Raw genomic sequence first — 470,927 nt, forward strand, 5'->3', positions numbered from 1 at the left:
CGACGGCGGTAACGCAGGACAAAATGCCGACAACGATTCGTCACTAGATACAGCCGTGATTATCATTATAGTAGCTGTCTGTATCATCGTAGCTGTAACACTGATTCTACTCTGTGTTTCATATACAATCAGACAAGACAAAAAACGTAACATTGATAACGTTGAAGGAACAGTAACACAGGAAGACGCGAAATCTACGGACAACATCGCCGCCGCCCCGATGGACACAAAGTCAACCGACGGTGTCTACAACATTAGCTCACAGCTCAACGAAGATGCTGTGATACAGCAAAATAATTAAATAAACTCTTGCTAATAATATGTAAATAAAGAATATATATATTATTTTTGTTATAAATTATGCCTACTGTGGTTAAATCATAGCTCAATTTATTCATATTAATATTAAATACGTAGCGCGAAACGACTATTAAGAAGAGCAGAGGTAAATTTGTAATACCAAACCTAATAAAGTTTAATAACGTTATATGCCTATCAAGCTCTGTCTACACTATCAAACTTTGATAATGTAGACAGAGCTTTATAAACTAAGTTCGTTGAACTAGTCAATGACTAAACAACTTTAATTCTGATCGAATCTGGTTTATTCTATATTACCAGCGACATTAATTTCATTTATATCAATTTGTTGTAAAATTTATAATTTTTGATTTAAACGTAACTTAAATAATAATATCTACTCCAGATTTTATTTATCGTTTTTCATTCATAAATATTTGTTTAAAGTCTCAGAATTGTTTATTAAAAAAAAAATACATAGTATATTTTTTTTGTAAAATTAGATTATGTTTAGTAATAGGCAAAAAATAAATAGCAACCAGATGTATTGTAATAATTATGATCTTATAAGAATCAACAATAATAGTATACAGTACTCCTCACTACTAATATTTAAAAAAACCAAATGGAAAATTTACGTCATTCTGAACAAAATTGATGTCACGCTACTTGAGTTACACTGATTTGCAAAGATTGTGATTTATCTAGATTTTATTAAAATATGTTTTTACTCAGTATTTATGATGTTTAGTGTTTTGTATAGAAATGTGTTTTATCAATTTTATATACTTTCGCGACGTGTCTTCGTCCACTACACGTGACTCCCGTTGATATTAACTAATAATCGTATTGTTGAGAAACGGCGAATAACACTGTTAAATCAGAGTAGAGTGAAATTACACTTCGCTCTTCCGTGGTTACATCTAATACACGTAAACTGTAGATGCTTTTGCTTAGATGGTGTTTAAACTATTTTGTTTCTTCTCGCACTCGGACATGCGGACCCATCGCCATCCTATTGGAAGTTTTATTCTATGCTACTGTATTATGGCTGTGAAACAATGGAATGGATGGATACGTGGATGTTTTAAAGTATGCTTATTTTGGAGTTTCAAACATTGTGTGTGTACCCTGTTTTGAATCTGCAGGCTACACCACACGACACAAACATAGACAACTAGTTGGTAAATAAACAAGGCCATACACGGGTGAAGTCGCGTGTTAGTTAGTGTTTACCGACCAACCGACCGACTAACCGACCGACATAGTGAGCTGTAGCTGATTAAAAAATGAGGCATGTAGGTCTAGTACGATGCAGTTTGCATGATAAATAAATAGTTGTTACGTCATGGCGACCAACATATCTAACCAACGTATTTAAGGCCAAGTTTGTAACCACAATTTTCAATTGCATATTGATACACAAACAACAACATCAAATAATACAAACACTTAGTACATTTTAGCAACAACAATATAAGCGGAAGATATTAAAGTCTTATGTCCATTGTATAATCAGCATTGTTGCATTCCTGAGTGGGATGTTGATTTGTTACAAGATTCCTACTGACTTATCGTGTTGGTGTAAACAAATAATATCGCTCTATAATAATGAACAGCAGTATTTTGGTATTTTTATTACGGGTAGTTAAAAGCCTACGCGATAGTTAAAGATGATTGTACCCCAAAAACATGACAAATAATGATCAATAAAATCAAAATAATACGCTATTTTAAAGTTTTAATAAAGTTATTCACTTCTGTAAAAAAAAAACAACAAAAAACAAATTATTCAATTTAGACAAAAGAAACGGTTAATTTTAACCAAAACACATTGTCTGACAGACAGTAGGCATATAAGTATTTTTTGCTTTAAATTACATTTATTTTTGAAGGTAATTAATTTTTTTTATCCACTTTTTGGTCAAAGTGAGTAACTATTACGTGAAATTATATCATAATATCTTAAATAAATATTCCAGATTACCTCATCTTACTGGTACAACACACATTAACCCATAGAGAGACAGTGGCGAGATACCCTTCTCATGATTCTTGTCCATTCAAACATAATTGTCCTTAAAAAGTGGCATTGCGGTTGAACAGGACCAGTTTGAAGTGACTGATGATGGGGCATTAAAAATAACACACTCGCTTCACTTTACACATCTATATGATATAAACACAACTAAACAAGTCCTTTTTTTTCATAGATTTATTGTAAAAAAAAAAAGTGATTTATTAATATCCATGTGATATGAAAACTTGTATTTCCAAAGCAGAATAAATTATTGCTAAAATTATCAAGACTTATAATTAGTTATTACTTATATAAGTATTGTATGGCAAAAGCACAGTCCTTTGGAAAAGACATTAAGAATTGGCCCCGTGCAAAAAACAACTAAAATGAGGTCAACGCATACGCACTTTTAAAAATATGTCCAATTTACTACTAAGGAAACACAAGAGTCAGAAGATATACTTTGTGTGGTACAATACATCTTTACAGTAAGTTGCTTTAACTGTATAACACATCATTCATGTTATTGTTTATTAATCTTAGAGTTTGTAGGACCTATATCATCTGCTACATCCTGGTCATTCGTCACTCTTTTATTAGAATTGGCGCATCTTTGTTCACTAACCTCTCCATTAACATTCTTATTTGATTCATCAACTTTTAATTTATGAATAGGTTGTCCAATATTTGATCCAAACTCATCCCCATTACACAATTGTAAATGACCAGAAATTGTATCAATCGTTTCTACAGACGCACTAGGCAATATTGATGTGCCACAAGACTGTACTACTGAATCTACTATCAATGTAGTATTTGCTGTTTTAGGTGCGACTGTACTATCATCAGTCCCATCAATTGGTATATCCTGTGCATTACTGCAATTGTTCAGTGTAACCGATATATTTTTCCTGTCAGTTTCACATTGAGGCTTACATTCCTGTGCAGAACGATATTCACTAACAACCCTTGTTGATATATCCGTTTCAAACTTAGAATGGCTCGTCACAATCGACTTTGTTTCATTACATGATAAATGTTCTGAATTACTGTTTTCCTTTTTAATAAATGTTGACGCTATTTTATTGTTAGATTTAACAGGTTTTGTAGTTTGTATTTCTTCACTATTTTTTGGTATTGGTATTTTTAAATGATCCATCAAACGCGACATAACATCATCCACGTAGTAATTGATCTTCATGTCAGCTTTCTTGTCCTGCATAAAAAAATTACAGTACCATGAATAAATCATTTATCAATAAAAATCAATTTAAAAAAGCACATTTCATATATTATGGTAGGTAGTCTAGGTTCTAGACCGAAATTAGTAAAAAGATAAATATTTTGGCACATATGGCGTTTCATATGTACACTACATGAGCTTGTATTTTCAGACAAAAATCAAATTTACAACATTAAGAAAAAAGTGTTTAAATCTTTTATAGGTCTTATGCATTACATGCAACATAGCATCACGGTTTTAGGTCAGAAAATGATTATAAAATCACGTAAATCAAAGACATGCATTTCAATGCTCATTGAGAACAACAAAATAACTTTTTAATTACTTTGAATAATACCACACAATTCTATAACATAATCTGTATGGATAAGTTAATTTACACAAAAAAAAATATTGAATAAAAAATTACTCAATGTCAGTAAATAAAACAAGGCACAGATACATGGCTGCAGTCGCGTGCTCAAGTTAGTGTTTACCGATCGACCGACCGACCGACCGACATAGTGAGCTGTAAAGTCGTGTTGCATGCGACTAAAAATAAAACCTCAAGTTGATGGTGTACCACAAATTGTAGATATCTAACCAAATTTGTCTTTATATGGCTTTATCTACTTTTTATACAATGCAATATTAAATTGTATTGTTCATTAATTACCTAAGTAGCATTATGCCATGACCTAGATAATGTTTCTTATAATATAATAAGCATGTTTTACAGCACAAACAAGATTATAGATCTATTGTTACATCTACTAATCTAAGTGAAGTGTTACTGACTAGTGTTATCAATAATCTATTGTATTGTCCATAAATTATCGAATTATGATATTTCATACTTCAAATTACAAGAGGCATATACAATATTTCCAGAAAGAAAGAAAAAAGAAAAGGATTATCAGAATTACAATATAATATTGTACTTGTATTAAGTTAAGCACTATTAAAAATACTGTGTCTATTTGCAAGAAAAGTAGATCTTTGTTTCTTAATCATAAGTAGTATAATCATAAATTCATTTCAATGAGAAAACTTATTCTTTTGTGTTTTCTATATATATTCACATGATATAACATGACTCACATTATGGTGATTTGTTAGTGTTAGCTTTAAAGAATAATAAATCAGGAAAATTAATATTCTTCTACGTGATTTGTTGACCATTGAAAATATGTTTTAAAAATCGAAAAATCTGGGCCAGCACACTGGACATTCAATTTTGGTAGAGTTGACTAGTATGCTACAATACCCACATTTTAATGGGATTCCAAGTATATCTAATACATTAATTATGAAATGTTCTATTAACTATACACTGAATGTTTTATACCTGCCAACTTTTTCAGTGGCCAATGCTTGAGACATTGAATTTATATTATATATAGCGCCATCTATGTTATTTTAATTCAAAATAATCACGAAATACACCATCTATGTTTAATTTTTTCGACGTACTGAGTTGGCTTTCCTGTACTACATCAACCATAAAATACAAATAAACGTATGCCTAGGCTAATTATGCTCAAATTAATTAAATAATGTGCAGTCCTAGGCTATTTTCCCTTCAAAATAGCAAGATAATTTCGAAATAATGTTTTTCAGAATATTTTTATGGCTGTGTGAGAAATAGCCATGTATGCGTGAGGCCTACAAAACCGGCCCTCGTGTGTGAGAGTTATAGGTATAATTTTACTACACTCTGTTATTCAGAGCATTCATATTCTGCACAAATAATTTGTATTTGTATTAGTTGTGGCCCTAGTTAAATTATTATAGAACTTATATTCTGACCTTGTACATTAACCAAACAATCAATAGTAGCACAAAATTACATCATCAATTAATCAATCAAATCATAGATCAGTTGCCAATCAAATTTCTCAATAAACTCCCCGATTTCCCAACAACATTTTTTTATATTGTATTTTTATGGAGACAAAAATAAATGAAATGAAAAAAAAAATGTTAGTGTCTTAAAGTTAATAATTTAAACTTACATGTTTAGTGGCTTGCAGATTTACAATAACTAATTTACCACTGTTCTTCTTTGTTAGGAGGGGTAAATTTCCACTTGGAACAATCTGAAGAGATGTTCCCAAACACAATGACAAATCAGCCTCTCTAAATTAAAAAGAAAATACTGTGCAACAACTGATTAGCATTGAGGGAGGTGTTAAATTGGGGGAGGCGTATACTTTTGTTGGTGATTAAAAATTACAACACAATTAATATTGAGAAGTGATAAAATACAGTAAAAAATGTATCAAAATGCTTGGTAAATTGAAGGTCATATCAATCAATCAATTCTACTACAAATAGAAATGTGTTGCAATTTTGTGTATATAATGCATGTATCAGGGTGTTTATTCGAGGAAATAAATAAAGGCCCCAGGGCATTTTTTCGAGGTGGGTGTTTATTAAAAATGCTCTATGGGGTGGAGGAGGGCGTTTATACAGTATGAAATTCCACATTCGACCCACATTTAACCTTTACTTACCTGGAATGTTGTTCAGAAAGCTCAAGATCCCTGGCCGGTAAAGCATCTTCCCAGTCTAGGACTGTGTCTCGAAGCTTTCCTCTAAAATACAGATTAGTTAAAGAAAATGTTATATGCAACTTGTTTATGGTTTTTAGAACTAGGTTAATCAATAAAGCTTGGTTCCCACTAGGATGTAACAGAAGGATGCAAGGGGATAATCCATGCATTGCATTGTGTCTCTAGTGTGAACCAAGCACAATGACTTTACACTGTAATATTAGTATGTTTATTACAGAAATATGACTAATTTGTAAACTGCAAGTTATACAGAGAGAACACTTATCTTACTGAACAGGCCATTAAGAACAATTAGTGTGCATACAAATTTAGTTTATAATATTGAATATCCCCCGAAAAAAACAGTACAAACCTGCAGCGCCCTCTAGACTTGGTTTGTGTACAATGGTTCCCTGTGAGCTTCAGTCCCAATGTTGGTACTGCTGATTTTCTAACATACTGCCTGAAAAAAAAAGTAATCATCATCATCGTTTGAAATAACTGCAACAATATATTATTAATTTTAACATACTGGTGAATAACCATTTTAAAAACTTTATAATAATTATTCTCTCTCATATTTTTCTTATAGAGGGCAGCACCACATTTTGTCCTGATTTTGTCAAATTTAATAATGCCTTATTTTCAACCAACAGAAGATGAGTGATGACTGATTAACTTAAATGCACTTATATAACTTAAATGCACTTATTGAATTCTACCTTATAAATTGCTCAACTAATTTATAAGTAAAGTACTTGGTGTTGGTTGGTGTGCCATATCTCCCTGGGGAAATTATTATCTTGGAAAATACTAGCACAAACCAGGGCATCAATACCGCCGTTTTGTTTGAGATGTGTTTAAATTTATTAATTTTTATGGGCAAGTGAAAGGGGTATAATTATAAAACAAGAAATCAATTAAAACAGTTGACATTAACAGTACTTACTTGCCACATTTATCACACTCTTCTACATACATGTTGCCATGAAGTTCTGATAATTTACTTCTGTAAAAAAAGTATACAGTAAACAATATATTAATTACAGTATTCAATTTAATTTATTTTCACATTATTATAACATACATACATGATAATAAATGGAATGAAGTAATCATGTGGGGGGAGGGATTCATATAAGTCTGAAAGACTTTAAGTTTGACCCACCCCAAGATATAACATTATTAAATACGAATACGAAAAAGAAACAAAAAATATACATAAAATAATAATAAAGGAAAACAAAGCTACAATTTCTATTTAACCATATTATCCGATCTTAACTGGTCTTATAAAATATATTTATTTAACGTTCATCATATCTTGAAAGTAAATAGTTCTTGTATACTAATTTAAATTTGTAGATGAATTTTTAATATCTACATGGATTGAATTGGTATTAATTGCCAACGAACTATTCCTCTTCCTTTTCTTTTAGCGTTCTAATTTTTATTAAAACAGGAATATAGGGAGGAAACTATAGCAAAGCCATAGAGGAAGGGGAGGGGTCTCTATTATGTTACAAATAATCCAAACATAGAGGGTGCTCTTTTATAAACCATTGTGCATCAGCATTGATAGTTACCATAGTAAACAATGGGTATATACAACACAATCTGGATAAATTGCAATTATTAGTAGACGACTTCTTAATCGGATCTGCTTCTTAATATTCAATAAATTATACCAAAACTTTGCAGCATATTACTAACCTTGGAAACCCTGATCTGAGGTGTAAACCATCTACATTTTGACTGATAACATACTTGACCACTCCTGCTCTTTCAAGACCCAGCAGTGCTAAGTGAGTAAGCGTAGGCCTAGCTCCGTCAAATGTAATGCTGACATCAGGCTTTTTGCCTTGTTTTTCTAATGTCCAAACACCTTTTGGACCCCTTTTGAAAAACCAAACAAAGCAAAGAATAATTTTATATTTTAATTTGAGACAATTTAAAATTTACATTAAGAAAGATAATAAACATTAAGATGTTTACAGATGTAGTGTATTGAATGGAGTTGCATTTTGATGGTTTGGATGCTCAGCTTCGATTCTTGAGTCATGGGTTCAAACTCAGTCGAATGTGTCAGGATTTTTTTTTTCGAATAACACTCAAAAACACTTGTTTCATAAGGATTTTGTTGTAGTGAGCTTCTTGTGTTTATTTTTCTTTTTTTATGGATTGTTACCTTTTGGGAGAACAGTGAGTTTTCACTCTTGGAACAAAGTGTGCATAAAATAAAGGGCTTTAAAAAATAATAAATAAAATCAAAACATATGGGAAAATAAAAAGGAAAAACAAATTAAAAGGTCTGTCTACACTATCAAACTAGTTTGACAAAAAAAGTGTGATATGCTCAAATATGGAAGTGATACGATGTCATCATATCCATATATGGGCAGTTTGATAGTGTAGACAGAGCTTATAATATTATTTGGAAATACCTGAAGTCAGGAATGCCTGCAGCAGTACTGATACCGGCACCTGTGTGAACAACCACATTCTGACTATCAGAAATCCATTCTGCAAGTTGTTTTACATTTGCATCTAATTTTTCAATACTGTCAAAAACCTGTAACACAATAAACAAAATAGGATAGTACTAGGCCTTAGTATTAGGGCTTTATACTTGATTGAATGCGAGTACTGCTTTACAACAGCATCACACGTATGAAATGTTTTATAAATACCAGCTAAATACATTTTATTATATTTATTTATTTCCATTGGCCGTAGTGCATGTCAATTTATGGAAGCCACTAGGCCTATAACTATGTAAATGTTTTTCAAAATACATAGGCCTACATACATAATTTTTTACGAAGTGGTTAGGATTCCGGCAGAATGAACGCAATTTATTGGTCAATTGAAAATCGCTCATGCATGCACATTTTTATAACCTCATGTACACAGTTCAACACCAATTTTTCCGACTGGTTGGCTGGCTTAGTGGTGTGGTAGTGCGGCTATGGGTTTAGAGGTTTTGCTGGTCATTGTAGGTTCAATTCTCGATCAATTTTTTTAAATTCTTTTTTTATTCAAAAAATTGTATTTTATTGACCATCGTCTTTATTCATCATCGTCTTTACCCACCATTGCCTAGAGGGATGTTTTTTTTTAGTTTTAGGTTTTAGTTCTCAGTGAAAAGTTTCTGTCGGAATCTGTTACAATGGGCAGTTGAGTTCCGGTGCCGGAATCCTAACCACGGCGAATTTTTTATTTACTCAATAATTTTTTAAACATTATTCCATTTCAGTGTGGTATTCATCAGCTAATGATGCATTCGAGGGTGCATTTCGAGGCAAATAAATGTAGATATTCTCCGAATTCTCTTCCGAGCAAGTTGCTGTTGTCAAATAGTCACAACCACACTGCTGGTTTCCAAAGAATATTTTGGACGAAACGACCTAGAATTTCCAGGCGACACTCAGTAGGCTTACGTTGGTCGGGTATTTTACTTGGTCTTCGGTAAAAGAGATTTGATTTTAGAGCCTAGGCCTAGGCCTAGGAATAAAACACGTTGAAAGAATTAAAATAATACCTCTGGCATTCCACATTTTCCTTTATTATCATATGGTGACAGTCCTTCGGCATAGTTAACTGACATCTTCTTTTCTAAGCATAATAATATACTAAATCAATAATTATGTAAGTAGGTACCTTTTTGAGATGATGTTTTTTTTCTGCTCCGACTCTTTTGACGCACGTGGCGCACTGCTTAAAATGTAAAATAATCGACGACTGTACAAATAAGTCTATGAAAGTTCCCCGGCTCTCTAATATTAAATTAGACTCGAGTACGGCATCATAATGTTTAAAACAAGCCGAGTTTCTTAAAAAAAATACTATTTTGATAGATTTAATAATACGTTTATACAAAAAGGATGAATAGGACATTCTAATCTCTCAATTCCAGAGTATAAGTAGTTGGTATAACACAAGTATGTAAATTTATGGGCCCTTGGGGGATAAACTTAAAACCTTTAGGTATAATAGTAGATATAGTATTGCAATACACTGTAGTTATGTAGTGTATAACAAATTTTGACAATAAATACATATGAAATTATTGTGTATTCGAAAACCGCATCGCATCGCTCGCGTACCATCTAGTATAAAGAATTATGCCTATTACCTGTATCTAATTCTTTCTAAAATAAATGGTGTACAATTACCTTTCGGCACTATACATCCATTTATAGATGTGTGTATACTTCATTGTACTATTATTGACTATCTTTTTTTATTCCCGCACCTTAAACTCATTATAAGATGGTGCCTGTCCTTTAGACGGGTACCAGCTAGTATTATTTACAGAATCTTATTATGTAAATATGCATGTACGGTATTTTAGCTACTTTTAACATTGTAAGAAATGTTGTATAACATACAAATGAAAGAATATTGTCACAAATGTACATAATATACACGATCCATAACAGGCAATTAAAATAAACGTGAGATGAACTCATCTCAAATTTGGAAGGAGATATACACAAACTTTCTGGGATTTATAGCTTATTTGTTTACACTGGTAAAGGTTTCCTAATACTATACATTTTTTAGGTATATTTTGTTCTCACGTAACTAATGCAGTACAAGTATATTATTCTAAAAATATCTATTCTATAACGTCCTATAGGAATAAAAAGGGTGACAATCATAGTGTTCCGTAAATAATTACGTTACTAAATTAATATACCTCACAATAGTACGCCCTCTAGGTCTATTCCCTAACTACACCTGGCGAGTTTCCTAGTGCTTAAATAGTATGATTTTAATTTTAGTCTTCCTTAGGAGCCTATATACATCAAATATGTACATTACTCTGGTTTTCTTGTTGCAATTATTGGTAAGTAGATCAAAAAACTAATTTATCGAATCTACTTTTACTATTTTTTTTTCAGCGATTTTCATTCAGCGTTCTTCATTCACATTTTATTCAGTAACAAATATTTACATTTTACTAATACTATGTAGAGAAATACAGTGCTTAAAAGCAGTCATAATACATATTATTAGTCATGGTCTAATATTTATTTTAAATTTTAGTTTATATTAATTTTTGTACAGATCTTCAAAACCATTTACTAGAGGGTGGTTTGAATTGCATCTCTGACACAGAGTAGCAAGTGAAGTTATTAAAAAAAATGATTGTTCACAATTAAAACATTAAAAACAAATTGCATTTTAAGTGATAGTAGTATAGTTGATTAAAAAAAGCAATTACTTGGCAAAGGAAGTCATCCAACCCCTCCAAAGGCTTCATTAATAAGTAAGTTGCACCAATTGGCTTTCAAGAGATACTAGGTAGGCCTATAACCAATTAATGTAATCTTTACCGACCACCAAGCAACCACCTGAGCAATTTTGAAAATTTACATTTACCTTTGACATCGAACGGCCTTGGGTCGCGCAATCTTCGATATCTTCGGTTTATACTCACCTTATTCTCAATTTACTATTTCGATAAAACGCAATTTGATTGATTAAACAAAGAGTTTTGACGGTAATATTGAAGTGGTCTTTCATCTTATTTAAAAAGCTCCTAATGACATTAAATATTTTGATAAATAAAACGGTTTTCAATTTAAATTGAACATTTAGATCAGGTTAAAATTAAGGATTATTTATAACTCATGTCATTTTGTAGTTTTAATTCTGATCTCTCTCTCAAGGCCGTAACGTATATGGAAGTAGGTTTATTAAATTGATATAATTGTTTTATGGTCATTGCATTTAATTTCACTCTATTGTACTTTTATATTTTATGTTTTTTCTTTTATTTTCTCTTTATACTTTTATTTAGCCTTCTGGCTAACTTAATGTATGTAATTTATGTAAGAACGCACCGTCCAGAAGAACGTGTGCCGCCGATTTAAAGGCGTATGTTCAATAAAGTTATTATTTATTATTACCAAATACAAGTCAAATCCAAACGAGTAAACAACAATGTACAGGTGTGAAATTCTCACTGGTGTTTTAAATTAATCATATCTAGCATTTTAAACACCCCGCATTAAGAAAAGTACGTAGGACTGACCTTTACTTTGTAAAAGAAGCAAGTAATATATTGTTTGAAGGTTTGCATGGCGAAATCAAATGTTGATATAATTATAAGTTTGCGGTACACCACGTATGTTAGTTCTGAAAAGAACTGTTGAGTTTCTCGACGTTCGACATTTTCACATGGTATACAGTATACACCAGGTTGGCTGTGTTTAGATGGTTTGTCCTTGCGCGTTTGCACCTTATTCTCAATTTACTATTTCGATAAAACGCAATTTGATTAATTAAAAACAATCTGAAAAGAATTGAAGTGGTCTTTCATCTGATTTAAAAAGCTCATAATGACATTAAATATTTTGATAAATAAAACGTTTTCATTTCAAATTAACATTTACACCAAGTTAAAATTAAGGATTATTTATAACTCATGTCATTTTGTAGTTTTAATTCTGATCTCTCTCTCAAGGCCGTAACGTATATGAAAGTAGGTTTATTAATTTGATATAATTGTTTTATGGTCATTGCATTTAATTTCACTCTATTGTATTTTTATATTACCAAATACAAGTCAAAACCAAACGAGTAAACAACAATGTACAGGTGTGAAATTCTCACTGGTGTTTTAAATTAAATCATATCTAGCATTTTAAATACCCCGCATTGAGAAAAGTACGTAGGACTGACCTTTACTTTATAAAAAGAAGCAAGTAAAATATTCATAATGATATATAACAATAAAAATGCCGAGCTTTCGGTTCATCACTTGTGTGGTAAAATAAATATTCAGAATTGTGACTTGCGCAGTATAATTCTGCAACAGTGCCAATCCTTATCTATACTTTTCTATAACTCGTGTCTCATTTTAGTAGATTTTTTTTCCCTCAAGTTCGTTTAACTAGCTGCAACATAAGAGTATGTTTCCATAATGTTTGATTAAAATTGACCAGGGTAAATGTGAAGGCGAATAAAGCGTTATTGAGCCTACAAGAACAACGTTATTATTACTAGGAAGTATACCCACCCAGAGTGGGTTTAAATGTAGTTTAAAACCTAGATCCATAATCGCCCTATATTCTCATGATTACTTTACAATAAATACACAGATGTGTTAAATACTTCATCATCACTATCATAGTTTATTATTGCTTTTTTTTCTTTACCCATGGTTGCCTAAACAGCTAGAACTCATTGGGGCCCTGTATTTTACGTTATTTATTAACACCAACATTAGTTTTGGAACAGCAAAGCTTGTTTAGTCTGAAAACGCTTACAAATTACAAAAGTCTCGGTTTTCAAATCAACGGAAACATTGTCATGTAATTGTCCCACTAACAATGCACTCGTGAGATTACTCTTTTTTTCGCAAGAGGGACTTCAGTTTCATAAAATCAATGGGCCATTTTGTTTTATCAGTTTTTGAAAGTGGTGTGAACAGGTTTGACATGCGTGGGTGTTTATTGAGACATTTGCAAACAAGTTTGGCCTTTTTAAAAAGCGGAATACTATTTTCATTTATAAACAAATAAATAGTGGAGTACCTATTGAAATAGGTCTAGTATAGTTTACAATTTATGCAGGCCTACAGTATACCCTATCTGTGATATTATTTATAACCTTAGCTATCATGTTTATGTTGATGATACTCATATTTATCTATCGTTTAAACCTAGAGTGAATTATCGATTTCATTGCTTGAAAATTTTTTTCTCTGAACTTCGTGTCTGGATGGCAAAAAGTTCTTAAACTGAATGCATATTAGGCCTATTCATTGATACTCGCGCTTCAAACAACTGCTCATACAAAATACGGCTGCACGACTGATTACTAAGTTGTCTGAATTGTCATATATCACAGGCACATTAGATGGTTTACACTGGCTGCATACTAAATAAAGGTTTTATTTCACAAAATTTAATTCTTGGATCCCATCTTTGAATATCGGAAGTTTGTAATTTATTCATTCAATCAATATTTTATTTCGGAATCTCCGGTCCATAGAAAGTAACACTAAATATAAGTTAACACAAAAATTGACTGAACTTTATAACTACAATCACGCGCTGTCATCTCAGAATCGCCATCTGGAGAGCATCTTGAGAGTTGTAAACATGGGTATGTCAGACGTTTTAAGGCGAAGGTTTCGTGTTTCATTGGTGTTTTCGAACATCAGTGTATGCAGATCACCAGAGAAGAATCCAATTTGTATAGGTTATTTCTTCGAGCGATAGCCTATTGTTATTTTCAAGAATTTGTTCTGCTCATTTCCAAACGGCTAAAACAGTTCAACTGTAACTTTCTCAGTTTAATAGGAAAGAATAAAAGACATTGGTTAATTCAAGGTCTTTAGGTGGTTGAAAACAAACAATCGTTTCTTTATAATGAAACCATTCTTTTCAACCTTGGTCAAAAAATAGGTGAACTAGTGGTTAATATTGCAAACAATCGTTTCTTTATAAATTTCAATTCAAAAAATATATGCCTATAAAAAAGGTAAACGAACAGCCATCAATACCATTTGCAACGAATCGTGAAGTAGCAGAAGTTTACACACAACCAGCATTCATTTTGTAGGCCTAAGTTTAATAATTTGATCTGGAGAGGTAAGTCCATATGAATAATATTATATAATTCTGTACAATCGCAATTTACTTAAAAGAGAGACGTTTGGGCGAACTTAAACAAACATTAAATCATAATTCGACAATGGGACAACTCATGAATTTGTTGTTGCGCCGGATCTGTCGGCGGCCTTTGACACTAAATAATTCTGTATTGAACGAAAGGCTCTCAGAATTGTATGGGTTTCATGTTAAAGTGATCAATTGGTTTAAATCATACAGGTTAGATTTAGAGTAGGCCTAGCTAAAGAATACTCAGATAAAAAAGCATTAGAATACTATGTACCGCAGGGGTGTAGTGTGTTGGCCCTCAATTATTTTCTGATGATTATTATGAGTAATATTATTACCCGGCATGGTGTTAAGTATCATCTCTATGCTGATGATTTTTTTTTTTTTTTTAGTGATGACAAAACTGAATTTCTTATTGCGGCGTCCCGTGCAAAGGCTGATAAATATTTCTTCAAATTGGCAATTTAACCGTAAAACAGTATAAATCTATCAAGGTTCTTGGGGTAGTTTTTGATGGGGGATGTCTGACAATATTACTTCTCTCTCCAAATCAATTAACTACAATCTTCGCAACATTTACCAAATCCGAAAGTACATTGATCAGTCCACCTGCCAGGCTGAATACTCTGTATGGTGTTGTCCCGTCTTGATTATTATAATTCTCTGCTCCATGGTTGTTCTGAGAAAGATATTTTTACTATCTTAAAAGCGTCTGAAACTTCTTCAAAGCAGGGCTGCTAAACTTTTCATGCAAGGCATTTTGATCATTTCTAATCTTTGCTTTCACAACTGGTTGCCTTAAAGTTAAAAAGTGTATACAGTACAAGATTGCAACCTTTTCATTATATATTATGTGTATTAGGTATATATATTATCTATTAAGTGTCTTTATAGCACTGTTCCACATTATCTTCATGAACTTATTAAATCATATGTCTCACTACGCAGAGGTCTTTGGAAACGGATCCTCTATGTTAACACCACCTAGAACCAACCTTAAATTAGTGCCTAAAGGCTTCTTTGCTCAGGCACCAGAGATCTGGAACTAACTTCCTCGTTCTATTATTTAAGTCTCTCCTTAAAACTATTCCTATTTCAATAGTTATTCTTTTCTTGTTGCGCTGTTAGACTCCGGTATATAACACTTTATAAATGTTCGATGTATTATATTATTATTATCATTATTAGTATAAGCTTTTATTTCTTGTTTGTTATTATTTATATTTTGCGTTCTTTGTTCTCTCATCCGTTTTATTTTAGTTGCGACACTAAAGGTAACGAAAAGTAAATTGGGCCTCGTTCAAGTTTTAAAGTTCATACACTCTTGTAAAAGGATAAAATATAGTTTAATCAAAATGTTGTTCAAAAGTATAATTATGATACATTCATAACTTGTTTTTCTTGAAATTAGATTAGCACAAACTACATTAGAAGTGTAGACATGGCGAGTCACTACACCCTTGCAAACTTTATTGCAGACTGTGGGATCACGACTGCGGATCTTGACATGGTAAGTTTACTGTTAATCGCATTAACACGGGTCCTGACAGGAAAACCAACAGTGCGCAACAAACAATTAACAGTACATTTATAAATGTCTTTTTAACAAATAAACCAAATCGGAATAAAACAAATTTGACAGTTCGGTTGTTCTTTACACAAACAGTTTATCCAGAAAGAGTGACTAGCTGTAAATAGGCTGAATTCTGGGCAATTCTGACTTAGTTGAGTCGGATCGTTCCAATTTCATCGTTTTGTCCTCTTCTTCGGATTCATATCGCCTCTCTTATACGTCTGTTGTATGTTCCTGATTCTCGGTCACTGGTGTTAGGATTCAATGTGTTTTTGACTTGTAAAATAATGAATGATGCCCAGTCCAAAATGTTTTTATATGATTCTATTTTCCCACGCGTGTTTGGAGTGTGCACATGCCCAGTTCGAATTTACAAATTCCCATTTTCGGCCTTAGTATTTGCAAGGCAAGGTTTCCGCGTTTATACTATTTTGTAATGATTCCGTCTAATTGACATAACTGACTAAAGGCGCGGCGCGATAAAAGGTCAACAAAACAAACCAAATCCACGATTCTTCAACTTTCGCAAATGTTTTAACTTGATCGACAATAGTGTTTGAAGCTACTTGATGACCTTTACCTTTAGAGAGTATAAGAATTAGTGGTAGATTAATAGGGATATTAGGATAATAATGATTACAAGTACCATAGTTCACATCAACAGGCAATTACCAAGCATATTATACTTAGTTTTATACGTAATCTAATACAAAATACTTTATTTCTTAAAGATATGGAATCTGAGCGATACTGATCAAGATGGATATATTGCAAATGAAGAACTGGAAGTAGGCCTATATAATTTTAATATCAAACCATTCATAATATTTCAAGTTCAAATGTCACATATCTAGAAATTTGTCCCGAATTATAAATTATCGACGTCAAATATTCCCAAATTCCCAAATATTCCCAAATAACACATAGACATATAAGTGAGAAGCCCACGTCTCTATAGATTGTAATTTCTCTCAATGTTATTATGTCCGCTAAGATCGAATTTATAAATATTAGTAAAATAAATTTACTGAATATTATTATTTTTTTTTATTAACAGCAATTTGCTTCAAATCTGATCAGTCTCGCTAATGAAAAAAGAGTCATGGATTTATCTAAATCTGATAGTGACCTACATATTATTAAAACCGAAATTGTAAGTAATTATTTCATATGATCAGATCCTCTAACTCCCAGATTATTTAATAATTATTTATCTCATGAGTGTTATTTAATAAATCATGTAGATAAACGCTTGCGACGAAAATGGTGACAACAAATTGGGATACAAAGAAATGGCAAAGTAAGTTGATATCTTTGTTCAATTGTATTGGGTTCAAATATATAAATATTCAATCAATTTTGAGATAGGTCTATCTATTATTGTAATGTTCTGAGGAATTGAAATGCTAATACTTATCCTTGTTTGATATCACATTTTAATTAATAATTAAGGTGTGGTACAGTGGTTGGTTAGATATAATTGTTTAATATGCCATTCTAATGACACATATTAGTTATTCACTTTGACCAAAAACTTGATCGAGAAAATAAAATAAATTACCTGGAAAAAATTTAATTCACAGCAAAACATACATAAATTGTCTGTCAAACAATGGGTTTTTAGTTCAAATTAACCGTTTATTTTGTCTTTTTATAAGTGAAATAATTATTGTTCGTTTTTTTCTTCAGAAAGGAATAACTTTATTAAAACTGCCTATTCAAGTCTGATTTTATTAATCTTCATTGTTCATGTTCTGTGGGACAACCTTTAATTAATCTATAGCTTTTACGGCAGGGATTAAGTAAATTGTTCTGATGCTTTACAACATATATTGATGTAATTGTTACCGTAAAATTTGCTCAGTTACATGTATGAACCGGGTATTTTGTGCTCGCTCCCTTCTAGTAAGTGTATCGTATGGTTCTCAATTTCAGTGTGAAGGAATGTTTGTCACTGTTTAATGTAAACGTCGTGTAAAATAGTCATTTTAGGTTACCGGACTACCGGAAATTTTACATCGGTATAAACACGAAAACATTTTCACGTGGTAAATCTAGCAAACCGTTCCGTTCTTCTCTCACTCTCTCTCTTCTTATGAGTCATGATTGTGTGAAAAGCTTTCGCAAAATCAAGAAATACAATGACACGTCTGGTATATTTTTAGAAATGTCCGTATGTCTTTTACCAGTCTCAAATTACCTCCATACATTTCCAATTTTTAAATATTTTGCATATATCCCATTCTCCCCCTGAAGAAACAAAAGTTATTTTAATGCAAGTGGAACTGTTCCTGCGTATCATGTTACATAGTTCTGGAGTGTACGGAATTGCAACGGCGACTAATTTAATACACCCTTACCCTGTAGAATATTAATTCACAATTACATTAACAGTTTTTGAAGAATACATTTTACAGTATAATTATATTTATTGTTTTTTAGCATGTGTAATTGGGAAGAAGCGACACCCAATACGTAAGTAAAAAGTTTATTAAGCTTTGTGCTGTACGATTGGTTTTCGATTCGGACTGTAGGCCAAACACCATGTCCATATTTATCTATATAATATGTATATAATTACTAGCATTAGTACACGTTTTCGACGGGTGGGCAGACTTACTGATTAAATATAGATTTCAACTGAGAAAACGCATGTAAAATTATATGCAAGAGAAACTCATTTTTTATGTTTTAAATCCATATTGAACGCAAAGGATAAATACAGCATATTACTTATTAGGGTAGGTACAGTATCCTAACAAGGATGGCGATAATAGAATATAGAATGTTTAGAATAATCTTTGAAATTGATATATCTAGAGAATGTTTTTTTTTCATTTTGATTTTTCCAATAATTATAATTTATGTTGAATTGCATTTTAGGGAGTATACAACAACAAAGCAAAATGTAAATACAAACATTCACAGCTCTGAGTTTATTCAGGTAATATTATTTCATTTTAATTAATAGTTTATTGATTTTTTCTTTTTTTGTGGTGTAACCTACTAATTTTATTTGTTCATAATTATTACAAATACATATTTCTCATAATACTCTATTTTTTCATTATTTTCTTAAATTTAGGATATTCACAATTACAATTAAAACAATTTAAAATGGTATGAAATGTAAAAGATAAGATTTAAAAACATTTAAAAACCGACTGTAAAACTAACAAATAGGCCTATATATTATTGTTTCATTTGAGGTCAAATGAAGATGATGAGACATGGAGTGTTATAGGATGTACTATCTTATATCAAAATTACGTCTAGACAAATTCTAACAGTGACCGCCATTCATTTTTTCAATATTTCAGATTTGGAAAAAGTATGACAAAGATAAAAACAACTATATTGAAGCGACCGAACTTGACGTTAGTAGTGTATTTTTTGTAATGTATGTTAATATTTAAAGATAATCCTTACAGTGCTTAATCACGTGATGGATTAGCAAAAAGTATGCTTCCTTTCCGCTATTATCGACTGTATACCGTTTAACCAAGGAATATTTGTACTCAACATTGTTGTTTTGTAATTATCAAAATATTATTTTTCTTCTAGTTAATTTCTATTTTCTAACTACTATCCGTTGGTTTGTCCAAACTGTAAAATTTATAAAAATGACGTAGTTCAAATGCGCTATTTCAATCTAGCGTATTTCAGAGTGTAATCATTAAAACGTTGTCTTCTAGGATTTCCTTGCTGATATAATGCCAAAAGATGATGCGACAACAATTGCTGATTTTAAAAGCAGTATTGTAAGTTAAAACATATTTTTTTCCGGAGTATTTAATTTAAAATCTCATATAGGCCTAAGATAAATATTTGTAATAGGCCTATATAACACCTCGGCGTGTATATGTAGAAACATCACTAAGCCTACTGTTTAGTTCTCAAATGTTACGCACGCGCAACAAAAGATCAATTTAATACTTTCAGTATATTTATAATTTACGGCAGAGAAGATATTCTAAACAACTCAGTGGTATTTTTTACTCATACAAAAATTAAAATATAGAAGCAGTAGAATGAAAACCAGTAACTAAAATTTAGTAATTTATAAACATATATTACAGCCTTTACGAATTAAATTTACTATTAGGTGCAATAGTAATGCACATCTCAAATCCACTTCGCACCAGCACCATACTCTTCTAAAATCTTTGCATACACCCTCACAGAGGGTACAATGCCAGATTGGCTGTCTAGCTTTCAAGCCTATGAACAATCTTGCCCTTCGGTTATTAGGCCTACAAATGAGTTATCCACAGTTACAGTTCGCTCATGCCGTTTTCTAAATTCTATTTTGTCATTTTAAAGAGAGCACATAGTGATATAGTTGGCCTGAAGGTTCAGCTGGAAGGTTTACCCTCTATAATTAAAGTTGAAATAAATAAATTTACTGTAATAGGTGAGATATAAGAACTTGTTTTTTCTCTGTTCGGGAGGAGTGGCGTACCCCCCACAAATATACACACTTAGTGGAGTCTGGCCCAAACGCTAAGGAAATGGAGATAGGCACCACGGCCGTTAGCATTAGCTTAGGTTTCGACTTTACCTTTACCTTTTTCTCTGTTATATACTTTTAGCTTGCGCAGTTTGACAGCAACTACGACGGCAAAATTAGCATTCAGGAATTGTCATTGTAAGGAAAACACGTTGAGTATGGTATATTTAAATAATAAAAGTAAAAATACATCAATGCATCTCATAATGAATGGCACTTATTAAAAACATTTTCTTCTGGCTTCTATTGGTACATTAATATGATAGTTCGTTTAGTACGTAAACCAGTATAACTTTACCGTAAGTTTCAAGACAGTATTATTATTATATATTATTATAATATTAATACTTTAAGATATGACTTTCTATTTTTCAGTGGGATAGCGCATCAATAAGATACACATTTTTGTATGTTAATTGAACACTTTAAAATAATGTTGTTAGTACATGATGTTATGTAGTGCGTAAGAAGACGTAACGTAACAATTGAGAAATTCTTCTGAAAACACATAGTATAAACAAACCTTTACTTTTTAACATATAAACAATTGCCAACTTGATATACTTTTCAATCTGAATGTAGATACTTATAAAAAATAATACTAAAAATAACTTTTAAAAAGTAATAAATCATTTTTATTTTACAGGCTGTTGCCAGTTGAACAAAATGTTTTTAAACAGTTTGAGGTAAAAGTTTTAGAATCTAAAACACATTTTTTGTTTATTTTATAGGTTTAGCTGGAAAAACAAATATAAAATCACTTTTCACGATCAGTCGTATATAGATTATATATACAAAATCATTCACACACGGTGGATAACTCCTTGTAATCGTCCTGTGTCTTTTTTTTTCCTTTATTGGTTATCCGCAACTTTTGTTGCGGATAACCCCTTGTTTTTGTCAGAATCTTTGTTTTTCTATCTTATTCTTTTTCTTTCCAAAATTGTGTTCGTCGTGTATCTCTAATTTTTGCCAACATAAGATTGTATAACTTTGTCATAAGATTGACCTGTAGGCTGTAGATGTTCAAGAAACTTTGTTATTATGACGTTAGAGTCGCGTAGCGCAAGTTACGCGCGATTTTATAAACTTTTATGATTGCTCATAAATTCTGAACAAAAATTTATTTTTTAATGAAACTTTTTTAACGAAAGTGTATTTCATAATATGGAGCAACTTTTGACATGATAAAAATGGCGTGTATACGCAGATCGTAAAAAGCGTAGAAAAATGGTTTTTTTTGCAATTTATTTTTGTTGTTCATACCTTCTGTAGTAGATTTCAATCATTTTGATTTTAATTGCCAAATAACGACGCTCGTGCTTATATTTTAACAATGTAAATAAGTGTTCCAATTCAACTAATTTGTTGACATGGCATTTATGTTATCATTCTGTTTATTGCCTTTGATGGTATTATTGAATTAAAGATACCGATATATAAATAAATCAATATATCCATCTAGAAAGCGCTCTTCATGAAATATCACCGCTTATACAAATGTCTAAAATATTTTTTTTCTCCAGAATTCAGGAGTTACCTTGACTGAATTCGAATCAATATTTAAACATTATGATTACGTAAGTGCAAGCATTAAGTTGTTAATCTACAAGTTAATGTAAAACATACAAGATGCTAGATTATCAACTGTGCATCTATTTTAAACAAAATGGCAAACTAGACTAACAACATATTCATTATTCCCTGGATTGACAAAAACGTTTAACTATCTACACAAGGTAAATTAAAACGAAATAGTAGCCTATGTGTGTTTCTCTTCTTACTTTATGTTTCGGTCTTTTAAGTTCATATAGGCCTAGACAGGTTTTTCCTGGCGAAACAAAAGTACACCTGCTTATAATTCTTTGTTTTAGAATAATGATGATACCATAAATGGTGACGAAATTATAGGATTTCTATATGATCTATTAAGTAAACACCACAATGTAAGTAAAAACTCAAAATGTTGCTTTTTTAATCAAACCTATTGAAAAGTGTAAACAATTAGTAAATGGAACTAGACGGTGAATTCCGATGATAGCTTGGCGCGCCATAATGATGCCGTGACAAGGTTTGTTCTTAATACGTTTTGGAAAAAAGTTGATAAAATAGTAGTTTGTGTTTACGACATAATTAGGAGGCGTTTCAAAGTTAACTTAAATGGTGAAATAATACATAGGCCTAAATAAGGAATATATTTAACTTGAATAGTTAGATGATGAGATATAGGGTAATTGTCAATTCAGAGTAATTGAGCTCAAATAGTCAATAGATGAATAGAAGCTCCAATTTCATTCAAAACATTTCACTCAAAATATTTCATTCAAAACATTTTATTCAAAATATTTCATTCAAAACATTTTATTCAAATTATTTCATTCAAAACATTTTATTCATATCGCGTCATTTAATTCACCTATCGCGTCATAAAATTCCTTTAAAATCTTATTTTATGTTTCTCTTTGAGATAATATTTTTTTTCCAAAGGGTCTTACGACTACAGACAATTACTACTTGTCTCTGTAACAATGTAAATACTTATATTGCTGAATAAATGTGAATTTGAATATTTCTTATGCTTTCAGACAGTTACAATGAGTCAAATTGAAGATTACGCAGTGGCAATGAAAGACTTGTATGATGTCAATAAAGACGGAAGATTTTCAAAGAAAGAACTTCTTGAAATGATTCCAGTGGCACCTTAGATTATGAGGGAGCCAAAATTGAATTTGAAAAGATGCATAACACACTGATGATGTTTCTATTTTAGCACTATGGTTATAGGTGAAAATAGTATATTGGTGGTGGTAACTACTGTAAACATTTCAGTAGGCATAATTAACAGATAAATTAATGCGATAACTTTTAACATTAACCCGAAAAACAAATTGTTCTGTTGTGATTAGACGCTTGGTGTTACGGTTTGAACATGCACAATTTGTTTTAAATTAATTTTAGAGTGGTTAAAAAAATTAACCGATATGTTTTGTTTTGGTTGCGGAAACACGACCTCTGATCTGTGATGGTGATTTAAATTTGGTGCATCGCCTTCATATCCTCTCGATTTGAATTCAATTTTCAAATTTGTTTTCCAAGTCTGCACTGTATAGTAAAATACCATTTTTCTCTCTTTTGTGGCGATAGCCTACTTTTATTGCACGTAATGATAGACAATGGATATTTAAATGATATTACACAGTCTGAGGTCAGTAGGTTATTAAATTATAGAAAATATGTCGATTACATACATACAGGGTTTACATTCAGTATTACAAATTGAGATTCGGTATATTAATGATAAAATGATATATTGCATTATAAGATTATGGTTTATTTAAATACTGTGATGAAATGTAATAGGCCTGGTGTTATATTGATAAATACAGACATTCTAAACATACTTTAATATTGCCTTCAAGATTCACATGGATTATATGATTAAATAACAATTTAATGTACATTACAAAGCTAAAACCAAACCGAAGTACGGGACACACCCTCGTAGCTAGATGGGTCTCTCCTATCCCTTTTCATTCATTAATGTAAGTATAATATACAGTATATTTTTATTTACAATAATTTATTGTTGTATAATACAATATAATATAACTGTAGATCTATTTTCATAAAACTGTATACAAATATTGCACATACATTAACATTTATAATATATTACACCTTATGGATATCATTCTTGTGAAATAGTGTCACAATACTATTTTATACATAATTATTATTTTTAAAATTGATGGTATGTTTTTTTCTTATATGTTTTCAGTTATAAAGATGATAAATTGAGGCATAATTCCATTTATTTAGCTGTTTTAATACATTAGCTTTGTATATACATAGCAAACCAATAGAGAACACGTGATCTACATATGTATTTCCATTGCCATAGGTACTACAATGTTTTTGAAATTTGCCTCATTATATCTATTTAGTGTATATGGTCATTTATTTAAATCCATAGATTATTTGCTTCCACACATATATAAAATAAATGTGCATCATCTTCAACATTGTGGACATTTATTTATGTTTACAATTTTCCATATACATAACATATTTATAGTTTGAATAATCCTATGTAATTACTTAAAGTATAGTTGTTTGAGCTTGATTTCCTTTATTAATTTTACTTTACGTTCCTAGGTTAATCCAATCAATTGTAGTAGGCCTATTAAAGTATAATTGCCATTTTATATGATATTTTGGTTCTATACCTAATGAAACAGTTATACATTTGCTTACTTGATGTTTTACATCATTTCGTAACAGGCAGAACCTTGTCCTGTATTGTATTTTCATTTAATGTTAATAACGTCTTTCCATTCTTGTGGAATGGCTTGTAGTAAATTGTGAAATTCTGTTATCCAATTTGATTTTAAAATTAGAATTTCAAGTAACTCATTTGAATTAATCAATCTAAAACGTAATACTGTTTTTACTAATATTGTTTCATTTTATTGAATACTTTTTTATGTCACGTATTTCCAATAAAACAAATCTTCCTTGAACATTTTATAGCTCCATGGTCGGACTGTACGAAACTTGACCATAATAAAATCCCTGCTATAGTGACGCAATGAACTGTTCATTGTCCATGGGGGTTATTCAGCCCAGCGTGACAGGTATTAAAATGAGGCAACTCTTAGCCAAATCTATTCTTGTACCTAAAAGGCGTTGTCGGCGTCCCATACAAAATAAGCACACAGCCTTAGTTAGCCTATGCTATGCTAGAGGTTCTTGACTAGGCCTAGGCCTAGGCCTATAATATGTTTATCTAATACCACATTGTCAGTAAGTTTTATTTAGCCTAGGCCCAGGTTAGGATTGCTTATTTAACAAGACGGCAACGTTGGCCCATGGAGGTATAAAAATATTTTTATACCTCCATGGTTGGCCGGCCATGACATGATCACTTCTTTCAGCCGGTCTACTAAACTAGGCCTAGGCCTAGGCCTACTACTATATTAGTACTAGGCCTAGGCCTAGCCTAGTCGCCCCCCTCCCTGGCGTACCCTAGCCTACCTAGCTAGCTAGGCTAGCCTACCTAGCCTCCTAGCTACTGTAGTACTAGCTAGGGCCTAGAAGTAGTAGTACTAGCATAGGCCTAGGCCTTGTGTTGTAGTAGTACTAGGCCTAGGGTAGATGTACCAGACTTCGGCAGGTTACAGGGAAATTCGTTATTTACGTGTATTTTTTAAAAGCATCACAAAATATTTTTTGGTAGAGTTTTTAGTATTTATATAAGTAGTAAATACAGTGTAAATTATCAAATAAATATTTATAATTAACAAACAATAATAAAAAATGTGTTTTTTATTTATGTACCAAACCTCGGCATGTGTGTGCCAATCTTCGGCATACGCTGCCCAAGCAAGCCCTGGAATTACGCGCGAGCGATTGCGCAATCGATCGTCGATGAAATAGCAGGCCTAGCTAGGCTAGGCCTAGCCATGGCCAGATGTGAAATAAATGAGTCAAAAAACAGCAATATTAACTTTATTTTACCAACAATTATATTTTGAAAAAAAATTAATAAACAACATTGCAAACAATTTAATTTAATTAGTTATTTCCGTTAGGTGCCGAAGTCTGGCACATATCATTAATTATCAACCAAACATCTTAACACCCCTCATAAACCCTATATTTTTTCATTGGTTTGAAAATGGAATATTCTGGAATGTTGCTACACTACAGTAGGAGCCTATTTCAATCCCAGACGTGTCCCTCGTGTGTAATTTTTCATGCCCTGGAACTTTAAATGGAACAGTCACGTGTTAGCTCATTGGTCTATTTTGCTGAAATGTCACTTCCGGTTTTCAGGTTTCAGTTTTTATGGCTACTGGCAGACATGTTTCGCTGGTGTCTAGTAAACGATCGGTGGTTTATATTTACCACCTATAAATAAAGTATATTATACGTTAAGATAAACAAAAAATATTAATTATTTAAATAATTATAACTAATATAAATACAAACTGCCGAAGTTTGGGACATTGCCGAAGACTGGTACATCTACCCTAGGCCTAGTAGTAGTATTAGCTAGGCCTAGCCTAGGCCTCCTAGCTGGTTTTAAATGTAATAACTATATAGGCCTAGGCTAGTAGGCCCTAGGCCTAGGCCTAAATAAATAACTTTAAATAACATTGAACATGGCCCAGGTACGGGCCAGCCCATATGATGGGTACGAGCCAGCCCATGATGGGTACGAGCCAGCCCATGATGTTGGGTACGTACGTAGTGAGCCGAAATTGTGGGTACGAGTGTAATAAGCCAATATTTGGGTACGAGTTGTTGGAAGTATGAGTTGACATGGGTATTACGAGTTGACACAGATCCAGGGCTAGGCAGATGTAAGCCTAATTCAGGCTTGGCCTAGTCATGATTAATGAAGACAAGTTCTTGGAGAAGTTTGTAAAGGGTCATCGTTGAGTATCAAGATTGTAAAATTCATTTCCATGTAGGCCTAGTAAGTATTAAATTACTACAGTTCTTTTCTTTCCAGCTTATCTTGAAATATGGCTTCAATTGAAGAAAATCCAGTTGGTGTTTCTCACGATACAATTGAGACCAATCAACTATCAGATAAGCAAAGAGCTAAGATTGAGAGAAACAGACAGCGTGCATTGATGTTACGTAATGCTAGATTGAAAGCAAGACCATATCCAAAAGAAAAAGCTGAAAAAACGTAAATCACTATCACTACTAACTAGATCAATTCTTTTTCTTGTTTTTAAATCACTGTATTAATTTTATATTAATTATACATACATTGCATTTTAATAATTTGTTTGATACCAAATGAATATTCATAGTCTTTTTCAAAGTTGTCAAAAAAAACTTACCTCAGGCCACCATTTCAATTGTTCCATTTCAAGATAGTCATGGACTTATAGGTTTATTACACCTGTTCCAGCAAATCAAATCAATGTTTGTTTTCGGGATGCTCCATGCGGCTATGTGCCAATCAATATGCGCATATGCGCGTTTGGTTTGATTTCCCGGCGCTGAACAGGAACCATGCCGTAGAAGAACCTTAATTCAAGGTTTAGGCCAGTACTACTAGGTTAATCCTCTTTTAGGAATAGGGGCGTCCCTCAAATAGGGGTGTCCCTCAAATAGGGGTGTCCAAGAGAACTCGGATATTACAATCACATCCTTTAAAATATAGATATCCCTCAAACGTACAGTCTAAATTTTTGTTAAAATACATAACATTTTCAAATGTAGGCTTACACTTGTATTTAGCAATTACGCTATATGTTTTAAGAAATTGACATGTATTTTAAAATTTACACATGATATTTTAGCATGATAATTTTCTGCATATGGTGCCCCATAGGTTTCAGTTATTTTTGTCATCTTTACAAGATACTAATATATGATTATTTAATATCTGTTTGTTTACAGGATCAGTGCTGCTGTACCAGCAGGAGAGAAAAGTGTGGTACAAGGCAAACGTTTCATTGATACAGGGGCTGGATTTCTTTTGGAAGAAGATCTGGATGAAGAAACCGAAAAAGCCCCTATTAAAATTGTTCATGAACCAGGTAAAATGTTTAATAATAACTAGAATTTTGTGATATTTATAGTATTAGCTACTTAAAGCCCCCTTCCCTACGTTTTTTAGATCTAATTTAACATCACAAACTATATTTAATGTAAAAATAATACTATATGGTCCTATTGCGATAACTTTTTTCGTCTTTAAACTGTTAAAAATGTGAAAAATAAGTCGATTCTAATAATTATAGCGGCCCGCTATAAATCCCAAAATGCATTGCGCGCGGATTGATATTTTTGTTTTTCACCTGTAATTCGCCCACTTTTCGATCGATCGTGAGGCAAAAACAAATGGAAGACTCCTAACTTTTCAGCGAAAATACCAGGTTTTCCCCAACTTGTATCAACGGAGTCTGGCAAAAATAGAAAGACAATTAATGCAGCAACTATACAACGTCAGGCTAGGTATATAGCTAGCGTACGATGTTCGTACGTTACCGATGTTTACCAGCTAGGCCTACAAAACTAAGCCTAGCTAGGCTAGGCCTAAGACCGTCCACGAGAGGTCGATCGCCGCGAGCTACTTAGGTAGTGCATTGTTTCTCACTTTTTATCATAATTTACCATAAAACGTACATTTAAGACAAGGAATGACATGGTTTAATGTTTTTAAAGTGATATATATGTATTATTTTCCAAAAAATTTCCAAAATTGCAGAGAAGGGGTCTTTAAGCTTGGTTCACGATTGAAAACAATGTAAGAGTGTATGCTCAACGTAAGCGAGTTGACCAATCACAAAAAATAGTTTGGATTTTCCATCGAACGAACGATTTGGAAATAAAAGCTTTCAAAAAATGCTGCAGGCATTTAGTATTCAGCTGAATGTTTGTGATATATTGTCTATAAGAGCTAACTGAACTAAAGTCATGTTATTATTAAGTACAGTTTATCATATGGTCTGAGTCAATTTGTCATAAATAATAATAATATCCACTAGCACAATAACAACAAAAACAAAGATTTTCTTAATAAAACCTTTTTGATAACCATACAAATAAGTAGTACACAACACAAGAACGCAAGTAATTTGGCCATAAGTGATGGAAAATCCAAATTGTTGCTTGCGCATACACCCTTACACATTGTGTTTAATTAAGAAAATAAAAATGATCATTTCTTATGATTTTATAAATGTTACAGTATTTTGAAATGTTTTTTTTTTTTTTTTTTTCTCTTTTGTGGTTAACCACCACCTTTATTCATTTAATATTTCATACATATTTCGTTCACATTTCATTTTCATACATTAAATTTCCGTTTTCTACTTTTTTCGTTATTTTCTGATTTTTACTCTTTTAACCTTTATACATATAGTGTTTTGATTATATGCATACAAAAACCATAAAAATCTACACTTCATTTTGTACATGATATAATACTGTACATTTTAAAATACAAATATGGATGTCACTTATACGTTACAACATGCCTAGTGTATTCATTTCTTTTAAAATATATTTAAACTGAATCCAAGGATTCTGGCATACAGGTTTTTTAAGTTCAGTTTTAATTTTAATTATGTATATGACGTACACAGCTATTGAATACAATTGATTTTTTACTTGACATTTACTTCCTAACAGGAGTTCTTTGAACGAGCTACTGCTGTTATCTAGTTTTTTAAATATGTTGTCAATTTTTTTCCACAGTATTTGATTACGTCTACAATAATAAAACATATGTTTTTCGTCTTCAATGACTCCACAATTGTTACATATGTTATTATTTTTCAGTTTCCAGTTATACAGTTTTAGATTTGTAGGTACAATTCTATTTAGTAATTTGTAATTCAATTGGGCAAATTTCTTAATTTTTTCGTTTTTCACCTTTCTTTTCCAGACATCACACCACTTGATATCTTCATTAAATATGTTGTTCCATTTAAGTATGCTTTTCGGGGGAATAAAAACATTATTTACAAAGTTAGAATATACATCTTTTGTTGTCATCTTAATTATATTGTTGATATTGTATTCCAGATTCACATTCATATATTGGTTCATATTTGGCATATTATGTTTAATTATATTTAACCACTCTTTTGGAATAGCTCTAGTTAAGGAAACATATTCAGCTATCCAGTTTTTCTTAATACGTAGTTGTTTAATTATTTCTATAGGTTTCATTAGACGATTGAAAATAATTATATCTCCAATTTGATTAAAACCTGCATCTATCCAGTTCTTAAAGAATAGTGGTTTTTGAAATGAAATGTTTTTTTGTTTTTAATTTATATGTATTTTTGTTTTCTCATTGTTTTCAGTAATTATGTCTATTTAAACAAGGAAACAATTTTTCCATATTACAATATTAATACTATGTTATGGCTGGCCAAAAAATGTTTATAATATCACAGTATTTCTTTTATGGCTTTACCACATTGAAACACCGGTTCTCGTCAGATCAGCGAAGTTAAGCAACGATGGGCCTTGTTAGAGCTTGGATGGGAGACCATCTGGGAATATTGGGTGCTGTATATGGAGCTGGGGTCCCAATAGGCATTTGAAATCAGCACTGTTGACTCTTATGGCAACCCATGCATCTAGTATCTGCCTCAGATGTATTGGCCCATGCCTTTCCTCTGGTCAAGGTGTGCGAGTGTAGCCCTTGATCAACGATAGGACCACACAAGGTGCTTTAACAGTTCTGGCTTAGGTTTCATCCATCATTCCGGTGAAATAAAACTATTGACATTGTAGTTTGCGACAGACGACGGCCATAATCAAATTTCTTTAACCAAAATTTTCATTTGTGTTTTTTTGACAGCACCTGATTTAACGTCTGAACCTTATTCCTGTAAAGACTGTCAACAAGGCTTTCGTGATTCTTACCTTGTAAAACATTTTGATCAACATATTTGTGATGATTGCAGGTTTGTTGGTAGTTTTAGTTTAAGTACTGTAAAACCTTGAGAAGCCCATGTCGAAAAGAAGCCCCTCTGTGGTTTGCAAATGTAATTTTTAAAAGTTTGTTTCAAAATTAAGCCCCATGGGTTTTTTTCAAGGTAGCGTGATGACTTCTTTTCTAGAATAGAATGTATTTGAATGTTGAAAAAATAGAATGATCTTGTTTTCATACGTTATCAACATTATTAATGACCTTACAACCCTTAATTTAAAGGGTTGTAATATTTCTTAATTGCTTACCAAATGAAATTTTATTGTATCTTCTATTTGTCTGCTTCCGTGGAAAATATGTAAACTTGGCAGAGAAATGTCTCTTATTTTAGTAGCAATTCACAAAATGTACAGCTTTTATTTTCCCCACACTCTTTTATTTCATTTCATTCAAATCATACACATAAGATGGAGTTAATGTGCAGTGAAAGGGTTAAAGACACACCTCCGAAACCCAACTAAGTGTCCGTTTAATAGGGTTTCCCCTGAATATGGGTTACTTGCAGTATTAAACATATATTGTCTCTTTTTCGTTTACCAGAAAAGTTCCCCCTTAATAGAGGTTTTCCCTGAATATACCCAAATGACCTAACTCCTTTGTAGTACCAATATTTATTGTCAGTTCAAACAACCTTAGACTTTACTAATTTGTCTCCCTACAGAAATAAAGATGATCGTCATGAACTGATTACAAAGACAGATGCAAGGAACCACTACCTATTAAAGGATGCAGACTTAGATAAACGGGAACCAATACTAAAGTATATTCTTAGGAAAAATCCTCACAATTCCAAATGGGGTGACATGAAATTATATCTAAAAGAACAGGTGAATTTTTTTATTATACATTTAGACAAATTGCCAAGGATAACCATAAGCGAATTCATTCACTATCCTTCTGGAAATCCTGTTCACAAGACAAACATTCACAAGATGCTCTACATAAACAAAGTCTTATTTCAATAGTAGATAGTAATAGTAGAGAGGCCTATTTAAGCATTAGATACACTGATTATGTTTAAATAACATGGCATAAAACTAAATTTAAATAATGAGTGGAATGACATGATTCAACCCTTCAATCTTTAATGGAGCATTATATTTTCTCGAACATACAATAACTATAAAAAGTATACAATTGAGCATTGATAAATAATTGCCTATATATTGGTATTACAAAGAAAGTGAAAAACTATGTAGATATATATTGTTGAAATGTCCTACATAATAAGCTGTTCTTAAAGGCCAATTTACACAGACGAGCGGTAACGGTAAGCGGGAAAACTGCGTAGCTTGTCCCATGTAGACTCTGTATCTATTCTCAGCGGAAACCGTCCGTCTGCTCAGCGTTTCGTGTAAATGGTCATAATGAATAACATAGATTCTATATTGTTATTACTGTTACCGCTAGTCTGTGTAAATTGGCCTTAATTCTAATGCATTAACACCTACTATCTATTTGCTGTAGTAAAAGATAGAATTGTCTAATGAAGTAATACATCTTTTGTGTATTACACAGGTAGAAGAAAAGGCGTTATCAATATGGGAAAGTCTTGAGGCCATTGAAGAGGAAAAGCAGAAACGAGTAGACAATCAAGAGAAGGCAAAACGAAAGAAATTTAACAAAAAAATACAAGGTACTTTGTGGGCTTGTTTTTTAGTGTTTTTTTTCACTGCTCCTTCAACATCCAAACATATTATGTATATAATATTAATTGTTTTATGCCATTCATTTTATATAACTTGGATGTACTTAGAAAGGACAAATGGTGGGTATCCAAAAGTTAAGCATGAAATATACAAAAAGTACTTTCAGGTATACAGATGTTTCTTAGGTTGGAAGGCATTAAAATAAGCTTTATGCTGAGTGGAAGGCCTTAAGATAAGCTTTAGGCTGAGTGGAAGGCCTTAAGATAAGCTTTAGGCTGAGTGGAAGGCCTTAAGATCAGCTTTAGGCTGGGTGGAAGGCCTTAAAATAAGCTTAAGGCTGAGTGGAAGGCCTTAAGATAAGCTTTATGCTGGGTGGAAGGCCTTAAGATAAGCTTAAGGCTGAGTGGAAGGCCTTAAGATAAGCTTTATGCTGGGTGGAAGGCCTTAAGATAAGCTTTAGGCTGAGTGGAAGGCCTTAAGATCAGCTTTAGGCTGGGTTGAAGGCCTTAAAATAAGCTTAAGGCTGAGTGGAAGGCCTTAAGATAAGCTTTATGCTGGGTGGAAGGCCTTAAGATAAGCTTTAGGCTGAGTGGAAGGCATTAAGATAAGCTTTAGGCTGAGTGGAAGGCATTAAGATAAGCTTTATGCTGGGTGGAAGGCATTAAGATAAGCTTTAGGCTGAGTGGAAGGCCTTAAGATAAGCTTTAGGCTGAGTGGAAGGCCTTAAGATAAGCTTTAGGCTGAGTGGAAGGCATTAAGATAAGCTTTAGGCTGAGTGGAAGGCCTTAAAATAAGCTTTAGGCTGAGTGGAAGGCATTAAGATAAGCTTTAGGCTGGGTGGAAGGCCTTAAGATAAGCTTTAGGCTGGGCGGAAGGCCTTAAGATAAGCTTTAGGTTGGGTGGAAGGCCTTAAGATAAGCTTTAGGTTGGGTGGAAGGCATTAAGATAAGCTTTAGGCTGGGCGGAAGGCCTTAAGATAAGCTTTAGGCTGAGTGGAAGGCCTTAAGATAAGCTTTATGCTGGGTGGAAGGCCTTAAGATAAGCTTTAGGCTGGGCGGAAGGCCTTGATATAAGATTTAGGCTGAGCAAAAGGCCTTAAAATAAGCTTTAGGTTGGGTGGAAGGCATTAAGATAAGCTTTAGGCTGGGTGGAAGGCCTTAAGATAAGCTTTAGGCTGGGCGGAAGGCCTTGATATAAGATTTAGGCTGAGCAAAAGGCCTTAAAATAAGCTTTAGGTTGGGTGGAAGGCATTAAGATAAGCTTTAGGCTGAGTGGAAGGCATTAAAATAAGCTTTATGCTGGGTGGAAGGCCTTAAAATAAGCTTAAGGCTGAGTGGAAGGCCTTAAGATAAGCTTTATGCTGGGTGGAAGGCCTTAAGATAAGCTTTAGGCTGAGTGGAAGGCCTTAAGATCAGCTTTAGGCTGGGTTGAAGGCCTTAAAATAAGCTTAAGGCTGAGTGGAAGGCCTTAAGATAAGCTTTATGCTGGGTGGAAGGCCTTAAGATAAGCTTTAGGCTGAGTGGAAGGCATTAAGATAAGCTTTAGGCTGAGTGGAAGGCATTAAGATAAGCTTTAGGCTGAGTGGAAGGCATTAAGATAAGCTTTAGGCTGGGTGGAAGGCCTTAAGATAAGCTTTAGGCTGGGCGGAAGGCCTTAAGATAAGCTTTAGGTTGGGTGGAAGGCCTTAAGATAAGCTTTAGGTTGGGTGGAAGGCATTAAGATAAGCTTTAGGCTGGGCGGAAGGCCTTAAGATAAGCTTTAGGCTGAGTGGAAGGCCTTAAGATAAGCTTTATGCTGGGTGGAAGGCCTTAAGATAAGCTTTAGGCTGGGCGGAAGGCCTTGATATAAGATTTAGGCTGAGCAAAAGGCCTTAAAATAAGCTTTAGGTTGGGTGGAAGGCATTAAGATAAGCTTTAGGCTGAGCAGAAGGCCTTAAAATAAGCTTAAGGCTGGGTGGAAGGCCTTAAGATAAGCTTTAGGCTAGCTGGAAGGCATTAAGATAAGCCTTAGACTGAATGAAAGGCCTTAAGATAAGCTTTAGGCTAGGTTGAAGGCATTAAGATAAGCTTTATGCTGAGTGGAAGGCCTTAAGATAAGCTTTAGGCTGGGTGGAAGGCCTTAAGATTTAGGCTGGGTGGAAGGCCTTAAGATAAGCTTTAGGGTGGGTGAAAGGCCTAATATAAGCTTTAGGCTGAATGGAAGGACTTAAGATAAGCTGTAGGCTGGGTGGAAGGCATTAAGATAAGCTTTAGGCTGAGCAGAAGGCCTTAAAATAAGCTTAAGGCTGGATGGAAGGCCTTAAGATAAGCTCTAGGCTAGCTGGAAGGCATTAAGATAAGCTTTAGACTGAGTGAAAGGCCTTAAGATAAGCTTTAGGCTAGGTTGAAGGCATTAAGATAAGCTTTATGCTGAGTGGAAGGCCTTAAGATAAGCTTTAGCCTGGGTGGAAGGCCTTAAGATTTAGGCTGGGTGGAAGGCCTTAAGATAAGCTTTAGGGTGGGTGAAAGGCCTAATATAAGCTTTAGGCTGAATGGAAGGACTTAAGATAAGCTGTAGGCTGGGTGGAAGGCATTAAGATAAGCTTTAGGCTGAGCAGAAGGCCTTAAAATAAGCTTAAGGCTGGATGGAAGGCCTTAAGATAAGCTCTAGGCTAGCTGGAAGGCATTAAGATAAGCTTTAGACTGAGTGAAAGGCCTTAAGATAAGCTTTAGGTTAGGTTGAAGGCATTAAGATAAGCTTTATGCTGAGTGGAAGGCCTTAAAATAAGCTTTATGCTGGGTGGAAGGCCTTAAAATAAGCTTTATGCTGGGTGGAAGGCCTTAAAATAAGCTTTATGCTGAGTGGAAGGCCTTAAGATAAGCTTTATGCTGAGTGGAAAGCCTTAAGATAAGCTTTAGGCTGGGTGGAAGGCCTTAAGATAAGCTTTAGGGTGGGTGAAAGGCCTAATATAAGCTTTATGCTGAGTGGAAAACATTAAGATAAGCTTTAGTCTAGGTTGAAGGCATTAAGATAAGCTTTAGGCTGAGTGGAAGGCCTTAAGATAAGCTTTAGTCTAGGTTGAAGGCATTAAGATAAGCTTTAGGCTAGGTGGAAGGCCTTAAAATAAACTTTAGGCTGGGCTGCAGGCCTAAAGATAAGCTTTAGGCTGAGCGGAAGGCCTAAAGATAAGCTTTAGGCTTAGTTGAAGACATTAAGATATACTTATGCTGGGTTGAAGGACTTAAGATAAACTTTAGGCTGGGTGGAAGGCCTTAAAATAAGCATTTGGCTGAGCTGAAGGCCTCAAGGTAAGATTTAGGCTGGGTGGAAAAGTTAGGCAACTCTGCCAACCTCTGCTCACCAAATTTACATCCATAAAAAAACTTTTGTCTTTATAGCTCTTAGAAAGGAAGTTCGAACTAGCCTTTGGACTAGAGATTTGTCAGAGCATCACCATAGTTACGGAGAGGAAGTTTGTATAGATGAGGAGAATGACATGTACAGCAAGGAATGCGAGTGCGGTCATAAACTTACATATGAAAAGATATGAAATATTTATAGGCTTATTTCAGTAAATAATAAATTAAATTATGTTGGAATAAATATGTTATTAAAAATTGAAAATGATAAAACACCCCATATGGCCATACTGCGTCGAAACATCGCTTCTCGTCAGATCACCAATAGCATTGGGCAAAGTTGCGTTCTGGATGGGAGACTGTCTGGGAATAGTGATGGGTGCTGTATATACCGGAGAGTGATGGTGCAATGATAATATCGGGCTAGCATAGTGATAGGCATGGGTTCTAGCCTATATATACCATACTGATTGCATCTTTAGGCAATATGCTTTACTCTCATTGCCTGTGATGTAAAGCTGTTGTGCATATTGTGCACTTTAAAGAACTTGGTACACTATTAAAAAATATTGTCTCCTGTTCTGATCTTGTAGGCGCTGCACTGCTGGCTGCTGTGGGTCCGCAGAGTGCGTAATCCAAATTTAAGCTTGAGGACCAGAATGAATACATTTAGTTATGGTTAGGCTCATTGTGTGAACTTGCTATTGTTTCTGGCTTTCACACCAGTCCCACCCTATTCTACCTATATTCCCAGTTTCCTGGACTTTCTGCATTCTCACTCCTGAGAAAATCAAAGCATATTGATCGAAACGTCGAGTAAATTAACAGTTCTTTTCAGAACTAATATATGTGGTGTACCGCAAACTTTATATCTACGTTTGATTTCGCCATGCAAACCTTACACAATATTGTTATATTTATTGTTAAGGTTGATTGTACAGTATAATGATATTATATTGTACAATACATAGATAGGGCACGATGATTGGTCAACAGCCTATGTGTGAATATATTTTGTAAAAATTAAATACATATTTTTAATTTTCCACAAAAATGTACATCGGTAAAAGAGGCATTATTATAAAAATATTGTTGTTGCTTAGCAGAGCTCAGACCTTACATTATAAGTTACTGTGTACCCTAATAAAAACAAAATCAATAATGATCAATTTTAAATATACCGTTGGTTTATATTGACCAGAAAAATATATTTTTGTGATATTTATTTCAATTGGAAGCTATTTTTAGTTTCACAGTCCGTTGCACATGATATTGAATGTTTCTATGGTTTACTACTGAGGAACCTGTACAGTATCCTTATTTGGGTGTAAACTTGTTACTGTCATGATACAAGGAACCTGGCAAAGAGGTGTGTAATGTCACTCTTCCTGGTACTAATATAGTATGTTGAAGTGTATACCCTTACTAGGGTGTCTTTTGAATGGGTAACCAAAGGAGGTTTTTTCGATTTCGAAGTCCATCTGCCATTAACAAAACAAATATTTGAAAATAGTGTGCTTATGCTGAGTACCATCTTGATGTGCCACTGGAGTTTTACTATAAAAGAAATATATTTAATACTTCAAGTCAATGAACTCAACCGAAAAAAATTACTTGAACGGGCCATTCCATGTTTTTGTACCTTGAGTGTTTGTCTCTGTGTTTAAGTATTTAAACGTACCTAGTGATCATATTACTTGGCAGTGGTATGCTAAGTCCGATCCAAATCCATCGTATATTATTGTCAGATCACTGTTAATTCCTAGTGCGTGCAGCCATATCGGTAAACAATCGTTTGTATTTTATTTTGCATTGTATTTTGGATTTGTAAATGTGTTTGTGTTTACCACCTACTAAAAAATAAACAAATAAACAGTGATAAAATTATAAAACTGTTTTGTAACATTGGTTTGGCATATTGACCTTTTATAATCCTTATAGAGGTATCGACCTCGTATAGTTATAGGTAAATAAAAGATTTTATCTCCCTGGCTTTTATGCCTACATTTTTATATTAACCAGATTTTCAATAGTAATGGGGGACGGTATTAGGTGTTTTGAATCGTTCAGCTTATCAAGGCAGTGGAATTTGCAATCCACGTTTTGAAACTGTTGTAATTTATGTGCACATATTTCGTAAATAAAAGCTTTTGTGTTTGGTTCATATATTACGGTAACTCCTCTCGATTTTACGTTGTTCGGGGTGGGGAGGGAGGGGGGGGGGGGTGGCATGGCCGCCAACAATTTATGACGGGGTTAAGAGAAAGAAGTAAAACGTATTGTCATGTTAAAAAATTGAATTTAATAAATTGCATAATTAAAGATGTGAAAAAATACGTTGTCTATTTGAATATGCCATTTTTAATTGACCAAAAATTAGATCGAAAAAAAAAAATGTTTTGCCTAAAAAACTAACTTTTTCCTGAAAAAATAGTCAACTTTGCTGCCAGCCAATGGGTTTTTGGTTTAGGCTTAATTTAACCATTTATTTTGTCATTTTTTAAGTGAAAACATTTTTTTTTTCTTTTTTCTTTTTTTTAAAATTTTATTTCAACCACATCCAATAGCGAAAAATCGCCAATTACAGGACGCCTAGTATTTCAGCGAAGTGATATCCTTTATTAAAACTACAAAATACCCTATTGAAAGTCTGATCTTATAAATTGTTATTTTTCACACAATACAATAAATCTTTTACACAAATGTTATGTTTATACATCGTAGCATGGCTGAATGAAACTACCGCCGCTTGAACAGACGCCATACGACATTCTTCATACAATGGTTCACTGCTTTTAACGTTCAACAACATTACGTTATGACGAATCCCGTATTCATGTAGGAAAAAATGTAATCTATTTGGCATTGAAATTAATAATTGGTTAGGTTCTTAAGATTCGTTGACCTTGGGTAATAATCCTATTCTACAATTGTGTCGAATCCCATCAGACAAAAGTATAATTCGTGGAAATATGTCGCATAATGTTTTATTGACATTTCAATAAACGTATTCTTTACAGATATTTTAGTTTTTATGTCCGTTTTTATAATTTTTGATTATTATTACCCCATGTTTGAATGAATGATACCGAACCGAATGCAAGTATTTAACTGAAAGCTTGTTATAGACACGTCTCTTTTATTTATTTTTTCCTTTTTAATTTTTTTTCTCTGTATAAAATATGAATAAATAATAAGTATTTAACTGAAATCGATATCACAACGATCTGATTGCACCAATTCCGCACTTTGTGATTGTTATGTTCGTCGTCAAAAGATTTGTTTTTGTAATTCAAATAGGTAAACCAATAATACGTTTTTTGTATTCAAATAAGTAAACCAGCACTTTACCATGCCATGAGGACAGGATAGACCCGCTCAGCACTTTGTGATTGTTATGTTCGTCGTCAAAATATTTATCAGCGATATTATACGATTTCACTACTTGCGTTTACACTACATTACATTTTGGTAATTTTTGTAGGCCTATTTAATTTGAATTTAAAAACACAGTTTTCTCTCGAATCTGAACCTATCGATTTGGAGCTATCAAGTACATAGGGACTCATTACCATGCTAAAACTATGGAGATATACAAAAATGTGTATAAGTTAGTTTCTTTTTAGAAACACTTGGTACCGTTGTGACGATATAGAGGGCGCATTCCAATTTGCATACTAATAAAACAAAAGTTTATAGCTTTTAAAAGTGCGCTTGTATCTCGTTCCGCTGATAATACTTTGTAACCTTATGTTGTCAAACTGTAAATTTTATAGTAAAAAATATGTATGTAAGTTAGTATACACAATTTAATTTAATCATGATCATAAGTATTGTTTTTGTAATTCAAATAAGTAAACCAATATATTTTATAATCGCATTAAGTGTTTCCTCGTTATTTGCTTAATTTAAACCTAATTGATCATAAGGAATGCACGGTATGGGACAATGTTAAAATAACCTACTGCCTTTACTGCATTTTGTTTACACTTAAACATGTTTATGCAATTAGTTGAAACAATTTATCCTATAAACTACTAAATTCTGCGGCCTATATTTCCTGAGCATTGCTCTCGCTTGATATTGTGATCAGGGCATCATCGTTTTACCTATAATGTAGGCCTACTGTACTTTGTGCATTTCTTTAAGAAGAACAATATCTATCTTAATTAGTGCCACATTTTATTGCAAATACCGGGTGCAGTTAAATTACAATTTCCTTTTACTATACCCTAACTAATTTTTATTTAGCACTACCAGACTTCCTTTAAATAAATTTATTAACGATTGTTTTAATTCAATGCATAACAATTAAATTCAATTAGCCACAATGTGTGGATTAAAAGTGAAATTATAGATGTATTTAGTCCAGCATTAGTAGACTTCAATATAACACGTTTTAGACTTAATTGTTTTGATTAAGTGCATAACAATCAATTAACACAACGAAATTAAAGTATTGAAATACGTATACATGAATGAGTCTGGTCTAACCCATAACCTGTAAGAAAGATAACCTGTGCTCGAATCATACACATGAATGAGTCTGGTCTAACCCGCAATCTGTAAGAAAGATAACCTGTGCTCGAATCATACATGAATGAGTCTGGTCTAACCCATAACCTGTAAGAAAGATAACCTGTGCTCGAATCATACATGAATGAGTCTGGTCTAACCCGCAACCTGTAAGAAAGATAACTTGTGCTCGAATCATACATGAATGAGTCTGGTCTAACCCGCAACCTGTAAGAAAGATAACCTGTGCTCGAATCATACATGAATGAGTCTGGTCTAACCCGCAACCTGTAAGAAAGATAACCTGTGCTCGAATCATACATGAATGAGTCTGGTCTAACCCGCAACCTGTAAGAAAGATAACCTGTGCTCGAATCATACATGAATGAGTCTGGTCTAACCCGCCTAACCTGTAAGAAAAATAACTTGTGCTCGAATCATACATGAATAAGTCTGGTCTAACCCGCAACCTGTAAGAAAGATAACCTGTGCTCGAATCATACATGGAAATAGTTCTATTAACATTTTATAATAACAATAATGTATTAACAGATCATTAATTGGCATACTATAGATTTTAATACATGTCCGTTAAATTTAGGGATTATTCTAAAAATTGTATACTTCCCTTGGAGAATAACTAGCCATTCGAACAGTAAACCATCATCAAAAGATAATTGAATTTATTTCAACAGTTTAGGTAAAAACAGCTGCATAAAATGTATCTTTTTAGTACGACTGTGCCATTTAATGATGTGTATTGATATTGAAGATTCATTTTTTTTGTTAAAAAAACATGAAAAATGAAAATTAATAAAATTGGACTTTGAATAGGCAATTTTGTAGTTCTAATAAAGTTATTCACTTCCATAGAAAAAAACCCAATAAAAATAATATTTTCACTGAAATTCAACCAAAAGCCTATTGGCTGGCAAGTACAGTTTTTTCAGGTAAATTATTTTTTTTTCAATCCAGTTTTTGGTCAAAGTAAATAACTAATATGTGGCATTAAAATGGCATATTAAAAAAAAAATCAGGGAAAAAATACATCTTTAATAAAAGTTTTTCGTTTTATTTATCGCAAAACACAAGTCTCTCCCTATGGGTTCAGTGGAAAATGCCATACAGTTTCGCTTGTCAAGTCCGCTTGGAGGGGCAGAACAAATACACAAAAGGCGTCCGCCCTTCTTTGCAAAATCATATCTGTGTTCGTTAATGTACAAACGATGGAATTTATCATACTTTTTATTTTCGATCCTTACGAACCAACGTCGAGTGAATCATAAATAAACAGTCGACCGGTGATGATATTCTGCAATGAAACATTTTCAGCAGATAAGTAGGCCTACTAATTTTATAATGGCAAGGCAATTTTTATTTCAAAAGGAATACGTTTTTTATCTTTCTTTTATAGCATTTTTGTGCAACTGGTACACATCATTTTAACTGTTTAGAGTTCACCATACAACACGGCCACTGTAGATAGCCCTACAATTAGTAGGCTATATTAGTTCTAATGTTCTTTGTTTCAAGTTGTTTTTATGATTTCAATGTTTTCCTTATAAAGAGGTGTGCAGATACGATTTGTTTACACGGCCTTATGTTTTCAAGAATATATAAATTTTTTCGAATACCATTCAGCACTTAAGTAAAATTGGGTCAGATCGTCCACATTTATTTAATACATGGCTTAGCGCGGTTATTATAACACTTATATCAGCTTACATGACGACACTTCTATGAAATAGTTTAATTGGAAAAAACGTTTAAAAACACACTCACACACTTACTTTATCATATCATTACACAACTGTGTTTTTAACAACAAGCAATACAAAATCAATTCAAAAACGTAATAACTCATATTAAATTATAATTAACAAATCTGGTTGAATTACAAATCAATTGTAAACTTCACCAATAACTAAAATTCCTGTACAATGCATTTTCTCTGTTTTTTTTTGGAAATCAATCAATCTATTTACACACTAAACAAAATTCATTTCACATTACATTAATAAATATAGGCCTATAGGCCTACATAAAAAGTTTAACAATATTCTTTTACATTTTTAGATATTTATTCGCTTCGTCTAAATGATTGTTAACACGTTCTAGACTAGACTAAAAGCATAGCGTTAGATATGTCACTATATTATAAGATGTCATAATAGCGTTAGATACATCGCTATAAGACGTCTCTAACGTTAGATACACAACTAGAAGGCGTCTATAGCATTGGCTTCATTTAATAACTAAAATTCTGTACAATGAATTTTCTGTTGTTCTTTCTATGTACACACTAATTAAGTTAAAATTCATTTCCCATTACAATAATAAATATATAGGCCTACATCCATAAGTTTAACAATATTCTTTTATATTTTTAGATATTTATTCGCTTCATCTAAATTATTGTTCTTATAACTGACCAGAAGGCGTCTATAGCGTTAGCCGCACTAGAAACCGTATAGCGTATACGTCATTATAAACGACTATTAGCGTTAGATACAGGACTAGAAGGTAGCGTTAGCTGCACTTTAAAGCGTCTATGGGCGTTAGATACATCACTATAAGACATCAACGTTTGTTACTACACTACAAGGCGCGTCTGTAGCATTATCTTCACTACTAGAAGTCTATAGCGTTAGCTAGATACATCACTAAAAGGCGTCAATTGCATTAGATACAAGGCGTTAGCTGCACTATTTATAAATAAGTATTACGGTAATAACTTATATCCATGTTATAGTTGTACACAATACTATGTTTACAGTAAGTTACTTACAGTACTAGTGACGTAATGTTTTCAATTGGAAACATTATAAATGGTACTCTAATAAATTAAATAATAAGCAACCTATCTTATAATTTATTAGGCCTAATCATTACTTTTGTTGTATTGCATTGCGACAACTTACTCATTGGAAATAGTACCAGATAAAAAATGACGATGTCGCTATTCCATAAACTTTTCAAAAACGAATAGTTTATAACGTATTGTTTATTACAATGACTGTCACCACCTAGAGCTATGTACTGTTTTTACTAGTTGTTACAAAATAAAAAGAAAGGCACACTAGTAACTGATTGTTTCAAGTGTACGGCTGAAGGGCCAAATAATCCGTTTTACGTATGCACTTCGTATAACGTAGTTTTTCTCTTGTCTCTTCTTGACCTTGGACTTGGTCAACAGTTTTTAATTTGAGAACAAAAGTTATTGCAACATCGGGATAAACAAACAAAATGGTCAAGAGAAAAACACAAATTCAATAAATAATTTAATAATCCAGAATAATCTCCAGTTCGATCAAGTATGAATTTGCAGTGTAACCATACGGCAAAAGGTTAAGTCTATTTTCCCATTCCTTTCCTGGGATGTAGGTCAATAAACAGCTTATGAAAATTGTTCCAAATCATGTAAGAAAGAGTCTGCTATTTTTAATACGTCTTCATACGTGTAATTAATGCTTGAACTAGTTGGTGAAACCTCGGGACTAGGTTGTTTGGGAACTTCTGGAGACGATGAATTTACTAAAGCAGCATTGCGGATATCATTTCCGTTTTCGTAGATAGGGGAGGTCTCGATAGGGTCTGGAGAAACTGCACTCTGCAATGGCGTATCCTCATGTGCGACAACTGCGATCTCACTAAAATTAGATTCCATTACATTGTCATTAAGGTTACCACGACTTACATTTTCATAATCTCCGTACGATCTAGGAGGCTTCGGTGCCGGCACCGGTTTTGGTCGTCTGCCAAGTGAGTTTGAACTTAATGCTTTGTTATTACGCAAACTTTCGTCTACAAGCCGAAAAGTGCTAAAGTCGGGCTGAGAGCTGGATGCTGGGTGGTATATCTTTGTCGTCTTTCCTAATTTTGCTGGCAGTGTATACAGATTTTCTGGATATGTCGGGTGTTGTTGAGTACCCCCTGCAGCCGATTCTGTTGCGCTAGCCTGGCTTTCACGTTGGCTACTGATGGTACCAGTTAATTCGTCGTCATGATATTCTGATGTATTGCGAAATATGCCATTATTATAAGGTGATCCACCACCAGTTCCCGCCAGCGATGATGCGTTATTACTCACATTAAACGAGTCTTTCTTTTCTCGAGTCTTGCAGACAACTAAACAAAACGCAGAAAATATGACAATAGTTAGAACAATTACTACTGCAGTAGAAGCTGCAAATATAAGTCCAAGATGTTGCCGGTTCTTTCTCCCACTATCACTCTTTTCCTGTGTTACCCCTCCATCAGCAGAAACAGATGGAGATGAAGATATACTGTCAACAGTTGTAATATGTATGTTTTTGGGTGATGACGTATGAGCAGTGATAGTTGGTGTTTCTGTAGTAGTTTTAAAAGATGTCGTTGCTTTGTTTGTCGGTTTAGAACTGGTTGTCATCATCGGCGTGTTTCTGGTTGTAGTTGCTCTATTGGTTGCGCTTGTTTTAACCAAATCTGTTGGTGGTTGCACTGTTGTTACAATTACATTCGGAGGAGTAGCTGTAGTTGGAAGTACTGTAGTTGGTTGTGTTGTAGTTAAAGCTATTGTTGTCCGTACGGTTGTGGCTATCGTTGTCGGTTGCATTGTAGTTGTCTTTGGCCGAATCAAAAGTGTTGCGCTCCTTCCAGCTACGACTTTGCCAAAACTGTTCATCTCACATCTTACAACTGCATTGTTGTCTGACATTGTGGTTTTTAATATGGTTAACCTGGTCGCACCATTTTCAATTTTGAAACGGCTACTTTGTATGATTTCAGTTGGAAATGACCATGAAAATGTAGGGGATAGTACCCCTTTTCCCGTACAGTTAAAAACAGCATCGCGTCCTTCATCAATCACTACTACAGATGGGCCTAAAGTTACCATTGGTTTTGCTACAATAGGCCTTATTTCACAACTTAGTGTTTCAGTAACAGCAGGACCATCGAGTTGGCACTCAAATAACGCTCCGTTGTCAAATTCTGTAAGTCTGACTTCATGGGAAAGGGAATTATTTAAGCTTATCCTTTCCAGCTCAACCCCATTCCTTAGCCATACTATATCAGGCTCAGGCGTTCCTCCCTCAGTCTGACATTTTAATGTCAGTATTTGTCCTACAAGGTACTCATTTCCTGCGGGACTAGCGTCACAGACAGGGAATCCTGCATTAGGTGGTATTAAAACGCTTAACACATTAGAATCCAGAGGAAAGAATGTACCGTTAGTTATGTAACCAATTTCAAATACCCCCGCATCACCCAATTCAACATTTGAAATTATTAGGTTGTAGGTCTCTCCAAATACCTGGATTTTGTATCGTTTGCGAATATCAGACTTTGCTGAAAATATGAACGCTCCATACGTTAGAACATCCCATTTGTCTGGTTCTTCCAGTTGACTTCTCCAAGATACTGGGATTACGTTGTTAAGGTTATCCGTTACCGTTCCACTTAATGTAACGGTATCACCAATAATAACATCAGTGTCTATCAGTGGTTCAAGAATAGCAATTGCATTCGCCTTATAAGGTAATAGAAGAAGAAGTGTGATAATAACTCCACTCCAATACATTTTCGTTTATACACTGTAAGCGAGCACTTTTAATAACGTCCCTGCACACAGCGATGACACGCACCATTAATAATAACACGATTCTGAAAAATAACAGAAAACACCGTTTAAGTACCTATAACAATTCGCTCCACCTTTTCTGTGTCGTCACTTTGAGCGTCACAATTACAAATTAATCTTTGTGGTTATAACAGTAATACAGGTATTACTTCTATTGAACTATAGCAGCTCGTCGATAATAAACAATTCGCGAAAGTCTGTCCTTCGGATATGAAGGATATTATGGGACGTGGTAACACTAAGCTACATAATTCCGTGGATGGGGCTTATGTCATGTATAAGAATTGTTTATACTTTCTCCGAGGTTATATTTCAAATTACGCGTTATTGGTGTTCAGTAGGACTGTGTGTGTGGAGCTACCCCAATGCACAACATATTCACACATTAAAAGTAAACATTATTTTTAAGATATTAAAAATAGGCTACTGTTTCTCTGATAACGGATTGTCACATTAGAAATAAGCCCATGGGCACACATTCAAAAAGTCAACATGGATACTCTGAAGGTATAACAAGCATGGAAGGGTTTAATTTCACTCTTCCCTGTAAAATCGAATACATATACATACTTAAACAAATGCTAATTGATAACGCTATTAATACCTGTAAATATAGAACATTTACCATTCATATGTTGTATACGATAAAATTAAACAAATAGAAAGGTATATGTTTCTCAATGTTTTGTTGAATGTGCCATTTCACTTTGACCAAAAATTGGATAAAAATAAAAATAATTTACCTAAAAACTTTTATTTTAAGAAAAACATTTTTAAAATGACTGTAAGTCAATAGGTGTTTGGTTGAATTTAACCGTTTATTTTTATAAATAAAAACATTTTTTTACGTGTTTTTTTCTACGGAAGTGATTAACTTTATTAAAATTTGTATTACTTTATTAAAATGTTTTTGGGGGACAATGCTTTATATTGATATTCACTTTGTTGTTGTATGTCTGTGAAATATAGAGTTAAGTTAATTGATCAGTAAATAGTTCACATGATTGAAGGCCTATACAGTAATCATTTCAGTCAGATGTGTTTATGCTTTTATAGTTCTGCCATTTGTGGAACATTTTACATATTATACATCGCTGCAGTTGTGTGCGCAAATTTGAGTTAGTGTTTACTGACCGACCGACCGACCGAAATTGCTAAAAATATATATATTTGCCTCCAAGTATTAATATCCAAATATCCAAAATGACGACCAAAAAATGTGAATATGAGTTAGTCGACCGACCAACCGAAATTGCTGAAAATGTTCAAAAATGTTTAAAAACATTTATATTTGCCTCCAAACATTAATATCCAGTGTCAAAATAACGAAAACATATATAATATGAGTTAGTATTTACCGACCGACCAACCGAAATTGCTGAAAATATTAAAAATGTTTTTAAAACATTTATATTTGCCTCCAAGTATTAATATCCAGTGTCAAAATAAGAAAAACATGAATTGGTGTTTACCGACCGACCGACATAGTGAGCTATAGATTCTCGTTTGCACTTTTTTAACTTCTTCCGCTGTAGTAAGAGATCGTTAATTACTTTACATATATTTTGATAGTAAACCGTCACAGATACATAAAGATATATGATCATCAACATATTTATGAACTATATTTTATTTTAAAAAATAAGGTCATTGTTTAAACCATAATTCTGTATGTGTTTTTTTTGTTAAATATTTTTTGTTGGCCAAAGAAACTTGCAATGACACAATGTTCCAGTTGGTAGGCCTAGCATAAACACAAGTGTGTTTCCTATGATTAACTTTAATAGGTTAGGTTCATTTTTTTCCTTAGATTTTGAAACCTGAATGATTAAATGAACATACATTTTGAATGTGATTTTTTCATTGTGGATAATAAGGAAATGTGAACTTATATATTAGTTATTAATTATCTATTTTAGATCAAGATAGTATATGGCTTTTAGGTCTATATATTAAATACAAATGTTAGTTTGGTTGAAATGAAGGTCAGATTATTGGTAAAGGTTGGATACAAATCAAGTGATCATCATTACTGTATGCTGTTGTAATGGAGAAAATTGATTGTTAACTTGCCTAAGATATCTTTTCATTCCGGTACATTTTTCGCTAATAGGCCAAAAATATTAAAAAAAACTAATTGTGTATGTTTGGTCTGTTTGTACAGGTGAACTGTGTTCATTACTATTTACATATTTTTACATTTTTAAAATATATATACATAAATATAATAGGCATACATTGCATGTTTAGCCTGTGCTATTGATTTGTAGTTTAAATTTAAATTAATATTTTTGTTTATACCGTAATAAATAAACAAATAAATAAATAGGGCCTATATTTTTTCCCCTCTGTCCGGTCAGGAGTTTGGAGAACACGACACTCATTCTGCAGAGGTCCAAGATAGAATTATGCTATAATATCCATATCATCGACTTGGACTAAGATCAGTAAATGCTCTTAAAGTGTACATTGCGTTTTTATGGATGTAATATTATACAAAGAAGCCAATATATAATTATTTATGAACATTGTTGATGTGGTTTTTGCTGGCACCCACCCACTCACATCCTTCCTAGCTGCCAATCTTCAGAAACAAAGTGAATACAGTCAGGAACAACATTTCAGTTTACCAAACCAACTAATGGGCAGGCATACCTACACTACACAAATAATGTATACCTTTAAAAACGAAACATCGGTAGGCCTATACAAAAAACGGGTATATTGGTCATAATCTACCGTGGAAACCACGCAAAACTCACCTTGAAATTTGTCTTAATAATACAGTTGATGTCTATCAAACGTTCAATGTTTCGATGTAAATTCCATGGCACTAATACTCTCACTCATAAGCCTAGCATGTATTTATTATGTTATAGACCTTGCCCGTTTGTATATTATTTATTGCTTTGATGTGTTGAGGCAATCCAAGTAAATCATAAGCCACACGGATGTCATTTTTCATTCATTTTTTTACTATACAGCAAGAAGGATCCAATCAGCGTGACTCACATCCGAAGACACACGACTTAGCCCACGCTTCTACTCTTATTTATCCGGCAACTTCTCAAAGAAATTTAGATACCGATATGTTTGGTCCTAACAGAAATATTGGTTAATATCTATTATAACACGAGATATAGCAACAATAAAAATATCGATACTGGTTATTATAATCGTTGCTAAGTTGTAATCAGTTTATTTCATGGGGTTTTTTTTTTGCCTCTTTCATTTTTTTTGTTTGTAATTTAATTACTATAAATTATGATTTATTATAATTTATTAATTAATATTATTATTTCCCAGAAACAAGAGAACATCTCATAAGAAATAATATGTTAACTTGAATGTTAAATGAAAGAAATACATGTATATTTGTTTTGATTTAACATAAACAGAATATACCCAATAACACATTTTTTAAAGGTAAAATCATATACGCTAAACGTTTGATTAAATACATTTTAGGCCTACCAATAATGACAGTGTTATTGTAACACTCTGACCATCAGGTCAACAAACCCTTCTCACTAATTCTCCCTATAATCCACATCCTTAATAAAATGTTCCCTTTTCCAAATAGTCCCCTCCCAGTACATGTATATTAATTAGGACTGTTCCTTATTAAATATGAATCTATACTGGCAAGGAGATGTGAAAAAAAGTAGAAAATTTATTTTACAGAAAAGGAAATACAGAGTTAGAATTTGAGAGAGAATACAATTTAATATATATCAGATATTATTGTGGCACTTAGCCAGAGATGCAGTCTGTATTACATTTGATGATACTGTATATCGATATTGAATAAAAACTGTTAGGACTAAACCATATTTGCTGGTGGTAGGCCTATATTGAATTTATATATTTAAAACTGTGAGACATCCTGCAAAGAGACATAGGAACAAGTAACGGATAAGGGGACAACATACAAAACCCCACGTTACATTATTATCAAAACCATTATCATGATAGGCCTAAATGAATGTGCAAATTGTGTAATCTGATTGACATTCTATTATTTATTGAAAATAGTTTCGTTTGTTATATAATTTTCATAAAATACATAGAAAATTGAATTATTTTCTTTAAACAAGGCCATATACATGGCTGGAGTCGCGTGCTCAAATTTTAGTTAGTGTTTACCGACCGACCGACCAACCGACTGATATAGTGAGCTGTAGAGTAGCGTTTGCACGCGACTAAAAAACCCAATAAAAACAAAACAAACAAAACAAATTACAAACCGATGTTGCAAAACGGGAATCAAGAATGAAATAATTAATTTCTTTCTTTATTGCTTCAATTCAAGATTATTCCATTTTCCTTTCAAAGGGTCTTACTTTTTCATTTGAATTAATTCTGGGTTTATTAATGTTGCATTACACAATACAGATGTTTGAAAATATTTGTTATTTGTCAGCTGCTTGGACATTTGAGACTAGATACACATAATTGCACTCAAAGTGACAGTAAAATAAATATTTATCCTGTGTTATACAGCGTAATACTTTAAGCTATTGATGTAATCCAATAATTACAACAATGATATTTATAGATACATTTCCCAGCAACAAATTATTTTAAAAACACAAGAGACTCTACGAAATGCATTTGTTGGAATTTGTTTCCCTTTACGTGTGTATAGTTCACACGTCTCTTGGTGGTGTGGTAGATGACTGTTGTCCCTTTTACCTCCACAGGAGGTACTGGACCAACTCCCCATAGTTTAAGTTTAGTTTGTTTACGTTTTATTTTAGTTTATATATTACATGAAACATACGTAGATTTTAACAGAAAGAAAAAAAAGAGCAAATAATGAATGTTGAAAAAAAAATTCAATTGGATTCCTTCAATTCATGCTTAAAACCTTGACAATGCTACAATAAAATGTTCACATTTCATAAACAATAAGTTATTATATAAATCCCTGATATAAATGTTCACACACTGCCAACTCGGATTTCCGTTTGTTGTTAGAACATTGAGTCAATAATATTTTTATTTACAAGGTCGCATTAGATTGTGACTAAACATAGTAAAACAGGTTGCTGAAATGTATATACATTTTTTTCTTTATATTTGTTTTCATCCCCTATACCTACAGTTGCTGATCGACATGCTGAGAGGTTGGTTGAAGTTGGTGTTGAGTTTTCTTTTAAGGAGTGTTAGGCCATGTTTACCAAAATAAAAAGTTGAATGTGTGGACATTGTTAAGGCCGCTGTACTGTCAAATAAATGCACAGTTCGAGTGATACGGAAGGCGATGAAGACATTTACATGATACTTGATTGTCCTACGAATTATTAATCATTACATAGATGTGACGTATCCTAGGATTTGTAGAAAGGAAGGTGCATACTGTAGGACAATGGAGAATGATTACTGATTATGCACCCGGCCAGACACAGACAATTTCACTTTCAGTATAAAAAGTGAAATTACATAACTTCATTCTTCCCTGTGTTAATTCAGCTAGTGTTTTTTTTTTGTTTCAACCTCAAAGCAGAGAATTAGTTGTTAAAGTGCGAGCCAGCGAGGCATGCAATGCATTTCACCTGTACCTGGCGTGCCACCTGTATTTTGATCATGTAAATGTTATGTTTGGCGCCATTCCAGGCAGCAACCAGCCTACACCTCATTGTACATCCACCAAATCAACACATCGACACAATTCAGACATAAATTACACATTCAATAATACCTTCCAAGCCACCTAGCGACTAGAAAATAAGACTATTAAGTCAAGGGGTAAATTTTCCCGCGAAATTTCTAATATTTAAAAAATATCGTTTGAAAATAGATGAATTGTTTTAATTTGATGTAATTACGATCGCACATGAAGTACATTATAACTAATTAGTTGATGTTCGAGGAATTTTAGAGGAAATCTGACCACGCGATGTGAAGCTAGGCTAAGTCATATAGCGATAGAAATAATTCGCCTGCAAGAAACATTCTTAGATCTTAGGATAATTAAATTTACTAGGCCTAGGCAATCCGAACGGTAAGGTAAGTGTGTTTATAATTTCAATAGGAATATGATGACTACAATCATATTTTCTTTCGAACACGTATGTTTAGTAGGCCTACCTTTTATTACAATTTTCTTATTATATAAATAGATAGATAGTATAAACATATAAAAAAGATAACATATTTTATAAGGAAGGCCTAATACACCCACCATACCATAGAATACTAGGTCAATAAGTGAGTGTAGGCCTGGCATAGCGTCTTCTTTTTCTTAGGCTTTTGTCATTGTTGACATCACATTTGCTACATGTCTGTTTGAGCTGGGCTTTGATGACCATTATTATTTAAAAAAATAAGAACATAGTAATTAACTTTGTTTTATATTATATTCTCGTACAACTTGTGTTTCTATCAGTCTGGAGAAAGCATTTTGCTGCCAATCATTTTTGTTTACATAAACCGTGTGCCAAACTTTATGTTAACTCATTAGAGATGGCGTATGAGCTAGACTAATCTACATTGACGGCCATAAATATTTATTTAGACGTTTTATTACCAGATATTTCACCAATAAATCAACCAAAAAGTGTATTTAACACTCCCGAACTATGTACTATAGACCTGATATTGTTGTACATGCCTACAAATCATGATACCAGGATAACAGTCCAAATCCAATGCAGTGTTTTTTCTCATCAGGCAGTAGATTGTGCACATTGGGTTCGATGGGTTGGGTTTTTCCCTTTCATCTTCATTTAATTTGTTACTCCTTTTTGTTACGTTATGTGTTAAGATGAATAGGCCTAAAGAGATCGATTTAATTTAATAGTCATTATTGGTTTAAGATGCTAGAGATCTGTAGATGGGTCACAGATTAGAATAAGATAAGCGGACGCTTAATTATCATGGACATGACGGAAATGTCGTGTTCCTAATATGCAAAGTATTGCACTAATGTGCTGTTTGATTTATGTGCTTTTGTATTCTTAAACTTTAAATACAACAGCCGAATCCTATAGGAAAACATATACGTAGCATCCTGGATGCTGAGCCATGATAACAATACCAACTTTAGACGAATTGAAGAACCAGTTGGCCCTTCCTTCCATAAATTATTTCCTGTCTAATTAGATTCACAAGTGTTAGCGGTAATACTTGGCCAATTCGTGTAATATGAGGCACTTGGGATAAGTATAATACTATTCCCTAATGTTATGCCAATGTATTCATTACATCTTCGATAACTGGTGATTGTTTTAAAGGAAGATATACTGAAAATATGATTTATGCAATACTTCGTCTTATTGCGCGTGGCGCGACAGGGCAGGAATCTGTATTTTGAAATAAGCTGTTGTTCTTTTTCATAGTTATTTTTTTCGTAAAATTATAAATTAATTCCATGGTAAAAAGAGATATTCAATACTTTCAAGTTATAGTAGGCATACGTTAGTCGGTGAAACAAATATTCTCTCTCATAATATTGGCATCTAGGCTTACGTTTCCTAAACATAGACACATTTATACACACATACCTTTAAGTGTGGTTTATAAAATATAATTGTGTTTTAATTTTTTTTTAATAAGATTATTTTTAGTAAGTGTTTAAGCTTCCGACCTTCACAATGTAGTACCGGTAGTAGAGACCCCTGAATAGGACTCATGACCCCCGCCCCCAAAATAAACCGTCTGCCTACGCCCTTGGGTCTTATTAAGCTGTCGATGATAACATGAGTTTCCGTTCATGATATCTAATCAAAATCCGGCCTAAAGTAAATTAAATTAATTAATTAAAGTCTCTATCATCACCGACACTGATTCATTCAGAAGGGATGTCCCCATTGTAACAGAAATACTTACAATAGCAATTACAACATTGTTGACTATCATTCCCGACCCACATGCCAAATATTTTACTTTACCTTGGAAAATTCATACCAATGGTGTGAACCCTAATTCTGGCAAGAGGATATTTTTGGACAAAATGTATGGGGAAAGACACTGACACCGCTGAGTGGTACCAAGGTACACTAGGCCCTGCTCCGGTGCCACACAAACACCCAGACAACTATACTGTATACAGTAGGCCCTACCTTTGAATTTCCAAACTTATTTACATTTCTATATGTGTATTAACGAGTTGATTCCGAAAAGATTTAAATTGTAAAAATATTATTGATAGTGATGTACCACTTATAAAACAATATAATACACGCACCACACACAACAAATTGTGTATAACTAAAACACGACAGCAGCAGCTGTGTGACCTTAAACCTTAGACCATTACTAACGTAGTACTTATCCTTTCGCTTTTTTTTATATAGCAAATTACAAAAACAAACTCATTCAATATCTAGCAATAAATGTAAACCTTAAAACAAAACGAAGAGAAAGATAAAGAAAGATAAAAACAAAGACATCCTTACGAACAATAAACAAGTCAATGTTTCGGGCCTAACTAAGCGAAAACATATAACAATTCGTATAAATACTTACCGGTGTTCGGATACTTGGTTGTCAATTTTTAGACTGCTGCTTGTCTACTCTTGTGTCCCTCTCTAGATCTTATGTTTCCTTCAGGTTGTTGCATAAGAATACTCCATGTTAATTATTAGGAAGTGACTGTGTCTAAACATTTTAGCACACTACTAAGAAGAAACCTTTTTTTCCTCGGTATCAGTGGTGCGCAGGAAATGCGCCTAACGTATGATTCATTCTCCTAAAGCTTGTGTTGTGACGTTACTTATTTCACTTTGCTAGTAAGCATAGTGTATGGGTGGTGGCTCGCATGGTTAAGTTATCTACTTTCTTTATTCATTTTTAATGCAGTTGAACTGAAACTTAGGTCAGGTAGCAGACAAGACAGACGATCAGTTTATATTGAATATTATTTAACGTAACGCATTTTAGGCCTACAACCATTATGTTATAACAACACTCCATTTGATTGGTTCATCATGGTACCACGTACCAGTATTATTAGTTCTAGTGATAAATGGTGACGTTTAACGATATTGCACGTTTATATATTTTTTTACACATTTGCAATTAACCTGTAGTATGCGCCATACAATTTCGCGTCCAAAATACGATCAGTTTCTGCTATATTAAATTATAAATTGTTTGTATTCGTTGAATGTAGCAAATATTTCAATCGTTGCAATTGATTATTTAAGCCAGCTCCCCCGCCTATTCAACTCATAAAGATACATTATTGTATACTAGCATTTTCTTTTTAAAGACAATGACATCATGTTAACGATAATGGTCATTGTCGTATTTTAATTTGATAATAATGCGTCATCTCTCTTCGCATAAATTACCTAATAAAACCCGTTGTTAATATATATATATATATACACCAAGGTTCAATCTGTAAATCACATTAAGCAGTTTAGTTTGATCACGTGAACGAAAAAAGAAACAAAGTAAAGTGAGCATATATATTTAAAAAATCACTATAATTTATTCAATAGTGTCATGTTATCTCGTTATTAAAATCTCTCTGAATTGTCTGTGTTATTTTGTGTTCCCTTCAATTCCATATCTATCTAACTCTTCTAAATACTTTGTGTAGTGCCTCATGTCCTCCTCCTATCCTCGCTGATTGTCCTCTAATCTCCATCGCAATCAATCTGTTTAACAACTTCATAACCAATGCCATAGATGGTCTAGCTTTTGAATCCGTATCAATCATCTTTTTTCCAAGTTCCTGTAATCCTAGAATTTTCTTAAAATATCCGACCTTTCCAAATATTATTCCAACAGAATAGACATCTGTTGCTTTGCTTTCAATTGTATTGTCGTTTTGAAAAAATTCTGGCGCAATTTCTGACCATTTATCTATTTGGTAAGCAATCCCCGATGGTGTATCGCAGTTATTGTAGGATTTTCTTCGAGGTGCGTTCACAGACGATACCATTCCTAAATCAATTATTTTGGCACACCATCTCAGCTCATATCTAGTAATCAATACGTTTCTCAGTGCTAGGTCGTTATGTAGAAGTCCTTTTCTGTGCATGAAGGCCACACCATTGCCAATGTCTTTCATGATTCGAAGCCATTCTATTCCTGATTTAATTGAAGTATTATCAAACATTGCATCCAATAACGTGAAACTGTCGTTGGTGGTACCGTGACCGATATATTCCATTATAATCTTAATTTCATGATCCTTTTCGTAGCTGACAGCGAATACATTTGGAAATGCTCTACAGGCGGAGAGATGTTGCATCGCCTTTGCTTCTATTAGTGCCGTTTTCATGCATTTTTCTTTCTTTGATAGCGTAACCGTCTTAGCTGGTGGAGTTATTGATTTCACAGCTACTATCTTATCCTTCTTGTTTGAGTTCCATTTCATTAAATCTACGCTTCCGAAAGATCCCTTTCCTAGGTGAACGGGGACTCCATTAGACATAACTGGTTCCAACGTTGATACCGGAACATTCTTGATTTTACGAGTCAAAATCGATTCTAGCGCCATGTACTCTTTCGTCTGCATCCACGACCATTTTCCTCCTTGTACCTGATTAACGTTATACGTAACGTTTTGTTTGAATGTCTTAGCCTTTACAATAGTTGGCTTTTTAGTTGCGCTTCTGCTTCCATGTTTTAGGCTGATGCTATTATCTAAATGTTTCCAAATGTTCACTGTAGCCCCTTGTCTTTGTTGTATATCGCATTTTGTGATGCTTTTTCCCTTTCCAGTAAGTACATTTCGGCTATCCTTGTATGAGCGTGATGTGGCTGGTACAATCGAATTATAATGCATTACTTTCTTTTTTTCACTTAGGTTTGTAACAGCAATATTCCTCTTAGCTGTTGATGACTTGGCTTGTGTGATAAACGGATTTGCCAACATTAGTTTTGATTTTGCCTCATCATTAATTGTTTCACCTTGACGACATAATGTTGTAACTAGATTGGTAAACACATCTATTTCATCTATACTTGGCAGCATGTTCATGTCCGGCTTGAGAGTATCAAACAGAGAAGTGACAACAAGGTTCTTTCTACCCGCATTAGGCCTACAGGAATTCATTTCTACTCTGCCTATGATTGGCAGTGAGCTTAAGCTTGGGTTCACAGCATCATACAGTGCATCATTCATTGTGTTTTGTTTTCCATCAATTGGTATCTTTTCTCTTTCATGGACAGCATCAGTCTTGCTTGTTTCATATGGCTCATTCGTTGAAGTACCGCGGATTAAACACATTCCAAAAATGCAGTTTAAAATACGACAAAATATCGACGTCTTTTGTGATTTTGATTTCGTATTTTCACTGCGAAGATAAACAAAAACAATTTTTTATTATTATTATCATTATTATTTTTGTTTTCTCTTTTGTGAGATTCACTCACCATTATTTCATATTGTTACATATTAATTTTTTTTTCTTTGTAGCCGATCAGTTCTCTTTTTTTTTGCATATACAAATGCGTCAAATTATTTCTGAACCACCCCTCCCCGCTCCCCGGGTGATATTCTGAAAATCAATTATATAATATATAATATACATATATTTCTCTACATTATATATTACGTTTCACATTTGTCTCATAGATGTACATTATTATGTTTTGTGTCTTTCTTATAATAAGTGAATCATGTGATTAATAAGGAAATGTTATAATTATGTTTTACCTTGACTTTATAAATAGACATAAGCCTTTTTGCACATTGTATTACCATACTGTTGTTTAATTGCAGTACTAGTGTGTTTTGATATAATTCCGAGATTATAAACTTACTGTTGGAGCGGATCATCACTTCTTTTATTGGTCATAACATTGACTTTATTCTTCTTCCGAAGAATTGGCATCTTGGAAATTCCTGTAATATTAGAATGTCATTTTATATGAATAAAAAATGTATTTGTAATTTCATCTCATATGAGGCATATTTTATGGTCCTTTTATAGGGATTGTACACATGTTAGGCCTAAGTACTGTACCTAACCATTAGTCGATGACCATAAATAGTGTAGTATGATATGCCGTGTGGGTAGTGTATATAATTATAACATACAATGTTAATACATAACACAAACCAAACATAATAGTTAACCCATGGTTAACCTAGTTTAACAAACATATGTTAACCCATGGTTAACCTAGTTTAAAATATGTTATGAAAGTGTATGACCTTTTCATCTGGCCTACATACAGTAATAATTGTTTTGGAGTTTTAATGCTACTAATTAAATTATATAATTCCTTAAAATTTAAACTCTTCTTGAACCTAAATACCATAAACCTCCACAAGCCAATAGCTACTAGGCCTACATATATTTAGATTAAATCAGTAGCACATATTTTCCTAAATGGAAGTGTGTCACATGTTTTCCTGTCCAGTGTAATCAGTGTATAATCAAACGGAATAGAGTTTACATGTTTTAGTAACTAGGCCTAGTTAAATCATGGTTTAACACACTGGGTGGTTAATATTTTCTCCAAGATAACCTACGCCATGGTTGCATATTATTATTTCGCTTTTGGAGATTTTAAACTTCTTAATTTAATTTGTAGACCTATTACTATATGTACCGTATGTCTATGCAATATTATTTTGTATCTTTACAAAAATTACCTTTGAAAAAACAGCTAAAAATGAGTAAAATAACTTGGTAAATATAATATAGTTGACTTTGTTGTAGAACTTAACGTGTATTGTGTAGGTACGTTGCTGTGTTTATTCTCACAACAGTTGCTACGCGCATATTACCTGGTAACGGGTTATCCAATAAGAAGCACGCGTAACCAAGTGCGTACGTAGACTTCACGCGCACCATTTGGTGCATTGATGACGCAAAGTCATGTTAAGTTTCTTTACTTCATCACCCGGCCACCACCCGTACCCGCGGAGCGTTTTTATTAGAATAAATACGATACTGTATTTGTAGCTGTGTGTAACTGATAACTTCTTAATTAGGGCATAACTGTCTGTGTGTGCCATTTGTAGGCCAATTTTAGGCCTAAAGACTTACTCTCTTGTATAGAAAATCGACTTGTGCAATACGTAATGCGCGGAAGGATGGTTTTAGAAATGTTTCAAATTAAATAATAAACAAACCAAAAAACCGACGTAATCTACAAATTGAATTAGCGATATTAGTTAATTATTAAGAATTCAAATACTACAGTCGCCTATTTATCTTATTGACACCCAGAACTCGTTTAATTATTTACTGAGGGAATATGATTTGTCACTAAATTGATATATAAAAGAAGAGCTGAAACAACATTATTCTCTGTTTTAATCACAATATTTACAGTACTCTGTGGTGAACTTTGTTTAAAAAATGACGTCCTCCAAAAATAAAGATTAATAAAAAAAAAGACTTGAATACTGTAAGTATAACCGTAAAGTTTTTCGAAACTATAATTTTTTTTTACATTGAGGGCTTTTTTTCATGGAATGAAGGTAACATTTTTTTCCAAAAAAAACCTGCCTGTTTGTGCCATGAAAAGAAGCATTGATTGTGACTGAAAATTGGTATTGGATTCAATCGAAAATGAAATAGGACAGCTTAAACTTTTCTTTGAGCAGTACACTTTCTCAGAAATTTTTTCCTGATATTTGAAATAACGCTTTAGAGTACAACACGTAAGATCATAATTACTATTGTACTCTAGGCTCCTTGAGTAATTCATCATTACCATATCAGTAGGCTCTTAATTCTGATATGTAAAAACAACATTGAAATTTACGAGTTATGTCTATTAGCATAGGCTTAACCTAGATTACAACGGTAAGCACTTAGCAAATGAAATATGGTCACATTGCGGTTAGTTTTTAAACTGCGTAACGTGCGGTTAGTTTTTAACTGCGTAACGTGCGGTTAGTTTTGAAACTACGTAAACTAAATGTGCCATTAATGCATTCAATAGAATCGACTATTTTGTTTACTCTGTTGCGTCATCAGTTTAAAGCACCAATAATATATGAAGCTTCTGATGTATTAAAGCTGCATTGTTATCATTGTATCATTTTGAACAAAAAGAACGAAAACAAAATATTAAATAGATTATATTAATTGCGTTTGGTTTTTCAAAAGTTTTATTATTTTAAACCATTGGTGGGAAGAGTCCATTTAAATTTGCGGTTTCTTCTATTTAATGTGTCTTTTGGTGACTGCGACACGATCAGTTCCACGCCCCCTAAACTGATTTTCGATTGGCCAATTGGCTTCCTCAAAATGTTTGGTTAACAGACAACGCGCCGCGGAGAATACGTACATAATAATAGTAGCAGTACAGAACTGTTTGTGTATGTCGCAGCCTGGCATAAGATCACAGGACTGTTACGAATTCCTATCTTGGCAAGGCGAGCTCAGTGTTGTCGTTAGATTTACTATTCATTAATATATGGATTAACTATAGTACAGTAACCAATTGTTTTGATTACGTTGTTTCCTGGTAGTAAAATTTTCTTCACATTAGAAAATCGATGATAATGTTGTATAAAGAAACATGAAATTGCAATAACGAAAGATTTAAACAAAAGGGTTCTTATTTATATATTATTTAATTTATTTATTTATTCTAGTATATAAAAACTATACAAAGGCAAGGAAACAAGTCTGAAAATATTGTAATACAAAGATAGGTATAACATATAAAATTGTACGTATAAAAAAAGAGGATATTGAAAAAAAATAGAAAATATTGAATTACAAAAATAATACAATGCAATAATTATTATAATACCCAATTCACAATTATTTTGATTTGACTAAATAAAAGCTATTATGAATACAACATAAGAAATCAATGTTAATTAATGCAATTAATAAAAGTCTGTAGTCTCAAGAATCTAACAAAAACCAAAATACATTCTTGTTAGTACAGTTACGCATGATCAACGCGCAGTAGCTTTTGATAATAGAGGGCGGTTATATACTTTTTACTTAATTTCCAGAAGGATTTACGCCACTACTAAGTAAAATGTTAACGCTACTCCGATGCAATCCTGATTAATTAATGTATTTTTTGTCCCAGGGGTAAGGTAAACGTTTGATAGAATCTGAGTGCTGGTAAGAGACGGTTTGTTCAGCAGTTGGCGCGCTAGACTTCTCACTTCGCACAGGCGAGTCATCTGTAACAATTCCACCCCATCCCTTAACCATACAAGGGTAGGAGCAGGAAAACCTCCACTTGAGACACATACTAGTTCATACGGATCACCGGTACGAATAACAGTTGGTGATGATACAACACAACTTGGATAACCGTCGTCAGGTGGAATCACAATCATCACTGTCGTTTTAATAGTATCAACGTTACCCGGTGGTCCGAACTTACAATCCCACTTTCCCGTATCTTCAGCTTTTATGTTTTTTATCTGTAGGTTATAATGTCCATTTTGATGATCTCCTATCATATCATATCTCGCACGATGGTCTAGATTTATTGTATGAATGAGTCCATTAAGGCTAACGATCTCTCCTTCATGAATCCAAGCAACATAAGCTCCCTTTTTATATCTAGAAAACAATGTATAATTTCGGTACTCCCAATGCTGGTTCGTAACTGTGCAGCTATGATACGTGAATTCATATTCCAAACAACGATCATTATTACTGCATCACGTAGCACATTCATGATCCTTCTAATAATCTCTACGGAATTCGATCGTACTTAATATGTATTTTATAATTTTGTACTGCTAAGTCTCTCAGTTAAGTTATCTTAATACCACACAACGTCGATTGGAATGACGTAAATTTGATCATTTGCGTATGCGCAAAGCCTGCCCACTTTGAGAACGTGGCCGTAATTTGAAGTTCTTACTAAAACTAATGTTTTTTGCGTCGCTTACCTATAAAAAGCATATTACCGAGCATCTACGCTGGTATTGTCAGTATTACGGCGTTTGGCCAGGAAAAACGCGTCACTATTTTTGAAACATGTTTCTACTAAAAGGTCAATGAAACTTTATTCGCCGCACCATGCAGTTTCCCAGGAAGATTGCGGAGAAACACCTTATTTGGTTGGTACTGGGAGAGTGTAGAACGTTAACGATGATCGTAGCTGGAGCACTCCCATGTCCTCTGTATTATCAGGAAACACGCTACTGTTTTCCACAAGAAGGATGATCGGGAAATGTCTATTGAATATAGAATCAAAACCTATCTTTGATAATGCTATAGAAACGTGCGAGTGGTCTGTAACAGTGAGAGCAAACATTAAGTTTTCCTGACATTTCATTCTCATGTTTGTTCAAGTCACCAACATTATTGCCTTAAAACAAAGCGTAAAATACATCTAAATTTATTTAATTTCGGTTGAATATTCAATTATATATTGTATTGTTTTCATATCAAATGTGTTTTCAATCAAAAATAGATACAGCATTTTCAAAATTTAGTAATTTGTAAGTAGAATATGTTTTAAAAACATGAACTGAAAAGTTCCAATGCCTATATCTATTTATTGAAACCGATTAATCTAAATTAAACATTTCTTATAGAATAACAATGTATTTTCAGATACTATACTAAAAAATATTCTTCAAGGTATAAAAAATAGTGATTTATATGTGCATTTAAAGTGAATAAAAAAAAAAGAATCAAAACCACCATAACCTTTCGAAAGGCTGTCCACAAATTGAAAAACAAACAAATTAAAAACAAGATAACACGGGATCAGGAACTGAAAAAGATGCAATGAAAAGTATGAAATGTACCGATAGAGTAATATATAAAATACTGTGCTAATTGAAAAAGATGATTTTACAGAGCTTGATAATAAAATATGTTTATTTTGTTTTCATTTTAAATGAAAAAACGAATTGAAATACAACATATCTGAAATAGATAAGTGTCCAGGACCACCATTTTCAGTTCTCTGTTTTGGACACAATATATAGTACCATTGTCACTATTCTTCACCACATTTTAGATATATATCCTGTTTCTCCATTTTGGAAACGATACATTTTGGAAAATCGGATATCTCTTAGTTGACATTTTTTAAATTTGAATACAGTATAGCGCCGCCTATCGCGATTGTCCTGTTTCTATTTTGGACAAAACTCGCCAATCCCTCTCCTCTCTTTCGGTGATCTCATTCATTGTTAAAATGGGTAATGTATGGCGGAGCTGACGATACTGTAAATACTCAACAAGTTTAGATGATTGTCAGTTTAGTTCGGTATAGACATTTTAAAGATTAATCGATAAATTTATAAGTCGGGGTGGGGTGACAGGCAGAAAGCGGGACAATCCAACCGAAAGCGAGACAAGTTGTAATCTATTCTACCGTTGGCATAGCTTTTGTTAGCATAATTATTGATACATGTACAAGTATATTGATACAATCAACCCATTATTTATTTTACTTTATTGCAATCATAAAATAAGGTCATATAATAAAGTTTAACAGAGAATTTATAAGCACTTAAAATACTATATTATTATTTTAACGTTAAATATGATATAAGTTAGAAATCATTATCAATACTATTTACATTTACTGTACCATTTCATTAATATTTTTAACAATTTTTTACAAACACGTAGAAGAAATAAATGTATTTCTTTTACTTTATTGCAATCATAAAATAAGGTCATATAATAAAGTTTAACAGAGAATTTATAAGCATTCAAAATTATATATAAATATATATATATTATTTTAGTTAATTAAGTTAGACATCATTAATACTTATCAATACTATTTACATTTACTGTACCATTTCATTAATATTTATAACAATTTTTTACAAACACGTTGAATAAATATACATCCACCAATCAAGTCAACTGAAAGCTACCGTAATACATTAACTCTATAATATCAGTTGTTTTTGTAGACTATTATATAGAAAAAATGTTGGAAAATCTTTAGCATATATTATTTATTAGATAACACTGTGGTACATCTACAGCATTCCAACTATTTTCCAGGCAATTCTGTTAGTTAACATTGTTCAAAATGTAATGTTAACTTGTAAACAATAAAATTACAAGTAATGCGTTTCACGTAACGAAGGTTACACAGTGACACTGACTATACTTTCTTGTATGGACATTTCTTTTCACAAGAGTTTCAATTCACACATTATTCGGTGCTTCTGATGTGTTTATTCGATCATTTACGATGTTTACAACAAAAAAAAAAAAAATGGTCATAGTATAGATCAATACTTATTTTTCTTAACTTTCGAATATATAGGCGGTCCTATATCTGTATAGTGTGATGGAGATTCGTCATAAATCTTGTCTGGATCATCAAACATTTCTACATTTGTGGACACTATTTCACCTGAATGTCTATCTATTAACGATATGCAATACAAACTCGGCACACTCGGCACCCGTGGAACGTGGTAAATACTCTCAGTAGTTGCAGTGCTGTTAAGTGTTGTAGTTGAATACGGGCGAGAATAATATTTGTTTTCTGATTCTACTATTGACTCTGTCGATCCACGCATCTTTTCTGTTTCAGGCGTGCCTGTAAATGCCTTTTTGCGTCCCTTGGTCCATGAAACAGCCATCAGAATTAAAATCACAAGAAAGAAACCGCACAATAGTCCAAAGATTGCCAATGCGTCAAACATGGGGGGAGATCGCGTGGCTTCCGGGTTTAGGTTTTCCGTTTGGTTTGTATTTTCTTGTGCGTTTGTTACATGCGGTCGTTCTGAGACGTGATCACTATTTGGATCAGATGACTCACCGTCATGTTGTGTAGCGTCTGGATTCAGTGCATTCGTAAATTTGTTTATTACGGTGGTAGGGTTTTTAGGATTTTGCGTAGTGCGTTTTTCTGAAGGATGTTGCTTAGTGCGTTTTTCTGAAGGCTGTTGCGTTGTATGTTTTTCTGTAGTGATTATGCGCTCACTTGTCGTAAAGCGTGTGGTCAGTGGCGCAGGTGGTTTGTCTGTTGGGATAACCATAACATTCTGCGTGCATGTGCGTGCAGCAGTTGGCCACGCTAGACTTCTCACTTCGCACGTGTATTGTGCATTGTTATCAGTCTGGTCAGCAATCCTTTCTAAAACAAGCGAGTCATCTGTATCTGTTTGTAACAATTCAACCCCATCCCTTAACCATACAAGGGTAGGAGCAGGAAAACCTCCACTTGAGTCACATACTAGTTCATACGGATCACCGGTACGAATAGCAGTTGGTGATGATAACACGCAACTTGGGTAACCGTCGTCAGGTGGAATCACAATCATCACTATCTTTTCAAGAGTATTAACGTTACCCGGTGGCCCGTACATGCAATCCCACTTTCCAGTATCTTCAGCTTTTACGTTTTGTATCTGTAGGTTATAATGTCCATTTTGATGATCGCCTATCATAGCATATCTCGCACGATGGTCTAGATTTATTGTATGAATGAGTCCATTAAGGCTAACAATCTCTCCTTCATGAATCCAAGCAACATCAACTCCCTTTTTATCTGGAAAACACCGTATAACTTCGGTACTCCCAATGCTGGTGGTTCGTAAGCCCATTTGTGCAGCTATCATATGTGAATTCATACTCCAAACAATGATTGTCATTACAGCGCGTAAACTATTCACCATCTTGTTTTAAATGTCCTAATCCTGCTCTTGTAAATGTTAACATGTACTTGTGAGATAAGTTGACAGTTTGTGCAGTCGATTATTAGAGATCCCAATTTATACCATTCTATCACCACACATGTATAATACATCACAATAGGTCTCTTCTTCGGACAGGATATTACGAATCTCGAATATGCTGTAAACTCCGGTGCTTCAACTTTATACTTCTGGAATGTAAAACAGACTAATTGTCATTGTAGTGCCTTCGATGACGCCTCATTTTTAAGACCAGGATTAAAAAATTCACCTTTATTTGTTTCTATCTAGACAAATGGTCCTTTCAACCTTTCGGCATACATACAAATAGACACGATTACCCCAGTTATCTATCATGATTGTATGATGTTGGAATGTTTCTTATAACTTAAATCGGCAATGTATGTATTTTTGTTTTGTTTTCTGTAGTTACAGAGAAAAATCTTTAAAAATGCAACTTATAAAGTATTAGTATTATCTCCTAGTATCACATCCACAACCTAACCTTACATGATACAGGCATCACATGTTGTACAAACAAGATGCTGTATTACCATATTATTCCTGTGATATTCTGGGAAAATATTATAGTATGTAGAGATACAGCACTGATAATCAGGTACACACATTCTTATTTTTGTTTATAATTTCGTTCATCTAAATTTAATTTACAATTCCGATCAAACAATGCACCGTATTGATTATAATTTTACATTTTAAACGATCAACGGATTTACCAAATCAATCAAGTTTTATACTTAGATTGTTCATACCTGTAGTAGAGATGAAATAGGCCTAAATTCAACCTTGTATCTAAAGAATTTATAGGTATATTGATTTAATAATCGATAGGGGATTTATTTACCAGACACGATTTTTTAATACCAGCCAATAGTGAGATTACAATAATCTCACAATTCCCTGATCATACCATTCTACTTTTCCATACTATGTTTGAGAGCCATTTTCATAGTTCCGTATGTGAGATCGGGAGATCCCAATAATGCCGGGAAATGTTCATGTGTGGTTATGAGTAAGACAGAATAAAAATGAATAATATAATAGCTAAGCATTGAGTAAAGCATTACTCACAATATACCAATAAAGAAAGGTGTTTATATTCCTGCAATCACGTTTTTTCCTGTTAATACGTCATTATTAGAACCTACACCATAGCTTCTGATTGAACTGTGTTATTACCTTCGATTAGGAGTACATCATAATGTTTTCACCACCCATGTGGGGTGTGTGTTGTTATGCTTCTTTGTAAATAGCCTATGAAGCCAAATCCGAATCTCACCAAACTTCACTTCACTAAAATCTCGCTGGATCGATATTGGAGGGGTAGGGTCAAAGTTAAATGGCACAATCCTAAAAGCTACACCTAATTATCAGGTCTCAAATGTTAAACAAAAATATATACCATAAAAAAATATAAAATTAAATGATCATAAAAAAGGGCCTCAACAGGAAATGAACAAAGCCTCAACTCTGGCTATTACAGAGTCATATATATAAGTTTAGCGCCCTCAAGTTTTAGAAAGAATCTGGTTTTTAAAAATTGTTTAGTGCCCTCAAGTTGACGTATTTTGGAAAACTTTCGAATTTTATAACATGATTAGTGCCTTCAAATTAATGTACTTTGTGGAAATTAATAGCACATTCAAGATAACGTATTTTGGACAACTAAAGTATTTTTGTAAATCAATAGTGACCTCAAGTTTACACATTTTTATAAAAGCGAATTAAACGTAGACTGATGTCTAATAAATAGGACTTAAACCTAACTTCCATTTATTAGTTTTTAGTTCAGTTAAGTGTAACCAAACAATAGGGCTAGTGATACAAACAATTAAAACGTTTAGGGAAAAGATTTGTATGTAACTAAAACAGTGTAGGCGGAGGTATACACTATCAAAGTTAGTTATTCAAAATTATAACATACAGGCGGAACAAACATATCATATTAATCGTATTATTTTTATTATACAATATCGTTTTAGTTTATCAAAACTCTTAATATTGTAAACCATTGGATGGAAACCGTATACTTTAACTTCCATCCGGTGCAGAAATCCATGCTTTAGTAATAACAGATAGCATACGGTAATAGAAAAATGACAATATTGTTCCTGATAGACGGAACACATACCTAACACACTTGATTGTATTCTTGAAAGTTGAATTACACATCACGTGTCGTTCGGTATGTTCTACCTTACGGGCAAGTGATAAATACTGGGTTTGATTTGATTTGAATTGAGAAAATCAGTAGGCCTATATAAAATACATACAAAGTGATAACATATAAATTACTGACATTACAAATAAAATAAATGTATAGAAAAATTTCCAGGATAGCCCAAAAAGATTATTAGCTTATTTCCGTTGGGATCCTTTTATAATCTTCAATGATTTACGATGAAAAATACAATAAAAGTTTATTTTAGAACAGTAAGTGTGTTATAAGACAAAGAATAACTGTTTGGCAATGGAGAATATTTTATTCGATGAAAGATTGACTGCTCTTTTAAAATAATTATACAATAAAAACAGTAAATCTTTAAACTTGTGAACTATTCTCACCATCCAATTCATATAAATTATTTCTTTACTATTAAGCTGATTTTCCACTAGGCGAATTTGTTCGAGCGAATCGAAAACGTCAGCTTATACCCATGCGTAGAGAAGGATTTAGAAGATAGAAACATGCACATGCGTATAAGTTGCCGCTTTCGATTCGCGCCTAGTGGAAAATCAGCTTCAGATAGTCTGCCACGAATGATGTTACTTTCATAGATCACACTTCTAAATTTTATTGATTTTACTTTATACAGTACTACAACTTATACTTATATTTAACTTATGCTAATAATTTCAAACAAAAAAAGAAAGAAAGATTGTTATGTCCTTATTTTTTAGATTAATATATAGGCACTGTTATAAAGCGCGGGGACGATTCGTCATGTTGATCAATTCTTTCGAGAAAAAACATTTCATTAGGAACTATTTCGTCTGAATTGTTATCTATTAATGGTGTATGGTACAGACTCTCATTAGCTGTTTTGCTACTACGTGTTGTGTTTGAAAACGAGTGGCGACTAAGACGTTTGCTTTTTGACTTGAACACTGCCTTTCTCGTTCCACGCATCTTTTCCGTTTTGGGGCTTCTGGGTAATGCATTGCTGTGACCCTTGTTCCATGAAATGGCCATCAGAATTATGATCGCAAGGACGCCACCACACACTAGTCCTATTACTGAAAATACATCAAACATGTCCGTACTTTCTTTTTCCGTTTGTTTTGTAGTATTTTCTTGTGCGTTTGTTACATGGGGTCGTACTGATGTGTGATGAATATTTGGATGAGATAACCAACCGTCATGTTGTCTTGTGTCCGTGTTCTGCCTATGATTCGTACCTTCTGCATTTTTCCTGGTGTGTTTTTCTGCATTTCTCATCATTCGCACAGGTTTTTTGCCTGTGATAACCATAACATGCTGCGTGCATGTGCGTGCAGTTGGCCACGCTAGACTTATCACTTCGCACGTGTATTGTGCATTGTTATCAGTCTGGTAAGCAATCCTTTCTAAAACAAGCGAGTCATCGGTATCTGTTTGTAGCAATTCCACCCCATCCCTTAACCATACAAGGGTAGGAGAAGGAAAACCTCCGCTTGAGACACACTTTAGTTGATATGAATCACCGATATGAATAACAGTTGGTGATAAACTGCACACCGGCTCGTCAGGTGAAATCACCATCATTATTGTACTTTGAAGGGCACCAACGTTACCAACTGATGGTCTGTACTTACAATCCCACTTTCCAGTATCTTCAGCTTTTATATTTTGTATCTGTAGGTTATAATGTCCATTCTTATGATTGCCTATCATATCATATCTCGCACGGTGGTCTAGATTTAATGTTTGAATGAGTCCATTGACGCTAATGATCTCTCCCTCATGAATCCAATAAACGATGTCGTCAGCTCTGTTTTCTGTTGCAGGCCTAAAACACCGTAGCACTTCGGTATTCCCGATATTTGTGATTCGTGTGCCCATTTCTTCAGCTATCATACCGTCCGCCTTTACAATATGCACTGAATGTATACTCCAAACTAGCACCGTTATTACAACACCGCTTATTAAACTATTCATGTTTTTAATCTCTATTATTCTTCAACTCTGACTATTAATCTTTTTAACGTGTAGGCTTCTGCTGAAACTTTACATTTGTAGTCGATTCTTATAGCCTCGTCTATACCTATCTCATTACCACATTATGTACAATTACAATTACTCTATTTATCTGACAGGACATTACGAACATTGAATGTGACTTCTGTGCTTGAACTTGTGGAGAGTAATAAAACAGACGTTTTCTTATTAGAGTTTCGATGAATAAATACCACCAGGATTAAACCTTGTTTTCCTATATAAATGTTCTTTTTAATCTTTCTTGCTACTGAAGAAGGCAGTAGTGGCAACGATACGTGATGTTTAGCTATGACCTGAACTGCAATGACACAACTCAATAAAATCTGAACAGATAGAGGAATAACTAAAAGCAACCGATGTGCACGGAGTACTCTTTCCAATTCCACGTCAAGCATGTAAAACATGAACATTGAATATTGTAACTTAAAGATGTATTGTCCCCCAAAAACATGAACAATGAAGATTAATTAAATCAAACTTTGAATAGGTTATTTTGTAGTTTTAATAAAGTGAATCACTTCTGTAGAAAAAAAACCGGAAAAAATAATGTTTTCACTAATAAAATAACATGATAAATGGTTAAATTCAACCAAAAATCCATTGACTGGCAGCCAATTTGATCATTTTTTGCTTTAAATTCCAGTTTTTTCAGGTAAATAAATTTGTTTTGGATCCAATTTTTGGTCAAAGTCAATAACTATTATGTGACATTAAAATGGCATATTTAACAAAAAAAATGTAAAAAAATTGTTTTCAGGGGGATAATACATCTTTAAGTTGTATAAGGATCAGTGCTTTTGAGTTATAATGTTGTCGTATGATGCTACGTATCACATAAAGTCACCTACCTACTCCATGACAGTTCTCTTTCTCCATACTTCTCTATTTAGTGCTTATTCATTTCAAGCATGTTTACAACTAGTTATAATAAAGTGCGATACCCTTTATGTCAGTATACTTACACTAAATAAATTATGATGAAGACATTTTATAACGAGCAATCAATCAGTTTGGTACCACATATTTATTTTGTTTTATTTTATTTTATTTCAACCACATCCAACAGCGAAAAACGCCAATTATAGGATACCTTACACATATTTTAATATAACTATACACATAAACACACAGTAAACTATAAAAACATGAATCATACAACAAATGGCAAAATTATATAGAATTAAGCAAACAAAAACAAAATATCGATAGTCTTATCTTTAATATAAATTGAATTGTAAAGCCTTTTTAATTACGTTGATTCGACAATGGGCGAGTGTTGCGAGAGTTTATTTTAAGAGAAAGAAATGAGTTGAAGTTGAAGCATTTGAAGAGAAAAAGCAAATCGAAAAACCTTCTCCGATTATGAAGCGGAGGAAGATCGATTAGATGACCTAAATTGTTGTGATTAATACAATAAATAAATTTAGATTCAACACGTTCGATACGATTTGAATTCATTTATTTGTTTTGCGTTTTGCTGATCTTCATAAATATTTGACAGCATTGCCGTATAATGTGTCTTTAGTTCATTTAAGCTCACAAATCGGCGTTCAAACTATGTGATGTTGATACCATTCAAAATACCTATAGAATAACGAATTTACCAAATAAATGTAAAGATTGATAACACGTTAATTGTTCATAGAGATAATATGCTTAAATTGATTATTGTATCTATAAATAATGTATTGGAAAAAAAATCGATAGTTGCATTACCGGAGAGGACCTCTCCAGCCAATCCAATCAGGGAATAGCGAGATTAAAATAATCTATAATAATCTTGTCATACTTCTCTCAGCCACTAGGCGACTTTTCCAGTCAAGAATATCATAATAATATGTGAGAGCCATTTCTTTACTTTATTGTCAACTAAAATATCGAAATATTTAAAAATCCACTAATTGGAAATTGGAAATGTCATAAATTCGATTACACACATTCTTTTGGTGACTTGAACGCGAAAAACCCATTATTTATTGAAGATAATTATATGCAACTAATATTTTCCTTTTAAGAAACATATTTCATCTTTATGGTGAAGTGTGATCAAGCAATTAATTATAAATATTATTTTGAAGACCAAGTATACATTTTGATTTTAAAAATCAAAATGTATACGTAAGAAGTAAATTACCCAAGAATTAGTGAAGTTTTTTTTTAAATTATGATTGAAAACATAACTATTTTGTGGTGTACCTCAATCGTTTTATTCATTATCAGTCTGTTTTAGTCATTGCAGCATAAATAATAATAATAAAAATAATAATAATAATATCCTGGATTTATAGAACGCCTAATGTTGTGAAACCTCTAAGCGATGAACATTATTAATATTATTATTACCCCGTTCATTTTTGCATCAAGCACGTATGGAAACATACATAATGCAGCTAGTAATCAGCGCAAAGTTGTGTCTTGATCTAACCGGGTACCCATTTTATACACCTGGGTGGGGAGGGGAAAACGTAAGTAAAGTATCTTGCCTAAGGATATAAGCAATGCGGCGAGAGTTGGATTCAAACCTCGATCTCATGATCAGTAGTTGAACGTCCAACACACTGCGCCACACATCCTTACAGCATAATAAAGTATTAATGGGGATATAAAAATGAGTGTAGAATAAATATACACCGTCGTCTACTCTATTACAGTATACTTTATTATGTTATTTTTTTAACCGTATTATGATCAAACAAATACCCGCTAGATATGAACAAATATAACACAATTAATATCGGGAAGTGACATCACACAGTAAAAATTGCATCAAAATTCCTGGTCAAAGTGTAGATCATGTCAATCAATACATTCTACTACAAATATAAATGTATGTGGCGGGTTTATTATTCAAGGGGAGAGTTTATTCAAAACAGGAAGTTTCTTCAAAAAATTACGGTACTTATTAAATTCAACAATATTTTACCGGGATTGTCCATCTAGCCAAGGCTCAAACTTCACTTTACTATTGTAATTTGGTGGTATACATATTACATACTGTGTCGGTTTAAATGGGGTTCCGAATGTAATTGATCGATTTCAATAATACCGAAAATTATCATTTTCGCTTATGAGTAAGACAGAATAAAAATTATTAATGGAAGCATTGAGTAAAATATTGCTCACAATTTACCAGCAAATAACAGTATGTATCGTTGTGCATTGAGGTTAACAATCATGATGTGGTATTAATATCGAAGTTATTATTAAATGTTAATAAAATTAGAGAAAAGTGTTGTTAAAACGATTGATCAGTACGTATTATTAAATCTGGTACAGCAATTCATCAAGATAACTTATGATTATGTATTCTCTGACAGTGTGGCTTATTTAAAATGGATTCTAATCCAATGTAATTGTTAAAACAAACTGTTTTGAGCGTAGCCCATGCAAGTTGACCAATAGCCCTAGCAAGTAATAGTTAACCCATTGCTTGTGATGATTTGTCAACAGTGGAAAATTGGCCTACGTATTATCAACAATACTATTGTTTATTGATGATTTTGTCAGATTATCAACAGTAATGAAACGTTTAATATCTATTGATAATTTATCAGTTTATCACAATATTAGTACTTCTTCTTTCGGTATGGCTACTACTGTACCACATATAAATGTACAAATACTTGTCTAGCTGTGCAACATAATGTGTTACTATTACAGGATGGCTAGCAACGATTTAAATCTTCTTGGAGACACAGATGAGAAACTGAACGTTGGAAAAGAAGGAGGTATTCCTAGAGGAGTTAATGTTACATCAAAACCTATTACTATCAATCTAAGGAGCATTCCTACTGGTATAGTTAAGTATAATGATGATTGCTTGCTGGTATCGTTTCAGACAAATGAAATTTACAAGTACAACTATTCAGGAAAAAATATTGGAAAAATTACATTATCAAAAGGTATGAAAGCAAACCGAATGTATACAATGACAAATGGCAAAATTGCATTCAGTGATTGTGGAAATGTATGTATTCAAGTATGTAATATGAATGGTTATGTGATCAAATCAATTGGCAAAGGTGTTTTAACAAACCCATGTGGTATTTACTTAGATGAGTCTGCTAATGTTATATATGTAGCAGAGTTGAGCATTTCGTGTGTGCATATGTTTGACATTGATAGTGGTGCGCACCTTGAGATAATAGGGACACAAAAGAAATATTCCCATTATTCTGGATACTCGGATGTTGCACTTACAAAAACTGGGAAAGTACTTGTGACAGATGAAGGAAACCACCAAGTATTAATTTATGACAAAACAGACAAGGAACTGAAAGCACTCATCGAAAACGGGCATGAAGATGGTATGGTGAGGTGGCCACACGCAATTGCAGTCGATGAGGATGATAACATTATCATAGCAAGTAACCACAAACTACAATTATTCAAAAGTGATGGAAATTTTATCAACCGATTTGATAATAAAGAAGATAGAATTACTGTGCCAAATCAGTTATGTATTATTAACCCATGTATGGTTGCTGTAGCAAATAACACTACAATTGACATATTGACATATGACAAGTATACACAACGTCCGAAAATCTTCACGTCGCGAGAATTGATGAAGAATTACCGTTTCCATATTTCTCTTAATAACTGAATCTTTTTAGTGTTCAATTCAGTGTTACGTTATTGTAAACAATTAACTATAATCGTAAAATCATTTAAATCATTTCTGGATTTTATTTTTACTTTACTTTTTTTGACAGTGATCTGATTTGTCGGCGAAATATCTTATCTGTAAACAGTTATATTGGCCAATTACATATTGTACAATTTTCTTTTAGTAAACTTTCGGTGAAATATTAGGTAAATCAAATGTCCTGTTGACCAAATGTCAGTCAGCTAAACATTTCTTTTGCCGAAGTCACTTTTTTATAGCTTCATTGTAGAGGTTTCACAACATTATGCGCTATATAGGATAAGATAGGATATTATTATTATTGTACCTCGCAGTTAAATGATTTATATGTGTCATAAATTAGGGCCTACTATTCTATATTCCTTAGAAAAAAAAGGCAATAATAGAGACATATTATATGTAATCGTCATGTTATATAATTAAATGCAGTTAAATCTAGATCGGTACTATATATATTTACCAAAAAGATATCCATTTTACTTATTTGAGTAGACCCGGTAGGCATATATGTTTTTAAAAACTAACATACTATTATTTTAAGACAATGTTTGGATTGATATGACAAAATGTAGAATAGGACAAACAGAATACGACAGAAGCAAATTTCCCTGAAGTAAGACAGAACATAGAACTACTTGTGGTGTACCTCAGTCGTTTCATTCATTCATTATCGATCATTGTTAGTCATTGTATAATAGGGTACAGTTTTAATGAATATGTAGAATTGCGTGTAGAATAAACATACCGTTGTCTAATTACAATAATATTATTATTCTTTATATTTTTTTTTCTTTCTCTTTATTATTTTGTTTATTGATGTATTTATTCGGGATTTTATTTTTCAGAAGGGGCTTTAGGGAGGCGTTTAATCAAAATGATGTTCTATAAAGGGTTTATTCGAATAATATTTTACCAGGGTGGTCAATCCCCAGCCGAAGCTCAAACTTCATTTTTTGTAAATTGGTGGTATACATTATTCATAATGCATCGGTTTAAATGGGGTTGTTCCGTATGTGATCGATCGATCCCAATAATACCGGGAATTTTCATTTTCGTTTTATGAGTAAGACAGAACGAAACTGTTTAATGGAATAATGAAGTATTTTGTACAATATTACTCACAATTTACCAGCAACTAACAGTATGTATATCACTGAAATCACGGAAATCGAGACCGGTAGTAAATGTCCAGCAAACAGAACATCGTTGTGCATTGAGGTTACCGATTGCTTTTGAAAATCCTGATATACGTAGTATCGTATTAATATCAAAGTTACCTGGAATTAATAGACAGCTATTGGCCTTCATAATGAAGTCGTGATTTGAAAAACAAATCCATTTCTGTTTTAAATCTATAGTTCCGTAAACTATTGTTGAAAATGGATTGATTCTGCGGCGTTTTTTTGTATTAATAAGGACATCCATAAAATGTCTTTATTTTCTTATTCTTCTTCGCAAGACCCTTCATTGCCAAGGGCGTACTTCATAAATTGTAATTAGAAGCCATAATATTAATTAGTTCTTAGATGAAAGAAATAAATCATAATAAAACGTAAACATTATGATGGCACTGTTATATGGATAAAGATAAAGAATCTCTATTAGGTTATATACTATAACGAATTTGTATGAGTGCGATGGTACAAATTATTTCATAAGCTGAAAAATGAAATTCTATTTTCACGAGGCGTCTAAATATCCAAGGCACAATGTAAGGTTATGTAATTTTACTCTAAATGCCTAGCCTACGGTCTATTATTATATGTCCTGTAACACAAACTTGGTGACGTTTAAACAAAATTACAGCAGACAAACACGATGCGTAACGATATATTGTGCGATATAATAGCCCTATTTGCCAACCATTTAACATTCAAAAAATGCAAATATCACGAATACAATTTATTTATGTAGCGCATGCCTACCACATACGTTAGGCTTGGGTTATATTTACACGTTATAATCATCATAATGGTCAACCACTTGTAAATGGCCACTTCCCGTCATCGCTACACTTTCCCGGACTCGATTGTTTCCGCTTACGACATTTGAAAGTAGTAAACAACTTCCAAACAAACAATACGCAATTCATTGTAGTTTTAGATATATTGAAGGGAAAGAACCCCAAAACTAGTCTGGAACGGAAAATTAAATAAATATTATGTAGGGTAAAACAAATTGAAACGCTTTAAAGACTGGAGGCATTAAATGTACCGTAACAAACCAGGCTTTCGTCTAGCGATGTTCTGTGTAAACATCGTATAACGCTGAAGTTATTTATTCTTCTACTCTGAAGTAATACAATTCAGCATAGAAAACTGCAATAAAGTGTTTATAATCTTTACACAGTATGCCTAAAGAATATGTGTACCAGACGAGTATGTACATTGTTTGTTCTAGAAAACACCGAATTGTACTAAAGACTAAAATCTTTACTAATACATAAACATATGAACACGTAACATAGATTCTATTATGTAATTAATGAATGTTTCATGAGGTGAAAGATTTTACTTTCAAATCGCAGTTTTCCCTAACGGATGCGCATAAACGTTCAACCAAGTCAGACTCAAGTTGTCGAATGGCTTTAAAACAATCGCTATGTGAACGGAGGAGGACAGAGGACTCATTTGCATACAAGCCAGCGTTGCATTCCAAAGGTGCATCGCATGTTGTTGTTGACGAGTTTGCTTAATGCTTGTCCTCGTCGCATTCCAAACTAATTAGCTTGTTGCTTTCCATCCAAGCCAAGGCTTCAGAATGTTTAGTGAAAACTTTGAATAGCGCATTTTGGTAGCCGTCAGTAGCTGTTTGAGTTTCGGCCCAATTGGTGAATAACACCAATGCTTCTACCTTTGGCAACAGCATAACATTTCTTGCCGGCCATTGGATAGTGTACAAAGTATACAATATATGCAAAGCTAAAATGTCAAATAATGTAAACGAAAATAATAAAACTCACAGTCCACAGCGACAAAATCAGAAACCACAACACCAACTGGATCAATAAAAAAAATGCTAGGCTATAGGAGTGCCCTAACACAACAACTGTCCTGCGGGAAATTTGAACTGTCACCGCGTAGTGAGGCTGAATGCAGTAAGGCTGGGGAGAGCGATTTAAGACACGTCTGCTCTGAACGAGTTCTACTGATTAAGATTGGGAGGTAGGACCTGAAATGGATTTTCGATTTTTTTTTTAGATAGGCTGAGATACCTTGTTGTTTTTATAACTTGTATAAATAGGGTATTTACATCAGCCTGAGGGCATATTCGATTTGTTTCGTAGTGTTTTTAGTCTGTATCATTATGTAATTTAGTAATATCGTCACTCAACAGAGCAAAATTACAACCAGAGATCGCCATTGTTGTTAAGTGAGGTCACGATAGTCCCGGTCTTACACCGACAAATACCGCACTCTCGCTGGAGCATGCGCAAAGCATTGTTGTTATGCTGTTGTTAACACTGTCCTGTCTTTCGCCGACAAAAATAGAAATACAGCGCGAAATTACTGTTTGTCATGTGACCCACAACCGTCCAATTAAAATACAGGAATCTATTTAGATACAAATATGTAATTAGTAATTGTGATTGACAAGTCAAATAGGGCGAATTCAGAAATGTCGCAATGTGATTGTCGTCGTGTATAAGAACGAAATTGAACTCACTGTATATTTTATGAAAGAAGAACAGTATTGTAAAGAACTTTTTTTTATTATTTTAGGATAAAAAAAATCTAGAATATATGGAGAGATGGGGCGTTTGAAGACAGGTAGCCTATCCCTTCTTCTCTACATCTACCACTGCGTAACTTATATAACTCGTAATACGCGAAGAGCAGCACATACTGCAACATAGGCAACAAAAAGGCACTGTAAAATCGTAACCGTTTCTATTACTAAAAAACACAGACCTACAGTAGATCATTACTTTTATTTTCTTCCTTCAATGTATATAGGCCTATTTATAATAATACGTCACAAAAACGATAAAAAGTCAATTTAAACTTATAATTTATTGTGCGTAGAACAAATACATTATTTATAAGTAAACTTATTAAAAACAATAACAACGGTATACAAGAAACATGACATTGTCCGTATGTGATTGGTTCAAAATTTAAATTGTTTTTTTCAGTAGCATCGAAAAACGTTTTTTTTCCTTCTCGTTTACAAATGTACTTTTGTATCCAAATAATTGCATTTGTGGAGCGTTTGATTTTAAGTGGGTCCTATGCGCTTTCCATAGCCATTCTTCGTTCGATTTCCCCGCGATTCCTTCCTCTCGACCATGCAATAGCTCCTACTATACCGAGTATAAGAAGAATGCCAGACAATAATCCTAAAATTGCAAATATGTCTAGTGGATTTGTTGAATCACTTTCGCTGACAAGAAGAGTCCGTGTACGTAAAACCAACAAGGCGCTTCCAGTACGCTCCAATTTACAATCATAAGTGCCGGCATCTTCCAATTCAACATCCACTATTGTTAGATTGTAATACATGTCTAACTGTGTAATAGAAAACCTTTCCGAAGCTGTTTCATCGTCTACTATAATATCTCCATTATTTGACAAACGTTCATCATCATAATACCATGCTATGGTGTCACTTGGCTGAGCGTTTGGCGCTCTGCACTCAAATGTTATACTCTTACCGGTAAATGCTTTCACTGTCTTGTCGACGTTTTCAGTTTCTGGTTCGATGGTGTTGGATAGTACATTGTAGCAAAACAATAAACACACACACATAATATCAAACATATGGAAATGCATCTTGCTTGGTTTGAAGATAAAATGTTCTCTAGACTTGATTTGTGTAATCAAAGAAACAGTAGGCTACCTGACTGAGTGTTTTTAGACTTTGAACAGGATGAATGACAGTGTGGTATTTCAAACAAAGCAATACGTTGTTTAATGTTTCCTTATGGAAACAACACTCCCCGACGATTTAACCTAAAATAACTTTGATATTTAAGTTCCTTGTTAAATCTTATCCGGTATCTAACAAAGTGACTTATATATTATTTAACTATTGTTTTATCACAGTGATATTTCTTTATGTATTCTTTGGACTGGGTTACATTTTCAGTAACGTAGTACTGCTTTTAAAATGATCCAGTTACAGCTTTAAACATAATTGAGGTAAAAAATAATTAAAACATATATATCATATATACAGGAAAATAAAAGGATACGTGATTTGAACAATATTATATACAGAAAAGTTAACATTTTGTTTTGTAAAAAGATTTCCAGAGCTTTTGATAAATTATTATTGGCCTACATAAAAAACAACAAGCAAAATCAAATCGTGAGTTAAGATTTTTCCTTACACCACCAATGTTGATCACGCCATGGCTAAGTAGCATAGTCTCTAATAAATTGTTGTAGTAATCAACTGAGTACAATACGAAAGAAATAATTTATTCATGGTTATTTTAACTACTGTATACATAATATATATCGCTAACTGGAATTAATACCTGTAAGCGTTCGCTTTATTACATTCCATGTCACTGTCTAACCCCCGCATCATTCGCACATTGGGTACTTGTATTTTGCGCGTTGAATCTGCCAAGCTAGCTTTTGTAGGTTCATCATCAGTTGTCTTCTCGCCATTTTTTCTACCACTTTTCCTTCCATTCTTCCATGCTATTGATCCAACAATTCCAACTATTAAAGCGATTCCACATAGAAGACCAAACACAGATAGTGCGTCATAATGTTTGCTTCCTTTTGGCGATTCTTCATCTTCTCGTCCACTGGATTTTCCTGTTATCCTTTCTTCTTCTTTTGGTGCTTCTGATGGTTTAGCAGGATGTTGATGTGTTTGTTCTAAAACGGGTGGTTCATGGTGCTGTTTATTGTCTGCAAAAAGCACTCTTGTCGCAATAGTTTCATAACTTGCCATGCTGAACTTTGACCTACAAATGTACGTTCCCACATCTTCTGATTGAATGTTTTTTATCTGTAGATGGAAATTGTTATCTACACTCACAGAATATCGAGATCTCTTGTTAACATTTAAAGTTTGCAGAAATTTTCCTTGTGTCAGCACTTCGTTGTCACTTACGAAAACCCATTGTATTAGTGTACTGTGGACAATTGCAGGATTTACACTACAGTGCAACACGACAGTGTCTCCGAATGTTTTCACAATCGTCTCTTGAACTCGTTCGTATAACGGTTGCTTCGTTGTCAATGCTGCAGCATTGCAATTGTAAATTCCAGAATATAATACAAAAATACATAAGTAAAGTAAAGACATCTTTAATGTAAGACGACAAACGTTGTGTGTAGTCAAGTTAAGAGTATTTTTTAATATATGATTTTTCTTTCATCTCCTTTTATCGATATAAATATTAAAACATACTTCATATCGAAACCCTGGGGTGACGTCATGTTTTGTGTCATTACACTAGTTTATTGTTTGACCAATACGGCTATTTAGGAAGTGACTGGTTTCAGGACCATTATTGAGACAGTTAACTACTTTCCATCAAAGTATTGTTCTAATAAAAAACCTTGTTAAAATGACTCAACCGGATGAGGGTTTTAAGAATTGGTACTTTCTTAACTTAAAGATGTATTGTTCCCCTGAAAAAATAATTCTTAAAAACATTTTTGTTGAATATTCCATTTTAATGTAACATAATAGTTATCCACTTTGAACAAAAATTGGATCTAAAAAAATGTATTTACCTGAAAAAATGTAATTTAAAGCAAAAAATGGTCAAATTTTCTGCCAGCCAATGGATTTTTGGTTGAATTTAACCATTTATTTTGTCATTTTATAAGTGAAAACATTAATTTGTTTTGAAGTGATTAACTTTATTTAAACTATAAAATAACATATTCAAAGTCTGATTTAATTAATCTTCATTTTTTATGTTTTTGGGGGACAATACATCTTTAAACAAAAGTTTCGATTTTAAGTATAACAAATGCCACCAATATAATAGTGTGTGTTTAATTAAGGAATAGGTAATAGGAGATGGAACGAGAGTGGGAGATGAGGGTTTGTAGGTTTCTTCGTTGTACACATTTTCCTATTGTATGGGATATTAACATGACCACAATTGTACTGGAAATGTTTATATATAATTTGAACACTATGCGCCATATTAAATCCAATTTATCGGCCACAATTGTGTTTTATCTTCCCCACTTTTCCCCAAGTATGTTTGTTTGTAGGCCTATACATATATACTGTATGGGGTATCAACAATTGTACTGGGTCGAGGGTGCTGGATCATGCAGTATGGTATCAAAATGACTATGGTAGAGTTGAGAGAGTTCGGAGTGGGTAAGGTTCTCTGAAGGCGGGTATTTTCTCTAGAGATTTTATATAGGCCTAGGCCTAATAATAATCAATATTCAGTGAATATTTGTACAATGTAAATGATTCAGATTCATTTATAAATAAAAACCAAATTGCATTACTAATAGCGATAAATACCCTGTAAATAATAGTGGATTTCGATTACAGTACTTCTGTTGTTGATGCAAAAGCCTACTCACTAATTCCTCAATTAACTTCGTATCATAAATTCAAGTGTTTTAATATGGAATCACAATAATGTAGGCTATGTTATTAAACTTCTAAATGACGATCATTCTGTCTTCCTTCTGACCTTTTTGTTAATCCTTAAATCGTCTAGATTGGTTTAGGTCACATGGTTACATGACAGCCCAAAACCTCGAAAATTGGGACGTTACACCAGAACTCTCAAATTAAGAATTAATACATACATTTGTGCTGCTCAGAAATCACATAATTAAGTATTGTCATGTTGTTTGTTCATTGTTTTATGAATCGAATAGAAAAAGAGCTTTTGAACTTGTACACAAGTGTGTATTAAGTCGGTAGGCCTAGCAAATGCCTCGATATATCCCTAAAGGACGATCTAGTCCGCCGTATATTATCGGACATAGCCTAGCAAGCCAGGCTTAACCACTCACACTATTCACACATGCTTTATATTCTAATCATAATTTCTTTCAAACAAAATATGACATAACTTGGATTCGATATGTAATTGACAAGCGTCATGTTTCAAAATTGATTATAAGAACAATAGGGAGTAAACAAATCTATCGGAATAACCTCATTCTTCTTTGGGTCAACTATATAGATATGACGATATCTTTTGGTTAGCAATGTTGTCTGAATAATAATATTACATCATACATTTAAAATTAGAAGGAAACCACTAATGATGTTTGATCATCGAATTATAATAGTAAATAAAAGTAAATACTAATACCGCCCTCTTTTTTAGAAAAGCGACGATTTGCGTGGTCCCGCTTCCTTCTTGTTGTTGCAATGTAGTCATTGTCAAAAATAACACTACGTACCAATTTGTTGTGGTCATTATTCATGTCAGCCTTGTATCTGCAAGGTTAATATGCGTATAATGACTTACATACATCATGTACTTTCTACAAGTTCAGTAATCATGCAAGTTCATCAACGAACTCTAAATATTGTTTTCATTGTATTGTATAAGAAATTATTTAACTAATTAATAAAACAAAAGAATATATGTAGAAAATATGTTTAAGAACTAACAGGTTTTGGAAATATATTGATAGATGATATGTATAAAAATAAAAAAAAAATGATGATAAATAATGATACTGGATAGAGAAATGATTACAACAAAATCATGTATGTAAACATAATATGATAACAAAAATACAATTTTAGAAAAACTATGTATACATTACTATATTTATATAATTTTGATTTTGATAAGAAATGAAAAAGAAGAAATGCTGAATAGTATGTTCCTATTTCTGAAGAACGTATCGGATTAAGAAAAGTAAATGTATGCCCTAAGGTGGAGAAAAAAAGAAAACATTATTGTGAAATAACGGAAAGCAAGTAAAGTTGTTTTTTTGTATAACAAATAATATTTAATTATATACACAATCATTTTTCAAAATATGTAAAAATTGTGTATAACAATTTATATAATATTTTAAAAATCATATTATAATTACCAGTATGACGTAAGCAACAACACCTTGAAATACTGTAGTCTAATGGTACCAATTCAATCAAGGTAAACGTATTGTTCATCTGCAATACACGTTGACCTTCCAAAATGCACCTTCTCGACTTACTAACCTTCTCAATATTAATATAGGAAAGGATTATTAATTTTAATAACTTATTGATGTACATTTCAATATCTATTTTTATATTAAAAAATAGTATAAAAGACCTGTTACAAGTTTACTGAGCCATTTTAAAATTCCAATACTTAAATTTTATACTTGCTGTCTTCTGTGACTTCAATAGGACTTTTATTCAACATGAATGCTTCTCGTTTAAGTTTGTGTATGTATTTATTTTTTATACACATTACTGTATTTGCTGCTCACATACACAGTAATGAACATATTGAGGAAGGCAATGTGTACATCGATACACAAAGATCACATTTGAAATACAATCTACAAGCAGTTTCTCTAACTACAACTAGTCAACCTGAAGTAATGGCAACGGTTCCAGACACATATATCCAGGATTCTCTTTTGAGACGTCGAAACACGATGTCTCCACTTAATGCTGCTGAACCAACAGAATTCATCTCATCATCAAAGCACCTTTTCGATGCGTTTTCTATTGTTGGACTTTTGAGTGGAATTTTACTTTTAATTGGTATCGTGATTGCGATATATTTGCAGAATCGTAATGATATTGATATTGATCTAAGTGACACACGAGACGTCGAACAAGGCAGCGTCACAAGTGACGTCGAACACGGCAGCATCATCACGGAAGATGATCCCGATGAACTGGAGACAACAAGTGGTAGTAATCGGACCTCGAATATATATGCTGTTCCTCGAGTGTACCGGAAATCTGTGATTGATGTTAAGACAGGAAAAATTGTATCAAGCTTGATAGTTGATGATTCTGAAGATTTTGGTTATGTTATGCCTACATGGAAACGTCATTCTATGCTGCACCAGGATACCTATTACTAATAATTGGTAAATGTAGTATCTAGGCATAATAGTATTACCGGTATTTTGTCTCTATTTGGTCGTAGGGGCGTAGCAGATGAGATACAATGTATAGGTACTCATCATGGTATGATACACAGGCATAAGCCATATCGTCCAGTGGTGCCTCTACGGGCTGGCGGGGTTTTACTTGATGGCCGTCGTTGGTTCTCCTGAACTGACGTCCTGTAGTTGATTTTGTTTTTCGTACCAACTGGGTGTCCAACCACCCTCCACACCGAGTTCTGGTATTTTGTATCAATAGTTAAATACATGCAGCTGATAATAAAACATTTAGACATAAGCCGTTAAAAAAACCCAATGATGGGTATATGATTATGCATAGTTACTTCTAGAAGATACTTTATTATGAAATACACTGGCTATACCGCCACATTGATTCTTTCTTACCAAATCTATTGAAAGTTCATTTTTGTTAATGTATACACAAAATACTTAGTAGTAGTTAACTGGGAAATGTTTTTATAATATTTGGACATATACGAATCATTTCAAGTTATGGCAGACATAGTTAATATTAGCTATAAATAATGTATTGGTTTATTTAAAATCTAACGTAAGATAATAATATTAAATAAAAATGATTAGTTTAATTAAGTGACACCTACTGTTTAACAAAAATTTAAAAAAATAAATAAGAAAAAAAATGTTTAGAATGATGGAAAAGAAACATTTTAATTGCGCTGAGCCTATTATAATACCATTTTAGAAGTTAATGATTAGAGTAATCCGGTTTGGTTTTCTATCCTACTTATTACATCCACCACCGCCACCTATTCTGATGAATACACGTATACATTATACTGCATAATTACCATTAATGTATTAAGAATACTTTTCACTAAAAATGAAACATTTTGATTGTAATATTTCATAATAAAGCATTGATACAAGTTATTAGTTTAAAAATACTGTGTTCTTTAGACCATTGTTTTATATTACACAACGTTTGTACCTTATTGATGTCAACCAGATCGATACAAATGTATATATATATATTACCAACGACGACGATGGTGCATCAAGAACTTGCGTCTTTAAAGTATATGCATAGATTTATGTACAACCCTTTCAAATAAATAATAATATGTAAATAATAATATTCCACGTAATCAATATATCTTAATAGTATAGATATAAAGCGGAGAATGAAAGATAAGCATAAATGGAGCAATTAAATAAATTCATCTGGCTCCGAATAATTATAATAAAGTGGAAAATTATTAATTAATAAATCACAAAGGGTTGACAGTATGTCAACGAAACGTCACTAAGGTATTGTGCCTTATTTTCGTTTTGTTTCGAAAAAGTAATAATTTCCACTTTAGAAATGGAGCATGTGAAGTTAGGAAGTTTGAATTAAAACAAAATTGAATTACAAAAAAAAATGGCAAGTTATATCTACCTGTCTTGCTATGACGTAAACGACGAAACCTTGGGATAGACTAAATGATACCAATCGAGATGTGTATTGTTCAGCTGCAACAAACATTGGCCTTCACAATATTGTACATCCCAATTGGCCTTCACAATTAATATAGGAAAGAATTCATAATTTTAATAACTTTGAATGTTTGCTTGATCTATTTTTATTTTTAAAATTATTATAAAAGACATTGGTACTATTTACTTGGGTCATTTTGTAATCTAACTTACCTGAGTTTTATAATCTGGCGATTTCAGTAGGACTTTTGTTCAACATGAATGCTTCTCGTTTGAATTTGTGTATGTATTTACTATTTATACACATTACTGTGTTTGCTGCTACAACATACGGTGATAAACATATTGAGGAACGCAGGGTATTTATCGATATACACAGATCACAATTGAAGCAATTGCTACAGACAATTCCTCAAACTACTAGTAATACTGGGATTCAAACTGAACCAATGGCAACGATTTTAGATATAAGCAGCCAGGACCCTGATTTCCAAGGATCAACCGAGAAGAACACCGTATCACCAATTAGAGCTGAACCAACAGAAGAATCTGTTAAATCGTCTAAACACTATTTCGATACGTTTTCAATTATTGGACTTTTGAGTGGAATTTTACTTTTAGTTGGTATCGTGATTGCGATATATTGGCAGAGTCGTAGTATTGATTACAGTGAAATTGACATCGAAAATAACAGCCGGATCATGGAAATTAATACCGATGAACTGGAGGCAAGTGGTAGTAACAGGGATTCGAATATCTATGCTGTTCCTCGACTTTACCGAAAATCTGTGATTGATGTTACTACAGGACAAATTGTTTCAAGCTTAATAGTAGATGATTCTGAAGATTTTGGAGATACATGGGATTGTCGGGCAATGCTTCGTCGTGACACTTAAGGTGTATCATGATCCATCTCATGCTTTATCTTTGGTATTTAAGCCAAGTGAAACTTATTCTTCATCTGTGAATACCGTATACAACCTCTGTCGAATATACGTTGTTGTTGAACTATAACATATCACAAACGAACTGACGTGTTGTCGGATAGGAATATAACATTGTACAGTATCGAGTTATTGGTGCAACGTTACATATCCTTTGTTAACACATTCTATATCCACATAGCTGTGAAATACATTAATATCAGACATTTTCATTTTAGAAAATTTGGAGAATAATGTTTATAAATAGTCAATTATTTAAATTTTAACTTGACCGATTGTTTATATTAATATAACAACCATGCAAGCTGTTTATATACATGTTAATGTTTGCAACACATGTTCGTACATTTCATACACATTGTTAAATTATATACATTGACTTCTAGAGTTTATAACCATAATAGTCCATTCTGTTTTAGTCCATTTTGAATTAGTTTTAGAGTAACCTGTGTTCTGTAATTCAAACTTGTTAAGATCGATTCAATTATTTTACATTTTTTGGAATACTAATACGTTGTTACTTCCCTTTAGATACTATAAAGTCACGATTATTATAGACATAATGAACAAGCTTCATACTCAACTGTTACGTTAATTAAAAAGAAATACACATTATTGCTATACTAAATAATAACTTCTACTCTCATGAAAATTTCACAAGTTTCAAGGGCTTATTCTTAACAAGTATCTTTACATAATTTAACCACAACCAAGTTCTAAGGAAATTGTATTTATTTTCTAAAATATTGTTTTGAATATTTCTTTTTAATGCTTTAAGTGTAGATATAATGTTCCTCTTATGCTTCTGCTAACAATGTGTGCTCTGTGCTTTTGTTATTATTTTTTGAATGGAATTGTTTAAAAAAATAGATACAACAAATTGTCCCTTGGAGGAAGCTGGCTTGTTAAGTTAATCTTTATGTGTTCTATTTTTTTTCAAATTGTAAAAACTTCAGGTTGAGGTTATTAATTAAAGAAATTAAAATCAGCCGAAGAGCATTACAAACTTTTCTTTTATCGTAATTGTTATATTAGGCCTACAACATTGATGCTAGAGCGTTTTATATTTCACTGACCGGTATTGCCGTCAAACAGATAACATGGAAACAAAAAATAATTTCCTGGACGTCCTCACTTAACATACTACGCCAACATACAGACGACGCTTAGTCTGTATTTATTGATTGTTTTAACAATAAACTAGTTTCAATACATTAAATATAATTATGCATAGGAAGGCAAAATGCGGCTTTGTTTTATCAGATCCTAGAAATCCTTAACCTTAAGACATTGTTGGCGAGGTATAGTGGCATATTGCCAATCCTAATTGTTAACACTTCCCTTAATATTACTCTTTTGCAAAAACAAGTTCGTTATTTAGAAAACTATTTTATTAGAACTTCAGTGAACATTTATAATATACTTGATTGGTGTAATAATACCCTGAAAATTAAGTAGCAAAGTTGGTGGAAAATGCAGAATATTAAATTCCTTATTTTCGGATGGAAATAAAATTTAGCTTATATGCTGCCGCTTGTCCCCGCGGTATGTATAGGAACTCATTGCGTCCCTGATATCGACGTACCTCGCAGTTATTTGCACATGTTTCGACGTGTAAAGAAATAAGATAAGTTATTTTCAAACTTTTTTATAGACTTGGTAAGCCACCCGTCATGCCAACATTAACTTACATTTTGCCTCAATATCTGTTAGGTATTAATTCATATTTCTGAAAACGTGACTATGACATTCTGTTTCCTCTGTCTGATTTAAACTTTACTTATCTATACTTTGTGTGCACTTTAAGGAAGAAATGCGTTTTGCTATCAGCACTACACAAAGTTAAGATCGCAAAATGTATGACGTCGTGAGCTAAATATATTGAAATCAGGGGTTGACTCATGACCCTTCCAATTAGTACTGTTTTGGCTTGAACATTCGCCACACGCGTCTACACACGGAGCAGTCGCTAAAACTGATGGAGTCGGATATACGTTTTGTACGGATTATACTTATACTTATCTTTATTCTTTTAAAAGTACTGTCTCTAGACGCGATTGTACTACGGAAAGGTCCTGACGATAAAACTGTGTATGAAGGTGTTACGGTAACTTTCGAATGTATTGTTGCTTCGAAGGGGGCTAGTCAATTATTATGGGTTTTCAATGGAACGCGTTTTATAAGTGTTGACAACAATGTATTTAGCTACAAAACAGGATTTGAAAAAAGATGTAATATTATTAGTGATGTTGCAGGTCAGTATAAACTACAAATAACAAATGTTTCTAAATCTGATGAAGGATTTTTTGAATGTTATTTTTCAAGAGAAATGTCAACTGCGGCGGGCAATTTTGGAAAATCGGGTAGAGCCAAACTGACAGTTTTAGAGGTTGGAACGAACACTCCGATATGTAATTTACACAACTTAGACCCACCATTAAATCCGTACCAGAGAGTATTATTTAACTGTTCAAGTGCCAGTAAAAATTTGGTAGTAAAATGGCAAAATGGAACAAAAGACTTAACCGGATTTCAGTATGGTTGGCACGTAACGGAGATCATGTTAACACCTTTTGATAACGGGCGTATTTTTACCTGTACCGAGGTTAATCCGGTGACGCTAGATGTGCATAACTGCTCTATAAAACCAATGAATATTTATCCTACTGCTGAAATATCACCCAGGCTACCAGAAATAACGGTGAACAATGACATTACGTTTGTTTGTAATGCATCAGGTTTGCCAAATATTGTAAAGTATAATTGGATACACGATGGATACGTTATAAACCAGGAAAACTTCTATCCTATGAAATATGATTTGATTGGAGATGGGCGGACTTTAAAGGTTCGTGGTGTTGGTATTACTGATAATCAGTCGACTATTGTATGCCAGGCTTACATTAGTTCTGGTCTGTATGCAGTTTCCAGTACAACAATGATAGTAAGGGATCTATATACGAATATTTACCTTTATACTAATGCCCCATCAACGACACAACTAACGAGGACAACCATTACAACATCATCATCAGCAACAGATAAGATAATTATAGAAGAGGATGGCTATAAACCGATTAAGGCCTTCGGATTTAGTTTACTCGCGGTTATTGCGTCCGTTATTACAATCTGTATTTTAATACTTATAGCTGGTACGTTGTTAATGTTTGCATGTAATCAAAAACCTGCATCTCTTGACCTACCTGATATAACAACTCGAAGAGGTCGTAGCTCTGGGAGATTGATTCCATCGGTAAGTGGAGGAATATCACACTGCAATGTTGTATATGCCGAGCTTTTCAACGATATTGATTTTAAAAGTTTGTTGACAACCAACGAATGTAATCCGTCTTTAAACGAGGATGATATACTTGATCCGCTTATCGATGGGAATGACCATTCGTTTATGTTTGAATCTCATCATTACGAGGCGTCAGGCTTAGTTGCACCTCCTTTGCCCCCTAAACCAACGCGGTTAATAGCGCCGGATCTGTACTCAGAGATTCCTGATGGAATTTACCAGACACAACCTAGTCCACCACCATGTGATGATGATCTGCTGTACTGTGGTACTGAGTTATCTGTCCGTTCTAGTAGTGAAGCGACTGACAACCTACTACCCGAACCAGATGAGATTTATTACCAAATCCCCGACAGAACATCATTCGTCATAACTCCAGAGGTATCAGACAATTGTTACTCAAAGAAACCACAGAGATGGTCTCGTAATCCTTCTCCGTGTGGTTGTGAAGAGCATTCAAGAAGCACATGCCCTTCCTATGCTCGAGTAAAAAAGAACAATAAGAACTATCGATCTGGTGGATTGGGAAATCTTGAAAGACGCCTCCTGATACCGGTAAAGTGTGATGACCTAACGTCGGCTGAGCTTTATGATGTTGAAACTGAACTATCTCTAAACGAACCATATCCAGGCCAATTCTTCGGTTCAATACCTGAAGACAATGTTCAAAATATCAATCATACCATGCTACCACGAAGGGCATCTGTTACGTGTCGGTCGCGGCTAAGACGTACTAAAAGTTGCCCTAAGAATAATCCATACGAGGAATATACAAATAACATTATATTCCCAGGCTCTTTTATTTCAAATTTACGTGTAGCTGAAAGCGCGCCAGATATTGTTGGCCTAGAAGCACAAGCATGTTGTGAAAAAGGCCACCATGGTTACGAAACAGTTCCAGATAAAGCGTTGGATAATTCATACAAAGCTAAATCTGATGATATACTCAGTAAAGGGTCATCGGATATCAGTTGTGTGGATTCCAGCGATTATATGAACATGGAGTGTAGCGATATCAGCGATTATATCTGACAATATCATTATATTAATTTCCTGTAAAGCTATTTTAAGTGTACGTCAAGCTCTCAGTTGTAAACAAACAAGCTAAGATATGCCTTGGCCAATATACACTACGGTAAGCGGAAAAGCGCGTAGCCTTTTCTGCGTAGCAAATGTATCTACTCTGAGCGTGTTTCCGCTCAACCACCCGGCTCTGCGTTGTATGTAAATGGTCATAAGAAATATGCTTACCGCTTACCGTTTTTTAACTCTTACCGTTGTAAGTAATGTAATTTGACATTTATACTGTACGATCAGTTCAAGAGATTGATATACATTCTTATAAGGATGTGACTTATTGTCTTTCACTTATCATTTTGTTCTGCTTTACATAATACTCTGCGAGAGACGCCTGTACGTCTCATAAATCTATCTCTTAAAGTCCATCAACTTCCATTGACGTCAAGCTTCTTTATTAATCAATTCCATAAACATTTAGATCGTAGATAGATAATGTTTTTGGAAGGTGGGTTTTTGGAGGTGATGGTTTAAAGTTGGATTATACTTAAAAGCAAAATTAGAATACAAGAGTTCCATTTGTATATATTTTGTGTCATGTAACATCTATAAAAAGAAACCTGAGGTAATCAAAATAAAACGTCAAATACGATATTTTAAATACGATCTGTTTCACTTCAGTTTAGAAAGAAATGTAATACGATTTTTGTACATAATTTCAAATAGGTTTAATTAAATTATATTATAATGTGACTAGTTAATGCAGTTATTTATGTGTGTTTTTATTGTACAATCTATTACTACTGTCCTTTTGCTTGTTTGATGTTACGTGGTTGGAAATGGGAGAAAATACTGAATAAGAAATTAACAAGGATACACTTAAATGGTATAATACAGTCTTTAAATACAATACAGTGCATTCTTCTTAATAAACATATACACATTTTCACATGTGTGTAAGTCTAGACAATGTTAATTTGCTACTAAAAATCTGATGTTTTGTATTAGATTAGTAACAGGTTGACCCAGTAAAAACTGTTCACCTGTTGCTCTATTGGCGTCATCCTCAAGCTCAGTCGTATTTTTGTTGTAAATATAAAATACAAAATATACTTATTTTACAAGCTCACAATATTATCGGTAATTTTACTTATGTAATATATAAACAAAAATAACTTAAAATACATTTTAACAGTTATTGTTGCCTACTTTACAATTTGATAGTCGGATTCATCTTTTGGGTGCAATACCGTATATTCTAATTCCATTCTAAATTGCAAAGTTTATATTTACGGCAACCCGTGTCTTGGTTTATTCTACACACAATTGCTTAGGAACGATTTAAAACATACAAAAACAATACGTGTTGTAATATTTTAAAATATTGTTCAACAACAAAAAAATAATACTGATTAAGCTTAACTCATAGCGGATATTGTGGTTACTTGTGATGCCCATTTCTGTACAGTAATTTCCAGGGATATTTCAACAGCAATTGCCTAAAAGACAGATGTTTTTTATCATATTTTAATAGTTACCTCTCAGCAATTGATGAAGTGAGATGAATCAGACGAAAGTAAAACAATATAAAATAACGCCTGTTGTTGTACAGCTATAGTTTTATTCGTTAAAACATAAAATACGTAAATGACTTTTAACTTTTAATAATTAAACTTCAACGTTAATCTTTAGTTAGTTAAACATATATTAATATAATATCAGAGAACGTTTCGATTTTGTTCTTTCTATTAATTATACAATTCTGCCTGAGTTATGCCTACCACTGTTTACCTACTAAATATGTTAAAATAAATCGTAATGTTATAAAACATTGTAAAAAAGACACAGGACCTACAGGACATATTAAAACCGATATAACTCTCTCTGAATTTAGGTTGTCCTTGTACATAAATACGGTTTTGTATATTGCGGATTATCTACTTTTTCAGACTATCATACTTGGCGTTCTACAGTGTAATGGAAACGCTAACAATTACTGTTTCCTTATCACAATTATAAACTTCATGGGGATTGAGTTATGATTTGTAGTAAGTTCTATAAACGTTGTGTCAAAGGTCACAATATGCGAGGAATATGCAAAGTAACTTATCGTTGACGTTCAACATATTATGAACGGACGTTGTAGTATTTCATTTTGGATGAAAGGAAATAACAGGTTTGATATTTTCTATACAATGTTCGTTATATTCCATAATTATACAAACGAAAATCTAAATTTGTTCGGCTTCGGATCATCATGAAACAGTATTTTATCAGAGCATGTAGCTCACATCCATCATGTTGAATCTTACAAAATCTGATTAACAAATATTACTTACTCTACTTTTGATCGAAATAAGTGTATGTGTGTGCAAAAAAAAGGTCACACTAACACAATTTTAGACCCGCATATTGTTTGTGCGTAATAATTATAATAAAACGTGACTTATATGAAAATATTGACATCTTTCTGATGAAAACGTGACTTATATGCAAAGCCTCAATGCGCTTAAACATAATAAATAAAAAGGGAAAAAATAAGACGACATAAAAAAGTAAATAAATGTTAGTTTTTAGGTCAACCTTGAAATAAGCAATTGAAGTAGAGATTTGTAAACCGTTCCAAAGGACGAAAGAGGCCCAAGTAAATGAATGAAAAACCATAATACATTATAACAAAGTATATCATGTATTATTTTTGCATCAAGTGTATGTATTTTTTTAGTTTTTAAAGTTTAGTGGTTAATAGTTGGACAGCTTTTAATACTTGTTCACCCAAACACAACACAAGACATCTATTCACACTACATTATTTATTATGTGTGTTTATTCCAGCGCCATATAGACCAAGTCATTTTTTCGAAAGAGAAACATTATCTTATGATATTGTTAGCCTAGTTAAAGGATAACAACAACACGTCATAATTTGAAGTAGTGTACCCTATTATGCCTCACTAATTGAATTCAGCAAATATATATAATTAAATCATTATGTAGTGACGTCATTTGGATAGGTTTAATTTCGTTTAGTCAAATTTTGTTTCGTTTAGTTAAATACTGACACAACACGGGATATTATATTAGATAATATTTCTAAATTACAGAAAACTTGCGGAATTTGATAGGTTTAATCATAATATTGACAACTTCTGATAGAAAACAATTAGATTGCTTCAATGTAAGATATTTTTAGAAAGTATTCTAACTAAGTAGGTATATTATAATTAGGAAGTTCATCTCTCTAATAATAAATGCCCATATCCACAGTTAATTATTGTATGTAACATTATCATTGTTGCCACTTGTACTTATTTCAATATAATACTTCGATTACTACGCACCGTAGTACCAACAATAAAGTAAATGTTTCCTTTTTAGAGGGCATAAACGAAACTTTAAAATTAATTTGACTTGATGACGTGGTAATAATGTGTAAATTTAAAGATAGTTAACATGTATAAACTACAGATTGTCCGACTTGTGCTGCAGAAACTAAATAGACATCGATTCGACAAACTAAACCAGTAACTAAACCGGTTCGTATAACATAAATTTTATTGCATCTATACATACCATGCATTAACAAATCATAAGCAACTATAATTGTCATAATAATCTTTATTTGTCCAAAAAATAACGTAAATATGGTTTGAATACTGGGAATGCTTGATACAATTAACATTTTCATCTTATTCCAGTAGTGGTCGGCCTACAACTAAACAAATTCTGAAAGTACTGACCCCATGTCACGTGTGTATTAAATTGTACTTAAAAAGAAAATAAGCAAAATCAGGTCAACAAGGATGCTAAAATGCATTTTTTATATTCGATTCATGGTTTTTATTTTCGTTTTTGACACGCCGACTATTTATTTGACCTTAGTCCGAACTATTTTGAAGTGTTTGCATACAATGGCAATGTTCTATTTCTATACCTTTATCATATCCAGGTAGACACTTCAGACGAGTAGGCCTACTTATTTCCTTGTGTTTCCAAGTATAATGGTTACAAACAAAAGACTAGATTAGAGGTTCTCTTCTACCTATACTTTGTGTTTATGGATTTTCCTCATATGTTATTACTGAATATAAACATGTAAAAACTAATAAAATACCCTTTGATATAACAAAGGAGTATAATTCATTTTCTAATTCCTTGTGTAGGAAAGCTAAAAAACTTAGTTTATAGACAAATTTGAAAAAAAATAAAAGGCAATATTAAACGTGTATGGATTGTTGTAAATTCCTTTGCTAACCCAGCCAACAATAGAAAGAGCAACGATAGAAACGGTTGATATTTTATATCAGTTTACAAAACAGTTTATAAAATGAATGTCTTGCCATTATTACGATAATAATATAATGATAATGATAGATTCTTTATAATATTATCATAGAATATATAAATGCCATCGTTCGTTACACTTTTAATACATGAAACTGTCTACCCGAAGTATTAGTTTTGTTGGTGTCTGAGCTAGTAGATTGTTGGCAGTTAGGGATATTATACAACTAATCTAGGCCTCCTATCGGTAGCTACAAGCCGATATGAAGTCACATCTATAGATCAGCAAAAATATAGGAACATAATAATCTTCGAAAGAATATTATTGTTTATACCGGGAATTATTTGACAATGAAACAATTTATGGAATGTAAGATCCTAAAGAAGTTTTTGTACAATTGATAAACAAGAGGATTAGGTAAAATTCACATTTTGTTCCGCCAAGTAAACGGTCACTTACGCGTACTTATAGATAAATACACTCTAATCTAGAGATTACAAGGCGGTACATCAAATTCTTTCGAAATTCTGAAACGGATTTGTGGATGTATCAGTAAAATATAGCAGATCAAAATATCTGTCATTTCACAATTGAGACAACAACCGAAAGTAGAATCCTACTCGGGCAGCAGAAGACAAATCCCGGCTGCAGTAATTGCAATAATGTGCTGGGGTGCTCATTTTAAACGGTTATTTGTACTTTTACTATTTCAATGTGGATTTGTATACGCCATAAAATTCCGTCAGGGTCCAGACTCAAGCCAGGTTCACAACGGCGAACAAGTTACGCTTAGGTGCGCAGTGGATGATAAACTGAAAGGTAATTTTGTATTCTGGCATCTCGTTGAACACAACACGTATATCAGTTACGATAGCTATATTTATCCCAATATTCAAGCTGGAAGGTATATAATTGCGGGCGACCACAGCGATGGTGAGTTTGACTTGGTGATACCTGCCGTAAATACAGAGGAAGCAGGAACTTACCAATGTGGATTTTATTTTATAAATGATACGCGAAGTGAATTTGTTTTTCAAGAAGCCAGGATTTCGTTGTTGAGTCCACCTTCGCCATTCTACCCTCAATGCAGCTTGTCAACACAAACGATAGGAAACCCTAAACCAGGGGATACGATTTCACTTGGTTGTGTATCTTTTGGTGGAACACCTCCAGTTATGCTCTCTTGGTGGAAAAATTACACAATGATAGTAGCTCCAATGAACACTATTTCTACCGTAACGCACACCTTAACACCGGATGATAACGGTGTAGAATTTGTATGTTCAGCAACCGGATTGGCACTTCTTGAACCACGTTCATGCTATGTCCTTCCAATGGTTATTCTACCAACAGTCGAAATACACATGTCGGATCCTAAACCTCGATTATATGAAGAGTTAACACTTCATTGTAAAATTGATGTTATAGGGACAATCAAATCTATACATTGGTATTGGAATACCGAAAGTGTTATGACAGAATCAAAGAACAGGCTCGCAATATTAATGCAAGGTGAACGAATAGTCATACCAAGTATTATGCCGTCAGACAACAACACTTTGATCTCATGTCATGTAAAAACACTTTCGGGTCTGCAAGCTAACGGCTCGGTTACAATAAAACTATCCGAAGTTCGACCATCAGTATCTCCGACACAAGATTATGATGTCGTAGATAAACAGGTACCAAATTCCTCTTCCAGTGGAAATAATGTAGTCTTACCAGTGATACTATCTATTACGGTATTTTTACTAGCCTTGGTTTTTCTTTTCACTTTTGTAAAACGAGTCCAACATCGTGATTTATATGATGGAAAACAAACGAAAAGTATAATAAAGCGGACGCCGGACTCGCAGACCAATAATGCTACTAGAGTAAAGAAAAGGGTGACTTTTAACCTTCCGAACTTGTCTCCAAAACTTTCACCATCTAATTTTTCTCGTATTCGAAAGATGAGAGCAATGGCTAGAAAACAGGCTGCCGCTCTTCCGGTTGACATCGATGAAGATAACAGTGGATTTGTTGACGAAGAGGAAGTTCCAGATACGGTAATCAAACTTGTCGATATTGATGATGTCAATGGCCAAATTGAAACAAATACAACTTTTAATTTACAATCAGTGGATATTTTATGTGCTGCCTTTCCCATAGAAATAACAGAATCAAACACACCACAAATAGACAGTACTGAACTCATTATTACGCAAGTCGATGTCGTTATCCAATAACATTTCGAACATAATTTTTATTAAGGAGTAGACTCCAAAGAAACATTTTAACTGATTGGAACTTCGATAGATTGGGCGCATCACTTTAACATATTTTAACATTATTCCATGGTGTTATTAACTTTAATGTTTTGATACAATTTTAAAATAGTTCAAGACTGGTGACATCATCATTTATCAACGTGTAAGGCTGAAACCTTATAAAGAACAATTAATGTGATACGTTGAACATAATCAGCTTTGATGTAAGAGTGACAGGATAGCTTTCGTACCCATAGATAACTCAAACATAGCCATCTAAATAATCTTTCTAATTTATACAAAAAAATGGCAATTATGTTTCGATTGGTTTAAACGACGGCTGTGGCGCGAACATGCAGAAAATCGGTCATTACCTATGGTTTTGTACATGTTTACGTCACACGTCAATAGCACCCTCTATGTATAATTAATTTTGTTTTGCCTTAACACTTTGGAGAAAACAATAATTTGTTAACTGCAATAGAGACAGTAGACTTGTACCTTGAAATAAAGTAAATTATCAATTTTTATATTCATTGTGTAAAAATGACTATGCTTACTCTGTTATTTCTCAAAATGAATAATTGAATGCAATCATTTGAGTCGTAGCATTATAATAACACCGGTGATAATAAGAGCGACGGTAATAATGTACGTATATGCGATTTTTGTAGACCAATCCGTTGAAATGTACACATTAGATGATTCAAGCGAAACTCTACAAAAAGATAGAGCTTGGCCACAAAACATTGGGGCCTATAATATGAGTTAGTCCTTCGTGAGGACTGTAATCGATAATCACTAATGGTGAAATAATACATAAATAATAGTATACAATTTGTTTATTGCTTTCATACTACACAGAAATCAGAACTGGCATGTTTATTATTTGAGAACAAGTTAGGTTGTGTAGTACTATAGTATTGCTATGATATTGCTAACATGTTTTATATAGCATGTGGTAAGGAGATTGAGTGTAATGCGAGATACAATAAGTTAGAGAAGTTAGGTTACAATTGAAAGTAGCATTCGTACTAAATTAGCAACGTTTGAAAATTCCGCGGCGTGTTATGCCAGTTGTACGCTCCCGTTATGTTGCTCCCTTCTCGTTAGTGCTTCGCTTCGCGCGCCAGCGATGGGTAATGTAACCGGCAAACAATGACGTAATTCATAACGGATACCATAGTTGTAAAGTGACGTCACACTCGAAAAATTGCATTTTAAAATGGGGCCATAAACAAAAATATAGAAACACAGTTTTTGCGAACATTTAACATTGACTGACCAATGATAGAAAATCATTCTCTCCCTTATTCCAATTTTTAGCTCCGGGTGACGTATCGTACCAGACATGCTGGGAATTTTCATGAATTCTTCGATTTTTCCTTACATAACCCAACTTAATCATTTTAATCTGCTGGTATTTGCCTTCGATTGCTGCGCACGAGATGAAAAGTAATGCGGAAACATTGCATGAAGTCCACTAAACGACAATGTTTTTAGATTCTATAACATGTTTAGGTGGAATTCAACTATTTGAATAAGGGTATCATAAAGACATTTCACAAACTATAATTGACAGAGTAACAAGAATGACTACTTACTAAACATCGAATACTGTCAATATATAGGATTACTATAATCATTTTGCATAGAGACATTGCAACTGCAGTGTATTAGGTAGCAGCTATTATTATGAGTTAATGCTTGAATGAGTTTTCAAAGATGTCCACTTGCCTACGTTTATTCATTGCTTTCCCTAATTTGCATATAATTTCAGTCACTTGGTTGGTTAGGATAGTCGTTTGTTATAGGTAGTTTTCTCTTTGTTTGTCATTTGTTCTGTTTAGTTGCAGTACATTAGTAGAGGTGAAGGCACCAGTTTTAATTACCAATGAACGCATTTGAGTACAGTGAATACAGTATATGAATATTATACAGCACAGTTACATTTACTGCACAGTGTAAATGAAGTAGGCCTAGACAGGCCAGTATACTCAGCCATTATAGCTTTCCAGTGCAGGATAATACCAGTGTACTTATATCTATAATCTAATGTAGCCTAACAAGCCAGTGCAAAGTAATACAGGAAGTCATTATACTACTATTATTAATTGTTTGAAGATTAGGATGAAAGATTAAATCATATGCATGAGGAATCATTTATGTGTTTCAAATTCTTGACAACTACATCAACTGATTGTAATTACACGGGTTGCAATTACACACATTGTATTACCGCCACAATAGGAATAAGAAGATTATTAATACTATGTATACCAGACAAACAAAATTTGTAAAATTAAATTCCTGTAGCGTCGAAACATTTTACCTACCGATAACTATATTAGAATCATTAACATTAGTTCCATCACATATATATTATATAGTACCTGTACGGTTCTATTTATTACAATGAAAACGACATCTATCTGCATATGCATGTACATTGCAAACTCACCGAGCAGCGTATATCCGGTTAACCACGCAACTGGAGGTCACGTGAAAATTAAAGACTAGACTACGGTAAGAAAGACATTTCTAAATCAATTTATAGTTATATAATAACGCTTATACATTGTAAATAGTAATAATCCTAGATTTATGTTGTGAAAGCTATATGCGCTATGTACACGTTATTACCCCGGTCATTTCGATTACAAAAAACGTATGGAAACATATACATATATATGTGCAACTAGTCTAGTAATCAGCGCAAAGTTGTGTCTTGACCTTGCCAGGTGTGCCCCTTTGTACACCTGGGTGGAGAGAGGCAAACGTGAGTAAAGTATCTTGTCAATGATACAAGCAATGCAACAAGCGTTGGATTCGCACCCACGATCCTAATAAACCGGAAATCTAAAGGCCACGTCTATTCCTTACAATACAAGATAAAAGTGTACTTTATTGTCAACATTTTACAATTTTGAGATGTTTTATACCATAGTAGATCATTAAATAATACAAAGTGATAAATATTTAAATAAATGAATACAAGTAACTATCTTTTAAAGTTTTGGTTAAATAAATTGTATGCCATATGCAGTGTTGAAAATCTGAAACGGTTTGTTGAAATTGTTTTCTTTGTCGTAATATAATGTATTAAACGTTAGAACTAAATAATGTGTTAAATATAAATTTGCCTTGTAAATGATCGATTATTGTTAATCTGAAACAGATTTTGTATCATATTGGGGCAGTTTAAGTTTAACATGATTCTAACCCGAGAATACAAAGTAAAGAAGCCCATTTCTTTCTTTTAGCTTGTCCCACTGTGTATAAACTCCTATTAATTTTAATACTACTGTGTCAATAAAAACAATATCTATAGTAAATAAATGTTTACTGTATTACTATTCCGGAACTAGAATTTCCGAAAACTGTGTGTCAAGTATGGAGGGCGACATTTAATTTATTATTTTAGCAGTCTGTTTCAGAACTAATAATCCACAACTTTGACTATGAAACAAAGATTTTCATAAATTCATACTTAAAAAAAACACAGCAACGTATTAGATTGAAATAATTATCATTAAGCCTTTAGTCAAGTCAGTCACCTTTAATGAATACAGCATTGTAAATGGCTGCTGCGCAGATTTGAAATAAAATCTTAGTAAACTATTATTTCTTTGTGCTTTGAATCTTTGGAAAATCCTCAGCAACAATAAATTAACTTTCTTCGGATTAATTAGCATATCTGATATGATATCTTTTGTGTTGGTCTACATATTTAGTATTTAAGTACCTTGTTGTCATGGCTAAGCTTTCGTGGATTATCAATAAGATGACACTTAAATTCATTTGTATAAACTAAACATTCAGAATAACGGATACAACTGTTTGGTAGTATGGAGATTGTTTGGTTAGTGTTATGTCAGGCTAGCCTAGCCTTATGTATAAGTTTCAGATATGGACCAGAATCTGCTAAGGTTTTCCAAGGAGAAACTGTAGTTTTAGAGTGTGCAGTTGAAAATAAGACCCCTGGAGACTTTGTTTTTTGGCAACATGTAACATCGGATAATATGTTTTTGAGTTCTGATGGTAGGATTCTGGCTTCTGTAAATGATAATCGTCTTTCAATAGAAGGTAACCGTGAAGTTGGCGAATACAACCTTGTAATATCGAATGTTGATGCTCCCGATGACGGACTTTATCGTTGTGGATTCCAAATGACAGACAACGGAGGCAGTATTTTTGTATTCCGGGAAGCCAATTTAACATTGTTAATCCCACCACACAATTTCTATCCAAGATGTAGCATAAACAAGGAGAGTGTAGATCCTAAACCCGGTGACACAGTCAGTCTAGTTTGCATATCTATTGGAGGAAGTCCCCCGACTGATCTAGCCTGGAAAAACAACGGTTCTATAATTACAAAAGATATAAACGCAGCTTTTATTATATTAAAGCTATTACCAGAAGACAATGGAATAGATTATGTTTGTGAGGCATCTGGTGAAGCGTTGGTTCATACCAGATTCTGCTCTATAACACCAATGAATATTGAACCGACTGTGATGATATCTTCAGATAACATAACCCATACTGTTGGAGAACCAGTCACGCTTACGTGTAATGTGGAGAATGCTTTACCGTCGTATAAAGAAACACGTTGGTTCGTTGATGGTAGACGTATAACAGATGTTAGTTCTACAGACTATGTTGTAAGCGGGGATGTTTTTATTATTCCTCTGTCGAAAGGAATCGATAATGGTAAAAACGTGACATGCGTTGGTATAACGACAACTGGCGTAGAAGGTCAAGCCAGCATAGTGTTATCACTGGAAGGAATAGAAACTACAGTATTATCAACCGTCATACTTCAAACTGAATCAATTTCGAAATTAGAGAAATCAACGTCAGTAACACTTACATCGACATTTCTTGATGCTACGTCAAAAACGTACAATTCGACATTTGCAACAGATCTTTATGTTCATGACGAGCCAACGTCGATGGTAAATACTTCATTCAGAGATAGTACATCTTCAGTAATATCAACAGATATACCAGCGGACACAAGTAAGCCTCTTGTACAACGACAGACGACAGTAAGAATAACTCCGCCTAAAGATGAAGATGATGATGATGATGCCATGCCTCCACCAATCAATGATTCGCAGTCTGCAGACGATAATTTATCTGTGGCAGTCATCTTGGTGGTTGCAGGTGTGTGCTTCTTCGTTGTCATTACTTTTGTGATATTTCTTATCAGATGTTGGCGTTTGGAACATCTGAAGGACAGTAAAATTGAGAATTCTGCAAACACACAGGAAGATGCAAATAAAGACCAACTTGCTATGCATAATAACCCATTATATGTTATAAATAACGGAGGAATCAAAGAATCAAGTAATTGAAAGCATTCACCATACTATTGAGATTTACAGATCATTGATATTTATCTTAATCCAACATCATCTCTTGTTATTCAAATTATTTATTTCAGAATTGTTAATGAATGTTTGGAATTACGGTTTAGAATTATCCATTTCTTTAAAAATTATTATATATCTGACTTAGATTATGATGTATTATTTTATTTATTTATATGTTTTTTTAATGTCTTTAGGCCGCGCATGTGGCAAAATATTTATATTATATAGTAGTAAATAATCGTCTTTCCTATAAGATAAGTGGTAATCTCCCTGATACTGGTGTGTTTTGTGAATCAGTTCACTGGTGTAACCCCCTCCTCGTCCCGATTGATGAGCTGTTTCATTTAAAGTGCACACGGACAACTGTGTACACTGGATCCACTGTATAGTCTTTATCCGTCGGTTGTTGATATTGTTGCTTCTTTAGACGGCTCACATGCCTAAACCGCTCGGTCATTTGACATAATACTATATTCAAATAATTAAAACACAATACATTGTAATGTATGTATATTTTGGTTATATTTATTACATAATAAATCATGTTATAGTTTATCTGTTGTATACCGTTATTCATTTTATTTTAAAGATAAAAACACGTGTTACTCCCGTTTTAAATCAAATTCAATCAAACTTGTATTGGTTTAACACTTATTATTAAATTAAACATTATTTCTTTAAGTCAAATTAATAGTTTCACATTACTTATTTTTCTTTTTTATGGTGTTTTCTTTAAATATTATTTATTTTATATTTTCTCCGGGAGTATGCTGACCAATATGACTTTAGATGTTGTTGATGTTCGAATGTTTTGCAAGTTGAACATGATTGTAGGAAATTAAACAGGAAACTGCAGTGAATGATTGAACACATGGCCCACATTTTATTTCTACAACATTAATCATAACATCAAATCAAACATTTTCATTCAGTGCTCCATTACTTGTTTTCGTCTATCATTTATTTGCATAACCGAAATAATAAATTACATTGAGAATGATTTAACGAGTCCTGTTTTGAAAATACATATAATATGAACATTCAGATCATAGGGTTAGGAAAATGTGTCTGTTATACAAAAGGCTGATAAATTTACTTGGTCTTTTAAACAAAATTCACTCTAGATTCTTTTATTTAGTTGGAAAATTACATTTATTTTGTAATTCAATCAATCTTTTTCGATTCTTGGCGAAGAGTTGGAGAATACGATATCATTGTAGGCATAGAAATATGTAAAATAAATGCACAGACCTACTTGTTTTATTACCACCCTTAAGTTACTGCTCTGATTATTCAGTTCCTTAATCTTGAATAAATACCGAAGAGCAGCAGTCTTCTGACAAAGAACAGTTAATATACATCACAAACACACTAAATGTAGGTTAATTTCTTTTTGAACAGTCGCGAACTTTTCGTTGCACAACAGGCTGATTTTTTTTTACAAAAACCTTAACGTGCAATTAGTATTGGTACCAAAACAGTAAATATTATTTTTATGGTTTAGTTTAGCTAAAGTGAACTACACTTTATATGAAAGTAACCAATCCAATGACAAAGCTACAACCATGTGTTTCATAAATGAGGCTTTTGTTTTGACAGTAAAAAAGTAACAATAGCTATGCCAATCCACGATGAGATAGTAACATATCTAGGATTTGTATAATAAAATTAAAGAATACATTGTCACAGTGCTGATTTTCAATATATCGTTTTATTCGGTTGATCGCCTTGTTATGCTAATAGTGTAAGCAGTGGGTTTATTGTCTATTATACAGAGGTATTACCGTCTTCATTGTGACTGACACTACCGTTTACACGTCTGATACTTGAGGCAGCAATGTATATTTCCAAAATTGTTTTCATATGCCTTATCAATGTATTCTTCATATGTGGTAGTGTGGACATAAAGTTGGATCCAGTTAATGTGGTAGTTTCACCTTTTGAACATGTTCGATTAGGATGTGAAATCGCCGAGAAGGTGTTCGACGAAACCGTAGTATGGCTGTTTGAATCGGTAACTATTCTTAGTTACGACAGACGTGTTAACGCACTTTTGGATCACAGAGTTGGCCGTCGCTATTCGATAAAACCTTCACATGAAAGGAGTTTTGATCTTGTCATAAAACGCGTTCGTTATACTGATACCGGAATGTATACATGTGGCTATATTAGTAACAAAACATTCGTTGACTTGCAATCATCCAAGCTGGAGGTAGTGGAAGAAACGAATGCGAATAATTACTACCCACATTGCTATACTAAACAATCACTAGAAGGGATTAGATTATATGATTCATTGGATTTGAATTGCGATTCAGGTTTGATTGCGTCACCAATCACAGAACTTACGTGGAGCCGGTCTGGTGAAACTTTATTTAATAAGGTCGGATTGTCATCACTGTCCCATCAAGTTATCCTAACCAACGATGATTTTGGAGTTACGTATACGTGTAAGGTTACTAACCTACTAACTCGGAAACACCAAATGTGTTACATTACAATACCTAATAGTTTAATTTCGCAAAGTAGGCCTTTGACTGTTACGATTACACCAGCAGTAATCTCAACCGCAGTTGGCACCGAAGCGCTGTTTACTTGCAATGCGCACGGTCTGTCATTATACGAAAAGCCTAGATACAGTTGGTCTATACTTAATACTGACCTCATAATAAGCCAACGAGCACAACCACAAAATGGACATAGGTCTTTAAAAATTATAAATATTAAAGCAACCGACGACAGGTCTCGCTTCACATGTGAAGTTATGACGGATGCAAGTCGTCGCCGTGGATCAAGTGACTCAATATTATACGTAACTTCGTCACCAAATGAGATTCAAAGTAATGATGTTCCATCACCGAAGACTACATCTGAAATAGATAAGGATAATACAACGATTATGCAAGTAGGACTAAAAATTGCATTAGTTATAACTGCCCTATTTGTTATCATTGCAATAACTATTGTGTACCTAATGGTTTGTAGACGGAACAAGCAAAGATCTACTCCCACACGACGCACCAGTGACGTTTATTCTGGTGTAGATGCGCATGAGTGTTCAACCAAAAAGAGTCGTAGCTTAGTTGGTCTTCTATTTCGGAGTTTCAATCGTAATTCTCGTACACCCAAAACAAATACAAGACGAGTCAGATTTGCGAAACAAGAAACAATCAAACTATAGGATTAGTAAACCTAAAAATAAAAAATAATAAAATATATAACGTTCACAGAAAGTCTTTTTGTCAGTTGACAACCTGTTTCGGTAAAATGACAGTAATTATGTAACTGAACGATTTATTTGGTGTGCCGTTTATGCAGTACAGAATAGAGGGATACGGTATACGTAAATCAGAACAGAATCAATTTTTATCAACTGAAAACGTGTAGAAACCGTCCTTGTTGTACTTACTAGGACCAAAATATGTAAGCCTAAGCTAGATACGCTTGCTGACCAAAATGTTTGGCTTAAGCCCTAAATCAATTTTTTTTTTCAAAACTAATCTTGTTTGTTATTCATTCATTCTATTTCTTGATCTCGGAGAGTACATCCATATACAAAACATACAAAACAAAAAGAGAAAAAATGTCAATTGTAGGCCCTAATAATAGTAGCCTACTTCCTTTGTCCTGTGAATGGAATTAGGGCTATGTTATGTAGCATATTAGTATATTACCAAAGTATTAATAACATCTTCCATACAAACAAACTAACATATCAATTTGCACCAACGCAAAAAAAAAATATTAAAATTATTATATTTTGAAAAAAAAAGTTGCCAGCGGTTAAATTAATGTATGATTGCTTTTGCAGGATTATCCGCCTACAGTAATATTAAAAACTGTATAAACATAGTAAAATATTAGCGCCCTCAACGGTTTGTTATAAATTATACCTAATTTAATTCAATTGTGGACGTATTTTTACCATTCCATCTATAGGCTACTGACAATGTTTGAAAATGTTACGTATTTTATAATGTTGTTAAATAACTTATGTCTACTTTAAATATTCTCGGATTTTGGGGCGGGTGATGAATTGTTTGTCTGAAACGTGTATTGCTGAAACATCACACATCATTTAGAAAAGGGATAAGTCAGTGGGATGACTAAAGTCTGAGTCACTATGATATACGATTAAATTTTTTTCATTAGCATCTTCCTAATCATATTAAGTCGGTATTTCTTGAGAAAATAAACTAACTTTATAAAATAACATCTTGATATTATTTCCACCAATAGAAAAGAGTAGTTTAACAATCTTGCAACAGAAAGAAATACATAGCAGCTTATTACAATGCAAACGTGACGTAGAACGCATTGGTCGGACATGTTATATCTTACAACACACACGCACACCACCTATGACTTGTATTTTGTGTTGCCTGGGAACTGACTCGACTGACCTATTAAAATCGTCCAATGTTAAACATATAACCAAAATTACTCATGAATATGAACAGATTCAACACCGTTAGACCTTTTCGAAGATAACCTTCCGGCCACAAAATTAAATTTGCCCTGGGACACGTTTGTCAGCGTCCCATTGGGTAATACGTACAGCTAGCCGACTGTGATAATGGAGGTAGTGTATTTAGATATGAATTATCTTGCCGTTATAGTTCTAATTCACCGAGACTAGGTTTTCTTACCCTACACCTTTATTAGCACTAAAGGATGCGGAAATTATTAATAATATGTATTTAAAGCAAAGTCTGATAAGTTTGTACGTATCACAACCAGCCATATAATCAGGTCAGAGGCAAGGGGAATATGAAAGTGATAATGCGAGCCGGCGAAATTTGTCTCGCTATGCAGCTACATGAAATATTACTGCATCGAAGCAGATAGTAAACGTTGCTAATGTGTTTGAAAATAGTATGAAGACTTCAAGTATTTGTACATTGTTCTGTTTGTTTTTGGTTATGTATAAGTGTACCGGCATCCGTCTTATATTAGGACCTACACACTTCGCCGCGTCACCGTCTCAAAACGTCCGACTTCGTTGTGAAATTGCAGATAAAGGATCTAATGAACTAGTTATATGGAAATATGGATCGCAGACAATACTCAGCTATGATAGACAGATTAATAGACTTCTTGATTCTAAACTTGGAAGTCGCTATTCCGTAACACCTTTATCGGGTAACACGTTTGATCTTAACATTGTTGATGTGCAAGTGACTGATATTGGGATGTATACCTGTGGATACATTAGAAATACAACTGTACATAGCCTACAATCAGCTAAGTTAGATGTGTTTCGGGACTCAACGGTGGAGGTGCATCCCAATTGCTACGCTGATCAATCGCTAGACTTAATCGCACCTTACGATTCAGTCGATTTGAATTGTGATGCCGGTTCGGCAGGAACAACCCCTAATACACAAATTACGTGGAGTAGACACGGGGCAGCACTAGTAAGCCTAGTTGGTGATCAGTATCTGTCATATAATTTCATTTTATCCCATGACGATTATGGTGTTGCTTTTATATGCAACGTAACTGACTTACTAACAGGTCAATATAAGTCATGTAGGATTGTACCCCTTATTTTCCCACAAAAGGCATCGTTAAAAGTACATATCTCGCCATCTATATCAAGAACACAAGTAGGGGAGAAAGCCCGTTTTACCTGCAATGTGCAAGGTTTAAAAACAACCGAACGACCACGTTATAGTTGGTCAATTACCAGCAATATGTTACTAACAAGTCGACGTGTTGAGTTAATAAACGAACGTAAAATATTACAAATAAAAAATATTCAACCCGGTGACGACAAAACTCGCATCATGTGCGAAGTCATTACCGACACCAGACGACGTGTTTCGACGCATGCTGTATTATACGTGTCTTTGCCTAGCCCAAGTGTGGTGATTCCTTCTTCGTCTACCGCTACAATTAAAAACATTATTCCACGTACCCACAGTACATCTGTATACTACAAGGACACTACTAACGAGTATGTACCAGACAGTAAGGGCAGACTGCGTAGCAATATTGAACTGGGGAGTGGATTAGCCGGAGGGGGTGTTCTTATATTGGCAATGGTTGTAATTGCGGTTATAATTATTAGAAAAAGAAAACAATCTATCAACAGGGACGCACAACCCAGGGAATCGGAAGCAGTCCTTCAAAATGCCTCAACAGTAGATGGTAGATTTAGTTTTATGCAACTGTTTGCAAGAATAAGTCGAAACCTTAGTAGAAATTCGACAACTCCAAACGAACAGAAACGCGTTAGGTTTGCACTTGAAAACAAAACAACAGGTAAAAGTAATGTCGAACCATTCTATGATTTAGTCGCAATCGATGAAGAACCACCACCACCAAAATCGAAAAAAAAAGTTTTCAAAAAGCCTAAAATTGTAATTGAAGATGGGTCATATAACAATATTACAACAAATAGTTCAAACAATTGCTCTGTTAAAAGCAATGTGTGTCAGAGTGAATCACATCCGGTGACCTGTGGACGTGTCACATGCGATTCAGTTGGGAAAGTGAGTCTTGCAGCGATGTCCGAACAAGATGCTAAACGGAAAACACATCCTGGACGGTTAAAAATACATCAGCAAAATGTCTTAATTTACGCAGATTTGGAATTTCAAGAAAAACCGTATGATTCACCTACATTAATGCAAGTTTTGCTCAGATTGCGTGGCAACGAATATGCCGAAATAAGAAACAGTGTAAAATAAAGTTTTCTTGATACAAATATTTATTTCATAAATGTATTGTCCATAAATCTACTCATGACAGTACGATTTAAGTTCTAGCAAGCTAGCTATACAATAAAAGGCTGCATTTTGCGTATTATTTATAAAAATAATTGGAAATCAAATTGTATTTGTATGGATTCACTAACGACAATTTAGGAAGTTAGATGCATTGTGCGCATGCGAAAAAGTTTAACCGTCTAATCCTCGACACAGGTTGTTTCGAGCCCAGGCGACGACGACGACGACGACATTCAAAACTACAAACGTATGTCAGAGGTCACCAATCAAACGTTCCCTATTCTAGAAATGACCGTATATTAGAATAAACGTGTCCTTGTTTAAATCTCACCGGATACACGTTTATTTGAGGGGAAGACATCATTTAATGTTTTTCTGAATCACAAACAGAAGTAGTCAAATTAATTAGGTCTAATTAGTAATATGTAAGGATTGAATAATTAATTAAAATTTGATTGATATATTACGATATTCTTATTATTGACAATTTAACCTACCTACAGTATATGTTTTGAATCGGTTGTAATAAGTGGTAAAACGTTTCACGAATGTTATATATAGGCCTTTCTTCGGGATGTATTTCATTACGTCATGGGTGTCATGCCTATATGTATTTATCTGAAATAATATCACCGGTTTATTCAATAATATACAAATGAATGTTTATGAGTAGTGGTACAGGTAATGCCATGATGTGAAGGGTGAAATGTTATATTTTAACGTGGCCTATTAGTGTTTAAGCTAGGCCTTTAGCCTAGCTATGCATATGATTGTTTGGTCGCTTTTTAACATAATTATAACTACAGTAGGTGTGCTTATACAATCCAAATAAATATATTATTTACTATTATAAAAAAAACCAAAATATATATAATTGTTTTGCAATATATGTCAACAAAATAACGGAAAGGGTACTACTTAACGATCGTTAAATAGTGCGTACTGTGCGTACATCATGTGACCCACAATCGTTCAATCAAATGACAGGAATTTAATTAGGTGTTATATATAAATTGCATTAATATGTCCCACACGTGTGAAAGTCTAGTCAAAATATATGGGCGGCCGTTGGACCATAAACCAATAAACATTAAATACAAATGTCCTAACACAACAATCAAAACTAACCACAAAGGAAAAAAACAACAAACAAATATAAAAAACATAACTATCATAATAAAGTAAACAACGGAGAAAAGTAAAAATTTCACCATTTAATGGAAAAGTAGGTTCAACAATCAAAGGACGTTTGGAAAATAAGACTAAAATATGTTTATCCTCTTGAGGGCGGTATTCACAGGCGGAAACTGGCATCACGTTCATTTCCAAGACCAGGGTGTTGACTCCCTTTCAATACCGATAAATGATTTCACTCCGAGTTCACTACTTGTATTTCCAGTTCACCGACAAGATGAACGGGGTTCAGTTGTGTTACCTTAGAAGCACCGACTACACACAGTACTAATGCACATAAATATCACAATCAATATAGTTTAAACGATTAATAATTATATTAATGCTTGGTATTCACTATTAAAAATATGATATCTTGTCTCCTATATTCATATCAAAATTAAAACAATTCGTGTTAAATTGATATGAAAATATCTCTTAAACGTTGCCATTAGAATCAGATAGACGTGTGATAGACTTGTGATATTTACTAACTCCGGAGGTACCCTGGAGATACTCCATGGTCGGTGATCATTCAAACCGACGAGAAACCCCGTTCACATCAACCTAACAACCCGTTAAAGTAAATACCGCCCTCAATTATGCTTTTTTACGTACATGCGACGATTTAAATTACTAATAATTGTATGTAGGCCTATAGTCTAATATTCTTATTAAAGTCTCAGTCATATAAATATTTTATATTTTATTATACTATTATTTGTTTAGAACTGCTATATATTTTGTACAAATATTTAAATTATTTTAAAATAAAACTAATGAAATCATTGATCGTGTGATGATGACCTTTTGACCTAAAAATGCCGGAGTTTTAAGTTGGTACTTGGATTCCTTCAGCTTCTGTTTTTTTTTGTATTTATTGTTTACCATTCACATCCCTTCAAACTCCGGAGTTTTGCTAGTTGATGTGAAATGGTATACTTTTCAACTGATATGTTTGTAGGAGGATATTATTCTAAAAACTCGGAATCTTCGTTTTTTCTATACAATATTATTTGGCTCTGTAGTATGCAACCAGACTTGTCGGGCGAGTTAAAACAAGTGTGTTGACGAATTTTTACCAAATGAACTATGTAATAACTTTGCCCCATTGCACAAATATAAAACATAATTTATTAGTTTGATAACACATACTGTGAATTATATCAACAACGGCAAAACACTTTCTTAGGCCTAACTAGCTTAGGCTAGGCTGCAGTCGGCTGTTATTTTGACAGGCAGATAGTTATAGGCCTACAAAATTTGCCAATAAAACTGTTAATTCGGTATTTCATTCTATTAATACATTAATAAGAACAAATACCAATCTGAAGGTAATTTAATTTAAATTAGTGCATAAATCGCTCTCCAAAATGTAATGAATTTTAGTATATGACGCTAAAGCCAAGCAAAAGGCGGCGCTATTGGATTTCTACCAAGGGATATATTGATTGTGTTATAACGACACCGCACTTTCGAGATAGCTAAACAATTTAATACCATGTGACCCAAAATCTTCCAATAATCAAATAATAGAAATCTACATAGGTGTGTTATCTAACCAGATAGTAAGGATACACATAAAAAAAAAAAACATAAAACAAACAAACAAAAAGAGAGAATATAATATATTATTCCACAGTCATTATTTTTCATTAGGAGCGTATGCAACACCTTATAATAATAATTTTGGAATTTCTTAAGTGATCACAGTTCGGTGGCTCGATTGGTGACATCGTGATGTAGTTTACCTAGGAAATGGCACTCCAAATGCAGTTAGTGTTCTCCTAGCAGTAGTGGCAGCTGCAAGGTAGGATTTCCCGTGGGGCCTTAGTCAGCATCGACCATGCCACAAAGATGTCGGTGTGTCTGTAAACCCATCAAGTGAGGAAACGATATAGTCATTCCTTTAAACGCCAGTACTTCGGTACAGTATTTTCACGTATCGTAATATAAGTGTCAACATTTAACTTGCAAATGTTTTTTTGTTTCATTTTACGTAGACATTACAGTTTTAGAATTACAATAGGCAATGAACTATACGAAGACACAGTCTTGTTTGCCAAGTATTTGTAAAATTTTTCATCATAATGAACACAATTTACTGGAACAATTTTTATATGTTTTTTTTTGGTTTTTGTTATTTTGTGTTGTTCAATTTATACAATTTTTGTTACATTGATTCGAATAAACGTCCTGATTTGAATAAACGTCTCCCTCTGATTAACACCCCCACTCCCCCAAAGAACATCATTTGGAATAAACGACCACATTTGAATAAACGCACCGCCACATGCATATACACAATATTGTATTATAACACATTTCTATTGTTAGAATTCATTGATTGACGTGATCTATAATTTACCAAGCATTTTTACTGTATTTTCTCGATATTAATTGTGTTGTATTGTTTCATATCTAGGGGGTACAGTATTTATTTGATAACTGTATACATGTTACCATATTACACCCAAATAAATGCCTCCCCCCCCCCTCCTCCGGAAAAGCCTCCTGAACAATAAACGCACCGGGTCTTTTATTCAAAGGTACTACTATTAATTTGCTATTTCTTTAGGTAGACAATGGGCAACATTTTAGTGATCCACAAAAAATTGTAAATATTACGATAAATAAAAAAACAAGAATATTATAGTCGATAGGTAAACATTCAAACACGCCATGCACGGTACTAGTTGGTGTGCATTTTTTAGGTATGGAATACCACCACTATTTCCACCGTATCATGTCTAGTGAATAAACAGCACCTGTAGTAGACTATAAAACAACAGATTAGATTTGCTTGTTATTATTATATAGGTACATTATGTCAATTCAATTGGAAAGTGCAATTGAATAATTCAACTGGCCGTAATCTTAGGTCTACTCTTTTCCTAAAAAGTGTACACTATTGTTATCGGCGACATTTTTCACGATTAAAAGTCATTATTGGTAATGGTCATTTCCGTTAGAAAGGCATTGTGGTTATCGCCATCGCTGGCTATTTTTTGTGGAGTCATCATTATTATCATTTTCCAAGGATGTCTTACACAAAGTCAGGATGCAATAAAATGAAAATCATGATACTTCTTTAATTGTCTTTTGGTAATTGTTTTAGTTTTGAAAACAATAAAATTAAGATTTAATATCCATAGATATTTCAAAAAAGTAATATAACGTACACTGTTGGTACAATACGGGGACACTAAGGGCCTAGTACTTGTGAGATATAATTGGAGAGCTTTAGCTGCCAAATTTCATAAGAAAAGCAATATGTAGGCCTATCACATGCAAACGGAATCAGACATAAATTGGAATTTTCAAAATTGAGAAACTACATAATCCAAGATTTAAAATGATGAGAACATATCTTTAGTCTAAAGTTTTGGTTGTTACAATGATAATGTTTTGAGCAAATTGCTGGTAAAATTACGGAACAGGAAAGTACAACAAAATAAATTAAGTTTACGCCTTGGCAAAAGTGTATAAATCTAATTGTTGTATTTCAATGGACCTTCGCACCTTCGTTCATTAACTATTGTTCTATTATTATGCAAACATTATTTTTATCAAAATCAACCCATTGGAAACATTTTTAAACTACATACGACACAAAATTCATGCATTTATTTGTCTCAAAATAGAAAAACAAAAAGGTATTGTAAATAAATACTATCGACAAACAAAATTGTAATTTTCAGCCTTTTATTGTTTTTGGCTGTCTATACAATCTACCGATGCGAATCTACTGATTTCGCTTGCATGTGCCACATTATGATAAAGAAGAATTTAAAAATGAATTAGATTCGTATTGTTTTTAAACGGTGTAATGTACTTGGACGTGATTTCGATTATTACTTTCGGAAGTTATATTTTGACACAAAAGATTGGTTTCCTGCTAACAAAACAAACGCTAAATATAATCTTGTGTATTTAGCTATACTTATATTATGGTATTTGTTAAATTATTGGTATTTTTTTGTAAAAAAACTGTTAAAAAACACAACCTTCAACCGATATCAAGACTACGATACCTGTAAGCTTATGCAGGTGGATTTACATTAACTTAAATCCGTTAAAGAACATTATTATATATAAGTGATCTGTCTCTTGGTAGATTATTATGTGGTCTATAATTTGAACTTCGAAAAAAGCTTTAAGAGTACACGGAGTGGAACCCGAGAGCAATTTCTCTGTGCAAGAACCACTTTCTTCCAAATCCCGCATTGGCGCTGGTGTCAAAATGTTACTAGCCATGCCCTGACCACGTGGAAAGCTGATGAAACTGCACTTTATTGTTTATCTAAATCTATTCACGCCTGACAGAGATCACATTGTTTTAGATGATACACAATCAACTCATGGTCAACATCACCTTCCATATATCCTGGAAATGAATTCACAAGCATAAGTTTATTAACTGGCCACATTTCTTACATGATAAACGAAGCATTTAGAATATGGATCAAGAAAATGGAACTTTATATTAATCATAAACGGTGCAATGACTCAAAAGTTGTTTGTGCAGATTTCTCTTAATGTTATCAAGTGGTTGGTTCTATTTAGTGATTAGCTGACAGATGTACTTGTTTTTCTGTGAGCAAGCATTGCACAATTAACATGGAAGGAAGTAAAGCAACTAGAGGTTCGCACGAACTCGGGAGTACTCCGGTTTCCTGAAACGATAATAGTTCATAGTTAAGTAGGGCTAGAACAATATTATGCAAATTGAACCCTTGAAATGTATTTCTGTTAAAGGGTAACTTACTTCACCTTACCTTTTTGATGAATCCATTTTTTGAAAGCGTAAAACCATATTGCATTTTATCGAAATCAGTTCTAAATTTACAACTTTCTCCAATTTTAGAGGTGTATGCTTATGTTTACGATAATAAAAGTTGGCCATTTAGGTAGTAGGTCATAACAAAAATGTATTAAAAAAGTTAATGATGATACTGACTACAGGTTTAAATTTTGTTATCATAGATTTACATTTTCGCTTTAATAATTTTGTTATAGAATGGGACTAACATTCCTTCGACATGTTAATTCATTATTGCTTAAATAATAATACTTCAGAAGCGCCATACATCAAATAATTACCATGTTATTTTGTTTTAACTTAATGCTTTACTACTCTGTCAAAATAATGGGAGCTACAAATATAATGCAACGCAACTCTACAGCTCACTATGTCGGTCGGTCGGTTGGTCGGTCGTTGGTCGGTAAACACTAACTTGAGCACGCGACTGCAGCCATGTATATGGCCTTGTTATTATACTAATAACTACTTTCTATATTATTTAAAACTAAGGTGAATAAGATTTGAATTACAAGTTATTAATCCCACTGCTATCACCTTTGTTATCAAACAACATACTTAGACCATTATTTTAAGAAAATGTTTTAATACAGTTAAAGATTGAGCGTTTCGAAAACAGAGACCCCACAAAACTCCTCAACTATACGTCAAAATGGGGTGGGGTTGGGAAGGCGGGAGGGGGGGGGGGGGGGTGTGTCTCTGTTAAACAAGAATTTTATATTGTGCTATAGGCATAGATGGTCACAGTACTGTTCAGATTGATATTTAACATTCATATCATCACAATATACTTACAAACGGATTTTTGTGACCTCGGAAGGAAGTTTAGCACAATCTGTGTACTGTATTAGGCCTAGTATCTCGTGAAATTACTATTTGACTTTTAATAATATTATTTTAATGTGAAGAATAGCCTTTAAACTTATCTGACAGGAAGGACGTGGGAAAGGATTGACGTATGGAAAGTTATATAACAATGCTACCTTGATTTTGAATCGTTGAAAATATCTGTAGTTATTTCTGGTATCATATTAATGCAATTTTATTATGAAAATACCTCCTTGGTAGAACACATTTAGTTCACATATTCTAAAATTATTAATTTAGCCTAACAGTTGTTGACAGTAGAACAACATTATAACAATAGAACTAATTTTAAAGCCGATTTTTCACTAGGCGAATTTGTTCACGCGAATCGAAAGCGTCAGCTTATACGCATGCATAGACAGGGATTTGGAAGATGGAAACATGAATACGCATGCGTAGGCCTATAAGCTGACGCTTTCGATTCGCTCGAACAAATTCGCCTGGTGGATCGAAAATCGGCTTTAGGACACACTTTTAAAACCCAAGAAAGACATATTCATCTCGTTTGTTTCTCAAAATAGTGTCCCGTGTGTTCGGATTTTTTTTAATGAGTGGGGTTATACTACGGTTTATGTAGGGTCATTTTGAATGATTGATATATCGTCTGAGTTACAGTTCATCTTATTATCGTAGGCTATTAGCATAAACCTCTTCTACTCCCTTTTTCTGATTCTTTAGAATTTCAATATTCCCTAGACTAATACAATCGATGTATTGAGTCATAAACTGAGCCCGCCAGGGGAATACTGTGACACTAAACAGGCCATTGATGTAATACTATTAATATTATTTCAATTATTTTAAAATTAACAAAACATGTTTACAATATAACGTGATCAGGTTAGGAATAATACAATTAATTAATAAAAAACCATTAACAATAACAACTATTGTATTTGTAGATTAATTTACAGCATCTAATGTCATAAATACATAATTATAAATACATGATACAACAACAATTAATGCGTTACAAACAACAATTAATGCGTTACAAACAACAATTAATGCGTTACTAACAACAATTAATGCGTTACAAACAACAATTAAAGCGTTACAAAAAGTTATATTATATGAAAATATTTTTAAGCATAATAATTTTAAATAGGTTAGTTGCGTTGAACGCATAGATCATCTAATAACAAATTACATAAATCACAATCAAATCTTTGGCTGTGTTATAATGTGGTAGGCCTATTAATACGTACAATTGGGAGATCACTGCTTCGAGACATTCATACATAATTATAAGTACATGATACAACAACAATTATAGCGTTACAAACAACAATTAACGCGTTACAAAAAGTTATTTTAAGTATAATAATTTTAAATAGTTAGACATTCATACGTTCATACAACTGCAACAATGGAACAACATATGTAAATTGTGCATATACATTTGGGGAGATTTAATTACATTTTTATGTAAAAACAACGCCAATTCCTAATTCAAGATACCCATCTAACTGGTGAAAATAAAATTGTTAGTTATTATAAAAAGAATAGACTGGAATAGTAAGATTTGTTTATATAGGTTAAAGGCGTTTGAGCAATTATATTAACATAGTTTATCACATCCTATCTTAGTAATAGTTAATGAAGGTAATTTAACAACTACAGTATTCTTGCACGAATAATGATAATTATGTCAGGTAAAAGCGTTGTTCCCACTATTGGACGCAACGCAACGTAAGCGATAATTCATCGCGTGTGGCAACAACTCACTTGTTGCACTGCGTCCAGAGGATCAACAATGCAATATTCCTACTTACCAAAGCTCTGTCTACACTATCAAGCTAGTTTTACAAAAAAAAGTGTGATCTGCCTAAATATGGTAGTGATATGACATCTTCATGTCCATATATGGGCACATTTTTTGTTACATAAAGTTTAATAGTGTAAACAGAGCTTTAGGCCTACTCTTTTTTTTGTCTATACTATAAAGACATTATGTACGTCGAACGTAAAATTAATACATACTTAGTAAAATAATACACAATCGTAAAATAGTTTTAAGTAGGCCTACTAAAAACAGTATTAGGGCCTATAATTTATAGCTGTATAAACTTTGAGCGTAATTTTCACGGCAACTCGTATGCATTTACTCGTATGCTTTTACATTTTTCTTATGTTTGATCGAGACATTCTATCGACTGTTGATATATAATTGATCGAGTTTTTGTTTCCATATCAACATAATCCTGTACCCCAATGTCACAACTACTCTCTAATAAATTATCGGTTGAATCTGCTTTAGAATGCGAAATGTAAAGTTGTTTAGGACAAACATAGCCTTTACTATCAAGAGTATCTGATTTTCGAAGACCTTGCGATTTGACGGCAGTTGGAATCTCGTACGTACCATCAAAAGCATTGGTTTCTCCAATATCTGTATTATGGGTATTGTTATTAATCGGAGACAACACCGAAGCCGGAGTGTCATATCGTCTCTGTGGAGGAACACGGCCAACGATACCGTTACTATCACGACCTAGCGTTTCATAATCGTTAATATCTTCATCATCAAGTGAATCATTCTTTGACACTACTACTTCATAGTGCTGCTGTCCAGTGCTTGTTAAATTATCCACTATCGGTCCTCCGTTCGTATATCCGGATATTTGGGACACAACTGCCGGGTTCGTTGTATTCTCGATCAGGTTTTGATAAACAGACGGTAGCTTTCCCTCGATTCCGAGGGTTTTGTATTTACCGGGATCAGGATCTGTGACAGTCGGTGCTGGGCCATATTCATTAGTCATCGAATACACAGAGCCGTTGCCTCGCAACTGAGACATATTCATTTCATTGGCTTTTTTTCGTTTCTCACACAAGCGAACGGTTATGAATAGAACAGTTGCCACAATTAGAAACGCTAAAACTACACCAAAAAATGATCCTAAAATCTCTTTTGTGTTGTTTCCGTCTTCGTTGACATAATCTTTCTCTTCTAAATCTGTAGTAAATACGCCTGTCTGTATTATAGTCGTTGCCAAAGTAGTGATTGGTATATAGCCCTTAATCACAAATAATATCCCAGTGTCCGAGCCGATCAAACCGTTTTGTGTTGAGGCCCGACACGTGACAACCGTGTTATCGTCCATAAGCGTTGCGTTCCTAATTATGAGAACAATTGAGTTTTGTCTTAGTACGAAACGGTTGTTCATTCCGTTAACTACCAATGTGTTGTTAACTAACCATGTTATTTTGTTGATACGTGGTATTCCCTCTGCGTCACATCGGAATGAAGCATCTTGTCCGACGTCGACGGTCAGAGCGTCAGGATTTACAATAACAACAGGTAAAATCTTCAACGGAATAATGCTACAAGTTCTTTGTACGTTTAGCGTTTCATGAGTAAGTTTGCAAACAAATGTCCGTCCATTGTCCCCCGGTTGCAGAACCGTCATAATTTCGTTAGGGGATGTTCGAGATATACCGATCATACCTTGATCACCTCGGAACCAACTTAAAGAGGCTGGAGGACGACCACCTGATGATTGACATATCAGACTAACAGAATCCCCAGGCCGTAGCATTGACAATGGGCGTTTTGAGCACTTTGGGTTCCCCATAGCCGGAGTCACCAGTACAAAAATAACAGCTCGTACAGAAGTAAACATATTATTGTTAAAGAATCCGCATCTATACTCCCCTTCGTCTGCCACTTGAATGTTGGTAATTTGAAGAGAGTACTCACCCGTGTTTCCTATTATTCGATACCGTGGCATTTGTGTGTAGAGATTCCTATCGTTAGATATATATTTTTGTGTTTTTGGTCTATACCAGTAAACAGTATCACCACTACCTTTATTCGAAAAAGAGCACCGTAGTGTAACTGACATACCGACAAGTACACGCTTATTCGAAGGCCTTATTAAAAAATTGATTCCATTTGCTAGCTGAAAAAACACTGCTAGAGTCAATAACATTGCTTTATACATCATCTTGATTATCAGATTAAGGTAGATAGTCAAACGTGATACAGCTAGTTTCACCACCAATTGTTGAATTTCTGCACAGGTAACGAATAAGTATAACAGTAGGAACAATTACATGACGTCACTTCTAGATAAACCAAATAAGGTCGGTGGACCCGATATTGAAGTCCAAACGCAGTTTTATAATATTATTTCCTTTAGAATAGAAAAATGGTTGTCACGGACGCTTTGTATATTCGTGAAGCTAGCGATGATGCTGATTTCACACAGACAGGCCGACCGGTAAAACAAGATTTAAGTCAGATTCGTGTGTTGAGTCATCGTAAACAAGGCTTTTTATTCTCATAACTTTAACAGTTGAATCACCATTTATAATCATGTAATTTGGTTCGTATCTGTACAGGTACCATGTGACCTGTATTACAAATGAGTCGTCATAATATAAAGACCAGTTAAGCCCAATCTGGTTAAAACCAATATAAAACAGTAATTATAATAATGATTAAACGAATTACGTATTATTCTGTAACTTAATACAGTTAAGTCTATATAATAACTAAAGTGAATACTTCCATAAGTTCCTATGGGATAGACATTTACATGAGTAATATTTCACATCCGATGTCAGTTTTCTTGATAGCCTTTCGAGAGGTTAACTTGTCTTAACACTCCATCTTTCCCACGTGATGGATCTGTACCAAATACAATGCTCATTCTTCTTTTTTTTTGTCCAGGGCGAGATGCGTGATTTCTGGAACTGTGCATGAGAATTAGGGATGGATAAGAATCGAGAACGTTTTATTTTAACATGTTGATATTACAAGCATGTGTGATTGGATTAGGGGAGTTAAAATGGCCGAATTCACGAAAACACTGTATAACCTGTGTACGTTCCAATGTTTGTTTTGACAATAACTACCATCAATAGGATATGATTGCAGTTATCAATTAAACATTCTCCATAATCATGAATGCAATATTTTATAATGGCTAGTTTTACACACCAGATATTAATATTATTTAAAAAAACAATCATATTAAAATGTAGTACGCTGATACAGTTATTTCTGATTCTTGCCTTGATCTTCATATCATTGTGGTCTTGGTTTAGTGACCCTTTATTATTAACGATGATTTTAGGAATTGTTTAACAGTTTCATGATGTTCCGGTATATAGTCATTGAAGTGGTTAATAATACCAATAAAATACACTGTGTAATAACTATGTGCTGATTGATTATGTGTGTTAACCACAAAACCAACATTACCACTATTAAACCACACGAATGTATTAATATTAATGTAATTCTTTAAATTTTAAGAAATCATTCATTGCTTGCTATAGCACTGACGGTAACAGGCTATTTTTTATGTCATAATAATATTTCCGTACTTAGTGTCATCTTCTAACGAAGTTTTTTTTTTATAGCAACCTGTTTAGTAACTAATTATAATTATGCTATGTCACCAATTGATGTTCTTGCAATACTTCAGTTAATTCTATACCACCATCTTTCACCAGTAATGTCATAATGCTTCCGTTTATTACTTTAGTGTCATGCGGGTATTCCAACGCATAGGAAGCAGGAAGTAATACAACATGGATTGGGATACTTCATTTATTCATCCCATTTTTATATAGTAACCTATTATAGGCCTAGTAGGCCGAGTAGTGTTGCCCTTTGTTACCATCTTAATATACCGTTAGCATTTCTGTTTATAACATCAGTGCCATGCGGATCTTCCAACGCATTGTCTACCCAAGGAAACAGGCCATTTGACATGGATACTTCATTATCCATTCATTCCAGGTGTTATATAGTAACCTATTTTAGTAGGACATTCTTCCTTTTGTCACCATCTTAATGTGCTGTTAATACTTTCATTTACTTTCATGCACCCTGATTCTGCAGCTATCACTTGGTAGACATTAACTGACTATTGCCAGTCATCTAGATACGAATCTAAGCTACGCCACCTTTTATTTGTCTGTCTCCGATCAACCTTGATATGCATGTATGTTTATGCTGATGGACCTAAATTGTATCTGTTACAGTGTAAATGTGGGTATCTTTTAGGCAGACATACTTTTATATTCGGCTTTAAATCACTAACGTAAAAGGATGATGGTCATTATGGTGATGTCGGAATAGAGAAAAACAATGAGATATAAAGGTAAACGGAAACTTTGAACTGATAATGAAATAATAAAAAATACATAATTAATTTAAATGAAGTGGACCTATTTACTGTCAAGAAGTTCTTATACATTGACTTTATTTACTTATAAACCCATATCGCCCTCTCTAGTTATTTGTGTGTTGGTAGGTGGCGCTGTTGATCATGTCATGATTTTCTTGATGAAACGCCATTCTCTTGTGCTTTCTGATTTTTTTTTTATTATATTAGAACATATAAATCAGTTTTGAACATAATCATGGCCATTGTTTTGAAAACACGTCTTCCGTGGTGTTTGTTATACAGTAATGCGTTTATATTGCCTTCATTTAATTTTCTATGATACCATTAATAAAAGTCCACTAACCAACAGTAAATATACTGGATGTATATCTCTAAAAAATTACATCTCATTTTAACAACTACCTGTATTAATACAGTTTTTTTCAGGCGGGAGGACTAATTCTAATACGATACAGGTTTTAAGTTTGGTTTACATAAAGACCGTTATTAGACCAGTAGAGAAGTTTGAGTCATAGATAGTGCGGAAACCTAAATCGGAACGACCACTGCCTTATTCATGTCCTGTTAAAACACAACGAAGCCATAATCAATATATGTATTTTCATCGTAACAGAGTTCATGAGACCATGACAGGGACTGAAACTGTTCGAAATAATAATAATAAAAGAAATTCACACCACCATATCGAAAATTAATCAAATTACTCCCTATTTATTTCGAAGAATTTAAAGTAAGTGTTTTAGTAAACAGAAGTCCAATAGTAGACTAATATTACACAAATAATTAATTGTTATGAGTGGGATGATATGACAGGCATTTATTTAGGTGTTACATAAAGCAATATAATATATACGTATGTTAAAACGAATTCTGTCTAGTTGTGTGCGGAATAATACACTATTGATTCAGCTAAACATTCTCAGTCCAAGGTATCGTTCGTTCTCACTAGAGTTGTTTCTTTATATCACATGATGATACTCATTGTTTTAAATTACGTTTTTCAGTCAAGTCATCTACTTCCGTATATATTTTAATTGCCAGTTTGATTATCCTAGTATTCGCCTTGATATAAAGTGAGAGAAAAAATAAACAACTTAAATGTACGGGTAGTCTATTCTTTTCAACCAAAGATAGCATATATTTGTATTATTGCTGCGTTAAATAATTTCAGGTTCATCGAATTTTAGCATCCTGTTTGGGACAGCCGAATTAGATTCAATAGCGTCATTTCCTTTAAAATCATACAAACACAATCTTCGTCAAAATGGATCTTTGCCAATGTTAAAAGATTAAAAGAGTAAATGTTTCATAATTGTCATATAACATTAAAAGGTCAAATAAAGTTAATAAGTAATCATGTTATTAAAGGTATCTATCTAAAATGAAATTTTAAATTACTCAACTTATTCATAATGATGATTAAAAAATGAATAATTGTGTTAACCTTTCGGTTTGCTAATCCATTTAGACAAAATGTGTGTGTTTTTTTTAAATTCTGCTGTAACTGTTTACAATGGTGACATGTTTTATTTAACAACAAAAAAGGAGTCAGCGGTCCACATCCAGCTTTTCGAGGCTAGAATTTAGAAAATATATATTTTTAAGAAACCTAAAATTGGGTTAACGCGCTTATTGATAATGAGGTAAATCATTCCTTGTAATTGTTCGTTTTTATGTTTGTTTCCCATTATTGTTTTAAAATCTGAAGCTACTGTACTATAACGTGATGAACAAACACTTAAACATACAACATTGTATTTGCTTTATTTATATATCAATATTTTTACAGTTTCAAGTGAGTGCCCGCACCAAAGCAAGACCCGCTTGCATGCATGATGTACATATAATGTTTTTTTTCTTTTCCACAAGTTTAAAGCTTTTCTTGTTCTTGCTTGCATTTTCTTTTTCCATTCCGTATCTTTATTGTTTTTACAGTATATTAAATGAACTGGAATAAAGTTACTACTGCTACTTACTTATTTACATAACCACTATACTCATTTCAAATGTACTCTAATATCATACCATCATGTTTTCTGTCAACAATAAACATCGGCTACTAAATGTGATAATATAGGCCTACATAAAAATACAATTCACGTCATATTTTAACAAAGTCATTTCCAGAATATCATGATTTTAAAAACAAATCTTTTCATTTTCCATATTTAAAATAATTTAATAAGGAAAATTAATATTCATAACCTGAAAATCCCGTTACGAAGGAAGGGAAAAGTTGTGTGTTTATCGCGTATTCTAATTTTAACATTTCCCTTAAGGTGGTGCACTTGTCTGAATTCTGTCTTGTTATAGTATTATAGTATTAACGTAAGTAATTACAGTTTTAAAATATTAAGCCTATGGGATAATTTGATTAAAAATCCATATTGAAAAAAAATGTGAGGTCAAATGGTGGGGTCAAACAAGTGAGAGAAGTGTATACCAAAAGCATAATGCTTACTAGAAATAGAAAATAATATTTTTGGTTTAACATAAATTTCCTAAATTATACTTCGTTTCGAATAAACTACTGTAAATAAATGTATAATCAGGGAATTAGAGTGACATCAATCTCACTCTTTATTTTGTTTTGGCGAATAAACAAATTTAAAGACGTTTACCAACAACGTCGACATATTTTCAACTTTATTTCATTAGAAGTGTACTGCAAACTTAATTTAGTCATACTAGTAAATCAGTCTACTATGATTTATTATTAAAGAGCCCAACTTTTCGAACTGACGTAAAATAGTTGGCCATCGCGCGTCAAGGATGCTCGTCGCATGGCGGCTTCAATTATTTCATTGATGTCCGCATCATCAAGGAAATCAGAATTTGGACGCAAAGCTTCATAGAAGTCATTCATGTCAGCTGTTTTGTTATCGCGGCTTTGCTGAGATTCTAGAGAAACATCATCATAATCAATAATATCGGGAAGATATTCTCCAGAAAAGTCATAATACGAACTTCCAGCATCATCTGGATGATTTATCTGTTCATACGACAAACTCGCTTCTTCGTTTATTGCTACTAAACTCTGTCCTCGTTTATAAGCCTCACTCGGAACTCTTTCAAGACGGCATGACGCACTATTCCTGGTTTTCTCTTCTTTTTGAGTTGATGATTGCATAGTGTTGTTAATGCCACCTGATGCTGAAGAGATGCTAAACACCGACGTTTTACTTTGATGCCGCGTACTAGTCTGTGCCTGTTTATCAATACGACCTCTTCTTAATAATGAAGGCCCATATCTTTCATTCTCCTTTTTATTAGATAATTTAACATAGACTATATATGTCATGATTGTACCCGTACCAAATAATAATCCAGCTATTCCAAGCCCTATTAGTACTACAAGGCTACTAACTTGTTTAGCATTCGAATGGTCCGTGGGCATGGGTGGTATGTATCCGCCTCCTCCATTTGGTACTGCATGGAGCGCTGTTGGCTCAAGATCATAAACTACTCGTATAACTCCAGTCGTGTTAGCTGTCAATCCATTTTGTGTTGATACTATACATCGAACAATGACGTTATGATCCCGCCAAAAAACTTCATCTATATACAACTCTCGGCCTACTTTTCGTATTCTACCTGTCGTCGATGTTATCAACTGGTCACCAAAATACCACGTGTAACTTTCAATCCGAGGGACACCATCACCTTTGCATCTAAACATGGCCGTTTCTTCAACTTCCACCAAATTAGTAACAGGCTTAACACTTACCGTTGGTTGGATATTCAGTGGTTGCAGGCTGCAGCTGCGTGGGCGGTCCATTGCGCGACTACGCGCAGTGCAAGTGAACACAGCGCCGTTATCAGGTGGCTCTAGTAAATGGGTTATGGTTGACTTTCTAGTTGCGATTTGTTGCATTTGACGTCCTCCGGAAGACCATTGCAATTCAGCTGGCGGATTACCACCACTGGAAGTGCATGTTAAGCGGACTTCTTCTCCAACATGAAGATGTGATGATGGGATATCCATCGTGCAGGAAGGGGAACCGACCTCAGGCGCTGACAGTACCGTAACAGAACCTGTGCCAGCGATAGAGCGAATAAACCTCAGTAAATATTGACATTGTGTTTCACGTCTTGAAATAGGTATCAGTCCAAATCCTTTATTAATTCCATTCCACATGAACATAAAACGACTCCATGTTGTATCCTTCAGTGATAAATTAACGTTTCCTTGCTTTCCTAGCAACATCTTTAGTGTGGTGATTTCAGGTGCTCGACAGTAAAGCAAAACATTCTTTCCATGCGTGACTGTCAAATCCTGGCCTCCCAATTTGATAAAGACAGTGCATTCTGCTACAAAAATCAAATTAACGGCAACTACTCCTATAACTGTTCTTGCTGTCACCATTGTTGATATTTCTCAATCAATCAGACAATTCATTAAAAAAATTATCTGCAATTAACCTCGTTCATGATCTGAAATTTTAGTTTTTCTACTAAATAGTTTACGCACAAAGAAAATACACATACATACTGCATTATTTAAACAAATAATGTGTTCAAAGAAACTGTACTGTTCGTGCCTAAGCTTTTGTAAATGCAAGTTTTCCTGTGAATATGTAATTTGTGAGGCAAGACGTTTATACACGTTTGATATATTTCCTGCGTAGAGGGAGAGAGTTAAGGGCTGTGTTAACCTGACAGTCTGATGGGCCGACACACGCCGCTGAGTCATAACATGATAAGCTATATATAATAACAGTAAATCTAAGTATAAATCATTCTAGAGTAACATTCATAAGAACATAGCAATACATAAATGACGGTTGATCTTCTTGTTTCCTCTGGTACGTTCTATTTCGTGTGAAATAAAGTAATTCCTCGTACTAAAAAATAATATTTCTGATGTACAGTAGCAAAGTCATTAGTATTATACAATAATCAATGTTGTAAATCGATAGTCATGATTGTGAGTTTTAACATTATATCTTTAAGAATGATTAATAATGTAATAATAATATTGATGATACTGATAATAATTGGAATAATTAAAATAAAAAGGTAAATGGTAACCTTAAAACGTCAACATCAATTCCATTCGCATAAATTAGACAAATGTTACAATTCAGTACAATAAAAAAGCAACAAAAGAATACAACTTGCATATTACAACAACATATTTATTACAATTAATGATAAATCATAATGTTGATACGGAACCAACGCCAACACCCGCATCAACAACAAAAAATGTGTGAAGTAGTAACAATCAATATAATAAAAATAGTTTAATAACTAAATAAATTATTAAAGTAAAATTCACGAACAACAAAAAATATGTGTTTACATACAGAAAATATATTTAAAAAGTGGTAGAAATCCATTTACGCATAATATTTTTAACAATCAATTATCCTGGTAAATATGCATGTAGTTTGTTAACCATGATACGCTACACAAGATTTAGTAAAAACTAATTTAAGATGCACTACTACTACTACTACTACAGCATCATGTAAATGTTATGAACATTTTAAAAGTTAAAATTAAATTCATTTAGTTACGTTTCTATATAATTCAAGCCGATTCAATAAAAAATTTTTTGATCCACTTAAACATTCATTTTGCTTGGCATAATTAAGACTATAAACTACAAAGAGAAATACATCCAAATGCAAAACGCTATAGACCAATGTAAAATACTGTTAAGGATGTAATTGTCCTCCAAAAACATTACAATATTAACCAGATTAATTAAATAACATTTTGAATATTTTATTGTGTATTTTTAATAAAAATAATTACTTCCGTATAAAAACAAAACAGAAAAACATATGATTTCACTTATAAAATGAAAAAAAAAATGGTTAAATTCAACCAAAAACCCATTGGCTGGCAGCAAATTTGACTATTTTTGCTTTAATATATTTTTATTTATTCATATTTTTGGTCAGATTAGATAACAATTATGTGACATTAAAATGGCATATTCAACAAAAATGTTTTTGAGATCATTTTTTAAGGGGACAATACATCTTTAAAACGATTAAAATGATTTAAATATAGATTTATTGTCGAACGTTTGAATTATACATATGAGTGCTATTTACAACAAAGGACTTCTTAGTTCTGCATAGATTGGCTTTTGGTGGTCGAGTCTAATGCCAGATTTATAAAATAACTAGATTTTGAACTCGTTACTATGTACGAGTTAGGTTATCCGCCGCGCAAACGTCATACGTTAGAATATTGCGCACAGAAAAACGATTATACCAATGTGACCTGAAGAAAATAAAATGCTAGTGTGCCCTCTATGTTGTGTCTAATTATACACTATATACTGTACACATACATACATACATACTACATACAGTGCAGAATTGGTGAAAATAACGGGACCCGCCTTTTATTCCAATTGTTAACATGATGACGTCATCAAAATGAAAGCACGTTGATAGCAACTTTGGAAGGGAATTATCTGAGCAACAACATATTAACGTGTGGAATTTTGGATACGTAGAATGTGGATGCGCGCTCTTTTAAATGTCATGAACTATAATTCAACTGGCCATATGATGACGTCACAACATCCGATGCGCAAACTTTGTACATGAATTCGTATCTACAATTCAACAGCTTCCAGAAAACGTTTTAATCGTGATACATATTGAAATTTACTGGAATGATGAAAATAAGTGACCCAAGTTATTTACGCATTTAGCATGATGACGTCATCAACATTTTACAAATGGTAAATCATGCGAAAGATAATTGATTAAAGATGTATTGTCCTTTTGACTAATTCCCAAAAAATAAAAAAATAAAAGATTTCGAAAAAAGTATCATAATAGTTATTAATTTTCACCAAAAATTAATCCAAAAAAAATCGTTTAACTGAAATACAGACGTTTTTTTGTTCAAAAAATAACTTTGACTTCCAGTCAAAGTTTTCGATCAAAACATATCTCATAATGTAACGCGCTTGTTTGGCTACTCTGTATGCATAAACATAAAACCTCGCGATCTGTGTGAAAAAACCTTCTCAACCGTGACGAGTTGTAAACAATCCTAATTAGCATCAAGCATTATGCATACTCGTGGTTTGAAATCTTTGTTTACTTGCGCTCGCGACGATTTTCCAGAAATGTAATCAAATTAATTTACCTGTTTATGTAAACTTGTTATTTTTGGCTCGAATTTTCGACTTAAAGTGAATAACTTTAATAATTATTACTTTGATGTGGTCAATTTAAATTTATAATATTTTGACCTTCATTTTTTGTATTTCAAGGGACAATACATCTTTAACCTAGACAATATCAAAATATGGGTTAAATGGAACACGGATAAGTGGAGATGCGCTGTGGCCATACGATGACGTCACAATGTCCGGTTAGCCCTATTGATGCATGATCCGATATCTACAACTCATCATCTTCCAGAATATGTAATTAAAATGTTTTCATCAAAAACGCGCACCAACTGTCCAATTCGACGTGCTCGTAATTTTAAGCCGAAATTGCTTAAAAGTTACTAGAAAAGGCTGGAAAAACATAATTCACGCGAAAAAATATGTTTTTAACACTACGTGCGCACCGCACGTGTAATTCTTAAAATACATGAAACGCGTAGAAAGTTGATTAGAAATTATTTTCTCATTTTCAATTTTTAAACGCGCGTGCGCGCGTAACTTTCTGTGAAACTTGCCTTTTTTATTCAACAGAAAGTTAGCGCATGATATAAATTACACCTTTGCTAAGTTTCAATTTAAAATGTTATTTCATTTTCGATCTATCATGTTAAAATCGCGAAATTCATACAATGCTCGTAAGTCACGTTGAGAGATACGCGAGACACACAAATTACAGAAAAATATGTTGATCTTTGACAATAATGTAACAAATGAGCGGGGTCTTTCATAATATTTTCAAGATACACTTCTCGTAAATTAGTGAACATGACGCTAGATCTACTTTAATGATACTCTATGCAATGTTACGTGGTCTCTCTATATTTTACTTACCATTTTTCAGTATAATTACCATAAAACATCTAATGCTAAAAGATATTAATATTTAAAATTAATAATACTAATAGGATTAACATAGTTCTAATTTGCTTGAGCTTTCTGAGGAAGTAGAAACTTTGAGACTAATCAATGCGCAATACGTTTGCTATTTTTTGCTGCATTTTATATATATTTTTTATATTTATATATAAAATTAATTTTATTGACTAAAATGACTGGAAAAACTATTAAAGAAATGTTGGAATCTATAGGATGAAAGCACGTGCGGTGTAGTAGTAGACAGCGTGAGTTGCTGTAGTATAAAGTTTGTATAGCCTTAGTTTTACAGACGTCTAATAAACGTCACGTGATATTCGATTTTTTCGATAGGTAGCTGTATAAATTACGCAATATTTTACTGCATGACGATTGGTGTGTACTGCATGGCCATTGGTGTGTACTGCATGACCATTGGTGTGTACTGCATGACCATTGGTGTGTACTGCATGACGATTGGTGTGTACTGCATGACGATTGGTGTGTACTGCATGATGTTTGGTGTGTACTGCATGACGATTGGTGTGTACTGCATGACGATTGGTGTGTACTGCATGATAAATGTGAACTGAAGGCAGAGGAGGCGTTCCATACTTCTGTACCAGTGTTCAAATAGCGTCTGATCTTGGCGATGTTACGAAGATTTCAATCTTATTTATATGTAATGTCATGGTCATTTGACAATAAGTTGCACTCCACGATTACGAACTTCAGTTGAGTGAGTGCGAGCAGCTGCAGCACGTCACCAGTGTGTATGCTATGAAACTGAACCTTTTTCCTCTGCCAAGAAGAACCAAACATGGTGATATCTGAAAATATCATCGTTTAGCTCGAGGAAATTGGAACTCATCCATTTTCTAATATATGTGAAGCAGGCCTATATACGGTTTATGCTGGATAGTATCTCGAATTGTTGAGGCTTGATCGAAAGTAAACTTGTACGTCGTTTGCATATATTGATAACAATGGTGCGTATTATTTCAACAACTGGTGAAACATAGACAGCTGAGTTCTGAGCACGGAACCCTGTGGGACGCCACATAATAATTGAAAAGCATTAGATGAAATAACAGCATGGAATCTGTCTTTTAAGTAAGATGTCAAACAGGACAATGCTTGATCTTTACCACCAAAATCTTGTGACAGTCTATGTAGAAGCAATATTCATCAACTATTAGGACATCGAGAGTGAGATTTCAATATAATGTGGTTCAAAGTGAATAACCGAAGCGCACGAGCCTCTCTCGTTAATAGTAGGTGTGTTATAAGACAAAATAATACTGAATGTTTATGAGTGCAATGGTACAAATAATGTCATGAGGTGAGAGATGAAAGGTTCTTTTTTTATATATCAACATACTATTCTTGAGTATTCATTATAATAAAATATAATGCTGAATCATTAATCGGGTTGACTGTATATATAATAGTCAGCTACTCTGTTATCATTAACAGTTGTGTATTTTACCACGTGTGTCTTTACATTATTGAAGTTAGGTAAATGTTCAGTGCGAGAATATTTCCTTCACCATCCTTAGTAGAGAAACTATTCCTACACTCTGGACATTTGGCATGCGACAATGTTCCTTTGAAGGCTGTGACTTGCGATGTCTCTTGGCACAAGGGGCATCTGTATTCGGCCACTTGTAGGCCTTTCAGTTTATCCATAAGCTTCTCCGCAACTATCGATGCATGTGTATGGTAGTATTTTTTCTCTTGTTTGCTCAGGTCATTTAATGTCCAATATACATCATAGAATATTAAATCTAACACATCAGCGTTTTCAATTTTAAAAAATCCAATATCTGCCCAGTTATCGCCCCAAGAATTCATAAGACGGAGACATTCACTATTGAAACTTGTCAAAACAACTGCATGCCCTCCGGGCGTAGACATTTGTAAATGTCCACTCTCACTTGTTTTGCTGAGATGGGATTTTTTCAATACTCCTGATGGATTATCATCAAAGAATCTGCTGAATTTGTCCCATTCTCTGCCACTTAAGTAGAATGTTGCGACAACTGGTCGCTTTGCCGCGACAGCTTTTAACGCTCCATTCACATCAACTTTTTTACAGTGTAATCTGTACTGTGGACATATTTCCTGCAAAACTTTCAAGGTTGAAGCTCCTTCAATGCCATGTCTGTGTATCATAATGTCACGAAGCTTTTCAAAATCAGGATATCCACCGTCACGGCCAAGAATCCTAAGCAAAGAAAGGTGAATAACTGCTGCGCAAGCATTTGCATAGCATGTCCCACCCTTCTGTTCATGTGCCTTAAAACTAGATCTGGTCCGATTGATGTAGATATCAAGGTCTACGGAAACTAATAAATCAGACAATGTATCTTGGCAACAGAGTGTATTCCGTGCTAACTTGCATGCGTCTTTTAGGTGGTCGGGGTGATTTACGTGTAAAAACAATTTTGTTTCATTGTTAGTTATGTCAATCTGCCAACCTTGCTTAATTAAGATCGCCCTGGTGACTAACTCTGTTGGAATTGTAGAGCTCAAATTAAAAAGAAATGTAGCCCCCTTTTCCCAATTCAATCCTTGTTTACTGAACAGACGCTTTGGTTCAACATTTGATGATTTGCAAATGTAGCAACCGACAACCTTCACATCTGCATCGTTAAGCTGTGATTTAATCAACTCTAAATTGCCTCGATAAACAGTAATCTGGAAAAGTTTGGGAATGTGATCATTGAAGTATTGAAGAATTCCTTTGCCTTTCCTAAGGCTGAAAACAATGGCGTTGACCCATAAATAAATGGTTCAACAATCTTCAGTATTTCTCGTGATCTTTCCTTCGTAAGCTCATCTTCATTAACACAGCCATGCATAATACCTGAAGCTTCTTTCACTTTAAAAACAGACATCTTACTGGGGCTTTTGATAAAAATTGAAAACATTGCTTTTTTCATAATCTCTTTAATGTCATCAGTTGTTGCCTCTTTATCGGCAATTTGTTTTGTTGATGTAGCAACGTAACCAGCCAACAAAAAACTTGGATTTTCACCCACCAGATACATATATATATATATATATATAAACAAATCAAGCAATGAACATTAATTCAAAACCGCCCGGTGATATACTGAAATTTAATTAATTAATTTGAAACGATAAAGATGAGGAAATCTGTGAGAATGAGAAAAAGTCGCCCCAACCGAGACTCGAACTCGAAACGCCTGCTTGATATGCAGATGTCCTAACCATTAGACCACTGGGGCTTTCATGTTAAAGAGTCGCTATCCAATTGAGTTTGAACAATACCATGAAAGCCCCAGTGGTCTAATGGTTAGGACATCTGCATATCAAGCAGGCGTTTCGAGTTCGAGTCTCGGTTGGGGCAACTTTTTCTCATTCTCACAGATTTCCTCATCTTTATCGTTTCAAATTATATATATATATATATATATATATAAATCCAAAGGCAAATTACTGAAAAAAATGACAATGCTGTGGGTATCAGTGGCTGGATCTGAAAAAAAGCGAAAAGCTAAATCAAAACGATAAAGTAAACAGCCAGAAAAGTTAGCAGAGCTTTCGGGCAACACTAGCCCTTCATCAGTATAAACTCATCAGGCAACAACTGAGGACTAGTGCTGTTCTGCCGTACCACGCCGAGAATGTTAAAGAGTCGCTATCCAATCGAGTTTGAACAATACTATGAAAGCCCCAGTGGTCTAATGGTTAGGACATCTGCATATCAAGCAGGCGGTCCGAGTTCGAGTCTCGGTTGGGGCGACTTTTTCTCATTCTCACAGATTTCCTCATCTTTATCGTTTCAAATTAATTAATTAAATTTCAGTATATCACCGGGCGGTTTAGAATTAATGTTCTTTGCTTGATTTGTTTATATATATATATATATATATATATAGGTTAAAACTGCCTCAATATAGATTTATTTTTACGACATGTTTCGGGCATAGCCCATCATCAGGTGAAGAGAATTGTAACAAAGGATAACATATATAAGTCACAAAATTACATAATAAAACAAATCAGCCAATCAAAGATGTTAACAAACAAAAGGCATAGTTATAAAGGCACACCTCCAAAAGCTATGGGGTACAAAGCAGAAATGGTTGCTTATAAAGCAGGAAATTTAAAACAAAGAAAAAAGCTTCAAGTGTAAATAATTGTTAATATGTGAATGTCTCTGGCAAAATTAATGTTTAAAAGATCTAAATTGTACATTTATGCCGGTAGGGGCAAGAGTGCCAAGCTTTACAATTATTCTTTCTTCTATAATTCTACGAGATGTCTCAGAACCATTACATACCTTAACACCAGAAATTGTAATATCCGAAAGGGAATGCTCATTATTACAAAAATGGGTGGCTACAGGTAATCCGGGAGTCTTAAGTTTAATAGACCTTAAATGTTCTACAAACCTATCACCTAACCTGCGTTTAGTTTCACCAATATAAAGCATATTACATTTAGTACACGAAATACAATAAACTAGATTTCTAGTGGTGCACGTAATATGATCTGTGATAACATAATTACCAGAAGGAAAGACAAATCAAATCTCTAAGAAAAGTTTGCCAGTTAACGCACGAGGACACACTGCAACCTACACATAATACAAATGCTTGTGACCGCATACCTCTAGTCCTCACGTATCATCCTATGAATAAGAAGGTTATTAACATTGTCCGCGATAACTTTTCAATTTTGACAGAAGATAAATCCGCTACAAAAGATATTTTTCAAGAACCACCCATGATAGCTTACAGACGTGATCAAAGCATTAAAGACACTTTAGTTAAATCTAAATTACAAAACAAAGGTAATGAATTAACTGGAACATTCAAATGTAATAGAAATAGATGTTCGACATGTAATTACGTTTCATGTTCAAACCAAATAGTAGGACCTTCTGGTAATTATGTTATCACAGATCATATTACGTGCACCACTAGAAATCTAGTTTATTGTATTTCGTGTACTAAATGTAATATGCTTTATATTGGTGAAACTAAACGCAGGTTAGGTGATAGGTTTGTAGAACATTTAAGGTCTATTAAACTTAAGACTCCCGGATTACCTGTAGCCACCCATTTTTGTAATAATGAGCATTCCCTTTCGGATATTACAATTTCTGGTGTTAAGGTATGTAATGGTTCTGAGACATCTCGTAGAATTATAGAAGAAAGAATAATTGTAAAGCTTGGCACTCTTGCCCCTACCGGCATAAATGTACAATTTAGATCTTTTAAACATTAATTTTGCCAGAGACATTCACATATTAACAATTATTTACACTTGAAGCTTTTTTCTTTGTTTTAAATTTCCTGCTTTATAAGCAACCATTTCTGCTTTGTACCCCATAGCTTTTGGAGGTGTGCCTTTATAACTATGCCTTTTGTTTGTTAACATCTTTGATTGGCTGATTTGTTTTATTATGTAATTTTGTGACTTATATATGTTATCCTTTGTTACAATTCTCTTCACCTGATGATGGGCTATGCCCGAAACATGTCGTAAAAATAAATCTATATTGAGGCAGTTTTAACCTATTTGATCTTGATTTTTTTCTATATCCTGCCTATGCAGCTCTTTGATTTATATATATATATATATATATGTATCTGGTGGGTGAAAATCTGTGATAATACCATACATGGCTCTGTGGTCTAGTGGTATGATACTCGCCATGTAAGCGATAGGTTGCAGGTTCGAATCCCGCCAGAGACATTTTTTCATACAACTAAAAATACGGAACTTTCGCCAATGAGCTATGCTCGACGCGATTATGAGATCATGTTCCGAATATGAGCACTGTTTCTATAATTTACAGTATGATTTATATATAATTTACACAGTGCTACGCAACATCATTGATTTACATATACACAATATTATTTTAAAAACCGTTGCGAATTAAAGTTGGAATTTATTCTGACTTATTAAGCCTCCACTGATTGTGAGGGCGTTTGTTGTATGAGAGAATGTATCTGGTGGGTGAAAATCTGTGATAATACCATACATGGCTCTGTGGTCTAGTGGTATGATACTCGCCCTGTAAGCGAGAGGTTGCAGGTTCGAATCCCGCCAGAGACATTTTTTCATACAACTAAAAATACAGAACTTTCGCCAATGAGCTATGCTCGACGCGATTATGAGATCATGTTCCGAATATGAGCACTGTTTCTATAATTTACAGTATGATTTATATATATATATATATATATATATTGCCAACATAAAGAAGCAGATCAGATCTATTGCAGGCCTGCAACCATGTTCTGACCAATCTTTGCAAAATGAGTTTTTAAAAGTTTTATAAGTTTGCTTTAACCATTATTTTATTTAAGGTCAGTGTAATAAAAATATTATTAAAAATTATATGAAATAACATAACTTTACTGATCAAATAGTTTGATTATTTGTAAAACCGTCGATCTTAGAGTTTGGACAAATTTGCATTTATTTGGTAATTACCTAATGCGCATATTAAAATATTGACCTTTGACCTTATGTCAACTGATGAAAAGATGAATGTGCTCTTTTACATTGCCTATGTTAGTTTTTATTTTGTTAGTTCTATGATATTAGTTCTATATTGACATTTGACCCTTAATCGCGAAAGATTTTTTTTCATAAGGTGATTAATAGATAACTATAATCATAAAAAGTGTAATAAAAGACCAAATTGTGCTTTAATAAATTGGTTATAATACAAATATTTAATACACTGTTGTATTTGGTCAATTTTGAATTTTGACCCCTTATATCTTGAAAACGCTCCTTATCCTGATCGATTACCAGATACGGACAATTCTGGTCTATAAAATTTGGATAGCACCGGACTAAATTGTTATTTTCTGTTATTCCGGCTGTAGCTATGGCTACTAAGTTGTATTATTCTTAATGATGCTATTTTGTTTTGTTACGATATTGATTGTCATCGGTAATGCTCTAACTGGTAATATAAGGGGAATTCCATTATAGTGATATGATATGAAAGTTGGAAACGCATTTAGAGATGTTATTAATAGAGGAAATACAGCAGCTGCAGATAAAACATATATAAAGCATTTGACTTCCTGTCAGTGTTTCCCACTTATTGCCTATTACACATTTCTTTAAAAACGTACACTGTGATTGTTTCTTTAAGGCTGCCTCTACCCATATAAATAAATGTATAAAATTATATTTTGGCATCTATATATAAATTTACGTAAGGGCAAAATTCGGTAAATCGCGCGTTACTTCGAAAATTTTTACTCGATATATAAAGTTGGTTCGCACTTTCGGTACTGGTACTGACAGTTGCTTCTCAACGTTTGCATTAATTACTAATTACAGAAAATATAACGTCGTAGTGGTGGTGTATCGTTACTTTACTATTTCAATCGACTATGACACCTTTTAAACATGACAGGACAACAGTATTGACCAGTTTGTTACTACTCTGTTCCATTCTACACATGAAATCATAGCATGCTTTCCTGTAGTATTCATAAAAAGAAGGCATGTTCCTTGTGACAAGCGAGTCAAATGGCCGAGCGGTTAAGGCAGGGGCGCCGTTTACCGTACCTAAAGAGCCAACAACATCGGCAAGGGTTCGAGGCCGACTCGCTCCTAGTTCTGGTGGTGGAACAAGTCTTCTCGGATAAGGACTATAAACCGTAGGTCCAGTGTACACAGTTATAACCTGTGTGCACTTTAAAGAACCCAGTTCATTATTCGAAAAGAGTAGGGTGTTACCCCGGTGAACTGGTTCACAAAATAGCCCCTGTATCAGGGGGATTACCACCTATCTGATAGGACAGTGATTAATTCACTATTGGTAATCCTTGGCCACATTGCCTAAAGACATAAAATAAAAAACAAAAAACAAACACCTGACTGGCACTACAGTGATTTACGGTAATTTTCTTAATGCATTATTAACATACTTGAAGCACTCTGATATTGGCCTGTGTATCCTTGGCCAAAAGATTACTGCAATACATGGTGGAGCAATATGAACGAAATAGACTGCTTTTTACCTCGTCAGAACATGTATTAAATTTACGACATAGCATATTCGCCCGAATACAAGTGGACCTACACTGCCTCTTAATATCATGAGCATCTTTCAAATCATGGTTCAAAATGTGCCCAAGATACTTAACTTCATGAACAAAGGCTAGTTCATTACCACATAGTAATTTTATGTATATGACATAAAGCATAATACGTTTTTAGTGCTGAATTATGTTCATGACGTGTGTCTTTCATATAAGATTTACTATAGAGTGTAGCCAGTGTAAACGGAGCTAAATGATGGGTGGGTTGCGATAGTTCGCAGTATAGATTTATATTATAGGCGGTCGTGTAAAAACGGTGTATTAAACTAATGTCATTTTGGCTGGTGGTCGTGGTACACCATGACTGAGTTATTCAAAAGTTTGGATAATGCACGGGCACGTTGATAGTGATGTTAATTTTTTGCGTAATTTGTTTTTTTTGTGCAGTTTTTCAAGCTCATGGTATTTTAACACTGTAGAATGATTTTGAACAATAAACATTTTCTTAAGGGAATTCCCAATACTTTTTCAGTTATAGCATTACTGGTGACAATCAATATTGCAACAACAACTCCGATTTCATAATCAATCGAAATAATAAAATGAGTAGCCATGGCTACGGAAAAACAGAACGTAACAATCATGATAAATTTTAAATCTAAAATCTACAGAAATACCCATACACTTTGTTTTTGTCTTTAATGATTATAAACATTGAATGAAATCTGAAACATAGAAAGTTACCGTAGTATTGTATTTAAGAACGAGTTTATCTCTCTCTCCCCAATGGTTCAGTTTCTTTCATTATACAACTTTGTACTAAATACATGTTTTAAATTTTGAGCACATTAATACAATAAGGGTTGCAAAATAGCCGCTCCGTGTAATTTTCCTCCGGGAGCATAAATAAGTAGAATTTAAATTGTGTAAGGGTTCTATTCTGACAGAAAATCAATACGGTTCTATTTATTTATTGCATTGCATATTTTTCTATTATTTAAAAACTTTCAACTTTTAATTTAAATTTAGTTAAAAGACAAAATAAACTATACTAGACCAATGTTTTGGTTGTTTTAATTAATTGAAAAAAAGAGGAGTAGGAACAATAATTTATAATACAATATATCTTTTAAAAATACTGACTGATTGACTAATTATAAATTAATTTGAAACGATAAATGAGGAGAATGTCATCCCAACCGAGATTCGAACTCGGAACATACTGTTTGATATGCAGATGTTGTAAACACTGGGGCCTTTATGACATTGTTCAAATGTTTTAAATGCCTACTACTTTTCGGAATAGGGTTACTGATCCAGTTTTCCATTCGCTAGATGGCAGACACAACATGAAAAACATTTGACAAAGATAGAATGAAATAATTCTGATACAGGTATTTTTTTTAAAACGCCGCGATGATCCTATCATGGACGGACGCACTACACGTCTTAGCCCTCGCAAGAACATTAAAGACCTCATCAAAATAAATATTACTAATTAAAATCAGGGAAAAATAAAATGTTAAAAATAAAATGATAAAATAAAATAAAATGTTAAAATACTACCCAAATTATCTTTATCAGACATTAAAAGTTCTGAAGGTCTCGGGTTGTTTAATACATTTTAAATCAGTATTATCAAATTGTTTTATCAATATTGTAAATAGCTCTAAATTCTTTTCCTGACCCTATTAATTTAAACCCGAACTATTATCACGTTAGACGTGCTTGCGATTGTTTGTTCTGATGATACCAAAGTTTAATCATCGGTAATCAATATTACTTTTTAAAGTAACAATATAATGAATGTGCATGCGATTGTTATGTTGTGTTGTCATGGGTACTATTAAAGGTAAATCACTATACATATTAGAAGAAAATGTATACATGAATGTGCATGTGATTGTTATGTTGTGTTGGCATGGGTACATCAAAAGTAGATCAATATACATTTTAGAAGAAAAAGTACACATGAATGTGCATGTGATTGTTATGTTGTGTTGCCATGGGTACATCAAAAGTAGATCAATATACATTTTAGAAGAAAAAGTACACATGAATGTGCATGTGATTGTTATGTTGTGTTGCCATGGGTACATCAAAAGTAGATCAATATACATTTTAGAAGAAAAAGTACACATGAATGTGCATGTGATTGTTATGTTATGTGGTCATGGGTACTGAACAACGACGTGCAGCTGCCATTGTAATTTTTTTATTATTGTTGTTCTTTAGTAAAGCTCTGAAAATGTTATTGAGTTTCCTTCTGGCATTATTTCTAATGGTTTGCAAAAGTGTGTGCCATGTCAGCCAAAAAATCAATAAAATTCACGAAATTATATTAAAAATAGTACAAACTAGAAAAGAAATCCTCCACCAAAATAGATGTTCTTCCTTGAGTTCGTAATATTATTAACAGATTAATATAAAATATGAATTCATTAAAAAAAATACATTATGCAAATAAATAAAGTAATTAAACAACGAAACAATCATTAGCCAACTTTTTGTCTTACAGTATGTGGCGTTCACCACTACTTGTATTCATATTTACTTCAAAAGATCAATACATTGTTTCAATAAATCATCCTATTCATTGTTAGGCCTATTCTGATTTCTTCCCATTAAATCTTTCTGCTTCTGCTCTGCTTTAAATCTATTTTGCAATTTGATCAAGAACAATTTAATGAATATAGTATGTTCGTAGAATGTGTTCGTTAAATTTCTTTATGTAATATCCATCTTTTTTTGTAGTTTTCTAATAATTATTATTCAATTTTTTATCAAAAACTTTAAACATATAAATAATATAAATGTAGGCTACTGCAGATGATATTTACTACCCTGCTGTAATGTAGTTGTTTGTAAATTTGTTGTTTTTTTTTTGTGTTTCTTTTTTTAAAGTAGGCCTACGTCCCTATATGGACACACACATGCATAATATACCCGCATATATATCAACACAAAAAATGAAAACAAGATTTGAAATGATGATAAAAATGCTTTTCCTAATCCTGTGTTTAGTTTATGTCTCATGGTTATATTAATTGCTTGTCGAGTAAAGACAACTTTAAAGATTTAACCTCTTAGTAGAGGACCAGCCAATAAGTTCCGTTTATAGAACCAATGTTTGAAAGTGGTTTTGGGATCTTTGATAAATTCTGAACACATTTAGTTTGGGCTCATCACCCGCTACTTCGAGAACTCCGGGGACCCCTAACCCTAACCCAAACCTCCGTTTTCACCAACGCCTAACTGTTCTTTGTGAAAGAGCCTTGCACCAAAAACACCGATTTTAGAGAAGCGCAGCAGACTTCCTTTATGCAACTATCACACATCTGTCACCATTTATGAATCGAGATAATTTTCATTTATACGAACTTTTACATATTGTTTCTATTATTTTGCATTTTAGCTGTTGTAGACTGTTTCTGATCTCGTCGTTGTGCACGGATATTGGCACATCTTTCACAAGTACACGCACGCCGTTGTTTACGGGAAGATACCACATTTCTATCATTCAGGTCACGCTAATGAAGTTTTGATTTGTTTAGTTGCTATTATGTCATTTTTTAGGGGATTACTTTCAGAGTCGATATCAATTACATCATCGGGTGTATAAGTCGTCTTGTTGGAGCTGGAGTTCGACTGTATCTTATTTTAGTCTAATCACGGCGCCTCAGTATTATATTTACTGAATTTGATAGCTTTCTGTAAGAAGTACTATTTATATTCGATGCGAGGTTTTACAACATATTTTTTTAGACCTATAACACCGAAATAGATTCCTATCATTTGATTGGATGATTGTATGTGCATACGCTCCACATAGCACGTTGAATTTCAATTTTTACCTGTTGAAGACCAGAACTACGCGCGACCTCCAACAACAAGAAGAGGCGATCGATCTCCGGTTGACATTTTTCTCGCGAGTGACGATTAAATTACTAAATTACATGGTGATGTAGACTACCTTCTTTTAGATGTCATAACAAAAGAAATTAGGTATCCTAGCCTACCCTATTCCTACGTTTCAATCTCTGTGAATCAAATGTATCACTAGGCCTAGCTCTTCCTTTCAATGTGAATGGAATGACAATAATTCTACTTAGATGTTAGGCCTATATAAAACAATGATGAACGTTTTTATATCGTGTAAAAGTACAAAAAATTTTATTCGGTGAAAGATGAAAGATTATATTTTCACGAAACTTATTTATACTATCTCTTGAAATTATTTATATAATCACACTCACAAGCATTCATTATTTGTAGGCCTATGCTATCACTAAATTTGATAAATAGTTGCGCGTCCCGTCATCCTACATTCTTACGTTCAAACACGGTTTATTGCTTAATAATTTTATTTCAATGTCAGATGTCGTCACATGTCACGTGATTTCCACAACACAATGCGTTGAATTCAGCATAAAAGGGCGTTCTTGCAACGATGTTATCATTAACTAAACTCAGCTTATCAATTGCACACTAGAGAAGGAATTGTACGGTGAGTGTTAAATTATTAATATGTTTATTGTCATATGAAATTTTAAATAATCTATATATAAATTTACGTAAGGGCAAAATTCGGTAAATCGCGCCTTACTTCTATAATTTTTACTCGATGGTATATAAAGTTGGTTCGTACGTTCGGCACTGATTTTAACCACCTGATGTAACCCTGTTTACTAATTAAATTAAGTTAAATAATTAGTTATTGACGATTAAAACGAATTTAGGTTCAACGATTTGCCCAAATAGGGGTGTTTTCCGATCGTGGTATACACTGTCTAATGGATGTCCATCTTAAAAAATACCCGCCACAAAAATGCGAGGAGGCTTCGCATTTCCTATCTCCTCCTACGATAATTGTTTTTAATAGCTGAAAACCGGTTGAACAGCTAGAGTACACCATCATAATGTTGAAGACAGGTCGATGTTCTTAAAAAAATACTATTTTGATAGATTTAATATACGATTATACAAATGTATTGATTTGCGATGAATGGAACATCCCAATCTCTCAGTCTGCCAGAGTTTGGTTTAACACAAGTAGGTAAATTTATGAGCCCTTGGTTTAACACATACGGTAGGTGAATATATGGGCCCTTTGAGAATAAACTTGCAATACTTTGACTATTTTTAGTCCTCATTTGAATCGAACATTTCTTACTGTGAACGTTCGTACTGTTAGATGTAATATAAAAATATATACAGATAAACTTTATTACTGAGATTGTGGATAGGCTCTACTGTTAGATATATAAACACATTATTATATACAAATAAACTTAACAGTTCCTTCTCAACGTTTGTATTAATTAATAACTGCCAATAATATAAACGTCGTAGTGGTGTATCGTGACATGTACTTTAATATTTCAATCGATTATGACAGTGACAGTTTAAACAAAGTATTAAGTCGCAAATGTTTTACTGTATTTAGAGGTATATTATTTATAGGCCTATAAAACATGAAAAAAATATTTCGTTACTGAGTGGATAAAGAATATATTTAAAAATTGTTCCTCTTTGTACCTATCCGCTTTCCCATCCCTCAACCCTAATGTTACATACAAAACACAAATTGGGTTTCTTTAAATGAGTCCAAATCAAAAATTTGGACTCATTTTGTGATAAGTTTCTCCTTCGGAAGTAATTCCCAGGGTGCTAATTTTAGTTGACTACATAAATCATCGTGTCTATTTATTCGTTTCTGTAAACGACAATGTATTATAGTCCTGCGGTACGTACATTTGAAATCGCCAGTTTTGTTACGATGAAATTACTGTGTATTCGAAAACCATCTGTGGGCAGGACCTAGATGGTACGCGAGCGAAGCGAGCGTACCATCTAGGGCTGGTATTCATGAAAGGGGACTATCTTTAGTCCTGGACTATCCTTAGTCCTGGACTATCTAGTCCAGGACTAAGGATAATCCTGGACTATCCTTGATATCGTATTCATGAAACCTGGACTAACTAGTCCTGGATTAAGCCATGGAAAATTACAGCAGCTAGGTGGTCCATGATGTTTCCTTCTAAACTTGTTCTAAACACGCTAGCATTGCATTCGCGTACTACGCGTCCAGGGTATAATTTACCCTGCACAAGTTCAACTAGAGGTCAGATTATAGGTTCTGCACACACAGTACGTGTACACGTGTGACAGATGCCTGATGAATAAATAGTAACATAAAACAACCAATTTTGCCATTAAACCAGAAGCATAAATGAAATTATTGGAAAACAAAGTAAGTCTTGAATATTTCAAGAAGACTCTTGTGTAATTTTATTTGAATTTCATGTAAAGAAATTGAATTTTAAGGCGAACTTCAGGCCTAGCATATGATGATATGCCTAGCTAGCTATAGCCTAGTATAGGCCTAGCCTATTCCTACCCACTATTCTACCTATAGTCCTAGGCCTACACTAATTTCACTAAAAATATGGCCTATTACCTAGGCCTAGGCTAGTTCCAGTAGTAACTACTGTCTACTCTTTTCTTTAGATCTAGACTAGCCTAGGCCCTAGCTAACTACTACTAGCTAGGCCTATATTATATATAGGAGGATTATAGGCAGACTCCTACTACTACTAGGCCTAGTAGTAGTACTACTAATTTTGTCCTTTTTTATGGATGCATCATTTGTTATTAATTGATCTGTTACAGTAGTAGGTTGATTCATAATAATAATAATATGATGATTAAATTAAAAAAAACTAGGCCTAACCTAGCTAGCTGCAACCTTGTCCATATAGTTCCTACTACGTAACTAGAGTAGAGCAATAGCCTGCCTTCTACTAGCTACTGACCAGGGTAGTCTCTCCTGGTAGTAGGCATAACAATAACATATGCATTATTTATTTGAAGATGTGTTTCTAAGATTTACAATGAGATATCACATTTAAATAGTGCACTACCTTATATATAATTATTTCAAATGTTTTATTTATTTTTGTTAAATGGTGAACCTAAACAGCATACAGTATGCATGATGACCATAATTCAAGGGGCCCTCATATAAATTACATAAAACAAACAAATAAATATAGCAAAGCAAACAAAAAACAGAGAAATAAGAAAAACATGTTCAAAAGAAATATTGATTATAAAAGGTAATTTCACTGGAAAATATAAAAAAAACAATAATACAGTAATTATTAATTTCCAATATTTATTGTAAATTACCTTTTTTTTATCTACACAGATTTTCAAGTCAGCAAGGCATCAACATTGTTTAAAGACTGATTAAATTAAATACTGTTATTAGGACTATACTACTATTTTCATTGTTGGAGCTGTGGTTGCAAAAGTATAAACTGCAGAATTGAGAATTGGACATAAATAATTCAAGACAAGTCACATGATGACCATCTTTAAGTAACAAAACTATTTATTTTGATGACAATTGTATATAATATATATTTCAGTCAGGAATTATTTATCTAAATAAAAGTTGGACAGAATGCTGTGATCTGAACATGAATGTACTACAGTAATATGGTATTTGAATTTATTTATTTACTGTTTTTGAATAAACAATAGAGTAATTTAAAAAGTTTCATATGTGGTTTTTATATGGATTTTCTTATTTTCATTTATTACTACACAAGTACAACTTGCTAAAACGTATACAATTGTTTTGATAGTCCTGTTTCTCTCTGCATGATTATTGTGCTCCATCCAGGTTTGTTAGCAATTGTATCTAAAAAAAAAAAATTTAAATAATGTTAAATTACATCCAAACAGCTTTACAACTGAAAGACAGTACAGATAATAGCGGTAGACGATAGACAATTGCTAGCCCTGGCCAATAAAGACTGTAGGCTTACAAGCCTAGATAATTTGTCACAATACTCCACTTCATTTTTGTTTTCAATAATACCTCTTTAACTTGTACTCGAATAATTATGATAAAAATATCCAGAAAATTAAGCCTTCCCCCTATATAACTATAAAGTGGGTGGATCCAGGATTTTTTTATTCAATCCCCCACCCATCTTGTGTAGTTTGCAGGATGCAATTTTTTTAGACAATTTATTAATACATTTTAAATATTTGTCTTTATCTTATTACCTTACTTGACCAACAGCATCATTCCATGTAGCCTAACTAGGACGGCAGTGGAGGAGGCATGTAATATTGACCAGATATATGTGTTCAGCAGTCTAAACCAATAGAAAAATAAATGAAATTAAACTATATTATCTAAAAAAATATTGAAACTAATACTAGCCTAGGCCTATTTACATTTATTATGCCAAATTAAAATTAATTCAACAGGTTGTATATAAATTGTTTTATTTTTATCTTATTAATACCTTACCTGACCAACAGCAGCATTCCATGTAACTTGGACGGTAGTGGAGGCATATAATATTCACCAAACATTTGTTCAGCTGTCTAAACCAATACTAATAGAAAAATAAATAAATGATATTAAAATATATACAGTATCTAATATTTACTACTATTAGCCTAGGCCTATTGCATTTATTATGCCAAATTAAAATTACTTCAACAGGACGTCCTATGTAAATTGATCCAATATTTTGAAAATACCTAACACTGCATTCCAGTCTAGGCCTAGACAAGGCATACTAAGTAATACAAGGTATGCCTACAATAGGCTAAGACTACTGTTTACGGACTACCTGATGTAGGGCCTTGCAATGCCCATCGACTTAGCCAATGGCAGAGTCTAGAGAGGCCTAGTTAATTAGTAGTAGGCCTAGGCTACTAGCCTAGGTACTCTAGCTAGCTAGGCTTACTAAAATACTAGACTTCGGCCTAGCTAGCTAGGCTATATCCATCTATCATCATTTTTAACAAAAATTATAATATGTAAAATATATTACAAATTAAGATATATAGAGTGATTTACATCTTTAAAATAAGTTAAATGTGCGCTTAATGAAGAACAAATCATTTTAACACTAGCAGTATAGGGTGGTTGCTAGGCAATATCGCCCTAAGCAAGCGCTGTCAGAATTGAAACTGTGGGCCTAGCTTTTGGGCCTAGATTAAACACACTAAATTAACTTACTAAATATAATTTTTCACGCCAGTTTTTTTTACCTTCTAAAGTACTTTATTATATTAAATATACGTTATATTTACTAATTTGATACAAATAAAAATGATTAATAATATTTTGTTTCTTAAATATGGTTTTAAAGTTGTCACACTTGTAACCTACCTTACCTCAGGCCGCCATTTTTTTTTCGAGCTATTCTTGAGATAGTCCAGGACTAACTTTCTTAAACCTACCCCTGGGTGGACTATCTTTTGCCGGTTTTAGTCCAGGTTTAGTCCAGGTTTAGTCCCCTTTCATGAATACCATTTCAAAATAGTCCAGGACTAAATCCAGAGATAGTCCAGGACTAAAGTTAGTCCCCTTTCATGAATACCAGCCTAGGTCATCTAGGTTATTTAATTAATGTAGTCAAACAACCGTCGTGTATATGTTAAAGGTCAGGTGCGAGCAAAAAATTTCTATTGATCATACATTCCAATAATTATCTATCTATAGTTTCCCCTATGTTTCATAATTTTTGGGATTTTATTTGTGTTACACGAGCTTGTTGAAAAAAGTGGGGGGATAGTTCAAATTACACAGTAAAATCTCTATTCTTTTGTACACAAATTTTGTAAATAGAGAGGCATTTTAAAAAGCTATGAAAACTAAACGGTGTGGTAAAAAATGTTATCAGATGACTAAATATAGGTAATATAACTTGAATTTTACATTTCTGGTATTTTTATTCAACTTCAGATTTTTATTTTCATGTTATAGCAAAAATTATCCACCGTATATCCACCATCTTTTTTCACCTTCTAGGGAGTCACCAGACATGTTATTACATTAGGTTAACTACCTAACTACTGAAAAAAAGTATTCCTGGTTTTTATGGCAGAATATTGCCAAATTTTGTATTTGACCATATTAAGGGAAATTCATATTTTTTCGTCTTGATTTCTGTTACAAATATTTGATTTATGTACAATTAACCAGATATTATATTTAAAATTCATGCCTGTACCTGAGCTTTAAGTTCTGTTAATGTCTGCATATCAAGCAGAAAATTCCGGTCTCGAATCTAGGCTTTGTCTGCTTTTCTCATTTTATTCAACTGTTTGAAAATTATTTAATTATTCGTTAATTATAGATCATTGTAGATGGCGCAATACAAACACAGAGACAACTTGGTTACTGCTTAATTTTAATGCGTTGACCTGATATGATCTTCAACGATTAACTGCAATAGTAATCAACAACATAAGATAAAGGGGCTAGACCAGAACTAGGCCTAGGCTAGCATAAACATAAACATATCAAAACATGTAAACTCAATCAAAGGGGTACAGATATTTACCGTACAGTTGAATGTCCCTGACATGGACAACTACATTGATTATTCATTAATGTTTAATAGCTTCTATGTGATTGTTTTATACTGCAAATAATTAGTTTAGCCAACATCAACATGCTTACATGGGCGCAGCCATATTAATTTCCCTTGACCACCCTTTCCAATTAGAGGGCGACAAACACAAAATAATAAAGACAGTTGGCATTAACACCCACCCCCAATTGCGAAACTATAAGCAATTCAACAACACAAATGCCAAAGAGAAACAATAAAAATGTTCTTAATTCTCAACAAGTATGCAAAGTTTAGCAACTGGTCTCTCCAGCACTGATGATTTTGTTCTAACGCGACATGACCGTACGTCTCCCTTCTTGTCTTTAAATAACGTTTCAACTATCGCCATCAGCCAATGATTTCGGGGAGCTGATTTATCAACAATTAACACAACATCTCCAACTGTCACATTTCTTCTTTGTCTCTGCCATTTCACTCTTTCCCGGAGAGTTACTAAGTACTCTTTCCTCCATCTGCACCAAAAGACAACCACCAGGTGCTTAACATGTCTCCATCGTTTTCTGGCGTATGTATCCGTGGTGACAAACACGCCTGAAAATTCTGCCTCTCGGGTTTATAAGCATGTTTGGTGTCAATGGCAACATATCTTTCGGATCAGTAGAGGTTGTCGTCAATGGCCTATTATTTAGGATATTTTCTACCTCACAAAATAATGTAGATAGCGCTTCATAATCCGATGGACGTCCCTCATCTTTCATAAGGCCATAGAGTATCTTTCTAATCGTTCGTATCATCCTCTCCCAAACCCCACCGAAGTGGGATGCCGCTGGTGGATTAAAGGTCCAATCCACTCCAATGTTAACAAGAACATTCTTGATTTTTGATTGGTCGACCTTTTCTAGCATCTCTCTCAGTTCCTTTTCTGCACCTACTAAATTCGTTCCATTATTTGATCTTATACTTTTCACTGGGCCTCTTCTGGTGATGAACCTTCTGATAGCGTTGATACAGGAACCAGTTTCTAAGCTATGAGCTACCTTAAGATGAACTGCTCTTGACGACATGCTGGTGAACATCACCCCATATCTTTTAACTACTTCTGACCTGCTTCTTTTGACCAAAAATGGACCAAAATAATCTACACCAACGTGTTCAAATGGTGCTCCTTCTGCTTGCACTCGGTTTACGGACAAATCTGCCATTATTTGCTCGCACGGCTTTGCCTGATATTATCTACAGGTAATACACTCCCTAGTGATCCTTTTCGCTAACAAATTGGCTCCAAACACCCAATACCGTTCTCGGAGTTTTGCAATGATGGCATTTTTCCCGAGATGGCCGACTACCTTATGTACCTCTCTCACAATCATTTCTGTTATGCGGGAACTCTTCGGCAAAAACACTGGGTGTCTACTGTCATACGGCATGTCGGCTCTATCGATTCTGCCACCAACTCTGAGGACCCCATCTTCTCCTAAAATGGGGTTGAATTTAAACAATAAACTGTTCCTCTTCACCTTGCTTCTGGATATCACATATCTCTCTTTCAAACGCACTTGATTGAACATTCTTAAGGATCACGTCCTCTGCATTCTTTAAAAGCCCCACTGTCAGTTCGCCAGATTCATAACTTCCATACTTATGGCATCCATTTGAATCGGAACTTGTTTTCTTTCGATTCATCAGAAATTTCTGTTTTGCTATCAGAACCCAAGCCATTACTCTTTTCATCTTTTTCCAAGTCGAAATTGTACAAAATCTGTCCATTATCTAATCGTTGTCGACCTGTGCAGCACAGCTTGTCTTCTCCTCAGAGTCTTTGACATCCGTATCTACTAGAACGTCAAATACCTTGCCCGTTTATTAGCAATATACCTGAGAACAGCAGTGCTGTCTGTCCAATACACGGTCTTGTCGATAACCAAGTCCAACTCACTCGTCACAAGATGCGTCATTTTGACCGATAAGGCAGCTGCGGACAATTCTAATCTTGGAATTGTTATCTTTTTCAACGGCGCAACTCTTGCTTTAGCAAACACAAGTGATACATTTACTCGTTCTTTCTCATCGATAGATTTTAGGTAGATTGCTATTCCATACGCCGACTCACTAGCGTCGCTAAAGGCATGTAACTCTCTACGTGTAACCTTTCCAAATTTATCCGGTACATAGCACCTGTTTATCTTAATTCTCTTCAATTCCTTTACGTTCTGTATCCATTGGTTCCACTTTTTCAATGACCTTTCGTCTGGTCTGTCATCCCAACCTGCTTTCATTCTGCACATCTCCTGTAGAATCATTTTTGCCGATATTATCAATGGTGCGATCAATCCTAGCGGGTCATAAATCGAACTGACTACTGACAGCATAATCCTACGTGTGGGTTTGTCTTCCTTTAAGGTGTACTATGAAACATAAACTGATCATCCTCTGGATTCCACAAAACACCTAATGTCCGTTAAGTCCTTTGCTCTATCATTCATAGGAATTTCCTGCAGAACTTCTCTCCGATTGCTCGTCCATTTAGTAAGATTAAATCCTCCTCCTGTACACACAATTGTTAATTCTTTAACCAACTTCATTGCTTCTTCAACTGTTTTGACGGACTTCATAACATCGTCCATGTAAAAGTCTTTTTTTACTGTCTCCACTGCTTGGCAGCTTACACCGTTGATATTTTCTACAGCCGTTTTGTTCAATGCATAAATAGCGCAAGACGGGGAAGATCCTGCACCAAACAGATGCACAGTCATCCTGTATACTTTAGGCTGTTCGTTGAAGTTCCCGTTAGGCCACCATAAAAACCTCATTAGATCCCGTTGTTCTACTGGTACCTTTACTTGGTAGAACATTGTTCGAATGTCTCTTGTGAAGGCCACTGCATATTGTCGAAAGCGCATTAAGACTCCTTGTAAGCCATTCATGAGATTGGGCCCAGTCAACAGCATGTCATTCAATGAAGTTCCCATATACTTTGCTGCGCAGTCGAAGACAACTCGAATATTTTTCTTTTGTGGGTGGTACACACCATGGTGAGGTATGTACCACATATTTCCATTAGGTGTCGATTCATCAGATATTTCCTCGGCATATCCATTACTAATTACATCTTCCATGAACCTTACATACTCTTCTTTGAACACATGTTTTTTTTCCATTTTCTTCTGCAGGCCTTTTAGTCGATTTTTTTTTTCTTTTATGTGGGATCATCCCACTTTTATTTCAAACAAACATCATATAAAAAAACAGTAATATAATTATATTTACGCAATTGATAATATTGATTGATGAGATGTGCAATCTGTATTATTCACCATAGTTATTTTTTATTTTTTATACATGTCATCATCAATGCATTTCATTTCTTTTATAATCATATATATAAATTATACTTATATTCTTGGTACATACATTATCAATTAACAAAATATTTTTCTCTTTTTAACAATTTTTATCTTTTTAATTCTTACTTTTGCTTGAAAATAAATGCTACTTAAAATGCGTATTTTATCTTTAATTAATTTTTATACATGTTAACGTTAATGCTAATGTTAATTTTTTTCTTTTCTAATCTTATATACCTTTCTTTATACCTGCGTTATCATTTAACATAATAAATAACATCATAAATACAAATATGATGCGTTTTTATCTTTAATTAGTTTTTATACATGTCGTCATTAATACATTTCCTTTCTTTTATAATCTTAGGCCTATACATTAACTATACTTATTTATGTTTTTTTATACATACATTATCAATTAACAAAAATGAATTTCTTTTTAATTCTTTGCTTGAGAATAATTACAAATTAAAAAGTGTTTTTATCTTTAATTAGACCGTTTTGGTATTGCTTTCAAATTAGAGTTGTAATATAGAAGGATAATAATAGAAGAAGAATATAATAATAGAAGGGTGTAATATTTTTCTTTGAAATAATGCAGCAAAATAAAAGTTTAAAGTCGATTTTTTTGCTATCTGTATGTTATCTGGAAGACGCACCTTTGGATATCGTAGCGGTAGGTCGAGTTGACAGCGACCGTCTATTTTCTTACAAGAATCTTCCATGATATCGATAAATGTCCTATCTTCAGTTGACCATTCCCTTTTATCATCTATTTTACGTTCCGGAAAGTCAAAGTTCAAGCTTTCGATGTAGATCTTTTCCAAATTGGTAAAATTACTGTTACTTGTGTTCCCCGATTTCATAACTCCCTACGCTACCCATCCAAGCGGAGTTTTAGTAGCATAGGGACTGCCTGGAGGTCCGGTCCTTACTTCGTTAGGGGCATATGCCGCTGGAACATTATTCCCGATCAAAATGTCAATGTTTTCGTTAATCTTAGGTAAGTATATTCCCTTGAGATGCTCCCAACTCTCTACATCTTTGCTTGAAGGAATCTGCCATTGTTTAACTGGTAGACTGGGCTTGGTGTATAATGTGGGTAACTTTCGGTACAGAAAGACACATTGCTTCCTGAGTCTAAGAATGCATTACACTTAACGGTGTTGGATCCCCACCTCACTTGGACTGGTACAATAGGTAGAGTACATGACCCGTAACTCAGTGCACTCGCTGTTTATGTCTGCTCTGTAGGAACTACCTCTTGACTTACTGGTTGCTTGATACAGTAGGTGATTCGTTTCTAGCGAAGTCATGCAGTATCGTATGATGTTTCCGCTTGCACACCTGACATCTCATCGAATGATCACACTTATATGACATGTGCCCTGGGTGAAGACAGTTAAAATAAACTCTTCTACTACTCAACTGCTGTTTTTTTTCTGCAAGACTAACATTTTTCAAACCTTCACAGTCTTCAGTTTTGTGTGCACCATCACAACCCACACATGTTTTATTTGGGGCTTCGTAAATGTCGGCTGCTGCGGCTGCAACCTTCTCATCCCCGGAATTAATCTCCTTCCCCCAAACTGGATCGTTTGCCTTTGTAGCTTCTATATCTATGTAATCTACCAAGTCAAAAAACCTTACCGGCTTCGTCTTCTGTTGCAGATCATATACAATCTTTCTCCAGCGGTCACTCATGTAACCTGGAAGTTTCTGCAGAATTCCTTTCAAGTTTTCAGAATACTCTAAAACACCCATTCCTCCGATGCTTCTAGTAGCTGCTCTACATTTTTTTAGAAATATGGCAAAGGCGTCCAACTCTTTGGGGTCATCTGCTCTAATATATTGCCAAGATAGAACCCTTTTGACGTATTCATTAGCAATAGCCTCTGCATTGCCATATTTTCGTTTTAGTTCCTTTATTGCTGCAGGATAGTCGACTTTAGCCTCTAAAAATGAGTATCCCGAAACTATTCGACCCGCTTCACCGACGGTGTACTGCTCCAGATATGCCATTTTCTGATCATCTGAGCATATTTCATCGATCTTTAACTTGAATTGTATCATAAATGTATTAAATTGCAAACAATCGCCTTCAAATGTCTTAATCTCAAGCTTAGGTTTCCTGAATTCAATAAGAACTTCTCCCAAATCTTTTTTCTTTGATGAATTAGTGCTACCACTACTACTGCTACTACTGCTTTGTGATAACCTTTCATTCCGTGCATGCCTGCTTCCTAAGTTTATTGGTCTGTTTATTTCTTCATCATCTTCCAAGGTTTGACTTAAATCTCCTTCCTTCTCAAGCTCATCCAACAGGCTTTCTCTAGCTTCTGCCTTTGCAACCTCTGTAGCGATAGCACTTCTCTCTCTTTGCTGCTGGAGTTCAATCTCTAAAATTTTTATCTTCTTCTCAGTTTCCTGAAATTTCGTCAGTTCATCACTCTTTCTTCTAAACTCTTCAAGCCGCTTTGCCTTTTTGGCTTTTCTTGCTGCAGATCCCACACTTCTTAAGGATGATGCCTTAGAACACTTTGTTGAACCAACATTCTGAACTTCGGCTCTCGTCAAAAACCATTGTTCGACTTCTACTTTTCTATATTCTATAAAGTCTGTCTTTTCTCTATACCAATTTTCCTCATGTTCCTTTAAGGCCTCTTTATTGAGTGTGTCACAATACTCTTCGTTGGCATGATAAAACTTCTCATACCATGTCATCCATGTGGCATGGAGTGTTCTTACCTCCTTGACAGGTGGATCCTCAGGTCCTCAGATTCTTTCCGAAGGTTCATTTACGCTGTCCCAAGTGCCTTGAATTTCACTTCTTGCTGTAACTCCAGCCCTTTTTCCGTTGGTCGCTTATCTCTACTAGTAGACATCTTGTTGAGTAAACGTTTCTCAGTTGTACGTTAATGACAATGTAGATGCCGCAATACAAACACAGAGACAACTTGGTTACTGCTTAATTTTAATGCGTTGACCTGATATGATCTTCAACGATTAACTGCAATAGTAATCAACAACATAAGATAAAGGGGCTAGACCAGAACTAGGCCTAGGCTAGCATAAACATAAACATATCAAAACATGTAAACTCAATCAAAGGGGTACAGATATTTACCGTACAGTTGAATGTCCCTGACATGGACAACTACATTGATTATTCATTAATGTTTAATAGCTTCTATGTGATTGTTTTATACTGCAAATAATTAGTTTAGCCAACATCAACATGCTTACATGGGCGCAGCCATATTAATTTCCCTTGACCACCTTTTCCAATTAGAGGGCGACAAACACAAAATAATAAAGACAGTTGTCATTAACAATCATGTTTAAAAAGTATTTGATATTGTTTCAACACTGGCCCAACATATTGCAAACAGTATAAATACAAATATACTCATAAAACAATGACATTATTTATTACCTCAACATCGTAAACAAAATTAGGTGATGTGTGGTTGGTGCCCCCATAATAATTATATAATAGTCGGTCCTGTAAACACGGTTTATTAAACAAATTTGTCGTTTTGGTTCACCATGACTGAATTATTCAAATTGAAATTAAAGTACTGGGAGTTTTTCTATATATAAATAAAACAAGTTTATAATGTGACTGGCTGTAAACATGTTGGGGTGCTCTTGAATATATTTTATTTTCAATTAGAAATGTTACTTTTCTTTTCAAAAAAGACATTTTCAAAACATTCTTTTTATATGTATTACTCATGTCAATAAAGTGATTAGTCAAACTTGATTGTTTGATCAATATATAATAATATTTGGTAATGTTTGTGAAGTATCCGAGATAGGAACTTGCTAGATGACCGTTTCATAATGAAAGCCTGTCAGAATGTCTTACCAGATTTTCTTTTGGAGAAAATAAATATTATAATCAATTATATAAAAAAATGAAAGAGTCATATTAAGAAGTCATATTAAATGAAATAACAATATTTTTTTTTAGTTTGAAATAGAACATTTTGCTAGTGGACCCTGATTATATTTCAGAAGGTGGTTCAATACAGATGCATTGTTCCTCTGACAAAAATAATTCTTAAAAATGTTTTTCTTGAATATGCCATTTTATTGTCACATTGTTATTCAATTTAAAGCAAGATATAGTCAAGTTAGGTGCCAGCCAATGTGTTTTTGATTTCATTTAACCATTTATTTTTAAAATTATATATTATAGTTTGTTTTTTTTTTCGGTTTTTGGAGGACAATACATCTTTAATTAGTTTGGATACACTATAGCAAATACTTTGTTTCATTTTAGTTAGTTTGGTTTGAGGAAGATGAAGGTCGCTTGATGCTCTACTCTCATACGAATGAATTTTAGATTAAACAAAATTACAAAAACGATTTGAGCAGTTTAGAATTAATATTAATATATATTTATATATGTTCATAGACGAAAATACATTGTTGGGGTTTGTTGATATCGTGCACAATGAGGAGTTAAAGTTTAGAAAAAGGATATTTGAATGGGACATTCAGTACCAGAAATCATCCGAACCGCTTTCTTTTGAAGGACGTGTATTTTATTTATATTTGAAGAATAATTGTTGGCCAAAACAATTTGCAGTAGCTAAAAAATGAGTGGGTAAAAAGGAAAAAAAACGTTAAAGTGTGCCAATATTCCGTCAATTACGGTAGAACACATAGACATTTGGTTTGCTTAACATGAGGAATTATTTGATCACCAATCAGAATTGTATGAGACTCCTCTATGTTTTTGGTGACGAAATCCAAACAGTTGCAATTGTTTAGGTTTATTGAAAGTGTATTTACATTAAATTAATTATTTATGTTCGTTAATTGTTGGTTTAAAATATGAAAATGGATCCAAATTCCCTCTAGGCAACTACCACCCGGACAACTATCCGCTAAGACAACTACCCCCTAGAACAACAAATGGACAACCACACATCTAGAATAATTAATCTCATGACACCTAATCATGTCTTTTTTACTAATAAATTACATATCAATTTTATAATGATCTTGTAAAACTTAACGAACTTCAAAAGAAAAGAGAAGTAATTTTGAATAAATCTTTCGAATCGTATAATTTGCGAATTCGTCAGTTATATGACAATAAACGAGAATCGCTCCAAATTATTTAAAAACATATTTCAATTTTGAAAAAAAGGAGTTGGCTTACTTTATTCTTGCGTGACATGAAAATGCCATATAGAAAAGAGGAACTTTAATTGGACTTTAGTTAATTTAGGTAATTTGATTAACAACCCTTCCCACGCCAGAGAAATAGGACAATAAACGATTTTGGGACCTGAAGCATAATTATACCATGGCGGTATATTATACCCATGATGTGTTTATGTCTAAAATTTATACTTATTTAATTTTATTCTAATTCTACAGCAAAGAACCTCCTAATTTTACTTTAGATTTTTAAAAAAGCCAACAATATTAATAAATTTATTTAGACCCTCATTATGTATTAGCTTTCCTAATGATAACATGGCTAACTGTGTCAAAATTCGGTTTTTTTTAATTCAAGGTGTGTCATACATATAATATCATGGTTTGTCCTAGAAGTTTATTTTTAATTGAATATCGCTACAGTTAATACAAAATATATTTTGAGGTTTGGTGTTGTAAAGTTTTGATTTGATGTTTTTATTCGTGTCCATTTTAATTGTTATTTTATATAACTGTTCACTCATAAACCAAAATTGGCTGGTCTTGTAATTTAAACAAAAGTACGTCGATATTAGACCGGTAGAATTTATTAATAACTTAACGTCAAATATTGTAAAATGCATAGTGTGGTACACCGCCCATGTACTTCCCTCCTCACACACAATTATTTACAATTTGCACCAAAAGAAGCAGCCTGTTGCTTGATTTTGTTTTTACCGCCTGGTCTAATTCTTCCATAAATGGAGTGTTTTATTTCATTGTTTACGTTACTATCAATTTGTTTTACTGTTTCTTTAAAGCTGTTTACTTTAATGTTCACTGTATTGGTTTGAGTAACAACCTGATTATGTTTGTCATCTACAGTATGATAGTCATAATCGAGTTAGTAAGAAAATGTTGTATTTAGTCGAATTAAGAATCTCTGAAAAGCAGTTTTTTCCACTACGCTAGTTAGTGTATCGCACTCCAATAACTCGATCACTATTTGCCTGACCAGATGTGCCTCTGCATCCTTAGCGGGAAGTTCAACAGTGGATTCAGCCATTCCGGTGTATGTTGTGACTATAGAATCACTTAAATAAAATTAAAAAACGATGCACAAAAGAAATATAAGTTATACTTAGCCGAAATAAGCAGTAAATAATCAAAATAGAGATATTTAAGGAGACTGAAATCCACTAGATCATGGTATTTGACGAAGCAATTTAAACGATGTTCCTGGTACTAACTCAAATAACAGTGTGTAACCTAAATATAAATTAATATCTTTTTTCTTTATTCTTTTTCAAATAGTGCACATCATTGGAGCAGGAAAAGTTAAGCTTCTACTAGGTGTTCTTATTAGGGTGCTGAACACTGATGAAACCGGAATAAACTATACTAACTATAATAAGATAAAATGGCCTGCAATAATGATAAACCAGAACAAATAAAAGAAACTATTAAGCAGAATTCAACGCTTATTGAAGATGGTCCACCACCTGTATATGCTCTAAATTTGAAAGAAGTTGTGAGAAATGAAGTACATCAGGTCCACAAAATGGAGTTTGGAGATGGTAACAATGACATAAACAGACAAACAACCGATAAAGTAATTATGGTTGTAGGTGCAACAGGAGCAGGGAAATCAACTTTTATAAATGGGTTGATCAATTATGTAGTTGGTGTAAAATGGGAGGATCCTTATCGCTTCAAGTTGGTTCATGAAACAACCCATACTACACAGGCAAGTTCACAGACATCTTCCATAACTTCTTACACAATCCATCACCAAAAGGGTTTCCAGGTTCCCTATACTCTGACCATTATTGATACTCCTGGATTTGGTGACACATCGGGTATCAGTCGAGATAAAGATATAATCAAGCAAATGCACAGCTTCTTTTCTACTGAAGGTATAGCTGGTATCGACCACATAGATGCTGTAGAATTTGTGGTTCAATCTTCATTACCAAGACTCACGCCAACCCAGAAATATATTTTTCAATCAATTTTGTCAATATTTGGGAATGACATTAAGGATAATATTATTATTCTAGCCACTTTTGCAGATAGCCAAGGTAAACCACCAGTTATGGCTGCTATCGATGCAGCTGAGGTCCCATATAAAGTCATGTTGAAATTCAACAATTCTGCTTTATTTGTTAACAATAGTTGTGCGGTGGAGGATACAGATGAAGATGACGATGAAGATGATAATGGAATTCAGGGTTTGCAGTGGAAAATGGCTACAAAAAGTTATAAACGGTTCTTTAAAGAGCTGGAAGTAATTGAGCCTAAAAGCTTACTGCTAACCAAGGAAGTGTTAGGCGAGCGCAGCCAAGTGGAAGCCGACATCGCTGGTTTACAGCGTACATTCAAAACAACAGAAATTAAACTTAGTCAACTGAACAAGGAAACAGACTTGCTGAAGGAACAAAAGGACAAAGTCGAAGCGAATAAAAATTATCAGTACACAGTACAAGAGGAGAAAGTTGTTAAAAAAAGAGTTGATGAAAACGTCACCAACTGTACGAAATGTAAGGTAACATGTCACTACCCTTGTCTTGTACAATTCCGATTGTTATATTTGTGTAAGGCTATGTCGTGGTATGGTTACTGTCGAATTTGCCCCGGTGAATGTAGCTCGACAAAGCATGAGAATACGAATATTAAATTTGAGCATGAAACACGTACTGTCACAAAAGACTTAATAGATATAAAGAAGCGTTACGAAGCTGCATTAGGTGCAAAAGTGACTACTGAGCAAATGGTTGAGGAACATAAACAAGAATGTAATCATTTACAGTTTCGAGTTCTGGAACTGACTGAAAGTATTAGAAAAAGTGTCAATCGTCTTCGGGAGATTTCTCTTACTAAAAACCCAATGTCATCAGTTGATTACATTAATCTTCAACTCGAAACTGAAGAGAAAGAAAATGGAGTATCAGACAAGTACAAACAGCTAAAGGAATTAAAAGAGCAGGTTGAATTGCTGGAGAGTGTTCAAAGAGATGATTGTGATATGTTAAAACAGTACAAAAAACAGTTAGGCAAAGATGAAAAAGGTAATATAATTACATTCAAGAGGTGGATAGAGTCGTCAAGGAGAAAGTAATAATCGCAAATGCCACTTTAACATCTTTCAGATATAAAGCATATGTTTGACCAAGTACATTTCTATCGTATTGACACCACAGCTTAAATTGTAGTATATTTAGCCTACATCCATTTATTTTTGGAATGTGCACAGAAATACACAACCTATTCAATTGTTTGTGTAATAATACAAACTAAAACATATTGTAATCACCAAGTATTTGCCTGATCTTGGTCCAACTGGAAGGTTTCCTTAACATGTCTGGGATTAATTCGATTTCGCTTGCGTTGGGAGGACTTTTAAAAGTTTTCCTTTACCTCAATATCGTCTTCTGGTAAGATGTATCTGGTTGATTTCAAATTGCTAAAGTTTTAAGAAAGCTGGCCAATGACACCACATCTCACAATCTTTCAGTTTATCGGCATCATACCACTTGGATGTAATGTCAGCGGGATTATTTTCACTGTTTCTGTAGTGATTATTTACACGTAGGCTATGTATGTAAAATATCTAGTAATTATTGAATAGAAATCTAACGCCCGCTGCCTCCGCGCGGCAGTCAGTACAAGAAGTTAGTGTGTAACGTTAATTATTAACACTAGCTTCGCTTCGCTCGCTCCCCCTCTAGGAAGTGTAGACGATGGTTCTCGGAATGATAATGACTCGGGTAAAAAGTTTTAGAAGGACATTCTGGCCTGGACGATTTCGATCGGTTACCATTATTTAAATGCTTGTGATGTTCGTAAAACTAAACCTACTCACTAACCTCTTTCACAGTGTCTTAGATGATTAATAGAGTTTTACGTATAGTGTTTATTGTAGATATGAAAAGTGGTAAGAATAACAAATGCTTGGTAAATTGTAGATAACAGTCCGATGAAATCTACTAAAAATAGTTTTATTGGGTAATAAAATAATACAATATTGTGTGTTTTTTTTGGGGGGGGGGGGGGGTTGGCGATAATTATTGTAATTGATGTTTTTATTGAGGAGGTGTTCCGGGAGTTTATTCAAATAAATACCATCCTAATTGGTGTAATTAATACATTACTCCGCGACACAGTGAGCCGTTTTGGCCTAAGAAGGAAGACGTTTTAGACGGCTTGCAACATGGGCAGAAGTATACCAGGGTCCTGACGGGACAAAGCGCACAGTATACAAAAAGTCCTGGCAGCTTACTAACAACTCGGCTATCGGGGTTTCATTCGATTTCAAACAAAAGCTCTTATCATCAATTCTCTCGATTCTTTCCATTGTGCTCGCCTATGTCAGAATTAACCATAATGTATATATATATACATGGCCACATGATGTAAAAGATGAACAATGAACCCAGAGCAAAAAAGAGCTTTGGATAGGAAGGTGTATATTTGCTCGGGAAACACTGGTTTTGCCTGGGAATGATGACTATATAAGGAACAAACAAAAGTCTCTCCCAAACATAGACGAAGTATGAAATACATAGAAGATTAAAGATTGGTCCACATAAAATGGAAATTCATGATATAGGCCAGAGTTAAAATACTGTAAAAACAACGCAGATTGAAAAAAAAACGCCATAGGCCCTATGCCAATGTAAAATACTGTTAAAAAATAAAAATGATTAAAAATCAAAGCAATATCACAGAAGAGTTATCGAAAGTTAGAATTATACATATAAATGCTATTAACAACAAAGGACTTCCTAGTTCTACATATAGATTGGCTTTTGGTGGTCGTAGTCTAATGCAAGGTCTATTAGAATTGTAACATTAAAGAGTGAGTTCTTTCATAATATATTCAACTTTTTACGCCGTATCTCAATATTTTTTTTCGTATCTTTTTCAGTATAATTACCACAAAAACATACGATGCTAAAAGATATGATAATTTAAATAATACTTTGATAAATCAAGTGTTATAAACTTTATTGCTTGTGTAAGTATTTTTGCCGTACAATACTATATAGTACGTAGGGAAAAGCATGGACCAATTCGTTTAAGAATATTAATTAGTAACTGTGGTATTGATAACCATGATGCTAGGAATTTAAAGATTAAAATTCGGATAATTAAAGGCAGCGCAACCGAAATAACAGAAGAGTTTTACAGAGGAACATGTCTTTGCATGAATATGGTTAAATTAACTAGATTTCTTGGAGATTTCAGAACGTGAAGCGCATGGAATGGAAGACTTTCATCAACCAAAGACACAGACAACGAATTGAAGGCACAAAGAGACAATCAAAACGTAATTGTTTTTATTGCAGTAGACATTTTCTGCACTTATTGTCATGAAGTTGAACATTGTGTTCGTTGTTTTTTCGTGTAAGGATAGGATGTTTGAACACAACTAAGTGATTCTAATTTATGTTATTAATATATTATTGGATTTTTTATATATTTACCAATATTCTATGTACTGCAGATAGCGGGTGACTTTGCTAAACATGAGAGTTTAATTGACACACCGTTAATATAGGCTATATCTAAGTATCTTGTAATCTTAATTTAATAATTTACTATTAATAATTCAAATTATCAATTGTTACTGTAATGTTTTAGGCGTAGGTGTTATAGATGTCGCGTCATTGTATGAGGAGCTAACTGCAAGGATTTTGTTATACGTTTCTATGACGGCACAGTTTTGCAATTTTAATTAGTCTATAGCTTGTCTTATATTTCTTTGTTTTAACTTAAATATAAACTTTCCAGTTTAACGCTTAAGGGGACCATAATATTATTGCTAAAGCATACATTTATAGGTTGTTGTAATGTTTTGTTTTAAGTAACTGGTTCACATTGAAGAAACATGATTAAAGTAGCACATTGGGTGTTGAACTTGAATAACGGATATCACTCGCATTATTTAGAGAAGATACACAGCCAATGATATACCTTTTTACATTTTATTTAACACATAAATAAATTCCTGTCGTGTACGAAAAAGGTACGTAAGGGAGTGGTAATCGCCATCGCTGCTTTAAAGGCTAAACCTATCTTTCTAACAGATAGAGTTTTTGTTTGTTTGTTTATATATTTAGGCAAATCGTCAAGGATAGCCATAAGTGAAGTAATTTATTATGTTTCTTAAAGATGGCAATCCTGTTCACAAGACAAACATAATATACACAAGATGCTCTACACAATTAGAGTCTTTGGGAGTGTAGTTGTAAATTGTCATTAGAAACATCTATAGGTTCCCTCCGATTCGACGAGAACCGGTGTTTCAACGTGGTAAAGCCGTATAATTAAACCTTTGAAACGCAATTTTGTTATTTTGTGTTTTTGTAGTTATATTCAACAGCACTTAACTCGAATTCGATATTCTACGGTTAGGCCTACTAAACCATTTTGGATTAAAGAAATAGATAGAGGGCGTTATAGAATGCATGCTAAAATTACAGTTGACAACAGTAAACTCGTCTTCACGCTGCATCCGATGTCAATACTTAATAAGAAAAAAAACCAATATATTTTGAATGAAACGAAATTTCATCAACCAATCTTATTCTCTTTGCATCAAACTAAATTTAAACTACAAAACATCTGGATTCACAGAAAATAAACAACACCCAACCCACACACCAGGAAGCATAATAAAAATAATTCCAACATACATATTTTGAGGATATTAAATTGAAATGAGAAAATTAGAGACATTGATGTAGGCCTATTTGTTGTTATAATCCAAATGATCGTATTTCATAAAACCCTGGAATTCGTTGAAAATATTTATTTATTCTTGACTTGCGCCCTTATATGGATGGGTTTGTTTGTTCTTTCTGGTGGTTTAGCTGTAATTGGTTTCCTTTTAAAAATATTTTATTTATAACTTCCTTCAATTTTGAAATAAATAAAGCAAGTGAATGGTGTTTTGCATATCAGTATAATTGTTTACTTGTAATAGTATAGTGTAAGGATGAATAACTCCGAAGCAAATCCATTTACCGGCGTTCTTTACACTGTTTCTGTTGTTGTTCTTGTCATCAGACTGTTAATAAGTACTGTTGGTGTTATTGCGAATTTAGTAGTCATTGTTGTGTTTCTATACAACAAAAGTTATAAGAAGAATGTTCCAATAAAGCTGTTAATTCACCAGTCCGTCATTGATATGGTATGTTCTTTGCTGTTTACTTTGGATTTAATATCTCAATTGAAGTTGGAGTGTCTTATCAGGACATTGTGCTGGTATGTATCAGTTACATCTTCATACAATCTCGTTGTGATAACAATTGAGCGATATATTGCTGTACTTCATCCCATAATTTACCGCCAAAGAAAATTAAAGAAAACATTACTACTATATTGTATTGTTTCCTACCTACCTGGATGTATTCTTGTGGTGTTCAATGTAATAGTAAATAAGCATAAAGAATTTGTTTGTAATTCGGACAGGAGTAATACCAATGCGATAGTGTCGTCATTAGTCAGTTGGATCATACCAATTACTATCATGACCTACTGTTATGGACATATTCTATGGAAACTATTTAAGAAGTCCGCAGTTCGTGCTTCACAGGATCAGCAAAGCTTTGGTAGTCGATTGCAAAATAATAATATTTTATCAACTTTACTGCTAGTTACTGCTGTGTATTTCTTAACAGTTCCACCACTCTACACCTGTGTTTTAATTGATAGCTTATGCTTGATGTGCCTCGAACCCATTCTGTATCCTATAACCTCTGTATTTCTTGCTTTGAATTTTACAATAAATCCATTTATCTACGGAATGGCTTTCAAGGAATTTCAGCTAGGATTTTTAAAGTTGAAAAAACGTGTCATTTCTAACTTTACATGCAAAGCAAGAAACACTATTCAAGCTCAAAATAATGCTGAATAAATGGTTGCGAACCGGATAAGGATAACAACGGTTGGATCAATAAAGTCTTACTAGACCCACTGATTGTAACAATATAGGGAGATGATAGTGTATATGGCGACCAAAAGAATTGGATACAATAATATTCTTTGCAAACATTGTAATAATTAACTATGGTTTAATAATTAAAACTTACAACGTAGTACTTCTTAATGAACACGTATTATAGGAATCCGGGACGATTCGGCCCAGGATGATTCGACCCACTTTTGGTGGGACGATTCGTCCGACTTTAGACCAAATTCATATTCATTTTTGTTGGTATTTATCACGTTTTTAAAAGTCCGTATTTTACTGATATTGTTATGTTGATGTAATATATGAAATAATTACTAAAAAACGTTATATTCAATTTATTACTTCGAAAACTTTGTTTATTTCGTGCATTAGCCAAGCGGCCAACAGAAGGCGTAACTTGTTTACATTGTTCGCGTGACTGAAAAATGATCATTTTTGGCAATGTTTTCAAAATGTTTGCTTTATTGCATCTTTATCCCTAGTAGTACTACATGATAGTCTCTCTGAAAATAAAGTTTGTGGAAAAAAAAGTTTGTTTCAAAGCCGATAAATTTAAGTGTGCCGAATCGTCTCAGGGCCGAATCGTCCCGGGCCGAATAGTCCCGGGTCGAATCGTCCCAGGTCCGAATCGTCCCGCTACCGTAATATAGTGCACTGGTTAATATTTTTATCAGACAGCGTAAACGATCATATAGTTCTAGAATGAAAACATGTTCTAATTTTATAGTAGTTACATAGTTTTATGTAAGAACAATGTTCATCGTCGTTCTTTATCGTTTATACTTTAGTATAAACGGACCATCAGAGAGATGGTGAAGCTTTAAAAAATATTTTATTTTAAATTAGTTTACTAAAGGTTGTGTGGCTTAATTACCTAATATATATTTACCAGTATAATTGATGATTATAACTTGTGCATAGATTGCTATAATTTTTGGAAACTATATTCTGTAACGCTTATTTTATTATATCGTAATAAATCATTGAGTGTTAATAATATAATCTTTGAATCGCAATTTTGTTATTTTGTGTTTTTGTAGTTATATATATATATTCAACAGCACTTATATCGAATTCGATATTCTAAGGTTAGGCCTACTAAACAGTTTCCACCATTCGTAATTTTGGATTAAAGAAATCAATCAAGAACCAATAGAGGGCTTTATAGAATGCATGCTAAAATTACAGTTGACAACTGTAACACTTATCTGGTAAACTCGTAAACCTGGTCGTCACGCTGCATCCGATGTCAATACTTAATAAGAAACAAAAACTATATATTTTGAATGAAACCAAATTTCATCAGCCAATCTTATTCCCGTGTTTACAACTTTATTTGTATCAAATTAAATTATAAACACCCAACCCACACAGCAGGAAGCATAATAAAAATAATTCCAGTACATACATATTTTGAGGATATTAAATTGAAATGAGAAAATTAGTAACTGCACCTAAAATTATTGTCCATATATATTTGTAGGCTTAGTTTTGTAGGCCTAGCTGGTAAACATCTGAACGTACGAACATCATACGCTAGCTAATAGACCTAGTCTGACGTTGTATAGTTGCTGCATTAATTGTCTTTCTGTTTTTACCAGAATCCGTTGATACAACTCACTGAAAAGTTAGAAATCTTCCATTTGTTTTGGCCTCACGAGCGATCAAAAAGTGGGTGAATTACAGAAAATATCAATCCGCGCGCAATGCATGTTGTGATTTATAGCGGGTCGCTTAAATTATTAGAATCGACTTATTTTTCACATTTTTAATCGTTTAAAGACGTTAAGTTAACTCAGTGGGATCATATATATATTTTTTTTTACATTAAATGTAGTTTGTGTTCTTAGGCTAAATTAGATCTTAAAAATTGGACTTAAATAATAAAAAAAATGAACAATATAGGCCTATTTTGGCTGAAACGAAATCAGCCCTATCTTATTACCTGTTTACAACTTAATTTATATCGAATTAAATGATAAACTACAAAACATCTGGATTCAAGGAAAAACAACACCCCACACCCACACACAAGGAAGCATTACGTGGTAAAGCCGTATATACCACTTATCTGGTAAACTCGAAACCTTCTTCACGCTGCATCCGATTTCATTACTTAATAAACGAAAATGACCAATATATTTTGGATAAAACGAAATTTCATCAGCCCTATCTTATTGCCTTATTTATAACTTTGTATCAAATGATAAACTACACAACATCTGAATAAAAGGGAAATAAAAAAAACACCCCGCCCACTCACAAGGAAGCATAATAAAAAGGAATTCAAGTGCATAGGCCTATACATTTTCAGGATATTCAATTGAAATGACTTCACCTAAAATGATTGTTCATAATATTATATAATTTTGATCCATTACACCGAACACACGATTTGAACAGTGGAATCAAACACCACAGAACACACGTTGTAAGGCCAGAGAAATTTTAGCAGAAGCATAATAATTCTTTTAACAGTACAGCCTCCACTTTAGTTTTCAAGAGTGTTTATCTATATATAAATTTACGTAAGGGCAAAATTCGGTAAATCGCGCGTTATTTCTAGAATGTTTACTCGATGGTATGTAAAGTTGATCAGAATCTCGGTACTGATTTTAACCACCTGATGTAACCCTGTTTACTAATTAAATTGAGTTAGATAATTAGTTATTGACAATTAAAACGAATTTAGGTTCAACGATTTGCCCCAAATAGGGGTGTTTTCCGATCGTGGTATACACTGTCTAATGGATGTCCTCTTGAAAAACACCTGCACACAATAATACGAGGATGATTCGCATTTTCCTATCTCCTCCTACGATAATTGTTTTTAATAGCTGAAAACCGGATGAACTAATAAACTAATTGGTAAAACGCAAGAGGGAGGTATTTAATCATTTCATTTCTATAAGGTATGTTATCTAGTATTATCCATGATTCTTTGATAGGCAATTGGAAGTTAAAAACAGTAAAAATAATTTCAATTCACACACAAAAAAATGTAAACTTAAAATAACTTTGAAATCTGAAATATTGTTTCTACTTCGAAAAAATCATTTAAAAATACATATACATATAAAAATTAGACACATTATGGGCTTTTAAAATATCAAATACAATTAAATATCAATAAACACTTTACAACGTTTGGTGAACATACAGTAGACTAGAATTTGACTGCTTTGTATGAATTCGTCGAACAAACCGCAAATCAAAGTTTGTTACGATAGCCTATGTTGGAAAGTAGAGCTCAGTGTCTATCTGGTATATTCAATACTCTAAGGCTAAGACTTTTCATAATTCGAGCTAATGTTTCCTATTTGACTGAACCAAGATAGGGTGCTACACAATACATGAGACAATGTATAGGTTTGACAGAATATCTTTGTAAACCTGAGCTTTGGTCTGTCCATGCGTCCATCCTAATCTAGTCATCAACCAAATACATTTACATTTCTAGGCGTAAATTGCGCTGCATCACACTTTTTTTGTATGTAAATATGTTTTGATATAGCCTTTTATTCAGTTTTCCAACACAATTATTTGTTTATACTTACAACTAAAAAAGTAATTAAATGATTTAATGATTTAGACAATACACACATAATTGTATTTTCGTATAATTATAAGTAAGCCTCAAAAACATGAATTCGTAATCAGACTGACTCAAATTCGGAACATTAATGCACTGAGTTCAGCTCCCTCTATAGTTTTATATTTATTACTATTGCTTGTAGGCGTCTGGATACAGACCAAAATGGTTCGGAGACATATGTCGTCATTACTCGCTATAGTACATAATATAATTGCATCCATAGTTCTTCGTATGGCAGAACTGACACTTCAGATAAATGCCACTACCCACTAAAAAGGCGGAGTCTAAGTGTCGATACATGTCTTGCGGTTCAACACGATCTGCAAGGTGCACGTTCAGATGTAAACAGCCAATAATATTTAATTAATTGTTTCCGAACGGAAAATAAACAACGTTATTATATCATTTGCAATTACAATAACATTATTCAACATTTTTATTTAAGATAGAAATATTAATTTATTTTCTTCTTAGATTAAATTATAGCCTAAAGTTACAAGATACGTATCAACTTGGTATCGTAAAATACAGAAGTGAGTTATTTAATCTAATTATAAATTACTTAAATAAAGCGTATTGATTGATATGTATCAATTCAACATACTAATTAAAACAGTTCAAACAAACTTCATAACAAGGCAAAGCCTGTAATTCTCAACAATTGAAAAAGGAAAAAAGCGTAGAGGCCGACATAGAGTTATAGAATAATACTTCTATAAATCTTGTTCGGAATATTATTTAGAAACAATTAAGGAACCTTAACCTAATTCATGGTCGCATCTAAATTTGACATGCATGTCAAATCAAACTTAGATGCGACCATGGATTACGGTACTGAATCAGCATTTTTATTTCAATGTCCATTCATGGAGAAATATTCCACTTAGGCTATATCATAGTCCAATTGAAATAGATTAACAATTTTAAAATAAACTGTCGTTCCAGTTGAGAGCAAATTTCGAGTTGTTATGTTTTTAACGTTTATGATACTTCTCATAGAGTTCCTCATCTTTATCGTTTCAAATTAATTAATTAAATTTTAGTATATCACGGGGCGGTTTAGAATTAATGTTCTATGCCTAATGTGCTTATAAATCTACTTATATATATATTTATACTGGAAGATTTGCTATTATTTGTTTTGAAGGATTATCAGCAAAAATAATGTTAGTGGGTAGTTCATTACTGGTAGGTCTATTGACATCAAAATGATATGTATTTTTAACAAAAGTGAAAACAGTATCGCGATAGCCCAATATATAAGAAAAAAAAACTCTTAAAAAGTGACATGTATTAGTAAACGACAGTTGAAATGACCCATTAAGTCCTTTATCATTCAATTTATCTTGAGTTCACATCGGCACAAAGTTTTCAATGAGTCATTCCCGGCTAGTGAAGAAAATTACACCTTATCATCGGGGAATTGCTTATCAGTACTAAACATAAAGCCCTAACATCAATCTATATCAATCTCCTAGACGAATAAAAAAAGAGAGAGCGAGAGAGAGAGAAAAAATAGAAGAAAATCACTTTGTTCTCAATGGTCGCCTGTGACTGTCTGAGTATAAATAGCATCATAGACAGTCTTCATGGGCTTGTAATAAATACCTTTATTAAAGTGTATGTAAAGAATATGCAAATGTGTTAAAGAATAGCCCAATTTAGCAATTTTCATGAGTATTATTACAAATTATCCTGCCTGCTTCAATAGTAAACACAATCACGTCAAAGTTTGGCCTGCACCGTACCACGGCAATTATTTATAGGCCTAAGTGTGCATTAGTTATTTCCATCATAATCTAGAAATCCGCCCTTGGTGTAAATGAAAAACAAAACTAAAAACGGATATCTGACAATTATTTTTCTGCTGCTGCAAATTAATATTTGAGGGAATAATAAAGAACCCGCAGTGCATGTGTAAATAATCATAATGTAGGCCTATATGAAAAGAGATTGTAACTTCTCGTCATGTTTTTTTTGTATTTGTTTCTCCGAAACGTAGGTTGAAGATTCCACAATATCGTTTATGTTTTATTTATTGCGTTTTCTATTTGCTTTTCGTACTGTAGTCTTCCATTGTATGCATTCTATTTTCTATTTGCAGTTTGTCTTCTTTTGCTTTGTTTGCAGTTTCAATGGCAAATGAAGTTGATTTTTCTAGATCTGTGTATGTCTTTTCTAGCGTAGTAAATAATGCACGCCGATTGATTTTCAAGTGCTTTCTCAAACTTACCATTTAGTTGATGTGACAGTCTGTTCAGCTGTCCAGGGCATTATTTTTTTTCCTATTAGGTTAAGGCAAAAACTATAGAGGGCGTGCATATATAATGAATATTCATGGTTCATGCCTGAGCTCCTGACGTCATACTTGCAGAAGAAAACAATGCACTACCTAAGTAGCTCGCGTCGAAAGTTCTTTCGTAAACGTTTAGGCTCAGATAAGTTGGGCTTAGTTTTGTAAGCCTACACAAAATAATGCGTCCAGGGGTAAGATATTGCCAATTCGCTTCCAATAGGTTGGCCTGGCTTGTCACGTTGCTGGATTTTACGTTTGATCTGGTTTTACTTGCCACATCGAATATTGTGGGAATTGGTATGCTTCAACTGTTTGGAAGTTATTTTATGGAATTTGGCAAAATAGATCCATAGTTTTAGCTATATTCTTCTTGCGTTCTCGTTACGTTTGTGTTCTGTCACTCACGCAGGCTCATTTCGTTATGATGTCGTGAACCATCGTACTGTTACCATGCTTCTTTTTGAACAGTTATCTCTTATCAATCATCAATGAAAGTGAAATAGATTCAATATTGTACACCCTAATGCTATTTATATCATACTGGTTAATAGTTGCTATCATTTTAACTAATATTAATATGTGTCACTTAAGTTTGTGGCAAAACTCTCATCTCAAATAATTTCAAAAACTATTAAAATGTAGTTATTAGCTAGTATTATAGACGTTACTTTACAGTCATTGATTGTATGACTTACTTTTATTTAAACGACCAACTTCCTTTCTATTCTACTCAATTACCGGTAGGTAGGTAATGTTGAAAGTGTAATAGTAAATGAGCTGAAAAGAAATGAAGCAATCATACATCAAATTAATAGAATATAGTTTGGTGGATTTGTACTTTTCGTTTTATTACGTTATACACGGTATAAACCTTAGTTGCCACTGACGAGAATCAAAGACGCATTCAGCAGTTTTGATGATCCGTCACATGTGATTGGTCAAAGTAAACTCGAATTTATTAAGTCATGACTATAGGCCTTTTTTTCCCCCAAGAACTAGACCAATAATAATGATTATTGGTTGTTTCTCCATGTTTTATTTGTAGTATGTTGTGCGGCTTAATACCACTTTATACGAACGGTTAATTTTTTGTAGTGTGCCCTGTTATTTGTATAATGTGTATCTACGTCCACGCCAATACTTAGGTTAAGGAAATAATTGTGATTATGAAATTGATGATATTTAATCTGCCGTTATTCAACAAGATTGTTTTCCAAGAATATGGTAATATCATTGGCCCTACCTATTTACCACTAAGCAGTAATGTGGGCGTATCTTAAACATCGATGATTGAATTAAAAAAAACTGTTTCTCCTACATAACACAATGTCTAGACTTTTAATCCTAAACAAGCTAAACGTATTTATTATCGTCTTCAAACTTAAGAGGAAATTGAAAGAAATTCGTACTAGACCTTCTATGGAACCAGCAAAATGGGAGACGATCTCCCACTCGTTTTAAATAGTGTACCAAGTTCTGTACACTGTATGTACAGTACCAACGAATCTACGTCCCATTTGACAGGCAATGAGAGTGCAGCAGTCGATATGGTACATTACTGCTCGAATCTCACGCCAGTCCGATTACCTTATCATTACACCACTATCCGCCGGGCTGTACAGCACCCAACGCGACCAGACGGTGTCCCATCCAAAAACGCAACCACAAACGTAAGCTGCATTGTAATGACGTTCAACAAGTAGCATTAAATCATTGGTTTTGTTTTATTAAACAGTAATTCCAATAACAGCATTAAACTTGATGCGTGGGTGTAAACTACTACGTCACTAATCAATTTCCTTAAATATTCTGAAAGCATCAGAAACAAAACTAAACAAGCCGATTCTCTGATCTAGCACCTATATTTTCTTGTTTCCAGGACTTTTGTCTGCAATATTTTATGTCAACGCTTTTCGACAAGCCAGCTGTTTGACTGTCATTGTTTTAGCTTTCTTTTTTATATCTAATGAGATAGTCAAATGGTCATAGCCAATTATTAATTTGGTGTTGGTCTTGTACTGACAATCGTGTCTTATGGATAGGCCTGTTATCGTCACTTTACAAGAAACAACACAGTCTTGACGTCTCTAGACATTAAACTATACAAGAATCGCCTTATGACACAGTTTAGCTTTGTAAGATCTTCACAATTAAAGTCTTTCAAGAAGTGGATTCCGTACTTCCTTCTTCTATAAAAGTGCAGTTATTTAAATGCAATTATAACAGCATTGTATTTATCAGGTTAATTATCAGGTTGTTTCCGTTCGAAATTACTTATGGGTTGCTGCATGAGGAACCGATTACAATTACAAAAATATTTGACACTACTGTAGTGTCAAATATTTTTTTAAACAAAATAATATAATGAATATCATTTCTTAGGTAATAATTTTATTTTAGAATAAACAAACAATATGATAATATGTAAATTGTTTTCTCAAATTGATAAACAGCATGAAATGTGCAATATGTTCAAACGCATACAAGGGCCTGTTAATGTCAAATAAAGTTTGTTTCCTCATAATTAGATGCAACACAATGTTGTAAGTGCACCAACAAGGCCATATAAATGGCTGCAGTCGCGTGCTCAAATTTGAGTTAGTGTTTTCCGACCGACCAACCGCTCGACCAACCGACATAGTGAGCTGTAGAGTCGCGTTTGCACGCGACTAAAATGACTTGATCAATCATGATGCGATGGATATTCTAAACCGTCGGTTGTGATTGGTAAACTAACTTGCGTTGTGTTTACGTCATTGCGTTGCGTCCGAGTGGGAAACAATCTGAAGTATCTGCACCAATTCACACATACTATACATAATACAGAATTATAAAATATACAGTATTTTTATATACATCAATTCATAATTCGTCTTTTGGAAAATTTAACTAATGATATTTACATCAATATATCCAAATCAAAAGAAAATTATTGCATCGTTACGTAATATAATTATTAACAGGTTTAATAATAATTTATTATTTCCTAAATAGGTATAGTTACCTTTAAATAGTACGGTACGCCATGGAAAGAACACAATTATTGAACATTATCAATCATAATTGTGTTTTATTCATGTACATTTATATAGAAATGCCAAGGTGAGAACAGTTTCCTAACAACTATTCAATTTAATTTTACTCGGAATTGTTCACTGCAGAATCACAACCTAATCAACCTCATCAGCAAGTTGTAAAGCTTGGATTACATTGGTATCACTACCAGTGTCTACATCTACCTCTAGCGGAGCATTGTTACTTGGAGTTTCAGCAGAGACATTTACTACATTTTGCTCCCGACTGATGTCTTCTTTGGGATCTGCACACAGTTGATGTTCGTCCGTTATTACTAGCTTTACACATTCTGAATTTGGGGTCATTGCTTGAGAGTTACGCTCATCCAAGTCGCTATCCGCTGTAGAGTGCGTATTCACGTCACTGGTCTCAGGTGTTGGGGCTTGAATCATTTCGGAAAGCATTTCACAAGAAACATCTTCTCTTTCAATCAATGTGTTTTGCTGTTTAGCCGTGGCGTCATTTTCGATGACTACACATACCGGTTCATCGCTTTCCAATTTAGCATCACTAATTGGATCAACCGCGGCTTGCAAACTTTCGATTTTTTCTTCATCAGTTAACTTTTCCTGGGAAACTGTCATTTCAAATTCACTTGAAGTAGTTTGGTCATAAGAATGGTCACTGATAGCTAACCCAGCCAAGCCTACCGTTAGAGGATCTTGAGACACATACGTTTGAGGGTAATGTGGAAAGTCCCTGGTCTTTGACACTCTGTCACCGATAGGATCTTCATTATTATAGTTCTGAAATTGAGAGAAAAGATCCTGCGTTACAATACGTTCATTGTTGGTTGTATATACCAGCTGTGACACTTCCAAATGGCACATAACCTCCCTTACTAGTTTGCACATTGTATTGTTTACATGCCTTTAAGGTAATAAATAGCAGAACATGCAGTGCATATCAATATTAACATTGATATCATATGAACATTGTATTAGTCTGGAAGGAATGGATTAGGTTGCGGTTGTTCTTCGGCTACGTATGGTGGCGGTGGTGGAAAGTCATTATCACTTATTTCATTATTTCGATATCCATCAATGGGTCTATTCACGTAGATGTCCTCGTTTGGTACGTAATCCATTTCAGAACCGGGGCCATAATTTTCGGAAAGACGAACATTGTCATAGCCTATGCTCGTACCACGTCTAATTGAAAATGTAGCACGGTTTGCCATGGCAGACGTTGATGCAATATTATCCATAGTGTTGCGACGCATTGGGTGGAACGTTACCATGCCGTCATTTGGTAAGGCAAATGGAGCGTCAACATGAGTGGTGTAGCGTAAAGGTTGCTTAGTATACTGAACTCTATTATAGCTTCTGTAATCCTTACGCCCTCCACATGGAGTATTGACAGGTAGGGTCACAACACTTGGACTTGGACTAAGAGCAGATTTAATATTTTTATTGTGTAAAGCAGAAACGCTTTGGCTTTTGTTCATGTGATGTTTTGGTTTTTCGAGACTAGCGTACAACTGAGAAATATATCCGCTCGAGTTCTCGTCATTGGCGGACGTGTGGAAAATCTGCCCATTTTCACCTTGGTGTAAAGCGGGCATATAAATAAATGAATTTCGATGACTTACTGGGCCTAGTGTTGTTTCTTCATAGCGAGATTCCTTCTGTTTTGCTCGGGTGGTATGTGATGCAAAGAAGTAAGTAAGAGTCATTAGGACAATGATAAAGATGAAGATTAGCATTCCAAATATCAATGCTAAGATTAATTTCATGTTATAGCGTGTGACACTTGTATCGGTATAATCTTTATTTTTCACTTCACTTTCAACTTCTTCCCTAGGATTAATGATTATGTTTGAATTTGTAACAGTGTCTGTTGCCTGTGTTGTTGTTGAAATTAGAGTAGTGGGAGGCGCTGTCGTTGTTGGTTGATGAACTGTTAACATTATGCTATAATTTCCGGTCAAACCTAGAGTTGTTGTTGCCATACACGTTAAAATAGAATTATCCTCTTTCTTTTGAAGGTTGCGGATTTTAATACGGTGGTTCATTTCTGAAAAGCGTGGATTGGTAAAGTCAATTGGACGACCATCTATGAACCATGAATACGACCCAATGGCTGGTATTCCGTCACTACGACAGCTGGCAGTGAAATCATCTCCCACAAGTGAACTATTTGAGCTCTCTTTAATCATTGGTGACGGTGGTATTTTCATCGGCATGATGACACACATTCGAGGTTTCCTTAAAGCTGGACTTGTAGCAGAGCATTTAAAATAAACACCATTGTCCTCTGGTGTAAGCACATGAGTGATTTTGTTATTATCAAAAGTCATGTTTCCAAGTGGAACAGAATCACGAGTCCAAGTTAAATCTGCTCGGGGTACACCTCCAAGCGAAATACAGTTTAATTGGACAGTAGAACCAGGTTTGTGTGCACCAGGCTCAGGTGTCGATAAACAGACTGGAAAATCGGCTTTTGGTGGAACAATAACGGTTAACATAGCAGGCACAGTAGTTGAAGCACTTGACGCGCTTATGTGCACACAACTATATTCACCAGCATCTTCAGCTTTAACATCGACGATTTTTAGAGAGTATTCCGTGCTTTTTGTGTCACCTACTATTGAATATCGCCGTTTAATATCCTCTCCTTTGACTTCTAATATTTGTCGCCTAATGCTTATATGTGAAGATCCCTTTAACCAATAAGTCACAAGTAACGCTCCTGGACTAACATTAAATTCGCATCGTAGAGTTACCGTTTCTCCGACTATAACAACTTGTGATTGCGGCGACTGAATAAACTGCGCTTCTATAAAAATTGGCAACACAGCCAGAAATAACAACTTTGTTGACAAGCCCATGGCGCTGTCCTCTCCGCCACTACAGGTAGCTGTAAACAGGCTGAACAATTCCAATGATTTATTTCTTTCGACGTGAAAACAAGTGTGTTCGAAATCCTAGGAATAGGAAACGGAAAACTTCAACGTAGATAAGTATAATTCCAAGCTAAAATTGTTATTTTTTGATTCACAAACAAAAACACTTCTGCTTTTAGAACTCACAAATTAGCCTGTGTTCTAATACTCATAAATTGACTAGTTTTGCGTATTACTCATACGTTCTTCATTGGCACACACAAGTTCGCATAATGTATGCTTCCTCTACGTATGCACTCGCATTTCATCATTGCTAATTCAATTACAATCCTATTACCAAGTCACATGACTTTCACTTCCAAACTTCAGACTATCATTATTATACTTTTTGTTTACTACAGTATTGTTTGTGTTTAATTTATTCATTAGTTTACTATTTAAAAATAATTATTTCGCTACGTTATGTCACGTTAAAAAACCTATCGAAAAACAGTTTTGGTTTTTAAAGTAATTAAAAAAGTAAATGTACGTTTTACCGACAACTAAACCATGCGCCATATCATTACTATCTTCCACCGAGATTATCATATTATTTTTGGATCATGATTCATTGCCCAAAGTGTAGTAACATTTTATTCGAGATTATTTAAAGAATTTTGCATATGAAATTATTTATTATTTATTAGGAAACACAAAATAAATTATACATAAATGCCGTAAATATGTTATATATTATCTCTAGTTGTTACGTTAGCTGTTACCAAATGTTTTTCATCCTCCCTAACGTCAACAGATTTCTTTATATTTTCTGTAACCGTTTGCATTGCTTCTTCCTAATGTAGCAGTGACCAATACGAATTAGGAAAGACTTCAACACTTTTTTTTGTCTTTTTACTGATTATTAATATATGTTTATGACTGTGTATGATGAATGGAAATAAAGAAATAAAGAAGAAAGAAAGTATATACCTAATTGTTGTCTATAAAACAAAACAATATTAGTAGGCCTATTTATAGCATTTTATTAGCATTTATATTTATGTCGGAATTTATATTTATAGAATAAACAGTACATAATAAACAAAAGTTACTAAACAATCTGTAAAACAGTTTACAATTGGTTTGACTTAACTAAACAAAACTTTCTGAAGTTTCAGCTCAAAAAGTGTCGTAAATGTAGGCTCAATGATTATTCAGTTATTATTTTACTTGTACTACTGTATATGAGCCTGTACAAGAACACAACATCGAATTTTAATATTGAAATATAACACATGCATATCTAAAAAACGGTTACCAAGGTTTTATGATTGTACTGTAGAATCATGACAATGTTACCGATGATTCATGGAACATATGTACTATTTATTTTATTTGATGGTATTGTCAAGTAAAACGTTTACATTTTATAAGATTAAATCTTAATTTAGTTAATTGTTGCTTGTCTCTGATAAGTATTATTATTCGGATCTTACTTTGCCGTGACAGTGTTGGCATGCTTCGAAGTGTTTCTGTTTAACGTTTTCTTTTGAATTTTAATAGAGGAAAAAATGATGAAAATACCCCTTAGATTCCACTGGTTTAAGAATAAAATAAACCCTTTCCACGTGTTTATACATAATAGTATTCTCATTTTTTATATTATAAATTTAACAATAACTAGCAATTATTGGTTTATTGTAATTTTTAACACAGTGAAATGTTAGTTTTTAGTTTTATTATCTATTTCAAAATGCATTCCACTTAATGTATATTAGATTTGTATAGGAATAATAACATAATCAGTTAGTTTGTACTTTTCACACCATTCCAACAAACCAACTAAGATTTACCTATTTACATTTTATTTAATAACAGAAATGCTAATATAATATTATTAAGATTGTAAACTAAATGTAAACATTGATATTTTGTATATTATCTTTTCACCTTCATTCCATGCTTTTTTAACTCATGTTAATGTTTTAATAAAACATGTGATGTGACCATGTATGGACACGATAATATCATATCACTACCGTATTTTGGCACACAACTGCATGCCGTTTTTGGCACATCACATTTTTTTTGTCAAACTTGTTCGATAGTGTAGATATAGCTTAAAACATACGAAAACATAGCGATATTTATTTTATAATTGTCATCGCTCTTTATCTTGTAATTTTTAACTGGTGAACATCATATGTCAACGAAGCATGCTTTTAACCATAATAATAGAACATCACTCATTCTTTCCATTCACGTTGTATCGGTTTCAAGGGAAGTTCTTAATTAACGTGAAGATACTGTGTTTGTAGTTTCAAAACTGTTAATGAAATTAATAATTATCCGTCTCTATTGATAAATGTCAGAAAACCGTGATTATTCCCTTAAAATGATTTAATTAACAAACCAAATGTTCGAACACTTTAGGAACACCTATTATAAATCATAAAACAAGATTGACGATGACGTTAAACATAATCTAGGTCTCATTATTAATCTGCATGTTTTCTAGTAAAATGTGTTTCATTTTCTTTACTGTTTTTGCTCTGTTTTGATCTTGTGAGAATTAATTCTAAATACGACTTTCCTACTAATGTATTATTTCATTAACCCAAGCCACAGAATCTTTATCCTGTTCATTACAAGATAGGAAATTAATGGCTTCTTGTGGCAACAACCAGTCAGACAAACCTTACACACTATACAGCTAAGGGTCACTTCTGACGGCAGACAGGATGTTAGATCTATCTTGTATTTTCCTTATTTGGAAATTCGGTAATGCGTACCAAATTTAATAACCGATGCATTCATCTCATAAAAATAAAAACATGAATGAATAAATACGTGTATTATTGTTTATTAGGGACATTTATTCATTTTGTATTTCATGGGAAACTCATCTAATTTGAACTAGCTTTGGTGTCTTTAGATATTTTACTTATATAATCTTTCACTGTTCCATTAAATTGTCTGTTATAAAGTACTCATTTACTAATGTTACCTTAAAGATATAATTTCTACCAGATATTTTTTTTTCAAATTTGTTGAATATGCGATTTTGATGTCCCATAATAGTTATTCACTTAATTCGAAGCAAACAATAGTCAAATTGGCTGCCAGCTAATGGGTTTTTGGTTGGATTTAACCGCTTGTTTTGTATTTTAATTTTTTTTTAAGTGTTATTGTTTTTTTCCTGCTGATGATTAACTTACAAAATTGCTTATTTAAAATTTGATTTTATAAATTTTAATTTCCATGTTTTTTAGGATATACTTGTATTGTTGTTGTAACTTATTTTGTTTTCATTATCTTTATTCTTTCAATGCGACTAATAGTGCTATAATCGGTCTCTGTCGAGTAAAAGTTATTAGGTTATAGTATATTATTATAATAGATAAAGTGGAATATTTGTGTCAGGCAGGAACTAACTGACATTGACCTTACTTTTGGAAAGTTACTATGGGACAATATAACCTCAGTGACTTTTCACTGGTACATAGGTACTTGACAGGATATGCATAGGTCTAGTGTTGTTGATCCCGGTATACTGATTGGCACTGTCACATCACATTTGGAAATTCTAATTATTATATCAGTACCCATCCTTCCTCGTGGTCAACCACTGGTTTATTAGATTCAATTGTTTCATATTCCGTAAGATGACTCAATTGCATTTTATTACATGGGCAGAATAACTGTTCTAGTATAGAACATATACGTATAGATTTGTTTTAAATTTAAAAATGAATAAAATAACTTATATTTTAAAAGAAACCTGATTTGATTGTAATAGTTTTCAATAAATTAATTATTCGTTTTTTTTCTTAAATAGTATTTACACCTCTATAAAATATATTATTTAAACCATGCAGTTGTATGTACCCCAGTTAAGACGTAATTGCAGATAACTCTAATTTTATTCGATAATCAATGATGTAATGTTGGATTTCTCGCCAATATGTACGTATGCAAATAATATCGTTACTTAGTCATAATGATACCGTGATAGTTTCGTTATAACTATTTCAGCGCTTGGAAATTAAACAACATTACATAACATGTTCAAGTGTTGAATAACATTTCTGTTTTTCTGTTCTAAGGAAATAACATTTAGTAAATTAGAATCACGTGCTTTTTAATTGTTTCAAAATAGGCCAGTGTTAGCATTTGACTGAGCATGCGTGGATCTGTATGCATCCTGGTATTCAATGAATTAGTGTGTCCAGTGCACTATGGCACAGTGTAGTGTTCGTGCCCACTACTGGAAACATTTTTAACATAACAAGTGTTTCACACACACAATTAGTGGTGTCTGTTAGGGATATTTTGGTTCAGTTTTTTCCAAAAGCACAACAATTGGTATACAGGTTACCCACACTATACGAATTCAATTTTTGATAGGAACCACGCAAATTGGAAAAATGAACATTTCAGAAATGTTTTAATGATTATCGGAGACGTGTTCTCAAAATAAAATGGTGTTTACATTTTTCAAAATTCTTGCTTATTACTTTAGTTCTCAAAATATATGTTTTGTCATAGTATAGTTTTCAGTATCTCAGTCTATTTAGTCTAGGGTTTGTTTATGTTTGAGTTTGTATGTGTTTATATATTTTTTATTTTATTCTATTGAGGGCAGCATACTGTAATTTTTTTTAATGCAATTCGATGCTTGAAAACATATCAAAACAAAAGAGGGCGCTGGAGTACATAACGATGTCCTTCCTTATTCATTCCTTATTAATTTTGTACATTTTTTTTCACAAAATGTATTTAACACAAAGGTGTTCAATCTCGTTGTTAAACGTTTTTTTTTTATTCTCGTTCAACCGATCACCCGAATAAATGTTAAGTAAATTATAGACCACATACAACAAATAAAATTTGTCTGGTCAATTCTGCTTTAATGCACATGATTTAAAAGAGAATGCCTGGCCATTAGGAGTCAATGATCGATGTTTTCGAAGTGGTTGCTTTAGGAATAGGACTTGTCTACACTATCAAACTATTTTGACCAAAAAAAAGTGTGATGTGCCCAATGATAGTATCATCATGTCCATACGGATGTGAACATCACATATCTTTTGTCACATAAAGTTTGATAGTGTAAACTAAGCTTAATAAGCGTGTCACTTTTATTGGATGACAGTGATATATTCAGAACCAGATTACTTGTAATTGACAATTTAGGCCATTTGAGGCGTACCATATTCCATGTGTGTTTTGTGATCATTTCTAAACATATTGCCTTTTATGTAGTGGGCCTAAGCTCGTTTGTGTAGTAGACATATGATGCCTGTGTAGTAAACCAAAGCATGTCTGTGTAGTAGGCCTAAGCATGTCTGTGTAGTAGGCCTCAGCATGTCTGTGTAGTAGGCCTAAGCATGTCTGTGTAGTAGGCCTCAGCATGTCTGTGTAGTAGGCCTCAGCATGTCTGTGTAGTAGGCCTAAGCCTGTTTGTTTAATAGACTTAGGCATGTTTTTAGATGAACGAAGTTCATTCATAGATTGCTCTTTCCAAATCATCAACAATGGCACAGTACAGCGTCGTCGGTTGATTGAATCTGGACGCTAAAATAAATCACTCTTTATCTTTTGAAATAATGTGTATTGAACATTTTGTTAATGAAATTAACGATTGACAATTTTATAAATAACCCATAAACGAATCGGCGCTACTGCAGTTTCGCACCATACTGTTATATCTTCGATTTCTCACCTAAATTTTTTCTCACACCCACATCATACAATTTTGGGCCATTATGTAACATGTTCCCATGATTTAGCAAACGTTAAATTACCTTTATCACAAATAAAAAATGTCTTTCAAAATAGCTCCTTTTCCGCGAATACTTCGATCGAACTATGGCCATTTTAGAATCAGAAAATTGCCAGAAATCAATGTATGTTTTATTTTCTGTTTTTATTTTTAAACTGCAGAGTGTGGTTTTATAAAGAACTTGCTGTACATATCAAAATGGCGACGATATGAATCCGTACATATAACATTTTATTTTTTAAAAAACAATTCACAGTTTTAAAAATCATAAACCATATTTCAATTTCAATATGTAAAACACAAATCTAAAATCGTCATCATCATAGCAAATATTGTTATCTCACTGTATTAAAAAATAGAAAATGATTTGTTTTTGTTTTAGTGAATGTATTGATTAGTGACCGAGATATTAATATGAATAATATTAATAATAATGAAATATTAATTTAACCTCTATTACACCAGCTGAAAACATTTCTTGCCTTTCAAAACTAAATACATGTGTAATCGGATTTTATAACACTGCCCTCTATAGTTTCTACATTTTTGTGGAAAATGAAGCATACATTCTGGCAATTAATTGTTAAAAATAAGATGGCGAACATTTCGCAGTGTGTTGACAGCGAGTTCAGTATCGTTTAAAATGTTTTGAAAGGTATTGTTACTTTACAAAAATTACATCGTAAGTGGTCGAATCGTATAAACATGTTACATAATATTATGTTGTGAATGTGAAAAAGGAAAGTTTAGGTGAGAAATCGAAGATATAACGGTATGGTGCGAAACTGCAGTAGCGCCAACGAAGGCACCCTACAATTTCGTTAGTTCGCCCTCTATTATGTCGAACAATTACATCTAATTTGTTTTCAATTAGAGGGCGTACTTTTAACTTCCTCGAATGGATACATATTTCTCGATGATATTAATACATTAAGGAAAAATGGATTTCGTTTAAAATATTTAAACATTATTTTACTACCTTAAAGTACGCAAGTTATATAATTCCTTTAATAAGTATATCATTGGAACACAATAAGTTTAATTTATAAGTTTGTAAATTACCACTATATCCCAACTATTTCAATAATAGGGCCTACATTCTCTCGTTAGTTGTAACAGTTTTGCTTGTTGCTGTAATATTATGATGATAATGATAATGAACGAACATACTAATGTCCATCACTAACGTAATTATTTCAAATTCAAAGGTTAAATTTGTTTGTGTTCATATTTAATTTATTTATTTTTTTATTTTATCACTATATCAACAATTACCCACAATTGGGTGGGTAATTGTTATTACAAGCTATTGTTTTCATTTTCTGTGGATTCACGCTATAACGGTAACACCAGCTTGAATACTTAACTGAAAACAGTATTACTGGTTTTTATAGCAAATGTTGCCTAATTCTGTATTTGAAAATTATAAGATCAACTCACACTTTTTTGTCGTCATTTCTTTTACCCAATCGATTTATACTAACATTTATATCTAAAATTATTACATGTATCTGAGATTTAAATTGCGTCTACTTTACCAATACTTTTGGATTAAAAAAATTGTGTTTTCCTAAAGTTCGGCAGTTCGCTCTCTGACTATTTAATTTCACATTTTGAGTGCATGTTTGTTGTTTACTAATTTGTGTTGTCCACATGTTAATATAACCTATTCACATTGAATTTGTATTCATACATTCATATCGTTTCTTGAATATTGTGCCAAAAATGATCATCTATACTCTGAACCTATTTATATTTTCTAGTAGTAGAATGATTCATCATGTTTGCTTCTTTCCTTAAATAACAGCTGTTTACCAAGGCTGGATATACTAGTATGTTTTCTATTATTTTACCCGAACTTATTAAGCTTCAGTGAAAATAACGATATTAAAACCTAATAATAATAGTGACCTAGTATTGCCTAAGAATTAAATAGAGAACCTGCTTTTCATCGGAAATTAAAATTCACAAGTTAGGTGTGAGAAGAGAATGACTTTGGAGAATTTGTTGACGGTAGATAATTAAAATGTGTTTCCAATTTCATTAATGTTTTGATGTATAACTTCCTGTAGTATTATGGTCATAAAATTAGACAAGTTTTGTTTATGACATGTGACAATATGTTGTTCTTGCCCCTGTCATGTTTGATAATGTTAAACGTCATTGTGATGCTTACGTGGCTGCTACTGTTTTAATTCATTTTCATTGTGTGTATTCTCATCTAAATAAACACGATAGTATTATGGTCTACAAATTAGGATTAGTTCTATTTAACTATATAAATTATAATAAATTGGAAATATATTACTTATATCATAAATAGGTCCATGCTTATATACGATTACATGTCTTATGCACAACAGGCTCATTAATATGGGTACTTTTCTATCCACTAGGTCGACTGAAACTCTATGACGTCATGTCTCGTTCCTGTTTTAATATGGAAATTAAAATGGAAACTAAACCAATGCTAATAATAGTATAAAATCAGACGGTTTAAAGAAAGTTTAAAGACATTTTTGGTAAACTTGTAATTTACATTTTACACTTGAATTCTCTTAATAACTAATATAATGTAACTGAAAGGAAATTCTTAAATATAATATTATATGGCTTAGCATATAAGTAAGATAAGTATTGTTTAAGGACAATATTTCGCTTAAGTTTGAATAATCCAATAATATACCTAAAAATAAACCCGAATGGAATTAATTATTTTGCCAAGGAATATAATTTTGACTCGGAAGAGGCGTAATCATAAGTTACACGTTAAAAATGTAGTTTTGTCAATTGCATTATTCTATAAATTAATACTTCGAAAAAAAACACACACAAATTGAAAGTTTACCTAAAGGCACTGTCTCATTCGATTCGTATTAATAAACGCATACATACTAATTTACCGTAAAGGATATCGTTTTTAACTATTTACTTGAATTAAAAGTTTCCCAGAGTAATTAAATAATAATCCTAAACGTATATTGCTTGTTATTTTTAGTTGGCTTATGCAAGTAAAGGAAACAAGATATTTCCAATAAAATATCAGCTATACACTTGTTCGTACTAATCTGAAGTTCTGAATTACTTTAATTTCCACTTTTAAAAGTATTTTTATCATCCTGGTTTAAGAAGGATATTAATATTGGGTGGTATTATTCAATTATAATGAGGTGAACACAATCACATTCAAACAACGTAACAAGAAAATGACTATTCAATATAATAATTATACATACCCACGTTTTTTAAGTTCTCTTTTTGTATTCTTATCATTACACTTGATGTAAGTGGGGGACCTAATGCGATACACTATCATTATATTATACACATACACCATTTATATTGCGCCTTCCTTATCAAACAATTTTCAAGGAGCATTATACTACAGATAACTAAAACAAATGTTAATATTAAGCAATGTTATGAAAAAAGTGTGATTTTAGGAGTTTTTATTAACTTTATGATTTTAATTTGATGCCTCACGAATATGCTGTATACGTACTGTATGTTCCTCATACGGGGCCAGCCACATGGAAGGACTGATCCCCATGGCGACGATTTGCCGGAGGAAGGCAGAGTCGGGTATCCTTTATGCCTCTGTCTTCTTTCATTCTGATTTTATCCTTAAGACTACATTTTAGTTTTACACTACCAAACGTTAACACATTTTGTAATAAAAACTCTGAACATGTATTTAGATTCTGCAAACTTGTTTTCTGCAGCTTGCCAACGTTTTTCAACTGATCTACACTATCAGACACTATACTAAAATTCGCTCTTATTTCATACAAAGTTTGCCAGGCAGTGTATAAAGAAAACAATTTTGGAGTCGTTTCTTGCTGTGCTGATTTGTGGCTGGCTCTCAATAATCCCTAATTTCGATTAAAGAGAGGACGATTAGAATCAAATTTTTTAAAACAATCTCACGGTTGCCGTCATATACTGAGACAATTGTTAGATAAATCCGAATTCATTTTAATAAATTGAATAAGTTTAAACTATCTATATCAAATTAAACAAGTCAAGGGTGTTTGTAAAAAGTGTGAGAAAGATTTTATAGGTCTATTAGTTACAACCGGTGTGGGTGGTCACCTTTTCTAAACAGCAGAAAGAGTGCACGTTTTAATACGTTTTAATAATAAAAGACAGATAGAAATAAATAATGTCATTAGTTTTGGAGAAAAGTGATGTGCCAATGCTACAGGAAGTCACCATTTGTATCATGTGTTTACGAATATCAGTAAGTTACAGTCCTTGTAACATCATTATAATACTAAATACGTGCACCACGGTGTATTCTTATTTCTTCTATTAAATCTGAATATTGATAAATTTCACGTTTTTTTTTTAATGTGCTGTCCGCAGTATATATTATACGCACAATTCTTCTTTGCTAGTTTCTACTGTAGACACAATATAATCGATAATTGATTATTGTATAGCATTTTATTATCATATTTTAAGATGTTGATAATACGATGTGTTAATTATAATAACGAATGTTTATAAGTTGGATGGTGAGAATAGTTTATGAGTTTAATGATCGAATGTTGTATTGAACGAGACAGAGTCAAACAACATTCAATCTTTCAACGAATGGAATATTCTCTCCATTCAATAAATCTAAAATAATACTGTATCAGTATTTGTCTACTATGATTTATTTAAACAACATGATTTGTGTAAAAAATAATTGCGAGAGAAAGATTATCTTTAGACTATATTATGGTATGACTTAATATATTTATATATTATAATTTAATATATATTAATACTATAGTCTTTAATCATTTCTCTTATAATGAGATTGATAATTGATGATTAATTGCTGTCTTTTATTTTTGGCTGATCGTTAATAGATTGATATGACTACACAATATAGTTAGCACAATATTTACACTATAGGCCTAAATACTAATTTTTATCATCAATTAATTATCAGATTAAGATTAAGTCGTCATTCTAATCTGCATTCTTCGAATTACCTCTTGTCGGAATTATTTCAAATGAATAGTATGCTAAGTACATCGGACGATGATATTGCATTTTATGTATTAAGTATATTGTTTCCTATTTATCATACTGCAAACGTGTGATTTTACATTTTTCTACTGATTCACACAATATTAATCTTCGTTTCTTTTTTGAAATATATAAAAATAAAAATCAAGCACTTTTATACGTACCATATGTTTACAACACTGTAGAATTGTATTTTTTGTGTGTAAATACTTAATCCAACAAGAAGTATCTAACAGGTGTATTTATTATGTAGGATACCCTTTTCAGGTTTTTGTTACAACATGTATGTTACAAAAAGATAGACCAAACCGTGGTTAATATACAACATGTATGGGCAATACTATGCTGATAACTTACCCAATTTAGGAAGAGAATAATTATATTAGCTTAGCAAACAGCTAGTACACACAAAATTGAAACTTATTTATTCAAATACAAAAAAAAGGAAAAACAAATTTTGTTTTTTTATATTATATTGCAGTATTTTCTAACCATAATGGGGATTTCTTTTATTGCAAAATATTATTTAACTAGTGTCTTCGATTCCCTCGTTTGAAGGCCTCTTTTATTCGGTATACTCTATTACAGATAATTTAAAGGTAAATGTATTTATACTGGTCCTTAAACTTAACTGGAAACTGAGGAAATTCGAATTAGGCCCTCTACGGACGGATGCAATTTAACTAAGTTATTTTCTACCCGACACCATTATGAACTCAAAAATACTACTCGATATTATTTTCAATAAAACTGTGAACTGTACACTATTTATAAGTATTTATGTATGGATCGTTTAATGTTTTGGAGAATTGCAAAACCTTGTACAAATTATGATGTAATGGGCCACGCGCCAGCGACTACTACACAACTCTAAAACAAGCTAAACCAACTTTAATCACCTTCAATGTCAAGTTCAACATTGTATATTATGACATTTTACGTTAACATAATTCATAATGCAGGTCGATTTCACCCACAAAATAACTTTGACTTCACACCGTACACAAGGACTGTTAATAGCTCACCGTCCTTGTTATAACAACAATTATTAAATCACTTTATTTTGTTGTATTAAATTGCTATCATTGTGTTTAAACAGACATCATTATCAATAATAATTTTGTCAAATTGCAGATGACACCACATTAATTGAGTTAATATCAACTTTCAGTGTCAAGATAATATTATTGTAATCTTTGACATTGTTTTTAACAATATAGACATACTAATAACTACACTTTCGTTTAAATTGATGAAATTGGTATGACAAATAATATTGCAGTTAAATATTGATGATACTGAGAATGCACCTCTTCTTTAGTTACCATCATTAAATGCATGACAACTAATTAAAACATGACATAAGGCATTTCTTTCATTCAAGATGTACCTTATTATGGCAAGCACTTTAACATAAATAGGCGGTTGAAAAGTGTTAATATACAGTTCTTTTATTATCATCCTAATGCATGACACCTAAATAAAACATGGCATAAGACATTTCTCTCATTCAATATGTACCTTGTGTATGGCAAGCACTTTATTATGAAAATAGACGGTTGAAAAGTTTTAATCTAAAGTTTAACCTAAAGATTGAATTTAATCTACAGTAGAACCCTTAATATGGCTACCGTCGGGACTAAAGTGTCCCATGAATACATTTAAGAATGGTAATAGTTTATTTGCACAGACATATACTAGTTTAGATATCAATAATAGATATCATACGGTGAATTTCTGTATGACTCAAAAAGACTCCCTATCTAAACAATAAATCAGACTGCATGAATTATTTTGACTCAAGAGAACTCCATATCCAGACAATAAACCAGACGACTGGAATATTAATTTATTATATTTTAGTGTACTAACAATTCGTAATTGTTCCTAATTCCAAAATAAAGTTAATGTAATTTAATAATTAACTTTGAAGATGTTTTGTCCCCCCAAAACCCCAAAAGAGTAATAAAATCAGACTTTTAATTTTTGCAGTTTTAATAAAGTTATTCACTTCTATATATATATATATATATATATATATAAACAAAATAAACAAAAATAATGATTTTAGTTATAAAAATACAAAGGAAACGGTTAATGTTAACCAAAACCATTGTCTCTACAGTCAATTTAGGTATATTTTGCTTTACATTACATTTTTTCATGGATTGTTTGTTCGATCCAACTTTTGGTCAAAGTGAATAACTATTATGTGACATTAAAATGACATATTCAAAAAAAAACTTTAAACAAATATTTTTTAGAGAGAAAATATATCTTTAAGCAAATTCGGATGTGGTACGCGACGAATAATTATTGGCCTAACTTTATAGTAATGCATGATATTATTTTAACTTAAAAAAACACATTAAAAAAAACACTACAATCCCAAAAAACAACACACTACATTTTTCAATGAGGGATATTGCAGATGCTTTTAATTACAGTAAAACATTAGGCCTAACTGTTAGTTTTTCTCAGAATCCATGTGGAGTGCACTCTATTTTTGTTATATTCACCTCGAATAGTAGAGCCGTTGTTCCCTAAATTACGTATGTAACGAATCCGATACCAGAAATATACAACTCTCTAATTTTATTTTTTATTTTAAAACTAATAAATCATGATTGCACAAATAAAATGCAAATCATGTAAGGTGTAAAAAACATTATCAGAAGGTCATGGCTGCTTTAGGCTGATTAAGATATCAGTCAACGGGGATGAAACGACTCCTTTGTTACATGTTATCAAGTTTTAACATGACCAAGCAAGAAATTATGATAATGAAGTACGGTAGCAGGCCTAACTTCGATTTTGTGATTTACACATTTGGGTATTTTGTAGCCTTAAACTAGGGCATTCGATTGACTTTATTTTGCACATTGTATAAGCATTGTGTAAGCATACAGTTATTAATGTTTAAACAAAACAAACATCTTTACAACATTGCATTTTAAGTCGCGTGCGTGCAACGCTCACTATGTCGGTCGGTTGCTTGGTTGGTCGGTCGGCCGGGCGGTAAACACTAACTCAAATTACGCACGCGACTGGGCCAGCCATGTATATGGCCTTATTTTTATATACTATATGGGCCTGTTTCGATAATGTTTCGTCTTTAAACGGTAACAAATATCGAATAACAAAGTCGATTCAAATAATTTAAGCGGCCCGCTATAAATATCAACATGCATTGCACGCGGATTGATATTTTCGTTTTATTTTCTGTGATGCACCCAATTTCGATCGATTACAAAACAAATGGAAGAACCGTAACATGTCAGCGAAAATACTGGTTCTTTTTTCACAAAAAATAAAAGTAATACCGCAACGCCGTGCTTGGCATATAGCTATAGTACAACGTTGGTACGTTACCGCATTTTACCAGTTATAGGCCTAACAAAACTAAGCCTACTAGTTTACGATAGAACATTCCATGCGAGCTACTTATATATAGTAGTGTATTGTTTTTTCTGTTTTTACCATAATAACCATAACAAGTACATTTAAGACCAGGAATGACCTGTTTTAATGTTTTTAAAGTAGGCCTAATATGTATGCATTATTTTACAAAACGTCCAAAATTTCAGGAAAAGTGTCTTTAAGTGTAGGCTACCGTATCATCGCAATTTGATTGGTTGATTTTGTATCACGTTCCTATTACATATACAACATTTGAAAGATGTATTAGAGTTTATAGCGTTAGTAATAAGGAAGTATTGTCAAACTAAATTATTGGTTCTAAAAACAGTATGTCTACTTAATGTATTCCGACATACGTGAAGGATTAAAATAACAGCTATACACACATACGCATACTTTAGAGTATTTTAGTTCCTATGTACTCTTTCCCGTTTCAATTAAACTTCGGAAACACGTTTGTGTCTTCGTGATTTCCATACATCACCCATAAGGTACAATGACGGCTATCCTATATAAGTATTCAAATCAATTAAATTCAACGTTTATTGTGACCAAAATTAGCAAGCATCAACGTATAAAAACAAAACAAAAAACAACAAAGGTATAATATAGACTCCCTCCTCATGACACAATAATTACACATAAAAAAAATACGATTTAACAATCAGTTGACAGTCAATGAACAAGAACATAAATATATACAATGAATTCTTTAACGTTAATAAAATAAAATTAATTAATATATACGTTGTGATATTATGGGTGTGTGCTTGGGTTTTCAATTAAGAGGGGTTTTTTCAGCTTGGACTTGAATGTAAAAAAATGTTTAAGCACGTCTGAAGATGATAATAACAAGGAACAAGATTGAGTTAATGATGATATAATTATGCTGATATCTTATAAATTATACTTGTTATATCTTGTTATAGTTATTTTCAATTATTTGTAGAGACTTGTCTCTTGTTATTGAAGGCTGTGTCTGGCCATTATTTAAGAACACGATTCTTGACCATTTTAGAATTAACCTCAAATAATGATATTATTATGTTTATTTTGTTAGATGTTGTACGTTTCATGAATTCCGTCAAACACCTCTATCATCTGAGGACAGAAAGGTAATAATTATTATTATAATACTATTACTACTGGAATACCTGTTATTGTTGATCTAGCGATTCGTTTTCAATCACTTTAGTTTTTTTCCACTTCTGTAGCGCCATTCGCGTATTTTGACGGAAACACGTCAATCTACAATCTCCACCCTAATCTTTCTATATGATATTTGTCTGACATCTGATGCCAATTCAATTGTGGATATTGACGATGACTCATATCTTGATACAGTAGCTGACCATTAATACTTTGGGATTCTATATAAGGCATGGTTAGATTTAGATGACCACGCCAACATATTAGTCAGGATGTACGACTTGGTAAATAATTAATAATTCGATGTATATAATTCGATTAAAGACAAACGATTCAATGAACCTTATGGAATGTTTTTAATTGAGATTCTGTAAAAAAAAAAATGTTTAAAAAACACGACAAAATAAGTTCTGTATCTAATTTTAACAATGCATTATGTATTCCTTGTTGTATTAATCACTAATAATTCCAGTATTTTGTAAACATTATGTGTGGGTGTGTGAGTTCGTCGTGTAAGGGTTAATATTGTGGAGCTTTTATATTGTTAATCTATTTATGAGTACATATGAATAGCTGACACTCTGAATGTTTTCTATTGGGTAAAAGTTCCGCTTTTCCCAATGACGTCATTAAAATCACGTGGTAATAATTGTGGTAGTATCAATTATACATACACAAATGTTAATTATCAATATTGGTATTAGGGTGTTGTCTAATCTTTTTCATCTGCTAACCATTAACAACTGTTATAATGTTTGTCGATGTCCATTTTATAAAGTATGTATCGATTTAGCAAAAGGTGTTAATAACTAATTATAGAATTATAATATATAATACAAAATGGATGTGATCTTTGCAATATTTATTTCGGATTACAATTAACAATATGAAGTCCTTACAGTTTGTCTTTTAGTTTATTATTTTGTTTTAGGTAATATGTATTCTAAGTATTGAAACATTCGCATGTTAATAGCTTTCAATTGTTCTGTTCAACTTCCTATTATGTACTGTCCTATTTCTGAGCAATTTCTTTCTCGTACGTGACAGTCCAGTAGTTCAATATACGCGGTTGAGTAACCTTCCGGTCTTAGTAATACATATAAATAATGTTATATGTATATATATTTCATCTTTTTATTTGTATTTCTATGATATTACCACATATTAAAAATAATAAAGCTTAAACATGGTTCACACTTGTACGCAGCGCAAGTAAATTGGTGCATTATTCGAACCCTTGTGGTCAAATTACTTCAACCCAATCTTGTAAAGCATTGATATTGTAACTGACATAGCTAGATTATGTTGTACCAGAGAAAACACCAAGAGGAGTGCTATCAGGGAAAACTCTTCCTTCTCTGGTGCCAATTATAATCTGAACAATAATTTATTGATTTGATTTTCAAGGTTAGAATGGTATCTGTATTGCAGTATAAGGAAAGATGGAGATTTACTTAACATTTCGTATGTCATACCTTTTCGTATTTATGTCATTTCCTCTCTATTTACATGTGATCATATACTCTTATCACTGGGAATAGTTGTATTAATTAATTCATTCCTTAAAATGTAGATTTGTGGTTTTCGTAGAATCTTCTTTTTCTCACGATAGCTTTAAGTTATAGCATAATGTATCTAGGATATCACGTACTTACGGAGGTTAAATGACGTACGTGTGGTTACCTATAACTAATTGTCTACTAATATTTATATGTGTGAAATCTTCAATTTTATTAGCATTACAATGTCCCCTTATTAAGTTATAACTAAAGTCATTAGCCCGTCGGATTATGACTCTAATAAGTCATCATATCATTGGTTAAATCATACTGATCGTGGGATTTCTCTCCGTCTGTAGCTACTGTAGCAGACAATGACTCTTTCTGACCAATTCGTTTTTTGGAATGACAACACGTGATAGTAAATTGAATATAATCATATTGAGCAGTTACACTAAATGAACTTTATAAAAGGCCTTATTAGGAGGAAGAAGGATTATAGTAGTTACCGACATAATTGACATTTAGAAAAAGGGTTCGAATAGTTAGAAATGCCTTTGGTTGAATTGTTAATTTTTCCAAAAACTGTTGCACATCTTGAACAATTAGTTTATGTAACGAAATTCCATAAACGGTTTTACAAAAGCTATTTAGAAGGAAGATGTTATAATGCACTGTCAGAATGAACTTAAAATAAGCAATAGCTCAAAAAATAAAGATGAACAAACAAAGCTATTTTACACCACCGTAGACGCAATACAGGAAAATCTAAATGTGGCGTACACTAAGTAAAGAATCTCTTTACTTTTCAACTGTTTGGTTTTTTTTTTCTACAACCGTCTTCGGGAGTAATCCTAGGCAAGTAAAGTTGAAGCAAATAATTAAGCACAGTCCATGGCCATAACAATGACGTCACTGGAGGTGTCAAAGCATGCTGCTAAACGTGTACGTGCAAACAACTACATAGGCCCTAATAAGATTCACATGCTTTCAATGAAATTATTATGAGGGATTGCGCCAATGATAGCACATTGGTTGCATTTACTAACAGATTTGTTTTGATATTGGACAATTATAAAAGGTTCATACTGTCGTCCAATGACCTATTTGATAATAATGATTGATGGGAAGAACTCACACCATTGATGAAGCGACGACGTCGGATCCTGCAGTACAGAATTACATGGATACAACGAATACTTTGGTAATAATGTAAACAAAATATATAATTACAGTATATCGAAACACTGTAGGTGTGTAACATTTAATATAAAATATATATTATTAGTATAAAGGCTGTAGTATTATTAATTGAAAAGATCCACATGTCAAAATTGTCGAAATAACTGTTTTGATTTTCGCCGGATATCAACGTAATGAATTAGGCAAACGTTGTCTTACATCTAATGTGAAAGTTTTCGGTGCAGATGGTGACATTTACGATAACGATGTTTTCATTTTTAAAAATATGATGTTGATTTTCCATGTTTTATTTTATAAATTGAAAAGAGTCCCTCAAGGAGAGTGTTTGTTAGGTTCAATGATACAATGAACTGAGTTCTTCCCAGTCTCTGTGTTTCAAGTTGCTATACTTTGTTGGACTTCATTATTCCAATCAATATTGATTGGAATCTATCGTTTAATTTTCTTCGTCTATTTAAGTTCAAATTGACAGCAATATTATAGAAAAGTGCATGATATAACGAATGTTATTATTACAGTAATTAAGATTTACAAAAAATAGGGCATCTTCATTATCATTTCAGCGACTGCAGTGCGAAGGCATCATCAAGCCGAATCCATCCTTCTCTGTCCGGTTAGCTGTTATCCAGATGCCAGCAAATGCTACAATCTTCCCCTCCATCTGATAGAGCATAGCTTTAAGAAAGTATGTTCAGCAGCATTATTACCACCACCAACACGACGATAGCCATTATCATAATGTTCTACAATAGGCCTTTCTTGTTAACTTTATAACCGGAACTTTGAAATGCAAAATAAATGTAAATAATGTGCTTGTATCTATGTCTTATTTACTAATATAAAATGGAAACTCCAAATTGTAACTACTGAATGTAGAGTATCACCAATATGTGACAAATGGCAGGATGTAAGCCTGTCAATAAAATAGGAAACGTGTGTTGACTGTTACTCCTATGGGAAGACTTTGGTGAAAATGGATACAAACCCGTTTGATAATGCAACTATTATTAAACAATGAAAACATTGTGAATCTACTTATATGCAGCAGCATACAATGAGCACCTTTTTCCAATGTGTGCACTTTAAAATCTTAAAACATTTCCTTACTTGCTATAAAAGCAAATTGTCCATTTATGTCAGTGTTCAGTTCTTTAATTTTTTATTGTCAGATAAAGTACAGTTCATGGCTTTTCTATTTTGAAGATGTTGTGCTTTTGGCGGGAAGTTGAGGATGCAATTAAGTTAGGATGGAGGATACAGTAGCGTCTGGATGTTCTCAATTCACAACTTGATGAGGAATTATATTTTATATCATGTTATTTAATCATGTGACCAGGATTAATCCTAATGTTTTTTAAGGTCAATGAAACACATTTTGTTTTCCACTGCATGTTATGCTCTCTGAATTATCGTTTCCTTAATTTGCTGTGTTAGTTGTCATTTCCTTGCCGAATGTTTTTATCGTTGAGATGTATCTTTATATTAAATTCAATATTTAAGATTAGACATTATGTTTACTGCTAATTAAACATATAGCCTAATGGTGACACATCCACTTATTTCAACAAGGCTGTGCTATTTCTATTACAGTTATATCAATAACTTTTTAACGAGAAAGTTACATTAAGCTTATTTATCCGTAAAATTATTGTTGTATATGTGTTATGCTTAAAGTTGTATGTGTACACTTCATTACGTAATATTTTATTGTTGGTATATACAATACCATTGATGACGATAGGAGTAATAATAATATTAGCTTAAAGTTGAGATAGTTATTTAGTAACTTCGGTTATTGAATTTAAAATAATCTGATGTAATTAAAGAGTAATATATTTATATGGACTTTTATTTAGTTATGTTTAATTTTGAATATTCGGCTGTGCCTTAAGGGGAACAATTAGGCAGATTGTATCATACATGTCTACATCTTTTGGAAGATAGGAAGACCGGATAGGAAGTGTGCCTCTGCAACTAATGATAAGGTCACTAATTTTTGTAAAAACATCTTCAGAAGAAAAAAACAAATTACAAATTGGACATTTTTAAGAATTAAATTCTCCAGCAGTGAAGATTTGTTGAACGTATCAACAACAAAATTACCGATTATCCAAACATTTCTGTGGAGAGCCTGTCGTAACCTGTTATTTGCCATAGTTTAAAATTGGTCCCATTCTTCAAAGGCTATTAGGACTTTTACAGCTATTCTTTTGGCTTTCTTTATGTGTTGGTAATTCAATGTTTTTCATAAGTAAGAAATCTGTCTCTTCATTGTTAAAGAGAATGTCAGCTAGTAAAAATGAAATGATAGAATGTATTATGGTATCATCATTTGAATCATCCAGGCTCCATAACAAAATGATGGAGATCCTTAAATGATCTGATACGGTGTTTTTGTTTTGTTTTTTTCGTGTCTGCCTTTTTTATTTAAACTTATTTATGCAATTGATTGAAATAGAAAGTAAAATGAATGAAAATGAAATAAGATAAACCAAGAAAGTTTTTCACTACCATTTTACATTCTTTCTCAATGTCAATTTGTCAATTTCCTTTGTTTTCCTAATTAATAAGCATTGAAACGTTTTTCTGGAAAATTTTACTTTTATAAATTAAAAAAAAATATATCTCTTTTTTCGATCCATTGTGTCAATTCTCTCAATCTAATTTAACCTCTAATAGAGAATGCCCTTTCAATTTACTTATGTTTTAATCAGCATTATGTTTTGATAGATTGTTGTAATTTTCGGGGTTTTTAATTAATTTGTCCCAGCTTTGGCTTTGATATTTGATTCACTAAGTGGGTTTCTTATGGTTTTATCATATGAACATGTATCTCTAATCTATGGTGCAAACTGTCGTCAAATCCATCATGGGAATGAAATATGTGGAGCACAACTTTGTTGCAAACTATTTAATGATAATAATAGTTTTGTTTTCTGTGTAACAAATCTCAAGAAACTCGTCTTAAGCTCTGTGTACACTATCAAACTTCTGACAAAAAATGTGACGTTCCCATATATGGGCATGATGATGTCATATCACTACCCTATTTGGGCATATTACTACTGTACTTGGGCGCATCACTTTTTCACATAAAGTTTGATAGCGTAGACAGAGCTTTTATCTTTATGATTATGTCATTGAAATGATGGTTAACCTATGAGTCATTCAATTGGTTATTACGTATACCAATATTTAACATGTTTAAGTAGGCCTATATTATTTTTATTTTTATTATTTTATATAAATTCAGTCAAATCAGTCAATAAGTTTGGTTATACATTCATTAAATCAATTCTGTCCACACTACTGCCATTAAATAATCACATAAAGACTAACTTTCTTGTTTCGATATCTTTTAAATGTGTAATAATACCATAATTAAACATAATAAAAACTATCGATTAAGCTTGAATTATTAAAAAATTAAATAATATTATATAATTTAGAGTTTACAAGTTCATAAAATTTAGCGGTGGAAGTAGACAGACATTTATGTGTCATGATAAGCTAGTTGGTTACTTCTTAATGTTGACGTGTTCATCTTCTAGGCTATCCGGTTAACAGATACTAAACCACGGGGATTCTAAACTCAAACCACAATTAGAAGCGTCACATCTCAAATGTCTAGGTAGTCTGTGATACAGCCTTGGCCATGCGTCTTAAAACTGCACAATCTAATATTACTCATTATTGTCGTCCTTCTCTCAGATTAACTTACTAATTACTGAGACGGTTTTTAATGATCTTCTCCTTTTGATATATCAGATAGTAACGTGACCCTGTTTCCTATATATTTTATTCATTAATAAAAGTATTATTATTTCTTCTTATTAAACATAATCTTCCACGACATTAACAATAAATCGCATCACTGTTCCAAAAAAAAGTATATTGTGTTAATATAATTGATAAATCAGTAAAAGTATAGTAACAATATAGGTATAATAGGTATAATTGTATATAGGTATAATTATAGATATAGTATAGTATAGTATACGTAGTATAGTACAGTATGGCATGAGGAGAATGATGAAACGAAAAAAAAAATGAAATGAAAAAAATGAAATATCGACTCCGACAATGTCTGTAAGTAGAAAATTAACAAAACAAAAATAAAAGTTTAAACATCACTGAAAAAAGCCGCTGATATTTTAACATTTTCGTTTCAGATTATAATGAACCTTTCATCTATAATTTACCTCATATCCGGATTACCCATACAGGTCAAATTGATGAAAAAGGAAATCCTATTTCACCTGTTTTTTGACAGATTCAATCATCACCTGAATTTGGCCTAGTATCGAAAATAACTGAACTTCCGTAATATCGTATAGCCTCTCGATACTTTGAATTTTACTTTTCAAAACAGGTTGGTTCCTTTTAAATAATTAATTAAGGCACTTTTAACGTTTGGCTATGAATGTAATTAACGCATCTAAACTTTGGTAATTTAATTATTGATTTATGATATATTGTACCAACAAAAAAACGAAAAAGAAAAGAAACGCAATTATACTTAAAATTAAGCTAAAGGACATTGGCTCTGATGATGCTGTTAGTAATTTTTATAGTAACTTACTTAAATACCAGTCAAATCATAGCGTATTATAATAAGTTGATACTTACTTACTTACCCGAACATATAGTCCTCCATTATTTCTTATCTGCCATTGTGACAGCAAGTTCTTCTCGCTGCATACCAATATCCGTCTCTAGAACACACTCTATGTGAGTGCTTGTCTTGTTTTGCAAGTCCATGTTTTAGCTGCCACATCTTATAAATTCTTTTTTTATTGCGAAGACAAATGCCTGCAAATGTCAATCTTATTGTTTCTGTTTGGTTTAGTACTTCGTCGCGTCGTTCATTGCTGATTCGTTGTTGCCATTTTATTTCCATAGCAGCACGAAGTTGCAGTGAGTGACTGCCATCAATTGCTTTCTTTGATATACATGTCTGCAAGGCTCCAACTTGGGAACAAGTTTCTATATCTATTTCAAACTTGTTTTTTAGCATTTTTTTTCTGTTCGCACAAAATAAAAATAGTACACATTTTATTACCTATCTTTTTAAATTTAGATTACAGAAAGATACACTAAAAAGATAGACAGGTGCTTGATTTACATGACACAGAATTGACTAGGCTGATGATTTCTGTCGGAAGTTTAATTATTGCGCTAATGTACTATGGTTCTCAACACAGTTTTGACGTTCCAATTTCTAAGTATTTCTTTAATACAAGAGGATCTACTTAACTCTAATAAGTAGTGGATTAATTATAGAATTCCCACGTGTGCAGCGAACAGATAGCAAACAAAGTGATGATCGACCACATACTTTTGCTTGAAAGGCAACAAAAAATCAGAAATTTTAAAAATATCATTTGTATTGATGGTATTTCAGTGATAGAAAGAGTAAGTCTGTAAAACTTACACAATTCAAAATATTGAAGTGGGTTTTTTTTCCAATTTATTAAAACTTTGAATATTTCTACCAGTGGACACATTAAATTAAATCTGAAGGTAAGAATGTGTCAATTTAATTTATTTTCCAGTATGCTTAATTTCATACAAAATACTACATTAGGCCTATATATTAATATGTCATAAACTATTCTACTGTACCTATTCAATTCATAATTCATCGACATTGCGTTTGAACTTGATCTTATTTCAATTATCAACGTAAGTCATCGACATTTAATAGTTAATTTCCATCGGCTAACCTTATTTCGAAACTTTTGAAATGAAACGTTTCTAATTTAACATATGCCCAATAGTACTATAACCTTTGATATAACCTAGATTTTTAGAACAATCCGCGTCGACTTTCATTTATAAGGACAACAAATGCAGGCTCTAATAATTTAACACTGCCTTTGTAACTAAAACTGTTTCCATTATCAATATTGGAACCCAAGCAATCTATTATGAAGAAAAACAAACTAAAGAACTGAAGAGATAATAAACAGTTGACGGCGGAAATCATCCAAAATTGCTACTGTGTTGATTCTGTTACTGTATACGTACGTATATGTTTATCAGACCTATTGCATAACGTGTCTTCTTTTAAAAAGATATAGCTTAAAAGCACATATTCATTATTACTTTAGTACTGTGTAAGCTTGTTCATCTTCGTCAAATGATATGATCGTGTGAGTGCATATTTTGCTATACTCATAATTTTCTTTAAGGCAATGTAATTAAACTAATGGATATGAAATCATTGTATATAAACTGGTATTAATTTACTGTGGCTCAAAAACTTCCTGTATTCAATACAAAATTGAAATCCGGAATTTTTCATCAAAATTAAACAAACATTCTTCCGACTGCTGACACATTAGGAATAAATATACTGATTAAATTCAATTTGTTCATTTGGCAATTGCGTACAGTTTGTTTTGAACTCCATAGTTTATTACTAGATATTTGAATGCAACGTACTGGTTTGTTCGTCTTTAGGAATCCATGTGAAAAATTATCAGCCTAAAATATGTTTATATTAGCCTATTAGTCAACAAGTTGTTTTTTTTTAATAATCTCATTATGTAACTTTGATGTATATTGCATTGTTGTTTTGTTGTGCATTGTATTTTGTTGAACAAGACTCTTTCAAACCTCAAGACAAATGTAGCTAAAGTGATGCTACTGCTGCTGCTACAAATGACGTCAGCCATACAGCTTAAGCGACAACACGTTATGATATCATCGTTCTACTAGAAACGATCCCAAACGGGTTCCAATCCCTTACCAACTACTGATAAATCATATTTGAAATGTGATAAGCATTGTGTTACTTAACACATAATTTAGTTTATAATTACAAGACAAGACAAGGCTAACATGCCAAATCATGACCGAGAAAAACAAGTTAGGGAGTAATTTGAGTTTCCTTTGATATTCCATATGCATGTGCCAGTCTGGAGAAGAGAGTGTTGGAGGCTTATATTCAATGGAAGAGAAGAAGAGGACACCAAGATGCAAATGGGAAAAGACTATAACAGATGTGTTTGGCTCTATGGAGCAATCAAGTAGGATGACATAAGACAGGAGATGGTTTCAGAATACTGTTAGAGAAGCCACGCTCTGATCAGAGTTTGCTTTGTGATGTGTCAGTCTTTCCCAATCAAAATGAGTGTGGTGGTCTGTTTGTGAACAAACAACAAGTAAAATGAGAATGAATTGTTGTAAATATAAAAATAAGAAGGCATCGTCGTTCTTTCTTTCTGATTTTCACACAGTTTGTCTATTTGCAATAGCAGCACCATGTTTAAATACTGGGTACTGTATTGCTCATAGTTCTGGGTTCAGTTCCCACGCAGGAAACTTGAATATAGAATGGATGTTCAGTGGCTAACCTATAGTCTTTTAGAAGGTTAATAATCACTTTCTTGGTAATCATTTTGTTTAATCATTCATATCGCCCTTAATGTTTATCCAATATCCTAACCACAAATGCACACGTGACCAACGGCTTTACGTCCAATCCGAAGGACGAATATCATTTTATAATTACAATTAAGAAAAATTAAACATAAAGTAATTTGTATATAACGTTCTTGAAATTGGGAAGTGTAAAATAAAGTCCAAAAACAACCGCGGTTGATTCACAACTGATCATTGGTTTTAAAGTGAGTATTTGTTTTGCTTGACTGCGCATCAGACACATAGACGTTGTTTTGTAACAGTATTCCGGTTTTGTCCGGTTCGATTTCACAATAAACATTATCCTTATTTAAAAACAGCGCAATCAAATTATTAGTATTTACATAACAAATGTGAAGCATAATAATTTATTAACCACCTCCTCCCTTTGTTTCTTTGTTTATGGAATAATAAATGTTTTTGTTTGTCACGTGTATGAAAATATGCTAATGAGAATGAGTTCAAGAATACCAACAGTATAATGTTAAATTACTGACAATAATCTTTAATATAGAAAATTGAAATATCTCTCTCTTTTTACATATATTTAAGGAAAATGTATTTACAAGTAGACATACTATTTACAATTATTACATGTTTTAGAACATCAATTTACTAATTATGTTCATATTCATTCATTCATCATATCTGTGAACTTTATCATTTGTCGTTAGGCCAACTGTTGATTACATTGGTTTATTAACAATGCTAAAACGGCAGGACTCATAAGATTCGTTATACCCTCATCCTAAATGTAGCAAAGGATAATCCAAATCAAAAATGTGTTATCTGATATACTGAACTAAATATGTATAAATAGAAATTTATTAAATCACCATTTTATAAACGATGTAAAATCAAGATAATTTTTAACATAATGTTTATGTTGTTAAGATTGACATGCAAAATGTGGGACTGAATTCAAGGATGTGTTAAAATAGTATGCATAAACATGTTGGTCAAATGCCATTAAGCGTAATGCTAGTATTGCATGGATCCGAAAACAATGTTAAGAATGGTGAATTTGTTTTAGAGTTAAGTTTAAATGTAGTCATTTATTTTATGATCCACAATAGGTCTGATTGATATTTTTTATTAAGATATGTGTAGAAAGATACATTAATTATTGGAATGAACTAGCTTCATCATGGACACATAATAAAGAGGCGTTTCAGTGATTTATATAAATCGAATAAATTGCAATTAATTACCAATAAAACTCTACATGCCGAATAATGATTATCACAACAAATTCGTTCAAAATTAAATCATTTAGTTAAAAAATTAAAATGCAATGCATATTTCTAATAATAGAAAACAAATTTCGCAGATTAATTCAATGACTATTCTTATTAAAAAATAATTAAATCCATCCTGTAGACCACGCATGCGTGTCACATGTATATCAATCAATAGGACGAAATCATTAAAAACATTGCACTGACATTTCAGTGTTTACATATTTTGTACATAGACATGTGTGGGAAATCGTATGACAGAATTAATAGATCACAGTCTTCCGCTTGTTTGTCCAGCAAATTATGCGGTTCTGGGTTAAAATGTAGACCTAAGTTTTCAATTTCGTCATGTCCTAATAACATTCATACATCTTTGACGATTGCTTGTCACGAATTCATGATTTTAGACCGAAGTCTGTTTCCATTAGGTAAACATTATGTATTTTTTCCATATGCTTTTACGAGTTACATTTTTTGTATCAACCAATCAGAGTTCAGAAATGTATTCGCACAAATAGATTCGCTTTATGGAAAGAGGCTTTAGCGACAGTCAATGACAATAATATACTTTAACATTGCGCACTATAATTATGATGTTTCCTTATTAGTGTTCTTTAAATGAGTTAGATGAGACATGTTATGCTCATCTTTTAAAAGTAGGGTCACATCTACCAGCCACAGTATCGACCCTCTCTTTTTATCTACAGCAGGGGTTGCGTGTAAACATTATGCCTATTTGCTTACAGTTTAACAGGCTACATATGTTAGTCAAAATCAATTAATTGTGAATTACTTTCTTTGTAAATATTGTTTCATTTGGTTATTGTTGATTTCAATACACGTCACCCGTCATATTGTTTCAGTTTGCTTTCATGTACATTCACGTATAGTGATGACCACACCCTTAAACCGGGCCTTGAAAATGTCATTTAAATCAGCATATCCAACATGGTTGCTAAATAATAAACATTTCCTAGAATCACCATTTTTTTAGCACTAAAGTTTTAACGATGTTTCAGCATGTTCAGTTTTGTCTCGATGATATAATGCCACAATCGAACGTAGTTTGATGACACTTTTAACCATTCGACATTTTGTAGACATTCATCTTAATGCAAATGTAAAGTATATGCCAATACTCCAACCTAATTTCAATTAGGTTGGAGTATTAAAATACTTGAATTCATCGGCGTGGTGGTTGTGATACTTGTCGTGATATAGACTTTCCAACTACAGATGATTCACGAGCAGCTTCATATTTCGAATAGATTTTTTCCTTTACGGGTGGTTTCGGATCACTTGCTACATGGCTGTATAACTGCATTTCTCTTTGCTCAGGTACTGCATTGCCTAATTCCGATACGGTATTCAAATTACATAAAACAGGTGCATCGATATTTTTTAATCGACTGCTTCTTTTCTTATAGTTTGTATAATTCTCAGTAATTGTTGGCAGTCTATGACCGTTATGTGTCACAAGCTGTGGAGAACTAACGAGTTGTGCCATTTTCACAACCTCACTCTGTGGCCGAAATGTAGACATAGGTACCATGGATACCATGGAAGATGATAAATTCTTGTTTAGCGGTGGAGGAGGAGGTGGCGGAGGTTGATGCCTTGTGGTTGGAACGAGGTAACCACATTCCTCATCGTTAGGTGTAAAATCTCCAATACATGCGTATTCCCTTTCTTCGAGCGGGTCTGGGTCAAATGTGTACAGATTTTTAGTGGAGCGCATATGGTCAGACTGTGCAAGCTCTTTCTGTAACGGAGTAAGCTCGTAATCAACATCCTTAAACATTTTCTGAGCGTTTAAGTTCTGTTCCGCCTGTTTCAATCGTAAAGATCTGTTCAATAAACAGCCTACTGTAATTGCAATAATTAATATTATAAACAATGCGCATGTACACGCACTTACAAGGTAAAAGAAAAAGTCTTGTTTAAACAAATACTCCTCAACAGCAACTGAATCTGCAAGTATAAATTTGGTACTGGCCTTTGCGCTTAAACCAGAAGGAGTGTCCACAAAACAAGACACTTCAGTTCCATTATATGTTCCACGTGATTTCAATATAACAAGAGTACGATTGTTATCCCTTAGATCAAACACGCCTGCAGTCTTCGTTATTAGCTGATCTCCTAATGTCCAATAATAATGTTGTACATATGGTAATGCTTCACCTTTGCAAGAAAAGCTTGCCGCCATGCCGATACTGGCTGGTTGAAATTGCTGATGAACTTCTGCTTTCGGGGGTATATGGAGAGGCATAAGTTGACATGATCGTGGTTTGTCAAGAGCTTTAGATCGTCCTATACAAGTAAAAACCACACCGTTATCCTTTGGATTTAAGGTAAAGGTGTGGGCATAACGACCAACCTTTGATAGTATACTTGGTTTTCCATCAGGTCGTTGCCATTCCAAACGAGTCGGCGGGTCTCCTCCAAGGGATATACAGGCTATTGTTATTTTCTGTCCCACTGCTAGTTCTCCAGGTGGATCTGTTACACATTTTGGATAATCTTTGCTTGGTGGTACTAGCACTGTAAGCTTGGCCTGCTTTGGAGGTAATTGTGTAGTTCCAATATAAGCACATAGAAAGGTTTTCTCGTCTGATTTCGATACGTTTTTAATTTGTAAGTGGAATTCGCCTTTGGAACTATTTCCAACTATAGAGTATCTAGACCTAATGTTAGGGTCTATCTTTTCTCTAATGGAATCTCCAATGCTCAGATATTGTCCATTAAGAAGTACAATCCAATAAACTTTTCCATGATGAGTCGAATTTATAGCACATTGAAATGTGACCGTTTTCCCTATTAGTACTGTCTCGTTTTTTGGCTCAATTCTCCAAAACGTGGCGGTAGACAAAGAACAAAATGCTAAAACCGCCACAACAACCGTATACGTTCGAGTCATCCTGCTAAGTGAATTATGTTGAGTTGCTGTCCGTTAGACAACTCTGCAATACGTCATAAAGTTCAACAACAGCCCCTTCCGAGGTCACGTTCCCTCAATCAAGTTTGATCGGTGACACTAAGCAAGCTATATCATCTTATTCCGTATTAAAAAATGTTATAACTTACAAATCTTTTAATGCAATCAACTCACTTAAACGAATTTCAACATGGATTATATTTAGCAATTATAATACATTGAAAACCGTTGCGCTAAAGTATTAATAAATAAGAACTTACTAGACATAGTAACAGAGCCTGCCCTCTTCTAATAACTCTATCGAGGAAGTAAAATCTTTCACCCGTAATTAGGAATACAGGAAACTTTAATAAATTGTAATAATTGGAGACCTCATCGAAGGTTTTTGTTATTATTTACTGTCAAATATTTAGGGATACTAGTTGTGCGATAACTAAATTAAGAAATATAATATAATGAATCAGAGGTTGATTAGTTAGAACGTAAACTATCCTTAAAATAATATTGCTGCTGTTTAATTACTACCTAATATTATTTTCACATTATTAGATTTTCCATCAATAACCTTATTATTATTATTATTATCTACAATCATCGTGTTACAATCATTACTGAATACACTGCATTAAACAAATTAGCAAAATTATCAATTAAATGTATATTCGTTTAATAGAGGGTAAGCTTAATTGAGTGCTACAACGTGGTATATCCATCCTATAATAGATGGTGTATACTTGCTGTTGATTGTGTGTGAAATAAAAACGATTGTTTTTTTCATTTTATAAAGTAATGAAAAGTTGTGAAATCGTGCAGTAGGAACATTATTGGTAAATGTCTCCTAATGCAAAAATTCGCTGTTAGCCTACAAATTAAAAAATACAAGCAATTGTGTGTATCGCCAGAATATCAATGGTTATCATGTGCGGCCGCCACGATACCAGAGAGATTTAATTGTCCAAAAGGAAAATTCTTAGTTTGGTAGGTCAAAAAATACGACAGAATGATCGACGCATCACTACTTGATGTGACTTATATCTCCAGGTGGTCTTTTCCCTTTCTCATCGATTCAAACAATTGTCAGGTTCGGAAATGGTCGAGTGAATCACACAATAATAGTAATGGGGAGGGACGGTTCATCACCACCTTAATGTATTTGTCCTAAAATATACAATAATGGATCTTATAAAATGTATTATAAAAAGCGATAAAAAAAAGGTAATTATATTCTGTTATGTATGAAAAATGTATAATGTAGAAAAAGAAATAATGTTTTACGAAATTGCATGCTTCTCTCTTATCATCTGTTTGATCAAGGCAGTTGTTATATTGTCTTGATCGAACAGAGGATAAGAAAGAAGCATGCGATTTCGTAAAACATTATTTCTATTTTTACATTATACATATTGCCTTGATTGGATGTAGCTCTCATAATTAAACATGTATTTTGTATTGCAGTTTTCTTGACCCAATTCATTCATAATATAATTATCAAGTTTACATTACTCCAATAGAACAATACAGACAGAAGTATTAAATAGGTTAATTCAATGAAGGCATTATGATATCTCAGTGATCAAATACACATTTCACAAATGGTAACAATATACAATTATTATTTGATACTATTATAAACATTTACCAGTTTTATGCATGCAACAATGACTAACATTATATATGGCTAAAGCGGAAATTCCAATAATATATAATTTAGTTTTTTTGTTTAGTTCTCAAACTCGGTATTGGCTCTATTCCATGTGTTGAAGTCATGTTTTAATCTGATCCTGGCTAAAGCTTATTACGTCACTGCTATGACAGATCGTTTAAGTAGATGTTGATTTAAGTATGATAAACCTCGCCCAGGAAACACAATTATGGAAATCATCATTATCATATTTGGTCTTTTTATTCTACTTTCATTTTAAATAGTTAAAAATAGACTACGAGCACCGATTTATGGTAGAAGTCCACGATAATCATTTGACTTTTAATTATAATAAACACTGAACACATAAAGTGATATTTGCAAAGATAATGAATAATTTCATGTTATAAGTTAAGTCTTTCAGTAACATGTTAATTGTGGGTGACTGGTTGCAGTGTAATAATATTGATACTTCGATTTCCATTAATTTATGTTGTGAGCTTTTCTTTCTTTCTTTTGACGGTATCCTCATCAATTGAGCATTCGTTATGTTATGCTAAATTATTCTTATAATAATTTTGTTACTCTATATTCTTCCAAAAATGTATAGGAAGTTTGCAATGAGCATTACCAATTCATTTTCTGTAAATTAGAAAAAAGAAGATCCTGCCTAACAATATGAAAGAAGTGAAATAAGATTCAAACCGCTAAGGACCAAAATCACACGATAACATCATCCTGAAAGATAAGTCAGTTTAGTTATGCCATCAGTTTTAATATTCTTAGTTTGGTTAAGAATACGCATATCATACTTGTTGAAAGCTAAGAGATAAGCTGAAAAGGGGTTAGATAAATGTTTTTTAACGTAAGGGAGAAAAATAGAGAAAATGTTTGGCAGTTGTAGATCATCTATCATCATGTTGAAGAGAAATATGAAACAGATATGACTAAATTAATGTGAATGTATTACTTTCACGAGAATATGATACGTGTATATTATGGTGTTAAAGCTGTATTGTCGCTGAAATCAATTTGTTTTCGAATATGCTTACACGTTTAGAACATTTACCTGGTTGAAATAAATCTCGGTTAAAAATATTGTTATCACAAATTTCCCTTCCGTGTTAACCCCGGTAGGAAGGAAATTCTGATAAAGATGTGTAGAGATTGCAAGTTTTAAATTACTAACATCATTTGCACCTTCCCCGATAATGAGCACCAGATCCTTCCTCTAATTGTTTTGACGATAGAGGTACATCGTCTGAACATGCATTTCAACGCTAAAATTAAGGAAACAAGGGTCAGTTACTGCAATTACGCCAAACGGTTGTACTTACTTTATGGAGAAAATTGATGCATAAGTTAGACAGAAAAGATGAGCCTTAACAGGGTTAAAGATGTGGGAAAGTTAAATTACACGTTACAAACTTATTCCGTAACAGATTGATTGTATAGTGATCTTTTACTATTCTTCTCACTTTCTACTCATGTAGAAAATCTAAGTTAAATGAATTCCGTCATACTTATTTGAGTTCACATTTTGTTTTCAACATCATGCTATCTCTAAATCTAAGTTTTAACCAAAACGTATGTCCATTTTTCTCCGTTACAGTCAGTTGCTGAGCTATTATCTTTATTTATGTATTGTTATTGTTTTTTTTGTTTTGGCTTTTGCCAAACCATGGCGCCACTACTTGCGCATGTCACTCTTGAAGTAACTTTGCGATTAATTATTGTTAAATAGGAGACTTGTGTTTCTTATTATCATAATACGTACGCATTCCTGATCAAACAAGGTTACAGCAATTGTATCTGTTGGAATTGGTGAGTCACATTGACTAGATAAATACTATAATTTGTAGTCTTATTAAACAGGTTTGCAAAAGTTCGGAATGACTACATATGAGCTTTGATGGACGCATCGTTTCTTGTTTGCAAAGAGATGTCATGTTCGTTTTTTTCCAAACAACATCAAACCTGTTAAAACGAAATGAGTCACAATATAAAGATGAGTGGGTCTTAGGTATCGGTACCTGGGCTTAGGTCACTGCAGGGTTATTTATTCATTGATTTTGCACAATATTTCTAATAATTAAATTGTTTAAACACGATAGCTATTATGCATTATTTTTATTTCCCGGACAACGGGCAAAATATAATATTGTAAAACAATTATGCAAAAGTTTCAGAAGGAAAAGTGTAGAATTTCAGTAAAAAAAGATTAACATCAAATATTATTAACTTTGATTGCAGTTCTGACAATTACCCGACCAATAGATTTACCTTCTGAAATGCTCTTCTTTTCGTGCTTAATCATCAATATAAAGATACTTATACAAAGTGCTTAATAACAAATGTGTTTGTGTATTTTCTATTATTATTGGTCGAGTTAAGTCTTGTATAAAGTTAAAGAGTTCATGTTACACATTAGACCACCTGTTTAGATATACAAAGCTTATTTATTTACAGTATTAATATTTTGATTTGAATTAGTCTGGTAGATCCAGCTACAGCAATTAGTGTTAACCAAATCTTCTTTGTTATCTTTCGATAAATACAAATTATATAAGATAATCGTAAACAATAAGCACGTTATATCATTTCGTTGTATTCTTTTGTAATATATGACTACAATTCTGTATGATTAGATTAAGTGTTTCTTAGTCATTGAGCTATAGGAATTGTAGTAATACATTTATAGATTTTGAGGAGTGTTTATTTTAAAGTAACAGAGAGCTGCTAGTTTAGTTGCATTGTTCCCTTTTTAAAATTTATAATATACTATTTGCAGATCCAACAAATATCATAACTTAGGCCTACATCTCATATAATAATAATGACATTTATTCGGTATGTTATATCAAGTACAATCTTGTCAGGAGCAAGCAATAGGCAGAGGCCTCAACAGAATTAACTGTTCTTGCTCGAGTTCTCCAACTTGGTGCCTACAACAACAATATGTCATAACTGGTAATACCACAGCTTTAAAAAGATTTAGCATTGCTGACTATTGGTGAAATTATGCATTCCTTAAGATGTTGTATAATTCAAACAAAGATTTGTCTTTTTATTTTGTTTAAGTCAATTCACTAGAAAGAAATACAGTACTGCAACAAATTATAATGGAAAATCGATGGAAAGTTTCAAACTGTCATCTAAAATAGTGTTGTGTCAGAAGAGGAGTTCTATTGTGCTGTAATGATAGCACCTTTTTTCTGATTTTTCATCTTTTTTTCAGAAACATCATATAATACTGTGCTAATAATATAAAGGGATTACTTCAGAATGTCAACAAAACAGCACAATCATTGACAAATCTACCTGTTGCATCGCGTGCACCATGAAACAAAGAGCTTAACACAGCTCTAACCTATTACATTTTCTGCCAAATTATTTCAGCATGACGAATTTGGTAATTTCCATTTGAAATTATCAATTTCAATTCTTTCTCACAGTGGAGGCCTTGTCATACTTGCATTTTCTCTAGTATTTAAAACTTTATTGACTTTTTTAAATAAAGTGTTTCTTATAGTTCAATTCAATATTAAAAATTATTTATTGGTTATCAGTAATTTAAATGTATACATAATATAGGTCAATATCATGATTGTCGATTGTAAACAAACTGTGTGTTGTACTATTACCAGTGATCCTGATAATGGTCTTGTTTTATATATGTTTGTTTTTATCTCTTTGTTTTTATATAATTATTTTACTTGCTAATATAACTGTTATTGAACTGTTTTGAACTTTGAACTCCACTTGTAGCCTATGTTGTCAGTTTGAGATAAGTCTATTTGCATAAAAATCATCAGTAGGCCTATAACAATATAGGATAGTGATGATGCAGTACAATGAAGCTCCATTTACAATCAGAAAAAAGAGTAACGTTTATTTAAAATCTAGGGAAGTTGTTGCACTAGTCATCAATGACAATATCAAGATGATGATAATTCTTACTTTCCCTTTCTCTTGATAGTTATGATCTTTAAATGACAGCTTACGATTAACTTTATTATTTAAGTTAAATTCCTTACGGATTTATCTTTTTGACATTCTGATGACAGTATTATTGATAGAATGGAAATAACGAATGTAACGAAGGAATAACCTACATCCACGTAAATGCTAGGCCCCAACTGATAAGCATTGAGATTCTTGTTGGGATAAGAAATTATGATATTAATTGAAACATATGTTTTATGACAATGAGGACTGGCATTTTCTTTTTTTCTCTTTCGTGGGGCATCATCCACATATATTAATTATGTTACTATACAACGGTACATTATACAAATACATACTATTATATACATTTCTGTAAAAATATGAAACAGTACAATTCAGTAAAGTAGTTAAAAGGGCAATTTTATACTGTATATATGCACATACAATCAATGCAGTAAAAGTATTCTTTAACAAGGCCATATTACATGGCTGCAGTCGCGTGCTCAAGTTAGTGTTTACCGACCAACCGACCGACATGATGAACTGTAGAGTCGCGTTGTAAGCGACTAAAAACGTATATTCTATGGTTATTGCAAATTATTTTAAAAGTACAACTATTTATTTAGTTTGTTTCCTTTTACAGTTGGTATGTTTCATTGTATGTTTTGACCTTATATTACATCCAGTACAAATATATACACCTATACACACACCTATTGACCTTCACGATTCATTTTTTAAGTTTAACATAGTTTCTCTATTATATGCTACATTTTATGGCATTTTCTAATATATACGTATTCTACTACTGATCGAAATCTGTAATTTTTATACAATTCCTTTCAGCGTGATAAACAAGAATTACAGAATGAAAAGAAAGGCGTTGGGAGACAAGTGATAGGCCTACAAAACCACTATCGTCCCCAAGAAGTGTATGTCCTCCACCATCTTTAGATGTCTTCTATGTTAATCATTGGATCTATGGTAATGTTATGTGAACAAATATAAACGATTACGATTATAAAACTATAATGTTTAGAAAACGACTCTGTGTATAGAGTAACAACATAGGTAATGTCAATTAATTTATAATTACACATTATTAATTATACATTACTGAAATTATTTTTAAAGAGTTTCTAACCCATTACAACTTAAATTAACAAGTTAAGTTATTCCTATCATAATTATCGTTTGGGGTGGACTTTTGAAGAGTAAGAATCAGTTGTATCACCTGTTTTCAAATTTTGTGATTCCGTTTTAATTTTCGATAAAAACGATAATCGGGTGAGGTGAATCGGAAATTAATCTTCTTCTTATGTCTACCCAAATCGTGTTGATCTCCATTTATCCCATCTTCTAAATCGACTATGTCAATGTTTTCATTAACTATTCCTCGTTTCTAGTCTGACACATTTTGTTTATTTAGATTTTAATGAACATTTCATAATTCGCAATAAACATAGGAACTAAAATGTCTCATAAAAAAAGCATCATAAAACGATCAATAGTGTGCCATCCTCGTTCTTTGTACAGCCAAGTTTACGTTGAATGCCGAAATTATTTAGGCGTTTAACTGGATCCTATGGGAATGGATATATACAACCATGAAACAGAAATTCAACCAGAATTAGCGTTACAAATCCCATTTCCATAATGACTCATATTATTTGACTTGAATATAGTTCCAAATATTCATACATTACAGACCTATTTCTGGCAAATTCAGTTAATTCATATTTTGTGTCTTTTGTATGTTTTTTCTGAAATAAACAATCTAAATTGTTTAATGTTTCTGCTCAGATTACAGTACTTGTGTTTTTCAAAAAATTAAAATCCTTTTTTTCTTTATACTCTCAATTACGTAGGCCTAACCGTTGTACAGGGTACGTACTCCCATGAATCCCACGAACTCCCAAAACTGGCGCACATCAAACATTGTGAGTAGTAGGGCCTACGTTTATAAATTAATATTGATTGATAGGGGATTTATTTATTATTTTAATGAAGATGAGTATGTAGACCTTCGTAGGTAATTCTTGTCTACCCTTGGTATGCCAAAAACAGTAGAAAAACGTCTAAAACCTCATCGAAATAGATCCGCACCTGTTAAGACCTAAAGTTACATGTGACAGACGATTTAAGATGTCTCAATGACACTTATGTCACTGACCGTGGAAATATCAGTCACCTCAGTAATCAAGCTTTTTTCAACAAAGTCATATACAAGTTGTTTCTTTAAAAAATTCTAGGACGACCTACGGAAAAATTGCCGAAAATAGATAATGAAGATGGGTGAAGTCAAGGCTTCTGTGATATGGTACCAGAAATAGATAAGGGTCACTTTCAATGTCCGGAAAGTTAGAACGTATTCAAGAATCAGAAAATTGTGACATTTTGGCCTTAACCGGTAATTATGATGTCCGAAATACTATTTACAGTATCATGGACCTCAAAACACGTTACAAATTGCCAAATTATTATCCGTAAACAGTTTACAATGCGGTTAAAACTATAAGTATGTAAAACCTGCGAATGGGCACTGATACGATAACATGCTCGTCCTATTAGTTATTTCATAAAGTGATGATAATAACAATATGGCAAGATGAAACTGTTGTGAAGTTTTGCGCAGGGCTGTGCCTACACAGTTGAGTCAAATTGCCGAGCGGTTAAGGCAGTGACGCCGTTTACCGTAGCTAAAGATGCAAGGGTTCGAGGCGGACTCGCTCCTAGTTCTGGTGGTGGAACAAGTCTTCTCAGATAAGGACTATAAACCGTAGGTCCAGTGTACACAGTTATAACCTGTGTTCACTTTAAAGAACCCAGTTCATTATTCGTGAAGAGTAGGGGGTTACCCCGGTGAACTGGTTCACAAAATATATCAGGGAGATTACCACCTATATGATAGGACAGTGATTAGTTTACTATTGGTAATCCTTGGCCACATTGCCTAAAGACATAAATAAAAATAAATAAAATACAGTTTTTTATTATTAATTATGCACAGTAAAAAAACTTGAGAGCATTTTTATGCCATTGTTCAGAATAATGTTGATATATTAAAATAATGTAAACGTGTTAACAATTCACATAGATTTATATAAAATATTCTAAAAGCTAAGATACTATTAAGTATTGAATAGCACATGGAAAGTTCTGATAAATCAGACAAAGACAACAAAATATGACTATTATTCCTTTGTGAATTTCACAACCTAATGCTATTTTTCTAATAATCATGCTTAAATAACCCAGCGGAATTCACGTTTCATCCAACTAAAATCATAAGTCAGTCTTCTTTTAAAATGCTGATACATGCTTTCAGAAGCAGCTAAAGTTCATTTAAAGAGAGTGTGTATTCTCTATCGCACTTCCCTGATTTAACGAATTGTGCTGTTGCAAACATAATTATTAACAATATTAAATAATTAAGTTAACAATGTTCTTATCAAAGACGACAAAGAACAACATACGGAAGCAATAGTATTGGATTTAATAACGTGAAATAATAGGTAATTAATTATAGGATGTCTTGCAAGAATCAATTTGAGGGCGTTGTACAGGTGAAATTCGGAAAAAGGAAATTCCTATAATAAAAATCAACAGTTTATCTACGCCTATCCTGTGTTAAATGTTATTATTATCAAGGAAGCAATAACAAGATACCTATAGAGATTTACGTACTGTAGCTGTATCAATTACATTGTCAACTAATTATTCAATTTTCGCTATGTCACTCAAGTGCACTTTTTCATTGATATTGATAATCACACTCTAGTAAAGAGTGTCAATTTTCTCACTTTTCATTGGGAATTTTTTATTTTTATAATGTATTATATCCTGTTTTTTTCTGCAATTTTTCTTTAAAAATTTGACTTTATAACCTATCCCTAAATTAAATTGTTGCCAAAATTCTTACTTGATTATCAGTTGGCCAATTTTCCTGCAGTGTTTAGTCTAATTCGGTCAAATTGGCTATTAAGTTTTCTGTATAGGTTAATCCAATTACGTGAGCTTGTTTCGATATCTATGTACACTTTTTGAAGCTATTAAATACTAATTATTTTTGACAAAAAAGCGTTACTAAACATTACATAAGATATCTTTTAATATATAACATCTCACCACCGTACACATAGTCAGAGTCTGGGCTTTTATTTTAGAATAAGTTTAAAATGTATTTGTTTTAAATGTAATATTGAAAATATCATACTATTTTTCCTTCTATAATAGCATAGCTGTTTGTACACTGTCAAATTATTATAGTATATCATTCATTTCAGTATGGATGTTTATTTTTCCCTGTGATGTCAAATTCAATTCTTTGTTCTATTGAAGGTTAATAATGTTTACAAATCACAAACGTAAGAACACAATGATTCGTTAGATTAGTTTTAAACCTAGATTTCTACAATTGAATTTTAACTTGTTATAAAACAGATCAGTTCATGGTAGTTAGAGATAAAGTGTATGTATGTCTGTGGGAACGACGGCAACATAATGGATGACTCAGCATGTCTGTGTCAAATGTAATTCTGTCGTCACCGTTTAATGTTATATTCTAGACCCTGGACTACTGATTAACAAATCAAATAACAATATCCATATTTGCATGTTGTTAACGGATGATTATTTAGTAAATATAAATATACACTTTTGAAGAATAAGTATTGACAAAAGAAAAAACAAATGCCTGTCGAAAAAATACATCATAGAGACCTGTTTTGTCAATGTAATGATATTGAATAGTGACTGAGCTGTGGTAGGACGTGTTTTGTTGTAGCTCCTTTACTATTCATTTACACCACGCTCACTCTTGTATGGCTGAGGTACTGTCACCTTACATACCCAATGTCTTAAAAAAAAGCAACGACTAAGGCAATGAATACCACATTAATTATCAGTGTTTGGTCTCAATTGTTTAATTGCATGTTTATTAGAACAGTGATGTGTACTTACAACAATGATAAACAATATAGGGGAAGTAATTTGTAGAAATGTTTGCATTTTACAGAAATAACCTTTAATACTCAAAATGTATTTAACTGCCACACTACCACTTTGTTACCGGTTTAAAATTGATATGAAATAAACGCTTTATAACCAAATTACATAAAAACCTATTTGCATGTATACTACAAAACACTAATAGAAAACATAGCATGGATATCAAGGTTACTCATTTCGAAATACTGTATGTTCTAATTAAGGCCAAGTACCCACATGACAAATTTGAAAGCTAACAGATTCGACTCTTTTCGATAAGTTTTCTCACAACTTCAAAAGTCGGTTAACTTTTAAAAAAATATTAAAATCGTGCTTAAAACCAAAATAACAAGAATTTCATCAGTAGATAAAATCATTTATGTTGAATCAGAGCAATTATTATTAATAAATTCCATAGGTTATGGTGTCGAATGTTCACCCTATCCCCGGTGTATAAGTAATGAAAAGCCTGCAACACTAGATACGTACCAGGGACGTATCCCGTATTATTTATCTCCCAGTACACCTGTCAGGTATCTTGCGTCAACAAAATTTCCTGTACCTTTACCATCTGAACTCCCGTTTCGCTATTGTATTCGAAAACGAAACTTTTCGCCACGTTGGTAAGGTACACCTGAAATAATGGAAATATATTGTAGTAATAACTATTTGAGTTGAGATTCAATTTTAGTTTGTATTATATTTTTTTTTTCAAAGGAAGTATTAGTTTAAAGGTGTTCTGCGTAGCACATATTTATTGTTTAAACAATAAATCTGAAACTGAAAAATACGGTAATATAGGCCTCAATTAATACAGTGTTTCTGAAGAATTATGAACACATTTTTGTATGATTGTTGTGGCGGTTAAACTACCTATTCGTTTTCTAATATTATTACGCATGATGCTAGGTGTAATAACTTGATATTATGGAGTAATATTATGTTTTTATTCATAATCTTATTTCGTCATAATCAATTACATTAACAACATGCAAACAACTGCAATAAATATTAGGCCTAAAACCAATACGCAAGAGGGAGAAAAAAGCAGTCAAACAAGAGATAAAACAATACATCATAATTCACAATACATCATAAAATAAATTGAAACGTAACGCCTCTGGTTAATTTCAATTGTTAAAAAAATAAAGACAAAAAAGACATAGTACTCTTAGGCAGTGTAATGATATTACTTTCAATTACAGGTATGCCTTTTCAAAAAATATCATTTTTGCAATAGTGACGTACATGCCACGTTTTATATCAAAAGTGAAAGTACATGCTGCCATCCGGACACAATCTAGGCATTCTATAAGACCAGATGTTACAGTTGCAATTTCATTAAAGACACGTACATTGAAGTTATTATGTAGTTAAATTTGTTTATACCATATTTGTCTTTCTTTTTTCTGATCCTTATTTGTAACTTACACCAGGTATCATCAGCATTCAATCTTTATTCTTGATAATAAGTATAATTGCTTATGAACAATTTCCAAGCATAACTAATTTGAATTCAGAGCGTTCCATGCTTTTGATGAGCATTCTTTCTTTCATTGTGACATACTTCACGAATGTTGCAGTTGATATAAAACTAGCTAAGATATTTTGTAAACCTAGAAAGTAGAATTAAATATTCTTTTCCAATATTCACTTTAATCCATGTAAAATTTAAAAATCTAGCTTAGTGGATCTGTGGCTTAGTGGTTAACGTATGTGCCTTTTAATCCCAATATCCAGGGTTCAATCCTGACTTAAGTGTCCAGGGTTACAAAACTCACGGCTATTTCTGCTCTACTCTCTATTTATCCTTTTAACAATATCTTTAGCTAATTTGCTCACGTTCCTCGGTCAACTACTCTCGAATATATGTCCAACTATTGAACGAAATTACATATTTCTTTACTCTATTTTTTATAAGTCTCAAATAGCTAATCTATATTGATTCTGACACACCATTCAATTGTAGAGTGAATATGAGGATATAATAGTTGAATTGTAAAGAGATTCGTTGTTGTTGACTACTGGAGCTTACCTGTATCGCTATTTGAACATGTTTGTTGCTTTTTCCACTCTACGTTTTCTTTTTTTCTTTTATTTCCTTTCTCCATTTTTTCTTTTTTCTTCTTGTTTTTTTTAAATTTGTTTTTATACTTTTTCATTTTTTTTTTCATTTGTTTTAATTCTTCCCCTTTTTTTTCCTTTGTTTGTCTTTTTCTTTTTTTCTTGTTTTCATTTTTTTATTTTTCTTTAAATTATTTTTTTTTATTTATTTTGTTCTTTTTGTGGGTCCTTTTTCTCTTCTCTTTTTTATTTGAAATGTAGTACTATCAACAATGAGTAATTTACTCATTTAGAAAAATTCTACTAAGGCAATAATACTCTAAATCTAATTTTAACTAGAGAATTGATTAAAAACGATAACGATTTGAAGACTAACTATAGATTGATGTAAAAATCTTAAAGGTTATTGGCTGCTCGTTCCTCCATCTTGATCAGGATCGAGGGAAATGATAAATCTCCGACGGAAATACTTAACTTTAGAACCAGTGTGACTCAGACGTCAAACCTGTCTACTGATCATTTTATCCTGCGTAGACGAAAGACATCAACCTTCTGATAGCTTAATATTCAGCAACAGGTAAACAATCTTAGCATTGTTTGAGTAAAATTGAGGGCGACATAATATTATTTACATGTATTGTTTTATTAGGTATAGACACTAAAATGCAACAAGGGTTGACGTTCTTATGTGTTTACAGAATATAAAAATTAAAACAGTTAATAACTTTATTAATGTTCAAACGTATCTTTATATTGATTAATTATTAAATCAAATCAAAATGTATTTTATTTTTAAATTAAAGTTAACACATTATTTCTTATGATTTGTTGCTTACATAATAACTTGTCAATCAATAACATTATCAATTATAAATCCACTTGTAATGTTAATTACTCACTATAGATCTAATTATAATAATGAGACAAAGTCTATGAAACATCACGTATTATAATTTATGTATGGATGCACTAAACATGAACTATGAAATGTTGTATTTAATGGCGCTTTTAATTGAGCTGTCAAATGTCAAATTCAAAAGCAGACAGATCAATTCATGAATCCATAATTTAGCATTTGAGCCACGCCCTGGTTACTTTAGATGTCTTGAATGCTGGTCTATTTTACATAAAGCAATGTCGGTATAAAAACAATATTGGAACCGTGTGAAAGTGTTATAGCAGTAACAGGTAAAGCCACACGTACATGTTCATATTAGGAAATGACAGTTTCTTACATATACACAGGCGGACTTTTCTATGTCAATGACGATTTTTATTAAATAAATATTGTCATTTTACCGGTATAGGCTTATGTACAAAGGTTACTAGTCTTACTTTTATAATGATACCATTCAAGTGTAAAACAATGTAGGCCTACAGTAGCCTATGAGCAAAAATATTCACATTGTTTATTTCGTAATGACCACATTGCTTCCTTGTTTTAAAAACCTGACTCCCCTCTGAAGTTATGTGAAGAATCGCAAAATAAATCGGATTTATTTAATTCAGTAGTAGTGGGAAGAGTAAGATTTCAGTCTCATTTGTCCCATGTATCACACTATAATTTGTGCTTTGAAACATCAGTCGTTCATGACGCATTATTATTCAACATAATAACGATTGACCCATCTTTCGATAGTTCTTTTAACTTAAAGTTGTAATGCTAATGTTAATCATTCTGATATGTTCGGTATAAGCACATAATTCCAAGGTAGGCCTACTTAATAAGTAATTCTTAGTAGTAAGTTCTCTCTTCTCAATAGGTCATTTTCAAGGATGTTTGTATTTTCTGCGTGATTAAAATTACCGAAGCTTCTTTTCTGCCAGTTTGAGTTATATGAAATGTCAATCAATAAATTAATTAATTAATCATCATCATGAATTTAAAGTGTTCACATCCGCCAAAATGCAATATTTTTGTTGTTAAACCTTAATATTCCCCGAATTATTTTTTACAGCTTACGAACAAAAATAGCTTTAACTATGTCACTGTGATGATTATTATTAGTATTTGTGCATGGAAATGTAAATAGCCTTAAGTCATGATCATCATTTTGATGAGGTAAACTAGATGAAAGATCACCATGGTAATAAACAAAAGAGAAAATAGTTATAAACGTAATATTTATTGTTCAATGATTTGTTTACAGTAGGCCCTGCATATGTACTTTTTATCTCTGATAACCTAACATTTAGCAAAATAATGGATTATTAACGAATACATCCTTATAAACTAACGAAATAATTATGAAATTGCATCGGACTTTTGCATCAGTGGTCAAATTATCGTCAAGATCAGATAATGCGTACTGTATCACCTTATGACGTAATACATCAGAGCGCGTGATGGTTTGCATGTCGGCAACAACACAGTTGTCTTTCTGCAAGATTGAATTGATAGCTCATGGATAAAAGCTATGCTGATACGTTATATCGGTCAATTGAATTTAATTATTAGCAAATATCCTCTTTTTTGTTATCATTTGGTTATGGAAAAGGCTGTGAGTTGAGCTTATGTTGAGTCCTCTGTCAAGTTGATTACGCTTTACAAACTTAAATTGAATCGAGACATTATCTAATTGTGTTCATAGTTGGCTATTCTTCAAAATTATTCAATTAAAAGTAAGAATATCGCATTGCTGTCTCTTTCACATCGAACTTATAAGTGTGACCTTATATTGCTTGTCACTTGATAGAATGTGAAACACCATTTAAAAAGGGCAACAAATGTAATGGTTTTTTTTATAATTCCAACTCAATAGTGATTCGGTTCGCTTATTGGCAATGCCGTCTAACTGAAAATACGAAATAAATTAAAAATCAAAAGGACTGACTGTATAATAGCATAAAAAACAAAGAATTCCAACCAGTAAATAATTACTCTTTCTTAGGAGTAAAGTTATCTATCTCCCCAAACACATAACTAATTATTTAAAAAAGGCCAGTCATTGGATGGAATAAATAATAGGTTCGGGAGAGATCTGTGCTATATTTTTGACATTTGTTTGATTTTTCAGAAACATTCATCTTAACAGACAGAGGTAACATTACAAATCTTGTTTCAGATGGAAGACACGAATAAGTGATTCATCATGATGTTTAGGCCTATTGGAAGCGCAACTGCGAACCATGGGATACAGATCTATATCTCTTAAGATCAAATCATTTAGACAGGATATGATAATAGATTATTTTTAGATCCTATTTTAAAGTACGAAACTGTTGGTCATTGTCCTTCAATTAATCAGTACCCATGTTTTGGTTGTGTTCTTACCGGTTATAAGCTATTTACACGCTCTTCTCTATATCGGAGTTAAATGAGTCAAAATTGCGGTTTATTTTATTTTTTTCTGCGTTCAAACGCAACAGAAAAAATAAACACAAATATATCTCTGTAAAAAACGGGTAGAGACGTATATGAGTAAAGTGGATGTTGTATAATAATGTAATTATGTTCCAATAGGCCTACAGTACAAACAAAAAACAGAATGCATTATGTAGGCCTATAATTATTATTTCAAAACATTATCGCAGCACCATTTGTTTTCATAAAGATTCGTCTTTAGGATCGAAAAAAATTTCATAATAACCCATTTTTTTTAATCGTTATCAGTATCATGAGTATCATGTGACCTCCAGAAGTTATAAATAAGGGGCTTACAAAATTAAAAATTCTGTTTTCTAACATCAGGAAGATTGTATGATGTATCCTCCCAGGGGAACTATGAATTTTTCCTATATACTAATTTAGTTCCCCGTAGATTTTCCTTAAGTTTTTCTTGTTTTCAGTATCTTTTACGTTTGTTTTGATTTGTTTTCCTGACGATGAATTAATCCTTTCTGACTATTTGTCTCATATATCAAACTAGTTATCTTTAGTTTACTTCTCCTACCATTAATAATAATTACTTGATGGTCTATTGACCTATAAAATAGATGGCAGTTTTAAGTAATTATTATTAGAATAACACAACATTAACGATGTTATTCCGTCACCTTGACTTTATAGATTATAATTTTCTCAAATAATATTTGTGGTTTTAATGTCAATTTTCATAAATCTATGATTTTGTTCCTCTTAACAAAATCTGCATTTCAAGAAAAGCATTCCATTTAGTAAATAATCTTTAATAATGACTGTTTAATAGAAATAAAAGAATATTTGTATTTTCGGTCATTGTATGCAAGGAATGAATAAAATAAAATAGAACTTGGAGATTTTATTTGGCAATTTAGAACATTATTTTTATTCACTATTTCTCACTTAGAACCCCGTGTTTATCCGTGAACCTATATTTTACTCTAATAACAAACCCCTTTTCAGTCATAAACTAGGCCTACATGAAATTTTAAAAAATGTTGAAAATGATGAATGACTAAAATAGTCATTGAATCATGTTGGCCCTATGATTTCTCCCATTCAATTTATTCTAGCTAATACTAGCTAACTAGACCTGGATTAATGTGACAGAATGTTTAGTCCAGATACCCAAAGAAGCAAATAAGGTTATGACTTATACCTCGTCATTCAACCAAACACACTTGACAAATGTTGTTTAGAATGTTTAAGCACATGTAAAACGACGACCAGAAACTGTTATTTTAGTTCATACATATCACCAACCCGACTCTATATTGTTGGTACCTTCCATTAACAGCCTCTGTGGAAATTACTCATCAAATTTCTTATATGTTTGTTTTTTAGGAGACTCGAAAACATATTGGTTCGAGTATCGTGTGTAACCATATAAAAGTATAAACTGAGAAATAAGGAATATTAGCCTACTTATTCATCCAACCCTACGGAAATTATTAAAATAAATTTACAATAAATAAACCAACAGATTCTCGTAACTCAGAAGCCAGATAGAGATAAGAAATCTACACTCGGTTGCAAACAAACCAATTGTGATGGCGCTAGTAAACACTCGTTATGCATGATCAGATTATAAGAATGGTTAACAAATAAAATACCGGTGGGTCGGTGAATGCATTTTCACGCTGCTGCTCTAGCCCGCTACGTCACAAGAGATGACTCAATTATTAACTGAAAGCAAGCAGCAGTTTTAGTACTAGACACTGACATTTTTGCGAAAAAGGATTCTCAACTATAATTTATAGGTTCCAGCTGTTAGACACAAAAAACGTCTGGGATAAAAGTCTAACGGTTGAAAGACAAATCCAAAAGCATTTATGAGTCCCATGATATTAAATATGAAGTTATTGTTCAATAATTAATTAATTCAAATCAAAATATGTTTTAACTACCACTCATGGTCGTGTAATTAGACATATACTAATGAAATATATCGAACAATCATGTTCGAACAAAAAGTATAATAGTTATTAACGTACAGTATAGAAAAGTAGAGTAGAAAAGAGCTATATTGACAGGAAAACTTAAAATTAACTTATAAAAATACACAAAACAAGAAAATACTGAAGGGACAGCTGTGGAATATTGTTCAGCTTTGCCGGTTTTTATAACTCGAAAGTTACAGGATGGATAAACTGCATTGTATTTACAAGTCCCATGTGATTCTTACGGTGAAACATTCCATTTTAACAATTAACCTACATTGGTATCTGCATGTATGTAAGCCTGAGTTCAAGGAAAGTACACATTAAAAATATGAATACGGTGTACCACATTATTACTAATCTTATAGAACAATGATAGGAAACCTTGTATAAAAACAATCAAACAAAACCCTTGAAAGAACACAGCAAACACGTTTTTTTCTTGTTTTTGTTTTACCGTACTTCGAATAATTGTGTAATTAATATTAAATGAAAATACTTATCACATGTATTTCACTTTTAGGGCACATCTATCGATTCATTAAAAAAAGCATACGCTTTTGAAACAGGCAATGGGAAAAAAGATGTATAGTAATTCGACAACGACTTTTGCCAAATCCGTCATTTTTAGGGGGTTGATCGGATCAATCTTTCGCGGCACGGTGGCCTATAATTTATGGAAAGAGGAAGATGTTTAATTAAGGCATCATGCAATATCGTGTCAAGGTCCACTGATTGTCCCATCTATGGATGCGTTCAAGTGATAAGGAACTCAATCAATGATACTTACCAATCAAGTTTTCTAATAAGAAACATACAGTACGTTTAATTTATTTTTATCTTGGCTTCGAAGTGGGAAACTATGTTACTATTTTGTAGCGTCAATACTGTGATGATGTCTAGATCAACTGTTAATTATAAATGTAATAATATCCGAGAGGATATTAGTCCCACTCTCTTTTAGCATTTGAATACACGGTACCCTGCCAAACTACCCATGGCACGTATAATCAAGGTTACATTTTTTTCGCATATTTTTTTCTTTATGACAACCGGTAGAGTTTTTAAAAAGCATCCGCAGATATTCCTAATTTATATATTTATTTGTTTTAATTTCTAAATTTCAATCTTATAAATATTTGTGTTCGCTCACTGGTTATAGTTTCTATTGTCACGTTTATACCTTATCCTCCAACGCCCAAGAGCTAGTTTATATGGAAATCATATTTGTCTAGTAGGCCTATAATACTATAAAGCCAAATGTAATTTCAGTGTATTTATCCATTCTACACTCAACTCTACAGCTCACTATGTCGGTCGGTTGGTAAGATGGTCGGTCGGTCGGTAGGTAAACACTAACTCAAATTTGAGCACGCGACTGCAGCCATATATATGGCCTTGAAAATAAAAGTTAATATTAATAATGAAAAATGAAATATTCATAAAGTGATTTCGTTTTTTTCTATTTAATATTTATTCAGAATCATTAACCTTTGGTAAAAAATCATATTCAATATTAGTTACGAATATGTACTGATACATTATTGGAATGAAATAGAAATGGAAGAATGAATACTAATAATTTTTTTTTTCATAAATTGTCAAATTACATTTTATAATAGAGGGCGCTGTCTCCTTTTCATAGTTTAAATTCAATAACTTCCGATGATAACTTTTAAAATTAATTAAATTATTCCTGTGTATTGCATTAAAGATGACTCCGTTGGTGAAAAAATACATAAAATAAAATAAAACTCTTTTTAAGTTTAATTTAAATAAGTCCTAATAATTTATAAACTTATACAATTTCAATCTCACTTGAAAGTAAGAATATTTAACGCATATACACATAATATAAATTATAAGTTTTTTAAAAACTGTTTTAACCGTTTCTTTTTTTTTCATACAATATTCAGATTATAATTATAAATATTATAGGATCAATAAATTTGCTGATTTTTATTGTTTTATGTTGTTTTATCCTAACTTATATAAAATGATTATTTATTATTTATACAAAATAAATGAACAATAATAGAAATGTCCAACTCACTTCTAAGAGGGATCGAATTATGTGAGTTATGCTTTTTCAGTTACTGCGCATTATAACATTAGACAGACGGTGTTCTCCACTGCTGTACTTTCCTCGTCAATGGCATTTCTTCATATGTTTGCTCTACAGCTTTTTCCATCATGATACATGGCATTGAACCTGTGTTATCGCTACTAGTCGAAGCTGCTAGTTGATTTAATGGTATTCCCTCAGAAGCTTTGATTTCCATAACTCGTTTGCTAGGTACAGCTGGGTCAGGAACTATATGATCCTGAAGTGATCTCAGAAACGGAGGCTCAATCCCAGCTGGTGAGACAACAGGAAGTGGAGATGGCGATCTATTAAATGAGCCTCTCCGTGGAAAAAACGGTGATTCACTAGCCTGTTTTGGAGATAGGTAGGCAGGTGATCCTGTCCTATTGGGTGTCTCTGGTGGTGTGTTTGACCGACTAGATCTGAGGGACCACCGTCTGTCAAAATGTGGTGAGCCTGCTCGTGAAGATGTTCTTGATGGTGTGTATGAATTTCTCAGTGGATGTGTGATTGAATGAAAGGAATCACGTCGAGTATCAATATACGATGCAGGTCGAGAAGATAATGGATCGATATATCGAATTGTTGGGTTTACTAGGCCTAAACTACCAACGCTTAATTTATCGAATGATATCGCATCACACCGTGAGCCATCCATCTCTTCGTATATACTCTCTTGATAGTTCATGTTTAATTGTCTCATGATGCGCTTTTTTCTGTAACACATGTGAACAATTACAATAATTAGTATAATAATGACGGATCCGAGAGAAACTCCAATGATTGCAATTATACTATAGTCTTCTTGTATGGGAGGCACAGGTACCTGAGGTTTGACAGTTACTATTTCCCGTACTTGAATCACCTCACTCACATTACTCGCTAGGCCTGACGTAACATATACTCGACAAACAACAATTTTACCTTTATCATTAACGGTAACGTCAGAAACAATAAGCCGAGTTTTATCCTCTGAGAGTTCATATCGTTCGAAAGATTGGCCAATGAATTGGCCATCATAATACCATTCATATTCTGTTATTTTAGGCACGCCTACTCCATGGCATTCTAGTTCTACATTGTTACCTTCATACACGTCGATATCGGTACGTTTAAATTCCACTGTGGGGTAAACTTTTAACGGAATAATCGTACACGTTTTTGGAGGATTCACAGCAAGTCCAAAAGCCGAACAAGTGTAAGGCATTCCGTTATCTTCTTCACGGAGTGTGACATCTTTTTCTAGGTTATTTGTAATCTCGTTGTGGACCACTGTAGCGTCAGTATCCGACCAACTTAAGTGCAATAACGGATCTTCTCCTCGTGTTATACATGACAATCTTATTGAATCTCCTGGCTTTGGGTTGCCATTATACAGAGTCATGCATTTTGGATAGTTATCGTCAGGTGGTATGTAGACCTGAAGCTTACCTCTGCCCGAACTCTTGCCTATTCCATGATAAGATACAATGCAATAAAACGTTCCATTGTCCTCACGTGTAACTCTATTTATCTGTAGTGTAAAGTTTCCATTTTTTAGCCCAGACGAGAAACTATACCTATCTTTTCTAACACCTATGATAACATTTTCCTTAAACCCAAATACTTCGGAATTATCATGAAACCATTTTACGTATTCTGGCATTTCAATACTGGTAATAACGCATGGAACATGGGCCACAGATCCATATATCGCCTTTATAGTTTCTCCAGATGATGGATCTTCTACAAACTCTACTATTGTTTGAGCTGATATTACATGAGCGTAATATAAAGTTCCAATGCTTAACATAAATGTAGAAATGTTCACCATAGTGTTCATAAGAAGTAAAGATGATAGAAGAAATACTAACCAAAATAATGGTATCCTTTTCAAAGTTTTTTCGTTGATTAAGAAATGGCAAGAAAATCTAATACAAGTATATCGTCTTTACAAATAATTACAATCAAAACATTGCGACATCAATTGTCTCAATATTATACAAAACAAAACGTATCTTTCTGGCACTGACTTTCAACAAATACAAAAAACTTTAAATGAATAGAATGTCTACCTTAACAACCACCTTGTTGGTTTTGAATAAACTTGTGTGATTACTGTATAATATGTATACCGGTATTCGTTTACTGTGTTTGAATCATTTCCGTATACCACTTCTCCCGGTTTCCTAGTATACGTACAAATCGTATACACTCTAGATGTGGTCTGTAAAATATACCGGATGCGAGGAGGAAGCAATTCCAAGGCGTAACTTCTGTAAGTTGAACAATACAAAATTGTCAATCCAAGGATTCATTATACCGAAACAAAACTAAAACTAGATTTGAAAACAGTTTAAAGATGAATGGTGAAACATGTAAAATGAAGTATAATAAAATCAGACTTCCAATAGGTCATTTTGCAGTGCTGATCAAGTTTTCACTTCCGTAAAAAAAAAAAAAATAATAATGATTTTACTTATAAAAAGACAAATCAATTAAATTTTAAAAAAAAATTCATTCTCTGACAGTCAATTTAACTTTTCCATCATTTTTTCAGTAGGTAAATATATACATTTATTTCGATCCTATTTTTCGTCAAAGTGATTTTAAAAATATTATTATGTGACACTAAAATGGAAATTTCATTTTTTTTAAATATCAAAATAAGCAGTAATTTTATATTGAATTTACAACAATAATAATGGACAATTTAACTTGTTTTTCATTTAAAATAATATAATATATTAAGTATAATCAGATGTTTATTTACCATGTCTCAGTTTTTAATTCCGTTCAATATATTAATAATCGTTCTCGTCATATTATTTGTTTTCTTTGTAGTTTTAAAATATGTTTTGTTATTATTTACTCTTAATCTAAACATCCGCCCACAAAACGAATAATTACACACATCTTGTTGTTTAACTAAATTCTACACAAAAATGGCTACATCATGACCCTAAAATAACTATGTATATTAATGGCATTATAAGCCTATAGGAAGAGCGTATCCTGGCAGAGCTTATATTTAACCTTTCACCTTTCATCGGTTTATTGAATCGGCTTTGGATGTTAACAAAGTAATCGTTGTTGATACATGAACAGAAAATAAGTTTTACCTCGCTTTAATCATTGTTCAGCAGAAACGTGAATTTATTATTTAATTATTAATTCTATCCTTTTGTTTGTGAAAATCTATTATCTGGATGTTGTTTGTTACCGGTTGGAATACTTAACTGTTTTTACCATATAATGACTACTTATTGGGAAGAGGCGTGGGAAATGACCAAACGAAAAGGAACAGAAATTAATTAATTACAAATGAGTTAAAACATGCCTGTTGAGAATAAACAATGTAAAGTGGATTACAGTGCAAACCAGGGTTCAATGCATCAATTAAAACTCAAGATGGAGGTGGACAAAGGACATTTATTTATTTATTTTATTTATTCGGTATAAAAAAAAATCACAACAATCCCAGCGGGCAAACCTGTGATTTACAAACAATAAAAAAGCAAGTAAACAATCTTAATTACATATGAACGGAAGCACCTAAAAAAAAAAACACAAAAAACAATAGAAAAATATTACAAATATAAAATTTTATACAAATATATACTATTAATTATCAAAATATTATATGCAATTTATAGTAAAATTATTATAGTTATAATTATTTTTGTTGAATATATATATACAATTTCACAAGATTAAAGAAGTGGTTAAATATTTCAATTGTCTATTATTTAGCTGGTATACATTAAAAAGTATATTTATATAGTTTATTGTTATTTTATGGCGTTCAGTTTGGTAACCAAGAATGGAATTGTACTTTTTTGGTAGCGAGATGTTTTGCATTTGGGAATCCTTAAGTTTTCAGCGTTACGTAGTTTCATTTTTTCCCCAGTATTATTGAATTCTGGTAAGAAGTGCCGATGTCTTTCAGATGTCAGAAGCTTTTTTCCGAATTTAATCGCAAGTGAGTCTCTCCTGTCTTCAAGCTTAGGGATGCCAAGCTTAGCTTGCCGAAACAACATATTATTGACAACCTATAAGCAGGCACACAATGTTATGGAAGACCAACAACCAAATAGAAAAATAACATTGTAGCATTTGCTGACATACCCTAGACGAGAGAAAAAGATGGGTTCAGCTTGTGAAGCGGATAATGGCTGAAATGATGGATAATTTTGTTATTAAACAAGCAAATATATCAATTGAAAACAACTAGAACTATCTACGATACCAGACATTGCATCGCCATTTCACATTACTCGATTTAATGTGTTATTTAAATAATCCGGCTTCATGCACTCGGCTTTAAAGCTCAAACGTTTTTTAATCCACGTGTTTTTTCACTGTGTATATATTATACTATCCTCTTTCTTCTTAAAGTCAGATAATAACAAAAAACAACACAACAAATACCGAAGCAGAGATCAATGGTCTCGTGTAACAGAAAAACTTTTTATTTTATTGACATAAACTTAATTGAATGATCTTTCTTTAGGCCTACTTTGTTTTTGTATATTGTGTTTCAATAAATAACAAAAAAATTTTTTTTCGTTGATTAGGCAATTTTATTTTATTTTTTATTTAATTATATATTTTTAAACATATATTTGAAAGCATTGTTTAAAATCGTGTGTTTAATATGTATTTTTGTGTGTTACGAATTGCAATAATTGGAATACAATTTCAATAAATTAGGTATTAGACCTATACATTTTAACACATTCCTTTTTATTAATGGTGTCAATTTGTATGAGATTATCTCTACCTGAAATAATGAAAAAAGAGGAAATAATAAAGGTGTGTTGTTTCCAAGAAAGACTAAAAATAAAAAATAAACAAATACTGGTATTGCAATATAACGCTCCCTTAATAATAATGAAAAAAAGAGGAAATAATAAAGGTGTGTTGTTTTCACGAAAGACTAAAAATTAAAAAAAAACAAATACCGGTATTACAATATAACGCTACCTTTATTATGAAATGTTTTAATTAAAACAATGAAATGTACACACATGTTTTGAAAGAAAATAGTAGCATTTTAACAGCTATTTGTCTTGCACAATACAAGAAGTAATACGCAAACTAAAAACACGTTTTTTTAGAAGCCTCCGGTGTTTCATAAATGTAAAAAAAAATATGTTTGTCACCAGCTGACCACATTAGGGAAAATAATTTCACAACAGGATTGCATCACTTCTGTGAATTGTCCGATTTTAAAAATTAAGCAGTATCGTCACCAAAGTGTTGTCACAAAACCTTTATAATTTGGAGGTACATAATGTGTTACACCTACAGGATACTATTCTATAAAGTATGCAATCATCAATGTAAAAAGGATGATGTATTACATTGAATTGCTCATATTATGATTAAGAAATAGGTTTCTTCATCATCATCATATAATATGATATTTATGAAATGAATAAAAGTAGTGATTAAGGCCATAAAAGAAAATAAAGTAACAAATCACCATCCATCTTTATCGTTTTAACAAATATTATGTTACTCATTAAGTCCCCTAGAGGTGTTTTATTTTTAATAACAAATTGCAAGGGATTTTATTATTTTGGCTCTCTCTCTCTCTCTTTATTAAAAACAAGTTTTGTTAATGAGATAATAAATAACGAATACCACCAATCTGTTTTATATAGTCTGGTAAAACATGTTGGGTATTGAAATAAAAAAAACGTTTAAAAAAAAGAAAAATAAACAAAATAAATAAAATAAAAAGAGAGAACAAAAAAAAACAAGGGAAAATACATAATGTTATAATATATATATATTTCATAGAACCTTCTATTTTGCATATTCTTTTTATCCAATTGTGTTTTATTTTATAGCAAGACCGTAATACGGACAATATAATTGTCACTAACACAAAGCTTTAAGAAAAAAATAATAATCTGATCGACTGTTCTTCAGGTGACGCAGTCAACAAAACTAAAAGTATTATCTGTGTTACCACTATTGTAATTTTTTTTTAAACCATAGCAGCAGCATGTCCTAAAGTAAATAAAAGGTGCTCTGTTTTATGTTGACCAATAGAAAGTACAGAATTGTATAAATAAACAATAAAGATTGTTTCGAACTTTACCATCAAGGTACCGGTAGTGATTTGTTTAATTTTGATATTATTGTCTTCTGTTTCGATGCACAAGGTCAGGACAGATATCCTTATTTGACCAAAATATAAACAGAAGGAGAAATTCTATGTTTCAATACAAAGATAAAGATGAGATAAGTCTCCAAAAGCCATGTACTCTGTGTTCACCATCATGGCAACTGGTACAGAATTTAGTGCCTTAACCCATGAACTTATGTAAGTTCATCGTTGGCCTAAAGATTAGTAAAGTCATTTTGCTCGTGACATTCAAAGTCACGTGGTTCAAACCAGATATTATGTGTGTCACTTTCACCATGTGGAATATTGAGCATGTTCGACATGTGCGCGAGTATTCTCTATTTTAAAATTGTTTAGACTCATGTGTATAAACGTTTTTAGATAACACAATATGAAATATACAGTAGACCTACTACTTTAAATGTTGATATTTATTTAAGAACAAACATTTATTTAAACATTTATAACAAATATATTTTTTTTACATATGTAACAATTTACAACAATATTTATAACTGTAAAATTGTGTTTAAAACTTTTTATATCTATTTACAATAATTTTGTCTATTTTACTACTATCAATTTCAGACATCTTAAAAACAAAACGGTGATTGTTTTACCCTAAAATCATTTTGTCATTTATAACAAAAAAAAAAGTGAATCAAATACAAACACATTTTATTTATAGTATATATTACAATTATATTTTAAAACAAGATTATACGTTATTACTACATGGCAGATATAGTAGGCCTATATATAGGACTACTACAGCGAACCAGTACGTTCAAGCGGTTTCTTTGCCGCCGGTATACTATCATAAACATTGCTTAAAGAATGCATTGAAGTAAACTGAACATCAGAGTTTTTTTCATTAGGTTTGTATTTTGAATCACGTCGTTTTCCATTAGAAAATGAAGCCGATTTCTTATGCTTAGGTGCATTTTTGAAATATGGATTAGTAACATGGGAAGATTTTTCCGATACAGGGGTTGATACATGAGATGAAATAGGATAACATATAGCCGGGGAATCAGGTCCTGCTTGGTAACAAACCATCGTCTGGAATCCGATGGGCTGGGCTGGTAATGTACTGGCTTTAGTCACTTCGTCCACCATAGGGAAATCTTTAGCAAACGAGTTTCTCTGACTATTTATTATGGAATTCCTCGGTGAATCAGTCTGCATCCTTAAAATAAGCCCATTGCTTATTGGATACGCTGTCTTTACTTGTTTTAACCTGTTAATTTTTTCGTAGCACATACAAATAATAATTATCAATAAAATAAAAATCGCTGATAATCCTGACATTACTAGGATTAGTAAACTGTTTTGGCTGCTTAACTGATGATTTGACGCTGGTGACATTGTCTGTGGCTTGAAAGTGACGACTTTGAAAATATTTAGAAATCGAGTAATGTTTGTAGCTAATCCAGATGGAATACTTGCCTCACATGTGACAGGTTTGTCGTGGTCATTTTCGGTCATTTCAGAAATATCCAGTATTGTATTACCCATCGATAATCTAAATCGCCCGGATGTTTCAATTGGACGATCACCGTAAAACCAACGTAATGTTGATATGTACGGTTTTCCAATACTATCACACTTTAAGGTAACACTACCACCTATGGCAGCACTTGTTTCTGTCAGTCCCGATCGAAACGCTACACTAGGTGGTTGACTCATTGGAGTGACATTACAGAACATTTCACTATCTACGGATTCACCACTTATACTACATCGGAATACAACTCCGTTGTCGTTATCGTTAAGTGTTATAGTTGTCGAGAGTTCTCTGACTTGTGTATCTTGCCCTAATGCCTTTGACTCTCCTCGTTTAGTCCAGTTCATATTCACTTTTGATGCTTTTGAATCTACAATACAATTTAGTTCTGTCTTACCATTCTGTAATCTTGAAGAACTGCATTGTGGGTATCCGTCAGCTGGGGGAAACAGAACAGTAAGAGTTCCTCTAGTCGAATAGACAACAACACCATCGTCCTGACGTAACTTACATTGAAAAACCCCAGCGTCGGCTTCAGTTGCGTTCGAAACTATTAGTGAAAAATCGCCGTCAGGCGCTTTACCAACAATTTTGTAAGTTGCCCTTTTTTGCGTTATTTCATCAAATCGATACTCCCGTTCTTTTTCATTGTGATCAATATGAATCCAATAAACATCTAAGCCCGAAAATGAAGATGCTTTTAAAATACAATCGAAACGTTCAGTCGTTTTTCCGGCCAAAACTTCACTGTCTACCGGTTCCTTTATAAAAATGACTTCAGTACTTGATGGTACCAAAAGAACCATCACCATAAGTAATAAAATAACCATTGTAATACCAGTATATCAATTTCTTATATAGAATAGTACGGTTCAAATTATAAATGTCAACACGCCGACAAATTATTGTCTCTGATTCTTAATTTGCTGTACTGTTTATCAGCAGCAGTGTCAATAGCGGAATTGGTTTCCGAAAATCCTTGTGTCACTTCCGACTACTACACTCTGAAATTACTGTGCACAAAATATTTCAAAATAATATGGTTCGATGGCAAAGTAGATTTAACTGTACAATGTAAATCTTACCTTTATTCGGAGTTGATTTCCGGTTGTTTTTATCTTTACAGAATGTTAATCAGGTGTGTATTTATCTGCCGATGAGTCAAACACATAGTACAAATGAATTTGTCCACGTCACGCATGTACTTTATAGGCAAATATCTTATCGTTTGTTTGTTAAAATAATTTATCCTCATATTATGAGGAAATTCTGATTAGGTCCTCAACCCCGGCAACCCCAGTGGGCCAATATTGACCAGCACACAAGGGTTACCTAAAACCTCCAGTCCATTTCCGACTAGACTCTTGTCCTACCATGGTAGAACACCTGAGTAATGGTCGAGGTGAGGATTGAACCATTGCCAATTTGATTTCTCATTATTCGCGGCGCCCCTGCCTTCACCGCTCGACCACTCGACTCGACTCGACTTTATTTTAATATTTCCTTTCAGTATGTTAATAACAATTATTTTAACGTAGGCCTATAATAAATACAACCTATACTGAACTAATAAACTTGTATATTGATCTAGCGAACAAAAGCAAATTACAATACCAACCTATGTATTCTTGCCATATATACACAGTAAAAAATGCAAAATAATTGTGCTATAATTCAATTACAATTATTCAAATATGTTTTTTCGATTTAATTTTGCATTTAAAAGATATTTCAGGTATCAAATTACAAGGCCGATTCATAGACAAAACTATAATATAAATAATTGTATTGCCGTGCGAATCGTACAATGGCATCGTATTTGACCAAAGTATACTTGACCTGCAAAATATTGAAAATCGTTTTCAATCTGATAAGCACACCCAATACCATAATATAAAACCAATACTTACTGTAAGACAGTTTCCGATCTTGTTTTATAATCGGAACTGTTCAGTTAAAAAACACATTTAAAGATTATTCGGTATTATTATTTATTCTGTCTTTATTGGATTGCGTTTGTAAAAAAACAAAATAATTTGTGTGCGTTTGTAGCGTTGCGTAGGGGTGGATATGTGACGATACGCCTACTTAAGTCGTAGGCCCCGTCTTTCATGGTAGGTCTATCTTGTTATTGCTATATATGGTAAGAATGAAGTAGACGTCACTGGACTGTAGCTCGGTCATGGTTTAATAACATATTAATGTGACGATGTGGCCAAAGTTAAAAGTTACAAAGGGTTCCTATAAATTTACAAAATGCAGTTCTTAACACACATGCGCAAAATCAATTCCACACTGTAGGCCATTACCTAATTATACCGTTAGTATTAATCAAAAATCCCTATCATATGCTCGTCTTTACAATTAGAACAAGGCCATATACATGGCTGCAGTCGCGTGCGCAAATTCGAGTTAGTGAAATAGTGAACTGTAGAGTCGCGTTTGCACGTGACTAAAAACATTATTGGACAAAATTGACTACTGTAATTCGGCATAACATTTAATAACTGTTGGTGGCGCTAGACGCAACCTAAATCATATCCGTTATAACTCGTACCCAAAGTTTGGCTTACTAGTACCCATCAGGAGCTACGTAAGAGTACCTACTGTCAAAGATAGTGTAGTAGGAAGATATCACACTTCCTATTCCATCAATGCAAATAAACGCGAGACACTTTGGGACTCAAATCCCTCGCATGTCTAGTAGGGATACGGAACGTTAGGAAATAGGCTATATAACAGTAGAATAATATAATTGTAAAATTAAAGATTTTATACGAATTAACATATAATGTAATGTTATCTTTATAGAAAGTGCAAATTAATCATATATTTATGCTTTGGAATACAAATTTGTGTTCCAATTACCTCAAATAAATGTATTGACAATTTAAAAGATCCAAAGAACAGTATGAAAACATCACATTAACTTTTATCTTAAAATATATATTATCTATAAAAAAACATTTATATTTATAATAAAAAACAAAAAAATTAGAAGTTTGATGTTGTTTGTGAATTTTTTTTTACAAAGTATTGCCGAAAACACAATTTTTATGCTTTGCCATTGCGATCCCCATGTTTCATTATCGTCTATCCCTACTTGTCGTGAGAGGCGCCCTATCTCGAGCGGGTCTATAATTTTTAGGCGTAGTGTGACATCTTCCTACTACACTATCTTTGCTATGTGTATCAGTGGCTGACTGACCCACGTTTAATGCTGTGTTGAATATAATAATCATTATTATGTATATTGGTTTTACAAGTATAATAGGCCTATATGTAGACTTATACAAAAAAAAGCACAACTGATTTGGAAAACTGGCGATGTAATTTTGAGGGCGCTATTCTACGTTATTTATATTATTGTTTTTACATTGTATATCCCTAACCGGTGCGATGGTATTCCAAATAAGTGTTTAATGTCCCTAATAACCATGGAGGAATTATTTTTTCAAAATAATTCATCCATGTAAAACAACCAAACCAAGTTTGGTACCAGTTGGTATAAGGTAAGGGTTGGTTTGGGTACGAGTTGGCCAGCATCCGGTCAACTTAAGGGGTTTGCCAATATCCAGAGCCATGTTTTAGTATTGCCGAAATACAGTATCAATCTTGGTAAATAGAGGGCGCTATGCTTGTAATAGGTGAGGTCATAGTGCAGTAACAGAGCCTGGGGTGGGAAAAAATGTTGTGTTAGCTCAGGGAAGTGTGAAATTACATTCTTCCCTGGTTAGCTCATTAAGCCTCAAAGCAACAAACCAAACTAGTGACTGTGCTTGTTGTAGTCAATATTTATATATTTAGGTTACTACTGTTGTTGAGATGAAGAAGATTTTTCTGTCTTTGTTGTCTCCATTTTGTTTTTCATTAGCACTGAGATTTCCAAATATGCAGAGAGTAGGCCTACGCTTTGTATAATTAAATTATATAAACAAATATAATATAAAGAGTTCCATCGACAATTTATAAACGCAGTTTCCTATGGAAGAGTAATCGGTGACTATAGTTTTTTTTTCAAAACAATATGTTGCAACAATTATGAATCCCATTGTAAGTTATAATTTATTGATATCTATTGGCATAATTGATAATCGATATATAAAATATCATATTCCGAGACCATTTCAACAGTGTTATCATTAACTTTTAAATTTGATAAAAATTAAAAATAAACTGGCGGAATTTTGTGGAAATCAAAAAGTATTGCTTAATCAGTTTTTCTTTTTTTCATATTAGTAAGTAAAAGTGAAAACACGGCTCTTCGTAGTTCGTGAATATTTTCGGAAATGTTTTGTTCCTTTTTGTACAGAAAATATCTGAATCTCATTCGCAGTAGCCTAATTTAATATTCAATGTGAAGAATTTCTAATATCACTGTAATCGAATATTCCAAAACATTGATTGAAAATAATTAATTATAGAAATAATCGAGGAACTAACTAAATGAGGAATGTTTAGTTTATTCGGATTTTGGTTAGTTTAGTAGAAACTTTATACAACATAGTTCTTTGTTTTAATAGGCCTATGATTTGTATAATTAATATACAACTGTTTCTTAATCTCTGTCTATACTATCAAACTTATGTGACAAAAAACATGTTTGTGCTCAAATATGGACATGATGATGTCATATCACTACCGTATTTGGGCATATCAGTACCACTTTTTGTCAAACTAGTTTAATAGTGTAGACGGAGCTTTAGTGTATGATCTCTCAATAGATCAATCACTTGTGCAAAATACAACTCAGTTAACTTTATTTATATTTCAATTTAAAAAAATATATATACAATATTGGAAAGTTAAGTTTCTATATTTTAAAAAACAACACAACACAATCGTTGAAAAATAATAAAAACTATATGGAATTATTATTTTTATATGTAAAAATTGATTATGAAATAATTAATTGGTATTACTTTATAATTGTTTCTTTCTGACCACTTAACTTATCAATGGTTTATTTTCTTCAATTCAATACAAACAAACATTACATTTAAAAAACCTAAAAATGATGTTAGTACCAATGTCCCCATCCATTTTCATTTTTGTTCTTCAGCCAATGGTAGAAGCTACATTTAACCTGTTTTTATTGTGGTAGTACATACAAATAACAATTATTATAAAAATAAAAATCACTGCTATTCCTGATCCTGCCAGGAATAACAAACCATTCAGGCTACTTAATTGATTTGACGAAATTGGTGAAATTGTCTGTGGTTTAAAAGTGACGACTTTGAAAATATTTAGAAATCGAGTAATGTTTGTAGCTAATCCAGATGGAATACTTGCCTCACATGTGACAGGTTTGTCGTGGTCATTTTCGGTCATTTCAGAAATTTCTAGCATTGTATCATTCATCGATAATCTAAATCGCCCGGATGTTCTTTCAATCGGACGATCACCGTAAAACCAACGTAATGTTGATATGTACGGTTTTCCAATACTATCACACTTTAAGGTAACACTACCACCTATGGCAGCACTTGTTTCTGTCAGTCCCGATCGAAACGCTACACTAGGTGGTAGACTCATTGGAGTGACATTACAGAACATGTCACTATCAACGGATTCACCACTTATACTACATCGGAATACAACTCCGTTGTCGTTATCGTTAAGTGTTATAGTTGTCGAGAGTTCTCTTACTTGTGTATCTTGCCCTAATGAAGTTGGCTCTCCTCGTTTAGTCCAGTTCAAATTCACTGTTGATGCTTTTGAATTTACAATACAATTTAGTTCTGTCTTGCCATTCTGTAATCTTGAAGAACTGCATTGTGGGTATCCGTCCGCTGGGGGAAACAGAACAGTAAGAGTTCCCTTAGTTGATAAGGCAATAACACCATTTTTCTGACGTACCCTACATTGAAAGACTCCAGCGTCAGCTTCAGTTGCGTTTGAAACTCTTAGTGAAAAATCACCCTCAGACGTTTTACCAACAATTTTGTAAGTTTCTCTGGTTTGTGTTATCGTTGCCAATGAATACGTCCGTTTTACTCCAATGCGATCAGTGTGAATCCAACGAACGTTTACATCTGAATGCGACAATGATTTTAAAATACAATCGAAACGTTCAGTCGTTTTTCCAGCAAAAACTTCACTGTCCACCGGTTCCTTCATAAAAACTACTTCTGTACTTGATGGTACTAAAAGAAGTAACATAAGAAGTAACATAATCATTGCAATATTATTGTACCAGTATAACATTAATCTCAATTATAGTTCAGACTAAAATACCTGGTGGTTATCTCTTATTATTGTCTCTATCTGTTTATCCCCAAGAATTAAAATAGTGGGATTGGTTTCCGAAAATAAGTGTAACTTCCGTCTAACAGAATGTGAAGTTAGCGACTTAGTTCCTATATTCTAGTTTCTTAAAAATAAAAAAAAAATTAAAATGAGTATGCCACGTTTTAAATTCCTAAAACCGAACTGAAGTGAAACAGTTGTTGTAATATTATGTTTATGTTATTTTCAAAAAAGAGTATGTTGTTTTCAGTTGGTGACCACAAAGATTCACAATTTGGCCATCTTCCCAAAAACGAAAAGTGGTTGAGAATAATTGGAATCCTAATTTGAATTTCTTCCAGAATGTAATGGATTCATTAGGTGTTTGAATTTGGTAAAGAATAGGTCTTGTAGTTTTGATGTAGGCCTACAGCCTAAAATAATTATATATAAAAACAAGGCCATATAGATGGCTGCAGTCGCGTGCTCAAGTTAGTGTTTACCGACCAACCGACCGACATTATATTGAGCTGTAGAGTCGCGTTGCACGCGACTAAAAAGTAAAAACAGAATTATATAAAACAGAATTATATATTTGAGAGAAAGTTTTAATTTTTTAGAAAGGTAGCTCTAATTTATTTATATAACTATTTATATTTCAATGTTTAGGGGCTGAACTTGATTAGTTTTAACTATTTTTTAGCCCTTCCCTTGATATAATTATTATTTTTTGTATGTTACAATGTTTATAATTTCTATTTATGGGTAAATAGAAAGAGGAAGAAGGTAGTTTTGTATAAACAACCAAAAACAATGAAAGACTGATTTTTTTTTTTACGGAAAATAATAGTTTAATAAATAGTTTAAATAACAGTATTTAATTACATTGCCTTGTTTTTTTTTTTTATTTTTAGACAAAAATGTAGGAATTTTAACATTTTTCGTCGTTAGTTGGTTAAACAAGGCCATATACTGTACATGGCTGGCCCATTAATCATGTTATGCTTAAATTGAAAATGTTCTCATGAGTTGTTTTTAATAAAAAGTGAGCATTATAATAGAACAACAGTGAATGAACAAAGGTGCGAAGTTTCTTTGAAATGCAACAATTAGAATACCCTCTACTAAGGCGTAAACTTAAACGCCCTGTTTTTTTATTTTATTTGTACTTGTCATTTCCTTTTAGCTTTAAAAGCATTTTTCTCAAAACACTGATTGTAACGACCAAAAACTTATATCTCTGGAAGGAAACATGGTATCAAGATATTGTTTTCAGCATTTTAATTCGTTAGATTTTGTAGTGTCAGTATTTTTTTGAAAACTTATGTCTGATTTCGTGAGTGTGAACAACATCAGCATTCAACATTCTCGAATCTGATGCCACCTATCCTATTATTTTTCGTATCTTCCGCCCTCTATTCTCCCATATTGCTCCAATGAAATTTATAATACTTTTAAATTACATGATTGATTTGTGTACTACATATTTAAATATACAGTACTTTTTACTTTAATTTGTACTTTAATTTCAGTATTGTTTTTTGTTTTTTTTTTCCTTTTTAATCACTTGTACTTTCATTTATATTGTAGTCAATTAAGTGTTTACTATTATTTGTGTACTATTATATTAATTTATTATTTTGTTGCACATCCCTTGTGGATTGTGCCTCTATTAAAAAAGAGATACAATAAAGTTATTATTATTATTAGTACCCTGTATCACTAAACCCCAACTCCAAATTTGCTGATCAATTCTGAATCACATTAACAATTACAAATGTATTATATCCAAAAAATAGGCAAAATCTTAGGCATATCCTTATTTTCAGCTTCGTATTATAATTAAATTTACAAATAATACTTTATTTTTATATTATGCCACAGTAATTATTAAATCCCACTTCGATTGTTTATAACACACATCCTGGGAACATCATTAATTTGTAATTAATGGGAAGAGGAGAAGTGGATTAAGTGGGCTTTGTTTCATTAGGGCTAAAATTCCTTTGATATGAGATTGTGAGTTTTTTTATTAGTTTTACCAGGGTATTGGAGCCTGGATATGTAAGTTTACTTATATTATGTGACCTAGCACTGTCTGGATATTACCAACAGTAGTTTATCCCTTCATGTTGCCCTATTAATATGGTCAATCACCTTATACATTGTTAAATGGACAATTTGTCGGCAGAAACTGGAAACGATGACATCATTAAGTATCCTCTTCACACTGTTTAAATGGCTATTAAAAGATTAACCTGACCTTGGAACAACTTGCAGTTGAAATTGTGAAGAAAGTATTGCTTACTGTATTTTTTTTTTAATATAGTTAAAAAATGTTATATTCTAATCCTAAAATTGCTTTTTAACTGATTTCGTTCTTGTGGTTTTGCAAGCAAGTCTCCGGCATTTCCTAAGATGAAAGTTTCTTTATAGTAATGCCCATTATTGTGCAAAGTTCACGTTTATTTGGAACATCACGCTTTTCTTAGGCCTACATTAATAATTAATCATTTTTAGTTTCATTTCAATTACATGCAATATTCAATTAAATAATGAAAGCACTTAGAAAGAAGGAATAACATGTTATGATGTAACGCTTTAGAATTAGCATATGTTTATTTTAAACAGCTCTAGAACTATAGTTACACACGAAGGATGGTTCCGATCCCTTTCACTCACAAACTAGTACAAGTTAATGGTCGAAGCGTCTATGGAAATAGAAAGCTTGAGTTCGAAGCTTGGTCGTGGCGGTAAAACTTTGTTCCTGTGTTAGATTTATTAGTCGCGTGGACGCGACTCAATAGTTCACTATGTCGGTCGGTCGGTTTGTCGGTCTGTCGGTCTGTCTGTCGGTCCGGTATCACTATGCGTTTTATCGCTTTTCTGTACTTTTTGAACTGTTTTGATGTACAGAAAAGTTTAAAGTACATTACTTTTTGAAAGTTCATTTTTTTCTGAGAGCACGCGACTTATGGCTGTTGGCCTTGTTTATTACAATTTCACTAAAAAAAAGCCTTATTAGTCCTACTATTTTCGATTAATTCAATTCAAGTTAACATTTATTTCTTTCAAAACAAAATAACAATAAAAAAGAACATTTCTTTTAATTTACAAATATTTTTTTAAATAAGCAGTCTTAAAAAAGAAGTGTCTTTCCTAAAAAATGGTAATATATTTCTTTGAGTTTTGAAAGTGGCAAAGTCCCAAAAAGTAAAATCAAAAGGAAAAACCAAGAGAAACTTGTGTTGGGCAAGCCGTAATTGATGATTAAGATCACTTAAGAAACTACGATTAATAAAATCAGACTTTGAATATGCCATATTGTAATTTTAAGAAAGTTATCTCTTCTGTGGAGAAAAAATGTTTTCACTTATAAAGACAAAATAAACTTTTAAATTCTCAACCAAAAATTCATTGGCTTGCAGCTATTTTTTGCTTAAAATTACAGGTACATCTTTTTTTCGTTTGGTCAAAGTGAATAACTATTATGTTTAAATGGCATATCCAACAACAAACACATTTTTCAGGGTGACAATATATCTTTAATTATTGTTGATAGTATTATTTATTGGATAAATGAAAGAATTGCTCATATTTATATTTTGTTGCTGAAAAGTAGAGCCATCAGATGGTTAGATATTATACCTATTTTCTAATCTGTTCAATAGGAAACATTAGATTCTCACAAACAGAAATGTTGGTCATATTTATAATATATGTTATTAAATATTAATATCATGATGACAAGAATTACAATCATACTATTGTTTTCAACTTTACTTCGAGCTTATGAGCAATTTACTATAATGAATTACATTTTATTTTCAACCAGTCAGCAGTGTGAACAGTGATCACAAGCTGGTGCCTTCTTATTACCGCTTCCTAGCATGGTCAGTGTACTAATGCGCAGCTTACGAGTTGATCGTGTGTTAACCAGATTTCATGGTCAACGGCATACAATCAACAGGTGAACAGTGTTTGTAAAGGAAGCATAATACAATCGTATACATCAAAGTAAAGCTTTAAAAACGATATGTGAACAGGTTAGAATTTTATAATTTTGTATTCATTAGTAAGAAAATATTATTACGGAATTCAAACTATGAAGCAAAATATAGTTTGTAAATGTGGTAGTAGAGTATAGGCATATAGTAATGCATTGCTATAAACCATGGACTTGTTATAGGTCCACGTTATAACCACATGCCCTTTCAATGACATTTGTTTGTATTATAATAGGGCAAATTTTGCATTTCATTATGTAGTTACGAGGGATCTATAGGCTTACAATAGTATTCAGCAGTTTTCCACTGTCCCATTCTTGCAGAATTATTTGTAAATACACAAATGTCATGTTGGTTTTGTTCAATAACTGTAAGTCAACGTTAACAAAAAGGTTAACGATGCAGTTATTTAGGCATATCGTCTTTGTGTTAACTTTTTGAACTTCTTTTGTAACTGTAGTAGGCCTATAGCAAAATATAAGAAGATTAATGAAAAAGGGAGGTAATATGGAATACAGAGTAATTTACAAGATTTAAAAATGTTACTGATGAAGTTGATCAAATTGTAATGACATTTGAAATTAACACAAATGTAATAATACTGAAAATAATATGATGATTTTATGGTGATGACATGAAAGCTGATAGTAATGTGAACAAAAGTGGTGTTTACGTCATATTGTCACTTAACATTATGTAGTTTAAGTTTGATAGTCTATACTGAAGATATGGTAGTAATGTATAATGATATGCCTGCTATGTTTAATGGCTTGTAGATTCCTGATAGGTCCAATGTTTGGTTGCTAAAGTACATTGATATTTACCTGGTAGATGATTGGTTCAGTAGGTCTATGTTGACTATATGGTAAATGTTGATAAGCAGAATGCTGGTCGGTAATGTTGGTTAGTTTGTGTTAATCAGCGTTTGATCCACTGTTTTATTACTGGAAACTGTAATATAATATTTATTACTGTCATCATTTTGTACTGTAGAAATCATCTGGCCTATAATTCCACTTGATAAAGGGCTTGCCAAGGACTTCCGTGGTATTCTATACAAACCACAATTAAACTGCAGAATTCAATGCATTTAACACAGGGAAATGTAAGATTCAGCTGTGATATAACACAAATGTATAACAAAACACATTTTGCATAGTTCATTTAAGGTTAACTTAACTGAAGGATGTTAGCTGAAAAAATTACACATTCAATCAAGAATATGCTTACATTATCTTCTGTATTCCACAATTTCCCATCATAATAATATAGAATAAATAATTAATATATAATTAAATAGAATATTTGGTTAAATGGATATCAATAAATTCACTTATTTCATTCCTTCAATTATTTGTCAATAACATGTACAAGTTTACGCAATATAGAGTACTAGAAATGGTATAATAATTTAATAAACTAAACTTTAGGCATATATGCAAGACAAAAGAATAACAATCGCCAGTAAAACCAACTAGAAAAATGTACTCTTCCATTAAACCCAAAAGAGTGTATTTTTGTATCACCCAATATCAGCTGATAACCTCTATAACGCACACTAAATCACCTTCAGTGTATCATTCTTTCTTTCTTTTTCTTTATTTATTTCCATGCACAAAATCATAAGTATACATAAATAATCATAGTACAAAACAAAAGAATCATCATTTTGATTCTAGCAACACAGAGTAATGTGTAAACTTTGATTCGTGTCGTGTTGGTGAACTTTCAAAATGACAACTTACTGGTGGTTATAATAGTTTTGATCAGTTTCTAGTATTTTTGTATTTATTAATACAACATTGATGTAGTGATAGTCACCTTCAGATAACCTAAGTTTCAAGACGTACCATCGAGTTTCTTTGTGAAATTCTTTCTTTTTCTCCTTTGTGTCGTAACCACCACTTTTATTCATTCAATACGTATTATCAAAAATGAAGTTCACAAATTTAAAAGTTAAAAATGTGGGCGTTCGGAACTGCAAAAGTCAGACTTTAAGTTTGACCGACGTCAATACTAAATAATATATTAACAAATAAATAAATAAAAAATAAATAATTTACGAAACAATAAATATAGAGAATTATTAAATAAACAAATAATGAAAGGTAGCAAATTATCATCATAATTAGGCTTATATTCCTAAAATCATAACCTTAAAATGTACACAGGCCTTTTAGGTTCCTTCAGGATGTTATAATGACCATGGTCGCCCCCGCTTTGTTTCCTTAACCATAGCTGCCTTACAACAGTAATACCTTCTGATAATAGTAGCATATCCCTGTAATTATGTATAATTTAATTATAATTTTGAAGGTTTATTTTAATTATAAGTCAATTAAGATAATTTATCTTTTAAAAAATTACAAGGCCACTGTGTCCTCAAAACCAATTATAAATATTATATGATTATTTTTCTTTTTAATTGTGGAAGATATGCAGTCGATTATGTTATATTATAATACAGTAGGCCAGACGTTATGAGTTGAAATTATTATTAAATTATTATTAAAAAAACAACAACTTGTACAATCATTTTATTCATAGTCTGTTCTATTGTATTGAATATTATTTTTATTATGAAAACATTTATTGAGTGAGAGTGAGACTCAAACCTGGATCTTCATGTGTTATGATACATGGATAATTTGTAGGCCTGTAGTCTAGATTTTCTGCCTGTTAACGTTTTCTACAATAACCAAGAGCATTTTAATATCACTATTGCTATTAGTTTGATTTGATAACATTTATAAGATATATCTTATTCAGATCTGAAACATATCACAAGTACTAGTCCCATTCATCACAACCACAACCATCATGATGTGTATGCCTAGGCGCGCTTGCATTTAATAATCAACAACATTTGTATATTAATGATATTATTTAACCATTATTCTCTTCTCATGCATGACCATGCTATCCTAATTGTTATAATATACACTTCGCATTTTTAACCTAATTAACTCATAGTTGTGGGGTGGTTCATCCTATTTCATTCTATCTCCATTTAGTTGAATTGCAATGTACGTCGTGTCATGTGAGTACCTGACATATAACACACACTCGGAAGTTTTCTGCCCAATTAGTGTCCGTTGTGCATAATCTGAATGATGCTTCTTGATTTTAAAGAATGCAATTAGTGATAGAACATTTTGTATAAAGGAAGTATATTCGTATTCCACTATGACCTGGGTGCAGAATCTAGTCAATTCATTTAAACTTCACGGTTAGTAACTTATATTTATATAATGCATGACTTGTGATTTTAGGCCTATGGGTTTTTTTCTTTGTATCATGTTCGGTTTTCTCTTGTATATTTTTACTGTGATTTTATTGTTTCTTTATAGTTATTTTCTCCTATTTGAAGATAGTGTTGACAGAGCTTTAGAGTAATGAACTCTCAAACGAGTTTGACAAAAAAAAAGTGTGATGTGCACATAACACTTTTTTGTCAAACTAGTTTGATAGTTCACTACTCTAAAGCTCTGTCAACACTATCTTCAAAAGGGAGAAAATGTAGCTCATGTGCACATTAAATAACCTAGTAGGCCTACATCTTTTGAGACGAGTAGGGGGTTACCCCGGTGTATTAGTACATCAGCCACTGATCATAACTGGGCCCTCTTAGAGACCAGTCTTTGAATGAAGAGCTCGCCCAGTATAAATGAATAATAACAAACAAACAGTAGTTAAACATTTATTGTTCGAGGAAGGTCATGGGGCATTACGTTTACTGGATCATATTTGTGGAATCATTAGATACCATCAACAGGAAAAGAAATCTAATAATCCAGCTGATATCAACATACATATACTTAGCCTACATATCATGTGCTATATGTTTTTTTTTTTTTAACCATATTTAATGAGGGTGATCCATCCAGCTATTGCTGATCATTAGGGACCCTCAGAGGTTCACAAGACAAACATATACACAAGATGCTTTACATAAACAAAGTTTGGGAGTGGAGTAATTTGGTCCTTAGAAAAAATCCTGACATGTGATGGGACTTGAACCCAGGACCCTTGGAGTGGTAGCCAAGCATCATAACCACCAAGCCACAACTCCACTCCATGTATGTATTTTGTCTATTGTTATATGATTGTTTTGTATTGAGTATCGTAATTTTAATTGAATGAAAGAATCATCATCATAATACTAATTAGTTCTCTCCAATGAGAGATTTATTCAGTTAGGTATATCCTTTACACAATTTAATATTATCTTTAATGAGGTTCTGTAAATATTCAAAATGAATATTTAAGTTAGATTTAGGCCTAACCTTGTAGCATACTTCTCCGATCTAACACCTATATGACATGCATCAGCTGAAAACCGGAAGTGACTATCCCCAACAGCTAAACCCCTTCCTAAAAATAGCCTTATATACTTGTTGCACAGACAGACAAACTTCGTCGTCAGCCAACCCTGAAAATAATGGTTAAATCTTCTAAAGTGAGTTTTTCTGCGGGTATATTTGATGTTACGGGAAGTGTGCAGTGAATGACGTATTATAGTATCGATAAGGGATGTTATTAGGTTACTGTATGTTGTAAGTATGATACTTTCGTAAGTTTTGTCTAGGTTCTTTATCATGATAATTATAAATAAGTAAGGTTTGTCGTGCATGTGATTATTATACTGTCAACAAGAACAAAAGCAAAATTGAGAGTGTCTTAACGTTTGACTGCTGCAACCTTCTTTAGGAGTGAGGACATGTTCAACTTGACTTTATATAATATTTCCTTGTTACATACTGTATCATAACCCTAATTTACTAGTGTGTATTCACCATTAAAGCTTTAAACAATATTACTATATATTTCTATATAATTATTGTATACTTAGGCTTCTGTTTGTTTGGAGTAACATCCACCAAATGTATTCAAAATGTGTTCCTCACTACACTCAGTTTACTTTTATTTTTAAATGGTGTAGTATAATTGTCTTTAGGTAATATTCCTTCCAGTACCGTATAGACGTAGCCTACTTTCTTAGAAACGTATTTCTTTCTCGTTCAAATACAACAACATGAACTTGTAAACTAATATGTTCTTACTGTTAGTGTATTCAATATCTTAGCAAAACTACCGTCGGTGAATATTGGTTTCTAAAGATTGGGTTTGGTCTGTTTAAGTGATCTATTGTTTTGTTTGATAAGAGCGTTTTATTTGCTTTCATTATTCATAATCTGAATGCTATTAATATTTATTGTTGTGAGTTGCGTGCAAGGACATTTATAATAATCAAAAACAAAATCGTGGTTTAAATAATAGGCCTAATCGTAGATTACAAAGAGGAAGATGGATAACATAAAATGTTTACGAACAGGTATACCCTGAGACACCGGGACGCAAAACACCAAATCCAATTCAGGCAGAAGATATGGAAAGTATGGACAACCCGTCATGGCACTTTTTTCTAGTTTCACCTCTCTAAGATGTGCCATTCCCCATGCCCAAACTAGCATACGTCCTAGGCCTGAAAACAAATTATCTAATGACATAAAAAGTAATCTCTTTTTTTGCTTCAATACCGTACTTGTTTAAATTGTACATTACCAACGATTTATATTTATGGCCAGATATGTGAATGATTGAAATAAACGCAACGACGTAACGCAACGTAGGGAGTTTGACCAATCACAAGCGATGTATTATTCAAACTGTCTCTTGTCATTGGTCAACTGGCTTGCGTTGTGTCTACGTCTTTGCGTTGCGTCCTAGTGGGAACCAAGCTTTACAGAGGCTGATTTAGCTAACTGCCAACATGTAACATAGTTAATGATATAAATTATACTTCTCTTCACTTATCTCTTGACATTGAAAATCATATCAACTCGGCACATTTTTTTTATTTTCATGCCAAACAATAATCTTAATAAAGTACTTTATTATATCTATTGAACCAAATATCCAGGAATCGTTCTATTTTAAAAAAGATGAATCATGTCTGGCAATTAAAGATATACGTCATTATATTTGTTTTTTCTGTGCCGTTGATCAAAACTATTAGACCACAGAACAATTGCTCTTGTTTTATCAACACATTCAGCTTTTTTTAAAATTTAAAGTGAATTATATGTAGCTTTTCTAAATCTCAGTTCAGTATACTTGTTTCCTACAAGGAGTAAAGAATGATTGATGGACAATTCATCAGTCCACTGGTATTTGAGTTTATACTGCAATGTGCAAAAAGTAGCCTACGCTGCGAAATTCGTATTAGATGCTATTAAGAAAGCAAATATTATTATTATCGTGTGGACCTAATCAAGAGTCCCCTTGATAGGGGGCTGGTTTTTAGTGTTAAACATAATATATTTCCCCTCGATCTTGTCACTGGTAAGTATCCCGTTAATCTATAGGGGTGTCCCTAGAAAACTGAATGCTGTATAAAAACGAATACTGCAAAAACAGGAAGTCGATTTTTAATTATTCATTTGTTTGCAAATTGTTGTGTTTTACAATAATTATTTTACGATGGTGTATAATTTCAGTTACAAAACGAACGTTTTCTGTAGGCCTCTTAAAAACTGTCTCTTGCGAGGTCGAAGTAGCTTACACTGAATCATTAGGCACAATGTGCATTCAATTTTACTTCATCGTGCCAAATTGAACCCTGGCGATATCACCTCGTCAAACGGAGAATTATGACACACGCTTAGGATAATTTTTGATAACGAAGAACTTATCGGCTGGTTTTTTTTTAGTTTGGTCTAAGAATATTAGGTTATTGTTTTAAACAATGCTTCAAACCAAGAAAGAAATTCAATGCTATTAGATGACAGTAATGATGGTAAATATGGAAAAAATATATGTAGGCCTATGAATGAGAGTAAAGAAAGGTGAATTTTACATAAGACCAATGACGTAGCGTCCCGTCTGAAGGACGTGGCATTATACATGGATAGTCCTTGCATCGACAGGTTCCAAACGTAACGCGCCCTCATTACTTTACGCATATTACGTGCACGTATTTCGTTTACATTTAGGTTATTTAGTTGCAGGTGATTTGTTAATAATCCATTTAACTTAGACTAAGATCGCTTTTCTAAATAAATGTCGTAAAGAATGGATAATAATAAAGGTTAATTAAGTTTATGTTATGCTTGTCTGATATCGTACGTAAATATTGAAAACCTTAACAATCAACGAGCCAGACAAGAGAAACTATTTAATGATATTGTGTCTAGAATTAATTAAAACAGAATAATATCATTATTTAATATAAGACCTATTTATATTAAAGGCTAACTAAAGTTCATTTTGGGCCCATTATTGAAACACCCATTTCTTTCCATTGTGTTTAGTTCAATTTTTGCATGATTGTTGAACGTATTCACTAACCATTCTTAATTAGGTTTCCGTCCAACCAAAACCTATCGTTATCACACCCCGACTTGATTTCCGTTTTCAAGTAAATAAAACAAATTCAAAACTATTTTAAAATAGTGATAATTAGGTGAATGATCCCGGCTTAGGATAGGAAAGAATTCATATATTTATTAGAATTTATATTTTTGATACAAACTTAAACACACATCCGTCAGATTTTTAATAATTTAATTGTTGCATGAGTGAAAAATTTAATAAATGATATTTGGTACACCCACTAGAGACGCAGCACGAGGACGTAACGCAACGTAAGGGATTTGACCAATCACAAGCGATGGATTATTCAAACAGTCGCTTGTCATTGTTCAACTCGTCTGCGTTACGTCTACGTGGGCATTAAACGTAAGTATAAAAAGGGGGCTCATGTCATCATATTTTAATGGTACAGTAGATTTGATCATGTGTACGAATAATGTTACACCATGAACTGGCTTAATACCTATTATCGTCTTGTTTCTGACAATGAAAACCTTGAATAATACTAGGCCACTTTTAAAACTTATTTATATAGAACTCAGGTAATAGCATAAGTAACATGACAAATTGACACATTCTATTTGAATGTTTAATACACTAATATGATAATGTAACATAATTATATATCATAATTAATGATAAATGACATGTTTTTGAAAAATTCTTAGTCAGAAAAAAGGCCGAAGGGAATCCAACGTCACGTGACGAATACGTCATCGATGATTCAACCCCGGGGCCACAGTACTTTCCTTTCAAACGTGTATTCTGCTTAGTTTATTATAAATCTCATTTACTATACAGCGCTTTGTAGGCCTGAAGTTGTAAGTATTATTTCCATTTTTATTTGATATGTTGTGTGTATGTTGAATGTGTTGGTGTACTGATTTAGTTAGGTCCTTATAGTGTAAATATAATTGGCTCTGGGGAGAAACTTCCCCCCTCTGGGCCTTACTGTACACATGATTTAACATATGGGTCAACATAATCATAATATTCTTCATAATATATTAGCATTGTTACCTTATTTTTTATTTAAAATAAATAATATTAATAATTGTGAGGATTTTTAGAATTTGAAGTCAATCTCTCCGAAATCATGAATCATTTTTAAACAGTAGGCCTAAATTTAATACGGTACAGAAAACAGAAAAATAGGTTTAATTTGTTCATGTATCAAAAGTTGGTGCAAATAATAATAAGTATATAAATACATAATATTAATTAATAACACTTCCAAAATTGATGATTATGTTTCAACTTTTAGAAAATTAGAAAGGGAAAATATATTTTTGTGACTTTTACCGCTTTACAAACATAATTGTTGGTGACATTTTCATTGCATTGTTTTAATACCTCTCATTGCATTTTTGACTACAAATAAAGTATATCAAGTACAGACGATACTATAATACTGTACTACAATGAGTAATAGACAGTAATTAGTTTCATTTCCAGACGTTCAAAGCGAAGTAGTTTTACCAGCCGCTGTGTTGAATTACTCCCAATGGTTTCGGCATCTGTTGGGTATTTTCAGACCATTTAAATGTCCAAATTTATATTATAAGTTAATATGCCACTAGATTGTCCTGTTTATGCCATAGTTCGTCTGGAAATGAACAAAGGAGGATAGCCTTTTACACGCAGACAATTACGATGAGATTTGCAGCTTTGTGGGCTTGGTTTAATATCAGCTGGTAGAGATATATCACGCCATGGACCGTTGTATTATGTTGTAGGTCTTTTGGTACGTATAGTATTCTGATACTGTTATAGAAGACTATTATAATATCTCTATGGTTATAGTAGGCTACATTATTGTATTGTGTTTGTTGATGTGTTTTGTATGATAATTTTAGTTTGGTAATCACACAGATACACGGAGAGTTCATTGAAATAATATTAATGATATTTTTTTTTTTTTTTTTAATTACTCTTGTGTATTATTTATACATTTTTTTCTTCCATTTTGTAATTTGTGTGTGATTGTGAAATTTAATCAAATAGTAGTTGCGTTGTGTGTACCTTATTTCATCAGACAGTGGGCACTATAACTTGTAGCGGCATTGGGGAATTATTGTTCTCAACAGTTAGGCATATTCCTACACATAGTTACTCAACGTGCACTTGCATACATTATCTAGAATGTTAATAATCTACATGAAATTTTTATGTAAAATGTGTGTTAAAATTAGATATTATCTAAGCTAATCCATTTCCTTTTGGGAGGACGGTTGGTTCAAGGCTGAGCTATGTTGAGTATTTCCGATGATCTGGACTGCTGCAGAAAGTTCATGTCAAATTCTTCTTCGTGTCCACATACTAATACGGGTTAGACATAGTTTGGTACATTCATTTTCATCTCACTTTATGCAATGGCATATATGTATAAACCTGCATAATATAGTGATTATCGGGTAGAGGCACTTTATAATCAGTTTAGGGTTTTCCCTAAGTGGGTGTGTCGCAATTTGCCCCTGCCCTACCCGGCCTGTTTTAAACACGTACCTTCAAAGGTATTACTAACTATTTATTAAAAAATAGATACTAATTAAAAAGCAAAAAAAAAAAATTGCATCATACCTCTGCAATTTCCCCCTGTCCTACCCGCCTGTTTTAAACACGTACCTTCAAAGGTATTACTAACTATTTATTAAAAAATAGATACTAATTAAAAAGCAAAAATACATGCATATAATTGGATAGGTAGACTATTTGTAATAACATTATAATGACAGGCCTACGTTAGAACGAACCAATAAATAAAAATAAATAAAAAGACCTTATAAAAATATAATGACACTATATTTACTTTCTTTCATTTATATTATCGTTTTTCTTTCACCCTCTCATTTTCCTTATTCATAAATGTTAAATGAGAATGAAGATAAAACAGGCTTATAACCACTGCATGTTGTATGAATATATTATCTCCGCCCCTTCACCTCCTCCCCCACCCCCGAAAACATTTTTTCTTACATTTTTGTTGGATATACTATTTTAATGTCACAAGCTATTTACTTTGACCAAAATTGGTTCGGAAAAAAAGTATTTACAAATATTTAACTGTAATTTAAAGAATTTAAAGTTGTCTGTCAAACAATGGTGTTATGGTTACAATTTGGTTAGATTAAAATTACTATTTGAAAGTTTATTATGTAATATTATTTCAAATAAATATAAATAAAATAAAATAAAATAATGAAAATACTATTTTATACCATAAGAATAACTAAAGATAAATGTAACTTATAACAATGCAATACAAATGTTGTAGGCCTAATAAAATTATTGTTTTAAAAAAATGCTTTTTAATGGGTTTGCACTGCATTATGCGAACGCTATAAGAATATACATAATGGTATTCATTTAAATTACATAGCTATATTACTGTACATTTGTCAAATATGTTTGTACATTTTCAGTTTTTGTGTCGGTCATTCGGCCTTTTCGAGATATAAAATAAATATAGACTGTAAAATTAACTTTAAAATGACCGTAGTTCCCATTTATTTTATTATGATAATATTGATATTGAACAATTCATTTGTATTGTTGTTTTAACCGACGTTTCAGGATCATTAATTAATAATTCATTGTTAGCTAAACACGATTGTTACTTGGTGCTAACACTTTCCACACAATTAAACTAACACAATGAGTATATACACCACATGTTCTTGCGTTGTTTTTTTTTATTTAGTTTTTTTTAACTGAATAATCCCGAATCTAATACACCGAATAGATGGATACACATGGTTCACAGAATATTTTGGTCCAGTGTATTATTACTACGTACGATAGGAACTCGTGACAGTCCTTTGATCTTATGTCTGACTGCGACAAATACACACATATACTGTATACTTATACTGTATACTATGTACATATTCTCCCGCGTGGAATTGATCGTGTCACAGCCACAGATAACCCATTTTGATCTCTCCGGAGCTCGACATAATGTTGTCAGATTGCCTTGGTTGAAAAGGAGCCGGTAATGAATGATACATCACAGTTTTGTGATTAACTTAAACTGTTATGTATTCAGAGTGTGTATACAGTAATCAAATAGAAAACAAGGGCGTGTAAAAAATGTTTTAGAACTTAACAATAGGAGGCCAAGTTATTATTATTATTATTATTTCTTTTTATTTCTGACAATTATCATTAGTATTATTACTTTTTTGATTGGTTCAGTGTAGTAGATCGCTACTTATTGGTATTTCAGTGGATCCATCGGAATGTATTCTTCATCTTTAACTTTATTTATTTCCGAATTGCTGATTCTACATCTGTTGATAGATATTGAATAAATAATACAATGCTGATAAAAAATTGTCAACATAAATATCAAATATGGTATACCCATAATTTGTTATTGTATTGGCTATAAAGCTAACAGAATCTAAGGATATCCGCCTAAATTGCGGATATATGATTTCCGCTATTTTTATATGTATAGACCTATGATGTGTATAAAACACCCAGTTCGTTGTGTACGGTAAACGCTAGGCATCTGCAGGCATGACATTTTAGAAACTCAATACATTAATGAATTGGTACAACTTAGTTTATAATATGATCGATTTGTATACGTCCGTAATGCATCGTAGGGTTTCAACCTACAGAGATGTATGAACTCAATTTTCTACCATAACTGAATGTAATATGTTGTTTTTTTTGTCTTCCAGGACGCATGAAATAAGGAACGGCCAAAAACACGACGTCAACGTGGACAGTATAGATTGGACACTTGATTGACCTACACAATGCATTGCTTAACTGTCACAACGTTATACGTTCTTTTATTATATATATTATTTTCATCAAGAACTATTAACTCTTCATTTATTCTGGAGCCTACCGATAAGACTATTGTTAAAGGAGAGACGGTTGTATTGAAATGTTCTGTAACAAGCGACGTTGAGAGGGTCTACTGGTATTACTCGCTTGGGAGGATCGATGGGTGGATTAGTAATAACAATGTTATTCAAAGTTCATTACCTCAATCAAAGCGGAATAGATATTCAATAATTGGAGATACGACCAACAAAGAGTACTTTTTACAAATACGAAACGTATCAGCACAGGATGCTGCTGACTACAAGTGTTTTTTCTATCCGTCTAAGCCAACAGGGCCAAATAAAACACCTGTAGCGTCACTGGTGGTACTTGATCCTCCTAAAACACCACTATGTACACTAGTTTGGCAAAATACTGCAATACCCAACCAGGCTGCTACAATGCGTTGCACCAGCACAGGGACTCCAATCCCTCGAATTGTGTGGCAAAAAAACGGAATTCCTATTGAAGACAACATTCCACGTTCTTCTTTAAACAATTTGGCTTGGAATATTACAGAGAACGAGAGAGGTAGCACCTTTTCATGCGTAGTTACCTATCCTAAAGTTAGCAAACCTCCATCGTGCAGTTTGACTCCTGTACCAATAAAACCTAAAGTTTCCGTTGATCCTGGTGTCCAACCTATGATGTTAAATAAAACTGGGAAGTTTGTATGTGAAGGCAATGACATAGAAGGGCCTCTGAAGTATAAGTGGTGGATAAATGGTCAAGTCCCATCATTACTTTTGACAAAAGACGTTCATTTTCGGATTAAACATAATGGAAAAACACTCAAAATACTTTGGGCTACACAAGTATTAAATAAAGCAGAGATCGTGTGTCGTGTGACAGGTAAAAAAGACCCCAATAAACCTGATGGCAATAATATACATTACGGCCAGACAACTGCATTTGTCATTGAACCTGAAATTGTTCCTACAAACATTTATATTGCTGTAACAGTCGGATCAGGTAATAATGGAACAGGTGGAGAGTATGTAAATGGTGGTGATGATAAGTCAGAATTCGGTAACGATGCTGAAGCAAGGGGAGAAATTGGAGAGAACGATTCATCAACAGGAACTGTAATCGGCATAGTGCTTTCTATGTTCGTGTTATTAGCATTGGTCATTGTTCTTGCAATATTTCTGTACAAACGCAATAATCAAATCAATCAATCTGGAAAACGTCTATCCGCTCATTTCATGCAATTTGTATCAACTAAATCGAACGCGAATGATGAATCAGCCGTTGACACATCTAAACACACTAACGAAACAAATGTGCTTTATGCAAAACCCATTAAGAAAAAGAAAGATAGTAAGCAACTAAAAAAGGATGATGCTGACGACAGTTTAAGTCAGCCTGCTGTCTTACCACGATTAGTATCTAAGAAAAAGGAGAAAGAAATGACAGATGGCACCTCATGTGCTGTAGAAGGATCAACTGATGTTGACACACCGGAAGAAGCAAATGGTGAAACCAGTAAGATTGCGATTGACAGTGGATACATTGATGTTGATCTGTCGGATGAACCAAATGTAGACTGCCAAGCGGATACCAATAAAGAAGATGACATAATTGCGATTGACATTGTATATAAAGAAGAGGAATCCACAGACAATAAAAGTGAATCAAGCAAAAGTGGGAGTCTTTTGCGATCTATATATGCCAAGCTTCCAACAGAAAAATTTAGCTCTTTTTTAAGTGATCTTCGGCCGAAAAAACCGACAAGGACATTTGCTGAAAGTATGCTAAGGCTCCGAACTCATATAGTTCCAAAAAGAAAGAATAAACCAGATAAGGAAGAGGATTCGGTTGAGGAGGAAGAGTTTATAGCCGTTAATGTCGACGATGTTCCAACACAGTCTAAGAACATCGACATTGAAAATGATACACAGGAGAAAAAGATTGACGAGGTTACAAAATCAGAAGCAGAAGTTGCAAAAGTAGAGGAAGAAGAAGAAAAATCAGAGGTCGAAGTTCAAAAAGTTGAAGATGTCAAATCAGAAGTTACTCAAGAGGAGTCTGATGATATTCCTAGCCTTCCGTCTGAGCAAGACACCTTTGATAAACCTGTGATGCGACGTAATCGCAAAACCGCAGTCGATTCATTGAAAAGCGCATCAGCGAAGTCGGACACATCAAGCAGACGAAGTAGTCATACATTAGATAACATACTGGCAAACGTAAAAAGGCGCAGTTTATCACGGAGAATCAGTGGTTTTGATGGTCGTGGATCTACGCCTGATTTACGTGTGTCACGTAGAATTGACAAAAATGACATTGTTCATTTTGTACCACTCGGCAACAAAGGTAATGACATGACAGGAAACGTAGAAGTTGTCAAAAATCGGCAGTCGATAAACTTTGAAAATGAAATGAGTCAGACATTGCTTAAGTCATTCCATGAAGTTGTTCCTAACAGACCACAGACGGTTCATCAACGAGTTATAGAAGATTTTCCATCTTATGAAAACCTTGATGAAAAAGAAAGTTGTGTTAGTGAAAGTTCAGCTTATATGACGGATGATTTTTCAGACGATGAATTTGACACGGAAGAAAGTAAACCTACAGAAAGAGTTGCACCAATGAGAATTATTGATGATATACCTGTTTATGAGAACACTGATCTTAAACCATTAAATGACTCGAAAGAAGATAGTTCTGGTAATGCAGTCAAGTTCGGCGGTAAAGGCAGTACAAAACAATCAAAGCCGACGATGCGTGTTAAACCAACGCCTACCCCGCGTAGCTTTAGAAAACATAACGGATCTAATAGTTCACGTGACAGTAAGGCAGAGGAAAGTTACGAAGATTTAACGAAAAAGAGCACAGCAGAAGATGTAGCCAAAGACATTGATCCAACGACAGGCGAAAGTATTTATGATAATGTTGACTATCAATTGTGATATAAATAAGTAGCCAATAATCGGTACTGTGTCTATATACTTCAGTATTTCAGTTGGGTGGTTCCTTTTGGAAAACAAATGTTATCAAAGAAGTAGGTCTACTATATAATTTTATAAATTTTTGAAAAATTCTGCATGCAATTTAGGCTTACAATGTTTGCAACAAAATATCTGAAATCTTAATTAATCTTAAAAATAAAAAGCGTGCAAAGTAAAACCAAATGTATAGATCAATCAATTTTTCTCAAAATACCATGATCGCATATGTAAAAGCACAAAGCTCATTAATAATGCGGTTTAAATAATTATTACTATTACCCATAAACTACATTATTAATAAAAAACCTTTGTTAGAAAAGCAAATAATAAATGTTTTGTTATTCTTGTATAGACCTATCACCGTAACCTCACTGAATCAGAATATGTTTTGGCCTATATAGTAAAATAATAAAATAAATTAACAATCGTTTAAGTGTATAATACTTTAAAATAAAGTAAATAAGTAAAACCTGCATTTGCAATAGTGTACGTTGATCGTCAATATGTGTATGTACCAGTACATTAAGAGAACTGAAGAAATATTTTTAAATTTTGTCATAATTACATTATTTGCATTATGATTGTATATAATAGTTTTGCCATATATCTGTATACTTTTCCATTTTAAATTTTTTCTAAAACTCTGAAAAGGCGCCTATTGCTGTGGTTGCTTGCGACTAAATGCATGATTCGGTTTTGTAAGAAAAGAGTTGAACTCGATAGTTATTTACTCAATTAAGGGATCATGTTAACATTATTCTTCTACATCTACTGCAGCTGTAACTACACTTTTTACTGCAATAACATTTTTAATTTATTTTAATGTTTGAGGTAGCCATCCTCCCCTCACCCCACCAACAAAAGCTTTAACATGTATAAAAGGTTAAATAGTAGTAAACAAAGTGAGTTACTATAGAAGTTTAATAATTTCGACATGGTCCCTAAAATTTGTGTTGATGTTTTGATTAAGCCATATAATTACGTAATGTCATATAAGTAATGTTATTTCACGTATAATGTTAAATTTCACAATATGTTGTCCGTGGTTGTACCGTGTACGTTATTATTATTATGAAGAAAATGTTTGCCTATGCAAGACAATAGATTTAGTGTTTTTGAAATAGTAATTTTAATTATTGTATTAAAATAGACGTAGGCCTTTTGAATGTAATATTTAAAGGCTAAAATACCCAACAACATTCACTATATCATTTTTATTTTTGGTACAGGACCAACAATATTTACTTTAATTGCCTCGCTTGTGATGATACACGCGAGGAGAAATGAAATCCTGTCACTCGAATGTGAGTCACTCGAGAACCGTTGCCCTCGAGAATATTAATCAATGAAATAGGCTTCGTACAAGAAGCAATAGCAATGCATTTGGTTATTATAAAACAATAGGCCTAATGTTGTAGATTATTACAATATTTAAACGTGTGTTCATTATTTTATTTTGTGACTAATAAGTATATATGTTGGGCAGTATTAATCAAAATGGAATAATGTTAAATGTAATTTTTTAAATAATATTTATTATGTTGTACAAGACTACATATACAGTAATAACGTTTATACTACGGATACTAACGATAGACGATAAAGGTACATTTTCCTACAGAAAAAAAACTATATTTTAAATCCAAAGAAACGAAATCATAATAAATAAAAACAATAAAAATGAAAGCTATTGTTCTTGATGAGCATACATTTTTTGACTTTTGAAAATACTCTTATTTTTTTTAAGACAATAAAATGATTATCCTTCTAAGATGAAATATTCTTCTTTTGTTTTATGTTGAAAAATGTATATATCTATCTATTTTATCGTCGATCGTTATCGTCCTAGTATAAACGGGCCTCTAATGCTATACGAATTGTAATTTGTTTGGGCTGTGCTGCATACTAAACAGGCCTTAATAACTACGTTTAGATTGTAATATATTATTATGAAATAAGTAGATGAAGAAGATGAATGAAAAACAAATGTCATTATTTACGCATGGTTTGTTGCAATATACACTGTATTCATGAACTTGTTTGTAAATAAAATAAAACGAGTATCGGCGTATTATAGGTAACAATACGCGTTGGAAGCCAATTATAAGAATTCAAAAGCACAATGTTTGTAGAAAAAGAATTAATAACATATTTAACGATGTACTATTAGTTTTCTCTTAGTTGTTGCAACTGTAACATACACTATTTTGTTTGTGAATGAATAAGTTTATGTTTGTGTTAATAGGCTCATGTTATGAACAGAGACATCTATGTCTCTGTTATGAATAAAACAATAAATTAAAACACAGAATCCACTTTACGGAGATCCTGATCGTGATTTCAAAGTCATCCTTTGTTTTTTAAGTTTGAAGTAAAAAAAGGTGTAATTTGGGTTGCTTGTGGTCATTTTTTATACATGCCTAAATAAATGTCCGTAGCCAGTGTTTTATGTGGGTTATCTTTTCCACAAAAATGACAATGAGGCTGAGTTATCCGACTGTATGCTATGATTCAGATTCGCAGGGCATGCACCTACCAAGGGAGTCAGTATGAAGCATGTTATCAAGTAAGTTATCATTATGGCTTCCCAACCCAAGTTTTTCAATTGCATTTTTTTATGTGTTAATTTAGAAATAAATAATGTCGGATTTGATTGAAATCAACACATTTTAGATTGGCCTTTGGTTGGTTTAATTGACCTAAACTATGTGCTTTGAGGTTGGGGAGGGAATGTTATCATCATTTTATTATCATTTATAATATAAATAATTATAAATAAAAAAGTAAAACTAGTTTCTTCTAAATTTGAGTTTATTTGGCCTATTAAGGGGGCACCATCGGGACCCAGCAAAATGCTCTAGAGTTAAAACATACATTGCTCCTCATTCGTTTCACGAGAAAGGGTCCACTTAAAAAAATACCCAAAAAGAGAGGTTCTACCACTTTTATTTTGTATGATTTGACAAGGCAACAGATGCATTTGGTAATAACATGATCATATTAAGTGTTGTTACAGGTAGGCCTATACCCGGGCCTATATGCTCACATATTTACGTTTAGATTCAGATGTACTGTAGATTAGTTGAAGGTTATAGCCGAAATTCGAATGGGTGGTGGGGAAACAAAAATGGGGAAACAATACCTATGTTGCAAACATTATAAATTTTAAACAGTTTTCGTAAATGAAAACAAGTGAGACATACTGCAATATTTAGGCCATATTGTTCGTTCATATAATTTTCTATAATTGATAAATTACAAGCGCTTCTGTTTAGTGTAATCAAATCAAACAATAGTCGGATCGTATAGTTAATTAAATGGTCCTAGGAATGGTCCTATGGAAAGTAATTGGTCCACAAAGGGACTGCTTTTAATAGTGTTGATGTTCTGTCTGATGTAGGCCTACAGTAGGCCTAACTAAGTACATAATTAGAAGTATGATGACTGTCATGACAATTCAGAATTATGCTAGATTCATGCTGATTTTCAATTGCCACAAACAATTATAAGGCCTAGGTAGAGTGACTTATTTTGAAACAAAAAATAATAGAATGCTGATAAGTCATTCTCTAAATTGCACAAAGAACTAATCAAAATCGAAATAATACGGGTGAAACATTATACAGCGTGCTAATAAAATGGAATAATCTTCGAAACATAAAATAAAATTTAAAGAATGCCTCAGTTAGGCTTACACAATTTAATCATGGAGGAAATATATTATTTTCTCCATGATTTGATATACAAACAGTTTAAACAAATAGATAGTTTGTCGCCCTCTATACTTTAGACGAATTACCTTCCCATCAACCCATCAAACTTCCTTTTGAGCCAACCTTACAATCATGGTAAATACAATCTAAAATGCCTTTAAAATAATCCACTAATTTTTAATTTTTGATTATCCATCAATATAAATGAAATGCTCTAAATATATTTTAGAAATATAATTGATCTGTTTTGGTTGTTATATTTCATAACTGTATTGAATACAAATAAATATAGGTCTAAAAAGTTTGCACTACGACTACAATCACGGTCGGCTAGGCCTACTAGCGGTAGCCAAACCAAACCCGGCGCTACGCTAGCCTAGGCCTATACCTACTACCTTACAATGCTTAAGTACGCTAGCACGTGTCTGCTACTGTACTTTCAAGAATCTCGAGTTTAGCAGGGCTGGCTTTTTAGTTAGGCCTCCCAATTTAAAAACATCTTCACCCGCGGATGATGAGGGCTCGACTGTGCAGAACGCACCCACGATGGTGGTGTGAGAAGCTTTACACCTTTTACTAGCCTAGGCCTAGCTAGGTACCTAGCCTAGTCTATGCCAGCCTATTTGCTAACTTGAACTGTGTGTCTAAGCCTAGTAGGGTAGGCATATGCAAGTGATTTCAATAGGCCTGCGTGTGAAAGTACATACATTTAGCGCCCTCTCGACGATTCTACCTAGCCTATATATAGCTAGAAAAAAACACCTCGTAAATCATAAATAAGGTTACATGTATTACTCAGCATTACATGTATTACTCAGCTAGAGATCTAGTGGACGTGCAAATTCAAAAGTTTCCTTCATGGTTTTGTTGAACCTGCGAAATTAAAACAAAGTTTTCTTTCTTTTAGGCCTAACAGGGTGGACTAGGCCTAGCTAGGTTGCCCTAATGTCGACATTGCATTGGTGTATTCATATGCGATTGAATTAAATTTTAACTATGATTTAAAACCCTTAATCTATTGTAGTTTTAAATTTGACTTATTGTCAATTTAATTTTTACAGGGTCGTGTAAGGACGAAGACGGTTAAGAAGGCCGCAAGGGTCATAATTGAGAAATATTACACACGACTAACTCTTGATTTCCACACAAACAAAAGAATATGTGAAGAGATTGCCATTATACCGAGCAAGAAGTTGCGCAACAAGATCGCTGGGTAAGTTAACAATTATTCAAAGATTTCAATATCACTTTATTACACAGTTTATGACATTTTTGTAAAGTATTATTGTCTCATAGGGTTGCAATAACCGACCACTGAAGAAGATATATAGCTACAGAGATTACATTATAATTGTATTGATTACATAATTATGGTTTGTTGTTAATGATCGCATTTAAATATGGATTCTGCATGCCATGTTCTGTCTCGATATGCACATGACAGAAGCTTGTAAACATTCTAATCTTGAGTGGGATTCAAAAACAAATTAAATATTATTTTTGTATAATATTTCTTGTAGGTTTGTCACGCATTTAATGAAGCGCATCCAACGTGGACCAGTTCGTGGCATTTCAATTAAGCTCCAGGAGGAGGAACGTGAAAGACGAGATAATTACGTGCCAGAAGTGTCTGCTCTGGAACAAGACATCATTGAGGTTGATCCAGACACCAAGGAAATGTTAAAGATATTGGTAAGTTGATTTTTTCTTGCATTGAATATGGTCAAGCCTAGTTTATTGGTGTTTCAGCAGCCCACAAATTTCAGAAAAAGATGTATTGTGTTGTTGCTAGGAGGCTGGAAAGGAAAAAATTATCGAATAGCGTGCGACATAGCCTAGTCCTCTGACAATTTAAGGTTGGCCATTGTCGATTGCTGACACTAAATTGGTGTACTGTTTCAGTAATGTGACCATGGTTTTGTTCCCTTTTTTCGACAATAATTTAAGTCCACTAGATCGGTAAGAAATTTGGCGAAAATCAGGTTGCCTGAATTATTTGTACTTGAACATGGACTTATACTGTACTTAGGTATATACAACAATAATGCTTGGTTCCCAGTAGGATGCAACACAATTATGTAATCAAAACTCAACTAATTTTACCAATCATAAGCAATGGATTATTCGAATGGTTGACTTTCATAGATCAAATTGTTTTTTGCTTGCATTCTTGCGTTTAGTCCTAGTGAGAACCAAGCTTAGTACAAAAATTTGTCAATATTAACTAATCCTTTTGGTTGCCTTGTAGAACTTTGGAACAATTGCTGGCCTACAGGTAACCCAGCCCATGACATCTGGAGGATACAGAGGCACCGGTGGTGGTGGAGGAGGAGGAGGCGGTGGAAATACTCGCAACTAAGCTATGTATACTGTAGAGAAACAGGGACCTGGCAGAATCGGTGGTTAATCAAGTGTACTCTGTTGATACTGAAGATCATAAAACGCAGTGTTTTTGTATTATCAGTTTAAAGTACAAACCACAGCATTATGCAGTTATTCTCTAGATGTGCCCAAATGTGAATAATATGTAAAACGGAAAATAAAAAAAAGGCATTTGTGCTATCCAGTGAGTTGTGTTGTCTCTTTGTTGGTTTTTAATGGTGTAATTTTAACTTTATAGCAAGAAATAAATGTAGAATTCTGCTGTATCATTCTGACCAGTCATAAATACATGTAAAAAAAGAATAGTGAAACTGCCATGAATACTAAACTCGTTTTTTGTTAAGGAAATGGTTTAATGCCTATGTAATAAAATGAATACATGCGCGACTACTTTTATTGACAGAGCAGACATTTTGGTGATTAGAGCAACTTGTAAAGGCCTTTAATTAACAGAAATAAATGTGGGCAATGCGCGGTATTTGGGCAGCGATTTTTGTTTTCGTACATAAGTTGGGGACTTCGTAATCTAATCCATTCGACTACACAGACGGATCAATGGAAAGTATTTGCATTAACGAATTGTGGTTCAATTCATGTTACACAATGAATATTCATGTTTATTTTGTGACATTTCATGAAGGGTCCCCAATTTATGTACAAAAAATAATTCGTTCCAATGTAGATTAAATGTGGTAAATAAGTCACATTACATAGGCAGTCTTCAGGAAAAACGTAGATAATTGTCACTGTTTACCATGCCACAGTACCATAAAATCGGTCAAGGAACTGTACTTTTATATCTCCATGATTTGATAGCCTAGACAAAAGTCTACATAACACGCCATTTTCTTAAAGACAATAACACGAGAAAATTAAACATAAAGAAGGGGTTTCCAACGGAGATTACGAACATAGACATTACAATAAATCAAAGATACTATAACTGCTACGTCTCTTGTGACGTAGCGGGCTAGAGCAGCAGCGTGAAAAAATATAAATAAAACCTCTAAACTCAGTTTTTAAATAATTATGATAATTTAATAAAAAAAAAAAATTGTAAATACTAATATTGTAAGATGAAACGACAGAAATGTTAAAATTAATGAGGGAATTCAAATTAATAATTAATTCACGCTTCACTGATTATTGTTAAAAATTAAAAAAAATAACACTCTGACAACATAAAATAATTAAACAGCGCCATCTTTTTTTAAACGGTCGATGAACTTTTTTAACAACAGCAGTTAGGCTCTACTCTTTCGTTTTTTCACGATGTGAGGACATAGTTGCCATTTCTGGCAATATTATGCGCCGCCATCATCCCAAACGTGTTTTCTTTTATTAGGTGATATTTTATAATAAAAAATCACCTATTGTTATTGTATGAAAACTTTGTTGTTTCACTTTATATTTTCTTATTTTTACTATTTCTAAGAATTAATTTTTCACCAAAACACTTTGCATTTGTCCATTTTTATTATTCCTTTTTTGTTGTTCCCGCAGACAAAATTCTTTCATTTTAATATTAATTTTTACGATAAGGATACATTATTTGATATGTTTGTTTTATGAATTTTACAGTTGTGCAATAATAAATGATAATTTGATATATATTGTAAACTTTGTTTTTATTAATTTATTTATTTCTATTTCGGGCTTTTGATTTTGATATTAAGCTAATTAATCTTTTTCACTATCCTACATGAAATTACTTTCTATTATAATAATTATAAATAAGATAAGAATTTCACCTAAATAACACATAAAATACTACAAATCATTATTGTCAATTCTGTATGATTTTTATTGGTTCCAAATTAATTATACCCTTATTCCCATATGAAAAAATAAATAAAACCACTACGAAATGTGTGAATACTAATACTATTGTAAGATGGAACGAGAGAAATGTTAAAATTAATGAGAGAATTCAAAATTATTAATTAAAATTCACTCTTCCCTGTTGATTTGTAATACAACACTCTGATAACTTGAAACAAAATAGAACAGCGTCATCTATTTTTTACCGGTCGTCGATGAACTTTTTTAACTCTCCAACCGTTAGGTGGCGTCTTTGTTTTCGTATTGTTTACGCTGCTTTTTTTTTTCGAAATATCCCAGACAAGATTTTCGTTAAAAAAAGTTAAAAACAGTTTCTATATAGATATGGGTAGAAGTGAAAAGAAACATAAAAAGCACAGATCACGGTCGAGGGAAAGAGATGAAGCTAAATACAAAGGAAAATCCAAGAAACGACGGTACAGGTAGGTCAAATAAGCTAGGTAGGCCAGCCATGCCTTTCAACCATCTGATAAATTAACGCCGGAAATCGAACTCTTCTTGCTGCAACAAAATATCTGTAAACTTAAGGAAGTGATCCTGCGGGCTGAAATATATATTTTTTTGTAAGACTGTTTGGTAAATATAGCCTAGTATGAGTGGCCATATAATTCGTGTAGTACTACTAACTAGGCTAGCCTGGGCTCTATTTTACACTCTTAAAATATTAATTAAAAAAAATAAATACAGTTACAAATACAGAGCTTGAGAAAGCAATATTTTCATGTTCAATTCATCTACAGTTCAAATGATGACAGTAGCAGTAGTAACAGTAGTTCAGAGGACAGATACAGAAAGCAATCCAGGCGTTCAAATTCAAAATCCCCCGTCAGGAGGAAACACAAGCACAGTTCACCCTCAAAGGAACGAAGAAAGTCAAGTCCACCACCCAGACCAAGAGAAATGACCAAGGAAGAGAAAAGGTATAAGAAAAAAGCGTTTTGTGTTTGGTCACAATTAAGAAATTACATAGATTCTATATTTTTATTCATGTGTGTCAGCTTGTCTGTGTAAATTGGCCTTAAGACTGCATACTTCCAGGAGACATGACTACAACACTCATGCTTATACTTGGATTGGATTGCTTCTGTTTAAACTGGTGTGGAATTGTACTCGAGCAGCATACAGTAGTTACATTAATAACTTCTTCATGTTTGTGCCTTAACAATTATCCTTTAATTACTTGTAATTATTACTCTAACATCGCTTTAAAATGTATTACTAAATTAATATATTAAAATAAAAATTGTGTATGACAGGATTCATTGTATTTGTTTCAGAAAGCAGAAGTCAGTGATGAAGGCCCTGGAAACACCAGAAGAGAAGAGGGCTAGAAGACAAGAAAAGAAGTTAGCCAAAGAAAGAAAAAGAAAAGAAAAAATGGGATGGGATAAAGAAATGATGGTAAAATGATATAAAACTTGACCTGTGATTCTGGTGCATAATGCCAAATAAAAAAAAAATTATATTTTAAAATATAATTTTTAATAGCATTTCTGCTAAGTTTGTGCTCTCAAACAGTCGGTGAATTAATGGGTGGGTGGATCATTTCATTACTCAAAATAACCGTTATTTCGCATTTAGCTACACAGCAATAACAATTTCCAACATCAATTGTGGTAATTGTATTTCGGTTATTTTTTTCGCAGCAGAAACAGGCCTATAGTGGCTAGTATAGATTGTTATTTTATTGTCATATCTGTAACTAACCTTAAATGTGGTCTTTAATTGTTTGATTTCTTCTTACTTTTAGGGTTACACAAATCAAGACAATCCATTTGCTGATCCAAACCTATTAGAAATGTTTACTTGGCATAAGGTAAGACAATTCTTTTTTAGACTTGTCAAGAATACCAAGACACAAATATATTTTAATTTATTCAATCATATAAAATAAAAGGTGTACACAAACCATGGATGAAATAAGTATTATTATCTTACTTATTTCCTCCTTGCACAAACAAATGTTTCACAAGTTTCAATTAACAATAGAATACACATAAAATCATATACAGTACTAAGTTCTTTTCAGTGCACAATAGCAAATTGTGTACAATTGAACAGTGGACTCTAGTCCTTATCCGAGAAGATTTATATGGCTACAATTTCAATTTGTGGCACACCTGCCTTAACCAGGCAACATCTAAACTCAACTTTATTGATAAACTGCCTCATTTTATATAACATATTTTCATTACATTCTAGAAAAATGACAAACTTGGATTAAAAGATGCTGATGCCAATGTAATTAAGAAGTTAAGTCGCCATAAGCAGATTGAAAACAGGGTAAGTGTATTTCTGCACATTGATTTTATTATAAATAATAAAGTTTTATCAAAGCTGGTTTTTGAAAAAAATTCTCATCCAGATTCACAAAAAATGTATATGATTCTTGAACTGTGGTTGTCTAGATCACAGACAGACACATACAGCGTAATAGTGTTACGTTTTCCAGTCCAATGATCTGGAGCTTGTGGGTTCAAGTCCTACCCGAGAATTACTTGCAAAATTATTGTAATTATTGTTAGTATGAAGTACAAATTACAGTATGTCAGATTAGGGAAAACATCTGACCAAGTTTTCCCTTACTTATGTAATTTTGTATTTTTATTTACAGCTTGAACTGCAAAAGGTTAAACAGAGAAGGTTAGAAAGAGAAAAAGAACGAGAAGAAAGAGAAAAGGAAATGGTAATGGTTTTTACTTTATGAAAAATAGTTAACCAGTGTGGAAAAACCATTCAGTCGCAATATTGTAGCTCTAACAGATATTAAAAACACAACTTGAATACTGAAATGGTTTATTTGTCCATTATCATAATAAAATAACAATATAAATTTTTCTTAAAAATTGCCAAATATTAGTGCGATAAAAAACAGATAAATATAAAATATAAACAAAATTTTATATACAGAATACACAAACATTGAAAAATAAATAAAGAAGGGGTACCTTTATAAAAATTAATATTCATAAATCTTTTTTTAAATAAACTTTCTCCGAAATAATTAATTCTTCTTTTAGAAATAAATATATATCTTAAACAAAAAAATAATATTCTTTGTTTTTCTTTTAAATTTTAACAACCTAAAAAACTGTGCAAACTTATTAGTGTATGTTTTGACATTGTAGTAATAAAAACACCAACAGTTATTTACTGAATGCTAATAATCTAGTCATTCTACTCTGCAAAACATTGTTTTCTGTTGAATTTTTACCTTACAGTAGATTGTTAACAAATTTGTCCAGAGCAAACTATGCTTTATATTCAAAAGTATACTAGAGTTCTTATACATTTTGTAATATTAAACAATATTTGTCTTTAAAATTGTAGGAATTAATGCAGCGACAAAGGGAAGCCGAATCTTTTAAGGAATGGGAACGACAAGAGGATAACGTAAGTAAACAATTTTAAAGGCTTACCAGCAAAATACAGAAGTGTCTGTTCATTTATTCTAACAGTAAAGAACATTTGTATTTTTTAATTATTACTTATTTATCTCATGGTATCAAAAACAAAACAAAAACAGAATCGATGCAGCGTTAACACACGGAAAAAACTGATTCTTCAATAAAGTGCCATCTGAGTACATTGTTCTTAGTAATTTAAGCATATGTTAATTCTTAACGATATATTGTCCCCCTGAACAATTAATTTAAAAAATGATTTGTTAAATGATTAACTTAAATAAAACTACAAAAGACTTTCAAATTGCATTTGTATTACTCCCATAGATGATGATCTTCATTAATATAAGATAACTATTCTTTATTGACATGACCACAAACAAACATGATATTTGGTTTCCTGATGTTTGAAAACACAACTAATGTCAACTAATGTATGGTGCATGGTAAACATATTTACAGTATATAAAAGCCTTATATTCAGGAAATAGCCTCTGTATCAGAGGATTAGCATAGTATAGTGATTATTTAATATTGTTCATCCTTGGCCACATGTGCCTAAAGACATAAAATAAAAATATATGTGACAGAAATGTAATAACATTGTAATTTTTTTTTTTGTAGTTTCATCTTCAGCAAGCCAAGCTACGTTCCAGTATTAGAATCAAAGATGGCAGAGGTAAGAGTTGTTTTGGTAGTATCAATATCAGAAATCTCTACTCTTCTGTTCCCTTATAAATCATACATTATCACTTTTTGTCCAAATACAGTACTGTAGTAATAATATGTAACAGTTTGTCTATATTAAAGGAAATTTCTTCTTTCTTCTTAAAATGAGCAAGGGACCTGTTTCTATTCTAATAATTTTTGAGTTGTTGTCTGCACATTAACCGTTATTACCAGAGTTTGTAGTACATGTGTGCAAACAATAATGTTCACTTAAAATGTATAAGTGGTAACATTGATATATATTTATTTAGTATGAAAAAGGGATTACTATATATACGTTTAATCCACAGCTAAGCCTATTGACTTGCTTGCACAGTATATTGCTGAGGACGATGATGGGGATTTTTCTCTAGAAATACAAGAACCATATAAAGTGCTAATGGTAGGTGGTTTTGCTTAATTTAATAATATTTGTTACTACATCTTATTTAGCAGTCTCACAAACCTTAAAAATACTTTGCAATGTAATCCTCAAGTCAGCACATAAGAAATATGTAATTATAACCCTATTTTTGGTTGTGTTTTTTTATTTAATGGTCATATTTGAAATTGTTAAAATACTGTATTAATATGTTGACACATCTTTATTTTTATTGTAGGGTTTAACAATTACGGATTTAGAAAATTTATTAGTAGACATTGATGTATATATGAAGTTAGATGACAAGAAAAATGTAGATTACTGGCAAGATATAACATTGATAACAGATGATGAGCTGGCTAAACTAAAGAAGATAGATCCTGAATGCCTAGGTAAGGCATGCTTGGTTGATATCATAAGACAATGTAATATTAGCAACCTAGGCTAGCTAGAACATGGCTAGCGAAAATGTAGTAGTACTGTCTGTAACATCAAATGGTCATCCAACATGAGATAAAATGTCAAGTACAAATTTATTTATTTATTTTAACACTGTATTTAACAGCTGATCATTAGGGACCCTCACAATACATTTTGTCAAGATAATAAAATATAACAGGTGACAACTATTAAAAATTGTTACAATAAACACTCTAAATAAGTTTTCAAATGGCAGCCATTTTGATTTAATGCAAATTAGGTCACTTATACTGGGATGATCAGGGTAGATTTTGAACATATTTCAGCAATAAAACAAACTTTTGCAATTTGTTTAACTCAAAGGATATTTTTATTAAGCTATTTCCACCAATCTAAAAAATGTTTTTCGATCTGGTCTACTTCACTGCCTCGTTCTATTGAGCTTTTTTCAATCTACAACAGGCAAAACATGCCTAAATCTAAACTATTTCCAATTCAGAACAGTTTTTTTTTATGAATAATGCCTTGTGTTTTAGATGGTGCTGATAGGCGAGAAGGAATCAACAACTCTGTTAGCTCGGAAGTTGAAAAAATCTTCAAAGGCAAAACAGTAAGTAAAACAATATAACTATATGTCTGTTGACAGCTCACATTTTTGGCAAAATTATAATAATTGTTATTATAAAAACGAAATGAAAAAAATAATTAAACTTTTTAATCTTAAAAATGTCTTCTTGATTTTATACTCAACTTTTCTTTTTTTAAGAGGACACATTCGAGACAAAGTTTAATAGCAGTGTCCCTTGAATAGGGGTTGATCATAGTGTAAAATATATATTTCCTCCTTTCTTTGGAATGTGTTCACTTACTAATTTGAAGTATCTCATTGAGAATTTGTTCTTTAATTATAATTTTATTGTTTATTCAGCATAGCCAGTTGATGCTTCTTCAAAAGCAGATCATGAGTCGATTAAATGGGGATGATGGCGCTGTTGATATTGGGTACTGGGAGACACTTCTTCAAAATTTGAAAGCGTATATTGCGAGAGCCAGGCTAAAGGAAAGGCATCAGGCCAAGCTACGAAACAAACTCTTAGTGCTAAGACAACAGGTAATGTGTCTTATTTGTTGTCTATCATTTGGTATTTTTTCACTTTAAAACAAGAGGCGTAGCAGCTATGAGTTTTCCCTGGCTACACCAAGGGGCCCAGAGTATAAGCAGCCCCAATGCAACAACCCAGTTTATTCAAGTTACAAAATAAAACTAAGCCTTTGTTTTGAGGTTACATAATGGTTAAAGGATACATATTTCTAGTGCGCTTCTCTTCTAGTACAACTGTCTCAAAGTTCAGACAACAATTTTCATCCCCTAGTATGAAAAGTACCTTTGTGTAAAGCTTCCACCATACTGCAGTCATTATTCTTTCTTTAGTAAACAAATAGAAAGTATTTTACTGTTATACTATATTATTTTACAGCAAGGGGTCGAGAGTGAACCTATGTTCCCTTCTGGTTCATCTGAGCAGCAGCCTGCTGGTGTTAGTGGAAGTGGAGAGATTGAACTTAGCAGTTCAGATTCAGATGAAGACATTGAAGAGGAGAAACCTGAAGAAGCGACAGGTGGAAAGGAAGAGGATCAGCCATCTACCAGTAATGATGTAGAAGATGAAGAGTATGTTAATTTTAAATTAATTAATATTAATAATAATATTTATTCACCTTTAGTAAGTTATAGTAAGAGCCCAAACAGAAAAAGTGCTCATAAATACACACAAAATATTTCAACAGTAGTATGAGAGTATTAAAACATTTTTTTTTTCGCACAAACATTTGCTAAAATAATTTAGGCCTATGAGATAAACAAAAACATGCTTTGATGTTATTTATTTTGAGATGGTGTTTAGTCATTATACAGTTGTTATCCTGCATGGCCAGTGCTTTTGTGTTTATACAAAATACAACATCATTAAACTGTAAACTAAAATGTGAAATATATTTAAAAAAACTCAATCATTCTAAGGTCTAAAAGTATTGGTGCTATTGCACTTTTGCACCTTAATCTCTTGAATTTACCCGATTTAAAATTGCTGCGCGGCACTGATAGTGAGTGACTGTGAAGTCATATGCCCAGTTAAGTATGAAAGTACAGTAGCAGCAAAGTCTTATTACTTGCTTCTTGGTGCTGCTTCCTATGCCATGGTATCTTCTCAAACTCTTGAGTTGATAATACTAAAACTCATCCCATTCACCTTTATAGAGTGGAAGCATTGATCACAGAAGAAGATCTTCAACAGCAGAGTCATGATGACTACAATGAGGGCAGGTATTCACCAGCACTAATGAGAACACGGGATCTCCCACCAGACACTATCCTCTTTGATCCAGAAGAAGACATGGCTAAATTGGAAGTTCTACGTAAAAGGTTAATGGCCACTGGATCAGCTAAGGTAAGTGTTTAATGATCACATACCAGAGTCTTGAGTTCAAATCCGGTTTAAGGCAGATTTCACACCGCGGCCGGATTCGGTCGAGCGACCTGAGATAAACATTGCGAGCGTTAAGCGTGCTTTCACATCGAGCATGAATATGGTTATCCGTTGTAATGAGAAAGCAGCTTAAGGCAGTTTTTCCTCAAAAGACTGTTTTTCCTCACTCACTGTTTTTAGCTTTACGTAAAGCATTTTGTATGAAAAAAAAAATTACTTGTTTATCCTGTACCTCACTAATACAATAATTCTGTCACTCTTTCTGCTCACGATAACTACTCCTCCAACACCTGCAGAGCCATTATCTCCTTACTACCAGTACTTGTATCTTTCACCTTTTCGACCGATAAACTGTGCACTACCTCCTTTCCATCTTGCCTCTTGTAGACAACATATATATCAATATACAATTCCACATTTCTGTGTTCCAGGTATGAAAATGGTAAACACATTCTCAACCAAATCCTCATTTTTACTAGCTGTGTAAAAGGAATCAAGCAATATTCTTTATTATTTTTTACAGGATACAGCTGAAAGCGAGTTCATCAAGAAGGCACGGATGGGTATGGGGTCAGATGAAGCAACTTTTGCAGTTGAGATGGACATCAAGAAACAGGAGCCGTACCTCTGGTCCGACAAATATCGTCCCAGGAAACCACGTTTCTTTAACCGTGTCCACACTGTTAGTACTAATAATGATTGATTTTCTGATTATTTAACAATAGAATAATAAAAGTAATTATTATTGCAGTTACTAGTGAAATAATCTAGTCATCTGTTTTAATACATATAGTATTGATTTATAAAACAGTACAAAATGTGTGTTCAATATTGTAGTAAATATTATTTGTTTAATAATGTAGGGTTTTGAATGGAACAAGTATAACCAGACACATTATGACATGGACAACCCACCACCAAAAGTTGTGCAAGGATACAAGTTTAATGTGAGTACTTTCATTACATCAATATATAATTTATCTGAGTCACACCTAAGTTCTGAAACGGATCCTCTTATGTTAACACCACCTAAAACCAACCTAAAATTCGTGCCAAAAGGCTTCTTTGCTCAAACACCAGAGATCTGGAACCAACTTCCTCGTTCCATCCATCACATTCCATCTCCTTTTCAATTCAAATCTCTCCTGAAAACTCACCTATTTCAGTAGCTATTCTTGTCATGTTGCGCTGTAAGACTCTGGTAAAGAGCTCTTTATAAATGTTCAATATTATTTTTATATTCAATTAAATAAGTATTTAAGAATTCGCTTTATAGGAGGACTGGAATGTAAGCTTTTCCTGGTGTGATTGTATATGTATGACCAGTGACTTTATTTATGTTGTATAAAACATTTTAAACATATGCCGATAACAAATCTCTCATGAAGGTTAACTTATTTCAACAACTAAAAAAGTGCATCATTGTAAACTTCTATTACTTATTAAGTATACACCCATGTTTGCAATTACTTCCCCCTTTTGTCTCTGCTGTACAAAATCAACTGCTTCAAACTGTGTTAGTAATTCCTTATGTTTTTAAATATCAAATTTCAGATATTTTACCCCGATCTGATTGACAAAAGAACTGCACCAGAGTACACAGTAACTCCTGATACCACTAATGAAGATTTTGCTGTATTGCGGTTCAATGCTGGACCACCATACGAGGTAAGTGCTTGGTTTCATCTAATTCATTTTAAACATTAGCCGTAATACCTTGAATCTGAAAACTGTTTGCACTTATCCTGGTTGTGCACCTTAGTACAGTAGAACCAATCCTTTGTTTTCTGAAATCATAAGATTGTTTTCTTTCGTCCATAAATGACCACTTTACAATGAATAACTGAATTCCTGCTCAATTTGAAAGCATGCTCGCGATATTTTTCTCAGGGTGCCGGACTGAATCAGGGCGCGATGTGAAAGTAGCTGTTTAATAGAGGGTTCTTTCTACAACTAATGTTGGAAGAATACAGTATGTTGTTTTATTTAATAACAATATGTGTGTTTTTTTATTATAGGATATAGCTTTCAAGATTGTGAACAGAGAATGGGAATACAGCCACAGGCATGGGTTTCGCTGTCAATTTAGCAACAGTATATTCCAGCTTTGGTTTAGATTTAAGAGATATCGCTACAGAAGATAAGTGTGTGGGAATTGATCTATTATGTAGGTTATTTGTTGGCCATACTGATGCCATGTTTGAGTGAAAAGAGTTCAATAAATTGACGCCATTTTAATTTAATATCATTTATGGAAATGTACACTAGTCTTAACCAATGAGTGTGTGTACATCGTTATTTTCACCCTCACTATTTTTGCATGGCCATCCTAGATGCATTATTTTTTTTCTATTAGGTTAAGGCAGAAATTATGAATAATGTATGACCCTAATATTTTTCTATGATAAATATTACTTCCTAAATGTAACTTAACCCTAACCCTCTAAATAATCTCTCTCAACTATTAAAAAAAACACAGATGTTGATGAACCCATGGCATTTAGGTAGTCTAAAGCCTTATACCTCTCGACCAACTGTTTGGCAAAACCTGTTGTATTTGATCTCTGTCCTATAATGTCATAATTAATCTCATGAATTATTCATTTCTGCCTTAGCCTCATAGGAGAAAAAATAATGTATCCTGGATATTCTGCTAAGTACAGTATTTACTGCTCATATTCTTGTAGAGTATAGACCCTCAGGTTTTTATAGGCATATCCTACTGATGGAGTACAGTCCTATGACATTCATTAATTGGCAGCTCTATCAATTGTAAATGTTTTATATAATGTAGATGTAATTTTTTTGTGCATAAAGTTATGCAAATTTGTGTAATAAAACACTATTCTGTACACATTTTTTTCATTTATTAGTACTGTACCAAAGACTTTATTTAATTTAAAAGAAACTATTAATGGACAAACCTCATCCGATCCTGATTTTTTCTTCTTAACCATTGATACATCTGAGTCACCAATACACTGGTCTACAGACTCCAGGTCACCAGTAAACTGGTTTATAAACTCAATGTCACCAGTACACTGGTTTACAAACTCAATGTCACCAGTACACTGGTTTACAAACTCAATGTCACCAGTACATTGGTTTGCAGACTCCAGGTCACTGGTTTACAAACTCAATGTCACCAGTACACTGGTTTGCAGTCAAATTATGTGTTCTACGCATGTCAAATATGCTATAGTAACCAGAAAAATAAAACGGTCGAAATTAGGCCATTTTATGAAAAAAATCCCTGTACTATAATACTATTCCATCATTATTTTTTTTACTTAATTCTGATTTTTTCTTCTAAACTGTTGATTACTGATTTTCATACAATCCTTCGACATTCTCTAATAATTTCAGAAGCGAGTTCACATGAAATGGAAATAACCTCCGATTGACCATTCTCTCAATCGACAGTCTTAACCTTATCAAAGTGGTCATTGTTTTATCTAATGAGGAATCATTATCATCGTCTGAATCATTATCAAAGCTATCATTATCAGAGCTATCATTGTGTTCACTTAAGTCGATGATGTCAACATTTGTCGTGATATCTATATTATCATTGCTAGAGGTAAGAACCAGAGGAGTACTCTTTAAAATGTCACCAGTACACTGGTTTCCAGATTCCATGTCACCAGTACGCTGGTTTACAGACTTCAGGTCACCAGTACACTGGTTTGCAGTCTCACTGTCACCAGTACACTGGTTTACAGTCCCAATGTCACCATTACACTGGTTTCCAGATTCCATGTCACCAGTACACGGGTTTGCAGTCTCACTGTCACCAGTACACTGGTTTACAGTCCCGATGTCACCAGTACACTGGTTTGCAGTCTCACCGTCACCAATACACTGGTTTGCAGTCCCAATGTCACCAGTACACTGGTTTGCAGTCCCAATGTCACCAGTACACTTGTTTACACACTCACTGTCACCAGTACACTGGTTTGAAGGCTCACTATCACTATAATGTACTTTAGAAGGAACTGTACTAGCATCGCCAAATGGCAAGCCACTACCTTGATAGTTCACTGAATATCTAGCTGTTTTACCTATCCCACCTAATTCATCCATGACATTATTATCATCATGACCTCTTTTCAAAGCTTCCATTTTAGAATGATTTGGTCCATCTTCAAATTCGTTATGACTTTCATTTATCAAACCTGTATCTTTTTCAGCAATTCTATATGGTGTAGAATCAAATTTGTCGTGTTCTTTGTTTAAACATTCTAAATCTTTATCAATATTTCGATTTTTTTCTGGTTTACTTATAATTGCTATTGGTTCATTCTCTCCTTGTTGCCAATAGTTATCTGGTTCACTATTATTCATTACTGTTCCTTTATTTACACTATCTATATCTTCTGGTTTTGTTTTACATACTTCATTACCTGTGCTTGGTAAATCTAAATTTGAATGAAGTTCCTTAAAAGCTGACCACCTGGAAACAACTGTATGCAAATATTGCACAAAATAAGCTAAAAATTCAGTTTCATCTGAAATCAACAGATCCAGCAAAACGCTATGATCATAAGCAACTGTCTTTAGGAATCTTTGAAACACTTGATGTGGATCCGATTTAATGTCAGTTGATAAACTCTGATTATGTATTCTCAACAGCAAGAACATTATGCAAATAAGACTAGTATCATTATCAGCATACAGGTGGAATAGCCAATCACAAATGGTGTTTGATTTGAAACATAATTTTGAATTTATAAAACGTGAAAGTTTGTTAAAACTTTTAGTTACATCCGGATATAAGTTTGTAAGTGAAGATGTCATGTATATCACCTCACAGTTTTTGACAACCAGCACAGACAGCTTCCTCAACATTTCCATATCTCCTTTTTGATATTCATCTTCCAGATTTGTATAATCACTGAAAACAGATCCACCAAACGCCATGTATTCATTTTTGTATGGAGCATTTTCAAACAGGTCGCCCATGGTCATAGACAGCAATTTGGTTGATAACATAACTGTGCATTTGAGTTTCTCATTTTCATTCATGTTGAAAAGGTAGAAATTTAGCATGTCCAGTATTCTCTTATAGACAAGTGGATTGATACATCTGTTGAGACTATCTGCGATACACACAAAGAAGCTTTCGCAACTTTTCAGGATGGATACTAGATCTTCAGTCAGGTTCTTGATTGCGTATTTAAGACTCGCTTCAATAAGTAACAGTATAGACATTAAGCAGTTCTCATTCTCATCCTCTTGTTTGCTACTATCCTCTATCATGTAACATATGGTGTTATATTCTTCTGGATTCTTAAGTAATTCAAGCACCATCTTACAGCAATAAGTTATAAAACCTAAAACAATAACATAATATAAGCGTCTGATATTGTAATACTATTAAGGTTCAATAGTCAGTATTGCATTTAAGAATTATGCAGAAGTATATGTATATCTATAACACACCTGATTGTATTCTTGCAATTTGATTGGTCAATTACGCATCACGTGTGTCAATTGGAAATTACCCTATCTAATGGTGATAATGAACATGATCTAATTCTGTAAATATTTTTAGAATTTCTGCCAGTACTGGATAAGATAAGACGACATTTTTCATCTTAAGGCAGAGTGTTTTTCGTTTTAGATTTAAGACAATATATAAGCAAATATTTTTGCTTATAAATATTAATAAATCTGACTTAAGCAAAATTTAGGATTTAAGGCAAAGTTACTTGTGAGGGCGTGTGGCGCAGTGTGTTGGACATTGGACTACTGATCGTGAGACTGAGGTTTGAATCCAACTCTCGCTGCATTGCTTGTATCCGTAGGCAAGATACTTACTTACGTTTAGCCTCTCTCCACCCAGGTGTATAAATGGGTACTTTGAACTTTGCGCTGATTACTAGCTGCATTATGGGAGTATGTTTTCATACGTGTTTGATCCAAAAAAATGACTGGGGTAATAATGTTCAGCGCTTAGAGGTTTCACAACATTAATGCTATATAAATCCAGGATATTATATTATTAACGATTTTTTGGATAAAGAAAGTTTGATAAATCCGGCCCTTGATCTGTTACTGAAATGTTGTAGATAATATAACATCAAAAACAAAATATATTCCCATACCATTTTCAGGACCAGGCTGATTACCATCATTCATGCAACATGACTTAGCCTTGTTTTCTTGTGTGCACATTCTGTTGAGTACAGTTGTTACAACTTCCCAGGGATAGACGGTCTTCTTTTGCATTTCACTTTTACATGATTCATACATCTCAATTGACTTAAATTTGTTGAATGAATCGGTTATCAGTGAATCAGCAAGCTCATAGAAATCCTACACAAACAAAATACAATTAAAAAATTACAGGATGGATAAAGTATTGTAAAATCTATCGTGCTTATAAAGTCTCATTTGACACTTAGGAAGTGGAGTTGAAAGAGTCGTGAGTTACAACCCTGGCAGTAGGTCAGAATTGAACCCTGGACCTTGGGATTGGAAGGTAAGCATGTTAACCACCAAGCTACAGCGCCACCACATATTTAACATAATATTAAATGTCTTTTGGATAAAACAATTTTATTGCTGGGATTTGTGATAAAAGAAGAGATTAGAGATTAATTTTTCATTAAAAATGTACCAAAAATAAATAAATTACCAAAGATTTCAGAGAGCAGAGAAGAGTAGCTGTTGCTTTACATGCACTATATGCAACAAATGCATCATTGTCACCAAGGCAACTGATCTGAAAGAATTAAAATAGAAAAAACAATAATAAGTTATCTTATAATATAATATTTATAATAATAAAAACGATAATAGTTTGTATTATCATGATTGATAATAATGACAACCAATCATGAGCATTGTATTATGAAAATACTAAAGATAATGACAACATAATGAAATATTATACTGTTAACATTTTTTACACAAAGTTGATTGTCTACCTGACATACCCTCGATACTCTCAATCTTAATTTAATGTACTTGTTAAAAGAATTAGTTTTAAAGATGTATGTCCCCCAAAAACATGAACAATTTTTTGGTTAAAGTTAATAACAAAGTGACATTAAAATGGCATATATCAGGAAATTAAGATGGGTGTAATCTGGCTCGGAAATGATATGCATGTTTGTACTATAATCATTGTGATAAATAATAATAATAATAACTTTATTGTTTCTCTTTTATAACAGAGGCACAATTTTCAAGAGATGTGCAACAAAATAAAATAAATATGGACTTATCTTACACAATCAAATACGAACATTTATAAAATATTATTACATTAAAAAGTATATAAACATTAGGTTATAAAAATACATTCAATACATTTGAGCGAAAAGTAAAAGATTGTGTTATGGAAGGATATTATAAATTTTGTTGCGTTCTTTCCATGCAGTTGTGTATTCTATTGGAGTAGACAAAAAATCGCTGCTAGTATAGGTAATACATTGTAATGTTAGTTAATTATTTTCAGGCTTATCATTTCTTCAAATTATGTTTTACTAAGGTAAGAAAGGTGAAACATTATTTTGGTCATGTGATCTATGTTATCATGTGATGGTTCGACACAGAATCGAGCAACTGACAAGTAGGTGAAAATTGGTCACAAAGGATCACTTTTTACGGAAACGCCACCCTAAACCGCCCATATAACATGTATATTTGGAATCAGCATCCTAAAATGGTATGTAAAAAGATGAAATCCTTCTTAATTTCTCCTGGGCTAGCATATTCAACAACAACAATTTCAGGGGGACAATATATCTTAATTTACAACCTACCAAAATTTCAATAAGCTTCTCTTCCTGAATGAGATTTCTCAAGATAGACTCTGCTGAGTTGCATCCACCTCTACATCTACTTGCTAGCATATCTAAGCTTGATAACACCAATAGTTTAAGGTGGTAGTTACTGTTTCTGGAGGTACATGTATTGTTCCTAGTGTTTTCAGATGGCTGAGGGGGTATGGTGATGGTTTTGAGTGCTTCAGAAAATTGATGAAAAAGTAAACCTTTCGTTTTGGCAAGGCATGCATTCTTGGTTACTATGTTGTTGATTTCATCCATAGACCTTCTGTAAATAGTAAATAGAATAAAAAGTTATTTATTGGTTAGAAATATGAGTATTGCCTATGTGATGTACAACAAAATGGTCACATTTTCTAACACAGCAGCAGTATTATAGTATACTTTCATTCCCCACCTTCTTAATGCACCCGAGGCTACCGTAGGGAAAGCAAATAGTAAATACCGTGCATGTGATGTATTCGTTCTTATGGGCAAGGCCAACTATGTCTCTAATATGTTGTTTTCTATCGGTAAACAAGTACGGGTTGGTTTGGGTACGAGTTGACCAGCACTCAATGCAATCTCCCTGGCCTGGTGCATGCTGCGTGTGTGGTCTTATTAGAAAAGTAAAAAGAAGGTAGAGAGAGAGTCTAAACTAGTGTAGTACTGAGGGGCCTAGCTAGCCTAGAATAAGAAGCTGAGTATGAACGCATGCCTTACTAATAACTAGCTTGCGTCTACTACTAAGCGATGTTTTTATCAATTAATTAGCAGTGAAATATTTCAATCTATTAAATTTGCTAGGCTGTGCTGCATGGATGACAAACAAAGAAGGAAAGACACTCAAACTCAACCAACTCATCCGTCTGTCTGTGTTGTGGTGGTTCTGCATCACTGAACTTGGGTGCATGACCTTTGACACCACAATCAGCAATGTTGATGGCTGCCGAGCAACAGCGGTAACGGGACGATTCGGCCCTGAGACGATTCGGCCCGGGACGATTCGGCCCTGGGACGATTCGGCCCGGGACTATTCGGCCCGGGACGATTCGGCCCTGAGACGATTCGGCACACTTACATTTATCGGCTTTGATATGCATTTTATAAGCAAAAATAAGTTTTTTCCCCAAACTTTATTTCCAGAGAGACTATGGGGTAGTACTACTAGGGATAAAGATGCAATAAAGCAAACATTTTGAAAACATTGTCGAAAATGATCAATTTTTAGTCACGCGAACGATGTAAACAAGTTACGCCCTCTGTTGGCCGCTTGGCGAATGCACGAAATAAACAAGGTTTCGAAGTAATAAATTCATTATAAAATTACGTTTTTTTTAGTAATTTATTATATATATTATATCAAAATGTCAATATCAATAAAATACGGATTGTTAAACACCTTTAAAAACTTGATAAATACCCACAAAAATGAATATGAATTTGGTCTGAGGTGAGACGTTTCGGCCCACAAAGTGGGATGTTTCGGCCCGAAAGTGGGCCGAATCGTCCCACCAAAAGTGGGCCGAATAGTCCCGGGCCGAATCGTCTCAGGGCCGAATCGTCCCTGAACCGCAACAGCAAGCTTTAATTCGGATTCGTAAGACAAGTTTAAACTAAAATTGCAGTCCAAAATCAACAATCTTCTGGTAAACCTTGCATTGCATGTCTTCGTACATATTAAACTGAACATGCCTGTTTACGTTCGCAAGAATTTAATGTCAATAACACCTGATACTTTGACCAATTTATCAAGCGATGAAGATGACTTCCTCACCGATCCTGATCAGTTACGGGATCCACTTCCTCAGCCGTTTCGATTGATAAATAAACTATTGGTGCAAATATTTGACCGGGCCTGGGAGCAAGTTAGCATCCGTGAAGAGGTTAGGGTCGAAGAAGCTGCTCGTTATAAGCCACCACAATGCGAGAGTGCAATTCAATTAGAGGTAGGCCTATTTGTTTTTATATTGAATTGTTTGTTTATTGCTTGTTTATTGTTTGTTTATTATAAAAAACCTTTCATCATTTCATGTACTGTTTGATAATAGGATCATCATCATAGGCCTACTTGATTGACTTTCAGTTTAGAATTAAATAACAGGCATCAACCTCATTGTGATTGGTCATCATGATCATAAACTACCGCGCTGTATTTTGTAACGCCGACTGTGAATTAAAGACTATCTGCTGGTTTTTTTCACAAAAAGGCGGGAATAAAATAGGAAAAATAATCATAAAATTAAACGCATAACCCTCAGATCCTTAACCACATTACTAGGCCTATGCCTGCCAGTTGCTCAAATGAGTCAGTATTAAATTACTGCAAAAAGTATGTTGCATGCACCTTTTTTTAACCAATCTATCAAAACTCGGTTAATACCTGATCTCTACTCGCATAATATTCTTATAAATTATGTGTTTGTTTTCTTAATAGGATCTTGGAAAAGGAACATGTCTGAAAGAGAGCCCAGATGGTCGCTATATATTTGTTGGTTTACCTACTGGACTCGCAGTCCTTGATGCAACCCAACATATTATTTTAGCAAATTGGGAACAAGATGTTGAGATTAGCGTATTGGAAATCTCACTGATTGGAGTCCAGATGTATCTAGTTACCACTATCGATGAATTAGGTAATATTTCTTAGGCCGTGTTTCTGCAGCCACAACAAAATTATTATTATTATTATATACCAAACAACCAAATGCCCATTGTCCTTCAGGTTAAACGTTAAAAATTAAAAATTTTCGCATCCGATATTTATCCGATTTGAATGAGATAATTATCGGTTAAACCCTGTTTTCATAAGCAGTATATCGGTTAATTTGTATTGGTTAATTATTGGTTAATTTTTGGCTACAGAACCACATTTGCCTTATTTGCCTTGCGATTTCAACTGTGGCAAACTTTGAGTTGATTAGTGGCGCCTGGAGTTGTGTTAAAATATTCAAGGATGAGCTAATAAATGTTGGGAAATAGATACGTATGTATTAAAACAGTCTAAAATTGTATCAAAAAAGTAATGCGCATGGTCACAAAGCCTATTCAACAAAAAGGTAATTTCTATTAAGGCCTTGAGCACTTTGTGGATATGTGCGCTTTATAAATCTTATCTTATTTATCTACACATTTCTAGTTTGAATGAAATATTTTATGTTTGTTAACTTTTCAGGTATCCTGAGAATGTTTTTCTATGCATTCAGTGGACTTCACTTATTCAGAATTTTAAATGATCAAGATGGAATTAAGGCGCAAGCAACAGGAGTGACTCTATCAAATGAGGCAGACTATATGGCTGTATCTATGACTGGTGGTAAACGAAGAAGTTTATTAGATTTGTTTACTGGTTGCTTAAGAATATGTTCTTCAACTCATTCATAAACTGCAGATGAACCCACTATTGTTATTTTAAAGTGTTTTGTGCAAAAAAGTGTTATTGAGTTGAACCTATTTGAGGGAATAGTGTATCTGTATGTTTGAAGATGCATCCAAATTCCAAGATGTCATCTTGTTATTGGCTGTGGGGTCGCCACTGTTTCAGCCATCACTCTTTTCCGAAAGATGAACTGGGTTCTTTTAAGACACTGGACCTCCAGTTTAAAGTCTTACCCATACTTTTTAAACCAACTAAAATGCTCGTTGATTAATTATTTACTTAGACTCAAGCATTTTATTTACCATATTTGATTTGAAAATGTTAATAGGCAATGATGAGGTATGGCTAGATGTGTACAAAGTTCCCAGAGACAACTGGCAACAGGAATTGGAAACAGCTGCCAACAATGCACTGAAACATGGAAGCCAAGCAAAGACTAGAATGGAACAAGCACAGGTACAGTAGAATTATGTTTACATTTTACACTAAAGCTCTGTCTACACTATCAAACTTTGTGACAAAAAATGTGATGTGCCCATATGTATGGACATGATGATGTCATATCACTACAATATTTGGCACATCACACTTTTTTTGATAGTTTGATAGTGGAGAATAGTATTTTTGACATGTTTAACTGTGCATGTAACTTACAATTATCTATAGGCATGGTCAACCATGCGTGTAAAACACTATCTATCAGTACAGTAGTCAATGCTTGGTAACTGGAAGATCGGCATCTCATGCATTCATTTTCATATCCTTGATTTTGTTTGATGCCATAGGATGCAGTTTTGATTGATGTAAGTGATCCCTCGGACCATATAAGTGGTGTGCCGTTGGAGAGGTCAACAAGCAAATCGCAAGTGAGTACAGTACATATCAATCAAAGAGTCATAGCTGGTGCGATAGTGGACGCTCCAGCGAGCTACAGTTACTCCCAAAATGCTTTCTTTAGTTTTTTCCTCTTTTTGCTACAGTTGAATCAATCAAAGGTATATCATATTTAAAATCCAAAAGCAAAAAAAAACAATGCTGTGGTATCAGTGGCTGGATCCCAATGGAGATATAAAATAAAATAAGCAAAAAGCTAAATCAAAACAGCCAGAAAAATTAGTAGTAGTAGTATTCGGGCAACACTAGCCCTTAATCAGTGCAAGTAACATATATATATACTGTATATACAGTATATATATGTATCAAAATTCCTTCACTTGCACTGATGAAGGGCTAGTGTCGCCCGAAAGCTCTGCTAACTTTTCTGGCTGTTTTACTTATCGTTTTGATTTAGCTTTTCGCTTTTTTTTTTGTATCTCCATTGAGATCCAGCCACTGATACCCACAGCATTGTCATTTTTTCAGTAATTTGCCGTTGGATATATATATATATATATATATATCAAAGCAAAATTGACATCAGCCTAGGCCCATCTCTGTCCTAATCTTAAAATATACACTGGGACTTTGCCTAGGGATATGATTGTATATTGAAGGTGGTGGAATTACACCCAAGGTGGGGCTATACATTCGGAAGTATAACCCTGGACTTGACCCAAAAGTCATAGATAGGTAAATGATAATTGTTTCACTACTACAAAGTAGCTTACTTTATTAAAGAGCTTATCCTACTTTCATGAACATTACAAATCTGCTTTTCGCAAAATGCTCTGAATGTACTGATACCAATAGTCGGCTAAAAATCTCATAAATGCTTTTGTACACCAACAGATTCCATTATCCCGTACTCAAAGTATGGATATCATGACAGAGTCAAAGACTTCAGATGCCAAATCAATGAATCTAAGCAATCTCTCAAAACCTGTACATATTCTGAGAGTAAAACCACCTCCACCATTTACAGGTAAAAGTGTGTATGAATAATCATGTTTGGTTTACTGCAGTGCAATGTTTCTTTTTTTTCTACTACAAAGTATCTGCCAATTGTTAAGCTCTGTCTACACTATCAAACTAGTTTGACAAAAAAAGTGTGATGTGCCCAAATATGGTAGTTATATGCCCAAATATGGTACAAATATGGTACTGATATGACATCATCGTGTCGATATATGGACACGATATAAAGTTTGCTAGTGTAGACTAAGGTTTAGATTCTGTCTATTGCTTTTTATTTATATTATTTTTTGTACTGGAATTGATACCAATAATGTGATTGTTATGTTATAGTGTGGATGAATAGTATATTATTTGTTTCTTGAATATGTCATGAAATATATTCACAGGCATTTGTTATAACAATTTTCTTCTCCTATAAAAATGAAGGTACTGCAAACTGTACACCTCAAGTGGCTTTGAGCAAGCTTGATGATGGCGCTATTCTTGGATCTGGAGCTAAACATCTTATCACAGAAGCTCACTGTGACCTCAGGTCAACCGTTTTCCAACACCTTCATGAAAGAGATCTCAAATGTTTGCGCAAAGATGAAGAAGCGAAAACACCAACAAGGTAGAGAATATTTTTAGCTTCATAACAATGATCCCAGAATCTCATGAAAATGGATAAACTAGGCCCCATTATTAGCTTTCAGAATCTTAGCAAATAGAACATTTGTAAGCCGTCTTTTAATTCAATACCAAAATAAAATATAAATTGTACAGATGCCACATAAAGTGGATAATGTTCATTTTTATGTGCGAGATTCCAATGATTCCAATTCTAAATCATTTGTATTGCAATGCTAAACCACCAAGTTACTTTTCATCTTATTACAGACCACAATCATTATGCGTCTTTCTAAATGCTGGCAGGATGTTGCCTATGGGATTAGAATTGCCAGCAAACACAGGACGACCAAACAGCATTGCAGTGGCTTGGTCTGGCTCAACAAACCTATACCACTATAGCCTGTTAAAACAAGCAAAAGGTACATTTAATTATTGTATTTTGGTTACCGTATTGTTGCATTTTTTCAAAGGGTGGTCAAAACTGTATTTTGTTGTAGTCTTTCCCGAGACAAAGCAGGGAAGATTGAACAAGTCTTCTCAGACCTAGTACATCTTTTGAGACAAATAGTGGTGGGGGCGGGGGTGGCGGTTGCACACACAGCCACTAGTTAAAAGTAAGCCTTCTACTATTCTACGCCTCCTAGCTCCATAACAATTTGTCGATTGTGGAATTTACGCCGATGAAGACAATACGATAAAGTAAAGTCAGGTTGCAGTACGTCATGTTTCCCCAAAACCAGAAATAAATATGTATGTATTATAGATCAATAACTATAATTGACAGCTCTAAAGCCAATTTTCCACTAGGCGAATCAAACGTTTCGCAGAGAATCGCGCTACCCTCTCCACTACAAGAGCGAATATCTGTGATGTTCATGTTCATTGCGTGTCTGCTGAGCTTTTCGAATCGCAGGAGTGCTCATGAACGTGGTAGAAACAATTAAAACTACCAATTTCAGGTGAAAAACTCAAGGAACTAGAATTTGTTGTAGAGGGGGATTTGGAAGATGGAAACACTGAGTATAAGACGCTTTTGATTGGAAAATCGGCTTTAGTTGTTGTTCTTATGTCATAAGCATCATTGATATATAAATAGTATTTTTTCTAAAGAAGCCCTACATATTATGGTCTACAAGCATGTTCTAGGCATTGATAAAACTTAGGGGGTCATAACAAAAACAACCCCAGGGCCCTATGTTCCTCCCAAGTGGATTACTAAAACTAGAACACTTGCATATCGACCTATTTAAAAAAAAAATTATTTCAGTAATTTTATCCAGAAGATAAGAAAATATTCCTTGTAGACATAATTGTTTGTGTCTCAGTGGAGAAAGTTTATAAAAAATATGCTTAGCTAGTCCTGCCATTTCTCACTCAATTTTCTTTATGACTTATCTGATATTCATGTATAAAAGTGTCAAACTTGAGAAAATTAAATGCTAACAAGTTTTCAAAAATCATTTTCGTCTTGATTTACCCGTCAACAATGATTTATTTATCCTCTAAATTGTTTAATTTGTTTCAAACTTGAAGTCAGTTTGAATTTTTAGAATGATTATTTGCTTATAGTGAAACTGAATGTCAAGTCTACTACTAAAACCGACCTGTATTTATTTAAATGTTGGTAATTTTTTAAATACTGTATATTGAGGCAAGGACAATAAGGGTATGTTTCTGCCACATATCCTATAATACAGTATCCTATTAATAAAATACTGTATATGATACTGTAATGATATTGCACTGTTTCAAAACTTCTTCTATGGAGGTTTCATCAAATTGTCATTATAATACTGTACAGTATTACCAAACTTTAACTTGTCATTAGGCGTCTAATTTGGCCAATAATGTAAAAATAAAATGATACAGTAGTGTCTTCAAAGTACGATATACTGTAGTACTTCACCCCTCCCCTTATAATATTAATTTGCTGGCAGAAAGATTTTTAAAAAATTATTTTCAGACATAGAACATAAACCTGAAATGGTATGGCCACACTCTAGCCCTATCACTGTTCTTTCAACAACCCCATGCACGTCATTGCTTGCTATAGGCTTACAGAACGGAATGCTGCTAGTATGGGATAAATTCTATGGTATGTATGCATGGGAAATAAAATATCCCATTCAAGATATTATTGCGGTAATAATGTTATTACAATTTTTTTTTTTATGATTGTTTTGCCAGTAATTGACTTTCGTTATGGAAATTAGAAATAAGGTTTTCTATAAATTAAACAAAATATTAAGTGAGGGGTCATAAAACTAACAATTTGGCCTAATAATGCATTTTGCAAGTTTCTGTACAAGAAGAATGTTCCAATCATAAACAAATCTATATTTTAATTGTAGGTATTCCTTTAAAAGTACAGAAGGTTTCATCGAGTGGATTTGTCACGTACATAAAGTTCCTCAACCCAAATGTTCTGAGTGAAAGCACTGTTGGTACCAACGCACCTTATGCCACAAAACAGCCTTGTGTTGTCCTTGTAGGGTGCAGTGATGGCTCACTCACAAGCATACCATGTGGGGGTACACAAACAACACAGAACATCAGCATTGTGAAGAAGTCAACCTATGAGGTTGAAAAGCTTTGCTTCATTCAGACATTTCCATTAATTCCTCAAGTGGTACGTTCTACTTTTTTTTTGCGAGAGAGTAGAGAAAATTTAATACTGGAATAAAGATTTGCTACTACTGTATAAAAGTAAATCAATACCAGAAGTTTTGCTGGTTATTAATTGTAAATCTCAAAATACAGTAGTTCTATGGGTCAAGAGTAACTAAACTATAACAATAATTATATACATTCCTTTGGAGCATCCTGAGCAATGGAAATATTTCATTTGGTCGTTTATATTTTATAAAAAACATTAGCTTGGGGAGACCAGGGTCAACTTACTGAACTAAATCACATTAGCTTGGGGAGACCAGCGTCAACTTACTGAACTAAATCACTGTAGCTGAGCCGGTTGACCCAACCCCAAAACATTAACATGCAGTTAAAAAGGGGAGGGGGGTGGGGAACCAAAATGATTCCTTTGACTTCTGGACCCTATTAGCAATTGGGTTATCCAGGCATTCAATACATATTTTCTTCCATTTTTAATTTTGTCTTCATGTGCAGTAATTATTCATTCATTTCATTTATTTTGAATTTCACTGTATGTATGTTCTCTGTTTTGGTCTGTTTTAATACTAAATAAATCAATCAATTAATAATGTAAAGAATCCATCTTGTTTTATATAGATTCTAACAGCGTGTAAGACAGGAACTGTAATGTTATATGATGCAGTGAAAGGTGATGTAATATGTGAAATACTTCTTCCGGAATCATATCAGCTGTCCATACCATGGTCACCAGTAATAACGCTAGGAGCAGAGGGACAGATGTTGTTCATGAAAGGTAAATATCAGAACTGGACAGATGAAGAGTGTATTAATACCCATCGAGGTATTGTACAACTAAATAATTAATTAGGTTAAAAGAAACTGGGCAAAAACTCCTCAAAATGGCCACCATATACAGTATCAGCCGATTCTCAGTACTGTATCTATTTCTGAAGTATCGTATATGATCAATATATCAATATTTGGTATTACAACATCACACACATATGTGATGTTTTACATGATACAGGCAGAATATGTGATATAAATGAGATGCTGGATTACCAAATATTCCAATGATACTTCGGAACCAATGTTATCTTTTACAGCTAACAAGGTCAATCCTGAAAAGGATTACATTTTACAAAACGAAGACAGCTCAATATTTGTATTTCAACTGTGTTCAGCGCCACCACTAGAAAGCTACTGGCAAAATGTACAAGAGCCTCAGCCATTCACAGTTCATATCACCACTGAGAAACGATTTGATGCCTACCTAGCTGACAGGTAATACAAATGATAGTGTGACCATTATCTATTTTGACAGTGATTTATGCGTTTGTAAATTCTTTTCAGAGCCATTGAGTGAGTCAATGACCGAGCAGTAAGGCAGGGGCGCGATTTACTGTAGTATAATAGCCAACATTATCGGCGTGATGGGTCTGGTGGTGGAACAAGTCTTTTCAAATAAGTACTATAAACCGTAGGTCCAGTGTACACAGTTTGCCCATGTGAACTTTAAAGAACCTAGTTAAGCATTCAAGACGAGTAGGGTGTTACCTCGGTTCACAAAAAAATAGCCCCTATAACGGGGGGGGATTACCACCTATCTGATAGGACAGTGATTAATTTACTTTTGGTAATCCTTGGCCGCATGTGCCTAAAGACATAAAAACATAAAATAAAAAGTGGTTTATTAGGTTTGTCAGCAGTTGTAAGCTGATCGAGAATTTTTGCAGTTTATCTACTGTATCCACATACCCTTTGCAAACATTCTTGAGATGAGAAATAATATAGTGTGCTTATCTCTGTATTCCTTAGGCTTGCAGCTCAGAATAAGAGGCAGATAAGGATGCAGGATCGCTGGAAGAAACTAAAGAATGATGTAGATATTGTTCAGAAACTACGCCATGCAAAGGTAAGCACCTAACTTTTTTAGAAGGATGTCATCTGTCACAAACATTATTTTTAAAATTAATTTTCCCACTTTCAAAACAATTGAAAACAACTTTCTGTTAAATGTTAATCAATTCAGAACTCTACTTTACTACTGTATTAACAATTTAGTTTAAAGAAACTTTATTATATACAATATTAAAGTATCTACTTCAATGATCACTAATTGTTAATTCTTCTTTATTTCCTAGGTTGACCAGAATAGAGATCGTTGAATTCTTCCACATTATACACAATGGCTACAGTATGTGAAGAGAAGTTCTGTCAAATTCAAAACTTGTCACATTGCATGAACTCTAGTTGTAGGACATATCTAACAATTACATGACATGCACGAACCCTAATACTGAATTTGAATACATGTTTCACATATCTACATGAATCACTATATTCAAAGAATATACTTGCGTACTTTGATGGTTAATTCAAAACGGTAAAATAACTAGGTTGAATCTGAAGCTTCTTGATTGAAATTTTAAAGAATGTACATTTTGAAATTCAAAATGTGTATATAAAATATTTCTTCTATGTATTGTATTTATTTTACAGACAATAATAATGAATAATTTGTTTTTTGCAGATGGTTTGTGTTTGATTTTTTTGTTTGTGAATGAATTTGTACTTATACCAACTTTTTCTTTAAGTCAAGATAGTTAAAGGTTCATAAGTGAAATATCGAGGCTTTACTTATCAAACCAGTTCTTTTTATCTTAGCTTCTATTCAGGCTTATTATTTAGATTTATTGCTAACTTTGGTGGGTAGGAAGTTACTGTACCCGGATAAATAACTCTGAATAAAATAAATTACACTATTGCTTATGTTATTTTGAAACTTAAGAAAAATTCTTTAGCTAAACATAAATCTCAGCCTAGATCATATGTTTTTATGAAATTAAATTTAGGAAAAAAACAACATTGATAAAAATTCAATCAGACTATCAAAACAAACAAAAGAGTCGGTAAAGTTACTTATCTTTGGAATAAATACAAGCGGGAATAAACATTTATCTAGCAAATAATTATTCCCTTAAAAATCTGAGCATAGTGTTCATATAAGGAGGAATAATTGGTTCTTCGGGGACTAAGCAAGCTATAGTATGCATAGTCTATGAAATGACATAACAAAAGGTTTTTCATATACCAATGGGTGTTTGAGTTTAGAGTTTGATAAAACTGAAATAATGTATATATTCTTCCAAGCTCAGTGAAATGCTTATGATTAGATTAAAATTTTGGGTAAATCAAGTGAAGGCTTTTGATATTTATAGTGTGTCTGAATATACATGACAAACATTCTCAATTCAAACGTTCTTTGTAGATGGAAATGGGCATTTCGTAAGAATATTGTCTCATTACAAAATCTATTAAATTTGATTGAAACTATCCATCACACCTACACAAGTTGACTTGCATATTTGTACGTGCTTCGTATGTTGTACGTGACAGTCTATGACAGCATTTCACCTTTTCCAAGATTTGTCTATAAAATGGTTGATGCGGTTTTAGTTCTCCAGCTGATCGCAATAATACGAGACCCTTTTAAATTGCAAGGAAGAATCAACTACTGATTGAAGAGGGGTTACATTGAATGATGCTTAATAATTGGCAACATATGCTAGTGTATAATGAAACCAAATTCTCTGTATTTTAATTCACTCAAATTGTTGTGTTTTGGGAATTTTTGAACCAATGCTATCTGAATTCCCAGCCTTGCCAGGAGTGGTTTGTTCCTTTCCAAACAAATTTAATATGTACTAATAATTTTGGTTCAGAAATAAATTTTTATTTTGTTAATCGAGCTGGTTTTTTGTGAAGCAAGCCAGACATTTCCAGGTAAAATCTTTGTCAAGTCATGCCACTATAGAAATTTGGGGTTCATCGTAAACTGTCCTTGGCCCGGTTCTATGTTGTCCCCAGGCGTACGTAATCTGTCAACAAGCAATGGAAGTTTTCATTCAACTTTTGACAAACAATACCGCAACAGACTTGTTACTCATTTTAAATGTAAGTTTTGAACACAAAGGTGTTTACGCATATCCTTCACAAATTTTATCTTTCGTCTTCATTTAATCACAAAAAGTCATTAAAAAAAACAAAAAGTAGGACCTCCACAGAGACCAAGCGGGTGACTGACAGAAACGATAAACAAACCGTAGAAAAACGAGGGCGGAGATGCTGGAGTACGCTTTTGCGTCCTGCTTTCTCACAGTCGGGACTAAATTTTCAATAAAATACAGAGGAAATGTCATCTCCGATTAAAAGTAATACGATAACCTTTCTTGTTAGTAGGGCTTGCAAATTAGTTGCGCTCTATTAATAACAATTTGTGGGCCTCTTCCATGATGTAGCACTTTGTAATGTGGCATAGAAACATATCTGACATACTTTCTGCACAAGGCTAGAAAATGTGTATATTCCTGGATTAATATATTGCATTTTAGAATGATGTTCTTAACACAAGTTTATATCATTTTCACATCAGTTGAAAGGGTGTGTGTGGTGCATTGTGTTGGACGTTGGACTACTGATCGTGAGATCGTTGGTTCGATTCCAACTCTTGTCGCATTGCTTGTGTAATTAGGCAAGGTACTTTACTTACGTTTTGCGTACAGCACCTGGAAGTTTCACAACATTAGGTGCTTTATAAATCTATTTATAATACTTATTTGATATCATAAAAAATAGGGTCAGATATAACTTACATACTTATGGGTTAAATCAGTCAAAATATCTGATCATGTAAACAACCACATTAAAGTTGGTATGTTTATACCCCATCACTTGAATATTGTGAAAAAAAAACTTTATTTTCCAAATTCAATGAAAGGCAAAACAACTATGGTGCATATCATATCAAATAAAGATTTAATAGACAGTTACTGTACAACACCGTGTAGTAAATAATACAAAAATAAGCACATTAGTAAAGTAAATTACATATAAATCTTATTATTTTATTTTACATTTTAGTGAAAAAAAACTATTTTGCTTCTTTCACTTTTGGTTTAACAGTTTCTTCAATATTGTATCACACCTCCCCTTTTTTGTTACTTTTAAATAGCATTTGCTTTAGGCCTACAAATATCTTTGAACATGCATGGTTCATCACTCAAGTTTTGGGCTCGTTGGTGTTGAAGCATTTTCATGTGAAGGGCGGCCTAAAAAACAAAAAATGAAAATGAATGACAAAAATTAATTTTAAAATACAGTAAAAAAACTACAGTAGAACGAACTCCTATTAAGGGACACTTATAGAAAACACAACAAAGTGTCCCCTTAATCAAGGTGTCCTTTGAAGTGACTGTATTAAAACATTGTCTTTCATTTGTTTTACTTAAAAGTGTTCCTTAATAGGGGTTCCCTTAATAAGCGTGTCATGTGTGTCCTAAGGTGGGGTTCTATTGTTGTATCAAATTCTTTTTATAACATCACATATTTAATATTTAGTTGCATACTGCCACCATACAGCATTAGTCCACCTGACAGCTGTGTGGTCTCAAGCTGAATGACATCAAACTCCCACAGAGGCTATCCACAGATTAATAGTTAGTTGATTCAATATTAACACATTACATGTCTAACAGTTGATATCCATTGGTGATGGAATTATTACTACTTACTTGCCCTATCCATTAAATTGTTTACACTACTTATATTATTCATATGGCTGTTGTACTGTATTTAGTATTCGGGTAATACGAAAACCCAAATCAGCTTTTGCAGTACTGTATCCTTATCCTTATGGATTAAGTAGATTCTTGTCATTGCCTTCGTTCTATTCTTTGTTGTGAAGGAGAGATAGCGTTTTGGGCACATTACTGCTTCAATTTGCGCAAAACAACAGATGATGCTTCTATTGGATTTCATGCAGATTTTTTGTTTTCATACATGAGAAGTACTATTGCACGATCATTAAATAGTACAACTATTAAACGCCATGTGACCCACAATTGTCCAATATAATATTAAATTTGGCTTTAGAAGTTAAACGTTTATTTGAGCTCTGATAATTTAAAAAGTAGATACAGATACTGTACATATCTACAGTACAAATACATCAATACTACTGACCGACGCATTCTGTTAATTCTGTCAGCAAGTGTACACTGAGTCCCCTATGACCAAAGCATTCAGCACCTAAAGTATGTCTTACAACCTTTAGGGTGTTAAATTGTTACAGCATTTTTATAATAGTACACAATGCTCAAGGCAATGTTATACAAATTTAGCGTTTGAATAAATAAATTGAAATGCAGTCCACTTCCAATGTGATAATATTTGCTGAGTGGACTACACAGTAGAATCCCTACTTTTTAACTCTTTTATTAAGGGGACACTTTCATGTTAAACGAATAAATACTTTAGAATAGCAAAAGGCAATAAAAATAATTTTTATGTATTCCCTTGAATATTGTAATTATAGTATGAACTCAAACAAATAACTATATTATTAACATTTATATCTTTAAGATTAAAAAAGATATTAACCCAATACTAGGTCACTTAAAGTTACTCCAAATTGCATGCATTTAATTGTTAAATATGTATTCTCCACTATTCTCCCAAATTATTATTAATTATTCCATTTAAAACATTTATCTAAAAACAATCTTTTTTTTAAACATAGACTTCATAAATAAACATTAGAGCAAGTTTACTAAGAATTAAAATTGCGTTTTGACACTTTCATTTTTTTTTTCAATAAGTGAAAACATTTTAAACTTAACTGCAGATGGTTACTGAATGTCATGAATAAATTTAATCAAATGCTTCATATTAAGTTTAAGTCAAAACTAACAATCATGACTTTTCCAATTGTTCCTTGAAAACAAGTTCACTTATAGTTTAGACCTATATTAGATGGCTGTCATCCAACATATTTCGTTTTAATAATAACTATCTTTGTCAACCCTAAAGCTTGTGTATGAATTTCAATCCAGAATGCTTTATTTCAACACTAAAGTGTTTTCCTTACCTATTGTTGTAAATCAAACTACTGTCTGTAATTATTATAAAATAAGTTATTGTATATAAAAGTTAAATCATTAACAATAAAACAATAAAATAATAGAAGAAGAACCACACTTAAAAATGGTCAAATCTCAGCTGAACAATGGAAAGGATGTGTAGGCTTTGCCCAAGTCTATTACCAATGCACCACTGTTTGTGTAGCCACAGTATCTTTGGTAATAATAGTGTCCACCTTAAACAATCCTGTAAAAAAGTACTCAATACCTGGCTACAACCCCCTAAACCCCACCCCAAATCTGCAATATGGCAGGTACAAAATTGCATTATTCAAGATATATACCCTGTATACATCCACATACATATTAATTAAAATGTTAACAACCATACTTGGCCTGTCAAAACTAACCGCAGGAAATCAATATAATAATAGTGTAATTTAGCCGAGGTTGGTGGTTAAACCGCTGGCCACAAAGTTATGCTTACAACTTTAGAACAATGTTTTGCCTCAGAACCAAAAGACGCTCATTAACGACCTTGTTAAATATCATAGAAAAAAGAGCCAGTTACAGTAACAGATAAAAGGCATCTTAGGAAGTACCAAAAGAAAAACTGAATATATAAACCTACAAGAGATATAGCACTTAATTAATACACATTTGTTACACACATCTATAATATACATATAGCCCATCAAAATGATCAACTGTAGCTATCTTACTAGTATTTATATAGTATTATTATGAAAGATTATCTTTTGGTTTGATTTTTTTTTATTCTTAAAAGAATAAAAAAAGTATTACAAAACATTTAATTTTCTCAAAATTATAGTTATTAGTTTATTTTTTAATATCATAATATAATATAGATCAAAATAAAGTGAAAATTATATCAAACTAAACAAAGGGTAGGATTATTTTTAAATTACTAAATAATAATTACTAATACAGACAGTCAAAAGTTCAATGTACAGTACATGGGTGGACTTGAGGCATAAACACAACTTCCTGCCCCCATAGTGGCCTTACAGTACAACTATTGAATTCTGAAACAGACAACAGCTGTATTGACCATCTGAAGTCATCACCCATAGCCAAATCTGTCATCAGAACCATGGCTGACCAACGAAAATTTACTATCACGATGTCTGTCTCGGCGTGGGCTCTCTCAAACCATTCCCTTGGCAATGTCTTCTGCCTTAGTTACTAATCATTATGGCTAGTGTTTACAGTTGTAGATGTGCAATTCACTTTGTTGGTAACACTTTTGAGTAGGGGTCACTGAAGGCCAGTTTTCCTTGGGGAGCTGGAATTTAATATCTGTAGGGCAGTGATCCTGAATCACACTGAAAATAACACAACCTTTGGGAATTTTTATCCTTAAAAAATATTATCTACAGATTTTATATTTGTTTTTACATCTTATATAAAGTTTTACCTTCAAATAATATTAAGCAGAATATTCTTTAGCAGGTGTAAATATAAAATGTGTTTAAATTTAGAAATCTGTTTAATTTCAAATTAACTAACCAACCATGTATTGTTTTTAAATGTAGTACAGTGCAGTAGTGTACTCCAATATTACTGTAGTATTTATTATAGTACCGTCACATATAAGCTAATCACAATTTGTACCAGAGAGTTTAATTAATAGGCAATCAGTGATTATCTGTTAAGCCCCGTCTACACTATCAAACTTTATGTCACAAAAAAATGTGATGTGCCCATATATGGACATGATGATGTCATATCGCTACCATATTTGAGCATATCACTATCATATTTGGGCACATCACACTTTTTTTTGTCAAACTACAGTAGCTTTACATCTACACTTTAATACCACATTTACACATACAACACAAAATGTAACAAATTGTGACACAGATATCTGCCAGGATTTCACACGCAGTTAGTCACATTGGTATAATAATAAGCTTGGTTCCAACTATGATGCAATGGAAGGACGCAAGCGCAATGCAAGTAATTTGACCAATCACAAGTGATGGGTTACTAAAATTGTCGATGGTTATTGGTCAATTCCTTTGCGCTGTGCTTACTTCGTTGCATCATATAGTGGGAACAAAGATTTAGAAATATGTGCATACTGTTATTTTCCATCAATGGAGTTGTTAAAATCCATCAACATTTTACATAAATGTAACAAATAAATGCTTGCTTGTTCATACCAATGTAGAAATTTGTTTTGTGCAAGAATTGAAAATTATTAACTAATTTATCAGTTTTTTTTTTAACTTAAAATTAGAAAGTAAATCAATTTTAGATTGAATTGATAAATAAATATTGCAAAACATTTTTTTTATAAAACTAAATATTAAAATTATTCTCTAATTGTTCTTTAAAAACTGAATGGATTTGTATTTAATAATCTTTATAATTATTGTGATTATAATACTATATAATTATACATTTAGGAACGACACTGAATGAAGTCCAACATGTCATGGATAATATTACTAAACTTCTAACAAAATAATAAAATTAAAATAAACTTGAGATTAATATTATAAAAATATTTTTGGCAAGCATGTTCGTTGTTCCTCTAAACAACATTATCAGTAATAATTATTGTGGTTACCATTGATCTGTAGACTATTAATATTTACTTTTATCAGTAATCAGTCAAATTCATTGATTGATTGAGAAATTCAATAAATTAATTTAACATTTTATGTTTTGTACTTTATAAATTAATATACATATACCTTTGGGAGGTATTATTTAAACATAATAAGTTTATAGACGATGAATGTAAAGTGAACGTAGAATTTAAGACACTAACATTATCATTTTTGATCAAACTCAATTTGAATCAATTTTACACCAATAGGTCAAAGTAAATAAAGCAATCTGTAGTTGTTCTACACAGATTTACAGATCTACATTAACAGATGTTAACACTGAAGAACCCAAGAAGGTACTAAACGTACTATACGCAATTAGACTGTTTATACTACAGTATGCCGCTAAGCTTAGATCAACAATTGTCTATAATACTTGCATACATTTAGTTCCTAATTGGACATGACGCGTACATCAAACCAATCAGAGAGTGAGCAAAGAGAGTAGGAAGCACCTGGCCTAGGATCTTTACACACAAAGACAGACTGACAAATTAGCAATGAACTTACAGACACATAGTATACCATCAGAACAAGCTCTGGGGCGGGACAAGATGACAGCTAGGGATGAAGTGAAATGACAGGGAATTCGCTATCAATCAGGCTGCTCCCAAAGGAACTCGAAAGCCTTAGCAGTAACACTAGTCTGAAACAGGTGTATAAACTATCTAAAACTATACAAAGTAGCAGAGCTTAGAAGTAGTTCACTAAATATTGCGAATCAACTCAGCCATAACGCCCAGGCTACATCTGTGTGAAATTGGAGTCAAAATATACGGATTTCTAAATTGGAATGAAATACAGAAGTCAATTTCGTTCTAGCATATAATTACTTCTTTTCTAATAAAGGTGGTCCATTTTGTTTTCTTTTTCATACAGTACATGCTGTTTGCCTGAGGGAGTGACGGAAATAAACAGCTCTAACAACATAAACCACAATATTTAATAATGTACTTTAATTTCCATAAAGACAGCCTAAAATAACATCTTAAATATTTAAATGCATTTTCCTCAATTCTGTAGATACTGTAGATAACACACATTAATGAACCCCACATGACATGAGACTATGTTTGTATAGGGCATATTGTAAATAAATTTCCATTCACTCACGAATGTTTATGATAGAAAAGAAATATCAATACAGTGAATTTTCTTTCAAATATTACAAGATTATTAGTAACACTGTGACCTGATTCTCATACATTCTTTCAGGTTGGATGAAGATCAGAACAAGTTTTTAGAAAAAAAAAATCATAGCAACCTGTTCCAATGCAAATAAGAAATGAAACAAATATAACTATTAAATTCCTTAAGATAGAAAACACTTTTGCCCAAGTGATATTCACAAAAGTTTCATGCCGCGGATAATGTTTCAGAAAGTATTGAATATGAAAAATACAGTACAGTAATACAAGCACTTTTAGTACATGTGTGCCTACTATGGATAAGTGATAGCTGTTTTGTTTGCTTTATCGCGTACTGTCAGTTAAATTGGACGTCGCATTCTTATTGCTAAGTGAGAATAAAGTACTATAGTACAATGATGCCTGGGCGTGGTAAACAGCAATGCATTACTATATTAGTACAGAGTACATGCATTGTAACACAAAGGTTGCACCCATGATGGATTGATGCTACCTTCTTACCGTATTTATTTCGTGAAAAAGTTTTATGTTGCGAAAATGGACAATGTAACCGATTCGATGAAAGTTTCAAGTCGCAAACGTTTCTGGTTTTATATTGCCAATGGTTTTTATACTGTACCTGAAAGTAGTTGTCGTTGAGGACTTGAACTTATACTTGACCTTTTTTCTTGTTTTGATTGCACCCTATAAGAAAAAGTCAATTACATATTTTCAAGTGTAAAATCAACATTCCTTTTCCATAAAATCTAAGAAAAAGAATTAAATTAAAGAGAATGACATGACAAAAATATAGAATCTCACAAACCATTAATTAGTTATGTAAAGCGTTTCGTTATTTATGTGGTGAAACAATAAAATAAAAGATTGAATTAATCCATTCTGTAATTGTGTATGAAATAAATATCTAAAAAAAAAAACAACAAACCTGAGAGCAGCAGACCTTTCGTTAAGCTGTTGTTTATGGTAGATTGATGATTTTAGTAGAGACTCAATATTACTAAATGGTGTCTTGCTATCATGCATAGCTTCAACAGCACTGAAAGAAACAGTAGGAAAAAAAAAACAATTAACAAAATATCAACCCATAATGTCCAATGATTTTTAATATCTCTCATGGATGGACACTTTCCATCCAGATAAAACCAAACATTACTGGCTAGCATAATAATCAGTTGGCAGAGATGACTATCATGGAAAAAGGAATGCTAATTCTGAACACAGGACAGTGAGGACACATTGTGCTCCACACAGTACAGTGAAGTCATGTGGTGCTCCACATAGTACAGTGAGGTCCTATGATGCGGCACTCCAGACAGTAGGACTGTAAGGTCTCATGGTGCTGCACATAGGACAGTAAGGTCTCATGGTGCTGCACACAGTACAGTAAGATCTCATAGTGCTACACACAGGACAGTAAGATCTCATAGTGCTGCACACTGGACAAAGATATCATGGTGCTGCACACAGGACAGTATAATCTCATGGTGCTGCACATGGGACAGTATTAGGTCGGGTCCTGTGTTGTTGCACACTGGACAGTAATATCTCATGGTACTGCACATGGGACAGTAATGTGTCATGCTGCTGAACATAGGGCAGTAAAATCCCATGGTGTTGCACACAGGACAGTAATATCTCATGGTACTGCACATGGGAAAGTAAGGTCTCATGCTGCTGAACATAGGGCAGTAAAATCCCATGGTGTTCCACATAGGACAGTAAGATCTCATGGTGCTGCACATAGGACAGTAAGATCTCATAGGGCTGCACAATTGTAAGATACCATGGTGCTGAACACAAGAGTAAGGTACCATGGTGCTGCACATAAGAGTAAGATCCCATGGTGCTGCACATAAAAGTAAGATCCCATGGTGCTGCATATAAGAGCAAGATTCCATGGTGCTGAACATAAAAGTAAGCTGCATATAAAGCGTGGTTCCCACTAGCGACGCAACGCAAGGACGTAACGCAACGCAAGTGAATTGAACAATCACAAGCGCTGGCTTATTCGCTTGTGATTGCTGTCTGTCTATAACTTCGCTTGTCATTGGTTAAAACGCTTGTGTTGCGTTTACGTCCTTGCGTTACGTTCTAGTGAGAACCAAGCTTTAGAGTAAGATTTCTTGGTGCTGCACAAAAAAGTAAGATCATATGGTACTGCACAAAAAAGTAAGATCATATGGTACTGCACAAAAAAGTAAGATCATATGGTACTGCACATAAGAGTAAGATCCCATGGTACTGCACATAAGAGTAAGATTCCATGGTGCTGAACATAAAAGTAAGCTGCATATAAGAGTAAGATTTCTTGGTGTTGCACAAAAGAGTAAGATACCATGGTGCTGCACATAAGAGTAAGATTTCTTGGTGCTGCACAAAAGAGTAAAATCTCATGGTGCTGCACATAAGAGTAAGATCTCATGGTGCTGCACATAAGAGTAAGATCTCATGGTGCTGCACATAAGAGTAAGATCTCATGGTGCTGCACATAAGAGTAAGATCCTATGGTGCTGCACATAAGAGTAAAATCTCATGGTGCTGCACATAAGAGTAAGATCCTATGGTGCTGCACATAAGAGTAAAATCTCATGGTGCTGCACATAAGAGTAAGATCTCATGGTGCTGCACATAAGAGTAAGATCTCATGGTGCTGCACATAAGAGTAAGATCCTATGGTGCTGCACATAAGAGTAAAATCTCATGGTGCTGCACATAAGAGTAAAATCTCATGGTGCTGCACATAAGAGTAAGATCTCATGGTGCTGCACATAAGAGTAAGATCCTATGGTGCTGCACATAAGAGTAAAATCTCATGGTGCTGCACATAAGAGTAAGATCCTATGGTGCTGCACATAAGAGTAAAATCTCATGGTGCTGCACATAAGAGTAAGATCTCATGGTGCTGCACATAAGAGTAAGATCTCATGGTGCTGCACATAAGAGTAAGATCTCATGGTGCTGCACATAAGAGTAAGATCTCATGGTGCTGCACATAAGAGTAAGATCCTATGGTGCTGCACATAAGAGTAAAATCTCATGGTGCTGCACATAAGAGTAAGATCCTATGGTGCTGCACATAAGAGTAAAATCTCATGGTGCTGCACATAAGAGTAAGATCCTATGGTGCTGCACATAAGAGTAAAATCTCATGGTGCTGCACATAAGAGTAAGATCTCATGGTGCTGCACATAAGAGTAAGATCTCATGGTGCTGCACATAAGAGTAAGATCTCATGGTGCTGCACATAAGAGTAAGATCTCATGGTGCTGCACATACGAGTAAGATCTCATGGTGCTGCACATAAGAGTAAAGATCCCATGATGATGCACTACTACCTAAATCGTAATTCCAACATTATTTATATTCAATATTAATATTCTTTCAGTCAACATCTCTTTCAACAAGATGACAATTGTTATCTTCACAGCTTTCTTAACACATTTATCAACAACTTGTCATTGCATCTGTTATCACCTTGATTGTGATACATATCTATCATCATTGTTAACACATCTTTCAAACCAGAGTCTCAGATCTTTTTCATTTTTTATGAACCGAACTCTAGAATTACTGTATATTGAACTAGCAGGAATCTTAAACCTACTGCAAACATATATCCCCTTGAAAAGAATAATGTTGAAGAGGCCATTTTAATGTCACATAATAGTTCACTTTGACACAAATTGGATAGGAAAACAATTATTTACTTATTCTATTTTTTTCTTTAAATGAAAATAAAATGTTCCAATTTAAAACCAGAAAGTTTGATACAGAGTTTTAAAATAGTAAATTAGATATTACAACTCAATACAGTATACACAATAAACAGAACCAACCATGTAGCCAAGATTTTTATATGGCATTGGCATTCAATTTTCCACAAAGATCGTCAATCTAGGCTTAGGCCTACAGTATTTACCACTGCTGGTGTCTAGTTTGAAAAGGGCACTTCAGGAAAAATAAGGGTTTATTCCCACTGGCTAGGGCTCTAGTAAGAAAACCAATAGTGCATTAATTAAGTTACTTTGTTGGGAATACAATAAAGTATTTGACTTACATTTAGTTATATTTTAAAAGCCGATTTATTTCAAAGAGATTCACAGTGAAACTGTCATTTCATTAGTTAATTTTTAAAGGAACTTAAAATAAATAAGTCTGTACGTACACATATGATAGACAGAGACAAAAAACCAAAATATTATACCCTCGCATATTCCTTTTAGAGACAAGGGTAATTTTAGTTGAACTCGCGAACATTCGTATAATTGAAACGAGATGTGTTTTAGAGCGTGTTGCACGCAATCTATACTTAGTAGTTAAACTATCGTACTTGTACCTTCTGAGGTGATTGAACACATGAACTTGAAAGATACCTTGAACTAAGAAAAAAAATGGTAAAAAAACTCAAAGAACTGCTTATTGCGACATTTTAAAGAGATAATTGTAAAATTATGAAACACAGAGCATTTGCTAAAATATCGTTTTGTTTGTTTTTCTATAATAAATTTAATTAAAACAAAGATGTTTACATTCATAAATTTATTTTTTCTCCAAGAAATTGTACATTTTATACATTTATTTTGTTAAGGTTATTTTGAGTGGTACCTTTATATAATACCCATTTCATAACCTACCAAAACACATCTTGGAGCAAACAAAATACAAAACGACAGTGTTGTGTAAACTCCAAAGTTATTCCAGGTGAAGGGATATACTGTACAGTAATATCAAAACATAAAACTCATGATTATCTAAAATTAGATGAAATTAATTTGTAAGTATTAATCTTTTAATATAAGATAATACTAAATTAACTATCAGAATTATATGAAACTATATTTTAAAACACTTTTGACTTTTTGCCAAAATTGAATAAGAAGAAGAATTATCTAAAATTCAATTCACTTCTAGTTAGAATTATATACATAATTTATTTATTTGCATACATTAAAACAATTTGTAAAAACCTTAAATTATAGAATTGACACACCAGCTACAAGTAGTTCCACTAAAAATGGCATTCAGTAAAATGTATTTCAGATTTTGATGCCTAATGTTTAAAAGGCACATTCTTAACTAAACAGGAGCATAGTAGTACATGAACACGTTTAAATAACCGGACTCTATAGCTTTGATACAATTTTTCCAACTTGACAAGGTGGAGAAGCACACTCTGCAGTGCACTTTTTCAATATAAGTTTAAGGTCAGTGAGGATCAAACATGAGCTTCATTTAAATTTATAAACAAATACTAAGACGACATTTTTTTCTATAAATCATTTTATGATAGACTATGCGAATAAACGAATTCGCCATGTTCTCGATGTTGTAAATTAAAGAAAATAAACGAACAAGGACACGTTCGCATTATATTGATCAGAAATAAGGTCACGATATGATCAAATTTGACATGTTACCCGATCCTTTGAGGTATAAACCCTTTATTTATCCGCAGGGTTATTTCTACGAGCCTATCAACCAATAGAATCGTTAGTTTCCTGGGTAACTTTTTACCCACGGGAGGTACCTAGGTTTAATAAGCCTTGAACTCCACCCAGAAACTACTTTTAAAGAAATCACATAGTTCAATGATATCAATTAAATGTACCCTGAAATACATCACAGTTAATTTGAGAATTTAACAAATGAGTCGACACAACGGATTGTATATGTCATGAATCGACAAAGTTTAGCCTAAACATTTGGGTGGGTTATTAGAAATGAGTACTTAGTCCTGAGAAGTTAGAGAAGACCCAAAAATGAATAAATATAGTATCAAACACACTTTCAAAGAGGTGGTTTGGTGTCAAAAAACTCATCAATTACATAGAAATGGTTAACAATTTATGTTCCGCATTCAACACCAATGCCAAAGCAATGAATATATCTAATTTGGTTAAATTTGAAATACAGATCTAGAATTAATCCGGTTTTCAGTGATAAGTTTATTTATGGGAGTCAGCTCAGTGCTCGCCGATATGTCGTACGACAAAGGAAATGCGACTGTCAAAAAAAGCGTCTAACATAAATTTTAGCACCCTAATACCACCGCATACACCCACTTGTGAAAGGGTATGTATAATTGTCCCCGGACTCTTGTAAAATAAAAAAGTACAGGTCCCTTAGACCATGAACCTAGGATGTTGTCAGAACCTATAAATTCACTTCTTATGTGTCAAAGCTCTAAGGAGATTGATAAGGATTAAGAATAATGTATGTATTCCCCTAACCGTGTTTAGGTAAAGTGTTTGGGTTCGATGTTTACCCCCCAGCTTTGATTTATAAAAATGTAACAATAAAATATTCTATAAAAAGGCATGACATATTGAGAATTTTAACATTTAAAGTGTTTCTACTATTTTTTAAAAATTTGTTGAAGTTGTAAGAACATTAGAAATGGCTTTATTCAATAACCGCATAGCATAGCATATTGGACCAATCAGGAAGTATTAAGATTCACAAAGGGTGATTGTATACAATGAACATTGCGGTATTTAAACTGAATGTATATTAGGTATCACCATCATTTGAAACAAAACATACTGCAGTGAACGCAAATTTGTAACATCTTAAAACGTTTTTTAAAAGAGCATAGCTGTGTCTGCCCTCGTGCGTGTAGACATTTAAATGGCATATTCTGAATTTAAAAGAGTAAAACAAGACCTTATTGACAAAAATGGGAAACTATTTGTATAAGAGAGATTATAAATTGCTTATTCTTCTTATTAGTTTTACTAAAATAAAAGCATATTTTGTTTATGAAACATTTTAGAGTTCATTAGATTTCTTTAAGTCATTGATCTCAGATATAAATTAATTTCAAAGAATTGTTTCAGTGGGTATTACAGGTTACAATATCAAAACTGACCCCACACATCTTCGAGCAACATTGATTTACATCACACAAAATTGACACAAATGACTTTCGATATTTTCCCTTAATCTGATGACGCCTAATACGTTGCCAGCACTGATTCCCTAAAGACTCAAATACAAGTAATGAATACAGGCATCTGTCTCCAGTTCACAACTTTCAAAATAGGATCTTTCATTGACATAGAGTGATGGAAAACATAACACAGTATCATGAAAAGCATGGTGTAGTTATAGGGAGGTACAGTTGAAGCCTGCAGCTCTTTTCTGGAGACACCCCTATTAAGGGAACACTTTCCTATGAAATGAATGAGGGGCAATATACTGTACCTTTTGAAAAAGGGCCACCTCTATTCAGAGGACACCTCTATTGAGGGGTCTTAAATGTATTTGAGTACAATGTGGTACTAAAATATAGCAGTGAACCCCTATTAACAAAACACCTTTGGGATCCAACAATATGTCCCCTAATTTGGGTGTCCCTGGAATAGAGGTTTAGTTGTAATATTAAAACATATAGTACTCATTCGCTTCACAGGAAAGTGTCCCCTGTTCCATAAGAGGGGTTCTACTATCACAATTCTTTTTTGACATAGTTTGTACACTTTACATATAGGCCTAATGGCACAATACATTGACAATTCAGCAAAATATCCAATTTACTGATGATGTGATATGGTCTCTGTAATATTTACTGTAGGATGAGTTTAGGATTTCTATTAAAATTTATCTGCAAAATATTAAACAATTACATAGAAAAGTAAAACAACCTATTGGAAGGACCAAAGATAACTCTGATGTAAAGTTAGTATGAATACAGCTGATTTTTGAAGAAGCTGGTTAGGAAGACCTACTGTACTACAGTATCATTTTATGCTCTCTTTCTGTGTGGAAATAGCGTCTATACTGAACTCTCTTATTCAATGTTGTTGATCAGCCTTAGGTAATTTTGCTTTATAGTAGTTTATTATAGTTTATATAAAAATTGCAATTCTTTCACACATTGTTTCTCTTCTCTCATTCTTTTTTCATCCTCCTATAATTACAGGATAAAATGATATTGTAAGTTTACTGTACATCATGAAAAAACCACAGTTTGATTGATGGCAATGGTTAAACAACAAAAAATAACAATTTATTACATGACCAGAAACATCCGCTACCATTTCTTGATATATAGATTAATTAATGGTGTTGGGGGGCCAGAGATGACTAAGATAAAATAAATAACTTCTATCCTAATAGCACTATTAACGCACAAACATCCAAGGTCTGTAGCCCTGAAAATAAACTAGTCTTTTTATACGGGGCATTTGAGATGATTTACAAGAAACGGAACAGATTACTGTAGACAGGCCTACTTTGAAACACCCCTATCCAAGGGACAACTGTGAAAAGAACATGGGGAAATACTATGTTTTAACAACACATGGTCAACCCTTATTTAGGGGTAAGCCCTATTCAGGGGGACACCTAAATAAAGGGTACACATTTCTGTGAAATGAACAAGGGTAACATGAATGCTTACACCCTTGCCAAACCCATATTCAGGGGAAACCTTTGAATGGCGTTAAAAGGGTGTACACCTCCTACCCATCCCACACCCTCTAAAAGGGGGCTCTACTGTCTGTTACACTTTTTTTGCAGTAAGCATAATTGGTTGTGAGTGAGCTTATACTTATAGGGAAAAATTGCAGTCGTTTGCCTATCAATATCATTTTGTGCATTTTGTTATTTAAAATGTTGAGGGATGGGCTTATAATATCTTAAGATGGGCTTATACACAAGTCATCATGGTACTATCAAAACACCTTTCATCAACTGTCAACATTCAGAGTTGGTGATGGAGTTGCGTCAGGAAACAAGGTTGAATTGATAGGATCAACTTGTCAACAACTTGTGAGTAACAGGGAAATTTAAATTTGTATTACATCTATAGATTGAAATAAATACTGACAGTTAGTAACCATCATTGACCTAGCCTACATTTGGCCAAGCGATGACCACACGAGTACAGTACATGCACACAACCACACGTATCCTACAGTACATGTGATAATACCCAAACAACCATACACATCTACACCGCCGTTTCGCAACCTATGGGTCGTGACCCATTGGTGGGTCGCAAGAATTCCCAAAATAGAATCATGGGGTCACGGTCAAAAAAGGTTGCGGAACACTGGTCTACTCTACACGGTATAAACATACACATATGGACTACAGTATGTGATGACCATACCCTTCTACTCTAGACACAAAAACCATACACGTCTACACTACATGCGATAACTATACACGTACCAACTACCCGTGATAACATGATGTTAGTAATGAAGGCTTTTACATTGCTCATCAACCGGAAATGAAAAATAACCAATCTCCAACCCTGAATAGTTGTATCCATATGGAGAATTGACCAATAAGTTTTTAGGAGTAATTAGTAAGCAAGAAAATTGGTAAAAGGAGATTGTATTTGGTAGCTATGATACTTAAGTGTGGTTCCACTAGAGATGCAATGCAAGGACGTAGATGTAATGCAAACGACAGTTTGAATAATCCATTGTGATTTGTCAAATTATTTGCTTTGTGCGTAAGTCTTTGTGTTGCATCTCAAATGGGAATCAAGAATTCTACACAATATACTGATAGTTTTCAGAAGTCAAAAATAAATTATGTTAATAATAATGTTATTAAATATATTTTTTTAATTGTATTTAGCGTAATTTTAATTTAATTAAAATATAAACTGAGAATCACAGGTCAATTTTGCTTAAGTCATTATGTATCCGGATGCTGGCCATGGTTGAAATCATTTGTAATGTGGTAGTACTGTTCTGTAGTAGGGTATTCCAGTCAAAACATGTAGTGGTTTGTTAGCCTGAAACATTCCACAGACAAAATGAGCAATTTCAATTTGCCTTTCATATGTACGGTTTACTTGAGTTTCCGTGAACTGTATCCCAGCAAACTTTTTGAGGTAAAAATTTAATGTAAGAAGGATATACTGAAAAGGTACACAAGGAGAAATAAAGGTGGAAATGTCGTTGTCAATTTGGTCACTTCAACGAGTTATTCCACGCTTCATTAAAAGCAACTGACCATTCAAAGAAGCAAAACAGGAACGAGACCTCACACACGGCCAGATGCTTCTCTTTTCTCACGCCATCTTCACTAATTATATTTGATAATATACAGAGTACACTGACAAGAAAGATAGGGCAACTGACCGGCAAAAAAAAAAAACATGTCTTATATATTGTATTGATAAAAAATAAAGAAATTGTATTCTCTTCAAAATAGGTGGGGTGGGGATACTGTAGTACAATAGTATGAAATTGATAGACATTTGTACATTGTAATAAATATTTTTACTATACTTTTCGGCAACAATAAATTGCAAAAACATTAATACTATAAAAACCAATAGAAGCACTGTCTGAAGAGTGTCAATTTTAAAATATAATTTTTACAATTATCTGGTCATTTTTCGGTGAAAATACAACTGTAAACTTCAATGATCATGAACTATCATCAAATCTTTAACAGCTGAACATATTTGTGTCATAACTTACTATAAACAGTCTTACCTGATAGCATAGCTGACATCATAACTGTGACCTTTCACATCTTGATGTAATAATGTCAGATCAGCCTAAATTTAATAGTAATAATCAGACATTATGATTAATATAACAGAGGTGCATAAAGAAAAAAAATGGAGATTTCACAGTGAAACATTTTCATTTATTTCTAATCCAATGATGCATCAATTGACATCAGATTTTTTCACATTGTTATTCACATAGACATATATTGAAAGAGTTATGACATTCCGTTCACAGATATTAGAAAGTCATGTGGTACACTACCGCCCATCTTTGTGTCCAACTATTCTTATGTAGAGTAGAATCCTTTGTTATAAAAAACATTCTGATTTTTCACAAGGCTTTAGTTTCATCAAATTTAATATCAAAACAATCCATTTGGTTAAAGGTTTTTGTTAAAATAATAACAAAATTATAAAGTTACTGCGAACATTATTTTAAACAACAAAAATTTATAAATAATGCATTTCTATGCAAAATTGATCAACTCTCCCAATCATTTGTGTTGGCCTGGATCATACAAGACCTTTTCCAAGCCTTTTTAAGGTAGTTTCAATTTCTGCAATGAGGCCTATGTTGCTACTTAGACTATTCCTGGATAATATTAAGAATGTGGGAGAGCCAGGATGATAAAGAAAGCCGCTACCTGTCCAACAGCATTACTGCTAAACAGTGTGCAAGCAATTAGTCAAAATACAATTTTGTTTAATATTAAGGTCACACTAAAAAGATTTTAAATTTATTTCATTAATTTTAATAATTAAAGAGAGAGAAGAAGAAATTTGTTTTGCATCAGTATTCAATTACAGTTGTATTTCCGTACGGGAAATACAAAGATATTCAAAGTGTTAACAAATATTTATTTAATACTGAAGCTATAAATATTATATACAAATTAAGAAAAAACAATAATATACTGTTAAGATAAGATAAGATACTTTTATTGATCCTTAAAAAGGAAATACATAGCTCGTCACAATAAAAACAACAATAAATACAATTTATTATTTATTATATCATTCTATTGTCATTTGATAGCTACATTTTTTAAGAGTACCACATAAAATAATAATACAATTATTAGATTTAAAAATTATTAAAGAGCTTTGAAAAATGTACTAGTTCTTCATCATCAGTGTACTGTACATAAAATGTATTCAATATGTTTCTAAACAAATTTCTGATATTTGTCAAAAGTAAGACATTTTCTACATTCTACGTTCCATACGAAAGTAGGTTTTTACAACATAGCTCTTCACGTAACTAGGGCATTTTCTAGGCCAGGGGACTAGGGCGGGTTCTAGGTCAGGGACTTGGGTGGTTCTAGACCAGGGGACTATGCCAAATGACTAGGCAATAGAAGAAATGAGAACAGTACAGCTGTGGTGTCAAAAATAGGGCAGTAGAATAGGCCGTCAGAACTAGGACAAAAGTACATTAGATAGATTAGCGCAGGTACAGATTCTAGGACAGGGCACTACATTTACAAGTTTTATAGAATAACAGAATACAATGCTGGAATGCTTCATTTTATTACTAATTTAAATGTATTTTGGCTTGGACAGATTCATCAATATTCGGACAACTTTTATCATCTATTGCCAAATATTGCAAATGTTTTTTTTTAATTAATAATTTTAAACTGTATTGGTCAATACTTATGAAACAATAATCAAAGTATATATTTTTTCAATATTTTACCAATTGATATAGAGAAACCGAACAACATAGAGTACTGTAAGGCTATTATATTGTAACAAAACAGCATATAGTTTTTAAATCATTGAGATTAATTTCTTTTCAAATGGGTTTGTCTTTTTACAGGTACATTCAAATCTATTTTATACATCCGTATTTCAATGTATTGTACAGCTATAATATCAGATTCTTATTAAAGTTTTATTAATTATTGTGATCACTTAGAACTTAACAACAAGTATGTGCAATAAATAGCTGAGAATTATATGATTTAATATCAATAAGTAACACCATCAACGTGCCTTACCATATTGGTATACACAACTCATTTACACTGAATGGTCAATCTTGTATAAATACTTCAGTTTAACTATAACGCAAGACAAAACTACAACCATTTTGTATATTCATTTAGGAAATAATAGTTTGGTGACAATATTATAGTTTGGTGACAATATTATAGTTTAGTGACAATATTATAGTTTGGTGACAAAATAATAGTTGGTGACAAGATTATAGTTTGGTGACAAGATTATAGATTGGTGACAAAATAATAGTTGGTGACAAGATTATAGTTTGGTGACAAGATTATAGATTGGTGACAAAATAACAGTTTGGTGACAAGATTATAGTTTGGTGACAAGATTATAGTTTGGTGACAAGATTATAGTTTGGTGACAAGATTATAGTTTGGTGACAAGATTATAGTTTGGTGACAAGATTATACAGTAGTTTGGTGACAAGATTATAGTTTGGTGACAAGATTATAGTTTGGTGACAAGATTATAGTTTGGTGACAAGATTATAGTTTGGTGACAAGATTATAGTTTGGTGACAAGATTATAGTTTGGTGACAAGATTATAGTTTGGTGACAAGATTATAGTTTGGTGACAAGATTATAGTTTGGTGACAAGATTATAGTTTGGTGACAAGATTATAGTTTGGCGACAAAATAACAGTTGGTGACAAGATAATATAGTTTGTTGATAAAGGTAAGAACTGTATTATATTCTACAATTGTATTGGCAGATTGATTGGCAGATTGATTGGCAGATTGATTGTCATATTGACTGCAAGCCTTTGCTTTGGAAAGGATAGGTAAGAGTTTGAAGAACTTGGCCAAAAACACATTGTTTTATTTATTTATTTATTGGTTAAACAACTTTTTAATTCTACAATACAAAATGTAATTGATTGATATTGCATGGTATTACTAGAAACTGTTTATGTTAGAAACTTTAGTATCTGTATTACATTTGAAGACAACTTGTTTTCTTATAAACAATAGACATCATAATCATTGCCAAAATATATGTTAACTATTCCAAAATTATAATGTACTCTATTAACTCTAACATTTCTAAAATTTTCTAAATTGTTTATTTCCTTTTTAGTAAAACAAAAGTAAAATCATGACATTTTATAAATTTTTCATCACCAAATATAAAAGCTTGTTCACCAAAATAATGGTGTTTTTTTTACAAGATTGTAATCATGCATACTATATAGATCTGCATCTATAAATTCATTAAGTATAATATAACATAACAAGACAGTTTATTGGCTGTATTATTTTAAAAATAACAATTTCCTTTTGGACTTTTACCTGTTTTCTTGGGAATACAATACACTATCTACTTTATTCTATGGTAGATAGAATTGCATTGGCCATATAATATGATATTGATTCCATTACCACAACAAAAACTTTAGGGAATAGGAGGGGGTCATGGAAAGTTATACTGACCACATCTCATACCAATAACTGGCTTGCACATACAAACTTCAACTAGTTGTAAACAAATTTTAATTCCTTCAGAGAGTTACAAGAACTGTTTCATAGAATCATTGGTCAAGTTAGTAAGTTTATAAGCATACACATCACATCACTAGATTGTTTACAAAATGAGTTTCTTTTAAAATCAGAAATATCAATAGTAAAGTCCTGCACATGAAAAAAAATATTTCAAATCCTGGACATGAAATTAACAATCTGTTTTATTTGGCCATAAATGGTTTGATCTTAAATAAAAAGAAATATAATAAACATAATCTTACTAAATGACAACTTCATTAAGAAACATATGAAATATTTTTTTGCTTCTAAAGTAGAACACTTCACTAAACTTCATTCAATTTTAAAGAGACTTAATTGTACATTGTCTACGTACTAATCCATATTCTCGGACCATTCTTCTTGAGTACACCATAGATAATAGTTAAACAATAACAATGATATGTCGGTGAATCTTAATATAAAGATAGTGAGGCAACTCTGGATGCCTTTTAATCGGAACACAAACAGCGCCTTTATACCAGCACACGATATTCAGATTAAACAGTATTAGTGTACCGGTCGGAACAACGCAACTATTGTCTCCTCGTTTTAGGAGGGTGTTCTAAAGTGCTCTTCAGTATCTTATACATTATTTTATATTTCTTTTAACCATATGTCCTGGTGTCAAACTGACGCAGATTTCTCTGAATCAATGCATATTGCATAATAGATAATGGCTCTTCATTATAAAAATAGAAATCAAATTTACATAAAAATCAATGAAGATGCAGAATCAAATTCATTTTAATTTCTACTAGTACTACACACAGACCAAGTCGAACAGCATTAGAAGCAGAAAGCGGTAGGATCAAAGGTATTTTTTATTCATTCATATTTTATTTCTTTATGGTTTGGAGACTACAGTACAAATGTTTATAGATTAATAGTTACAGTAAACCTCTACAGTATTAAAGGGACACCTTAATAGGGGTGTCTCCTGATTTATTAGGTGATAGGTTTAGAATTCATAAAACATATACTGTAATTCCCTTGTTTCTTTTATGAGAACATGTCCCCTGAATTGGGGTGTGTCAAAAAAGGGGTTTCCACTGTAGAAGTATACAAACATAAAATGGATAAATATTATTGAGGCAGTTTTAATTGTTTTTTTATTTCTGATTGTTTTCTATCTATCTATATAATGTTTATAATATGTTTAATGGGAAGGTTTTCATTTGTTAAAAGACTGACTACTGTACTAAGTTGGAGCTGGTTGAAGACAGTCAGGCTTTCAACAAATAATATTAAAATTGTTAATTTACTGTTAATTATTTGTTTATTAATAATCTGGTAACTTAATATTGATACTGATTTTGGAAAAGGTTCTTTGTTTCTGTTCACTTATTGGTTTATTGTTTTGATTAGGTCAACCAATCACAAGATTTTAGTATCCTGCGTTTTTAGCCCTTTTTTTTGTTTTCCTTGATTCTGTTAAATACATATCTTTTCATCCGTTCATATGATTTTGTATTCATTAGTATAAAATGTAAATAAAATAAAATAATAATAGACATACTGTACAGGACGTATTACTGTTTTATGTAGTGAACATATCTAGTTTGCTAGTATCATACACACACTATGATGTAGTCATGCCTGGCTTTAATGTGTTGTTAATTCAATCTTTATTAAATTTCCTATTTCTAAGCAAATCTGTTTTAGATTTTCTGTAATTGTTCAATTCTCATAGAAATAACCTACAATCAATATGATCATTTCTTTAGGAAAGGAGGTTTCCTTTCTGGAAACCAAAGTTTCAGAGAAATTTATATTTCTCTGGGTAAAGTTATTTTAACGTTGTGATTTCAAAATAATGTGCTCAAAATTAAATATCACCAACATATCATAGAATTATATGAGGTTTCTAAGAATAATTTTTAAAACTAAGAGGTATTTTTAAGAAGATACGTTTTACTATTCTTGAACATACTTACAGATAGATATTTTGGCTTATGTGATCAATATTTGTGGTTGACCTAAACATACACTTGACATTGTAAATGACTGATTGACCACTAGTAGTGGACAAATTATACTCTGTAGCTTACCATAATCACTGTTTAATCTTGTAAAGTGGTTTAAAATGACAAATATAATAGAGAGGGGGTGGTATTGTTCAACGGATTGACCATTAAAAAAGAAAATATAAGCTTTTTTAACCGCTTCATTTAGTCTTAAACATGAAAATTGGTCAATGACAAATATAATTGGGTAGGCGGGTAGAGGGTGACAGTCGAAGTAAATAATTGTAAGCTTTTTAACAACTATCTAACCTTGCCATGAAAATTGGTTTAAAATTACAAATATAGGGTTAGAGTAGGGGTGATATAGTTACTGATTGACCATTGAAGTCGACATTATTATAATATAAGCTTATTTTTAATAAGCCTTGCTTTGAATAAACTCCACCTCGAATAATCGAATTCATTGATTGACATACAATTTACCAAGCATTTTGATTTTTACTGTATTTATATCACTTCTCGATATTCATTGTGTTTTGTCATATTAAGAAGGGGGATAAATATATGTTACCCCATTACATTAAAAAATAAACACCTCCCCCAAATAAATGCCTTCTAAAAACCCTCCCGAACAGTAAACATCCCAGGCATTTATTAAAATAAATAATGATATTTACTTTTACTTTTATTGTACATATCATAGTACAATAATGAAAATTACAGTTCGTTGACCTTGTCACAATCTATTGAAATGAATGAATTATTTCTTCTGCCATATATTCCCTGCTCAATCCAATCACAATTCATCTGGTCCTAATTTTACTCCAGATAATTCTTCAATTTCTCAAATGTCACAAAAGGTCATATAAATTACTCCAATTCTCTTAAATCTTTTTGAAGAAAAATAACATTTTATTTTTTAAATATTTTATATTTTTTTTTAAAAGTCAATGAATTATATAAAAATCAATAGTTAAAACATTTCAATTTGTAGTTTATTTCCCACAAGAACATTATGTATACAGTATACGGAAAATATTATTTTTTTTATGATAAAATCTTTTAGGGTGGGAAATCACAAAATTTAATAAAAAAACAACTAAATACAGATGAATGAAATAAATTTACGCATAAACATTTTTGTACATGCAACATTTGTATTTATTAATCTCTATAATGATCTACTTTTGAATATTTATTTGAATAAAATTCATCATTCCAATTATTTGTATTATTAGAATGAACATTTTCAAATAATGTTTAATAAAACCAAAAATGTTAACATGGTCTCTATGTTTTCCACATTCTTTTTTGTTTTATATTTTGCATGATATAAAATATACTTAAAAAAATATAATTTCATCCTAAATATGATGTCTTGAAAAGTTGGCAAAGCATAAAGAACATTTAAAGTATGTGAAATGTGGAATATGATCAATATAGATATTGACAAGTATATCTTGTCTCTTATGGCATCTACAGTTGACCTACTATGTTGTAACCTACATCATGTCCTAACAACAATTTAAGTAACTGTACGGTATTGTACAGTAAATAAAAGTACTATAGTGTAGACTTTACTCTGGAATATTTGTTAAATGCCATTTTAATGTCATGTAATAGTTATTCACTTTGACCAAAAACTGGATCGAAGAAAAAAAAAATTACCTGAAAAAAATGTAATTTAAACCAAAAAAATGCTTAAATTGTCTGTCAGACAATGGTTTTTGGTTAAAATTAACCGTTTCTTTTGTCTTTTCATAAGTGAAATTTATTTTTGGGGTTTTTTTTAACTTTATTAAAACTGCAAAATGGCTATTTGAAGTCTGATTTTATTAACCTTCATTTTTCATGTTTTTTGGGGACAATACTATTTTTTAAATATAAAATATTGTTATTTAAATTGAATTATTAGGCAAGATAAACATAAAAAAAGAATACAGTATTACTGTAGTTCAACGTTTGATTTTATTTTTTTTATGAGAAACTTTTACTTCACTAATAGTAATACGTATTGGCTGAAGAAAGCTATTATTATTAGAAACATGCCAGACAACACTGTGTAAATCATATTAATCAAAACCAACTTAAACTTCCTTCAAGTCAAAAATTAATTATTAAGATTTTAAAATAATTTATGCCTCTCAAATTAAACAATGTTACTTTTGATTGATTGATACTAACTAAGAATGACAAAACTCATAACTGCTCACAAATATATTGCAGATCCTGGTCACATCGTGGGTCATTTAAAGATTGTATTTTATGAGCACAATCTAGTGGTTTACCACAGTTTTATTGTGTGGTAAATAAAGTCATTACAATTGACAGAAGGTAACTAGATACAGTTAAAACTATAGCAAATCAAAGTGCTACCAATTACCATACAGAATAGGCATCAAACAATAAAATGAATTAAAGTTCATTCACAATCACAGGGCTAATAACATATCAAGGCCATAATAAGGAAAGATGGTCATGAAGAAAGATCAAAAGTCAAATTTGAAGGAAAATGACTTTAATAAAAAAATTTAAAAGCTGAATTGACTAAATCCTTATTCACAATGAACATGAAAATAACTGGATCTCAATTGACTATTAAATCCTTGTTCACACTATACAGTATTTGAAATTAGTTGGAACTCAATTGACTAATCCTTATTCACACTGGACTTGGTAACTTTACCTAGTAAAACCATAGTCATTTTGAAAATTGTTTGCACTTGGATTAATAGTTTGGTTTGAATGGTGTTGAACTTGTAATAGCGTAGTTACCAAGATCAGAGTTTTACTGGGCAGGGCTGATGAAATTGTTGCCAGTATTACCAGTATTTTGATTTTTGGTGATTTAATTTAACAAAATTAAGTCCAGTGTGACAGAGGAAACAAAAACAAAACTTAAAAAATTAAAACAAATCATGGAAAAAGAAATTCAATGCACAAGTTTACCTTTTAGGAAACCTACCTAGCCAGCTGTAAAGTAAGTTCAAACGTGCCATATAAAGCTAACTATTTTATTTTTACCAATCAAGAGAGTCCAACGCAAATATGACGCAGGAAAACTCTTTTTTTAATGATTATACACAATAGTTTTTCTACTACTTGATGGAAACATGTACTTGTTTGGCAGGCAACGGTCAGTAAATTTAATATTTAATCTAATTGGACGCTGAGTGAATTCTAGCCAGCATTTGGATTAGACTTTTTTTATGCAATATATTTAAATTACACAAACCAAAAGTGGTGTTGGTAGTCTATAAGTGATGATGGTTGTTTGTTGGAATGTTCTCACTTGAGGGCAGGGTTCACGGAATGTACCATTATATGATAATAGGGATGTTTCTTAAAATGTTATATTCGAAGTGTAGCTCTCTTCTCGGAGAGAATAGGTCAATGTCGGTTTAGCCAGGCACGAAATAGACTACTTCAGAGAGATTGTGATTCAGTTACTACAGAAACCATGTTGAATAATCCCACTGCAAACAACGTTAGATTGGAATGTTACCCACAGTCTCAATAAAATCTTAAATCCAGTGAGATTGAGACCTTTCTGTCTATTTCTCTTCTGATTACGTATTAGCTTTTGTTAACGGTTCCGGTCTATTATAAGATCAAATGCCAATATTATTGTATCATACTTTAAATACAAAATATGCCTAAACATCTATCGTGTAATCTGCCTTTCATTAACAATTCTTAGGTTGTTATTACCTTCCTTTATTCTTTTCTCTCCTACGCATTTATTTACAAGATTACAAATTACTCAAAAAGATTATTTTATCAGAAAGAATTTACCAAAAGAAATCGTAAGTTTAATCCAATATAAATCAAATTATGAAACAAATTATTTTTTACAAGAAATAATCATTGAAGGAGAATGAACAATGGTATTATATAATAATGGTAAATAACATATGATGTCATAAGTAGCCTGATAAACAGTGATATGATGATGTAATGGAAATACTTTAAATCACTTCATTATTCCTCTTTAGGATGTGGTTTTTATAATTAGGTTATATGCATGATATGCATATAACCTCTTGATTCTGTCAGGATCTTTATTTATTTATTTATTTATTTATTTATTTATTCTTTCCTTAGCACTATTTTGTCCGTGAATTATCTTGGCATCAGTTTCATCTAGCTAAGTCAATTTTTCAGAGTATATTCCTTATGGCCAGGAATCGATGTGGTCATGTTTTCACGGTGCGCAATCATAAATTACGCGGTCTACGCGCGATTTAATGAAATCACGTTTGTAATCATATCTTCACAAGCATGAATCACTTTTAAACAAAATTTGGTACACATAAATTTCAGGTCATATTTCATCATATGGCAATATAATTACGTGCGTAGCGCATATAACGCATGCGTACGCGCGCTTAAAAGTTTTAAAATTGTCAAAATTTATTTTCGATGAAATTAGAGTACGTTTCAGGCAATTTTAAGCGTTTAAAAAATTGCCACGAGTGCGCAGAATTTTGCACGCGCACTGCGCGTTAAACGTTAATGCGCACTCTTTTTGCCCGATTTCTTTTTTACAATCTTTCTTTAATAATATCATCATATTTGATTCACTTTTCAACTCGAAATTGCGTTATACAAGCACGTCAAAAGTGACAGGCTACGCACGTATAAGTTAACAAAATAGTGAAAATATGCTAAATTTTAAAATTAATATATATCGTAAGAATGCTGGGGAACACCTATTTTTTATTTTATTTTCTTGAAGTGTATGTATCATATGTATGATTTATTATCAAATTAAGAGAACAAAAGTTGATTAAGTCATCATTAATTGCATATTGAATTAAAAAAAATTAATTTCGACAATCAAACAAATTTTGACATTTTCTTAGGCCGAAATAACAAACTTAACATTAACTTTCTTTTTTAAGAATTTCATATATTAAAGTTAAAAGTATATAGTTTGACAGTGCATCATTTTTTTTAAATTTTTAAAGATGTCATCATAGTAATAAATTATAATTCATTGCGGTATGTAATAATCTATCTGCACCAAGGTGGCTACTGAATAGTAAATACACGGAGGAATCATTCTACATGTTTTAGTAAGTTGCGTATGGCTCGGTGGTCTGTGCTCGTGTCTATAGCATTCAAGGTACCGAGATCGAGCCTCACCTTGGGTAACGAAACGAAATAAGATTTTTTTTTATTATTTGTATTGTTTGTTCAATTTTATTTCTTAGTGTATAGATTATACACATGATTTATAATGAAATCTAGATAAAAAGAAACTTATGTCTTTATTATTATGTAACAAATGTGGTTTATGACATTATACGCAGAGGGATCTTTGATCGGATTGTGATACCGGCTATTGTATTTGCGTTAGTAAGATCCTAGCATATATTATAAATAATTAAAGATTCTGAGAAAATCAATCAATCAATATATCTTTTACAAATCAATTACCTTTATTTTAATCAATGCATATAACCTATAATTCGTCATAGTGACGAATTAAATCTAGTTTATATATAAATTTTGCAGAATTCACTATGACAAGATAACCTATAAATTAAAAATTTGATGGAATTCCCTGACCTAAGATACGAAATTGAATTTAAAACAGGGCTCTGTGTTATGTCTGGTTGTGGGACCATAAGTTAAATCAAATATACAGTAGCCCCCAATAATGAACGGAAAAAAGAACATTCACCGTTTAATAATCTTTTGTATTAAATTAAAATTTTACATAGCCATAACATCGTCATGGGTTCGAGGCTTATGCGCTCCATGGTTCTGGTGGTAGAACGAGTCTTCTTGGATAAGGAATATAAACCGTAGGTCAAGTGTACACATCTGGCTCATGTGCACTTTAAAGAACCTAGTACATGAGTAGGGCGTTACTTCGGTTTAATAGTACACACATAGCCACTGTCACACACAGCCATTTATCTAGGGAGCCGCACATCCTTCAAGCGATATTCGTTTTTTACTATTGCGACTCTTAGGCCAAATGAATAAAATAATCTTGTCTTGATGTACTCATACATAATGGTAATTAAATTTATGTTTTCTTGGCAGGGCACATAAAGAGGCCATCCCCAGAGTTATTTTTATGTGATAATACTATTTAGAGTCAACACTAATCCACTAGCCATGTGCACAACATTATACCATGACTTTTGGGACGTAGTTGGGTCATATTTATTTTGTAAACATTCTTTAAGATCTTGTAATCAAAGAAACTTACATAATAGAACCATTACACAGTAAATTCCCCAATGTTTATGTCAATACACAAATTCATACCATAGGAGAAATATGTACTTGTTTTTCATGTCTTTTATTACATAGAATATCATTTCTTCAAGAATAACGTTGAATATAATTACAGTACTTGTAATTGCGGAATACAAGAGTTTGTTGTACTTGTTGACTTAGTATCAACCACAATATTATTAGATAGTTAGATGAATTAATGAATACCTACCTTGCACTGGGCTTGATGAGGTAGTGATTTTCTTATATGTTCTTGTATTCTATACATAGCTAGAGACGGATCGTTTGCAACAATGTGTAGGCTTTCGGAAAATTTCTCAGTAACTATAAAAAAAATAAGTAGTTTATATTCAAATAAACATCTTACAAAAATAAAGTGTTTTTTATGTATGTACAAGCATTAAATTGAAGAATGTAAATTAAATTGCTCAATTGTTATGGTGAATTCAGAGCAATCAGATATAGAGTACTACCAATACAGTTTAATTTACTGTACTATCAACACGATTTAACTTACAGTGCTACCATCATCCGGGTGTCATTTGTTGTACTATCAAATGCGAGTAACCACACCTCCAAATATGGAGATTATCAATCCTATTTATTGTTATTGCAAACACAATTTTTTGATAATTACATTAATATGACATCATCTTTTGGTGTATGTTGAAAAATCCAGGATTTGTTGAGGTACTTAAATGGTACTGTAATGTCCAATAATATCTATCCATTATACAGGTCTAACCAGGACAGACCTTGAACCTGGTCCAAATAACAACCAGGCCCAGTCATGTTGACGTTCACAGACCAAATCGAGAACAAATGTAGAAAATCCGGATGTACACAAGCATTTAAGTGATTAGATAATTAAACAGGTCAAAGGTCGTAACTATTTTAGTATGTTTAATGTTGTGGTTTAAGTGATTTTATGTAGGGCAGTAAGTGAAGTTCATCTCATGGGTTTATTATGATGTTCTTATTTATCTACAGTACTACTGAATTAAATCAGTGTTTAAAGAATGTATAATAGTATAATATAGGTCAACAAGTTAACCCCAACAATGATGTTAAAATTACTGCTTTTTATTATGTAATTACTGTACCTGTGTTTGAATTATATTTAACAGCATGGGTTGGTTTTTATAGGGAATGTAAGACATGTTTTTAATGGCAAAAGCATCATTTAATTACTGTACTGTACATACAATAGGCTACTGTAATAAATTATATTCTCATCAGAGTCATAAGTTATACATTATTATTTTAGTCAACTGTTTGTGCACCAAAATTTACTCAACATACTGTAAATGTATGTGAGCGGTGGGTTAATTGTTGAATCAAGGCAATCTAACAACAGGACGCTGAGCTCGCCTTGTCAAGATAGGAACAAATTATGTACATATTCTCTGTGGCGCACGATGTCTGTTAAGGGGCGGGGAACTGATTGTGTCGCAGCCACAGATAAACCATTTGATCTCCAGAGCTCAGCATCCTGTTTTTAGATTGCCTTGGTTGAATTAAGGTAAGGACGTAAAACTGAAGGTCAAGTGTACACATCTGGATCTTGTGCACTTTACAAACCATGGAGGAAATCCATGACAGAACCCAGTTCATTTTTCGAAAATTAGAGGGTTACCCCAGTGTACTGGTCCATCTTAGCTCCTGTCATTGCCACCAAATAAGTGCCATTTGGTGGAAGCTTTACAATACAACCTTTAGAGAAGATGTTGTACTGTATGTCATCTTCCCCTGTGCGCAATTCAGCCCAGTAGGGTGCAAGACACAGGTTATTCATTTACATGTCTTAAAGTTCTGTCTACACTATCTTTATGTGACAACAAATTGTGATATTATGCTCATACATTATGACATCATATCGCTACCATATTTCGGCACATCACACTGTTTTGTCAAACTAGTTTGATAATGTAGACAGAGCTTTATAGAACATTAAACATGTTTCTGCTTCGATATACTGGATAAAAATACCTTACTGATGCGGCTATAAGCCCATACTCGGGTATAAGCCCACCCCCCACTTTTGCCTAATTTTCATGCAAAATGAGGAATATTGAATTGAATACACAGTATGTGTTGTTTTTGACGATCTGCATTTTTGGATCCTCGGGTATAAGCCCACCCCCAAAACGTGACATGATTTCATGTTGAAGGGGGTCGGGCTTATACCCGCGTCAGTACGATAATTATTTTTTGTTTAATTAAAAAAATGTAATGAGAAAAAAAACAAGTATTGTAAATGTACCTCGTCTAACTTTGTTGTCCATTTCTGGTTCTTGAAGGTTGTCACTTGCGTTGGCTGTTAAAAAATATCAATAGGCCTAGTTAATTATTATTTGCTATCAACTAGGCCTAGCAGGTTAACGCATGATGAAAGTAGACTGGCATCATTGTGGACAACATGTGAATCTTGGCAGTTAAATATAATCTGAAGTTATTATTGTCATGTCTAGAGATTTGGTACTGTATCTATACTGTACCTCTAGCGGCACCCCTCTAGCTACTAAAAGTATGGTAATTATAGAGGCTGTTATGTACGCTACTTAATGCAATAGGTTATGCCAATGGTAATCGGCAAGCATGTTGCGTACAGTAGCTGAAAGGTGTTACTTTACCGAAAGGCGTTACGTTACTATAGACTGGCTGGGAGGAGTCTAAGGATGTTGAAGCTTTGAGTTCAAAACTCGTCAGTACCTTTTTTACTTTTTAAGTTTTTTACTCACCATCATTTTTTCTCACAATTGTCTAAGTGGATATATTTTTTTAGGTGAATTTTAACATCATATTATTGTACCGGTACATGTATGCATTTTAACTTTGTTTAATTTCTTTGCTTTGATCTGTTGAGAATTTTAACTAAAGTCTAAAGACTAGGGCCTAGGCCTAGCTGCTAAGTAAGGGTAGGGGCCTACTAATTCAAGACCAAATATTATTATTATATTTTTAGGCCTGGCAGAACAGTTTAGAATACTCTTACCTTTACCGGAGTCAAATAGAAACCCAGAAAATCTATCCATACTCAACACCAACGGTAGTAATAAATTGAGTTCAGGCTAGGCCTTAGCTCTCAACCTATGTTTGGCGGGTTCCAGTGCATCTAGTCGCAGTACAACTCCGTTCAAGTTTCGTGCAACGATAAATTATAGAGGCCTAGCAAAACAAACCAAAAAATGTAAAATAATACAAATTAATACATTAACATTTCAAACGAAAGTTCTTATTTGCTAATAAATACCCTAACGGTTAAAAATAAAATTTGCAAAAACGTTTCTAATTATGAAAAATAATGTTTTAAACAAGAACAATTTTCATTTACTAAACTGGTGTTTTCATTTCAACCAAAGCCATTCATCTAACAAATTCAGAGAAAATGGTTCTCAAAACTAAAGGCACTTTTCCAAAAACGACAGACAACCCACAAAAAGTTCAGTAAAAATGTTACAATTATTTAGCTTTACTTATAAATAAATTAAATTAAATTATCATTTTCATCAGTCCTAGTATCCCTTACACTTTAAAACCTTTTTTTATTAGACCGTGCAAGACCTGTGCCTCAACCACAATTTATGATAACACATTTTTATATGTAATATTTGCAAACTTAGTCCAAGGTACATGCGGGTCATTTCCGGTCATGAGCACCAGTTTATAAATTTAACTGGTCACCCAACAAAAAAATTATGTAAAATGATTCAACGTACCGCCACCTCTACTCTTGTTTTATAGTAATATTTAATATTAAATAAATTTTGTTTACACTTAAAATAATCTGAAATATAGCATTAATTTAAGAAAAGATGTTTTCAATATACTGAAAATTATAACAATCTGCAGGGGTCGCCGTTATGTCAGGAAGTCGTTAAACATAATACAAGTTTTAAGGAAGCAACCCGAGGTTTACACTTATACCCATCACATCAATTTATGTTTGTCTATAAAGTCATGTTACTAGTACAATCCCACGCAATGGGTTTATGATAAATAAGTTGACAAGTCAATTTTTCAATATAACGCCGATAGAATAAGCAAATTTCGCTTGATTCATTGTTCACCTTTGACACGAGTAGTACCGGCATCATGGAATAATTATTTGTACATTGGTAATTAAAAGTAACAGCAAAGCGGTTAATTACCAACACAAGGTGAATAAGGATATTGAAGATTTTTCAAACCTTTTTGAACTTTTACACGGCAAATAATTAAGATCTGGAATAGAGTTTGATTTAATACATAGTCAATTGGTTGCCATTTTTCTCGGGCATTGACCGTAACCATCACAGATTTAACGCGATTTTGATGCCGATTTGTACTTTCAAAATCATGATAGAATAAAAATAATAAGAAAATATGCATGCTTTCTAGTGAACCTGTATAACAGAAACGGCTAATCTAATTCACCATACTTTTGTCGTCGAAGGTCAAGTCCAGCAACTTTCTAATTGTCGTATTATCATTTTCCCTCCTTCAGGTTGTTCTCTAAAGTACAGTATAAAGAATGAAACTAAAAACTCTCTCAAACCAGACTTTCCCATAAGGTCCAAAAGGTCCCAAACTTTTTTTTAACCATTAAAAATAAATTGCGTGAATAATGTAGGCCTATGGTATGGAAAACCAGATGCCAGAGTTCGGCCCAAGTGTCACAGTATTTGGAAAGATCAACCATGTCGACATCTTAAGAACGTAACAAAAACTAAAAACTCTCCCTCAAAGAACTTTACTTGAGATTCCAGAAGGTCCCAACTTCTCTTTAAACAATTAAAAACATATTCGGAATACTAGAATTGTGGACAACCAGTTAGGCCTATAGGAGGTCATGCCCACTGTCTCGGATATTGGAGTGTTGACTGCTCAATGTATCGTACATCCATGCCGACATTTTATAGAACGAAAATTCTCTGCAAAACAGAATTTTCCAGGAGGTTCAAACCATTACAAAAATAATGTTAGGCTATTTGGATATGAATCAATCTTTCTAATAATACGATTTCTAAACATTATATATTATATATTTGGTCGTTCGCGCTGCTTTAAAAATACATTGGCCCTTTTCACTTAAGTTAGGCTAGGCCTAATAAATATCAAGTGGTATATAATTCATAACTGGACTTTTTGTAAAGCCTAAGTGTTAATGGTGAATACGATTATTGAATCCCAAGGGGAAGTCGCTTGTAGGTGTTCAATACGTTCTCTCAGCAGGAGGATTTTGAGCCTATGTCTTCAATGACAATAATCCAAAGTTTTATATGAAAGCTTACTTAATTTAGCGGGCTTCAACAAAGATGTACCAGGGTTATATCTAAAATTCTCGGAACACAATCTGAAAAACTAATCATTCGGATACCTTTTAAACCCTCTATAGGTGTACAGAGTAATCTTTAAAAACCACAATTAAACACCCACCCACATAAAGGAAAAATACCACAGCGTAGGTAATGAAAACGTTTTGGGTAAAAATAAATCTGAAATGGCAAACAAATTGTTGACAAATTGGGATATTGTGGTGAGTTGAGACATTCACACACATACAAAACACGCACAATAATCATTAGTTTAACTATGAGTAAACCTGCAAAATTAAACATCATAAATTGTATTGTGGTAGGCCTACTCGTTCATAAAGAGGATGTGACTTGATACCCTTAGAGGTAAATGACATAACGGAGGAGTAATGCATGCACAGCGCGTGCAAATGCTGATGAAACCATGTACTACTTTTGTACGCGCGCGTCAATGTACTTATTTGTTTAAACATATAAATTTAGTATAATATAATATATTAACATTGTTTATTCTGTTCTATTTAACAAAATTATTCCTATACGATTATTAAATTTTAATAAATTGTATTATTGTGGTATAAGCAAATCATTGCCGTCATAATAGACAATTTTAAATAGAAATAACCATGAAAAAAATCTTTGCAATATTTATTTTTAAAAAAAATATGTCCGTCAGAAAGTCGTTACAAAGTACCGGTACCTTTAACATCATTAATGTCAGTGCTTTTGTAGCAAAACGATGCTTTGTCTTTTAGATTTTTAAATTAAATTATTTATAATCGTTTACAATTACTCTCTATTAGAACATTAGTTTCTTCAATTAGACAATCTCTCAGATGAACTATAAGTTTAAAGTTATACACTAATCTAATTGAATCTGGTTGAATTATTAATATAACTAAGTGTTTTACATCAATAGGCCTATATTAAAACGAAAGACAAAGACATACCAAAGAAATTATCTTTTTGTGATGTTGTGCGCGCACGGATGCGTAAAAAAATAAGCGCAGTTAAGAGTCACAGAATAATTATTACTTCGAGGCATTATCACATTTATAAAGATTATGCAATGACATGGTTTGTTCAAAACATGCTTTAGTAGGCTTAATATTAATTTTAGTAATAACTGTATCTTCTTAGCATCTCTGACTATTTTAAATGGCGCGTTTTCATGACTTTGGTGGCATGAATATCTGGGCCTCTTCCCCCTTCCAGTTTAAAACCTCAGTGCTTATATAATTAATCGTTTTGAATATAACTATACTGTACGTTTTGTATAATATGAGTCAGTTTAGTAAAAGGAATTTCAGTGAAAGTTATTTTCTGCAATGTCATGGTGAACCACAAACACGGTTAATCGTTTTTATATCAACTTTAACCTCGATATAATCTGGGTTTATCTCACAATAATCCATATTTAATAACTATATTTAAGTATCTTACACTATTACATATGCTGCTTCTCCACAATCCGTTTTGGATTTATCCCTTAGGTCTACTTCCGTTAATATTATTATGTTTTGCACTATTATGATATTAATGTTAATCGCGGTTGTTGTTGTTTACATTCATATCTAGATTAACAATGCAGTATTATTAAAGTTTAATGTACAAAGAAACCGCGTTATTTTGAAAACACTTAATAATTACGCAATGAAGTTTATCTTGAAATGAGAGAAATGAAAAAGTTATCACACTCTAGCCTACCATCCGTGCTTAGATGGATGGGATGGTGGTGGTGTTACTTATGGCTTCCACAATACAAGGATTTGAAGATGTTCCCAGAGATTCGATTTAATTATGGTTACGTTAAGTGTATTAACATTATGACGTTTAGAACTAAATACATAACTGTTTCGTCAATGATTGGCGCTAAAAATAAACCAACCACGCGTCACCTTGTTGATACGGATTATCACCATATTAGGCCTACAAATGAAAGTATAAATTGAATTAGTTATTTAAACGGTAAAAAGTCAAACGGATTGACTCAGCAGAACCTTAACAACAATATAGCCTCTGTACTTGTAAGTTCAATTTATTTTCTGTAAGAAACTTGTTAGAGTTAAAATTGTTATAGTCCTAGTCGTTTTTCGTGCCTCTAGGCCTACTATTTTTATGCTCTGTCATGCATAACACAAAATAATACAGAGAAAAAATGTTATTTAATAATTTATATTCAAATTATTAGTATTTTTTTAAATCTTATTTTCAATTGAAACATTTATTTTCTGATTTTTTAAGAAAAGTATAGTATTATAATATTAGTACCTTCACTTGCACTGATGAAGGGCTAGTGTTGTCCGAAAGCTCTGCTAACTTTTCTGGCTGTTTTACTTTATCGTTTTGATTTAGCGTTTCGCTTTTTTTAGTATCTCCATTGAGATCCAGCCTCATTTTTTCAGTATTTTGCCTTTTGATGTATAATATAATATTAATTATAAAGAGGCGAAGTTCCTTAAAAATATAGTGATGTTGTGATAGAAGAAGCAGATTTGCCCCGTGTTTATTGACGCGTTTATCTGTAAACATGTTTAATCTAAGTGCTTTGTGTTATTGGTAACACAGTATACAAGCTCCACACATTTCTTTGTTTTTATTTTTCTAAATGTGTGTTGGCAGAGCAAGACTTTCCCTGAAGTCCTATAGTTTGATCGGATGCGCGCATCTAGATTGAAATATGTTTCCCGTATGTAGGCCTACATTACGTGTAGGCCTATTTTGTTATTTCATTAAATATTCACAATTGAGGGACGTATTATTCTATCAGTTGTACATATTAAATTCGATTAAGTCAATTTAAGGAAAATATGAATAATACATAATGGTTAATTCAATTAATTTAGAATAATACGCAATGAAACATAAATTGATAAAAAATTAAGAGAAACACTCGACACTCCTAACAGGACGTTACCAACTAGGCCTACTTATCAAGTTTATTTAAAATACGATATTATTCAGAAAGTGTTCGTTTATTCTCCTTAAAAAAGAAACTAGAAGGTCTTTGTCTATTAGTTACATTAAAAAAATATGGATGTTTGACCATGAGGGGAAATATTAGGATTAAACGTTAAACGGACACCGCAGGCTAGAGTTCATGGTATTTACGTAATCATTTGCTATTGTAAAGATAATTTTAAATATTTATTTAATTTTGTTTGTATAACAAAACGTTAAATACTTATGTACTTGAATTAGAGATGTTTTGTGTTTTTCATAATATTCATCAGGCTTCTTTGGTACAACTAGCTTGATGTTTTTTCATTATCTAATTTGTTTGTTAAGTTCTGTCTACACTCAAACTAGTTTGACAACAAAAGTGTCATGTGCCCAATTCTGGTTTGTCACATACTTAACTCGAAATGAGGATTGTTGCTCGTATACTGTATCGATTCCTTTGATAAACAATTAAAATCCTTAATTTGGTGGAAAATCACATTTACAATCATGAAATTACTCACATAGCCCATAATATCTAACATTTTAAAATATAATGAGGAGAAATAATACCCAATAGTATAGTAAAACATTACGATGACCTCCACTCAATGGTCTGACTGAAAGTGGCATCGTGCAAAAAAAAAAACAAAAAAAAACCCATCACAATTTCTAGAGGTTCTTTAAGAGGATAGCACGTTTTTTACAAACTGTTTTCAATGGTATTGTGCTGAGCGCAACCGCAGCAGTGGCAAACAATAGATACATAATAATAATCGCATAATTGTACGTATGGTTTTGGAAATGTGTAGGCCTATACAGTATATTATTATAAGACAGAACCAACCATTACCTATCATCCCTCATTCCGGTTATCACTGCGTTGTATTACGGTAGCTTCTTTTTTTTATAATTTGCGTGTGAACAAATTTATAATGATCGTAATATTCAACTTAACTACTAAATCGAGGATAAACATAGTAAAAATAACTCGCTGTTGGATGTAAATTGATGTCAATGATTGAATGTTTTTTGGTGACATTTCGCATTGGGTTGCAGAAGGTGTGTGTTTATTATACACAGACATGAAGCGTAAAACCGTCGATAGTAGTCCTAGTTAAAGGATAGCACTTTCTTGAAAAAAAAAGATAATATTTCAATGGGATTGTGTTGAGCGCAGCCAGCAATACGCGTTTGGTAATCACGCATAGAGTTCTTTGTGTCGAGGATGTCACTAAAAAGTTGAATAGAACAATATGTTTAATATCACGAGCAATCATGTCACATATTGACACAGAGGCGACCATGTTTAGCGGTACATGTTTAATAGCATACCTGTGTAAAAGTATCCAAAGAAAAGATAAGACCCTACCCTAAGGAATGAAGTGTAAACTACAGTAGTGTTTAGGGTGTTGTGTTTAGATTAGTGACGCGTTTAGCTTAGCTTAGCTATCTACACATTCCTTTGATTTTAGATTTAAACAGGTTTCCCGTATACATACGTTAATTGTATTTTTTCTATTATATTCTTTTACAGAGTAATGCAATTTCGCACAGACACTCATAACAACTAAGTTTTAAGTATGTACTTATATAACCTCCACCTCCCCATCCCCCTTCCCCTTCCGTATTAACATTACCAAGTTTATGTAAAGACTTGATAATAGTTATGATCTCATAAGTAGCTGAACGTTGATTCGTCTCAGTGGAGTACTTATCACGTGTCTAGACAAATTGATATGGTAATACGAAACAGTTCTCGCATGCATTTTTTGAGTTATTATATGTATAATTATTAAGTTTATTTAAATAGTTGATCTATATCTTCTTTTGATCAATGGAAGTTATATGGTCACTTGGCATTTTGCCCATATCGGTTGGACAGTAGCTAATTATATCAATATCATACTGACTATACCTCCCTTAAGAATAAATTGTTCCGTTGGGAGATTAACACCTCCACACGAAATTGTCCCCACTAGAAACTAGTAGTATTAATACAGGCAGAAACCACGTGAATAACTCGTCTGCCAATCAAATGAGTAGGCGGTACTTTTTACCCTGCCTATTCCATTTGAAATACTGGGGATGCTTAATATTCGAATAGAGCTCAGGAAATGTCATTATGATGGACGATCCTCTAACAAGGAATTAAAAGTCGATTATTCGCTATTACAAGCATTTGATAACTTTGCTACCCTTAGAGCAAGTCGTGAAACCCAAACTTGTTGTCAAGTTATTTTTTCAAACTACACATTATACCAAGTATTATAAATACAAATTTACCAACGATCGTTTTACAAAGCGATTTTTTCGTAACAGCTGAACGAACTCTGGATTAATTGTTGCTGTATTTTTATTTGGTAGAAATTTTGCAAGATGGAGATGGATATGAAAATAAAGAATATGAATATGAATAACAATGGGATGCAAGAAGGCCCTATGGAGTTTGCACAGCGGCTTATGGGCATGATCAACGGTGCAGCCGTAACAATTGCTATCAGCCTAGGCTCAGAAACAGGTCTCTTCAAAGTTATGACAGGACTAAGTAAACCGAAAACATCAGAAGAAATCGCAAAAATTGCTGGATTAAAAGAGAGGTCAGTGTTTTTTTTTGTATAACTTTCAAATCATTCTGTTATTTAATGGCACGATGACAATTTCATCCTGCACTAGACGGTTAGATGATAAGATCATTTATTACAATCCATATAAATATATATAAATTGAAAATAAAGTTAAAAAACAATATAAATAATAAAGCATAGATTAATAGCAAAATTATTATATAATATATATTTCAATCTTTAGTGTATTTTACTATGTGTGCACACGATATTTTAGTTTTCGTGGTTGAAGATGAAACAATTATTCTTTAATGATTAATCTATTATCTTTATATTAACGATTACTTTTGTCAAGTGAATTACGGTTGAAAGTTCCTATAATCGGAGAAATTTCCTCCTCTACACATTGGTCGGTAGCAACCAATGATTTGATAACTGCTTTGTTGCAATGATACGCTATCAGGTATCAGATGATAATAGTTTGACCATAAATTCAATTTTAAAAAGTTATTGGGTCACAGTGTCCCTTGGTGAGTATTTCAATATCGTCGAAAAATTATTTTTCGAAATCATTCGATTAATTATTACTTTATTTATTATTCGCATTTGATTAGAATCTGTTTAGATAAGATTTAAAAACAATATGCAATGTTAATTGGAATGGATCGAATAATAGATAAACGAAACTTTTGTGATGAATACGATAAAGATGATAATGATAATGACAATGTTAAGAATGTAAATTGTCAAACACAATTTAAGCTACTGATCTTTTTCGATGCAAGTTTAAATGTTTCTTTTCACTTTCATAGCTTTTTCAATTACATAAATATGTCGGTAATGTCCTCCCATTTAAATCATGGTAGAATATAGGCTTAGTGACGATGTGGTGGTATATTTATAGGTTTATTAAAAGCTATTCAATTTGCTAATTCAATAAGATACATTGTAAAGTTTCCATTATATTGTGATATTATTATTGTTCCCATGGGTTTGATCAAACTTTTAAGTTCAATCGTTTGGAAAAATCGTTGTATTTTAATTTAATTATGATTTTCACAATCACTATAATGGGATTTAACATGCCGATATTTTATATTTAGATCAAATTTGGTTCGTATTCTACAAGAAAGTCCAATTTCAGTAGGCTTTCACTGTCCATCGGACATCTCGGCCTAATTGAAAGTTGATTGCGATTGTATTATACGCAAACTTCTCCAATGTTTCTTCAAAGATGTATATAAAATGTAATAAATTCAAATATTGTTTGTGAAAGAAGGTATTTTAGACATTCTTAATGCACCAAGCGAAACGAAATATGTGTAGGCCCAATGTTACATAAAAATAACATTACATACATTGTTCAAGAAAATTGAAGATTCTGTATTTATGGGCGAATTAGACAAATATATTAAACATAATTTATTCTTGCTCATAGATCATTGTCACTTTAAGTAAACATTAGTGATGGGCCACACAAGGGCGGGTGCTTACCCTTCTAAATTCTGGCATATTGGTAAATATTCCATCTACCTACCTGTCTTTCCTACAGGCCTAATAGTTACAGGTAACATAACCAATAAAAAAAACATTAGGCCTCTTCATGTAAATATAAATTACGACGACGTTTTCCTTGCTAAATTTAGGCCTTACGTCACTTATTACTGTAGTTTAGTGGTTACAATTAAATATTATAGTTATTTAAAGTGCAGTTTCAATTTTTTCATCGAAAATTTCCATTTTTGTAGTAATTCCAACTGGATGTAAAATAGGTGGAACCCATCTTCCCAAGTTATATAGGCCTAGCGACGCATCATCATCTCATACACCATTGCTACAAAATCATGTATCCAGCAACGTTTAGTGTCCGATTTCATACACTATCACATGGACATCTATATGACCTTGTAACATATACAATCAAAATAATTATTTAAAATATTCGACTGACCCAGTAGCATTGCTTCAAACACGCCGATAGAAAAACTACCACACAGCACATTATCCCTCCTGCACGGTGTGCATTAAACTTCACCCCTCTTAAATTGCACGAGGGCAATGAAGGGTTAAGTTATAAGCTAGCAAAACTATAAACAAAAAAAGATGAAACACATGCCTATGGTTATTAGGAAACCCGATTGTTGTAATCTTATAATGAAAAATACGTTTCCAATATAAACACCACAAAGTGCTTTAGAATGTTTGGCGATTTATCTTTTATAACAACAATTCAATAAGTTACAATGATGCATACATGATAAATTAGGGCTTAATGCACGTTTACATTGTAATATATTTAGCCTGAATCTATGGTTTCAATAAAAAGTCAACTAATTGCATCTGGAAACAAAATAAAGTTTAAAAGAAGTTAGAAAATAGAGATATAATTATGATAAAATGGAGTACTTATCTGTGGAACTAACAACTTTAAAATAACAAAGTTTAATATAAAACATTCTAAATTTACCCGGTTGTGGAACCAGCAGTGAACCAAAATGAACCCTTCCTTGGAAATCAGTACTACTTTGTTCATTGTGCACTAAACTAGTTCGTAATTAATCTATTTCAATAAAATTAATAGTAATAATACAACAACAAAACACAATAGAGTTGGTGTATGTCTTCGGATATTATGATTATTATAACTTTTGATTTATGTTAACACATTATGCCATTATTTTTATTTTGTTGACCATACACCTTTGAATCGATGGCACTTACAATATGCGATTGCATTTTTCTTGCAAAAAAAAAAATGAAATAGAACAAAACAGAAAATATTGACAAAAAAATATATGAATAACTTTTGAACTAAATGAAACTAAAACTATTTACATACAATCAATCATTTAGTTGAGCGGCCTTCTAAGATCGTTCCTCCAATAAATTTCTTTTTTTCAAAATGTATTTATTTGATTTGTCAGAAAGACACACGCACTTTATATTTTTGTATATGTTTTTTTTACTCAGGTATGTTCGAGAGTGGTTGGCATCCATGGTTGTCTCTCGTATTGTAGAAATGGACGAGGAGAATGGCACATACTATGTACCACCATATCGAAGACCTTTTCTGGAAGGTCCAAAAAATACAGCAGGCTTTGCACGTATGATTCCGATGCTGTGTGAAGCTTACGATAGCGTGGCAGATTGTTTTCAGCTCGATGGACCCAATGGTAAGCCTAAGATTTTATTAATAGGGCCTAAATTCTTCTGATTTTATCATTTGAACAGGTGGGTGGGGGGGGGGGGGGGGGTTGAACCATGCGGCTAAACATGTTCACTTGCTAAGAACGAAATTGTTAGTTGGTGGAAAGTTTTATATTGGTGATGAAACATTCAATAAAGTATATGCATTTAGTATGTATACTGTTTAGGTAAATAAAATGTTTTTATAGATTGCTCGTGGTTTAAACTAGACCTAAATGTTGTTAATAATTGAGGATATATACAATCTTGACTTCTTTCTTGTATTTTAGGTTTAGATACAAGATACTATGTATCATACACCGTCATGTGTGTTAGAAAAGTATTTAGTAAATGTCTGAGATGTAAACACCCTGACAAAGAGGTCGTTATTCTTTTCTCATTTGAAATATTCTCCCGGTGAGAACCATTTCCATTCAATTAATTTAATGTTTTCTCGTTTTAATGAGTTTCACCGATCGTGGCCCGAATCCGAACTTAACGGATCCGGCTTTTGTGTTCCGCCTGTGTGTACTTGCACCCTATTCGAATGTAGTCGAACTCACCCCAGGTCTGGTTCAGCGAGTGTTAATAGCTATCGCGATTGGGTATCGAGGCAAACCGAGGGGAAGGTATGGCTTGGGTATCAAACCATAACCTAGCCTATTGGCGAGGCGCCAGCCAAATTTACTATTAATACACAGAATGCTGAACACACATTTAATATTTTAAACACACATTTATCATTTAAATTTGCAAAGTGTTATTTTAACTTTGAAGAAAATAACAGCAAAACAAATTTCTTCCAAACAAATGAAATTAATAAAACAATGTTATTTCCAATTCTGTTTTTTTTTTCTTTTAACATAAATCAATTTATTAAATTTAAAATTATATATACTGTAACCATAACTTATTTAAAAATAAAAAGAAAAATGATATAAATATGAAGAAATATTAAACACAAAACATGTAACTTAGAAATAATTTAAAAATATTGCATTAGTACTTTTGTTTCTGAGATTAAAGTACATTCATTTTTTATTGAAATCTATAGTTTGTGTTCTTTTAAACGAAAAGTAATATATCATGAAAATATAGTATAGATCTATTTGCTGTCAACAATATTTTTATCGCGTGCTACCAGTGTCTATGATTAGTAGTTTTGTTCTGCCTTGAATTCTACTCTCAACTTTCGTCTAATTTCGAATTATTTGTTTGTATAAATAATAATGTTCTTAAAACCCTCAATCAACATTTGGCAATGTCTATACTGTCACTTGTAAAGCAGAGTCTATGACATCAATAACCACAAACATGATCCCACCCGCGAGGTTACTGGAACACATCAATAGAATTGAGAAAAAAAATACATTATTTTTTTAAACATTGCACTTTGAATTTTGCAGAGGATGCAACATATATAAGTAGGCCTAAGTAGGAAAAGAAATTAAACCTAAAACATAATCTTATCTGGAACAAATCAATGTCAAATTCACAGTGAGTGTAAAAATAGCCGATGGATAAATGCATGCTTTCCGTTAGGATACGGTCTCGACTTAAAGGTGATGTTTACCGTATTCAATAATCGGTACATAATTCATAATAAACTGAATATAAACGAAATTAGTAAATAAGGTTATAACTGTTATCAATCAACAATAATAGTGATTGTATATGTTTTGCTGATTGAATGTAGCGTTTTGTGTATGTAAACGCATTATCATTGCAACCGATTGAAGTGGACATTTTTAAGGTTGTAAAACTAAGTTTTTCTAAACCTTTAAATGCTCATTTACCTCAATAGGATTAATACACACCACGTGGTTAATGTTGTCATAATATTGTGGAACTAACTACGTACGTGTCATGCTTGATTTAATATGACTAGCCAATTGCATATTTACATTGGCAAAATGTAGTAAATGTTATTTAAATACTCTACCACACGGTGGTGACGACACAAATATTACCCTTAGACAATGTTCATAGTAGGCCTATCGGTATAGGTCTTTACTAATCGTTAAAAGTCTGGCTTTGAACAATTATTCATTTTGATGCTGAGAATAAATATTTGTTAAATAAAACAAAATTATAAAGCTTTTTTTTTCTGTAGTTTAAAAAGTAGAGGTCTAAACAAAAATTATAGAAGTGGAACTCAAGCTACCTGGTTGGGCGTTGACGATGGCTTTAAGAATAGTAACCACTGATACGCTTAAAAGTTAAAAGCTTTCTACCTGACCTACACATCCATTGACTGACTCCGCCCCACCCCCTTTATGTTGTATTTAAGACAAAAAAACAGTTTTTAGTTTTTAAAGATGTTTATAAATAAATAAATTACTGGATTAATCTTTCAATCACATAATATTAAATTATTTACAAGATTCTCCAACAAATATCAATCATGATGTAATTAATATAGTATACTAATGTTTTGTTTGAGGGACCATTGTATTATCATGATTCCTTGACGTGGAAGTAATGCACAACATAATTAAATTCCTTTTTCCGTGAAACGAAGAAGGGGAAATATTTACACTCTATCCAGGGAGACACCTCTAATAAGTAGTTGGGTCCTCAAAGGTTTATTAGGCCTATTATTAATTTCTTTAATTTAAAATTATGTCATGATCTTCTGGTCTAATATGGAGAATGTGATCAATTCATTTAGATACTTATCGTTAGTATATCCTGAGTATGGTAAGGTACTGAGGTCCGCGATTACTATAATGACTAATAATATGGCAATAATCTATGATCTTTGATGGCAATTTGATGAATTTACTGTAAGCCTAAATACTCAAAAGACGTATATAAATATCTACTTGTCTCATGTAAGACGTTCATGAACTTAACAACCTATTTTAGATGTAGGAACACCCAGACAGCGTTTTGTTTGCAGCAAACTACTTCATTATCAGGAATTATCGTCAACTATTTATCTCGATATTTTAGCCTAAGTGGATTGAGGTATCTCTTCGCTGCATCCAATATAATAATAAGCAGATTATGCTTTAATTATATGTGTTTAAACATAGAGATACTATTTAAAAGAGAATCTGGCAAGGGAGTTTTTGGTTCAGCAAACGTGGTGCCGCTTGGTGGGACATTTGTTTGATCACCATCCCAAATCCGTTATACTATTCTAAAATGATATAAACATTCTATAATTCAAAGTAGCTGTTATCAGGAAAATACTCGTACCAACGACAACACTATTGTGTGTGGTTCGTGATCTATTGATCCAATGTTAAGTATTAACATAAGAAAGTGTTACGGAATCTAGAAGACTGTTGTTTAGAGGATTAGATATTAAGCTCATAATTTGTTCAACATGTGGCAACAAAATCAAATACATCACTGATGTGACATTACATAGGCCTACTATATTTCATTTCCCGCTCAAAATGCTTTCCGTGAAGTAAATAAACTGTTCGATTAAAATGTCCGTCAGCAGACACGATACTGGGCTGTTTATTGTGGCTATAGACATGATACCATACAATAGGCGACTGTCAGGTTCAGGTGTCAGATTAATCAAACTTAATTTTAGCAAAAAATCACCTTAAAATTATTTTACTTGAATGATTTTACTTAAGTCAGTTTTGAAAATAATCTATGCAAATATTTGAGCATAGTTGGTTTGTAAATCTTAGATGATTTCACGTTTTTCCTTAATCACTTCTTGACAGTCCAGGCTAGTAGAAGACTTTACAGGAAAATGTGCTGGGAATGTGGTTTGGAAAGAGAAAGAGGATTTTCAAAGGGACACCCTTATTCAGGAATACAGAAATATTTAATTATGCTAACCAAAGTCAATCTGTGAACAGCGGAAATCTCTATTGCGACATTTGTGTAGTAGAAGTTCTACTGCATTGATAGATATGCCACTGAAATCACAACATTTACTTTTCAAACATACAGACAATATCTATTTTTTTAATGTGTTTTATATTTCTGTTTTACAATTAAGCTTACGCAATAACTTTAACACTTCATGATTTAAGTTAAAGAAACAAATTTTAGGATGCCTAACAAGTATTTTACCTAATCTGATAGTAGCCCATGTTTATACATTATGTATGTCAGAAGGTTGGTCAATTTACTTCCACCGTATACTATAAGTAGTGAACGTAAAATTTGATAGATCACTGCTGTTTCCATACTTTGATCAATGTTATATTGTCAATTGTTTGTGTTACTTATGGAAAGTCGACCGCTTGCTGAGTTTGATTATTTTAGACAATGAAGGGTATGATTGATTGACCCAAACCGTTGGTTAATAGGCCTATACCAATCCGTCCCACTAACCCAACGGTATTCGTTTCGTAGGGAGGGGTACTAATTGTGCATGAAATTGCTTATTTGTACTTTGCTTGATTATTGATCACCATTCACACTTAGATGTATACGTGAATATCAGGGTATACCATCATATTACTTAAGTGAATTAAGTTAATATCTCACTTAATTGGTGAATTGAAAGTGTGATTCTATTGCCGTGTTTCCGCAGCCAAAAAAAAATTATCGATTATTTTTTTAACCAATCAGGTAATTAATTAAAAAATAAAGTGCGCATGATCAGTCATTACCAAACAACCAGGTGCCCAATCACAACGCAACCATTTTTCGAAAGGTTATAACATTATCGCATTTGTCAGATAATTATCCGATTTGAATGAGATAATTATCGTTACATTTTTCTTGAGAGGAATCGTGGAATCGGTTAAATAAAACCCCGTTTCCACACACAGTTTATCGGTTCATTTTTATTGGTTAATTATTGGCTGCGGAAACGGCTGAGAGTTTTTGTATTCATTCTGAGGATTTATTTGGTAAAACTAGTACAAGTCTGCTAATGTCAAATAAAAGAGATAGATCGATTATGTTAGCGTATTCTACATTCACACATAAGTGAAATATTTCTCTTAAATAGGAATACAAGTTTTCACTTAAATAACGTGTAAGGATTTCCCTTAAGTGGTATTTTTTAATTGTAATGTTAAATGGTCATCCTTATTGTGTAAAAATGGCGAATATGACCACTGTACTGTGTCGCTATACGTGCATAGAGAAACCCTTCCGCGTCGTGCAGGACCAAAGATCTTTAAACAAAGTTGATTATTGTATCTGTTCGGAGTTTTAATTTGTATTATTGTTTTGTCTAGATTATTAATTCATAAATTACAAAACCATATACGTACGTCTGTCTGAGAAATCGTGTTTTCTTAAACTTATTGGTCTAAAGAAAGAAACAGACCGATAATATATCTCATTAAATTGTGATATATAATGTTCTAAGACAAGAAAAAATAAACAGCATCTATTTCTAGACTTAACAAGCTAAACACGTAAACCGTTTTGAACTGAAGTCACATTCGTTCTCTCAACTACTGTTGTAATAAAGATCATTTCGATCTAATGATAAAGGGTTTAAAATATAAATATCTTTGTGTGTGTGCGAGTTTAAATATAGTATTTTACAATCACGTCCATATTCCAGTGATGTTGAGAACGGCGGTTGTGCAAAAATCTCTGTTAAACCAAAAGTGGTGTTAGACCACATGAATGATTGTAACAAAACAATATAATAACAAAATAGACAAATTAAGACGTTCACTTATAGAATCTAAAAAATGGGAAAGAAATTGAGTCTACTAAAACATATTGTTTAAAAAAATGGTTCAAACCAAAGATTATGGTTGTCGATAAAATGAATGAAAATTATGAGAAAATCTGTGTCCAAATGTATATCAGTGTAGGCCTATATGCAGTAACACGTTTTCTATGGTTAACTATTTTGATTTCTTTAAATAAAATTGACAACATTGTAGTAATGTATTGTCTAGTATACAGTAGGCTTGCTACATAAAAAAATCCTATTTTGTGTTTAATATCCCCTCGTGCACAACGTTTACGGCTTTTTCAGGTACATTTTATTTTTGATCAAATTTTTGTCAAACTATTTGACAAAAACAATAATTTTTTCAGGGTGACCATACTTTTTAATTGACAAGATCATAATGCATTTGTTGAGTATAGTTGTAGGTGAGGAGTACCGTAACAGTGTGCATCTTTAAACCCATATTGAGACAGCTGCAACATTGCATCCTTCCCCTTATCTTTAAGGTTGAACGGAAACTCACCCTACATTTCTTAACATTCTTAAGTTAGGCTACTTTAGCAGCTGTTTGAATTGCATTCCATCCCGAGTTGTCATACACGGCCGAACCGGTGACTGTCAAAGCCAGAATTTGAAAATACGTCAATAAATAGGCCTAATTATATATTAGTGGTATAAATTATTATTTAATGGCAGTAATATTTTGGCACACACAAAACCTTGTGTTATAATTAGGAAGTAATAAATCTTTTCCCGAGGTATTGAAAAACAAAGTTATAACTTTATGTTATTTATTACTAACATTTCCTAACCCGGTTACCTACATTTATCATTTAATGATGCGTTATCACAACAATAACATCATAGTTATTTTATTAATAGTATGTTATTTAAACATAGGCATTCCATTCCTGGGTTCCCAACTCGATTGTAGTGTTCGTAGTAGCAATGTTTAGTCGCATAATACGTCATTGATATTACTCATTATGTACCTCGGCGAACTTTGCTATTTTAAAGTTTGCTAAAATAAATAAGATAAACTATAAACACATTATTCATTTATTCCGGTTGTAAACCTAATTACGTCACGGCGCTGTTGTGACAGTAATTGTCGTAAACATCCTTATTTGTAATGTGCTTTTTTTTTGGCTCTCTTTGTATTTAGGCGTTTCATATTCACGATACGGCAAGTTCCACCACCTGATGGACTTTATTTCCAACTGCCTTCATTCTGGCTCATTAATCCCACGAGTGTTACCTCAAGTTCCGGGCATGTTGGATATTCTTGGTAAGTATGCCTAACTCAAGAAAATTATAATTTTATCGTGATATCCCGCTCATAATTTGTTATTTCTCACTTAGGAATCACTGGACTGAACTTTATTTACATCAATAAGATGTGCAACAAGTATAATATACATAAACAAAATTACAACATATTTACAAATTACCGTATGTTTTGTCATGTCAAACCACTGAAAAGGTTGAGATTTTCAAATATTAATTTGTATAGTAAAAAAAATTAATTAATACATTAAAATAAACCGAGAAAGATTATAAACTGAGAGAATGTGCAAAATTGAATGGTAAACATTATATTGGTCATCATTCGTGTTACATGGAAGTGTCCATGTTTAAAATGTAATATAGCTTCGACCACATAACATCAGCTAGCGAAGCCTGCAACGATTTATAGAAATCTTGTAAAAACGAAATTACATTAGGCATATCTATTTGAAAAGGAACATTACCTGCATTACAATTGTACTAGCAATAAAGCTGTAGACTATGCAAATGCGGTTCACTTCTTCATTCCATAATTTTTCTGTCCGGTCTGCTCCGGGTTCCGATTTCTGAAACCATACAAATTATATTACCATTCAGCATGAGTACATAAATACATAGGAGTGACTATACCAGTCAAACTGAATATTGTCTTACTCAAGCTGGTAAAATATAGCTAGTAATCATAGGCCTACCTATTTTAGCCTTTACTGTAAAATCTAAAAAACAACAGGTAAACAAACTAAAATATTCTGAAATAAATAACAAACAATAGACTTACCATACGTTTGAGCTTCTCTCATTTAAACACATTATGCTATACTACTGTACGAACCTGCTATTAGTGTGTGTTCACTGCTCGTTTTGCCTTCTGCAATCACTACACTATAACAAAAGAATTGGAAACAAAGGAATGTACCTGCCTGCTATGCAAATTAGAGTGATATGAAACAAACCAAGTATTAAATCAACTTTTTGAAAAAAAAAAATTTTTCTCTATCAAATTAGGCAGAAACTGAATAATGGACATTACAACAATTGTCTTCAGATGAAGTGTATAATGTGGTCGCAAACGATTTTTTAATACTGATTTTTAGATAGAAATGACATTCTATATTCATATCAATAACATATCACTTGAATTTAGCACTCAATTTTCTTAAGATGAATTTTATAAAAAATGTATAAATGTCAACGTTTGATTAACGTTACCTTTTCTTTCTAACCAAACAGAACAAGGAGGCCAAGCATTAGATGTGGGATGCGGGCGAGGGAAAGTGGTTTTGCTTCTGGCACAAAGATTTCCAAAGAGCAGGTTCTACGGAATAGACATATCTCGTGAGAGTATCGAATTCGCAAAGCGAGAAGCTGAAAAACTGAGTCTCGACAACGCGGAGTTCTACACACAAGATGCAACTCAGCTACCGTGCGATTGGTCAGAAAAGTTTGATTACGTCACATCCTTCGATGCTATCCACGACATGCCAAAACCGTACAAAACGTTATCAGAAATTAAGCGCATCCTGAAACCCGGTGGTTATTTCTCCATGCTTGAAGTGAATGTCCACAGCCACCCGGTGAGAAATATTGGCAACCCACGGGCGATGAATGGTTACGTCATCAGTTTGATGCATTGTATGGCTGTATCATTGAACGTTGAGAATGGGGCGGGCTTAGGGATCATGTGGGGTAAAGAGGAGGCAACAAAGACGCTCGAACGAGTTGGATTTTCAGACATAACACTTGAACCAACCCCGGATCGATTTAACTGTCACTACATATCGAAGAAAAAAGTAGACTAGTTTTTAAGAGATAATGATGCGCATATAAAATTTAAAAAAACACAAAAATAAACACCTTTAAATTCATAAAAATGTCAAAAACATGAATGCAGGGAGACTGTGTTGTCAGTATTATGATATGAAGATTATATTGTATTTAAGTAAAATTTAGAGCATAGGTTATTAATAATGTAATATAATAATTCAACAAATATTTAGAGTGTTAGAAAGTTTGCCTTGTTTTATTATCGGGTTGCTACAAGACAAGTAAGGTAACCGAAGGTGTCTTAGTAAGCAATTACTATCATGTACACAGATATAAGTGAAAATGTTTAGCCTTGTGTTTCAGTCAAGACTCTGAATTTAGATACACATGCGATCATTTCTCTGGTCAATTATTATAAAATTATTTAATTTCATTATACGTACGGCACACTTGTGGGTCACATCTATCGGAAAGGTATTGTCCAATCCCTAGTTCAAACATAGATATATGTATAATATAAGATAAAAGAAATTGAATTAGTTTGCAGTTGAAATGATAAAGTTAGTTACATCAAATAAGTTGCACACCCATAAACCAAGTTTGTCCTTTTTACTCAAGATCGATCGTGTACACATATCTAAACGGTCCGTGTTCCCACAATGCCTTACGAGAGTATCTGCTGTTCATTCGTTCTATCAGCTTATGATGCCATAGTAAAAATGTATATAGTAAAAAATACAAACTATTTTCTTAACAATTTTAGAAGTAAATAAGATAGGATTGTGAAATATTGGATTTACCTAAGCAATTATATGAATAATTAAATTAAATCACACGTGTTAGTTTTATGTAAATATTTCTGAAAAGCAAAACTTTACGATTTACAATTTATGATATATGTTAAAGATGTATTGTCCCTTTGACTAATTCCAAAAAAATAAAAAATAACAGATTTCGAAAAAAGGTGGGTCATTTTGAAGTATCATAATAGTTATTAACTATCACCAAAAATTTGTCGAAAAAAAAATCATTTAACTGAAATACAGATGTTTTTTTGTTAAAAAAATTACTCTGACTTCCAGTCAAAGTTTTCGATCAAAACATACCCCATAATGAAACGCGCTTGTTTGGCTACTCTGTATGCATAATCATAAAACTTCCTCACGATCTGTGTGAAAATACCTTCTCAACCGTGACGAGTTGTAAACAATCCTAATTAGCATATGCATAATGCGTAATCGTGATTTGAAATCTTTGTTTACTTTCGCTCGCGACGATTTTCCAAACGAAATGTAGCCTAATCAAACTAATTTACCTGTTAATTACGTAAACTTGTTGCTTTTGGCTCGAATTTTCGACTTAAAGTGAATAACTTTAATATTACTTTGATATGGCCAATTTAAATTTAGAATATTTTGACCTTCATTTTTTTGTGTTTCAAGGGACAATACATCTTTAATATAACATTGTCTACATAAATAAAACATTGTATCCATTTAGTAAAGGTTATCCCACAGTGAAGTGACTGGGTTCTGCAAAGAGCCTAGAAGCATAAAGGCCAATTTACACAGATGAGCGGTAACGGTAAGCAGAAAATATCAGAAATGAAAACGTACACTACCCATATTAAAAATTGAATTTATGGGAAGTGTGTATCTTGTCGGAACTATGCATTGATTACCATACTTTAAAGCCTATATTTTGTTAGTTCATTAAAACCATTCTGTAAAAGTGTCCTTAATTTTTATATAATTATTAGTTTATTATTTTTCTATTTATAGGATTGGGTCGGAAATAAATGAGTAGTAATATTCTTAGATGTCCATTTTCTATCCAATATATCCTTATTTTATACAAATTTGTATATAAATGAGAATAAAAAAGTTGAATGTATTATACAATGTATCTGTTTATTTTTTTCCAAGTCGTATGAAAAGAGAATTTATATATGATATTATACAGCAAATGGTTGATTTCAAGGGCCATTGATAATTCAGCAAATTAGTCTTAAAGTAAAACTGCCGTCTGGTAGTCCACTCTACAGTGAACTAACACACTCTCTACACATCAGTCTTGGAGTAAAACTGTCGTTGGTTGTCCAGTCTACAGTGAACCAACACATTCTCTGGTAGTCCACTCTACAAGGACACAACACGTTCTCTCGGATCAGTCTTGGAGTAAAACTGCCGTTGGTAGTCCACTCTACAGTGACCTAACACATTCTCTCGGATCAGTCTTGGAGTAAAACTGCCGTTGGTAGTCCACTCTACAGTGAACCAACACATTCTCTGGTAGTCCACTCTACAAGGACACAACACGTTCTCTCGGATCAGTCTTGGAGTAAAACTGTCGTTGGTAGTCCACTCTACAGTGAACCAACACACTCTCTACGGATCAGTCTTGGAGTAAAACTGCCGTTGGCAGTCCAGTCTACAGTGACCCAACACACTCTCTACATATCAGTCTTGGAGTAAAACTGTCGTTGGTAGTCCACCCTAGTGAACCAACACACTCTCTACATATCAGTCTTGGAGTAAAACTGTCGTTGGTAGTCCACTCTACAGTGAACCAACACACTCTCTACATATCAGTCTTGGAGTAAAACTGTCGTTGGCAGTCCAGTCTACAGTGACCCAACACACTCTCTACACATCAGTCTTAGAGTAAAACTGCCGTCTGGTAGTCCACCCTAGTGAACCAACACACTCTCTACACATCAGTCTTGGAGTAAAACTGCCGTCTGGTAGTCCACCCTAGTGAACCAACACACTCGCTACACATCAGTCTTGGAGTAAAACTGCCGTCTGGTAGTCCACCCTATAGTGACCTAACACAATATCTACGGATCTGTCTTGGAGTAAAACTGACGCCTGGTAGTCCACCCTAGTGAACCAACACACTCTCTACATATTAGTCTTAGAGTAAAACTGCCGTCTGGTAGTCCACCCTAGTGAACCAACACAATATCTACGGATCTGTCTTGGAGTAAAACTGTCGTTGGTAGTCCAGTCTACAGTGACCCAACACACTCTCTACGGATCAGTCTTGGAGTAAAACTGTCGTTGGTAGTCCACCCTAGTGAACCAACACAATATCTACGGATCTGTCTTGGAGTAAAACTGTCGTTGGTAGTCCAGTCTACAGTGACCCAACACACTCTCTACATATCAGTCTTGGAGTAAAACTGTCGTTGGTAGTCCACCCTAGTGAACCAACACACTCTCTACATATCAGTCTTGGAGTAAAACTGTCGTTGGTAGTCCACTCTACAGTGAACCAACACACTCTCTACATATCAGTCTTGGAGTAAAACTGTCGTTGGCAGTCCAGTCTACAGTGACCCAACACACTCTCTACACATCAGTCTTAGAGTAAAACTGCCGTCTGGTAGTCCACCCTAGTGAACCAACACACTCTCTACACATCAGTCTTGGAGTAAAACTGCCGTCTGGTAGTCCACCCTAGTGAACCAACACACTTGCTACACATCAGTCTTGGAGTAAAACTGCCGTCTGGTAGTCCACCCTAGTGACCTAACACAATATCTACGGATCTGTCTTGGAGTAAAACTGCCGTCTGGTAGTCCACCCTAGTGAACCAACACACTCTCTACATATTAGTCTTAGAGTAAAACTGCCGTCTGGTAGTCCACCCTAGTGAACCAACACAATATCTACGGATCTGTCTTGGAGTAAAACTGTCGTTGGTAGTCCAGTCTACAGTGACCCAACACACTCTCTACATATTAGTCTTAGAGTAAAACTGCCGTCTGGTAGTCCACCCTAGTGAACCAACACAATATCTACGGATCTGTCTTGGAGTAAAACTGTCGTTGGTAGTCCAGTCTACAGTGACCCAACACACTCTCTACGGATCAATTTTAGAGTCGTTGGTAGTACATCCACAGTGAACCATTTATTGTTACATGTTTATGTCTTGTCATGATGTATTTTTGTGAGGGTCCCTAATGATCAGCTTCGGCTGGATGGACCACCCTCGTAACATATTGTTAAAATAAAAAATAAATAAATAAATTCTCTGCAAACCAACAGTCTTAAGATACATATATTTTCAATGCTGCATTATCGTTATTAGGCTAACAGGCTATAAACAAAGGTACATTCACGCTATTTACGAAACATTACATAAGAAGACGATGTCGTTTTCAAATGACGCGACGAAGATGCTGGTTCCATTCGACACGACCGGGTTATGTACACAAATTATATTATTATTTTCTTTCACTTTTATATAGACTACTATTTTTTCCACCGATTCGAATGCATCCCTCTTATTGTATATTTTCTTTTCCAACTGATATTCGGTTTGCAAACTCCGAAGTTGGCTAGTTGTAGACCAGTTGAAAAACTTCGGCTAACTACAGAAAACAAGCTTGCAGAAGTCTAAACAAGAGAATTCGGTAAAGTTTGCTACTGTAGACTAAGGCCATAGGGTCTAGTACATTACTGTAATGTTAATTTACCTGAACGCACTCAAAATACAACAAAAACACAATCTAATATTTGGTAACAAATTTATTTCTTACAACTAGTTATTACATTACTTTTATAAAAAAGCAGCATACTGAATAAATGGTTATATTCTTTATGTAAAGAAAAACTCATTATCATTGCAGTATAGAAAATAATGTTCATAGAGGGCACTGTTCATCTTTTTTCTCAACAGACACAAATGTAGCAAACTTGAAACGTTTTATCTGAAAAGTTTTCAACAATGTTATAAACAATCTTCAACTATTGTCTATGTAAGCCAAAATAAATTTTACTACTACATTAAGTGGAATAAAAGAGGCAATTAAAACAATAATTAATATTCATCAACAAATAAAACTGCAAAACATGATTTGTTTATTCTATAAAACTATCACTCTTCTCTTCCCTGGTTAAAATGCCGTAAGCTCTGTCTACACTATCAAACTTTATGAGATAAAAAGTGCTCAAATATGGACCTGATGACATCATATCACTACCATATTTGGGAACATCACACTTTTTTTTGTCAAACTAGTTTGATAATGTAGGCATAGCTTAAAACAAAAAGTGTATAAAGCATAACATTGGTTTAATGGTCTGAAGAAGGTGATGCTTATTCATTTCCGCTTATTTTCCCTTTTTTTTTTATATAATTCTGATTGAAAAACATTTTTGTGTGTTTTCTTCCATTTCAAAGATTGGAAACATTATTGGCAATACAGTATCATTAGGCCTACTGGTCTAAATTAGATAAACATCATATCCTGAACACCCAGTGAAAACAAAGTGGTTAAGTCTGCTAAATATTTGTTTAGAACATAGACAAATTCAGGGGACACCATTTTAAAATGAAAAAAAAAACTTAGTATGGAATTGTGCATTTTTATTACATCGATTGTTGCCGCTCCCTTATTTATAAATATTAGATTCGCCCCTAAAGAACAAAGATGTTGAAGACGTCTGCTGTAACCCTCAAACATGCGACTTGATATCATCTTCAACTGGTATTTGAGACGCTGTAGATGACAAGATACACCAGATAGATGAGAGGAGAGCACTGCCTACCGCCTCTTGTTTCGCCTATAGAATAGAATATTTATATGCATGTATAAATGTATACTAAATAGTACAGTAAATAGGATTGGGTGGGAAAATATAAAGAAATGTATGAACAAAAAACAACAAAAGTACAGTACAGTATGTATTATTAATAAGAGATATTATATTATATAAAACTACAACCAGATAGGGTTTGTAAAGTTGTGTTCACAGTATTTGGACATTTGAAGATGTGCGAATATTTCTTCTAAAATTAAGCCCACTGCCTTAACCCTTTATAGAGCAGCATTTCACTTTTGAGGAGATCTGGGATGAAATAACATATGACAGTGGGCATACAATTGAAATTTTAGGTGCCATGGTTAAATTTTTCATTGATTTTTCCAACATTTAAATGGGCAGAGCATAACGCTTCTCCTCTACACCTTTGCATCAACTGTATAATTATGCAACTGCAATGAATATCTAGGTCTAACCACGGCCATTCCAAATAAAAATGCTGCTCTTAAACTACAGTACTTTAAAGTTTCAGATACAAGGGAAAAAATGACAGACAATTCCATCGAAATACCCTTTGGGTCTTACCCTAGGGAAGACATTCGTGATGAGTTATATTATTAGGTTACTACTGTATAACAAAAATAATATTTGTATAACTGTAACCCAACTCAATAAAAAATAACCCTTTGGAGAGGTAAAGTGTTGAGGGTTGAATAATATGACTAAGATGTACATGTCAATATTGATTCAGTATAAAATGATAAATGATCAATTTACTTGTAAAGTTCACTCATAAGCACGTCATATTTCAGGGCATGCTGTTAAGTGGTCCGGCACGGTAGGAACCCACAAACCAAGGTCCTTCCGATAAGTTAACCTAAATAATTTCATTTCCACCTATAGTGACCGATTCACTGCTTGTTTCAAAACGCTCATTGCGTACCTTTTTACGATACAGTAAGACGATTATATAATAATATTTTACAATTTTAATTTCCTCACACCTTAATAATTAATAGATATGGTGTAATTAATTGTGACAGAGGCTATGTTATCATTATTGTAAGTTATTATTGATTGAGTCAAAAGTATTTTGTTAATGTAAATCAGCTTCAAGCATAGTTTTTACAGGGAAGTGGCATGTTTGTATTTTCCTATAACAAGCCCTAGGCTGCGACAGTCAATATGGACATTTAGGTACCTATGGTACAATAACATACACGTGTGGCCTAAACCCAAGTGCTCTATAGCACTCTATAACATTAGTTAAAAAGTTAAAAGAAATAACAGTCAGTGAAGATGAAATCGATGGGAAGGTGAATTGTGTACAGCACAATAGGCAACCTCCTCCATCCCCCACAAATACCTCCTAACCCTCTTCCCTACACAATTGTTGTAATCTACAATATGCAGAACATCCTAGCCCTAGCCCTAGTAAAATTATGTGCAAACCCCTGAGATTCTGTGGGGGACGGACTAAGGATATACAGTATTCCCTGGAAAATGTTTTGTAAATGTAATGCAACAAAAAATCGTTTATACCCAGTTTCATTTCTCATAAGCTGTTCATTTTAAATGTCATTGTCAATAATATACTTATGCCTTTTATCTCAATAGTTTTTCCAAAAACAATGGTCACCTACCATTGAGCTTAAGGAATGCTTACTAACAGTGCAACATGTTTCAATTCTGACCAGTATGTGGCTAGCATGGACGGCCTACTGTCCAGTCCGCTGTCATTTCTCAGTGTGACTATTAGCTATTATGTCATTTAGTTTGTCTGGTCATACTGGGCACTGTAAATACATCGCTAGACAAGTTCAATATCTACTTTACTAATTAAATGGCGATCATGGCTTAGAGTTACAGGGTACCTTCTCACCCAACTCTGTGGTAGCCTTGTTTGCCCATCACAAATCATCATTCTCAATTACATCGGTAATTCTGTACCATAACAGAGGTTTACAACTAAGAAAACACAAATAATTGAGAAACTACGTCAAAACAGAAATGTAATGTGACTGACATGAACACGGTCAGTCAGGTAAAATAGCTTTCTTTATATTAATCTCAAGCACATATTGTAAAGGTGAATTAATGATTAAAGATGTATTGTCCCTTTGAATAATTCCAAAAAAATAATAAAAAAAGATTTTGAAAAAAAGTGGGTCATTTTGAAGTATCATAATAGTTATTAACTTTCACCAAAAATTAGTCGGAAAAAAAAAGATTTAACTGAAATACAGACGTTTTTTTATTCAAAAAATAACTTTGACTTCCAGTCAAAGATTTCGATCAAAACATATCTCATAATGCAAAGCGCTTGTTTGGCTACTCTGTATGCATAATCATAAAACTTCCTCGCGATCTGTGTGAAAACACCTTCTCAACTGTGACGAGTTGTAAACAATCCTAATTAGCATCAGGCATAATGCATACTAGTGGTTTGAAATCTTTGTTTACTTTCGCTCGCGAAGATTTTCCAGACGAAATGTAATCAAATTAATTTACTTGTTAATTACGTAAACTTGTTGTTTTTGGCTCGAATATTTGACTTAAAGTGAATAACTTTAATATGGCCAATTTAAAAATAGAATATTTTGACCTTCATTTTTTGTGTTTCAAGGGACAATACATCTTTAAAACAAACATATACAGTATGTAATTTAAATATAGAATGAAATTCTGTTAAATATATTATAAAGATATATATAAATATTTATATCAGAAAAATTAACAATGACCTCCTTCTGAAACTTAATTTGTAAGTTAATAAAAACAGACCAATTTTTATTCACCTAACCAGGGAAAGCATGTTTCAAACAGTGGAAACATCATCTTTATTTAGACTTGTTTTTTCCACATTGACCAATCACATGATCCATCATGGTTATGATTGGTCAAATAACATGGGAAGCAATTTGACCATAACATCCTTGTGAAAATAAATGTATTAAATCAAAAAGTAACATTTTTATAAATTACAATTAATAATGTATTTAAACGATTATTTAATATCTCAAGACTTTGATATACTATACTGTACTGTAGACTTTGTACATTTTTCCCTTTCCTCTTGAAAGTTAAAGGGAGAGACAATTTAGATGGGAGTTTTACTTGATCAACAGCTGTTCTCTGCCTAAATTTAGATTGTACCACAATCCACTTAAACCAAGACCTTGAAAGATAAACTGTCAATGTAAATTGGTATTTTGTGGTTCTTTGATTAACACTTACCATACTTTACATACATTCTGAACTAAACTGTTAGAGTACTGCAAGTGCAAGCCTCTTGTATTTTAAACAATTATTATAAATTTCAAACCTAGAGCACTAAGCTGTAACAGAGGACATTATGGCCAACCTCTATTCAGGGGACACCCTCTATTAAATGACCCTCTTTGTTTTATGGAAAAGTATAGACCCTGCATAGGAATATCACATTCTTTGTTGCTAGAGTAGTAATAATACAGTACTTTACTGTACCTAAACAACATACAATGCTTCATACAGTGATTTGACCAATAAAATGTGACAGTTCAGATGATCCGTCGTGTTGTAAACTGGTAAAATGATGTGTGGTATTAAACCAAGCTTTAACATTAACTCTGTTAATTGTATGCGAAAAATATTATTATATTAACTGCGCGCCCTCATTTATATTCATACAACTGTAAAAATGAAGTGAATAATCTGTAAGTTGTGTTACATACTGTAGAGCAATAACCCATCTACTATTAAAACTCTCATCCACGTCTTTCATGTTTCTTTCCTGTTGCCAAAAATATTAGATGATTGAATAAAAAGTATTATTTACTGGTTTTTTTCTTACCAGCAGTAAAAAATAAATTCAATTTTTGTAGGGCATTATTTTCCAATCAACCTCTTTAAAAACTATGCTACATAGCTAGCATAGCAAGTTCAATACTATGTTATCCAATTTTAACATTTAAACATTAAATACTAGGATTTTTATCAAAGATCATAGAGAAATATGCAATTAAGATAACAAAGACAGTTCAGTATGGATTGAAATAAAATAGATACGGTCATTGTCCTGGATTTATCAACAAACCTCTAGACCTGTGATAACTTCTTCAATTAATCAATGCTGTTTTCTGCAAAAATGTTTAGGTAAGTAAACTTGATCTTCAAATGAAAGCCCTACATTTAATTATATCATGGAAGAAAAATTTCCTCCATGATTATAAATACTGTACATGCTAGACAATAGGGCACCCAGAAAAGTTTTCATGGTCTGGTTATGTTAGTATTGGCTAAAAGATAGATTAGTACTGACATCCAATTGCTGCCAGGTCCTATCCTGTACAGTATGTAACAGTTTAGTTGATTCTTATATCCCACTGAAACATAGGGCCTACAGTACTATGTGATTTTGGTTAGTGATTGGACCAAGGCAATGTAACAACAGGACACTGAGCTTGCCTTGTCAAGATAGGAACGTTTAACAATCCTTTGATCTTCTGCGACAAACACCAATAGTACTGAACAGATACAGCATAAAGTGTCTGTTCTGAACTGATGTATCGCAGCCACAGATAAACCCTTTGATCTCCGGCACTCAGCATCCTGTTGTTACAGTAGATTGCCTTGAACACAACCGCTAGTCGAACTGATTAGCCGAGCGAAAAAGGAGAAAAAAGAAAAGGGGACAAACAATTGGGTTCAATGCAATGTACAGTCTTCTCAGATAAGGACATAAAACTAGATGTCCAATATATACAAAAAATCTGTCCGACTTTTAATATTTAGAGACTAGAGGTCGCCCAACTGTACAGCTCGGTATAAGAAAGAACAAGTCTAGGTAAAAGTCAAATCTAAAGTAAAAATTCTCAAATTGCTCCGATTGAGCTGAAACTTGGGTAAAGTAATCCTGTGGATAGAGCGCGTATTGATTTGATACCGAGGAGGGCTCCACCAAAGATCAAGGGATGTCAAAGGTCAAGGTAAAATTGGAACTTTGGTAAAGTAATCCTGAGAATATACATATGGGCAAGTATGAATCTGATAAATGATGTTTTAACTACATAAGAAACCCGCTCTGGGGCGAGTACTGTATACTTGCTAGTGCACCCAATTACAAAACAGTAATGACAGCAACTTTATCCCGCATGTGGACACAGCAACCTCTTTTGTATTCTGTGAAACACATTAGACACTGTTTTTAAAAAAAATGCTGATAATACCATGAAAACTACTGTATACTCCTTCAAGAACCCTTGTCCTCCATACACAACACAAGATGTTCTGGGTTCTCAAAGTGTACCAGAACTCCAGTACCTAAAACTTAATGCCACGCCAGCAACAGTACCAGAAACAACACGACAAGAATATAACCTTACCCTCTTTTTCCAGATTGCGGTCCTTTTACAAAGGCCCAGTCAACATTTACTTCTTGCTCTAAGATCTGTGATCCATTGAGTTCATCCATGGCTGCTCTTGCTTCCTTGAATGTTTCATACTCTACAAGTGCATATCCCTGCAATAAACAAACGTAAACAAAATCTTTATTAAAAGAAAGTTTGTTTGTTATTCCACATGGGGTATCAACATGATTGGAATTGTAATGGGAAGGTTTTAAACTACTTTTGAAAATTGTTCGCTATCCTATATCCAATATTGCATCCCAAATAGTGTCTAAATTTCCTATTTAAGCTGTATTTGAGGTACAGTAGTTATACTGCACAAGAAATTTAGATGTTCTGTGTGAAACTATTGTTTTAAAGATATACAGTACTGTTCCCCTTAAAACAAAAAATGTTCTATTAAATGTTGTTGTTGAATGTGTCATTTTTATGTCACAAGAGTAGTAGTGATTCACTTTAACCAAATATTGGACTGAAAAAAACAAATTCCTGAAAAATCTTGCAATCTAAGTTAAAAATGTCAATTTATCTGTCAGACAAAGATTGAACTGTTAATTTTTTTCAGTTTATTTTGTCTTTTTATAATAAATGAAATCATTATTTTAGTTTTTTTCCTTATGGAAGTGAATACCACTGATATTAAAACTGCGAAATAGACTATTCAAATCTGATTTGTAGTGGATGCTTTTCTTTCAATTTTGTCAGTTTAGAATTTGATGTTTTCAATTCAGAAAATAAATAAAAAGTTTAGTTGAAATAACTAATACTTAATTTGTAGGAAAAAAAAATTAAATTCGGATACAAATAAATAAATAATACGATTACATTTGTAAATTGATCAATTAAACTTTGTACCATAAAATAAAACATGTGGACATAAATTGAAAAATAGATTTTGACCGCATTAACTCAGAAATCTCTAGGCCACTGCAGGCACCCTTGAAATCTCTAGGCCTCTACAAGCCCCTCTGAAATCTCTAGGCCTCTGCAAGCACCCCTGAAATATCAGCCAACCCAGGATGCACTTTAAATGCAATCTTCATACGTCAAAGCCCATAGTGACGTGACAGTTCCAACCCCGATGCTACAAATAAATCTATTTTTTTCTGATATCGTTTGCTTAAAATTATGCTACGATAATTATAGGAGTCTCAAGTACGGAAACGCTTTTGACACCTGTGCGTAAGGTCACAGGTGTCAAACAACTTGGTTTGTGCTTGCCCGCAAAGTTATTTCATTTTAGTGTCATGCACGTCCAACAGGGGGTTCCTGTGGTACCTCGCTAAAGCCTTGGATCTTACACCACCACCTGAATATAACAAAGCACAAACACCAATAAAGTAATACAAAAATATGACCATTGCATTCCAAAAGATTCTCACAAGAGGGTTTCTTTAATTTCTCAATTAAATAAACTTACAAATGTTTGTACTTTAATTTAGGAATTGGAACACTGATCATCGTCAATAGAATTATTATTTTTAGTACTACATAAAGATTCTTGTAGATTAGGAGTCAGAGATTTTCTGTTCTCAATTTTCATGATGGAATTTAATAGTCATACAGTACCAGTACAGTTTACACTATGTATTTGAAAAAATATAAAATAAAGGAAAATTGATACAAAGTTTAATAAAAATATAGTAAACTTTAATTAAATGTGTCTATTTTCTAACAATCAGAAATAAAGACAAGTACTGAATGAAATTAGTATTTTCAATTTGAGAACAGTTCATCCATTGTTTTACAATTTTTCATTTATTGGTGTTAATTAGTTGTTGCTGTTACAGAACTGTTTCTACTAAACAAAACCACTAAGGTGGGGAACAAGGGTAAACATACTAAAATTTAAAGATATATTGTCCCCCTAAAAAAAATTTTTATTTTTTAAATATGCCATTTTAATATTACATAATAGTGATTCACTTTGACCAAAAACTTGATCTAAAAAAAACCATTTTCCCCCCAAAAAATGTAATTTAAAGCAAGGAAGACAATGGTTTTTTGTTGAAATTAACCATTTCTTTTGTCTTTTTATAAGTGAAATAATTATTTTTGATGATTACGTTATTACATTACGTCTGTCCACGACAGTGTGTGTGTATGAACACCGGGGTAACCCCCTACTCATCTCGAAAGATGTACTACTGTAGGTTCTTTAAAGTGCACATGAGCCAGATGTACACTGGACCTATGGTTTATAGTCCTTGACTTGTTCTACCACCAGAACCATGGAGCGAGTGAGCCTCGAATCCTTGCCGATGTTATGGCTATGGATTACGGTTCCACTGTCTTAACCGCTCGGCCACACTTACTCACAAATTAATTGAAACATACAGTAATATTCACACAGCAACTAGAAGAGTACAGTATTTAAAATGTATGGAGAATCAAGAAAAATAAAATAATAAAGCAAACATTTATTAATTAAAAAAAAGATGATCAAAGGCACATTGTAATGAGCTACAAAACAAAATATTTAACGCGTCAAAAGTAGGTGAAAGTTTTACATAAGGAGGAAGTTGTTCCAAACAGAGGATGCAATGAAAAGAAAGGAGCGTATAGAAAACCCTGACTCTATTTTGGGTTCATCTTTTCTGCCTAGATATTTTAGAAACAGGGAGAAAGCTGTAAATAATGTACAGTAGACAGGAGAAATGGAGAAAGACACATCAAGTTTACAGTATCAGCTAAATATACATCATCACACAAATCAAAGAACCTATAACATTATACCCACTGCTGCTGTAACATAACACATATGTCTTAACTGATTATGTTGAGTATATATTTATGAATGATAGTGACAAAGACGTATACTACAACCCCACTTCTCCAAACACCTGCTTAGCATAGTATTGTGCACGGTAGCACTGAACATTATTACAAACAGCAGCTGTTCACACTACCACCCACAACTTTCTACATTTGCCAGCTTACATTGTAAAATACATTATTTTTATAAACACCCAACACTAACAGTCTGAACCTAACTGTACTGTACATGACGTTTTGTAAAAAGATTGCGTACACATTTTATATTAGTTACTACAGTAGAATCATTTTGACATCATCAAGGACATCATAAATGCAAAGCTCATCAAGTTCAGATTGTAGTGAATTATTAAAAAAAATAATATGTGCATTATTATCACAAGCAGTAACTGTACTTGAAAATGAATTGGTGTTTAATTAATTAATTTAATAAGTAAATTTTAAGTTTTATTTTCTTATCCCTACTGTACATTCTCTGCTTTTTTTTATTTTTCACTGTATCAACAAATTAAATACAGCAACCGGCCATAATACGGGGTTTCCCCTCTTAGTGGCATCATTGAATGCTGTGTGATTAGAATCAATCCTCACTGTATCCCCAAACCCACAAATTACAAACAGTACCCAACCTATCATATCAGTGACATCCTTGAATACTGTATGATTAGAATAGAATCCTCACTTTATACCTACCAAAGAATTATACAGAGCACCCTACCAACCATACAGTACTGTACAGTACCATGGGGTTTCCCCTATTATAGGTAGCAACCTTGAATACTGTATGATTAGAAATTAGGATATTGTCAATGTTTATACCAAGTAATTCCTCCATTGCCAATAGAGGGAGCTAAAAGTTGAGGAAATGTTCTAAATGACATTTAAAAGAATTTTGTTGGTCTCCTCAAAATATAAATTTTCAGTTGTTTGTCCTTCACAAATAAACATTTACTGATAAACTTTTGAACTTTTAAAAAACTTTAATTTACTTTGATTAAATTATTACAGAATGTTAAAATTACACAAAAGCAAAGAATTATTTGGAGTTCATGGAAAACGTAAAATTTGGTAATTAAATTTTAATTTAGATTAAATTAGAATAGCAGATATGTGCAATACAAATTTGTAAAAATTACTTTGCAATTGCTCTATATTCGTTTCTGGGGGGATTCAACATGACCTTCCCTTGATTTTGTTTCTATAAATTTAATTTCATTGGCACGATGTGTAAAAACTTTGAACTAAAAATATACATTATTACTAATTCACATTATATAATGGCAAAGAAGCATATAAACAGAGCATAAAAAATAATCTTTCAATTTACCAAAGAATAGCCCATCAAAGTTTCCCAGGGAATAAAATAAACTTAGGGGACGTAAAGCACTTTCTACGATTTTAATTTGATTTATTCTGATACGAAGTAGTCGCCAAACATCTAAAGGCAACATTAAAACGCATATACTGACAATGACCTCAATTTTGTCACAGATGAAAAAATAAAACATTTGTAGATTTACGACAATTGTAGAAATGCGAGCTGGAATGTCACACAGTCAGACAAACTTAATTGAAGACAGACTACGGCCCTGAAGGGGCATGATTTTGAACATTGGTACAGTCCGACCAAATGATTGCCATCATGCGCAATTATCGGTAACAGATTTGTCAGCGATAATGAATAAATTCATTTGTCAATATACAATTGATTTAGCAGTGGTAACGCATTAAAGCTCTAATGAGCTACATTAGTGGTATGCCAGTATTAAAACGGTTACAATGTGGAGGACAACACGATTGTCAAAATGCCAATAAACATGCGTCCCTCAACTACCATCGCAAACAATTACATCGCTAATAAACACGCGTGACACGGAAAGTCAGCTGGCAGAAGAAAACGAGAACCAGGGAATAAAAGTATTCTCGTTTTGTAATTGCATGGCACTGACGATTCAAACAGCATGACACGGCATAAAAGTGAGTGTTGAACATTGCCGCTCTAAGATAAAAATACATTCCATATTTGGAAATTGTTTATTTAGAAGGAAAACAAATATAGAAATTGATTAGGCATATTATGTTCCCATCAGAACTGACAGAATAACTAGGGCAGAGTCTAGTCATTGATGAATGCAATGCTTGTCTATGTTAGACCAGGCCTGTCAGTTTCACTGGAAGTTCAAATGATGGCGCTCTTGAGATTCCATGCATGAAGAGTGCAAATTGTGGACGTTATCGTGCAGAAAAAACACAAAAAAACATAAAGTAGGTAATATACAGTACTTGGTATATGTTTGTTAGCATTTACTGTATCAAAGTATAAAATAAAGGCTTGTTTTACCTTTAAGTTTGTAGTACTGTACAGTGTAAACAGTTTTTTAAAAATAAAGGTATAAAATTACCTTTCATTTTTACAGAATTGGAAGATATTTTAACAAAATTACGATGTTTAGAAAAAATTTGGCCAGCAGAATTTATTTAATAAAATAGCAAATTATAATTGATTATAATTTTCAATAAAATTGCATGTAGTAGTCATTAAAAGTTTCCTAAGTGCTGCAGTATTACAGTTAGCAGGCCTTGTCTTTTGAAAATTGCAGTTGGGCTACCTACAAATTATTGCACACAGTCAAGGGTGCTGTAGGTGTTGCTTTGGTATTAATTATAAATTGGTTGATAAAATATGATCTAAGTAAATAGCAATAGTGATGTTTGATCATTCAGGTCTGTATAAGTTATGTGTGTCATCACACAAGGAAATGTCGGGCATTCCTATATTCTCTGTATGATGTGCGAGACAGCATGCCTTACATGTAACAACAACTATGTTAACTGTAATGTCATCATCTGTGTCTTATTGCATATATAGGATTATTGTAACAATTGAAGCACATTGCGTACTACAATGTAGGGCAAAATATCCATGGACCACTGTATCTCATCTGGCATGAATTCCCGGACAGAAACTACGGGTCTCGAGGGAAGGCACATATTTATCCTAATTACCCACTGCTTGGATTATCTAAAACAAGTGTTACCTGGCCTCAACATGTAATCAACATTTGTCAAGTTGAACGCTCCGACCTCATTTTGCAAACAAATCATTCAGTTTTGTGATTTTTTTAGAACATTGATAAAATGGCATGTACTGAATACTCCAGTTTACTAGACTTAGCAGTGTTGTACAGTCGTATTGTTTTGTATGTACAGTACCACTCTGCCTATTCAACAGTCACTTTGGTGCGGCTAGATCACCTACTGTTTGTATTATTTACAAACAATTTGGAAAAGTATTGAAGTCTAACAGTATTGTTAGTTGCTAGTAGTAGCAGCACTGTACTAGTATATAAAGTACTACTGTACTGTATGCTTTTGAAGGTAATTTATCGAACAATACAATAAAAGACAGAATTATTGCAGAATTTGAATGCCTATAACACGTAAGTGTTTGGTGACAACGCATAGAAATTGTTATTAAACTGTTTATTCAACCACACAATGTGTTGTGTTGAGGTTGCGTTATATCATCAACATATGAATTACATTTACAGTTTTCTTTTTTTTAAATTTATTTTATTTATGACAATTCGGAGACACGTCTCCCGGAGAATCCAGATACTGTAGTCACAGCCGTTAAGGCTAGTAGCTAATTAAGCAGCTTCCCCCTTAAACTACAGTATCTTAAATTAATACATCATATAATACATTATAATAATCACATAAAACACAGTAATTACACATCAATGAAAAAGTATTTACAGTGTTATAAAGAGAATTGATGAAATGGGGTCTCAATTAACCACTGAGTGAGAGCCCAGATTACATTTTAATACAACTAAATCAACACCTTTTCATAAAAACTTGTTTAACTGAAAAATTCTGTTGTTTATGCCTAGAAGCCCTAATCCTAGGCCACAACAAGCAAAAGCGTGGGTGTAAAATGGTAACCTATTTACTCGAAAAAAAAACCCAGTACTGTATAGGAAAAACCAAAACACAAGAAATAACAGTAAAAATTTACAAACAACCTTGTTTTCTCTCTCTCTAAACTGTAAAAATTGGTGAACCACACGATATGGGTATATACCAAGTATGTATGTGTATAATGAATGTGGCGGCGGGCGTTTATTCAAGGGAAAAAATAATTGCCTAGTGTTTGTTCTATATGCGGAAATTCCATTCATATTCCATGGGAAACAAGCAATGTACAGTACCTAATGTAAGTGTACAGTACTTGTACAGTGGGTTAACATACTGTACTTTAGATTTCAAAATAGAGTTTGAGAACAAACAGTCCAACCAACCTAGAGGGAAGCAAACATTTTAAAGAGAAAAATATATACATATAGTTAAAGATGTTTTGCCTCCCAAAAATATAAAAAATAATTTTTTGTAATTTTAAACAAAATAAATGATTAAATTTAAGGAGATCTTGTACAAAAAGTGTGTGAACATTTTAATGTTTGTAATCAATTATTATCACAACAGATTTTATTGAACACAGTGATACTGTACTGTGTATTACAAACATCATGTACAATAAAAAACATTAAATGACAACAGAGCATACAATAATTCTCATCACTAGAGGGTAGCAAACACAAAATAAATGTCTTCAAGAAAATATTGTTTTTTATTACAACCTACTGTAATGTATTTATTAAATGAAAATAGACACAATTGGCGATGCAATATTTATTGTCCTTTTTATGCTAGTCCACCCGTCAGCAATTTCTGGAACATTTTTTTTGTCTGGAAAATACACTATGAGCTTAAGTATAAACACCTTATGTGCCAAAATATTTATCCTTTTACTAATAATAGTGGGTATCAAAAAAAGACAGATGCAAGATTTTGTTTGATTGGGGATTCTATCAAAAGAAATGTGTGATATTGATTTGGATGATTTTAAAAAAGTAGTTTTAAAATCCCATATTGATTTTATCTATTCCATCTTGGGAAAAGTGTCTTCTTTTTCTTTTAGATGACAAAGTACAATTTCATTGTTTTTTTTTTCCGTTAATCCCAAATTAAAAACAAAAGAAACGTTACCTTCAAATATCCTGTTCGTCTGTCTAGATTCACGTGTAGGTTTTTGATCTCACCAAAATCTGCAAATTTATCATGTATGTCTTCTTCTGTTGCTTCTTCGTGAACACCAGTGACAAATAGGATCCAACCTTCTACGGCTGAAAGAGATTATTACCACATAGAAAGTAAATACAGATGGGTACAATACATTTTATGTTTATTTTTACAATACTGTATATATATATAATAGTTTATATTCAATTGAGATCCAGTCACAATTTCATACACACAGCATTGTTTTAACCATTTAGTAGTTTGTTCATATGTTGTTAAATATATAATTAATAGCAATAGGTCAAAACATGCATACATCTTTGGGGTCCACTTTCACTGTTATCCACTTCCATGGCTTCAAAATCATCTCCTGCTGTTCGTACACCAGCATCTAAAGGGGGAAGTGTGTTTACAGTTTATTAATTATATATAGATACAAAAATGTTTATGATTGCAATGGTACAAATAATTTCATTTAATTAATAAATAATCATTTAATCTTACTTACCTGTACCAAATCCTCTTCCTTTTCTTTTCTTAACATTTTTTTTCAGCTTTTGAATATTTTCTATAAAAAAAATGAGTTTATTGTTAAACGGTCCTGGACGATTCAGCCCATTTAATATTGTCGACTTTGCAATGATGATTTTTGGGAACCGTGATTGCTAGACAGTTCGGATATAGCATTACTGTGTTTGTCGTCATTTACGGTTAGAAAGCAGTAAGGAAATGCGTATCACTATCAGCGTACAGTATATTACAGATCAGATGAGAGATAGAGAGTATGTACTGTATGTCTTAGTACTGGATAGTACACTAGTTTTAGTAGGTCTACTGAACTAAAAGTTGGGCTACCTCTACCTGTAGCTAGCACAGTAGGCCTAATGGATTAGTCCAAGTTGAGCCGCCACCAGAAAAATGTCTGGAAAACCGCCGAATGTGAACTATCGGTGGTGTCCTTTCTTGTAATTTAGAGTATATGAGGGATAACCATGTAAAATCAAAAATTAATTCACGGTTTTTATTTTAGCATATTATAAATTACTGTAAGCCCTTGAAGACCTGGCTCATACGGCATATGACTGGTTGGGCCGCCGACAAGTTGAGCCGCTATTATTTTTATTTGCTAGGCCTAATCATATAATATCATATTTTATTGAATTTTACAATGTTAATTCACAAAATATTTTACTAAAAACGTGATTTTATGTAATTATTTTACCGAAAAATGGCGTAGTTCATACAACTGTCGACTGAGGGGGCAAAATGTTTACGTCAAAGTTTTAGTTATTATTATATTATTTCTTTAATTGTAATATTTAATAATATATACTAAAAACTCAACCGTGATATTAACTTTTGAATATACTGTACATCGTTATCCATATAAATAAATAAAACCTCTATTAAAAAGAAACGATCACCGGCGAAAGTTAGCATTTGCCGTTTCATAGAAAATAAAGTTTTTCTGGGGTGGCTCAAATTTGGCCCATAGATAGCGACTAGCAAAACCGCTAGAGGGCAGCAGACATTTTAAGGGAATAGAAAAGTGTGAACCATAAACTGTTAAAAAAGGGTCAACTTGCGCACAAATTTACAAACTCTGATTGGCTATTCAGAAAAAACGAATGATTGACTGTACGATCTTCTCCAGAAAATTTTTATTTATCTTTCGTGGGAATCACCCACCTTTATTGTAATTTCTTCTCATTTTAAATGTATAATAGTATAAATAATTTTAACAGTGTATGCCTTTGGTTTTACATAAATATCACCTATATTGGATCGCAAAAGGTTTTAAATCACCTGATGCTAAGTGAGTAAGCAATTCTAGGCCGCCAAAAGTCATCACACAGTCTGGCTGAGGTGGGGTTATTCCTCCAGGAAATTTGCGCAGTCCGGGGAGAGGGTAAACATAAATAAAATCAGTACTTTCTATCTGATTTTTACACAATTTCCAAACAAAATGTTGTACTACGTGAATACATATTTGTCTCCATCAACTTTCTAAATAAAATATGTTCATAAAATGTATTTATTATTATATATGACGTGTTTTAGTAGTATTTTCACCCAGTGACTATCCTATTTGTGTACAAGGTCACAAACGCAAGGTGGGGATTCTTATATAAATATAATTTATAAAGCATAGGCCTAGTGATGGTGCCAAATTTTACACCTTTATTTTATTCATCATAACTTTTTAAATATTAAGTACTCAATAAATTTTGTTGATTTAAAGTTTAAAATAAAAATGCTTATGATTAAGTGAAGCTACCCAAAAAGGCCCTATTAGCTATGCCTACCCCCTACTACTAGCTAGCCAGGCAGGGTTGGGCTAGAGGCCCTGGCCCCTAACTAGCTAGCTAGGCCTAGAGGCCTAGCTAGTGTAACACTCTGACCATCAGGTCAACAACCCTTTTTCACTATTTCTCCCTACTCCATCTATTAACATTCCTAGTGGTTTCTTCCTATCCCGACATAGTAACGGATACACTAAAATACCACCGTTACACTAGTAGTAGGGCCTAGGCCTAGTACTAGTAGTGGGCCTAGGCTAGGCCAGGCTAGCTAATCTCTGCTCAAACTAAGATTAGGCCTAAATACTTACGGTCTGAATTTTCATCCACCTTAAATTCTTCATCTTCATCCCCTTCGTGTATATCTAGTACATCTGCTTGATTGTCCATTTTAGTCCTAAAACAATGTACTTTAAATTGTGAAACAACGCGTTTTCCCAGCGTCTAAACAAAAAAATTGCCGCTGGTGTTTTGTTTGTTTGTTGTTGAAATCATTACTCGCGTACTATTATTCGCAAATATAGAGGTCGCACGTGCACTTTATAAGATAAGATATAAGCATATGAATAGTGTAATTAAGACCGCAAACAAATTGTTGAGTATAACATGTTTAGATTGTTATATTTTATTTATTAAACAAAAAGTAAAAGTATTATGTGGATAGATTTTTGTTTGGATGCCACTAGTCGGAAATCTAATATTATCATCCAGGGACTAGATGCCTCTCCAAATCAAACAGGCTTCTGGACTTGGAAATTGTTGATATTAAGTTAGCCATCAGGCTTCATGCTCGTGCACCCCCAAATCCCCGTCCCCAACTTCTTAAAGTCTAAAATATAAGGGATTCAAAAAACGAATTACTTCTCCACCAAAAGGTGGAAATGGGCAATTCGAAGAGACCAATTAGTTCGGATATCCGTACTCAAAAAGGATGTTCCCCCAAAAAGACAAACTCAGGATACTTCAAAAAATTAGAATGTATATACACAAATGCCGATGGAGTTCTAAATAAAAGTGACCTTTTACAAATTTTAGTTGTGAAAGAAAATCCCCATATTATCTTTATTTTAGAAACAAAACTCCTGGACCTGATGGTGTTCATCCAAGAAGCTGTGAGATATTCAAATATACACTGAAGGTCAAATTACACAACCTACGTTATTCTAGTTTTTACGCGTGATGACGTCATCAAAATAAAATAATGGCATTTCATGATAAAGATAATTAATATAGATAGCAAGCACATACTGAAATGTGAGTATAAATCGTTATCAGACCAAACAGCATCTATAGAGTATCACGGTCGTAGTCGTAGAAGTGCATGTGCGTCGCGTAATTTCCGCGTGTTGCGTAAATTCGTTGCTCGTACCAACGAGTTACCACACAGCACCATGCCAACAATAACATTCTGTCTTTGCCTTTGCTAAGACAAGCACCTTCACAATTTCTCAGTGACGATTTGAAATTAAACTACGAAATTACTAGTAATATGGGATCGTGTTATTCTAAAATTAAAGTTAAACCTGACGCAAAAGATGATAAAAATCATCAAACAAGGAATGAAGTGAAAGAACGCAAAAAAGTAAATCGAATTCTTAGGTTTTTACGACGAAGATCAAACAAAGTGGGCGTCATGCCAGAGGTAGATTTTTGTATTTTGTATATTTGGCTATTGTCACGTAACGTTTACCATACAGTTGTTGCTGTTAAATATAGGCCTAATTTATTCGTTCAAACTCTTTGTTTTGTCGAGAGTCTTACCTAAATCTTGTCCACCGAATATTCCAAGGCGTAGTTATTATTTTTCTCTTAGTTTTGAGTGTTCATTTACATTTCTTTTTTCTACAGAATGATTCAGAAACCAATCTATCTGATCATGCATCTTTGATGAGCCATGACGAAAGAGTGAATGAAGAACTATTAAGATTAAAGGATGGAAACTCAACTGGTAAGACACAAGGAAGACGATAATGATAACAATTATAAAAAAGAATAAATTATACAAATTACAAATGAATATTGATATCAAATATGATTACAATTATTGTAAACAGACAAATAATAAATTTTCTTATGTTCTTACTTTTAGCAAACATTGTTCCAACTCGTCGACTTCCACCTATTGGTAACCGAAGTATGCCGACTCTTACAGACAAGAGCACGTTCCAGATCTTAGAAGAACTAAGAATGTCTGGTGTCATCGTTAACCCTAGACCTGGACAAAATGGATGCTCATTTGACATTTTGGATAGAGTCAAACCTGTATTAGAGATGCCACGGTCATTATCCAGACTCGAGCGACAAACAGATGACGAGAACAATGGAAAAGAAACTAATCTTACTTGGAAGCTAAAAGCAGCCGAAAAGAGACGCGAAGTAAGAATACTGTCAACCAATATTAATACCCTAGAATAAGCCCTACTCTTTATCATCACTATCGTCATTATCAATATCTTCATTTTAATCAAAATCATGTAGAGTCACCAATGTCTTAACTCTTAATATCTGCTTTACACTAGGCCTACACCATACTATATTAATCACAGAAATTGTTGCTTTAATTTTAGGAGTTCCTTCGAAAAAGAAAGCAATCACTTAAAGTACGAAAGACCACAGCATTCCAACAGACACTTTCGGAAAAACGAGAGTTTCAGGAGATGCAAAACCAAGCGAAACAAATCGCAGCCGAGGAGAGAAGACAAGTATGTAGACTTAGTTTCTTCTGGTTTCTTCATTTTACTAAAATTGACTGTATTCAACAATACTGTGATAATAAAGGGGATTTTCAGTCAAAGAATGCAGAATAGGTCATAGGTTTAAATTTCTATAAATGTTTATTGTTTTCATTTTAGAACAAACTTCTTCAAAAGACGAAGAAAGTGAATATTGAGGATGTCAGAAAAAGATTTGATCGCATTGATGATACAATCAGAGAAAATGCACAGAAAGTACTTAAGGAGAAGGAAGAAACTTGTAGACTATAGTGATGATGAAGAAAGAGCACAGGCAGATAATTACTTGTATGGCCACAAACCAGCGTCAGAGGGCTGTCAGGTACAAGAAACGAGATAGGCTTGAACAAGAGAAGTTGGATTTAGAAGTTGAAGTAGAAAAAGACAACACTTACTTTGCACCGGAAGAACATTATGATCTTTAAATTTATCATTTGAAACAAACTTTTACACTTTCAAAGTATCAGCTATACCCAGATATTTCAGACAATGTTTAACTGAATATAATATTATATATGAATATATTTTTTATCTCGTGGAATAAATTATAACGAGTTTTATTTATATCCATTATTGTTGATTTTTTTCTGGTATTTATAAAAGGTGAAATTAAATAGAGCATTTCATACTATATCTTACGTTACACTAAATGTGTACTATAGGCCTACTGAAAACATTGATAATAAATCATTATTTCTTAAAGATGTATTGTCCCTTTGTCAAATTCCAAAAAAATAAAAAATAAAAGATTTTGAAAAAAAGTGGGTCATTTTGAAGTATCATAATAGTTATTAACTTTCACCAAGAATTAGTCGAAAAAAAAATCATTTAACTGAAATACAGACGTTTTTTGGTTCAAAAAATAACTTTGACTTCCAGTCAAAGTTTTCGATCAAAACATATCTCATAATGCAACGCGCTTATTTGGCTACTCTGTATGCATAGTCATAAAACTTCCTCGCGATCTGTGTGAAAACACCTTCTCAACCGTGACGAGTTGTAAACAATCCTAATTAGCATCATGCATAATGTATAATCATGGTTTGAAACCTTTGTTTACTTTCGCTCGCGATGATTTTCCAGAAGAAATGTAATCAAGTTAATTTAGCTGTTAATTACGTAAAATTGTTGTTTTTGGCTCGAATTTTCGACTTAAAGTGAATAACTTTAACATTACTTTGATATGGCCAATTTAAATTTAGAATATTCTGACCTTCATTTTTTTGTGTTTCAAGGGACAATACATCTTTAAATTAATAAATAGAATATCAATTTAAAAAAAACCATAATTTTAATGACAAAAAAACAATAATGAAACAGTTAAAAGTCAAGCGGCGGGTTTAAAAGAAATATTTCTGTTTACTTTCTGTATGGTTATACTGAATAATCATGGTGGAGGTTAATGTTTTCCTAGCCTCCATGGAATGAGCGTGCGATGAAAATGGCCATCTAAAAGTGGCCAAACAAACAATTAAACTGTAGGTAAAAGTGGTCCCACCTATGAATTTATATACCAATTATTAATATGTATTTATTTGCAATGGTAGGATTATAAAGATGGTAAGTTCTACTCGGGAAATTATGTTAAAATCTTAAAGACCCAATTTTTCAGGTAAAAATAATATAATCATTATTATAAATATTATATAAAACATTATTGCACTTTTTCTGTTTGATCCCAGACAGGTTTAAATGCTGAGTTACCACATGGCTTAACTGGGGTGTCCTGTGTGATGTGTCTTCCTTGAGGTATTGATCCCTTGTCTTCCACTAGTTCTCGGTAAATTCCAGGATCGCTGTCTAATCCGGTCAACGCCATATTACGCAGGGCAGGAATTTCATCAAATGGTAGGTATTCCTCGCCTGAAAAATTACATTATTTGAATTTTTTACTAATGTTACTGGATGTGTACAAACATAAGAATGGTTTACAAGCCTTTACCAAATACAGCTTTTGAGAACCTTCCTTATCATAGTACAATAATTTCAATTACCATAGAATACCGTTTTGTCTTCGTTCAGATTCTTCTTAAAATACAGACTTAGTTTTTATCACAAGCAGCACATAACAGAGTTAAAAATCACCGAACCACACCTTAAAAATAAACGAAATACATAAAATCAACGATAAAAAACAAATACACATTCCATTTTTTGTTTACGTAAAAAAAAAGATTTTTGTCGGTTAACTCATAAATGAATTTCAGGTATCGATTTAAATATCAAATCATCTTCACTTTAATATTCATTAGCTAAAAGAGAGTAACACAAGCAGTAGAAGTAGAGTAGTATCCATGGAATTAACAAACTACTCCTTGTGACGAATCAACGACTTTAAAAATGCGATCATGTTTAATAACATATTTCACGAAAGAAATAATTCAATATGCAAAACAAGCAAAAAAAACAACAGTTCTTCATTAAAATATATAAGGAGTCTGGACAGTTTGAAGGCTTTAGCATTCGGTAGCCCCTGTCTACTCGCTCGAGTACTTCATCCATTCCTAAAAGAAAATAAAAATAATGTAATTATACTTCAAGACATTTTAACTGTAAAGTCAATGTATTAAAAATGTTTAGAAAGTTGCCCTATTGACATATCAAATGATCTTATAACTGAGAAACCAAGCACCACATACTCAGCCAATTCTCTGTACTGTATGTGTTCCACATATATCTATAGTAAATAACTAACCCTTGACCTAACCTTACATGATACAGGCATCACTTGTGATATAAATGCTGTATACCAAATTCCAATGATCATACTTCGAAAATAGATAGTTTGTGGAGATACAGCACTGGGAATCGAGTGCAAACTACATCAACTAAATTTACAGCGCATATAAAAAATAAAAACGGATATAAAACGGTATGAACAGAAAAAAGAGTAAAGTAGAAGGGTAGCATACCCCGATAGGGAAAACGTCCATGTGTAACTAACTCAGTCAAAAGAATACCAAAAGACCAGACATCAGATTTGATTGTAAAACGACCAAACATTGCAGCCTCAGGGGCAGTCCACCTGATTGAGAAACTGGCTCCTTTTCTAGAAGTATACTCATCATCTTCAATTATTCGTTGAGCCAAACCAAAATCGGCAACTTTACACACACCATTTTCATCAACCAGAATGTTGCGTGCTGCAAGATCACGGTGGACGTAATTCCGCATCTCCAAGTATGCCATACCATGTGCTACCTGCCAAATACATATATCCATGTTGTTATATGTCGCTATATTACAATGTATTATTTTACGACATAAGTATGACATTTATATATTATTTGTTTATGCAATAGCTTTTATCTAGAGATATAGTAAGATCCGAAATGTATATACTGTACTCTCAATAAATTTTGAAATAATTTTCATCTTTGTTATTATTTAACAAATCAGATTTCTTTGGGTCAATGTTTAGAAACAATTATTCTTGGCACATTTACTTTATCAAACATAATTAAAGAATGCATGCAATTATTGTATGCACATAATTTGCATAAAAAATTCACCTGTGCCGACATGTCAACAAGATCAACCAGCTCCAAGCTACGACCGTCTCCATCTTTCAGATATTCAAGCAGACTGCCGTTGGCCATTAATTCTGTGACAATGTAAATTGGTTCCTGTGCAATACAAGCGAGGTTTTTTTTAAGAGATGATTTAATATTAATTCTATTATTATTGTGTATAGACCGAGAAGACTATATAAGGAAGTGCTTCCAGCATCTTCTATAGAAGACAATAACTACCATGTCCAGTAGTCATTAAGTTAATTAATTAATTGATATGTCTTGGTGTTTAATTTTAAATGTAAATAGGCTGGGTAATCATCAGGAATAGCCCTGAACAGGGAGATGAGCGCCCCTGCCCACCGATGAGTTTCGGGATCCCTTTGACCCGGAGGGAGAGTACCCGTCAGGGTCCCTACCTAGGGTTACAGGTCTCAGGTTTTTAGTTTTTTAATTAATTAGTATTCCATGACCTTCTCATCAAAATTAATGTCTCTCATTGTTGTGCTATGCTAATAATGGGGAGAGCTATGCAAACAAGTCAGTAACAGGTATATGATAGTAAGCTTTTTCAGAGTAACTAGCATTTCGTAGCGTATTTCATGCTGTCAAACGATAATCATATTTATTGTTCCATCATAAAATATCATTGAAATAAAATAAAATGTTCATTTTCCAAAAGGCGTACATACAAAACTATATATACATATTTACAGACATATAAATAAATAAAAACCTATACGGACAAGGACAATAAGGCAAACTAGGTTATAATATTACTATTATTAGTATAAATGGTTCATTTTAATGCACGGTGGTTATATATAATCTTATACAGATCATTAAAAATGAAAATTATGTCTTTTCAAACAGATTGTACTAGTTAATATTTGTTTGGTTGTTTGCTATATTTGAAACATTAGAAAACCTATATCAAGCACTTGCTGAATAAGAATATTGAATACAATGATTCACGTCCTGTAGGCCTACAGTACGACTGATATACCGACACTTTGCTTCTATAATTTTTCCGGTGCCAGTGCTATTTGGAGACAAAACGACTTCCTGAAAATGGATTTAAGTGGATATCAAATAAATTACCTTATCTGAGCATATAGCATATAACTGTACTAAGTTGTTGTGTATAAAATGTTTCATAATGTTTGCCTCTTCTAAAAATGCCGCAGTAGAGATAGTTCCTGGTTTAAGGGTTTTGATAGCAACTGGTGTCTTTCCAATCCAACGACCTAAAATAAAAATTGTTTAAAGATGTATTGTCTCCTGAAAAATAATTATATTGTTGAATATGCCATGTTTTTTCTTCTTTTTTTTTTAAATTTATTTTTATATATATATATTTATCATAATATATGCATATGCCATGTTAACGTCACATAATAGTTATCCACTTTGACAAAAATTTACCTGTTTATTTTAATTTAAAGCAATTGGTTTTTGGTTCATGAATTTAATCATTAATTTTGTCATTTTATAAGTTTAGTGAAAACATTTTTTTTTTTACGAAAGTTATTAACTATTAAAACTACAAAATAACCTATTCAAAGTCCGATTTAATTAATCTTCATTTTTCATGTGTTTGGGGAACAATACATCTTTAAAGAATGTAGAAAATAAGCAACCAAAATAATTCCTTCTTTTAAAAGTAGCGATGTGGAAGGGCAGATACAATACTCCAAGATTTCCAAATACACTGTCAATCTCAAATGTATAATTGTTGCTATCTAATATTTGTTTTGTTAAAAAAAATACAAATAAAAATAAATTGCAAAAAATGTAAGTAAGTTTGTAAACAATTATAAAAAAACCCAAGACCCAAGACACATAGAGGTCAAAGATGAAACCTACAACAGACATATTTCTATTACCTTTCCAGACTTCACAAAATTGTCCAGCACCAAGGACTTTTTCCAGTTGTAAGGAATCTCTTGGAATTTCCCAGGCATCCTTGCCTAGGCTTAATATTTTGGGACTTTGTTTCGGGACTGGTTCTCCTAGCCTGCAGCACAACCCGTCAGCTTGTTCTGAACATAACAAAAAGTAATTCAATCATTTAGTAACTTTTCATTGTTCATTTAAACAAGGCCATATAATGGCTGCAGTCGGAAATATAGAGAATATACTACTGAATGCATGACTATGATGTGGGTGTCAAAAAGTTCAAAACAACAGTCTTTGCCATGTTCTTTTTCAGTCCATCTCATATGATTAAATGTATAATCGTGAAGCTATGTGCATTGTTGGGTGCAGTAGACTTACGTTGGTAACGGACAACCAGATCATTGAGTGTGCTAAACTGAATTCTAGAGGAAATGAAATAACCTCTCTTGTCCAAGATTTTTCGAATCTTATAATGTTTTACGTGTTCCTCCCCTGTGTCGTCATAACTCCTCGCTGACAATAAGAAGTTTCCCGGACTTGCTACATTGTCTCGGATAATAAATGTGCCTTGCGGTAGACCAGGTAATAGTAGTCGCTTCTCTGCATCTTTTCGACTAACTTTTCCAAAATACCAACTGTAAAGTGACAAAACAAATGGTGATCAATTCCATTAGGCGAGAACATATTGGTTTCAGAAATCATATATTTAATTTAGGAAAGAAAAGTGGGGTTTCCGTTTCTGTGATAAATATAATTTATATTTATGACAAAAAACATGAAAAAGAGCATTTTGTGGTTTAAATTCTAATTGAATGGATATAATTAACTGTATGAGAGAAAAATATGGTCATAGTGAACATGAAATTCACTCATATTAGGCCTAAACATCGATGTTTCTCTTATTCATCAATAGACAGAGAGTTGTTTTCAAGATAGTTTAGTATTCTTGGTCTTCTATTCTACCTGCACACTAATTTATGAATATAGTACTAAATCTTATTTGTAAATTATTTTAAAAGCTAGGCTACATACTCTTCAGATTCTATGCTATTTACTGGCGCAATATAGTTGCTAGGAATGTATCCTTCCCTGTTTGTTACAGTCGATCTTGCTAACCACCAATCACCATCACTAAAGAAAATGTAAAAAATAAAGTAAATTTAAATGAATATTTATTATGATGGAAAAATATTTTCTTGGTAATTTTAAGATGCATGAATCCCAACTTGCCATTGATATTCAAAGACATTGTTCTACTGTAGGCCTACACTGTGCTTACAACATGGTTTGATTGTTTTACAGTGGAAACCACTAGACCTAATTTAAGCCTGAGACAAATTATTGTCTCCTGTTGAGAAGCATTGGCAATAAAAGCATAGTAAAAATGTAATCAGTCTTTAGAGCAGCCTGACTTGCATACACAATTTACTACAAATGTATTCTAGGTATACAGTAGTTACGCATGCAAGACTACTTATGTAATTCTATTCAACAAGCAATACATTAATAATTAAAAACAATTTTGAATGAAAAAAACTAAATACCTATTATTTATTATTTACATGAACTCGCCTTTCTTAAAGGAAATATCATCTTCCGTCCTGGCATCATAGTCATACAATGCTCTGTATGATAATACTACAAAAAGATTAGATCTATATGTTATACAAATACTGTTTTTTTTTGTGATTATTAAAATCGTATAGGCCCTACATTAAAATATTCAGGTTGCTCCAAAGCCAATTCTCTAATTTCGGAAATGACCGCTGATTTTTTAGAAATTCAGATATTTTATAGAATAGGAAATGATTTATGCTTTAAATAATGTTTTTACTAGAGTTCTAGTTTCCTGGTAGTCATCAGATTGTATTATGTTTGTTTGTTATTATTTATTTATACTGGGCGACCTCTCAGTTATGATCAGTGGCTGTGATATACTAGTAGTATTTTTGTTATTATTATTATTATTATCACACTTATGTTTTATGCCTATCATTTCTCTTTTCTTTACGGCATTGTAATAAGACAGCAACACAATTTCCCAAGTTGGGATGAATAAAGTTTCCTTGTATCCTTGTATCCTTGTAGGGTAACCCTTACTCGTCTCGAAAGATCTACTAGATTCTTTAAAATGCACATAAGCTAAGTGTTTACACTGGACCTACGGTTTATAGTTCATATCCGAGAAGACTCGTTCTACCACCAGAAGCATGGAGCGAGTGAGCCTCGAACCCTTGCTGATATTATGGCTAGGTATTAAAGGTTCCACTTCCACAAACAAAAAACCCATAAAATATCCAAACAAAATTAAAATTAAGATGAAGATAACGCTAATGATACATTACTGACGGTACAATACAATACCTCACATCTACAATTCCTCCTTCATTATTTATACCGACTTTTCTATTTCGACATATTTATACACAACTTACTTGGCGGCATTGGAATTGGGTTGCCTGGGGTTGGTACAAACCCATCAACCACAACAGAATCAGAATTATTGGTTGAATGCCCATGAGTTGCCTCCCTTTGTTTTTTTTTTTGATCTACAGTTTCCCATAATAGTAGTATGTGAGCCTAAAAGAGAGAGAAACAAAAACGCAATGGATGCTACAGCTGTAACATAATACTAATAGTTAAATTTAAAGTTGTGACCAAATGGCAAAAAGGTGGATAGACACCAAAACACCTCTTTCCATTAGCGGGTGACACTTTTCCCTTTTAAAAAGTATCTGGTATGAGCCCCAACAAAAGTAAAAACAAGTGCCATTATTGTGGATTGGAAGAAGTACTATGTACCATAAATCTTCTAATAGTAACACCCATTCTAATAGTAACCCACCTTATAAGTCAATCTTTAAGAATAACCCACTACTCTAATAGTAACCATGGGGGTTACTATTAGAGTCACAAAAACATATGATGCAACCGTTATTTGAAAATAAGGAGATAATGCATGTTGATCTCGAGAGTGGGGGGGGGGGGGGGTTGAGTGTTTTTGAGTTTAAAAAATATTAGTTTTATTATTTTGATATGAGTTGCTGACCGTAAAAGTTGGAGTGGGTTATTATTTCCAGCTAAGATTAGTAGTAATAACCCACTACTCTAATAGTAACCCCCTTTCTAATAGTAACCCATCCTAAGGATAATAACCCAGGGTTACAATTATTTACGATTTACGGTAACTTAATTTGGGATAAAGAACTAATCACAATTTAGAAATTGTTTAGGTTGTAAAAGAACTGTTGTTACACGTCACACTTTGTAACAACATGTTATATTTTCAATGTCAACCCGGTGTGTTACTGTTACTGGCTTAATATTTGGTACGAACATGTTTGTTCTTCTTTCTTTTTTTTGCTGCACGCTTGGCATAATAATATCAATGTAAAATATCAATGCTACTTTCGTGCTCATAGAACAAGCTTCCATAGTTGATGCCATTTCAAAAGATTGGATAAATATAATTAAGAATCATAATAGCAAGAATGTGTTTGTAAATACCCTTCGAACATTGTTACAACCATTTGGCCATTAAGCTTTATAAGCAAGTGGAACATTGCCTTCAACACTAATAACAAGAATGTACGTGTTTGTAAATATTAAAGATCTGTGGATTATAACGAATGACACAATTAATTAGCTAAAAACAAAAACATATAATACTCAAATCTTTATTAAAGGAAAATGTATTACTTCTCAGGTCATCCAAATGGAATATTGCTTTCATCATTCAAAATATAAATTTCAATATTTATAGAGAAACAGCAAATAAATTATTAGAAAATTATGAACAAATGGAGGATAATATAAAAAAATATTTATAAATAATTTTGATACAATTGTATTGATTATTACAGGTTATTATTGAATGAATAAAAGTGGTGGTTCACACCACAAAAGAAAAAAATGTATATTTTCCAAATATATAAATAAAATCCCTATAATAATAGAATGTTCAGTAAAAACGACGGTGTGTTAATCCAGCCTAAACCTTTTACTCAATAAAGTAGCTATGTTAAAAAAACATTATTTTATTTTACTCGAATCTACCTTTTTAAATATAACTGTCACTTTTTAATAAATTTTCTCTATTCAAATCAATTATCTGTATTGTACTGATAGCTCGCATCGGCGAGCATACTCATCTGAAAAGCACTCGTGTTTAAAATCACTGTATTTGCGCTGCACCTACGTCGTTACGTCAAAGTGGGAACAGCGCATTTATAGCATGATGATATCCCTACACAAAACCGACTATTATAAACTAAATGGTTTTTACTGAAAATTTCCGTCAGTCAGCATTTCAACATTTATGTATTCCAACAAGAAATGGTACACGTCCAGTTGCTCTCGAGGAAGATTGTGCAAATATTTTTCAAATCCTCGGAATAGTCTTACGTAGCGGCGCACTAGTGGAGCGCGCGTGTTTCGCTGAAGCTTAGCAGAAAGCCTCAACATTAAATAGAATGCAAACGCCACGCTGTTAATACAAGTCTTTGCCTTTGTCAGCGCCATACTGTCGATTAAACTACGTAAAACTTTATCTCGTTCCAGAAGACACGTTTGAATATCAGACAGAGCAATGCAAATTATTTTGAAGGCATCAGACTGTGCCTCGACGAGATCTTTTTCTATGTTCTGTAGTTTGCATAAAGACTCCCTGTCCCTTGATCGAATGTAAAGAAAGAAAGCAGAGTATACTGTCCCATATATGATATCTTGGTAGCCACTTACTGGGTATGTTATTACACAAGATGACTCAAGAAGATCTTCAGTTTTCTGCATGCTTAGTCTTGTCTTATGATGATTAAATAACATACTTTTGCCAAGTTTGTGTTGTAGCAGAACATCAAATTTCTTTAAGAAATCATCATCGGATTCTCGTATCATTGATTGTGTGTACTCGATAGCGCGGGGGTCATCTTCTTCATAAATCTCCAGGAAGGTAGCAAGCACTTGAGCTTCTTCTGCCACAGCCCAATGACGATGTGGCAAAATGTGATCTTTCTGCCAGTGCAATTGCATGAAATCAAGGAAAGACTTTACATTAGTTTGATTCTGTGACTCGTCTACTTGAAAAGACACTATGTTGCTGTTATTTCTTGTTGGAAACTCGTCTGTGGTCACCAATGAAACCTTCGAGTATATTAAGCAGTCTAGCACTGCACGAACGAAGGTTGAAACATGCAGCATGTCTCCTAGGCTTCTTGCTACACGAAGACAAGCATGTTTATCCTTGTGAGAAATGAGGTTGTTCTCTGGGAGAAAGAACATTGGTAAATAATGGTGTTCCATAAAACGATGCAGCAAATACAGAGCTTTGTGAAGGTTCCTAATAAAATGTTTTTTGATCCACCAACGACGTTCTGTATTCTGAACGAGCCACAGCACGACGGTCTTGCACCAATAAGAACACAGCACAGTTTCCTCTGGAAAATGAGTACGAAGTATCATTTTCAACATAAAACAGCAAAAGACCTGGGTGTCATTGAAACTACGAAGTAACTCCTGTTCAGCCATGTTGAAGGACACTCTCCACAGCAGGTTTTCTTGGTGATGCATTGGATGACCAATAGGCACCAAACAACAACCCTTCTGCATAATACTTCGCATGATCTTCGACGATGGCCACTTAGAAATTGCACGTTTTCTTCGTAGAAAACCTTTAGCGCAACTTGGCCATTGAGCACAGTGAACTCCGTGGACAGTGTCTTGCAGACCTGCTTCATTGGTCAGTGCCGGTCCGTGAACTTTCGATATTTCAGGATTTTGTTCATTATTCAGAATTCCATCTTTCCATGCATCGTTCTTCAAGTACAGTCGTCGTTTTTCCACGTGAACGTGACCGGGGATCATGCCGTATGATCTAGCTGTGGCTAAGGGAACTCGCAGTCTAACATAACCCGGTTTGGTGGTGTACTCAATCTGTAAAATTCCTCTTTCACTGCCATGAACGTTACGCTCTGTAGCTGCCAATTTTAATGAAAGGAACATAACGTCTCTATCTGATGACGCTAATGATATTCCCTCCGGTGTACTTCCTATAGAAACAAAGAATCTGTCCATATTATCTATACACTGAATGTAGTAGTTAAGAATCGTGTCGTCTATATCACAGATGGCTTGCTCAAGTTTGCGATTTCTTTTAAGCATGCTACTCGCTTCGAAAACTGCAGAGTTAAAGCCATTAGGCCATTTATAAGAACTGGCCTTATACTCCCACATAAACACACGTAGCTGATGGGTCATTCCGGTTTAGGCTGATGTATGTGACCTGCAAATAAATAAATGGACGGTTCATTTTATTCCTGGAAACACGGTGCAGTCCCGAACACTGAAATGAATTTGTGTGATATCACCAAAAAAAAACTATAAAGTGCAATTACGTCAGGGTCGCAAATAATTAAATGCGCATGTTATTAGATTTGCCTTGTTTCCCTTACCATAAAGCAATTGATATGGTCTTCGTATGGTCTCTATGGTGGAATCCTTAATTACGTTTACGTACCCTGTGCAGTGTAGTAATTCAATAAGAATGTTTCCAGTCACTTTTGGAAGAAAAAAATTATTAGATCAAATAGACAATACATATATTATATATATATAATGTTCTGAACAATTTGCTAATGTATCGGCCTAGTAACCGAGATATATAAAACAGACTAGTTCAAAGAAAGTGACAGGAATAATATCAGTCATGGGAAAATGTTGTATCAAAGTGAATTGAACAATTTGACACTAAAATAAATCATGTCATTGAATTTTTTATTCGTTTTTGATCCTGGGACCGGTATTTAGTTCACGTTATATTGTGCATAACCTAATATCCTAACTATTATAGTGACTCTATTCCTGCTAGAATTTGTAGGCCTATACAGTAATAGAGTGAAAACACGATTTACGTGCTACGGAAGCCATCATGCAGACATGGTAAACGTCGTGATCTGCAGCAAAGCGTTTTGCATGGGATTTCCCGACACAAGTGTAATTCTGAATGAAGGGGTAGTATAAGAAAATTTTTTAAATCGTGTTTATAGGCCTACTATATTTTAAAACATGACGTTCATTCTTATAGTCTATTATGTATATGAATGAACTAACAACAGCAGAACATTCTTACGCTAAATGTCATTCTAAAATATAGATAAAATCAATTATTTATGTGAGTCTACATACTTACCAGTAAAGCGTTACAGACATATTGGCATCATGACAACAGAACACAGCGTTTACCCAATGAATGCGGAAACACAATTGATCGGTTCATTATGTGGAACGCAAATGATTGGTAAACACACTTGGTCTTTTTATAGCCTATTGTACGAAGAATTATAAAATTAAATGAACCATAACGGACCAACATGATTCAAGGTACAAATGCCAAATATAATAGTTTTATATATCGTAATATGGTAAAAACATAATAAGTAAAACAAATGAAATGTTTCTTTCTCTGTGGTGTTACACATAAAGAGCTTGGATGTTCACATTTCTATATGCTAATTCTTGCTGTGAAAATGGTCCCGCTAAAATTGACCTCAACAGGTAGGTAAAATGGTCCCACTCTGAAATTGAGTAATCATTTTCTTCTTTAAATTCAAATTTGTGAATGTTCAAATGAAACAAAAAGTAATTTTCAAAATTAGACAAAAAAATTGATGTATGTGACATAGAAGAATGTCTAAAAAAATTGTTACTTTAAATGTGAGATCTTTGTATTCTGTGTGATTCGTGATCAGTCGTTTATAATTATCATTAACTTCATTAATTTACTTTGTAAGCTATTATTTAAGCTTTAAAATATTAAAACAACATTTTTTGGGGGCTATATATCGTCAACTTTTCATCTCTTTCTTAATAATTATATTTTATCTTCTTTAGTAGTTATTGCCGGTACTTTTGTAGGCATAACATACTTATGTAATGTAACTAAAAAACAATTGAGATAACACATTTACAATAATAAACAAATAAATGTATTTTTTTAAAGAGCCTGGAGAGTGAGCCGTATACATAAAATTGTTTACAATTTTCGATATTTTTGCTTTAGAAATAAAGAAACACCTACAAGAAAAGCATGGTCTACACTTACTGCAGTTGAGGGTGAGTGAGCACAGTGTGAGCTGCACCTTCTAGTGACTTTAGCCTACAGGTAAACAATAGTGTCCAAATGTGTGAGCGTATGCGATTTACGGTTTAAAACTCTTTGAGACAAAACTACATTAGCTGGTGTTGATTTTTTATTTACTACATAAGCTGTTGGTGTTTCTACATTAGCTGTTGGTGTTTCTACATTAGCGGTGGATTGTTCTATATTAACAGTTGTTTCGACATTAGCTGGCGTTTTCTACATTAGCGGTTGTAACACAGTAACAAACGTATAATGCATCAGATCATAATGATATGCATCAATATAATTATATATATATACATACATCAACATTTTGCGATCGTATTTTAACGTGCGTGCATCGTTTTTTTAAATTAAATGTCAGTAAAATAATGTGCCTTGAGCACTCTTGAGTGGTATGTGCGCTATAAAAATCTTATTATTATTATAAAAGTGACAAATTAAATTCTAGTTTTAATAGAGTTATTGACGTTTTCCAGAACAAATTTGATATAATAATGATTACGCTTATAAAAAATAACCAATAAACTGTTAAATTTAACCGAAAACCATCGACTTCCAGACAATGGGCTTCCGGTGGTTGGCCTTTTTCCTCTTAAAAATACAGTTTTTTTGAGGTAAATAATAACTTTTATGTATAGCATAAATCTGATCTATAAATCTAACTGATGGTATAAGTCAACTTCTATCTTTTACTTAAAATCTATTTTACATAATTAATTAAACTCTTTTTTAATCAATTAAAACTGTTTTTTTATTTTTAAATATATAAAATTATTATTATTATTGCACTATTTATGTTCAATCCCAGACAGGTTTAAAAGCTGAGGTAGCATTTGGCCTAACTGGGGTGTCCTGTGTGATGTGTCGTCCTTGAGGTATTGATCCCTTGCCTTCCACTAGTTCTCGGTAAATTCCGGGATCGCTGTCTACTCCTGTCAATGCCATATTGCGCAGGTCAGGCATCTCAGCAAATGGTAGGTATTCCTCACCTGAAAATGAACATTTGTTAATTATTATGTTTACTAAAAAAAAAAATGATTTAGATACAAGTACAAATTATTTACTGTTTTTCTTATTATTAGTTTTTGTATAAGGAATAAATTAAAATAAAGGCTGATTGGAAATTGGTAGAAGGAATGAAACAGAAAACTATGATCTTTGAAAATGAAAATGGATACTCTGAACTTACTCTGAAAAGATAGGCCGACTGGTTATATATAGCTTAATTTCAAACTTTTACAATGATGGTATACAAGAAACAAATACCGCTTTTCAAAATTTCAATACAGTATTATAATATGAATATTTGATTACTGTATATTTCTTACCACATGGAATGCCATTTTGTCTTCGTTCAGATTCTCCTTCAAATACAGTTTCATGTTGTTCCCAGTGTTTATCACAAGCAGCACATAAAAAGTTAGAGTTAAATGCCCCACAACCACATCCTAAAAATAAACAAAACACATGAACTAAAAAAAACAAGGCCATATACATGGATGCAGTCGCGTGCGCAAATTTGTGTTTGTGTTTACCGACCGACATAGTGAGCTGTAGAGTCGCGTTTGTACAACTTGTTGAAACTCCACGTCTAACCTTGTGGGTACCCTTGTGATAGATAAGCACATTTCAAGGTATTCTTGGTCGACATGGAACTGTGTCGACTTTTGAGTTACAGAACAGAACTGTGCATGCAATCAAGTCAACATTTTGATTAATAGTAAATTAATATCGCACATACGCCACAATTTAAAGTTGAAAGATGAACTAGTGTGCGGAAGCGCTTTTGTCAACATTGAGAAACTGATTGCAACTAGTTACGGTAATTGAAGTTATTTTCAACTAAAAGCAAATCAAATATGCTAATGTTTTGTGAAAGTGTGTCACTTTCAAACAGTAGAAGTCAGTTATGGCGCTCGATTATATGTTGAGTTGAGTTCTATGTTGACCTAATGCTACATTAATAATATGAGTTCAGGGTTCATTCCTGACCTAGTGCCAGGGATATAATTCACGATTCTTTCAACTTCACTCCCTAAGCCTCAAATGAGTATAAGTATGATCAATTATAAAATAGTTTATCCATCTTGTAATTGGTGAGTTACTCTCTGTTTGATAGATATAAAATAACAGTTTTAAAAAAATACAAAACTAACCTCTAATTTTACAGTGTCGCATCCCTGTACATTTGTGCTCTTCATGTGTGTGTTTACAGCGGCATTTTGCTCGCCACGTTGATGGATCAAAGTTTCTTCGTCGCTGAAACCAGAATTCTCCGACATCTTCAGGCCTTCCAGGAACAAAAGCAAATGCCTTGCATTCACAGTGGCCACAGGGAACCCTTAGACTCTTTGCTAGGTGTTCAATTGACATTTGTATTAGGTTACTCAATAATATCAGGGGTATTTAACAAAGCATCTTATACAGAAAAATTACAATATCACAAAATGTAGTACAGTAGTTAAATAAAGTTAATGATGTTGAATTATTATGTAATCCTGTATAAGAACTGAATGTAAAAATTCTATATAAAGCTCTGTCTACACACAAACTAATTTGACAAGAAAAGTGTGATGTGCTCAAATATGGTAGTGATATGCTCAAATATGGTAGTGATAGGACATCATCATGTCTATTATGGGCACATCACATTTTGTTGTCACATAAAGTTTGATAGTATAGACAGAGGTTTAGGATACACAAACAATCATATTCCAATATACAAAAGTACCAATTTATACTCCTGGCAGTACAGTTGTTTAAAATGAAACTTACCATTATATTTAGCATGGTCTTGAAGAATATGGCCGCAGAAACAACGGGAAAGATGACCAACACGAATGCAATCAAACTTGTATCCTGGTAACCTCCAACCAACATACACACCTATAATAGCAATAATACCAAAAACAAAGTGTGAAATATTGGCCATGTGGATGCATTGAGTGTTTTGAGTGTTGAAATGTATTCACTTTATGTCAATGTAGAATACATCCAAATTAAATTCATTTTGGGAGTTCATAACTCTTCATAATCTCCCTAGCAGCAAGTGCATTTGGAAGACTGAAAGTTCCGATATGGAGCAAAAGAAATAAAAAAAAAAAATTTAAATTAGATTATACAATGCATTAATTGTCCCCATTGCGGCATATGCATCAGAAACATGGAATCTAAAAACCGATGACAACAGAAAGCTAAACACAATGAAAGGAGATGCTTAAGAGCAATACTTGGTGTTACGTGTTGGGACAGACAAAGAAATGAAGACATACAGTAAGGGACAGATTAGGAATAAAAGAAACAATCTACGAAATAATTCAAAAGAAACGAATACGCTGGTTTGGACATGTGATTAGGTGCACTCCAAACACATATGTTAACAGAAATTACAAAACAGACTTTAAAAACAAAAGACCAAGAGGGCGTCCGCCAAAGAGATGGAAGGATCAACTAAAAGATGATACCGGCCTACCTCAAGGATCCGAAGAGGATTAGTCAGTAACTCGTTGAATCTAAAGACAAAACTGGAATGCTTAGATTCCTGTAACAGGGCTTTTATTGATAAAACAAGTTTAACAATAAAGCTTTAGATTTGATACAACCTACAACTTTATGCATATTACAGTATATTGATTACATTTGTTGTGTCTGTACACCAAAAAAAGGGTGGAAATATGTATATCTGTGACAACAGAATCCAAAAGGTAGTCATAAAATTGACGAAATTGTGTTAGTTGACTTGACAAATTTCCAAACCAAACTCAAATGCATACGCACAATAAATTACCATGACATCATAGGTCCTAATCATCTAACATGCTCTTAATGTGACATTTCTTTTCAAAAACTATACTGCACTTGTCAATTGTATGACCCACTATACGACCCCGGGAGATGCGTCATTTATTGAAATTGAAATATATATTTATACTGGGTAACCTCTTCAGTCAAAGACTGGTCTCCCAGAGGGCCCAGTTGGTGATCAGTGGCTGTGATGTACTAATACACCGGGGTAACCCCCTACTCGTCTCGAAAGATGTACTAGGTTCTTTAAAGTGCACACGAGCTAGATGTGTACACTGGACCTACGGTTTATAGTCCTTATCCGAGAAGACTCGTTCTACCACCAGAACCATGGAGTGAGTGAGCCTCGAACCCCTGCCGATGTTATGGCTACGTAATTACGGTTCCACTGTCTTAACCGCTCGGCCACTCACTCTTAACCGCTCGGCCACTCACTCGAGTCAAATAATTATTGACCTACTGTATTAACCTAATAAAACCCACCAATGAACAATGATGTGTCAATGCCTGTCACATTACCACCCACCATATCAACAACAACATGGTCACAATGCATCAAAATGGGTGTGTCACAGTCACCTAAAGGTAAGTCACTTTTTTATGCAGAAGTGCGTCATGGTATTTATAAGGTATGTCGCACATCGGACAAATGACGCACATCGGACAAATGATGCACCTCTCCTGGGTTTCGTATAGTGGGTCATACAATGGACAAGTGTATAATACTGAAGTGTATTTGGTACCTGTTTGTATTGCTTGCAATGCCGCGTCAGTTTCAGGTTGAAACAATTTCTGCATCCTTGGACCAAACTCTTCACGATGCATAGCCCTAGCAACAGATATTAATTCTGCCTTCTCTGCAGGAATAACAGGCCTCACTGTGTACCCTAATAAAACATACAATTATATATATTTATTTCAAATAATCTCAATACATTTTAATCCATATTGTTTCTTTTTTTAATAATTAAAAAGTGTACAGTAAGGCTTTTTTAAAAATGATTCTGAATATTACATTACATAACAGTTTAAGAATGTTTTAAACACATTTATCATTCATCCATCAATCTATCCAACCATCTAGAAGGGCTCTTCTCTACGGTAAAATTCTGAGGTTTAGAACGGTGTACTGTACTTAAATTAGCTCTCAACCACAAGTACATCTATCCACAGCTATTGTTGTTATAACTGTATATAATTGTTTGTGAACAAAGAACAAAAGTATTTTATCCGTTCACTCATTATTACACTGGGGTTAGGCCTATTAAATGTATACTCAGGGAGTTGTTAATTAACATTCACCCTTTCAACCCACCTTCAGGATGCATTGTACCATCTGCCATCTTCTTCATTGGTATAGCCTGCATTTTAGGAGTTTTAACAAGTTTATTTTGTGCATTCTTTGGTACTACGGCTCTACTTGCTACTGGTTTTCCTGTTTTCTGTTTTGTGCTGCTTATTGAGTTTGTCTTGGAACGAGCTCCTGAAACTGAAGGGCCACTTTGGGGTTTTGTAGATTTCTTCATGTTCAGGCATCCCTGAAATTAAATACAAATATTGTTTAATATTAATATCATCTTAATTTAATTCACACGCTTATATACTTAAGGATAGTAAGTAAGTATACATACAGTGGCGGATCTAGGATCTGACGAGGGGGAGTGGCCACGAAAGTGGCAAACGAGGTGCGTAGCATCGAGCGGGGGTGGGTTTCGGAGGGGGTGTCCCCCTCCCGAGCCTCAGAAAATTTTTGAAAAAATAGATGCTTACACACTGTTTAATTGGCTAGAGCAACTGTTTCCATCACATTTAATAACAAATGTTACATAATGTAAATTTAATTAAATCCTTTTCGACGAACTAATAATAAACTTTGATTGAAAAACACTTCAAACGAAATGAACATTTGGTAAATGCGGTACTCCGAAAATGCCTTGATATAGTGCATGTGTTAGTGTACTGTGTTTTGGTGGTCTGTTAACCTCAGATATATACCCTACAGCCGGGTGAATAACTCAATGTAATTTAGTATACAATGATTGCAGTAATCGCCGTGTCTATAACACAAATCAATAAAATTCCAAATATGCCATACACTTTTTTTCGGCCGTGTACATACTTTACAAGACATTTCATGTTTATTCTATGCCTATGAAATAATAAAAGAATACCATATGTCTAGTTTATTTTTATCGTTTATACTGCATACCATTATTATATAAAAAACCTTCATATGCGAGATATTACACTCCACTCTGTACAGGGGTGTAAATATACCACGCTAACGCTTGCACACACGGACCACCAGAGCTAGACAAACGTGACGCTGGTAGTAGGAGGAGTGCGTGTGTTTTGAAAATAACTCAGTTGTGGGTATTTTCTAGATTTTAAATCGTGTTTTCTTTTTAAACTCTTAAATTCATAAATAATAATTAAACTCTTAACTCTTTCACTATGTAGGCCTATTTACACAACTACAGTATAATGTTAACCCTAGCTCTAGGCTAGCCTACTCTTCTCTTCTTAAAAAAGAGTCAGGTCTAACGACGGTCGCGGGAATTGGTTGCATCTTGTTTTTCTTTTTTTTTTTAGAATTAAGGGGGGTGGCTAGCCACCCTATAACCACCACATAACAGAACAATTGTATTGTCTTCCCATTCAATAGACACCCTTCTCTACATAAAACATAACACACTGTAGTGAAAACTCCCTTATATAATAATGGGTCGACCCAAGGTGTGACCCGAGGTCACGTGCGTTACTGACCGGTGCCGTAGCGGCCTCTTTGAACGCATGACATTGGACGGAACGGACGTAAATCGTGACTAGGCCTAGGCCTATGCTGTATCACTATCAGCCATACGCACGTTCCCTGGTGTTAGATATACACTAGCCTATAGCCAGCAGGGTCTCCTGTGTAAGCTTCCCGGCCTAGACTGAGCGGTATATAAGCCAGTTCTACGGTAATATTGGTGGAACAACAGGTATTCACTGTGATTGAATAGGTTATAGGCCTATGTATATATATAGTTTAAGCCTCATTGCTACTATTACGAGGTACGAGCCACAAGGGGTCAAGCTCAACCCTACTAGCCTAGCTAGTACTGTGGATGGATGCTAGTCAAGTCGCCCCATCGCAAAGTCGCCCCATACTTTTGCGATGGGGCGACTTGACTGGATCCCCTGTGGATTGCTCACCGGGTAGCCACACACATACACAGCAACGGAATTAAGGTACGTTTAGTCCTCATAGGCTGGCCTGTGTGTTTATCACTACCAGCAGCCACACACCGGAGTGGACTGTTCTCCACTGTACTCTTCCGTGTATAACACTACATCTCGGCTACCAGGGGGCAAGAGACCAGTCCCGCCTAAAAGGTAAGCTAGTACGCATTGTGTAATAATTGTAGTAGCTTCGCACTCTCGGCCGATTCACAACATTGGCGCTGCGAGCAAAAACGTGAATTCGAGACGCCAAGTTACTTAGTTTGTTAGCGTAGAGTTCGTCTGGAGACGACATAACGGATCAAATCTCCCACTGTACTTTTAACAATTCCGCACGGTGTGAGTTCACCGCGATTAGTGATATTTAATAAAGTGCAAGGATTTTTGTATCGACTCTATAGGCGCCATTGATAGTAGACGTTAATGCCTTTGTAACAGAACTTCATCAGTTAGTACCCATTGAGAAGTTAAACTTACAGAGCAAAAAGGGCTTAAATTTATTTTCATTATTATAAAATTATTTAAATTGTATTTTTGCATTGCTGAAGTTACGGAGCGTATCCTCCATTGTGTGATCTTCTGAATTCCTAAGACATTTGTGGGCGGACTTCGCACGTTTCTTTGACTTCGTTTGCATATCATCTTAAGCAACTGTGATTTCTATTAAGCAGGTGTAATTCGTTTTTCTTTAATATTGCCTTTTAGAGAAAGTTGTTTTTACTTCTATTAGATATATTTTTTCTCTGGTGGTATATAAGAAGTACAATCCTCGGTTATACACAAGTCGATTTTATATTGTATTGGTATAGCATTGTTGGGTTTACTTCAATTGATTTATATACGATTTAGTAGCAATTTGATAATTGAACATGCCTCCAAAATCCAGATTTGTTTCTATTAATTTTTGCGACATGTTAGATCTAAACCTTTTGCCTGGTATAGGTGCCTCACGTGCCCAAAAACTTATAGAATGGAGGGAGGGTTACGGCAACATCACCCCAAATAACATAGGGAAGATAATAAGAGGCTCAGGAAAAGGCAAGTTTATGAAATGGTTGGATTTCACTCCAAACCCGAGATGGGGAGGGAGAGACGGAGACTCAACGATTTACCGTGAGCTCCGGGATACCAGCACACCACTTGAGGTTGCTTATCCACCCGACCATTCTGGGTTAGGGATAGAGTCAAGCTATTCTTCTCTACATCCTAAAACAAAGGCAAATCAGAATTACGATACAAGAGTCTCTGATATACTGTCTGATTCACCAGTAGATACTTTATCGTACAATTCTGAGAGGATTCCTAAATCAAGCGCCAACAGTCCAATTGCATATCACGATACCTGGACAACGCTTGTACGTCAGGACACTACTCCAATATCCTCCTACCATGGTACCCGGGTAACACCTTCTCAACCATGTACCCGAGAAACATCTACCTGGCAGGATAGTTGTGGGACGCATTTTAATTATAAAACCAGTGGTACGCCAGTCTATTATCAGACCCAAGCCACATCAACATACCAAGCACCACAAGATAGGCCCACAATGTATGATAGAGAAAGAAAAGATTTTTATAGCTCCTATAACACCCAACAGACTCCAGTCTCTTATGAACCTCGTTATGATCATAGGGAATTGGGGGATAGGAGATCTCAACCCTCCACAAGGCGTGCCTCTAGAGGTGAACCTCAGACACGACATGTTGGTTGGGCCTGGGAGGATGACTCTGATAGTGAAAGTGAGCATGATGCATATTTAGCTGACTTTAGGGAATTCTTGAGGAATACTGAATGTAGAACCCTTAGGCGGCGGAAGCATTTCAGGCCCAAGGATATTCCCAAAAGTCTAGTATTTAATGGCAAAGATAATTGGGTTCTCTTTAAGGAGCGCTTCCTCAATTACGCTGACGAGCATGACCTCAGCAATAGAGGAATGCGCAATGCTTTCAGTTGGTGCATTACCGGCATAGCTGCTGAGTATTTTATTAATTTAACTGACATGAATGTAGATATCTCTTTCAGACACATCGTACAAGCTTTTGACGAACGCTTTAAGGCCGAGGAGTTACCCGAGGTCTTGGAAGTGAAATTCGAAGCTGCTGTACAGCATGAAGGAGAATCTATAGAAGATTGGGGTGACAGAGTTCTCACACTGACTAGAAAAGCCTTTAGCGATCTCCCGCAGGGTTGGATCTGTCAAAGGGCGGTTGTGAAATTCTGTGTGGGTTGTCTTGACGCTGACGCTGGGCAGTATATGCTTCACCAGAACTATACCACCCTGACTGAAGCAATGGCAGCCTACGAGAAGTACACTGGCCTGAGAGAACTCTGCATTCGTGCGAAGGGTAGACAACAGAAGTCGCATGTTCGGTTTACCAACATGCCTAAACATCTGGAACACCCAACCACACCCAGGTATAGAGGGGAATCTTTTGATGGTGGGGCAGAGGTAGAGGCTCGGAAGGTAAGTAAACATAGTAAGGGTTGGACTCGACCGGCGAGCCAGCAAAAACCTACCGTTCTTAGGCTAAAGAAGCCTGATCCCAAGGATCACCGGTTACCTTCACAGCCAAACCCAGATCCCACTAATGGAGCCGTCGAGTCTAAAACAGTTCAACGGGATAACAAGGGCACTCGACTAAGTGAGTTGTCGAACCAAATCAACCAGTTGACAACCAAATTTGATATTCTGCTGACTACACTACAACAGCAACCCAAGGCAACACCAACACCGGTTAGACAGGACCCAGCATCGCCACCCCGAGTGTGCGTTGAAGGCCAGAAACCCGGTCAAAAGGTTTGCCAATTGGGGTCAGAAGGTAAGCAGACGTCAAACTAGAGCAGGTTGGGAACGCAGCCCAGCTTCTCAACCTGGCATCTTCTATGGGCTCTGACTCAAAGGCTGAAATACATAAAAAGAATAATGTCAATGATAATAATAATGTCCATAATAATGATGTTTCTATGAGTACTTTTTCAGAGAACACGCTGGCACTACTCCCAGGTTGCAAAGATTCATTTGTAGGCGCTACTCCGACCGACGATCTGTTGGAGCCAAGTGCGACAAACCGAACTCAAACCGTGGAGGCAGGGACCAAAGCAGATGAGACTGAAAAAACCATCATTATCAACAGAGTACAATCCAACCGTGCCTTATACACCACTGTCTACGTAAATCAAACCGAAGTGACAGCTGTTGTGGACACGGCTGCGGAACAGACAATACTATCAGATAATGTATACTCGCGTTTATTGTCTAAACCACCTATTGTAGCCAAGCTTAACTTTACTCTAGCAGGTAGAGGTACATCAATTCCTGGTTACAAGATGGGACCTGTTAACTTTAGATTGGGATCGGATGTCTACACTGAATTCTTCTATGTAGCACCGATTCATGATGAAATGTTACTAGGTCAGGATTTTCTGGTGAAAAACAAGGCTATGATAGACTGCGGACATTTGCTGTTAACAATAGGCTCAAGCACGGTGTCTGTGAGGAAAAATCGGGAATCCGAATCCCCTAGAATCGCCCGTGTTCTTGTTGCCAAACGTAGAGTGATACCACCACACTCAGTAATGCATGTCCAATGTCAACTCATACCTAACAATTTACCATTACCAGATTACAATATAGGTCCAGAGAGGAAGTCTTCGTTGGCAATTCCAGTTACCACACACCAGGGATTGCGGAAGTCGCACCTGTCTGTGGTCAATACTTCTAATCAGTACATCACCTTGAAGAAGGGCAGGAACATTGCCACAGCCACGGAGACCAAGCTGGTGGAAGGGGGTGCGGTTAACGCTGCTGACGTGTGTTCAGTACCCAGCAATGATGTGCCTGTTTCGGCAGGACCCCGTCATCTGGTCAACATACTCAGTGCATTGTGTGCCCATCCCGCCTCCATTAAGGATGCAGAACTGTCTTCTCTTGCCACTCAGGAGAAAAGTTTAAGCCTGAATGCAGTGTATTGTTTGGAGGAATCCGAGCACTGCATTGTCACTCTGGAAGTTGCTCAGATTCGACACACAAGTGTCGAGATAGGGAGTGAGGGTTTTGTTTGGGACCCAGGAGGTTTAAGGACCATTACAGAAACCCGGGTCCCAAATGGATTAAATTACTTTTATATTCACAGGACGAAGGTTGTATGGTCACGGCAGTTCAGCCTGAGATACCGACTTTAGGAGCTAATTCTTTCCAGCCCAAGTTTGAAATTATTTTGGTTGAATAGAGCCGGCCTACACTCGTCCGATGATGGATTCTCATTTCGTATAAGGTAAAAAGTTTATTGGATTTACCTGTGGGGAGACGCAGCGATGCATGGAAAGGGATAACGATTTCCGTGTCCTCACCCGACAAGGGCTATGTGCTATACCTTAGCCAGCCACAGGGCAAATCCATGAAGCTGTGTCCCCTATGGACCAGTACTGTTATCAAATTGATTAGCCTAGGACTGTTCTTTGTCTCGCTGAGAAGAAGGGTGAAGTAACTCCAACCTCGCGACTGACAGCCCCTGGGTAGTTAACTGACCGTTTACCACATTCCTATCCTGAGCTGGATCTGATTCACTGTGGAAGATGTGTAGAATGGTTACCTCTCGCATTGTATCTTTGCAGATTTTCAATTGGGACGGACTTTTCTGAGTTTACCTCGAATCCTCCTAATTAATCAGTCTCGATTGCTACCAGGCACTGGACCACATCAGAACACTGGGCTCAGCCTTTATAAAATTGGGAGGAGTGTAGTGAAAACTCCCTTATATAATAATGGGTCGACCCAAGGTGTGACCCGAGGTCACGTGCGTTACTGACCGGTGCCGTAGCGGCCTCTTTGAACGCATGACATTGGACGGAACGGACGTAAATCGTGACTAGGCCTAGGCCTATGCTGTATCACTATCAGCCATACGCACGTTCCCTGGTGTTAGATATACACTAGCCTATAGCCAGCAGGGTCTCCTGTGTAAGCTTCCCGGCCTAGACTGAGCGGTATATAAGCCAGTTCTACGGTAATATTGGTGGAACAACAGGTATTCACTGTGATTGAATAGGTTATAGGCCTATGTATATATATAGTTTAAGCCTCATTGCTACTATTACGAGGTACGAGCCACAAGGGGTCAAGCTCAACCCTACTAGCCTAGCTAGTACTGTGGATTGCTCACCGGGTAGCCACACACATACACAGCAACGGAATTAAGGTACGTTTAGTCCTCATAGGCTGGCCTGTGTGTTTATCACTACCAGCAGCCACACACCGGAGTGGACTGTTCTCCACTGTACTCTTCCGTGTATAACACTACATCTCGGCTACCAGGGGGCAAGAGACCAGTCCCGCCTAAAAGGTAAGCTAGTACGCATTGTGTAATAATTGTAGTAGCTTCGCACTCTCGGCCGATTCACAACAACACCACACCCCTAAAATAATAATGGTATAGTCCATATAAGTCGAGGTGACCAAAAAACGGCACCTTACCTGTATATAGTAGGCTATTCTTGTTGGCTGAAGTTGGCTGTGCGCGATATAAAAAAGCCTAGTTAGGCCCTAGGCCTAGCTAGGGCCTAGCCTTAGTCAGTCTAACTAATACGCCTAGCCTAGGCCTAGCTAAATATAGGATAAATAAAGTCTAGGCTCACTAGCCTAGGGCGTTAGATACTTAGCCTCTACCTTTACTACGAGCAGTATTATAGGCCATATATATCTTTATATTGTAAGATATTAATTAGTTTTATAGTTAATTTATACAGACCTTTCTTGGACTTTTATTGCGCTTGGTGTAGTCATGCTAACCATCTGTAGAGGGCGCAAACACACACAAAAGGAAAGCATAGTTCTTCTATATACAGTTAGATGAGCAGCAGCAAAAAAGATAGTGTTATGTAGCATGAGCTGCTGTTCCTGATTACTGCTGAGAATGTCATTCACATAAACATTTTCCGTTTTAATCAATTTTTCTGAATGAATAAAAACTATTAGATCCGAAATATGAATAAATGTAGTAGGCCTGTATTTAAATTTTCAAACCCACCCTCTAATTTCTTTTTGCATAAAACACCTCCAAAATACGAAAGAAATTATGAAAAATCATGAATGATGATAACATCAATATAACAATATTCTGACTCTTTTCAGTAGCAGGTTTAACCTGATGTTACCAATCAAGAAATACATTTTAACAACCGCAAGGCAGGTGGCAATATGTGAAGATATAATAATATTGCCTTTACGATATTTAATTTTTATATGCGAAAATATAAATTTGAATAAACACGAAATTAAAGTTATATGGCAATGTATTTGTGTTATATGTTATATTTTTATACAATAATTAAGAAATAAATAATACATGAATGTGAATGGATTTATTACATGGTCGTCTACTATGTCTGTAAGGGAAACTATCAATAGAAATTGTTTCCGACATTTAACTTATTTAAAATGTAAGCCCTTAAATAATTTATTATATTAGGTCTATTATGTTTTATTTTACTTTAAAGGTCCGAGTCAATTTTGACCCCTTTCGCATAGCCGCAAGCGAATTTCAAACATTTTTTTTTTAATTCAATATAATAAATGTTATTATTTATTGCATGATTAATGATAACTTCTTAGTTTATCAAAACAAATTATTACTGCATCGATGGAATCATCATGCTTTTGCTTAGCAACAAGAAGTTATGACGTAAGAAACGTCGAATAATAATTAGCTTAAAAGGACAATAACTTGCGCAACACTATGTGCAGATGGCATTCAGTTGAGATTCTGACGCATTGGAAATTTTCGTTCTCATTTAAAGTCATTTTCTCCCGTTATTACGCTCGATAGCATTTCTTATGAGGAATATGGCGGACGAATTCAAGATGATGCTATTATAATTAATGATCAGATGAAGCGTGGGCAGCAACGGCTAACCAATCATCGATGTTACTAAATACAAGATCATCTATATTATTTTTATTTTCGATAGATAACGCTCTACATACATCTGAGGTCGTGCTTACTTAATTATTTTCATAATTAAGACAAGATAAAAATATCGGAAATTAGGATAATAATATTCCGAGCTGAGGAGGATTCATCTAGTTATTTCTACAGTATGAACATCTTTCACCTGTATGTCGTGGTCGTAGCCTTGCTCGTAGGCCTTTTCAGTGTTACTACAAATACGTTACCAACGTCTAAAGATGTACCATCAATTGATAAAGATACGGCGGATGAAATAAAACAAGGTATACTTATAGAGAGTGATGAGATTGAGGACGGCATGGATGGTGTCGACGAAGGTGAGGATGGGACGGGTGAAGAGGACGAAATGACCGAAAATGTCGATCCCCCTTTTGTCCACACAGAGATTATACGAATGGATAACGTAATCCCAGAAGAGGTAAGAACTTTCAAATTCAATACGTTATGAGTAGGCCTTATTATAAGCATGCTGAATGCTTTTATATGACTTATTAGAACATTTTGTCGTGTCGAATAAAGGCTTGAAACAACGTAATGTTTTTAAATAATGACTTTCAATATTGAGATCTATAAATTAAGGATATAACATTGATTACTATCATTGATGCACAAATTCTAATTTTATATTCCAACCAAACCGAATACCTTTATTCAAGCCATTCAGAGTACGTATTTCGGTCACCTAAACCCACAGACCAATAAACACATAAAATATCGTTTTAAATTACCCAGACGAAAAGGGTGTTGGCTTGAGACGGTTTAAACAATATCTTCTTTAAATACAGTTGTATTTTTCCAAAAGCGTTATTGCGAATTACCCGTAAATGTTAAAATGCAATTTTAACTACCTACAAATGTCATTCAAATTGATGTATATTTCAAACGCAGTCGAAAACAATTAAGAACTAACAGCAAATGTAAATTGGTAACCTATAAATAGACTTTGTAATGAAAAATGTACTTTATGAGAAAGAGCATAAATGATTTATATCGTTCTATATATAGCGCAAACCTAAACACATTTGTTTTTCATCTAAAATACTGATGGCAACATAAAAAAGATGTTACAAACACGTTACTAACGTCACCTATCATCATGTTATGTTGTATATAACGTATAAAAGCGTTTACATAGCGCAAGAAGCACTATTTATACTGATTCCATGGCGCGAACGCGTTACCAACGTAAACATGTTATCTAAAACGATAAAAATGTTTATATAGCGTTACCAACGTCACTTACCACCATGCGATGCTGTATATAACGTTTAAACGCGTTGTAAGCACGTGATAACAGTTTCAATTAGCTCTTAGTCATTGTTTTGAAATTCTGGATAGAATCTTGCTAATAAGTGGTTATTCAATAACTACGGTTTTCACATGCAATAACAATTATTACAAATAATCAACTGAATTTTCAAATGATTTTCAGTTGAATTGAATTGAATGATCTTTGAATTGAATTGAATTATGAACTGGTCACTGACGAAGATGCATTCCTCCATACTCCGCTTGGTTGGAATGGCAGCGTTACATTGTGTTATTGTATTTCTTTTTCAGCGCAATTAGAAACTGTTCGATTGTCTCAATCGATATCACATTTCTCCTGTAGCCTACCTGCGCCTAAAGAAAAACTGTTCAAATTGTTTCAAGCGATATCATGACTACGTTACTCTTGTACCTACGCCTGGAGAAAAACTATTCAAATATTCTCAAGCGATATAAAAATACGTTACCCCATGCATTACGTAATTTAAATGTTACGTAGTGATTCGATACTAACCCACTACGGTGTGGGCGTGTGTTGGTTAGAATCAAATAAATTTCTTCTGGGTTGGATCCGTATCACTATTTATTGTTTTCTTTAATGTACAGGACACGATATAAATTCTCAAGCGACATAAAAAATATGTTACCCATGTACCACGTTACCCATGTACCACGTTATTTAAACGTTACATCTTTAGTGATTCGATACTTACCCACTATTATATGGTGTGGGCGTGTGTTGGTTCAAATCAAATCAATTTCTTCTGAGTTGGCTCCTATCACTATATCACTATTTATTGTTTTCTTTAATGTACAGGGCACGATATAAATTCTTTGTTAAGTAAAAACACAACGTAGTAATGATACCTCCTTCTTGTTCGAAGGTTCGTAAAGAAAATGTTTTCTAAGAACGTAACACCTACTAATTAATATTCAAATATTTTAATTGCTCCTACAAATCAAAATGATCCATTAATCGTATAACAAATATAATTTTTTTTTAATTGCAAAAAATAAAAATAGGCCTATAAGATAAAGACAAATAGTATCTCCTTCTTCATTCTCTACATTCTATAATTGCCTTTCGATTACTACTAAACTACAAGTGTCGATGACATTTATTGTTAACGTTCGCAAGTGACTCTTTCAATTAAGAATAGTTCATTGTGACCCATTTTGCATATCACGTAAGACGAATTTAGATTTAATAGGTATGAATAGATATTTGAGTTGAAAATCAATTATTGGATGGACCAATACCTCGCGTGTACTTATACAAACGTTTAGGCCTACTGCAGTTCGCAAATGAAAATTTTTCAATCTCTGTTTTGTCCTGATGTCATTAAATCAACATTATTTTTAAGTCGATACACTTGATATTTATGATATTGTTTAAAGCTTAAACATTTGAGAGAAATGTGATTTTTTCTTTAATTTTTAGAATGACATGTACGCTTGTGCAGGTGTATCACTAAGTGCAGAACAAAGTTGGATTGGTGAGTTTCTTGAAAACAAAAACATATGGTTTACCAAAGATGATTTTTTCCTTAATATGAACTCAAGCATGCTATAGTTCATTACTATAAGCACACAATGACTGCTATAAGCACGCATGACTACTATATGCGCACACACGACTATAAGTATAAACATATGTTACTACTATAAGCACACATACTATATAAGTACAAATGACTACTCTAAGCACACATGACTACTATATGCACACATGACTACTATAAGCACACACGACCAGATCACTGAGGCCGGCTAAAATTAAGATGATATATCCCCTCCAGTAGAATAAGATACATTAGCATCCTAAATCAATAACACATTTTATATTCAATCATAAAATCCATGAGTACTGGAAAAAAGATTTAAACAAAATGAACATTTATTTTCCAAAACGTAGCCGCCTTTTTTTAAACATTTTGAACTTTAACTTCAAAGTTCCTTCGCGATGTTTTACTGACTGTCAAAATGGACAACCGTTTTATCAATACCTATGGTTATCAATCGTAATACTTCCTTACATTGTAAAATGATACATGTTTATTGAGTAACCGTAAATGTCAGTGTAGTGTAGATACTCTAATTTGTGTCACGTCACAAGAGCACCGGTGACAAGAGAAGACTAAAATAACCTTCGCTCCAATCATCATCATTTGAATCAGCTGAAAACTATTGCAGTAATACTGCAATTTAGTAAAAGTTGGGAAGAGTGACTCTTCCCTGGTAAAATACCTATCCACAAATACATTGTGGTTTGTAAAACAGAAATATATTTGTATTCCCGGATTCTCATTCATTTACGTATAAGGACGATATTAAATTGGTTTTGAAATATTTATTAAAACATAAGTATTCAGTAATTCAAGGGATATAACTTTTATTTTTTTTGTTAGTTGGATATGTACCCCTACCTCAAAATGAATCGGTTGATGCAATGACTGTGTACGGATGTCTGGAAGAGCCATCTGTATCAAATACAGCTTGGTACGTATCTAAAGCTCTGTCTACACTATCAAACTAGTTTGACAAAAACATGTGTGATGTGCCGAAATATGGTAGTGATATGCCCAAAAATGGTAGTGATATGGCGTTACGTGTCCATATAGGCCTATGAGCACATCACATTTTTTTGTCACATAAAGTTTGATAGTTTAGACATAGCTGAACTTATTTACTGAAAATAGTTTCGGTGAGCATATTTCATGTTGGCAACACCGCTCCACCTCCAGTACATTACAGTTTCAAGTTGGTAGCATGTTGTTAAATTGGGTAGCGCATTCTTCAAATGCAGCACAATATTTCAAATTTGTAATGCATTGTACCAATGGGTAGCACGGTATTTTTCTTATCGGGGAACATATTCATATTGGATGCATAATTATTACACTTTGCAGTAGTCGTACATTGTTTGAATTAGTCACAGTGTTTCCACGATTTCTCAAATGGGATAGCACAATGTCTCAGATGGGTAGAACGATTTTTAAAACGGGTAGCACAAAATAGGCTACAATTGTGTGATCGCTTTACCTTTCATACTAATATATTTAGGTCATGTAATCCACATATCGAGAAGACTGTATGCAGCGGTCCAAGTTCAATTATTTACAGTTGGAGGAGATCATGTGATATGATTGGAGAGCGGAAACAGCAAGTGTTAATTGTTGGTGGAGCTTACATCAGAGATATAGTTCTAATGGTTCATTACAAAGACGGTAATCACACATTAATTAGGCTGCCTAATTATTTCCATTTACCTACCCACCTACTAAAAAAATACACTAATGCGCCTACATTTGCAGTAGTAGACTTAGGAATATTTTTTATTTCATTGTATTTCATTGTAATGCAAAACTGTAAAGAAGTGACACAATATTCTTTAGTAACACAATAACTGAAGATTGAAACTTTCATTTAACAAAGTTCACAGAGAATTTTAGAATTGTTTTAAAAATGTAATTTTCCGGACGTCTATAATACAGGATCATAGAGGGGATATTTTGTTAAATGTTTAAAATGATAATGTCAGCAATTGTGATGAAATTACCATAACCCATATCCAATAGGACATGGGACAATATGGCAAAGAATGATAGGCCTAATCAAGAGTTGGTTTAATCAAGAGTGAGAGTGGTTAAAACTATTTTTAGAAAGAAAGAATTAAGTTTAACTCAGAGGGAAAAATCAGTATTTTATTTATTTTATTATTTTTAATATTGATATTAGGTGATATACAAGATTCGTCTGCACTAGAGTTGAAGCTTCTGTCGGGGGAATAGTAAGTATCAACAATATTAGTTAGAGGAATGATAATTGTACTGACATTTAACGCTGAGTAGTTCAAATATAATTGAAGATGAAGCCATGAAAGCTATAATGTCAAGGGCTAGGATTTGTTTTTAAGCCTACTTCACATTTGATTAAACGAACATATTATATAACTATTATATATACGGTAATTTATTCTTCTTAACCTAAATAAATAAATGAACGTTGTCAATGTTTATTTTTAAGAAATCTACTTGTCTATTAATGAATGCGGTAGATTTATGATTTTCAACATCAACATTTTGCTACTAAAGTTTCATTTTTACTTGGCTATCAACATTATGAATCCTTTCTTTGGTTTCTTCTTACCAATGCAAACAATTCAGTGTTTTTCAAAACTTAAACCATATCATAAGGACGCACAAATCAATAAAACAATTATTAAATATAGAGTAGGCCTACTTATATTTATGAACTATTTCGTTTTTTTACATAATAAGTGTGTTAATAACAACATGAAACAAGAACAACAGCATTATAAAAACTATGGTAAAGCTACACCGTCCATCATACAATTGAACCGATCGACTGACGTCAAACTGACTGCTCAAGTTAATTTAAGCTAAGCTTTTTCACGAGAATCGTCTTGTTTTTAATACAACTCGAAGAGAAGTCTAGCCTATATCAATTCTAAAATTGTTTTTTTTGGTACAAATTATTGATTCTTTATGTTAGGAAAACATTACACTAGACATAATTTCTTAAACGTCAAAGTCGACATAACGTATTATTTAATATTTTATAGCACCGAAACAGATGCACACTACCTGTCTAGGTACTATTCACAGTTTGTTGATCCATTATGTGACGAAAAGTTAAACGATTTAGGACGACTTCTTGAAACGATACAATGGCAGGACGAAAGTTATGACGCCACTTACGATTATGACGAGAGTTCTCAACAATTAAACCTTCAAGATAACAGAATAGGCACCAGTTTTGATGAAACATACTCAAGTTCCTGGGGGTACGACCCAGAATTGGTTCAGGACCTAACGTGGCCAGCCCCTGATGTTAATCTTGGACAAGTATCGGGAGTTGACGCTAAGCCAGACACTGGTGATGTATTTGTGTTTCATCGGGGAGAGAGGACATGGCAATTGAGGTAGGTTATTTTTAGATTTTCCACTCTCAAATTAAAAAACTACTGAACTCAAAGAGTTTAATAATTTTAAAGTACTGAGCTTTGGTGGGTTAATGCGGATCTTTATTTTATACGCATCCAACAGCGAGTAACTCGCCAATTACAGGATGGATAAACTATTTATAATTTATCGTGCTTAATATAAACTAAGTCTCCTTTGAGGCTTAGGGAATGGAGTCGTGACACTAGGCCAGGATTGAAACCTGGACCTTGTGATTGGAAGGCAAGCACGTTAACCACCAAGCTAAAGCTCCACTATACACTACTTATTAAGGCATGACATATTGGATTGCGCCTCAGAGTTGGATAGCCTTTTAGTGTTTTAATTGAGAAATCGTATTTGAAAATAGAAACATTTCTAGATGGGGAAAGAAATCGAAAAGCAAAGTAAAACATTTAGATAACCTGTTGTATGTTTTGCTTATTGTTAAAATGGGTATACCCAGTGTCTTGTGTTAATAATAAAGGAAAAACATTGACGTTCACAGTGACTTTGATGAAAATAACATATTTATCAATGGCAAAGAACGTGGACCAATAGAGGCAGACGTCTTGTTACTACTAAGCAAACGAGGCGGTTATATCAAAGAGAAAGCAGGAGCTGACAGGTACTAAAATTATTAATTATTCTACTTAATTTTTCTTTCTTATTCATTCTTTCTTTTTACTACTTAATTCTTACTTATAACTTCTTTTACTGCTACTTCTGCCTACTTGCTAATTATTTTTAATTCTTCTCACTTCTTTTTATTGTTTACTTCTTTTTAATATTAACTTCTTTTTACTCCTCACTTCTTCTAACTACTTTTTAATTCTTCTTACTTTTTCTCACTTCTTCTTATTTCTTACATCTTTCTACTTCTTATTTCTTTTTACTTTTTACTACTTCTCACTACTTCTTTTTTTTGCTTCTTCTCATTTCTTTTAATTCTTCTATATATTTCTTCATTCTTCTTACTTATGTTTTACTTCTTCTTTCTACTTCTCACTTCTTCCTACATCTTACTTCTTATTTTTTTAAACTTTTTCTCACTTCTTTTTATTTCTACTATATATTTCTTAATTCTTCTTACTTATTTTTTACTTCTTCTTAATTCTTCCTTCTACTTCTCACTCCTTCACACATCTTCTCACTTCTGCCTACATCTTACTTCTTCTTATGTCTTCTCACTTCTCCCTACATCTTCCTACATCTTACTTCTTCCTTATTCTTTTTACACCCACTTTTCTTACTTCCTTCTTACTTCTTCATGCTTATTACTTCTTCTTATTTCGTTTTACTTCATATTTCTTCTCACATCTTTTACTTCTTACTTTTACGTTTATTTGTATTACTTTTTTTGTTTACTTCTTCTAAGTTTGTGGTACACCATGTCCGGTTGTAGCATAACGAAGGAAATGTCACAGTATTCTCAAATTTACTTCATATCTTTACACACGGTATATTTGCATGCAATACCTGTAAATAATATTGTACCCTTCAATTTACATCAGATTCTATATGCCGCATGGTCTAACTTGTGACTACAATGGGGACCTCTGGCTAACTGACGTTGCACTTCACCAGGTCTTCAAAGTCTCTGGTAAAACATTTAAGACCGAGATGACATTAGGCGAAGCCTTTGTTCCTGGAGAAGATCACCATCACTTCTGTAAACCCACTGATGTAGCAGTCGACAAAGCAACTGGAAATGTTTTCGTAGCAGATGGGTAAGACAGTGTCGCTTTACGTGGTTAAGGAACTTATACAGTAGCATACGTATGTCAGTCATTTTTTAATGTTATTCGTTCCTCCTTTCTTAGTTTTCCTCCACATAACGTTCATTAAGAATGTTACCAAAACAAATAAAACACATTCATAGTTCTTTGAAATTTATTATCATTATCATTACCTACTTGAATCGCTTGAACAATCTACATATTGATTCTTATCAGGAACATTTAAAATAGGTTTTCATGATATGGAAATTTGTATGCGATACATAACATTAAAAACTCCTAAGTCTAAGTTTAACCGAAATTGGAAAGATTATTAACCTTATAATGTTATCAATTTAGTTATTACAAATACAATTTTTTATTTCTAGTTATTGCAACAAACGGGTGTTAAAGTTTTCGTCAAATGGGACATTTCTTCAAGAGATTAAAGCACATAAAAAAGGTAACAGTTGCCTGTAATAGATATTTATGATGAATTATTTGCAATATAAGAGGTTGTGAACCCACAAAATGATAAAATAAATGCCTATTACACATCAATGCTGTACCGGTTGTAACATTAGTTATAAATGATTTTATATCAAGGGAATTCCATTTGTTTTAATGAAAGCGTCATTTCAAACAGCTGACTGCAGAACTTCAGGGACGCATTTTAATGAGTTTTTTTTTTAAATAATCAAAATATTGAAACATATCTGATGGAGACCTTACGTAAGTTTTAAAATTAAATTATGTTGAGCTGAATTACTGTACCGTAACAAAATAAAGTGTTTACACGAGAAATTTGGAAGTCACCTCGACGAAAATGTTCCACATTATCACTAATTAATAAAATGAAGACATAATTAATTGTAACAATTAAACATTTTTCTTTAACTAGGCTTAGCAAAATCGAATTTCAACATTCCTCATAGTTTGGCTATTGTCGAGTCCCGTCGGATGATTTGCGTCGCTGATAGAGAGAACGGAAGAATACAATGCTTCAATACGATAACCGGTGACTTCATTCATGAAATAGAAAAGAGGGAATTTGGAGGCCAGGTTTTCGCAATAGCGTACGATAGTGTTTTAGGTGAGTGTTCTGTTGAATTATATAAAGATTATTTTTCTTCAAGAAAGAGTTTTAATGATCTCCACAAAACTATTACAAATATTTTTTCCAGCCCAATACTGATCGTTTGATTCATAGCTAGCATTATAGGTTAAATATAGGCCAACATAAGTTCCACTTGTGGACCAATAAAGTGATATTATTTTAAATATTACGACGGTCGTTGTCCTAACCTAAATGTTGTTATACTATTACTTGAAAAAGATGATTTTGTTTCTACCTTCAGATGTTATGTACGCAGTAAATGGGCTGTCAGAAAGGATTCCAACACAAGGATACACGTTAGATATACAAACAGGTGAAATACTTGAAACATGGGCACCGCCACAGGTACGAAATTCACAATGTTGGCCAAAATGTATGTTTACCGAATCGACTATCCCAACCAAATGGATGATGTCAGGTTACCCTGGTTTTCTGATTCAAATTCACTTTGTTGATGTTGCAGCATGGGAACTTGTTTTTTCGTGCACCTTTAACCTATACTATATTATTATGAAGACTCAGGAATATTAACTCCCCACATTAATTGATTCCAGCAATGTTTTGTTTTATTTTCTCATTTTAAAATGACACACTTGGGTATAAAGATAACGATTTTTTTACGCTTCAACATTGTCAGTAAATTGAAACTGACGCCAATTTTGAAAATAAATCTAAAAAATGTAATACATTCGATTTTTGATGGTTCATTGCTAGTGACAAAGTTCTCACGTTACTAATATCGTAACGTAATTTATTTAAAAACACGATATTGTGTGTATGTACCCTCAAGGCAACCAATGCGTTTCTTAATTGTTACACGATAGAATAATATTAAAAATGTAGTAACATTTTGAATGTTAAAAAAAAGAAAACATTAATATCGGTAAAATTCAAATAATCGTTAATTATTATTTTTCTCATCTATAATAAGACAATACATGTAGTTCATATTTTATTAATTTTAAAAGTAGTAAAAGTAATAATTGTTTTTCTTCTTCCAACAGGGATTTCAAATGCCACATGACATCGCAGTAGGACCAGACGGGAACTACGTGTACGTTGCTGACGTAATTAATGAGGGGGTCTTTAGGTTTTTACGCGAAGATAACAATATGTAATATGTAACAAGTCCAATGAGAAGAATATGATATAATGTATATTTTGTTAAATGTAAAAACGTACATTGATTCTTTGTTTCTAGTTTTTTTTAAGGTGTTTAGACAATGTGAATGTTTAAGAATATTCATCACATGATATTGTTATGTCATTTCGAATACCGATTGACTGTATAAAGTAACAAAATGTAACATTTTAATAAGTATTGTGACGTAATGTGACATTTGAAACTTGGGTAAATTATGGACAAAAATAGTAAAATATCATATTAGCCTACTGGCTGAAATAACAAATATAAAAAAACAATTCGACTCAATTAAAGAAAAATAACATTGCACAATTCTAAATATAGATGTCTTATATATTTTGCAATAAAGATATATCTCATGAAAAATTGTAATCCAATTCAATTTACCACTGTGGTTGTCACTAAATTGTATTCTTCAGATGGGACGTAACTTTAAAGTTATAGAAAACACTACATTTTATACAAAATTGTTGTCATTTATACTATAAAATGCATAAGAATAGGAAGATCGTTAAAATTCGCATGATGGACAATACCTCCTATTATACAATAAACTCTCTAAATATTGTCTCTCAAAATAATAAGGATAAATGAGTGCAAAGAATAATCTTTTCCCCTTGACCAGAAAAAGTGGGAAAACGACCTACTGTATAAATAGCCCTAGCCTGTAATCTTCAACTCGAAACCGAGTGTATGAGGTGTAAAGCAGCTACGTAATTAACCACTCGCATTGACTGATTCTGTTTCAATGCCATTGTGAGGGATGGAAACTAGCCTGCTCTATATTTAACCGCCAGTAGCATTAAGAATGCCTCCACCCTCCACTCTTCCCTGCCCATGTTTTTACCACTATTTGACTGTGTGTCTCATTTAGTTAATTAATGTGCGGCCTACAAACAACATTCTTTAACTGTAACTTTAACTTTAACTTTATTTCGTCCACATTCTTCTGTAATTGTAGGAAACACAAAGTTAATGTATCAGGTGTTAACGGGAATGTTGATTTATTTTGAAATAGTGGAAAATGTTGGGTTAGAATTATTGCATATATTTTTTTATAAAGAAAAACAAGCTATTTTGATTAATATGTACTTTTAGGCGTAAGTTAAAAACCCTTACATGTTCTCAATTAGACACTGATATAAATTGTAAGTCTATAAATGTAATTGTTATAAATCATGTAAGGATTTTGACCTTTTTTGGGATGGTTTGTGTGAATGTAATTATTTTACTTGTTGAAATATTGGAACTGAAATGTCTATACATTGTGCAGTTAAAATAAAGATTCAATTTCATTTAATGTCGGTTATTTTTCTGTATGCTTACTGTGTCTAGTGTCCATAACAATAGCTATATCTTTTTGTAATAATTTACCGTCGTGACGTTTTGATACGTCACCAGTATCAGTTCTGCTGTATTCACACTTTTTTTTCTAAAAAACTCAATCTTCAGTTCAGACAAACGGAAATGGTATTTAAAAAAATTATTTTAGCACATTCCATCTACTATATACGCTTTCTCAGACCATTCAACACAAAATGCATTAACCAGAGGTGTTAATCGAATAAAACGAATATATTATTTTGAATAAAGAATTACAGGTGGTGTAGGCAGGAAGATTAGCAGTAGTGGATTGGTGGATTCCAGTAGCCATATGCCTAACCAGGGAAGATTCTCTGCCATAACTACGTGGTATACATACTACACTCTTTATTATAGGCCTACTATAGAACCTCGTAATATTATACTCACAATAAACTTGTTGACGTCGGTCGTGTAGGGCCTTTGTCTCACTTGTATTGGACCGTAAATGCTTTATTTCTTCCTAATTTTCTTGCCTAATGAGTGCTCCTACACTCGAGGGCGCTAAACATACACATTTACGAGATCAAATACAGCTGGTGGCGTAAGCCACAGAAAAAAAATGTTATGATGTGCTCTCCCTGCCTCAGCACTAAGGCCCTTCTACATCATTGGGGTCGGTTCCACGACATCAGATGCATTGATGTTCCGCCTCATGTGTGGTGGAAAGGGGACGTATTATTCTGTGAACCCAAAATGCAGTATGTCGCATAACTTTAACCAGGGAAGTGTGAGCTAAATTATTGAACGTTCTGACCAGCATGGGATTCGTACCCATGACTCGTGTTGTAACACGGCGCTCAGTCAACTGAACTAACCGGTCATCTTCTTTATAACGACGAGGGTAATACTTATTTTGTTTCCTAATAAAAGTTAATATGAATATGCATATTTATGACGTAACGATGCATTACGTAATATGAAGCGCATATAAATAGACTTGTCAGATATTCAGTCAAGTACTCTGTGGTGTAACGGGTAATTCATGCTCTGTTTTGAGTGGGTTCGAGTCTCAACGGACTTTTTTTGTAATGAAAAATATTGTTTTTCTTTCAATTTGACAGAAAGAAATTTAGAGGGTTAAGTTAATTTAGGAAATAGGTAAGCTATCTTTGCGATTCCTACCGTAAAAAATGCATGGTGAACTGTCGTGATGCCTACATGATCACTATCTTATACAGTATATCACTATATAGGGGATGCCACTTGCCACCGTAGGTATTTCTCACGCAACTTTTGTCATGCACAAATTAGCCTCAAATCGGTGTTCGGTTCATTTCAACCCATAAGCATTTTGACAAACTAAATATCAAACACAACATAATTTAAGACTGATCAGCTATTCTACTGATATCTTTATTTCTGTATTATGCTGGAATAAGTCCTAGTGGGATAGGTGGGCATTTAATCCAAGGCTTAGTACATTACACTATTTATATAATAGTAACATATTAAATATGCAGTTGTATTATTATCTGGGTCGTACTTATATACATTATTCATGGTAAAGCTCTATATAAATAAACATCTATTTTAGATCTTTTTTTAGAACTAGTATACTAAACATGGTACGGTTTAATTATTCCGAATTTATCGTGCGCGTCGAAATATCAGTTTACAGCAAGCGTATGAAATACAATTTAAATTGCACGTTATATTAATTTTCTATCAATCTATCTTAATAAAAATGTATCATTATACAGTAACATGCATTTTATGTATCGTTTGAAACTGTATGAAAAAAAATACGCTCGACTCTTGTTCTAATGGCTCATTTTGGTATAGTTTGAATACAAATCTAGTGATGATCACACTAGTAAATTCACATAAGGATATTACTATTAGGCGTAGTGCAATTTTTTTTTAAACAAAACTGGTGGTATTTATTAAAGATATATTGTCCCTCTAAAAAAATATTTACTTGAAACAAATATAGTTTAAAGCAAAAAAATACTTAAATTGTCTGTCAGACAATGGTTTTTGGCTAACAATTAAACATTTCTTTTGTCTTTTTGTGAAGTGTAATATATATTATATATATTTTAAACAGAAGTGAATAACTGTATTAAAACTGCAAAATGGCCTAGTTAAAGTCTGATTTGATTAATCTTTATTTTTCATGTTTTTGGGGACAATACATCTTTAATCTTTTTGCTCAAATTGAGATATTATTGAAACAGGGCTTAAGTAAAAAATGTTTTTATCAGAAGGATTTTTTCTTATTTATAAGGAATGGTCAAATCAATAAACAGTCATTTAATTGCTTATACGTTTTCCTGAAAACTGACTAAACACTCACTTAAACAAAGTTACGATTATCTATTGATGATTGACCAATGGAAGTGCATAACTGAAATAAATTATTAAAGTAAATTTCATAAAAGACTCATAATTGGGGTTTTCCCCCAAAATAATTGACCTTACTTATTAACAACTTAGACTCAGAACATAAAATAAGGGCATACAATAAAATTAATATGTCAATACACATGATTCATACGTCGGTACCATATATTTGATATTTATATATGCGTCCTGCCCGCCTCGTCTCTCTAGTAGCTCTAATGTAGCGTTCACCATATCACCAACGTTACATCCTTTCCATTGGTCGTATTCAATACCATCACCTAGGTTGTTGTTCGTATTCTTGAATAGGTTCATGACGGGTAGTAGCTGCCGGTAGTACGGTATGAGTGCCTCCCCTGCTAGCTCATGGCTCACTACCAAATCCTGAATAACCTTCAACGTGGCACATATGATGTCTTTGTTCTTCGTCATCAGAGCTTTCTTTAATGGTAAGATGAGTTGAGGGATAACTGGGAGGACCTTGTAGCCACCATGGGTCAGCATATCGTGTATACCCTGTCTAGCTAAAAACTGGTAAGGGTGCTTTGTTTCTGATAACCCGTCAAAAAAGAGAGGAAGATAATGATGAAAATCCAGTTTTTCTATCTCCACCTGAAATGAGAATAAGCGCATAATAAATAAATAAATTAATGAATGATTAAATTAGAACTTTTATTTCTCTCTCTGGACACACCATTAACCTGGTTATTATTACCATTATTGTACCATTGTCTATGTACCTCTTTTTTCTCTATGAATATTGATGTATTTGTATTGCTATTGTGTCGAATGCAATTGAATTTCTAATAAATAAACTAGTTGTATAACCACGTAGAAATTGCTTTGGTCTAGTCAAATGTTTCCATCTAGCAATAGGCCTACTGTTTCAATTGTAGTGAATCTCTATTTAATTTTTAAATGTGTTATATCATTATTATATCTTAATAGGATAAAACAAATCTTACCTGCCAGGCCACCTTTATCGTAGCATTATGTATAATGCTTACAGGAAAATCACCTCTGTCGTAGAAATAACGGAACCCTGATGGCGGGGCAGGATTCTCTCTAAATGCTCCCGCTGACGGAGGCGGTCGGATCCTCTCACCTTTCGATCGAACCGTGAAGGCTTTAGATGGGCATTCTTTATCAACGTTCAATGGCTTTCTAGGCGAATGTTGATGAACAAAATGCTGACATGTTCGTGTAGACATCTTCTATTCCGCGATGACTTATCAGCTGCGTATGTTAAAATATATTAAAATAATTTATTCTGTTTCTTCGTGCGCTTACTACACAGCCGCTGCCATATTTTGTCATGTATTTTATAAGCACGGCCGCGAATGTTTTGTTGATATTTAATTCCAACTACAACAAATATACTTATATTTTGCTGTTGTCCTGGGAACGATCGTATTATGAATGCCTGAATAATTTTAATATAAGGCAAAATTTGTCACAATTGAATGCACTTAATGATTGGTTCGGTTCGTACAATTCTCTAATATGTCAAATTATTATTCATGGACATGTATAAAATACACGTACGTGTAGCGTTCGTATGCTAATTTATACAATTACACTGTCATGTTATAATCAACATGTCGTAATTAGGCACATTTGTGTTTCAGATTCATTAGAAGAATTATGATGTAGGCCTACATGATTACATAATTAATTACAAGGGCTTCAATAATAATCGAGCATAAGTGCACTTTATGCAATAATTATAAGAAGACAAGGTGATCGACTCAGCATGGTGTTATTGAATGTGGATACATATTTGTTTTGTGTGTGTATTAAAAACAGCCCAACATGTTTTGGTTCATCAGACCTACATTTAAATTGGTGTTAGGTGGTAGTAGGTGTAACTCTGAATCTTCCCAATATTACAGTATGACGCTCTGGTTGTACCATACATTTATATGACTGTTATTGGTAGAATTCGCTTTTATATAGTTTAGTTGGTCACAGTTTATTACTTAGTATGCAATAGTTACAATGCAGTCGTGAAATCGTCTAATCGTTTCAATCGTATCGGTGAGGGTATATGCGAACACGGGAGATTTGTTTGATATAGAAAACGGACAGAAACTGCTAATTATATACAGTCCTCGATCTGCAGTTAATTTTCAATCTGTAAAATAGCTCTTTTCTTTGGTAATGTGCATATAATAAATGGATTATTATATAGACTCGTTCATTATTGTATATCAACGCCAGTGATAATGTGAATGATAAAGTGAATGCATTAATATACAAAGTCACATTTATTATCTTCATGCTTTCTTTAAACATTAATACACATTAAATACAATAAAATAAATAACATCACGCTCAGTATTATACGTAGTAGCAATGAATCTTTTTCTTTGTTTCTTGGAAATTGTTTAAATTTAAACATTTTACATTATACAAGAATACAAAACACAGCTGAGAGCAACTGTTGTGTTTGCTGAATCTGACCTATTAGTATACTATTGAGAAGACAAGTACTATAAGCACCTTTGGGCATGCGCACTCATAAAATAGGCAATGTCAAATAAGTAAAAGATTCAAAATAAAATTTTTTATACCGTTTACACATTAATGATATCCGACATAGAACAGGCAATGACAGGCTGTAAAAATCATAATTATATTATTATAGAGTAGTACTCAAAATATACCAGAGAAATTCGACAACTAACAATTGTACTGTAGATTAAAGATAGGCTAGTAAACCATAATCAGTCTTATCATTTATTAAAACCGGGAGTCAATTACGACAGAAGGTTAAGTGAAATAGATATGAATACATTTGACATATCAGGTTCACTATTCCATCCAACATCGTCCAAATCCGCGTCCATTTCATGAATAAATTAACCTTTTTGCACCGAGCATGCGCACCAGATAGTAACGCATTATATCCTAGAATTGTACGAAATACATTAATATTATAAGACATAATAATGAATCATATCATAATACCCAACTAACACGAAACATTCTGTATAATATATTCATAAACACATAAACATCTGGGTTTATACAACAAAATTAGCTACAATATTTACAATTATATCGTATTGAATTTCATTATATTGTTTCTAAAATGTAACCGATCACCTATCACATTATGTACATTTGATACTCAATTTAATCGATTTTTCTACCAACATAGGCAAGTTTAAGTATTAACTAGTCAACGAAGGAATTAAGACACACACGATTTTGAACACATTGCAGAGTCTGCTTACGTCATGTTTTATAATATTTAATCAGGGCAGGTTAAAACAATGGAGGATTAATTATTCCATACGGGTGGTTAAAATCAGTATCGAAAGTACGAACCAACTTTATATACCATCGAGTAAACATTCTAGAAATAACGCGCAAAATAAATCGAATTTTGCCCTTACGTAAATTTATATATAGATTACAATATTAAGCTAAATTTTAATAATTTTCATCACGTCACAAAAATATGTGTTGGTTAATAACCGAATTAAAATTTGTTCGGTATTTTTAATATATTTCATTTTACAAAAGACATATTTTATATAAACGTTTATGTAATTGTTTTTTGAAGGTCCAAGTATTCATTTTTGCATACGTAATATTTTCATGTTTAAATTATATTTATCATAATTATTCTATATTAATTTTAACTTATCGGAGGTTTTAGTTTTGTTTAATTAATTTTAATGGTATGTGTAACATAATTGTATTCTGTTTATTTACATAATTTACATTTTCCAACTTATAAGCAAGGCTGTACGTTAGTTCCTATGTCGTGTATAAAAGATGTCTGTCCAACAAAAACAATGGTTTTTCACCATTTTTTAATATTATATTTTATATGTATTGTTCAACATATGCAATTCTAATCTGCCATGTTGTTTTTTTTCCAGGGAAATATATATACTGATACAATAAATATTTGAAAGTCTAATATGTACAATACTTATACAATAGGTCACTATATTGACTTTAAATAAATTATATAAAATGATATATCATATATAACTATAAATAATAAATATTTAATTCTGAACTACTTAAATAAATATATAAGAAAAAAAAAAACAAAATATAAAATATAAACCTATTTAAATGTAGCTGATAAAAATAATAAAATTAAAAGTCACTATTTTACATGCCTGCACCTTGTACATTTTGATGAATGCAACAATACATAAATAAGGTTCACTTTTTAAACATACAAAAGAAAAAAGAAATGGTTTGATTAAGGTCTGAATTAGGTTTTGCAGAGATCAATGTACTGGGACAGATGTATGGAGAAGTCAGCTGGACAACGAATATATAAGTGAGCCTAGAATTAATATAATATTGTAGAGCTAGATACCCAATTCAGCAATAGTACAGTCCGTAATTGGTGGTTTTGTCCTCTGCATGGTTGATGTCTGATTCCTGGGCAATATACTGTACAAGTCCTATGCACTGAATAAACTTATTATTAAAAAAAAAATTAACAACATAATATCACGTCAATACACATTCTTAAAATCATCCATTTCTGTTAAAAATTGAATAATATTGGGACTATAATCTTCTTATAATATCTTTATATTATTTTTAAAGACAATATTTTATATTATCAATTATGATTCTGCAATTTTTAGACAAATAATACAATTACAAAAATATACTATACAGGTCTTAGGATAATAACACTAACACACTGTACATTATTGTTTACCTATCTAACACATGTCCTATTACCCAACTAAGGAACAAATTAAAATTAAATAAAATCAAAATTTATAAATTTTGCGTTCTATTTCCAGTTAACCTGCTGTATTCTTCTACGTCTGAGCCACCACTCCAACTGCCTTCATCCTCGACGTCGCTTCCTTCCGTCGTCACCGGATTGAAACCCTTACGTTTGTTGAAAAAATTGCCCACACTGAATCTATCCTGTGTTGATTTGTAACGGGGAATTCCTTTTATGACCCCAAAGTGACCTTGATCACGAAGTCGGACGAAAATCGCAACGATGAATATGCAGACGATGGGTACGATGAGAATACAAACAACGATGGCAGTCGCGGCATGTGCAGCTTTAGACATCACTGGACTTTTGTTTTGAGAATTTTTTCTGAATGTTTTTATTGATTCATCTTCATTAAAGTTGTCTTCTGAAACTGAAGAGAGCATGCTCTTTTTGTCCTTTTCTTGAATAACTTAGAAAAAAGTGATGTAAACAAGTATTAGTTTTGTATTGCAAGCCTGAACGAGAAGAATAAATATTATTCTTAAATTGTTTTATATTTTTTATTTATTTAAGTTCATGTGGCCAAGGATTACCTATAGTAAATTAATCAGTGTCCTATCAGATAGGTGGTAATCCCCCTGATACAGTTGCTATTTTGTGAACCCTACTCATTTTGAATGATAAACTTGGTTCTTTAAAATGCACACGAGTAAACTTTGTACACTGGACCTGCGGTTTAGAGACCTTATTCGAGAAGACTGCCTCGAACCAATGTAAACGAAACGGCGCCTCTGCCTTAATTGCTTGGCCACTTGACTTGCAATTAAAAATAGCTCAAGGATACATCAGGTAAAATGGGCTAAAAACAGTTAGGAGAGGGGGATTGGAGAAAGGAGAGGGGATTGGAGAAAGGAGAGGGGATTGGAGAAAGGAGAGGGGATTGGAGAAAGGAGAAAGGAGAGGGGATTGGAGAAAGGAGAGGGGATTGGAGAAAGGAGAGGGGATTGGAGAAAGGAGAAAGGAGAGGGGATTGGAGAAAGGAGAGGGGATTGGAGAAAGGAGAGGGGATTGGAGAAAGGAGAGGGGATAGGAGAAAGGAGAGGGGATTGGAGAAAGGAGAGGGGGATTGGAGAAAGGAGAGGGGATTGGAGAAAGGAGAGGGAAGTGGAGCTAGAATTTTACCTCTTCATGGGTAAATTATTTTACTAATGGACACACATCTAGGCTAAGGGAAACACACTGAACAGAAATATTTAAATTATTATTGAAAAACAGTAGTTATTAATTAAGGTAAATATCACCTAGTGTGACTGTGATTGGTGAATCATTTTTGTTGAATTATTAAGTGAACAGTGAAGACATTTGAAGACCAATGTATGGCTCAAAAGTTTTCAAGAATGGGGAAGAGGGACAAATGAGCATAGTTCTCAAAGTCCTATTCAATGTATTTTAAGGTAATTCAAGATATCATGTACTTAATCAGAAAAAAAAAAAAAAAGTTCAATAACATTTTTTAATAATTATAATTTTTTAGCGCTTGCTCGCGACAGCTGTTCTGGTAAATGCATTTATATTATAAAATGGAGTATATCACAGTAATGAATAAGTTATGTAGGATAAATTAAACATGTATCAAATATCAGCTCTTTCTACAACATGTATGTGTGAAATCGTTGTGCATCAACGCACTTCAGCTATGCGGTTACATTTCACTGGAAAACAGACGCTTAGAACGTTGTTGGACATTTGCAAAAATCCTCTCTACCTCAAAGATGCACCAACTTCATTTCCCAATAGAGACAGAATACATCGGGTTATATTTAAAGGCAAAATATTGAAAAAAATGACAAGGCTGTGGGTATCAGTGGCTGGATCTCAATGGAGATACAAAAAAGCGAAAAGCTAATTCAAAACGCTAAAGTAAAACATCCAGAAAAGTTAGCAGAGCTTTCGGGCAACACTAGCCCTTCATCAGTGCAAGTGAAGGTACTTGGACAAGATAGATATATATATATATCAGGCAAGCGCTGCCTGAGCATATATATATATTGTATTTTTATGTGCTTTTCTATGTATTGTATTTTTATATCAATGTGCTTTTCTACTTTGTTTCTGATGTTTTTTAATGTACCTGTTTTTAACATTTATTTTATTGTAACATTTTTCGCAATTTGGCTTTCGGGTTATGATGACAATTGATTTGAATAAACCATAATAATAAAAAAATAATATCGTGAATTAATAATAAGGCAAAAACATACTTAAGTTGAGTTGAAATTTCCATACAGAATTAGGATTGATTTCAGACACATACACTGATCTGCCATCAGGGGACACTGCTACATCATGGGGTTTGGTAAAACCCTGAATGAGAAACAAATAGTATACATTTTTATTTTTTTTATTTTTATTTTATTCAATCGAAACCAAGAGCGATAATTACCGCCACTAACAGGTTTGATACAAACAAAGCCAGGACTGTTTAAAGCACCTTGATTGGTCCTAACATTGATCAAGGGCTTCTCTCGTCCAGTGCCCACCTTGACCAGAGGAAAGGCATAAGCCAATACGTCTGAGGCAGATACTAGATGCAGGGTCTGCCATAAGAGCCAGCAGTGCTGATTTCAAATGCCGGGACCCCAGCCCCATATACAGCACCCGATATTCCCAGATGGTCTTCCATCCAAGCTCTAACCAGGCCCAACGTTGCTTAACTTCGGTGATCTGACGAGAACCGGTGTTTCAACGTGGTAAAGCCATATAATAAACAATAAACAATAAAATTGTCTAATTTATAAACAACTGACCTCATCTGGTGACCATTTCTGCAAAATAGATTTATCTGCAATATCTATACTAAAACCCTGTACTTTCACTGTATTCCCACTTGGAGATGCTCCATTCACAGCATACATGGTGCCATCTAAAAATAATAAACATACTGGTATCAAAAATGTATTTTATTTAATAACAGTAATATATTTATTGTATTTTTTTTTAAAAATGTAATTGTAACAGTACATGAAATGGCCACCCTTTTCCATATAATGGAATAGTCCTCATTATAATATCTATATGATTTTATATTGTTTTTTAATAGAGTAATATATATATATATATATAGCTAACAAATCAATTCAATTAAAGCAATACATTGTACAGAACAGTACACAAAAATAGCCACCCCTTTCCATATAATGGAATAGTCCTCATTATAATATTCATAGATTAGAAATTGGATAATTTAAGTGAATGAAAAATCATGATTATTTATATTGTTTTGAACATCATATTATGATTTATAAACAATAAATGTATATAATAATCTAATATTAAATCAAAAAGTAACATTTAAATTTATTAAAAGTTTTAAGAAAAAAAAAAAGTAAAATAAATATCAAATAACACCAATACAAAATAACTAGGTACAATGTATATAGCCAGTTATAGCCTAACCCTCAATATCAGTCCTTGTCTTGGGGTGCAGGTTGCCCAATGAGCGACTAGCGAGGGTAATTTTGCTAACACCAAGTAACAACATATCAGTGCATCAGCTCAAACTTTGGTTAGAGTACTGGTGCAATTTTTGGAATCATTCTCACCAAAATGGTGTAAAAATTATAAACATATGGAAAAAAAGATAAAATTCAGCTTTAAATGAAACCATGCAGAAATAAGTTATTTCTTCACAATAGATAAATAATTTCTTTATCATTTTTGATTAGAATATTGTGGGTTACATGGCTTGCAATAGTACATACTATTTAATGATTGTGTAATAGTACTTTTTATGTACAAAAACAGGTTGTGTGAATATCTATTATAGCAGCATTGTCTGTTCTGAAACCGAAGCAGCAATGAGCACAAATCTCCCTCACAACAAGACCAGAGGGAATGACAATAATCTACTTAGATGTCATATAAAACAAGTAAAGAATGTTTTTATATACATGCCATGGTAGAAATAATTTCAGTTCTTTGCCTCATGAAATTATTTGTACCATCGCACTCATAAACATCCATTAATTGTATAAAAGTTACTTGTTAAAACTTGGTTGTCAAAACGACTTCTAAAAACTCAATTTTATATTCAAATTTTCCAGAACAGAAGTTTGTAAAGGCCCAAAATGTAACAGAATTGGAAAAACAGAGCCCTCTATTTTTCCTATTCAGTGAAGATGAGAAAACACTTTATTAATTTTGCCAATCAAAAATTGCCTTACCAACACTATTTTCTATTGCAAAGACACTTCCAAATTCACTAGATTTGAAGTATTTTATGAATTGGCCACTGTTACTATCGATACATACAATACGTCCTTGTTCTCGATCTGCTACACAAACTTGATTTTGTTCAGGAATCAATGTCAAGCTATGTGGGATGTTTAATGGTCCTTGTAATTCTAGAAAAAAAAAACTTTATAAATTATTCTCTAGAGTAAAAAGAGAAAAAATTAAAAAGGTCTCGTGGCGTTTAGAGGAAAGTGAAAGAATCAAAACAGTTTTGAGAACAAATTTAAACTGTGTCAAATAACATATACTGTAAGGTAGTGGATTTTAAAGGGAAATGTGCAGAGGCAAAACATACCTTATATGAAGTGGAATTTGCCAAGTTGGTTTTACTTTAGGGATTTTTTTAGTTGATGAATGGAGACATACTTTTACTATATTTATGTTCAGAACAATTCATTTTATATTTCCTTTTTTTTTTTCACTCCTTTTTAACATTTTAAATATTGTCTGTCTTTGTTTTGTGATTTAAAAGTTATTGCTAAAAAAACAGGACCATACGATTTTTGTCATGGGGAGTATCCCCTTAATAGGGGTAAAAAATAAGGGGTTCTACTATACGTGCATATCTTTATATTGTACATTGCTATACTTAAATGTTGATATTGTTTGTGTCAAACTACACATACGTGGTGTACCGCAAACTTTATATCAACATATTGATTACGCAAACCTTCATACTTTATGAATAAACACTTACGTATAATTTGACCGTGGTTTTCAAACACAAAAAGGCGTTTCCCTGTTGGTGAAAACTTTACTATACGTGAATTGCAGTAGCCGTCCGCAACAAAGAATTCTCCAGTTGCCTCTACTGCAACATCAGCAGGCTTACAAAAGTGTGTGTCATCGTTACCATTTACAAGACGTTCTCCAACTGTCAATAGCGGTTGTTCAGCTCCACCTGCAGGATATTTAAATATTTGGTGCAATGCAACATCTGTTAGCCATATGTTGTCCTCGTGGTCAATAGTTAAGCCATGTGGCATGTAAAACCTGCATGAACAAGAACAAAATGATAAATAATAATAATTTTATATTTGTCATGTAGATATAAAGGCCTACAAATGAATATAAAGGTGTATAAGATTGAATGACCTATTCATTTAGCATATTTATAATAAATCGTGTGAAATATAAAACAATCACATAAAGCATTAAATAGCTAGCCTTTCAACTTCATATTATTATTTTTGTTGTTTTAATTAATCAAATTCAGGGTAGGACAGAGGTGTGGAAGTCAAAAGATCTAAAACAACATACAAGGCATACAAATGAAAGCCAAGTTTGCTAAAGCACTTGTGTGTGGATTGTAGCTTTATAATATGGTGAAAGTTAGACTTTGAGGAATACAGAGGAAAAGAAAATTGAGGCCCTTGAGATGTGGACTTGGCGCAGAGCCTGAAGGACACGCATTTTTTTTGACAAAAAGGATGTAGGCGTGCCTACTGAGAATGGTATGCTGTAAAGTAGTATAAAGATAGAAATTGAGGAAGTTTAGTGACAATTGAGGAAGTGTGGTCATTGGAAAAGTGACAGCTTGTTGATGGTAACAACAGAGGGAGAGAAATGGAAGACGTGGTAGAAGAACTGAATTGATAGATAATATAATTCAACGGAGAGGCGTTCAATAGGAATGTCTACGGTTCAACAAATGGCTTTGACAAATGTACTATAGAGTAAGTTAATGGCTAGTGAGTGGTGGAACCGTAATTACGCAGCCAGCAAGGGTTCGAGGCACACTTTCGAGACGAGTAGGTGGTTATCCCAGTGCACGGTCACATACAGCTAACTGATCATAACTGGGCTCGTTGTGCAATTGGCACCGGACTGTTTTAGAGGTCTTTACCACCTGTTGGTCCCATTCTTCACTAATTTCTTTGGATGTACATCTTAGTGATAAGTTGAATAAAAAATAAATGAACTGAACTGATATGTATTATATTATATTTATGATAATTAACCAAATATGTATATAGGTATTATCACATATACTTTTTTAGATTCGTGGAAAACATTTATATAGAAGCATCTAACAATTTTATTTATTTAAAAAAACATGGCACCCAGTTTTTATATTTGAATTGAAAATTGGTTTTTCTAATATCTATTTTCTGTGGTTTTTCTACTTTTTCCTTTGCATATGACATCACAAAAAAGTTGTAAGAAGTATTGTTTAATTTATATGAAAGAAAAATGAAGTATTTTATTTAATGTTTTTCAAAAACAATATTCTTTCAACATCCTTGTGATATTATGATAAGCAATCCAGCTTTTGCTTTGTCTAGAAAGAAACAAATAAGTATTGTAAATAAGTTGTAAAATGTATTTATTATTGAAAAATTTATTGAAGTATTGTTTAATTTATAAATGCTTATACTGTGTTTCTTTTTTCTTTATAACTTACCTTGCTTATTAGTTATAAAGAAACACAGTATAAACAATGATGCTGAATTTATGCTATGCTATGCTATATTTATCACTCTTTAAATCAAGCAATAACAAGAAATTTGTGAGGATACTGTCTGCAGGATCAGGTGTTATGAAAACAGATACTCATTCTTAAGATAATATAATAACATTTATAATGTTCTACTGTCTGTTCATTCCCTCAACAGTGTTTAGAAAATACCATTTTTAACAGATTTATAAATATTGTTGATGGGTCTGAAATTAATTTCTATATGAACTATCTCTAAGAACTGATAAGCACCAATACAAAGTTTAGTATCGCCAACAATAAAAAATGTTTAAAACAGCAAAATAAAAAATTGACAGAAATTGGTTTTAAAATTATATGAAAAGGTGATGTCAAAATATGCATTTAAATCACGTTTCTAATAATCTACCCAAAATTTATATTTTTAAGCACACAGACTAAAGTAGATTTTTGTCAAGAATCTACTTGAAAAATAATGGACAGCATGCCATAGAAAATCAACTAATCACATGCAAGGATCCACTTTAAAGGAGTGTTATAGTATACAAATAATTAATGTTTATGAGTGAAATGGTACAAATAATTTCATGAGGTGAAAGATCACCATTGTTGTTGTATAAGGGAGGTCCACGTGGTTCCAGTCTTCCACTAAAGTACGTTCAGTTTTAAGTGATTTGAATTGCTCATTAGAGACTTTGATGTATGGAAAATGAGATAAATGTTAAGGAAAAGATCCTCTTTCATCTCATTAGGACATAAAGCTCTGTCTACACTATCAAGTTTATGTTCCAGTCTTCCACTAAACTACATCATGCTCTCAACAGAGAGTATGCTCAAAGAATCGGTACTATACTGTTGTTAAAGGCTTGCACCATCTGGTCTCCCCCTGACAAATATAGAAATACACCACACTCGCGAGCGTAAAAATAGAACACTTATTTTTTATCATGTGACCTACAATCATCCAACCAAAAGACAAGAATCTATTTAGGTGTTATATAAAAGACTATAATATATTGTACTTACTGATTGGCTCCCCAAGATTCTTTCTTACTGCCTGTGTCTTTGTTAAGAGTCACCACTGTATCTTGTTCTATGGCACCCTTGCCTACAAAGTTGTTGTTGCGATCAAATGAACTATAAATAAATTGGATTAATCTTTGATATCATTTTATTCGATATTTCGACTAAAGTTCTTGTTTGGAATAAACTCTCAGGGTGAGAATTTTATTTGACTACATAAATCAACATCAACAGCCTTACAATTTCCAGTTTTTATGACAAAGCAAACATATGTTCAGTTTTAAGTGATTTGAATTGCTCATAAGAGACTTCAATGTATGGAAAATTCATCTCATTAGTACATAAAGTTCTGTCTACACTATCAAAGTTTATGTGACAAAATATGAAATATGCCCATATATGGACATGATGCTGTCACATCACTACCATATTTGGGCCCATCAAACTTTTTTGTAAAACTTAGTTTGATAGTATAAACAGACGAGCTTAAGGCCACTCTTGTAGTTTCTGTAAGTAAGTTATTGATAGATAGGTATGATAGAATCGTATAGTGTATATATCACTGCATTTTTTCTAGGCAACACCTACCTGGTATCCCATACCCTGTCACCTCTGTGGAACACATGTACAGTTCCTTTGGAGTCCACAGCGACGCCCGACACTTGCCCCAAACCTAAATCACTCTCTGGCCAGTTCTTAACATACTGTAACTCTGTGAATTAAAAATATTAACAAGTTTTAAAATCTAAATTTACTTGATCAACTGTTATTTATTTTTAGGGATAGCTTAATGGTACAACAATACAAGACAAATGTTATATCTCGCCACAAAATGAGTCTCGCCATTATTGAGATTTTGTTATTTTAAAGATGTAACAATGAAGGTCAAAATATTCTAAATTTAAATTGGTCATATCAAAGTAATATTAAAGTTATTCACTTTAAGTCGAAAATTCGAGCCAAAAAATTTTACGTAATTAACAGCTAAATTAATTTGATTACATTTTGTCTGGAAAATCGTCGCGAGCGAAAGTAAACAAAGATTTCAAACCATGAGTATACATTATGCATGATGCTAATTAGGATTGTTTACAACTCGCCACGGTTGAGAAGGTGTTTTCACACAGATCGCGAGGAATTTTTATGATTATGCATACAGAGTAGCCAAATAAGCGCGTTGCATTTTGAGATATGTTTTGATCGAAAACTTTGACTGGAAGTCAAAGTTATTTTTTGAACCAAAAAACGTCTGTATTTCAGTTAAATGATTTTTTTCCCCACTAATTTTTGGTGAAAGTAAATAACTATTATGATACTTCAAAATGACCCACTTTTTTTCGAAATCTTATTTTTTTTTTTGGAATTTGACAAAGGGACAATACATCTTAGCTTTAAGTTATTGAAATATTTAGTACCATAACCTATAATTCTAGCCTTCATCCATTGAATGTCTGTCCATTGTTGAAATGATTTCCCTTTTATGAATTGATATTTTATGTAAATTTATTGATATTCTTTATTTTTTGATATTTTTATATAATAATATTGTACAGAACAATTCCACTACAATTCAACGCTTTCTAGTACATTTATTTATTGTAAATTATTCTTTTAGGCACATTTAAGGGGTGTCTAGAAACTCAGATGATCTCAGATATATTTGAGTTTTCTAGATCTAGAAAACTCAGATATCTGAGGGTACTGGTTAACTTGTAACCAAACTAATACGTACCCATGCCAACTCGTACCCAACTTGGCTAACTCGTACCTCAACCAACTCGCGTACACATACCTAATTGTTAACTTTTTATGCTAGCCCCATTAGATACGACTTAGGCAGAGTTGCATGGTATAACAAGTTAGAGTTATGTGAATTTCGACAAATTAAAAAAAAAAATGCTAGGCCTAGGCCTACTCACTATGGCTAAGTCTTTACTCCATGGGCATAGCTAGTAGGACTATATAGGCTAAGTTTGCTTAGCTAGGCCTAAATGCTAAGCCTACTTAATTAATAGTATTAAATAATAGTAACCATTTGATGATCTGAGTTTTCTAGTTGAAGAATGGAACTAGAAAACTCAGATCTTGATATCGGAGTTTTCTAGACACCCACATTTAGGTGCTAATTTATGTAAAGATTTTTATGATTATTTACCTGGTTTACTTTGAAGTTGTTGACCTTCATTGTTCCCTTGTGGACTTTGGATGGCAGCAACACTTCCTATCTCTTCCATTGTTGTCTCAGGCTGATGGGTCACTTCCTTCCCCACCGGAGTGGTCAATTGCAGAAAAACATCATCCCCCTCGTTTACCACATAATCTTCATGAAGACCATTATCAATATCATGCGCATGGTCGTACGCTGGTATAGAGATCTCAACAGTATTTTCTTCATTATGGTGATGATGCATCATGCCTGGTTCGAATCCAATTGGGTCTGGGGGTGGGTCATCGGATCCAGGTAGAATCTTTTTAAAGAGTTGGGGATTCTGATTATTGAGGCATTCTTCAAATGATGAGCCAAGTTCTGAATCGGTATAGTACATCATGTAAAAGTTGCACATCTCATCATGTCCAGTTGGTCTGTTAACAAATTCAAACAAAAATATGAAAAAGGAAATTCTAAAAAAATTCTAAAATAATTGGCTGAACATTTGGAAAGAGAGACAAAAAAACAAAGTGAGTCTTATTATGTGAATTCATGAAAGGGCCATGCATGGAAAAAGTTTTCTATCATTAAAAGAAAAAAACAACATATGTTCAATTTAAGAAAAAATATATTGTCCCCTGAAAAAATAATTTGTCTAATGCTTTGTTGAATATGCCTACTATGCATTATTAAAAATTTGATCGAAAACAAATTTTACCTAAAAAAACTGTAATTAAAGCAAAAAATAGTTGAAATGGTCTATTTATAAGTCTTGTTTATTATCTTAATTGTTCATGTTTTTGGGGAGGATACATTTTAAACACATACATTTTATTAACATTTTACTAAAATATTAATTTTTTATTTTGTCCTTGGTATAGTAGTCCATGTAGTTGAGCAATAAAAATTGTTACATACCCAACCTGTGTGTAGGTATCCCTATTGGGTGCACTAAAACTACACCTGGCTGCAACCATGTCTCCATATTTAATTTCATATTCTTCATCCATCGGATAAAATGCCTAAATGTGAAAAAAAAAATGTTTTTACTTTCAGAAACGCATATACAGTACTCATATATCCACTCAGCAGTACGTACTACCAATCACTTTGAATAACATTTGTGTTCATATTATACCTAGATTAGTATGGTAAAAATAAAAGCACATAATTGATCAGTTGTAAATTTAAACTCAGAAATGCATTGAGATATGTGCCATTTTTAAACAAAGCTTTAAAGGCAATTACACTATTCACGGTTTCAATAACGCTCATTATAAAGCAATACATTTTAAAAATAATTTTAAGGCATGACAACTGTGAAGTTATCTACTTCGCATAATGTAGAGGGCGCAATGCCCTGTGTAATTATCTGTAATCTTGTAATAATGTAATACTTTACCTAGGTGTGTCAGTGCACGAACAAGATAGTAATATAAAGCAACACGAAATTGTTGTGACAAGGCGGTTGTACCACTAATAGTTTTACCGAAAGATGACAAAGCACGAAAAAGGAAAGAGTCTCCTTGTGTTTGTTAGCTTATATTTTTTTTAATTCCTGTCAAAACTGTTTGTGGAAATATATGAACATGGACATACTGCGGTCGTCCTACTTTTATAAATAGCATTGCCACAAGTGAAAATTGATCCATGAATATGTCTCGGGCAAGTAATAAAAAAAAAAAAACTGTCGGTGCAAATGGAGGGTCTGAGCGGATTAATGATGCAACCTTACTGCCGATAACAGAAGCTGATGGCTAACGATACTTTGTATATATAAAATGTCTGTCTCTTAATCAATTAATTCTTAATTAATTTTGACGATTTTTTTTGCTTTTGTATGCACAGTACTTTGTACAGATTGTTAAACTGTTTAACATTTCTAACATATTTACTATTGTGAATCTACTTGCAGTTCTGCCTTGTTGCAATAAGATATTTTTTTTAATAAAAGCTGACCGTGACAAATTGTATAGATAATTTATTGCCGACATATAATATTACATAAATGAGAAGTAATAATTCATAGGAAATCCCATTAAATATAGCTATTAAGGAGGACAATGATATGTCCAGGCTGGATTGTGATGGGATTAAGTGGTAAATGCAAATACAGTAACACGCAATTAGTAAAGAAGGCTGCTAGATAGATAATAATTAATCTGGTTGCAGTTACAATGGCTATTAAATCCATTTTATTATGCAGTTATTTTCACACCAATAATAGTTAAACTATCCATATACAATAATCACAGGGATAGAGGTTATGGCCTAAAATAATTACTCATTTGCATATATACTCTGATTCACATCATTAATCAATAGCGAGCTTTTGATTTCAGGTCAGGTCAATCAATGTGTCGTCGTTCGTTACCTGGACCTAGAAACCATCAAACCTGTGTTGAGGTAAGGATCGAGGACATGCAACTCAACATGCACACAATGAATATAAATGACATAGTTTGGTCTGTCATCACAAATCAAAAGATCACTATTAAATATATGATGAAACAAAATATATTCATTGTTATATTCCATTTAATATGAAATGTGCTGTTATTGAAGTAGTTTCACTTTTTAATGAGAATTCCTTTTACATACGTACCTGTGGCCACTGTGGGTTGCCTTTTCCCAAAATCTGCCAATGTCCATTACGAATACGATAACCAGTAATCACGCGACCAAGTTCATGTGAGTGTGTTCGAAATGCGAATGCGTAGATGGGCGTTGAACTCTGGTATTCACAGGAAATATCTGTATGAACATCTAAATAACAACATAATATATGTATATACTTAAACATTAAAATGGAGGTTCTTGAATATTATGTTACTCCAGTGAGGACACTTTCCTGTAAAAAAGATGATTTTACTACCAATCCCACCACTATTAAAGGGACACTTTATTGGGCCTCAAAGCTTCTAATATAATGGTATATCAAGGTTGGGACTGGCAATTTGACCTCTTTCTTTAGTAGCCAATCAACTACAGTACTTGTATTTCTTTGATATCGAATCAAGGTTTTAGGCAACTCAAGAATATTCACTTGGTTTTTGTATTTTTGTGTAAAGACCTCCCATATTAATTGATTATATAAAACTGACTTGGATTGGAAACAAACAGATGAACAACACACACAGTTTCTTTGAGCTAGATAATTTGTTAGCTTGTGTGAACACAGCCTAAAGAAGGCATATGACTCTCAGCTGTGATTTATTGTCCACCTGCTGTTATACTACAGGTATCATGAAAGAATTAACATAATTAGCACATTATAATACTCACTTTCACCATGAGGTGGTATATTAATACTTCCTGAGACAAGTAAGTAGATACCGGCCAAATATTGTTGCCTGAAACGATATTTAAAAAAAGACAATTTATTGATAATTTCTACTTCATTAATTATTCATATACAATCAACGATTCCATTACCAACACTCCTCTGAGAATAGATTTCATATTTAATTTTATTTATCCAAAAGGAAATTCATGTTGACATACAATTGCTCAAAATTAGATATAGTTGGTTTGAATAATAAGTACATCAGTCAAGTAATTAACAAACCACAATGCCTAGTTTCCAGGAACAGGTTTTTAAAAAGTGGGAAACATTAAACAAATATATTAATATATACAAATACAAAAGGAGGTTTAGAATTTCTTTTAATGCCTGTAAATATTTATATATTAAACATGATATATAAATCCAAAGGAAAATTACTGAAAAAATGACAATGCTGTGGGTATCAGTGGCTGGATCTCAATGGAGATACAAAAAAAAAAAAGCGAAAAGCTAAATCAAAACGATAAAGTAAACAGCCAGAAAAGTTAGCAGAGCTTTCGGGCAACACTAGCCCTTCATCAGTGCAAGACAAAAATGATATATATGTACATGAATTTAATAATATGATGAACTTATTTCTTTCATTAGGCATAAAAAGAATGTATTTTTATTTTGTTACATATTATGAAAATAATTTATGAAATGCTCTACCAATGTTAAATGTTGTCTCTTTAGATCTTACTGTATTAATATGTATTGTGCAGCCCTTTGGTGTAACTATCGTATGAAGAATATTAGATCTCTTAATGTATGCTACAATAATGCTCTGCACCGTATACTTAATGTCTCTAGAATTAGTAGTGCCAGTGCAATGTTTATTGAACATGGTGTCCCTTCCTTTAATGAGTACATGCGAAAATCTACCTATGGTTTCATGCAACGTATGTTGAATAGTGGTAGCATCCTTGTTGCTTGTGTTTGCAAACATATGCTCCATAACTCCAAAATGTATTGTAGATGGAGAAGCATTCTATATACTTAAGTTTAGAGTTTACGATTTTTCCTTTTATGTTTATAAGTTTATTAATATGGATGATATTTCCGAAATAAAAAAGAAATGGAATTGAATTGAAATTAAAGCCACATTCGCACTGATATGAGGATGGATTTGGTCGGATGGCCTGAGAAAACTCCAAGCTATGTTACGTTTTAGATAATTATGTTTTTTACGGAATCTGAAATAGTTAGTTTGATTGATTCTAATCTTAAACACTGCACTAATTTTTCTTTAAAATTTACCTACCAATTGGACAGGAATCATGGCTCAATGTGAATAGCTTTAAATGATTATATAGACTTAATAACTGTGGCGCACTTTCTGACTTCTTAATCACATTACAATGTTTAATGATGAAATTACATTCATAGTATTTTCTAATCATCCAATCAAAAGACGTAAATTTAATCTCAAATATTGTTTAGATTACATGTACCTTGAGAATACTGCTTCAAAAACATCGCTTTAATTAAAGTCAACATCTTATAGCTTTAACATTCATAAAAACATTTAGGTTACTGCCATTAGAAAAACTAATCTATTAAACACCAAATATGTATTAGGAAATATATTGTCCCTCAAAACATATAAAATTAGATGAATACAATTTTTTTTTAAATAGGCCATTTTGTGTAGTCAATTTCACTTATACAAAATAAACGGTTAACACAAACAAACTCTTTTTTTTTTCATTTTTTTTAAATATTTATTTTTTGATCCAATTTTTTTGTCAAAAGTGAATAGTAAATTATGTGACATTAAAATGGCATATTCAACAAAACAGAACACTATATTTCAGAGGAACAATAGATCTAAATTAATTTTTATAACGGTATTCATCCTTTTGTATAGATTATTATTTTTTATTATTACCTTTGCATTGTCATCACAAGTGTCAATCCTGAATTATCTACACTGCCATCTGTTGAAGAAAAACAAAAACATACATACAAACATAATGTTTCTAGTAATGACATAAATAATAAGAAAAAACACTGTGTGGAATAATTGAATAAGTGTTTATTATATTGTTTTTTTTTAAATTTGAATAAATTAGGATTTAAAGCAATTTGATCATATCTAAATTATGAATTTATTAATAATTAAAATTTCAATGATGTTTATAACAATAGTTATATTATATAGTATTAATTTCTATAATAATCAAAGTACAAATTTTGCAGAAATGTGGTTGATACAGTATAAACATTATATTTTAAAATCAATTTTCAAATAAACGGTTATTTGTTGTGTAGTATCTGAAAATGATGATACCAATTTTTAACAAACCTTGAAAGGGCTCAATATGTCCATAGTGAATCTGCAGTACAAGGAAATTGACATTTGCTTCACGACCAATCCTAAAACCAACATCTGTTGAGAATTAAAAAAAAAATATTTATAGAAATTACAATTTTAATAAATAACTAGAATTGAATTTGTCACTTTGATGAATTATACTAGGTGATCATTGTAATAAAAGATAAAGAGAGTGGACGAGTCGAGTGGACGAGTCGAGTGGACGAGTGGTTGCTCGAGTCGAGTTGCCGAGCGGTTAAGGCAGTGGCGCTGCAGACAATAACAATAACATTGGCACATGTTGATGCCTCTCCTCCCTTTTATGTTAATATTGACGTTTGATCGTGAGTGTACCTTGACCATACTGTCGAGACGCATATTAAATCAGCTGTTGTAATTTCGTAGCCATTTATTATACATTCGTTCTACATTCAATAATTCAAATAGTACAGACTTTTAATTGCAGCTTACATTCTAGACTGCTTTTATAATTATTGTCACTGTCAATTAGATTTTGTTTTTTTTAATTTTTCTGATGTGCATAAATTACTGTATATCTGCTCAAAATTACTAAAGTGTTATACTGCAGGTACTGCAGTAATTACATTTTAATGTCAAAATAACATATTATTTTATTTTGCTTTCCAATGAGGAAGTACTGTAGTCATCAACCTAAAAAATGTGTGCTAAATAATAACATGTTAAAGAATCAATAGATATGACATGATCCCATAAAATGAACTATAACAAATGTATTTTAGGAGGAACTAAATTAAAAATCCTCTTAATTATTTTTCATATTTTCTAGATCGTATTGTGGTAAAGTGCATTCATTATTACTACTGTATGTCCACAGATATTTAAGTATCTACTCAACAGAAACTTAATTGTTAACTAAACAATGCCAAATGTCGTCATGTAGCAACAGGAAGCAATGACGATATTTGGTAAATCTTAAGAGTGTAAGGATGTCATTGTATTGAAGAGCGTTTGTCTAGAGCAGAATATTTTTTTATATATATTTTTGTAAACATTATTTTGTTTATACTGTATATTTTTTTATTTTCCTTGACATGCCCCTTTAGCATTGGCTTGTCCTTGCTTAAGGTAAGCATTTGCACTATGATTTTTATTCTCTTATTTGATTGTGTTTGTACCAAGATATAATATTATCATTATTATTATTATATCAAGATTATAATATTATCATTATTTAAGATAGATTACTGTTATACTGTAGTACTGAATGTAAAATATGCTGTTTAAACTTATGGGAAATTTCTGAAAAATTAAGTTCCAATATGATATGATAAAATAGAACAGTAATTCAAAAAAGAGGAAATAAAAAAAACATATTTAATAGAAAATAATTAAATGCATAAAGTATTACTTTAATATTATAAGTAATAAATATCTTTTAGATCAGCTGTCTACTGAATAGTAAATGATGCTTTTTGAGATGATTATTTTTGCAATACTGACAGTATTAAATAATTTAATACAATAGCTTATTTTGTATGGTTTCCAAATTCTCTTTTTTAAAATATCTTCTTTTATTATAGTTGTATGTGGCTGATTGTACAAACAGCATTATATCTGGTAATCAATAGATACAGTATGTAAATCCAAACACAAAACTGTAAATCGATAAAAAGAAAAGAGCCAGCCTACAGCATTTTGATCTCATATTTTTTAAATCACTTTTTAAAATTCTTCTTGATATTTACTTCTTAAATGTACTTAAAAATTAAAGACACCTTTTGTAAAAATAATACATATATATATTACTTTAAAAACATTAAACCAGGTCATTCCTTGTCTTAAATGTACGTTTTATGGTAAATTATGATAAAAAGTGAGAAACAATGCACTACCTAAATAGCTCGCGGCGACTGACCTCTCGTGGACGGTCTTTAGGCCTAGCCTAGCTACTGTAGGCTTAGTTTTGTAAGCCTAGCTGGTAAACATCGATAACGTACGAACATCGTACGCTAGCTATATACCAGCTAGCCTGACGTTGTATAGTTGCTGCATTAATTGTCTTTCTATTTTTGTTAGACTCTGTTGATACAAATTGGGGAAAACCCGGTATTTTCGCTGAAAAGTTAGGAGTCTTCCATTTGTTTTGGCTTTACGATCGATCGAAAAGTGGGTGAATTACAGAAGAAAAACAGAAATATCAATCCGCGCGCAATGCATTTTGGGATTTATAGCGGGCTGCTATAATTATTAGAATCGACTTATTTTTCACATTTTTAACCATTTAAAGACGAAAAAAGTTATCGCAATAGGACCATATAGTATTATTTTTACATTAAATATAGTTTGTGATCTTAAATTAGATCTAAAAAATGTAGGGAAGGTGTCTTTAACATTATTCTCCAATGCTTTTCATCTAAAATATCCAGATTCTAGATTCATATTATGGTGAAAGATGTTGATAACCTATGACCTTTGGCATTCAAGAAGATTACAGCAGCGTAATTTACAGAAATAAAATGAGCAAACATCAACATGGATGCTGTGTGAACTAGAAGGAATCGTTATATTATGGTCACGGTACTCTTAATGATGGGATGAATGATGATAATGAATTTGAGTGGTATAATCTGGAAATTTCATTCATAAATTTGATTATTCTGTAATTGAAATTTTGGTTGGATACAGGTATATATAACGTTACTCTATAATATGAGGATGGGGTGCCGACTCATAAATGTCCACTTTACATTCCAAATTTCGCCACCCTGCACCCATTTCTTTCAAAATAGATCAGAACTTGTGTATATAATAATGGTTTGTAGAACAGTAAAATAGTGATAGTGAATGGTATAGTTAACTATGATGTCGCCATAATGTTACCTTACCTGCTGGGATATCAGGGGAAGGAGCATTCCTGGCCCAAGCAAATATAATTTTGGACTGTCCTTTACACGTTCCCATTGAGCCACAATTCCTGAAAGAAAAGAGAACATCCACTTTTATTTATTTTGATATCTTTCAGTGATGGCCATGTTGTAGGTCTATATTTGTTGTTTTCGTACATTTTTTCACTAATTCAAATTCTAAATGTTTAAATTTTCATTAGGAATGCATTGTACTGTACAAAATATTAAACCCAGCTACAGTATTATATAAACAACATTGCTTTTTAAAACATATAATATAGTGATTCTATGATAAATTTGAGACATTAACATTAACATATAGCGGCCATTTCTATGAAAGCTCACTACCAGCGGCGCTTCACATACTCAACAAATAATAATATTATTTCAGTTTTATTTCTAAATATCAAAGGTATCGATTCCATTTTTCTCAGATACATCTTTTGTCAGTTGCACATGAGAAGATTAGAATATTATAAGAATATAAAAACCTTTTATGAATTTCAAATATATATATTTTTTTGCAATCTAAAACTAACTCGTTCAAAAACATTCTTCGGTAATCATTCTATTCGCAACACTGATCCACAAAGTTAGCAACCAATCACAACCCATCAAACTAAAAAACACTGTTAGTAGTTACTATAGACTGTACTACTGTAGTAAGAGTATGAATATCTACAGTAAATCTGAAAAATTTTGGAAAATACAGGAACTTGTATTATGTATCAAATCTGTGATATTCTAAAGGCCAACTCAGACAGCTCATCATACGACGAGGCATGAGATGAATCCCGTCAAGTCGTATTGAGATAGCGTCGGGCGTAGTTTTAGGAGGTCGTAAGAACTTTAAACATGTTTATTTTATGACAAATAACTCTCACCAAGCTTTGCTTTTATGTGTCTCAATTGAATCACATCCAAACAACAGAAGATGATGGGCTGTGTCCATGGTGGCCCTCGGTATAAAATCCACTGTAAAAAAAACAAAAAGTATTAGAATTAAAAATGTATACCAAAAAAATTGTACTGTATGGAGCTACTGTACTATAATATGCTTAAATTAAAAAAAATTCATTCAGTCATTAAATTAAGCCTTAAAAATATACAGTAAAATACAAGTCGGCTATGGAAGGCAAAAGTAATCTCAACTAGAGGGTACTCCGAGAGTACAAACCTCCGCCTACTGTAAAATTCCCTACATAAAATGCCCTCTGAATATTTTTTTTTTACATTTTTTTTATTAGTTCTAAGTGTAAATATGTTAACTGCACACTACAAAGTTGTGGATGACAGTGTGGTGTAATGGTTATGTATCCAGCCTCTCACAGTTGAGATCGCTGGTTCAAGTCCCACGGAGGTTTTTTTTTTTTTTTTTATTATTTTTTTATTTCTTTTTTTTTAGTTTTTTGTGGACCTTGATCTTTGACCCTGACCCTTCAAAATTTAACCACAATTATATGATGTGTCATTGATCATTGTGGCTAAGTTTGGTGAGAATCGGATAAAAACTGTGGCCTCCAGGCTGTTCACAGACACACAAACACACACACAAACATACAGGGGTGAAAACATAACCTCCTTGGCGGAGGTAATTACTATAGCACGCGGACCTGACAGTCCAAACTACACATTCAAATATAAAAATACTATTATAAAAGCGGCATAAAAATACACATAAAGAACATTGAAAATATAAAAATAGAATGTAAGGATACAATAAAATTTTAAATGAAATTACAATGAATTGCATGTAGTGCATGTTGAACTTTACTGCAGTGATACTGTACATCATTTTGTACTACTGTACAGTATACTTACGTCGTATTAAACACTTTTCTGTATATTAAATCATAAATTACACATTCAATTAACATATTCTATATTACATACTGTATATGCAGTAATGTTTGAATAATGTGTGTCTAATACATTGTTGAATAGATGCAATCAAATGTTTGCATATTTTTCTCATACAAAGGACACTTTGCCTCAATGAATTCTAATTATCTTAAATTTGACTTTATAAAGAATATACAATTTGCATGAATAACTTTAATAACATGACCTTCATTGAATAGAATTGATTAGTTTAATGAAAATGGCAAAGGTGCATTTTATATTTAAATTTTCTCCCAATGATAGTACAGTACACCTACATGACATAATGTCAATATTTTAAGATATACCAAAAAACATCCTAAACCTGCCTCTGTACAAGCTAGCCTGATTTCTTAAGGCAAATTAATTTACAGAGTTGTTACAATTGCAAGTAAGTGAAAAACAAAAATATAGAATCTATATGCACGAAAAGCGGAGTGGACTAGCGGTTGGGCCCAGAACAGATTCTATCTGTAGGACAAGCTATGCGGTTTCCCGCCTACCGTGTTACTGCTTTCTGTATTAATTGACTTTTATAATTACGCAATATCACTATGAAAGGTCTATAACACCAGATACCACACCCAACTTTGGTTATCTGAAGAGAACCAGTGTCTTAATGTGGTATTGTCATACTCAAATGAAAGATTGACAAATTCATAGTAGGTGTTGAGTAGACCATGTACTACATTAACAAAGAAGTCTCTTCATGTGTGAGCGGTTGCTATTTAAGTGTATATTCGTATACAGGTTTGTTTTTGGAATTGTAAATTAAGGTAAAACTGTACATTTAGATACTATGCAAAACTTGTTAATCACTATATGAGCATACAGACTTTATTAAACATACTACAGTATCATTGAATCATACAATATGTTTAACATACTGCGAAATTAATACTGTAGGTACAAGAATAAGTTATGTAATACTGTAATTACTATGACATTTTAAATTGACCTATACAGATTCATAAATCAGCTCTAACCGATGAAAGGACATGCTGTGTATTATAGTACAGCATGTAATCAATTCAAGAAATGTAACGTATTGGCAAAATATTGATGATGATTCCATTTCAAGCCAATTATGCTTTAATTCCTGATCAAACTTTACGGGAAAAAAAGTCATCCTCCCCTGAAATGTATTCAGACATTGACGCAATAACAAGTATTTGTTTACTTTAGCCAGATTACAACAAAAAGAAGCACCATTCTCTACAACAAGCACAATTACTGCATTTCTATAATAATATTATATCAGTAGAAAAAAAATGAATTTATACATCAAACGTATTGTTATTCGACACAATCGGATGGAGAATTTTCACACAATATGGATTCAGTTGGGAAAGTACTAATTGTAACACGGCGTTACCATTAACACAATTATAATAAGCTAGAATCAATCGCACCCACATACAGTATTGTAACTGTTATCAGAGGATAAATAAATTATTAGGGTAGTAGACTGTTTAAAGATCTATATTTATACTTGAATTGAACATATATATTGTTTATATTAATATTTAAATTAAATAATTATATTTTTTAAGTTAGTCTATGATTTCCAACAATTTATATCAAATTTCTCATCAAAGCAAGAACCATTTACTTTGTCCTAGTCACCAACAGTGTAAACCATTGTTGGACAAAACCACAAGCAAATCAGAACAAACCTTCAGATAAACTGACAGTACCTTTGATAGAATAGTAGTTAGGTAGTTTCTTTTTTTTTAATTTTAATTTTGAACTAAATTTTACTAGTCTATTTTGTGCCTGCTTACCTGGACAAACTGACAATATAGCCCTCTCTCTCCGAAGAGAGGATACAATTACGAAAAGAGAAAATACATATATATTTTGTCATGCAATTTTAATCCTTTTGAATTGTTTAAAAATATTTAATTCTTGTAGTATGTAGAAAGTCTTGACTGTAATATTTTTTTACAGTTAGGTAATCCAGCCTCATTAATTATACATTTTTTTTCTGTCTACTGTATATGTTTGTTTTTCTTTTTTATATGGCGAAATAAATGATGATACAGTATGATATGATACTACAGTATTAATAGCAAATGTGTTAGTTTGCAAGGATGAATTTTGAGCCCAGCTGTGATATTAATACTGTCACATACTCAATTGTATTCATATCAAATATATAAATTTAATTCATTCACAAACATATGAATTACTAATTTAGGCACATCAGTATGCAACAGTATTACAACAGTTAAAGCCAAAATCAATTTAAATTGATTTAACAAACATAAAAATGAATCTTAATATATTCATTGATAGCAATTGAAAAGCACGCCAGATGTAAAATCAATAATGCTATGAATATGGCAGCGAATCAAATTCTACAGTATCTAATATTGGTTTTTTTACTAATACTGGATATTGTCCTTTAGATGTTAAATGCATTATTTTTGTGATTGATTATTATTATTATTATTATTATTAATACTAAACATAATGTTATGCGAACAAGTCAAATGCATTGAGTGAGATAACTGCATTCATATTGACACGATCAGCAGCTACAGTATGGCTTTTTATAATACTGAATGGTAAAGCATTTATTAATTGTTAATTGCAACATTTTGAAGAAAACAAAATTAAAACTAAATCTATTACTGTAGATCGTTATTGATTTAATTTAAAAACATGATTGATTTTCATTAACATAAATTTTGGTTATTTTTAAAATTAATATTTCTTATTAAGACTGCAGTAGTAGAGTGCATACACTATGTTAATAGGTAAAAAGTGGATTTGTCTGGTAAGCCTATTGTAGTGTTCCGCAAACTTTTATTTTGCGGTCTAAAATACAGTTTCCTGGACTGAACCGTGGCATGGCTGCGATCTTTTTTTTCGTAGAGAAGTTGGGGACACCTTTGTGAAAGATAGCCCAACTGCTTCCTAAATACTATCTAAACCTAACGCTCAAAATAATCTCTCACACCATGGACCTATAAATTACACTCAATAGTCGGAAAACATGATGGATCAAAGAGCCATACTATGTTGTGAGCCCTTCTAAAATAAAAATAAGTTGCTCAAGGGATTCGAACCCCATACATTGACATGTAACGTAAAGTTCATAGTCCAATCCCCTTGACTACACAGAAGGCTCGACGAAAAGCATTTGCATTAGCGAATTGTAGCTCAATTCTTATGTCACACCTTATGGATATGACTAATGAATATTCATGTTTATTTTGTGACGTTTCATGAGGGGTCATCAATGAAAAGAAATATCGCAGCCTGGTTATCCAGCTGGACCAACGTAATGAAGGAAATACATAGTGCCAATAACAAATTAAGCGCAGCACACAGGGTTTCCTCTTTAACTCTATCTACATACGACATCATGTCTTTGCGTCGTGCTGCCCCAGCGACCGCTATTTTTCGGTTCGGTAGTTTTTGGTTCTGTTCAAAGTGCAGTGTTACTGTATCTTCCAATGGTAACAACTTTTGGTAATTGGTAGTGCTTATAACTAGCGACGAAATACATTTTTTTTACGGCAGAGATGAGACAGGTGTAAATGAGTGGGCAGGTGGTTTGAATAAAAAGCTTTCAGATGATGTGTAACTGTATCTCTACAGTAATTATCCATTTTATTTTTACTTTTTAGTTATCCGCATTCAGCAGATAACTCCTTGTCTTTATGTTATATTTTACTTTACATTTTTTTTACTTCTGATTTTGATTTTTCTGATCCACCAGTCATATCAGTACTAAGATACCGAAAGTGTCTTCACAATAAAGACAGAAATAAAGAAAAATAAATTAAACGGACGCATGAAAGGTGTACTGTATAACAATGGTTCAAAGATTCTTATTCAACCAAGAAAATGGATATGAAGCTAGAATGGCATCATTCTTAAACCCACAGTTCTCCAACAAATGTGTAACACTTTACTGTACATTTTATACAGTCTTACTGACATAGATTAATTTTAATTCATTTGTGAGTAGGAAGGTTGTTTGAACATGAATTAAGAACAAAGTACAAGACCTGGTGGTCTGGCTTCCTTATACGCAAACAAAGGTAGGCTTTTGTCGTAACGATCACATGATTACGTCAATAGTCCAATTGGGACTGTATTATTAATAGCTTTAAAGACACGCATCTCATTACAGTATACTAATAAATTCACTAACATAAAAAATTAATTACATGTACCATTAAAATGGTTTTTTATGAATTACTGTTTTAGATTGTTATTTTATAACATGAAACATGCATTTAATGCATCATGATATTAAAATAATAATAATATAAATTGATTGAAATCACTTTTGACTTTTACAGTACACACGAATATCCACATATTTTACTGTTTGCAGGGACCAGTTTTGGACGAAACCATGGTTTAACAAAACATAATAAAGTTTGCATAAAGAGACATCCAGTTTACATTGTTTATAATAGACTTAAAACTTACTCCAAAAGTAACATGATTTTAGCATAGTAAAGTTTTGTTATTTAAGCATAATCCGGTTGCATTTATTGATTAATACTGTATGAATAAGTAATTAACCAAAATTATACTGTAGTATAACACTTACCAATATATATATCGTCTACAGGTATTGCCATTGCAGTACATAGATAATCATCAGGCTAAAAAGAAACACGCATTTTAGTTTCCATTGTATACAAAAACAGAATTGTAAAAAAAATATAAGATTGAGAATGAATATAAAAAAAGATTAAAGAAACAAAACACCCTACACAATCCACTGCTGTACAGTATAATGTTGCAAACAATTATTGTTGTGTCACTAAAAGTAATTAATATTTAACATTATATTTAGCAAATTATAAGTTTTCAAAACAGATCAATGCTTTAAATTACAGTTGTTTCAGATCAATATTTTTTTTTATTCAATCTTTGGTCAAAGTGAATAACTATTGTGATGAAATGGCATATTTAACAAAACAATTATTTTTTCCAGAGGGACAATATATTGTTAAAATTAAAGCTAATAATAGTAAAGCTCTGTCTAACGGGCATAATGGTACTCAGTACTCAACTTTTTTGACAACCAGTCTTGCTGTGTGTGATAAATTTAATTGTGACCTTCTGGCAATGTTAATCTTAATTGTGATCTTTCAACATGATTTATAAATTATTGATCAATATGATTATTCAGGGACAAGAATCTCATTAAATAATATTTTGATAATTCTACTGTAATATACAGTTAGTACGTACAGTAGTAATATCTAGTTTTAGCTTTTTACATAAACTGCAGTTTATGGTTTCATGGAGGAAATCTGTATATTTCCTCCATGATGGTTTTTAACCCTTTGAAGACATTAGGTTTTTATCCCAGTAACTGAGGCTAAATAAGGTATTTTTAATAGGTTTAGTAAATTACCCCATATGGAATACGGGCCACGTCTTCAAAGGGTTAAATGTAGAGATAAGTGTCTTTATATTAATGTGTGTATAAACACAGTAAGTATTATCATAGTAAATTGAAAACAACAATGTTTCGACAGGAATTGAAAATGACAATGAAAACACATATAGACATATTATGATGTAATGTAAAATATTTGATGACCTACAGTAAATGACTGAATAGGCCGTCTAAACACAAGTGATATACTGTAAAACTGTACCTGAGAAGGTTGAACACCAGGCATTAGAATATCCTGCATGAAGGTGTCCTCATCATACATGGACTGATCACTTGAACCTCCATATCCCATACATCCATAAAAGGAGATAAACAACAACAAAAGGCAGTAAAGACGAGTTACTGAAAACATGATGACAATAAATATCCAGAATACCAGAAGCAAAGATATCGGTTTCCTTTGTTGGGAAAAAAGATTCTTGTGAAGATTCTTATAACATTTTTGTCATATTAACGTATTTAGAAGGCACTGTACTTCACCCCCGGGCCTACATGTACCTAAATGAAAATAAACAAAAGCAATTATTATACAGTTAGTAGGCCATACTAAACTACAGTATTGCAGGTTAAAATGTAAATTGGGGTGTGAATTATTAACGGCTTACATCTGCCAATGAAATTCGCACCGCTGCATGATTTTTATTTTGGGGTTAGTTTGAGTTAAATGTACACATTTACTTGTTAAAAACAGTAAATTATTAGGCCTATCGTCACCCTCGCACGAAGCCCCCATCGTATGCTACATAAATGTAGGTGTCATGTGGATATCAAGATTCTGATCCGTCAGTCAGGCCTAGGCTAGAGCTCCACCAAATTGACGATAGGTAGGTTAAATATTTCGTCAACTTATAGGCGTTAAAAAGAAATAATTTATGTGTGTGTTGCAGATAGGCTTTAATACAATTTTGAAATACATTCCACAAACTATATATTATCATTTTTATAACATGTAATTTAAGCACAAACTTACCAAATCTTCGTAAAAATATAAAGTAAGCTCTGCTTTTTACAGAACTGCACTGTCTCAGCTCGCTCCGCATCAGTGATTATGAGAAACCGATGTGAAGAGGTCGCACTATCACAATTTTTATCAGTCAGAGGAAAGTATTTTTTCTCATACTGTGTATTTCTGAACATTTACAGAGGCATCTTATCTGTACTGAGGACAATTATTAAAAATTATTAGGCCTAGGCCTATATCATGACGTAAAGAATATTATATTATTCTTTACTCCATGCCTATATCCATATTGTCACCCTCGCACGAAGGCCCATCGTAAGAATAAAGGTCCTCTGATTGTAATTAGTCTCACATAAAAGCAAGGCAGTCGTTAAGAGTGAGAACGTTGTGAAAATATACAATTCGAAATTGTAGCTTTATTTTAAATTTCTCGCCTATAAGCAATACACCTTGGTGGTAAACTGCTGATCCATTTAATAGTTGAAAAAATGGCCTTTTGGTTAAATCTTTTATATTATAAGCGAATATATTATTTCTGCTTGTTTTTTTTAAATCTTTATTTTTTAATTATTATTATTTTTAGCAAATAACTACAAAATGTTTCTTTTTATTTGTAAAAAAGACAAATCTTACCAGGTTATTGATTACTTTTTTCTTGTTGTTGTTTATTAGTAAAATAAACTGTTCATTTGTTGGTTGATTAATTAATAATAAGGTTTAAAAAAATGACTATTTAATTTCTTTGCAAAGTGATAATATTCATTTTCAACCTCGTTGCATTTGCAAACTTTAGGCTACAGATTCGTTTTCACTTTCAATACCTGTCCATTTTCCTTTTTCCCTTTTCGATCTAAAATTCCTTTTCTTAACTTAGTCATGATTATGATTTTGCCTTTCAATATCATGTTACACGTAATTTAAATAATAAGTATTACTTTCAAATAAAATATATGGTTGCATTCATTAGCAAGTAAGTATTTTAATAAAGTTTCGTTTAATGCTGGATTTCATTGCAAAGAAATGCATTTTTTAATGTTAATTATTATCTATTGTATTATTCCACTTTCCATTTGCGCTAAAATACAACCCCGGCCAAGGTACTTAAACGAATCAACAATTTCAATGGAGTTTCCTTAATAAAATCATCATCAACCCCCATTTTTAAATACAATAGTTTTTGTTTTTCTACATTTACCATTAACCCTCCGTCATCACAATATTTACCCAGGATGTTAAGCAGTCTCTGTAAAGCGCTGTCTCCTTTATATTACAAGATCGTCTGCATAATAAGTGATTCATTTCGCAGTCTCTAATCTGTATTTTATCAGATTGTTTTGTGGACTTTAAATTACTTAAGTCTTGTAGAAATATATTAAATAAAAGAGATGATACTGGTGACCCCTGTTATATACCAATTTCATTATTTAGAGAATTCGATAATTTATTTTTGATTTTAACAAAAGACTTTAGCTTTGAATAATAGAGTGAATTAATGACGTTTAAAATGCCATCTTGCAGACCTAGTTTAGAACTGATAAGACCTTTTGTTTGAAATCGAGTGAAACCCCTTAGCTGAGTTGTTAAGTAAGCTGGCATGAATAATCTGTGGGCTATCTGTGTCACGTTAGGACCCTGGGATACTTCTGCCCATGTTGCAAGCCGTCTAAAACGTATTCCTTCTTAGGCCGAAACGGCCCACTGTGTCGCGGAAGTTAGTTTCAAAAGATGTTTAAACTAAATAATGTATTCATTCTACCAATTAAAATGGTATTTATTTGAATAAATGCCCAATATCTCCCCAATAAAACATCAAGTAGAAAAATAATCAACCAACCATCAAATAAACGCCGCCCATATATATACACAAACTTGTATTATACTAGATGGTTCTCGAATATACAGTAATTTCAAACAAAAAAGTAAAAAACTGGCGATATCATAATGTACGTACCGCAGGACTATCGTTTACAGAAACGAATAAATAGACACGATTATTTATGTAGTCAACTAAAATGAGCACCCTGGCCTACTTCCGAAAAAGAAACTTCTCATAAAATGAGTTCAAGTTTTTGATTGAGGGATGAGAAAGAGGATGGGTAAAAAGAGAAAAAAATTTTAAATATCCTATTCTTTATCCACTCAGTAACGAAATATTTTTTTCATGATTTATAGGCATATACATTAATAATATATCACTTAATATACACTATATACTTGAGAGTAAAGAGTATTGAAAAAAGAAGTTTAAGAAAGTGAAACAAAAACAAGCAGTTTAATCTTAATAATATATGTATTCTAAATATTGTAATTTCCTTGTGAATCTCTTTACTCTAATCTTATGAATTTACATTGTATAACACTAAACGTTAGAGGAGCTGGAAATATAAATAAGCAACATAAGCTATTCCAATGGATAAAAGATCAAAAAGCGGATATATGTCTGCTTCAGGAAACCCATCTAACAAATGAGATTCTTAATAAATCAAATTTTGTTTGGGGAGGTGAAGCGATCCATAGTGTCGATACTATTACGAAAAGGTCTTGAATGCAAAATTGTTAAAAAGTTAACTGATATTGATGGAAGATATATATTTCTTAATTTAATGATAAATGAAAAGGAATTGGACATTATAAATATTTATGCTCCTAATGAAAGCAAAAATAGAAGTGCGTTCTTTAGGACAATACACAACTGTTACACTGACTTTGAGGGAGGGAAGGGTAATTCTATCATTCTAGGTGGAGATCTGAATTGCATCATGAATAGTGACATTGACCAAAAAGGTAGCGCAAATAGGTCTGATAAATCTGTTTTTACGATTAAAAACCTAATGAAAAATTTAAATTTAAATGATATTTAGAGATCCAAAAACATGAATAAGCGACAATTTACGTGGCGTAAGAAATTTAACATTTAACATTTTCCGTAGGCTGGATTACTGGTTAATATCAGAAGATCTCTTTTCAAATGGAGATGTTTTAGCCTGTGACATTCGTCCAGCTATTCTCACTGATCACCAGGCGGTATCAATTAAAATAGATTTGCATGAAAAAATACGAACGGATGTTCAACAATAGCTTTCTGAAAGGTGAAACATTTACAAAATTAGTAATTAAAATAATCGATGTTTCAATACTAAAAAATAATACAGAACCTGTAAGTGCAAGTTTGTTATGGGAGCTTGTAAAAACAAAAATAAAAGATTTTCAATTGCATACGGAAAACCAAAAAATAAAAACCAGAATAAAAAGAAAGAAAAATTACAAAAACAAATAAAAAACTTAAATGAAACAATTATGAATACTCAAAATTATGATATTACCATTGAAAATTAAATTGAATTAGCTTGAAAACATTTATCGTAGAGGCAAAAGGCGCGCAAATTAGGTGTAGAGTAAAATGGATCGAGGAAAGCGAGCGGAATACAAAATATTTTCTTGGGTTAGATAAATCCAAAAGTAAAAAGAAACACATAACAAGTTTAATTACTAAAGATGGGAGCTTAGCAACGAGCCCAATTGATATTTTAAAAGAACAAATACAACATTTCGATGGTTTATACGCAAAAAATGTTATAAACTCTGGAAAAATTAAGAAATACCTTTGTAAATCTAATATAAACAAGCTTTCAGAAATAGAAAAAGAAAATTGTGAAGGTTACGTCACTATTGTGAAGGTTACGTCACTATTTTTATTTTGAGTTTTTAATATTACTATTCTTTTTAAATTTTGGTACAATATTTTTTGTTTTTTGTTTTTGTTTTTTTTTCAGTTACTGTACTACTTAAAAATTGTTTGTATTTCTTTTCTTTTTAATTCATTGTATTTTGCATAAGTGACGTACGACTACGATAGCGATCGAGTCGGCGGTTGATAGTTTTATTTTGTATCTGTTTGTTTTTATTAATTTGCATCCGTGAATGTCTATCTGTAACGCACCGTGTATGAACGGGTGCCACCGTTGTAAAGGTGTAGTTTCAATAAATTATTATTATGATGAATGTAAAAAGGCCATTTCAATGATGAAAAAAAATAAAACACCAGGATCGGATGGTCTAAGTGTTGAATTTTATGTTTTCTTTTGGGATAATATTAAACATTTAATTTGCGATGCGTAAATGAAAGTTTTAATTCTCAAGAATTATCCTTTTCGCAAAAACGAGGTGTAGGCCTAATCACCCTTTTGTTCAAGGATGGAGAAAGAGAAAATTTGAATAATTGGCGTCCCATTACCTTCTTAAACACTGATTACAAAATTCTTGCACATGTATTAAGCAATAAACTTAAAATGGTTATTAAATCAATAGTAAGTTCAGACAAAAGGCTATATAAAAGGCCGTTTCGCCGATGAAAACATTCGGTTAATAGAAGACTTGCTTTATTATACAGAATGTAATGATATCGAAGGGGCAATAATTACCTTAGATTTTAAGAAGGCTTTTGATTCTATTAGTAGAGATTTTATGTTCAATGTTCTAGAAAAGTTTTACTTTGGAATGTTCTTTTGTAACTGGGTAAAAGTATTATATAATAACGTTGAATGTGTCACAGTTAACAATGGTTGGCTTTCAAACAATTTTAAAATGGAATGAGGTATTAGACAAGGTTGTCCTCTATCTGCCCTGTTATTTATTTTAGTGTTCGAAGTAATGGCATCTAGAATCAGAAACAAAGATGACTATATAAAGGGTATTAAACTTCCAAATAATGAAAATAATATAGAAGCTAGAATAAGCCAATTAGCCGATGATACTATTTTGTATGTTTTTAATGACAAAAGTATTAAGACAGCAGTCAGTATAATTGAACTTGAACTGAATGACACTAAATAAAAAAATAACCAATGCTTTTTGGATTGGTAAATGGAATAACAGAATAGATAGGCCTGTAGAATTAAATTGGGTAAAACACCCGATAAAAATGTTAGGAATATAATGTAGGGTATAATGTAGGGTATAATGCAGAAGAATGCACAAGAAAAAAATGTGATATTAAATTAATAGAGCTAGAAAGGACTTTAAAATCATGGAATGCTAGAAATCTCTCAATTTTTGGTAGAATAATAATCCTGAAAAGTCTTGCACTATCTAAATTAAAATATGCTGCAAATATCACTGATGTTCCAAAATATGTATATACACAACTTACAAATCTAATATATAATTTTATTTGGAATAATAAAAGGGAAAAGATAAAAAGCAAAACCCTAATTGGTAATGATGAGATGGGAGGCATTAAAATGCCTGATTTTACTCTTCATGTTAGCGCACTCATGTGTGGCTGGTTAAAAAGTATTATGAATGTTGATGGTGCTAAATGGAAAAATATTCCAATGTATTATATTAAAAAAATATGTGATGTTAATGTTTTACTTAATATGTCATGTTATAGTATTATTGAGGTTAATTCAGATAAAATTCCACTGTTTTACAAAAATATGATAAAAGCCTTCATAAATAAATCATAAAAACCTCTGAAACTTATAACGATAGGCCTATAATGAATGAGCAACTGTGGGGAAACCACTACGTTAAACTAAAAAAAAAATCATTTTTCTATAAGCATTGAATTGCCAGTGGCATTATTAGTATTAAAGACATTTTTAATAAGAACACTTTTTTAACATCAAACGAAATACTGATGAAACTACAATGTAAAACAAACTGGTTAAATGAGTATTTGTGCATTATTAAGGCAATACCAATTCAGTGGAAACGTGTGATGATAATAATGAGTTAGTTGGGACCAAGTATGAGATTAATACTACCAAACTAATATACTCATGGTGAAAGAATATTTCATTATTCCAATGTCACAACTAAATGGGAAGAGTACTTCAATGATAAAAACATAGATTGGAAAACATCTTGGTTACGGAAAGTGTGTAAAATGAAAGATAGGAAACTAGCACAATTCAATTATAAGATGTTACATAGAATACTGCCTACTACCTACGGCTTTATCAGTGGAAAGTTAAAGAAACACAAACGTGTGACAAATGTGGAGAAATTGAAAATGAAAATCATTTGTTTTTTAGTTGTAGATTTATTCAGAAATTTTTGAGGAAAATGCTTAGTATCTTTGTAAGTTTAAACCACAATAATATATCATTTAAGCAATTAATACTAGGAACGGGAGATAAGCTAGTAGATTATATTTACACTTTTGCAGCATTCACTATTTATAGAATAAAAAATATACCAGTGGGGAAATCTTTATGGAATTCATTTAAAAGCAATATGCTATATAACATTGAATGTGAATCATATAACAATAAAGAAACAAGTATAGAAAAAATGGGTAGTTTTAAGCAATACTATTATGCTAATATAATTTCTAATTTGACACGATTATCAGAAAAGGAATTACTGTGATACGGGTTACTGGTGGTACTGATCTATTATTGTTTTTTTATTTCGTTTTATCTTGTATATAAACATATTGTATAATTCGGGTTGTAAAATGAAAACAAACAAATGAAAATGTGTGAACTATTTTAAAACGGGATAGATGATAATGATGATCATGTCAAGTGTATAGAAACGCTGCTCGCTTATTGACGTAACAGTTTTAAAGATATATTGTCCCTCTGAAAAATATTTTTTATTTCAAATTTCTTTTTGAATGTGTCATTTTATTGTCACATAATAGTTATTTTACCCGAAAAAATGTAATTTAAAGCAAAAAATACTTAAATTGTCTGTCAGACAATGGTTTTTGAGTTATAATTAAACGTTTTTTTTTCTCTTTTTATATGTGAATTTTGTTACAGAAGTGAATAACTTTGATATGAAACACAGACTCAATTTAGTTTATTTTATTGCTAAGGTCAAGTCTGGGGGTCACTTCATCACGCCTAGATACTTCAATCATGGACTGTTTTGATAATAATTCAATGATTATCTGACAGCGAATTACAGTATTATATAATATCATGGGACTCATAAATACCAGAAATGCTTTGGGATTTGTCGTTCAACCGTTAGAATCTTTTTCCCAGACGTTTTTTGGGTCCAGCAGCTGGTAAATTATAGTTGAGAATCGTTTTTCGCAAAAATGTCAGTGTCTAGTACTATAACTGCTGCTTGCTTTCATCTAATAAATCAGTCATCTCTTGTGACGTAGCGGGCTAGAGCAGCAGCGTAAAAGTCAACACCAGCTAATGTAGAAACGGTCAACAGGTTATGTAGTTACTATCGCCAGGTAATGTAGAAAATGTTATATATTTTACAAAAATGTCTAAATCATGTGCAAATTCATCGATCTTTACTTAACTATCAGTCTTTCCCCCTCGCGTAAGCAACAAACTTTCTAAAACGACCACACATCGTAAGCAACCATCTCTGTTTAAGGGACCGCTTCTCATAATCGACCACCTCTCGTAAGCGACCACCTCTATTAACGACCACACCTCTCGTAAATAACCACCTCTTTTAAGGGACCACGACATCTTTCTCTCTATTAAACGACCGCTTCTCATAATCGACCATCTCCCCCATTACAACGACCTCTCGAAAGTGACCGTCTCTATTGAACGACCATGGTCGATTATGAGAAGTGGTCCCTTAACAGAGACGGTGGTCGTTCAATTGAGGTGGTCATTTTCGAGTGGTCGTTGTGAAGGAAGATGGTCGATTATCCATCTCTGTTTAAGGGACCGCTTCTCATAATCGACCACCTCTCGTAAGCGATCACACCTCTCGTAAATGATCTTACAGCTCTTCCGAATTAATTAAATTAAATTGCCAGTTGAAGTTAAAAAGTAGTATTTTTCTCTCTTTCGTCAAATTTATACAAATTTCAAAGAGCGCGCAGTGCGCTTCTACGTGCCAAATTTTCTCCCAAATCTTATAATTTTTTGCTCAATTCATTATCTTTCGAAATTGTGATCTTCAAGTTTATTTTGACAACGTCATCATACCAAAAAATGAGTGTGGTTCCCGTAATTTCACCTATGTTACACTGTATGTAGATATACAGTACACTGCACCGTATAGAGTATATATTCTATGACACATATTAGGCACCAATCAGCACCATAAGCATATTATGCATCAGGTAATAGAATTGCATAAATCAATATTTATTTTGCGGTCATATTTAACGTATGTGCATGTTTTTAAAAATTAAATACAGTATCAGTAAAATTAGTTTAAAAAAAAGTAAAAATAATCACCAGTGACGAATTAAATTCTAGTTGTTTTATAATAATTGTATTGAATAGATATATTGGTTGATTAACCGTAAATAAGTAATAAATAAAATTGTTTTTAACATCATGGGGAAACATAGATGTTAAAACAAAAGAACAAAATGGATTAAAAACAGGTACATTACACAAAAAGTCTAACAATTAGTACTAATTATTGATGAGTTACTACTAATAATGAAAATAGAAAAACAGGCTTATACTGTAATATTAGAATAACAAATAAAACCCTGTAGTTTTCAATATAATGATTAATCATGGCCTTTAAGTGATATATAAATTATGACTCATTTTATGCACCATATATTTGGAAGACAGGACCATATTTGGAAGCCAAAAACAGTCCTACTACCCAGACCGATGTTACCCAGGCCGGACCAGTTTTGGCGGTCAAAATTGGTCCGACCGGACAGGTTTTGGCAGCCATAAATGGTCCCCAGGACCGATTTCATATTTTCATAAAGCTCTCTAATGGAATGTACATACAATTGTTCTGTTGTTAAATAAGTAGCATCATTTACATCCTCGTCCCCTCAGTGTTCAATCGCACCAACAAAACAACTCAATACCGTTTGACATGTATTTTATACCTGATCCATGCACCTCATCCTTTTAAATTTCTTCCCACAATGTTCACATTCATAGGGTGTCTCTCCTGTGTGTATTCTCAAATTACTTTTTAAACAGCCACTTTCTTTAAATGTCGTCTCACAATGTTTACATTCATAAGATGTATCTCCTGTGTGTATTCTTAAATGAGTTTTCAAAGACCCACTTTGTTTAAATTTCTTCCTACAATGTTAACATTCATATGGTGTCTCTCCTGTGTGTTTTCTCAAATGATTTTTCAAAGACCCACTTTCTTTAAATTTCTTTCCACAATGTTCACATTCATAGGGTGTCTCTCCTGTGTGTATTCTCAAATGACTTTTCAAATTCCCATTATGTTTAAATTTCTTTCCACAATGTTCACATTCATACGGTGTCTCTCCTGTGTGTATTCTCAAATGTCTTTCAAAAGACCCACTTTGTTTAAATTTCTTCCCACAATGTTCACATTCATATGGTATCTCTCCTGTGTGTATTCTCAAATGACTTTTCAAACAGCCACTTTCTTTAAATGTCGTCTCACAATGTCTGTGTGTATTCTTAAATGAGTTTTCAAACTCCCATTATGTTTAAATTTCTTTCCACAATGTTCACATTCATACGGTGTCTCTCCTGTGTGTATTCTCAAATGAATTTTCAAAGACCCACTTTCTTTAAATTTCCTTCCACAATGTTCACATTCATATGGTGTCTCTCCTGTGTGTATTCGAAAATGTTTTTTCAAAGACCCACTTTCTTTAAATTTCTTCCCACAATATTTACATTCATATGGTGTCTCTCCTGTGTGTATTCTCAAATGACTTCTCAAATTCCCATTATCTTTAAATTTCTTTCCACAATGTTCACATTCATACGGTGTCTCTCCTGTGTGTATTCGCAAATGTTTTTTCAAAGATCCACTTTCTTTAAATTTCCTTCCACAATGTTCACATTCATAGGGTGTCTCTCCTGTGTGTATTCGCAAATGTTTTTTCAAAGACCCACTTCTTTTAAATTTCCTCCCACAATGTTCACATACATATGGTGTTTCTCCTGTGTGTATTCTCAAATGACTTTTCAAATTCCCATTATCTTTAAATTTCTTTCCACAATGTTCACATTCATACGGTGTCTCTCCTGTGTGTATTCTCAAATGTTTTTTCAAATACCCACTTCTTTTAAATTTCCTCCCACAATGTTCACATTCATATGGTGTCTCTCCTGTGTGATTTCTCAAATGAATTTTCAAATTCACATTTTGCTTAAATTTCTTCCCACAATGTTCACATTCATATGGTGTTTCTCCTGTGTGTATTCTCAAATGACTTTTCAAATTCCCATTATGTTTAAATTTCTTTCCACAATGTTCACATTCATACGGTGTCTCTCCTGTGTGTATTCTCAAATATTTTTTCAAACACCCACTTCTTTTAAATTTCCTCCCACAATGTTCACATTCATATGGTGTCTCTCCTGTGTGTATTCTCAAATTCCCATTATCTTTAAATTTCCTTCCACAATGTTCACATTCATAGGGTGTCTCTCCTGTGTGTATTCTCAAATGACTTTTCAAATTCCCATTATGTTTAAATTTCTTTCCACAATGTTTACATTCATAAGGTGTATCTCCTGTGTGTATTCTCAAATGAATTTTCAAAGACCCACTTTGTTTAAATTGCTTTCCACAATGTTCACATTCATACGGTGTCTCTCCTGTGTGTATTCTCAAATGACTTTTCAAATTCCCATTATGTTTAAATTTCTTTCCACAATGTTCACATTCATACGGTGTCTCTCCTGTGTGTATTCTTAAATGATTTTTCAAATTCCCACTTTCTTTAAATTTCCTTCCACAATGTTCACATTGATAGGGTGTCTCTCCTGTGTGTATTCTCGAATGACTTCTTAAATTCCCATTATATTTAAATTTCTTTCCACAATGTTCACATTCATACGGTGTCTTTCCTGTGTGTATTCTCAAATGACTTTTCAAATTCCCATTATGTTTAAATTTCTTTCCACAATGTTCACATTCATACGGTGTCTCTCCTGTGTGTATTCTCAAATGAATTTTCAAATAATCTTTTCTTTTAAATTTCCTCCCACAATGTTCACATTCATACGGTGTCTCTCCTGTGTGATTTCTCAAATGAATTTTCAAATTCACATTTTGCTTAAATTTCTTCCCACAATGTTCACATTCATATGGTGTCTCTCCTGTGTGTATTCTCAAATGATTTTTCAAATACCCACTTCTTTTAAATTTCCTTCCACAATGTTCACATTCATAGGGTGTCTCTCCTGTGTGTATTCGCAAATGTCTTTTCAAAGACCCACTTTCTTTAAATTTCCTTCCACAATGTTCACATTCATATGGTGTCAGTGTCTCTCCTGTGTGTATTCTTAAATGACTTCTTAAATTCCAATTATATTTAAATTTCTTTCCACAATGTTCACATTCATAGGGTGTCTTTCCTGTGTGTATTCTCAAATGACTTTTCAAATTCCCATTATGTTTAAATTTCTTTCCACAATGTTCACATTCATACGGTGTCTCTCCTGTGTGTATTCTCAAATGAATTTTCAAATAATCTTTTCTTTTAAATTTCCTCCCACAATGTTCACATTCATACGGTGTCTCTCCTGTGTGTATTCGCAAATGTTTTTTCAAAGACCCACTTTCTTTAAATTTCTTCCCATTTTCACATTTCAACTCTTCAGTCCATGTTAGATGTATTCCTAAATGCACCTTCAAATCAATGAACTCAAATTTATCTCCACAGTGTTCACATTTATATTTCATAATTTATTAATTTTATTGTTATTCTTGCTGTATTTAAATTACGTCTACGTAAACTCCCTTTATAGGTTAAAATCAATGGTGTGTTATTACTTTAGTCTAGAATGATGCTAAATGCCTCTCACTTTCAAACAATAAATCTTGTCTACGCTTAGACCGAAGTCTCTCTTGTCCGCTTCTTCCACCACCGCTGTTCCAATAAATGCCTTGATGTTTCTCCTCTCGAACTTGGCAAATTTCCGAATGTCAGATATTGATAGGCCTTGCCCTAGCTAGGCACATCAGGTATCTACAACACTTTGTTCATCATGGATCGCGTGCAATGCGTACAAACATTCAAATAGTTAAGTTTGAGCATATTTATGTAAAATAACCTTCGATCGATAGTCCTTAACACAAGTATTTCAATTCAAAGAAATGGTATTTTACACAGCAAAGCTAGAGTTGTTTTAATTTTACGTCAGTAACAGTACTACACGTGGTCACGGTTTCGATCACAGCATGCAACAGCAGAACATGGGCGCTCACAGAGCCATATATATAAAGAGTTACGACATTGAAAATTAGAAGCCATTTTTGTGTCAAAGAATTCGCACGCTGAGGGCGCGCGCGTCTATTTTGTATAGCGTTTTCCTGTAGTTCATGCATTATTTTTAGATTTTTTTGTCTATGAAATAACGCTTATATTCCGTTTTTAATTTAATTAATTAATTTTATTAATGGTATTAATTTGGTAACATATATATATTGTGTCTATAATAACAAAAGAATAAATGCTAGGGCCTACATGCAAGTCAGGATACATCAAAGCATGAACCAATACAAAAAACACACAAATTCACCTCTCTTTTTATACAGTATATGGCTCTCTGTGTGTTTTTGACACAAGCTTTCAGAGACTCGTTCATCATTTCATTTGTAATAATTTGCCTTTATTATTCTAATATTGTTCATACCCTATTCAATATATTAACAAATATATCCACGACACTCTATTATTTTATTTAGTCATCAAAGCATGCATTATAAATTGAAAATATTACATAATTGTTATTAATAGGACGTAGTTATGGGATGTTTCGTTCCAAAATCAATCAATCGAACTTTATAATGTACTAGCGCACGCGCGCGCAATATTCTTTGCCGCAAGTACTTCTGTACGCAGTGCACATCGATATTTCACCGTAAAATGTGCAATTACATTTTTTTAAATATAAGAAAAAGTTTAAAGTATTTTCTTGCTCCTATACTTTACATGCATTAACGGAGACAAGTTTGACACAAATTGCTCTGCATATCACGTGACTATAATCCAATGTCGTAACTCTTTATATAATATGGCTCTGGGCGCTCAATTTCAAGGGCGCCTCGCACGTCGAGTAGATACGTAAAGTTATTCTATAGGAAATAGGCTAGGCCTATATACAGTAGAATAATATGACTGTAAATTTAAAATTTAAGTAAGTGCAAATTAATCATATTTTTAAGCCTTGGAATTAAAATGTGTGTTTCAATTGCCTGGAATTGTTTAGGTTTTTTTTTCAATCATATTATAAATACCTTATTTCAAAAATGTAAATGATCACAAACAATTTGAAAGTGTTGTAAAGAAAGGTAATAGATTGATTGCCTATATCAAGTCTGTTATTGTCAATTTTGATAATTTCAATAGGGTATATATTTTGGCGATATCATTTGGAGGACAATTGCCGTCCCTTCAATTAATTATGGTTCTGAGATGTATGGTGTACCAATCAGGCCTAAATAAAATAGAACAAATTACAGATGGCTAGATATATTTTAAAGGCTCCTATGAATACACTACAATCTGTAATTTATAGGGAACTTGGTTGGCATACATATCATGCACGACATTTCTCAAGTTAAATATTTTGGTCGCTTACTTAAAATGGAACATATCGCTGGCCAAAAATACTTCTCAATGCAACTAAACTTGTTGATGGTGATCCTATTGATTTTCGCTTCAAATTAATTAAATGTATATATGATATTTTTACAAAATGTGAATCTGAAGACCTTCTAGAACACTTGCTTAACAATCGTGACAATAAATATCGGGTTCTCCTCTAAAAAATAGAATGTTGCTAGTAAGACATCTCTCTATTTTTACATATTTGTTTAGTTAAGTTTGTGTGTTTGTAACTTTTTATTTACGAACGCACCAATTGACATTGATTGAGTGCCACCGATAAAGGTGTAAGTTCAAATATATAAATAAATATCTTTGGTTCGAGCATATAAAGGCGATTACATACCGCAAGGAATTTAATTTTTATTATGACGACAAATAACAAAATTAAAAATTGATGCACTATCAAAGTATAAACTTGAACATTTTGAAGAAGATAGGTTGAAAATGTTATAGTTTGTTCGTAAAGAAATTACATTTAATATCAAAGATAGTGATGAAATTAATAATGACGTATCAACGTTTTTCTCTATTATATTCATACCTATGATTCATTTTAGGAAAATGAATGAAAAATTAAATAGGGGTCACCGAGCATTCCGTGACGATCTATTATTTTAGAATTAAGCATATTTTATAACATTTTCTTAATCTTTTGACAGACTCTCTCGATATTTTAAATCACTTCCGCTTTCCCGCTAAAATGCAATTTCTCCCGATATTTTGGATAAACCAAAAAATCTCCCGATTCTACTACTAAAAAAAAACATAATATTGTGGTCCGTATGTTTATAATACATTCATGCGTTTTTAAGTGAAAAAAATAGTTGACAACGCATTTTTCGCCTTCAGCACACATTATAGATGCCACTATATGTGAAGATAATAATATTACAAACGTGATTTCATTAAATCGCACGTAGACCACGTAATTTATTATTGCGCATCGTCATTGAATTCAGTTTCTTTCTGATTTAGCTTATTAATCAATGAATTAAAACAAGCAATCAACTTTCATTTCAGAACAAAGTCCATGGCCTATTAATGTATAGAACAAAAATATAATCCTAAACCAAACTATATAGTAATGACCCTATTCCGGGGTGTGAAGACCCATATACCCCAGCTTCCTGTAAACAAAATGTCTAATTTCATACAACCTTCCAACAAACGTACTCAGTAATCAAACAATCTTCATTTATACACACCATCGCTGATACACACCATTCGCCAAAACTATTTACCATATGAGGAAGAATTTGACCCGATTATTCAATGATAAATGCCTACGTTGACAGCCTAGCCAGACTACCTGCCATTGACTTTCTTCTCCATACGTGCCTTATAGGGTTTGAGCATGCCCAGTCTCCAAATACCCATTTTTCAGCCATATTAAACAATAAGTTACCGCATGGTAACTGTTTCCTATTGATTCCGTTCTCTTGAATATTTACAGCCTAAAGGAGCGGCGGGAAAAGCCAACAAGATCATGATATTAGGCCTTATAGGTGGTCTGTGTCCATCAGCACGGAAAGTTCTGGTGATTCTCATTTCCACAGTTATGTTTGATTATTTAGTTTTTTTTAAAGTTCAGTGAAAATGAATCACAGTTTAACCCGATAATCATCTTTTAATATGTGATAACTTGTTTATGTGTGCAATATTTTGTAAAATTTTACACAATTTAGCCTTTGGCTACAATGTAAATTTTCGTTTTATTGAATATTGAATAAAATCCTTGAATAGAATAAATAAATCTTTTTAAAAACGAATTATTGGTAAAACTTTTACTTTTTGACCATGACGTTAAGAATCATGATTTTTAACCAAATAAAGGTCAACAATTTGTTAATAGTTATGCTGCAGAAACTTGTTCAGTGAAAGATACTTTGATATTACTTTCTGGCAAAAGGTAATCATTTGCATTACTGCAAATTCCTATTCCTGTAAAGCTCTGTCTACAATATAAAAAAAAAGTGTGATGTGCCCAAATATGGTAGTGATGGGCCCAAATATGGTAGTGATATGACATCATCATGTCCATATATGGGCACATCACATTTTTTGTCACATAAAGTGTGATAGTGTAGACAGACTATTTTTTAGTAATCAATGTTACACATGCTATACATGCTTTTTAAAGCAGTTTTGTATACTTTTACAAGCAACATGGTTGATAACAAGAACAGTTTATAGATAGAATTGTACATTGTAATGTATTTCGGTAAATTTAGGTTTATTCCCCAAGGGCCCATAAATTTACCTACAGGTATTGTGTAACCAGCTGAGATTTTCCAGAACACCTAACTAGACTGCGTGCGAAGACAACGACCTATATGGGACGGTAGGCCAAATGGAAACCAAACCTAATTACACTCTAGAAGACAATATTGTAAGTATTCAATCACCATATGAACATGTGTAGCTTATAACTTTCCAGATATAACGTTAGATTTTATTTAATGATACGTTGTGCAATTTTACGCGGTCTCTCTATATTTTTTCTTATCTGTTTCAGTATAATTATCATAAAACACCCAAACCCAATGCTACCAGATAAAATATTAAAATAATACTCTCCCCTTCTTTTACTTTTTTCCGTCATAAGTGACGATTTAAATCTTGTTTATTTTGTTTCTCTTTTGTGGGACTTTTATTTATCTTCTTATAAATGTTATTGTAGCCATTAACAACGTGATTTGAAGTTGTAAGAACTTTGTTTGTTCTTAGAACTTCCGTATAATGATATGCGGTATGATTAAATACATCAACGTCCTTATTATTGTAAGTAAAGAACGGTGGGCGTAAGCAATACAATATTTACACACAACACAAGTAATGCTTTCCCAGTTTATTAATAGAGTATACATTTAACAATACATAATATTTATTTCTACTGATACTGTACAAGCAATGCTAAAGCTTAATAATAAACTACATTTGGCTTCTTGGGGGCTACCACTCATATGACATCGCTGTATTAAAGGTCCAGTGTGTTGTCACAGGAGCCAGTAAATCAAATGGTTGTTATTAGTATATCGGTAAGGATGTAAGTGACATCCGTTAGGTAAATTGTGGAATTTGGGGGAAAAATAATTCCCCAGAATTATACCAGCCAAATGAGCGAATAGCATGAGTAATAATAATCCAGACCCATGGCGTTAAACCGTTTTAGCGTACGACGCTAAAAGAATGTGTGTCTGAACAGTTGGGGATTAGCGTACAACGCGTTGTACAACGGTTGTAGCGTTGTAGTGGAAAACGGTTGATAGTACCGTTTTAGCGTACGACGCTACTGTAAGTCAACGTTGTATCCAATCCGAACGTTTCCTGTTATGACGCGAAACAAGGTTTGACCTAGGCTGACATCTTGTATCGTCAATGTGTGAGAGATGGATTTCAACAACAAAAAGGCCAGAATAAATAAGGCCTAACTAGGCTACAAATACAACTGTTAAACAAAACTAGGCTACAAACTACATGTATCAATTGATTACCATTATATTTTCTAACAAATTACATAAATAAATTCACCTTGTATTTAAACATAGTGACTACGATCCCGTCCCCTTTTAGGCCTAGGCCTAGCTAAGAGCCATTCACGCATTTCATTCAAGCTAAAAACTAGCTTGGTGGGACATCAAGTCACTCATTCATATATGAGGCAGACTAGACTGGACAAGTTTAATGCTGAAAACCCCCTAACTCCTAAAAAATTCAGTAAACAAACAAGGGGAGCTGTGTCATTTTTATTAGCAAGTTAATGAGTTTTTTTTAACTGACTGGTCTGGACTAATCACAATCAATTTTTTCCACCCATGTGATTAACACAATCTCTATCTTCATCATTAGGAGGCCTGCTTTATTTTCGTAACACAAGAGCCTGGGGAAAATGTTTTTTTACTACAAAATAAAACAATAGAAACATAAATTTGGCTTTACTATATTTTTCTTAAATAAATGCTGAGGTATGTTTTATTTACGGCAAATGTTGTCATAATTGTAGGGCTGAGATCTAGGCCTATATACAGTGGAAATAATGATGTAAACACGTGGGTAAGAGCACATGAATATGCAACTAGAACCAACCTAAATGATGCACTTCCGTTGTAACGATAATCGTACGCTATGGGTCTGAACACCTCATTTTTTTCTCTGCGGTTTGTAATGTGACCTTGCTAGTAACGTATTGTACGCTAAAGCGGTCTAACGCCATGGGTCTGAACATTCACTTTTTAATTACCTGTAGAAACAATATACCATACATCCTAACACTTCTGTTACTCTGAAATCTACCCACATTTATATACCACATCCTTAATAGTTAAAAGTACTTGTGCTGTGTATAAACTATAATTTATTACTTTAAATTTCCTTTAATATTGTATTTCTTACAACTTCCTTATATTTCTATTTCTCCTTACTCCAGCTGTTTTTTCTATACCCACATCCTTACATAACCAAGTAAACACACCCATTATGCAACAAGGCGATAGTTGGTTCGTAGTATTTCAGTCGTAATCACTAAAGCACGCCCCTCCTCTGTGCTAAAACCTTTATATTTAAAGCAGAGTTAGAGGATAGAACTGCATTTTGATAAAAGCAGAGATAATAGGCCTACAGTTGTGATTAAGGCTCTGTGTATAGTGTTTTTAATAATACAACGAATGATGCTTGCAACCAAATTAGGACTTGTTTTGTTTTTTAGTTTGCTGCTAACAAATGGTAAGTTTTGTTATTAATATTTATTCAAACGATATTATTTGGTATTATTAAGTTTAACTCATATAATACTTAGGTCTAACACATACACAAAATGTTTAATTTTGATTAGATTAAGGATTGAAATGTTTATATTGCAATTAGTATTTTCAATAGCGTTGCTTTCATTGATTTCACTCTTCTCTGATTTTATTTACTATGATGACACCTTTTTATATAATGAATGAATACAAGTGGCAGTTTTTCACAGGAAGAGAGAAAGAGAAAGAGAGAAAAGATAATAGGCATGTGCAGAATTACTTTTTAACTCCAGGCGCTTAGTCTAGTGGCACGCCTTAAAAATGAAAGATTTGATCTGATTTTGATGTCGAATATTCTACAAGTAGTCAATTATTAATTAAAACTAATGGCAATATAAGTAAAAGATTATAGTTCTAAAAGACATTGTAACCGTATAACTTAATTGTATATCATTTTGTTGATAAAGTTATGAACAATTTACTTAGGGAAAAAGTAATGTTGTTTGCTTTCTTTAGCATATGCGGCACAATTGGCCTGTTCTCGTTGTAATTCGAGGGCTTGTGTTTGCAGGTGTTTGAACAGAATTGCGATCTTAGACCCAACATCGTTACGTAAGTGCACGTTACATTTTCAGTGACATCGGGGAGATACATCTCCCTGGTGACATACAGTATCATAATCGAGGGATATCACATCTTTTCAAAGAGAATAATATTAGCAACAATACCAATCATCCTTTATTTACTGTAAATGTAAACCATTCTTTGAAATTGTAACAATTGTACTGCGCAAAAAAAAACAATAGTGTGCATGTGTACACACCAATCGACACTAATACTGAAGTCGGGTTAGTCATGGACCTATTACCACAAAACTACACATGCGCATATGTTTGTCACGCTAAAAAAAAATGTCAAAAAGCAGCACCAGACCTTTATGGATTAATATTGTGCAAATGCGAGGGAAAAATTGATTTCTGTTATTGATACCATCATTCACATATAAATAACTGTATTCATTTCGTTTTTTTTTATTTCTTTCAGCCAATTTTTGTAGAAAAAAGCGGTCGATTTCAGAGAGTGTCCAGGTATAGTTTTTTTTTCTTTTTAGTGAAATGAAACAAACTCGTTTCTGTAGCTTACAGCAACTATCGCAAGTCATCTAAAAACAAGTCTAGCTCTATTAAATATTTTTAATCTGCAGACAAAGTATAACGTGAGTGTGTACTAAATTTTTTCTGCGATACTTGGCAGTATTTTTATACTGTCCTACAATCTACACCCTCGGGATTGGATTGTAGACCTAATTGCGATGGTTTTCTAGTGAAAGCTGCAGGATCGGGTGCAGCATTATATCACTGCAATGACTAGTATACAATCAAGTATAATGTAGCAGAATGATTTACTTTCATATAATAAAGATCCAGATTGTTGTGGTCTTTTTGATACCCCGCTTCTCCCAATTGCGGGTGGAATTGTGATACACCATGTATGGATGCGTGCAATAGCAACGATTTACATATACTCACAGATGGTTTTCGGATACAGTAGAACCCACACTAAAATTGTTCCCATGAAAATTTATATATAGATGAACACACATCCAAAGTGGGAATTTAGTTTGACCGCTATATTGCTAGCTAATTTATTTAACCTTACTTTTTAGAGTCGCCTCGAGCAGGTTCAAATTGAGAGCCGAAAGCAAATTCAAACTGAAAGCTGATCTATCAAAGTGTAAAAAGGCAAGTTTGTATGTTCAAAATTAGACTAGGTTCTAGACCGAAATTAGTAAAAAGGATAAATATTTTGGCACATGTGGCGTTTCATACGTATAATGTACTCTTCAGACAAAAATCGAAACGCCGACTGGTGGACTAACTGAAAAAAGACAATAATATAACTACAGTCTTAGGGCAGATCTAGTTAAAATAAATGAACATATAGTTAACAATGTTACCATGACCTGCGTACCATATTTGATAATAATAATTGGATGAGTTTAGCTGATGGACTCACTCATGCTGAAGATTTATATCTAGTCTAATTTTCACGGCCGGAGATTATTTAATTAATTAAGGGCCTGTTCACACTGTGGAAAACGCCCTCTGTAATGTAATATAACTCGTTTAAAAAGTGTGTATAAATGTCTATAAATAAAAGCTTCACATTGGTGATGGGAAACGTTTCCCAAAACATGTTTGTACACAGGCCGTTCTTTTTCTAATCAAATAATATTAGATTCCAATGCCAAATTGAAACCAAAATGATTAAAAAAATAAATGAGCATATAGATGTATAAAGAACTCTTAGAATCACACCGATATGTCTTCTCTTAAATCACATTCCGTACAAAATCGGACTTTGGTTATAACTTTGCAATACGTTGCAATGGACTTGTTGATTTTGGGTTTCGTGATAGTAATTATACTTCTTAAATTGTATGATGGAAACAAACAAATTACTTATCCACTCGTTTAAACACGACCTTATATGGTACGTTATATTTTGTGCGCTTGCGTCAACCTTGTGTTTCTCAATAACGAGTGTAGATTTAATTTTAGTTTTATTTATCTTTCAGCTTATGATTCTGTTGGCATCAAGAACCAATGAAAAGCGAATTCAAACATTTGCACTGACTATTAATTTTTCTTTAGTTCCTACTCATTTAGTAAAATTAAAAAAAAAAACCTGAAAGTTTAAATTTAAAAGAAGAGAACGCTGTGGATTTTCTACTGATAATACATTTATCGTAGTCTTGCCTCGTATTAATTATGTCTTCAATATGAACAATTGAGGGCTAAAGCTTGTTGTTTGATAGCCTTTTTAGGGAGGCTGACCTCTCAGTTTCACCTAGCCGCAATCTTGTCAAGTTGCAATTTGGTTGGCAAGTAAATATACTAATCTTTTTCCCGGCCGCCCGCCCATCTCTATGAGGCATTCCAAAGCACCCTTTTGGTTTGTTCAGACTTGTATAATTATCATTCCATTTATTATTTTTGTTCAGTTCATCGTTCACTTAATAAAATACTACCAAAACTTGCCTTCTCGTTTGTTATTCATTTGGTGCCTCTCATTGCGTAAAAATATCCATTGGACAATCGAGGTATAATAATTTAAAATATAGACAAGGCTGTAACAGTGGAGGTTCACCGTAGGAAACAGAACAACACTATAAGAATAGTATGCTGTTTCACGAGAAACTCCATCATTATACATGTTTTATATTATAGTAGTATATCTAGAGTATCTATTAGACTAAACGCCCTAGAGTTTTTAAGATGAGGAAATCTTTTATTTTGTTGGGTGTATGTAATGGTATCATGCAGGCCTATAATTAAATAGGCCTTTAAATGCCTCCAAGATGAAGAAAAAATACAACAATTAATTAATATCAAGTAGTGATAAAATATTCATTATTAATTATCATTATTCATCCAAATTATTTTTGGTGGCCATCTTGGATTCATCAAAATCCTAAATATAGCCGGTACTTGACAAAGAGTGATCATAGAGGTCTGATTTTGGTCTTAAATTGTTCAGAATATGCACATTTCCATGTCCTATAATGAAAAGTTTTCGTTCAAAATGGCCGGAAATACCATTTTGACCTTTGACCTTGTTTTTACTTAAGGGCCATATCTAGGTAACCCCTGATCATAAAGATTTTATATTTGTTTGTTGAATATCAATATTTTTTTTTAGCTTTAATGAAACATATTTTTGAAATTTGGCGAGAAATATCCCTTGATGCTATTAATCAATAACTCAATCGTTCGATTTATACAGCGCCATTCCAACAGTCATTGCTCATGGCGCTGCCAAAAATATCAGAAAATGTTAATTATATATATTCAGGATTACAAAAATGTACCTTACAAAATACATCATGGAGGTGCACGGTAATCCCTTCTTCCTACCCTACTAGTGTATGTGTACTGCTCTTTTGTTCCTACAATAATTCTAGGCCTAACCAACAAGTAAACAAAATCATGACTCAAATGCTACTACAGTAGTGTATGTTCAATGCCATTGTGTTCCTGTCTGTACTACACTATAACAAAATAATTGTTAACAAAAGAAGGCACCTGCCATGCAAATTAGAGTGAATATGAAACCAAGCATTAAATCATATCGTTGAATTATATAATTATACATATGAATTCCATTTACAACAAAGGACTTGTAGGCTGTTAATGGTTGTAGACTAATGTCAGATCTATTAAAATTGTAAAAGTAACGTAACGGATGGGTGAGGTTTTTCGTAATACATGTATTATCAACTTTTCTTAAGATACACTTCTCGTAAATCAGTGAACATGACGTTAGATTTGGTTTAATGATATTCTATGCAATTTTACGCGTCTCTACATTTTTTCTTATCTGTTTCAGTATAATTATCATAAAACATCCATTGCTACAAGATAAAATATTAAAATAATACTTAAAAATAAAATCGAACATCTCTCCCCTTCTTTCCCTTATGATAAATCGTCATAAATGACGATTTACATCTTGTTTATTTTTATTTATCTTCTTATAAATGTTATTGTAGCCATTAACAACGTGATTTGAAGTTGTAAGAGATGCAATTAATATGTTTGTTCTTAGAACTTCCGTATAATGATAAGCGGTAAATGAAAGTAAAGAAAGGTGTGCCCGCGTAAGCTATACATAATATTAACATTGTAGGCTACTTCTTACTTCCTTATTATGATATTGTGCGACCCGGTCAACAACCTTTTCTCACTATTTCTCCTTACTCCAGTTGTTTTTGTTAGGTCTACTCTTTTCGTTTTTCTATACCCACATCCTTACATAACCAAGTAAACACACCCATTATGCAACAAGGCGGTAGTTGGTTCGTTGGATTTCAGTCGTAATCACTAAAGCACGCCCTCATCTGCGCTAAAAACTTTATATTTAAAGCAGCATTAGAGGAGGAACTCACTGTGCATTTTGATAAAAGCAGCTCAGAGATAATACAGTTTGGGATTTACACTGTGTATAGTATTTTTTAATATTACAACGAATGATGCTTTCAACCAAATTAGGACTTGTTTTGGTTTTTAGTTTGCTGCTAACACATGGTAAGTTTTGTTATTAATATTTATTCAAACGATATTATTTGGTATTATTAAGTTTAACTCATATAATTCTTAACACATAGGCCTACACAAAATGTTTAATGATTGAAATGTTAATATTGCAATTAGTATTTCCATTGATTTCACTCTTCTCTGATTTTATCAAAGAACTTATATAACACAAGAATCTCCTGTTCGTCCGAAGCGCGTAACAATTTCGAAAGGCATTGTGGGATAGAATAGAGCTAATGGGTGGCGCCATTGTGAGCCATGGAGTAGGGCGCCCGCATCAAATTAGAAAGTCAAAATCATAGAGGGGATCTGCTAATACTCTAGGGGGGATAGAGTAATTGACTGAGGAGTAGGGCGCCCGCATCAAATTAGAAGGTCAAAATCATAGAGGGGATCTGCTAATACTCTAGGGGGATAGAGTAATTGACTTCCTAGTTTGGAGGGGGCGCTGCTCCATGCTGTGAAATGGCGTCGCCCAGTTTGACCTTTTAACCCTGTACTTCCGATACTGTGTTTTGAATGCAAATTGAAGAACAGGAGATTCTTGTGTTATAAGTTCTTTGATTTTATTTACTATGATGACACCTTTTTATATAATGAATGAATACAAGTGGCAGTTTTTCACAGGAAGAGAGAAAGAGGCATGTGCAGAATTACTTTTTAACTCCAGGCGCTTAGTCTAGTGGCACGCCTTAAAAATGAAAGATTTGATCTCTGGTTTTGATGTCGAATATTCTACAAGTAGTCAATTATTAAAACTAATGGCAATATAAGTAAAAGATTATAGTTCTAAAAGACATTGTAACCGTATAACTTAATTGTATATCATTTTGTTGATAAAGTTATGAACATTATACTTATGGAAAAAGTAATGTTGTTTGCTTTCTTTTAGCATATGCATTTGCCTGTCCTCGATATTGTAATTCGAGAGCTTGTGTTTGCAGGTGTAAGAACAGACTTTCGAGCTTAAACCGAACTTTGTTTCCTAAGGGTACGTTATTATTTCAGTGACATCGGGGAGATACATCTCCCTGGTGACATACAGTATCAAAATCGAGGGATATCACATATCTTCAGAGAGAATACTACTAGCAACATTATACCAATCATGCTTTATTTACTGTAAATGTGAACCATTCAATGAAATTGTAAACAATTGTAGGCCTACTGCGCAAAAAAAAAGCGGAACAATAGTGCGCACGAGTGTACACACCAATCGACACTAAATTACTGAAGTCGGGTTAATCATGGAGCTATTACCACACAACTACAAATGCGCATATGTTTGTCACGCTCGAAAGAATGTCAAAAAACTGCACCATACCTTTATGGATTAATATTGTGCAAATGCGAGGGAAAAGTTGATTTCCGTTATTGATAACATCATTCACATATAAATAACTGTATTCATTTCGTTTTCTTTTTATTCCTTTAAGACAATAATTGTAGAAAGAAGCGATCGAATTCAGAGAGCGTCCAGGTATAGTTTTTTTTCTTTTTAGTGAAATAAACACACTCGATTCTGCAGCTTACGGCAACTATCGCAAGTCATCTAAAAACAAGTCTAGCTGTATTTTATTACTTTTAATACATGTATTAAAAATACCAATACATGGTATAACGTGAGTGTGTAGGCCTGCTACATTTTGCTAGCGATACTAGAAGTATTTTTATACTGTCCTAAAATCTACACCGTCGGGGATTAAATTGTAGACCTAGGCCTACTTGTCATGGTTTGCTCGTCAATCAATCAATCAATCAGATTTATATAGCGCCAGTATCCATAATATAATGTTCAAAGGCGCTTGACAAAGTTAAGCAGGAAATGCCTCTGTGTAAAAATGGGTTTTTAGTCGTGTTTTAAAAGTGTTGATGTTTTCAGATGTCTTTATGTCGATTGGCAGTTTATTCCACAAAATGGGTGCTGCACAGGAAAATGCACGATGGCCATATGTCTGAAGTTTCCATTTAGGAACATGAAGGAGAAGTTTATTAGATGAACGCAGTGAACGAGACGAAGTGTAAAGAACAAGAAGATCAGCAACATACTGAGGTGCAAGTCCATTTAGAGCTTCAGGATCGGGCGTAGCATTATATCACTGCAATGACTAGTATACAAACAAGTATAATGTAGCAGAATGATTTACTTTTATAATAAAGATACAGATTGTTGCTTTGGCTTGCTCTGGTCATTTTGATACCCCGCTTCCCCAAATTGCGGGGGAAATTTTTATACACAATGTAAGAATGCGTGCAATAGCAACGATTTATATACTCACAGATGGTTCTCGAATACAGTAGAACCCATACTAAAATTGTTCACATTCACATACATTTATATATAGATGATCTGAACACACATCCAAAGTGGGAATTTAGTTTTGCCGCTATAATGGATCCAAGATGGTGGATAATGTTCATATTTCACATTCTCAGTCGTTTTCATACCCATGTATGGATGCGTGCAGTAGAACAAATTTGTATAACGAACAAACACCCTATCCACTATCTCTCCCCCTCTCCCCCTTTCTCTCCCCTGATCCCTCTTTTAATAGATAATAGAGATACCTGATTAAATGCATGAACAAATAATTACTACAAGCTAGATTTAGTCTAGATTCTACACGGAGTTTTGACTTAATATTAGTAAAAAGATAAATATTTCGGCACATATGACGTTTCATACGAAAGTTTTTCAGACAAAAATCGAAAAGACTAATAGCCTATTGCTAGCTAATTCATTTAACCTTACTTTTTAGAGTCGCCTCGACCAAGTTCAAATTGAGAGCCGAAAGCAAATTCAAACTGAAAGTGTAAAAAGGCAAGTTTGTATGTTCAAAAAGGTTGTAGACCGAAATTAGTAAAAAGGATAAATATTTTGGCACATGTGGCGCTTCATACGTATAATGTACTATTCAGACAAAAATCGAAACGCCGACTGGTGGACTAACTGAAAAAAGACAATAACTACAGACTTCGGGCAGATCTAGTTCAAAAT

The 470,927-nt window shown here is 33.0% G+C and overlaps 32 protein-coding genes, 1 non-coding gene and 1 pseudogene across 45 annotated transcripts; 14 read left to right on the plus strand and 20 right to left on the minus strand.

Moving 5' to 3' along the window:
• Positions 1–2,403: 2,403 nt before the first annotated feature.
• LOC144853637 (NAD-dependent protein deacylase sirtuin-6-like) lies at positions 2,404–9,779 on the minus strand. Its single transcript, XM_078711375.1, has 8 exons — positions 9,639–9,779; positions 8,542–8,669; positions 7,811–7,993; positions 7,047–7,106; positions 6,471–6,560; positions 6,059–6,139; positions 5,558–5,681; positions 2,404–3,536 (listed from the first exon to the last, which is right to left on the minus strand). The coding sequence occupies exons 1-8, from the start codon at positions 9,702–9,704 to the stop codon at positions 2,844–2,846; spliced, it is 1,425 nt and encodes a 474-aa protein (XP_078567501.1). The 5' UTR covers positions 9,705–9,779; the 3' UTR covers positions 2,404–2,843.
• Positions 9,780–16,177: 6,398 nt separating this feature from the next.
• Positions 16,178–23,722, plus strand: LOC144854609 (calretinin-like). Its single transcript, XM_078712545.1, has 13 exons — positions 16,178–16,246; positions 17,041–17,097; positions 17,367–17,462; positions 17,554–17,609; positions 18,752–18,784; positions 19,193–19,253; positions 19,630–19,686; positions 20,005–20,070; positions 20,902–20,957; positions 21,466–21,505; positions 22,346–22,399; positions 22,694–22,765; positions 23,405–23,722. The coding sequence occupies exons 1-13, from the start codon at positions 16,178–16,180 to the stop codon at positions 23,522–23,524; spliced, it is 837 nt and encodes a 278-aa protein (XP_078568671.1). The 3' UTR covers positions 23,525–23,722.
• Positions 23,723–25,510: 1,788 nt separating this feature from the next.
• Positions 25,511–38,426, plus strand: LOC144853977 (DNA repair protein complementing XP-A cells-like). Of its 3 annotated transcripts, none has more exons than XM_078711857.1 (7): positions 25,511–25,622; positions 27,337–27,519; positions 28,242–28,381; positions 31,162–31,267; positions 31,955–32,120; positions 32,812–32,929; positions 36,320–38,426. In XM_078711857.1, exons 2-7 carry the CDS (start codon positions 27,350–27,352, stop codon positions 36,469–36,471), a joined length of 852 nt encoding a protein of 283 aa, XP_078567983.1. In that variant the 5' UTR covers positions 25,511–25,622; positions 27,337–27,349; the 3' UTR covers positions 36,472–38,426. The 3 variants fall into 3 exon arrangements, with proteins under 3 accessions (XP_078567983.1, XP_078567984.1, XP_078567985.1); XM_078711858.1 differs by lacking the exon at positions 25,511–25,622 and adding an exon at positions 26,251–26,840; XM_078711859.1 differs by lacking the exon at positions 25,511–25,622 and adding an exon at positions 26,251–26,740.
• A 3,910-nt stretch (positions 38,427–42,336) lies between these two features.
• LOC144853609 (uncharacterized) lies at positions 42,337–55,064 on the minus strand. Its single transcript, XM_078711340.1, has 2 exons — positions 54,888–55,064; positions 42,337–46,438 (listed from the first exon to the last, which is right to left on the minus strand). Exon 2 carries the CDS (start codon positions 46,353–46,355, stop codon positions 44,193–44,195), a length of 2,163 nt encoding a protein of 720 aa, XP_078567466.1. The 5' UTR covers positions 46,356–46,438; positions 54,888–55,064; the 3' UTR covers positions 42,337–44,192.
• Positions 55,065–55,938: 874 nt separating this feature from the next.
• Positions 55,939–57,606, minus strand: LOC144854610 (uncharacterized). Its single transcript, XM_078712546.1, has one exon. It carries the CDS (start codon positions 57,604–57,606, stop codon positions 55,939–55,941), a length of 1,668 nt encoding a protein of 555 aa, XP_078568672.1.
• Positions 57,607–64,526: 6,920 nt separating this feature from the next.
• Positions 64,527–65,974, minus strand: LOC144853615 (uncharacterized). Its single transcript, XM_078711347.1, has one exon. It carries the CDS (start codon positions 65,926–65,928, stop codon positions 64,534–64,536), a length of 1,395 nt encoding a protein of 464 aa, XP_078567473.1. The 5' UTR covers positions 65,929–65,974; the 3' UTR covers positions 64,527–64,533.
• Positions 65,975–78,844: 12,870 nt separating this feature from the next.
• LOC144853629 (uncharacterized) lies at positions 78,845–163,880 on the minus strand. Its single transcript, XM_078711363.1, has 2 exons — positions 163,874–163,880; positions 78,845–79,589 (listed from the first exon to the last, which is right to left on the minus strand). The coding sequence occupies exon 2, from the start codon at positions 79,583–79,585 to the stop codon at positions 79,043–79,045; it is 543 nt and encodes a 180-aa protein (XP_078567489.1). The 5' UTR covers positions 79,586–79,589; positions 163,874–163,880; the 3' UTR covers positions 78,845–79,042.
• On the plus strand, positions 88,766–92,589 carry LOC144854246 (uncharacterized). The gene has a single exon (XM_078712175.1). It carries the CDS (start codon positions 89,216–89,218, stop codon positions 91,568–91,570), a length of 2,355 nt encoding a protein of 784 aa, XP_078568301.1. The 5' UTR covers positions 88,766–89,215; the 3' UTR covers positions 91,571–92,589.
• LOC144854014 (limbic system-associated membrane protein-like) lies at positions 101,903–103,449 on the plus strand. Its single transcript, XM_078711895.1, has one exon. It carries the CDS (start codon positions 101,938–101,940, stop codon positions 103,447–103,449), a length of 1,512 nt encoding a protein of 503 aa, XP_078568021.1. The 5' UTR covers positions 101,903–101,937.
• On the minus strand, positions 118,191–121,368 carry LOC144854020 (uncharacterized). The gene has a single exon (XM_078711901.1). It carries the CDS (start codon positions 121,011–121,013, stop codon positions 119,193–119,195), a length of 1,821 nt encoding a protein of 606 aa, XP_078568027.1. The 5' UTR covers positions 121,014–121,368; the 3' UTR covers positions 118,191–119,192.
• Positions 122,851–346,945, minus strand: LOC144853631 (BLOC-1-related complex subunit 8-like). 5 transcript variants are annotated; one of them, XR_013614401.1, is made up of 9 exons: positions 328,509–328,576; positions 328,170–328,342; positions 327,438–327,491; positions 325,386–325,498; positions 313,402–313,466; positions 303,864–303,974; positions 303,558–303,622; positions 297,227–297,339; positions 122,851–122,861 (listed from the first exon to the last, which is right to left on the minus strand). XR_013614401.1 is itself a non-coding variant. In XM_078711368.1 (9 exons), the coding sequence occupies exons 3-9, from the start codon at positions 328,207–328,209 to the stop codon at positions 297,287–297,289; spliced, it is 501 nt and encodes a 166-aa protein (XP_078567494.1). In that variant the 5' UTR covers positions 328,210–328,342; positions 346,539–346,640; positions 346,853–346,945; the 3' UTR covers positions 297,024–297,286. The 5 variants fall into 5 exon arrangements, 3 of the variants coding, with proteins under 3 accessions (XP_078567494.1, XP_078567493.1, XP_078567492.1); XR_013614400.1 differs by lacking the exon at positions 122,851–122,861 and adding an exon at positions 264,480–264,490; XM_078711368.1 differs by lacking the exons at positions 122,851–122,861; positions 328,509–328,576 and adding exons at positions 346,539–346,640; positions 346,853–346,945 and having other exon boundaries at positions 297,024–297,339.
• Positions 124,840–127,765, minus strand: LOC144854039 (uncharacterized). Its single transcript, XM_078711919.1, has one exon. It carries the CDS (start codon positions 127,573–127,575, stop codon positions 125,926–125,928), a length of 1,650 nt encoding a protein of 549 aa, XP_078568045.1. The 5' UTR covers positions 127,576–127,765; the 3' UTR covers positions 124,840–125,925.
• On the minus strand, positions 151,492–151,956 carry LOC144854611 (uncharacterized). Its single transcript, XM_078712547.1, has one exon. The coding sequence runs from the start codon at positions 151,954–151,956 to the stop codon at positions 151,492–151,494; it is 465 nt and encodes a 154-aa protein (XP_078568673.1).
• Positions 159,578–161,275, plus strand: LOC144854613 (uncharacterized). The gene has a single exon (XM_078712548.1). The coding sequence runs from the start codon at positions 159,578–159,580 to the stop codon at positions 161,273–161,275; it is 1,698 nt and encodes a 565-aa protein (XP_078568674.1).
• LOC144854153 (G-protein coupled receptor 183-like) lies at positions 164,810–167,084 on the plus strand. Its single transcript, XM_078712049.1, has one exon. The coding sequence runs from the start codon at positions 165,158–165,160 to the stop codon at positions 166,076–166,078; it is 921 nt and encodes a 306-aa protein (XP_078568175.1). The 5' UTR covers positions 164,810–165,157; the 3' UTR covers positions 166,079–167,084.
• On the minus strand, positions 174,646–178,129 carry LOC144854100 (uncharacterized). Its single transcript, XM_078711985.1, has 2 exons — positions 176,693–178,129; positions 174,646–175,847 (listed from the first exon to the last, which is right to left on the minus strand). The coding sequence occupies exons 1-2, from the start codon at positions 177,929–177,931 to the stop codon at positions 175,197–175,199; spliced, it is 1,890 nt and encodes a 629-aa protein (XP_078568111.1). The 5' UTR covers positions 177,932–178,129; the 3' UTR covers positions 174,646–175,196.
• LOC144853613 (uncharacterized) lies at positions 204,514–207,645 on the minus strand. The gene has a single exon (XM_078711345.1). It carries the CDS (start codon positions 207,584–207,586, stop codon positions 205,853–205,855), a length of 1,734 nt encoding a protein of 577 aa, XP_078567471.1. The 5' UTR covers positions 207,587–207,645; the 3' UTR covers positions 204,514–205,852.
• On the minus strand, positions 227,057–229,850 carry LOC144853877 (uncharacterized). 2 transcript variants are annotated; one of them, XM_078711733.1, is made up of 2 exons: positions 229,194–229,279; positions 227,059–229,083 (listed from the first exon to the last, which is right to left on the minus strand). In XM_078711733.1, the coding sequence occupies exon 2, from the start codon at positions 229,016–229,018 to the stop codon at positions 227,660–227,662; it is 1,359 nt and encodes a 452-aa protein (XP_078567859.1). In that variant the 5' UTR covers positions 229,019–229,083; positions 229,194–229,279; the 3' UTR covers positions 227,059–227,659. The 2 variants fall into 2 exon arrangements, with proteins under 2 accessions (XP_078567858.1, XP_078567859.1); XM_078711732.1 differs by having other exon boundaries at positions 227,057–229,850.
• Positions 240,197–241,436, minus strand: LOC144854614 (hemicentin-2-like). Its single transcript, XM_078712549.1, has one exon. It carries the CDS (start codon positions 241,434–241,436, stop codon positions 240,318–240,320), a length of 1,119 nt encoding a protein of 372 aa, XP_078568675.1. The 3' UTR covers positions 240,197–240,317.
• LOC144853604 (uncharacterized) lies at positions 245,281–314,833 on the plus strand. Of its 6 annotated transcripts, XR_013614394.1 has the most exons (4): positions 254,350–254,615; positions 255,098–255,199; positions 257,560–262,892; positions 314,823–314,833. XR_013614394.1 is itself a non-coding variant. In XM_078711335.1 (3 exons), exon 3 carries the CDS (start codon positions 257,638–257,640, stop codon positions 260,620–260,622), a length of 2,985 nt encoding a protein of 994 aa, XP_078567461.1. In that variant the 5' UTR covers positions 254,350–254,615; positions 255,098–255,199; positions 257,560–257,637; the 3' UTR covers positions 260,623–263,148. The 6 variants fall into 6 exon arrangements, 1 of the variants encoding a protein (XP_078567461.1); XR_013614395.1 differs by lacking the exons at positions 254,350–254,615; positions 255,098–255,199 and adding an exon at positions 245,281–245,536; XR_013614398.1 differs by lacking the exons at positions 254,350–254,615; positions 255,098–255,199 and adding an exon at positions 250,033–250,053.
• Positions 264,455–266,944, plus strand: LOC144853632 (small ribosomal subunit protein eS17-like). Its single transcript, XM_078711369.1, has 4 exons — positions 264,455–264,509; positions 265,436–265,587; positions 265,895–266,066; positions 266,623–266,944. Exons 1-4 carry the CDS (start codon positions 264,507–264,509, stop codon positions 266,731–266,733), a joined length of 438 nt encoding a protein of 145 aa, XP_078567495.1. The 5' UTR covers positions 264,455–264,506; the 3' UTR covers positions 266,734–266,944.
• On the plus strand, positions 268,833–278,850 carry LOC144853610 (splicing factor Cactin-like). Its single transcript, XM_078711341.1, has 18 exons — positions 268,833–269,020; positions 269,339–269,518; positions 269,876–269,999; positions 270,349–270,414; positions 270,801–270,881; positions 271,213–271,284; positions 271,929–271,991; positions 272,627–272,681; positions 273,022–273,113; positions 273,331–273,484; positions 274,049–274,122; positions 274,441–274,623; positions 274,991–275,184; positions 275,770–275,959; positions 276,522–276,680; positions 276,862–276,945; positions 277,553–277,666; positions 278,017–278,850. Exons 1-18 carry the CDS (start codon positions 268,923–268,925, stop codon positions 278,140–278,142), a joined length of 2,109 nt encoding a protein of 702 aa, XP_078567467.1. The 5' UTR covers positions 268,833–268,922; the 3' UTR covers positions 278,143–278,850.
• LOC144853935 (uncharacterized) lies at positions 279,165–284,627 on the minus strand. The gene is made up of 5 exons (XM_078711804.1): positions 284,497–284,627; positions 283,771–284,062; positions 282,639–282,725; positions 282,106–282,316; positions 279,165–281,331 (listed from the first exon to the last, which is right to left on the minus strand). The coding sequence occupies exons 2-5, from the start codon at positions 284,053–284,055 to the stop codon at positions 279,320–279,322; spliced, it is 2,595 nt and encodes an 864-aa protein (XP_078567930.1). The 5' UTR covers positions 284,056–284,062; positions 284,497–284,627; the 3' UTR covers positions 279,165–279,319.
• On the plus strand, positions 285,343–295,000 carry LOC144853602 (WD repeat-containing protein 93-like). Its single transcript, XM_078711333.1, has 14 exons — positions 285,343–285,722; positions 286,211–286,409; positions 286,949–287,089; positions 287,481–287,608; positions 287,938–288,018; positions 288,881–289,013; positions 289,433–289,616; positions 289,883–290,034; positions 291,579–291,710; positions 291,967–292,244; positions 292,865–293,021; positions 293,335–293,512; positions 294,047–294,143; positions 294,373–295,000. Exons 1-14 carry the CDS (start codon positions 285,465–285,467, stop codon positions 294,394–294,396), a joined length of 2,142 nt encoding a protein of 713 aa, XP_078567459.1. The 5' UTR covers positions 285,343–285,464; the 3' UTR covers positions 294,397–295,000.
• LOC144853619 (S-adenosylmethionine-dependent methyltransferase Rv2258c-like) lies at positions 335,579–347,925 on the plus strand. The gene is made up of 4 exons (XM_078711351.1): positions 335,579–336,011; positions 338,949–339,151; positions 345,953–346,075; positions 347,305–347,925. The coding sequence occupies exons 1-4, from the start codon at positions 335,791–335,793 to the stop codon at positions 347,871–347,873; spliced, it is 1,116 nt and encodes a 371-aa protein (XP_078567477.1). The 5' UTR covers positions 335,579–335,790; the 3' UTR covers positions 347,874–347,925.
• Positions 347,926–352,355: 4,430 nt separating this feature from the next.
• Positions 352,356–369,406, minus strand: LOC144853630 (RNA-binding protein 8A-B-like). The gene is made up of 6 exons (XM_078711365.1): positions 369,249–369,406; positions 367,146–367,205; positions 366,954–367,028; positions 366,605–366,741; positions 358,754–358,890; positions 352,356–353,411 (listed from the first exon to the last, which is right to left on the minus strand). The coding sequence occupies exons 1-6, from the start codon at positions 369,325–369,327 to the stop codon at positions 353,393–353,395; spliced, it is 507 nt and encodes a 168-aa protein (XP_078567491.1). The 5' UTR covers positions 369,328–369,406; the 3' UTR covers positions 352,356–353,392.
• A 1,373-nt stretch (positions 369,407–370,779) lies between these two features.
• Positions 370,780–372,035, plus strand: LOC144853628 (uncharacterized). Its single transcript, XM_078711362.1, has 4 exons — positions 370,780–370,885; positions 371,027–371,313; positions 371,505–371,639; positions 371,790–372,035. The coding sequence occupies exons 1-4, from the start codon at positions 370,825–370,827 to the stop codon at positions 371,919–371,921; spliced, it is 615 nt and encodes a 204-aa protein (XP_078567488.1). The 5' UTR covers positions 370,780–370,824; the 3' UTR covers positions 371,922–372,035.
• A 69-nt stretch (positions 372,036–372,104) lies between these two features.
• LOC144853621 (protein FAM221B-like) lies at positions 372,105–398,028 on the minus strand. The gene is made up of 7 exons (XM_078711354.1): positions 397,998–398,028; positions 390,340–390,562; positions 389,768–389,911; positions 387,996–388,106; positions 387,377–387,574; positions 386,549–386,668; positions 372,105–373,532 (listed from the first exon to the last, which is right to left on the minus strand). The coding sequence occupies exons 2-7, from the start codon at positions 390,548–390,550 to the stop codon at positions 373,324–373,326; spliced, it is 993 nt and encodes a 330-aa protein (XP_078567480.1). The 5' UTR covers positions 390,551–390,562; positions 397,998–398,028; the 3' UTR covers positions 372,105–373,323.
• On the minus strand, positions 381,034–384,324 carry LOC144853612 (uncharacterized). The gene is made up of 3 exons (XM_078711344.1): positions 384,267–384,324; positions 383,530–383,634; positions 381,034–383,360 (listed from the first exon to the last, which is right to left on the minus strand). The coding sequence occupies exon 3, from the start codon at positions 383,333–383,335 to the stop codon at positions 381,362–381,364; it is 1,974 nt and encodes a 657-aa protein (XP_078567470.1). The 5' UTR covers positions 383,336–383,360; positions 383,530–383,634; positions 384,267–384,324; the 3' UTR covers positions 381,034–381,361.
• Positions 398,029–399,071: 1,043 nt separating the features above from the next.
• Positions 399,072–410,337, plus strand: LOC144854369 (peptidyl-glycine alpha-amidating monooxygenase B-like). Its single transcript, XM_078712318.1, has 12 exons — positions 399,072–399,633; positions 401,926–401,980; positions 402,893–402,983; positions 403,548–403,711; positions 404,223–404,274; positions 405,070–405,429; positions 405,957–406,076; positions 406,963–407,178; positions 407,556–407,629; positions 408,068–408,259; positions 408,525–408,628; positions 409,288–410,337. The coding sequence occupies exons 1-12, from the start codon at positions 399,346–399,348 to the stop codon at positions 409,399–409,401; spliced, it is 1,830 nt and encodes a 609-aa protein (XP_078568444.1). The 5' UTR covers positions 399,072–399,345; the 3' UTR covers positions 409,402–410,337.
• Positions 410,338–412,165: 1,828 nt separating this feature from the next.
• On the minus strand, positions 412,166–414,529 carry LOC144853687 (parkin coregulated gene protein homolog). Its single transcript, XM_078711454.1, has 2 exons — positions 414,101–414,529; positions 412,166–413,747 (listed from the first exon to the last, which is right to left on the minus strand). The coding sequence occupies exons 1-2, from the start codon at positions 414,344–414,346 to the stop codon at positions 413,262–413,264; spliced, it is 732 nt and encodes a 243-aa protein (XP_078567580.1). The 5' UTR covers positions 414,347–414,529; the 3' UTR covers positions 412,166–413,261.
• Positions 414,530–415,383: 854 nt separating this feature from the next.
• On the minus strand, positions 415,384–444,631 carry LOC144853605 (peptidyl-glycine alpha-amidating monooxygenase B-like). Its single transcript, XM_078711336.1, has 18 exons — positions 444,573–444,631; positions 443,805–444,100; positions 442,742–442,796; positions 437,169–437,259; positions 436,264–436,352; positions 433,388–433,471; positions 432,971–433,019; positions 431,040–431,107; positions 430,360–430,520; positions 428,673–428,776; positions 427,761–428,188; positions 426,194–426,317; positions 425,609–425,719; positions 422,843–423,138; positions 422,076–422,255; positions 420,660–420,775; positions 420,114–420,216; positions 415,384–418,321 (listed from the first exon to the last, which is right to left on the minus strand). Exons 2-18 carry the CDS (start codon positions 443,952–443,954, stop codon positions 417,900–417,902), a joined length of 2,631 nt encoding a protein of 876 aa, XP_078567462.1. The 5' UTR covers positions 443,955–444,100; positions 444,573–444,631; the 3' UTR covers positions 415,384–417,899.
• Positions 420,499–420,616, minus strand: LOC144854911 (5S ribosomal RNA; annotated as a pseudogene).
• Positions 421,317–421,446, plus strand: LOC144854927 (U4atac minor spliceosomal RNA). The gene has a single exon (XR_013614736.1). It is a non-coding gene; the product is annotated as a U4atac minor spliceosomal RNA (small nuclear RNA).
• Positions 444,632–470,927: the final 26,296 nt, after the last annotated feature.

The sequence above is a fragment of the Antedon bifida genome, chromosome 10 (assembly GCF_963402885.1).
Source record: "Antedon bifida chromosome 10, ecAntBifi1.1, whole genome shotgun sequence".
NCBI classification, from domain to species: Eukaryota; Metazoa; Echinodermata; class Crinoidea; order Comatulida; family Antedonidae; genus Antedon; species Antedon bifida.

What these genes read in the sequence shown, in the direction of transcription:
- LOC144854613 (XM_078712548.1), top strand. Translation starts at nt 159,578, where the DNA reads ATGGCCTGCAATAATGATAAACCAGAACAAATAAAAGAAACTATTAAG.
- LOC144853628 (XM_078711362.1), top strand. Translation starts at nt 370,825, where the DNA reads ATGAGCCATGACGAAAGAGTGAATGAAGAACTATTAAGATTAAAGGAT. An exon ending in CAGCCGAAAAGAGACGCGAA is followed by an intron (nt 371,314 to 371,504) that starts GTAAGAATACTG and finishes CTTTAATTTTAG; the next exon opens with GAGTTCCTTCGAAAAAGAAA. An exon ending in CAGCCGAGGAGAGAAGACAA is followed by an intron (nt 371,640 to 371,789) that starts GTATGTAGACTT and finishes TTTTCATTTTAG; the next exon opens with AACAAACTTCTTCAAAAGAC.
- LOC144854020 (XM_078711901.1), bottom strand. Translation starts at nt 121,013, where the DNA reads ATGATGTATAAAGCAATGTTATTGACTCTAGCAGTGTTTTTTCAGCTA.
- LOC144854100 (XM_078711985.1), bottom strand. Translation starts at nt 177,931, where the DNA reads ATGGGCTTGTCAACAAAGTTGTTATTTCTGGCTGTGTTGCCAATTTTT. An exon ending in AAGAAACAACACTAGGCCCA is followed by an intron (nt 175,848 to 176,692) that starts GTAAGTCATCGA and finishes TCTCAATTTCAG; the next exon opens with AACTATAATAATGAAGATCC.
- LOC144853612 (XM_078711344.1), bottom strand. Translation starts at nt 383,335, where the DNA reads ATGACCCATCAGCTACGTGTGTTTATGTGGGAGTATAAGGCCAGTTCT.
- LOC144853632 (XM_078711369.1), top strand. An exon ending in TTGCGCAACAAGATCGCTGG is followed by an intron (nt 265,588 to 265,894) that starts GTAAGTTAACAA and finishes TATTTCTTGTAG; the next exon opens with GTTTGTCACGCATTTAATGA. An exon ending in AGGAAATGTTAAAGATATTG is followed by an intron (nt 266,067 to 266,622) that starts GTAAGTTGATTT and finishes GTTGCCTTGTAG; the next exon opens with AACTTTGGAACAATTGCTGG.
- LOC144854369 (XM_078712318.1), top strand. Translation starts at nt 399,346, where the DNA reads ATGAACATCTTTCACCTGTATGTCGTGGTCGTAGCCTTGCTCGTAGGC. An exon ending in ATAACGTAATCCCAGAAGAG is followed by an intron (nt 399,634 to 401,925) that starts GTAAGAACTTTC and finishes TTTAATTTTTAG; the next exon opens with AATGACATGTACGCTTGTGC. An exon ending in TCTGTATCAAATACAGCTTG is followed by an intron (nt 402,984 to 403,547) that starts GTACGTATCTAA and finishes TAATATATTTAG; the next exon opens with GTCATGTAATCCACATATCG.
- LOC144853615 (XM_078711347.1), bottom strand. Translation starts at nt 65,928, where the DNA reads ATGGTGAATAGTTTACGCGCTGTAATGACAATCATTGTTTGGAGTATG.
- LOC144854611 (XM_078712547.1), bottom strand. Translation starts at nt 151,956, where the DNA reads ATGATTCTACAGGAGATGTGCAGAATGAAAGCAGGTTGGGATGACAGA.
- LOC144853605 (XM_078711336.1), bottom strand. Translation starts at nt 443,954, where the DNA reads ATGTTTTCAGTAACTCGTCTTTACTGCCTTTTGTTGTTGTTTATCTCC. An exon ending in ACACATAAAAGCAAAGCTTG is followed by an intron (nt 436,353 to 437,168) that starts GTGAGAGTTATT and finishes CTTTTCTTTCAG; the next exon opens with GAATTGTGGCTCAATGGGAA. An exon ending in CTTGTGATGACAATGCAAAG is followed by an intron (nt 431,108 to 432,970) that starts GTAATAATAAAA and finishes ATATCGTTTCAG; the next exon opens with GCAACAATATTTGGCCGGTA.
- LOC144853977 (XM_078711857.1), top strand. Translation starts at nt 27,350, where the DNA reads ATGGCTTCAATTGAAGAAAATCCAGTTGGTGTTTCTCACGATACAATT. An exon ending in AAAGAAAAAGCTGAAAAAAC is followed by an intron (nt 27,520 to 28,241) that starts GTAAATCACTAT and finishes GTTTGTTTACAG; the next exon opens with GATCAGTGCTGCTGTACCAG. An exon ending in ATTTAACAAAAAAATACAAG is followed by an intron (nt 32,930 to 36,319) that starts GTACTTTGTGGG and finishes TTGTCTTTATAG; the next exon opens with CTCTTAGAAAGGAAGTTCGA.
- LOC144853619 (XM_078711351.1), top strand. Translation starts at nt 335,791, where the DNA reads ATGGAGATGGATATGAAAATAAAGAATATGAATATGAATAACAATGGG. An exon ending in ATTGCTGGATTAAAAGAGAG is followed by an intron (nt 336,012 to 338,948) that starts GTCAGTGTTTTT and finishes TTTTTTACTCAG; the next exon opens with GTATGTTCGAGAGTGGTTGG. An exon ending in GGGCATGTTGGATATTCTTG is followed by an intron (nt 346,076 to 347,304) that starts GTAAGTATGCCT and finishes CTAACCAAACAG; the next exon opens with AACAAGGAGGCCAAGCATTA.
- LOC144853629 (XM_078711363.1), bottom strand. Translation starts at nt 79,585, where the DNA reads ATGCATTTCCATATGTTTGATATTATGTGTGTGTGTTTATTGTTTTGC.
- LOC144853631 (XM_078711368.1), bottom strand. Translation starts at nt 328,209, where the DNA reads ATGGATAGATTTTCTGGGTTTCTATTTGACTCCGGTAAAG. An exon ending in GGACAACAAAGTTAGACGAG is followed by an intron (nt 325,499 to 327,437) that starts GTACATTTACAA and finishes TTTTTTTTATAG; the next exon opens with TTACTGAGAAATTTTCCGAA. An exon ending in CTCATCAAGCCCAGTGCAAG is followed by an intron (nt 313,467 to 325,385) that starts GTAGGTATTCAT and finishes TATTAAATTTAG; the next exon opens with GCTGATCTGACATTATTACA.
- LOC144854153 (XM_078712049.1), top strand. Translation starts at nt 165,158, where the DNA reads ATGAATAACTCCGAAGCAAATCCATTTACCGGCGTTCTTTACACTGTT.
- LOC144853610 (XM_078711341.1), top strand. Translation starts at nt 268,923, where the DNA reads ATGGGTAGAAGTGAAAAGAAACATAAAAAGCACAGATCACGGTCGAGG. An exon ending in AACCATATAAAGTGCTAATG is followed by an intron (nt 273,114 to 273,330) that starts GTAGGTGGTTTT and finishes TTTTTATTGTAG; the next exon opens with GGTTTAACAATTACGGATTT. An exon ending in AATGATGTAGAAGATGAAGA is followed by an intron (nt 275,185 to 275,769) that starts GTATGTTAATTT and finishes TCACCTTTATAG; the next exon opens with AGTGGAAGCATTGATCACAG.
- LOC144853609 (XM_078711340.1), bottom strand. Translation starts at nt 46,355, where the DNA reads ATGTATTGGAGTGGAGTTATTATCACACTTCTTCTTCTATTACCTTAT.
- LOC144853687 (XM_078711454.1), bottom strand. Translation starts at nt 414,346, where the DNA reads ATGTCTACACGAACATGTCAGCATTTTGTTCATCAACATTCGCCTAGA. An exon ending in CGATAAAGGTGGCCTGGCAG is followed by an intron (nt 413,748 to 414,100) that starts GTAAGATTTGTT and finishes TTCTCATTTCAG; the next exon opens with GTGGAGATAGAAAAACTGGA.
- LOC144853637 (XM_078711375.1), bottom strand. Translation starts at nt 9,704, where the DNA reads ATGTCAGTTAACTATGCCGAAGGACTGTCACCATATGATAATAAAGGA. An exon ending in GAGTGTGATAAATGTGGCAA is followed by an intron (nt 6,561 to 7,046) that starts GTAAGTACTGTT and finishes TTTTTTTTTCAG; the next exon opens with GCAGTATGTTAGAAAATCAG. An exon ending in CTTTCTGAACAACATTCCAG is followed by an intron (nt 5,682 to 6,058) that starts GTAAGTAAAGGT and finishes TTTTTAATTTAG; the next exon opens with AGAGGCTGATTTGTCATTGT.
- LOC144854014 (XM_078711895.1), top strand. Translation starts at nt 101,938, where the DNA reads ATGGAGATTGTTTGGTTAGTGTTATGTCAGGCTAGCCTAGCCTTATGT.
- LOC144853877 (XM_078711732.1), bottom strand. Translation starts at nt 229,456, where the DNA reads ATGAACACTATGGTGAACATTTCTACATTTATGTTAAGCATTGGAACT.
- LOC144853621 (XM_078711354.1), bottom strand. Translation starts at nt 390,550, where the DNA reads ATGAAGAAATCTACAAAACCCCAAAGTGGCCCTTCAGTTTCAGGAGCT. An exon ending in TGGTACAATGCATCCTGAAG is followed by an intron (nt 389,912 to 390,339) that starts GTGGGTTGAAAG and finishes ATGTTTTATTAG; the next exon opens with GGTACACAGTGAGGCCTGTT. An exon ending in GCGACACTGTAAAATTAGAG is followed by an intron (nt 386,669 to 387,376) that starts GTTAGTTTTGTA and finishes GTTTATTTTTAG; the next exon opens with GATGTGGTTGTGGGGCATTT.
- LOC144854246 (XM_078712175.1), top strand. Translation starts at nt 89,216, where the DNA reads ATGGAGTCGGATATACGTTTTGTACGGATTATACTTATACTTATCTTT.
- LOC144854609 (XM_078712545.1), top strand. Translation starts at nt 16,178, where the DNA reads ATGGCGAGTCACTACACCCTTGCAAACTTTATTGCAGACTGTGGGATC. An exon ending in CTGATTTTAAAAGCAGTATT is followed by an intron (nt 20,071 to 20,901) that starts GTAAGTTAAAAC and finishes ATATACTTTTAG; the next exon opens with CTTGCGCAGTTTGACAGCAA. An exon ending in TATTTAAACATTATGATTAC is followed by an intron (nt 22,400 to 22,693) that starts GTAAGTGCAAGC and finishes TCTTTGTTTTAG; the next exon opens with AATAATGATGATACCATAAA.
- LOC144853604 (XM_078711335.1), top strand. Translation starts at nt 257,638, where the DNA reads ATGCATTGCTTAACTGTCACAACGTTATACGTTCTTTTATTATATATA.
- LOC144853613 (XM_078711345.1), bottom strand. Translation starts at nt 207,586, where the DNA reads ATGACTCGAACGTATACGGTTGTTGTGGCGGTTTTAGCATTTTGTTCT.
- LOC144854039 (XM_078711919.1), bottom strand. Translation starts at nt 127,575, where the DNA reads ATGGTGACAGCAAGAACAGTTATAGGAGTAGTTGCCGTTAATTTGATT.
- LOC144853602 (XM_078711333.1), top strand. Translation starts at nt 285,465, where the DNA reads ATGCCTGTTTACGTTCGCAAGAATTTAATGTCAATAACACCTGATACT. An exon ending in AGAGTGCAATTCAATTAGAG is followed by an intron (nt 285,723 to 286,210) that starts GTAGGCCTATTT and finishes TTTTCTTAATAG; the next exon opens with GATCTTGGAAAAGGAACATG. An exon ending in TTCCATTAATTCCTCAAGTG is followed by an intron (nt 292,245 to 292,864) that starts GTACGTTCTACT and finishes TGTTTTATATAG; the next exon opens with ATTCTAACAGCGTGTAAGAC.
- LOC144853630 (XM_078711365.1), bottom strand. Translation starts at nt 369,327, where the DNA reads ATGGACAATCAAGCAGATGTACTAGATATACACGAAGGGGATGAAGAT. An exon ending in AGGAAGAGGATTTGGTACAG is followed by an intron (nt 367,029 to 367,145) that starts GTAAGTAAGATT and finishes TTCCCCCTTTAG; the next exon opens with ATGCTGGTGTACGAACAGCA. An exon ending in GACGAACAGGATATTTGAAG is followed by an intron (nt 358,891 to 366,604) that starts GTAACGTTTCTT and finishes TGTTTATTGCAG; the next exon opens with GGATATGCACTTGTAGAGTA.
- LOC144854610 (XM_078712546.1), bottom strand. Translation starts at nt 57,606, where the DNA reads ATGTGTTTAATCCGCGGTACTTCAACGAATGAGCCATATGAAACAAGC.
- LOC144853935 (XM_078711804.1), bottom strand. Translation starts at nt 284,055, where the DNA reads ATGGATGAAATCAACAACATAGTAACCAAGAATGCATGCCTTGCCAAA. An exon ending in AGAAGCTTATTGAAATTTTG is followed by an intron (nt 282,726 to 283,770) that starts GTAGGTTGTAAA and finishes TAATTCTTTCAG; the next exon opens with ATCAGTTGCCTTGGTGACAA. An exon ending in TCTGCTCTCTGAAATCTTTG is followed by an intron (nt 282,317 to 282,638) that starts GTAATTTATTTA and finishes TTGTTTGTGTAG; the next exon opens with GATTTCTATGAGCTTGCTGA.
- LOC144854614 (XM_078712549.1), bottom strand. Translation starts at nt 241,436, where the DNA reads ATGTTACTTCTTATGTTACTTCTTTTAGTACCATCAAGTACAGAAGTA.